This window comes from Danio rerio, chromosome 22, assembly GCF_052040795.2.
Source record: "Danio rerio strain M-AB ecotype USA chromosome 22, GRCz13ab, whole genome shotgun sequence".
Lineage (NCBI taxonomy): Eukaryota > Metazoa > Chordata > Actinopteri > Cypriniformes > Danionidae > Danio > Danio rerio.
Genome location: NC_141042.1, coordinates 32,255,001 through 32,715,000, shown reverse-complemented (window position 1 = coordinate 32,715,000; position 460,000 = coordinate 32,255,001). Strand labels below are relative to the sequence as shown.

General features: G+C 36.2%; 7 protein-coding genes and 2 long non-coding RNA genes across 22 annotated transcripts in view; 5 read left to right on the top strand and 4 right to left on the bottom strand.

Annotated features, from left to right (window-relative positions):
- Positions 1-34,913, top strand: part of smc3 (structural maintenance of chromosomes 3) — a 49,542-nt gene extending 14,629 nt beyond the window's left edge. The window contains 19 exon segments of the mRNA NM_214689.1: positions 1,516-1,680; positions 4,733-4,854; positions 6,450-6,663; positions 6,756-6,859; positions 7,090-7,189; positions 8,271-8,431; positions 8,527-8,668; positions 12,458-12,608; positions 12,697-12,849; positions 20,278-20,429; positions 20,532-20,690; positions 22,927-23,034; positions 23,114-23,222; positions 23,298-23,545; positions 29,057-29,269; positions 29,919-30,107; positions 32,682-32,859; positions 34,132-34,238; positions 34,411-34,913. Of these exon segments, the coding sequence (NP_999854.1) occupies positions 1,516-1,680; positions 4,733-4,854; positions 6,450-6,663; positions 6,756-6,859; positions 7,090-7,189; positions 8,271-8,431; positions 8,527-8,668; positions 12,458-12,608; positions 12,697-12,849; positions 20,278-20,429; positions 20,532-20,690; positions 22,927-23,034; positions 23,114-23,222; positions 23,298-23,545; positions 29,057-29,269; positions 29,919-30,107; positions 32,682-32,859; positions 34,132-34,238; positions 34,411-34,482 (2,847 nt within the window). The 3' untranslated portion in view covers positions 34,483-34,913.
- Positions 34,914-59,256: 24,343 nt separating this feature from the next.
- On the top strand, positions 59,257-210,636 carry rbm20 (RNA binding motif protein 20). Of its 5 annotated transcripts, none has more exons than XM_087304612.1 (14): positions 59,257-59,467; positions 149,985-150,984; positions 157,844-157,905; positions 158,232-158,329; positions 163,078-163,175; positions 180,650-180,793; positions 183,028-183,159; positions 183,235-183,314; positions 186,961-187,525; positions 188,667-188,759; positions 190,727-191,270; positions 192,547-192,654; positions 200,293-200,414; positions 208,652-210,636. In XM_087304612.1, exons 1-14 carry the CDS (start codon positions 59,379-59,381, stop codon positions 208,718-208,720), a joined length of 3,204 nt encoding a protein of 1,067 aa, XP_087160738.1. In that variant the 5' UTR covers positions 59,257-59,378; the 3' UTR covers positions 208,721-210,636. The 5 variants fall into 5 exon arrangements, 3 of the variants coding, with proteins under 3 accessions (XP_087160738.1, XP_087160739.1, XP_087160740.1); XM_087304613.1 differs by lacking the exon at positions 59,257-59,467 and adding an exon at positions 74,110-74,196; XM_087304614.1 differs by lacking the exon at positions 59,257-59,467 and adding an exon at positions 134,793-134,920.
- A 375-nt stretch (positions 210,637-211,011) lies between these two features.
- pdcd4b (programmed cell death 4b) lies at positions 211,012-240,511 on the top strand. 3 transcript variants are annotated; one of them, XM_087302373.1, is made up of 12 exons: positions 211,012-211,070; positions 211,494-211,581; positions 212,879-213,181; positions 220,728-220,822; positions 220,904-221,017; positions 224,914-225,135; positions 230,793-230,890; positions 231,975-232,092; positions 233,476-233,583; positions 235,501-235,611; positions 235,692-235,831; positions 239,822-240,511. In XM_087302373.1, exons 2-12 carry the CDS (start codon positions 211,539-211,541, stop codon positions 239,880-239,882), a joined length of 1,413 nt encoding a protein of 470 aa, XP_087158499.1. In that variant the 5' UTR covers positions 211,012-211,070; positions 211,494-211,538; the 3' UTR covers positions 239,883-240,511.
- Positions 212,882-215,265, bottom strand: LOC147838589 (uncharacterized). The gene is made up of 2 exons (XR_015522285.1): positions 214,918-215,265; positions 212,882-213,563 (listed from the first exon to the last, which is right to left on the bottom strand). It is a non-coding gene; the product is annotated as an uncharacterized LOC147838589 (long non-coding RNA).
- Positions 240,512-247,145: 6,634 nt separating the features above from the next.
- On the bottom strand, positions 247,146-255,601 carry bbip1 (BBSome interacting protein 1). 7 transcript variants are annotated; one of them, XM_087303258.1, is made up of 4 exons: positions 250,596-250,728; positions 250,475-250,514; positions 249,720-249,783; positions 247,148-247,667 (listed from the first exon to the last, which is right to left on the bottom strand). In XM_087303258.1, the coding sequence occupies exons 3-4, from the start codon at positions 249,763-249,765 to the stop codon at positions 247,495-247,497; spliced, it is 219 nt and encodes a 72-aa protein (XP_087159384.1). In that variant the 5' UTR covers positions 249,766-249,783; positions 250,475-250,514; positions 250,596-250,728; the 3' UTR covers positions 247,148-247,494.
- Positions 254,910-295,176, top strand: shoc2 (SHOC2 leucine rich repeat scaffold protein). 2 transcript variants are annotated; one of them, XM_087302755.1, is made up of 9 exons: positions 254,910-255,013; positions 278,941-279,898; positions 282,577-282,714; positions 284,620-284,750; positions 284,843-285,031; positions 287,508-287,630; positions 288,004-288,141; positions 293,423-293,540; positions 293,613-295,176. In XM_087302755.1, exons 2-9 carry the CDS (start codon positions 279,259-279,261, stop codon positions 293,819-293,821), a joined length of 1,686 nt encoding a protein of 561 aa, XP_087158881.1. In that variant the 5' UTR covers positions 254,910-255,013; positions 278,941-279,258; the 3' UTR covers positions 293,822-295,176.
- LOC147831636 (uncharacterized) lies at positions 294,329-301,632 on the bottom strand. Its single transcript, XR_015522264.1, has 2 exons — positions 297,406-301,632; positions 294,329-297,296 (listed from the first exon to the last, which is right to left on the bottom strand). It is a non-coding gene; the product is annotated as an uncharacterized LOC147831636 (long non-coding RNA).
- Positions 301,633-303,645: 2,013 nt separating this feature from the next.
- adra2a (adrenoceptor alpha 2A) lies at positions 303,646-306,667 on the top strand. The gene is given in 2 exon segments (NM_207637.4): positions 303,646-303,799; positions 304,177-306,667. A coding segment is annotated over 1 exon segment (1,167 nt). The 5' UTR covers positions 303,646-303,799; positions 304,177-304,288; the 3' UTR covers positions 305,456-306,667.
- A 143,124-nt stretch (positions 306,668-449,791) lies between these two features.
- On the bottom strand, positions 449,792-452,262 carry LOC147838588 (uncharacterized). The gene is made up of 3 exons (XM_087304843.1): positions 452,195-452,262; positions 451,477-452,116; positions 449,792-451,407 (listed from the first exon to the last, which is right to left on the bottom strand). Coding segments are annotated over exons 2-3 (366 nt in total). The 5' UTR covers positions 451,841-452,116; positions 452,195-452,262; the 3' UTR covers positions 449,792-451,405.
- Positions 452,263-460,000: the final 7,738 nt, after the last annotated feature.

Here is a 460,000-nt window from a genome sequence, read left to right as displayed (position 1 = left end):
TACCGCGGGAGCCGTGAATTACAAAGAGTGTCCCGCGCAGAAGAATACGAACAAGTCCCTGCGGAAATAAGGTCGCATATTCGTTTTTCCGTTTCTGAATGGTTTAGGCACAAGCCAACAGTTTGATGACGCTGTCTGAGCCTTATGTAATATTTTTTTTATTATGCATGGTAATACCTTTTTTACTTTACTTTTTTTTACTAAATCCAGCTGTATTTAGACAAGAAAAAAGGTTGTCTGGGGGATTAAAAGTCTTTAAAAATCTTACACTTAAATAAAACAAAAGGTTAGCATTTAAATTGTCCTAAATTCACTGAAATTTTGTCTTGTGGGTCTTAAATCATTTTAAATGCATCTTAGTTTTCCTTTATGTAAAGCTACCCAATCGATCCAATCACCAAAAGTTTATCACAATAAAAGCTTTAGCAAAACTCTATTTATAACTAATATTATAAGTCTGTTGTGGATTTGTTTAGTTTAATAAAGTTTTTTTGGTTATGTTGAAAAAATGTGCATGTATACAACTAGGGTCTGCTTCATTTGACACATTATTTAAAATATGTGGCTAAGAAATAACTAATTAGAATTAGTTTCTTGATAAGGCAAGGCGATTTGTTTCTCCCTGGCCATTAAAAAATCTTTGTCTTTTGGCCCTTTATACATCTGAAATTTCATTCTTGATAGTCTTAAAAGGGTCTTAGATTTGTCTTTGTGAAACCTGTAGAAAACCCTAAGAAAAGGAAAGAAAAGTATATTACAAATTTTATTGCCATTCACTATAAACATTTATTTAAAATGCTATACCTCTGTTGGGTCTACACCACCATTGCAGCACTTGCTCTAGATTACTTGCAGGTTTTTTTTTTCTTACAATCACATTTTTCACACATTTTCTGCTCAGTTAAATTTTTTACCAACATCTCAAAATGATAGAATAGTTTCTATTTCTCACAGGTGAACAACAGAAAACTGACAAACTGATCACCTCAGATACCCCTCATGTGCTTTCTTTAGGGTTGAATGCTAATAATGTGAGTTTGAATGCTATTTTACATGAAAATTATTGCTATACGTGCAAAAGATGTGATTAATATGTTTTGGTGGCAAACACATCATGCATTCTGTGTTATTTGTTCCGTCTGTCAAAAAAAAAAAATCATCTCTATTTGCTATCACTTTGCATGTAATTTGCTCATGTGGGTACTTAATTTTTACATTTGATGAGAACCCAGCATTAATATACTGTTGTGTAAGAAATACATTTAACAAAATCTTTTATTATTTTTAATATTATTATTATATCAATATGCTGCAATTAATTAATTATACATTATATTATATACGCTTCTCTGCAAAAAGATGCAAACACAATAATGGGAAAATAAGTAAGTACTTGATTTGAATACCTGAAATTCTAGTAATAACGTTAGATTTTCACTTAAGCAGCCTCTGAAACTGCTTTCATCAGCTTATTGAGTAATGTTATCTAACCTCTGTGTTTCTGTGTCTCTGTAGGAGACGGAGCGTGTGGTGCGGGAGCTGAAGTCTCGAATCTCCGCCATGAAGGAGGAGAAGGAACAGCTGAGCGCCGAGCGACAGGAGCAGATCAAACAGAGGACCAAACTGGAGCTCAAAGCCAAAGATCTGCAGGACGAGCTGGCAGGAAACAGCGAACAGAGGGTGCGACTAGCAGACGCACACACACTAACACATGCACGCGCTACAGGCACACATATGCACTCAACGCACACATTTACAAATAGTGTTATCTTGGAAATTAGAAAGTTTCTGTTTATAAAGAAATCACTCTAATTAAATCTCTATATATTTTTTTTAAATTAACAAATCTTTGAATGAATGCATCATAAATCGGTTTTCCAGCCTGTGTTGTAATCAGTAGTATAATTGCACTATTAGATCTGTCAGGTAAAAAAAAAATCATTTATGTAAAATTTTTAACCTCATAAGAGTCTCAAAAGTTACATATATACTTCCAAAACATTTTATGAAATAACAATATATTGTAGCACAGTTATTATATTTCAAAGGCTGCAGTTTTTGAGTATCTGTTCTTGAATGTATTTGAATATGCTAATTAGCTGCTCAAGAAGCATAGTTAAACAATTATTGATTATCGTAACTGATAATTGCTAGTATTTTGATTAATAGAAATGGAGATTTGTGAAAAATCTTAAACAATTTTTATTTTTGGTAATTAAAAAATTTGTTCTTGAACACATTAGGGTTGCGCAATACTGGAATTCGGTACCAGTTGATGCTGAAATTTTAAAGTGTCCATTTCCTGCTAAAATTTTAGTGCTGTTGACCGCGTTCTTAAACTACTGTTCACATGCTCCACAGAAATGACTGTGATTGGGCATAAAGGTAATTAGTTCACCGAACTTCTAGCTGTTTACTGAGTGCAACTACAGATACAGGAACACTGGATCAATTTAAAGTCACGATTCATTAGCGGCTCGCTCATATGTCAGCCTATAGACAAACCAGCTGATCGATGTGACTTTTAAACGCTCCAGTGTTGCTGTATCTCTGTTTAAACTCAGTAAACAGCGAGGAGTTCGGTAAACTGATGACCTTCACAGCCAATCACAGTAATTTCTGTCAAGCATGTGAACACAATGGCAAATGAGCGCTGTTTAAGAACACGCTCATCAGTGCTCAAATGTTAGTGGGATATAGATGTTTTTCAAACTTTAGTATTGATTGGTACTGAATTTCAGTATCGTGACAACCCTAGAACACATTAATTAGAAACTTCATTAGCAAATTATTTATGCAAAAGCATGATCTTTTTAATGTTTTGAAACTTAAAATCTGAAAATATTTTGTGAATATTCAGAAGAAAATGTTTGTTTAAAGGGACAGTTCACCCAAAACTGTGTTTTCTGTTATCAGTTACTCATCCTTCACTTGTTCTAAATATATTTAAGTTCTTTTTTTTCTTGGGATACACAGAACAGAAGATATATTGATTAAATCTGGAAGCTGGTAGCTATTGACTTTAATAGTACATATTTTTTGGAAATAAATGGATACTGGTATACTACATTTTTAAAAATATTTTCTTTTCTCTGCAACCGAAGAATAAAATTCATAAGGGGGATGAATTCATAAAACCATATGAGGGAGAGGTTTTTAGTTGGGCTACACAATATATCGTTTCAACATCCATATCACAATGTGTGTGTCCGCAATGGTCACATCGCAAGATATGCAGTGTTGAGTTCGGATTATAGTTGATCAACAATTGAGAATACATAAGATTTCTGGAGTCATTGCACAGCATTAATATAACTGTCATTTGTATGCATTTTAAAGGCATTTCAAGAGAGTGTAAAGCATTCGGACACAATAACGAACAACATTTGTTACTTTAATGAAGAATAATTTTGCTGAATTATTAATACAATAAAGACTATACAGTGTTATTTTTCCATTCAATTATTCAGTTTCTGTACCTGAATACATATAAAATATATATATTTTGCTGTATTGTAATTATTCTTGCTCGCAATTTGTTTATTATTTTTATACACCGTTCACACCCTTACAGAATCCCCCCAGTCAATCCAAATTCTAAGTCGCTATCGATCTAAAAGATCGATTTAAGCCTGATGAAACTGTATTCATATCGCAATATATATTGCAGAAAAAAAAATATCGCAATGTCAGATTTGTCCAATGTCGTGCAGATTTCTGTAGGATCATGTGAGACTGAAGTCTGGAGTAATAAAGGTAAAAATTCGTCTTAAAAAAAAAAACTGGAATAAATTATTAAATTAAATGATAAACTACTTTTTAACAGTTATTTTATAGTGCAATAACATGTCACATATTTACTATTTGTACAGTATTTTTGCTTGTTGCTTATGCTTATTTTAAAACATTTTAAATATCTTACCCCAATTTTTTGACTAAAAGTGAAGTTTATATGAATATTAGATATCATTTGCGTTATTTATTTTATCAATTAAGATCAGTTTGTTTTATCAGCATGAATTTACAGATTGTAATTAATAATTCATTAAATCATGTGTAGTTAGTCTTTTGCACCTTTTTATTTTGTGTATGTAAATGCTTATAATGATGCATTTAAAAGCACTGTTTCCTCCAACAAATACCCACCTGCGCGCTTCAGCCTTTTTGCTGCCACTGAATTAAAATGGCAATGCCTGAATTCACACACCAACACGCGTCTCTCCTACACATGCTCTCAAAACAAAAGTCGCTCATAAACACACGCCGAGCGCCAGCGAGCTGCAGGAAACGCTGGCAGCCTCTAGTGAACAGAGGGTCCGCAGTGTCTCCGTCTGCGTCACTAACTACACACGCTCACTCCAGCTCGGGCTCCACGCCAGACGCAAACACACACATAATGCTCGTGTATCCCTCTATGTGTGAAATACACACTTTCACTCAGCCGTTCTGCATCCCGCCTTGGCTTAAAGGTGGATTAGCCCCACCTGGCCAAATGTGTGTGTGTTTTCCTGCAGAGGAGAGGACGAAAGTGCGTCATTTGCCCTTTGAATGGTGAATGTGAATGCAGGTTTGCTCAGATGGAGATCCCCTTTGTTCTGCTTATGACGCTGAATATTATAAACACCTTTTTAAATAGGAGCAGCTCCTTGCGCATCTGCAGAAAATGTATTTAGGCGTTCTATAAAAAGAGCTGAATGTGATTTTAATACTCTCTTCTCTTTCTGGCCAATAGAAACGGCTGCTCAAAGAGCGACAGAAGCTTCTGGAGAAGATTGAAGAGAAGCAGAAGGAGCTGCAGGAAACTGAACCCAAATTCAACACCGTGAAGGAAAAAGAGGAGCGAGGAATTGCCCGGTAAAAGTCTTAGAAGTGTTGAAAAGGGCTCATGAAGTGGGGAATGCAGTTTTCTTTTCTATGTTGATTTGTTTTATTTTGAATCGGAAGGGTTTTTTTTGTCGCCGTTGAACTCTCTTAAGGATGTTTTTTGTAAAATGTCACCAGGAATTTTATTTTATTTTATTTTTTTAGAATTTATTAACGCTAAAAATCTTGTTTAATTAATGTTTTAATTGTTTGTTGTATTTGATTATATGTTTATCTTGTTTTATCCTGCCCCTTTTGACTAAATTAATGTTTTATTATATTTATTATTATAATATATTTTATATGTTATGCTATATTATATTCATGTACATTATTTTTCCATGTTCGTGTGTCCCTGCAATCTTTAAAGTCCAGGTAAAGTGATGATAAAATGTGTGTTAGAAAGAAAAAATCATTATTAATCACCTAGACTCTCAGCTATCAACCACTGGGGTCACTGAAAACACACCCACTAGTAGAGCTGTAATAGGGCGCTAAAAGTTAAAGGCTAAACCTGTTTCTGCGCAGAATTTTGTTTAAAATCTGCAGATTTATGCAGAATGTTTTTGGGAGTATCATAACTAAAACCTTAGTATATGAAATAAAACTTTAATGTTTAAAATGCAAATACAATTAGATCCACTTTATTTGGTAAACAAAGCAAGTCTCTCATATAATAGATCTACTAAAAGACAGAAAATATTACTTTACAAACTATATTGTAAATAAATCTAATAAACATTTTCATATTAGTCAATTATATTACTGGAATTAATTTAAAAACTGAATAAATATAAATGTACACACATTTACACAAGTAAATACACAGAATCAATGATTGGCTAAAAATCTGCGGAATTCTGCGTGCACAGATTTAGTTTGGGAATAGCTATAGGTCACTAAAGACCCAGTGGGTTCGGACAAAGATCTTCAGCTCTACCCACTAGTTGAGAAACATCAGTTTCTTAATGGATTACCTGAATGAATGCTGCTGAGGCTACCTCTAGTAATGCTAGCTTAATTGCCTTCTTAACTTAACCTTCTCGTTTTTGTGGCAAGTTTTTGATTTGATGAATCAAACATGTTTTTTCAAGAAACAGAGATCTTTCCAAGTTTTTCTTGTTTAAGAATCTTTAGCCATTTACACTTGAAGACAAAAATATCGATAAAGAGCATCACAATTAATAATTAATTATTTAAAAATGTAATCATTTTGAGTTTTTGAGAAACATTTTATTATTAAGCTGTTTTTCTATGTGTAAACTATTTAAAAACTTATGGAGATCAATATCAGTATTTTCAAGTTGTGTATGCTCCCCAAAAATCTACTTACATCTTCAAATTATTCATAAAATTTAGTTTTGACAAGTTCTTAATGAATTAACCTTCAATGAACTCTCATAAAATCTGCTGAAGCCTTGAAAATGTTCATATTTAATCAAATTTTCAAATTTTCACAATCTGATTTTACAATTCTCGCCCCTTTGTTTTGTTCCAACATTTTTTTACAAATACTATTTTGTTTCTTGCCGCAATATTTAAAGCATGTTCAGATCTTTAGTTAGGATTTTGAACCTATTTTTCAGGCTTGCTCAGGCCACACAGGAGCGCACAGATCTTTACGCCAAGCAGGGTCGAGGCAGTCAGTTCACCTCTAAAGAAGAGCGAGACAAATGGATCAAGAAAGAGCTGAAATCTCTGGATCAGGCCATCAATGACAAGAAACGGCAGATCGCCGCCATCCACAAAGATCTGGAGGACACCGAGCAAAACAAAGAGAGAAACCTGGAACAGTACAACGTAAGATTCACTATACAGTTTTGCTGTGAACATTTATTCTTGAACATCTTTCATTCGTAGCATTTCATCTCGGCTTCGCTTTTCGCCCACAGAAACTGGACCAGGATCTGAACGAAGTGAAGACTCGAGTGGAAGAGCTGGACAAGAAGTACTACGAAGTGAAGAACCGAAAGGATGAGCTTCAGAGCGAGAGAAAGTAAGATCCTTTTCTAAAACTCTTCTATGGCTTTGGTCCATGCTTCCAGCATTCTTTCTTATTTCCCATACCAGCCGTTCCTCTCCTCACCTGCTCTTTTAGTTATTAATATTCCACAAGCCATAGGTTTCTCAGCACGATGAGGCTATAGAATAGGGTGTCCTGCTGAAGCCAGGCGTAGTGTTTTTGAGCCAGAGCTGAAGGGTGTGTCTGTGTCCCTCCTCCTGCAGTTACCTGTGGAGAGAGGAGAACGCAGAACAGCAGGCGCTGGCAGCCAAACGAGAAGACCTGGAGAAGAAACAACAGCTACTGCGAGCCGCTACCGGAAAGGTAAGAAACCTAACAACTGAACGTTTAAGATGTATTTATCAGATTTTTATTACCTTTAAAAAAAAAAGAAAAAGAAAATAATTGTATATAACGTATATAATGAATAATATAACGTATATTCCATACATAAAAGTAACATAACAGTCAGTCGGACGGACGGTCACTCTACAGCGGCCTCCGGCGGCTATTCACGCGAGAACAGTGCGGGCGCAAACAGGCCTCTCGCGGATTTGCGAAAACAAAAACTGCTTGAATACGTACCTCCCGGGACGTATTTCGCTGTCTCCAGAAACATTCGCGGGGCTACGTTTCCACAATGAGCCCGGGTTGATTTTTTTTTACTTTGATATAGGGCTGTACGGTATTGGAAAAATCTGACATTGATATGCCGAGATATAAATTGTGATACGAATTTAATTTCAGCAGATGATTTGAATACCTCTGTTTTGAAAGATTTTATAAATTTAGATTAACTGGGAGTCTTTTTCTATGCATGGCATCTGCACAAATTATAAAAAATTACAAGCAAAAATAAATAAACAGTGCTTTATGGTTTTCTGGAGAGTCTAACAGTATTTAGGTACAGAAATTGAACCATCAAAAGTAAAATAAAATGGTCATCATAGTATAAATAACTGTAAATAATATCTTTATCTTTTATTCTTTAATAAACAATGTAATTCTACGATGTGACTATTGCGAATTCACACATTGCGATATCCATGCTCAAACAATGTATTGTTCAGCCCTACTTTCATAATTGCTCTAAGCCATATCATAAGTTTGATGACTTTTCTATTAATCGTGCAGCTCTACTTCTCATCATACGTGATCAGTAATATATTTAAAATCAAATAAAGGCCGCCCACACTGGTTCACCCTGTATGAAGCATATCTTCTGAGCTCAACTTGGCTGCTGGATGGTTTCTCTAGGACTGAGTCAGTCTCTAATTATAGCAGCTCTCCCACGTTACAGAAATATACATCAGGATAGATGAACTCGGATTATCACAACTTTAGATCGTCATCTGGACTTGTAGAAGTGAAAATACAAACTTTGAAATGCAATGTTTTTCTCCAGGCTATTTTGAACGGCATCGACAGCATTAATAAAGTCCTAGAGCATTTCCGGCGGAAGGGCATCAACCAGCACGTCATCAACGGCTACCACGGCATCGTCATGAATAACTTTGAGTGCGAGCCCGCTTTCTACACCTGTGTGGAGGTGACTGCAGGAACCAGGTTATTATTACCGCTCTGCTGAATCTCCTTTCTTCCTCGAATTTAAAAGTGTCCATTGGGGTAATGATGATGTTTGCGTGCTGCTGTTTTCTCAGGTTGTTTTACCACATTGTGGAGACAGATGAAGTGAGTACAAAGATCCTGATGGAGTTTAATAAGATGAACTTGCCTGGTGAAGTCACCTTCCTGCCCCTTAGCAAACTGGACGTCCGGGACACGGCTTACCCTGAGACTAATGTAAGTCAATGTACCACATATGCATACAGTATTTCTTTATCTATACAGTTAAAGTCAGAATTATTAGCCCTCCTGTAAATGTTTTCCCCCGATTTTTGTTTAACGGAGAGGATTTTTTTCAACACATTTTTAAACATTATAGTTTCAATAACTCATTTCTAATAACTGATTTCTTTTATCTTTTCCATGATGACAGCACATCATATTTTACTAAATGTTTTTCAAGATGCAAGATGCAAGTATCAGGGTATCTGCGGGGTCTTAAAAAGTCTTAAAATGTCTTAAATCTCAAAAGCGAAATTTTATGCTCTAAAAAGTCTTAAATCTAACAATATATTTTGTTGTAGGTCTTAAATCTTTTTTGACAGGTCTTATGTACAGTTGCCTCAAACCGGGCCAAAAGACGCTTGCGCAATCACCCCACCCGTCTCCCCTAACCCCGTCTCCCCTAACGGCCCGCACTCACATTACAATCAGGCCTGGGCACGCTAACGTCATCGATGCTGCGCTGTTCAGTAAGAAGCGCTGTCGCTCAGCACAGTGGAGATTTCTCTAGTTATATCACTTAGTCCTTAGGGATGCGGCGACACGCTGTCAGATATTTCGCCGAACAGATCAGCCACTTTTGATGCTCATAAACAATCATAAAACCCTTGTCCTGCAGGAATTAGGAGGTTTGCTGAAGGTGCGCAGTTGTCGTGCAGTGAGGGGTTTGCATATTTAATAAACTATGACAGTTTGCATTCACTGAACAGTAAGAATGAATAATAAATCCATATGAAACGGTCCCTTAAAAGTCACGTCTCGCTTTCAGTTTCGGCTTTGGCGCGTTTTGCACTCACACACAAGTGTACCGCGCCAAAGCCCAAGTGAACCGCACTCAGGCACACCTCTTCCAACCGAATCAGCGCACTCACACTTCTCAAACGATCCGGGAAACGGGCCTGGGCACAGTACAGATAGCATAGTGTGAGTAGGCCCAAAATTTCCTTTGTTCATATATAGCTATCCTATCTGGCCATTAACATTCAATCATACAACAATGTATGCTCATACAATCACCAAAATTCCCAACCTCAGTAATTTTTTTTTATTTAAAAAATAGCATTTTAACTATATTTACTGTAATGTTTTTATTACTTTTCTCATAGTAACATTTGTTTAAAGTTCTTTATTTATTTACTGCAGAGGATACTGACCTAACCTATATTTTTTATTATTGAATAGCTATTATTGTATTATTAAATGTAATAAATTCTAATCATTTTTTTGATTGGGCAAGTTAAATTCTTTTCCAACTGGGACAACTGAAAAAATCCTGGGCCTTTAGCCTTGTATAAGTCTAATATTTCATTCATAATAGTCTTGAAAAGTCTTAAATTTAACTTTGTGAAACCTGCATAAACCCTGTAGTAATCGGTGACATTAAAGTGACATTTAAATACTTAACTAGATTAATTGGGTTACTAGGCAGGTTAGGGTATATACATATTTTTGTAAGACTGCTTTTATTCTAGCTAAAATAAAGCAAATGAGACTTTTTCCAGAAAAAAAAATATTACAGGAAATGCCCCTTGCTCTGTTAAACAACGTTTGGGAAATATTTGGAAAAGAAAACAAAATTCACAGGATGGCTAATAATTTTGCCTTCATCTGTATGTATTTACCAAGTGAGGTTTAATAGAGCGTGTTTTATTTGTCTGTAAAGGGTTAGTTCTGTTGTTAATTACTCACCCTTATGTCGTTCCAAACCCCTGAGACATTAAGCCTTCTCATGAACACAAATTAAGGTATTTTCAATTAAATCCAAGAGCTTCCTCGTCCTCCAAAGACAGAAACGGTTTCGACTAGTGGTGTAACGGATCGCATAATTATTATTATTTTTTATCAAGGATGGGACCATTTTTCAGATCAGCCAAAAAGGGGAGAAGACAAATGTCATTTGCTTTTCATTTATTTCAAAAACAGTACTGCAAGATTTTTTTTTTAACAAACAGAACTGAGAACCTGTAATTTTATTAATATAGAAATAAAATGAAAAAATTATCAGCTGAATATAAATGAATTGAAGTTTACTGTTACTAGTACTGTTGCTGATAATGCTATATTTAGAAATCTAACGTTATAATTTGTACAATTCATATTTATTTTTAGTTTCATTGTTAATAAATGATTCAGTTATTCCCTGATAAACCTTCATGTTTCATTGCTAGATGTCTCATTTTTAAAGAATTATTCAGTGGCATGTTTTGATGGCTGGTTATCGCCACCTATTGATTAAATAATGTAATTGCTGCCTATAACTTTCATTTTTGAGCACATGACAGTGAATTTAATATTTACCATGAACATCAGTAGTTATATCTAAACTATAAACTGTCATCCCAGTGCTTCTGTTATTGACTGTAACTTCATAACTAATTCAAAAGATTAAAGACTGACAATCTCTAAAGACTCTCTTTAAACAAATCTCTTTCTTGAGTTTTGCATTTTCAGATTTAAATGCAGTGATTGGAAGGATTAATAAACTATTGCAAATCACCATCATTGATAATTTATGTTGCGTGGGTGTTGAGATCCTGATCTTTTAATGATTAATTGTGCAGCTTACACTATGTATTAATGTAGACTAAACAAGTAGTGACAGAAAACAGCTTTAATAACCTAAGAAACTCACCGCATTTCAAATAACCTACCACAACTTTCGTCATCATTACACATTTTACACATTTAGGATTAATCTAGAAAAAAATGTAATGCGCTGGTCGTGTATTCCAAATTGTTGGTACGAATTATGGATCAAACATGATCCGTTACACCTCTAGTTTTGACTTATTCCAGAAAAAGACTCTGAAGCATTCTCAAAACAGTCCATGTGAGTTCTTTGGTTTAACTGTAATCATACAAAGCTCCAAGAAAACATTTTCTAAAAAAACTCGTAAGTATATATATATTTTTTTACGACAGGCAGTAAGACATTTTACATTAGAGTCAGCAGTGCAAGTGTTGTGTTGACTGTAGTAAATGCACACCCTGATCTGACATTGAAGATATTACACTTTATTTTATTGCGCAATTCATGCTAATAAAACTTTTAGCTAAATAAACTACTAATGACCTGCTTGTTAATAGTTAGTAATGGAGTATTTGAGTTTAGGCATTGGGTAAAGTTAGGGATGTAGATAAAGCTCATAGTTAATGATTAAGTGCTAATAAACTCTGTTAATATTTTCATAACTGGCAGGTAATAAGCAAGTTGTAAATTATGAGAATTCAAATCACTTTTATTGTCCCATCATCAGTAGCACGTGTGCTATGATGCGTGAAAAGCTTAGGTGCTGATTCCAGACAGTACATATACAACGACAGTGCAAAATACAGACAGTGCTATACTATATACTCCCAAGATACTATAACATACTGCCAAAAAAAAAAACAGGACAATGTAAAATTGGCAATGTTGACAGAATTATAACTTAAATTGACTAAAGTGTTATTCATCTTTTTTTTTTTTTTTTTGGTGCACAATAATGTTTTTGAAGCTTTGCATGATTAAAGTTGAACCACTGAACTCATGTGGAATGTTTTGACAATGTTTTTAGCATTTCTCTAGAATTTGAATGCATTTTTGTCTATGAAGGTTGAGAGAACTCTTGAATTCCATGCAAAAAAAATGAAAAATGTCATCTTCTGGATGACTGAAACAGAATGAGGGTGATTTTATAGAAATTTTGAGCATTTTTGGAATCCCGTAAGCTTATTCACTTTTTTGCTTTTCTTTTTGTTTAGGATGCAATCCCCATGATCAGCAAGCTCCGTTACAGTCAAAACTTCGACAAGGCCTTCAAACACGTGTTTGGGAAGACTCTGATTTGCCGCAGTATGGAAGTGTCCACTCAGCTGGCTCGAGCTTTCACCATGGATTGCATCACTCTGGAGGGTAAACATTTATAATCTGAATGTGTACTTGATGTCATACTGTATTGATGTTCAAATGGTTTGAATCCCTGTTATTCTTTTGGCTTCAGGTGATCAGGTGAGTCACCGTGGAGCTCTGACCGGCGGTTACTACGACACTCGTAAGTCCCGTCTGGAGCTGCAGAAGGACATGAGGAAGGCCGAGGAGGAGCTCGGAGAACTGGAGGCCAAACTCAACGAGAACTTGCGTCGAAACATTGAAAATATCCTTTTCATGCGTACAATTGTGTTTTTTACAGTACCAATTAATCTTTTTAAAATAATACAGAATCTATGTTGGCTAACATTTAAAGAATGGATAAAAAAACCGAAGCCAGCTAACACAAAAATAACAGTTATGCTACTTATAAAAGCAGAGTAGTTTATTCTTGTTGTGCTTCAAATATGATCAATTCTTTTGCAGAAATGAGACCAAACTTGCTTTCTCTGCCAAAATATGGTAACCCTCTTTTTGCAAGATGATGTAAAATGGAATACACTAGGGCTGTGTTAGATAGAGCTGGGTTCGATTCGATTTCAATAATCATCACGATATATATTTTTTCCATGATAATGACAGTTCGATAATTACTCGATAATATTTATAGTGAGTAACGCTGCGCAGACATTTTGCAGCCTGCCTTTCCGGATGCCGCACGTAGGACAAGTGTACAGCCATGCAGTGTTGGTTGCGCTTAAAGGAGTAAGAAAAAAATAAGGTAAAAAAGGTCAGAGTCATAGACATTGTTGACTAGAAACGTCACTAGACTTCAGTAGTCTTGAGCTACTTAGTTTTTTACTATCGGACACAAAACAGAGCAACAGGCACTGCAAACTTCGCAGACGACTCGTGTCATCAATAGCAGGCAACACTACAAACCTGTTTCATAATTTAAAACAATACCACCCTTATGAAGATACTAAGAAGTTACAGACCCAAACAAGTGTTGGTAAACCAGCGCCACTACCCAGCAGAGTTTCATGTCATCATTTTCGAAAGCTGTGCCTTACGAGGAAAAAAACCTCTGAAAAGACAGACAAAAGATATGACACAACACAATCTCAATGAACACTTGAAGCTTGCTCTACAGGCTGCATTATTTAAGAGAATTTGTTACGACATTAATAGGACCTTTTGTTGTCAGGCTTATGTTTTTTTTTAATATTAAGATATTTGTTTTGAAATCTGTAATACCACTATTGTCCCTCACCGATGGTAAAAGAACCAGCCTTTATATATTTAAAGGACATAATCACTGAGGAGAAATCAGATGCTCAAGACATAATCTTTAAAATAATGAAATATTAAAAATGCAGCAAATATATGACAGACATTTACAACAGCAGTGGAATATCATCCAAGCACATTTGTTTAAGGCGGGCACGAACTAAATAAATATATATACATACATTTCCTTGAAAATGTATCATTTTGCAACGAATTTCGTTTTGTATATTGTGTAACTTAATTTTGATGTATATTTTGTTGGTCGGTTATCTACAGTATAAACAAGAGGAACGAATAACATCTGAGGTGAAGCGCTTTAAAACAAGCCCGCTATATGAAATGCTTTAGCGCCAAAACAGTTCATTAAACTATTTTCACGGTTTCATTTAAATTTATTAACTAAGCGTGGTCTGAGTAGCATGAGCTGCACAGTCTGTACAGGCTATTCGCAGCACTTATAGTATTGTTGAATTACCTCAGAAGAAAAAAACTCTGTCTGAATGATGAGAGCTCGGGAGCTCTCTGTGTAAATGGACAGATTTCCCGCACGTTTCGTTGTGATGCGCGATTTGTAAAATGAGAGTCTGCATAGGTCTATTTGTGCTAGTTTGTCAGACAAATTTGGTTAAAAGACCAGCAGATATAACGGACATCTGTGCATAAAGGGTTTTATGCGTCCCACAATATGAGATGTCAAAAGGGGGAATGCATAAGCAAGGCAAACTGCACACACTTGATATTGTAATGTGTGAACGCGGCACAGCGCAAAGCATAACTAAACCTTAACATGTCCCTGCTTAATCAGTCATCTATAAGGTCTATCGATTAAAGCGTTATCGACAATAAATAAATCATTAAGTAGTCATCAGCATCCCTAAATAAAATATATTAAAGTATATTTCACCCTAAATTCACCATACTCACTATTCAAAGGAGAGTTCATCCAAAACTGAATATTCTGTGACCATTAACTCAACTTTTACTTGTTTCAAACCGTTTTTTTTTTTTTGTTTTGTTTTTTTTCTTCTTTTTTTTGATGTTGAACAATAATGTCCAATATCTTGTAGGTAATGTTTTTGGTTGTTGAAACCTTGAACAGTAAATGCTGAATTAAGATTGTTCTTTTGTTTATTATTTATATTGTCAGACAGCTAAAACATTTAACAAAATGTGTTAAATCAGCTGCACAAAGCGATTGGCATGCTGAAAATCTTATAAAATTAATAGATATAAAGATTTTAGTTTATCGTAATAAAGATCGATATCGACTGATATGAAAAAATAATCGTGATAATTTTTTGCTAAATCGCCCACTCTAGGCTGTGCAATTAATCGAAATTCAGTTGCGATTTCAATTTTGGCTTCTAACAATTAGAAAAAACATGAATCGAGATAAAACGATTATTGCATGATATACCGTCCCCTTTTCTAGTGGTACACATTTGTTGCTCTGCAAAGCTCAGTTTCACGTTACAATTACTAAAAGCATGAGCTGTAATCTAATGCATCATTCATTGATATACATTCGAATTGTTCATTTTTATAAAAGCACAAAAGTGATCGTATGATGCTGTGTGTATGGCTCAGCCTCAGAGACGAGCAGAGCACACACATCTAGTCCTCTTAATGTGAGCACTTTATTGGTCAAATACATGCAAATTTGTTTGAAAATGCGGTGTTGAGTGATTATTCATATTAGCCCCTCAAAGACATGTGAAAGAGAACCCATAAATCAGAACAGTACTGCTCTTAATGTGACAGCGCACAATTTTCCTGATGCTGACTGCATTTATTATTAGTCAAACAACAAAAGGACAAAATCGCTCACTGCTCTTAACTGAAGGACTTTTGTAGCATCTTCTTATAGTAAAGATGCTTAAAGCACAGTTTGTTTCATATTTGTATTCTATTGTATTTTTTTCCTTTCCTTATTTACAGGGAGGAAAATAACTGTATATTTACAGTTGAAGTCAGAATTATTAGCCCTAAATTATGAGCAACGTTTATATTTTACCCCAGTTTCTGTTTAACGGAATGAATTTTTCTACAAAATAGTATGTCTAAACATAATATATTTCATAACTCATTTCTAATAACTGATTTCTTTTATCTTTGCTATGATGGCAGTACATAATATTTTACTGGATATTTTTCAAGTTACAAGCGTTCAACTTAAAGTGCAATCCAAAGGGTTAATTAGGCAAGTTAGGGCGGTTAGGCAAGTAATTGTATAGTAGTTTCTTCTGCAGACAATGAATAATTTTAATTTCAACTGTATATCATTTTGAATAATCATGAATACAATTATGACCAAAATAATCGTGATTGTGATTTTTCCCACAATCGAGTACACCATACATTGTACTATAAATATTACATTTTGTCAGAATAATAATAAGGCTGACATACCTTATTTATTAGTGTTTCCATCTTGCAATAACTCATTTAAAGTACTTATTTGAAGTCGCACGAAATTTGAATTGACAATGTTTAGTCTTAAATTAAAAAAATGATTCTGTCTAAATTAATCCATTGAAAACAGTGTGTTTTGGTAATCTTCAATCAGTCAGACCATTTGCTTCCACTCTGAAATGGCAGTTCTTTTTTGATCAAGTTCTAGTAAATTGGAACTGCTTTAGGGTGCTTTCACACCTGTGAATCGATTCAGTTGTTCCGAAACAGAGATTACAAAAGTTACATTGTTGCTCTTTGCTCTTGGAGCGGTTCGCTTTCACACTGCTAAGTTTCTAATCGGAACAAAGAGCTAAAACAAGTCACGTGCGAGTAAACTCTCCTTACATTGTTCAGAGTTTCAGGGTTTATTTTGCAGCGTCCCGCTCAGCTGTCAGGAGAGGTGGTGGTTTGGTGGTGATTGACAGGGTGCACGCGTGCGACGTGTTTGAGGAGAGACGCGGTGGGGAGGGGTGAGAAGGGTGCGCGACGATGCCTATTTGAGGACCGGGAGGGAGACGCGAGATTACCGGGAGATCATCACTCGTTTGCGGGCATCCGGTGACTCGCGAAACTTCCCGCCCTACTAATAATTCTCTCTTCATATAGCCGTATGCCTATTACATATCAATAAAACACTGTGATATAACCAAGCTTGGATCAGATCGCTTTCTCACTGCAATCGAACCGCTCCAGGGTTCGTTTCAATCGAGCCGAGACCACCTCATTCAAGCGATCTCGGAGCGATTACTTTGGCGCGGAACAGATCGTGATTGCCCTGTTCACATATGCCAATCGAACCGCGCTAACTGGGCAAACGAGATACGTTCCGAAACAAAAGTCTAGGTGTGAAAGCACCCTTAGTCCGGTTTCCATTATTGAAGTTCAGGTCAGTGTAATGTAAATGTCACTGCTGAAAGCCCTAACACTGAAGAGCAAATCCAACGATGTGCAGCATATTTAATACTTAATATTCTGTTTTAATTGGAAATATGTCATCGTACTAAAATAAATGTTTGTCGCAACTTCCATTTCCATTTCACATTTCCATTTCACACTTCCAAGTACAGTAGCTGATATCTATCATTCCCTTCACACATGCACTTGTCAACTCATTGCGTCTAATATAATCGCTGTCTTCAGCAGTGCGTTTTTGTTGTGTCATCTCTCCATGTCCAACTGTGAAACGAACAATGGCCCTGTTCAGCGCTGACATTTAGTGGACAAACTACAGTTATATTAAATGCGAGTTACTGATTTAAAGTGATTCCTTCATGTAAAGGAGCATGTTTCCAGTTCACTAGTTTCTACGCCCCTGATTTCAGTTGACAGCTCTGGCATTTAAGTGGCACCGAAATAAAGCATTGAAGTACATTCCGGTTATATAGGTAAAGGTTTACTAAACTTCACACACGACTGCTTGTATGTTGTCAGATGGATAGTGTGTGGCTAACAAAGGATGTTTGTGTAATCAGCCTAGATAACACAAGGTTGTAAAGGCTCACTGAATGAGTCAGCTAGATATTAACGTCGGTGTGAGCAGCTATGTTAGTGAATGAAGGGATGAGAGAATGAAAATGACCAAAACAGATACTCAAGACCTTGAGGGATGAACATTTTGAGTCCTTGAACGAATCACATAGGAGTTGTGTGGCTCATACTCTGACTCATTCAGAAATGTGATGACATAACCACTTTCTCAGCTAAAATAAACCATTAAAGGGATAGTTCACCCCAAACTTAAAAAAAATGTAGTTTCTTTTTCCTGTTGAACACTAACAATGTTTTAAAGACTATTGGACAGAAGTAGCCATAGACATTTATTGTAGAAAATAAATACAATCGATGTCAGCGGGTTTCAGCATTCTTTAAAAACCTAAAAGAAAGAAACGTGAGCAGAAAGGAATGCATTTAGAATACTTGGGTTTTGGGAAAATTATAACCTTGTGTTGACAACACTGGTGGACTACAGGACCACAGGCACAGCACTTTAGTTGTTTTAATGGATCAATGTAAACATGGTATATTTTTTCTTTAGTTTTTTTTTCTGTTTCTCTGTACATTATTGCAAAGGGGACCTTAAAGGTCCCATGAAATTAAAATAAAACTTTTTAAATGTTAATATCCGTATTATTCATCATCTTCAAAATGCTAGTTTTGTCACAAAATTTGCATTTTGAAGATATAAAGGTCATATAAACATGTAAAGCTTGTAGTATGTCACTTCTGCTCAAATGAATCAATGGTTACCTCAAACTAGTTTCTCATCAAATCATAGCCAATCAAATGCTCTCTAGTATCTGACATGCCCCGTCGCCTTCAAGACGCTTTTCATTTGATGCACTTGAGCTCAATCACTTTCAGTGGCAGAGCTGAGATAAAACAAACGCTATTGCTCTGTGACCTGCCCTCACTTCGTGTTTTGGTTGAGATTTATGTCAAACATTGAATAAAAATGCATATTTCTCAGCACTTCACGCGACCTTTAAATGCTATCAAGAAGGAACGCAAGTAATAATTTGACCCAATAATAGCCCAAAAATGCAAATTGACACACCATTCACTCATTCTTAAGTAGTATCAAACCTTTTATTATTATTTATGTTTTTTCAGGAAGTGCAGTAAAATGTGTCGTAGATTTATGAGTTTTTTTATTTTGTTGAAGAGACATAAAAAAATTATTTGGAAGAAATCTGAACACCGGTAACCATTAGGTGCAGCTTAAATGGCATACTTGTGACCTATTCTATGCAATTTTGTAGTATAAACAGTGTAAATATTGCGTTCACACTGAAATATTGGGATTAGTGTGGGACGTTGGCAGGGTGCGAAATATACATTGACAGTTCGGGGGGGTCAAGTTTTCTGATGTTCCGTCATTTCCGATGTTTCGCTATGTTCAGTAATATGCCTCAGTGAACCAAATTTATATATTTAATTTAATTACATTTATTTTATTAATCACACTTTTTTGAGGGATATTGAGTGTTTCTCAATGACATTTGTGATATTAAATAATCATAATAAGAGAGGACCATGAAAGACTGCACATATTTTTTATTTTACTTCCATGTGCGACCGAGTGTGTATAATAAAATACAAAGCATGCATCTAGTTTTAAAAAATACCTAATTTACAAGAAACATGTTTTGTGCAGTTACACTGTCTGTTCACAATGCATTTACAATGGTATGAACTATTATAGGGGTGGTCAAATGTATATTTAAGTTATCTATTATTTTAATTGTTAACATTATTTAAGATTCTGATCAAAGCAAACCATTTCTTAACTATTAAAGGGCAGACCCACCCATACATCTTGTTTTGATGTCTTTCAGGGGGGGATCAACCATTAATTAAAGGGTCTGACCCTTCCAAAACCCCCTGTAATTCGCATCCTGGGTGTTGGACACTTTACACACTCAGCATCCGCTGCTTTGATCATGTAGCAGAGAGGGCAAGGCTATCGGGCACTGATGTTGTATTATTTGACTTATTTTGGATTGTAAAAGCTACATTCTCCTACCAGAGTAATTATATCGCCTTCTGATGGTGAATGCGCTTATACTCATGGCAGGTAATATTTGGTAGTTTGGTCATTTATTTAACTATATAGGGACCCGTCTAATATCATCTGGGAAATGGATTGAATTGCCGCTTAGTAAAACAAAACGTTAGTGTTCAATTTGGGAAGACACTACATTCGTGTACTGTGCTGTTGAATGTGTAAGTGCATAAGTACATGATGCATAAGTGCGCTGTGTTTAGTGTGCCATTTGGGACAAAGCTATTGACTTTCAAAGTAGGAAAACAAACACTATGGAAGTCAATGATTACCAGTTTCCAGCCTTCTTCAAAATATTACTGTTGTTTTGTGTTCAGGGGAATAAAGAAAGACAAGCGAATAGTGAGTAAATGATGACAGAATATTCAGTTTTAAAGTAACTAAATGCTCCTTAACTCAGTTCTTCACCTATCAATAATGAAATTGACCAGCTGATGAATCAGATGCAGCAGATCGAGACCCAGCAGAGGAAGTTCAAGGCCTCCAGGGACAGTATTCTGTCTGAGATGAAGATGCTGAAGGAGAAGAGACAGCAGTCGGAGAAGACTTTCATGCCCAAGGTAGCACACATACTCTTCTGTTGTCAAGCAGAAGGTTTTTTAACTCCTTCATTTCTCTTCCAGAGGATTAGTTTGATAACTCTTCTTTACTGTTTCCTTCAGCAACGTAGTCTTCAGAGTCTGGAAGCCAGTCTGCACGCCATGGAGAGCACACGCGAGTCCCTGAAGGCCGAGCTGGGGACGGATCTGCTTTCTCAGCTCAGTTTAGAGGATCAGCGCAGGGTGGACGACCTCAATGATGAGATCCGACAGCTGCAGCAGGTCAGGATGAGCAAATATCACAGACATGGCTATTCTGATCAGTTCTGAGGTCATGGTAATTTAACGTAATTACACTTGAAGGCCCTTCCTGTATTTTTCCCCCCCGATTTCTGTTTAATTGAAAATGTCTTTTAACACATTTCTAAACATAATAGTTTTATTAGTTAATTTATAATAACATTTTTTTTATATTTGCTATGCTGATAGGAGATAATATTTTACTATTTTTCAAGATACTAGTATTTAGCTTAAAGTGACATTTAAAGGCTTAACTAGATTAATCAGGCAAGTAAGGGCAATTAGGCAAGTCATTGTATAACAGTTGTTTGTTCTGTAGACAGTGGAAAAATAAATATTGATTAAGAGGGCTAATAATATTGACCTGAAAATAGTTTTAAAAAATAAAAAAACTGCTTTTATTCTAGCCGAAATAAAACAAATATGGCTTTTTCCAGAAGACAAAATATTATAGGAAATGCTGTTAAAAATTCCATGGTTGCTCTGTTAAACATCATTTAGGAAGTATTTGAAAAAGTTCACAGGAGGACGAAAAACTTTGACTTTAACTGTATGTGTTGATTTAAAAAAAAAAAAGGGATTAAATTTTGATTAAACAAAAGTACATTTAAGCATCAAAGCTGTGTTGAAAAAGCTTTTCATTTTTTGCTATTATTTTCAAAGGACACCCATTAAAATGTCATTCAGTGTAGCAGTTTATATACAAAACAATTGTCAAGAATAATATAAATGAAATAAAAGCATTGCATTTACCATCAATATTTTAAAAACAATGTATTAAATCGAAAATGTAAAATTGAACTTACAAATGAATAATAAATTACTATTAATTTACTCTCCTTCGGGCCATCTGCAATTTAGGTGACATTAGCTATGTTTCCATCCAGAAATGCAAATTAAATGTATATGCAAAACTAAAATAAGCATCAAAGACGTGCGAATAAAGCAACGTTTCCATCCAATGAGTTAAAAAGAACAAAATTGGCACTTTCTGATTAATTGGCGCCCAATATCAACAGGAAAAACAAAGTTTGCTGCGGCAAGAGAAGCTGTGTCAATCCTCTTTTATTCAATAAATTACTTTGAACACGCGGTGGCATTTAAAGGCACAGACGCTCTTTTGCAGGTAATTGGGTTCATGCGAAGCAATTGTTTCTTTCTTTATTTATTTTTTTATTTATTTTTCCATTTTATAAAGTTTCTTTTACATCATCGATGTTGTAATGTAATCAAAATACAATCAGTTAAATAGACTTAAGCATTCTTTTACTTGCTCAAGCATAAAACAAGACAAAAGGCCGTTTACTCATAAGCGCTCTCAGAATCGGCAGGCTAGCGCACAAGCTCCATTAAATAAACTGGGGTAAAATAAATGCTCATATTTTAAAGACATGGCAAAGAAAAATGTAATGTAATGCAGTGCTACTTCAGCCAGTGGAGATTTTGTTAGAGGCTGATTTTTAAAGAAAACCTACCTTAAACGCGCTGATTTTGTAATGGCCTACAGTTCACCGGAAACACTTAACCCAGGTTACTGACAAATTAAAAGTCCTTTTGCATACTTCTGCATACCCTGATAATATAATAACGCTAATACTGAAATGGTTTCATAATTTTTTTTATATTTCATGAAAGCCAAAATAACTCCTGAATTTTGATTCCGACAACAGGAAGAAATGTCAAAATGGACTGTTCACACACTGTCAGATGCGCTCAAAAATAACAAAATCTTCTGCGCAATCTCCAAGCTAGCTAGAGCAGCCAATAAGTGCTGTTTAAAAGGTCTTTGTGCAGTGACCACACTCACGTTTGATAGCGTTAGTCAGTCTGAAGCTCTGCTGGATGTGTTTGAGAATTAGCACTGACGCCGCAGCTGCAGCTCTTCACCACCTCCAGCCTCTCACACACACACGACACACAGCAGACAATTGAAAAGCTACTTTAAATGTTGTGTAAGCAGCCCACATCATTAGCCTTTGTTATTTTTCCAATGCCTTTGATTTGGCTTGCTAATTCCTCTGCTTTTGTGTCGCTAGACGAGCTTAGCCTTGCATATGCATATCAGATCCATTTATACTTTTAAATCTGCGTTTATTGTAACCAAAAGGCACATGTTCTGTTATTAGTCGAATTTGCTTTTCTATTAAACGATGATAAATAAAGATGTAGCTTTTAGCCTTTCAGTTTTGGGTTAATTATGTTTTGTTTTTGTCTGTAGGATAACAGACAGCTGCTCAATGAAAGAATTAAACTGGAGGGAATCATGACCCGGGTGGAGACGTACCTCAATGAAAACCTGCGCAAACGTCTTGATCAAGTCGAGCAGGTGAAGATACTTGGCTTTTTTCTTGTATTAAAATGCAGTGCCTTGTAGTAGTGTGCTAAAAAAAGTGTCTTGCATACAGGAATTAAATGAACTGAGAGAAACGGAAGGAGGAACCGTCCTTACAGCGACAACATCAGAGTTGGATGGCATTAACAAACGCATAAAAGACACTATGGCTCGCTCTGAAGGTGCATAATCAACTCATTTTTTCCTAAAAAGAAAGCCTTAGTCTTGGTGGTCTTCATTAAGTTTCTCGTTTTTAGATTTGGACACCCTCATTGATAAGACAGAGGTGGAAATCAAGGAGCACCAAAAGAGCATGGAGCGCTGGAAGAACATCGAGAAGGAGCAGAACGAAGCCATCAATCACGACACCAAGGAGCTGGAGAAGATGACCAACAGACAGGGCATGCTGTTAAAGAAGAAAGAGGAGTGCATGAAGAAGATCCGTGAGCTGGGCTCCCTGCCTCAGGAGGCCTTCGAGAAGTACCAGACGCTCACACTCAAGCAGGTATGCTGAAAAATATTTTGTGCTTAAAGAGTTTTGTGGAAAGAGTATTCGCTCAGGGCGACTCAGTGGTTAGTACTGTTGCCTCACAGGAAGAAGGTCACTTTGGTTTGAGTTCCGGTTGGGCCAGTCCAAAGACATGCTGTATAGGTGAATAAAAAAAAAACTAAATTGGCCGTAGTGTTTGAATGTGAGTGTGAATGGGTGTTTCCCAGTACTGGGTTGCCGATGGAAAGGCGTCAGCTACATAAAACATGTGCTGGAATATTTGCCGGTTTATTACACTGTGGTGACTTCTGATAAATCAGAGACTAAGCCGAAGGAAAATGAATAAATGAGTTTTCACTCAAAAATTGCTTGGAAATTAGAAAATAGAAATAGTTACAAAGAAATGGCAATGTCCATGTCCCTTAGGGTCGAAAAAGCATTGCTTTGGAAAAAAAACGGACAACTTGCTTGAATGTACAGGTCACATTTAAGAAGTTTTATATGTAAACAATTTAAAATTGGCTCCTGGTAAAAAACAAAAAGATTCCTCCTGTTAAAGCGATCTGTACACTAACAAATTGTATGGATTTCTCTGAGAAACTTTTCATTTATAAACATGTATGTATGTATTTATCTATTCCACCTTAAAAACTTTGCATTTGCTACCAAAACGACCATTTTTCACAAATTGACTGTCAACAAAACTTGAACATTAACAAGGGTTTCCACATTTCTTGACAGCACTTAAAGGTACTTGAGTTTCAGAAATAGATTCAAGTACTTAAAACAAACAGGAAAGTGCTTGAATAAAATTTATTTATGGTTTTAATTCAACAATTGTACTCAAATACAGAATGGAAAAACTTGAGAAATCTTAAACTTTATTTTTTAAATTTAGTATTGTACAATAACACCGACAAATACTGCACATTTTATCATTATTTCAGAATCCACCTTTGAATATCACCTGTTTTAAATTCAACTAATTGTATTAAAGTTTTTTGTTAAACATAACTTTAAAAAAAAAAAATTTGAAAATTAATCTAAAATTTTTAGCATAAATATTAAGTGTAAGTGAATTGTCAAGTATTGTAAGGACTTTCATGGTGCTACATATGCTTTGCTGGGAATTACAAAGGTGCTTGATTTAAAATGAACAGTGCTTTTAAAGAGTCATCGAAAGTCATTAAATCTGCTGTTCATGAAAGTGTGAACCCTGATTTCTGCAAAAATCTGCTATCTAAACCTTTTTTTTTTGTTTTACTTTTTATAAAATAATTTCCATTACATGAGAATTAAAAAAAATAATTACACATGTAGCTTTCAATGAGAGACATTGTGTTTGCTAACAAAACATAAGTCAAACAACACTAAGTTGTTTTGGTGTAGGGCTGGGCCATTTAGCCTAAAATGAAAATCGTGATTAATTGAACATTTTTACTCGATTACTGAACAATTATTTTATTAATTTATTTGTTTACTTTGCCCTCATAGTTCATTGACAGGTTTTGTGCAGTAAATATGCTCACATATTGTAAGTGTGAGATTTTTAATGAAGGCTGCATTACTTCATTTTACAAAAATTGAAGGAAACACACCATTTACTATTTATGATTTTTGTTACTGAACATCAACATTGAACAACTACAACTAAAACACTTACTACCTAAAACCAACAGTCTGTTTTTTTTCTTATAAACCAGTGAAAATAAATCAGCAGCGTATATTTGAAAGCTCGCAATATGTTTTGTGCACACACAGAGGAAATCGGTATGTGAGCAAAGAGATTCATACACTTGTGTTACTTGAACTTGTAATACTGTGCTCATGATATTTGGCATTTAAATAACTCCATAAAGATCAGGGGCCTCATGTATCAACCCTGCGTACGCACAAAAACTTTGCGTACGCCAGGTTTCACGCTCAGAATCGCTCACGTTTGGATTTACTAACAATGAACTGAACGTGGGAATGTGCGCAGCTTTACGGCAGCTTTCTGGCAGGCGTACGCACATTTTTTGTGCGTGTCTGTTTTATTTCCATTGGCGACTCCTAGAGGCAGTTGTGTTAAATTGCTCTCTACAAAGTGTCTGAGCCTTGCAATGGCAGCTGTATGAGACGGGTTCAGAAGATATATAAGGTTTCCATACCATACAGTTGACCAGCTAAACATTAAAGCACAATTTGCAGCAGTCGCCTGTTTTCCCAATGTAATCTGAGCTATCTACTGCACACACATTGCTATAAAGACACTATCTGAAGATGAATTTGCATGCGTGAATCAGAAACATTTCCATTCAATAAATGTGCAAATAAAATATGATGCTTATTGATATGAACTTATTGATGATTCCTACTTGTCTTTCTCGTGATAAATAGTTGGCAAAATCTGATATGTAGCGGGGAAAAAACAAGAAAGAGTTCAACAACCGCTGGATTCGAGCTGAGCTCATGCTCGAACGTATCAATTTATGATCACATGCGTCTTACGAGTAGCGTCACTGAAACTGTTAAGCATCCTGCAACATTTTACAGATATTAACCACACTATTTCTTTTTTTTAATGCACTCAGTGCAATGTTCAGACCCAACTGTGTTAACCGCATCAGCTAAACTCTCCCACTCTATTTTTTTCTTTTGTTGTTAATTCGAGAACAAACTTGCAAATAACACCGCTTTTCTCCGGTCTACCTCCGAAAGGAGCACCTCCAATTCACATTCTGTTCAAAGTTTCTCTTTTTGCTTGCTTTTGACATTGCTTTTTCGTTGGGTTTTGCCATTAGCATAGTCATTAGCATATTCATACGGGGGAGGAGGCAGGGAGGGGTTTTGTGCTCGTGCATGTTGCGCTCAGTTTCACGTTCATTCAGATGTACAAAAGAATATGCGTGAGATTCGGCGTACGCAGTGTTTCATACATCTGAATTTTTTTCTGCGTACGCACATTTACAGCTTTGTGCGTACGCAATGTTTTAGTAAGATTTCCACGCAAGTCTTCGTACATGAGGCCCCAGATCTGGCTGCAAAGTGCTAAACAGTTGCCAAGTTCAGTGGGGTCACGTGACTCGGTACAGAAAGTAATAAAATAAAATAAAAATGGACCTGGAAAAATTTGATAGATTTTCAGTTCTGAATGTCGATTTCGATTACTTTTCGATGAATCACCCAGCCCTACTTTGGTTTGTAGTCAAAATTAACTTGACGTAAAATAGGCTACTAATAACCAAAATTATATTTACTCAAATTATTATTATTTTTACTGTGTACATAGTCCCTACAGGAGTTTTTTTATTTCCCTTCACCTTCTAGTTAAAGTTCAGGGTTCCATCTCATCTCCTATGACTCATTCAGTTTGATATTAAAGTCTATTTTCCTTCTCGTTTAAAAGCCTGTCACAAATGAGGTCATAAGCAAGCATTACATAACCACACGAAGACCACGACATGACCGGGTACCCTTGAAGAAGCCTCTCACCTCCTCCTCCTCCTCCTCAGCAGCTCATGTCTGGCTCTAGTTTTCCCTCTCATCCCTCTCCAGTCTTTCTGTTAGTTGATACTCCTCCTGTGTCTCCACCTCTCCAGTCAGGGCTTCTATTGTGTGTCAGTCCTCCTACACAGAGGTGACTCACTCTTCATTACCCCATGCTTGTGCTTTGCTTTTTCACCCTTTTTTCGGTGGAGTGGAGGAGGGAGGATGAATTGTGCCGTGTCTGTCTATGCTTCTTTAGCTGTCTTCTGGAATTTTCTCTTGTAGGTTTTAAAGTGGGGATTATGGCATGGGTTTGCTCTGAACAAATTGACACGTTTTGTTACCATACAATCTATGTTTGCATTTGTTAATGGGCACATTTCCCAGTTTGTTTGACAAGTGTGAGTTCTCTGAATCAGGCCCAGGCGCAGTTCAGTTGGCAGACCCTGGCCCAGTTGGAAGAGGTGTGCCAGAGTGCTGTTCAGTTGGGCTTGGCGCATTACACTTGTAGTGAGTGCAAAACGCGCCTGAGCCCGAAACTGAAGACGCACAATCAAATTTAAGAAAATGGATTCATGAATCATTTTTACTTTTCAATAACTTGAACTGTCGTCGTTTATTAAAGATGCAAACCACTCTCTGCACGTCAGCTATATCTTCAGCTAACCTTCAACATGGAGCATGAGGACTTGAGCGTCAAATATGGTGGATGTGTGCTGCAAAATATTTCACTGTCACTGTATCCCAAACAACTAAAAATAATATAAAACAATATAAAGAAATCTCCACTGTGCTGAGCGAGAGCACTTCTCTTGCTGTTAAATTGAACAGTCGCATTATCGATGATGTAAGCGTTCTCCAGCTCTGATGGTGAAATGCAATGTGAGTGCGTGCCGTCGGGGGAGAGAGAAGGGGAGGGTGTGCATGCTTCGGCACTGTTCAAGGCAACTGTACTTAGTGTGAGCATGCCCTAAATCGTTATATACAATGACTTTGAATGAACTCATATATATATATATATATATATATATATATATATATATATATATATATATATATATATATACTCATATATTTTATATATATATATATATATATATATATATATATATATATATATATATTTATATATATATATATATATATATATATATATATATATATATATATAAAATATATGAGTATATATATATATATATATATACTCATATATTATATACAATGAACTCAAAGTTTGTCGTTGCCCTAAAATCTTTTGTTTGTTTTAAATCCTTCCTTAAATCCTTTTGCATTTGCTAACAAAACGTACTTCATACATTCATTTATTTTTCTTTGGCTTGGTCCCTTATTTATCAGGGGTCGCCACAGCGGAATGAACCGCCAACTTATCCAGCACATGTTTTATGCAGCGAATACCCTTCCAGTTGCAACTCAACACTGGCAAACATCCATTCACACTCATACACTACAGACAATTTAGCTTACCCAATTCACCTGTACCGCATGTCTTTGGACTTGTGGGGGAAACCGGAGCACCCGGAGGAAACTTAACGTGAACGCGGGGAGAACATGCAAACTCCACACAGAAACGCCAACTGAGCCAGCCGAGGCTCAAACCAGCGACCTTCTTGCTGTGAGGTGACAACACTACCTACTGCGCCACCTACCTAAATCTTTTACACTGCAATGTTTTCACATTGGTTTTGAAAGAATCTTGTTTACTCTCTGCCTAAACTTTTTTCACTTTTTCATGAATTAATATCTTTTTAGTGTGGAAAAATTTTTTGTTTCCTGAAGAATTTAAGCAATTTACTTTTAGCTAACGTTGCCTTTGCTTGCTAAATTATTCAGTTTAGTAACAAACTTTGCACATGAAGTTTTTGTGGTTTCAAGTGAATGCAATATTCACCACCAATATGCAGTATTTTTCTAGGAATGCAAAACTTGTAAGTGAAACCACAAAGAGTGTTGAAATTGTCACTACTTTTAACCCCATCAGGTGTGCTGTATCATTTCAGTGGTTTATTTTGTGTAATGATTTTGTGTTTGTGTGTTTAGTTGTTCAGAAAGCTGGAGCAGTGCAACACGGAACTGAAGAAGTACAGCCACGTGAATAAAAAAGCCTTGGATCAGTTCGTCAATTTCTCAGAGCAAAAAGAGAAGCTGATCAAGAGGCAGGACGAGCTGGACAGAGGCTACAAATCCATCATGGAGCTCATGAATGTCTTGGAACTGCGCAAATACGAGGCCATCCAGCTCACCTTCAAACAGGTATGCCTACCAGACAAACTCAAATTTTTGACAGAAAATACAAATAAAATCAGGGTTTCCATTTTTAAATTGTCTTAAATGTACTACCTTAGCTTTAAAGCTTAATTTATAGCTTTCACTGACTGCACATGCACTTTCACAAATAGATGAGGCTTTTATTCTTGGTGCGTTCGTCATTGCACTATTATTTTAAACAACAGGGGGCATCGTCATGAGGAAAGCTTAGTGTGATCGTCATGAGGAAAGCTGCGTTGAGGAAGTAGGTTGCAAGTGAAGTTGACGAATGATAGAATGTAATTAAGGATCATTTTAATGGGTTGTGGAGGAATTTGTGAAAAATTTGTGTTTTTTAACACACACTACAAATTAAACACCCACTACAAAGGAGCTGAGCCTGCCGCCTTGCCTTTGTGGACAGGCAAGTATAAATCAGGTTTATTAAAGTCATTAAAATGCTGCAGCAGCACTTTAGAATTTGGAGGCACTATAGAGAACTCTCTTTAGCTAGTCCAGATAGCTGTATTACGATAGACATGAGATCAACACCATGATATAGCTTTTTAATTCAACTCCAGTTGGTCTTAAAGTCTTACATTTGATGTCAAGAAACCTGTAATCAAATAAAATCATGTGTTTTGTGTCCCTGCAGGTGTCAAAGAACTTCAGCGAGGTGTTTCAGAAGCTGGTGCCCGGCGGTAAAGCCACTCTGGTGATGAAGAAGGGTGACACTGAGGGTGGACAGTCTCAGGACGAGGGTGAGGGCGGAGACAGCGAGAGGGCATCGTCTTCTCAGAGCAGTGTGCCCAGTGTGGACCAGTTCACTGGAGTGGGCATCAGGGTGAGGAAAATCATCTTTGTGTGGATATAGTTTAATATAGTGCTTACAATAATTAAAATTACAATAAATGTAAATAATTATGTAAGGGGGTTATCACTCTTCTGCTTCAAGATCAGTAATATTTTTATAATTCAACAAACGTTTCCATGTTTTAAAAGACTATCTTAACAAATACCTTTTTTTTTGTTATAAAGATTAAATGTCTATAAACACCAAAAAATGAGAGAAAACAATGATGTCACACACATGCATAGTCTTTAGGAAGCTGTAGAAACAGATTGGAAACAGAGGCAAGCATAAAAACAGATTCAACAGTGGCGGAGTATAAGGTTGTGTTGTTGCTCTTGTGTTTCCTAATGCTTCATCAGCAAAGTGTGCATTTATTTCACATAACAGCAAAACACGCGCAGTCAAATTATAAACGACAACATATAGTCACTCTACTATAGGTACTGTTTCAGGGTATCCGTGGGGTCTTAAAATATCTTCAAAAACAATATTTTAGGCCTTAAAAAGTCTTAAATTTGCTAAAAAAATGTACTTGTAGGTCTAATTGTTCAATGTTCATGTAAAGCTAACCAATCAGGCCAACCACTGTATACAGTATACAGTAACCAACAATAAAATAACTTTAACAAAACTTTATTTGCAACTCTATTTAACAGTGTGTTTCCTCACAATAACATTTGTAAGTTCTTCATGTATTTATAGACATTAAATTTAAAATGTATAGTTTTTAAAGCTTGTCAAATAAAAGTATGTATGGTTTGCTTGTTTTAACACAATATTATAGCATTATTCAAGTATTTACATTTTTTAAGGGGCAAGTAAAAATCCTTATGGTTTAGCTCTTTAAAAGTCTGACATTTTGTTTTTAACTGTCTTAAAATGTCTAAAAATGTCTTAAATTTGACTTGGTGAAACTTGCAGAAACCCTATGTTTACTAATAAGTTGACAGCGCCAACTACTGGTCTGGCATACCTAATTTAGTGTTTTTGTGGATGTGTGTACTCATTTTGAAAATGTTATGTATGCAAGAACTTCAAAAAACTAACGTTTTTGGCTACATCATTGTAAAATATCATCTAAACTAGGGCTGCACGATATTGGAAAACTGATATTGTGATATTTTTTTGCAATATTGTGATTTACAAATAGTTTTACAAGATTAGAATAAGCTCTATTTGATGGTTTTAACAGTTTTTAGGTACAAAAATTTAACAATCACAATGCAAAAAAAAAAAATTTCTTTGCTTTTGTCTCAGTTGTAGTCCAAATATACATTAAAAAAATCTTAATGAAGTAAAAGCATTGTTTTGTTTCAACATTCAGATGTTCTGCTCAATTTTGTTTTTGCTTTGAAATGTCGATATTTGGACTAGAAACAGACATTTTTTGTAAATCGTATAAATTCTATATAAATACAATTTTGTAGCTCCTGGTCAACTATAATCCAGACTTAACATTGCATATCTTTGCGATGTGACTGTTGCAGATGTGCACATTGCGAAAGCGATGCTGAAATTATATATTGTGAATCCCTAGCGTAAACGTAGCCTAAATTATCATACAGTAGGGTTGTCGCAATACCATTAATTAATCTTACCATACTATACTAGCTGAAGTATCACAATACCTACTATTGTGTAGTACTATTGTGATACTGTAATAACTTGAATTATAAAGAAAATTGTCAGAAATACTATATTTTATGTTATAATAGGCCTACTTGAATTTTTATTTACAATTCGCTTAAGGCCAAAAAGTTTTTATTTGCACGTCACTTCATCTAAAATGTATTCATTCTTTTCGTTTATTTTGTAGATAACTGATCAACAAAAATACATTAAAATAACAAAAAGAGCGTTTTCCCAACACAATTAGGCTATATGAAGTGGTCAAAAATTGTTTCAATGTTTCCTGTTGCTATTTTGGGGTTTTCATTATGTAACAAGTAATTCAACATTTCACTGTGAATCGTTCTTTCAAAGAAATTGTTGCAGTTGTGGTAGCTACTAAATTATATTAACAGGAACAGAAAGGAACTGATTCAGATTTGCGTCAAACTGAAGCATTAGAAACCGTGAAATAGGCTACAATAAAAGGCACGAAATCTACACAGTTTTGCAACCTTAAAGGGCTCCACACTCTATTAAAATAAAATGGTCTATTGTTGCACAAACATGAGTATTTTTGTGACTTTTCCACATGTAACTTTCTATTATAGATAAACCATTAATAACGATACTACTGTTTACAAACTACAGCAGCACAGCCACTATTTTGGAGCCATAGTATCGCAATATTACCATAGTACTGGTAAACCGTGCAAACCTACCGTACAGGTAAAAAATTCTCTTCTGTGAGGAGATGTCTGACCTCATCTGACTGATACCATACATTTTGGACAATTAATTTACTGTAGAATAATAATAATAAACATCCTCTGATCAGCAAAGCATATCTGTATCATTTTCATATATTTTAAGACATTGTTGCCTGGTTTATTGTGCGTCTCTTGTTTGTGTGCGGTTTTATATGCACAGTCTTAACGACTTGTTTGTGTTGGTCAGGTGTCATTCACGGGTAAACAGGGAGAGATGAGGGAGATGCAGCAGCTTTCTGGAGGTCAGAAGTCTCTGGTGGCTTTGGCTCTCATCTTTGCCATCCAGAAGTGCGATCCTGCTCCATTCTACCTGTTTGATGAAATCGACCAGGCTCTGGACGCTCAGCATAGAAAAGCAGTGTCAGGTAATCACTAGTGATTGTTGATAACGGAGATGCACTGCACATTATTGCAAATGAAGAAGTCCGTAAACAGTGAACATCTAAAATGATCCAGCTTTTAACTAAAACTATTTGTTTGTAGTCTGCAGCAAATCTCCACCAGAAGTATGTTATTATTTATTTAGATTTTATGATTAGGGGTAATGGGCATCTTGGTTTTATTCAGGGTGTCTGCAGGGTCTTAAAAATTCCTAATGGCCTATATTTCAAAAACACGAATTTTCAGTCTTAAATTCACAGAAATATTGTATTGTTGGATTAAAATTTCCCTATGTCTAAGTAAAGATATCCTATATGGCTGACCTTCAATTAACAATAATCTTTCTCAAAACTTATTTTTATATTTAAGTTTTTATTGTAAAGAAACAATTCACAACAGCTGTTAGACATTTTACAGCAAATTCTCTAACTATCAGACATGGAAAACTAAAGCAACACGTCTTTTTGCATGATCTTTTACTAATAAAACAAACTATTTACAGATGTAACCAGGCCAGAAAAAATCCTTAGTGTTTGTTCCTTAGTATCACAATTCATAATGGTCTTAAATTTGACTTAAACCCTTCAGAAACCCTGTTTAACTGAAGTATAATTTATTTTTAGTGAAGTACAAGAAATTAATTAATAATTATATATCTTCTGTGATTTTTTTTTTCAGCACATTTATAAACATAATATTTTTAAGAACTCATTTCTAATAACTAATTTATTTTACCTTTGCTCATAATGACAGCAAATAATATTTTACTAGATTTTTTCAATACAATGTATACAGCTTAAAGCGACCTTAAAATGGTGTCCTTAAATTTTTTACCTTAAATTGATGATTAAAAACTTCAAATCTGCTTTTATTCTAGCATCTGCTTTTATTCTATTTATTGTTTTATTAGAAATAAAACAAATAAGACTTTCTCCAGAAGAAGAAGTATTATCAGACATACTGTGAAAATTTCCTTGCTTTGTTAAACATAATTTGGGAAATATTAAAAAAAATAATAATAATAAATGGGGGGGCTAATAATTCTGACTTCAGCTGTATATATTTTGAGTTTTTTTGAGTCTGAGTTTTTACGTATCTGGCACAATAGATAAATGTGTTTTTGCAGCTAATCTGTGGTTCATTTTAAAAGCTTTTTGTAAAGAGATAATTAATCTAAATTTCCTGTATCTACAAACAACACGCTTTTCAAAACAGTTGTCACTGCAGATATTTGAGTGTTTGCTCTGCTCTTTCAGACATGATCATGGAGCTGGCCGGACACGCTCAGTTTATCACCACCACTTTCAGACCCGAGCTGCTAGAGTCGGCCGACAAGTTCTACGGCGTCAAATTCAGAAACAAGGTAACAGACATCATTATCACTCCAACGTGCCAAACAATTAGCACATGCAAACCAGTCTGGAGCCTTGAAAACGAACTATAAATGGAAGTTTCATCAAGTACAGATGAGCTCCCCAGGCTTAATCTTTCTCTCTCTCTCTCTGTGTGTGTGTGTGTGTGTGTGTGTGTGTTAGGTGAGTCACATCGATGTGATCTCAGCAGAGCAGGCAAAGGATTTTGTGGAGGACGACACCACTCACGGCTAAGAGAAAAACACACACCTCTGGCAGTCATTTTTCTCATTTTTCCACCCCCATCTCAACTGGTGTGTTTCCTTTTTAAAATCCCAGTTGGGTCAAAAGCTGTTTGTTTGTTTGTTTGTTTGTTTTTTATTCTGAGCAGGATTCGCTGACAAATGGTGGTTTTTACAGTTTTATATTTTCTCTCCTCTTATTGATTTTCTTGTATTTCAAGGATAAAACACTGAAATGTTTGTTTGTTTGTTTGTTGTTCCGAGGCCAATGCTTGAGACTTGCTTCAGCTTGAGTTATTTAAAGATGAGAAAGTTAGGGAACCCATGTTATAAGCTGAGATGTTAAAGGGGTAGTTCACACAAAAACCTTAATGTGCTCATTGTTTACTCTTCCCCAAGTCATTCCAGACATTGAGTTTCTTTCTTTTTGGTGAACAAAAAAAAGAGGATAATTTGAAGAATGTTGGAAACCTATAATTACTCACATCCATAAAAGAAATACTATTGAAGTCGGAGGTTTTCAGGATTCTTAAAATATCTCTGTTCAACAGGAAAGCACATGGAGGGTGAGTTGATGATTTTTAATTGTTGTGTGAACTATCTCTTAAGTCTGTTCGTCACAGGTTCTCTCTTCTTTACTCCTCATCAACTAGCATGAGCTGTTCACTTTTTTTAAGCGATATTTGTGAAAGCGGCTCGTTTTGTAGGATTTTTTTCCCCCCTGAATGAGCTTAAATGTTTTTATCAACGTTTGCTTCATTTGTTCTTTGATCATTGTGATTTAGTCTTTTAATGTGTTTTCTGTTACCCATACAAGAATAAAATAACCCTGATCTTTAACAAAACTGGTTTCATGCACTTGTTTATTGGCACTAGAGGGCGCTGTTTCACACGCTTTACTGTTTTAACGTTACATCATGGGGATGTTTCTGTTGAGCAGTCAGACGCTTTGAGGATGCTTTTGGCTTGGACAAGTATGCATTAATTATGGAAATATGAACAATATTTCACATAAACTATACATACAGCTATCGAAAAAAATAAAGGGGCCACTTAATTTCTGTTAGTTTGGATGTTTGAATTTATATGTTTATTTTTAGTGCAGGACAAAATTTATTCATGTTTTTTTATAATATATGCATATGTGAACTGTGTATATGCATTATGTGTATATAAATACACACATAAATGCATATATTTGAGAAAATGTTTATTTATAGTTTGATATAAAATGTGTGTTCATTCATTCATTTTCTTGTCGGCTTAGTCCCTTTATTAATCCGGGGTCGCCACAGCGGAATGAACCGCCAACCTATTCAGCAAGTTTTTACGCAGCAAATGCCATTCCAGCCGCAACCCATCTCTGGGAAACATCCACACACACTCATACACTATGGACAATTTAGCCTACCCAATTCACCTGTACTGCAGGTGAATTGGGTAGAAACATAAATTTGGACTGTGGGGGAAACCGGAGCACCCGGAGAAAACCCACGCGAAGGCAGAGAGAACATGCAAACTCCACACACAAACGTCAACTGAGCCGAGGTTCGAACCAGCAACCCAGCGACCTTCTTGCTGTGAGGCGACAGCACTACCTACTGCGCCACTGCCTCACCTTAAAATGTGTGTATGATTCCAAATTATATATAAATTTAAATATCTATGTTACACAATTTTTTTTAATTTAGTTTAACGGAGAGCAGATTTTTTTCAACACATTTCTAAATATAATAGTTATCTCTAATAACTATTTTTAAAATCTTTGCCATGATGACAGGGCATAATATTTTACCAGTTATTTTTCGAGACAATTCTATACAGCTTCAAGTAACTAGGCAGCATAGAGTAATTAGGCTAGTTATTGTATAATAATGCTTTGTTCTGTAGACTATCGAAAAAATATTGTGCTTGAAGAGGTTAATATTTTAACCCTAAAATGGTTAAAAAAATTAAATCTGCTTTAATTCTAAATCTAATTCTTGCTGAAATAAAACTATTAAGACTTTCTCCAGAAGAAAAAATATCAGACATGCTGTTAAAAAATTCCTTGCTCTGTTAAACATCATTTGGGAAATATTTAAAAAGGAAAAAAGGTCAACAGGATGGTAATAATTCAATATAAATACAATTTCATTATAACAATATTTTATACTTTACTGTTTCAATAGTTCATTTAAATTATTTAGCCCTCTTAGGAATAGAAAATGTGCAAATGATAAACTTTTGCTCCATTTTAGTTAAACTGTCCAGTAAATCGAAAAAAATCTTTTATTTTGAACTGTGGCTATATAATCCCAAAATAATATCTATAATCCCAACAGCATTGTAGATCCTTCAATGTGACTATTGCGATTGTACACATTGTGATATCAATGCTGAAACGATACATATTGTGCAGCTCTAATATAACAGCCCACATTTATTATGTCAAAACAAACTTTTATTTTGGATGTGATTAATAGTTTAATCTTTCCCCAGCATTATTTATTCTTTTAATACATTAGTGTTGGATTTCAATGTGGTCTTGTCATTGGCTCATGAACATTTCCTGTCTGTTGTCAAACTATTTCATAACTGCAACAAAAGTCAATTCAATTATAACGTTTAAACCACTGGCATAACATTATTATTCACCAATATGTGTAACCTTTGTGATTCTCTGAAGCTATGATCATTAAAAATTTAAAACAAGACCATAGTTATTGTTTACATCCGTCAAAATGGTCTATTATAGGCATTTCTTTCAAATTTCTAAATAATTTGTTGCTATTTAAAGCATTTGTAAAAAAAAAAATCTTTTCATTTGTTATTGAATTTTCACTAAATATTGATTTTTAAAAACTGTAGGTAAAACCTTTCATTGCGTTGTACAAAATTGAATATAAAGTCTGAAAAGATAATTTTTGTGACATCTAAATGACATTTTTATTTTTTGCATGAAATAAATTTCTTTATTAGTTAACAGAATAAATGGAAATATCATTTTACTTAATTACCAATAAATTTGAACTGTGTATATTTGCGTTAATGAATTTTAAACATATTTTTTAAAAAGTGCAATGTAGCTTTTTCTGTACATTGTGTCATGTTTGATTTGGAATTTAGAAAGGATTTTCACCATAATTAACAGAAATGTCATGTAGTCTGACAGAACGAAAATGACCAATCATTTAATGTGATGAAATTTGGTCATTTTAATCTTCACAAAACCAGTGAATTTACCTTATATGTCATCAATAAGTGTTTAAACATTTAAAACAAAAGTATTTTCACTTATTACACAGATTAATTTTGACATAAACACATCTCTTACAATTAATAAAGACAGAACTTCTTTTGATTTGCAGGACTTTCATAAAGTTCTCACTCCTGAACGAAATCTCAAGGTAAAGCAAAACTCCCCATTCTAGAAATCCATCAAACGTTTCCATTTTCCAACACGTCTGTCATTGTTTTCCCTCGCAGCATCTGTCAGACCCGAGCTTATGCAGATTACAGCTGCATGGAGATCAGCCTTCAGAAGTGATGGTGCGTGTCTGTAATAGGTTTGCAGTCACTCACTCAGTTAAAGGTGAGTCATGTTCACTGAAATGTTCTGCAGACATCAGATCCCTCATCCCATCTGCCAACAACACAAATGCAATTTTATCTGCCAGATCGGCTCAGCTGATCTCTAAAAACCGACCCTGGAGTCCTTTGGGCCAGTCCGTCTCTCCTCTCCTAACTGCGTATACACACACTCTGCCAGAATATCAGTGCAATCAACAGATGAAACCAGCACATAATCACGGCGCGGCCTCGATAAACCACACATAAATTTGTCCCTGCTTTTACAGCCGTTTGCCACACAAGTTAATTTGTTGTCTGACAGGTGCCGTGTCAATCCCGAGTGCCCTTGACTCAGCCTGTCTCTGTGAATAATGTTTGCGTCCCATTAAACTTGTCAGTTTTAAGAGCGATCCTGCTGGGAGAACAGATGCTGCCGTCTCAATGGCTCTTCACACAAGACGTTTCACTGTCACGCTGCGGGAAAACACTGCTTAACTTTTGCCTGCACTTTATACAGGGTGCCTGCGGGGTCCTTAAATGTTTTGAATTTAAAAATGAAAAGTCTTAAATTCGCTAAAATATGGTGTTTTAGGTCTTTCATTTAAAACAAGTCTTAATTTTTCTATGTGCAAGTAACCCAATAACCAATAATCCATGTCAACTTTAAAAAAAATAAAATTTAATGCAAAGAGATACAAAATCAGCTGTTAGGCATTTTTACAGCAATTCTCCAAACTAAATTCCCTAATCAGGGAAAGAAAAGTAAAGCAACACATCCCTTTACATGGTCTTCCATTAATACAGACCTATTACACAAGTAACCGGGCCATTCAAAGAAAAACTTTAGTGTATAGCCCTGTGTAACTCCAAAATTGAATTCATAATGGTCTTGAAGTCTTAAATTTGACTTGAAGAAACCAGCAGAAACTCTGTTTATGGTGTGGGGGTTTAATAAAAATAAATCCACAATTTAAAAAAGCGATATGACAAAGTAATGTTTTTATGGTACTTTAACTTATTTTAATGAGTTATGTTTTTTGGTAACACCATGCAATTACTAGCATTAACTTAAGCATTTATTAATCATAGTTTTAAATAATAAATTATTAAAGTTTGAAATTGTGCTTGGTAACGATAGTTAATGCACTATGAGTAGGCCCACACGGAATCTGTGCACGGAGATTTTCCGCAGATTTCTGCAGATTTTTCGCCCATCATTAATTCTGTTTATTTACTTGAGTAAATCTAAGTTTATTCAGTTTTTAAATTAATTACAGTAATATTATTGACTAATATGAAAATGTTCATCTGATTTATGTACAGTGCAGTTTGCAAAGTAATATTTTCTGTCTTTTAGTATGAGAGACTTGCTTTGTTTACCAGATAAAGTGAATCGAATTGGATTTGCATTTTAAACACTAAATAAAAGTTAAAAAGTTATCGTTTTTTATTTTACATATTAATGTTTTAGTCATGATACTACCAAAATAATTCCACAGAAATCTGCAGATTTTAACCAAAATTCTCCGCAGAAATAGCATAAAATGTCTGCAGATTCCATCTGGCCCTAATTATGAGTTAAATGAATTAACATTAACTAACCTTATATGACTTTAATAACTAACTAATGTTAACAAAGACAAATAAATACTGTAATAAATTTATTGCTAATTAACTAATGCACAATTATTTTAAAGTGTTATCTGTTTTTTTAAGTTATGCAAAGTTTAACTTAGTTGAGATGACTAGAAAAGTTCATTTCATTCCTATATGCCAATCATTGCAGGCATCTAAATTTTAACGATCTAGGCGCAGAGTTTAAAGCGTAGAGTGCAAAAGCATTAAGGGCGTGTCCGAATCCACTGGTGCTATTTTAAGGACAGAAATATACACTCTTCGCTGCGGTGCATGGTCTAACAGGGTTGTGCTAATTCTCTTATTGAGTTATGGGTATGTTTTGACTATAAACCAATCCGTCTAATTTCCCATTCCCTTTAAGAGTAAGTTCTGTAGCACCATGGTGCATTTGCTGTTTACATGGCAGACTTTGTAAGTGCAAAAACTAAATGCTTCACTCGCGAGAAAACAGTTAAACAGAACATCTGCAGCGCAAAGATAAAGAATGAGCCTCCTCTATTCAGCCTTTACTCAGCCTTTACTCTTTCATTTAGCCATTACTTTTTTTCTCCTCTCCCGTGGATAAGGAAACGGTGTTTCGTTTGTTTATTGCAAAGATTTGTTTCAAAACTTTTTCCTAATTCAGTTTTAATTTCCAGCAAACAAATAAATGAACAACAATAACGAAGTGTGCTCAAAAAACTTTTATCCAAACACACATGCTATGCTGTTATGGTCCAAAACCTGACAGGTGGACTAATCTAAACTTGTTTTTAATAAAACTAATATAAATATGCACAAAATAAATAATACTAATGATAATAATAACATTATACAAAAGTTGTGAATAAGCTGAAAAAGTCCCCCTAGATGAAGAAGGCTTTGAGGCAGTGTTTTTTATATTTATGTAGAAAAAAAAAAATTTTGTAAAATTTAAATCCTTAAATTTGTTTTCATTTGTAAAGATATTTGCGTATTGCTGTACATCCTGCGCATTTTAAATAATGTGTAAGCGAAGTGCACAACTAACACACTCTGTGCTGGACTTTAGACCTGCTTTTCTATTGCAGTCTTTTTTTAGTTTCTCAAAATAGCAATGTGCCAATCATGCACCTTAACACACCTCCTTTATAGACCGGCACACCCATGAGTCAACAAGGTGGCGCAAATGGATGTGCTATTTAAACAACATGGCACAAAATGGGAAAATGAAGACTGAGCTGGTCTGAAAATAGCAACAAGTCACAGCAAACATGTCTTGCGCCCTATTGCGCCCGGTGTATAATAGGGCCCAAAGTGTTAGTGAAGGATTAATAAAAATAAATCCACAATTAAAAAAAAAAACTATATGACTAAAACTTATGACTACAAATGTTTTTGTTACTTTTACTTATTTTAATAAGTTAATCGTGTTTCGACCAAATTTTTAAAGTTATTTAAAGTATTTTAGTCAGTTTATAGTCAAAGTATATTTATTTCAACTAATAAAAATTAAGTTTTTCACTGCATGAAATCAATGAAATGCACAGACACATACACGCAAGCACATCTAAGACTTATTCCAAAATTTGCATGTATGTTCGAGGCATTTGTCATTAATTTTCTGTAAAGTGAAAAAAATAAGAGAGTTGACCCAATTAATCTACTATTGGTGCGTTTTGTACAAATGAATAAGAATAGCCTAACTTGACTCAAGGTTTTTCTGAGTGTCACACCATTGGGAAGCAAGCACATGCTTTTTATATCAGTGCTTTAACTATTGCTTTTAAACACTTTGAGTTTAGCAGAAGGTAGACACCAACACAGTGTTTTTGTTTCTAAAATTACAAATAATTCAGAACATAGATGTTTTATGCAAATGCTAATTAAACGCTTAAAGGCTTATGAAATTAAGTAAACGGGAGATGGAGACAGTCAGAAATAGATGTAGTGGGAGTTTTTAAGTTAATATATTAAAGACAAAATGTCCATGAATACACATCCAAACATTGTTTTAGAGTCAAGAACCAGTCAAGAATTAACTTTAAAAGCAGCCAAACTATTTTAAAATGTAGTCTAAAATAAAATTAATTTAGAAACTTTTTACTGCAGCTCTAAAATAGTCTAGTTCTTCAAAATAGTTTTATGTTTGACACAATAACCTCACATGTCACAAAGGTGAGTAAATGACATAATTTTCAGATTTTCAGCTTGACAGCTCTGTTGATGCTACGAGTGGCTGGGTTTCTTTCATTCTTTATTTATTTTGGAGATGAGACAAAGTATGAATACATAAAACTTTACAAAATTAGTGTCCACTTTTGTATGCTCAAAACAATAGTGTCATATCTAGATAAAATAGCCCTAAGCTATGTACCATTTGAAGAATTGCAAATATGGGATATAATAAAATCACATTAAATAAATAAACCAATATAATTCAAACAAAAGCTATAACAACGGAAGTATATACAATAAATAAATTTAACCGTTTCAAGCCATTTTAAGCTTTCATTTTACAAAGGCCTGTCTGAAAAAAAAGATTTTACGTATTTTCTAAAAAACAACAAACCCCAAAGGAGTTTTGAAATATTATTTATAAAGTATTTGAATATATTGATATCAATCAAATCGTGCAAACAGAGCATTTTTTGGGTGAGTGAAACCATCACAAACTACCTTATTTTCTGTCATTCAGTCCTGCCCAATGCTGCTTTACAAACGCATTGGGAAAAACTGCAAATACAAAATGTATGTGGTAAAATTTATAAATGAAATATTAAATGTAGAGCTTTATTAGTGAAGAGCTGCTGAGCGCAACAAAATATAGGCTATATTTATGTTGGCTTGAGAAAGCCAACATACTGTTATACTACTCTTTCCATGAAAACAAACGTATCTCCTCCTAGGTCGTTCATGCCACAAGGCCCAAATGTGGTCAAAATGTGCCTTCTACATTCAAGATTGTTGCTATATCTCCTCATGCCTATAAGACTTATTGTTTTTTTAATAAAAAATGTTAAATATTACATTTTTATAATCCGAGCATATAAAAAAATTATACAAGCCCCAAATTTGGCCAAAAGCTGTATTTAGATGCGTTAGATTTTGTTGCTATATCTTTAAGGTTTATCAGACTTATAGTTTTCCAATAAATAATTTTAAGCATTATTTTTCTCAAGATATGGCAAGCCATTTTTGACTTAAACTCCATATTTTTTACTGATTTGCATGTATCGCTTTCACACTTATTAAGCATTGTATTTTCAAAAAAATACGGCAAGCCATTTTTACATAATGTTCATTCCTTTAGTCCCTTTATTAATCAGGGGTCGGCACAACGGAATGAACCGCCAACTTATCCAGCATTTGCAGGACCTGGGCATTGGCTTGTTTGACTCATGCTAGCAAATGGGACTTCCTGTGTACTATGCATGGTAACAATGATAATGGAAGCCAAGTGCTAATAACGATTAGCTACATGCTATGAATGATTATCTAAATGCAATAACATATGCTAGAAATGACTACTAAGTATTAGCATTTGATCAAACATGTACACGAGCATTGCCATTTAGCAACTGCTTAGCAACCACCTAACAATGCCATAATTGTTTTAGCAACTGCCTAGCAACCACTTAGCAACCGCTGCCGTGCTTCCTGCCAACTGCCATTCCCAGTCCTAGCGCAGTCACGTTGACTTTCTCAAGCCAACATCAAAGTTTATCAATAAACTTTAGGTTCTAGTTTATTACTTGCTCTTATGTCCTGAAACACTTAACACTTTACTTAAGATAAATGAATAATATGCCACATCCTTAAATTATTCTTTTAAATAAAGGGGAATTACCTATTAGGTGCCATATAGCCTATAGGAAAAAAATTATGATGTTTTAGGTCTCTCCGGAGCATTTGGGCTGAATGTTTGACAGCGTCTATCAAAACGAGGATGTTATAAAATACACTTTCTTCCGAGTTATTACCAGAGAATTTCTGTGGTTTTATATTATGGGTGGGTGCACTCACTGCGCTGGGTCCCTCTGTTAGTAGCGGGACCACTCGTTGTATTATGCCAACAGTCGGTCGGCGAGTGGCCTAAACAAATATAAGGAATGGAAATACACAAGCCTGTCCGTGTAGACATAATGTACTGCTGTACAGTAATGTGTCATTTGTTTGTTTCGGTTGTCTTCATTTTAATCTTTTCGGGATGGTGTGATGGAGTGTTTTATCTGCCTGCCTGATTCCCACTGAACTGGTGGTGTTGTGTGACGTTTGATTCGGGGGACGTTCTGGGGGACAAGGTTTGCGCGGCGCTCTGTGAGCAACTAGCCCGACAGTAGAAATGTGACATGATTTCGGCCCCACTGCTCAACCTCACGGGCGATTGGCCCGGCCCGATAAAATTCCTGATAGTGGAAATGCGGCTATTGTCAACATTTTATAAACACTTTAATATCCTCAGTGATCAATATGTTTTAGGTCTGGATGTTTCAATGCTTTATGCTAATGCTAAATTATTTGCGCCAACTATCCGCACATATAAAGTTATTTAAAGCATTCCACATACAGCCTTATTGTTGAGTTATTATGCGTTACATATTTTAAATTACTGTGAGGCATGCTATGAAAGATTTTTGATTTATTGTTATAGCTAAAAAGCAAAACACTGCAATTTACCTCTAATATATCTAATTTCTTACGAAACCGAGGTACCCTTGAACAAGAAACTCCTAATTGCTTTGCGAACACGGTAAATGGCTGTTTACTATAGCTGCGTTCCAAATCGCACACTTATTGTCATATAACCAGCAATCTGTTCCTGAAAGATCGCTGGCATACTACACATGTCATTCATAAACTACATATCCCAGCATGCCTTTGCACAAACCAGTCACCATTAATCACACACAGCTGAATATCATCATCATCATTTGTTTGGACTATTTATACACATTGCACACACCTGTCAATGCGGAATCTTTGTTTGGCAGTATCTGTATGGTTTCAGTGAGTGTTGTCCTGTTTATAGTTTTTCTAGTTATGTTTTGATGATTGTTTTGTAACTTTTTGTACTTTGATCATCGCTTTGTTTTTGCATTTTACGATGCCCTTCATGATACCTGAGTTCTTGTTTTTTGACCTAATTTGTTTTTGCCTGCACGAATAATCTTTTTCATTACAAAGGCCTGTCTGAAAAGAAAAGATTTTAGGTATTTTCTAAAAACAATAAACCACAAAGGAGTTTTGAAATATTATGTATAAAGTATTTGGATATGTTGGTATCAATCAAATCGTGCATACAGAGCATTTTTTTGGGTGAGTGAAACCATCAGAAACTACCTTATTTTCTGTCATTCAGTCCTGCGCAATGCTGCTTTACAAACGCATTGGGAAAAACTGCAAATACAAAATATGTTTTATGTCCTCCTTAAACATTTTTGTTTTATATGACGTGGTTAAATTTATAAATGAAATATTAAATGCAGAGCTTTATTAGTGAAGAGCTGCTGAGCACAACAAAATATAGGCTATATTTTATTATATTTTACTATATTTTATTACTTGCTCTTATGTTTTGATGATTGTTTTGTAACTTTTTGTACTTTGATCATCACTTTGTTTTTGCATTTTACGATGCCCTTCATGATACCTGAGTTCTTGTTTTTTGACCTAATTTGTTTTTGCCTGCACGAATAATCTTTTTCATTAAAAATTGCATTTGGATCCAACCTCTTGTCTTCGCTCCCTTGACACCCGGTGACACTTATGCACTATTCTACACCATTTTGTAGTATAAATAGTGTAAGTAGTGTGTTCACACTGAAAACTCTAAAAATAATAAGTGCACTTTAATTACCCGGATGATGCACTCATTCAGCCGCTAAAATGAAGTGTGTAATGATGGACACTTCACGAACTCGACGACCGCAGGTTTGCTTACGTGGCGGAAGGGGCGGAGCTATCGGACGCACATGTTGAATATCTTTATTTATTTTGGATGTTGAAAGCAAAATTCTTCTACGAGAGTGATTATAGCACCTCCCGATGGTGAATGCGGCAATACTCACGGCAGTTATTATTTGATAATTCGGTCGTTTATTTCACTGATTTGGCAACCATCAAATGTCATCAGGGAAATGGTTTGAATTACCGCTAAGTGAAAAAAAACATTAGTATGTCATTTGGAACGCCACTACATACATATACTATCCTGTTGAGTGTGTAAGTGCATAAGTACATTGTGCATGAGTGCATAGTGTATAGTCTCCCCTTTGGGACGCAGCTTATGAGTGTATGCTCACAGGGTGTGAATGTGTGCTCTCACTTCTTATGCGTGTGTGCAAGTGACCCCCTTCGCTAGCCACACCCAAAAATCACCACCCACCAATCGTGGCTTAGCAACTGTAGCTACACGCAGGGGCTCTGTCAAGCTTTTGAGCGAGTGCATACAAATTGTGCAAATCTGATACTCGGTGTCCTTAAAGTTTTGGAATTTTTTCCCTTTTCAAAACCAAAAACCCAAGAGGAAAAATGCCAGCGTGGATCAAGCTGCGTGCGGGGCGCTAAAGGAGCAAAGCTAAGTTGGTTTTGTTTTGATATTCCTGACACAATTTGGTGATAGACAGATGGCAAAAACTCACACTCCTTTTACCCTAAACAGATCTAAACTGTGTTTCCTACAAAAACACAACGCTGGTTATGTTTCACAGCTGTCTTTTTCCTGTTTTTCCCGCTTGATATTGTGAGTAATGGTCCGTTTAAGTCTTCGCCATAACGTTAGTAACGTGTCATACTAATAGCGAATAGATTATAATGACATGAGTTATTGATCCGGAAAATACGAATCTGCGAATCTGTGGCTAACTTTACTGAACTTCATATTTCCATCTATTTCAAGCTACGAATATTTGAAAATACAAATCAACAACAAAACTGATATGATCACAAACTTAGCACTTGCGATTAATATACTTTACCAGCAGCTGTTTTTCATTAATTTATAAAGAGCACACAAACATAATGACAATATGATAAGTAACTTTCTGTACGTTGTTATGGATCAATGATGCTAATATTTAGCACAAATCTATCAGTTTCCCTTTCTGGCTGCTCTTTCTATGAATGAACTATGTAAAAGCACTGTCATGTGTGTTTCCTCGCCGGTTAGTAACGCTATATTTCATTGCACAACAATTAATCTATCGGGCTTTTTGGCTAAAAATATAGAAATCACGGTTTCATTTGGTATTATTAGATTATTTTTGAAATTTCTCCTGCTGAGCATGAGCTAAGATGTTGAATGGTTAGCGTATGAGGCGGCTAGGCTAAGCTAGCTTCAATTTTGATTAATTTATTCTCTAATTGGTTGCCTATTATGTGGTGAATATACCAATGTAATGCATACTGCAGTCCTTTTTTGTCTGGCTTTCTCAGATATCTCAACTGTTTGCCAAAAATGACATTGTATCCCTGGAATGTCTGACAACGGTGCACACACATTGAAAAAGTCGTGCCAGGCACGAAAGTTTGACAGGCGTAGCAACAGTAACTAAGGAGGGCGGGGCTTAGCGAAGGGTCCATTGGATGGGTTAAATGCCACCAGTTTTGAGAATTGGTAACCTTGCTAACTCTTTCTTCCCTTCACTGTGCTCATAAGGGGATGAAGATGGACAGCAACAATAGGGTCAAGAGAACCAAAGCGTGCTAATTAAATCTCCCTTACTTCTTTACAACACCAACTATTCGGTTGCTTCCAATAAATTCAGATCCATCTGCATATTAAAGATGAAACAGACTTTTTCAATCTTCTGTTGTCCAGTTTTGTTGAGTTAAGCTTCTGCTGCGGTAGCTCATCTGCTTCAAGGTTTGTTTGACGTGTTCAAAGATGTGCTCTTCTGCAGACCTCAGATGTATTGGTGGCTCTTTGAGTTACTGGTATCTTTCAGCTGAACCAGTCTGGATATTCTCCACTGGTTTCAAGTCATTTCATCTACAGAACTGGATATTTTCTTTTTTTCCTGATCATTCGATGGGATGCTTACATGTGAAAACCAGTAGATCATCAGATTCTGAAATACCCCGATCAGACCTTCTGTTACCAACAACCATGCCATGTTCCCCCCCTTAACTCCTCTTTTTTCTCTTTTCTGATGCTCGGTTTGATCTTCTTGACCACATCTACATGTCTAAATGCATTAAATTCCGGTCATGAAATTGATTGCTTGGATATTAGATGAAACAATTGAACAGGTGGTCCCTAATAAAATGGCTAGTATGTGGAGGGAAATATATGTGAGAGCAAACCGTTATGCCATTTTTACTAGCATAACAAAATCCACGAGTAATTAAATAATATGCTTCAAAGGTAGCAGTGCAAAAATAATTATTTGATCATTTTTTGAACAATATATTTATTGCACTAAAAGTGGTTTTGCAAGTCTTCTAGAATTTCATACTCATTTCATTTGTTGTATTTACTAGCTTGACTAAATTAAGGTCTCAAACTCCTCTCAACCTCCAGGTCCTTCAGAATTTGACCCAGCAACTACGAGCTCCACATATAACCGCTCGCTGAGGCGTCATTGTGTCAAAGCTGTTCCATTTATACTCACGCAAACCATCACAGTGCCTCAACCCTATGTGAAAAGGCATTTACAACCTGCCGTTTTGAGTGGGAACTGCGTTCGTGCCTTTTTAAAGCGGTTTTATGAGGTCATCTAGGACCTGCCAATCACCCACCAATCGCACCTCTACAAGACCACAAACTGGAATTGAGTCTTGACTGTGAACTTCTGTGGTGTTTATTTAATATCGCTGTCCTGACGAGTGACTGGTGAGTGTTTAAATCCAGTGTGGCGTAAACATTGGGTCGTATAGGGGCGAGTTATCATGAATGGCATCCGCAGCTGTGGCCTGGCCTTTTTCAGGACAGCCATCTACTCTTGCAAAAGGGCAACGTCATGACTTGGCATGATGTCTAATGATGGGTAGTGCTAATTTGCCATTTGCAAACAACAGTTTTTTAAAAGGCACGGATGGTGGGTAAACATGTTTCAAAGAGCATAACAAAAAAACGAAGCTGTAAATTTATAATGCATCTTCCTTTTAGAAAATTACAATCATCATTTTTTTACATTTATATGTAGTCATTTGGCAGAGGAGGCTTTTAAAAAGTGGCTTATAATCGAGGAGGTATTCAGAATTTCAGCAAGAGGCAATACACAAGATGTGCTAATTATAGAAATGTATTATTAGTGTTTAGAGAGTGTTAAAGTAAGGGGGAGTAGGCGGCATGGTGGCTCAGTGTTTAGCACAGTTGCCTCACAGCAAGAAGGTCGCTGGTTCAAGTCGTAGCTAAGCCAGTTGGCATTTCTGTGTGGAGTTTGCATGTTCTCCCCTTGTTCATGTGGGTTTCCTCAGGGTTCTCCGGTTTCTCCCACAGTTAAAAGAGTTATAGTATAGGTGAATTAGATAAACTAAATTGTCCTTAGTGTATGAGTGTGATTATGAATGAGAGTATATGGGTGTTTTCCAGTAATGGGGTTGCAGCTGGAAGGGCATCCGCTGTGTAAAACATATGCAGGAATAGTTGGCGGTTCATTCAGCCGTGGCGACCCCTGATAATAAAGAGAATAAGAAAAAGGAAATTGATTGGATGAGTAAAGGCTCGTACACTGGGATTCGTTTGCGTTTATCGTAGCATTTTTCGAGATGTTTTTCCGCTTTTAAATCTAATCGTTTTTCACTGGCTTTGAGCAGAAGAGTATGCAAAATCACTCTTTGAGTTAGATGACGCTTAATGAAACACAGAAAGACCCTGGTGCGCAAGGTGGCTACACAACTTTAAGCTTCTGTCACCCGCTTGTAACACAGATGAAGAGAGAAAGTTGACATGCTTGTTGTTAAAGTTACTGGTGATTTGAACAAACGTGGATGGTTCAAGCTGCAGCTCCAGCTCCAGCTCTAGCGATGAAGAAATGATTACTTTTCACCAGTGCAATAAGCAGTGGAGGAGGTTAACACGGCGCATTTAAACAAAAAAATGAGCATGAGGCGTTTCTTCAAAAATGATGCTTTTACATCTGGCGTTTTGTGCATTGGTGTGCATGATCACATTGCCGCCCTTTATTTAGTCACGAGGCGTTAAACGTTGACGGAAAACACGAGCAAAAAGCGTCCTGATGCATGGGCCTTAAGGGGGAGTGTTTTTTTTCTTCCTTTTTTTTGAGATAAAGAAGAATGTTTTTACAGGTGGTTTGTCAAGCCCACTCAACTGTGTGAAGCACACTTCATAAATGTATTTGTGTGCGTGCGTGCGTGCGTGTGTGTGCGCGCTGATCAGTGTTGTGTAATAATAAAACTAGATTAGAATAGAGTTTTCCAAATAACATTTTTAATGCTCCTGTTAATGCCCTTATATCATCACTTCAGTGCTGCATGGAAATAACTCTTTGAATCTACTTCACAGTTTTAATTAATTAGCATTTTCACAACTAAAACACAAGACCGAATTTTTAAAGACCAATTTCAATCAGACCAGCAGCACAAAAATGAAGATATCACAAGGTGATAAACCAGCTGAATAATATATTCAGAAACAAAAAAGCAAAAACTAAAGTTGCTTCAGTGTCATAAAAATGTGTATTTAACCCTTAATTACGTTCCTTCACAGATTCAGTATGAAAACTAGCAAGAATATACAACAAACACCTTTATGGTACCTAATATAGTAATTTAAATTGTCATTCACTATCAATTTGATGAAACTAATCACCAAAAAACTGCTATTATAGACAACCATAAATTGCATTTATGCATTTTAAACAATACAAAAACATAACAGCTGCTCAAAAATGAAATCGATGAACAGTTTTCAAGCTAAGCACAAATTAAACGTGGTGTGTCAGCAACTTATAGAAAGTGAGCTGTGGATATTCAAAGTGCAAAATCTGCTTTTGTATAACAGCTATAAAATATATAAACAATAAAAAATAAAAAAACAAATCACAGCAATTTCTGAGCAATACAACACTATACATTTAAATACCGTGTTCTGAAATATAACAAATGTGTCACTGTGTCTACTAAACTAATCAATTTTGTTATACAGATGACGTGTGCTTATTTATTTGAAGCAACCAACTTAGAAGTAATAGTAATTAATAATTTCTAATTCTATTAATCTACTCGGTCTCTTGCGAGCACACTACTAGCCTCTCTAACACACGGACTTTAGGCTGATTTATACTTTTGCCAGGCACAGCATCTTGCATCTCCGCTGTCTGCGCTCGCACCTCACGAAACAGACGAGGCTTTATACTTGACGAATTTGCTGTATTCTTTTAAACGACAGGGGGCGGTCTAAAGAAACTGACCGTTAAATCAGACAGATAACCATAGAAGTAGGAAGTTTCCGGAACTACGTCATATCATTAATATCATACAAGATTTTAAAAAATAATAATAATAATTTATTAATTATTTAAATGATTATAAGGATTTTTATAACGATTCAAGATTTTCTTAAATCAAACTTTGATGCATCACTTGTGTTTATTCGGATCTCAGACAGTTCCATCTTTTAAAGTTTATTAAAATATTAATGACAACAGAGCATGGGTTGCTCTACAAATGTATTTTTTATTTTAGCAAGATTAAAAGCAAAAAAAGTACACAATTAAAACTAAACTAAAGATTTTTTTTTTGACCCACTCCACAATTCACATATTACGGTCTGGCGAGTTTGTTTTTTACTTATATTCTAAAAAGGCACTAATGGTCCAACATTCCTGACCATTATCACCAATAAAGCATAGAAAAACAGGCCATTAATATATTGTAAACCGAGTTATTAAAGAAATATTTCAGCTTTGTAACTATTAAATTGTTTTCAATTAAAATATTCTGTAATTCTGTATTAAAAAACCATAAGGGTTTCCACTTTTGCCATGGCCTCTCTTTTTGGTTTTAACAAACTTATCCCTAAAGTTTTTCTAAACTTTTAACAAAAACTTTCTTATTGGTCATCTGGTTATCTCTATGATCACGGATCACTGTTTCAGGCAAAATCTCTTCAAAGTGTTGTATATATTAAATTCAAATCAAATACGGAACTGTTTGCTCTAGTCTAGTCTCAAAAAAAAATCATGCGCTACACCGGCCGAAATCATGTCGCGCGCACCTAAAGCGAACCTCCGCAAACAACGATGATGTCACAATCTCCGCGCTCACCCAAGCGTTGAGTATAAACCAGGGCTGTTTCTTAATTTCAAGAACGCAGAGAACGGACTTGCATTCTTGTGGCGACTGGTCTTGCTAGGTCACCTTGGAAGAACGAACTCGGGAGACCACGAGAACACAGAACTAGTCTTGTGGGAAATGAGATGCTGCGTTCTTCCTGATGGTTACATGACCTTGACGCACTTTTAACTGAAATTTATTTAAACATTACAGCATTTACACAACAATTCTTAGTTTTTCCCCCTTTTCACAATATATACTATGCATAAAGACTTTACAAATGTACGTTGCACAATACAAATAAAACAAATACGAATATGAATTTCAGCATATAAACACCCTTAATGTGATTATGCCTTTATGAAGATTTTCATGTTAATGTAAACTCCTGAGGTAAATAAGTTGTATCTCTGAACATTAATAATAAACCTTTATAAAATGGTGCGCTTCTCACCTCCAGTCACAATGACTTCTGAGACTTCTAGAGCAAGTTCACTGCTTAAGTCTGTATCGGTGTGTCCTCGATACCAAGAGCACATCCGGGAAATCCGTCCTCCATTCTTGCGGTCTTGAGTTTTGGAACTGAACTTTGGCAGTTGATGATGACGTTACATGAGAACATTAGGACACAAGAACACTGCAGAACACATATTGAAAAACAGCCCTTTTTGGTGTCTTTCGTGTGCACGCTTGGTGTACCTTGCGAAAATCCGATCTCTCTGCTTTCACTTGACTTTTGCCTGGCATCACATTGCGGAACTCCGTTGACTGCGCGTGCACCTCAAGAAATGGACGAGGCTTTTATACTTGCGACGTTCGCCGTTGTGATATTCTTTAAACGACAGGGGGCGGTCAAAAGAAACTGACCATAAAGTCAGAAGGAAAAACAGAGAAGTAGAAAGTTTCCGAAACTTTGTCATATCATTAATATAATTTAAGATTTGTAAAGTAATTATTTTAAATTATTTTAATGATTATACATTTTTTTAAACAATTCAAGATTTCTTAAATCAAACTTTAATTCATCACTTGCGTTTGTGTATATCTCGGACAGTTTTGCCTATTAATGTTTATTTAAATATTAATGACAACAGAACATGAGTTGCTCTACAAATATATTTTTATTATGCCTAGAATAAAAGCTGAAAAGTACACTTACTAAAAATACAGATGTTTTTTAAGATTTAGTCCGCTCCACAATTCACACATTCTTGTCTGGCTAGTTTGTTCTTTTCTTATGCTAAAAAGGCAATAATTGTCCAACATTCCTGACCATTATCACCAATAAAGACTAGAAAAACAGGCCATCAGTATATTGTAAACCGACTGCTTCAAATATTCCTTTCTAGTTGACAAAGAAATAATTTGTGACCTTATTTTAGATTTGTAAATATTAAATTTTTTAAATTAAAAATTGTAACATATACAGCAGTGTAAAACCTATGACTGGTGAAAAAACATATTCTGTAATTGTCTCCGCTTTTGCCATAGCCTCTTTTGGCTTTAACAAACGTAACCCTCAGGTTTTTCCAAACCTTTTTAACAAAAACCTTTCCCATGGCTGTTGCTATTCCTAGCCAAGAATTATTGATCATCTGCTTATCTCTTTGATCACGGTCGTACCGGTTTCATATTCAACTCAGATCAAATGCGGAGACGTGTGAAAGAGACCAAACAGGGCTGTTTCTCTGAAGAATAGATGTGTTCTTGCATCCTCATGTTCTCGTGTAACGTCATCATCAACTGCCAAAGTTCCAAAACTTCCAAGAACGGAGTATGCAATAAATTTCCTTGATGAGTTTTTGGTATCGAGGACGCACCGATACAGACATGAGCACCAAACTCGCTCTAGAAGTCTCAGAAGGCATTGCTACTGGAGGTGGGAAGAACAACATTTTATATAGATTTATTGTTAAAGTTTAGAGATACAACTTATTTATCTTAGGAGTTTCCCTAAATGAAAGGGTGAAAGTAAACATTACTGTGAAAGTCTAAGGGTGTTTATTTGCTGTAATTCGTATTAAAAATCCCCCAGTCCCACAACACGTCGCCGCTATAAACTGGAAGATGGGGTCTAGACTGCAGCCAAAATTACTTACCAAGTAATGGACAAACGCATCATATTGTAATGATAACAGAGTTACTATATTTAAAAAATAATGTGTCAAAAAGTAGTGTGTTATTTTTTTTACCAAGATTTACTTAAGACACTCACTAAACCTAAAAGTAAAACAAAAAACTTAAGCTAACAATTAATATTTGGTAAATTTCTTTTAAAATTTATCTTTTAAAATTTATCGTTTGAAATATATAAATTAAAATTGTAATTGAAATTATGTTATATAAAATTATATTATATTATTATATTATGTTATTGAATATTATTATATTATGTTATTGAAATTATATATATATATATATATATATATATATATATATATATATATATATATATATATAGTATAAAAATTCAGACTTTTGTAGAATATAAAGTCAAAAACTAGTCAAAGAAGCAGTCACACTACAGGTCCAAAGATAGCTAAATATTTAATTTCTTACCAAAGGGGATGTTTTGAGCGTAGATGCTCTTTATCAGACAATGAGCACATTATTAGACCTTTATAGAATAAAAGAAGTATTACCATTTTACTCAAACACATTCCTAAAGCAGTTTACTGTAGTATTTCTAGCACTGCATGCTGACACACAGCTGTCATTTTGGCTGCAACTGTTTCTGAGGGTTTTCTGTGTGCAGTTGTTCTGCTGATGTGGCTGTGGTTTTAGTGTCAGTGATTCTGTAAACCGGATCAGCTTTCCTACAAGTCAAGAAAGCTCCAGCCCTGTGACTGCGAGTGTCACGGGTGTCAGCGGGAGCTTAATGAGGCACTCAGCAAGAGGATAAAAGACCTTCTATGCCTTTACTCTGCATTATTTTGACTCAAAATCTACTGTTTTATCATTCTTTTGTATATAGTTCGGTCTATTTTTCATTCCCCATATTTTACTTAAGTCTGAGTTTATTTATAGAGCACAAATAAAAACTAGTACAGTTGAAAAATGTGCATTACAATGTTCTAAATTACTTATAAAAATATAAATAAAAACTGCAAACAACATCACAATAAATATATATTTTTTTTTAAGGATGAGATGTTGGTGCATGGTATAATGTGGATCAGTAGCATGTTGCAAAGTTTAGGTGCAGCTTTGGCAAAAGCATGATCACTTCTAGATTTTCATTTTGTCTTAAGAACAATCAACAAACCCGACTAAAAGACCTAAGTGTTCTTTTCGGATCATATTAGCAAAACAGATCAGAGAGGTAGGAAGGTGCGAGGGCATGCAAACATTTAAATACAAGCCAGGGCTCAACAATAAGGACTGCCCGATGGCCCAGGGCCAGCGTGAGAGATGCTCGGGACAGTAGACAAAATCGTTGCAGGCCCGATCAGGCAGTGCGGCCTTGTCACTAAATTTAAATAGATGGCAACATGACCGTAACATCAAATTATGAGGCTAAAAGAAAACGTCTGTTTCTAACGTTGTAAAAACATTTAAATTAGTACAGCACGACAAAAAAAATTTAAGTGATGTTTTGCATAGTTTGTCGTCACTTTTAAGTCAGCCACCTTTTGTTTTGGAATAAAATACCTGCGCATTTTCCATACTGCTATGTTTTACTGCTAAATATTTTAACATTTTTCAAACATTTAAATTCTGCATTCACATACATTATTTCGTGACACATTATTTAATATATGTGGCTAATAAATAGCAATTCACTTTTTTCTTTTTTTTTTTTAGCGGGGCCAGTGAAAATTTTGGCAGGGCAAGTAAAAATCTGAACCACTGGTCCAATCGGGCCAGTTGAAAAAATCTTTAGCATTGAACCCTGCAAGCACTTTAAATTTATTCTAAAGCTTACCCGGGACCAATGTAAAGACATTAAAATAGGAGTAAGAGCTCACTCAACACCAAACGTTCCTTTGCTTCTAAAAATGCAGAGTCAGTGCTCAAGAATAGTTTTTTTTTTAAATGCACAGCATAAAGCACGAGAGTATCCGGAGACAGTCACTGAGTGTCTGTAATCAGAAACTTGCAATGGTTGTCCCTCATCTAAGCTTTTCTGTGAAAGTTGAAGAACTCGACACAGCATTTAAAAACATTGTGCTCAATGTGGTGAGACTCAACAAACGGTAAAGTGCATTCTGAAACTACAGGGTGATTCAAAAAGAACACCACAACTTTAAGGTTGATGTCATTCAAGTGTCGGAGTGGGGTCATATAGAACATCTATGAACTTGTTTTTTACTGAAAACAAACTTTAGGTACTCTTCACGTTGATTAATTACCCCTAATTATCATGTTTCTTTGATTTAAATACAGATTTTCAAAGTTGTGGTATTCTTTTTGAAGCACAATGTATTTACAATTCTCGGCTTCTCCAAAATGTTTTAAATGAACGATTTTCCTCCAAATTCTACAAAGATAACCATGTAATGTCAAGGTGAAAGTAGTTTACATTTTAGCAAATTTCTTAAAAGAAAGAAAGAAAGAAAGAAAGAAAGAAAGAAAGAAAGAAAGAAAGAAAGAAAGAAAGAAAAAAAGACAAATCACATTTAAATGGTATACGCAATCTTTGCTTAATACTTTGTTAAAGCAGATTTGGAATTAATTACAGCTTCAAGTCTTTCTGAAAATGACACGCCACATTTGTTTTTGGACAGTTTTTCTCCATTCGTCCCTCTTCAAAGATCATCAATCAGGTTCAAGTCTGGGCTCTGGCCAGGCTCGTAGCCACTTCTTTGTGATGTTATCTGTTCCTATGGTCAATGTTCTACTGAAAAATAAACCATCACCCCAGTTTGAGGTCGAGGACTGAACTTGCCTACCCCTGGTTTAGCCACTGTATCATATATGCCTGATTTAATAGAGAGCTTCAGAGATGGTTTCCGTGGATGTATTTCAGATTGACTATTGGATTCTTGTTCACTTCTCTAGCTAAGGCCCTTCTCCACCAATTGCTCAGTTTGACCGGATGGCTGCTGTAGGAAGAGTCCTTTTGGTTTCAAACTTCCTCCATTTATAGGTGATGGAGGCCACTGTTGTCATTGGGATTTTCAGTTCTGAAGAAAAGTTTCTGTACCCTTCCTCAGATTTGTGCCTTAATCTCTCTCAGAAGTAAACTGATAATTCCTTGGACTTCGTAGCTTGATTTTTGCACTGACATACACTATTAACTCTAGAATCTTATTTAGACTTTCCAAATCGTGTTTAGTCAGCTGCATTTATCCCAGGACGCACCTAATGATCTATTTGATGATCTTTAGTGGCATAAATTCAACAAGGTAATGGAAATATGCCTCAGAGATTTTGGTCCATATTGGCATGATAGCATCACACAGTTGCTGCAGATTTGTCGGCTGCACATTCATGATGCGAATCTCCTGTTCCACCACAACCCAAAGGTGCTCTATTGGATAGAGATCTGGTGACTGTGCAGCCCATTTGAGTACAGTGAACTCATTGTCATGTTCAAGAAACAAGTCTGAGATGATTCACACTTTATGACATGGCGGGTTATCCTGCTGACACTGTGACTGTGGTTATAAAGGGATGGACATGGTCAGCAACAATACTCAGGTAGGCTGTGGCGTTGCGAGGCTCAATTGGTACTAATGGGCCCAAAGTGTGGCAAGAAAATATCCCCACACCATTACACCACCACCACCACCACCACCACCACCACCAGCCTGAACTGTTGATACAGAAGGCAGGATGGATCCATGCTTTCATGTTGTTGAAGCCAAATTCTGACCCTACCATCTGAATATCGCAGCTGAAATTGAGACTCATCAGATCAGGGAATGTTTTTCCAATATTCTATTATCCAATTTTGGTGAGCCTGTGCGAGTTGTACTCTCAGTTTTCTGTTCTTAGCTGACAGGAGTGGCACCCGGTGTGGTCTTTTGCTGCTGTAGCCCGTCCGGTTCAAGGTTGGACATGTGCATTCAGAGATGCTCTTCTGCATACCTCAGTTATAACGCGTGGTTATTTGAGTTACTGTTGCATTTCTATCAGCTCGAATCAGTCTGGCCATTCTCCTCTAACCTCTGCTATCAAGGCATTTGCGCCCACAGAACTGCCGCTCACTGGATATTTTCTCTTTTTTGGACCATTCTCTGTAAACCCTAGAAATGGATGTGCATGAAAATTCCTGTAGATCAGCAGTTTCTGAAATGCTCAGATCAGCCCGTCTGGCACCAACATGCCATTTTTAAAGTCACTTAAATCCCCTTTCTTCCCCATTCTGATGCTCGGTTATAACTGCAGCAGATCGTCTTGACCATGCCTAAATGCATAGAGCTGTTGTTCTAGTGTTTTGTCTATTCAATGTTCCATCTGTATTTTGTTTTATTTATGTTTTTGCTCTATCCTTTTCTATCGTGCCTATTTTTCTATCTGGTGTTTTATCTATTATTCTATCTTTCTCATTCTGCCTATCTATTCTGTCTATTTATCCAATATCATGTCTGTAATCTTGTTATCATTCTGTCATTCTGTCTTGTTCTATTGTAAATTGTTTAGTTATATCTATCCACAATTCTAAGTTCCAACATACGTTTGTTCTTAGAACGATCGATAGATAGAGAGATAACATTATATCTATCAATCTTTGTGTAACTATTGTGCTGTCCATCTATTATTTTGTTATATCCTTTATTCAGTCTGTCATATGTTGTTCTCATCCAATTGAATCTTTAAATCTGTTGCATCTGTTGTGTATAAGACTTTGTATATGACTTTGTATACTTCAGTGCCATTCCGTTTGTTGTGTTTTCTATTCTAGTTCTGTCTACTATCTAATACTATCGATTCAAGTTAAACTTTTGTTTGCTGACAATTTAAAAATCTGAATGTTAAATCAAATGCCACTAAAAACACTTTTACCCATTACTTAAATCTCCAGTAAATCTTTGCATCTGATGCTGAAAGTCTTTGCCGCAGACCCTCGGTCTGCATTAATGCTCCTCAGCTTTACACTCAGAGAATCAAAGGGCTTTGCACATAGACGACGGGGCTCCGTTGTCCCCCTCACTAAACGTTAATGGTCAGAAATGTTAATAATCTGCACACAGTCCCCCGTGCCTTTGATGATCCGATGACGAAACTGATCCAACACTTTTGAGCGTCCGGCTAATGGCATTCCTCACACTTGCTCCATCATTGGCCAGCAGGAGAATGAAAGCGTACGGCAGCCCTCAGGGACTCCCAAATGGTCAAGTTCCTTTACCGTCTCTTCTTCCTGTCGTATTCCTCCAGCTTCACCACCACCGGCCCCTTTTGAACACCTTTTTTTATCCACACTTTTTTTAGACGTTTGAGGGGTCTGGCAGGAGCCACTTTCATTACCGCCGCTGATCCCAGAGGAACCCATTCAGAATAACACGCCAGGATTCAGTGCAGAAAGCAGAACTCTTGAAACTTTGTTGGGATTTCTTTCCGGTTCTTTCTACTATGAAGCAAACTTGGGACAAGGGTGTTTTTGAAAACGGACAGTCTAAAATTGCTGGGAATGTCGGGAAGGCTGTTGAGCACCTCCAAAGGTAGGAACATTTGCCGTTTTTGGAAAGCATGCTTGCGTTGTATGCAAAATCAATTTACTTGCCAGTGTTTTGACTCTGTTTTGGGTGGTGAAATAAGACTTGAGTACTGTGAGATGCCTTGTAAATGTTTGGAGTCACGGTTTGTTTTGTTTTAAGACAGAGATGATGGATTGGTTTGATGAGTGTAACTTGGTGTCCTTTGCCAAAGTGTAGTTCCGCTGTGATTTTCGGAGCTATTATTGTAGTCACGCTTCTCCAACAGAAACACTGTTATCATTCCTGTTATCATTCCTGCTTATCCCTTAATGCTTTTTTGCCCCGTCACAGATTCAAACACGCATTTCACTTGTACATTAAATCTAATATAGTCATGGGGTTGTTTGATTTTATTGTATCACTTAATTATTATTTTTTTATTGATTTATTTAAGATGTTTTTCTTAGATTTTATTGAGTTTACTATTAAACTTATTCTAATGCACAGTGCTTATTATTCTGACAATTTGAACTAACACTTGGTTCAACTGGTAATGTGGTTAAAATATGACAATTGATTGGACTGTTAAGTATGAAATAATTTATTTAAAATGCAACATAAATCTAATAAAGTGAAGTGCTTATTTAATAGTATTATATTACTTAATTATTAATTTTTATTGTTTCATTTAAGACCATTTTTTAAACATTTTATTTATTATTTTTTACATTTTGTTGAGTTTACTATTAAACTTGTTCTAATGCACAGTGCTTATTATTCTGACAATTTGAACAAACACTTAGATGGTTGTTGGTTTAACTGGTAATCTGGTTAAAATATGACAATTAATCGGACCATAATAAATGAAATAATTTATATAAAATGCAACATAAATCTAATATAGTCTACTGCTTGTTTAATTTTATTATATCACTTATATTATTATTATTATTATTATATTTATTAATTTATTTGAGATGTTTTTGTTAAATTTAGTTGAGTTTACTATTAAATTTATTCTAATGCGCAGTGCTTGTTATTTTGACAATTTGAATAAATAGTTGGTAGTTAAATACTAAATCATTAATATAAAATACAACATAAAACTAATATAGTCAAGTGCTTGTTTGATTTTATCACTTAATTATTATTTTTTATTGATTTATTTGAGATGTTTTGTGTAATATTTTGTTGAGTTTACTATTAAACTTATTCTAATGCACAGTGCTTATTATTCTGAAAATTTGAACAAACACTTGGTTAGTTGGTTGTTGGTTCAACTGGTGATCTGGTTAAAATATGACAATTGATCGGACCGTTATATATTAAATAATTTATACAAAATGCAAAATAAATCTAATATAGTCTACTGCTTGTTTAATTTTATTATATCACTTATATTATTTTTTATTAATTTATTTGAGATGTTTTTGTTAGATTTAGTTGAGTTTACTATTAAACTTACTCTAATGCGCAGTGCTTGTTATTCTGACAATTTGAACGAACACTTGGTTAGTTGGTTGTTGGTTCAATTGGTAATCTGGTTAAAATATGACAATTGATCGGACCGTTTTATACGAAATAATTGATATAAAATACAACATAAATCTAATATAGTCTACTGCTTGTTTAACTTTATTATATCACTTGATTATTATTTTTATTGATTTACTTGAGACTTTTTTGTTGTTGTTGTTGATTCAAACACGCATTTCACTTATTAAATCCAATATAGTCAGGTGTTTGTTTGATTTTATTTTATCACTTAATTATTATTTTTTATTGATTTATTTAAGATGTTTTTGTTAGACTTTTACTATTAAGTTTACTATTAAACTTATTCTAATGCACAGTGCTTATTATTCTGACAATTTGAACTATCACTTGGTTAGTTGGTTGTTGGTTCAATTGGTAATCTGGTTAAATATGACAATTGATCAGGCCATAATATATGAAATAATTTATAGAAAATACAACATAAATCTACTATAGTCTACTGCTTGTTTAATTTTATTATATCACTTAAGTTTTATTTTTTTATTGATTTTTTAAAGGCGATTTTCTTTTTACATTTTGTTTACTATTTTTTTGTTACATTTTTGTTGAGTTTACTATTTACCTTTTATAATACACAGTGCTTTTTGTATTGATAATTTTAACTAACACTTGGTTAGTTGCTTCAACTGGTAATCTAGTTAAAATATGACAATTAAATTAGACAGAAAACGAAATAATTTATATAAAATACAAAATAATTCTAATATTATTAAGTGCTTGTTTTTTTTCATTATATCACTTAAATATTTATTTTTTTATTTTTTTTTATTTTTTTTTTCCAATTATTGGTATTTTCTCACGTTTTGATAAGTTTAGTATTAAACTTTTACTGCACAATGCTCATTATTCGAATGCACCTTTACCTAAGACTTAAAATATGTTGGCTCAACTAGTAATCTGCTTAAAATATATGAAAATTTGTTGGATGGTTAAATACAATTTTTTTGTAATTATAGATATTCTTTTTTTTTTGCGATTGTCATTCATTTTGTTTAATTAATGATGTAAAAGCTTTCCTAGAGTTATTTATTAAAAGTCTTTTTGGAAGTGACATTAAAATGACGTTTTTTAAAATGAGCAATTAGCCCTTTTAACACTATTAACACCATTATATAAAATACTTAATAGTATTTTTAAATATTATTTTCTTCGCTCCATAAATGTATTTATAAATTTGTTAAATGTCACAGAATAGCATTTTATCAAATTCCTTAATACATTTTCTTTTCGACTTAGTCCCTTTATTAATCTGGGGTTGCCACAGCGGAATGAACAGCCAACTTATCCAGAATCTGTTTTACACAGCGGATGCCCTAATTAATTGAATTAATTTATATATTATATTATATTAAAATATGGTCATATATTAGCTGTAAGCTACTTAATGTTAAAATAAGCTTTCAAATCAAAATGTTTTTGTGTATTCCATAAACTTTTGGTTGCACTGTCTGACATTTTAGTGTGTGCCTTATGCAAAGCATTATAAAAAAAATACTATCTAAAATATTCTTGATTTATTAATTGTATATATTTTGAAAGAATTATACATTATAAAACACACTGTAAGAAATAAATATGTCAAATAACAAAAAACAAACCAAAAAAACTCTGGATACTTGTCTAACATGTAAACTAAAAATGTCAAATTAAAATCACTTTTAAACTGCAGAGCTAAACGTTCCCCATCAAAAGTTATTGGAGCAGAGATCAAAATGCAGTATAAAAGTGTAAATAAACACCATAATAAATCACAAGCTGTCGACTATTTATGTTGAACTCCATATACTGTATTACATTTCAAAATGCCCTAAAAGTAAATAAAATCTGTTTAAAACGTCCACTGAAAAGCTTACTTTGTACTAAAACATACAGTAAGTGACTTATTTAATTACAGAGTGTCAGATGTGTTAGCCTATTCTTTCATCTCTCTTATTTTTATTTTTTAACATCATAAATCATTCATGAAGATGAAAACAGACGGAAATGAGGGAGGAAAAAGCAAAACACCTGAACTTGGTTTCTCCTCAGACTGTTTTGAATGTTTTCAGCAGATGCTACTGGTGACAAACTGTGATATCAGTGCTGATGTGGACATAAGTGATGGCCTCATTCCTGCAACATGCCTTTCTATGAATCAATTAGTCCACATATAATACAAATCACCAGAAACATTTGCATTTAATAGCTACTCACAGCCTTTTTCTTCGCAAACTGTCTTGCAAAGTTCAAATGGTTGCATGTAGACAACCGTTTAAGGCACTTATGCGACAACATGGTACTTAACTTGCTCTAGTACAAGTGAACATAATTAGCTCTCAGCACCGGACAAACATGGCAGTGAGTGACGTATGGAATCAGGCGGCTCTTCTGTGCGTCTTACAGAAATGTGGACGCCGGTTTTGTTGCTGTGCTAAAAAGGTGTCCGTTTACGGACGTGTCGTGTTCGTTAATGCTATTTTAACCACGTCAACATTCTCTGCTTATGCACAACACTTGCTATGTGTTCTGTGCAGGTCTGCTAACATTTCTTCTAGGCCTGTCACAATAGCTATGTTTTGTTGTTCGATATGTTGCACCAAAATATTCTGTGAATTAAATTTTATTGTTGTCATTTTATGCTACTCGTTATATAATGCCAGAACGACAACGTAATGGCATCATAATGCAAATACACTCTTCCAAAGAACATATAATATTCAGTCCCACTTTATATTAAGTGGCCTTAACTAATATGTACTTACACAGGAATTAATAGTTTGTTACAATGTACTTATTATGTAAATACATGTATTTACTGTGTACTTATGCTTGATTAAATACCTGTATGTAATTAGATCTGTTTAACTTTTGTATTTACATTTGTAAATACACTGCTGACCATTCCCTACACCTTAACCCACCCATAAACCTACCCACACCACCAAACTTGTCCCTAACCCAACCCCTATCCCAACTCAAGAGCACCACAAGTGTTCTCAAATACTTTATGAACACAGTAAGAACATTGTATTTATTTTTTGATGTAAGTACATAGTAGTTAAGGACACTTAATATAAAGTGGGACCTAATATTCTTATTCCTAAGACCAGGAGTGCCCAAACTTTTTATTATGAAGGGCCAAAAACTTGATTTGAGGGTAATGGGTAGTTACTGTAACGACGGGGAGTAACACCACAACAGAAGGTAGGATCCAAATGCAGGTTTATTCAAAGTCAGGCAAGCGATGGTCAACACAGGTGCAAACAGGTATTTGGAGACAGTCCAGAATCACAGTCGAATACAGGCTAGAGGTCAGAAGGCGGGCGGCAGACAAGGATAACTAAATAAACAAGGCTAGGTTCAAAACACAGGAAAACAAGACAAGGAAAACGCGTTGTGATGCTACTTTACAGTGAACAAGACTCGGCAACGTGTGTGTGTGGAAAAGAGGGGTTTAAATAGTCCATATAATCATTGTGTGGGTGGTTTCAGTCTATGACAAGGTTCAGGTGGTGAATGCAATCAAGTTAGGTGAATGAGCATGGGTGTCAGGGAGAAGTGCATGTATGAAAATGTAGTCCAGGAAAAGTGTAGTTCTAAGTGTGTGTGTGTTTACCAGCGACGTCTGGTGGTTGTTCGCTGGTGAACATGACAGTTACCACTTTTGATACAAAAATAGGGGACGCATAATGCAACGGGGGCCATATCGCTTGGGAGCCTAGACCACAGTGATCACAGGCCCAATAGCATGCCAGTGGTGGTAAATCGCAACTTAAAACATGTTTTCAGGAAAGTATGAACACTTGGACATTAAAATAAACTGTCTTTTATTGAAATCTGTGTAAACAGATGCAGTCAGTCTTTCTCTTTTACAACTCTGCAGCACTGCTATAGCTGATGATATGTTCGATAGTGTGGTACACTTGCATTAACTCAGCTGCGGTAACCTAGAGGAGAGGAGAAAATACTAATGAACCTAATTTTAAAGGGTGGAATTGATAACAGATTTTGGCTAAAATATTTGCCATTATTTGCAGTAACACCTATCCAAACATGGAAACAGCTCATACATCAACTAGATACAAACAGCTACACTGTAAAAAATTAAATGTTCAATTAGTCCTGAAAGCATATGTTTTTATTCACTTTAACTACTGAACTAATTGAATCACGTTCTAACTTAATTTTATAAGTTATGCAAGCTGTTTTGAGTCAGTTTAACATAATTTAAGTTCAATGAACTTATGATTGATTTGATTCAGTTTTAAAAAATCAAAGTCACCGGGATTTTTTTACATTGTAGTACAGTTTTCATATAGCCTATTTCTAATTTTAAAATATGAAAAGTTGCAATTTACTAGTTTATTTTCTTTACATGGGCATTATGTTGTTTAATAATGTATTAAATAAAATGTTTCAAGTCTTAAGTTAATGCTTATGTGCCTGACTTAACCTTGAGAAACAAATCATAATATTACGTTGGAATGTGATCCACTTACATTGTATTTACCGAATGTTTACAAATTACAGTTTGTGACCCTGTGTGTGAAAACCAGGCCAAATCTAATTTCGAGATAAAGTTTAACTGTAGTCATTCATTTCCCTTTGATTTCAGTTGTTGACATTGTTTTACTCAGTTAATATTAAATACATTATTATTATTTTCACAGACTCTTCTTTATGTCAAGTAGAAAACAGTCGATTAGAAAAAAAATGACTCCAGCTAGATTTTCACAGACTGGGTCACATTTTTAGCATTATTAGGTAATTAACCTAAATATTGTTGATAATGATTACATTGTCATTACCATGTCTGCTTCGGGAGAGACTTGGGGTACGAAGAACTGTCTGACTGCTTTGATTTTTGCAAGCTCTGTCCCCCCACTGTCTGCAGTATTTTTTCAGTCCTTTGCGTTTAAACTCTGAAACTGTAAGACATGGTTGTTTACCGGAAGCATCTGCCATTACTCTCAGTCAGGACTTGACAGACTCTGCTTAAAAGACCCGCCCTCCTCACTCCTTAAACTAACGACGACATCAAGTATTACCCAATCAAAAGTAGGAAATGAGGGATCTTCATAAAACGCGTGTGGGATAATTTGCATTAAAAATATACATTAAAAAAATGTAAAAATACAGGACAAAACTCGTAACGCGCAATTTCATTCTCAAATAAGGGATGATTCCGTATTTTAACAGACGGGTGGCAATGTGGGCCGAAGCTAAATATATTTGCCATGGGTAATTTCCTAATTTATTTTATAATGTTAAAAAATTAGTAGAAATCACTGCTTTATATTAACAAATACAGTATGTTTTACATTTTATAATTAACTTATTATAGTAAAAACAATCTAATTTATAACAGAATTACTGTAGTTTTTACCTTGATCTGCTTGCCGATGTCTTCTGCATAGTCCTCTATCCGTTGAATGACAGTATTTAAATGTTTTAAAAATCTGATTCATTCACAATATTTAATTAAAACTAGAGCTCTGCGCGGGACTAAATTTTGAATACTACTCCCGCCAGGTTTTAGCCCGAACCCGACCGCTCCCACTTATATTCAGCATTTGATGTCCCGCTGCCCGGCCCGCCCCGCCCCGTTTTCTACCCACCGCGCCCGTTCCGGCTAACGAGCGGGGGGAGAACAAAACTGAAAACCACCCAGCTATACATAGTCTAGAAAGCCTATAACAAGCTGTCTGTATACACACACACAGGCATCACACACACTCTCTCTCTCTCTCTTACACACACACACAGACAGCACAAAGCTCTCTCTCTGTCTCTCATTCGCGTGCGCACAGACACACACACACACACACACACACAGCAACAAACAAGCTAAACGCAGCATCACGCTGTCTCATTCACACACATACATGCGCGTGCTCGCTCGGGAGTCGGGAGCAATATTGTTGGACCGCCCGCTTACGTCCAAAATTAAACCAGTTAGCGAGCGCTCCCACGCTTTATTCGGAAATTTGAGGAATTTCAGACCTCTAATTGAAACCTTTAATTTCAGTTTGTTTGTTTTTTGTAGTACAGCAATTCACCTTATTCTTCACGTACAAACGGGCGCTGCCATTTGAATCTTTTTGGCAAGAGACTTCCGGTCCCATTCACTTCCATTCAGTTTTAGACATTAAAAACAATTCGTTTAATGCTTAATGTTGCAAACTTACCTTTTTTTTATTATATTATTCTACTCGGTCTGTATAGTCAGGCAAACACTTGTTTGTAGTCCAAGTGGTTGACTGTTTTCTGCCATTTAGTTTACCCAGTCATTTCTCTCATAGGCGACTGAACCGGAAGTTCTAAAACTATCGCAAAAATGAGCGCCCTTCCACATTGAAGAATAAGGTCAATAAAACAACTAAAAATGGTTACGTCAAATTAGAAATGACAATCTCTCTGTTAAAAGTGTTTGTTTTAACCCTCTCTATCACACTCACTGTCCTTTCAGATGGGATGTGGAGCTAAGTCAAAGGTTACAATGGGCCAGCTTTGGCCTGCAGGCCCTACTTTGGGCATCTCTGCTTTAGACTATTTAATCATAATCAGAATGTGAAAACGCTTATCCTAAATAAATAGTAATGAATGTTGAAAAGTAATAGAGGCTGCGATATCTGCTATATGATCTAGTTTTAGTCATCAGGCATCCACATGATTTGATTGATATTTATTGATTAGGATAAACCCCTTGAGGTGTACCATCTCATTTTCAAGGGGGTCCCACATTTAATCGCAATCGCATAATAATAACAACCCCCAGAAGACAAAAACAAAACATAAATTACACAACATCCAAAAACATAAAAAAGGGAAGTAGAATACATACAAACATATACATAGTGCAAAAAATATACAGATCAGTGAAATCAAATCACCACATAAATAATAACACCCTCAGGATAAAACAAGTATCATCCAAAATAAAATATGATAGCAAAGTTTCCTTAAACACCTATATGATGCAATTGGTCGAATGTTAGCGTAAATCATTCCAATCTATTAGACATAAAAACTCTTTTACCAATAGGTTTTTAAAACAAGTAACAAAAAAAAAGTCTGAACAGAATGGGCTCTATTTTTAAGGTGCAAGCGCAGAGCGCAAAACGCAGGGCGCAAACGCTTTCAGGGCGTGTCAGAACGCGTTTTTGCTAATTTAAGAACGGGAAAACCTGCTTTGCGCCATGGCACATGGTCTAAAAGGGTTGAGTTTATTTTCTTAATGAGTTATAGGTGTGTTTTGAGAATAAACCAATTAGAGTCTCATCTCTCATTCCCTTTAAGAGCCAGCTGCGTCGCACCAAGAGCGCATTCGCTATTTACAGGACGCAAAGTAAGTCTAAGTGGAAAAACTGAGCATTTCACTAGCAAACAGTTAACAGTTTTTTTTTTTTAACAGAAAACTGTTAAACAGAGCATCTACTGCGTGAGAATGAGAGATAATGGATCTACTTTCACATTCGCTTTTGGATAGGGAAACCTTTACGCACAGACATCAATTAGTCTATACATAAATAATTTTGTTTGTTAAGCGCAAATATTCGTTTCAAAACTGTTTCTAAATTCAGTTATAATTTCCAGCAAACGAATAAATGAACAATATTAACAAAATGTGCTCAAAAATCTGAGTTATATCCTAAAACACATGCTATGCCCCATATGGTCTAAAACCTGACAGGTGGGCAATTCTAAGCTTGTTTTTAATAAAACATATATAAATATGGATATATTAAATAATACTGCTAATAATAATAACATTATACAAAAGCAAATTGTTATGAATGAACTAAAAAAGCCTCCCGAGATAAAGAAGACATAAAAGCAGTGATTTTCCATATTTATGTAGGCTAGAAAATAATATGTTTTGTAATATTTTAATCCTTTATATTTATATCCTATATCTATTCTTATTATATCCTATATATATCCTTAATATTTACACTTTTTCATATGTAAAGATATTTGCCTATTGCTCTCTTGTGCGTATTAAGCAGTGTGTAAGCGAGGCGCAACTCTGCGCCGGAGTTTAGATCGGGTTAGTTTTGGTCTAATGAAAAAATCTATTATAGTTTCTCAAAATAGCGACGCGCCAGCGGTCCGCCTCAGAACGCCTCCCTTTTTAGACCAGAACGCCTATGGGCGCACAAATGAGCGCTAATGCATTTGCTATTTAAATAGCGTAGCGCAACGCCTCAAAACGACTCTTGCGCCAAGCTGAAACTGCCAAAAGACTATTGCGCCGCGCCTTGCGCCACACTGCGCTAGGTCTATGAAAGGGCCCAATGTCTTACCTCATAATTTAATGTAAAAAAAAACTAAACATTGTTGTAAATAATAAGGATACTTAAAATAAATACATTTAAATATAGATTGAAGCCAGTTAATATGTTATCTTGTGCCCAAAGATGGCCACTGCAGTAGATCATGCATCATACAATGATGGGTGTTAAAAGAACAACCCAGAACAAATCTGCACATTTAGAGGAGCAAGATCTAATTTCGATGCAATCTTATAAACAATTAATTGAAAATAAGTTGAATAGCAAGTTTCTTGCCAACCGTAAATAAAAAACAATGTCTAGACCAATGTAAGGTACTTATTCCAAGGTTGATTTTTACTTAAAATTTACTTGCATTTTACATGAAAATATACTATTTATAGCAAATACTGAAGTGTTTTTTACCATACTGACACCTTCAACAGAGGTAGAGATGTTGCACAATAAGCTAATATGTTTCTAGAATTGTTTTTTTTTGTATGTATACAAAACAAAACGTATGTAACAAAATATATTCACACCAAATATGATTGAGGTCATATCCATGTGTTGTGCGATAAGTTCATATGTTGATTATTGTGATGGGCCTAATTTCTTCCCATGTTGAAACTGCTGTCGTTTAGAGCTTTTTTAGCTTGAGAAAATGACAACTAGTCAGATGTTTTCAAATAGTGTGATTCAAAATAACAAATAGTGATTTCTAAGAGTAGTAAAGTAGATAAAAGCATGGCGGCTTTTGTTATTTTACACCAAAAGATCTAAACTTTTTCATTTGGAATTTGGAAAAAAATATCATAAACAGCATAATAAACAACATTTCACATATTACCAGAAAAAGGTTGGTTTGCCATCTCCAGGTTGGAGGAAAGTCCTTACCCCAGGTGGAGGAGTTCAAATATCTTGCGGTTTTGTTCATGAGTGAGAAAAGGATGGAAAATGTGCAGTAAAGCGGTCGATGTACTGGTCCGTTGTGATGAAAAAGGAGCTGAGACAAAAGGCAAAGCTCTTGATTTACTGGTCAATTTACGTTCCTACTCTCACCTATGGTCATGAGCTTTAGATCATGACTGAAAGAACCCGTTCTCGTATAGAAGCGGCTGAAATGAGTGTCCTTCACAGGGTGGCAGGGCCCACCCCTATAGAGGAGCTCTGTCACCCAGGGGGAGCTTAGAGTAGAGCCGCTGCTCCTCCACACTGAGAAAAGTCAAGACCTTCTTGCTGTGAGGAAAGGAAGGAAGTGATCTTAATTAATTTTATTATATTTAAAACTTCGTTCTGAAAATGGGTCAAATCTAGTGGTTCGAAGAACTGCGTACTGTATGTAGCATAACACTAAAAATGATTATTAATTAATATCTTGAATAATAATAAATGAATTTTATTTAATGGTGACATTACTGACAGTCAGGGACACCATACAAACACCATAAATTATATAAAAATAAAAAAAACAACAACATACACATAAACAAAACTGATGCAATCTAATCTTAAAACAATGACATTACCATTGCTATGTGAAACATATATACTTGATTTTTCGATTGGGAATCAAACTGTTTTGATTTGATTTATTTCAAACAGAAAAATCATACACAAAACAATTCTTTAAACAAATACATTTCATCATGCTCGGAATGCAGTGGGATTTTCCCCACCCTATTACCACACATACTGTATCTTTCGTCTATTACTTCAACTTGTTTCTTCTTTTACGCAACTCCTTATTCTTTTTACATGAGCTTTAGATGAGGCATATTTCAACCTTTTGGCATCTTTAAAATATTATATGGTTAATTCATCGTTTGTAGGGATGCCTCAATATAATATTGAACTGTTTGGTGCGACATCCATGGTTCAATACGCGTTTGTGAATTGCGTTTTTTTTTTTTTTGGTTTTACGTTTAAATAATTTATGTGTTTTATTTCTCTTAAAATGCCTCTAATGCTGAGTTCAGGATTTTAACCCTGATTTTGACTCGCCGACATGTTTTGAGAAATTGCAGACAAATGCCTGAAATCAGAGGTAAATCGGTAGTTGTTCACGTGAGTGACAATCGCACAGTATGAACTATCAAGGACGCGATAGGAGAGAATCGCAGATGAGTCGCAGAAGCCCGTTAGATACTTGGCATGCTAAATATCTGGAGCTGTCGTCGATTCAAATCATGCAGTGTGAAATGTGTTCTGATTGAAATAACATCCGCGATCACCTACAGCCAATGAGAGAGCAGCATCCACTGTTGTGGGTACGTGCAGGCCAGCAGGAGGTCAGGAAGAGTTTAAAAGCACCCATTTTCAGTTTTGGACCCAAGAAATGGAGGAAAAACTAGTGTAAATTTGGCAGGAGCACTGTGTCTGTTTGACGTGTCATCTGATCAATATCACAATCTGGTCGAAAAGTAAAAAAAAAAAGTTGAGGAGAGATTGCTAATTCTCTTCAAAAGCCAGGTGACAACACGAGTTTCTAAAGCTAAAGCCTTCTTTTTCCATTCTGTAATTAATAGCAGAAAAATTAAAACAAAACCTTCATTGCAGCACATTATAAAAGCAACACTAACGACCCGTTCAATTCTTCTTCCACTTGTTTTGGCAACACAACATGGCGTCTCTCTGCAGTTTGAACACTGTAACAGTCTTTAAAGCTATCATATCAATACAGCTGCACTGCATACACAATAGATCGCACTGATTGGTTTAAACCCAGACTTTCTCAAGAATTAATGCAGCACACCCAGAGACGCCACAAAGTACTCCCAGGTAAAGACAGCCAGTCTACACGCTGGAATACATGCAAGTAGGGTTGTAACAATATACCGGTATGACGGTTTACCACGATTTGAACGTGCACGATTATCATACCATGAACAATTGCATATCAACGGTTTTAACCCTTAAAGACCGAGACAGCCGCCCGCGGCTAAAAATAAGTATTGCTCTTAAATGTTTAATAACTTTTGATCCGCTGATCCGATTCATACAATTCAAAGATTGGCATAAAGAAGAGAATCTCAGCTTTTCAGTGATGTATCACATAACATTCGCGGACTTTCAAAGGCTCCGGAATAAGTGCGGTTACGTCATCAACATTTGACAACGCTGATTTGACAAAGAAACGCTCGTCACTGTGTCTCCGGACAAATCAGACATGATACATTGATGCATTGTCCCTCCTCCATGCCCAGATTGGTTCAAACTCGCTATATCACAACCAATAAGCATAGGTTTCGCTTTTGTTTGTGGACCAAGCTTTTTGAACAACACGGAATGAGAGATAGGCATACATTTATGCGCGGCTAAATAAAACGCAAAAAAAAAAAAGTTTTGCATGAAATAATTCTCATACTAAGTACTTTTGCATGCACAGCAGCACAGAAACATGACAAAACAATGACACAGCAAAGACGAACTGCTGCTCTTGCTGTTTTCAAAAGACGCAAATGAAGATGCAGCTGTTTGTCTGCATTGCATACAACCACATCCAAATCCATGCTGGCACATAGAACCTAAGGATGTTCCATATTGAATCTAGTTTCGTTATGTAACTATTTATAGTATAGTAAATATTTATATCTATTTTTTACTGAGGATTTGCACCATGTTTATTTGGACTTTATTTGGACTTTGACACATTATTTATTATTTTCTTATTTTTATTTGTTCATTGTAAGTGGTGTTGTTTATAGTAACTAAAAATATATTATTTGGAAAAAGTCAAATTTGCTTCACTGTTCTATTATTTTGTAACATTTGTAACATACCGTATACCGCGAAACCGTCAAACCGTGGTATTGTTTTAGACGATTATCATACCGTGAAAAATTCATACCGTTACAACCCTACATGCAAGTATCTAATCGGCATGACGCAGCTTCAAAAATTCGTTTCAAACCGGAAGAACGAATTTGCTCGAAATAACGCAAAAACAACATATTTTCACTTTTTTTTTTTGAGAAATTTATGTGTCCTAATAGTGTTTTTTGCAGCCTGGGACACGTATATGATTGTCAGCTCAAAAAATGTGTTTTGGTGTTTCGTGGTCCTTTAAATTGATTTATATCCCATATCTTTACAAAAATTTCACACTACATACAGATAAACATACAGATATATACATACACATTTTTTTTTTGTGAAAAAGGAAGTTGTTTAGGAAGTTGTTTTTGTTTTCAACTTCCTTAGATTTTGTTCTTCTCTCAGATTATATCCCGCATGTCTATCTTCAAAAATGTTTGAATGCTTTTCTGAAGTATTCCTAGCTTTAAACAGAACTTGTGCTGTTTTAAATTGAACCAAATCATTGAACTTAAGCATCTTCAACTTAAACAAATAAAGAATTTGTATACTCCGAATACATTTTCATGCGGTCTAATTGGTTCAAGCCAGTACCTATTAATACTTTTTAGTCGAAAATAACCCAGTAGCACCAAGCCATTCTGGTCACTCCATCCTTCCTAATGCACCCATTATAATTTCGTGACATCCCTCCTGAAATCTCGACCATACCTACTAAGTCGGCTTTAATTGTTTAACAGCCCTTTCCCAGGTTTGTTGGCTCCTGCATTAATAGGCACGGTGAAGTGAACCCACATCGAAGCTTTTCACAGCCAGCGAAAGGTCGATGCGCTGAAAGATGAGGCATTTTTGATGGATTGTTTTTAAATAGCGCAGTGGGCCGCAGCATTAGGGTTGGTATTGTCAGGATGTTGCGCTGGCCTGTTTTTTCGCCCCCCTCTTGTCTCTTTTGCAGTACAGCTGCTCTCTCTATATCACTCTGCCGTCCTGATCCAGAGGGGGACGTTTTTCTTGCCCCGGGGAACACGAACTAGGGCTGATGGGAGTCCCGGAAGCCATTCTGGGTCTACAGAGCTTTGGGCTTTTCTGGGATAAAACTGCTGTGTGGTGAAATATGCCTTTGGAAAGGTACATCGTCCTCTTTTTCTACGGTTATTGGTGTTGTTTTCGAGTTTGAGTGGCTGTTGATGTTTTAAACTGTATTTACTTTGGTTTTATATGTATTTCTTTGCGGCGTGTTGACCTTGGTTCTTCTTAGCATGCGTGCGTGTTTGCTGGTATTACCAGGATGCTTAAACCGCAGCTGGGAAATATGTTGTGAATGCCTTTGTCCCTTCAGCTCTTAAGACTACCGGCTATTTTGTTGCCTTTTGTCATTAGGCTCATGTCATGAAGGGGTTTGGTAACACAATGCTGTGGTGGCCATTGAATTTTTAAAACCTCTGGTCAGTAGACTGGATATTTATGTTTTAGAGTAGTGCTACCATGGTATTTTTGGTTAAAAAAAAAATTATATATATAAATGCCCAATGTGAAATTTTCAGATGTCTCTGTGGGTGTATGCTGCAAATGAGATGTCCCTACGGGGACTCATAAAGTTAACTAACTAACTAACTAACTAACTTACTAAGTAAAATAACAGGTATTATTGAGTTTTGAGCAGTGTAGATTGTCAGTGTGAGATGTTTAAAGCAAGAAATTGTTTGTTTGTTGGTCCTTGCAGAGAACTAATGTCATTCAAATGTAAAATTTTTTAATTTAAATGTGAGTGTAGAGTGTAGAGTATATCTGGACTGTGTAAATGAAAAGATCGCTAAGCTAACTATTTACATTTTTTTTTTTCTACATATACTATGGGATGTTTTTACATGACGTCATTGATGATGTGCAAAATTCTGATGGAGGGCAGGAAGTAGTTCTACATAGGAATCGCTATCAGACCATCAAAAAGTTTCTGTTGTTAATAATTGTTTAAATCGGCCAAAGTAAGAAATGCCGAACAGCTTCGATAGACTCCAAAATTTTTTGCTCGTAAAAAGGGGAAAGTTCAAGAAACTGGCTGATGAACGGAAGAAAAGGCGGCATGTAATAAGCATTTTTTCAATACATCCATGAGTACGAGTAGACTACAGGAGGGGAGGAAAAAAACGGAAAACAAATAAATGTGCAAATTTGTGAACTTTATTCAGATTCATCGGATCAATTTTCCCTGCTAAAACAGACCAAAACAGTCATTATTTCATCAAAAATATATATTTTTATATAATATACTGTAAGAGGGGTGAAGGTAGTGCTGTCGCCTCACAGCAAGAAGGTCGCTGGTTCGAGCCTCGGCTCAGTTGGCGTTTCTGTGTGGAGTTTGCATGTTCTCCCTGCGTTCGCGTGCGTTTCCTCCAGGTGCTCTGGTTTCCCTCACAGTCCAAAGACATGTGGTATTGGTGAATTGAGTAAGCTAAATTGTCCGTAGTGTATGTGTGTGGATGTTTCCCAGAGATGGGTTGTGGCTGAAAAGGCATCTGCTGCGTAAAAACTTGCTGAATAAGTTGGCGGTTCATTCCGCTGTGGCGACCCCGGATTAATAAAGGGACTAAGCCGACAAGAAAATGAATGACTGATTATCGTAAGGGCTGGACAAAGGCCTTTCTGTGTTGCGGTGGCAGAAAATAACAACTAAAAACAAATGTTTTATTGGAATAATGCTTTTTGGATGTTTTCACTATAGAGATGTCTATGTTATTCGCAAGAGTAATTAAACCGCGGACATACTTATTGCCATTTCGACGATCTGCACATTCGTTTGGCTCTCTTCTCTCCGACGTCGAGTTTACTCGCCTCTGGCCTGTCACTCTTCTGAAGCCTGGTTTAATTTAGTCTGAATGTTGGCGCTGGAATTCAGGAATTGCGCAATGGGGTATATGCCGAAGCATGCTAATAGGACTTTTAATTTGCCAGTAACCTGGGTTAAGTGCTTTTAAGGTTTTTTTCTTTACAAATCAGCGATCTCCACTAGCTGTGTGATATCCGATTTAAAGTGGGTCTCAGATTGTACAAGAAGCACTGCATTAAATTACATTTCCTCCGCCATATCTTTATTATATGAGCATTTATTTTACCCCAGTATATTTAATGGAGCTTCTGCGTTAGCCTGCCGATTCTAACGGGCGCGTGCGAGTAAACAGCTTTTTGTCTCGTTTTACGCTTGAGCACCCAAATAAATGCTAAAGTTTATTTAACTGAATGTATTGTAATGACATTACAACATCGATGCTGTATAAGGAACCGTATAAAATGGAAAAAAGTTTACAAAAACAGGTCACCGGAATGTGTATCAGCATGGGAACAGCACTAGCTCGGCATATACCCTATTATTCATTTCTGCAAATGCCGCGAGTGCTTTATTTTAACACAAGAGCGCAGTCATGTACGTTAATTGCAAAAACTGGGGCCCCAACTGCAATGAACCAGCTTTGGGGGGGCCCAGCTTGCAAAAGGTTGAGAACCCCTGGTTTAAAAAATGAAATGCAGCCATACGTACCTCTGGTGGTCTCCAGAAAAGTTTATAGGGCTATGTTTTCAGAATGAGCGTAATGTTGGAAACCATTGTTCGGAGTTCGCTCCTGTTTTAGTACACAACAACAGTAAACAGTTTATTTCATTAAACAAAATTTCCAGTCGTTAAGTGCCAAGTGAAAAAGACAGAACAAATACATCATTCACATACATTTTTCTTCTTGAGTTGGTCAACTCAACTGGAGGGAAGAAAACCGACAACAAGCAAATCTTTTTTTTTTTCATTCATTGCATCATTCTCTGATATCTCTGTGATCTCTTTAATTCAACAAAGCTAAATGGTTGTGGCGCCAATCTTGAGGTTCATGCGTCTCAATGTGCCTTGTTTCCTCCGGCGACATTGATCGCATGACAGTTTATTCAGGAAGGTGTGATCTCTCAAATATCAGCACTCGCTCTTTCAGCAACCAAACGCGAGGGCTGTCAGCTGCATTGATTGATGGAGAAACCAAACGGCCATTAATTATCAGACCCACTTTAGTGGGGTGGATGGATTGTCCTACTGAATCTGGAAAGTGTCAGAGTTTGTAATGGCCTAGAACACAGGCGTTACTTCCTTCAAGTCCACGAACAAACGCAACAAATGTGGTGTGAAGAGACTTGTCACGTTAGCTTAGTGAAAAAGCGCCAGGCTTGGCCTTCGACTGGTGTCAACCGCTGTCAGCCTATTTGTGGTGGCACTTATTTGTTTTCATCTTTGCAGAATTGCGGGTTTCCTGCTGTGGCTTTGGACTTCGGGCCTCTGAGCATGTGTTCATTGCTTTGCTGACACGTCCGAGCAACTGGGCTGAGCTTTAAGTTCAACACTTGACAGGTTTATGGCACTGGCGACTTCTGCTATTTCACTGAAAGGGAATTTGCGGACTTTGAAGTGATTCAGGAGCAAATGGCAATGAGGAAACATGGAGGATGAAAGTACATCTTGAATTTGAATTTGTGCAATATTGGCTTTGCTTGAATTTGACTTTTTCTTTTTTTTTTTAAATGAGGAAAAAATATTAATCCTTCCACCTATTTTTATGTGCATTTAAAAAAAAATTCTTAATGGAAAAGCTAAGATGCACATACGTTTATAATATGTGCCTACTGTTCACTACTGAGTAAGACAAACTTGTCTTACACACTGGCTTTCAGCTTTGTTCACTCAATATTTCACAGTGTAATGAACAACCAGTTACTCTGACTTGTATTATGCAGCAGATGCCCTTCCACCTGCAACCCAGTATTGGGAAACACCCAACACTCTCTCATTCACACACACTCTACAGCCAATTTTGTTTACCCAATTCACCTATATCGCATGTCTTTGAACTGTGAGGGAAACCAGAGCACCCAGAAGTAACCCACGCTAACACAGGGAGAACATGCAAACTCCACACAGAAACACCGACTGGTTCTGAGGCATATTCTGGGTCCACATGGGTCCAAATTCCATTTTTGGATGAAAACATAGCATATGATATCGATAATAATCTTGTTCTGGTAAAGAGTAAATTACATATACATAGCAAAAAATGTTTCTGAAGACAATCACCTACTGCACTTTTAATTCCAGGTGGGACATCCATAGAAAAATACAAAGCTGTAACTGTAACGCTGCAGACATTTACACCAATATTATCCTATCAACCACAAAGCAAAACAAATATAATGTACTGGATATCACAGATGAATGTTTATTATTACTGAGTTTAAAAAGCAATATATAAACTATATATTATATACAGTTGAAGTCAGAATTATATGATAGACTCCCTTTGACTTTCTTTTAGAAATATTTCCTAAATGATGTTTAACAGAGCGAGGAAATTTTCACAGTATGTCTGATAATATTTTTTCTGCTAGAGAAAGTATTATTTGTTTTATTTAAGCTAGAATAAAAGCAGTTTTACATAAAAAAATTAAGGTCAAAATTATTAGCCCCTTTAAGCTATATATATATATATATATATATATATATATATATATATATATATATATGTATATATATATTGTTTTTCGAACTATTATGTTTAGAAATGTGTTTAAAAAATCTCTCAGATAAACAGAAATTGAGGGAAAAATAACAGGGGGCCTAATAATTTAGGGGTTTTAATAATTCTGATTGCGTTTGTATAGCTAATATGAAATAGCATATTGAGGCGAAAAGCTAGGCAAATTTATTCGATCGAACCTACACTTATAACAAAACAAAGTCTAATCTTTGTAAAAATGGACCTGAACGATATGAAGGTTAATTAAAATAAAGCTTAATTATAAATTAATAGTAGATTAGTTCCCCTAAGTTATTAGTTTTCCATATTTTTGTGATTCGTTTTTTAATTTTTTTCTATTTATTTATGCTTTTGAATTGCATTATGAGACCTTGTTCTTTCTTCTAACAACTTTTAACCTTGAAAAGTTGGAAAAGGTGACTTTTGGGAACATTTTTAATAGTTTAAAGTGATATATTGTCTGGATTTGTGTTGTATATTACGCTACAAAACCTTATAACAAAGTACCAGTACATTCTGACTTATTACTCTATATATTATTTCAAACCTGTATATATATTTCAAGCCAAAAGTGACTTTGTTAAATTGTAGAGTTGAATTTTCAACATCAAAAGTCGACAGAGCAGAGATCAACATACAAATTAGCAATTCACAAACACAAATAAACTTAAAAATATGAAAACAGATACAGTGTAGTGAAGTTCGTATGGGAGTTTGTATGGGATGTAATTATAAATTGGAAGTTGGCCCTGATCAACACTTCACACCAATCCTGATGCTGTTTCCATTTTCAGAAAGAGCCGTTGCTGACAGCTCTGTGTGTGCGTGTCTGTGTGTGTGTGTGTGTGAGAGAGAGAGAGAGAGAGAGTTTGAATTGTATGTAATGAGCAGTGCTGTGTTGCAGTTGCCCTGCTGTGTGCAGAGCATATGCTGGAAACACTCGGGCCAAGTGTAAAGGTCCCTGGGTAAACATCGTCTAAAATTAAGGAAGGTGTTTATCAGGGTTTAATTGGACGGCTGTCCCTGAGCAGAATCGAGACACGAGGCAGATCTGCTTATAAACCAGATTTAGCCTTTATTTGATTGTTAAAACACAAGCTCCTCCAAGGGCAGAATTAAACCTCATCGTCATGCCGTTGTGGCTTCACATAGTGTTCAGTGTGTTTGTTATAACTAATAATGGCACCCTCAATGACCTCCTTTTTTAACATATCTACAAAAACAAGTGGCCATTAAATAAGTGGAATGAAGAGAATAAACAAATGCATGTGGCAAAATCTGGATTATTTGTGTTCTTGAAGTTATCCTGGGTATTTTAGAAGCATTAAAGTATATGTTTAACATTTACCACTTGAAATAGCATGCTTCGTTCTTCAATTTGTGATTTATTAAACAAATCTCGTCACAAAACAAATTGTTATTTTAAACACTTCACTGGTATAATTAAGTGTATTTAGCGTAAAAGTATGTCGGTTTGTCAACAGGCACAAACATGCAAAACTATTACACATGTACTGCTGTAATAATAAATCATTTCACAAACCAATTATAAGTTTAACCTAGGGATGCAGCAAAATGAAAATTCTTCGCCGAAACCAATAAAATGAGACAGATAACCGAAACACAGAAATAAATTCTTAATATCATTGCGTTTATGGTTATGCCTTTGTACTAACCTTAATAAAATCAAGACATTGCAAATGCATAAATTAATATTCAAGAGTTCACACTTGCTAGATATTACTTGATAATAATAGCAGATTTCACATGCATGAGAGAGAACCCTGAGTTCGGAAATAATCAAGCTCAGGGCTCTCGCCTGGTCAGTGAGCATGTAAGTGGGTACGAGATCAGGTAGTTCTTAATGAAAAGGGGGAGATGAGGTGGATGGCAGTTCGGAAAATGAAGATAAGGGAGTGGTTTTAGACAGGCTACTTATAGTGAGTTTGAATTAATCTAATTGGCTTACTAATGAATACAGATGTAAAAATCAGCTGCGATCAATCATATCACTTGCTCCTCTCGAAAGTAGTTTGTACAACTTCACTTAAAGTTTCATATAAATGTATCAATAGTATTTACTGAGTTTTATATAGTCAATCACATGTACTTTTAAATATTTTTTTAGGCCTGAACCAAAATAACAAATTGAAAACAATTTTAGGGGTCTATTTTAACAATCTAAGTGCAAAGTCTAAAGCGCATGTCCAAATCCACTTTTGCTATTTAAAGGTGCAGTAGGTGATTGTCTTTAGAAACATTTTTTGTTGTGCTGGTTGAAAGTCTCTTCACAGTCCAATAGTAATGATTACAGTAAATGATCTAAATTTGTTCATATGTATTTTTATATTCTGGGTAAAGCATAAAACTAAAAAATGTTCATCCAATTAAATAGAGTCGGACTCTCATCTCCCTTAATTCCGATAGGCAGGTCAGACTGTCTATCAGCAAATGTAGATTCCGACTTCTGCGCATCTGTTCACGCAGATCCGCCATTAGCGCGTGCCCGTCTGCATCACAAACGCATGTGCTCCGAGCGAGCTGCGGGCCGCGCGCAGATGTCGAGTCGGAGCCGGAGGCGACGAAGGACAGCCGAGCTCGGGCCGATTACTGTAAAGCCAGGCGCAGGTATAGAACTTTTTCATGGCTGCTGCATGGAGGGCGCCATAGCGACCAGCGTCTTCAGGTAGAATGCTAAAAACTTCCGTTTACAGCGTGTACAACTGGTAATTTGTATGGAAGTTTTTTCCTAACAAAATTAAAATGAAAATTCAAATGCTTAAAAGATCAAATGATAAATCAAATGCTCAAACTATAAATCAAATGCTCCAACCGACATTGCAAATGATAAATCAAATCCTCAAACTGACTCTGCAAATGATAAATCAAATGCTCAAACTGACTTTGCAAATGGTGAATCAAATCCTCAAACCGACTCCTCAAATGATAAATCAAATCCTCAAACTGACATCGCAAATGGTGAATCAAATGCTCAAACTATAATTAAAATCCTTAAACCGACATTGCAAATGGTGAATCAAATGCTCAAACAACTCTGCAAATGGTGAATCAAATCCTTAAACGACTCTGCAAATGGTGAATCAAATGCTCAAACAGACATCGCAAATGATAAATCAAATGCAAATGAGGTGTCAATCAACCAGCATAGGCGGAGCTTTAAGGCGGAAGAGTTTGTTGTTGACAACAACCGGTAGCGCTACGACTTTTTTAAGGCGTTCAGATTTGCGTGCACTATTCCACGTCGTATCCGTATAAACTCGTGAAAGAGAAAGCGAGAAATCTCCTACTGCTTCTGTCCACATTCTGAAGTGACCAAAAATGACCAATAAAAGTCTGTTATTGATCCTCTGCTGGCTGATTTGCTGTTCATTCTAATCGCGAGCCGTTTGTGTTTTATTTCGTGTGTTGTATTCACCACGGTTTGTGTTTTTTTCTGTCATTTTGAAATGACACTAGCCTATATTTTCACTTTGTCACAGTTATTAAATCAGTGTGTCAGTGGCACAGTACAGGCTACGTGTGTGTGTCAAACATTTTGGTGAATTACATTTGTTTGGGCTGGTTATATATTTGAAATAAAGAGAAAATGTTGACTTTAGCGATGACAAGGTTTCATTTAAACTGCAGAAGATGCCGTCTGACAACCAGGGGAAAATGCCTCACAGCAGCTGTTTTCCATCCTATTAGATCGCATTTCTTTAAGTGATCAGTCCAGGAGGTGGTGCTGATAGACAACAGTATTAGTTCAAAGAGGATAAAAGCAGGTAAAATAGAATAAAACTATCGTTTCAAAGCTGTCCAAATGTGACTGTTTACAAGCATCAGCTGGCGACCGGAAGTTTTTCGCATTCTCCTTGCGCATACACGCAAAGCATAATGGGTAATTTTGCGTTCCAAGAAAAAGGTCATTAATTCACCCTAAAAAGCGGCCAAGCGGTCACGAGACGGACCGGAAGAAATCAAATGCTGAATTGAAACTTTGAAATACCTGAATCAATATTGGAGTTACTTTAGCACGCTGGAAGGACGACACCATGGCTGAAGTATCACTGTTAGACAGGTAATGTTCTTTCTTAAAACTATTTTATGTTAGATTGTGTTTTGTTATGAAGGACTTATATGCACAGACGTGTTGTTCAGCCAATGAAATCTCCCGGTGAAAGATTAATGTCATTGTTTTCAGTTTCATAAAGTTCTTTGACAGCATCTATAATGCAGATTTATATTTAGTTTAACAACAAAACACCAGTAAATAGCGCTATTCCGCCTAACCTGCTTTATTGAGCTGAAGTTGCTTTTATATTCACATTGGGTCATTTATGAACAATGACAGCCTTCCTATACTGTTTACCATGCTACTCTGAAAATTCGCTCTGAAATAGCATGTAAGTGTGGCAAAGCATTACATGTAATTCCTGCACGGCGCTGGCACTAACTAACTGGCGAATGACATTAACTAGTGGGTTGTCTGTTGGCTGTTGTGACGCGGTGTGCGCGCTCGCGATTTTAGGGGGTGTGGCTTTGAATTACAGTCCCTCCCCACCTTCCAAAGATAATATGCTAAGCGGTTAGCTTTTTAGCAGATCACCTACTGCACCTTTAAGGATAGAAAAATATGCTCTGTGCCCTGGCTCATGGTGTAACAGGGTTGTGCTCGTCCTCTTAATGAGTTATTATCGGTGTGTTTTGTAAGTGGAAAAACTAAATGCATCACTAGTGAGAAAACAGTTAAACAGACCATCTGCAGCGCGAGGATAAAGAACAAGCCTCCTGCATTTGGCCACTTTACTTTTTACTTTACTCCTTTGCTTTCCTGGATAAGAAAACAGTTTGTACACTCCACTGAAGACATCCATTAGCCTACTTATTTAATTTAATTTTAGGCACAAAGATGTGGTCAAAAAAGTGAGTTATATTCAAACAGAAGTTCTATTCATATATAGACATGCAGTACAGGTGAATTGGGCAGGCTAAATTGTCCGTGATGTATGAGTGTGTGTGTGAATGTGTGTGTGGATGTTTCCCAGAGATTGGTTGCAGCTGAAGGGCATCCTCTGCGTAAAAAACTTGCTGGATAAGTTGGAAGTTCATTCCGCTGTGGTAACCCCGAATTAATAAAGGGACTACGCCCACAAGAGAATGAATGAATGAATGAATGAATACATCAAGCACAATTTGAGCAATATCAGTGTGATATTCCCCCCCCATATCTTTTTACATAAGTTTGTCAAAGACCCTGGAAACAGTACGTTCATGCCCTATGTCAAAAATGTCGACGGTTTCACCCCGAACACTTTAAAATCTCTTGCCTGAAGCTCTTGTGGGTAGCACAGATGCTGCTGCTCAGTGTGGTGTGAGGAGTTAGCAGCTTGTGCGCTCACCATAAAGGCATTTTGCTTTCATCTGTTGGCATCGCAATCCAGGAATTTTTCATTTTACAACCTGTAGCTCAGCTGTTTATTTGGCGCAACTGTGTCAGCCTTTATGGTGTCTTGAGCAGGTTGTTTTCATGAGACTATAGTTTAACGCATAGTAGAGCACAAGGTCTAATACTTAGTTAGATTGAAAGACGATTATAATTTAGACATTTAGATGTTAACACTTTCTTATGTCATGTTTTCACTTGCTATTGACATGTTTTGAGTAATTCAGTCACAGGTGAAAAAAATTCAGTATTAGTAACTAAAGTTTCATACGAGCTTAGAGGATCTCCTGTTTTTGACTCATTTTGAATCAGATTGTAAATTCAGTGAATTGTTTACTTGCTTTGACCAGATCACTTGAATATGTGGGTCATAAATTAAATTTGAATCAGTGTGTCCTAAACTGCAGACTCACTATAAGCGAATCAGTATAATCAATGAGGCATAAACTGCAGACTCACCATACGTGGATCCTTTGAATCATTGAGTCATAATATTGCAGACTCACTATGAGTGGATCAATTGAATCAGTCGTAAACTGCAGACTAACTGTGAATAAATACATTTGAATCTGCAAGTCAAAAACTGAGCACGTTCGCCTCACAGCAAGAAGGTCGCTGGGTCGCTGGTTTGATCCTCGGCTCAGTTGGTGTTTCTGTGTGGTTTGCATGTTCTCCCTGCGTTCACGTGGGTTTCCTCTGGGTGCTCCGGTTTCCCCCACAGTCCAAAGACATGCGGTACAGGTGAATTGGGTAGGCTAAATTGTCCGTAGTGTATGAGTGTGTGTGTGTGTGTATGTTTTCCAGAGATGGGTTGCGGCTGGAGGGGCATCCGCTGCGTAAAAACTTGCTGGATAAGTTGGCGGTTCATTTTGCTGTGGCGACCCCGAATTAATAAAGGGACTAAGCCGACAAGAAAATGAATGAATAAATGAAAGTCAAAAACTGCAGACTCACAATTAATGGATTATTTGAATCAGTGAGTCATAATTGATGACTCACTGTGAGTGAATCATTTGAATCGGCAAGTCATAATTGGTGAATCACTATGACCGGGTTCATTTGAATCAGTGAGTCATAATCTGCTGACTCATCGTAAATAGATCATTTGAATAGGCAAGCCATGAACTGCAGACTCACTATGAGTAGATCATATGAATTGGAGTGTCATTACCTGCTGATCATTTGAATTAGTGAGTCATAATCTACAGACTCACTGTGAGTGGATCATATAGTCTGCAGATTAACAGGAGTGGATTGTTTTAATCGGCAGGTCAAACTGTAGACTATGAGTGGATAATTTGAATCGGTGAGTCATGAGCGCAGTTTACACTTCATTGTAAAACTGAATTTTCAGGGCACACACATAAGTTTTGATGCAGTTATGGCAGGTGTAAAGCCCCTCAACACGACCTTTACACAACTAGTAGACTACAAGTACAGGTGCCTGCAAGATATGTGCATACCTAGTGAGCGTGAGCGGTCATATACACTACCTGGCAAAAGTCTTGTCGTCAATCCCAGCTGTAAAGGCAACAAATAATAATTCCACTTCTAGTTGATCAATTGGAAAAGTGGCAGAAGGTAGATTTTCAGATGATTCATTTGTTGAACGGCATCCCAATCATCACAAATACTGCAGAACACCTCTTGGACCCCACACAGACCCAAAATTCTCACTGAAATCAGTCAAGTTTGGTAAAAGAAAAATCATGGTTTGGGGTTACATTCAGTATAAAGGCATGCAAGACATCTGCAGAGTGGATGGCAACATACACAGACTGCGATACTGAGGTATCATGACTTTCGTGCTGCCCATTACTTTACAAACCACAGGAGAGCGCTCCTTCTCATACTTCAGCCTCCACATCAAAGTTCCTGAAAGCAAAGAAGGTCAAGGTGCTCCAGGAATGGCCAGCCCAGTCACCAGTATTGAACATTATTGAGTATTTCTGGGGTAAGATGTAGGAGGTATTGAAGATGAAACCAAAGAATCCTGATAAACTCTAGGAGTCCTGTATAAACGCTTTCTTTGCCATTCCAGTCCTCGAAGCTTATGGAAGTCATACATAATATTAATTACTTTTTCACTGCACCATGACTCTATTTTCAATACTTGTACATGATTTCTGTTAAGTGACAAGTCTTTTGTCTCAGCAAAGTCAAACCTTACTGTCCTAATATAAAATAAAAAAATCAAGGCATGATCATATTTTATTTTGGTAAAACAAGTGTAATCTAGAGGTCTTTGCCTCTCATATAATCCTCTTCTGATACCAAATGAACAACTAAAAGTCAAGTTGTTGTTCCTAAAACTTGGATAGCCAACAGAACTTTTGTCAGGTAGTGAATGATTCAATTTAGGTTGTATTTTGTGGATGGAGATTGTTGTTCTGAAATACAGTAAATTTATAATGCCACTGTAAAACTAAAATGCCCTAGAGTAAAAATTACTTAAGACTTAAACTGCAGACTCGCTATGAAATGCTCATTTGAATGAGGAATCATTTGAAACACCCATGAAAAGATGCTTTCAAAACAGTACAGTTCACAATTGAAACATTCTCTTTGATTGGTGAACTGATTTAATGACTTGTTCAGGAATTGTCTCCTGCTACTGCATCTTGTCTCCAAATGCATTAAATGCACTTTTCCATCATCTTCGAAAGTGGTCAAAAGTGAAAAAAAAAAAAAAAAGCGCGTGCACGTCTAGAAGGTGCTGACGTGAGACGTCAGAGAATAAAAGCCTTTGAATAATTTCCCAGACACATTTAGCTGCTAGAAGTTAGTCAGATAACGTTTATATGTTCATCTTAATGCCAACCGTGTAATTAATTATCGATAAGATGCTTATGATAATCCGTTGTTTGTTTACCTTCAAGCTTTGCATGTGCCCATTAAACAGCCCATGAGCACCAACACACACATATCATGTACATCTTGACATGTGTAAGTGTTTCTCTATATGTTTTCATTGAAGTTGTTCACAATACTGATCCATCCACAGAGTTTGTGATGTAGTCAAATGTTTACAAATACAAGCGTAGCCGTTTAGAGCTCATTTCTGGTTAATGATGTCAGAATTTACCGGTATTTTGGAATGGATGTGTGAACGGTCTTTTCTGGAAAAATTCCATAACGTCCTCGCCTGTGTGAACAGCGCTTTTTTGAATTTACTGGTATAGTCGTTCCGGAAATTTCCCATATATTTACCGCTATCACTGTGTGAAAGGGGCTATTGATTCCAGTCTCAAATATGCGTTTCAACCCAAAGTTTATTGTATTTTTTTTTTATTGAAATTTTAACCCAATGCGTCATAAAAAACTCTCCACAAACTACATGTGCTTCAATTCAATAAGCTATTTAGCAATTATTATGTTTAAAAATATTGTAATAATAATGAATCAAATATATATATAAATTCTCCAGCTTGTCTATATTTCAGGCTGATTTGATGGGACTCACTGGAAATACTGAATCAAATATAATAATATTGAAATTCTCAAGCTTGTCTATATTTCAGGATGATATAATGTGACTCCTAGTAGCTAAATCGGTTATGCCAATTATTTTAATTACAATTATTAATAGGCTTTTTTGTAAACAACCTATTATCGTTCTCTCGTTCTTGACACCATCACAATCTGGGAATATCTGTAAGCCGTTTTCCTGAAAAGAGGTGTTTCTGCTCGAGGTAGATTTAATTTCTCTCACCTCGCTTGGATTTCTCTATGAAATCTTTATAGGGCTATAGTATAGGCCTGTAAGTGTTCGGGGTGCTAAGTGCTCTGCTAAATATTCCTTTCGTTGCTTTGGGCTTTATGATGTTTTCACACATTCTCTCTTCTCAGGGCTTTTATAAAGCCGTAAAATGGTACTTAAAGTCCAGCTAAAACACATGTGGCTGGCTCAAAAGAAAGTTCAAGAGTCACAAATGTGCTTTTTCCATCAAGCCACACAATGAAACATGAGAAATCGGTCAGGTTTTTAAGATGTTAAAATGTTATGGCTAGTCAGTATATTGAGTTTGTAAGATATATTGATATATATTTTTTAAATGATATGCTATGAGGCAATATGGTTTATGGAAGTGCATCTGAAAAATAGTAGACCCCAAGTTGATGCAGGGAAAGTGCATAACGCAGTTAAAAATAGGAGTCATGCTTTATTTTAAAGGCTTTAAAATAAGTAGTAATATAATAAAGAGGTACATTTTAAAGCATCAGATGCTCTGACAGACTGGCTGCTTGCACTCTTAGTGATCATGTTTATATACATATATCTTGTATTATAGCACATTTAAAAAAAATTAAATATGTAAAAATTAATAAATAAAGCAGGGGTTCTCAATGTCTACATTAGAAGCTTAGAATCTGAATCTTTATTAAGGTCGAATGTTTGGAACAATTTATTACATGTCTAGTTTTTAATAAACATCTATAACATGCATCATAAGTTAATACTATCTATTTTTCTCTAAATAAAGTGGCATTTGCATTTAAAACACATTAAGTACAATGCAAATGTGGCAAAACCACTAATATAAGTGCAGTTTTGTACAAAACAAAACAAAAGGTAGGCCAAAAAAAAGGTGAAATATACAGTACAAAAGGTGTGTAATGAATGTTTTTAGTGTTGTAGTTTTTGCGGTCCTTATATCTATTTTGTGGATACTGCTGTTCAAAATGTCCATGTTCCGTTTTATATTGACGTTTCACATTTCCATCTTTACCACTTCAATTGTCTCATTACAAATTAAGAAGAATGGCTTTGTGCTGGCTTTTGGCAAAATAAACGCATATTCATCTGTCCATTCAACTGCCTATTCTCTTCGTCAAGTTTTCTTTTTAGTGAGACCGCCATCTTCATCCATTCAAATGCGGTGCGTTAAAGCATGCGTGCGCACATGATTAGCCCACACAATCAGGACAGGATATAAAAATGTAAAATAAGTATATTAAAGACAAATCTAAATAAATAAAACATAAAAAAGACTAAGATTTAAGAAAATACAGAGATTTGTTTGTTGTTAATTTGTTTTTGGTCATATCGCTGAGCCCTAGAAAATTTACCAAGCTAACCTTTGAAAAAGCATCAAATGTAATTTTTAGAACCAGATAGTGAATACAGCTTCTACCAAATGGGACTAACTGGTTGTCTGAAGTGTGCTCGCCATTCCTCTGGACAGCCTTTAGATACTAGTGAAACCAAAGAGGCCTATGTGGGAACACTGTCTCCTGTCAGCAGACGGGACCACTTGGCCCTCCAATCTAAAGCACATGATTAACATACAGTACAAATAAAACTGGACATCTACGAGGTGCAGCTCTGACATGGTGACAGTGAACGGCGGGTGCTAATAATAGACTGACAGCACATGCTTTGATATATGACTTGGATTTACGAGGCCCAGACAGAATCGAATGATGTTCTTTTTGCGTTTGCAGAGCTGGTTTTGGGGAAGTTCAGTGTAGATTGTCCTAATGGATTGATGAAAATTAAAGTGGATTAATATATGGAAAAATAACAGCATGAATGCTCATTTTTTATTTTGTTTATAAAGGAAGATTTAATATTATTATTTTTGCTGCAAGATAACGGGATACTTTTTTACTTGGTCACTAAAGGTCCAGATGTACTTCGAGCAAAACTGAAGAACAGACTGGTGTGATGTTTTCTAAACAGACCAATGCAAAGTTTCAAGAGCTTGGCAAATTGGGAAAAATAAGGTCTGACTGGAAATCACCCTTAAACTTCTAATGTTCTATTTATGAATGTACAGTATACTTATCAGTAAACTTCAAATATTCTGTAAACTTAAAATTTCAAGTAAATTCAAGTAATTCAAGAAAAATTTCAGATTTTTTTAATATAAAAACTACTTTGCTTCAAATTAGGGCTGCAGAATATTGGAAAATTCTAACATAAGCTGTATCCGAAATCGCACACTTCCATACTATATACTATAGTATGCTAAAACCAGTAATCGAGCCGAGTAGTATGTCTGAATCCACAGAATTAAAAAAACAGTATGAGAGAAGTACCCTGATTGATGACCTACTACTTTCGGCAAGATTCTGAAGTGTGCATCCAATAGACGCTAATCCACTGTGAGAACATTTGTGAATTGGAGTGAAACAATGTGGTTAGGTCATGTGATAATGACAAAATTACAAATGTAGTACATCCAAATTCCATTTATACTTCATAGAACATACTTTTCTAACGGTTGAGTAGTACATTTAAATTCAAATGCAGTACCTACTGAGTAGTAGGTGATTTCACCCGCAGCCATTGCAATATTTTTTTTTATTCTGCAATATATATGAGCAATATCACACCAGTAGTTGTGTGATATGGCTGTATATTGGCACTGATAGGAGGCGTGCATTGGCACGAGTGCCTTAATCCTGGTTTATACTTCTGCATCAAGTGATCGCCATGACCCACGGCGTATGCCTCGCACGTAACCGTCGCTGTCGTGAGCATTTATACTTCTGCGTAGTTCTGCAGTAGCACTTCCGACACGCTAGTTGGCAGTGGGATTTCAATCTCTACTGTGTTGACGTTCTTCACTGTGTTTTGTATTCTACAATGGCGACTGAAAGAGAGTGGATTTTGTTGTAGTTGGAGCTTATCGACGTTGAAAAACACCTTCTTTTTTTTAATTACTCAAAGAAAAAAGAAGGAACGAAAGAAAACACCGTAGGAGATGGTATGTTCGCCCCGGGAATCGGCTGAGGGAAAAGGAGGGTGAATTTTCTGTGCTTGTCTGGCAACTGAGAAATGAGAAACATGGACGAGGAAATGCATTTTAAATTTCTTCGAATGTCGGCACATCGATTTCCACCTGTGATGATGTACAGCCATATCACACTGCTACTTGTGTGATATTGTGTTTATAAAACAGTCCGATGCCACATTCATGGATATAAGAAAGGAAATCAAACACAAAGAGTCTCAAAAATATATATTTGTATGAGGAACTACTTTCTTCCGCTGTTCATTCAGATCTGCAGCTGATGTCAGAACAGCGAAACCGTTACTAATTCACTAACATCACTTTAGAGTTAGTATTTGAATGATTCTCTAGCATAATATCTAAAATGATGACAAAACAGGTGATTTTACTCACATTTTAAGATTATAATGCTGAACGGCGTGAAATTCCATCAGTCTACAGAGATTTCCCAGCATTTCTGTTGCAATCAGGATATTACAATATTTAACTCAGAAAGAGCCAAAGCAATGCAAACACTACCTGATTACTGTTGTGTTTGCGATAAGAAAAAACGCTAACCACATGCAAGCATTTCTTCTTTCTTTCTGTTTTCTGAACTAGTCTGCAGTAACGAAAGCAGAAGACTCATTAGAAACAAACAGATAGCCAACCAAAAAGTAACTCAGGGTCATTCAAAAAGTGTCCAACACAAAATACATGCATTTCTGTATGTATTGATGTGAGTCCCATCTCACACTCAGTACTCTACAATTACTATGGTATAAATACAGCACTACAACATACAAGAGAGAGAGATTGACTTTGGTGAGTCTGTCACTTACCAATTTTATGTTTTGATCAGCTGTTGTTTGAAAATACTCCAATCTTATCTCCTTTAAGGACTTATTATGTGGTCTCTGTCGCGATCTTGTGATGTAACGTCAACCATCTTAGCTCTGCTCAGTATGACGGGCTGATGGCCGACGACGCAATGTATCCCAAAAATATAAATATTTAAAATATGCACTATTCTTTAAAATAAATAAACCGCACACAGTTGCAGTCTAATTAACTACATTATTGCCTAAAAAAGCTTCAGAAGTACGTTATGTTGTCCAACAGCTGCAATATTTGTCAAACTGTAGTAAGTTTATTGATTTGCTGTCAGTCTATGTGGGCGGAGTAATACAAAAGGGTAAGAAGGCTGTACGAGTTCTGATATTGCAAAATATCGCACGGCTATTAGCCAGTCAGAACCAGACAGAACTGTTGTATTTGCGATAACACTACGATAACATTAATTTCACCTGAAAGAATTAATGATATTAGATTGATTGGGATGATTCAGTTGGAAAGTGGATCTCCATAAAATATAATAAACAATCCACAAGCATACATAAATACAATAAAGATATAGCATATGCGCACGTCTCAGCTCCAAGCAGTCAGCGGCTACTTCAGCACAAAACCCCAGAGAGCAGTGAACGTCAGACAGTTTATCAGGGATGTACCGCTGGATCGCGTCTCACTGTAGTTGTTAAATGTGATATTTAATTAATCTTGTCTCTATCTAACGACTCTTCAGTCTTTTAAATCTATCAGGTAATGTGTCACAGCATCAGTGCACTGCTTCAATCTTTAGCTTTCTCTTAGTAACTTTAGCGAACACCTCAGAGACTGTAGGTTGTGCAGATTTTTTACCAGCCAAGTTTGTCGACGCCATTATAATGACACAGATCACACTGCCTATTCATGCCAGAGTCCCGCGAAAAAAGTGATTGACAGGTGGTCATTTGTGTGTAAATTTTTATTTATTTATTTATGATTTGTTTATGGGTAAAACAAAGACCATGCGGGTCAGGTAGTTAAAACGGTAGGCTACAAATAATTAAGTAGTTATGAATTATTTAAGTATTTATAAATAATTAATCTGCCAGCTACGATGTTGATGCCAACATCTGTCACGATGTTTCACATTAGACATTGTACGATGCCAAATTTGTCCACATTGCCCAACCCTAGTGTTATTTTTTTACCAGTACTCTAATAATACTCGGGTATACTTAACTGAATAGTCAAATGTACTGCAAAGTTTTTGTTGAACAAATAATTAAAAAAATGTATCAATATTAAAGTTAAAAACAGTACAATTTCTTATGCCTAAATGCTTTGGAAATCCTTATATAGTCGCAGGCCTGAAAAAAACTCGTGCAAATTATGAATTATAATCCAGACTCAACATGGGGTATACTTGCGACATGACTGTTGCAAATGATCACATTGCAATATCAATGCTGAAACTATAAATTATGCAGCTGTACCAGAGGCCAGCCAGTAGGTGCTGTGCAGGTAAACCTCACTACTTGACCAATGCTAAAAGCCATGGGCTATAGCCTCCTTGTTAGAGCAATCGACTCCCATGCGGAAGATCGCTGGTTCAATCCCAGCTCAGAGTGGGTTTGTTGGTGTAGGACCGGTGGGGTTACACAGCCGTACTTCATATTAAAGTTTGTAATGTTGTGCTTTTTTTCATAGCTAGTTGGTTTGGTTAGTTGGTTAAAAACGTATAACATTTTAACGTGATATTCAATATCCGTAAGGGAAGATGATTTTGGAGACTTTCGCAACTGAAAATCAATCTGTACCGTTGGTTTCATTTCAGACTTTACTTTTTTTATGGTAAATTTGTTACGTATGCCATTTCAAGTTGACTAAATTGTTGACATCTCTACTCCATCAATTCTATACTGTCTCCACCTGTTTTCTTCTGATCATATACAGTGCGCATTGACACCTCCAAAGAAAGCTAAGATGTCTTACAAGGCACTAAATTCATCGATCCTTCAAACTCTGACAAGCGCTGGGTGATTTGTGGTGTATTAAGATACAGATCCACATATTATACGCATAGCCTTCTGTTTTCCATACTGATCCAGTATAATGTTCATCCACATCTGAAACAGAGACGAGGGTCTCACTAGCGGGATGCGCTAAGCACATGGTCTGGGCCAGGTGTTCGGTGTATAAATTACCATGTAATGCCCGCAATTCACCAGCAGGTGTGCTGAAGGGAAGAAAACAGCAGGGGTTGATATATAATTTTACTGCTCGCCATTTGTAATGTTAGATGTTAACTGCTGCCCATGTTAATGGATGGCAATGCTTGATATTCCTCATGGACTAACAGCATGTTCGTCTCTGATCACATGACCTCGTCCTGGCCAATAAGGCGTACTATTGTTGACTTGCTGACAGTTGAAAATAGGTCATCTTTTGATTGCTGCCAAGACTGCGGAGCTATTGTTCAGCAACTATGATAAATCAGGAGGACTGCAATACCTGGAATAAATACCCCATAATCTATTTTCGACACCTGGGTATATTTCTCACTGCTGGTCAGTTTTAATGGAAGCTATAATTTTTCATCTGTCCTTTATAATTGCCCAGGCTGAACTATATCATACACCACACTCACACTTGCAGGCTGTGTGGGCTTCAAGATTAATTTAAAGGGCTCGGTGGCAACAGGCAAGCCATGTTTGACAGTGACTTCTCGGGGACTCCACATGATCTTCCTCGTAACACAAACTCAGCCTGCCATGCCAGAAAAGTTCTTCACCACATAAGCAACAAATTGAATAGATGAGGGTTGCAGGATCTTGAGGGAAAAAAAATAAGAGACATGACATTAAACTTGTCTGCTTTGCTGAGGAATATTATTTTAAGTCTTACGTCCTGTTCAGACTATTGTGTTTAATTGATGGTGTTTATGGTAACATTGTTCCTTTAGTGAATATTCATGTTGTTAACAAGATTCTGAGCAAAGCCTAATTTATACTTCTGTTGAGTGATCGAAGTGTCGTACCCCACGGCACATTCCTTGCTGGGTTCCACACAATCAATTTGTGTTGGGAAAACGTGAGGAAATTAAGTTAATTTATACATTTTTCTTCGGCTTGGTATCTATTTCAGAGGTCGCCACAGCAGAATGAACCGCCAACTATTCCAGCATATGTTTTATGCAGCAAATGCCTTTCCAGCCACAACCCAATACACCCATACACACTCATTCACACACATACACTACGGCCAATTTAGTTTATCCAATTCACGCTAGCTAGATCATATGGAGGCAATCTAGGGCCATATATACTTGCAGAATAAAAGACAGTTTTGCAAACAGAAAATAAAGTATTGAGAAAAAAAAATTTATAAATAAATGCAAATTTCCAAAAAATGCAAAGCAAAAGTTATACTTTTGAGAAATAAAATTATTTTTGCTAACAAAAAGAAGAACTGCAAATGAAAAGCAAGCAGAGCAAAAAAAGCAAAGTCATCACCTGGAGAAACAGTATCACCAAGGTGGTCTTACAGCCCAGTGAGTCCAGGTCTGCCCTAAACGCCAAAGTTCCCTTCACTCCGCCACTTTGTCAAATCAGGGCCGCAAAGTGAAACTTGCAGAGACGTGAAGTGCAAAGTAAAAACAGCATCGCCAAATCACGGTTGACTAAAAAGCAAATCAAAACGAGCATTGCAATTGACTGGACAAGTTTTGTAAAGGCAATGCTATATATTTTTTTATTTCTCAAGAATTAATTTTCCCTTTGCAGTTCCTTATTTTTGTTAGCAAAATAATTTTTTATTTCTCAAAAATGAATTTTTGCTTTGCGATTTTTGGAGATTTGCTCAATACCTATTTTTTTGTTCGCAAAACTTTCTTTTATTTTGCAAATATATAGGGCCCTAGACTCCATAAGACCATTGTCTTCAAAGCATATTGGTGAAAGTAGGAACACAGATTGAACGGTAAATCGAGAGCTTAGGCAGCATGTGAATGAATGTTTCCCAGTCATGGGTTGCGGCTGGAAGGGCATTCGCTGTGGCGACCACAGATTAGAAAAGGGACTAAGCTGAAAAGACAATGCATAAATGAATAATAACAATTAGGTTTCAACTAATTTTTTTTTTTTTAATTTTAGTAGTTTAGCTTAATATTTCTAATCAGTTTGATTGATGTACAGTAGGTTGAGATAACTAAAAAAGTTTATTTGAGTCAACAAAAGGTAAAGGTGCAGTATGTAAGTTTGATACTTGGTGGTTAAACTAGGTAGTGCACTCCTGGTTCAAAACACATGCAACTGCATGTTGCCAGATTGATGACACCAACAGGAGCCTGCCTGACTTCCAAGCCTAAAGGCTGATTTAAATAGTGTTCTAAATAAAATCAGTGACACACGATACAAGGAATATTTTCCATATTAAAAGGAGTTTTTGTTCTAACCAACACCTGAAATGTATATATTAGATATTGCTTCTATTTCTTGCAACTGAACAACAGGATAAACTGACAATCACCTCTGGTACACATCATGTGCTTTATTCAGTGTTAAATGCTAATAATGTAAATCTGAAAGCTATAAAATTAAACTTCAGAACTGTGACTCAGTGCACGCCAACACATATTAGTGATTTAGCATGTACATTTAATAAGGTTAAATATGTTTAATATGTGGGTGAAGCAGTGGCGCAGTAGGTAGTGCTGTCGCCTCACAGCAGGAAGGTCGCTGATTCGAACCTCGGCTCAGTTGGCGTTTCTTTGTGGAGTTTGCATGTTCTCCCTGCGTTTGTGTGGGTTTCCTCTGGGTGCTCCGGTTTCCCCCACAGTCCAAAGATATGCAGTACAGGTGAATTGGGTAGGCTAAATTGTCCGTAGTGTATGAATGTGTGTGTGGATGTTTCCCAGAGATGGGTTGCGGCTGGAAGGGCATCTGCTGTGTAAAAACATGCTGGATAAGTTGGCGGTTCATTCCGCTGTGGAGACCCCGGATTAATAAAGGGACTAAGCAGACAAGAAAATGAATGAATGAATGTTTAATATGTACTAACTACATTTTGTTGATTTATATTTTGTTGGAGTGCAGTAAGTGCACTATTATGTGCTTCTGCATGGCTTAATCTGGTTTAATCTGGTGCAAACAGCCAAATTGCTTATCACTGCGTATCTCATTCAGTATCAAGTTGTTAGCAGGGTTAAAATCTAAACTGCTCACCTAATGTTTACGTTTGTAATGTTTATAATATTTGCTAATAATATCCACCTCATGTAGAACTCTGAATCAGCGTCTTATTTCGGAGGCTGCTACTGTCCACCGGAGGTCGCATTTCGGTTGCACACACATACTTTGAGAGCCTTCCTGACTAAATGAATGAAATACGCTGTTTTGCCCCAGACATCCTGGGGTGCTGAAATATAATTGGCTAAACTGGGATTGAGCAGGGTAAAAGAACCAAAACAAACACAGACATTCCAGCACATAACAGACAATTTTAAAGCAGAATGACTAACTTCAGCATTGTTTTTCAGATAAACAAGAATGTTTACTTGGCCTATTTCTTAAATATCTGCAAACATATTATGGTGTTTTTATGCTTTATTAGAGTCAAAAACTTACATACAGCACCTTTAAGGCAGAGAGAATTTTTACAGCGCAGCTATTTTTACCCAATAGAAATTCAAGAGAACAACAAGTTAGAGCAACAAAAAGCTCAAATCTACATTCCCAGACCGTTTCCTTCAGGTTTTTGCTGCAGTGTTTCCCTATGGCTCTTTCTGACTCAATCTCAGCGGGCACCTGCCAAACGTTGTTTGTTTCATTTATCACGGCGGGGAAGCCAATCCTGCGCTTCTGGTGTCATTAGCTGTACTGGATAAGATGACAGAAAGCGCTGAAGTTTCCTCTGGAGGTAGTGTGAGCAAGCGGATGACACAGCTGTTGGGTTGGCGGTGATTGTCTGCGGGGTGGGACGTGCGAAGGTGCGGGCTATTCCTGTTCATTCACATTGTAAATATCAGGCAGATGTATGAAGAGTGAGTCATGTAGACATTTTAAGGGTCGGGGTGACTCATGTCCACCCACAGTCCATCTTACATAACTCCCAAAACATCAGACACACACACACACACACACCAACAAGAACTCAGGTAGACCTGCCTTTTGGATGACGCAATCGACAAGTTACTAGGAAGTATTTGAACTTTTATATCATTGTGTAAGAAAAAGTTTTGAGTGAATGACTCTAGTCAACCCAGGCTCATTCTGAAACTTACCCCTATATATATTTCTGGAGAGCGGCAAATACGTTTTTTTTTTTTTTTTTTGCAGTTTTTGTTTTCGCGAATCCACCAGAGCCCTCAGTGTATGCTTTTTGAGATCTCAAACTTCTCTCCCAAGTGCCATTCGCGACTGCTGTTCTTGCATAAATCCACCATAGGCTGCTGTCGACTGACTGACTGACTGACCGATCAGCTGACCCACCATCCTATTTCCCTAAACCCAATAGTGTTTTTAAAAGAAATCCAGAAAAAAGCTCTCTCTGTTGCCTGATTTTTACAACGTTTTTAGATTTTACCACATTCTCACCCTGTTATTTACTTGTTTATTTAATTTTTCGGCTTTTGTTTTTGTCTTACCTGCTTTCTGGAACCATTACTCACCTTGAACCTTGTCGTTGCGGTCAACTCTGCTTCACGTCAGTCCACTGACTGGACAAACTTGTAACAGCGGGAAATCTGTCCATACGGAGGTAAGTGGTCAGCTGGTAGTGTGAACAGAAAAAGTGTCATACCACTGCGTAGTGTTCATTTTAAGAAAGAAATGCAGCCATACGTACCTCTGGCTACATAATTTGTGATCTCCAGAAATGTATATGGGGTACGTTTTCAGAACTAGCTGTTGACTCTAGATCAGGGGTTCAGGGGTCTGTGATTTATTTGTTTTTAATGTAAGAGTGGATTTGGCTATTTGTAACAATCCTTATGAAAATTAACCAATAAAAACGTATAATTGTCGTTAAACCATGGTAATAGCAAATCGATCATGGTTTTGCTACACTAAACAGCATAACCATGGCATTTGTAGTTGTAATACTATAGTTATACTAATTTGGCTGTTTTGTTAGAAATAATCATGGCTCATTATCTTTATAACTTTGGCACTCATTTGTTTTCTTTAAGTAAAGTCACTACAGGTCAGTTTTGAAGCATTGTTTAGACTAATAAAAAAGAAATCACGATAAATGCAGAACAAATGAATGAAAATGTATAAAGCAAAATACAAAAAGATACACGATACACATAAAAAGCTAACTTTTTTATAGTAATAGTGCAGTAACCAGGCCCGGATTGGCTAATCGGGAGGACCGGGAGAATTCCCGGTGGGCCGGTCCGTTTTTTGGCCGCGAGGGCCGGTGTCTCTAGCTCCAGAATCTGACGCCGCCGACCCGGGTTTGATTCTTGTCTGAGTATGTTTTTTTTTTTTAATTATAGTTTTATTGTTAAGACATATACTGTTAGGGTTTTTGAACATTAAAAGTTTTAAAGCAGCTGTTTTCTCAAAAAAAAAAAAAAAAAGACGTGATAGTGTAATTAGAAACTGAATTGGAAATGACCTTATTTTAATATAGTCAGTCGTGAACTGAGGTGGGCCGGTCTAAGGCTTGAAACTCCAGGGCTGAAAAAGAGTCCCACTCCGGCCCTGGCAGTAACTATTTACTATGGTTTAACTGAAAAAAAAAATAATTGTAGTACAATTTGCAGTACTTGCATGCACCTTACTTTATAGTTCTGATCTATACTCTGGGGGGTTGTCATGTTTTTATGTTTTGCAGAATTGTATTCCTCAAAACAATCACATTTTAATTCCTAAACTGATGGAATCTTATTTCATCAGATGACATCTAAAATCCCTTCTTCTGGAACTCTAATATGTCAACAAAATGCTAGAATTGTGATGTGTTCAGATTTCAGTTTTGAATATGCTAAATTTTTTAGCAGTAGTTTTTTTATATATACTATAGTCAAAGAAGGTGGGGTCTCAGAGCCACACCTATTTATTCCATCATCAGTGCAGACCAATGGTACAACCCCAAATCAGAAGTTGGGACAATATGGAAAACACAAATTAAAAAAGGAAGTGATTTCTAAATTTACTTTGACTTGTATTTCATTGCAGACATTACAGCAAACAATATTTAATGAGACCCTCATGATTTTTTATTTAGTTTTTTTTCAAAATAAACACACATTCACACATTAGAACAGTAAAGAATTTACGACTCTGTAATGTTGCCATTCCTTTTCACAACAAGCACCTGTATCCTTTTCCCACGCAGCCAGGACTTTGTAATGTGTGCAGAATGTGGTTTAGCATTGTCTTGTTGAAATATACATGCGCATCCCTGAAAAGACAGCAGCATATTGTTCTGTACAATTAATGGTGCCATCACAGAAGTGCAAGTTACCTTTGCACTGACACAAGCCAATACCATGACAGACCCTGATGTTTGCACTTGTTTCCTTTGGCAAGCTGTTTCAAACTTCTGAATAAAAACATTTTATGGCCTTTTCCATGATGTCAGACTAGTTCATGCTATGATTTAGTTTGATAGTGGCATTTATTGCATGTTCACTATGCCTATTTGCCTATTTAAACATACTATTTCAGAATAATTGTCATGCAACAAAAATTTTCACAAATCTCAGTGCAATCAATAGCCAAAAAAGTTTCTATACCAACATGTTAATTTGCATTTTAAACTATAGGATGAGAAACGATTGATGAAAAATTAAATTTTTAATAAAAAATCCCTTAATTTCCCTTAGTTTTTTTGCTTGCTAAAAGTGGTTTTGGTCTTCTGTGAAAAAAATGGTGGATGTGAATAATGAAAGATGGAAATGCAGTTGCTGAATAAACTCTGACTTAGCAAACGTTACACCTACAAGACCAAACAGCTGTCTTCAGGTAAAGTCTAGATAGGATACAGCTGCAGATACGCACATCAATATAGCATCATTTTTGAGACACTGTATAACAGTAATTACTGTTTTTAATGACTGTGACGGTTGGGTAGACGTTAATAAAGTACAATTAATGGGTAGTTGAATAAATAACAAATAATTTTCGTTAACTACCGGCCGCAACTATATCTCATCTAGCAGCAACCCTGGCTGCATCCGAAACGGCATACTTCTATACTATTAGGACGCTAAAATCATTATGTGAGCCAAGTAGTACGTCCAAATTCATAGAATTAGAAAATCTGTATGCATCCAGTACCTGGATGACTTACTTCCGGTGAGATTCTGGAGTGCACATCGCATGAATGGGAGGAAAGCGTTGCAGCTGACGCAGGACCATGACAAAATAGCGGATTTAGTATGTCCAAATTCCATTCATACTTTTCACATTCATACTCTATAGAATGTACTTTTCTAACGGCCGAGTAGTACGTTTAAATTTAAATGCAGTATCTACTGAGCAGTAGGTGGTTTTGGACGCAGCCCCTGACTCCATTTTCCTTGTTTACAGTTGGTTGCTAGGTCACCACTACTACAGTTAGTCACTCAAACCACTTAATGGAAATGGACCTATTTTGCTCTAGTCTTTTTTTTAAACTGTAAAAATATTGACTTCATATGCGATGGAAACCGACTAATATAATAGGGAAGTATTGCAATATCTTTCCGCTCAATAGTTGTTGTTTTTTACTCTATTCTCCAAGGGTGTCTCCATGAATCATTGTCCCAGTGTTGATCTGTGGAAAAAAACAATCCGTCACTGCTCTATTCTCAGCAGCTGCTATCAGTGCGCTTCAGCCCATGTTATCTCATAAGAGCTTTGAGTTTTCGCAGAGATGCAGACAGACACTCTAATAGTGGACGTGTGTGTGTTTGAGAGCCAGTGTCCGGTTTCATCAGCCCTGTGTTGCCTGTATGATAAATGGGAGAATCCGATGTGCGTCCGATCCTCAAAAAGCATTTTAATAACAGCTCATAACCTTAGTGAGATCAGGCTGTCATCTGTTGGAAGCACTCATCAGATGATGTGGGCTAATCGATGGGCCCAGTGGGGGAGGAAGTGATGTTGGGGCCTCTAATAATGGCCGGTAGTAATTAAATGGCTGCAAATGGGCCCCAGATGCAAAGTTAGCGTCAGGTGTTAGTGTGATGCTAAATGTGGTTTATTTTTGGCGCACGAGAGGGTCAAGGTTTGATTAGGATGGCCATGTTAGCCTCCCCCTGCTGGTGGATGCAGGAACAACACATTCGGTTGCTCAAAAATTAGAGTTGGTGAACGTGGGAATTGGCTTCTTAGCGGTTATTTGTGTGAACTAGAAACCAGGGATGACCCAGAGATTACCTCATTTTTTAAAACATATAAACTGTAAACAAAGAGTGACCTGTTTTTTTAAAATGGTGTCATTATTTTTTTTGCAGTTCATCTTTTGAATATTTCAAGACAATTTAAGATTGACAAAATAATTTTGACATAATGTGAATAATCCTAAAAACCTAAAAAGAAGCTTTTTGCTTCAATATTAAATACATATATTGATTATTAATGCACTATTGTGAAAACAGAGAAAATTAAAGCTGCAAGCAGCAATGAAAGGGACCCTGCACCTGGAGTCACCGCCACCTGGTGGCCTTAAGATGACAGAGCACAATGGACAATAATAATCTAAGCTGAATCATATAAAAAACTTGACAATGTTGGCATTTATGTCATTCATAGTTCTGTCAGCAGGTGTCGCTATGACTAAATAAATATTTACATGTAGATGACTTTAGAACAGTACTTTTATCAAAGGTGTGGAATTTGAGGCACTCATAGTAAGCCTGAGTTAAAACAGTTTGCTTTTCTATGGAAACTCTGAGGTCACCTTTCGATAAAACTCAAAGCTTTTCAATATATCATCGCTAGAGCTTTCAGATAACACGACCAAAATTTGGTACTGATGCAGTATGATAAAATTTGTAGGAGGAGTTTGTTACACTGTAAAACTTGTCATTTCCGGTCGCCAGCAGGTGGCGCTATAACTCCAACTAGATATTGGCATGTAAATGTGTTTAGGTCAGGACTCTTATCAAATGTGTTAAGTTATAACAGCTTCCTGTTTCATGGTGAAACATTAAAGTTTGTGAGGCCTCCACGATCTCCACGGCCTTGACGAAAACTCTGAATCTTCGCAATTTAACATCGCCAAGGCTTTTAGATGACAAAAGCCAATTTTGATGTTGATGTGATGGAACCCCAAGGAGGAGTTTGTTAAAATATAATGCCTGGAAATGGCAAATACAGCATTTTTTTGAGCAAAGGAAAATAAAAATATCAGACTTCCTTTAAAGTTTCAGATTTTTCTCCAAGAGACTTTTTTTGTAGGCATTGGAATGTTTTATGTGAGCCAATCTTTTTGTATGTGTTCGTGAAACGTAGCTAGGGGAAAATAAAAAGAAAATAATCTGGAGGAACAAATCAGAGAGAACAAAAAAAAGACCTTTGGATACAGATATGCTTGTATTAATTTCATGATGATTAAAAATCAACCAATTTTTTATTATGTATATAGATTATTTGAAGTACTTATTATTGTTTTTATCATTATTATTATAATTATTATTATATTATTACATTCTATTATAGACTTATTATTAGTTCTTTTGAATGGAAGTTCTTAAAAACAGGGATATCATTTTGAAACAGAGTGAGACGTGGAAAAAGTGGATAAGGTTTATAATCCTTTTTTAGATTTACAGTGAGGGTATATAAGTATTGACCACTTCACCATTTTTCTCAGAAAACATATTTCTAAAGGTGCCGTTGACTTGAAATTTTCCCCAGATATTTTTAACAACCAAAGAAATCCATAAATGCAACGAAAATACATCTAATTAGTTTACAAATTAAGTTATGCTTAAAATGAAATGGCTCCGAAAAAAAGGGATGAACACATGAAGAAAGGGAACTGTAGAAGACAGTGAAAGCCCAGACAGCAGCTGAAATCTCTCAGTAGTTCTTCTGCCCTTCGTCATTGTAAATGAATAGTAGCTGGTTAAGTCAAACATCTACATTATCTACATTATCAGGATGATGAAGATGAAACCAGGATGGACATTTCAGCTAGATAATTATCCAAAACACAGCCAAGGAAACTCTCAAATGCCTTCAGAGAAAAAAAAAAAAAACTTTTTAACTGATCTTTAAATACAAATTAAAGATCAGATTTGATAGACGAGACCCACAGAACCATTTTTACACCATTGAAGTCTGTGGATAAACTCACACCTGAGCAATTCATGTGACATCATTCTCCATATGAGAGCCGTCTTTAAGCTGCCATCACACACAAACATTTTTTATATAAAGTATTAAATACATTTAAAATCTAGTATAAATAAATAAAATAAATAAAATAATATGGACCTTTTTGGTGCAAAAAGTGTGCACCAGCTTTTGTGTCTCCATTTTGGTTTGTGTGTGAGTGAGATGGTGGGCAGGCGGTCTGCCATTCACTGACATTTTCATGCTTTACTGCTGCACTAACTTTATTTTAATAGGGCTTATTTAAAGAAGTGCAAAGTGCAAGCTCATTGTGGGTGTGTATGTGTGAACTTCATCAGCAATATGCTTTAAAGCATAATAAAAACATCCCATTAGCTAAAACTTGAGAAACTGCCATTTTCAGATCATTTCCTTTTTAGATGCACAAAATTACTAGGATTCTTAAAATAGCTGGAAATTGAAGTTGTTATTAATTTGCTCTGTCTGAGTTACTGAAGGAATAGATGACAATTTGTTCTTCAGCAGAACACTGCATTATATTTTAAGATAAAATATATGTATTTTTCAAATATTTCCAAAACTATTTTTAATACAGCAAGGAATTCACACCATTTCCTATAATATTTGTTCTTCTGAAGAAAGTCTTATTTGTTTTATTTCAGCAAAAATAAAAGCAGTTTTTGATTGTTTTAAAAAACATTTAAAGTCAAATTTAATAGCTCCTTAAGCAATATAAAAAAACATGGTTATTTTACAGACTTTTCCTATATTATTACGATCAAATCCATTTAATAAAGTAAATTTGCAAATCTCAAAATATTTCATACATTTTTCCACTTTTAACATACATTTAAATCTGAAAAAAATATATATTAAAGAATGATTAAAAAATAACAAGTTATTGCTGTCATAAAACAATGTAAAAATAACTAAACTATAATATAGTTTAACAAATATTTTTTAAGGATATGTAGGTTAAACTCCAAAACAATTAGCTTGAAAAGGTACAAAACTGTTATAGATCAAAATTTTTTACATCTGTTTATTTTATTTTATTTTATTTTTCAAATAACACATTTGTGTCATGTGGGGATGCTTGCTAAACAAAGTTGAGGATCAAATAGCAGTGTATTAAGAGAATCATCTTGCAATTAAAGGTTGAAAAAGGAACAAGCAGGTGCACAGATAATCCCAAACATAATGGCAGCAAACAAAATAACAAAGTAAAGGCATCAAATGCGGCAAGGCAAGGGAAAATGCATCATAATGCTCAGTAAACAGTTTAAGACTCAGCAACGACGTGTCTGTGTGTGCTGAGTTTATAGTTCTTGAAATCAGTCTATAACGATCTTCTGACTGTGTGTGTCATCAGTCAGAATTAGGAACCCAGGTGTGCAATGTGCATGGGAGTTGTACTTTGTTAAGGTAGCGTGTGTGTAGTTTTCCAGCGATCCACAGCCGCTAGATCACTGGTGATCGCAACAATTAGCATAGCAACATTGTTTTAGTAAAATAAACATTTGATAGTTTACAGTGCATGCATTATATGCAACCTACAAAACAATAGGCTATTATTTGACTTTATTAACCTCACGCTAAAAACAATTTGACTGAATTTTTGTTTCCCTTTACAGGAATAATCTGTAAATATTAACATAAAATCACGTGCTACTCTGAAAATACATAACATTTCCTTTAAAAACAGAAAAAATAATGCAATACCAAAATACGAGCAATAACTGTAAATTAAATGTTAGAATTTTTTATTACAGAACATATCTGCAAAACAACAGGTATTTCACTGTATAATGAAAAAAATGGAAAATTCTGTCAAAAAAAACAATTACACAATTACACAAAGAAAATTACATGTAAAATATCGTTAATTTTTTACAGTGTAGTTAAGCCTTTAAATGTCACTGTAAGCTGTATAGAAGTGTCTTGAAAAATATCTAGTTAAATATTATGTACTGTCATCAGGGCAAAGATAAAATAAATACGTTATAAGAAATGACTTATCAAAATTAGAAATGTGTTGAAAAAATCTTCTCTCAGTTAAACAGAAATTGGGGAAAAATATACCGGGGGCTAATAATTCAGAAGGGCTAATAATTCTGACTTTAACTGGATTATCTTGATAAAAAAATGTTTATATTGCATTACATTAGTGTCTTGTGTTACTATGGTAACATTTATTCATTGTGTGAATGACGCTGAGCACCTTAGTATGTTTTTTCTGCTTTTAAAAAACATTTTGCTAAGCGTCGGTTCATTGTTTCTCATCACTTCATGCTTATGGTTGGGTTTTAGTTCGCTTAACAAAGAAATCTTGTGTAGATTTTTCTAGACTTAATATAAATTAATGAATTATGGTAGTTTAGTCGGGAGGAGCTCGGAGTAGAGCCGCTGCTTCTCCACATCGAGTGAAGTCAGCTGTGGTGGCTTGGGCATCTGTTTCAGATGCCTCCTGGACTCCTACCTAGGGAGGTGTTCCAGGCATGTACCACCGGGAGGATACCTCGGGGAACACCCAGGACACACTGGAGGGACCATAGCTGCGTCCCAAATGGCAGACTATACACTATGCACTCATGCACCATGTACTTATGCACTTACACACTCAACAGGATAGTATATGTATGAAGTGGTGTCCCAAATGGCATTTGGCAATTTTTACTAAGCGGAAATTCAAACCGTTTCCCTAATGACGTTTGACGGTTGCCAAATCAGTGAAATAAACAACAGAATTATCAAATAATACCTGCCATGAGTATTGCCGCATTCACCATCGGGAGGCGCTATAATCACTCTCGTTGGAGAAATTTGCTTTCACCATCCAAAATAAATAAAGTTATTCAACATGTGCGTCCGATAGCTCCGCCCCTTCCGCTACGTATGCAAACCTGCGGTCATTGAGTGCGTGAAGTGTCCATCATTACACACTTCATTTTAGCGGCTGAATGAGTGCATCATCCGGGTAATTAAAGTGCACTTATGATTTTTAGAGTTTTCAGTGTGAACACACTACTTACACTGTTTATACTACAAAATGGCGTAGAATAGTGCATAAGTATGCGATTTGGGACGCAGCTTATGTCTCTCGGCTGGCCTGGGAACACCTCAGAATCCCCCCAGAGGAGCTGGAAGAAGTGTCTGGAGACTGTTGCCTCTGCGACCCGGCCCCAGAAAAGTGAAAGAAAATGAATGATATTATTTTTATCTTTTACGATTTGTTCCGTATTTTTAAAAGTAATATTAATTTAATTACATTTTATTTAATAATTATTAATATAAATGTCATTGTCTCTATATGTTGTTGTTGCTGTTTTACTCCTAAAATGCTTGTACTATTGGAAGAAAGAAAGTCACTACATATATTGGAAGTGTCACGGTCGTGGTTAGGGAAAGGAGCGAGGACTCAGGTGCAGCAAATAATGGGTGTTTATTAACAATAAAATAAAAATAAAAGGCAAAACAAAACTACCCCGAGGGGGAAAACATTAACAAAACACACAAACAAACTTGGCTGGGCTGGCAAGACAAGACTAGAGCAGGAACACAGGGGGAGTGTAGACGACGAACTGGCACAGGACTGAAAACATGAGGGGATTATAAAGCAAAAGTAAATTGACACACAGGTGAACATGACAAACTAATAATCAGTTAACAAGGAGGGTGGGACTAGACAATAGACGGGAGAGCGCATGACACAGAGAGACAACACAAGCCATGTGCTCACATAAAACAGGACAAGAACATGCAGCCAATGAGAAAACTCATTAACCGCATGTTCATGACAAGACAAGCACAACACTAAAGCACACGACAAAAGCACGTGACCACAATGTAAACACATAGCCATGTGCTTTAACAATAGACGCAAGACACGAGCACACGATGAATGAAAACACTCACCTTGCGCCCACACACGCAGCGTGTATGCTTCATCTCAGCGCCGACCAAAACCGAAACCAACAAGACTGAGACGCTGGGAATGAAACACCACGCTGCAGACAGAAGAAAACACAAACACGAGTACAAGAGCGTGCACGCGCGTCGGAAGGACGCAGAGCCCGCGCGGCCGCATCAAGCGGGAGCGCGCATTCTCTGCGCACACCCACGAAGGCGCACGCACACACGAAGACAAACACAATGATAGAAACAAGTTCTCGACCCAAGAAAACTTGAGCCGAGCACAACAGGACAGGATTAGATATGACTAGTGACCGGATTCTGCCACCAAAACAAGAATTTACATGACCAGAGTGGCAGAACCCTGACAGAAAGATGATGAGTAAAAGTTTTCTGTGAATTTTTGGGTGAATATGCGTTATATACATAATAAACCTCTTTAACATTATTAAATGTAGATGCTGAGTCACTGATATGTGTTGTTTTACGTCATTTCACAGATCTAAAATTCTATTTCAAATGGTTTATTTTTCAAGATCTGAGATGAACTATCTGCTGCTGCTTTCAGTAGTATGGCAATAAATGTCATGTAAAATGGTATTCAGACTCACATTATTAGCATTTAACACTGAATAAAGTACATGATCCATAATGAGGTGATCATTGTCAGTTTTCTGTTGTTCAGCTGCAAGAAATAGAAGTCATTTCTAATGTATCAGATGTTGGTTTAAACAAAAAACTCCTTTTAGTATGGAAAATATTCTTTCTATCGGGTGCTGTTGATTTTAGTTAGGACATAACTTAAATCAGCCTTTAGGCTCGGTAGTCAGACTCGCTCCTGTTGGTGTCGTCAGTCTGGCAACCTGCGCTTGGCTGTGTCTTGAACCAGGAATGCAATACCTAGTTCAACCACTGGGTGTCAGACTTGCATACTGCAGCTTTAAGTGCAGTAATAGTTCACCTGAAGTTATAAACTCCCCCTTATGTCATTCCAAACATTTCAGACTCACTTTCTTCTGCAGAACACAAAAGAATATGTTCAGAAAAATATTTCAGAATCTTTTCATCCTTAGGATAAAACCCAGTGGGCTCCAAAACTAAAGGTTATCATCCAAAAACGAAGTAAAAATCCTCTAAATAATCTCGTTTTGTTTTGGTAACATGTAGTGTTTCTGTATTGGCACGAGTTCCCGGTCCGGCTGCGTACAGCTGTGTGTCTTGTCTTTTTGCCAGCTCTGCATGTGTGCAAATGGCACAATGGCGGAAAAGTCACAATGCAGTTTCATCCTCTATTTCCTCATTTGTCTTCTCTGACAGTCTGCGTGTCTTTATTAAATCCAGTGTGGATAAAACAGCACTGCAGTGCCTGCTTTCTAGCCATTTTCACACACACATCCTCCAATTTCCTTCAGTATGCAGCAGCTGTTCACAGGTTTTTCTGTAATCTTCTGCATTTGCAGTCGTTACTCTAATGGCCACTTGATAAAGTGTGTTTCCGTTCTGTGGGGGTACAAATGCTGCCTTTTTTCTGTCCATTAATGCATCTTGCTGAGAGATCTTATTGAGTAGATCATCTGCATTGTCGATTTTGCTTATAAGTTGAATACATCAAGCTTCATGGGTAACACTTTAAAATAATGGTTCATTAGTTAATGTGTTTAATAACATGAACTAACAATCAGTAATACATTTATTACTGTTTATTTATCTTTGATAACGTTAGTTAACAATATTTAAGTTTAATAGTGTTAGTTCACGTTAACTCATGGTGCATTAACTAATGTTAACAAGCACAACTTTGGATTTTAATAATGCATTAATTAATATTGAACTACAATATGATTAATACGTGCGTTATAAGAGTTTTCATACATAATGTTAGTAAATACATGAACTAATAGACCATTATTCTAGAGTATTACCCCTTCATTTGTGATACTTAAAAGTTGTTTCCATCCCAGGCTCATTTTGGAAATGTACCAATATATATGCGAATTCATCAAAGGCTACTGTGTATGCTATTTCAGATCTCAAATTTCTCTCAAGTGTGCCATTCGCGGCTCCTGTGCTCAAATAATTAACCAGAAGCCGCTGTCGACTGACTGACCGATTGACTGACTCACCCTCCTCCTTCCCTAAACCCAACTTATAGTGTTTTCAAAAGCACCGATTGACCAGCGCTCACCCACTTCCCTAAACCCAACCGATAGTGTTTTCAAAAGCAATCCAGAAAAAGAAAAGCCCTCGCCTGGTTTTTAAGATGTTTTCAAATACCACATTCTCACCGTTATTTACTTGTTTATTTTATTTTTTGGCTTTTGTTTTTGACTTACCTGCTTTCTGGAATCAGTCTTTGTGAATAAACAGTGTCACACCACCCCATAGCGTTCGTTTAAAGACAAATGCAACCATACGTACCTCTGGCTACATAATTTGCGACCTCTAAAATTGTATATAGGGCTACTGTTGCTGGCAAAAATAGCTTTAGATCATTGTATATAAATACATTTTAAGTTATGATAAAATGGAAAAAGTTACGGTTGTAATTTTTACAACATTACTGTCAGTTTTTTAATGTTTAAATACGTTCAGTCTTTATTAACCTTTTCAAAACATTTAAACAAGTATGACTTGTTATTATTATCAGGTTACAAATAATGTGCTTAAATCATAGAGAAATAAGTCTGAAATTGCAGAAAATTCGCAGGCAATTTATATATGGTTTTTGTAGCGTAATAATGGGTCTTAATTAGTTTAATGTGAACTTTAAATGTAAAATAAAATAAAACAAAGAAATCTAATTTGTTGTATTAAAAATGTGATAATCAAGTCCAAAGAGTGGAAGTTTTGTGTGCATCCGTAAGTTGGTGTTGAAGTTTTTTTTGTGATTAAATTGTTATATTGGGTTTTTTTTCTTTTTACTTTGACATTTATTTACCTTTACTTTTTTTATGAATAACTTTATTAGTTGATTAAACTGAATTTGATCACCGTTAAATTGTTTGGCTTAAAGTATTTCAAGGTCTTTACTAAACTATTGGGCCTTGATTAAGTTTAAGTTGAAAAAATATGAAATAAAATGTAAAAGAAATTAAAATTTGTTGCATTCAAATTTCAATCATTATATCTAAAGTGTCTGAAATTTCCATGTGTGCACGTGTGTTAGTTGGTTTTGGAGTTAAACTTTCACTTTTACCTTTATTTACCTTTTCCTTTTTGTGAATACCTTTATTTGTAATGAAATTATACATTTTGTTTTATTACTATGCTTCACTTGGCATATATTGGAACATTAAAAAAAAAAACAGAAGACCTTTATTAGTTGGCTCAACTAAATTTGATTGGCATTAAACTTTTTATTTTGAATTGTAACTTTTCTAAAACAAATTTTCTAATTTTTTTTGTTAAAGTATATCAAGGTCTTTACTAAACCAATGGGCCCTATATCTTTTTAGTTGAACTTTAAATGGTAATTTAAAACAAAACTATTTTTTTGCATTAAAAATGTGATAATTATATCCAAACAGTCAGAAAGTTTCATGCGTGTGCGTGTGTAAATTGGTGTTGTAGTTGAACTTTCCATTTTTTTGTAATTAAATTGTTATATTGATTAGTTTTTTTATTATTATTATTATTATTCACTGTTACCTTTATTCATCTTAACTTTTTTTATTAATATCTTTTAATATTAATATTAGTTGGCTCAACTGAATTTGATCAAATTAAACTTTAATTTTGAAAAATTCATTTTAAACAAATTTTATTTAAATTAGTTTGGCTTAAAGTATATCAAGGTCTTTGCTTAACTAATGGGTTTTGATTTAGTTAAACTTTAAATGTTAATAAAATATATAATTTGTAAAAAAATCGACAATTATATCCAAAGAGTCTGAAAGCAGGTTCTGTGTGTGTGCGTGTGTAAGTGCATTTGGCCAGGCATAGATTTCCATGTGAGGACAGAGACAGGTGGATGAGCCACTGGCTGCTGATTGGTGGACATGTTTCTTGGTAATACTGCTCAGCGATTGGCTGAGGGAGGCGGTATCGCCGGGGACTGACAGGGCGTGATTGGCATCCACAGGCTGATGGTGCTGACAGATGGTAAAATGCTATGCTGGACAGATCTCGCTCACGGGTGGTGTTAGTCAGATGGTTAGGGGGGGTGTAAGTGTGGGGTGGAGGGCAAAGAATGCTGGAATGGGTGTCTAAAGTACAACATGAACTTGGATAAAATCTCATGTTTAAAAAACTTTGGTTTGCCAATTGCCCTTTATAATGCGGAGATGAAAAATGCTCCTATGTCAACTTGATTCACTGTGACATCGCAATGAGCTGCATTTCAAAACCGGTTAGGCTGCAAATGGGCCAATTAATCTATTTTGGTTCTGCCTAGTCAACACGAAAATTTACACCCTGCCTCAGGGAACTCCTTTAAAGGAAGAGCTCGGCCAACATTTAAAACATTATTCATTGATTGTTATGCTATAAGGGACCCTCTTGACTTTGTTTAGGTCAGTACTGTAAGATAAATCTGTCTTTTTATAAGCAGGCTAGAGTTGGTCCAGGTTGTGTAAAATGTCACTGTGTAAAGTGTGTTATTTTTTCCTAAAAGTGTCATTATTTCTCAGATTTTTCCAGAATTTCCTTTTTTTAAATTTAAAACTAAGTATTAGTGATTCCTTTAGCACAGATAATTTTTTATGAGATATTCTTAACATAATTTTAACAAAGTTCAGGATTTGTATAATACAATATTAACAATTGTTATTATTATTAACTAATAATACTAACAAAAATTGATTACAATATAAATAAATTTTAGTAAAGTGTATTTGAATTAACTAAATTAAATCAAATTAACCTCAATTAAATTCAATTCAATCTAAAGTTGACATGTTGTGGTGAAGTGATTTGCATTTGTTTTCGACATGACAATAGATTTTTAATCATTGGCCACAATCTGCAACATTACAAAAGATTAAACATTTTTAGAATTAATAATTTGTTATTTGTAAGAATCTGCTTAAAACAATACAACTCATTGTCAAACTTGTACACGTATTCAGAGTATAGTAAAAGCGTCCATCTTAAAGTATCATGAAAAATGTATCAGGTTTTTTTTTTTTTTGTATCAAAAACCTGAAAGAGGACCGATTTACTGTTATACTTGCTAAACAAACACATACTAATAAGCAGAATATATGTAGCAGGTTGTGCACAGCCAACATGACCTTACGGCAATTCATAACTTTTTGATTCAGTGGCTAATTTGTATGAATTATGAACCCATAATGACGGTTGAGTTTAGTGGTGGGATTTGGTGCCACGCCTTTTTTTTTTAATTGTACATTTTCATGTGATTGAAAATGTACGAATTAGCAACTAAACAGACAACATAAAATACTTACGTTTCCACATGAGAACAGGCTGGCACAACAGATTCTTCAGCAAAGATTTGATTAATTATCCAAAATGGCAGTGACTCCCAAAGTGGGGTTCGGTTCACATAAAAATTGGGATCGCTTGGTGGTTTCCAAAAATCAAATACCTAACAAAATATATATATTTTGGGCTGCACGGTAGCGCAGTGGGTAGCATGTTCGCGTGGATCCAAAGACATGTGGTAATGGTGAATTGGGTAAGCTTAATTGTCCGTAGTGTATGGATGTTTCCCAGTGATGGGTTGCCAGTGATGGGTCATCAGCTGCGTAAAAACATATGCTGGATAAGTCTGCGGTTCATTCCGCTGTGGTGACTCCAGATTAATAAAGGGACTAAGCCGAAAAGAAAATTAATGAATGACTGGATTGTGATCCCTGAGGTAATTACACTAGATAACCAACACCCCTATAGCGTCAGTTGCAGCAGATCAATTTTACAGTACCATGTTAAACTTTCTGACACCTTTTCGGAACTTGCAAACATTAGAAATAAGTACTGGTGTTAACTAAATGAGAAGAATGACCTTTGAGTGTCAGTCCAAGAATGGACTTGCTGTGCTCCAAACAATCAAAAAATTTTTTTTTGCTTAAGGGGGCTAATAATATTGAATTAAATTGTCAATTAATAGTCACCTTAAATAGTTTTAATAATAAAATAAGAAAAGTTTTCATTCTAGCTGACATAAAACAAACAGGGCTTTCTTAAGAAGAAAAAAACATTATAGGAAATACTTTGAAAAATTCCTTGCTCTGGTAATCATCATTCATTCCTTCATTCCTTCATTCCTTTTCTTTTCGGCTTAGTCGCCACAGCGGAATGAACCGCCAACTCATCCAGCACGTTTTTACGCAGCGGATGCCCTTCCAGCCGCAACCCATCTCTGGGAAACATCCATCCACACGCTCATTCACACACACACTCATACACTATGGACAATTTAGCCTACCCAATTCACCTGTACCGCATGTCTTTGGACAGTGGGGAAAACCTGAGCACCCGGAGGAAACCCACGCGAACGCAGGGAGAACATGCAAACTCCACACAGAAACGCAGAGGCTCGAACCAGCAACCCAGCCATTTTCTTGCTGTGAGGCGACAGCACTACCTATTGTGCCACTGCGTCACCTGTTAATCATCATTTGGGAAATATAAAAAAAAAATGTTAAAAATCACAGGAGGAGCTCTGACCTTTATATGTTTGAAATGTTTTATATGGTACACTAGGCTTTATATGTTTGAATTTCTGTCTGTTTCAGATGTAGTCACCATATCCCTATTGTAGTTTTAAATATTTTTATTTTTTAATGTGGAGAAACGACAATTCCACTTCTATATATAGATTGATTGATTTTCTGCTGGTCTTGAGGCACCATTGAACATCTTGAGGGCCGTCCGTGTTGGCCAGAGAGTGTGAATCTTGAATGTGCTCCACATTATGATGTGCTGAGCTGGCTGGGCTCAGAATATTCATTAGCTGGTGGTCCCGGAGCCAAACACTCCGCAATCATCTGCCCTCTGCCCTCGACACGTGCTGTGACATGTACTGTCAGCAACCTGCAGGCCTTCTTTTTCCTGTGGCTGTCAGCACAGGGGTCCAAGCCAGACCTGCCCAAAACTGACCAATGAAGCTGGTGTAGTGTGTCCAAGAACAACCGGACTGAAGATATCGCTGGACATGCTGTTAGAGACTCTGTTAGAGACTTAGTGAGCCGCCTATGCAGGCAGCGTCCTGAAATACCTTGCAAGTGACCGATTTGGAACCCTCTAAATGGGCAGCGACTTTGTCGGCAACACAAATAGCGTTCTCACAACTCGTTTCAGTGTTAGTATGAGGTTTACCTGCACAGATCATGCTAGCAGGCTCTTTGTTATAATCGCATCACTCCCATACGGGTCACGGCACCAATTTAACACCTTAGGGTTCTATTTTTCTTGAATTTGGTTGAATTTGGTTCTTGTTCAATCTTGAATGTGCTCCACATTATGATGTGCTGAGCTGTCTGGGCTAAAGATATTCATGTGCGGGTGGTCTCGAAGCCAATCACTTCGCAATCATCTGCCCTCTGCAATCCCATCTGGGTAACGGCACCAATTGAACACCTTAGGGTTCTATTTGTATTGAATTTGGTTCAATTTGGTTCTTGTTCAATTTTGAATGTGCTTCGCATTGTGATGTGCTGAGCTAGCTGGGCTTAGGATATTCATAGACTAATGGTCCCGGAACCAAACACTTTGCAATCATCTGCCCTCTGCAATCTCATCCGTGGTCACGGCACCAATATAACATCTTGGGTTCTATTTGTCTTGAATTTGCTTAAATTTGGTTCTAGTTCAATCTTGAATGTGCTCTACATTATGATGTTCTGAGCTGGCTGGGCATAGGATATTCATAAGCTGGTGGTCCCAAAGCCAAACACTCCGCAATTATCTGCCCTCTGTAATCTCATCCAGGTCACGGCACCAATTTAACATCTCCGGTTCAATTTGTCTGCTCTGAACAGGATTTAAACTGGAGTATCTGGCATAGGAAATTATGTTAAGGTATGTTAACAAACACATTTAGGCCGTTAAAGTCAAAATGTCTCTATTTAGTTAAAAGGTGAGATGTTCACTTGCACATCTCTAACTACTGTATCTGGCATCTAATTGTGTACCAAATCAAAGTCTATAGTTCTACCGTACAGCTCCAAGTGGTATTTAAACAGTGTTTTCTGCCTGGCAGGAGGGTGCACTGGAGGAGGTTAAAGATCACAGCCTTTAGTGTTAGTTGCTAGTGCATCTCTTTAGGCTAGGCAAGTAGGGTTTACTTGCACAGCTTGAAGCCTGTTAGTTGGGTTGAGTGATATGGACTTAACCCTTTCACTTGTATGTTTAAAATACTTTAGCTGACCTCCCCCTGCATGAGTTTTCTTATGTGAGCATTAGCGATGCATCACTTTTGTATTTACATGGCAACATGTCAAGTTTGTCATGTGGCACAGCAACCTGCATGATTTATGTATATAGTTCTTTGTTTCTTTTGTGTAAATATTTGGAAGCCTCCTAAGTATATTGTGAGATATTTAATATTTGGATTCTCAAAAATGTGAAAGAACATGTATTTCCCAGCTTAACCCCTGTGTAAAATCAAAGTTTCAATATTTATACTGCCAGCACACATTGTTATTTAGGTGAAAAATTAATCCATGCAACTATTTGTTTTGTCTTCAATCCATTTTCAAACCATTAAATAACTATGAGGGAATGATGTTCAAAAAGACAGCCCCGTCCCCTACTCAAAATTCAGTTTCAGTCGGAAGTACATTAACATTCTGAAATTTCTGGCTCACTTTAATATTCAGATTACTAAATTTCTGAGAAGTGATGTGTATGATGTGTTAGTCTCCACTGCATTGGAGCAGTTAGAGCATACCTGTCAACATTGGGTGTATTGGGGTGTATTGGGGTATATGCCCACCATAATAAGGGATTCCCCCAACAACCCCCCCACTCCACCCCTCCTAAAAAAAATCCCCAAATTACTAAATATGTTAATTTGGAGCTGTTTCATTGTAAATAAACTGTTAAATGGTCAGTATACGTTTTAAAATTATGATTAACAAAAGAAAAATAAATATACATTTGCAGCAAATACATTAGCAAACAGTTCAGCTTATTAAAATTAATAGCTATTATAATGAAATAGAATCAAGCTATCAATCTCATTAGCTGTTTCTCCACTGTATAATTTACACATTCTGAATAAAGAGCAACAAATGAATCTGTCATTTATTCAGATTTTGTTATTACATTAAATAAGAGGTGTCACTTTAAAAAATGCACACATCGGACATTATAATGAGAGCATTCGACTGCTTTCCTAATTTTTATGCTCACTTAAGATGAAATTAGTTGTGTTTGGAAAAAAACCCCACCAAGATCAACATCCTTATATGTTATTATTATTATTATTTATTATGTGTATATGTCTGTTTAAATACGCACCCAAACGCCAGACTTTCTCTCCGCTTTCTGTTTATCACTATGGAGCACGTCAGCTGACAGTCATGCACCATTATATGACTGTTTTAAGAATTGTATAGGATGGGCGACGGCACCTGTAATCAAAAGAAAATGGAATCGCGCCATTTTTAATATGTATCTATAAGTGTTTTCGTGCTTAAAGAAAGAGAAAGCAAAGAACAGACTCACATTTTAGAGCAAGGGGCGACCCCTGGTGGTTCGGCGGTATGGGTTGCGTATAGGGAGGCTTGACTGTTCAAAGAAAGACTGAAAATACGGGAAAATACCTTTACGGGATGATAGCAGGATATAACAGTAAAATTTGGGAGAATCCCGGGAAAAACGGGAGGGTTGACAGGTATGGGTTAGAGCTGCTGGATTTACAACATGTCAATTCATCAACTTCTCCTGAAATACTTAAAGTTAAGTTACCGTTAAACTGGGAAAAGCATACTGTAAATTTAACTTTTACTTTAGTTTTACTTTTATAAACAGTGTGTATCTGACGTAAATAAAGCACATCGTTAGACTATGAAAAAATATATATATGAAATTAAAAATTAAAAAAGCTATTGATGTTTCACATATGCATCAGCGTATAGATTTTACAAACTATCAATAATTTTTTTCTGCTAATACTTGTGTTTTTAAATATTTGAAACCTTTAAAATACATATTGCAACCATATGGTATTTTTTTGCAATAATTATATCAATGAAGATATTTCATTTAGTGAGAAACAATAAACTACTTTTGTATTATTTTTTATAGAAAATCATAATCTTTCTAAGTTTTTAATTAATACATTATTTATTATTATTGTTTACAAAATAATTGTGTTGTGAGCCCACGCATAATGAAATATTGGGTTTCATTCATACTGGACACTAGAGGGCGCCCTCACACATAAACTGATGATACGAAGCAAATTTGCTAGTAAAAGTAGTTCAGTAATGCTCTCAGTCACACTAGAGTTTGAGCATGCAAAATTGTTGTACAGCGTACGACGCTGCGAAAATGGCGGGATTGAAGATAATTAGACATAAAAAAAAGTAAGAGATCTCAATAAGTAATCTTTAAACTGTACAGAGAGGTCATGTTTTGATCTTCAATTGCTCTCATGAAATCATTATGCAATTTCACAGGCCAGAATTCACCGAGCTTGAACTTTGCAAAGTAGGGAACTGCAAAAATTGCGCATTCGTGTGCGTATGGGTGAAAAGTCCCGTGTGACAGTGGCTTAAATCTATTTGTAAACAAACTATAAAACAAACAAATTTTTATTTTATTTTATTGTTATTATTATGGGAAGATTCATTCTTATCCTAGAGAGATTTTTTATCGGTATATTGCTAAAGATATGATGTTGCACACCTATTAGTTTAACTGGCTAATCGATAGTTTAGCTGGCTGATAACTTATAAAATCCTGTCAGAACTCAGAAGCCTAGTACTTTGAGTGTAGCAACTTAAACAGTGATATGGACAAGTAACAGTGAATGTTACATTACAGAACTGCTGCTATTTAAGTATGGAATCAAAATAAGCAGCGCAGTTTACTCAACTATACACAATGCTAGTAGAAATCTCCAGAGCTGTTCTAACTGTCTATTTACCAGCATTTTGCATATTTACTTGTTAATACTATGGTTACACACACCACAATTCTACCAACATAAAAGTTTGCTTTAACTTAAAGAGATTTTGACAAATACGTCCCTTAGAATAATCAAAAATGTTTTTAGGAAGCATCCCTGCTGTTTTAGCTGGTCGACCAGCTTGGGTTCTGGCCATTTCCAGGCTAGTTTTCAGCCATTTCCAGCAGCACATAGCCATTTAAGCTGGACATAGCTGGTTTTGGCTGGGCTCACAGCCTGGCTAGGCTGGTCAAGGTGGTTTTAACTGGTCATCTCTGTGTCTGACCAGCTAAGACCATGTTTAAAATGGCTGGAAACCCACCTGGAAATGGCAAAAACCCATCTAAGACCAGCCAACCACCCCAGGCTGCATTTTTTTCCAGCTGGTATTGAAGAGCATCTTATGTTTTTTCATTCATTCATTCATTCATTCATTCATCTTCTGCCGCTTTTTTTGTGGATTTACGGTATTAAACCGTAAATCTCAATTATTTGGCATGCTAATTTGCATATTTCAGTACAATCATCAGCTAATCCACCAATTATGGTTAGATTACTAATCATACTAACTAACTATTACTAACTAACCATTAATTAATGCTAATATTTTGTAATATAAGTTATACATTTTCATGCAAGTCACTAAATGTACCAATCCTTACAAAACCAGCATCTAAAGTAAACAAGTTGTAGGTTCGAGTAAGTCACAGCTTGAGTTTCTTGTCCAACGGCCAAAAAACAAACAAATGTGCAAACATGTAACTCCAAGAATTTAATAGGCACTAAAACGCTCTTAAAGTTTTATTTCTGTCCTGACACAGTGACAATCGGCATGCGGCTTGATTCACACTAAACACCAGACATCAGCTTTGAAACACAGTTTTAATAATCGTTCAATGCTAACATAACATTACAGCTGGCTACTATTATAGGATTTCGATGTGAAAATTAGCCCACATAATACGTCTCTTGTTCATTCATGTTTGTTTTCCAGCTTCAGAAAAAGCTTGTTAAAGTCAGCATCTGCTATGGCTAAATGCAGAGCTTTTAAAAGCGTCTCTGGGAACATGGTTGTGATGCTACATGAATCACATTTCCGAGGCCTGTGAGGGTGCGCTGGACTAGACTGTGCTTTGGGTCACACCAGAACACTGTAAATCTCTTGCTCCTCAATGGCGTTTGGCTCAAACACAAGCAACGAGTCTTGAATGAGCAGCGCAGACAGACTATAATCACTCGGCCAACTGAGAGAAGCTGCATTTGCTGAGAGCCTCGTAATGTCGGAATGATTTATTCAAAGCTATATATACATAATAGCTCAGAATAAAACATTATATTAGTACTTTCCAATCGCTAAAGTTTTATTTGTGATGCCTTAAATGTTTGAGTTCAATCAAATGAACTTTTTTAGTTCATATAGTTTATCTCAACTTGCAACAATCAAAGAGACTAAAAATATTAAAGGGGTGGTCCAGAGTGTTAACAGTGCCTAACAGCATTTCCTGTTGTTTACATCCTTGTTTACGTCCTCGCTACAACATACCGTTAATGCTAGAAACTGTACATGTAATAGATTAATTTTAACAAATAAAAAATACAGACAGGTTGTGGCTCACAATCCACAGCTTCTTCTATTATGGTTGAAGCTGTTCCTCTTTGAGGAGTTTTTAGTCGAATCCAGCACTGAACTGAGAGAGATTTTGGAAGCTATCCTTTGTCAAATGCTAGCTATTTATATTTTTACAAACAAAACTAAAATTAATATTACAAGCACTTCTCTCTTTGTGTCGTGTCCTTTGAAACCAAATGCAGAAACAGAACTAGATCTGTGGAAATAGCAGTGTTTGAATGGCATTTTAGCTTTCTCTGCTATAACATTACAGCACCTCTTTGCTGTGCTGGGTGTATGCGCTTAATTATTGTGCCAAACCTGAAGAGTTTGTGATCTCACTAGTCCGAATGTGTTTTTTGTGGTCATACTTTGTTCGCTGTAGACTTTTGTTAAGCTAAATAAAGTTTAAAATATGTTATCATAGTGGACCACCCCTTTAAGTTAAACTTTGTATCAACTGAACTTAAAAAAAAGTTTGTTGAACCCTAATTAACCTGTTGAAATGTTAAAAAAAACATAAACATTATACTTGACATTTTGTCATTACAGTTTTGCACTACAAGACAAAATCATAAGCCTTGAAATGTCACGTTAAGCTGAATACTAATACCTTGCAAAATAACTAGAAAAGCATTATGTTCCTTCATCAAGACAAAAGAAATCAGCTATTAGAATTGTGTATTTTAGAAAAAAAGAAATTGGAAAATATATTCAGTTGAAGTCAAAATTATTAGCCCACTCTGTTTATTTTTCCCCAATTTCTGTAGAGCGGAGGGATGATTTGTTTTTACACATTTCTAAACATAATATTTTTAATAACTCATTTCTATTAACTGAATAATTTTATCTTTGCCATGATAACAGAAAATAATATTTACTAGATGTTTTTCAAGACACTTCTATACAGCTTAAAGTGACATTTAGAGGCTTAGGTTACTTAGGTTAACTAGGCATGTTAGGGTAATTAGGCAAGTTATTGTATAATGATGGTTTATTTTGTAGACTATTAGAAAAGAAATATAAAGCTTAAAAGGGCTGATAATATTGACCTTAATTTTTTTTTAATTATTATTAAACTGCATTTATTCTAGCCGAAATAAAACAAATAAGACTTTCTTCAGAAGAAAAAAATATTATCAGACATACTGTGAAAATTGCCTTGCTCTGTTAAACGTCATGTGGGAAGTATAAAAAAAGAAAAAAAATCTAAGAGTGCTATAATTCTGACTTCAACTGTATAAAAAAATAATTTTACTAATAATTTTAACTGCATGTTTGTTTTATAACGTAACCACGGATATATAAACAGTGATCAAACTGTAATATCTGATTGGTTAAAACACATTTAAATGTATGCACACACCCAAAATGTACATTGTATAAGGAGGCTAGAAATAAACTTGGTTGGTTAATCTAATGTAGATTGTAAAAAATTATGCAGGATTTTTCTTTAAAAAAAAAAAAAACAGTTGAAGTTAACATTTCTAAACATAATAGTTTCAAGAACTCATTTCTAATAACTAATTTATTTTATCTTTGCCATGATGACAGTAAATATTATTTGACTAGATATTTTTAAAGACACTTCTAGACAGCTTAAAGAAACATTTAAAGGCCTAACTAGGTTAATTAGGTTAACTAGGCAGGTTAGGGTAATTAGGCAAGTTATTGTATAACGATGGTTTGTTCTATAGATTATCGAAAAAATATATCTAATAATTTTGATCATTAAAACTACTTTTATTCTTGCCAAAAAAAAAAAAATTAAGACTTTCTCCAGAAGAAAAAATATCATCAGACATACTGTGTAAATGTCCTTTCTCTGTTAAACATCATTTTTGAAATATTTATAAAAGAAAAAAAAAATCAAAGGGAGGCTAATAATTCTGACTTCACTGTACACTGTTAAAATGGGGTTTTGAAGTAGCCAATGAATCAAATAACAATAAAATATTGAAGAACCTTTTATAAGATATTGTATTGTCTTTCTATTTTATTACAATTTAACATGTTACTTGTGGGTTCTTCTTCTTCTTTTTTTTTTGTAATAAATTGTGAATATAATTCACAGTTAAGTCCGAAGTAATTTTTGTACTTAGAAAAAAGTAAATAAAGTAAGTAAATAAATACAATTCATCTTAATCTCATAGGAAAACAACGATTAAACAGTTTGGCAAATTAGTGGCTTAGTAATACTATTGATTTCATTATTATTTTGTCTTTTTTATTATTTTTTAAGTTTAATTGATTATTATTCCTAATTTAATAGAATTATTTACAAATGCATTTATTTTCTTGTTTCTCACCATTTTATCATCTCATTTTGTAAATGTTCAAAAACCTTTCAAATTCATTTAATTTACATTTCTGTTTTTGCTACACAATTTTGTGGCAAATATTGCAACTAGTCATAAAATGTAGTGTTTAGTACAATCACATTCATCCAAAACTACCTGCACATTCACATTTAATAATATTAAATATACTTATACACATCATTGTTTATATTAAATGACCTAAGAACGTTCTTGAATATTTTAGGTAGTGTCAACTTCTTTTGCTTTCGATAGTTTAATCAGTTAAAAATAAATTTGTCTTTTATTATCAACCATAGCACATTTAACTGCAAGTTGAATAACCCAAACTGCTTTTGACTTTAAATATCAGACTGAAAATATTTGGCGAGTCTGATCTCCTCAGCCGCAGGTAAATCTGATCTTCCAGCACACACTGCCCTCATTAGGACACTTACGGAGGCTTACACACAATTAATGACGGAGATGTTTGGGTGACAGAGAGAAATCTGTCAGCACCATCTAGTGGATTCACCCTTTTATCTGCTTACGGAGGAGAATGAAATCAGTCAGTGCGAATGACAGTGTGTCAGGGATCAGATTAAACGCTGATGGACGACTCTGGCTATTTATATCCCGCATTCGACTCGTTTGTGTCGGAAACTCTCCGTGAAACGAGAATGATTGATTCAGACCTTTTAGCTGCTGACAAAACACACTGCGGTACTGTCATTGAAATCTAATGTGTAATAAATGTGTATGCGTGTGTGTGTGTGTGTGTGTGTGTGTGTGTGTGTGTGTGTGTGTGTGTGTGTGTGTGTGTGTGTGTGTGTGTGTGTAATGCTTTGGTGCAGGGATAAAAGTATTAATCATAATATTAATGAGAAAAGCATCGATGTTGTGTTTTTGTGTGCGTTTTGTTGTAAAAGTAGGTCTAGTATGTTTAAAGTAGTCGTTGTGGCGGAAGATTACTTTTTTATGTCCTTCATTTCTTTCATTTTTGCAGTTGTATGGTTAAATATTACATGTTTGCATAACCTTTGTTATATATATATATATATATATATATACACACACCTCATTTTATTGTCTTTATTTTCTACATTTTAATTATTTAATCGTCATACATTTTTTGACAAATTAGCATACTATTTTTAATTTCAATTAATTATCGTTTATTTCTACATTATTATAGATTATCTGGCATTCTTTTTGAATTAATTAACTTCATTTAAATTCACATTTAATAATATCCATATTTATCCACATCAATATTTACAGTTGAAGTCAGAATTAGTTAGTTAGTTAGTTAGTTAGTTAGTTAGTTAGTTAGTTAGTTAGTTTATTTATATAGCACTTTTTTTAACACGGGATTGCCGAAAGTGCCTACTTCACATACAATTAAAACATAAGGCAAACCCTTCAACATTAAAAAGGCTCAAAGAAAAAAGATGGAGTTTTAGAAGCTTTTTAAAAACAGATAGAAATTTTAAAATTATTTTAATCTAATTATCTAGATTTGTGTAATGTTAATTATATTAATCTTAATGTGAATACAGTTGAAGTCAGAATTATAAGGCCATTCCTTCAATGTTTTTGTGTGGGTGTGTGTGTGTGTGTGTGTGTGTATTTTATTTATTATCTATAGGTTATACAAAGGCATAACATAAAGTAAAATTATACAAACCGTTTTAATGTTTAATTTTTATATTTATATAAAACATATGTATCATATACATATATATATTTTTATCTAAATATTTTTTTTAATATATACATGCAGGTGTGTGTTTATATACTCAAAATAAATATACACAGCACACACACATATATTGATACAAGTACACACACATATTATATCAAGATAAACGTTTCTTTAGGAGGTATCAGTATTAATAAATCATTTTTTTCTAGAATTAATTTATAGATATATTATGTGTTCATATATCTTTACACCTAAAATTTTATTTGTACTGTATACATTTATATAAATGAATAAAGACATATTTTTGAAAAATTAGCATATTATTTTAAATTTCAATTAATTACCTTTTATTTATATATTATAAGAAGGAATAAATAGGGTTTGAACTATCTGCCATTATTAATATTATACACACACACACACACACACACACACACACACACATGTATATATATATATATATATATATATATATATATATATATATATATATATATATATATATATATATATATATATATATAATTTACATTTCTATATTTTGTCATAACTTTTATTTCTCCTTCTGTGACCTCCAGCATGTGACTTTTAAACCCAGTTTTCTTTCTCTAGTCATTAATTAATTGTTTTGGCTCAATACTGAAGGTCTAGTTTTGTCTGTCAGGGGGTTTGACTGAGGCCCCGTGTGCCTAAAAAAGGGGAAAGAATCTGAAATGCTGCTTGTTGTGTGGTGGGCACTGAATGCCAACAGATGCGGGCTGTAAATCTGTCACTTTGGCACCTCGCAGGGAATCGGACGCTTATTTACAAAGGCCTGTTTATGGCAGACCTCGAAGAGCATTACAAAACTAACACTTGTATTATAGCGCAAAACAAGACACTGGCAGCTTAGAGATCAGGTTCTGTAGGGTTTTAGAGGAGTTTTATTTGTTCATGTTAATAAACAGTCATAAGGACAATTAATTCATACTTAATAATAACCCTTCATATGAGGAACATGTTTCTATTATATTTCAATTAGTATTTATAATTATCTGCAAAATTTGATCATGTTTTAATATCTTGATCATGTATAACATTAAATAAGTAAAGCCTTAAACTTCCATCATAACACAAAGTAATACAAGGAAATACCAATTCAGTCTCTTTTTCAACATTAACAACCATAAAACAAGTTCTATTTGTCATTTCTGTTCATCCATTTATTAATAAACAGCCAGAAAAAATGTGTAATTAATTCATAGTTAATAATAACTTTCTACTTGGAGAACGTTTCTATTTGGCTTGTATTCAGTTTTGGTTTGCATATGGAATTATCTGCACAATTTGATCATTTAAATATTTAGATCATTTTAAACATTAAATAAGTAAATAAAGCCTTAAACTTCCATCATAACACAAAGTAAAACAAGAAAATGCTACGTCCGTTTTTCTTTTCACAGTTAACAAACAAAAAACAAGCAATAATTTAAATTTCTGTTCATACATTTTATTAACAAACAGTCAGAAAAATGTTTAATTATTTAATATTTAATACTAACTCAAATAACTTGAAGAAAATTTTCATTTAGATTGTATTAAATTTGAATTAGCATTTAGGATTACCAACAAAAGTTGATCTAATTTAAATATTTCAATCAATTATAACATTAAATAAGTAAATAAAAATATTTTAATAAATAAAGTCAATAATTATAACTTTCTAATTAGGGAACATGTTTCTATTTGGGATGTATTATGTTGGAATTTGCATTATATATAATATAAGTAAGTAAAATGGGAAGCGTAAAATAAAGTTTCATTGTGATTTAAAGTTTATAGTATATATTGTGTTGGTATTTATGAATTTTTTTTTTTTAAATCTAAAAATGATGAAACATTTCTTTTTGGATTATATTTGTATTTAGAATTATATGTTATAAGTATTTCTGCTTTTATTTAATGTTTTATTAAATGAGTTATTTGTTGTTTCTTTGTAATATTTTTTTATTTGCTTGCAATTTTGGAGTAAAAATGACTTTAACGTCAAGATTTGAAAAAGTTAAAAAGTCAAAGATGAAAATGACAAAATAAAACAATTTTAATTCTGACTAACGTGTTTATTTTATTTAGAAGTCACACAATAAAATGCCATGCAGTGTATACTAACATACTGTATGAATGAATTGTCAGTTGAATTCTGTATCTGTATTCCACTGGATCCTTTTTAAAACATTATGATTTTACTCATTTTAGGAAACTGATTTTTACCCATTTGTCAGGAAAGTTAATTAATAATAATTTTAAACAAAGATTGTTTTATGTATGGTAACATTTTAATTTTCCAAATCATATTGGTAGACAATGTTTTTTTTTATTATTTAATATATATAAAACCTTTTTTTTTCAGTCACTTTTATGTAAATTTAATATAAAAATGAAAGTATAGTCTTTGACCACATACGGAGAGACGTGTCCTGTAATTATTCAATAAACATACACCGTTGTTCTCATAATTGAAAGTATTTCTCTTGCGTCTGTAAGGATTTGTCAGTGTGTCTGGTCTGGTTTTCAGTCTTTCTGCTTCTTAGTTTTAGGTTACAGGTTTGAACTCCACATGTCTGGTGAGTTTAATATTTCACTGGCGTTACGTTCAGTACTGTTCAGTTTTTAGTGGGTTTAATTGTTAAAAATTAATACTATTTGAAATTATATAAGTGTAAAATATTAATAGAAAAAATATGTAGATTGTGTTTTTAAAATAATAATTCAACTGTTTTTCTGAATGCTTTTCTGTGTAGATCTGTTATGGATAAATAAACATGACATTAAAAGCGCCAGTAGGGGGAGTAAACGAATGAATCATAAATATAAATGACTCAGTTAAAAAATGTGATTCATTAAAACCAAAACCAAGTTACTGCATTTATAACTGGATCATTGAATAATTCACTCAATCGAATAATAATGATTTGCTGAATGTGTTTTTCTGTTATGGATGAATAAACATGACACTAAAGGTGCCAGTAGGGGGCAGCAAGTCACTGTTTTAATAAATGATTCAGTGAATCAAAAATATAAATGATTCAGTCAAAAGATGGGATTAGTTTAAAAACAAAACCAAGTTACTGCGTTTATAAATGGCTCATTGAATAATTGACTCAGTCGATTCATTCAAAAACACATTTATTCAGAAATGAGGCCAAAAATATAACAAGGTACAGAACTAAATCTCATAATCTAAATGCACCTACAATTAAAATGAAATACTATTTAATACTCAGTTTATGCTGTTGTGGATAATTTTGAAGTTTTAGTTTGAATCACGTATAAAAAAATATTAAAGTTGCCACAAAAAAGGTCTTAATAGTTTGTTTAGATTTTGTTTTTAAATGATGATTTAACTATGTTTTGCTGAATGTGTTTTTGATCTGTTATGGATAAATAAACATGACACTAAAAGTGCTAGTAGAGGGCAGCAAGTCACTGTCTTTACGAATGAATCATAAATATAAATGACTCAGTAAAAAAATATGATTCATTAAAAACAAAACCAAGTTAATGCGTTTATAAATGGATCATTGAATAATTCACTCAATCGAATAGTAATGATTTGCTGAATGTGTTTTTGTGTATAAAGATCTATTATAGATAAATGAACATGACACTAAAGGTGCCAGTAGGGGGCAGCAAGTCACTGTTTTAATAAATGATTCAGGGAATCATAAATATATGACTCACAAACAAGGCTAAAAAACAAGATACAGAATGAATTGTCAATTTAACTACGATTAAAATAAATACTATTCAAATAACTTAATTGACACAACTTAATTGTTCTCAAAATGTGGACGTTTTAGCTTGAATCATGTATAAACAAATATTTTATGTGTGTAAAGTTATAATTTTATGTTGTAATTTTGTGTTTGTCCTAAATGTGAGAGCTTTACTAAGGATAATTCAAGCTGAAAAGGAAATATCATATAATAATTTATGTCGCCTCACAGCAAGAAGGTCACTGGTTCGAGTTCTGGCTGGGTCAGTTGGTGTTTCTGTGTATTGTTTGCATGTTCCCCCTGGGTTTTCTCTGGGTGCTCCGGGTTCCCCCACAGTCCAAAGACCTGCGGTATAGGTGAATTGAATAAACTAAATTAGCTGTAGTGTATGAGTGTGTGTGTGCGTGTGCGTGTGTGTGTGTGTCTGTGTATGCAAGTGTATGGGTGTTTCCCAGTACTGGGTTGCGGCTGGAAGGGCATCCGCTGGATAAAACATATGCCGGAATAGTTGGTGGTTCATTCCGCTGTAGCGACCTCTAAAATAGAGACTAAGCCGAAGGAAAATGAAAGAAAGAATGAATTATAGTAACATTAATAAAAAAAGAAATAAGAATGGACACAAACATTAGAGTGAATAACTAAATCTACATAAAGTAAAATATTTAATTGATATAACTGTTGGGTTCTTCAATTTTGTATAGAATACTAGTTGAATAATTCATCTTAATTATAGTATTCAGTGCAAAATAATGCCGGGTTCCACACAATTCCTTCCTGTTGTCCCAACTTAATTGTTTAATTGCAAAACAATTGTCCAAAAAAATCTTAAGAATTGTGCTGTTGTTTCAGTTCATTTCAGTTCAGAAACATTGTTTTCAGTGTAGTTTGCAGTATAGCAAATCCAATAACAAAACATGCATTTTAATTTTATGAGATCTATAAAAAGTTGTGGCAAACTTTCAGTTATGATCCCCCACACTAAAACATGTATCGTCTTCACATTATGTAATGTAGTATATGTTTTTATTTGTAGTATACTTAATAAACAAGAAATAATAAACTTAAAAAAATATATATATATTTTTTTTACAAGTTTTCATGTAGTATTTACACATTTAGTCATTTGAATTGATTTAATAAGAAAACAGTAATCTGACAAATAAACAATAAATGAGTAAATATTGATATTATATAAGAGTATTGTTATTGTTCAATCATAGTTTTGGGACAACTTTGCCGAATGATTTTGTTCCACGTGAAGAAATATTGATATTATATTCTATAAGCTTATTTTTATCGTTCAGTTGGAGTTTTAGGACAACTTTGATGCAAGCTTTTGATCCATGTGAGTAAATATTGATATTGTTGAGGCGTATTGCTATTGTTCAATCATAGTTTTAGGACAACTTTGATGAAAGCTTTTGATCCATGCTATATTTGTTATAGTTTGGTCTGATGTCTCGCACGTGTTTGCGGCTGGTAGCGGTTTTGAGGCTTGTTGTGTCCCAGTTTCTGTCAGCGCTCGTGTTCATCATGATAACAGGAGTGACGGTCAGCGCCGCTGCTTATTAAAAAATGAGAACAGCAGGACAGATGTGTGACGTTCAGGAGCAGGTGGAGGTTTGGCAGAGACTAAAGCTGAATGCCTTCAAACAAACATTAATAATCCAACATTCTCCAACGAACCCTTGCGGGACTTTATCTGCGCTCCCGTTTCACCCGCTTCTCATTTAACTGCTTACGTCCTGCTTGTCATGCGCGCATATTTCTGTATTTACCTTTTTTCTGAAAAATTAGCTTAATCCTGTAATGTTTAAATTGAATTAAAGTGAAACATATAAATAATAAATAACTGTATATTAATTGTACATTGTTACTGTTATTATTGCTAATAAATGACTTTTTTATTTTAAGAACATAAAATATATAATCTATGTTTGAGATGAAACAAATACTGCAGATAATCTTGTTGATGATAAAGTGTTTACAATACTTTAACATACACAGCTAATAAATATGTATACAAGCTATATTGTAGTTTAGATACCATAGCTGCATACACTTAAACTAATCCAATATTATTATTATTTTATTTACTTTCCGCAAGCTTGAGTGAGTTTAAATGAATGGTGTGAGATTGTGTGCATGAAAACGACAAGTAAATTGCACTATTTAACAAAGTACTTTAATTAGAAATGTATATTTAAGATTAATTTAGTGCTGTAGAATAGATTATTATTTAAACAATTATGTCGTAATTGTCTTCCTAAAATCTGGATATATCAAAACATTAGAAGCTAAATCTTCTCAACAGGTTTTTGTGACTGGCGTGTTGCACAAACATGCAAGATTTACAGAGTAGTTTATTTAGCTAATAACAGTTTTATAAGCAAAATGCAATATTAAAGGTTTATTTAATCTTTTAATTATGCAAATCTGAATGGTTTAAAGTTAAGATTAGAAGTTAAATATTGAATGCGATAAATGTTTTAGCCTATGTTTCAAATGTAAAAATAAAAAAACACACTTTCATGCATTTGTTAATGCATAAATATCTATTACAGTTTTTTTCTGATTGCTTAAGCACAATTTTAAAATTGAGGGTCATTTTGTCAAAACAATACACACAATGTACACATCCACACACACAAAAAAAAAGCAGAACACATAAGAACTTTTGCAAAATGAAACACTTCATCCAAAACTTTACAACACTATAGCGAAACACAAATTTAACACCATACAGAACACACACAACTCATTCAATACAAATTTCATTTACACACTGCGGTAATCAATCTTAAACACTTTTATAATTTTTAACTAATACTGATATACTGTAATCAGGGTTTGAGAGATATTGCTATAAAGTACAAGAACATACTGCATTCACCAAACAGTGATAGACTGATATAAAATATTGCCTGATATAAAATATTTCCCTATCCTAACAAATCATACAACAATGTAAAGCTTATTTATTCAGCTTTCTGGTGATGTATACATTTCAATGTAGCAAAAACAATTCCATCCCCTGTCTCCTGTTTATCAATATTCCTCACTTTCGTGCTTCCTCTTCCATACTGCAACATTGGCTTATTTATTGAAGATTAATATGTATAGCTCCTGTAAACACATATTTATTGAAGACTGCTATTTATATCTATACTGTACATGTTTATTGAAGACTAATCGTTTATACCTATTGCTTTTTTTATTGTAGTCACAGCTGATTGGTGTGTCTACAGTTTTGCTGCAGTATGTGTGCACACCTGATGGCTGTGTTTACCCTATGTTCATGTGTGTGTTCATTTGAAGGCCTTTGCCTTGAAATTGCAAGGAAATTGCATTATGAAAAATGGTGTGTCAAAAGCATCCAAGTGTGTTTAGTGATTTGCATATCACTGTGTGTAATTTTTTGCAAAAAGTGTGAAGCTGACAATGTGCTTACAGTTGTGCAGATCCACCCTTGTGTTTTGCTCCTTGAGTGTAAGGATTTGCTAATTGTGGGAAAAGTTAAATTTTAGTGTGTTAGCAATCATGAAAAACTGTAACAACATCATTACATCTGAGTAAAAAAACACTTCAATCACAATATTACAAAGCTTTTTTATTCGTTCTTTTTTTAAGAATTAAGTTCAAACTGAAGATACACTATAAATGAAATCTGTACAATCTATCCTTCCGGGTTAAATAAATAAATAAATAAATAAATAAATAAATGCTTATTTAAAAAAGGTATGTTCTCCACTGCATAACAATATTTAAATTAGCTTTATATATTATTAAATTGTGTTAAAAATGTATTAACTGAACATTATTATTTAAGGGTAAAGCTACAAAATAATGCTCAATAAAAGGCAAACCTTTTAAAATAAAAAAGTAACTGAATTTTAAAAGCGTTCTACATGATAAATATGATTGAATTAAATGATAACCATTATGTTACTTTAAATACACAGAACAACATGAAACAAAACATAAACTTTATAGACATATTTTAAACTGACTGATGAATGTTTTAGTTTTGATATGTAGCACATACAGTTGAAGTCAGAATTATTAGCCCTCTTCGATTTTTTTCTTTTCTTTTTTAAATATTTTCCAAATGATGTTTAACAGAGCAAGGACATTTTCACAGTATGTCTGATAATATTTTTTTGAATTTTGAATTTGAATTTAAGTTTTGAATTTTTATGAACCATTTTAAAGACAAAATTATTAGCCCCTTTAAGCTAACTTTTTTTCTTGATAATCTACAGAACAAACCACTGTTATACAATAACTTGCCTAATTACCCTAACCTGCCTAGTTAACTTAAAATTGATAAAATCAATCAGTTAGTAGAAATGAGCTATTAAAATGATTATGTTTAGAAATGTGTAGAAAAAATCTCTCCGTTAAACAGAAATTGGGGATAAAATAAACAAGCGGTCTAATAATTGAGGGGGGCTAATAATTCTGACTTTAACTGTACACATAAAATGTACAGTCGTTAGTCATAATTTCATAGTCATTTATTTACCTAGACAGTTTTAGCAAAATCCACTATTAAACTGTAATTTACCTTTTTTTTAAGTTGGCAGATCTGAATAATTAAAGTTAAAAGTAGTAGTCAAATATTGTGTTCGCTTTTAAAATTTTTTTTATCTATATTAGGAAACATACAAATTACACCAGTGTACACCAAAATCCACAGTTCAGATGAATGGTTGATTGTTAACACTTTCATGCATGATAAATTTCGTGTATTTGTGTGTGTGTGTGTGTGTGTGTGTGTGTGTGTGTGTGTGTGTGTGTGTGTGTGTGTGTGTGTGTGTAACAACAAAATTTAAACAATATACAACAACTAAAATACAAAACATTTAAATTGCCTTTATGTATTATTCAAATTGTGTTAAAATGTATTAACTATACATGAATAATTCGAACGCTATACTGACGGAAAATGATGATGGGATAATGTCACTCTGTTTTAATCTTTTTTTAATCTATTTGTCATCATCGTCAGATTTATTTACTTGTTTAATTCCTCTTATTTTACATATTTTCAAAGTGTCTCACAATTATGTCCATGTAAGTGTTCTGTCTAGTTAGGGTGGGACTGTGTCGGAGGGTGGTTAGAAAAGAATGATTGCATGTGCACTACCGGTCAATTGTTTGGGGTCAGTAGGATTTTTAAAATGCTTTAAAATAAGCTTCTCCTGCTCACCAAGGCTGCATTTATTTAATCAAAAATACTGTAAAAATTGTGAAATGTTATGCCACTATAAAATAACTGTTCAAAAGTATTTTATCATTTAATTCATTTCAGTGATTTTACAGATGAATGTTCAGCTACATTACTCCAGTCTTCAGAGTAACGTGATTCTAGAGAATCTCTCTAATATTATTATTATTGTTATTGCTCTTCTTCTTCTTCCTCTTCTTCTTCTTCTTCTTATTATTATTAATGGAAATAGTAATAAAAGCAATAATGAAGAGAGTAATAATTTCATTTGAAACTACATACAAAAAGTAATAAATTCATATTTAATAAATAAGTATTTAACAATTTAACAAAAGAAAAATACATGTAATTAATGTCGCCTTGATTGAGCAAAATAATTTAATTAAAATTATTAAATAAAATTAATAATAATAATGATAATAATAATAATAATAATAATAATAATAATGATAATAATAAAAACGAACCCCAAACTTTTGACCGGTGGTGTATATTGAATTAATTCTGTGAATTTTTGATGCGAAAACAATGAATGTATTGATTTAAAAAAAAATTTATTAACTTAACGTGATTACCTAAGGGTAAAGCTACAAAATAACACTCAATAAAATACAAACCCTTTTATCCTTTCTGATCAAATTAAAAAGTAACTAAAATCAAAAGGTGGTCTTCATGCTAAACTTGATTGAAGTAAATGATAACCATTATGCTATTGTAAATAAATATAATTACATAAAACAAAACAAAACTTTATATTCATATTTTAAACAACTCAAAAATATAGTTAAAAGCTGTTGCTTGTGTGAAGGGTTATTATTATACTCATTTCTTTTTACCTTAAATAAACAAACAAAACATGTATTTTTAAACTGAATTACAGATGTTTTTCAAACTAAATTAACTAAAAGTAAAATTAAACTAAACTAAAAACGGTTAAAAGCTGTCGCGCATTACAGTAAACTATAAACATTTATGTTACTTTAAATCAAAGCGCCAAATAAAAAAACACATAAATCAAGCTTTACAGACTAAACTAAAACAAATCAAAATTTTAAAAAGTCACAAATTTCCTAAATTAAAACCCCTGCAAATTCAAACTAAATAAACGAAACCCACAAAACATCTGCTAAATCAATATGCACAGGACGATGAGGTGCGCGTCCCATCTGGGAATGGCTTCATCCATAAGGTGTTGTACTGTAGTTCGCATTAACGTCGCCCTCCCCGTTTCCCCTTCACACACTTTCAGAAGCACATGTGACACTTCATCACTCGGGACGCTGCTCAGAGCCAAATTCAGCCCCGGCGGAGCAGCAAACACACACACACACAAACACACACAAACACACATTCATGATAGAGAGAGACGCTGGAGAGTTTTAACAGAGAGAGTGAAGTGAGGGGATTCCGCAAGGTAAAGCTTTGACTTGATGTTCTGCCGGAGAATGTAAAGCTGGTTGCCAAATTGGTTGATGTAATGTCGTTTTTTAAATGTGCTGGCTGCTCAGAGCTTTATTTATTGTTTGTGCGGTTGTACTGTAATGCAAGACAAAGTGTGAGAAGGAGAAGATTGCTGTATTTATATATGAGTTATGATGACGTTATGAGTTTGATGCGGGTGTGCAATTATTATGATGTCACATCAGTTTTGACTGATGTTCTTTTGAAGAAGCTTTGGAGGTTATTTTGTTTTTAAATATACTTTGTATGCAAATAAAGGGATCATTTAAATTAAGGGATAAGGCATTGCAATGAATATTTTTACATGTTTTATAGAATGTAAATTTTTTAAGGCATTTAAATTAAGTGAAGCAACAATTTAACCATTGTTTATTGAATTTTGTTGTATTTTTTCATGCAAGAATAATTTGCAATGTCATAATAATAATTCATAGTTATTACTATATTTATTAATAACATAAAGAATTGCAATTTTATAAAAATGTTTGCAGTTTTATCACCATGTATGGTGCATTTGCACTTATTTTTTCACTATGTTGTAAAATATAATGCATAAAATGAAGCAAATAATGTATTATTAAATCTTTCTGAAAGTCTTCAGAATATAGATATGAATAAATCTAAAGTTTGATACACATGTGTGCTGCTAAAGTAGAGATTTATGGCTGTTATCAGGCACAAATTGCGACAAAAGAGACAGAACAAAAAACGTCTCTTTTTTGGGGGGGGTCTGTTTCTCATATTAAAATGTTGTTGTGGTTGCACTGAAATTGACTAAAGCAATAATTAGATATTTAACATGGAGCAATTTTGAAGATTTTGCATTTGGATGGATTAAATTAATAGAAGGACATAGAAGGTTTTTAATATAATATAATATGAGGTAATATGAGGAATAATACGTGGTAATATCTAAATTAACTGACTAAAATCAAGCAAAAACAAGATTTAAGTTATTTTCCAGACAGAAATCTTTTTAAATAAACTTATTGTAATATTATAATGCTATTACAAACACCTAAACACTGACAAAATAAAAAAGATGTAGAAACAGCTTAAAAATTTTAGTTACATGTATTAAATTAAATGTGATTTTATTTTTTCACTCGAATAACATCATCTTGTAAAACATATTTCATGATTTATATTCATTTACAACTTTGTAAAATTATTTTCACTGTTTGGAAATTTAATTTAACAATGAATAAAGTAATGAATAAAGTTAACAATTATATAAAGTAATTTGTATAATAATAATAATAATAATGATATTAATACTTGAAAACATTACATTTGATGTCTGTAATGATAATTAGTGATGTGTAAATAGTCTTTTAAATAAACATAAATGAATGATGTGTTTTGTTTTCTGGTAAAAGGACAGTTGTAAACCTTTACGCTAGTTCATTAAGCACTATCATTTAAAGCCGACGTGAAAAATAATCTTGTGCATAGAGTACATTTCAGACAGCAGACGCCCCTGTAATTGAATCTGGAAATATATTCACACCATTACACTTTTGTAAGGGTTTTTCAGGACCGATAGATTCGCTATAACAGATTCCCATAAGTGTTTGTCAGTTATTTTAGTTTAAAGGATTTTTTTTACTTTCAACACCATTTTTAACATGTGCCAAGATGCTTATTTTGGGACATTTAAAACTTTTTGTTTCTTTTTTTGTTACTTTTTTTGTCTATTTTTTTATTTACTTTTTTCTATTTCATTTTTATTTCTATTTTTTATGTTTTTTTATTTATATTTACTATTTGTGTCTATTTTTTTAACAGAAACATAGACACTGTCACTTATTTATAATTTGAAAATAGATGTCTTTTCAGTTGTTTCAGCATCACTTGCGTAATCAAATGCAGAATACTGTTAAATATACTACAAAACAATAGTCAGTGTAAAGCCAATGTTGTAATAAAAAATAAACATTTTGATTTATTAATTACAGTGGGGCAGTGGGTAGCACATTCGCCTCACAGTATAAAGGTCACTGGTTCGAGCACATGCTGGGTCAGTTGGCATTTCTGTGTGAAATTCCCATGTTCTTCCCGTGTTTGTGTGGGTTTCCTTCGGTTTCCAGTCCAAAGACATGCGTGTATGTGAATGCAAGAATGTATAAAAGTTTCCCAGTGTTAGGTTGCAGTTGAAAGGACATCCGCTGTGTAAAACATATGCTGGATATGTTGGAGGTTCATTCTGCTGTGGCGAACCCTGATTAATAAAGGGACAAAGCTGTAAAGAAAATGAATGAATGAATTTATTAATTACATAACGCATCATAATTTGATTAAACATAAATATTTTGTAGGCATGGGAATTCAGCACTAGAATTTAATGTACTGTCATCAAATAATATTTGCTGATGTTTAAGCAAAGTTTGTTGTCCTTCATTGAGGTTTAGATGTGATGATTTTTTTTTGTTTGTATGTTTAGGTTTTAGTTTTAGTTTATTTGTTTGTTTGTTTTTTTTACTTTATTTTTATACATTAAAACATTTTACAGAACAGAACATTCAGTGACAGCAGCGATTATTAAGAGAGAAAAAAAAAACGACAGTAGCCGCAGATGTAAATAAAAAAAAATTACAAAAAAAAAAAACATACAATATTTTCAGTTTCAAAGGAGCTAGAAATACTATGTCCTATTCAGATACAACGTAACAGGTGCCCATCTTTGTTTAAAAATATCCATATTTTAGTTGAAGTTGAGCAGTCATATACTCCATTCTATATATACGTTCAAGTTTTTCTATCCACTGTACTATTGTTGGAGGGTGTGGCTTCATCCAATTTATTGTTATGGTCTTTCTTGCAATTAGTAAAAGTATATGTAGTATATATCTCTGGTTTTTATTAGATGTATCCTGGGGTATCCCTTCAAGCTAGAAAAACAGGGGGGTAAAAGGTAGATCTACCTGCATAATTTTCATTATCTCAATCTTTACCCCTTGCCAAAATACAAGTATCTTCGGACATTCCCAAAATATATGTGCGTGATTACCCACATTCCTCTGACTGTGGTTGGTTAGTATATTTTAAAACCATTACTGGTGTTCTAAAAAACCTAATTTTTGTTTTCCAGTCAAACTCTTTCCAGTTATGGCTGTTGATCCCCTTATGAGCTTCTGAACATGTTTTCCCAAATATCATCCTCAATTTTTTTTCATTAAGTTCAGATTCCCATTTTTTTTTTAATTTGAAGGGTGTTATCTGTTGAATCCAGAATTAGGCTATTATATATCTAGTTTATTTGTTAATAAACTAATGAACATTACTGTAAAATGTGCTTTTAGATCCTTGACAGAATGTTACAAAAGTCACATCTAAAAATAAAAAAAAGGGTCAGACTTTATTTTGATGGTCCGTTTGTTGAATTTAACTTAAATTGCATCTACATGCCAACTAATTCTCATTAAATTATAAGTAGACCGTTGGGTTGGGGTTGGGGTTTGTGTAAGTTGACATGTACTTGCAAAGTTTCTTATAGTCAGTTATCAACAGTTATTAGGCAGACAGTCTACTAATACTCAAATGGACCATCAAAATAAAGTGTTTCTAAAAAAGCACAAGACAAAATATGCGATATGCAAGCTATACGAATATATATGTGTTTAAGATTAAATGTGCTTTTTCTTTAAAAATCAAAATAACTTTTGAATAGTAAGTAGGGTCTATGTGCACATATACTGTATATATACACATTTAGAAATGAGAGATTATGAATTATAAAAACAAATGATTTCTCTCTATCAATTTAAAAATACAGATTTGTGTAAAATGTTTTAGTGTTATTATCTGTATTATTAATCTACAAATGTCTGATAGCAGGGGTAGCATGGTGGCTCAGTTAGCACTGTCACCTCACAGCATGAAGGTCACTGGTTCTGACCCCGTCTGGGTCAGTTGGCATTTCTGTATGGAGTTTGCATGTTCTTCCAGTGTTGGCTCAGGTTTCCTCCGGGTGCTCTGGTTTACCCCATGCACTATAGGTGAATTGAATCAACTATATTAGCTGTAGTGTATGTGTGTGAATGCGAAAGTGTATGGGTGTTTTCCAGTGCTAGGTTGCGGCTGGAAGGACATCCGCTGTGTAAAACATATGCCGGAATAGTTGGCAGTTCATTCTGCTGTGGCGAACCCTGATGAATAAAGGGACTAAGCTGAAGGAAAATGAAAGAATGAACGAATGTCTGATAACATTGATGGTTTTGTAAATGTGTTCAGCTCATCTTTGTGCAAGATGTGCTATTATGTTCTGCGAGTAAATGTCCGGTGGGAGAGGACGCTGGCGCACCCTGGCTTCCGCTTCTCCACCAGATCACCCTGATTTTGCAGTACATGTTAACCGGGCGCTTGTCTTTTTCATGATTTTGTGGCTCTGATACATGCTGCACCGCAAACTTTAATCAGAGTTGGATGATCATTTTTGTGGTAACTTTTTTATTCTATCTTAAGGTTCATATTTTAATAGTTTTGTTGCATCTTTTTTATTGTTGTGCTGTTTCTGCTGTTGTTGGTATTTTGCCTTGTAGAGCTTTAAGTCTAACACTGTAAACCCTGATGTTGTCTTTACTTGAACAATCAAGTAACGTTGACTTAACTTTACTTAAAATTTTGCATTTTGGTTCTGTCACCTAAAAATATGAGTTAGTTTAACTTATATACAATGAAAATGCATAAACCTAAGATTTCAAGTACAGTAAGCTCAAAATAATGATTAATCCTTTTTTTTTTTTTTTTTTTTAAATGGGTCGTTTTTATTGTAGTCTTGACTGTGAAATTCTAATATGTGCAACCTTTTAGCAAGATCTTATTTTAATCAGAAAAACAAGGCTTTGTGTATAATAATTCACCATAATGGGAATAAATGGCTACTTATTTTTCTTTTAAACATTTTTTTCATATTATATAATTACACACACAGACACACAATGAACTGAACAATTTAAGTATAATCAATCAAACCGGCAAGTTAAATAAACTTAAATATGCAAGTTTTGGGAGACTCCGTTACTCAAATAAATTGAGGCAACATGTTTACTTAGTTAATTTCAATCAGTCAACTTATTAGGGTTTTTAGTGAAGAAAAGCACATTACAAATCAAATTTATTTATATTATTATTATTATTATTATTATTATTATTATTATTATTATTATTATTATTATTAGTAGTAGTAGTAGTAGTAGTAGTAGTAGTATTTCTTCACAATTTCAAATAAAAACAGCAAATTAGTCAACAATTTGTCAAAACAACCAATGTTTCAATTTGTTTAGACTGATAATCAAGGTTATTCCACCTAGTGTTGATTTCCTAACAAATTGAAAACAAACAAATTGAAACTCTTCTGAAGTTGAAACATTGTTTTAGTGTTGTCTAAAAATGAATTTAAACACGTCTGAAAACATTTAATTAGTTCAATCAGAAATAAAAAGTCCAAAATCGGAACAAACGTCATCAGAAGTTTACAGAATAACCCCAAAAAATTAACAAAACATAACTATAAATTGTAAACTCCGGGCAGTGGCCTCTTAAATTTTTCAATTTACATTTGTTTTATTTGATTTTTTATCCAAACACAGATAAATTAATTTCAGATGGTTTTTTTTTCTGTAATTTTGTAGATATGTTCACTGATGAAAGTAATAAATTACCGTCATGTGTTACTTCTTTTAAAGGTAACCAAATTTAATAGTTACTTTTAAAGAAAAGTAATGCATTGCATAACGTTTTCATTTTGTCATCAGCTGTGCATGCTTATTAATAATTATATAAAAAAGTACATTCTAGATTATTATATTTAATGACAATGGAGATTAGAGCTGCACAATATTGGAAAAATCTAACATTGCAATATTTTTTTTAAATTCTGCGATATATATTTTGATATAAATACAATTTCACTAGATGAGTTGAATAACTATTTGGAAAGAGATGTATAATTTTAGACAACCTATTTAAGATTAAGAATTATGTAAGAAAGTGTAAACATGCTCAAAGTTTTTACAAAAAATCCATATACATTTAAGAAATAATCCATTTAAAAAAGTTATATTACATCAAAAATTGTTACATCAAATAATACAGTACAAATTGTACACTGTAAACCCAACAGTCAACTCTATCAAATGAAATGAGTGTAGTTAACTCAAAATTGACTAAAAGTTAATTCCACTCATTTGAAAAGACTGAAGTGTTGAAGTTTATGAGTTTTATATATCTTTGACTTACCTCATAAGATCAAATCTTTCTGAAAGTTTTCAGAGCATAGATATGAATAAATCTAAAGTTTGATGTGTGCTGAAGTAGAGATTTATGGCTGAAATCAGACACATATTGCGACTAAAGAGACAGAAAACCCCCACAAAAACCAGTTTTTTTTTTGTCTGTTTCTCACCTTAAAATGTTGTTGTAGTTGCACAGAAATTGAGTGAAGCAATAATTAGATGCAGATTTTGCATTTGGATGTGGTTTTATTTATGGCTTTTATATATGGTAGCCTAGAAATGAACAGATGCTGTATCTGATATCGAGCAGATTTTATCTATAGGTTTTGCAATTGGTTGTTGTTTTATGATTTATATGAAATAATATCTAAACTGACTAACATCAAGCAAAAACAAGATTGATGTTATTCTACAGACAGAAATATCTGCATACAGTCACTCTAAAACCCGCTGTCCTCCATCTGTCCTCCTCTAAACGGAGCAGTTGGTCTCAGGACAGGGTTTTTGTGGAGGTGTCGTGACCTCCGTCCTCTTCCTGGTTTATGTCAGGATTATCTGCGGACACACCAAGAGTCCTGGAGCTTCTGATCGGTGCAAAGACATTGCACTAACACACTGCTGTATAATTATACTCCGCACGTTTTCGGTGTCTGTGACAGGCTTGTATTAATTGGTGAATGGTATTTGAGCTTGAGCGTCGGGCAGCTGTGAGGGTCCGGCTGGTTTTGGGTGGTAGTTGATCGTGCTGTGTACAGTGTCACTGGTGTATTTTTGGATTTTAAGTCATGATGGATGGACGACAATCCCGGATGATTGAAAATATTTTTTGTGGTTACACACACGAAGAAATAAAGGTACAAAATGTGTCTCTTTTACTGTTTGGCTAATGACTAATGTACTAACTAATCAGTTCATTTTGATACGTGGAGGGTACACTGTATAAAATACTGGGTTTCACACAATTCCTTCGTGTTGTCCCAACAAAAATTAAGTTAAATTAATAATTTTTACAAATGTAATTGGATTTAACATAAAGTTCATTCATTCATTTTCCTTTGGCTTAGTCTCTGATTTTATCAGGGGTCACCAGCTGAATGTACCGCTAACTTTTCCAGCATATGTTTTACGCAGCAGATGCCCTTCAAGCTGCAACCCAGTACTGGGAAACACCCATACACTCTTACATTCACGCACATATCACTGCGGCCAATTTATCCAATTCATTTATAGTGCTGTGGGGGAAACCGGAGCACTTCGGACGAAACTTCAAACAGAAATGCCAACTTACCCAGCTGGGACTTTAACCAGTGAGGCGACAGTGCTACCCACTGAGACACCATGCATGAAGTAATGAAGTTGTCCCAAAAAAAAAGAAACAAATTGTGTTGTTTCAACTCATTTTAAATAAGTAGTTTGAACAAGCTGCAGTAGTGTAGGTATTATCACTGTTGGGGAAAGTTACTTTAATAAATTACAATCAAACGTTACTTCTTAAAAAAAAGTATCTATACTTGATAGTTACTTTTAAAGGAAAGTAATGCATTGCATTTTATCATCTGAGCTGGCCTTGCTTGATTGTAATAACAGAGTTCATACCCAATTTTACAATTAAATTTGCATGACTTTTCCAGAACTCTCAAGTACATCTTCATAATGTAATGTTTCATGTAATGTCTACATATACATGATAAATAATAAGAATAACAGTGACTTTCAAATTTATCACAGCATATCACAGAACACGCAACAAATCTATTTTCTTTAAATTAGTTTTTATATCTATGTAAAATTAATTTTGATTAGCTTGCACAGTGCTAACAATGTGAGATCAAGTTTTTGGCCAAGGACAGAAAAGAAGTAAAGACAACTAACCTATATTCAAGTTAGGGCTGCACAATATATCGTTTCAGCATCGATTTCGCAATGTGTGCATCCGCAGTAGTCACACCGCAGAATATGCAATGTCGGGATTATAGTTTAATATAGAGTTTAATCATAATGGTGTAAAAGATTATCATCTGCATGCATTTTTGAAGAGATACTTCCCCAAACAATTACCATTTTCATTACACGCTTCACTTGTTTCAAACATTTAAGAGTTTTCTTTTTTTTAATGAACACAACAATATTATAAATTAATAACTGCTATAGTATTGAAACAATTGAAACACAATTTTTGGGGTTATTATGGGGAAGACTTAATTGTTTTATGTTCAATCAACTTGAAATTGTAAAAAAAAAAAAGCAATAAGTTAACTTAATTAATTTGCAGTAAAATAAAGGGATTGTGTGGAACCCTGAATTTTTTTACAGTGTAAGTAAAACAAAATGGCTCCTGATGAAACATTGAGGTTTTATGAACTTAAAAGGTCTGTCTGTGCAGGAAGCTGTACATTATTTACAGCATAATAACAATCACCAAACTCTCCTCAGCATGTTAGCGGTAAGTGTCCAGTCACATCTAAACTCTCCTTTCAAATGGCTATGCTTTTTGCAAATCTGCTTTTGGTATTAAATTCTACTTACATGCTGCTAATGTTACAATGTTTTCGAAAGGCAACTCATCAAAGTGCGTTTATGTGCACTAACATGCATAAGTTTTCATTCCGTTTCTTGGTGCACTAAAGTTGACCAGCTGTTAAGTGTCAAAGGCCAGTTGTACCATAAAATCTAATTTATGTTTGTTATGTCTTAGCTCAAGATTTCCATTACATTTTCGCATGCTGTTTCACATGCCAGGTTATAACGTACAGGCAGATGTCTAGTAAAGTCGAAACACACACCCATGTTTAAGTACCAGTTTTATACTGCGGCTGCTGCTTATAATAATATAGTAAATAAAATTAAATAAGGCTAAAAATCAGGTTTATTGCAAAAAAAAGAAATAAAGATATAAAGTTTCTCTCAAGGCATAGAATACATTTGGAAACTTGCTAATGTGCTAACATCAAACTTTTTTTCAATAATATATTTAACGAGGATAGAAAATCAGTTTAATTCAGTTATATTTTTTTAATGTTCACAAAGTGTCCTTCCAAGGCTTTTGAAGCAGTATAAAATATCATTAAACTAAAATCTTTTTGTGGTCTCAAAAACAAGTTAACATGCAAACAAAATTTCATTGTTAGAAGTGCTATCTCTGATTATCTGTGATCAAATGTTCAGTTAAACACCAATGAAGCTTTATGTATGTTTTCTTAATTTCCATAAAGATATAAGTTGCTTTTTGAGACATGAGTAGCCCTTCGCTGAGCATTAGCATGCTAACAACAGTCCCTTATTGAACATTTTATTTTGTTATCTGAGTATTATTAAGTAAATAAAAAGATAATGGAGTTTTATACTTGTATGTGATTTAAGTATAATATATATATATATATATATATATATATATATATATATATATATATATATATATATATATATATATATATATATTTATATATAGCCTGTGATAATTTATAAAGATTTCTTAATGTTCACAAAGATAGTCGTGCCTCACAAAGCTAAAGTCTAATTAGCCTGCTAGCGCCAAAACTTTATTAAAACTATAATTTATTTGTGGGCTAAAAATTGGCATTAATAATAAACCAACTAATATATGTATACTTTAATATATCTATGTTTAAGTGTTCTTAATGGTCAGGTAATTTTAAGGGCTGATTTTGCTAATTTGCTAACAATCCAGTACTGAAATTGAAACATTATAATTGATATTCTTTTTTGAAAATTATTATTAAAAAATTAACAGTGAAAGTTTTATGCGCATTTTCCATGTCAACAATGATATAAAGTCAGTTTTAAAGCAAGTCCTTGGACAAATGCTAACTTGTTCGCAACAATGAAACTAACAGATTGTTTCCTTAAAATCTGAGTATTAATAAATATAAATATGAAGTTTTATTTGTATTTGTGATTTGATTATTAATGATAATAAATAAAGCTGTATAAAAGTTTTTTATTGTTTACAAAGAGAGCTTTGTCGTGCCTCACAAAGCTAAAGTCTAATTAGCTTGCTAATGTCAACACTTTATTAAAACAATAAGCTTAGTTTATTTGTGGACAAAAAACAACAACAATAATAAACAAACTAATATATGTATACTTTATAAAATGTTCCTAATGTCCACTCATATGTAAGGTAACTTTCAGGGCTGAAGAAAATTCTGGCTACATGCTAATTTGCTAATAACAATCGTTTATTGGAATTGAATTTTTTTTTTTGAGAATTATTAATGAAAAAAATCTAACAATGAAAGTTTTATGTGCCTTTCACCATGTCAACAATGATGTAAAATCAGTTTTATAGCAGATACTTGCTAACAATAATGAAGCTAACAGACAAAGCTTAAGTCTAATTAGCTTGCTAACGCCAAGCTATATTAAACTATAAGCCAAGTTTATTTGTGGACTAAAAAAACATTAATATTAAATAAACTAATAAACAGCTTGTATACTTTATAAAGTGCTGTTAATGTCTGCTGAGATGTAAGGTAACTTTCAGGGCTGAAGAAGTCTCTGGCCACATGCTAATTTGCTAATGAAATTGAAATTGATATTCTTTTTTGAGAGATATTAATAAGAAAATCTAACAGTGAGAGTTTTACATGGATTCCCCCATGTTAACAATGATATAAAGTCAGTATTAAAAAAAGTGCTCAGATATATGCCAACTTGCTAACTGGAATAAAGCTAACAGATAATGTTTATGTGCAGTCTAAGAAACGTTAAAGAATTCTCGACGGAAAGCGACGGAATTGCTATCAAGAGATTCTTTTATACGTAAGTAGGGGCTGCTAATGATTGTTGGTCTTGTAAGGGAACCAATGACACCCCCCCCCCCCCTAAAAAAAACACAAAAAAACAAGAAACATTAAAGTCTGATTTAAATTAATACTATAAAATTAATTTCATCATTAAACCACAGATATTTGTCCTGTCTTTTTTACTCTTTTATTAAAATTCATTTGGCTTACTTTGTTACAATATAACCCAAGCCCTATTTTATAACTCTAACCACAACTTTCCCCAGTGTATTATAATGGCAGTCTGAGCTCCAGGCTGTGTATTGTCATTGACAGATGACAGTCGCTGTAACCCTGCAGGAATATCACGAGTGCTTCAAACTGAGGTGACTGGCTTGCCAATTTCTCACTGCAATTGTAGATTCATTAGGCTAATGCTTGAAATACTTACAGACATGTGCTTTGGGTGTACATTTTAGTTTGTTCCGATAATGGAAAAAAATGTCCTGCAATATATTTCAAGGTCACTCTGCCATCTTATAAAATAATAATAATAATCAAAAATAATAATATAAGCACTTTACATTTTAAGGAATATCTCAATATGTATGAACATGATTTTAAAAAAGACAGTTAAAATCAGTATCAAACTAAGATTTATGGATAAATAGTAAAAAAAGAAATTAAAAAATGTCTTAAAAAGGTATGTTTTATGACGTTTTTTAAAGCATCAGATGTTTGTGTTCAGGGAAGAGAATTCAGTAGGCGGGGGATAAGCGGCGCAAAAGCCTCCATCCCTAATAGTCTGGGTTTTAGTCTTAGGGTGAAGCTGTCGGTGAGCATTTGTGGAGCGGAGACAACGTGCTGCTCTGTGGAGTAATAAGGAGATTTTTAAAAGGTAAATGGGAGCATTGCCATGGACACACTGATGTAATTGATACTCGATCTGGGCTGAAATGTGAAGCCAGTCTGTAGCAATTGCAGAATTAGGAGGATGTGCTGGGATTCATATCACTTTTCTGTGTGTGCTGGAGTTTCTTATTGAGTTTCTCAGTATCATGTTGGGTGAGTGTGTGAAGTATAGTCTTGCTACATTCCTGAGATCATGAAAAAGGATTTGGGCCTCAATGGTTAGATTAGGATCAAACCTAACACTAAGATTGATGACTAGTGGTGACATGGAAATGTCCTGGATAGAAAAGGTGGATGAAGATGGCTTTAGTTTTGAGCTGTACAGACAGGCTGCAAGGGTGGATAAAAATGTTGATGATAAAAATGATAATGATGATGAAGTAAATTCCAGATTTCACAATTATTTGCTTATCATCAGTGAGGTAAGGGTTGTTTATGGACAAATATGGACAAACACACCACTAAGTTGCATTTAAAATATAACTTTAACAAAATTTCTAAATTTCAGATGATGAATAGCTTGTCATGTGATTGTCATGATATTATTTGTTAAATTTAGGTGCTAATATGGGAATTTAAAGTGGGAAAGAATTAAAAATCTACTCTTCTTCTGTTTATTTGTTTACAGTTCTGCTTGTTATAAATGTTGTGCACTTCATTATTTTGTTTAAAAAATTGCCCCATAATCTTTAATGAAATATTATAACCTCATAGCCTGTTTTTTTCTGAACGCTACCCTAATTTACTAGTAGCTAAGTCTTGCTTATTCAGAGGCAGGAACTGGAGGATGTGCAACAAATGTGAACACAAAACTGGAGCTCCTTCAACGGACTCGACACTTGTAAACACTCGTACCATCGGGCTCTTGGCTATCAGCACTGCCCACACTCGTCACAGCTACCAAGATGACCAAGCACAGAGCTTGTGCTACGCGTCTTTGCGTTGTGTAGTTACAATATGGTCAATGCGCGTCAATCACGACGAGGACTATGTGACTGCACGAAGGTTGCGCCAGACCATACATAGGCACTTGATGCGGAAGTATAAATCAGCCTTTAGTCTTGTAGGTTGGATTAATATTTTACCAAAACTTGAGTTGAAACAAACTAGCGTTAAGTGGGGAGCATATAAATTCTTACCTGTATGCATTGTCTGCTTTTGATTGGATTGATGAAAATGCATCTTGAGTTGAGACTAAACCCTAATTTATACTTTGTTGAGAGATCGTTGTGTTGAGAGATCATTGTACCCCTTGTCACATACCTTAACCATAGCTGTGCATTTATAGGTCTCCTTTCTGTTTGTGTTACTCTGACAATAACACATTTGAAGTACAGGCTATTCTATGTTTCTCTGTCCTTACTTTGATGTGTTTTACACCAGAATTGCGTGAAAGGGTAACTTACTATAAAAGTAGCTCAAACTCACTCATTCAAGGAAGAACAAGGAGGAAACCAGTTAATGTGCAACAACTTTAATTATTAAGTATACGCAAAAAAAAGTATCCATCTGGAGCTCCCCACAGGACTCCACATTTGCACCACCAGGCTCAATCCCACCTATGGCTCTCGCGCCACCCATTAACTACCAACTTCCAAGCCGACCAATCACAGCTCTTGCGCTCTCTTTCTCTGTGATGTGTACTTACATTTTTTGAGAGGTGTGCGTCAGGGTCCACGTCAGGTACCACAAAGTCTACTGCCAGACTTGCTTTGTGGACTCGATGCAGAAGTCTGATGTGTAAAGCAAACAACTGGTGTAACAAAATCCATTAGCACATCAACACACAAGCAGTGGAGAACTAAATGAACCCACAAGTCATTGAACGGGACCTTCCGTCTCCTACCAGCAGATCAGTAATGAAACGTGTGTTGTATCTTTCTACATCTGTGTACTAGGTAGAAAAGGATTATCCTAACATTTACCGGTCTAAAGAAAGAAGGCAACTTATTAAGAGCTGGCACTGATGTGTGAACTTTACGATCTGGAAAGGCTACTGTAAGTCCATGTCATAATCTTAAATGACTCCAGCACTGCTCTGGAGGGGTGTTAATCCCCCCAAAAGATTCAGTTGCACAAATTCATATTGAGAGGATCTGAGGGCCTCCCCTTGTTCCAGTTGTTTCTGGAGTGGAGTTTCTGGAGTCCTGGAGGACCGGTGTCCTGCAGATTTTAGTTGCAGCTTGCCTCAACACACCTGCAAGGATGTTTCTGAAAGCCTAGAAAGAGCTTGATTAGTTAGCCCAGGTGTGTCTGATTGGGGTTGGAACTAAACTCTGCAGGACAATGGCCCTCCAGGACTGAGTGTGGACAGCTCTGGTTTAGGTGGATGTAAACACAGCTATTGTTGTTCCTTCTTTCACCGCTATTACAGTGTTCTCCTGGGGCTTTGCCTCTTATATCAGTTCTTGACTTTGTGGGTGTGTGCTCAGCGAGAGCGGTATCAGGGTTGCACAGATATTTTGATTGATAGTAGAGCTTGCTAAATTTAGCAAACATGTGAGCGCATTAATCAGTCCACTCATACAGGGACAGGGGGAGTGCATATTTTCTGTCCTCATGTCTGGCTATGAAGAATTGGACGAAACCTTCAGGTTTTGCAAAGCAACCCCTTTCAGTTTTCAGGTTGTTAGGTAAATATTGACCCATGGTCCCTCTGCTGATCTGAGAATCACTAATGTTTTTACTATATTCCTGGAAGTTCTGAGCTGTTTTTGGGTGCCCAGGGTGATTCCTTTACAAAGATTCCTGTGGTAAACTATGATAAAACATCAGAAGTACCATGTAAGTCTATAGTGTGAGTATTGTGTAGTACTGTGCTGTTTTGGAACATTTACCTTACTTTGTTTTTGTAAAGTATGTAATGTGTGGTAACATTCCTGTAGTAATTTCCACTCAGTTCTTGGTTTTCAAGGGTCTTGGTAAAACTATTAACCAATTCTACAACATTTGATTTAAAATCTAGCTAGAATCCTATGAACCAATGAAGTGTTTTGTGTATTCTGACAAACCATTTGAACAGTTTCTGACAGTAGGAACTTTTCAGTAGGAACAGGGAGTTTTACTGTGTACATTTTCCCTGGGTCTTGATCCTTTGATTGATGATATATGTGTCTCTCCACAGTACCTCAGGGGAAAAGCTTGATAATTCGTCTGCTCCTCTGGGTGGTGCTCATGGTGGAGTGGGCCAGAATCTGCTGTTGAGTCCTGCCAGTCTCCAGCTGGCTCAGCTTCAGGCCCAGCTCACACTGCACCGCCTCAAACTTGCCCAGACCACCAACACTGCCGCCGCAGCCACTGTCCTCAATCAGGTCCTCTCCAATGTGGCAATGTCCCAGCCTCTCTTCAACCACCTTCGGGGTTCAAGCATGGGTCAGTCCCATGGCGGAGCCTTTCCACCTCCACCTATAGCCTTCCCACCTCCGAATGCTGCTCTGGGACAAATGGTTGGTGGTGGCTTTACCCCAAATCCCACTGGGATCAGGCCCAGCACCTTCAGCGGAGTGTCCATCCAGAAATCTTGTCAACACAATGACTTCAGCAAGAAATCTGGAACATACCCAGCAGATATGGACCGTCGCTTGCAGTTTGGATATCTGGGAGGATCTTCTAATAAAGTATGTGATGGGGGACAGTATGGCGGAGCCAACACACAACCCAGAAACAATGTCCAGCCTAATTTCCAGAGAGACTTCTATTCTTCTGAAAGCCCAGTACAACAAACTGGTTTCAAAGGAGGAAGCAATGATCAGAGTCTGGGATCTCTTTCCTCGTCTGGCTCCAAAGATCAATGGAAAGGTCCGATGAACTTGGGAAAGATGGATATAGGAGCAGTTTCTGGGGGTTGGGTTCCACCTGGACCAGGATTTGTTGGTCCGAGAGCAGAGTTGTATAACCCAGAGGAACCCACAGCAGATCCTAAGTTTAACTCGACTTGTGGGCCAGGGATTGGCCCACCCATTGGGCAACAAGGGGGATTTCAATCACAGCCACAGGTTGCCCAAGTGGAGGAAGAGAGGACTTTGTCATTACAGCCCCACCAGTTTAATGACTATCACGGGACAACACCTTCACATCTACCCCATCAGTGCACCATTTGTGAAAAGAAGGTTTACAACTTGAAGGTGAGTGGACCTGCCTTTTTTTTGAGATTTATGGAAATGCCTCATTTGTACCACTTTCAAAAATGATTTAGAGTAACCACTTAAACAGCAAATGCAGAGCGCTTATATGACTATGTTTACATATGTTCACATCTGGTGCATCTACCTTGATTTGATTAAAAGTAGACTGTGTAAAACAGAGGAGTAAATGGGGTCTGAAAAGTTTTGAGCTTCTCCATTTTTAACCACTTTCTGTGAGAGTCAGAAACTTATAAGATGGCTTTCCAACAGTTATTTTAGTTTATTTTAATCTTTTGTAATGGGACTTTGATCTTTCCGCCTACAAAGTCTAATATTGAAAAGTTTAAAAAGGTCACTTTTATTCACTTTTAAATAGGAAAAATACTGAAGTCTTTTAATAGTCTGGCTCAGTTTTGTAAATTCGGATTTAAAATCCTGGTAATAAACTGCCAGTACTTTTTCGTATTTAAACTCTCTCTATATAATATTTCTTACACAATATATTGTTTTAAACTACTAAAATGTCAGTAAAAGTCACTTTGTTAAACTTGAACAGTTCAATATTCAACAGCAAAATTTGACAGAGCAGAGATCAAGGTACTATTATGCAAATCATAACTGTAAACAAAAACTCTGAATCCTGAAAAACAGAACCAATGAATTAACAGATATTTTTTATAGACTACAATCACAGATTACCAACACATTTTCTCAGCTCTTATGAAACACATGTAATTTGTTGCATTTCGAGAATATAACTCTTAAATATAATATAATATAATATATAATATATAATTTAATCTCTTAAAGGGATTCAGAGACAACTCTTTCATTTGAGAGATTCCATTTGTCCTGCTTTTTAAGAATTAAGTCATTAGGTTGAAAGAAGTCTAGTCAAAAGTGTTTTTTTTTTTACAAACTCTGGAGGGGGTCAAAAGTGAACAAGCTCAAAATATCAGTTACCTGCATTCACACCTGTTTTGAACATTTTGACTTGTAATAGGATTATCAAAAATGCATCTTAACAGCAAGTGTAAACAGAGCTTGAACGTTGATGAAATTAGAAACGTCATTGGAACTGTATTCATCATTATTTACCTGCTCACATCACCCCACACTCTCAGAAATAAAGGGACATGAGCTTTCACTGGGATGTTAACTTTTTAAAAGCTACACATTTACTCCTAAAGGGTCCTTATTAATACCTCAAGGGTACATATTAGTACATAGAAATTACGATACGTGTTCATCTTAAAATGTTAGGTAGGTACAAATATAAGCTTTTGAGGCACCAATATGAACCCTTTGAGTGAAAATGTGTATCTTTTGAAAAGGTACCACCCCAGTGACAGCTCTAGTACCTTTATTTCCAAGAGTGCAGAGGGACAAAAAACAAAAATCGGCTCTGTTTTAAACTTGTTTTTAATACTAAAAACTTGAGATTAAATCACAGAGAGGTTCTAAATATGAAATGCAAATGGAGTCAAACTGCATTTGACTAAGCTTTGCTACTCTGCTCAAGAATTCTGTATACCATACATACAGTACAGCATGAAAGTCTGATGGAACTAGTATTAGATTCATTAGTATTCACCAAAAAAAAAAGGTTTAAATAATTTCTTATACTGGCTTTTGGTGTAGTGTGTTAGTAGGACAAATAAGTTAAAATGTCTTAGAGAAAGTTAACAATAACAAGAATTGCTTTCACATAAACTGCAATCATCTATTTATCTATACAATTTGTTTCATGTCTGTTTGTTAGTGCTTCTCTGTCTGCTTTTGCTCTTTGTTTCCTGATTTGGATTTTATTTTCAGTTTATTCTCTACTGTTTTCCGGCTTGTGGAAATACAAAATGAAATAATAATTTACATTTCCAAACATGACTTTTCCTATTGATTGTAATAATCTAGTGTTCGAGCACCACACGACACTTTGTTGCTCTATTTGGTTCGTCTTGGGTCAAACAGAAAATAAAGCTCAGCTAAATGCAGTATAAATAATATAGATATTATAGTTTTATTTATCTGTTTGCTTCTAATAATAAATAGTCTGACATGTTGGTTGAGGCAAAGCAGGAGAACCTGTTATTTATCCTTTGAAATTATAAACACTTTAAAATCTCCCGTTAAAAAGCCTTACCAACATCAGCATTGTACAGGCTCAGAAATAAAGTTACAGGAACTCTCACTGGGGCAGTACCTATTCAAAAGGTGTACATATTTGTACCTGAAGGGTCCATAATGGTACATCAAAAGTACTTTTTAGGTACATTTGGGTACTAAAACGCACCTTTAAGGTACCACTGTGGTCTATTAGGGTGTAAATATGTATATTTTAAAAAGCTACTGCCCCAGTGACAGCTCCTGTACCTTTATTTCTGAGAGTGTATTTATTTATTTATATATTTTTTGACATTTGATCATTTTGTGCTTTTCTTACTTTTGTGCCTGTTTGTTTTACTTTTTAAAATGAGTTTGTCCCTTCCATTCTTTGTGTTTTTATGCATTTTTGCTCTGCAGATTCTTTAAGATCTCCTAGATCCTCATCTATTAGTTATTGTGTTTTTTCGTGACTCTGACTAGTGTCTCAATCTACATTTTTGCAAACGTTAAAAATATGATGCTCCATGTTCATTTCATTGCACGTTTTAGATGACAAATCCACTAGAGGGCGCTGTCTGTATTTTTGTAAAGCTGTAATGCGTTACTTCTGGTACATTATGATGTACGTTTCAGAAACATCCACGCAATACAGATCACCTGAACTAAACCCAGCTAATACTGTAATAAGCAAACCTGAGAGTGCAATGCAACCACATAGTTTTGAGTTGATTGTTACATATCTTTTGCAAAACCGAGTGATCTGCGTCACAAGTACAACACCATTCATCGCTAATATGACCATGTAATTATCATCAGTGGGAAAAGCAATAAGCGTTTTTGGAATCATGCTGCTCCTTAGAATTTAGTTCACCCAGACACTGCAGTCAAACAGACGTTTTTTGAATCGTTACAAAAATGTAGTGTGAAGCATGTGTTTCCAATGAGCCTGTGATGCTTTAAAACTCTTTTGAAAACTCTATCAGAAGACAGAAACATGTGCACATCTATATATATTTATATATTAAACTAGAACTAAGATCTTATTTAAAATCATGCCAAGTGGATGTTTTAAAGGGGTTGTCTAGAGTGTATTTTAGGGCTTGGTTGTGTGTTTATAAGATGCAAAGCAATGTGTGCTCATGCTTCCTTTGTAGAAAATCACGTTATTTTTTCATTTATCCCACTTTGATTATATACAGCTAAACAGCTAACATGAAAACGACATTTTTCGTCATATTTCCTAGTTCCTCTGAAAACCAGCCCTCAAAAGGCTCTGATTGATCAGCTAACATACAGTAATGTGCTGTGATTTACAGATCAGCTCCACATCACCAGGAAGATTGTTCGCTGTAGGCATCGCTAGGCTAACTCTGTAAAAGTTCACACAGCTACATTACACATCATTTGCTGTTTAATGTTAACCTGCTATGACTATGATCACCTGCCAAGAAACTGTGATAGAAAACTAAATCCGGATCAATCAACAATTGTACACAATCCCTTTTCAAATAAGTTTAAATTTTCCTTTAAAATTGTTTGTGTCTAAACACTTGGGCAGGTAGCTCTGCATCTCACTGAATTATTACAATTATTATCAGCAAAAAATCATGTTTGGGAACTCAGGTTCATTATAAAAACGTAGTCCCATGTACGTTTTTGGAGACCGAGAAATATATCCCAGGAGGTACGTATTTTTGCAGTTTTTGTTTTCGCAAATCCACGAGAGGCGGCTCTGTACGCTTTTTCATATCTTAAATTTCTCTCGCAAGTGACTTTCGTGCCCGCACTGTTCTCGCTTAAACCCACCAGAGGCCGCTGTAGACTGACTGACTTTCTGACTGACTGGATGACTGACTGACCAATCGACGGACCCACCCTACTCCTTCCCTAAACCCACCCAATTTTATCGATTGACCCACCTACCCACTTACTTCCCTAAACCCAAACAACAATTTACAAAAGCAGTCCAAAAACAGAAAAGCCCTCGTCTGATTTTTACCATTTTTAGATTTTACCACATTCTCACCCTGTTACTTACTTGTTTGTTTGATTTTTTGGATTTTATTTTTGTCTTACCTGGTTTCTGGAACCGTTCTTCACCGGACTCGAACACCTTCATCGTGATCATCTCCTCTCTGCATCTCAAATCCGCTGACGTTCATGACGAGCTAAGTAGACAAACTGGTTAGAGCGGGAAAGCCGTCCACACAGAAGTAAGCGGTCAGCTGGTAAGCGCAAAAAGGAAAGGCGTCACACTGCCCTATTGCGTTTGTTCAAAAAAACAAAATGCAGCCATACGTACCTCTGGCTACATAATTTGCTGTCTCCAGAAGCGTATATAGGACTACGGTTTTAGAATGAGCCTGTGTTCCTTATATTTCCTTCTGATAGGTGACACCAAAATATAGAAGTAACTGAATTAAAACTCTTTTTGTTGTTGTTGTTGTTGTTGTTTTTAAACACTAGTGTAGAGAAGAAAGAAAAATACCATAGTAATTTATAGTAAATTCTATTGTGTCTTTGAACCATTCTAAAGTATATAATACTGTATATGTTATTTATTATTCATTGCTAACAAATGCTGCATGAAATTGTAGTGTTAATTATATTGAACTGATAAACTGGAATAAATACAGTAGTTTACTTTAGTTTTTACTACAGTATACTGTGGTGTATTGTAGCTTAATTCACCCTATAGTATTGGGTAATTAGTTTATATTACTATAGTTATTGTGTTAATAACTCAAGTACTATAGTAGACTACCAGACAAAAGTCTTGTAGTCAATCCCAGTTGTAAGAGCAAAAAAATATTAACTTGACTTCTTGTTGATAATTTGGAAAAGTGGCAGAAGGTAAATTTTTCAACCCGGGCTCATTGTGGAAACGTAGCCCCGCGGACGTTTCTGCGGACCGCGATTTACGTCCCGGGAGGTACGTATTCGAGTGTTTTTTTGTTTTCGCGGATCCGCGAGAGGCCGCTGTGCGCGCCGTTCTCGCGCGAAAAGCCGCTGGATCGGAAAAAAAAAAAAAGCAAAAGCCCTCGTCATCGATTTCGACCGCGTTTTCAGATCCCGCCGCGTTCTCGCCCTTATTTTCCGGATTCCGTTTTTCGTCTCACCTGATTTCCGGAACCCGCTGTTCCCCGGACTCGATCCCGGTCGTCGTCTACCGCGGCCGGCTCCTCCTCCGGGGCCTCCGCTCCGCCGACGCAACGCTGTGAGCTAGGCGGACAAACTGATTGCGTCTGGAAAGCCCTCCACTCGGAGGCGAGCCGTCGGCCGGCGAGCGCGAAGAGGAGGGGCGGAGCGGCGCCACACTGCCCCGCAGCGTTCGCTCGAAAAAAACCAGACGTGGCCTTTACGTACCTCCGGCCGCGTAAATCGCGGTCTCCAGAAACGTCCGCGGGGCTACGTTTCCAGAATGAGCTTGGGTTGCAATTTTTTTGATGAATCATCTGTTGAACTGTATCCCAATCATCATAAATACAGCAGAAGATCTATTGGAACCAGCATGAACTCAAGATTCTCACAGAAATCAGTCAAGTTTGGTGAAGGAAAAATAATGGTTTAGGGTTGCATTCAGTATGGGGGTGTGCGAGAGATCTGCAGAATGGTTGGCAACAGCCTGGGGTATCAAGACATTTGTGCTATTCTTCAGCAGGATAGCGCTTCTTCTCGTACTTCAGCCTCCACATCAAAGTTCCTGAATGCAAAGAAGGTCAAAGTTCTCCAAGATTGGCCAGCCTAGTCAACAGATATGTACATTATTGAGCATATCGGGGGTAAGATAAAGTAGAAGGCATTAAAGATGAATCCAAAGAATCTTGATGAACTCTGGGAGCCCTGCAAGAACGCTTTCTTTGCCATTCCAGATGACTTTATTAATAAGTTATTCGAGTCATTGCAGAGATGTATGGATGCAGTCCTCCAAGCTCATGGGAGTCATACACAATATTCATTATTTTTCCACAGCACCATGACTTTATATTCTTTACTGTACATTATTTCTGTCAAGTGACAAGACTTTTGTCCAAGCAAAGTCAGACCTCACTGTCCTAATTAATTTGAAAATCGAAGCATGATCATATTTTATTTTGGTAAAATTAGCATAATCTGGAGGCCTTTGCCTTTCATATAAGCCACTTCTAATACCAAATGATCAACTAGAAGTCAAGATATTATTTGTTGTTCCTAAAACTTTGATAGGTGACAAGACTTTTGCCAGGTAGTCTACTATAAAACACTATAGATAAATTACTATAGTATTTTTCATGTGAATTTTGCTCACTTCCCTTGCAGTATGTTTATCTAGATGTCGCTCAGTATATTTAGTATCCATTATTAAGATCCAGTTGGCCTCAACTGTTTTTTATTTCAAATCTAGATATTTCTTCATAATCTTGAAAATGTTTGGTGATACAGGACTAAAAGCTGCTCATTGGTTACACTGGGGTGTGAATGTTTTGGTGGCAGCTGGCATTTGTGTGTGTGTGGAGTGGGGAGGAGGACGCAGTTGTTCTCCGGGAGTTTGTCACATTCACATTCGTACTCGACTCTCTGAACTACCAGCTCTCTAATTGGCCTATATGCTTTTGGGATACGCAAAGAAAAAAATATTCTCGCTCTCATAGAGAAGCATCTGACGGACATATCGTGTGTGTGTGTGTGTGTGTGTGTGTGTGTGTGTGTGTGTGTGTGTGTGTGTGTGTGTGTGTGTGTGTGTGTGTGTGTGTGTTTGTGTGTGTGCTGTTTTCAGGACTGGGACCAGCATGTGAAGGGCAAGTTACATCTGCAAAACTGTTCGCTCTACAACGAAAGGTAAGGAGTATATAATTACGATTAACTGCTGTAGTTATAACATTGTAATAAACCTTTAGGTACTACAGCAATCATTGATATCCTGGTGTAGAAATGAGATCTTTTTAAAGGTCTTGTTCGCATGTGGTCTATTTTGATCGCTGCTCATCACCCTTGATACTCTTGTTAAGCGTTTTACGAGTAAAAGCATCTTTCAAGATCTTTTACGAAGAGTCTTCTTCCACATAGAGAGGGTTATGACCCGAATTGGAGCGCTGTGTCATAAGATCTAGTCAGACCATGCACTGGGATTTAGGATCTAAATGCAGTGCTGTTCCCCCTTGCAGCCCGACGCTCACGGCAGTGCACTTTCCAGTGTCGTCTGAAGGATGTCTCAACATGGCGTTGAGTAACACCATGGCGTACACATCGGCTGCCAGTCAAGGTAAGTCAAAGCTCTTGGTTTGCTCTGGGTTGAGACTGAAAGCTCTGGATGGGGCTTTTTCCAGAGGACTCTATTTTTAGGGCTCTCAGTTTAGTCGCAGCGTTTGTGTGTAGACGGGGAACACTGAGTGACGCGTAAACAGAGTTGGACAAGTTTCTTTCAAAGTGTAACCCAGTTATTCCAGTGTTATATATGTGACTCAAAGTAAAATCTTAAATTCACAGAGAAAGTACAGTTGAAGTCAGAATTATTAGCCCCCCTGAATTATTAGAACCCCTGTTTATTTTTTTCCCCAATTTCTGTTTAATGGAGAGAATATTTGTTCAACACATTTTTAATCATGATAGTTTTCATAACCCATCTCTAACAACTGATTTATTTTATCTTTGCTATCACGGCATTTAAAGGCTTAACTAGGTTAATTAGGTTAATTAGGCAGGTTAGGGTAATTAGACAGTTTATTGTATAAGGTTGAAAGTTTGTTCTGTAGACAGTCAGAAAAAAATTAGCTTTAAGAGGTTAATGACTTTGTCCTTAAAATGGTGTTTAAAAAATAAAAAACTGCTTTTATTCTAGCCGAAATAAAACAAATAAGACTTTCTCCAGAACACAAACATATTATGAGACATACTGTCAAAATGTTCCTGCTCTGTTAAACATCATTTGGGAAATATAAAAAAAAAGAAAAAAAATCAAAGGGGGGCTAAAAATTCTGACTTCAACTGTATATATATATACATATATATATATATATATATTTTTTTTTTTTTCAATATAATAGACTTTTAATTACATGTTACACAGTGACACAACTCCAGAAAATAACTACTTTCCTTATATACATTGTATTATTTGTTTATTTGACTTTTAAAAATGTCTTTTATACCATAAATTTTATATTTCTAAAAACATTTTTGTATTTTCAATTGTAGAAAAATCTATTTTTGACGTCAAAATAAAGCTTTTTTCTCCTGTCCATGACTTTGGGGACGAGCGGTTTTGTGGTGCTTTACATAAGTGATTAAACAACAATTATTGCCACACTGATGACTCAAAAAGGTGTAACTGTTCAAATAACATATCGTTTTATTTTAAAATATAAAGAGATGATAAAGCTAAAGAGTTTTTCAAGTGTAATAGTTCTGTAAAGTCTACTGACAGAAAAACAAATTAGATTTCTGTGGAATGACACAAATATTAAAATCATACTCAATTATAATTAGTAGATTATAACATAAAGCATTAAAAGTGTGTTCTAAAATTATTAGCTGAATCTCTTTCGACAACAAATACAATATACTTTTGCTTTTACGACACCATGAGGTGAAAATGGCGTGTTGAGTTGTCATGGAAACCATATGACCCACTAAAAGGCTAGAGACATAAGCAGGGTTGTTGTTAGATCAGATACTGTTGCGGCCGGAAGTTAATGAAAATGATTTATATTATTCATTAAATTTTTAATTTATTGTATTTTATTAACATCTACCCCAACCTAACCATCACAGTAACTTAAATGTGCATATCCACAGCTGTATCCTATCAAGACTTCTATACCCATTATCAGACTAACTGTTACTTACTCTCAGACTAACTGTTAGTTGACTAACAGTTACTCTTTGTATGGCTCACTTATAGTCATGTTTACACAGCCGATTTAAGGTGGCTCAGTGTCTGCTCGTAATTCAGTGTCAAGATGCTATGTAGCGTTAAGTGGTTTGTGTAAAAAGGTTTGTTGGTGGGTTTTGACAGGGATTTTGCTGAGAAGGTTTCTAAAATTCACTGATACCTCTCCAGGAACAATAATTAGACATGCTATTTTAACGTTAACCGTGGTTTTATGTTCTATGGTGCATGCAGTGTGCTGTTTTTAATTTATTGCGGTGTTGGTAGGGGAGTGAGGGGCAAGAAGTAACACAGGGTTAAATGTAACACACAGTTTTAAGGTATTTGCTTAGGGTTAACCATGGCATGCTTCCAAGGTTTTCACCACAGTGTGTCAGCAGACGTCTTCCTGCCAGTTATTTTTTATATTTAAAACAATCTGTAAAAGTATGTTAGTAAAATGTTATATAGTTGTGATTACTGTCTTCTATGCTAACAGATGGAACTATTTTGAAAGATGTAAATAACAAACAGTGACTGCAAGCTAGTTTTGAGGAAAACATGACACAGCGGAGTTAGTTGTAACAGGGTGTTGCGATTAAACCACACACTGTTGGACAACAATTAAACTAACTAAATAATTTTTTTTTGAATTTTGAGTGTAATGTTGAGAACTTTTTACATAAAAATGTTTTTATTAGAAAAAATATTTTATTAGAAAAAAATATTTTATTGCTAATAATGCAAATGGCTTGTATAATACAGGATAAAAGGATAATAATGCAAATAGATTCAAATGTGTTTATCCAATAAACAAAGAAATTAATAAACATACTCTGCTATGTAGAAAAAATAAATAAAAGAGCCAATTACTGAATAAATATAGCTACTGTTTTAAGTAAACTGAATTTAAATTAGCTGTGTGAAATCTGCCTTTGTAAGCATGTGTGACAACTAATCTTCTGACTGTTACAACCTGCCCCACAGGTGGGGTAAATAGTAAAAATTTTTACTCCCGGCAGTTTTGGCAATACTGCACAGAAACCATAGGTCCGGCGATCATACAACCAGTGCTCATTTGTAGGAGAGGCTTGTGTATTGTTGGTAAAAAAAAAATATGGTTTGTCTAACCCTATTGTTTTGTTCATTATTTGACCAAAACCAAAAAGTGTTACTTTGTGCCCCGCTCTCCCCTACATTCTTTAAAAACTTAACCATATCGGGTTAAAATGCATTGATGTAACTTGCGTTACTGAGATTGTAACAAGCAATAATATTAATAATATTAATTATTAATTTTCTTTTTGGCTTAGTCCCTTTATAAATCTGGGGTTGCCAAAGCGGAATGAACCGCCAACTTATCCAGCAAGTTTTTACGCAGCGGATGCCCTTCCAGCCGCATCCCATCTTAGGGAAACATCCACACACATACTCATACACTACAGACAATTTAGCCTACCCAATTCACCTGTACCGCATGTCTTTGGACTATGGGGGAAACCGGAGCACCCGGAGGAAACCCACGCGAACATGCACACATCAACTCCACACAGAAACGTCAACTGAGCCAAGGCTCGAACCAGCGACCCAGCGACCTTCTTGCTGTGAGGCGAGAGCATTACCTACTGCGCCACTGCCTCGCCAATATTAATATTAGAAAAACAATATTAGTAATGTGTTATATTAATGTGTTGCTGTTAAATATTATACTACTGTAATCACATTAGTTTTGTAAGGCATTACTGCCAACACTGAGTGTGTGTGTTTGTGTGTGTGTGTAAATATAATACAATTAAAATAATTAATAAGCAATTAAATATACACAAAGCAATGTTTTAATATTAGAAGTTAAGAAATTAATATTTGATGGAATAACACAGATTTTCAGATACAACAAGAACATATATAATTCTGATCAATAATCAATCACTGAAAAAAGCTCTAAATGACAGTATTTATTTTTTTAATTGTTGTCACCTTGGGTAAGATATATATCCTTTTTTAAAAGGTACAATGTAATGTTGAGTAATTTGAGTGCAAATCAATTTCCTTTATTCCATGGTCTGTTGAAATTCTTGATTCTGATTGGCTGGAGGGTGTGCATTTTTTTTCGTTGAAATTCACAGTTAGTTCCAGTCAGTTTTGATCACAGTTCGAAATAAATGCGCTTTGCCATATTGACCGTTACACCTTTCCCCATTCAAAACTATACGAGTGACATGTCTTTAGCCTAGCCTAATACTTTGATTCGAAAGAGGCATAATAACACAATTTATTTACTTTAAATGTTCAAAAATATATGTTAAAGGGATTTTTATAAAAACAGCATGTTAAAACTAAAGTGTTCTTCATTCTTTTTCTTGTCGGCTTTGTCACTTTGTTAATCTGGGGTCGCCATAGCGAAAGGAACCGCCAACCTGTCCAGCACGTTTTTTACGCAGCAGATGCCCTTCCAGCTGCAACCCATCTCTGGGAAATAAAACTCAAGTGTGAGTGCTTAAAGTTAATTGGAAAATTTCAATTATCTTTATTATTATTAGCCAATGCGTAACATATTGCTAAAGCGTATTTAATTGATATGGTAAATAAATAAGATTTGTATGTTGATTCTGAAATGTAAATCGCAGAAATTCTGCTATAGGTGGCCCAGTTTTCACAGATTAAAAGTAATGTTAAGAGAAAGCCAGTATACGTACACATCCTCCCTCCTCAGAAAACTGATAGAAATACACAATAGAAACATGTGTGACTGGAAACACACTCCAGGTGTGACTAGGAATGTCTTACTTGTCCACCTGTGTTTGGATTGATGAAATCGCATCTTAATATTAGCAGGTAGCACCCACATGCTCGCTCTCTCCCTCCCTCCCTCCCCGTCTGTCAGCCTGTCACAGCTGATTCAGTGGAGGAACTAGAAAATCTAACATTTAAAAATTCAGACAAATACTGCGTTGCAAAAAGCAAAACTATTTTAAACTTACTCCTACCTTGGCAAATGACCATGCAATAAGCGGGCAAATCAATGGCTTTATTTGGCTTTAAAGAGCTGTAGCATAAGGCGACTTCATATTTCAAATAAATAATAATAATAATGTCATCATGATCACAGTGCAACTTTCTACTTTTTTTTTTTTTTTTTGCAGACAATTCAACTGGAAGCACTTCCTATTTACCCGCCACGGCCATGAAGTCATTTCCTCTCTCAGGGGCTGGATTTCCTGTTCACCAATCAGGAGCAAAGGTAGAACTTTCAAACAGAAAGTATGTAAAGTATATATTAAAAAGAAATTAAACATGATAGCCACTTTCAAGAAGGCTGAATAAAACTTTTGATCAGTTTTGCGATATTAGAAATGTGCCGCAGCTCTATTGGCTAAGCTCTTCGAATGTCTGTGGGCTTATCTCATAGCGCTGCTCTTCTAGCTCACGGGGTTTGTAAAGCAGCCAAGAGTGTTGAGATACAGAGCGGCCTAAATTTAGCTCACACTATTTCACCGACTGACAGATTACTTAGTGCTTATTATCGCAGTCTAACGGTTATTATTAAAGCCATCTTCACAGCTATAGAGCCCTTTGAGAACAGGTGGAGATCAACTGTATTGTGTGGCTCAATCATTTTAAGAGTGAGGATTGTTTCCGTGTCAAGAGTTGTGAATATTCAGCTTTGTTAACTTCAGAGCACAACTGGATGTTTTTAGGTAATCATGAACTGATTGGCTGATTCAGTTGCTATTTTGTTATACAGCTTTACTCATGTTGGACTCCAGCAGGCGTGACGGGTCTTGTGTGAAAACTCAACACTTGTTTTTGTTGTCCGCTGACTGTATTTAGCTGTGCGATCAGCCTCCAGATTTAAAATGGAAATGGATTTACCCTCAAATGGTGAAATACGAGTTATTTTTTCCTCAGTGTTTTCAAGAATGTTTTGTAGTTGGACATACTGTACAGAAGTCAATAGCTGAGGTTCCACTGTTGGGCTTAAAGCAAGCATGCTAGTGCGTGCCATTGCCAGTTGCGCTTGCACACTTTGGTATGCCAGAAACCTTGGGCCAAATAGGGCCTGCTGGGAATTGAGGAGACTTCATAAACACATTTTATACAATTACTCATTTAGCAGACATTTACATTGATTACCTTAGCAGCGCTTTAGGAGCCAATCACACCAGACACATGGCGCACCACGCTGCCTTTTTTGTTGACAAGAAGAAAAGAAGCACATATTTATGTCACTAGGAAACGACTGAATCAGCTGCAAATTGTTTACAAATGTTGCTGTTGATATATTTATAATTGTAATATTTATCATGGTGGCGCATTGGGTAGTGCTGTCGCCTCACAGCAAGAAGGTTGCTAGTTTGAGCCCTGGCTGGGTCAGTTAAAATGTGTTGTAGGTGAATTAGGTAAGCTAAATTGCATCAACATTTACACATTTACAAAAAATTCAGCTCAATACATACTTTCGGACGCCAGCAAGTGTCCAGAATAGCCTGAGCAGCCATTCACACAGAATGTTTCTTTAAAAGCGTGAGACGCAACACTCAGGAAATGTTTTTAAAAAATGTCCACCCTTTTAGGGCTCTATTTTGACGGTCCATGTGCAGAGCGCAAAACGCATGGCGCAAACGCTTTCAGGGCGTGTCAGAACGCATTTTTGCTAATTTACGGACAGGAAAATCCGCTTTGCGCCGTAGCACATGGTCTAAAAGGGTTGAATTTATTTTCTTAAAGAGTTATAAGTGTGTTTTGAGAATAAACCAATTAAAGTCTCATCTCCCATTCCCTTTAAGAGCCAGCTGCGTCGTGCCAAGAGCGCATTTGCTATTTACATGACGCAAAGTAAGTCTAAGTGGAAAAAATGAGCATTTCACCAGCAAACAGTTAACAGTTAACAGTTTTTTTAACAAAAAACTGTTAAACAGAGCATCTTCTGCGTGAGAATGAGGGATAATGGATCACTTTCACTTTCGCTCTTGGATAGGGAAACCTTTACGCACAGACATTAATTAGTCTATAAAAAATTAATTGCGTTTGTTAAGCGCAAATATTCGTTTCAAAACTATTTTAAATTCAGTTCTAATTTCCAGCAAACGAATAAATGAACAACAATAACGAAGTTTGTTCAAAAACCTGAGTTATATCCTAAAACACATGCTGTACCCCATATGGTCTAAAACCTGACAGGTGGGCAAATCTCAGCTTGTTTTTAGATAAACAAATATAAATATGGATATAATAAATAATACTGCTAATAATAATAACATTATACAAAAGCAAATTGTTATGAATAAACTGAAAAAGCCTCCCGAGATGAAGAAGACATAAAAGCAGTGATTTTTCATATTTATATAGGCTAAAAAATAATATGTTTTGTAATATTTTAATCCTTTATATTTATATCCTATATCTATCCTTATTATATCCTATATATATCCTTAATATTTTAATTTTTTCATATGTAAATATATTTGCCTATTGCTCTCTAGTGTGTATTAAGCAGTGTGTAAGAGAGGCGCAACTCTGCGCCAGAGTTTAGACCGGGTTTGTTTTGGTCTAATGGAAAATCTATTTTAGTTTCTCAAAATAGCAACGCGCCAGCAGTGCGCCTCAGAACGCCTTCCTTTTTAGACCAGAATGCCTATGGGCGCACATATTAGCGCTAATGCATTTGCTAATTAAACAGCGTAGTGCAATGCCTCAAAACGACTCTTGCGCCAAGCTGAAACTAGCAAACAAGTTTTGCGCCGCGCCGCGCCTTGCGCCACATTGCGCCGGGTGTATGATAGGGCCCTTAATGTCAATTAAAACCATGTCATGCCAACTTGCTACATTAATGATCACAACGCAACAGTATTGATCACAATGCTTGCTAATGCATCTTAAAATAAATTGTAGGTTTGTCACGTGTGCGTGCAAGTCGAGGGACATGAAAGGTAAGGATCCTAGGGCAGGTTTAATAAGAATAGAACGGTCAATACAGGAGTTGCTGGTACATATGGACAATCCAAATTATAGTCATCAAACAAGCATGAGGTCAAAATAGGCGGCGATAAAGAATATAGCACTAAACAAAGCTATGATCAAAAACATGGCAGGCAAAACAAATAATAACACAAACACTAACAAACAGCAATGACAAACAAAGACTCAGGAATGAACTGGTGTATCAGTGGTGTATAAGTAGTCTAAATTATCAGCGATAACAAGCTTCAGCTGTGTGTGTGCCATCAGTGGTGCTTGAAAACTGGTGTGTGTGAAATGGCATGTTGAGATATGTAGTTCATTAATGTGACATTTGTAGTTCACCAGTGATCTGCCAGGAGTGGAATGCTGGGGCCTCATGTATCAACGCTGCGTACGCGCAAAAACTTTGCGTACGCCAGGTTTCACGCTCAGAATTGCTCACGATTGGATTTACTAACGAGGAACTGAACGTGGGAATGTGCGCAGCTCCACGCCAGCTTTATGGCTGGTGTACGCACATTTTTTGTGCGTGTCTGTTTTATTTCCATTGGCGACTCCTAGAAGCAGTTGTGTTAAATTGCTCTCTACAAAGTGTCTTTGAGCCTTGCTATGGCAGCTGTATGAGACGGGTTCATCTAGCAGGTTTATAAGGTTTCCATACCATACAGTTGACCAGCCAAACATTAAAGCGCAATTTGCAGCGGTCGCCTGTTTTCCCAATGTAATCTGAGCTATCTACTGCACGCACATTGCTATAAAGACACTATCTGAAGATGAATTTGCATGCGTGAATCAGAAACATTTCCATTCAATAAATGTGCAAATTAAATATGATGCACAGACTTATTAACGATTTTAACTTGTCTTTCTCGTGATAAATAGTAGGCAAAATTTGATATGTAGCGGGGGAAAAAAAGAAGTATAAGTTGATCAGACGCTGGATTTGAACCGAATTCATGCTTAAACGTGTCGAAACATATTACCATTCGTTTTACGAGCTGCGCCACTGAGACTGTTAAGGATGCTACAAAATTTTACAGCTATAAATCACACTATTTCCTTTTTAAATCCACAGTGGGATGTTCAGACTTAACTGTGTTAAACGCATTAGCTAAACTCTCCCCACTCAATTTTTTTCTTTTGTTGTTAATTCCGGAGGACAAACTTGCAAATAACACAGTTTTCCTCTGGTCTACCTCCGAAAGCAGCACCTTCAATTCACATTCTGTTCAAAGTTTCTCTTTTTGCTTGCTTTTGCCATTGCTTTTTCGTTGGGTTTTGCCAAAGTAGAGTCATTAGCATATTCATACGGGGGAGGAGGCAGGGAGGGGTTTTGCCCTCGTGCATGTTGCGCTCAGTTTCACGTGCATTCTGATGTACAAAAGAATATACGTGGGATTCAGCATACGCAGTGTTTCATACATCTGAAATTTTTTCTGCGTACGCACATTCACAGCTTTGTGCGTACGCAATGTTTTAGTAAGATTTCCACGCAAGTCTTTGTACATGAGGCCCCTGGTGACTGTGACAAGTTTAACTTAAAAATGATGACCAAACTTGGTCAAATGTTTCAAAACAACAAAATTTGAAAAATATACAAAAGAAGCCTCTTTTTTTTTTTTTTTGAAAGGATGATTGAATAATTAAGAATTATAATGACAGCCACAAAGAAACCAAACCAATAAAAAAAATAGATGACATCATAACAGTCTTAATTCATGTTTTAGAACAAATCAACATCTATAGATCATCTGTAATTTTGCACTTTGTTATTTTGTGTAATTATTGGCAGGAATGTTCCACCATTTAAATTTACTGACTTAAATAGATTTTATTTTTATTAATATACTATTTCTTAACTATTTTCTTCAGTAATGTGTATTAATATAGCACATTTTATTGTGTATGGCCACCCAAAGCGCTTCATGATCATGAGGGGGGGTTCTCTCCACCACCAGTGTGCAGCATCCACTTGGATGATGTGACGGCAGCCAGTGCGCTCACCACACACCAGCTATGTATGGGTGGAATGGAGTGACAATGATAGGTGATAGAGCCAATTTGGTGGATGGGGATGATTGAGATGGTGTGGATGGGGATGATTGAGAGGCCATGATGGTCAAGGGCCAATAGTGGAAATTTAGCCAGGACACCGGGGTTAAACCCCTACTCTTTATAAGAAGTGCAATGAGATTTTTAATGACCACAGAGAGTCAGGACCTCAGTTTAACATCTCATCCGAAAGACGGTGCTCACTGTTAGTATAGTGTCCCGGTCACTGTAGTGGGGCATTATGACTCACACAGGCCACAGGATGAGTGACTAGTTTTACAGTATTCTTTGTTCCTAGAAACGATTTCAGGCCAAATATACTAACTAAATTTTAATTACTTGCAAATAAATTAATACTTTTAGTTTACTGTTAAATACTTATTCTTTTTTTTTAAATTAAGTTCATTTAACTCAAAATAACAACTTTAAATGTTTTTTCTGCATTATTCTTGTCATCAGTTTGTCTTTGGACAGTCTATTTTTTATTTAATCTTTCATCCACGTTCTTTGTAAGCATAAAGGCCAGTAACAACTGTTTTCATGTCCTGAGTGTGACTGACGGGTCTTCACATATGCACACCATGAAGCATTGTTGTGGATTAGATGCTTTGACCTTGCGTTGAGTCTACCACCTATAATTGAAAGCATGTCCTCTGTGGGACGGTATTTCGTTTAGTAGCCAGTGTCTGGCTTCAGAGACTTACACAAAAATTCTTCATAGCGATCTATTTGGCCAAGTTATTTATGATTTAGTCCGTAGGCGAGGCTAATGTTAGCCCCTATAAAACCCACCTGTTATACAGCAGCTGTGCATTGGCGGTGCTTTTGTGACTTGTTTTCTCAAAAAAAAAAAAAAATCTGTATATAAAGAAATTCCTGGTGTTGCATTTTCAGTCTGGCCAAGTAGTCATGATTGGTGTCTGTCTTTGTAGGCTTTTGAGTGAATTCAGTTTCAGCCCTCAGAAATGTAACCTGATCTTTGGGGGATGAAAGCTTCCTGACATAAAATTCGCAAAGTGCGTGCTATAGATTTCAGACGAATGTGTTTCAGAGCCTGTTTAAGCCCTCTCTGGATAAGCAAACAGATGTAAATGCATTTGTAGCATAATTCGGTGCCAGTCATCACCAGGCTCCTGTTTCCACCTGGTATTAACATGCATTCAGATATTCTCCAGTTTCAGCTACCTCTGGAAATGTGGACAAGCTCAAAACTGTTTAGACGCTATTTACACTCGTGTTTAGTATTAACCATTTGAAATTGGACTTACAAAAGTACCGCCATTTAAACAGAGTGAAAAAATCAGCACGGTGGTTCAGTGGTTAGCACGGTCACCTCACAGAATGAAGATCGCTGGTTCGTGTCTCGGCATGGCCAGTTGGCATTTCTGTTTGGAATTTGCATGTATTCCCCATGCTCGTGTTGGTTTCCTCCGGGGGCCCCGTTTTCCCACACAACCCAAAGACATGCACTATAGGTGAATTGAATATACTAAATTGGCCATAGTGTATGAGTGTGTGAATGTGATAGTGTATGGATGTTTCCCAGTTCTGGTTTTTGGCTGAAAGGGCATCCGCTGCATAAAACATATGCTGGAATAGTTGGTGCTTCATTCCACCATTAGTATGTTGTTTCCCCATCAAATTAAAGCAATTAGCCTTTAGAATCTATGGTTTACAGTGAATTTATAACAGCTAAAGATTAGGGATGCACCGATATGGATTTTTTGGCTAATTAACGATAACCGATAGCCTATATACTATAGCCTATAATCACAAATATTTCAAAATGTTATTTTTTTATACAGTGTACAACTGATTTAAATTTACTTATTTTATTTAAACTTCATAAAAGTTTGAACTAAAAAAGTTTGAAATTAAATTGCTACTTGACTGTTGTACAAAAATAATTGGTTAAACAACAAAATGGCACTTAATTAGCAAACAGATTCAATAAATATGTCTTAAGTAAAATGAAAGAACTAAGAACTGAAGCCAGGTCAAATGTTCTTGAATAAAATGTATACATATATATATATATATATATATATATATATATATATATATATATATATATATATATATATATATATATATATATATATATATATATATATATATATATATGCAGGAATACACAATGTCCGAAAAGGACATTTTAAGAGTTGTTTTGAAAATTTAGAGCCACTACAAGCGAAAAGCTCAATACAGATAGTATAACTTTAGAAACTGCAGCATAAATCCATCCCATTTGGTTTTTTTAGATTCTTTTGAACACATGTGAGCTTTGGATGTCAATCGGCTTCTATGTTCATTCTTGCTGTCAATTGCGGGAGAAATGGTCAATGAAACGTTTATGATAATATGCTGTGAGTTTGAAACTAACTGAAGGCGCTGTGTGACGAAGCAGAGTTAGATTTGTCCTTGAAAGTCAGATTTTGATACAAAACCTGATCATTGAGCACAGATGACTTTATGACAAACACAATGCATAATATAAAGACAGAATGTGATGAATTGTTGAGAACCCTTATGCTGGGTTTAGTGTATGGCGCAACTCTCCTTTTCTGCGGTGAAGACTCTGTCGGCTTACTATGTGTGTGTGAGGTAATAGCCATCACGAGTGCTCTTAATAATCATTAGAAATATGCCGATTAAACTGAATACAATCTTGCATCAACAACACATGGCAAGCAACACGTTAAGAACAAATAATCATGTTAGATTACAAACAACCCAACAAGTTGTTTAGCACGTGTGCATTGCTGCTGCTATGTTTACTCATGTAATATTTTTCCTGAGGCGATTTAAGGCAAAAATACACAATGACACTCAATCATACAAATCTACAATGATAAGGAGTAAGGTAGATATTAACGCCCAGCAATACCACACAAAGAAAGGACAGACTTTGAAGGAATAAACAGTTTGAGGAGTGCTCCATTATAGTGCTTTGGACAGGTCTGAATATGTTCCACCTACGCAAGTGTGAGGCAGGCAGTTCTGTACAATTATGTAATTTATCGGCTTAAAGATATCGGCCTGAAGCTGCGGTGCTGCAAAAAGGGCCAGGATTAAACAAGCTTATTAGACATTTTTAAAAGCGAGCGTTTGCTCCATGTTTTAAATATCTGTACAGAGATGTTATGTTTGGAACCTCGATTGGTCTCATGCAGTCAAGTGATGCGATTTCGCAGGTCAGAGTTCACCAAGCTTGAACCTTGCACTGCAGCAACCTGCGAAACTTGATGCATGACCCCGCATTTCCGGTCTGACGCATTCGCGTGCGTATGAATGGAAGTCTATGGAAGGAAAAGCCCAGTGTGACCGCAGCTTAATTCTGACATCGGACTGATAACGATAATCTAAAAAAATAGCTATTATTGACCGATAATAATATGGCCGCTGATATATCATGCATCCTTACTAAAGGTCATTGCTAGGGCTTAAAACATTCTTAACTGTAACAATTCAGGTAGACATTCACATTTTGTTTACTGCTTCTTCAATTGCTTCTCAACCAATCAGAATCAAGCACCAAACTTTTCTGTTTTATAATGTGGCTTTGAAGCCACTGTTTACACTCTGATGTTTTCAAAATATTGCTCTGTTTGTTAGAGAATCCCTACCTGCCCAGCATAGCAACACAGACTCGACCGAATGTGTGAGTTTGAGGGTGGAGCTATCTGTTTGTTTAACTAATGAAAACATTGGTTGACAGTGTTGCCAGGATGGGCTGTTTCCCACCCAATTGGGTGATTTTGAACTTTTTTGTGTAGGTAAGAAATGACATTCATGGGTGGAGAAAATTCGGGCAGTTTTGTAAGGGCTCGCACCCTAGCCCCAGACCTCTTCAATTAAAACACATTTTATACTTAATGTCAGTATTTAATCAAAATGGACCCCTTTTTCTTATTGTTATTATTTTGCTGTATTGATTATGGTTGCACACACACAGTTGGACATAAAGGGATATTTCTCTCAAAAGTAAAATTCAGTGATCTTTTACTGATTCTCCTCTTGTTTGTTTCTGAACAAAAAGAAAGATATTCTGAAAAATGTTGAAGAAAACATTGACTTTAATAGTATTTTTGGTCCTACTGCCATAAATGCTTTGTTCATCCACAGTTGTACATTGTTTTTTAAAAATATAGTTTCCCCCAAAAATAAAATTGTCAAAAATTAAAATGTCCCCATCATTTACTCACACTCAAGTGATTCTTTATGCATTTCTGTTGAACACAAAACAAGATATTCTGAAGAATCTTGAACCAGCCATTGACTTCAATAGTATTTTTGTTCCTACTTTGTATGTCAATGGCTGATTTCTCCAACATTCTTCAGAATATCTTGTTTTGTGTTCAATAAATTCATAAAAGAACCACTTGAGTGTGAGTAAATAATGAGGAAATGTTAATATTTTGGGTTAACTGTGCCTTTAAATTTATGTGCCCTCATAATCCCCCTCCTCCTTAAGTCACATCTAAACTCTGATTGGTGTCGATGAGGGTGGGACCACGTTTCAATCACATGAGGTCCACCAATAACAAATCACAACAATCTAGTCCAGAGATGCCCAAACTGGGTCCAGCCAAAATTGGTTCATTGTAACCTTTGATTTGGCTCACCATCCCATCAGAGAAGAGAGAGATGGGGAGGGTTGAGACAGATGCTCCAGAGATTGCAATTTCACATAACCCTCTTTTTGTTTGTTTGTTTTATTGCTAACTAAAAACTAACTGAAATTAAATGTTTCAATTAAATGTATTTGTAAATAAATCTGATTTTATAAAATGTAAATAATGTGACTTGATGGACAGAAGAAAATGCAGAAAACATTTGCGAGCAAATCAAACCAAAAACTGGTCATTTACTGAACTCCATTCCGATATAAATGGCATTGTTTTTGTCTTTAATATAATAAGTTTATTATTAAATGTACAAAATTATGCTGCATTATTTAAGATAAACCAGAGTTTTCTATTTTTTAGATTATTACATAAATAAGGAATTGATCCATAGCAACGTTCACGTGATACAGTTTGGTGTATTTACCTTCAGGCACCATCCAAGTTTGGTTTTTGGCCCTTCATAAGATAAAGTTTGGGCATGATGTTTTCTATTCCCAATAGTTTTACTTCGTTTTAGTTCTATGTCACAGTAATGAAAAAAGTTTTTTTGGTAGACCGATTTGGTAGACCAATCATGAAATCAAAGTTATTTTGATTGACAGAGCATTCCACCCATTCATCAGAAGCCAAAAACTCTTAACTCTTTTAAAGCAGCGCCAGAGCTATACATAGTTCTTAGTATGTGTCTAGCCACAAAAAATATAACACAAGTGTTACGTTTAACCAGCCTCGCTCACACAGAAGCCATTCAGAGTTACGTATACCACATATAGCAGATGCATAAACAGCTTATTCGGGGGTCTATTTTGGTATGTGTTTATAGAGGCAAACCTCACATGATCTTTTTGGCACATTTGGGCAAAGGGAAACCCCAGCATGAAGCTGTTTATTGAATTATCAGAAGCTCAGCTCAAACTGTCGGTCTCCAGCCAGATGTAAATCAGCCCCAGAACCAGCCATGTCTAAATGAACATTGATTTAAGGCTAGGGCTGTTTGGTTCTGCTTTGAGATCTTATTTTACACTGTAAAAACGAAAATGACATGGCTGCCTTGTATTTTAAATTGGAATCATGACCTTATAAGTAATTTTAACTTAATACATTGAACTTACTTAAACTAGCTTGTATTACTTAGAAAAATTACCTTAGAAACTTGATTAATTAGCTAATACGTATGGCTTTGTTGATCTCAATCGTACAATTTATTATGATTTTCTCATCCCCCAATGAGGATTGGATTTAGGGGCGGGGTTGGGTGCTAATCAGACATTTTATGACTGAACTTATACAAATTCGTACAAATTAGCCACTAAACTAACAAAACGTAAAACAGTTGTTTTTACAGCGTGATCTCATGAGGAAACATGTTGACATAATTTGCGTGAAAGATAATTAATGCATTGTTGTGCAGTAAAGAATTTTAAATGCTCAATATGGTGGCAAAGAACCACCAGACATTTGCCAGGTGGTCATGATGTTTACTTAATTTAAAGATGTTTACTTAATTTGTTAATGTTTTTTCGGTTTGCATATGGGTTGCGTATAACTTGCAGCGTGTTTAAGGTGTCTCAGTCACTGTGTTTATGTGTGTAGATTATTTGTCGCGTATAAAACCCATAATTTGAAACAGTTGTCAGATGTGGATAAAAGGTGGATAAGCGCCATCTACTGGAAGAGAAGTGACTTTACCTTTTTATTCGGCTATTCTACTGTTTTCATGTAGCATAATAACCTAAAGCCAAATCAGTCATGCTTTTACTTCATATTTTGTAATTGTGCAATCTAATTAAAAAAATATTTAATATATTTACATATATAAATTTTTTACCCACAATTTTATATTAGTTTTATAAATAATGAAAAGCTTAAATACAGAAATATGATACTTATTTTTTTATTGTATGCCCATATTCACAAAACATTAACATCAGAATGTTTTAACATTACAGAGAATGCACAATTTTGAGAGTGAAAAGTAACAAAAAAATTAATGTAAAAAAAAACAAATAAATAGGTAAAGATTAATTAAAAGTACAATTACATAATCTTAGAGTAGTCTTTAAGTGTAGGTTATAACAAAAAGTGTAAATGAATGTCAAGGATACTGTGTTAATTTAAGAGAGCTCTTTTATGTACTCCAAAAGGGGAGACCAAATTGACCAAAATCTGTCAGATTTTTTATGTTTGTCATAGGTAAGTTTTTCTAATGGTAGCCATGTAGCAATCTGTGATATCCACATTTTAAAAGATGGAGCCTGTGATGCAGACCAGAGTAGCAAAATACATTTTTAGCTAAATATACCAATACAATAAATAACTGGAATGCATCTTTTTCAAACACATTGTTTGCATTAAGATTCAATAAGTACGAAGCTGGGGTCATGTCAAACTTTAGCTTAAGAATATTTTCCAGTACCTTGTGTATTTTCTTCCAAAATGGCATACTTATTTTTAAAATACAAGTGTATTATCACCTATCATTACATTTTTTTTTAGGAAAATCTGTTAAATTAATAACTGAAGCCTATATAGGAAAATAAAAAACTGGCCAGAACATTCAACTTTCCGAGTCAGAATTTTGCCATTTAAATGATAAGAAAAATTCAACAACAACAATAATAATCCAACTTTTTGAAGTCAGAAGTATTAGCCCTTCTGAATTATTAGAGCCCCTGTTTAATTTTTTTCCCCAATTTCTGTTTAACAGAGAGAAGGTTTTTTCAACACATTTCTTAACATAATAGTTTTAATAACTCATCTCTAATAACTGATTTAATTTATCTTTGCCATGATGACAGTAAATAATATTTGACTAGATATTTTTCAAGACACTTCTATACAGCTTAAAGTGACGTTTAAAGGCTTAATTAGGTTAATTAGGTTAACTAGGCAGGTTAGGGTAATTAGTCAAGTTATTGTATAATGATGGTTTGTTCTGTATACTATGAAAAAAATATATAGCTCAAAGGGGCTAATAATTTTGACCTTAAAATGGTTTAAAAAATGTTTAAACTGCTTTTATTTAAATAAAACAAATAAGACTTTCTCCAGAAGACAAAATATCAGACATACTTTAAAAAATGTCTTTGCTCTGTTAAACATCAATTGGGAAATATTTAAAAAAGAAAAAAAGTTTTCAAAGCTGGGTTAATAATTCTGACTTCAACTGTATATGCCGAATAGTTGTATCGATCAGGTTTACAGTGTACACCGTACTCATATTTTAAATATTACTTGTTTCTTGTTTATTTTTTATTTTATTGGATTTTGGGTTTTCAAATCAGCCACTTTGCTTGTAAATAAATCTAGAATTGGAGTTCGTCATGAAAAATCAGGATTGTTGTATTTCTACTTACAGTGTGTGATGTTTGAATGAGTAAGGTGGAGGATCAGCCCTCACATGTAAATTGCAGTTTAAACACTGACCCTTCTCTCTGACCCTCTGCTGATGTGGAATGACATCACATTTGCTGCTGTCAATCAAATCCTGCGTCCTGCCTGTAAAAAACAGCCTGTTCACTGGAGCTTATGTTACTGCTGTAAAACTGAACACAGCTTCATCTGATCGTGTGTTTAGATTATGCTATATACATACAGGCATACCTACTTACTCCCAGGGTCATTTATATGGAAGTTGATATTTAGCTGCACCACATTGGTCTTTCATAACATCTAGTTTTTAAGAGGTGGGTTGTTAGCCCAACGCTCAACCCCCAACCTGGAGGACCAGGACATACACACAAACACTACGGCTAATTTGGCTAACCCAATTCACCTACAGCGCATGTCTTTGGAGTGTTGGGGAAACCAGAGCACCTGGAGGAAACCCACGTGAACACTTGGAGAACGTGCACACAGAAATGCCAACTGACCCAGCCAGGGATCAAACCAGTTCTTGCTGTGAGGCAACAGTGCTACTCATCAGAATAAACAACGAAAAGCCCAAGGCACTCGAAAAATGTGAAAAAATATTAAAAAGATATATTTCTACCCACTGCGCAACCTTTTATACACATATATTATGATTTAATATTCTGTAGGTGTAGATTTATGGTGGATGGACGCGTCCCCACCAATATCCCATCTATTGAAATGCTCATTCATTTATTTTCTTTTTGGCTTAGTCCCTTTAATATTCCAGGCTCGCCACAGGGGAATGAACCACCAACTTATTCAGCACATGTTTTACCCAGCGGATGCCCTTCCAGCTGCAACCTATCTCTGGGAAACCCATATACACTCATTCACACACATACACTACGGACAATTTAGCCTACCCAATTCGCCTGTACCACGTGTATTTAGATTGTGGGGGAAACCGGAGCACCCGGAGGAAACCCACGCGAACGCAGGGATAACGCAGGCTCGAACCAGTGACCTTCTTGCTGTGAGGTGACAGCACTACCTACTGCGCCACTACGACGCCCCATTGAAATGTCCCCACCAATTATTTAACTTTTAAAAAATCAAGCTGTCAACAAGGGTTAAATCATATTCTGTCCTTGAGTCCTCCCGCCGCCAAAATGCAAATTCAATTCAATTCAATTCAGCTTTATTTGTATAGCGCTTTTACAATGTAGATTATGTCAAAGCAGCTTCACATAAATGGTCATAGTAACTGGATCAGGGTAGTTCAGTTTTTAGTGTTTAAGTTCAGTTCAGTTTAGCTCAGTTCAGTGTGGTTTAAATCATTACTGAGAATCCAAACACTAAAGAGCAAATGAATCGATGCGTAGCTTTTCAGATCCCGAATGATCCAAATGAATCTTGTGATTGGCTGTGCCTTTCCCTGCTATCATGTGAGAGGTTGTGGCTGTGTTCAGCTACAAGCAGCGCCAAATACAGTTGATTGTTTCTTTCCCATGCAAGAATAAGCTGTGTTGGGTGACGCACTCAAGTGAGGATGGGGGCAGTAAAAGGTGGACACAAGGTGCTTTTTTCCAACGAAAGTGTAAATCACATTAACGCAAGTTTGCTACTGAATTAGCCCAGCATGATAATGTCAATAATGCTCGGGTTTTTCCCCCGCTTTAACGCACAGTCTGTCCTCATAGCAAACTAATAAAGACTAGTCTGTGAATAATATGTCCTGAAAACTAACTGCAGAATAAACGGCTAAACTACATGATCCCTGCCAGTTCTCCCAAGCTCCCAGAGTTCAATTTTGGTTGAAACAACTTGTCAGAAAAATAATACAGCCAGTGTAAAGGCATAATACCAACACGAGAGATATGTTTTGTTTGCACTTTGGCTAAAATAAAGGGACATCTCTATTAAACTCTCTCTTTATCAGTTAATAATCATTATTTTTAACATTACGCTATCAGGCCTGTAGCCAGCTTATTTAAAGGAGTGTTTTTTGTTGTTGTTTTTTTGAAAAACTAAACCCTTTTGCAGTTATTTGTCTGATTTTCTTTTTAGTTATGAGGTATAAATATAAAATTTTAGTAACATTTTAAGGACTGATTTATGCTGTATTATCTTGTTGGATGGTTATCATAACCTCACTTTTCTTTGTAACAAAAATATTTCCAACTATTTTATCAAATTTCTTACCATGGTATTTTACTATTATAAGTGTTCATTTTAAAATAAGCATTTAAACTGCACGTTTTATATTACAGTTTTATAAATAATGAAAAGCTTAAATACAGAAATATGATACTTATTTTTAAAAGACAAATATATTATCACCTGTCATTACATTTTTTTAGGAAAATCTGTTAAATTAATAACTGAAGCCTATAGGCAAATAAAAATAATTAAAAAAAAAAACTGGCCAGAACATTCAACTTTCCTTTGTCAGAATTTGGCCATTTAAATGATAAGAAAAAATCAAAAATAACAATAATAATCCAACTTTTGGTTGGAAAAGTCCACCCGATTCCTCCTTGGCTACGGGCCTAAAACTTAATACATTTTATGAAGAGAGGATTAAATATTAATATATTTTTGATCCACCCATCCCTATCAATGTCAAGTGCAAATCTACACTCTTGAGGTGTAATATATGCTACAGTTTCTTTGGGAGTATTTTCTTTATTTCTTTCTTTGCAGTTTTTTTTTTTTTTCAAAAAAATTTCTGTTTTAATTTAACAAGGATGCATTCGTTTGACCTAAAGTGACAGTAAATACTTTTTTTAATGTGTGTTGTGTTTAAAATAAATGCTGTTCTTTAATTGATAAGAAGAACAAATGAAATATGAGAGGAAAAAAGTCTATTTAGAATCATTTATAAAGGATAATGTCATTGAAATATTGTAATTATATTTCACAAAACCTAAAAAGAAGAAGACTTCAAAAGCATTAAAAACTTACTCCAAACCTTTGAACGCTGCAACAGATTATTATTATCATTTGCATATGATTTATCATGGCATAATAACATAATATAAAACAATTACTAATCCTCTGAGTAAAATTTACTCAATTCAGAGAGTATTTGGTCCCTCTTTATAAGGCAAACGAGGTTAGTAATAAGTAAAGCTGCTGTTTGTGGAGTTGCTTATTGATCGAGTTGATCCTCTGCTGAGATTTTGAGAGATTCAATGTATTATATTTCAGCTGATTTTATCTAAAGCTGTGACTGAAGTCAGTTGTAGTTTTGTGTATCTGAGCAGGTGCTCATCATCAGTCCTCAATCATCACCTGACTAATTCTTTCATTGTCTCATTAACTTGAATAACATTGCCTCAATAAAGAGAAACTTGGTGTAGTAGTTTTGAATAGTACATTATACTCAAAGGATTTTGTTGTGCATAGATAACTTAAATCATATAATTATCGGGTCATAAAAATAGATTTTGGATTCTTTTACATTTTTTACATTAAAGCATTTTTGTTTTCTATTTTTATTTATTTATTTATTTTTTGATAATGTTGTAATATATATTAAAAGACAGTCTGTCAAAAAGACCATTGAATCAAAAGTATATTTATAGATGTTTGTATTTATTCATAAATTCATATTTTTCGAAAGCTAATAAAGCCCACTTTTTCATGGTATAATAACACAACACAGAACTAATGTAATATGTCTGTATTTTTTAGAATATTTCAAATGAAGAAGCATTTGAATATATTAATTAGAGACTGTGGTGCTTTTTAAATTATGAAAGTAATATAATAATGATTAGCTAAATATTAAAATCAAGTTGAACATCACTCAATTAAATTTATTTGTTTAAATTCAGTCCTTATAAATTGTTTGCAACCATTTATCCTAAAACAAAATTGCTAATCCAATGAATCTTTTTTTTTCTCAATGTATTGCTATACTAGGAACAACACACTGTCGTAATGTAATCTTAAAATCAGCCTGAAGTGTGTGTAGGTGTAGATTCGGGGATAATGTTGTTTTCCTCAAGCAGTAGGGGGCGTCTGTGAGCAGATCAGTCTGATCATCTTTCACCGCATTCTTCAAGATTCTCCTCATTGTCCATCAGATGTAAACAATATGTAAAAGTAAAGAGTGTAATATACACTACCTGACAAAAGTCTTGTCGCCTATCCAAGTTTTAGGAACAACAAATAATAACTTGACTTCTAGTTGATAATTTATCAGAAGTGGCTGTATGAAAGGCAAAGGCCTCTAGATTAAGCGTAGTTTACCAAAATAAAATATGATCATGACAAATATGACAGTAAGGTTTGACTTAGCTTAGACAAAAGTCTTGTCACTTAACAGAAATAATGCATAATATAGAATATAAAGTCATGGTGCAGTGGAAAAAGAATTAATATTGTGTATGACTCCAATGAGCTTAGAAGACTGCATCCATACATCTCTGCAATGGCTCAAATAACTTATTAATAAAGTCATCTGGAGTGGTAAAGAAAGCGTTCTTGCAGGACTCCCAGAGTTCATCTAGATTATTTGGATTAATCTTCAATGCCTCCTCCATCTTACTCCAGACATGCTCAATAATGTCCATATCTGGTGACTGGGCTGGCCAATACTGGAGCACCTTGACCTTCTTTGCTTTCAGGAACTTTGAAGTATGAGAAGGAGTGCTATCCTACTTTTGTCAGGTAGTGTAGTGTGTAACATGTATTTCTCTGTGTGCTCTGTCAGTTTGTTCAGCGGAAAGCATGTCCAGGCCGCGTGGTGCACATCTGTAACCTGCCGGAGGGAAGCTGCACCGAGAATGATGTCATCAACCTGGGTCTTCCGTTCGGCAAAGTGACCAATTACATCCTCATGCGCTCTACACACCAGGTACTGAATACGATACAAGGTTGTTCATTGTATATACTATAGTGTTACTATTGTAAATTTTACTATTGAGTAAATCTGTTGCTTTCAACGATTAGTTGGTTTACTTAAAAAAGTGAGCAAACCTGTTGTAAGTTGGGACATTTAAGTTGATTTAACTCAATGTTTATAAATATGCGCATGGTTCATTTACTTAAAAATTTTAAGTCAATGGGTTTAGTCACTTTTTTTTCTTATTTTGAGTAAAGTCAACTAACCATTTTAAGAATAACAGGTTTACTCACTTATTTTGAGTAAAGTCAACTAACCGTTTTAAGAATAACAGGTTTACTAACTTATTTTGAGTGAAGCTAACTAACCATTTTAAAATAACAGGTTTACTCACTTATTTTGAGTAAAGTCAACTAATCGTTTTAAAAATAACAGGTTTACTAACTTATTTTGAGTAAAGTCAACTAATCGTTTTAAAAATAACAGGTTTACTCACTTATTTTCAGTAAAACCAACTAATCGTTTTAAAAATAACAGGTTTACTAACTTATTTTGAGTAAAGTCAACTAATCGTTTTAAAAATAACAGGTTTACTAACTTATTTTGAGTAAAGTCAACTAATCGTTTTAAAAATAACAGGTTTACTCACTTATTTTCAGTAAAACCAACTAATCGTTTTAAAAATAACAGGTTTACTCACTTATTTTGAGCAAAACCAACTAATCATTTTAAAATAACAGGTTTACTCACTTATTTTACATTAAGTCAACTAATCAATTTAATAATAACTGGTTTACTCACTTATTTTGAGTAAAGCTAACTAACCGTTTTAAAATAACAGGTTTACTCACTTATTTTGAGTAAAGCTAACTAACCATTTTAAAATAACAGGTTTACTCACTTATTTTGAGTAAAACCAACTAATCGTTTTAAAAATAACAGGTTTACTCACTTATTTTGAGTAAAGTTAACTAACCGTTATAAGAATAACAGGTTTACTCACTTATTTTGAGTAAAACCAACTAATCGTTTTAAAAATAACAAGTTTACTTACTTTTTTTGAGTAAAGTCAACTAATCGTTTTAAAAATAACAGGTTTACTTAATTATTTTACATTAAGTCAACTAACTGTTTTAAAAATAACAGGTTTACTCACTTCTTTTAAGTAAAGCCAACTAACCATTTTAAAAATAATAGGTTTACTCTTTTACTCTACTAACCGATCAACTAATCGGTCTAAAAATAACAGGTTTACTCAATTATTTTACATTAAGTCAACTAACCATTTTAAAAGCAGCAGGTTTACTCACTTGTTTTTAGTCAACTTTTAATTTTTTTACATTGTGCTGTAGTATTAACTATAGTGAACTGATAAGCTGTAATACATAATGTAGTTTACTTTAGTTTTTACTATAGTAATCTAGGGTGTGTTATTGTTGAAAACTACAGCAATGGGTCATTTGGTATTATTATTATTATTATTATTATAGTTGTTGTGTTATCATAGCAAATATAACAGATTGAAATTAAAACTGCAGACATAAATTGATAAAATGTGAGTCTATTTTGGATGTTTTATTTACATTAGACAGAAATAAAAAGATTAAAGGAAGGCTTAAAATGTGATAGGAGCATGACAAAGTACATTTGTCTGTTGTAGTGTCTCATCCTTAATTTATTCAGCTAAAACCATATTATATATTTCTAGAACTATGAATATATATGTATGTATGTATATATATAATTTAAAGAATTTTTTACACAAAAGTATTATAAATAAACTAAAACTAGTTATATTTTTAATAAGCAGTAAAAACCTTAACTCTTGAGTTTGTCATGCAGTTTGTTGCAAATACAGTGCTATGCTAGAAATAGACTCCAACAAGCACTATATGTACTTTATGCACTTCTCACATTAAACCCTGACACATGATGATATCTCCATCACCTCCATTCCTTCATCAAATATGACTGACTTTTTGATTAGTGCTGTTAGGATCAAATTCTGGGTCCGGTGCCAAAGTCTGAAATGCCTGCCGTTAAACTCATCTTGTAACTGTCTTAAGGATTTACGATGTGTTACACGTCAACCACACCAAAAACATATGATGCAGAAAGTAAAATATTTCAGTGTTGATGAGAAATTGAATTTGATTGTGTTGTTGCATGAAGTTTAATATCAAGAATTTATACTACAGGGCTGTCGAGTGCTTAACTATGATTTTGCTGTTTTGCGTTTGATTCAGGCTTTTCTAGAGATGGCGTATGTGGAAGCGGCTCAGGCTATGGTTCAGTATTATCAGCTCCAGCCAGCCACTATTAACGGACAGAAACTGCTGATCCGCATGTCGAAGAGATACAAAGAGCTGCAGCTGAAGGTACGAGACGTCTCACTTCAAGAAGACTAACTTATCTGAACAAACTAAACTCAAGTGTTTTCATTTCTCATCCAGAAACCAGGGAAAGACGTCGATTCAATAATCCAAGACATCAATTCACAGAGAGAGAGAGACGAGATGCAGGAGACTGACAGGTGAAACTCTTTTTTTTTTGTTATTGCTGTTTTTTATAAGTTTGTTGCTGTAAAAGTGACCCCAACTGCTGTATTATTCATACCGGGTCAGTAAAAATAAACATCACTGCATATTACAGTTTTTCTCAGTCACTTTGGCGCATTTCTCACAACACTATTTACATTTGCACAACAGTTAATGCATTTCTCAAAACAATTAGTCAGTTGTGCACATCCTAGTAGCAGTTTCTCATTGTTTTCAACAAATTCCTAATGCTTTTGGACATTCATCAATTGCTTACCTACAACTCTCTGCTGTTTATAACATTATCATCTGCTTATGTCATGTCAGTCAAAATGAACTAAACTTGTAAATTCTGAATAATCATCCCATATAAAACTAATAGTCCTCATTTCATTACTTGAGTCATTACATACAAAAATGTTGAACTAGTTGTCAAAATCTGTCAAGCAAATTTTATAAAACAAATTTAAATCTTTATTTTCCTGAAAATGTCTTTAAATTGAACAATTTGATGAATAATTTACAGACCTGTGTATGTTGTAGGCTCAGTTCCAATGTGTACTGCAATATTGTTTACAGTTGTGCACAGCTCTACCTAAAGGGAGTTTATGTTTGTTGTAAATAAGGGTGTGTTTATTACAGTTTTTCTCAGTCACTTTGATGCATTTCTCACAACACTATTTCCATTTGCACAACAGTTAATGCATTTCTCAAAACAATTAGTCATTTGTGCACATCCTAGTAGTAGTTTCTCATTCCTTTCAACAAATTGCAGATGCTTTTGGACATGCATCAATTGCTTTCATACAACTCTCTTCTATTTATAACATTATCATTCGCTTATGTCATGTCTGTCAAAATTAACTAAACTTGTCAAAGCTGAATAGTCATTCCATATAAAACTAATAGTGCTCATTTCATTACTTGAGTCATCACATACAAAAATGTTGAACTAGTTGTCAAAATTTGTCTTGCAAATTTTATATATATATATAAAAAAAATTAAATCTTTATTTTTCTGAAAATGTCTTCTAAATTGAACAATTTCATGAATAATTTACAGACCTGTGTATGTTGTAGGTTCAGTTCCAATATGTTCTGCAATATAGTTTACAGTTGTATTTACCCAATTTACCCAAAGGGAGTTTATGTTTGTTGTAAATAATGGTGTGTTTGTTCTTTTGCACAATGATGTGAATAAATTAGAATTGTAAAGAGCAAATGCAGTAGAAATGTGAAACATACATATTCAGTGTCTTGTACTCAGATAACTTACTAAATGCAGTGATGTCTAACTTAACTGTAGTTTTCAAATGGCTGTGCAAATAGTATATAGTGCTGTCTTGAGCATTTTCAGGAGGTGTCACCAAAATCTGACTTTTTTTGCATTGAAAAAATATACAGAGTAAACTCATAATGAAAACATGACAAAGCCATTTGACTATCTTGTTCATAAACAATGGTGTCAGGACTTTTTATCGTGATGATACTGACACTTTGATTGACATCAATACTTGCTTTTGAGGAATGAACTATCCATTTTGAGAAAGTGACGCGCTTTTGCAGGTTATCAGCTAGGTTTTGCAGTTTGCACTAATTGTTTTGCAGTTTACATTAACTGTTGTGCAAATGTAAATAGTGTAGTGAGAAATGCTCCAAAGCGTCTGAGAAAAACTGTATTTTGCACAATGCTGGGAATAAATTAGGATTTCAAAGAGCAAATGCAGTAAAAATGTGAAACATACATATTCAGTGTCTTGTACTCAGATACCTCACTAAATGCAGTGATGTCTAACTTTACTGTAGTTTTCAAATGGCTGTGCAAATAGTATATAGTGCTGTCTTGAGCATTTTCAGGAGGTGTCACCAAAATTAGACTCATTGAAAAAACTATACACTGTCATAATGAAAACATGACAAAGCCATTAGACTATCTTGTTCATAAACAATGGTGTCAGGACTTTTCATTTTGATGACACTGACACGTTTATTGACATGAATACTTGCTTTTAAGGAATGAACTATCCATTTTGAGCATGTGACACGCTTTTGCAGGTTCTCAACTAGGTTTTGCAGTTTGTACTAATTATTTTGAGAGATGCATTAACTGTTATGCAGAAATGCACTAGTGTTGTGAGAAATGCACCAAAGCGACTGAGAAAAACTGTAATAAAATAAAGATAAATAATAAAAACAATGTGTCAGAGACCCTTAAAAATGTTTTAACTCAACAATGAAACATCAAACATAGATTAAAGATTGTACATAGTTAATCAAATGAACGTAATTGAATAATGCAACATATTTATTTGGGCAGAACTACAAAACTAAGTGTAAAACAATAGTATTAGTTTTGCTTAAGTTGCACACTAGTTTGGTCATGTATAAATATCATTATAATAACCATATTGTATACATATTATTGTAAAACATTTTTTGTTTTTTAAATAAAAAGTCTTAAAATTTAAACAACTTATATAAAAAAACATCACATAATGTAAATAAGTTGTCATTTAATAAAAATGTCAATAACTCAATTTTGACAAAAATGTCAGATAGAACCTTATAATTCTAAGGTGACGAATTGTCAATATTTGTGTACGATTTCCATCATAGTCGTAGCACAATTCTTATCAATTATCAATATATTTTAGTTTATCCTACTCGGTTGTGCGCATACATTATTTTATTTACATTGTTCAAATGTTTGCACATCCTGGCATTTCTTTTGAAATTCGCATGAATCGTAAGATACTGAAACTTCTATTTCAGTATGTTGACGTACTTCCAACTGAAATGAAATATTGATTAGGGGGCGATGCTTATTTTGTTATTTACCATCTTAATTAAATTTAAAATAGAACCCTTTCTTGGCTATATTTCTTACCCAGTTTTGTTTAGGACCATCTTTTGTAATGTTGTTCAAGGAATAATTAGATTCATACCTTACCACAATAGGTATCTAAATGGGTTTTGCAAATGAAGCTAGTATCCACTCCGGTAAAAAAATAGAATAAAGCACACTTTTATTAATAAATTAAATCCAGTGAAAAAGAAGAATAAAACAAATACAAGAACAAAACAAAATCTGAAATCAAAATCATCCTCCGCTGAAAATAAAGGGCCTAAGACTTACAGTATATAGAAGTCTGTTTAAGCGCACTGCTGGTTTGTATGCTTCAGTCTTTTATACAGTATTCAAGCCTTTGATGTTATAAGTTGCATAAGTATTTTACTGCTGATTATATCTATGTCAGGATGGCTAGTAGTATATCACTAAACATGTAAATCAACATTTGGGCCTCCAAAGTCAATTTTTTTAGCTGGCGAATGGCATGTTTATTTAAAGAAAACGCTCCCATGCTTCTTCTAGGTTGCGATTGTAGCAATTTGTTCGAAGTGTCATCTGGACCATGTCATCCTGATGGCTGACCCACCTCAGTATGTCGCCCTTGACCTCTTTAAACTCTCTGCGGAAAACGTCTCTCTCATCTCTTAAGCTTCTCATCACTAATAGCTGTTTGTGCAAGCCTTAGAATATCCGAATATATAAGTGAAGTTTTGTGTTTTTTACAATTTCATTAAACCAACCAGACACATAAATGAAAACATAGTGATGATCTCTGTTGTATTTTTTTGTAGGTATCTGCCAGAGCGTGCTCGATCCCGCAGTCCCATCAGTCGATCTCTGAGTCCTCGTTCGCACAGTCCCAGTTTCACCTCCTGCAGCTCTGCCCACAGTCCACCGGGACCATCCTGTCGGCCCGACTGGAGTAACGGCATGGGCCCCCGGCGGCCCTCCTGGGACTGGACATCCCATTCAAGAGGGGACGATGACCCTAGAGATGACTGGAGGAACGAAGAGGATGACCGACCAAACGGATGGCTGTCAGAGCGCAGGAAACCATACCTTAAACCCGGCGAGCGCATCAGTCCTCGAATGGGTCCCGGGGACGAGCGGGGCAGAGACTGGTACTCTTACCACTCCGTAGATGACTTTTACAAGAAGGACTCGCTGTATAAGAGCGATAAACTGAGGACGCAGCATCAGAGACATGAAGGGAAGACCAAGAGAAGGGAAGATTATCATAGATCTCGACACTCTGAGTCAGACCTGACGGATGATATGAGCTGCAGTCGGACACTTGAGGACAGAGGACGCAGCAAGAGGACGAGCCGGAGACCCGAGAAGGAGACAGAAAATCAGGCATGTCCTCTTGCACATTTTACAACTGTGTATATTATGTGTTGGACATTTCAGCTGAATCTTAAATATTTATATCAGATTATTATTATTATTTTAAGCATTAAATATAAAGGATGTGATTTATTACTAAATAATATGAAAATTTTAAATATCAATGACATAAAAAATGTAGATCATATGTTTAATAAAAGTTAATGTGATTTTATTTTATATTATTAAATATATTGACACTTAAAGTCAAATTTTGTACTGTTTTATCAAGAAATATTGATAAATGTTAATAAGCTTGAAATATTATACTGCATTTAAAGATTGTAAACTGAAACAAAAGAATCACATATATTTTAATATATAAAAATATAAAATTAATACAAAATTAGATGCTATATTTATTTTTTGTTAAAGTATTTTGCATTAAAATATATTTTATTTAATTATGTTGCAATATTGTATATATTTAGTTTCAAATGAAACATTTTTAGAGTTTTGAATATTAAGCAATAAATATAAGAATTATGCAAATTTAGATTATATATAAATAATAATATTTTTTTTCCTATAACATGTTTACATATATTATATTATATTATATTATATTATATTATATTATATTATATTATATTATATTATATTATATTATTATATTATAAGGTGAGGCAGTGGCACAGTAGGTAGTGTTGTCGCCTCAATGCCTGAAGGTTGCTGGGTCGCTGGTTCGAACCTCGGCTCAGTTGGCGTTTCTGTGTGGAGTTTGCATGTTCTCCCTGCCTTTGAGTGGGTTTCCTCTGGGTGCTCCGGTTTCCCCCACAGTCCAAAGACATGTGGTACAGGTGAATTGGGTAGGCTAAATTGTCCCTAGTGTACAAGTATTTGTGTGAATGTGTAAGTGGATGTTTCCCAGAGATGGGTTGCGGCTGGAAGGGCATCTGCTGCGTAAAAACTAGCTGGATAAGTTGACGGTTCATTCCGCTGTGGCGACCCCGGATTAATAAAAGGACTAAGCCGACAAGAAAATGAATGAATTAATATATTATATTATATTATATTATATTATATTATATTATATTATATTATATTATATTATATTATATTATATTACTACAGACAATATTTTAATGCCACTACTTTTTATTTTTTACAGAAAGAAGAACATAAAGCCAAAGAAAGATCGGAATCTCCTCCTAACAGCAAACCTGTTGAGTCCTCAAAGTGTGACAAACTTGGTGACTCTGAGGTAAAACATTTGTTTATTCATTTATAATTTGACCAGCTTTTTTAATCCTTAAAATTGTTATTTAGTGAGGTTTTTGGGGTTTACTTAATTTAAAATTTATTTATCTGTTACAGTATTGTGTGAAAAAATGTATTTACTAATTTACAAATTAGTTGCTGCCTAAATTTTAAGTACCAAAATCATTTCAAATGACATCAAACTGATTTAAAACATCAAGTTAAATTTTGTGTAAGCAACAACAATGTTAACCTAATAAAATTGATTACAAAAAACTGGCGGCTAGCTCTCTGCTTCTCTCACATGGTCGCCCACTAAAGCTACTAGTCAGTACCTGGATGGGAGACCACATGGGAAAGGTTGCTGCCAGAAGTGGTGTTAGTTAGACCAGCAGGGTGCGCTAAACCTGCGGCAACCTCCCGCTCTCCCTCAGGAGGCCAATATGGAAGTAACTGAAACTGCAATTCATCGAAATTCCGCTAGTCCTGGCTCCATAATAGAGCAAAGTTTAATTGAGCCCACTGTTAGAATGGGCAACTTTACAGCAGAAAAAAAGTTGTTTACAGCCTGGTACAAAGAACAATTTTGGTTCATACAGCTAATATTACCCTTCATGACAACTGTGAGGGGGGTGAATTTTTTTTCAGTTTCCTTTAAATTAGGTTATATTAAGTTTGCATAATTAAGGGCGTGGCCACTTGATTGACAGCTAGGTCTCGGTGGTCACCGTCACTTCACCTTAGCTGACTCCTCGAGATTAGCCACTGATTTCGGCATATTCATCCTATTTTTGTTTTGTTTTATGTGGGTTTACACAGTCAGTTGCCTTTTGGACTTATTTCCTACAATTATTAGATGATAAGGGAGCTGTGTGCTCTTAATTGTGCTTACAAACCATTCACGTGGCCTCCGTTTCCCATGTAAGTAAAGTTATATACTTGTAAACCATCTCTATAAATGTATTTGTTTTATTTAAGATCATTTATAATGTTCTTTAGAGCTGTAAAGCACTCCCGAATCTGACAGATTGATTAGATGTAGACTGTAGAACAGTCATCTGAAGTGTTATTATACAGTGTTATGCTAGATGTCATCAATAGCCTTGCATTTACTAACACAGACTATATCTGAAGTGTTTGGAAGTATAATACTTAGTGGTTCAATGTATTACTACAGTATTTTTAAAGGTCTAAACACTTGATTGATATAGTGTACAGCCAAGCGCATGTGGTCAGAACACAACCGAGTTACAGGTGATAAAGTATTAAGCGTTTTCCCAAAGTAAAGTGTGCCTAAGCCAGGTCCAAGCAAAATGCCAGCAGGTGACTGTAGCTCCGCTCACTCTCCGCCTCTTTGCCCTTGTTTGGTATCCCGCCGTGCGTGCGATGACGCGTGAACAAAATGGCGACGGTTAGCCGCGCCTACTTGTGGCTTCTTTTGCGCTCTTCAGAAACCTATGGGTGACGTCACGGACAATACGTCCATATATTTTACAGTCTACGGTCCTAACGCCCCAGTATGTTGATAGGGACTCTATACTGCTCATGGAGCTCTGTCTTTTGGATGGTAAACTGAGGTCCTGACTCACTGTGGTTGTTAAAAATCCCAGGATGTCCTTTGATAAAGAGTAGGGGTCAAGTTTGCCCACTGGCCTCTGTCCATCATGGCTTCCTAATTATCACCATATCATAATCGGCTTCATCACTTCACCAATCAGCTAGTGCGTGTGGTCTGGCGCAATATGGCTGCCATCGCTTTATCCAGCTGGATGCTGCACACTGGTGGTGGATGGGGAGATTCCCCCCCAAAAATGTGTAAAGCACTTTGAGTGTCCATAAAAGCGATGTAAGAAATTATTATTATTATTTTATTTTATTTATTTTTTATAGTTTCCAATAACTTGAAAAGTTAATGTGCATCAACTTAAAAATGTAAATGTCTCACATATTAAGACTCTTTCTGGTGGTCAGGCGCAGGACAGTGGAGACGATGGAGAGGAGGAGGAGAGCTGGTATCCTAAGAGCATGGAGGAACTGGTGACTGTGGATGAAGTAGGAGGAGAAGACGACTCAATAGTTGAACCTGATCTACCTGATCTTCAAGAGGACCACCAGAGAGTCGAGTCTGTTCTGTCAACAGCAGAGAGCCCTAAAACCACTGCAAAATCCCCAACCGAAGCAGCAGAAGAGCCCGTGGTCGACCCCCCTGACCCTCCAGCACTGGATCTGAGCCTTGAAGAAACCTCTGGATGCCCTCAGTCCAGCCCTGGAGAACCAGCGATCATCCCAGAGCAGATGGTCTCTCAGCTCAACCGCTTCCCATCCCAAGAGTTCAGGAGCGCTTTGGAGGAGACCTGCACTGACGGCAGAACACACATCCACACACACACCCCAGACGATCCCCCAGAAAATAGAGTTGCAGGGGAGAAGATGACAGACTCCAGTAATGATGAGGGGAAGACGGCGGAGATGGACAACAAGGAAGCATCTCTCAAACTGGACAGTCAGAAGAAAGGTACACGCAACAGGCCACAGATATAATGTTTACGTTATTGTTGGAATCAGTTTCATAGTGAGCGTTTTCAAGATGATAAACAGTAAACAACTACAGCCTTTAGAATACATTGCAATAGGGCTCATGCATTTAAAGCAGCAATCAAAACCGCTTGACAACCACCTAGCAACCACCCAGAATTACTCTGGAATTGCACAGCAGCACTGTAGTGACGAGCGCCTGTTGTTAGTGTCCCGGGGGAAATCCTCCAGCCGACACCGACAACAGTTCATCAAACTGGGCTCGGCTCTGTTAGAAGCACCGCTGAATGCCTCCATCATTCAGGTTAAGTATCTGGAGGAGTTTATAAAACTCAAAGAGCTGGATGCACCTCTGAAAGGATCTAGTAGATTCAGACATGGGCTTAAATGTATCAATGCTGTTTTTCAGTCTTCATAAAGCACATAAACACTGTTAATTTCTTAATAAAATCCTTGTTTGCCGTTTAGGAACGAAGCTAGAGTCACCGGGCAGACAGTAGCCCTGCCCATCACGCAAGTCTACGTCTGTTCTGAAGTGAATTTGATGCAAGAATAAAACGGATTTGATCCGCAAATGAAGCGAGTAAACTTGAATGTTCACGCAGCTATTGATGCGCGAATACCACAATTTATCCACGCGTTCCGCGTCTGGTGTGAACACAGCATAACAACCTTCACAAAACCAACCAGAAACCATACATCAACCACCTAGCAACCACCCAAAATCACTCAGCAATTGCACATCAACCCCCAAGCAGCCATACAAAATCACTCTGCAATTGCACAGCAGCATCCTAGCAACCCTCCCAAAACCACTTGGCAATCACGCAACAATTCCTTAGCGACTATCCAAAATCATTCTGCAATTGCACAGCATCACCTTAGAAACCCTCCCAAAACCACTTGGCACTACACATCAACCCCCTAGCAACCACCCAAAATCACTCAGCAATTGCAAAGCACCAAAATCAATCTGCAGTTTCAGAGCAGCACCTTAGCACCCCACTCAAAACCACTTGGAACCACACCCTAGCAACTGCCAATAACCAGATTGCAACTACATGCCACCGCCCAAAGCTACTCAGCAACTCCACAACAACACACTACACTAGCAACCAGCAAAAACAACACAGCAATGCTCTAGCAATCCACTAGAACATCCTTAAAGTTATAAACGGCACAGGAAGAGATCTGACTAAAAAAGGGAAAATCTGATGTCTTGATATTTGTTTTTCCTCATCCATTTTCTCCTCTAGATATTCCTGACCCATTATTGGCCGCTTCACCTCAGGCATCAGACATCTCGGCTGCGTCGCCCTCTCAGGAGCAGGAGAAGGCCATCAGTGAACACAGCATACCATTAGGTACACCCACCATGACTACACACAGACTTTATTTATTTGAATTGAGAAGATTCAATAGCTGTTAATCACTATCTCGGGACTGTATGGATCACTGACAGATGACAGTTGAAAGACGGGGGTTTCATGCTCCTTTTACAATGCTACATAAACCAAGAGAGCGTCCGAAACAACTACTGTACAATGTCCTTCACCATTTTAGCTGAATTGGTCAAATGATTAAAAATTTGTCATTGTTTTCGAAAGCCACTGGCTGTGTCCGAAATCGCCTACTACTCATGTATGCACTACATTTGAATTTACTACACGACCATTAGACAAGTTCGTTCTATATAGTATGAATGCGAGTAGTATAAACAGATCCGCCATTAGTGGTTATCATGTGATCTACCTGCGTCAGTTGCATTGCTTTACCTATATCCATGAATTCTTTTACAGTGCATCATAGTGACAGCATAGTGTCCATCGGATGTGCACTTCAGAATGTCACCGGAAGTATTAGGTCATCTGCGTACATCTCGCCTACTCACCTACTATTCTATGAATTCGGACATACTACTCGGCTTGCATACTGTTTTTAGCGCATAATATAGTGTGGAAGCATCCCACATAGCAGAATTTCTCTGGCCCAGCTCTGGCCCACACAATCATGTTTTGCTTGGCCCACATACCACAATGAATTACGGTACATGACAGGACCAAGTCTGACTTCCAGACAAGGGCCAAACCTGGACCATATCTGGGCCAAGTCCTAGCCAAGTTAATAACTCATAATTGGGCCTGAACTGGGCCAGATATGTTGGTGTTTCACAATTGCAATAAAATTTATAAACCTATGAAGCAGCGTGCTTTAGGCACACTATAGGCGTGCTTTTTCTCAAGGCAACCTTATTTGTAGAATGTTTTTCTTTACCCCAAAAATAATTTCAATGTATTTTAAATGTGGGTCAACACAGGCCAAACTTACATGGCCCACATATCGATTATTAACTTCTGGGCCAAATACTACATTTTACATCTGGTCCAAATCTTGTGTGCCGCCTTATAGACGGTGCCACGTCTGCCAAACCTGGGCCATGTTTGACCCTCATGCTGTATGCTAGTGCTTGATGAATGCCTCCTGTGCCAGCTTTTTGCCAAATCTGGGACAGAATTCTTTGCTAGCTGGGATGCCATTTCGGATGCAGCCTCTGTTTTCAAATTCCACACTGTGACATGAAGACTACATTTTCAAGTATCCACTTTAGAGGGCATTTTAAAAACAATGTCTCAGGCCTCATTTACACTAATGCATTTTAGATTTGAAACAGCGTTTTAGAACAAAAATGAACCACGTCCACACTGGCGTGTCATCCAGCACTTCTGAAAAGATCTCCGTTCACACTATAAAAATAAAAAAACACTGAAAAATGGGACATCATGTGAGCTTACATGTAATGTAATGTGTATTTATATAGCGCATTTATTGTGTATGGCCATACACCCAAAGCGCTTCACAATCATGAGGGGGGTCTCTCTACACCACCACCAGTGTGCAGTATCCACTTGGATGATGCGACGGCAGCCACAGGACAACGGCGCTAGTGCGCTCACCCACACCAGCTATTGGTGTGAGGCCATGATTGTAAGAGCCGATTGAGGGACTTTGGCCAGGACACCAGGGTTACACCCCTACTCTTTATAAGAAGTGCACATCTCTCAACATTGGGATGTGAAAATAAGGGATATGCCCACCATAAAAAGGGATCCACCCCCAGCCATTTGATTACTTTCCTAACTTTTTATGCTCATTTAGGACAAAATTAGTTGTGTTTGAAAAAAAAAAACCTCCAAGATCGACATCTTTAGATGGTATTATTATTAGTTATGTGTAAATGTCTGTTTAAACACACACCCAAAACCCAGACTTTCGCTTCACTTCAAATTGGGTGTACAGAATCAGCGGAAACAGCATCTATTTATCACTATGGAGCGCGTCAGCTGACAGCCATGCACTGCTATATGACTGTTTTGAGGATTGCTTATGAAGGGGACACGGCACCTGTAATGAAAAGAAAGGGTATCTTGCTGTTTTTATATTTATTTCAAAGTGTTTTCATGTCTAAACAAAGCAAAAGCACAGAACAGACTGGAGGATCGGCTCTTTAATGTTTATCTGCCACCCTTCAGAAAAGACGGGAGAAATACGGGAAAATACCTTTACGGGATGATAGCGGGATAGAATTTTAAAATACGGGAGAATCCCGAGAAAACGTGAGGGTTGACAGGTATGGAAGTGCCATGTGTTTTTTTTTTTCAATTAGTCAGGACCTCGGTTTAATGTCTCATACAAAAGACGGCGCCCACTGACAGTGTAATGTCCCCTTCACTTTTACTGGGGCTTCAGGACTCACACAGACCAGCCCTGCTGGTCTTGCTAACACCACTTCCAACAGCAATCTAGTTTTCCCATTTGCTCTCCAATCCAGGTACTGACCAGGCTCAGCCCTGCTTAGCTTCAGTGAGTAACCGGTCTTGGGGTGCAGGGTGATATGACTGTGGCTGTGTACATGGACTCTCGACATGCGTGTTCAAGTATAAACAGGAAGTATGTGCTTTACACAACATTTAGTTGCTTGTCAACAACACTGACTTGTTGAACAATGAAGATTAGAGGACTAACGATGATGTTGAATCATTACTTAAAGTAACAAATAAATACAAGATGGCTGTGCCAATCAAAAATATTAAAACTGATTGTAGAAGACTAAGGGTTGCGTCCCAATTCGCATACTATTCATCCTAAATAGTATTCAAAAATAGAATAAGTATGTCCCAAACTGGCCTCACGGTAGCTCAGTAGTTAGATCTGTCGCCTCACAGCAAGAAGGTCACTGATTCGAGTTTCAGCTGGGCCAGTTAGCATTTCTGTGTAGAGTTTGCATGCTGTCTCTGTGTTGGCGTGGGTTTCCTCCGGATGCTCCAGTTTACCCAACAGTCCAAAGACATAGTATAAGTGTAGTATATGTATATAGTATATAGTATATGAGTATAAGTGAATTGGGTAAACTAAATTGGCCGTAGTGTACGAGTTTGCGTGTGAATGTGCAAGAGTGTATGGGTGTTTCACAGTACTGGATTGTGACTTGTAGGGCATCCGCTGTGTAAAACATATGCCGGATTAGTTGGCGGTTCATAGTGCTTTGCCGATTCCTGATGCATGAAAATGAAGGAAAAATTAAGGAAAATAATTGAATATCCCAACCAGAGTAGGTTGAAGGCCATAGGCTCCCAGATGGTCAACTATTTCTGTTAGAAATTTGAAGTGTAGAACTGTCCCTACTTTAACAGCTAATATTGCCCACAGTACATTGGATGTGAATTCGATCAGAACTACAAATTTGAATAAAAATTGTAAACAAGCTACAAACTTGGTTGGCGTATATAAGACCATCAGACAAGTAGAGAGTCATCAGTAAAGTTGTGTAAAGGACTATTATTTTCCAGTTGGCCAGATCATGTTTTATTTCATCTGCAACAACAATGTAAATTTATATAACGTTGGAAATGAACTTCTAAATGCACAATTACACAAACACCTGAAGAGATTTCTCTGCATGAAAGACTCACAAATGGCAGATTGACCTGCTGCTGCTTCTCCAATAAGATAAGTAGTTAAACATGAATCATTCAAGAAATCCGAATGCTGTTGAGATGATTGATGGAGGAACATAACTAAGCAACATGCCGGTCCATTAATGAGGAAGTAGCATGTCTTAAAGCCTAAATACTCTTCTGTTACACACTCAAAAATATGTACTTTTTCTTCAAAAACATAGTACATACTTTCAGGATGTAGTAAAATTATGCAAATTAGGACACAACACAAATTCGGGAACAAATGTTTGCCTCTATTTTCCGTTTTCTCCAAAAAGTCTCCATTTTGGTCCATTCACACTGACACAGAGCACCTGCTTCCATGCGAAAATGGCCTCTACAGCATTTGTTGTCCATTTTTATTTGTTGAAAGCTGTAGGTAAGGGCTATTCAGTTAGTTTGTCATTAGGGCCAGTACATGAAAAGCATCACAAATGAGGGGCCAGAGAGATATGACTTGCAACAGCATATAAGAGCCCATATGTTGTATTTTTGCTCCTTAAGACACCCACATTGTATTTTTCTACAGATTTTGGTTGTACGATTATAGCCTGAAGAATAATCACAATTTCACGGTTATCATGTCTAATGTAAACATAAGCTTTATAATAGGTAAGTATTTAAATGAACTGTTGTTATCGTCTGTTCATACATACATAATCACATTAATAATTTGTAATAATTCATCTAACATATCTTTTGTTAAAGCCATGCACAGCTCTCACCGTGAGATGTTTTCCACTTGCAAGCTTCCAAGCGCATTGCTCCGCTTGTGCACACATATTGGCATTTACTCTTACATTGGAAATTACAAACTTGCACATGGAAAAGACACAATACGTGAATGGTCTGCTCCTATAATTAATCAAGTGTGCATGCGTATGAGCCTTGGTGTATAAGCTCTGAACTTTATACTAGCGCACAGGTGGTATAACTTTGTTTAGTTGCAGCAGTTTTGTTCCGTGGCGTTGAGAGGCCTTTAGGCTTAAGCATCCAAATGTTTTTGGCTGCCCGTGCCACTCACTCGCTTAGGCCCCGTTTACACTAGTGCGTTTTAGTTTTAAAACGGCGTTTTAGAATGAAAACGATCCGCGTCCACACTCGCGTTTTACCCAGCGTTTCTGAACTGCTCTCCGTCCACACCAAAACGCTGAAAACGCACATCACGTGACCACACACACACTCTCAGCCAAGCGCTGATGAGAGCTCTGCTAGTCGGACTTCTCATCAAGCATCTCCCGCTGGATCTAATCTCACTATATTTATTAATCGGGATATTTCATTCATCTTGTTGTCTTTATCTAACGACATATTCCCTGACTTTGGTCACTGGAATCTATTACTTGTTCTCAGGTAACGTGTTTTGGCTGAGCGCAAAGATAAGTTAATAAGCACGTACATTCTGCATATTGACTGATCGCTTGCCTTTATTTCCTATAATGTATAAACTTATTGTATGTTATACTTTTATAATGGCCATTATTGATTATTAAAACTGATATTCACCAAAAGAGAGGGTTTCGTATTTTCACTGAAATTGAAAGGAGGCAGTTGTTATAGGCTCCGTTTTCTTATAAATATCTACACAGTGAAGATGACGCTCATGCAGCACGACGCCTCAACATTTCTGCTGTCTGTTAAGTTGTTAATATTAAAATGAAAATAGGCAGTTCCGTATATCATGTTTACATTTTATTGTTGAGAAAGTGAAACAACGTAGCCAGGGTGATGTGAATGAAGTTATAAAGTACACTGTTCCCTTTGAAGATTTACCCGTGTCCTCGGTATAGTCTGTTTTCCATATCAAACTGAAAAGAAGAGACTGCAGCCATGATCAAACTTGCGAAGTCTTAACTTACACGAAGAAGATGCAGGACTGAACTGTGTGTGTTAGGCTACTTAATATTCAGGAAAAGCCCCAATCAGAGAGGCGAATGTCTGCAGCCCCGCCTCCGTTTTCAGATGTCTCCGTTTTCCATCATCCACACTGAGACGGAGCAGCAGCGTTTCAGCATGAAAACGGCCTCTCCAGCGTTTTCGAAACGCTCCGTTTTCGGCGCTCGAGAACTCCGGCGTAGTGTGGACGGATGGCGTAACTGTAGCAAAACTTATTCGTTTTCAAACTAAAACGCATTAGTGTAACCGGGGCCTTAATGTCAGGTGATTCTGTGCAGCCTTCAACTGCAGGTCGTGCTGTATTGAACAGATGCACATCACTTCATAACAATAGCGACCGTTTTTCGACAGAACTAAATTCATTTTTGATGTCTTGGTCACACTATTTAAAGGGCCGGAACAAATTGCCAAACTTGACCCGCGAGCCACCAATTGAATAGCCTTGCTGTAGGTAGTGTGGATGAAAGGCACAACTAGCAAAAGTTCTGCATTTTGAAACAGAACTTGAATAGATAGCCAAACAGAAAGAAAAAAATTGCATTTTTAAATTAAACTGCATTACACTGTAAAAAAAAAATACTGGATTCCACACAGTTCCTCCATGTTGTTCCAACACAAATCGATTGTGAACTTGATTGTTTTACAAATTTTAAGTAGATTTAAAGGTTTTTGAAGATTTCAACCATCTTACCCCTTTTTCAAGATTTAACAGAAGTCTTTTGTGTCTCCAGAATGTGTCTGTAAAGTTTCAGCTTAAAACACCCAGTAGATTATTTATTGTCTCTCAGAATATTGGATTTTCTGCTCTGAACACATTGTAGCTGTTTTCATTGCCTGTGCCTTTAATGCTAGTTCTCCCCACCCACCATTCCAACATGCCTGTCCGAGTGTGCCTCAGTGTCTGCCTTGGCTGCGTCAGATAAACAGCACAGTGGCAGACATGAAGGAAGCAGATCTCACGTAACGTTTGTGAGAAAAACTACAGCAAGAACTTTACCAATGATTATTTGATGTATTTGTTGTGGAGCTGCAATGATAAGTCACACACAATGTCGTTACAAAGTTCACACACGCACAAGCATTTTACTTTGCACTGTTTTTGCACGGCAAATGTGACAGGATACACGTTTATATCCACTGCTGTATGGATATCCATTCTATTAAACAGACAAAAAAATAAATAAATACAGATTTAACATCCACAAACCGGGATTGAAGCGTCTTCTTTTATAACTGTACTGACATGTGGCTGTGGGGATAAAGTAAAGATTATAAACATGCATTGTTTTAAAAATGTTGCGAATTTGTAAAACTCATTCTTGATCACATTTAATGACGATTGATGATCACAGAGAGCTGAACAGATCTTTTAATCTCAGTTGCTCTGTGCACTGTCATCCATATGATTATAAGTGTTATTACGAAGACATGTTATTATGCAGCTGTCAATCAATTAGGTGGGTGAGGAAACCGCACTCCCACGTCACCTTGTAAGGGGCCTAGAAATGGGAGGGATTTGGATCCTGTTTTAACGTCAGGAAATTTAAAAACAGAGACTTATTGTGGACCCATAAAGCCAATATGACTGTGGACAAACTATATATACACACAGTTCTGTCAAAACATTTTCATAATAGGTGCCCTTTAACTATTAAGTCTCAAAAAACTCAAGAATTGTGTTGCTTCAGCTTATTTAAACCATATTAGTTTGAACAAGCACCAAAAGTATTTTTTGAGTGTAGTGTGAATAGAGTATCAGCTGAAATTTCTTCAAACGTTGAACAAAACTGTGCATTTCAGAGCACTTTGAGGATCTTGTAACAAGCGGAGGCTTCTGATCAGCTCTGCTGTGGGCTCTCAGTGGGAAACTGAAGCCTTTAAGGCCGGTTGATGTCAGTAGAGCATTTGTCATCCTGTTGAGTGAGGTGTGAATTGCACCCTCGAGGCCTGAGCTTGTGTACTCATTACCACACCGCTAACACACTTCATTTCTCCACAGAAGAGCTGCATTTACACCCCTGCACACACTTAGATGCAGAGATCAATGTGCGGAGGTGGCGGTAGGGGGTATTTTTTGACTTATGTTTGTTTATTTTGTTGTTTTGGCAGGTGTGGAGTTCATCGTGCCGAGGACGGGGTTTTATTGTAACCTTTGTGGATTGTTTTACACCAGCGAACAAACTGCCAAGACGTCGCACTGCCGGAGTACAATTCACTACAGGAACCTACAGGTCAAACACACACGCATGCAGTCTTCCTTTCTGTTTTCAGCCATTTATAAAATGGTTTTCGCTTTCTTATCCTTTTCTGGGTGGAGTAGACTGCCTTTTTACGAATTTGCAAGCAACTAATAATACATTTTAAAGGGATAGTTCACCTTAAAATTAAGTTGTTTACTTACCCTTCTTTTGTTCGAAATGTATTTGAGTTTCTTTCTTCTGTTAAACTAAGAACAGATGCAAGAAATTGGCATTTCTTAAAATATTTATAACATAGACTAACCATGTTCTGTACACTTTTTACTAGTCAGCACACTCAGATGACCACTGAAACCACTAAACATGTAATTGAAAGCCAAATAAGCATGTTTGTGTCATGCTCTGGGTGGATACCTAATGCACAATCTGAATTTTGACTGATGTCTTTTGGACTAGTATTTTTGAGTAAATATCCACCTACAGAGGTGAACGGAAGAGTGTTAATGGTGTTCTCTACAGGATTAAAATAGTGTTCCATATGGAGCGTATAACTTTAAATTATCTGCAAAAAAATACATTGTTTGGAGTCTTAGTAAAATCTAACATCAGAATATACTATTTGTGTGTTTAACTTGAAGTTAATGTTAGATTTAATAACTTTTTTTATGAAATTTTGAAATGAAATAACTTTACAATCATTTTCATATCATGTTTATTTTATTACAGCATGACAATTTAAAATATTTCAACTTTAAATTGAAATTAATAAAGCATTTATTTAACAAAAGATAATCTATTTAACAATTTGTAATAACATCATATTTATTTCATAAAGACTGTAATACTATGTGATGCATAAATTAAATGCAAGTGCATATTGTCGTTGCTCTAAATGTTTCCCCTCCCAAGCAACACTCACCCCCTTTAGCTTGCCCACTGTCTATTTTTAAGTGCATTTGATGAATGTAAAAAACATTTTTCTCGAAAACATATAGGAGGACGTCTGTTGTGCTTGAGGGTAAAAGGCTGAGAAATTACCCTCAAGTATTTATTCATAGTTTGGCATAAAAATTTAATCTGTACGGAACATCGTTATGTATGGAAATGGTAGGTCTATGTTATGTGTTTAACAGAAGAAAGCTTTCATTATTACTGTAGGTGAACTGTTCCTTTAACAGAATAATTAAGTTTTAGATAATATTAAACTTAGTTATTAAATTAGTCATGTTTAATCTCCACTGTAAGTGCCTCACAGAAACTTTAAAAAAAAATTTAAAATTATTTTTCAATTAACACCAACATTATTAACTAATGTTTAGCCAAAAATGACCCAACACCACTTGAGGGTTTTATAAAAGGGCGCCATAAAAGTAGTTCACTTGATTTGTGTATAAAAATCCAAGTCTTTTGTTTTTATATTGTGCCTTTGTGCGATTAGCAACATTATTTACTTCAAACATACACATTTTCAGCCTAAAATGACCAAATAGCCCTGGAGGGTTTTTAAAAGAGCACCATAAAAAAGTATTTCACTTGATTTATGTGTAAAAATCCACATTTTTCATATTCATAGCGTTCCTTTGTGTGATTAGCAGACCAGATATTTCAAGATCGACATTTCTATAATCACGAAAACTAATTTGTTTGTACAGTACATCCACACCCATAGGTGTCAGTGTAATGTCTTAAACTCTTTTGTAAATGCCTCACAGAAACTTTACATTATTTTAAAATGATTTTTGTTGTTATTAACTATTAACATTGTTAACATAAACATACAAATTTTTAGCCAAAAATGACCAAACATTACTTGAAGACTTATAAAAGGGCGCCATAAAAGTATATCATTTGATTTATTTGCAAAAATCCACATCTTTTTTATTCATATTGTGCCTTTATGTGATTAGCAGACTAGAAATTTGAAGATAGACATTTCTATAATAACGAAAACTAATTTGTGTCTCAAAGAAACTTTAAATTATTTTTTGTATTTTTTTTTTTGTAATTAACAATCAACATCAACATTATTTACCAAAACGATAAAATTTTCTGACAAAAATGACCAAACACCACTTGAGGGTTTATAAAAGGGCGTCATAAAGGTAGTTCACTTGAGTGAGTAAATCCAAGTGTTTTATATTTATATTCTATCTTTGTTATTATTATTATTGTTGCGATAATTATTTAAATCATACATATTCTCACCCAAAAAATAATCAAATAGCATAGGAGGGTTTATAAAAGGGGACCATAAAAGTAGTTCATATGAATTATGTTCAAAATCCAAATCTTTCAAAGTCATATTGTGCCTTTGTGCGATTAGCAGACTAGATATTTTAGCTTAGATATTTCTGCAATCTCAGAAAGTAATTTGTTTGTATAGTACAACCACACCCATAGGTGTCAATGTAAAATTTTAAACCACATGAGTAACATATCAGGGAAACTTAAAACCTTCTTATTGCATCTCTGTGATACCATTAGACACTTTTCAAAAAAACTTTTTAAATAGGTTAATGGTCAGAGACGGAGTTAAGGACGATTACTGCTCATTTACGACACATTAACTCCAGCCTCATACACCATTTGTGGACTTTTCAGTAAGGGTCAGTGGTTGAATTTATTAATCTCTAATCCCCGGCCACTGTTATAGAGTCAGTTTAGCTTTAGAAACTCATCTGACAACAGTAGATCTTCGGCTAGAAAGAAAATTAATATATAAAGATGTGTAAGTTGAACTACAAATAGACATAATATTTGCATTTTCAGTGAGTTTCATCATGATGGCACGCTAACAGTAAATTAGTGTTTCACTGTAAATAAACTGAAGGAGTAAACTGTAGAAAGGTTAGCTAATGCTAATGCTAATGCCAGCTATAGCTCCCCTTTGTGGCAGTACTGAGAATGCATGTGTACTTTTTGTTGCAGCATAAGTTTCTTTGAAGCTCAACTGAAACACTGTATTGTCTGGAACTGAGCTAGCATACCTCAATACATTTTTGCAAAGATGTATGTATAGTGTTAAATAGGTTATTTTAGGGTTAAAATACAAAATTATAATTGTTTTAGCAAAGTCAGTATCAGCAAAAACTAATTTGTGAGATTCTGTTTGTAAACATGTTTTTTGCTTTTCTATTCTGGAAGATACTATGAAATTAGCTTATCAAGCTAAATGCTAAGCTTAGCACTTAAGCTATTCTTTATCCACTTGTTAAGTGTGATGCCACGCAAAAACAACATATCAAACTTTAAGGTAAGGCCCATCAATTGGTAATAAATGTTCAATGTTTATAAAGTGATGTAATACTTTTGAAAGTCATGATCACACTCCGATAGTCAGAAAGTGATAATTTTTTTTTTTGTAAATTGTTTGAATATTGGTGTCTTTGATGCAGCAAAGTCCAGAAACTGTTATGTACACCATTATTTTATATAAAATTCACTTTAATGTGTGATAAATGACTAAACAGTGGGCATAAACGAATATTTTCTCATTTTAAACAAGAAGCGGCTTGATCCCAGAAACAGTATTACATATGTCACGATGCATCATGACTTAAAAACTATCGTCAGATATTCCGAAAGTTGCTGCAGATTTATTTCAGTATGATGATGTATTTCTAACTGAAGCTGAATATTGAGTAGGGGGCTGGGTTTACTTTTATGTTTCTCCTTTCATCTTTCACTCACTGCAAACTAACAGTCGGAGGGCGTGGCTATGCATATTTCGCACAAGCAGTCAACCTGACATCATCAGAGAAGCACAGATTAAACATAACCAATACAAATATATTGTTCAAATATATAACAAATATATTGTGATTGTGATTTTTGAAAGTATTACAGTGCATTTTAAACGTTTATTATTACTGTTTGAGGAGTCTCCCCATTGACAGAGCACTTAGACCTAGAATAAGCAGATAGTGAGCTATAGGGTAGGTTAGCAAGGTTGTTAACATAGGGTAGGTTATCAAGGTTGTCAAAGGCACAAAACAAGTTTTTTATCTTCTCAAACTAAATGACTACTTTCTTACTGAAATTACTGGCCATGGTAAATTAGCTACACTAATTAAATGCTATGGTGTCTTAAAGTCTCATTTGAAACTAAATTCCAGCAGTAAAACAGACTTTCCAGTGGTATATCTCCAGCTACGTGTAAGATATTTAAGTAATGCAAACTATATAGACCATTTCATTGTGGTCATGCGATTGACCTATGAACATTTCCTGCTTGCCGTCAAACTGTTTCATTACCGTAATAAGAGGCATTTCAATCATAACTCAACATTAAAACAGCTATTATGACATCATTTATCAATATGTGACTCTTTTTGAATTCTCAGAAGCTACGGAAATTAAAAATGTAAAACAGGAAAAACTTTAGGACCATTGTTATCATTTACATCCCTCAAAATGGTCTATATCATGATCCTTTCTGAAACCAGCTAATTCAAAGACAAATGATGCTTTTTTCCAGTACTACATATGGAAATATATAGATATGAATATTTTGGCTAATACTGACAACAATGTTTTAAATTCGATATATAGGCCAATGAATACATATTACAAAAACAAAACACAAATAAATACAGTGCATAGCTTATTACATTTTAAAACCTTAAAATTAAAAATAATACATTTTTATTGACATTAGAGAATTTATCGGGTGATATAGCCACTGATATAGGCTGCATCAATAAAATAAACTGATAAATTTAAAATAATTCAAATTTTCAGCTGAACATGAGATAAATTGATTACCTGATATAGGTTAATTGAAGATACTTCAGGCACTTACTTAATTAGTAAACAGTGTTTAAATATTTATTTTAATATTCAATAAAATAAATCTGACTTTTCAGCAGTACAATTCAGATTAGCTACACTAAGACCAGTGTTGGGCACGTTGCATTAAAAAAAAAAAAAAAAAAAGTTAAAGTCACTAGTTACTTCTCAAAAATAGTAACTGAGTAACTGAATACATAATTATAAAGTAACTAATTAGCAGGGAAAGTAATATTGCATTACTTTAAAAAAATGAAACTTGTCAAATGACTATAAAATAAAAATTGAACATTGTACAGTAATCTACAATATTTTGATGTTGTTGTTGGACAATGTGAAATACAACATGTAGCATGTCGTCCTCGACTAATATATATATATATATATATATATATATATATATATATATATATATATATATATATATATATATATATATATACAGTATATATATATTGGAGGGAGACAGAGAGTATATATATATAGAGCATATATAGAGTAATAAGTGTTTGCGGTAGGAAAAAATTCAGTTTTATTTGCTTTGACTCTGTAGTTTTGTCTCCTTTGGTAGCAGATCTCCACGTTATCACCTGCGTAGCTACTAATTTTGTGGCGGCACGTGACAACATGTGGTTAAAAAAGAATTATGCAGAGAGAATCTTTTTTTTTCCTGGGCATTAGTTGAATGATACATAAACATACTTGACACTTCAACAAGAGAAAAGTAGTGCTTATATTATATGCAAATCACTGGTTGGTTATGTGACTAACCCCATTGCTGAACACCCACCCACTCCAGAAATAGAGGTCCTATAGCTAAGAGAGACACTGCTTGCATGAAAACTGCTTCAGTGTTCAATTATAGTAATGCGCATTTTATTGTCAGTATTGGTAACAGCGTAGTGACGGGAAAACAATTATTCATTTATTTATAGCTCCGTTATTCCAATCCCTGCTGAAGACTAGCTAACTACTTCTTTTTCCATAAAACTGTGTAAGAATGCAGACGGTCAAAGCATATTTGTGTTTAAGAGAAACGAATCGGTGAATTACTGAAATATTAATCCTTAAAGGACTCATGAAGTGTTTTGAAATGTGCATTTTTATTTAATGATTGACGTAATCTCAACCAAAACACAAAGAGAGGGTGGGACATATAGTACCCCTCTCCTCCCCCTGTGTTATTATCACAGCTCTGCCAGTGAGAGTGGTTGAGCTCAAGCGCATCAAATGAAAAGCAAACTACTACCGCCTACTACTCAGTGGATACGGATAATGATTTGAATTTAAATGTACTACTCGGCCATTAGAAAAGTTTGTTCTATGCAGTATGAATGTGAGCAGTATGAATGGAATTCGAACGTACTACATCCGCCATTTTGTCATGGTCACAAGACCTACCTGCCTCAGTTGCGTCGTTTCACTCCCATTCTTGAATTCTCTCGCGGGGCATCATGGGATAGCATAGCCTATAAATTTGACCTTATTCTAAAATGTGGAAGTGCGCCTGTTTGCGCGATTGTTTTAGAACATCCGATTCAATCGCCTATGGGAGAAATGACTAGGAATAATAAACGGTAGAAAACGGTCAAACTACTTGCTCTACAAACAAATGTTTACATGACTATATAGACCAAGTAGAATAATAAAATAAGGAAATATCAGTTTGCAACATCAAACAGCGAAACGAGCAGTTTTTAATGTCTAAAAATGAATAGAAGTGAATGAGACCGGAAGTCTCGAGCCAAAAATATTCAAATGGCTGGGCCTGCTCGTCAGCGTAGAATAAGGTGAATATAATATAAATATACGGTTTCAGACGCAGCCAATGAGCCGTGTCTTAAAGTGGGGCGGGGCATGTCAGAAACTAGAGATCTTTTGATTGGTCGGAATATTCAATGAAAAACAGTAGTATGCGGTGACATGAAAAAAACGTTCAGGCAGAGGTGATAATAATAGTTTTATATCATCTAAACATGAATTGTGTCACTGTTTTGTAGCACACTAGCTTATAGATATCCTTAAAACAAACATATCGATACTAACATCTAAAAAAACATTATTTCAATTTCATTGGACCTTTAAAATATCTTTCCACGAGTGAATCAGCTGTATATTTGAGAGCACTATATTTTGCAGAGCGTATTTAATTGCATCAGCCCACTTGGCTTCCAAACCGCACGCAAACAATGTGAAATCAAAACAGCGATGTAGCATTTGGCACGCCAACCCGCTACTTGTTGGAAACAGTACCTTGTTACTGAAAAGGCCACACTTACTCAGTTACTCCCCGCCACTGCTGACGGCAATGTAAAACTGATTGATCTGACGAGGCTGGTCCTCAGGGTGGGATACAGTTTCTCATTATAACCCTTCAGTAACGCACACATACAGACAGACGAACACACTTTCCAGCACAACACGGAGCCGGACATTCCCCGTCATCACAGTCAGACCACAACCAGTTGTCGTGTCTCTCAGACTCGCGCGGTTTGCCAAAGAGCGTCACCTCATACTTTACTGCTCCGTCTTGAGGTCTGCCAGCTGTGTTGAGTTTACAAGAACTACAGTGAGAAGGTGACGGCTGAATTTAATAGCAGAAGGGAAAAACAGGTGGAACAGAGAGAGAAAGAGAGAGACACAAACAGAATTCTAAATTGTTATAAATGAATCTTAACACTTTGATTGTTAAAAATACTGGTAATTGTTGTGGATTATTTATTTTTTGCACTACAAATATGTCATTTGTTTTCATATCCTCTATTTAATGCATCACAAATGCTTTTGACAATACATTTGTAGCATTTGTCATGCCAAATAAAGACTTAAATTAAGACTGAGAGAGAGAGAGAGAGAGAGAGAGAAAAGAGAGAGACTCTAAACATTACAGGAAATGCCTGCTTTCCTCACACATTTTGACCTTCTTTTGTTTCAGCTCTAACCATTTCACTGGTAAACAAGCACACTTTTTTGGTTGGACACTATTCACTATTCAGAGATTTCCTTTGACATTAAAGCAGACTTTAGCATGGTACTGTATATAATGACTAGATTAGATTAGCTAAACATTAATTAGCATTACTATTTAAAAAAAGGAGTGAATTTTCATTTAATGTTGTCATTAAATTATGCTAAAATTTTGACAGCATCATTTAATGGTGTGTATTTGAGACACTTTAAAAGCTATAGCTATGAAATTAGCATCAGTTAGTCGAAGTTGTCAGCCATTTTGTTCACGTTTTTGTACACAAATAAAAAATAACCCAATGACTTCCCTGTACACAAACTTGAGTTTCTAGAAAAGGTTAGATATAATACAGTGTTTAAATGTAGCTGAACTTTACTTAAGTATAACAGTCATAACAGGTGCTGGCAGTCAGCCATTTTAGTCAGAGAAACCAAACTGTTGCTCCTCAGGCTGTTCCTAAGTGTCATTTTAGTAACTTAACAGGGGATTGTTTTTTTTTGTTGTTTTTTTGTAGAAGTATCTGTCACAGCTGGCGGAAGAAAGTTTCTTGAACTTCCACGCGGAGTCGCCAAACACTGAATAAAGCTCACGTGAGACACACAATAGGACTGCTGGACGCACTAAATGAGACACATCCATTCAGTGAAACAGAGACGCTGCAGAAAATAAAGAAGGTAGACAAAGACAACTGGAGCTAATGGAACATTTGTGTGCTGGAATGTGTTCATTCAACAGTGTAAATTACAAAAAAAGGGAAAGTGAAGTGTTAAATAGTTTTTTTCTATACAATGTAAGTGAATGGGGATTGTGGCTCAAATTTAAGAAGAGTGCAATGAAAAATAAGTGCAGATATTAGTGGCTAATTCATTTGGATTTGTACAGTGTTTCAAATATTGTGCTGCCTTAAGTTTTTTTATTGAATCAAGTTAAGTTTGAACTTATATCAGTCAAACTGACTAAAATATTAAGTTAAACTTTGTATGAATAAAACAAAAACTTATTTGCTTATTTAAAAAAAAGTCCAAGTAACTTTTTTTTGTCATATACTGTCATTTTTTGCATTGTATATCTCATTTGTATGTTTTGTTATGATCTTCTTGCACCCTGTTATACACTGGAAAAATGCTGGGTTTCACACAATTCCTTTATGATGTCCCAACACAAATCAATTAAGTTAAATTAATAATTTGTATAAATTTAAGTGGATTGAACATAACACAAGTAAGTTGTCCCTAAAATCTTTAAGAATTGTGTTGTTTCAACTCATTTTTATTAACTAAGTAGTTTAAACAAGCAGCAAAAGTGAATGCATTAATGGAGAGGCTTTGGTAAAGATGTTTAAAGTATTCTTAATATCTATTTTTTATTTTTTAATGTTTCACGTTTTACACATTGTATTCATTCACGTTAGCCTGGGGTGAGGAACAAACTGAAAATAATAATAATAAATAGTAATAGAAATAAAATAAATGAAAACTATAAGAAAATATTTTTTTTTACTCAAAAAAAAAAAAAAACTAAACTAAATTTTAGCTGGTTGCAAAGGCAACGTTTCTAATTTTTTGTGTACTTTAAGTTTAAGTACTAAAATAACTAAAACTAATAAATAAAATGTTTATAAATATAATCATATATCTTATATATAAATAAGCCCCATCCCCCATTCATTCTAATTGTATGGAAAAGAGCAGCAGGAAAATTTAACAAAATATCTTAAATTGTCTTTCATGGTAAGTCATATAGATTTGGAACAAAATTAAGTAGACTGTACTTTTAAGGACACATTAAGGTCCTTATACGGAATACAAAAGACTGTGTGTGTGTGTGTGTGTCCTCAGTAGTCCCGCGAGGTATTTTATTACACTGTGAAAAATATGTATCAAAATGTGAAATGCACTGGTAAGTGTAGTGTTTACATAATTTGCATCTGCCTCATTCATTCATACAAAACATGAACCTTGCATATATAGAGATTTTTCTCAGTGAAAGGCAAATATGAATATGTCTAATTTCTATTTAAATTTAAAGAGGCCTAAAATTATCCTCAGGTGAATACTTGTGAATATTATTTTTATGCTTTTTAAGCTATATATACATTTGTCTGTATTGATTTTTCTGATAATTTTGACAGTGTTCAGGTCATGTTTCATGCTCGAAATATTCACAAGTGCCTTATGAGTACATTCAAAATCATTTAAAAACTGTTAAACACAATGGAAAGCTTCTGTCTGTCATAATCCTATGCTTTTGCTCAATCATTACTGTAAGCAGAGATTTTAGGGATACTTGAACTGGACCATGTTTCTAATATAACATTTGTTTTTAAAAAAGCTGGGTGTGCTACAATGCTAGTAAATTGCTGGAATGATTCTTGAAAACATTTTCTCCTGCTGTTTTATATTCTGTTAATAATAGCATCCTATTTTCTGGAAGACAAATCTGTATGATTATTTTTGGATTGCGTCGATGCAAATATTGAATAAACATTTTGGAAAATGATATTGTCTGACTCTGAATTTATATGAAAAGAATGACTAGCGTGTCTAGGCCTGTACATGTATAGAAAACGCCTTTTACACATTGTGTTAAAATGGGTCAGTAAAAGAGCAAAAAAATATAACAGAGACTGAGTTCATCCTCACCCATGCGCAAAGTATTATATAATAGTATATGATGACATCACTTCTGTTGCGGCCAACATCGCCAGGAGACGAAATTTCTCGAACTTTACCGAAGGCTTCATAGAAAACACGAGAAAAACCACCCTCACTGAACTAAATTGTCATAGGTCGCTTTGTCAACACCCTCTATTATTCTGGCCAATCAGAGAGCTCGCAGAACTGCATTACACTATCTAGTTGCTGGGCAGAGAACACAACATCAACATCAGCGAAGGGAGAGTGCGTTTGAACTTGGACTGCGCGATAAAGCAGGTTAGTAGGATTTGTTTCATATCGACTGGTTATTGTTTCAGAACAACTTATTATGCGATGTCTTAACACTTTGTGTGCGTTGCTTAACACGGTGCTTCAGATTAGGACAAAACAGGTTTTTCACTGCTCGTCCACAGGCTTTGTTTATATTTACGTAGCACGCAACGCCATACATTAAATGCGTGCTCTACATTAAACATGAAACACTTAGCATAAACTAAGCATTTCTTTATCACAATGCTTTATTTTGGAGGCTGCTAGCCTAATGTCTGCATGTTAATGCGATCCAATCATTGTAACGTTAACAGGCTTGTGGACGAGCCAGATGGACGCTGCTGATTGGAGCAGCTGTCTGTTCATTTATTGCAAAATGTGCGTTACAATTACATTAGCATATTAACGTTCATATTTTTTGGATTTTAGGTGCTAAGGCACATTTCTTAAGCTCCGAAACTAAATTTCCCAACCATGGCAACTGATTGCGAGGCATGGCTGAATGCTAACCCTGTTGGTAAGTTTTAAGTTCATTATTATTGCGAGATTTAATGACTTTGTCCTATTGAATGTGTATTTGAGGACTATTTGACCTTCTGTTTGTTGTTTGCCATTGATAAGCCTTAGTGGATTCTTTAAGGTCAAGAGTTACAGCTTTTTACTGTCTCAGTGGAAAACAAAACCTAAACTATAAACCATTGTGCATCCACCCCCTTATGTTTGGTCTGCAATAATGATGTGTTCACACTTGTCAAGAAAATGTGCCTTAGTCCACTTCTAAATTAACTCTGGTATAGTTTAGCTGAATTTTTAATGCATCACAGACCAACAACATCCAAGCTAACTAAAAATAGGTCATGGTGTCACACAAGATGCAACCATAAACAAAAAGTCTATAGCAGGGGTCACCAATCTCGGTCCTAGAGGGCCGGTGTCCCTGCAGAGTTTAGCTCCAACTTGCCTCAACACACCTTAAGTATACCTCGTAAGACCTTGATTGGCTTGTTCAGGTGTGTTTGATTAGGGTTGGAGTTTAAAATCTGCAGGAGACCAGCCCTCCAGAAACAAGTTTGGTGACCCCTGGTCTATAGTAACAGTGTTGCCTGTTATAGTTTAATGCACTCGTCTCCTTTCAGCAGAAGTCTGTTTTATCTACTTGTGTGAGAAACTTCACTAACTGACACACAAAAGCACATTTAAACCTGTGCACTAAAGTGTTTTGGCCCCTGCAGAACGATAAGTTTAACACAGAAAACTATGCAAACTAGCTCCAATTAGGCATGGGCCAGTTTAAGATTCTGACGGTATGATATCCTTGGGTAAAGATATCACGGTTTCATGGTATTGAGATTTCCGCTCTAATATATGCTCTTTTTAAATGTCTTGACAAAAAACTAAAACTTTCTCCTTTGAACACAATATATTTTCATTTGAGAAACGTTTAATATATTTTGGAACATTAAACATGAGGCTAAATAATTCAATGAAATCACAGATTTACAATTAAATAACAGCATCTTTGGATATCTTTTTTGCTTGAGATACTGTTTTACTAAAAAAAAAAAACCACACAAAACGAAAATCTTACATAATACCGTAGGAACGGAAGGGCAGAAAATCTTGGCGGTTTTAAAACCTTGATTTTTTCCAAATCGTGGTATACCTTGAAAATGATTATCGTCCCATGTCTAGCTTCAATTATATATATATTTTTGTTGTTCAACACCTAATTAACCAGCTGAATTAAACTACAACTGTGAATACAGCTAGCACAGTTTGTTGCACTTTCATCCAAATGCTGTCGTCATCCACAGAGGCCGGAAATCTTAGCGATTCCTTCCCTTCTGGGGACGAGGACAGCACCTTCACTGCAAATGTTAATAATGAGATAAATGGAAACTGGATATCGGCCCCCACCAGCACCATCCACGAGGCCAGACTCAAAGCCAAGGTGAAGAGACGTCTGAGGAAAAACTCCTCCCGGGACTCTGGCCGGGGCGACTCGTTGAGTGATAATGGCGAAGCTGTCCGGTCTGTGGTTCCACCCACAAGCCCAAAGGGCAAACTGCTTAACCGGAGGTCGAGGACGGGCAAGGGACGAGGCTTGCCAAAGAAAGGTACTGATGTTTTTTAGTAATATTTTTATTTATAGTGTGGCAAGGCAGAATCTGTGGACTTTTTTGGTTGCTAATCCTCCACAGAATTTTGTAAAAAATCTGTGGGTTTGTTCAAAATGATTTTGGGAGTATAGGATAAATAAAAAATAAAAGTGTAATGTCTTTTTACAATTTAAGATGCAAATGGAATTAGAGTTTTTCGGTAAACAAAATTACAGTAGGTCTTTTATACACTAAGAGACTTGTAGAATAACATAATAATATAAATTGAATCGTACGCAAATGATCTAAACATTTGGATATCATTCAATAATACAACTAAAATAAATACTAAAAACTGAATAAAGAAATGTGCACACATTTACATAAGTAAATAAATACACTCAGGGCTCGAAATTGCGACCATTTTGGTCGCATATGCGCCCGAAAATTTATATATGCGACCTCATAATATATCTGGGAGCATTAGTGCGACTGCAGATAATGGTTGTAGTGCGACCTGTTTTGATTTTTTGTAAAAACGTGCTGAATCGCTCTTCCCTGCCGCTATATTGGTTCATATTAGCTGTCATTCACTCACGGTATTCCGCTGTCAGATGACAGGGAAGGAGCTTTTATGACCACGGGAAATGCAAACGGCTGAAGAGTAAAAACTTAAAGCACACAGGTTTGCAAACCCCACCTAAAGTTGAGGCGCAGATGAAAGCGATCATGACACGTCACGTGGTGAATAATGATCCGCCAGCTGAGATCAATCGAGTACGCGCTTCTTGGAGAAGGCGCCCGAATCTCCTGCGTGTTCAGCGCAAATGTCCGCTAAAAGTCAAATCTAATACTTTACATATCATCGCCAAATAAGCTCGCCTTTACTAAGTTTACACTGAAACTGCGGCTCATAACAAAGACCGGTATTACGCTGATGGTTAGCGCTAGAATCCTGCGCTGCCTGCTCATAAATTGCGTCGGCTGACTCGCCTGCTTTCCACTAACACAGAAAAATGAAAATCACCTCAGACTGAACCTTTAAATTGACACAAACTGAAACCAAAACTTTTAAAGAGTGATAGAAGTACTTTACATACTTTCTTTTGTCTATTCTTTTTTGAGATGTATATTATTTTTTATTTATTTACTGATGACTGCTTTGCAGCTTTCATCATTGAATTGAATGATTTATTATAATCTTTTGTTTGTTTTGTAGCAGAAATATTATTTATTAAATTGACATGCATATAAAAACAGCAGTACAAAATAAATATTTCTTACTGCAATGATTCATTTTTGTTTGATGCAAACTATACAATTATTTTTCATAAAGTAACATACTTTTTATAGCAGATAACCTACATTCATGCACATTCAAGGCAGCATCATAATGAGAAATGTAATTCATTGTTACTATTATTATCATTTTTTATCATCATTAATATTCTATGGCCTAATTATTAGACATTCATTTTGGAATTATTGCACACAAATATCAATGTCTTCACAGCATTAGTTAGATAGTTGTTTCTAGTTTTTGTCAGTCCTATTAATGTTGTTTTAAAATACAATAAATCCCTTAAAAAACAATTTGCAGCTGTGCTCATTCATTTTTGGTGGGTGCTCCTAAATTTTTTCTGGTGCTCCTAAAATTTTTTTGGTGCTCCTAAAATTTTTTTGGTGCTCCTAAATATTTGAAGTTGGGAGCACCGTGCTACCAAGTAAAAAAGTACATTTCGAGCCCTGAATACACTGCATGACAGGCTCAACAATCTGTTTTCTTTGACTGTAGATTCTATGTGGGGCTACTTAAAGCCTGCATGTTCACCAAGAATAATAACTACTAGTGTCCACACCAGCAAATGACAACACAAACTCAAGTTCCACAGTCTGCCTCTTCACTTTTCTGATACACTCTTCAAAAACCTAGTACAGTCAATACACAAATTAAATCTTAATCTTTTTTTAGTTGTTCATATCAATATGTTAATCTTAAAGATATTTATAAGCTAGTGTGCTCCAAAATGGTTACAAAGTTAGCATTTAGAACATATAAACATTCAAATCTTCAGTTCTGGCAAAACAATGTTTATTTTGACCTCATACTTTAGTTTTTCTTCAAATCTTCTTTTAAGATTCTATTACTCGGGCTGTAATCAGTCATTTATTCACGTCAAAGAGCATTCAAACCGAGGGTTCACTTAAACACTTGCAAATATAAGAAAATAATGCCCTAATGAAATGAGAAATGTGTCCTTTATTTACATTGCTACGTCCAAGTTTGTCTACTTATACTACATCATAAAAGTTTATGTACGTAAAAAAACAGGCATTTACTTTTGAGTGTCTAACAGAAGAGTATATAAGCTTTGGCATATGTTACTTTCTACTAACGGACTGTTATGTTGCTTTGTAAAGTGTTTTGTTAATCATCTCCTCATATTATCCACATTTCTTTCATACTTAATTTCCTACAATATTGAAGAATTAGCAGCAGGCTAGTCTGCCATTCATAAGTCATTCATGCAGAAATATTTCCTCAGGCATTTGTGTAAATATGCATTCAGAAGTTAATGGCCAAACATCGCTATGTGAAAGTTCACATTGTTGTTGCTGATGTAATACAATGTGGGAAAATGTGAAATATTAAAAATAAAACAAAAGTTAGATATTAAGAATCATTCCAAAATCCTTACCAAAGCCTCTCCATTTAGTTGTCAGTCTTGTATCCGCCATTTTTGTTGTTTAAAACTTATTTAATTTTTATTTTTTTTATGTATTTGTAGTTCTAACCAAATTTACATTTAACTGGCAATGTATTGTGTCAAATATAAGCTGTAAGAATATGCACAGATCTGCATTTCTATCAGAAATAGTAGACCATTACAACATTGCCATTTTAACTATGCCTGTCATGATAAGGAATTTGTTGCTGTGCGATATATTTTCACAGAAGTCATTGCATTAAGCAATATTATTGTTATTTTGGGCTCCTTTTATGCCACTGATTATATAATTATATGACAGCATATTAATGCAACTAGCTATAAACGCTTTAAAACACTTATTGTTCTTAAGGTTGTTTAGATTCTACGATTTGATATTAAACAGGCAAATGTCCTATAATACATACTATTAAATGTCCTATCAGGTAAATGCACACTTAAAAACATTGACACCAGTGAGTTAAAATGAAAATGTTATTGTAAAATGGCTTTAACATTATTTGTGAATATATATATATATATATATATCGCAATGGCAAAAATTGAGGTCATCTCAAAGTATTGCAAGACAAGTCGATATATTGATTGTTGTGACTTGATTTTAATATACAATGATTTGGACATGCTAATTCTGTTTTTGAATACTATTTAGGATAGATAGTATGTGAATTGTGACGCAGCGAAAGTTTTTTTTTTAAATTTATTTTAAATTTGATAGAATTTGTGAATCTTTTGGATGTTTGATGCGTATGATCTTCATTTGGGCTGCACAATATATTGGTTCAGCATTGATATCGCAACGTGCGCATTTGCAGTAGTCGCATTGCTAATATACACAATGTTGACTCTGTATTTTAATATAAGTATTGTCATTTTGCAAGTGTTTTTTGAAGCCTGTGATTGTGTGAAGATTTTGAAAGCATTCAGGGTTACGAATTTGTACAGTTTTTAACTTTGACAACTTAAAAAAACCTATAAATTTTATTGAATTGTTTATAAAACAAATAAATACATTTGATTATTCAATTACTGTATAGCTGAAGACAGTTTTACTTCTCGGAAAACAGCACAATGTTTATTTATTTTGTGTCTTTATTGATTTTATCTATGCTTGTAGATAGTGCATATGCATAAAATATAAGGAACAACCCTATAGAATCATCCCAGTCAATTTTTGCAAATAGTTATGCTTTTAATATAGCGAAATTGTGTTCATATTGCAAAATATATTGGAGATTTAAAAAAAAATATTGCAAGGTTAGATTTTTCCAATATCGTGCAGCCCTAATCTTTATGACCATGTTCTCTGAACACATCAATTGTTTACTTGTCTTCTTAGCAATAATATTTTGAACAATAATACAGTTAATAGTTGTCATTATAAACAGTTCTTTACTAACACACATGAGTAACCAAACTCCACGCACATGCGTTCATAACAGACTGTCACTCCCATTCATTCACTTGTTGTTTTTCCCAGTGGAGGTCCATTGTCGGGTCAACACCCCTGAGTGCAGCAGACCTGAAATGATTTGTAAAAGAAACGGCTTACATACTGGCTGACTGGGTGTGTATATGCTAGCTTGCTTGCATAATGCCAATGCTGAAAAACAACAACTCGACTGGCTTTGTGTCTGACAGTGACCATTTAATCGTCTGGATGAGATTTGAAGTGTTTTAACAGAGATTATCCTGACCTTTCTGCCTCCCCCATCACCCGCTAAGATGACTTAATGGCACACTTCTCGTTTTTTTGTCCGATTTCCCTGTAATGGCAAAGGTGGTTTGGTAGTGTTACATAAGTGTTGGTTCAGTCGATCTGTAGAGAAGTCCCTTTTTGTTTTTTTTTGGTCCAAAATCTCCCAGTTACTATGGAATATGTTTCAATGTCATATATGAGGTTGTCCATAGAGGTCTGAAAAGTGGATTATGGCATATGGATGGTCTTCTTTGGAAGCTTTGAGGTCAGTCTGAGCTGAAGCCAGCGTTGTTTTTTGCCCTTAAACCATTTAATGCCAAGTTCAGACTACATAGTCTGATTTTAGCACAGTCTATTAGACATAGTGTCTGGGAGAAATGCAAACAATAATGTGCATCAGGATGCAAGAATGAATAAGTTTATTTTAGGGCTGCACCATATTGTTATAACTGACATAGTGAGGTTTTATTTTTCTACGATATACAGTTGAAGTCAGAATTATTAGCCCCCCTGTTTATTTTTTCCCTGTTTTCTGTTTAACATGAGAGATTTTTTTTTACAGATTTCTAAACATAATAGTTTTAATAACTCATTTCTAATAACTTTTATTTTGATGTTTTATTTTATCTTTGCCATAATGACAGTACATAATATTTTACTAGATATTTTAAGACACTGCTAAACAGCTTAAAGTGACATTTAAAAGGCTTAACTCGGTTAATTAGGTTAACTGGTTAGGGTAAGTAGGCAAGTTATTTGTATATGGTTTATTCTGCAGACTATCGAAACATTTTTTTTAGCTTAAATGGGGCTAATAATATTGTCCTTAAAATGGTTAAAAAAATTAAAAACTTATTTTATTCTAGTCGAACTAAAACAAATAAGACTTTCTCCAGAAGAATAAAACATTATCAGACATACTGTGAAAATTTCTTTGGTCTGTTAAAAATCATTTGGGAAATATTTTTAAAAAAGAGGAAAAAATTAAAAGCTGGGCTAATAATTCTGACTTTAACTGTATATTGCGATATTGAATATATAATTTCACCAGATGAAATGAATAGGTCTGTTTGGAAAGAATCATAATTTTTGATAAATTGAGAATATTTTATAAGGGAGTGCTTCTACGTAAATGATAATAAACCAATTACAAACACTGAGAAAAATAGTACAGCAACAACAGTGAGCAAACAAAATACAGTACTTTATGATTTTCTGGAAGTCTATCAATATTTAGATGCACACATGTAATAATAAAATGTTAAATAACATCATATAGTATACATAAATGCAATAAATTTTCCTTAAAGTTAAAAATCTAATTTATTTTGCCTGATTACTTTTAAACTGAATTAAACATATAAATGATAAATGTTACAAAAAACATCACAAATCATGAGTGTTTTCCAAAATCTGGTCAATAATAATAATACAGATTTAACATTGCAGATCTTGTGATGTGACTATTGCGGGAGCGCACATTGCAATATCAATGGTAAAATGATATGTTGTGCAGCCCTAGTTTACATGTACAGTAGTAGTGCATCGTAGTGGATGGGAAAATGTCGCAATGGTTCTATATGCTTCAACGTCCAATTTAAAAAGCATCTCTCTCTCTCTCTCTCTCTCTCTCTTTTTTTTTTCTTAAGTATGCTTGTGAGATTGACCAAATTCTTTCATAAATTTTAAATGTGGCAAAATCAAAGTGAGATGATGGTATTGTTGCTGCTTGGTGAAAATAAAGCCCTTTCACATCAATCACAATATAAACCGAGTTCTGAAAATTGTTCTGTATCTAAAACAACAGCAAAGTTTAAACCACAATTTAAGATGAAGAAAAAGAACACAGCACTTCAGTAGTCATAAACTTGGATTCTGTAGCAGATTTGTGTAAAAGGAAAATAGTTTGCTATATAATTTTTGTCAAACACAAAAAAATGATTGTAAATTGATTTGTTCGTAGGTTTGTGTATATTGCAATAATGTGGACGACTTTTCTAAGCACTAATGACTAGGAAAAAACCTCACTCTTGGAAGCAGCCACACATGAGGTGTTTCTGGGAGATTATGGCATGAGATTTTTACAGATGAACATTGGATTTAGAATTTCTGGATGAAAAGATCCTCTTTTTGTAAGTTATGCAATGTAATATGACCTCAGGAGTCAGTTCCTACAAATAAATGCATAAGCATATCTTTAAAGAATGAAAATAATATACTTCTGTATGCTAGGTGACCTATAAGTGCAATATTTTCATTTTAAAACCCAATTATCTCCTTTGTGCATAAAAAAAGTTACTTTGTATGGAAATTTGTGATTGACATAAGTGTTTTCAATTTGAAATATTAACATGCACAATTATAGGTAATGAAAACACAGCTAATATTTGCTTGCACTTTTTAAAATCTGTTAGGAACGACATGTGGTGATTGCTACATAGGCGGACATGTTTCTTATCTACAACTCAAAATCACTTAAAGGAATGGTTCACCCCAAAATTAAAATTTCTCCTTCTTTTAATCACACTCGAGTGGTTCAAAAATGTTTATAATTAATTTATTTCTTCTGTTAAACACAAAATGAAACGCGTATTCTGGAAACTGTTGGAAAAAGCAGCCATTGAAATCCATAGTAGAAACCAAAAAAGGTTTACTATTGAAGTTAATGGCTGTTTTTTTTTTTTTTTTCAACATTCTTCAATACATCTTCATTTGTTTATGAAATAAACCGAAACACTCACATTATCAGACAATAATATAATTTAGATATTTATACAGATTTGAATTGGCATGGAAGTTTATCTAGTAAAGCCTGTACACTTATAGCTTATTAAGCCTTTCACCAGTTGGTTAGGTTTGGTTTCTGTTTCTCAGCTCAGTATCAGATTAGCTCTTATGGTCAGAGCCCTGCACGAATCGAGAAATGATGTCATGCTGCTGTGAATTAAAGGGACCTGCCTCTGTTTTGGGAAATTATTTCATACTAGACATAACCCTGTCATAGCATGACAATAACATGAACAGTGGCTAAAGCATGAGGCTAAAGAGTCGCACGGTTTCTGTTCTGCTTTTCTTCCTATACATCAGTTTTTTTTCTTTTTTTTTGTGTTCAAAAGTATGTGTTTTGCTTCTGTAGGTGGTGCTGGGGGTAAAGGTGTTTGGGGAACACCTGGAGAAGTTTATGGCGAAGATGAAGTCGATTATAAAGATCCCAATTACGATGCAGAGCAGGTATGACCCACATTGTATTATTGCTTTCATAAAGTTCGTAACCAATTAATTGGCATGTAATCCACAATTTTGTGCCTCCAGGAAAACTGTGTATACGAGACGGTCGTCCTTCCTCTGGATGAAGAGGCGTTCGAGAAGACGGTCACTCCTATCGTGCAGGAGTACTTTGAACATGGAGATGCTAATGAAGTGGCGGTGAGATTGTTATGACCCCTATTGCTCGTTCATATCTAATCATTAAGCTTGTTTACATGCATGCCAATGTGCTGATAAGCAGCCCAGACAGAATTTGCTGACTTGTTTTGCTATTTCTGTGCAGTGTTTGGTTAAAATATTGATGCAAAATGATTTTTAAAGTATTAGATCTGAAAACTTGACAAATAATTATTAAAAACTTTTATTTACTTAAATAAAATATTAACATTTGCTTAACAGGTTTTATTTAAGCCTTACAATGCAATTCCATTTGCAAACACTTATTTGTAAGCAAAGCAGGTCTCTTATATACATTGTGTCAGGTGGGTCTTAAAATGTCTTAAATTTCTATAACTAAAACTAATAGGCCTTAAAGTCTTAAATTCACTGAAATATGGTGTTGTATGTCTTAAAGACTTTTAAGCAGGTCTTAATTTTTCTTTTTTTTTCCATATAAAGCTACAATCAAAAATCTATCTGAAATTTACAAATGTGGTTTAATTATCTTCCTTACATCCTTACAATAACATTAGTTTAAAAGTTCTTATTGTATTTGTGCATTTTCTTTCTTTCTTTTTTTTTTAAAGAAAAGTTATGGTAATGAAAATATGTATATATGTCACTAGAGTTTGCTTGTTTTGACACATTAATTAAAATATTTTCCTAAGAAATAACAAAATTTTTATTTTAGTGAGGCAAGTAATAAAAAAAATCCACTGGACATTACAAAAATTCCATAGCGTTTTGCCCTCTAAAAGTCTGAAATCTAATTTATAATGGTTTTAAAAATGTCTAAAGTCCTAAATATGACTTGAAAAGTGAAACCTGCAGAAACTCTGATGTAATACATCCACTAAAAGACTTAAAATTACAAATTCTATTGCACAAATCATTTAAATGTGCCATAGAGTGCATAGATTCAGATGTTAAATTTTTCATCATAGTAGTTGTGTCTTAGGCCCCGTTTACACTAGTGCGTTTTAGTTTTAAAAGGCGTTTTAGAATGAAAACGATTCGCATCCACACTAGCGTTTCACCCAGCGTTTCTGAACAGCTCTCCGTCTTGCTCTCCATCAAAACCACTGAAAATGCACATCACGTGACCACACACACACACACTGGCATGCGCTGCAGCATATCTACCTGTATGAGAGCTGTGCTTGTTGGACTGCTCATCAAGGATCTCCCGCTGGATCTAATCTCACTATATTTGTTAAATGAGGTATTTAATTCCTCTTGTTATCTATATCTAATGACATATTCCCCGACTTTGGTCTTTTGAATCTATGACTTGTTCTCAGGTAACGTGTTTTGGCTGAGCGCAAAGATAAGTTAATATTTAATGTAACCACGTACATTCTGTATATTGACTGATTGCTTGCCTTTATTTACTGTAATGTATAAACTTATTGTACGTTATACTTTTATAATGGCCATTATCGATTATTAAAACTGATATTCAGCAAAAGATAGTGTATGTTTCGTATTTTCAATAAAAATTAAAGGGGGCAGTTAAGTTATAGGCTCTGTTTTGTTATAAATACGCATACAGTGAAGATGACGCTCATATAAATACCTACTCTACGCCTTAGCATTTCTGCTGTCTGTTAAGTTACTAATAACAAAATGAAAATAGCAGTTCTTTATATCATGTTTTCATTTTATTGTTAAGAAAGTGAAACAACATAGCCAGGATGATGTGAATGAGGTTCTAAAGTACACTGTTCCTTTGAAGATTTACCTGACATGTCCCCGGGAGCCTGTTTTCAATATCAAACTTGCAAAGTCTGAACTTACCAGGAGAAAATGCAGAACAGAACTGTGTGGAGGCTTCTTAATATTGAGGAAAACCCCCAATCAGGCTCCGCCTCCGTTTTCAGATGTCTCTGTTTTTCCCCTTCCACACTGAGACAGAGCAGCAGCGTTTTAGAATGAAAACGGCCTTTCAGCCTTCCAAAACGCTCCATTTTTGGAGGTTATTGTAGGTCAGAATACACATCAACTATCCCACAAAACACACACAAAAAAAATCATGTTGCATTGATAAAATACATGTCATTTTAATTTGATTCGCTGAAGCATGTATTACACAAAATAACATTACTGCAAAAAAAAGTCTACCCCCTTCCCCCCAATGTAAAATTTGCACGCTGGTCTTGGGTAAATTTAAAAAAATCTCCAGATATGGTTTTATATGCTTATTTATAACAACAGAAGTTACCACTAGAATGGAGAGCTCACTTTTGACCATATTTGGGATGGTCGTAAATAATAATGAGCTCTGTTTTGACGCTGCAGCTTGTCAGTGCCTGATCACACACACACACACAGTGTGATATACTATAAAATGCACCCATGCAAAATATTTTAACAAACTTGAGTAGATGCATTGTCAAATCGTTGTTTCACCTGAAGTGGAGAAGATGTTCACATTAGGAGCGAGAGAGCTATCTGTAGTGTGCAACTTAGTCTGCTCCTCCAAGTACTGTTGCTGAGATATGTGCTGGGGATGAAATATATGGATCATTTATGATCATACCGGACAAAAGAGAACAACAGAAATGTACTTAGACTTGTATTTTGAAGCTTTAACACAGGTCTGGGCAGATAAACGATATTATATTGCATCTTGAAATAAAATACATCAATAACAATCATACGCCTTGGACTTTTTTAACTCTATATTGATCTATGAGCCAATCACACAGCAGAAATGTGCAACAATGGGAATATAAAAGTGTGTTGATGTTAGAGATGTACCCAATTTTTGGCCACCAAAAATCTATCGGCCGAATATATGTTATGCCATTTAATGGGCCTTTTAATTTTTGTGGCTTCAGTCATTGTTGGGGTCTTTTAAATCTGGAAGCATTAACACTTTATATCTAAATGTATATTGTTATCGAAAATAATTATCAAGATTGCAGTTTTGCAATATCGCACAGCCCTACATTATCGTATATGAAAACAACCAGGGATATCAATCTCTGCATAAACGGATGTGTTTTCATAAAATGTATTCTTATCCCTTCACTCTTGAAAAATCACAGTAACAGCTGAGTGATATGACACAATGCATAAACATGCATTAAATGCTTATATTCAGTATTTTACATGTGTCTGTTGCCTCTTTACAAACATAAATGACAAGTTTACATGACAATATACATGTTAAACTAGCAAAAGATTATTACAACATGTCATATATTAATGTATTCTGCAGAATTTTTATTCTACCACTACTACTCAACTAGTGGTATAAGTAGTTTATAATTATTATTCTTTATGTCAAGAAAAAGTCTTTAATATTTATTTCCTGCTAAGTCTGCATGAAGCCGAAGCTGCAACCTTTTTTGTATTGTGACTCAGTTCCTTGAGAGACAGAATAATAAATGAGGAAAAGTGGGCGTGGCTTGCTTTTTTTCTACTACGAGCTGATTGGATGTAGTAAACATCCAAATGAAACTGACATTTCATTTGGAAATATCGAAAAAGGGTTTTCGGGAGCATTATTACAACCTCGCCATTTTTGTGTATTGTCATATTCCTGTCAAAACTGTCGACACAATTTGAGAATGTAACTGAAAACAAACAGGAAGTGCATTTTCAGATTTCAGTTTTAAATTACAAGGGCAAACTTTTTTTTTTTTTTTATGGCATGCGCAGATGAATTGTTTACCACAAAACTAGCAATGTGAGCTTAAAAAATCAATATGGTTAGTTTTTGATTTCATATGTACTTTAAATCTTCAGTATGAATGTGTTTCTGTCACATTTCACACATGCGCTCTTTAATAAACCCACAGTTAAATGTGTTTAAAATGTAAACGCACTCAATGTTATGCAAACCCCTGCGAGTAAACATCAGTATTGTCTTTGTCTCTCTGTTCGCTCAGGAACTGCTTGCTGAGCTGAATCTGGGCAGTATGCGTGGTGACGTGCCCATGCTAGCTGTATCGCTAGCACTGGAGGCTAAAGCAAGCCACAGAGAACTAACATCTCGTCTGCTGAGTGAGCTCTGCGGTCGAGTACTCACTGCTGGCGATGTCCAGGCCTCCTTCCACAAACTGCTGAAAGAACTGCCCGACCTGGTGCTGGACACACCTGGAGCTCCACAGGTAACACACTAATGCCAGCATACGCCCGTCTGAGCTGTTTATCACTGTTAATATTGCACATGCTTGGTGCAATTATTAAATCCTATAAACAGATGTATTATATGTTTAGATATGTTAGCGTTTAATGGTTTTAGACTATTGTAATGATTTTTGGTCACACTTTACAAATGCGTTTTATTAATATATTTACTAACATGAATCAATAATGAAAAAATCCTGTACAGCCTTTAATAATCTTAGTTCAACATTTACTAATGCATTATTAACATCCAAATTTATGATCATTAACATTAGTCAACATGAGCTAACAATTAACAAATGTATTTTTATTAACTAATATTAGCTAACAAAAACTAATACTGTATTAAATCTATTGTTCATTGTTTGTTTAGGTTAGTAAATGCATTAACTAACAAACTAATACAACCTTTATTGTAAAGTTACAATTTTTTCTTACAAATTTTTCTATAAATTATATATATATATATATATATATATATATATATATATATATATATATATATATATATATATATATATATATATAAATATATAAATATTTATTTGTAATAAAAAGCCAAAAATTATTAAGATAATTGTGCTAATATATTATTATTGAAAATCAAATGTATAAATATGCATGTGTATATATGCATATGCATATATGCATATAAAATCACATGCATATAAAATACATTTAATAAAAGAAAACATTTATATTAAGTGTGCTGACACTTTTAATCTTATATTATTTTTGTATTGTATGAATATACGTGATATAATTAACAAAAGTAGTATCTTGTTGTTGTACTAAGTAACCTGTAATAATATAATATACTTTATTACTATGTTTTTGGCAGTGTGATAGAAAATGTAGACCAGGCTGACAGGAACGATTTGTAATGTTTATGACCAAAGATATTATTTTAAGATGTAGTGCTATACTATAATAGTGATATTTTAATCTCAAATAAAAGGGTATAATTATATAAATGTACTATTATTCTTTATGGCATTTTTCAAATATTTATATATAGTTTTGTAGATCTTGTCATCCAAAGTTTTATAATATTAAGTATTTACTTTGTCAATTTTATTCATGTAATCCATTTCCAAATTACACTGTTGTTTATATAATATAATAAGGAAATTAATATAATTTATAGCTGAAATATATATATATATATTATTATTATTATATTATAAAAAATTAAATAACACACCTTATAAAATAATTTATTTTAGTTACATCATTAAAAAAATCTATGAGATATATATTTATATATATATATATATATATATATATATATATATATATATATATATATATATATATATATATATATATATATATATATTTACATTTACATTTACACTTAGTCATTTAGCAGACGCTTTTATCCAAAGCGACTTACAAATGAGGACAAGGAAGCAATTTACACAACCAAGAGCAACAATGAATAAGTGCTATAAGCAAGTTTCAGGTCTGTAAAGTCTCAGAAGGGAAGTATTAGTAGTATTAGTATTTTTTTTTTTTTTTTTATTTTATTATTATTTTTTTTTGTACAGTTAGTGTGATATTCAGATTACAGATTAGGCAATTACAGATTACAGATTTATATATATATATATATATATATATATATATATATATATATATATATATATATATTAACGCTGTCAAAATTAGTGCGTTAACGCATGCGATTAATTTAAAATAATTAACGTGTTAAAAAAAATGTACGCAAATAACGCAGTTGCAGGTTTTTTTTACTTCCTGTTGTGGTGGACGTGTGTTTAACGTGCAAGATATGTGGATAAGACCAATGAAGCACTTTTTGAAGGCAAGTTTCAGTATAAAATAATTAGTCGCATCATCCAGAGTTTCATGCAATTTCGGGTGTTTCATTTTTAACTTTCGACTTCTGTTGTAAGTTGATACCGCATGGCGAACAGAAAGAAAATCCTCCGCATTTCGTGACTCTGTGTTTCTTTAAGGTAATAAAATCGCTGCTTAGGCTACATGGTAGAATTTTAATAAGAGTATAATCTTAATCATATTAAAATCGGAGTATTGGTGTCTTATGTAAATGTACTCAGAAAGTCTCGGATGAAGTCGCGAGCTCTCAAAGACAGGGCATTACTCTGCCTTTCAGCATGAGCCCTTCAAGTTTAGTGTGTTTCCTCATTAAACGCAACGAAAGTGTATGCTTCGCGTTGTTGTGTCAGAATCCTTGTGAAATACAGTAATACTTTAGGACGCTTAGTTTAAGCAAATTTGATGAACGTGATCATGCATGTTGAATCTGAGGGCAGTCACTCCAGTATGGAAGGCCGTTGGGGCCAAAACTTCTGCAGCGCGTTGTGTGTGTGTCTGTGTGTGTCTGTGTCAGGCCTGTTGAGGGGTGTCAGGGGTGGACCGGTTAACAACCAGTTTGCGAGAAGTTATCATTCATTTGCGGGCATTTGGGAGTCTCTGTGCACTTGCGGGATACTCCTAGTCTTAGCAACTGGATGAATGTAAAGGAGGATTAAGCAAAATTGTTTCTACTCTATAACTAATGTTCTCAACTCAAAGCAATAAAACTTTACAATGAGTGCAACAGTTTGTATCCTATAGTTTATTATTATAATTTTTCATTTTCCATATCTGCAATTCCTGTATTTTGGCATTTTTTTGCAGTCCACTTAGAATCCAACATGGAAATCAATGTTTTCTTTATTGGCATTGATTGTTTTGAAATTTAAATGTCATTAACATGTCTGCAATTTAATTGCTTTAATAAATATGGCTGTCAAGCCAGGATCTTGATGGTTTATTGTGGATATGTTGTTTACATGAAAAAATCTGTGTTACAGGTTAAACAAAAATTATTGTTTATTAGAATTCTATATTTTGAATTTTAATTCTAATAAACAATTATATTTTGAAGTTAAATAGTTTTTGTCTTGCTTTTACATTAATTTAACATTTGAATAGCCAAAATTACAAGTTTCAGTATTTTAAATGTGATTAATCGCGATTAATTTTTTAAATAAGGTGCGATCAATTAGTTAATTTTTTTTTATCAATTGACAGCAGTAATATATATATATATATATATATATATATATATATATATATATATATATATATATATATATATATATATATATATATATATATATATATATATATATATATATATAATTTTTTTTTTTTTTTTAATGCTGTAACTTAAATTATTTTATAAGGTGTGGTATTTTAAGTGTCACGAGGAGAAAAAAATGAGAACCAAACATGGATTGAACTATGAGTCGTTTCATGATTTGCTGTAGTTGTGTTGCGTGTTTAATATGTGCAGTGTGACTTTTGTCCTAGTTTTTTGCCTTGGTGCGTTTGCTATGCTGAAAGCTGCGGTTGACAATAAAAGCTCAGCGGCGCAGCAGACGTTCAGCTGTTTCCTCTGCTTCATACAAAGAGCAGAGCTGATGCTTTTGTCTGTCAGTGTGCAGAATGCTGGATCAGCACCGCTCTACAAACACCTTCACCAATGATGCACCACTGAATGTAGCAAATGTGTCCTTTACACCCAATACAATGAAGCTGCATTCGCATGGCAGTTGTTTCGCATTGGGGAAGTCTGTAAAAGCAACCTCTTCACAGCTCCTCTGTGATTACATACATGCATTCAGATGAATATAAATTTGCCTCTAACTATGTGTCTCACGCATGGTAAAGAGCTATGGTTTTGACCCATTGATTCTAAGGTTTTCAAAATGCTTTGCTATTCTTTCTTGAAAGAAGTCTAAGCTTATTTTAAAAAAATAGCCTTGGGCATGGACTGCTATTAAAAACTAGCCTAGAATGCCGTCTGCTGTTAAAAACTATCCTGGAGCGTCGTCTACTGTTAAAAACTAGCCTAGAGTGCCATCTGTTGTTTAAAAACTAGCCTAGAGCACCATCTGTTGTTTTAAGAACTAGCCTTGAGCGCCGTCTGTTGTTTTAAAAACTAGCCTAGAGCGCCTTCTGTTGTTTAAAAACTAGAATAGAGCACTGTCTGCTCTTTAAAAACTTGCCTTCAGTGACGTCTGCTGTTAAAAACTAGCCTAGTATGCTGGCTGGTGTTGAAAACTAGCCTAGAGCGCTGTCTGCTGTTTAAAAACTAACCTAGAGCATCATCTGTTGATTAAAAACTTGCCTATTGCATCGTCTGCTGTTAAAAAGTAGCCTAGAGCACCATCTGCTGGTCAAACCAGCCTAGAGCACCATCAATCGTTTAAAAACTAGCCTAGAGCACCGTTTGTTGTTCAAAAACTAGCATAAAGTGAAATCTGCTGTTAAAAACTAGCCTAGTGTGCTGTCTGATGTTAAAAACTAGCATACAGAGCCATCTGGTGTTAAAAACTAAGCTCACAATCGCTTCAAAATAGAATATAGATGAATTTTTGAAATCGCAGAATAAATTTTTTGAATGATTTATTGCCACAGTTATAACATGATCATTCATGCCCACATTAAGATGATTTTATTCGTATGTGGGATCTTCAAATATGCCATGCAAGATCCTCTTTCCTGCATTTTAGCGTTAAATCCAAACTGTTGCTAAATTCAAACGAGTCATTTGCGTCATCGCTGACAAGATCGTCATAACAACAGCCAATTACATTAGACTCCATTACAACACAAAAAAGTGGCTTTTACAGCTAATCAATGATTTTTAATGCACACGATTGCTTGGATTGAGCTCTTTTAGAAACTCTGATGTGGATTCGGACCGCAATTAATTGATCACACAATGTGTTTGTAAAAAAAGAAAAAAAAGAAACTGTTGTTTGTTTGGCCAGGGATTTTTACACGCAAAACACTTCTCCCTGCAAATGGTGAAACTCCCTTTCTTCCTTACAAATAACCATGAGGAACTTTAGCTTGTTTTTGCTTTTAAATATGCTCCGTTTAAGGATTTCACTACCCTTTTTGAATCTTGTGAAAGATGTTGGGTGTTTTTTTTTTCTTCTTCTGTTTAGTAGAGAAAGGCTTTCGGTGGAAAATTATCAGTGGTGTTTACCTGGAAATATGTATTTTATTTATATTATTAATAACAGGAAGTAATATAAATGTATACAATGGACCAGTAATATTTTAAACACATTATTCACAAGTGTGATTCTAAAATGAATGGGTATTAAATATGTTTAACTATTTTAATATTTAACATGCAGTTAAGTAATATACGTTTTAATATTATTTTATAGTACTATGTAAGTTATGAATGAACTTTTATATTGGCCTGTTGTGTGTATTTAAATAAAGTAAATTAAATAATAAAATAAATAAGTTAAACTAATTTCAGAATGTAATTACAAACAAGACATGCATATAGGCCTATATTATTTATGAATGATAAAAAAGAACTGTTAAGAACTGTGTGAATGAAAAAATAGAAAAAAGTGTTATTATTATATGTATTCAATTTTAATTTTGTTCATGACAAAGATTAAAGTTGATTAAAATGTGAAATTTAAGTATGTGTACGAAACATTTAACATTAGTATTAAGAAAAAAACTCTAACCTTTCAAAAGTACCATAGGTCTTTATTAAGAATGTTTTTTCAGTTAACAATGTGTGTTTGTGTAAAATAAAATGCTTGATTGTCCTTTTGGAATTGTCTCACAGATGCTCGGTCAGTTCATCGCTCGAGCTGTAGCAGACAGCATCCTCCCGAAAACCTTCCTCGACGGCTACAAGGGACGAGTGGACTGTGAATATGCCAGGTACTGAAGCGCTCGCTCTGCTCGACTCGTCTTCAGTCTTTAAATGGCCATGAAACCTCCTCTTTCGGTTCAAGTGTACCTCAGAACTTTTTCAAAAAATGCTTCGTTATGGGCGTGTATCTCTGCAAAGAGATGGAGGGTGGGCATGGCCAGCAGAGCAGGGGAAAAGAGGGGAGCAAACAACTGTTGTCAATTGGCTCACACAAACCGTGAGGAGAGCGATGATTTTATAGTTAAAATGCAAAGAAATAAACAGTAAGTAATTTAATTCCCTGCTACATTTTTTATTAGTCATTTTTATATACACAACCACAATTTGTTATCATTACAAAAATAATTGTGTGTTATATAAACACTTTAAATGAGAAGGACCTCTCTCCTCCTCAATCCCTGGGTCTAAACGCAGACACAGTGGATAGCAGTGCAGCAGGTCTCGTGCCCTGTTTATTTTAACCATTAGTGCTGCCGTAATATACCATTGTAACCATTATCACTTTGATTCAGAGGATTTTACACATATGGTGAGCCCAGCAGCACGGATATAGGCAATGTGTCTGAATGGTAACTAAGTCAACTGACAAAAGGCAATGTCCGCCATTCTCCAATTCTCGTACAGCTCTCCCGAAAAAAAGCTGGCTGCACACAAACAGCTTTGCTGTATCGGGCCTGACTGCATTGCAGGGAAAAACATGCAATAAACCCTGTGGATCATGGAAACAAACACATAAAACCCTTGACGTGCAGATGCGGTCTCACCCAGTCGTTGGGTCATGGCTTGGCAGGTCTGCCCTGCCTTCGGAAAGCACGTGTTCTCTCATGAATAATTAAGAAGCAGGGTTTTCATAAGATAAAAAAAAAACTCTGCTATGAATAATAATAAAAAAACTGCGTGTCATCACTCCACAACCAGATGAACGATACGTCACCAATTTTGATCCCGCCCCAAACATTTATTTTAAACCCGGAAGATTAAATTAGCTGACAGAAGCTCAAAATTATGCAGTTTTGGCCACAATTAAAGCTGACAGCTTAACATCTGTTAATTTTTATATTAGTCTGACATTAGCTTGTGTATTTTCCTCAGAGCTGCTCTGGATCGAGCCGCAGTGCTGCTGAGAATGAGCCGATGGACTGGCCTTCGCATCGACAGCCTCTGGGGCTCGGGAGGAGGACAGAGACCTGTCACTCAACTCATCAAAGAGGCAAGGACACTCCCACTCACTGCTTACATCACCATTAAAGTCCACATAAACTAGACTTTTATTTCAGTATGATTTTGTATTTCCAACTGGGATGGAAAATTGAGTTGGGGGCGGGGTTTAGTTTTGTGTTCCTTATTTTGTCTTTCACTTGAAATCATTTCGATGGGCGTGGCTTGGCATATTTCAAACTGACATCATCAGAGAAGCACTGCTATTTCAGAATGTAAGCACATGATTTTGATTAAAGATTATAATAACAGTGGATCAACTTCCACCAATTTATTTTTCACATTAAGACTGATGTGGGCTAGTAATGTATACTGTCTATTTTGATTTCATGTGGACTTTAAACTATAACCCTAATTGTCACTAGGTCATTTTCCCTTGATAACGTGATAACATGTTTTTTATGATTCAAAGCAGAATTCAATGGCGCTGCTTGATTGCACAACACAGATTGTTTTGTTTTTTGTTTGAGGCTGTTTTAATCTGTGGGTGTGAGTTATGTCTGTTTACATGTTGATTATTTTGGATACATTTTTTGAATGAATCACATGACAATTTAGTGAAGGTTTATATAGGCTTATTGTTGTGTGCACAATGTTTGGATATTGATAAAGAGAAGATAGTGGGGGTCACGAGTCACTAACTACGTTTCCATCCAAAAATGCAAATTAACTTTACGCACAAAATTGTATCATTGCACAAAAGATCTGCTAATAAAGCAGCGTTTTTCAAAGAAAACCTCTTTGCTTCTTGACGTTTCCATCAACCATTTTTTTCATCATCATTTTCAAAATGCACATAAAAATAGGTGGATGGAACCATAGCTACTGGCATTGTTATTTTTGGGTTCGTGTGCTATAAATTTGCGAACTCCTGATCTAATTGTACAATTTTATGGATGACAGTGTTGAATTTAATAACAACCTAAATACATACATTAATACTTTTTTCTGGTTCTTGTTTTGCTTAACATATATTTATCAGTGTATTGGGTTCTTGATGTCTGGGAAGAAAACCTGTTTCATGATTTGATCACAGCCATTTAAACGTGGAGGAACAAAAAAAATTAGTTTCTCTGTGGAAATGTTTTTAAGGGGAATTAATGATTTTAGGCTTAATCAGCAATAGTTATTATTATAAATAGTTGTATGTCAGATTTGCGAAATGTTTATGCTGACATGTATTTGTAGTTTTTCGACCCAAAAAAAGTTTTGAAAAAAAAAAGACTGAAGGTTTTTCTGTCCATCTTTCCCACCCCACGATTATGTAACCTCACCCTCTGTGCATGAAAGAGCAAACTGTAAGATTTTTCAGCACATTAGGCATCAGCACACGTTCAGGCGGTAACTTTGGATTGCGTAACGCTTGTTTTTGCAGGTTAATCTCCTGCTAAAAGAGTACCTGCTGTCAGGAGACACGGTGGAGGCAGAGCGCTGCCTGAGAGAACTGGAAGTGCCACATTTCCACCATGAGTTTGTTTATGAGGTAAGAATGACAACAACGAAAAATAATAAGTACCATTGCTTTAGGAGACATATCAGGAGAGTATTAAGTTCATTAAAAATTGTATTACAACTTGGTCGTGAATAATAATCCAGCAACTATGAAATAATCCCACAGAATGATTTAATTCAAACACTTGACTGAAGTTAAGAGCAAAAACATTATTATTATATGTTATCACGTGCTTTCAGATCACAGCCACAGAGCTGTAGTTCACTGAGGGGTGACATAGTCATGACAGAGTTCTCTGCAAAATGATTCTAATCGAATTCAGGATTGCACCAATTAAATTGTTCACAGTCTTTTCCGTAGCTTGTCAGTGAACAGTGGCTCTGTTTTCAGATGAAGCAGCATTTGCCACAGAGTCGGCTTTACTCAAAAGATGCACATGAACACTAGTTTGATTAATCACTCAGCCCAATCTGCTTGTTAGGTCGTGACATGAAATACTGTTTCCGAGTCCAAGCTGCTACTCATAATATTCATTTATGACCACTTTTTAGTTGCATATCACACAATAAAGTGAATTTTGTATAAAGTCATGGTGTACACACAATAAAAAAAATCCATTCCACTTTCTGGCCATGGAGTATTAGGCATATATATATACACACACACATTGTGATCGTGATTTCCGAAAGTATTACATCACCTTGTAAGCGTTTATTATTACCATTTGTTGAGCCTCTCCATACAGTTAGAGTGCCTGGACCAGGAAGTCGCTTCACGGAACATCACACTTAACAAGTGAATAATTTGTATACATTTATACCTTAAAAATCTGAATACTGGATGAAAATTATTTTAAAATAACATACCATATACCAAATAACATCAAAATATTTCTGTTTTATGTTGTTTATAATTGTTTAAATAAGCCAAAATAATACATGCCGAACAGCTTTTAAAGATCTCAAAGTTTTAGCTCATAAAAAGGAGAAAGTTCAAGAAGCTGGCTGATAAACGGAAGAAAAGGCGGCATTTTTTCAATGCATCCATGTGTACGAACTTTTTTTTTCAACGCGATAATTCATTTGACAGTCATGTGTTAGCAGACCACTGTAATAAATTTAGAAAAGCAACACTGACGACCCATGTTTCTAAACAAATTTTCTTCCATTTATTTAATTACGGTTGGCAACACAACATGGCGTCTCTCTGATGTCTGAACACTGTAACAGGTAAAAACGCTCTTTGAAGCTATCATGCATGTTAATGAAGTTTGGTTTGAGTCGAGTCTTTTTTTTCATGAATTAATGCTAAAAAAGATGTCACATTGTACAGAACGTAACGATTAAACAAAGAACAAATTTTCTGGAAATAATGCAAAAACAACCATTTTTCAAATTTTTTTTTGTTAAACGTGTGTCCTAATAGTGTTTTTTTCAGCAGCATGGGACACATATGACTGTCACCATATAAAAAAAACATATTTTGGGACCCTTTAAGTGACATTTAAAGGCGTAACAAGGTTAATTAGATTAATTAGATAAGTGATTGTATAATAATGGTTTGTTTTGTAGACAATCGGAAAAACAAAATATTGCTTCAGGGGCTAATAATTTTAACCTTAAAATGTTTTTTTTTTTTTTTTTTTTTAAAGAATGCCTTCATTCAAGCCGAAACGAAACAAATGACTTTCTCCAGAAGAAAAAATATTATAGAAAATACTGTGAAAAACATCCTTGCTCTATTAAACATAATTTGCCAAATATTTAAAAAAGAAAAAAAAATTTACAGGAGGCCGAATAATTGACTTTATCTGTTTATCAATGCAGTTTTTGCTTGTAGTGTCTTGTATTGTTTTAAAATATTGAATACAGTGTGAAAGGAAGAACACGAGGCTGCTGATTAGTGGTTTGCTCTTTTATTAATGATGCTTGTTTTTTTTTTCCTCAGGCAGTGATCATGGTGCTGGAGTCCACAGGCGAGCGGACGCTTCAGATGCTCCTGCAGTTGTTGAAGTGTCTCTGCTCCTCCACCATCATTACTGTGGATCAGATGAGACGGGTATGAAGCGCCAGCTGCTGCTCACATCGAGTTACTGCAGCTTGATGAGCATGTGTAATCTGAGCTCCATCCTCTTGCAGGGCTTTGAACGGGTGTATCTGGACATGCCGGACATCAGTATCGACGTGCCGTGTGCCTATTCGATCCTGGAGCAGTTCGTGGAGCAGAGCTTTAATGCTGGAGTCATCGATAGGAAACTGCGAGACCTCTGTCCTAGTCGGTGAGTCAGAAAGCCTGTTCGTTTGTTTGAGTATAATTGATTCAATGTTTTCTTTCTGCATGCACAGAGGTTTTGAGTAATTAATTTTTTTTCCCTAAATATTTTCTAGGAATCCGGCTTTGTCAATAAAATTTGATAGAAAAAAAAAAACCACACACATTACATAATGCGAGTTTGTCACAGAATAAAAATAGGCAATATCAGGTAGAGCCTTGTAAGTCCATAGTGACTGGCTATTATATAAAGGTGGTGGTGTTGTTATTACATCATTTATATAATGATTTGTATATTCTGCTTCATAAGAGTAATAATAATAAATGAATTTACAATGTATAAAAACTGATATATTATTTAAAAAAATTACTTTAATATAGACAAATGCTATTTTAGAAAACTAAGTACATAAACTACATGGTGATTAAAAAATATACATCTTAAGCTGCAAGTCAAATTATTGCATTAATTTGTTATGTTAATATATTAACAGTTTGTTAATACATGTATTTTTATTATCGTTAAATAGTTTAATACACAGTTGCAATTTATCTTAATACTATTAGATTAATTTTCATTTGATAGTATATGAGTATATAAATTACTACTACATAATCGCAAAATAATACTACGCTATTTAGTCTCCACTTCACTTCCTAATCTGCAATTGCCTCTTTGAATATCACACTAATTGTACAAAAAAAAAAAAAAAAAACTACTAACACTTCCCTTCTTAGACTTTACAGACCTGAAACTTGCCTTTAGTACTTATTCATTGTTGCTCTTAGTTGTGTAAATTGCTTCCTTGTCCTCATTTGTAAGTCGCTTTGGATAAAAGCGTCTGCTAAATGACTAAATGTAAATGTATTGTCATCATTATTAAAATTTTATTCATATATTTGGTTTTTGTAGTGTATACAATTAATATTCTAATTTTATTAGCATTTTAAGAAATATAACTGATTATATTAGTGTAAATAATATATTTTTGATAATAATGCTATGTTAATATTATTAACATGTTGTTATTGTTGTTATAATAATAGTATATTACTTGTAGCACATTTATAATAATATTGTTGGTTTTATTTATTTTATAAAAATGTTTGTTTTTGGTAATATTAACTACAACAGAGTATTAAGGAAGTCCCTTTAAGGCAGGCTTGTCAAACTCAGTTCCTGGAGAGCCGCAGCCTTGCAGTTTAGTTCCAACCCTGCTCCGACATGCATCCCTGTTAGTTTCAAACAAGACTGAAGGACTGCAGTAGTTTGATCAGGTGTGTTTAACTAGAGTTAAGCCTGTTTCACATGGCAAGCGTAAGTGGCGCGTGAGCAGAGCATGAGCAGAGCGTGTTTTTTCGACATCCATGTTAACAGATTAGATCTTTCATACCTCACACAGCAGCAGCGCATCAGCGTGAGTCGTAAGCGTCGCTGAAGCAGCAGTTTCGTCGCTGGGTCTATTTTTGCCATGCTGCTCACGCTCAATTAAAGTGACACTAATGACCAAAACACATTGAATGACAGTAGAAAGTAGCAATTTTACCTAATAAATGCGCTAATATTATCAACTGATTTATATTTGGTCAATCAAATAAACTTAAACGATCAAAAACTGCATCAAATATTTATTTAGGCCCTTAACTACAAATCCAAGTTCAAAACAACTTTAGTATCAGTTTTGCTTAAGTTGCACACTAGTGTTGCAGGAGAGGGGAAGTGGCCACTTTAAGACTGCTGTTTACGGGAGTTGTAGTCCATAGCGACGTGTATTGTGGGTAGTGTAGTTCGACACCCATGCTGGGTGATGTGAGCTCGCTGTGTGCTGTGCAGCTGAAGCAAAGTTTCAAGAGTATCTGAATGCAGCCTTTATGATTCAACCTGAGACCGCATCACTCAGAGATGCAATGTCAGACACAATGCACTCAAATGTAGCTAGTGACGTCACTGTGAGGGGTAGGGTTAGAGTTGGGGTTAGGTGAGCCCATTAAAAAGCATTGGGAGCAGCCCAGAATGCACTGCACCAGGTCTGCATCCAGACCCCTCTCGAAAGTTTTATTCAGCTTTGTTTTATGTTCACTCAAGTTATTCCACCTGGGAGCTGTTTGCACTGTGAACCTGACAAAACGAAAATAAGTTAAAGAAGGGCAGGCATTGATTACTCTTGTCTGTCTCATCCTTTGCACGAGCTGTGACTCTGCCAACAACAATCTGACAATGAAGAACCAAATGACATTAGATCACAGGCAATTGTCTTCTAACTGTAGACATGAATGACACTACTCATAGAGCTTGAGAAGCATACAGTACTGTATGATCTATATAATTTGTAATATAAAGACTTGCAGGTTAAAGAAACAGCATAGGAGGAAGTTTCCGCGGGTAGGGATGCTCAAAATAATCGATAAACCGTTAACCGAAAGGGTGCATTTGTAACCGATGGTATCAGTTAAATGATAAAAATATTGTTTTTTTATATTTTAGTTTGGCTGCATAAGAGGCCGATCGAATACGCTTTTTGCGTTAAGAGGGGCATCTTTTGAATGGTTTATTAACGGCCGCAATTGTTTTGCACGCGGCTCATCCCAGGGCAGCTGTTTGTGTTGTCAAGACAACTACAGAAAGCTTTTAAAGAGCAGGGTTTCCGCTACATTCATTTTTCCATGGTGGGGACCAAAATGCATCCCTCCACGGCTACATTAACCATTCAAAACATTCAGGGTGCTTTCACACCTGTGAATCGATTCAGTTGTTCCGAAACGGAGATTACAATTGTTACATTGTTGCTCTTTGCTCTTGGAGCGGTTCGCTTTCACACTGCAAAGTTTCTAATCGGACCAAAAGAGCTAAAAGTCACGTGCGAGTGAACTCTCCTCACATTGGTCAGAGTGTCAGGGTTTATTTTGCAGTGTCCCGCTCAGCTGTCAGGAGAGGTGGTGGTTTGGTGGTGATTGACAGGGTGCGCGATGTGAAACAGGCGTCAGAAATGAACTGCAGAGCTGCGACTCCTCAGGAACTGAGTTTGACACGTGCTTTAAGGCAAGTCATTTCACTTAGCAGCCATCTTTAAAACGCTGCTCGGGCAGTCTGTCTGAATGGGAAACGTCAAAGTCTCCAAAACTGTTTGCCAAGCTTATGATTACATTACACATTTGAAATCACCAATAAAATTAAACAACAATCGTCTCATAAGTTTTGCTTCTAAACGTTCAAATGAAACAAAATCAGCACATTTACAGGCTGCCCAAGCTAATGCGCATGTACACTCGAAAGAAACAAGATCACGACGCTAACCTCATTCATGACTGTTCTACACATCCTCTGAATAATGCTTCGTCAGATTAAGTAATGCATAACTTGGTCTTGATGGTGAATCTCCTCCAGAAATGACAGCGACTCTTTGTTTATAAGTTTGTGGGCATTTGAATTGGTGCTGTCATTGATGAGCGTTTGGTAGGACAGACTGTAGTTCACACTAGTTTCATACAGATTATAAAACCAAAAAAGTTTTGTTTTTAAGTGTAGTTGGTTCATTTAAGAGTACAGATTTCAAGTTTTATGTGGATATATTTATTATGTCTGTGAAGCAAGCATTCACTGAGATTCCAGTGTGTTTATTGTCTGCAAAAACTGCCGTAAAAACACACGTCTGGTCTGAGCTTCTGCCCAGAGAATCATCAGTCTAAAGCGATAAATAATTGGCTCCTGTACTACTAGGCAGGGCTTCAGTCACCATATTGACTGTTACACTTTTCCCTATTCAAAACTATATGAGTGACATGTCCTGTGTATTCTATAGTCTTTAGTATTAATACATTCAGCATCTTTTGTATTAATACATTAACATCTTTGTCATTACAATGAAAATGTCAGTACTTAATATTACTATTATTATTTGTATTAATAATAACTATGTATAAAGCAGTTTTGTATATCATTATTATTAGTATCATTATTAATGATGAACTGACTGATTTTTCATGTGTCCTTGTTCAGGGGCCGTAAGCGGTTGATCAGCGAAGGCGACGGCGGGCACCTCAAACTGCAGAACTACTGAGTTCAACAGTCCAACAAGCCCTCTCAGTGGCAGCTGCTCCAGCTTTAACACTCATCGGAGCTTCGTATTTATTTCAAACTTGCTTGTATTTATCCTGAACAAACTTTCCTCATGTCACACCACACAATGGGACCCAAAAGCCTGGCACTTTGAAATATCTGAAGGAGAAATCGAATCCCTCCCCTGATCCTCCTTCTGACTCGTATAAGCTAATACTCCTAAAAGTGCCACATTTCTGACTTAGTCATTCCATGTTTGTATTGCTAAGTTCACCGGCGCTCTTCTGTTCTCCAGTTAGCAGTGTTTCTACAGGATTTCTGTATATAGCTTTATAAATGAGGGATTGTAAGTTCTTTCCCTCCTCCTCCTCCTCCTCCTCGGCTGCTTTTTGTAAACTGTGCTTGAGTTTATTTTGACTGATTTCGTAGATGTCGTTTCTGATGATCAATGACGAAAGGACAGACCTGAGCAGATGTACAGCAGCCGGATTCTTTCACAGAAGGGTCCAGAACATTTTTATTTTTATATTTCGGTAGACTGGTGGATGTGAGATGTGCCGGACTTACCTGCTCACTTTGTTTAAAACGGTTGACGGGTAAATAATAATAATAAAAAAAGATTTGTCGTCATCACTGACTACTTGTTCTTGATGGAATGATGTATAGCAGGGGTTCTCAAACTAGATTCTGGTGGTCCGGTGTCCTGCAGATGTTAGCTCAAACTTTCCTCAACACACCTGCAAGGATGTTTTTAGAAAACCTAGTAAAGCTGCGGTCACATTAGAATCGAAAGAGGGATAAGAAGATAGATATACAGATGGATAGACTTGATAGATGGGTAGGCTGATCAGTGAAAATATGAATAGACTGATAGATGGATAAATAGATAGACTAATGGAAGGATGAAGGGATGGATGGATGGATGGATGGATGGATAGATAAATAGATAGATGGATGGATGGATGGATAAGCTGATCGTTGGAAATATAGATGGATAGATGAATGAATGAATAAATATATATGGATGGATGGATACGACAGATGGATAGAATGAAAACACAAAGACAAACTGATAGATATAAATAGATATGGATGGATATCATGATGGGTCAATAGACGGAACAAAGATAGACAGATATTGATGGCTGAACATAATAAAGCAATAAACTGTGCTTTACAGTGAATGTATAACAGCCAATATGTCGTGTTATTCACTGTAAACCACTCGGCTTCTTGAGGCTTATTCCATAAATCCTGTATAAAAAAAGTTTCACAAAACAAGCCAAATAATACCACCTTAGCAGAATCCGCTTATTAAGTAGTCACGTATGCAATACTGTTTGTGGGTCCTAGCCGCTACTAATATGTATTAAGAACATATTTGTTTATGGTTTCATGTTTATTTATATAACACATAAATTGAACTTCTAGTGTAAAATCATGGTGTACACAACAGATATATATATATATATATATATATATATATATATATATATATATATATATATATATATATATATATATATATATATATATATATATATATATATATATATTAGTGCTGTCAATCAATTAAAAAAACTTTAAAACTTAATTACATTTTTTTTTTGCAATTAATCACATTTAACAGACTGAAACTTGTAATTTTGGCTAGACAAATGTAAAATTAATGTAAACTCAATCATATTTTGAATTTAAATAGTTTCTTTGTCTTGTTTATCAGAATTTTTGTTCAACTTACAACAGATGTATTCATGTAAACAATATACCTGCAATAAACCATCAAGATCCTCAAACTGTTGGCTTGGAAAGGAGGACAATGTGGCCCTTTTCTTTTGAATGATGTGACCTGAAAGTGAGAACAGTCTCTCACACGCAGAATCACTGAACCAGCAAATTAATTTCAGTGCCTAGTGCATACAGCGATCTGATTGGCTGACGCTTCTGTTGGCGCTTGAAAAGTTGAATCCCAACTTCTGCAGCAGGTAACGCCTCTGAAGCCGATGGATTCACAATGCAGTTCTGCAATGCATGAGTAGGTGCAAAGTGAGTAGGTGCATTGGACATGAAGCACAGCTGCAGCCGGTAATCAACGAGATTTGCAGAGCGCACGCGGGGGCGGAGTTACACAGGTTTATTTTTTAGGAAACACACAAACACAATATGTGCAGTACAGCACACTTGGTGAGCGACTGCCTACAGATTCATCAACACATACGACCGTGTTCATCAAATTTGCTTAAACTAAGCATTTTAAAGCAGGGATTCTCAACTGATGTGCCACGGCCCACTAGTGGGCATCAGCGATCCTGTAGGTGAGCTGAAAGATTAAAATTGACACTCTGATTTCTGCATTTCATAATAATATACTATATTAAAATTGAGGTAATGCACTTTCTCCTGTTCTCTGGTTGATTACTTCAAATTCGGCGCAAAAACAGCCTCATGATGGTGTCTGCAACTAGTACACGCATGCCTGTTCAATCACAAACCAAGCATGAGGTGAAAGTGAAAGTCTCTCTGTGTATTTTTGTGTGAACTATTGAATATATCTGCATAGTTGTTCAAATGAATGTGCTGTGAGTGTTTTATTACAGATGCGCGCCCATACAGGAGGATCTTGCGTATGAAAGGCCAAATGGGTCAAACTGCGCCTGTTACCAAGCGCGTGTCATCCCCAAAACGCCGTTTAAGACGAAAAGACGGCGAAAATAGCGAGCCTCAATAAAGTGGAGGAACTGTGACGTCAATTTGTATGCAAAAACCCGGAAGCGAGTTAGCATTTTAGCAGTTCCGGTTCCTTCGTCCCAAGGTCAATAAGTTTTTTTCAATGGGGTTTCAGTAAAATCGCTTAAATAAGGTTCGTGGCTAACACAAACTCAAGATACTTTCACGTTTTGTTCTACGACATAAAACACTTCAGTTACATCACACTCTTGAATTTTTAAATCGGTTATGCTTCTTTAAAAGGACGGTTGCTATCAAGTTGCTAAATGGGACTACAGGCAGTGTTGGAGACATTATACTTCATTGAGCTGATCTGGTCTGGAATACAGCTCGCTTGCGTTGGGCATTTGGATTTGTCTGTTATTTAGGTATTTTCATGAATAGTATTTTATAGTTTGCAGTATTATACTAATTGGGAAATCAGATTGTGAGTAGATAAATCCTTCACTTGTAAAGACAGATTCATTTTTTGTTCATTTATTTTAATGAAGAATATTATGAAGATACTGCTTACTAGTGCAGCCTGTCTCTGTCCTGCTCTCAGTAATGCAAACACATAGATATATACATTAGATGTCGCCTGGCCTATTGTTGTCTATTGGACGAAATGCGTCAATAGTGCCGCCATCTTACTACAGGGTAGCGGTCTTTTGAAATGAATGCGGGACCAAGGTACAGTGGAGGACTGTGGCCATCCAAAGCCAGAGATTTACACATATCTATGATCCAGAGTTTTCCTGGATGTTAGTATGTAATTTTTTTTTTTTAAATTACGAAAATTATAATTTTACATCACTTTTCTACATTGATGGATCAGTGATCGCACAGGCATTCCTGACAAAAAGCTTGTGTTTGTGTGTACAGAAATGTATTATTCACCCTCCCTGTTAAATTTGATCTGATCATGTCCTGAAACACACCTCCTCTCCTGCTTTCTCTTCTCATACTGACGGAGGGAGCGATTCGTTTGTGAATGAATCCCCCGAACGACTCTTTCACTCGCCGACAATAATACTAGGTTCTGGCAGCGCAGCATCTCGTTGTCATATTTCTTTTGCATCGTTTGCTGATTTTATTCAACAAAACTAGCATAAGCCGAGTGTTTAGTGCGAGTTGGAGCTGCTTTGCTTATGGTGAATGCAGTAAGTGACTGTTATCATCAATAACGTTACCTGATTAGCACAAAAGTTTAGAACATACAAAAACAGTAAAAAAAACTTCATGTTATCTATGAAATGTTCTGCTTTTGTGCTGTTTTCTTTGTTTGCTCGTTACTACACCCATAGACAGCGCTAAAGTCCCGCATCTTCACGTAATAACACTGTCTTCTAGTGCGGTTGAATGACATTTGTCCTGGGAGAACTGTACCAATGTGGCGGCGCTATTGACGCATATTTAGGGTCCCTATGCGATATCTAGTGTATATATCTATGATGCAAACGTGTGAATAAATATGTAATATACAAGGTAATATACATAAAATACATGCATGTTAACTGTCATTTTAACATGATCAAGTGATTTTTCATCTTTTTTTCTTGATCTGAACACATTTAACTCTGTCATAACTGCAATATTTATACTCCTCCATAAAATGTGGATGTAAGGGCTGCTTTTCACTGTACTTTGTGAAAAAAGGGAATATTGAATGTTGTTCTGTGTCCATGATGGAACTTGCAGGCATTTAATAGACTCGTCCCTCACGCCTCATTTCTGTCGTCTGTTAAGGTAAGCAGGCTGTGTGCACGCGAGCGATACACATTTAAATATGTCTGATGATAATACTATGTAGGCAGATTTATACACAGTTTTAAAACTTTTACGACAACCGTAAAGCAAAACAGATGTATTTTCCACGTAAAATCTATCCAAAAGGCACATGGGTATATGTGTTTTTGCGTATTTATTTGTTTATAATAAATACATTGAATTATAATATACAAACAGAGAGATTAACTCTTTGTCATGGACACAATTTCTAAACATAAGCTTCATATGAGTGTGTGTGAATGTGTGTGTGGATGTTTTCCAGAGATGGGTTGCGGCTGGAAGGGCATCCGCTGCGTAAAAACTTGCTGGATAAGTTGGCGGTTCATTCCGCTGTGGCGACCCCTGATTAATAAAGGGACTAAGCCGACAAGAAAATGAATGAAGTTGTCTGTAGCAGGGTGGTGCTGACATCACAGATGAGTGCCCTGAGGGCACTGTAGTCCGTTTATAGCCTAATGTTAGCTTTTCAATTCTTGCGTTTGTATTTAAGATCCAAAAGTTGTATTTACGTATGAAGATTATCCGGCTGGACAAAAACGTGCAATAGTAATGAACAGTGTTTGAACACAGAGCTTATTATTTACAATCTTCGAAAAGCCTATAGGAAAATCCCATAGGAATTTTTACGAGGGAACCAGTTTTATGCTAACAGCCGAATAGCCTACAAAGTGACGTCAAAGTTTCACCACAAAAAGTGGTGTTTCTGCCATAGATTGTAAAATAAACTTGCATAGCTTCAGATGCGCTCTGGCGGAGATGTTCACTGTTTCTAATAGCGATCTCTCAATAATATCCAGCTGCAAACTCAACCGCCATCAGATCGACGTTCGTCAACAGATTTAGGGTGTTTTACTGTATTTTACATTTGTGTGTATATTTTTCAATAGTAGATATTTCATAGTAGATACTATGTCAGATCAGTTTAAAGCAGTAGTTGCTCTTTTGCAATGTCCCTATTGTTCCATATCCATCTGTGGTTCTCTTAGAATCAGTTTGAAATAAAAAATAAACACAATTATAGATAGTATAGTTTTATATATAATTAAATGTGAATAAAATTATATATTTGTTTATGAAATGCTAATAGAAAATAATAGAAGGCACAACAAATTTATTATATATATGTTATAATAATATAATAAGATATAATATAATGTAATATGATATAATAAAATATATTATAATAAAATATATTATAAAATATAATATAACAAAATAAAATATAATAAAATATAGGGGTGACGCAGTGGCGCAGTAGGTAGTGCTGTCGCCTCACAGCAAGAAGGTCGCTGGGCCACTGGTTTGAGCCTCAGCTCAGTTGGCGGTTCTCAGTGTGGAGTTTGCCTGTTCTCCCTGTGTTCGCGTGGGTTTCAAAATGAATGAATGAATGATAATAAAATATATTAAAACATAATATAATATAATGAAATATAATAAAATATAACATATTATTATATAATATAATATAAAAGGTCATATAATAAAGGTTAAAATAAGCATTTCATACAAACGTTTTAAAGCTAATGTCAGACAGGTGGGCCTTCAAAAGTTGATCGGAGAAAGAAGTGGGCCCTGCGGTGTAAAAGGTTGAGAAGCCCTGTTCTAAAGTATGGCTATATTTCACAAGAATTCTGACACAACAACGTGAAGCAGACGCTTTACAAAAGTTGCGTTTAAGGGGGAAACACTTCAAACTGGATGAAACATTAGAGGGCTCGTGGAGTCAACTTAAAGGCAGAGGAATGCACTGTCTTTGACAGCTCGCAACATCATTTAGCATTTTTTACTGAGTACATTTGACACCAACACTCTGCTAATAATATTGTCGAGATAATACTCTGATTAAGAAGTCTACCATATATTACCCTGAAGGACCACCCGAGTCAAGAAATGCAGGACGTTTTTTTTTTTCCATTCGGCATGCGCTATCAAATTCCAATAAAACAACAACCAGGAGATGCAACATTAATTGTTTTATACTGAAACTTTTCTTCTAAAAGTGCTTCCTTGGTCTTATCTATATTTCTTTGCACGTTAAACACACGTCGGCCACAACAGGAAATATTTAAAAAAATGCAACTGCGTTCATTTTTTTAAACGTGTTATATGTCAAAAACTATTCGCATGTGTTAACGCGTTCATTTTGACAGCATATATATGTGTAAATATATATATATATATATATATATGTGTAAATATATATATATATATATATATATATATATATATATATATATATATATATATATATGTGTGTGTGTGTATATATATATATATATATATATATATATATATATATATATATATATATATATATAAATATATATGTATATATATATATATATATATATATATACACATACATACATACAGATTGTGACTTTTGAAAGAATTACAGCGCATTGTAAACGTTTATAATTACCATTCGTTGAGTCTCCCCGTGCAGTTTTATAGAACGCTTAAACCAGGAAGCTGCTTTGCCTGACGTTACACTTAACAAGTGATTAGTTGCCAAGCAGAAGTCAGTATGGATTTTACAGAGTAGATTCAAACAAGTCTCAACCTCAATCGGAATGAATGCTCCGTTTCTAATATAATTAAATGAGTAATTTTTTTTATATTTAACAAATACAAAGTTTAAAAGAACAGCATTTATTTGCAATATATACTTATTGTCTTATAAGATTATAAATATTTTTACCAGTGCTTCCGATTGATTAAATGAATCCTCGATAAACACATTTAAAAATAATAATGAAAAAAGAAATATACTTTTAAAATATTTATTTAAATACAACATTTACAAAGTTGGACGTCTTTAAAAAAACTTGAAGAATAAACCCTGTGCATAATCCCAATCTCATGGATTAACTTTAATAACCATTTTATTTAACAAATGCCCACTTTCGAAATCACTTCAGTTGCTTTTAGCTATCTGATATCTGTAACATTTCTAAAAAATAGCTTGTTTTAATATTTATTTGAACACACAAATATTAATTAACCTCACGCGTAGATATGAATTCTACCAAACTCAAACCCTTGAATTCTGACTGACTATATTCAGCGTATGTGGTTGTGAATGAAGCGTGTACTTGATCCTTCAGAAGTGAACACTACTCTGCCTTCTCAGACGGCGGCTGCTCCTTCAAAGCCAGTTCCTGTTGTCTGATGATCTCCTGAGCGTCTTTCTGCATCTTCTCCAGCTTCTCCAGAGTCACAGACTTCAGAGGCAGCAGTTTAGGTTTGCACAGGACCATAGTGGGAACATCCTCCATGGAAAGCTGACCTGCGCGACCAAACAATACATGCAATAAGTGTGTGTCTTTGTGTGTGTTTGCTACTATACAGCTGGACTTTTGGTGTTATTCTTAGTGGGGTTTTTGGTGTTATTCTTTGATTTTCAATTCAATTCATCTTTATTTCTTTAGCGCTTTTACAATGTAGATTGTGTCAAAGCATCTTAACATAGAAGTTCTAGAAAATTGAAATTGTTTTTAAATTGTTTTTTCAGAGTCCAAGTTCCGTTTAGTTCAGTTCAGTGTGGTTTAAATTTCACTGCTGAAAGTCCAAATACTGAAGAGCAAAACCATTGATATGCAGCTCCTCAAGTCCCAATATTAAAGAGATCTTAAAGGGATAGTTCAACCAAAAATGAAAAATCTGCCATCATTTACTCAACGTTTACTTGATTCAATCCTTTGGGAGTTCCTGTCTTCTGTTGAACGCAAAAGAAGATATTTTGAAAAATGTTGGAAACCTGTAACCATTGACTTACATAGTATTTGTTTTACCTACTAAGGATGATGCTAATGGTAACCAGTTTTCAGCTTTCTTCAAAATATATCTTTTTTTAACAGAATAATGATTTTAAACAACTTAAGGGAGAGTAAATATACATGGTGTGACTACATTTTCATTTTTGGGTGAACTGTCCCTTTAAGAGTCCACTCGAAATTCTCAGTTTCTCTGGATTTGAGCTTTATAGTTGTATTTTTGAGTAAAATTTGTTTTATTCAGTAAACATTGATGTATTTTCCTTTCGAATTTTAACTAAAAGTGTCAAATGGAGCATTTATTTTGCACGATCGCCTCAGAGTAAGAAGGTTGCTGGTTCAAGCCCCGGCTAGGTCAGTTGGCGTTCCTTTGAAAAGTTTGCATGTTATCCCCGAGTTGGCGTGGGTTTCCTCTGGGTGCTCCGGTTTCCCTCACAGTCCAAAAACATGCAGTACAGGTGAATTGGGTCAGCTAAAATTGTTTGTAGTGTATGGGTGTAAATGAGTGTGTATGGAGGTTTCCCAGTGATGGGTTGCAGCTAGAAGGGCATCCGCTGCAAAAAACTTATGCTGGATAAGTTCGCAGTTCATTCCACTGTGGCATACCCAGATTAAAAAAGCTGAAAATTAATGAATAACAAAATGGTGTGATGTTTATTTATTTTATTTTAGACGTAATAAGAATGTTTTATAATGAGATTTAAGGAATAAATCTGACCAATTGTCATTTTCTGGAGAAAAAAAAGGCATTTTAATTTTAACAAATGACATTAATTTTAATATAATAAATGACCAAAATATATTTGACATTTTTTCAAAAAACAAAATAAATAACAACATTTTGTCTCAACATTTTATCTCATCTCAATCTAAACCTAGTAAATCCAGAAAAACTAAATTTTCATGTGGTCTCTCAATTTTGTCATTACTGTTTCTTGCTACTTGACTGGTTAAAATGTATTATTAAAATGCCTGAGAAGGAAGTATTGTTTAGTGTGATTATCATTCCCTTTTGTCCATTGTCATATTGTTTTATAATTACACCTCATGAAAATAATGTTCAGTGTCTCAGATAAAGCTGTACGTTTAAGTCACTTTAACATACATTTAAAAACTTGCCGCACAAAATCTTCCCAAGTTCCTAATTAAAATAGTTTATTAAACTTTTGTATCTAAAAGAAAAGAAACTAAAAAAAATGAGGACATTCCCTCCCAAATCTCTAAAGCGCTGCCAAAGTTCCCAAGCGTGCTATATGTAACACATTATGAACATTCAATCTGTTTCACTTTTATAACGCAACATCTGTGCAAACTAAAATATAAGTAAACCAAAAAAAAAGTATTATTGTGATATTTCCATATTGATTTTGTTTATAGTTCAATTAAAATTATATAACAACAGTTATGTTTTTTTTTTTTTTATTTAAAACAGATTATTTTTTCAAGTTACCAGTCACTGGCAAGTGTGGCAGAATATTATCCTCGACTACAAGTTTGCTGGCAAAACAAAACAGCAGTAATGGATAAAAAAATTAAATAAATAAAAATATATATAAAAAAAACACCTTGTTTAGGCAGAACTTCTCGAAACATTGACTTCACCTCCGGCATTGTGCTTCAGTAAGACACCTGTTAATGGAGAGCAAAAGACCATCATTATATGCATTAATATAAACGATTTCATTGATATCCGAGTAAATGTAAATTCTCCCACACACATTTGGAAACGAGACCACTTGAATTTTATTCATCCCCCCACAATATCAATGTTTTAACTTCAGAAGAGTTAAAAAAAAATACATTTTGGTGGAAAAGCTGATTTTTTTTAAAAGCAAAAAGTAACAACTTTTACTACTATTATATTTATTCTGATGAATCTGAAGAAAAAGCTTTAAATTACAACAACAACGTTATGAAACAAATATAAATATATAACTATAATATATATAATACATATATATTTATTTATTTGAGTATGTGTTGATATTTGTTTCATAATTTGTTTCATGTTGTCATTTAAAGCTTTTTGCGTGTGTGTGTGTGTGTGTGCGTGTGTGTACATACATACATATATATATATATATATATATATATATATATATATATATATATATATATATATATATATACCTAGTGCAATGAAACCTACTTAGTCAACATTATCACATACATCACATAAAGATGTATAAAAACGTCTTAAACGCTAATCAAACTCTTATGTTAATTCCGAGGTAAAACACAAATGTAAAACGTTTTGCAACACCAGCTATTTTCTATCATCGTAGCGAGTAACAACAAGCGGTAGAAGGAAGGACGTTACCTGTGATAAAATACAATTATCTGTCTGTGTTGATAATATGCTGTAAATAAACACAAGCGTCTATCGTTACTATACTTCGGTTGACGGATTTACCGTTTATCTCATCAGCTGTTTTACGTACTTCCGGTTCCGCGAAACAACGGGTCGCTGCCGCCGCCTAGCGACATTGACGGGCTATCACACACGAACAAAAACCCATATAGGATGGAAAGGTCAGAATTGAGAGGTGACTGGATGCAGACCTGTTGCAGAGCAATCTGAGCTGCGTCCAATGCTTTTTAATGCGCTCACCTATCCCCACCCCTAATCTTACCCGTCATAGTGACGTCATTCGCTCTATTGATTGCATTAGGCTCGTTTGACTTGGCCAAAATCTGCGCAGAATCGATCACCGGTGATCACCGCAAGATGCATGCCGGTTAGAAATGTGTCCGCCTTGCCTTCGCCTCGCTCTGATGTCACACTGACGTGCGCCAAAAAACTCTCGCGATCGCGAGGCGGGTACCTCGGATAGAGCAGTCGGCCGCAGTTGCTCTCAAAAGACTGCGCTACCAAAAGCATGATGGGAAACGACTGGCTGACGACACAGCTTAATGCTGATTGGATGAGACTGACACATTACACTTTATTATCTTGTTTTACTAAGGTTTATACCTGGATTTGTTGAATACCTTTTTTGTATTTTCGTTGATAATTAAAAAAAAGTCATAAAGAGCATTACATATGGCTATTTATTTAGATTTACACACAAACAAAAACAAAACACATCTTTGTAAAACATAACGTGACCTATCCAATATAACTAAATGTTATTAATAAATCATTAGGATGTGTGTGTGCTGTATTTTATTTCTCTCTCAGTTTTAAGTCCTGTTTGTTGTCATTTTCACTTTTTGTATGTTTGTGTGAATTTTGTATTGTAATTTTTATACAGCGTTATTCAATGAAAGTCAATCCAATATATACATATATTCAGACATACAAAGGTAATCAGACTGTTTTGTCATTATGCCTCATCTTTGTGTGGTTTCATATGAGAAGTGAAAAGGGTGTAGTAAACAAGACACACACACACACACACACACACACACACACACACACACACACACACACACACACACACACACACACACACACACACACACACACACACACACATATGTATATGTATGTGGAGTCAAAAGTCATGTTTAATAGACCAAGAACATTTCCACAGTTTTTCCTACAGTCTAATAGTTTTTATTCTGGAGAAAGTATTGGGCTATTTATTTTAGTCTGGCTGGAGTAAAAGCAGTTTATATAGACCTAATAAGCTTGTCAATATAATTAACCCCCTAAGAATTTATTTGTCAAACAAACATTTGTCATGACTTGTCACTCAAAAGCATCTTGCTATAGCTCCTTCATTTATATTGTAGCCAAATTAGGTTTCTTGAAAGTTTTCTTGCTGTATAAGCTGTTTATTTTGTTATTCTTTTAACGTTTGTTGAATATACAGAATTATATTTTTAATACACCCTTTTAGTTAATGAGCTGTTCATCTTCTGTAATTCTGACCATCTCTGTAAAAACAGTGATATTTCTATTGCATCCACTCCCACATTAAAAAATACTATAGTAATGTATACTGTAGTGCTTTTGAACCATGTTATAAAATAGCCTATTTAAATTTTATATTTCTGGTATCACAACAACTATAAACACAACACAATACTGAATAAACATGTTAAAAAATGCAGTAATATTTACTATAAATCACCATAGTATTTTTTCATGAGGTCATTCGTCTGCGATAAAAAACGCGTACGAGATCTCCGCCACTGGTGACGTTTCCAGGTGGCTAAACAGCGAGATTCGGCAGGTGTCCGACTTCTGATGTAATTTTTGAGCCCTCCTCTTACTGCGCACGCCTGCTCTCGTTTACAATGCAGTCAAGGCGAGGCGCACCTCAAACGAGCCTATTGTGTCTGACATTGCATCGCTGAGTGATTCAGTCTCAGCTTGCATTATAAAGGCTGCATCCAGATACTATGGCGTCAACAATATGAAAGCATGGATCTATCCTGCCTTGTATCAACGGTTCAGGCTGGTGGTGTAGTGGTGTCATAGAATGAATAAATAAATAAATAGCATACAATACAATATACAGTTAAGGTCAGAATTATTAGCCCCCTTTGAATTGTTTTCTCTTTTTAAAATATTTTCCAAATGATTTTCAACAGAGCAAGGACATTTTCACAGTATTCATAATATTAAAAAAAATCTATATATTTTTTTCTTCTGGAGAAAGTCTTATTTGTTTTATTTCGACTAGAATAAAAGCAGTTTTTAATTTTTAAACACATTTTAGGGTTGAAATTATAAGCCTCTTCTAGCATTTATTTTTTCGACTGTCTACAGAACAAACCATTATTATACAATAACTTTTCTAAGTACCTAAACCTGCCTAGTTAACCTAATTAACCTAGTTAAGCCTTTAAATTTCACTTTAAGCTGTATAGAAGTGTCTTGGAAAATATCTAGTCAAATAATATTTACTGTCATCATGGCAAAGATAAAAAAAAATCAGTTATTAGAGATGAGCTATTAAAACTATTATGTTTAGAAATGTGGTGAAAAAAACCTTCTATCTGTTAAACAGAAATTGGGGGGGAAAATGAACAGGGGTATATATTCTACCAGAAAAGTACATTATCTGTCTCTGAAATAAGAACATAAATACAGTTAATGGAAAGAATTTTATCCCAAAAATGTCTAAAATTGACTGATGGTTTATTTCTGTGAATTGTTCTGTAAAGGAATATGTCATTCATTTGGTTCTCAGATTTTTGTTCTTCATTAAAAATTTGCCCTTGTCATTGCCCTTGTTCTCAGCCAAATTTGTTATGCTAAAACTTATATATATATATTTGTTTAGAGAAAAAAAATCAAAAATAGCTAGTTTAAATTGTAATAATTCACATCAGTTGATTAAAAACATTAAATTGTAAATAAATTCTACGGATATATGATACAAATAAATGTGTCCCCATGTTTCTGTCAGTCCTGTAACATTAGCATTAAATTTAACACAAAGTGCGTACAATACACCTTTAGGGCCGTGACTTGGAAGTGACATCATTTGATGGAGGAGAGGCTGACAGTGATCATCAAGGATGCATTCTGTCATTGAGTTGTATGTTTTTATGCTTTTTTGTATGATTTTTTTGAGGATGACAAGCTTAAATCAGGCCTTGTCACATTTTTTATAAGTGAAAATGTATGTTTCTGGTAGAATGTCCCATATATACAGTATGTACACACACACACACACACACACACACACACACACACACAGTTGAAGTCAGAATTATCATTTATTATTCATTAATTATTATTTACTGTCATCATGGCAGAGATAAAAAAATTAGTTATTAGAGATGAGTTATTAAAACTATTATGTTTAGAAATGTGCTGAATTAAAAAAAATAGAACAGAAATTAAACAGATATTGGGCAAAAAATAAACAGGAGGGCGAATAATTCAGGGGGGCTAATGATTCTCTGCAAAAATGAAAAGGATAGTAAAGTTTTTAAAAACGTTGTTATTTACTCTTCACATTTATTATTTACCCAAGGTTCCATCATGTTTCTTTGATTAAATAATGGTATTCAAAGTTGTGGTATTCTTTTTGAATCACCCTGTATATATATATACATACATGTCTGACTGAATAAACAATCTCTAGATTAAAAATACATATTATAATTATACTTATTGTAGATTAAACAAACAAACAAACAAAATCTATTAAAATGACTATCTAATCATTGAATAAACGAACAATAAAAATAAACTCTTTCTTAAAGTCTTTATTACTATATAATTCTTACAGCTAAATAAAATTGTGTTTGACGTATTTGTTTAATTTGCGTTTGAAATTATTTGCTGCCAGTATAGACTGCATCAAATAATATAGCCTAATATAATTATTATTATGTTATAAAGAAATTAATATTATATTATCCCCATTGCGTAAAGCTTTTTGAGTGTCTAGAGTGCGCTACATAAGGAATTATTATTATTATTATCATTATTAAATTATAATTACAATTGTATTATTATATTGTATTATAGCTTTGGATTATTATATTTAAATAAATCATATAATTATAAATATCATATTCAATTACTTAAAAAAACTTATTCCTGGACAGTTGTTATAATTAATAATGGTGTGCATATGTTGCAGTGTTTTGACGACATTATTAGCAGCTTCAGTATCTCTAAACAGTTGCACTTTTAGCAACAGAAAATAAATATTTGGGTTATTCTGTTTCGTGGCAATTCGTCCATTTCTCTTCTCTCTCTCTCCCCACTGAGGACTCCCATGGCATTTTATTGCGTCCGATATTTCCCAAACACAAATAAAGCGGAGCTCCAGAAGTCTCGTGACGCGTCGGTACTGCGTGCGTGTGACGCGCGTCGGGGAAGGAGAGCGCGCTGCAGCACTGCTGGAAAGGAGGAGGAAACAGGGATGGCGGAGTCACACCTCTGAAGGTAAAGCATTTTCACGGCTCTCCGCGGCTCACAGTCGCACCTTCCGCGGCGCGGGGTTTGTGTTCGGCCCGGGGAGACTCCGCGGTGGGCGGTCGACGCGCGCTAGACGCACCGCTGTCCGTGTCCGGTGCCTCTGAAAGCACTCTTTTGTTCAGTCCTGGAATGGCCGCTGCTTTATGTGTGTGTTGAATGTGTTTTCTATTTTTTACGTATTCCGTAGGCTTGAGAAAAGAAAGAGGAGGGATTGTGCGTGTATGTGCGGGGGAATGAGGAGAAAGGTGCCGCGGAAGCCAAGTATGCGCGCGGAATGCGACAGTAAACAAAAGAGTGATTTGTCCCAAAATGGTCATAGAGTCAGAGTCAACAAAGCTTTATTGGCGTGATAGTTAACATTTACGACACTGCGAAAGCGTATTAGATTACACGCATGCATATTTAACAAAATACAAATGAAGTTGAGGTGAATGTAGCGTGAAGAAAGAGAGACTTGGTTGAGAAATAAAAGGCAAGGAAATATACCTTTATCAGTGTCAGTTCATCAGACAGAGCACGACTGCTGCTGCGCGCTCACGCACACTCTAGCGATTCGTAAACGAATTGTTCTGTTGACTCGGATCTTTTCAGTGATTCGATTAAACTGTATACAGAGAATTGCACTGAAATTCCATACTTAAATACTATAACTATGTAGTCTAACTGGAAGGGCATTAGCTGTGTAAAATCTGTACTGGATAAGTTGTCGGTTAATTTTGCTGTGGTGACCCCTAATAAATAAATGGACTAAGCAGAAGAAAAATGAATGAATGAACTATGTAGTCCATCTATTTACAAAAAGGCATGTCTTAATACACAAACCTTATTAAAGATCAATTACTTATTTACTTTTCTGACAAGATTTTGAAATGCACATCTGATTGACACTTTGCTAAGGCCAGGGGAAAGGATATGAGCTGATGCTGGCTGTCAGGACACTTGATAATGGCAAATATGGTACATTGGGATCACCACACAAATCTTTTAGATTAGATTAGATTAGATTAGATTCAACTTTATTGTCATTACACATGTACAAGTACAATGCAACAAAATGCAGATTAGGTCTAACTAGCAGTGCATTTGCAGCAAGTGCAGGATACAGGTATAAGTTATAAAGTGCTATTATAGGAAAACTATGGTGATATTTACAGATAGATGTACTATCAACATTTTATACAGGTTGTATTAGCTATGAACAGAGATTTACAATAAATATATGTACAGATTGCTATTAATAATCAGAAGTGTCCAGATAGATAAGCATAGTTGCAAATGTACATGTACAGTAGGTGTGTACATAATTACAAATGTCCATGTGCTGAGGGTATATACAGTCCAAATAAGTAAACCAGTGCAATGTAGTGCAATGAATATGTGCAAATCTCAAATGTGCAATATTAAACAGTGCAGTGATAGTGAGGAGTATAAGTTAGAGGAGAGTGAGGGTGTATTGGGGGCAAAAGAGTCAGTGAGGGGCAGAGTTCAAGAGGGAGACAGCTCTGGGGAAAAAGCTATTCCTCAGTCTGCTGGTTTTTGTCCGGGGGAACCTAAAGCGCCTGTCGGAAGGCAGTAGTGTCCTTAAGAATACTGCGTGCTCTGCGCAGACAGTGTTTCTTCTGGATGTCCTCTATGGCTGGCAGTGTGGTCCCTGTGATGCGTTGGGCAGTTTTTACTACCCGCTGCAGTGCCTAACGCTCAGCAATAGAGCAGCTTCCATACCAGACTGTGACGCAGTTGGTCAGGATGCTCTCTATTGTGCAGCGGTAGAAGTTCACCAAGACGGCTGATGAAAGCTGGTTCTTCTGAAGTTGCCTTAAAAAGAATAGGCGCTGGTGAGCCTTCTTGACCAGGCTGGAGGTGTTGGTGGTCCAGGAAAAGTCCTTTGAGATGTGGGTCCCCAGAAACTTGAAGGATGAGACCGGCTCATAGGCTATTCGATTGATTTGTATTTATAACAGAGATCTAGCAGTCACAAAGTCCTTATTTAAATTGTTTACCAATTGGCCTAAACAATTTGATCACAAATCAAACTGCACTTTATTTTGAACTCATTTGAAGACTATATGGAATACAAAAAAGGGACTTTGACTGATTGGATCTGACCCTTTGACTTTATTTATTATTTTTTATTTAAATGTATTTATTGATTGGCTTATTACCTGATGGTACACTTGCAAAAATTCAGGTAAATGTTTTGCAGGTAGATAAAGCCCCTTTTACACATACAGACCTTTCCGGAAAATTGCCAGTAATTTTCCGGAAAGGTCTGCATGTGTGAACAGGTCTTTTTTGAAAATACCGGTAAATTCGTTATGACTATTTTCCAGAAAGAGAAGTTGTAACATTACTGGTAATTTGCTGGAATGCTGCGTTGTGTGAATGCAGAAGGTAGATTGCCGGAAAGAGCGCGTGCACGTCTAGAACGTGCTGACGTTTGACGTCTGCTTTAGCCAATCAGAACAGTCAGTCGCATTTACGTCCGCGCGGTTTATGAGAATAAAAGCCTTTGAATATTTTCCCAGACACGTGAGCCCGTGAGCGCCAGCACACACACATATTATGAACATCTCGACATGCGAAAGTGTTTCTCTATATGTTTTTATCGGAGTTGTTTAAAATACTGATCCGTCCACACAGTTTGTAATGTAGTCAAATATTTACAAATACAAGCCCAGCTGTTTAAAGCTCATTTCTGGTTAATGATGTCAGAATTTACCGGTATTTTGGAATGGATGTGTGAAAGGTCTTTTCTGGAAAAATTCCGTAACGTCCTCGCCTGTGTGAACAGCGCTTTTTTGAATATACCAGTAAAGTAGTTTCGGAAATGTTCCAGATATCTACCGGTATCACTGTGTGAAAGGGGTATTAGTGAGGTAGAGTGGAGAGCTAAAGATATCTCTGGGCACATTCTGACATATTCATAGTATATATATATATATATATATATATATATATATATATATATATATATATATATATATATATATATATACTATGAAAGTCAATATGGCTATAGTTTCCAAGATTCGTCAAAAAAAAAAGAAAGAACAAGAGTTTGAGAAAGTTGACAGAATTTAATTTTCTTTTTTGAACTATCGCTTTAAGCTTAAAATGTGACAGAATTGTTACTTTAGGATGAACTCAGGGTGCGAATTACACTGAGGATAAAAATTCACCCTGATCTGTATTTTAAATAATAATGTTAATAATTAAAATAATAGACATAATTTTGACCACCTCTATAACAGTTCATACCATTAGCCGCATTTCCACTGTCGGGCAGTGCGAGCCAGGGCTTTTATCGGACTGGGACATGCATGCCAATTGCCCAGAAGCATGAGCAGTGAGGCTGAAATCAGATCACGTTTCCACTGTCAGGCTAGTAGCTCGCAGTGTGTCACCCAAATCAAGTGTCACACTAAAAAGACCCCTAGCCTATAAGGTATTTTATGGAATAACGAGGCTGAATCCAGCTTCTTATTCGCAGCTTCTTATTGACACTATCCGGTCCACCTTAAAAACCGTGACGCTTCCGAGGCCATAGCTGGCCCTCTTTGGCCCAAGGTATTAGACGGGCCGAAAAAAGCCCAGCCGCTGGCCCTAAGGAAGCCCCGCTTGCGCACGATCAGGCCCTGGAAGTGACAGTGGAAACGCGACTGGCCTTGGCTCACACTTTAGGCACGATAGTAGAAACTGTGAATGCATAATTGCACCAATCAGTCTATGCAGAAAAAAGTTATCAGCAGTTTCAAATCGGCAGATTTAGAGCAGAGATAGACACCAAAGAGTTCACAAAACCTGAAGAAATGCATGTTTTCCCATTGAATAGATGTTTGTTTGTACATATTGCCTAAAAGAAATGTCAAATTAGATGCATTGTTTGTATAGTTTGTCCTAAAGTAAGCCGAAATGGCTCATCAGGTCAGAATACACTAAATATTCAAAACACTGAAAATAAATAAAAACATACATTTGATTCACTGAATCATGTAAACTAACATTACCAAAATGTATAATTCGCACACATGGTGAACTATCCCTTTAAAAGAACAACCGATGCTATTCACCGATTCTTCAGAACGAACTGCTCGAAAGAGTCGACTCGCGGCCTCTCCGAGTCCGACGCACGCGCACCCGCTGCGGATTGAGCTCTTCCCGCTTTGAGCTCGAGCTCTGCCAGAGTGCCGTTAGGCGGATGACAGTTTGTTTTCACAGAGGGCCTGTCTGAAGAGAACAACGAGCTTTTACACCCCCAGACACGAGAATTTAACCGCTTCTCGTCAAGATGAGACGGCTTATTCCAAAATGTACGCGTTTGGTGAGAAGTGTGAGGTGACATTTGTGTTTACCATGTTTTTGTTTGTGTGAGCTCGCGCAGGGCTAATGCTACTAGCCTGTTAGCCACATCTGAAGGGTGGCTAATGCTAACAGACAGATTTCCTTAGCCAGCTTTCAAGCTATCCGTGTGTGTTGTCATATGTCACGACATTGTGAGTATGCAGTGAGTGTTTTTCGTTATTTTTGCTTTTGTAATCTGTGTAATGTTAGTCAGTGTTAGTGACAGTTTATGTGGGGTTTTGTGCTTTAACAGTTGAAAATGGCTAGCTGGTTAGCCGATCAAAACAGACGCTTGGCTCTCTGAATCTTTTCACACATCAGAATTGTATTGCTGATCGTTAAAAATGTTTAATTATTTAACATTTAAACGTGTTTGCCATAATATGGCTATTGGTGTAAGAAACTAGATATTGGTGGCTTTGCCTGAGTGTTTTATATAGGTCATGAATTTATAATCATACACGTTTATTAGAAGTTATTTATCTTCTCCAAAGCTTTTTATTGAATTTGCTATGGGTTTGTTGTCAATGTGTCTTGTGTTAGTTGGGAAAGACTGCAACATTGCATAGCTTGTCACTCAAATAAGTGTTAAATCTGCCAGTTGCTTGAGAGATTTTTTTTGTCCTGTGAAATTTTTGCTTAGATCTCAGCTCTGTACAGTTTCGACTTTGTGCTTGTGTGTTATTTCAAGTTTGTGTGCAAGTGCATTTGTAACCCACTTTGGTGGAATGCGGGTTTGTTGGCCTTGTTTTGAAGCAGATATCCTATAGTAAAGCATATGTCAGATACTGTAGCTAAATAAGCATATTATGAACAAACTGACTACAATGTAAAACCCACAAATTTTAATAAAAATACCAGTTGAAAAAGTGTGCTGTACACAGTAGAACTTACTTTCTTTGAAAATGCAACTTATACATTAATGTATATTTTTGTGTGGTATTATGTGACAACACAAATACAAGTATAGTAAAAAAGCAAAGCAACTGGGATAGTTAAAGGCTTTTTTTCTAATGCACACTTTTACGCCAGTCTTACAAAATATGTGACACTTTTACCTCAATAGTTATGTCTTAAGTCTCAAAGTCAAAGTTTTAGGCCTCAAAAAGTCTTGAATTTACTAAAATATTGTATTGTAGATCTTTAATCTTTTTTTTAAATGGGTCTTAATTTTTCTTTGTTCATGCATTGCTACCCAATCTGGCCAACAACCATTAAACAATCCATCTCAATAAAACTTTAAACTTTTTTTTTTTCAAAAAGGTAATTTTTGAGGTAATTTTACTCTATTTACCATAATTGTTTAATAATTTTTTATCACAAATAACATTTGTTTGAAAGTGCTCCATGTATTTACTTCTGAGGACACTGACATGAGATGCATTTTCCAACAACGACATAGCTCATGGCTGCACTATCATAGTAAGTTTGGGAAAAAAAACGATGTAGTTACAACTGTTTCTCAAAACCATGGTTTTTCTGTCGCAGATCCAGCATAAAACTTTAATAAGAAATGAAGAAAAATCCTACATGATAATATTTTGTTTTATTATTATTAAATAGGATTTTTTTTTTTTATTTATCGTGAAAGTCTACTATTTCAATTGGACACATTTAAATCACTGCAGAAATGTTGTAATCAACAGGCCCATGTCATATACAGTACAGATACATTTCTTAATGAATAACCTATAAATCAAAAACATTACGGGTACTATATATATTTTTTGTTTTCACAAGCTTTTGGGACATAATGTCAATTCCGCTTTTAATTAATAGGTTACCTATAGCTTTAGTGATGAACCATGGCTGTGTTCAAAATGGCATAAATGTTTTCAAAGTGCACTGCGAAGGAAATGCAGTTGTCAATATTAAGATTGCTAAACCTGAACTTTAAAAATACTTTGAAAGCAATATACATATATGACTTTAATGTTTTTTTCAATCACTCCAAGATTAAATGTTGGAAGGTTCGAAAGGAATAGGGCATGGGGGGATAACTGGAAATAGAACACAGTCAGAAACTATGCTTCTAACTACAGCTCTAGAGGTGTAGTTGCAAACGTATAAGTTTGTGATGCAGTTTGCGAATGTTCGTTGTAATGACGGATTTAGGAAATGCTAAATCAATATTTGTAACAACGCAACTTGCAACCTTAGTTGGCTAACAATGGTTTTCAGAAACGCACTCCTGGACAAATTGTTGTGTATGCATTTAGTTTCTATATGTTTTAAACTTTTAAAGCATTTGTTAACTTGTAAAAAAAAGGTTATGGATACAAGTAGAGCTTGCTTGTTTGTACATCATATTTGAAATATTAAATTTTTTTATTATTAAATTATTATTGTTTATTACAATATTTATTTTTTTAAAAAATCCTTAGTGTTTAGCCCTTTATGAGTCTAAAATTTAATTTGTTATGGTCTTAAAATGTCTTAAAGTCTGCAGAAACCCTAAGTGAACATCTTTCTTAAATTGTAGTGTAAACTTTTTACAGTCACTCATAGCCTTGGTTGCTCTCACATTCTTTTTGGTAGGTTTTTCCCATTGAACTTTCAGCCTTTGATAAAGCAATGTTTTTTAAGACTACAACCTAATTTAAACTTGCTTATCCAAGTTTGAAGTCTGATAGGGCAGAACAGAAAGTTTAGTTTGATGTTAAAATTAATCTAATTGTCTAAAAGTCGTAAAATATTGTACGAAAATAGTTGAAAAAAAAAGTGAACTTCTTCACAGCTTGCAAACAAAACGAAACAAAAGGCAACCATAAAAATATAAATTTTCTTGTTTTTCTTGCAAACTTAAAATACTAAATTGTTTATTTTGCAGATCCATGTGATTATTTTGACATTGTCATATATGTATGCAAAATGTTCAAAAAGCGACTGGAAAAACCTGTCAATATTAGTACATTGTTATGTAAACGCACCCTTTTCACGATCTGTTTCATAAAATTCAGATGCATAATCTCTGCTTGCAGATTTAAGTAAGTTGAAGCGTGGTAAGGAAGGAGAGATGTATTTTTTCCTGCAGTCGGATGTAAGATTAGGAGAAAGTTGTGCAGGATGACCCCTGCCTTACAGTGCTGTTCAACAGTCTTCGCCCACAACACACATCTAGAATCGCTTCGGTTTTCTGCATATTAACTATCCTGTTGTGTTTCCTGTACTTTGGATGTTTCATTTGAGACTGTCTAATGGCTGTTAATTGTATTATGCTGATGATCAATATCATAGTCTAACTCGATATTGTTGTGAGTCTCCAATCAAGACTGTAATCTAGTTCTTTTCAAAATGATTTATAGCAGTTTGATTACTCTTTAATTGAACTATATTTTTGGTTCTAATTAGAGCTGTACAATATATTGTTTCAGCTTCAATATCGCAATGAGTACATCACAATTGTCAGATCGCAGGATATATGCAATGTTGATATTGTATCATAATTTATCATTTGCACATGTTTGGGATGCCTGTGATTGTATAATGATTTTAAAAGAATTCGGGTAAAAGAAATGACCATTTACGACATTAATTAATTTTATTGAATTACTTTTATTTTTATCATTCAATTGCTATACTTGAATACTGTTAGACTCTGGAAATTATAAAACACTTTAATTATCTTTTTCTCGATTGTATTTATAAATTGTTGATACTGAAATGCACGGCAAATAGCACAGAACACAACAAAAATGTGTCGGGGGACCCCAAAAAGTTTATAAACTATTCGATTTTCTGGAGATGCAGAATCATGCCAATCCATCTAACATTATTAATGCTTTTAAATAGAGATATTAAGTCATCTGGTTAAAATGTGTTCATGACGCAATGTATATCATAAAATAAACATAATGCAATGTTACATTTTCCAATACCATGCTGTCCTCGTTCTAATTATATATAACTTATTGTAATTTAATTTTCTTTAATGCTATAAAGAAATCTTTGGCTGGTTCTCGAAGTGTTCTTAAGTAATCTTACATCCTTGTATTCTCGTGTAACGTCACTATCAACCGCCAATGTTTAATTCTTATACTCAAGAACGGAGGGTGCGTGACAGAACCCAGTTTTGTTCTTGATATCGAGGATGCATCTAATGCAGACTTTAGTGTTGCACTTGGTCAAAGTCTCAGGAGTCATCGCGACTAAATAAAGGAGAAGGGATGTGTCATGTTTTTATATTCACTATTATGAACAGTTCAGAGATATACCTGGTTTATTATACATGGTATGGAGGTTTCCTAAATGAGATGGTGAAATCAACATTCACACGAAAATTTTAATAAAGGTAGCGTAAGGTAACACCAACCCATTTTCAGTGTTTTTAGTATTGCTTTGGTATTCAACCCAGTACTGGGAGCTTTTTAATTTCAGTAATCGTTAATCAAAAATAATCAGGGTAATCGTTAGGGATGTAACGGTATTGTAAATACCGTCATACCGCAATATTAATTTTTTTCGATATTACCGAAGTCGCATGACTCTGTAAAACTATAGGTCTTCTGAGAAAATTTGCTCAGGCGAATGAAGCGAACGGGAGGTAGCGAAAACTACAATTGCCATCAGCCCATGCTTGACCATCATCCCTTGCGGTCTGTTGTCGCTACAGATCCAGTAATGCGGAAATGGAGTGTGCTGCTAGAAGCGGGGATGAAAAGAGCTGGAAAACTCTAAGGCCCCGTTTACACTAATGCGTTTTAGTTTGAAAACGCACAAGTTTTGCTACGGTTACGCCCACCGTCCACACTACGCCGGAGTTCTCGAGCGCCGAAAACGGAGCGTTTCGAAAACGCTGGAGAGGCCGTTTTCATTCATTTCATTTCATTCAGTGTGGATGATGGAAAACGGAGACATCTGAAAACGGAAGCGGGGCTGCAGACATTCGCCTCTCTGATTGGGGCTTTTCCTGAATATTAAGTAGCCTAACACACACAGTTCAATCCTGCATTATCTCTGTGTAAGTTCAGACTTCGCAAGTTTGATCAAGGCTGCAGTCTCTTCTTCTCAGTTTGATATGGAAAAGCAGATTATACCGAGGACACGGGTAAATCTTCAAAGGGAACAGTGTACTTTATAACTTCATTCACATCACCCTGGCTTCGTTGTTTCACTTTGTCAACAATAAAATGTAAACATGATTTAAGGAACTGCCTATTTTCATTTTAATATTAGCAACTTAGACAGCAGACATGTTGAGGCGTCTTGCTGCATACATGAGCGTCATCTTCACTTTGTGGATATTTATAACAAAACGGAGCCGATAACAACTGCCTCCTTTCAATTTCAGTGAAAATACGAAACACACCCTCTCTTTTGCTGAGTATCAGTTTTAATAATCGATAATGGCCATTTTAAAAGTATAACATACAATAAGTTTATACATTATAGGAAATAAAGGCAAGCGATCAGTCAATATACAGAATGTACGTGGTTACATTAATCATTAACTTATCTTTGCGCTCAGCCAAAACACGTTATCTGAGAACAAGTAATAGATTCCAATGCCCAAAGTCAGGGAATATGTCGTTAGATAAAGACAACAAGATAAATGAAATATCCCGTTTAATAAATATAGTGAGATTAGATCCAGCGGGAGATGCTTGATGAGAAGTCCGACTAGCAGAGCTCTCATCTGGGTAGATGGGCTGAGTGTGATTAAATGTTGAATGTGATGAGTTTTCAACAATACTAAATTGAAACTTTATTTTTTACATGGTTTAATATTTTTTTTGTTATTAAAATTGAAGTTCCTGTTTCAAAGCTTACATATAGATGGCTAATTTGTATGTTATTGACACTTTTGGCACTTTTTTGGAGTATTTTCATAAGTTTTGTTTTTTCCTGTAAATGATTCAATAAATACCGTACCGTGACATTCATACCGAGGTATTACCGTACCGTGAAATTCTGATACCGTTACATCCCTAGTAATCGTTGTTGGCAGCTGTCAAGAAATCAGATTGCCTACTCGTAGCTGATTAACTGTCATTGATTTGTTCAAAACAGCAGATTCTTTTACAAATGAAGCAAGGGACTGTTTAGAACTTGATCAATGAATCATTAACGTAATTGCTTCATTCAAAAACAGATTAATTAAAATAGAAAACAGCTTTGTTACTCTGAAACCATTTGGACACAAGAAATTATAAAGTCTGCTGTTTTAAAATATTTGCACGAAGGAGGCGACACTAATGATGCGTTTCGCGTGAATGAAGCACCGTGAGTTGTGCATGAGACACGCTTACCGCATGAATGTCTTTAGTTGGAAAATTTAAAGTTTAAAGTTTAGCGGACTTTCGTGCTGCCTTAACCAATCAGGAGCCTTCTCTTGTAGGGGCGTGATTATGATGTAATGCCTGTTGTTGGTGTCCCGATGGCAAATCTTCTTGCCAAGACTGGACAACAGCTCATCAAACTGGGCTCGGTTCAGTCGGAAGCACCGCTGAATTCCAGGTACAGGTTTTGGAGAAGTTGATGAACTCACAAAGCTGGGTGTACCTCTGAAAGGGTCTGATGGGTTCATCCTAGAGCTGCACAATTAAACTAAAAAGATTGCAATCTAGATTCAACCCCCTAGACCAGGACTATTTAATTGGCGGCCTGCGGGCTGTACCCGGCACCCGAGGCAATTTGTTCCGGCCCTTCAAATAGTGCAACTAAGACATAAAAAATAAATTTAGTTCAGTGGAAAAACGTCCGCTATAATTATAAAGTGACGTGCGTCTGTTCAATACAGCACGAGCTGCGCAAGTCACCTTAAGCGAGTGGCGCGAGCAGCGGATGCAATGATTAGCCGATTACACAATAACTGCGCTTTAATTCGTCGCAGTTAATTAATCGTGAAGCCTTCTCAATGCCGTGTTTCTGTTGCACAGAACGAAATTAAACTGCAGCAACTAAACCAAGTTGCCAACTGTGCGCTAGTTTAAACTTCCAAGTATGTACACCGAGGCTAATACGCACTGGATTACCTATAGCAGCGTTTGTTCCCATATCTCGTCTTTTCCGCTTGCAAGTTTGTTATTTCTTATGTAAGAATGACAATATGTGTATACAAGCGGATCAACGCCATTGTATCTTTCTGGGTGAATGTGTCTGAATGTAAAAGAGGCCTACTTCAGCATTGCACTGTCTATTGTACAATGCACTGATATTATGTAGTTTCAAAATACAATATATTAACATTTTAATGTAGAAAAAGCCAACGTGGGTGTTTTAAGGAGAAAATATACATCATATGGGCTCTTATATGTTGTATATATTGTGTAATGTGCACACTCGTTTTCAGTCTTTGCTAAATTCATGTGCCCATTGTTTTGATGTGCTTAAAGTCAGTTTGGTTGTCCACATATAAATTATTTGAGCTGTGTGAGTGTGGTGGATTTTTGTTTGTTTATGTGCACACACGTTATGTCAGGTGTCTTTGGTTGCTACATCAGCTTTGGATACGTTTTTTTTTTTTTTTTTAAGATTTTGCAACACCTGATGAGCAGGTTCTTTTTGACACATTTGTGTTAGTGTTTTCAATTGGTCTGAATTGTCTAAAGTGCTAAAAAAACAAACAAAAGTTGTACGCTTGGCAAATTTTTGACTGTCAGCTATAAGAGTTTGTGCCCAGCCCTGCTTGAAAGTAAGAACTAGCTATTATTTTATCATAACTCATGTTTCAAAAGCCAGGGTGAGTTTGAGTATTTATTTTTTTTTGTAATATGTTTAATTAGATGGTGTAATGTTCATGTTTGGATATTGATCTGTTTGCTTTGTTTTACGCTTTCCTCATGGCAGACCTGTTCTGCGAAACCCATGTCTTGCTCAGAAGTGGCATCGAGTGGCTTTTCTGAGAAATATCACAGCTTTGGGATTTAAAAGGAGCTTATCTGAAGTCGTATGGGCTTACCTGCATCTAATTTAACAGAGATGTCACGCTGTAGAGTATAGTTGACAGTGGAAACACATAGATCTACTTAAAAAAAAGATATCTATAGAAGTGGCCTGTTCATAATTCAATCACAGCATTTTCACAGGTCAGCACAAATGGCTGCGATTCACTGTCTGACTGATATGTAAACAAGATTAGATAGTCGAAGGTCATGAAACTGAAAGTTACTTTGACTTGGCTTTGGTTAAACTCAGTTGCATGTTGAGTGAGAGCGGAGGTCAGTTAATGTTTGACACATTGCTCACTTTTTGGGTGTGTTCACACTTGGCAGGTTTGGTTTGATTGCTCCATCAATGCAGATCTTTTAAACACAGTAATGGAAAAAATGAGGAGACCATTTGAATATAATTTTGGGTTTATTAGGTATGGGTTTGAGTTTTTTTTCTACAAAGGTCTGATTGCAAATGTAAATATTGTCATTAATGGGCTTATTTTTTTCCTACAAAATGACAGTGGTCAGTATAACAAGAGTTTATCTGCCTTATATTGATTTCATAGTAAAAAAATGGTGCTTGTTGTCAAAAAAAAAAATATAAACCACAAACCAGGGTTCAACGCTAAAGATTTTATCTATTGGCCCGATCGGGCCAGTCGTTCTGATTTTCACTTGCCCAGCCAAAATTTTCACTGGCCCCACCAAAAAAAAAAAGAAAAAAGAAGTTAATAGCTATTTGACTGCGTGTGTGTGTGTGTGTGTGTGTGTGTGTGTGTGTGTGTGTGTGTGTGTGTGTGTGTGTGTGTGTGTGTGTGTGTGTGTGTGTGTGTGTGTGTGTGTGTGTGTGTGTGTGTGTGTATGTGTATATATATGTATGTATGTGTATATATTAGGGATGTAACGGTATCAGAATTTCACGGTACGGTAATACCTCGGTATGAATGTCACGGTACGGTATTTATTGAATCATTTACAGGAAAAAAACAAAACTTATGAAAATACTCCAAAAAAGTGCCAAAAGTGTCAATGACATACAAATTAGCCATCTATCTGTAAGCTTTGAAACAGGAACTTCAATTTTAATAACAAAAAATTATTAAACCATGTAAAAAAATAAAGTTTCAATTTAGTATTGTTGAAAACTCATCACATTCAAGATTTAATCACTCACTCACTTAGATAGAGATGGGTTTAAAGGAAAATTATCATATAAATATAATCTGGTAAAAGCTGGTATCTCTGGGCATTTACAATGTCCCCTGCAACAGAAAAAAAACCCTCTCATTTGGGACTGAGGTTTCTGGGACAAGAGAGATATGACTTGGCCCAGGTTGTTAGCAATGGGGAACGTTGTGCATTGTCTTTCCCCCACTTGAGAGGACAAACCATGAGTGAGATAGAGATCTCATGTCTGCATCAATCTGAACAGTGTGCTGTGTTTCTGCAGTCCCCATGACTGATTAGTCGTATTCCCCAACTTGCAGGCACGTGCACACACAGTGCTCAACCTGTGCAGTGCACATGCCCTTTTTAGTCTTGGATAGAAAGTTCCCTTCCAATATGATCAAAAGTGCCCCCGCGACGCGACATACCCTCCGTCCGCGCTTTACAGTACGCGCGTGACAACACAGCTGATAAGAACTCGCGCGACAACACCGCTATTCAGTACGCGCGCGACAACACAGCTGATAAGAACTCGCGCGACAACACCACTATTCAGAGCGCGCGCGGCGACAACACCGCCGAAAGAGGATTTGCACATTCTCATTCAGGATGAACTCGCAAGTTTTAAACATTCAAAACTTTTTGTACACTCCTATACATTTGCAAATGGTGTTTTGCATTTGTGAAACGTATTTTATGAAAATGTATTTTTATTTTGAGGATGTGAAATTTTTTTGTGAATATAAATAAATTTTTTACGCACGTGAATTTGGTTTTTATTCACGTGAATTTGGCTACGCATGTGTAAACCGTGTCTTTTGCGTGAATTACTTTTGAGTCTTATCTGTCTCCATATAAAAAAACCTAATAAAAATAGTTGTAATAAACACAAAAAACCCTCACAAATACCATAGGAATGGTAGAAAAGAAAATGTTTGTGATTTCAAAACCTTGACTTTACAAACTATGGTAAACCTTGAAACCAGTTATCGCCTCATGCCTAATTACGATTACTACATAACTCAAATTCTAAAGAAAATTGTCAGAAATACTATATTTTACATGGTATTATAGATCTGCTTTAATTTAGTTCAGAATTACCTTGTTATTGAAATAAGTATTATTTGCACGTCACTTCACGTAAAATATATTAGTTCTTTTTGTTTATTTTATAGATAACATACCAACAAAAAAACATTAAAATAAAGACACAAATTATAGCAAACGAAATTTGTTACAAAAAGAGCATTTTTCCAGCAAAATTATGCTATTTAAAGTCATAAAATAATGTTTCAATGTTTCCTGTTGCTATTTTGAGTTCTTATCAGGTAACAATCCAAAATAATTCAACAACATTATCTATTGTAGATAGACTTTTAATGACGATACTACAGTGGCACCACCAGTGTTTTGAACCATAGTATCACGGTACTACCATAGTACCGGTAAACTATGGAACCCTGTGACCTTGTGCACATTCAGTAATGCTGTATTATTATTATTGTACTAACGTGCTGGACTCTTTGGCCATAAAGGCCTTTTTGACCCACAGGAGCTTTGAAGAGCACTCCCAAAGATTATTCCCCATGGTGTTAACCTTTCTGCTGGTCTGATCTGAGCTTGGACTAGGCACACGCACAATGAAGACTTTGACCGCACACACACTTTTGCATTTCACAATGCAGGACAGAGAGACGCGTGCTTATGCAAAGATAGCATCTGGCACAGAACTGAGGCATTTCTGATTAGCTTTGTTTGTGGCTTTTATTGGATTACTGAGTGTTAAATGCCATTTGTGATTTAATGAATGTTCTGAGGCGTCTCGCAGGTAAAAGCTTACAGCTTCTGTGTCAGAAATGTATGTTATACATTGTAAAATGTTTCCCAAGTTTGCCTTGATATTTTCGTGATTCATTGTTTCAGTTCATTTATACTTCTAATTGGGACTTGAGATTATGAGACCTTGATATCTGCTCCAACAACCTTTTAAAGTAAATCTTTCTTTTAATATTAGAATTATAAATTATTATTATTATGGTTAAAAACAGTTATAATCAAATATCTGTACTGTTTTTGTCAGTTTTACAAATGTAATTTTATTAGAATTGATAGTTGGTGGTAACGGTATTAGGTCACAGTATTAGTTCTGTCACTTGGCTACCACAACACTTTAATTTAATTTTCTAATAGTAAGAAAAAACATTTTATTCTCTTAGACAAAAGGCACTACAATATGTAAGTGAACACATTCCTCCACAGATAAGCAGTCTTTTCAAAAGGAATCAAAAGTAAAGTGTTCAGGACAAATTTTGCTCTTTAAAGCTCTGTGTGCACACCATCACTATAGTTACAGTAAACAAGGCCTTATTAGTATTTGCGCAAATCTAAATGGTACCTAAGAGTAGGGCTGCAGGATTCTAGCTAAAATAAGAATCACATTTTTTTTTACTTAAAGTAAAAAATCCAGATTCTGGAGATGTAATGATTATTATGAGTAAGCTATTACTATTGTTATTTCTTAAACATATGGTAAAGAAACAGTAATAATATATGTGTAGGTCTATTGTTTGTTAAAATGCTAAATTTTGTATAGATGTGGAACGGTGGACTTGAATAGACTTTGAATTCGTGCTGGTCATTAAAGGGCACCTATGGTGAAAAATCTACTTTTCAAGCTGTTTGGACAGACATGTGTGTAGATTTACTGTATAGACCGTCATATTGGGGTGATATAAACACACCCAGTCCTTTTTTTTTTTCAGTTTAACAACATAAAAACGGTGGACCAATTGGAGCAGTTTTTAGATCGACCGCAACTTGACGTAGGAGTGCGGCCCCCCACCCACTAATATTGATTGACAGGCGCATCACCATATCCTTGGTTTGTTGTTTTACGCCATTTTCAGCGTGTGATTCAAAGCGATATCATTAAAGGAACGCTCTTGCTCTATTTTTTAGATGTAAGGCTCATTGGGCTCAACACAAGATCAATATTCTCCACATTATTGCTCTAATGGGAATTATTGTTTGTACTTTTAGGTAGGTTTGCAAACATGTGTACTTTTCATTGCATCTACCTTAAACTTCAGTTTAACAGTTTGTTCTACTTGGGCTGTAGAACAGTCATTTGAAGTGTTATCATAGGGTGTTATGCTAGATGTCATCAATAGTCTTGCATTTACTAACACAGACTATCTGAAGTGTTTGGAAGTAATTTGCGTTTTCCTCCTGTAAAAAAACATCAGAAGAACAATACTTAGTGGCTCAATGTATTACAGCAGTGTTTTTAAAAGACTTAACACTTTATTGACATAGTGTACAGCCAAGCACATGTGGTCACAATACAAACGAGTCACAGGTGATAAAGTATTAAGCGCTTTCCCAAAGTAAAGTGTGTCTGAGCCAGGTCCAAGCAAAATGCCAGCATGTGTCAGTAGCTCCGCTCACTCTCCGCCTCTTTGCCCTTGTTTGGTATACCGCCGTAAGTGCGATGAAGCGCGAACAAAATGGCGACGGTTAGCCGCGCCTACTTGTGGCTTCTTTTGCGCTCTTCAGAAACCTATGGGTGACGTCACGGACACTACGTCCATATATTTTACAGTCTATGCCACCGATTCAGGACACTTCATGTTTCTGCCGCGCCACAGAGAGTGTCTGGTGTGCCATGTCGTGACTTTGAGCGGCGCATCCGGTGCTTCAGTCAAAGTTAATTCAGTGTGCGTGGTTATTAGTCTTGGTGTACAAGCTAGGCTCTTGAAACTAGCACACAGTTGGCTGTAAAACTATTTAAAGACACAAATGATTTTGTACTCTCTGCTTGGTCTGTGTCCGAGTCGTACATGTACGGCTGAATGCTGATCCTCTCATGTAGCTTAGCTTCTGCCTGTCTGTTGCAAACACAGAGCGTGGGAGCTCTTGGCTCCACCCCCTTGTAATGTTAAGCGGGAAGCTGAAACTAATTTTCATGTAAAGCAACACCCCTAAAAAAGTGAGCTGTGTACTCGCCCCCAACATGACACTTTTTAACACATTATAATAAAAACATCTGAACTGTGTGTTGAACTTAACCTAAACTGAAACACTCAGAAGAACCATAATAATATTAAATCATAAAAATCAGGTGAGCTATGTGCGCTTGAATGTACAGTAAAGTGATGACATCAGAATACAACTATTCATAAATCTGAAGTTGAATTATGTTTGAGATGTATGCTTGCAGTCTTCCCTTGACAATATTGTTATATAATCTTTTTCACTGACAAATGAGACATTTGTCATTATCAGATTCCCTCTTGCATTATATTCAATGTTAGGCTAACATAGTTTAACATTTATTCTCAGACACTGTTAAACATGTATTTTAATGTACAAAATGTATCAAATGCTTGTCGTAATCATAACTTTAAACTTTGATATGATCATTTAAATGTTGTTCAAGCTTTTGGTTTCACTTTCACTGCAGAGTGTTTCATTTTTTGGCTCCAGTCATTTTGAGAAAAAAAATAGGCCTACATTCAAATCATACTTTCAAAACAATAGTTCTGTGCTACAAACTGAATGTTATTTACAATTTAATTACCTTTAATTAACAGCCTATGCAGGTTTTACTAAAGTAGAAATCATTTGTGGGCACGTGCGTTTTCTTTGTAGGAAACAAACAGTGCGTCAGCTTGCGTGTGATTTACAAAATCCAATACGTCATTAAATGAAAAGAGAAATGACATTTTTGGGTGAATTATACTTTATAAATACAATATGCTGACTCTTTCAACACCATTTGGAGGTGTTCACAATGCTGAGCAATATATATATATAGCAATGTGAAGACTTGTGAAGTCATCTAATGCTTCTCTCCTGAACTTGAAAATATAATAGGCTGAATTGTAGAGATGCTAGATTAAGATCGTGTGGGGGGTCGATTCGATATCACAATTTGTTTTTTGATTAATCGTGCAACCTAACTAGAACATAAACAGCGCATTTTCATGTCAGATACAGTACTTTGCACATTGTTTGTATTTGTATGTCATGTACACTAGTGCACGCTATGTTATTGAGCACCTCCACACAGCCGAGAGTGAAACCACTTGCAATTTTCAGCTTGCCACATTTTTTTTATTGAAAATGAATTATACACTACCACTCCTTCCTGTGTAAAACCAATTTAAGACTGATGTTGTTGAGGATAGCAAGAGGATGATAGAGGAAGAATTGCTGATCCTCTGCAGGAGAGTGCAGTCAGCACACCTCGTAAGAGAGGAGGGATACAAAAATGGGGAGATTTTTTTAACATGGTTTTTTAATACTGTTTTCGGTTCGGTTCTCATGGCTTGACACGTGTTTTTTATTTATTTATTTTTATTCTATAGGCAATAGGAAAAGTTAAAAGTTAAAGAGAAAACAACCAAAGACATTACAAGTTATTATGGATGTAACGGTATCAGAATTTCACGGTACGGTAATACCTCGGTATGAATGTCACGGTACGGTATTTATTGAATCATTTACAGGAAAAACAAAACTTATGAAAATACTCCAAAAAAGTGCCAAAAGTGTCAATGACATACAAATTAGCCATCTATCTGTAAGCTTTGAAACAGGAACTTCAATTTTAATAACAAAAAATTATTAAACCATGTAAAAAAATAAAGTTTCAATTTAGTATTGTTGAAAACTCATCACATTCAACATTTAATCACTCACTCACTTAGATAGAGATGGGTTTTAAGGAAAATTATCATATAAATATAATCTGGTAAAAGCTGGTATCTCTGGGCATTTAAAATGTCCCCTGCAACAGAAAAAAACCCTCTCATTTGGGACTGAGGTTTCTGGGACAGAGAGATATGACTTGGCCCAGGTTGACAGCAGTGGGTAACGTTGTGCATTGTCTTTCCCCCACTTGAGAGGACAAGCCATGAGTGAGAGAGGTCTCATGTCTGTATCAATCTGAACAGTGTGCTGTGTCACACCCTCCGTCCCGCCCTTCAGTAGGCGCACGACAACACCGCTCTTGAGTATGCGCGCTCAACCCCCCCTCCCCGCTTTACAGTACGCGCGCGACATCACAGCTGATCAGAACGCGCGCAACAACACCACTATTCAGTACGCGCGCGACAACACAGCTGATCAGAACGCGCGAAACAACACCGCTATTCAGTACCCGTGCGGCGACAACACCCGCTTCAGGTTCGATCATTTCCAGCTCTTTTTGATGCCCGCTTCTAGCAGCACACTCCATTTCCGCATTACTGTATCTGTAGCGACAACAGACCGCAAGGGATGATGGCCACCCCTGGGCTGATGGGAATTGTAGTTTTCGCTACCTCCCGTTCGCTTCATTTGCCTGAGCAAATTTTCTCAGAAGACCTATAGTTGTACCGAGTCATGCGACTACGGTAATATCGGAAAAAAATAATATTGCGGTATGACGGTATTTACAATACCGTTACATCCCTACAAGTTATTGGATATTATTGTTTAACATCAGAAAAAAAACTCTTATTTTACAAATCACGCATCACAATGAAAACATGCGGGGAGCCATAAAGGTTGTATTTTTGCCTCCCGTTAGTGATGCGTAAATGTCGGTTTTATCTGCGGGCACTGCGGATAAACCACTGGTCGGGTAATAAAAAATACATTATAGTTAGCTAATTGCAGGTCGGTTGCGGGTGTATAGCGGGACATGGCAGTGGATCAGCGAAAAAGCAGAGAGTCAGCTTAGCATTATTCACTGCAGTCTGCAGCTGGCCGCGTTTCGGAGGCAAGGCGGAGATGGCGCGGCCGCGCGGGGATATAAAAAGCGGAGAGCGCGATTTTTCCTTTGATCTCGTTTTTAGTGTATTTTGCTGACATGATTATGATTATCGTTGTTTTTGCTTTCGTTCGGGTAAAATTATTTTGCATTACTTTTGCCCACTTTGAGAAATTTTTTGAGTTTTGTTGATTTTTATTTAGATTGATTTGTATGTTTTCTTTTTTTTTTTTTTGGCTCGGCTCTTTCCCGACAATATTCAGCTACCCTATCTTCTCAAGTTCACTCTTTTCTCAGAGTAAGGTGGATAGGGAAGATAACGTACAACTTCCATTTTGCAAACACGTAGAAAAAGTATTGTTAAAGACATCAGGTAAGAGGTGAATCTCATCTTTATATTTATTTTATTCAGAATAGGAAAGAATGCGGTGCACTGCGCAGAAGGACTTTTTTTCTTTTCATCAGTTTTTAGCGAGGTAAGGGGTTATTCATAAATTAGAAATGTTTTGTTATATTTCTTTCTTTTGTTTGCCTTCACTATCGTCCCCTTTTTCGAGTTTAAAAATTTTTTTGTTTGATCCTTTCAATTTGCTACTTTATAAAATAAAAAACCAACGCAATAGAGTGGAGGAACTATGACGTCACTTTGTAGGCTAATCGGCTGCTAGCATAAAACTGGTTCCCTCGTGAAAATCCCTAAAGGATTTTCCCATAGGCTTTTCGAAGATTGCAAATAATAAGCTCTGTATTCAAACACAGTTCATTACACTTACACATTTTGTCCAGCCGGATAAACCTTACACGAAAATACAACTTGGAGCACTTTTGGATCTTAAATGCAAATGCAAGAGTTAAAAAGCTAACATTAGGCTATAAACGGACTACAGTGCCCTCGGGGCGCTCGTCTGTGACGTCAGCCCCACCATGCTACAGACAACTTATCAAGCTTATTTTTAGAAATAATGTCCATGACAAAGAGTTAATCTCTCTGTTTATTATATTATAATCCACCCTACATATTATAAACAAATAAATACGCAAAAAAAACAGACCTATGTGCCTTTTGGGTAGTTTTTACGTGGGAAATACATCTGTTTCGCTTTACGGTTGTTCTAAAAGTTTTAAAACTGCGTGTATATATCTGCCTGTATAGTATTTTCATCAGACATATTTAAATTAGTGTATCGCGCGCGTGCACAGCCTGCTTACCTTAACAGATGACAGAAATGAGGCGTTAGGAGGAACAAGTCTATCAAATGGCTGCAAGTTCCATCATGATGGACACAGAGCAACATTCAATACTCCTTTTATGTCACGACGTACAGTGAAAAGCAGCATATACAGTCACATCTGCTATACATTTTATGGAGGAGTGTAAATATTGCAATTATGACTTGCAATGTAAAATGTGTTCAGATGAATAAGAAAAAGACAAAAAATCACTTGATCACGTTAAAATGACAGTTAATATGTCTGTATTTTTACACATTTATTCACACGTTTGCATTAATGAGAGCAGGACAGAGGCAGGCTGCACTGGTGAGCAGTATCTTCAGTATCAACTTTATTGTTTAATTAAAATAAATGATCAACAAATGAATCTGTCTCGACAGCCTTTACATGTGAAGGCATTATCTATACACAATCTGAATTCTTAATTAAAAAGACACAAAAAACTATAAAATACTATTCATGAAAATACCTAAATAACAGACAAATCCAAATGCCCAACACAAGCGAGCTGCGCTTCAGACCAGATCAGCTCGATGATGTATAATGTCTCCGACACCACCTGTAGTCCTATTTAGCAACTTGATAGCAACCGGCTTTTTAAAGAAGCATGACTGAATTAAAAAATAAAAAATTTGCTGTAACTGATGTGTTTTATGTCGTAGAACAAAACGTGAAAATATCTTGAGTTTGTGTTTGCCACGGGCCTTATTTAAGCGATTTTACTGAAACCCCATTCAAAAAACCTATTGACTTTGGGACGAGGGAACCAGAAGTGCTAAAATGCTAACTCGCTTCCGGGTTTTTGCATACAAATTGACGTCATAGTTCCTCCACTCTATGCGCTGCTACAACCTAACAGGGGAAATTTACATTAACACAGTTTTAAACCGCAAGAACTTACCTTTTCCTGATTGGACTAGAAACCCAAAGCCGCTCCAACAAACATCTCCACCTCCTTGTCTCTCCCAACTATTACACAACAAATACCGATTACGAAAGCCAAAGATCAAATCAACTAAATTTAAATTAGACGAGCCCCCATATGTTACACCTGGCTCAGGGATGTAACATAATAAGGGAGACGACAAGGAGAAGTATAATCAAAAAGAATATTTATTTAACTCAATTTAAATGATATAATCAAAATATCAGTATCAGTGTGAAATGCAAATGAATGGATGCGGTAAATGTTGTCAGTGATAGTGTATGGATGCAAAAGAAAGCATAATGGCCAAATAGGAGCGCTGCTCTGGCCAACTGCCAAATGAATGGACAGCGGCACCGACAAACTCTCTGCCGGGGTTTAAATAAGGGCGCTGACCAGCATCAGGTGCGCTGAAGGCACGCCCCAATCTGGAATCAAAATCAAACACACAAACAAAACAACGCAGTCCTAACATATATTATTTTTCTTAGTGTAAACGTTGTAGTGTAAATATCCTTAATGCAGCCATAGAGCAAGCTTCAAGTGTTCATTGGGATGTGTTGGAGATTGTGCTGTTAACGTTACGCATAGTGCGTAAATATTATTGAGCAATTATCGAACTGCCATTATTGTTTTATCAAAATATTTTATATCGTGATAATTACCGATATCGAATTATCGCCCAGCCCTAATGGGAAGCACTGCATTGGATGGTGAAAAACTTCTGCCTTACGTTATGTGTCCACAGAAGCATTTTTACTCAAGCTGAGATTTTTGTTGATGTCAATGTAAGCGCTGCATTTTTTTCTTTAAATAAGTGAGTTTTTAACGATGGAGATGCTAGCATATTCAGTTGCGCAAAAACGGCAACAACTTTGGACACAAGTTTGTTAAGACACTTAAGTAATTCATTGTCATTTAAATCATTTGTTTATAACTGCAGAGTAAATTATAAACAATTTTACTAGATTCAGTCAAACAGATTGATTTGCAAAAAAAAAAAAAAAAAACACTTGCTCAAAGATCAATACTTATTCTGCTCTGGAAACTATGTTGGTTAAAAAGGAAAAAAAAACGCAGTATTTTGTCTTATCTTTGTTTAAAATCAGTTGTATAAACATTTGCAATTATGATTTTGCACTGATAGTCAGGAAAGCAACACTATTAGCAATATTGTTAAACTGTTTGTCATAGATATATTTGCGAAAGCATGAAGGTTGCATGTTGCTGATATGACAATTGCCATATTTGGCTAAATTAGTTTGGAAGTAGGCAAGTCCACTTGAAGTCCCTGAAAAATGTATCTACTTCCCGCAAACCCTCCAGAAAAAGACTCATCTGATGCATCACCGAAAGCGATCCGAGGTTTAATTGCACGTAATTGCTTGAAGTAACCGACCACTGACGATCTGAATGACTCAATGCTGCTGCTTCCTGAATGCGCTTGTGGTATAGGCATACAGGAAGGAGCTGTCCATTTATTAGTTATCAGCTCAAACATCTTTTGCATTATTGAGGGAAGCTCTTGCATCTGAAATGTGAACAAAACTCTTGTCTGCAAGTCATCTTAACTGAAGCTGTTTGTTTTGTTCAACAGCCAAAGGATGTGAATCCCGGCGACCCGACTGTGTAAAACAGCTCTAGTCAAGCCAAGACAAAGAGTGGAGTTAAAACAAGCATGAGGCTGGTGGCCTCCACACCAACTACAGCAAACACGCTTCACCCCAATGGAGTTTTAACCCCTGCAGGAGTACAGACTGCCTCGGTGAAGGAAAACAGGTATGTATGAGCACACACTGATATAGCAACCCCTCCCTTTGGTTCTGCCCTCGAACATCGAACAAAATACAAGAGCGAGAGAACAGAGCGATAAAACTGAGGGTCCCATGTGCCATTGGACTGCGGGGCTTTCGCCATGAGCAGTACTCTGGGCAAAGATAAAGACTCTAAGGAGAGGGAACCCAAAGCTGAAGGGAAATCCAAAACCAAAGGGAAAGATGCCAAAGATGGGAAGAAAGACACAAGCGGTGCTTCGCCCGCGGTGGCCTTCACCTTGGACAGCACGATAAAGCGACCCAATCCGCCGCCCAGCACGCGCAAAAAATCCAGCAATGCCGAGGTCATCAAGGAGCTGAACAAGTGCCGCGAGGAGAATTCGATGCGCCTGGATTTGTCCAAGAGATCCATCCATCTGTTGCCCTCGTCCATCAAGGAGCTGACCCAGCTGACCGAGCTCTACCTGTACAGCAACAAGCTGCAAAGCCTGCCGCCCGAGGTGGGATGCCTGTCAGGATTGGTGACGCTGGCGCTCAGTGAGAACTCTCTGACCAGCCTACCAGACTCGCTGGACAACCTGAAGAAGCTGCGGATGCTCGACCTGCGGCATAACAAGCTGCGGGAGATCCCGGCTGTGGTGTACCGCGTCAGCTCCCTCACCACACTCTACCTGCGCTTCAACCGCATCACCACCGTAGAGAAGGACATCAAGAATCTGTCCAAACTCACAATGCTGAGCATCCGAGAGAACAAGATTAAACAGCTGCCCGCAGAGATCGGTGAGTGCAAGCAGAAAAAATATATAATTTTTTATTTTAATTAATATTTTAATTTTAAGTAATAAAATTGATTTAGTATTCTCTTTAACTAATCTCATATTTGCTTAAAGGGGTAGTTAGATTTTAAACATAAAAGAAATTCCTCTTAAATCCCTTTTAAATTAAAACAATGTGGAATGGGGCAACTGCTTAATAATGATTTATATGAAATTAAACCAAAAATAAATGAAAGACACTTAGCAGATTATAATTTTGAGACCAGGCATGATCAAACCGTCTGTACTAGATGTCGAATTCTAGGTTGACTGATTTGTATTTACTCAAAAACGATGACCCACCTAAATGTAATCATTGCCAGGCTGCTCTTAATATCAAACATATTTTGTTGGAATGTGAAAGTTTGAATACAATTAGACAAAATTTTTATAAGGAGAGCACTTTCATGGATTTTTAAAAAGGCACCACCAGGAAGAATCTTAAATGATTTATCAAAAATTTAACAGACAAATCATATTTAACTTTGAATATATTTTTGTGTGAATTTTGTATTCTGTAATTTATAATTTATATAAATTTATAATTTATATACTTATTTAATTAACTTTTATTGTAATACGAATCTGTTTGTTTCATGTAATGTTTTTATGTATATCTATCTTGTCATGAAATAGCCATAAGTTGCTGATGTGACAATAAATAATAAATAAATAAATAAATAACATAAAATGTGAATATTTTGATTACATTAAAATTTATTGTCTCTGTCAATATTTTCGAACTATTGTATTTGATATACCAAAATCACACAAGTGGTATTTTCACATCCAAAACGGAGAGACGTAACATCCATAACGAAGCTTTTTCCTCATAGATGCAAAAAATGTCAAATAAAATAAAATCTATTGTTTTTGTACTGTAGTGAGCAAACCTTTATCCTTTCGATTAGCGTTATTTATTTTGGGTTGTGCAGTTTAATTCACAGAATTCCTACGAAGCTTGTTGTAGACTGTAAACTCGTTAACTTTTTTGTCACATCCGTAACGCATGTTTATTTTCCTCATTTAAAATATAAAATTTTTTTCAGATTTATATTTTCCTTGTCCCTTAACTCTGTGGTTAGTTGTTGTGGAAAATATAAACAGATGTTTCAATATAATCTTAACATATACTCTCTCTATGATTTTCTGTTTTAAGTTTTTACTGCAAATGTCATATCCATAATGCTGCAATTGCTCTTATATCAAAATAAATGTTCTTATGAAAAAAAAAATGTTCTTATGCCTAAATAACAGTTAAAATAGATATTGAAAACATCACCATTTTATTTTCGAAAGCTTAATTCTAAACCTATTTCTAAAATGAAATGACACAAGGAAAAAGTATTGAAGACACGAAGAAAGAGAGGTGTAAAAAGGCAAGGAAAGCCCAGACTGCAGCTGAAATCTCTCAGCAGATAGAAACGAATGCTGCCTCTCGTCAGTGTAAATGGAAATTAGCTGATTCAGTCTTTGAAGATGAAACCAGAGATGTCCACAAGGCAATGATCCCAAACACAGATTAGGGGAAACTCAAATGCTTTTAGACAAAGAAAATCAAGCTGCTAGAATGGCCCAGGCAATCCCCTGACCTGAATTCAATAGAAAATAAGAATTAAAGATCACAGAGTTCCTAGACGAGACTCACTTAACCATCAAGTTTTTTAAACTTTTAAAATATGAGAACAAAAATCACACCTGATCAATTCATGCTGCTTCATTTTCCATACGAGAGACGCCTTGAAGCGGCCATTCCCAAAAAAGCCTTTTACACAAAGTAAAAAATACATTTTAGTAGTTATGTACTTTCTTCTTGTGTCGTTTCATTTTATTACACGTAACTAATTGATTAATTGATTTACTAATTTTGTTTTGTTTTATTTGTTTAATTGTATAATTTAGGTTTTTACTACAATCTGGTTCAATTTCATGTCAACACTGCTATGCATTTTTAGCAATATTTTCAATTCACTTTTTGCAATTTATGTTAATTACATTAAACAATAATATAAACAAACATGACTATTGACTAATCTGTATCTTATCTGCTTCCTGTTTTCTATTAAATGAGTTGGGCTGGAAACACGAATGACTGACAGAAAAAAATACTGCCTCTTTTGATAGGTTAACAGATCTGATAATGGCCTTTGGTCTGTTTATATGTATTAGAAGTGGGAGAAAAAAAAAGATTTTCCATTTCATGATGAATCAAATCTAATGCACTTTTGAGTGAGTCTATAAAAGCTTGATTGGCTGGTTTAGATGTGGCAAATTAGCTTTTAATTGGCACAACATTAAAGAAAAGCCTGGGACACTCAAAACATGGAGCGAAGCAAAAGCACTAAAGCAAAAGCTTTCCGACTTTTGGAAGTTTAGATACTTGCTCAAGGGTTTTGTGTACTTGTATGTATGCATAGAATTAGCAGCCAGCAAAACGACAGTCTGAAATGTTTGCATAAGTGCCTTCACAGCACACAGCTGTGGTTGAAAGTGAAACTTTCTGACGCATCACTTTCAATCATAATGCATCAGAGAACTGATTTTTTTTCCCCTCCCACTTCGTCATTGCATAAAATCCCTTACAGTGAACTTTTCTACTTTGAGTTGTTCATTTTGCAGCGACTCTGTTGTCTTGTGTTATAGGTGAGCTCTGTAACTTGATCACGCTGGATGTAGCCCACAACCAGTTGGAGCACCTTCCTAAAGAGATTGGAAATTGCACTCAGATCACCAACCTTGACCTGCAGCACAATGATCTTCTCGATCTGCCTGAGACTATAGGTGAGGATGAGCTCAAAAAGACATCTTTAGGACTTTTGCCAGTTTTTTTATTTTAGAATCCCCTGTTTAAGTATAATCTAACGGGTGGAGAAATTATGCTTTGATGCCCATCTAAATATAAACTTTACACATTTAAATCAAAAGCTTAATTCACCCAAAAAATTAAAATTGTTATTAATTACTCACCCTCATGTAGAATATTTTTATAATCATAGAAAATTGGTGTTTATAAAAAGTGATAAACTTAATCTTTTTGCCATGAAATAGCCATAGAAGCTGAAATGGCAATAAAATTAAAATTCTCTCTCTCTCACCCTCATGTTGTTCAAAACTCCTGAGACTTTCGTTCATCCTCAATGGAAGTTTTTTGACTCTGTTAAATTCTCAAAACAAACTATATTCCTTCAGTGGTTTAATCGGAATATTATTAAGCGTAATGTGATTTTGGATTCTTCAAAATAAAAGTTACAATTCAACTACATGCTAGAGCTAGGATAAAGACCCAATCCCAATTCTTCTCTTTAGCCCTTTCCCTTACCCCTTCATGTGAACGTGCAAAATGAGTGTCCCAATTCTCTTTATAGCATGAAGGTGTAGGGCTAAAGGGAAGGGCTAGATAGCCCTTGAAACTGAGATTTTTCAGGACCTTACTCGAATCCAAAGAGTACAAATATTTCCCAGAATACTCAATCTACAACAGCAGCATGGCTGCACAAGGAAGATAAATTAGGTTTTTTTTTCATTATTACCAAGTTTTATAACAAACAAGCACAAATTAATACATAAATAACAGCATGTGTGTTTTACCGTCATGCTTTTAGAAAAAAAAAAAAAAGATTAACATTCTGACACTCGAATACCCTGTCAGAAAAGTGTCATGGCTGGGAATGACCTTTTTACAGTGTCTGGTATTATGTTAATGTAGTTTTCTTATAGATGAACTTGGCCATGGTCTAAATGCACAGTATAGTTACGATCTCATTGCCACATTATATCGTTATGATAACATAATATCGTTGCCTTCAGTGATATCCTGAAGGTAAATACCAAAACATAATGCAACTGGAATAACTACAGCAGTTGCCATGGTCAATCTTGTATGAAGTACGAGCTCATGATGACATGTGCAGGTTTTGTAGTGCAGTCCCATTTCTTACAGCTGTTTTATACTTCTGCTTTGAGTGATCGGCGTGACCCATTGCACATGCCTTGCGTGTTGCCGTGCATTTAAACTTCTGCTGTTTGTGTTGCTCTGCAATAACACTTCTGAAACGGTAGCTGGCATTAGGTTTTTATGTTTCTCTGTGTCGAGTTTCTTCGCTGGTGTTTTGTTTTTTCTGAACGCTACCTTAATGTACAAGTAGCTAAAACTCGCTCATTTTGAGGCGGGAACTGGCGGACGTGCAACAACTTTAATCATAAGGTAAACGCAAAACGAAACTTTCCATCTGGAGCAGGACTCGATACTTGTAAACAATCTTGTCAGTGTTACCAAGCCCATCAATCACAGGGCTTGCAATATGCGTTGTTGCGACGTGTAGTTACATTTTTTGAGTGGTGCGTGATGGCCACAGCGAGGACTAATCGACCACATGAAGGCTGCACCGGAGCATAGGTGTGTGCCTGATGCAGAAGTATAAATCAGCTTTAGGGGGTAACATTTCAAGCCCTTCACGCATATTTTACAAATTGTAAAACTACTCTGTCAGGATGGCTTGAGGGTAAGTAAATTATGGGGTGAATTATTCCTATAATGCTGATGCTAATCGACTCCATTATATAGAGAAGTATGAGAAGAAAAAGAAAAAAAGGCATACATCATTAGGACACCACCACTCTGAATAGATGTTTCAGTTTTGGGTGAACTATCAAAGCAAGATTTCTCACCTTCATTTACTGTTTCAGGTAACTTGGCAAGTATAAACCGTCTAGGTTTGAGGTATAACCGCCTATCAGCGATCCCTCGATCTTTAGCAAAGTGCAGAGAGCTGGAAGAGCTCAACCTTGAAAACAACAACATCTCGGTTTTACCAGAGGTAAGGGTTGCTTTTCCTCAGTCCAGCTGATAATTATTATCATGCTTGTATATATGTGTGTATTACATTGGTCCTTGTCTGTTCCTAATCAGGGGCTTCTCTCCAGTCTGGTGAACCTGACAAGTCTGACGCTGGCGCGAAACTGTTTCCAGTCTTACCCAGTGGGCGGCCCGTCCCAGTTTTCCACCATCTATTCTCTCAACATGGAGCACAACCGTATCAACAAGATCCCTTTTGGCATTTTCTCTCGAGCAAAAGTGCTTAGCAAGCTCAATATGAAGGTGAGAGCACAAAAATTGTGGAGAGTGTAAAGTAAGGACACCAGCCTAAAGACTTAAGACTAGTGGCCTGTACCAGGATGCTGGCTGAACAAACTCTTGAATTAGGGGATTAATTTCTTGTTGACAAAACTAAACCTGTGCAATCACACTGTGTTGGTGTTATAATGCCGATCATCAACTTTCTCTTTTAACTTGGACTTTGACTCCAAGTTCATTGAGTGCATGCATATGAATATGGGACATTAATAGCAAGCAACCATTCACTTGCCTTGGAACAGAAATATACTGTGACTGACTTCTCGCAAAATTAAAAGGTTTAAAAAAACAAAAAATGTAAAAACACGTATGCAGCAAGGTAAAAAGACCAGTCCATGATGGAGGAAAGCTTTGTGCAAGTGAAGTTAGTAAGCATAGTTGATAATATGTACTGTGTAGGTATACAGAGACTCTTATCTACCCTCAAAAGGATTTTTGCTGCTTGTTTCAACTGCTTATTTAAAATGAGCTGAAACAACACATTTCTTGTTTTTTTTGGGACAGCATAATTGTTCGATGAACTCAAATTTGTTCAACCAATTAAGTTAGCTTAATCGCTTTGTGTTGGGACAACATAAAGAAATTGTGTGTAACCCAACATTTTTACAGTGTAAGCTTTATCTCCTGATTTAAAAAAAATAAAGCTTTAAATTCCAGCTGTGTATCTGTAAATTTATATACACATTTATCGACCACTTTATTCGATACACTTGTCCAACTGCTTGTTTAGACATGTAGACAAGGTCAACACGATCTGCTGCAGTTTAAACTGAGCAACAGAATGGGGAAGAAAGGTGATTTAAGTGACTTTGATAGTGGCATGGTTGATTGTGCCAGATAGGCTGGGTATTTCAAAAACTGCTGATCTACTGGGGTTTTAACGCACAACCATCTCTAGGGTTTACAGAGAATGGTCACAAAAAAAAGAAAGTATCCAGTAACAATACAGTTAGCCCACAGTTCAATACATACCTCGTATTTTTTGACACTGTTTTTGGTTTGGTTCGGTTCTCATGGCTTGACACGTGTGTTTTTTTTTTTTATTCTATAGGCAATAGGAACAGTAAGAGGTTGATGTTTTACTCAAAAGCCAAGAAAAGTACACTAGTTCCTAGTGTATTGTATTAGAAAAAATCAACACTGAAATCTCACAGCTGCTGGTAGCCCATGTACAAACTGGGGAACACAAAAAACATATTTGTACTTAAATAAACAAAAATAAACCATCTTAATTATCTCAGTGCTGAAAAAAACCCGAGACTGTAGTCTGTAATGCGGATCGAGTGCTTTTTATAAAATGACAAAAGTCCGCATCTCCAACCACTGAAAACGGCTGCTAATATTTAACAATAAACACCTGCACTGCCTTTGATATTTTTATGTGTCTCTCGGAAACAGTTGGGTAGATTCAGCGAGGGATTGTTGCTATTTGGAGGACTTTATTACCTTCTCTGCTATCCTGCCTTCAGACAGTGATATTGATGGGTATTTTTCTTTTATTGCCTTTATACTTACCGGCAAAACCGAAATGTCCTCAAATCCACAGATTAGAAAGATGCTGGTGCTTACTCGTACTGTTGCCTCCCTTCGCCAGCGCTTCCTTGTACTGTTGCCTCAGCCTCACTTCACCGCCACTCGCAATGTTTAAGTATGGAATGACCGTCAAGCGCCCCCTAACTTTAGAGCATAGTGATTGGATATTTACTCGCGGGGAGGAGTTTCCTTATCTCAGCTCATGGATTTAGAGGCACACACAGTCAATTCGGGAGATATAAAACACGCATAAATTATTTAAATGCAAAACCAAGAAAACCGCAATTCACAAGCGTGTATTGAACTGTGGAGGTCGTACCGTACATTTCAATATTATATTGAGAACCGTGGCATCCCTAGTATCCAGTAAGCGTCAGTTCTGTGGGTGCAAAATGCCGTTGATGCCAGTTCCACTTCCATGGTGCCACTTCTGTCAGCTAAGAACAGGAAATTGAGGCTACAATTTGCAATTTGTAAATTCATATTCATTCAGTTTTTAAATTAATTCCAGTAATATTATTGACTAATATGAAAATATTTATATGATTTATTAACAATATGGTTTGTAAAGTAATATTTTCTGTCTTTTAGTAGGTATATTATATGAGAGATTTGCTTTGTTTACCAACTAAAGTGGATCTAAATATTAAATACAAATTAAAAAGGTATTAATTTTTATTTTATGTATTAAGGTTTAAGTTGCGATACTCCCAAAATCATTCTGCATAAACCTGCAGATTTTTTTTTACAAAAATTCTGTGCAGAAATAGCAAAAAATGCAGATTCTGTCTGGCCCTACTTTGGACTTATAAACATCTATGTTAGGTAAATGTTGTAACTCTAAATCTTACAAAAAGTTAAAAGAATATTGTTTTAAACATTCTCTCTTTTTTTATCATATTTACAGGACAACCAGCTAACATCTCTGCCGCTGGATTTTGGGACGTGGACCAGTATGGTGGAGTTGAATCTGGCAACAAACCAGCTTACCAAGATTCCAGAGGACATCTGCGGCCTTGTGTCTTTAGAGGTGATGTTTCATGAAAGCAAATCTATTTTTGGGTCTTCTTTTGCTCATGTTTTTTTTTTTTTTCAATTCCATTCATGTTTAATTATTAAGCTCTTTTACAATGTAGATTGTGTCAAAGCAGCTTAACATTTGATTTGATTTGATGTATTTATTTCAAACAGAAAAATCATACACCACTTTTTTAAACAAAACACATTTTAATCAAAAATAGAAGTTATAGTAAATTGAAACAGTATAGTTTTCAGAGTTTAAGTTCAGTTCAGTGTGGTTTAAGTTTTACGGCTGAAAGCCCAAACACTGAAGAGAAAATCCATTAATGCGCAGCTCCACAACTCCCAAAGCACAAGTTGTGTTTTTTTTTTTTTTTTTTTAGATGCTTACATTGTCCAACAACCTGTTGAAAAAGTTGCCTTATGGGATTGGCAACTTAAGGAAACTACGAGAGCTTGATCTGGAGGAGAACAAACTGGAGTCTCTCCCTAATGAGATTGCCTACCTTAAGGATCTGCAGGTAGGACAGTGGTCTTTTAGGAAGAGACAGTTGTTACCGGTGGAGTCTTTGCATTACTGTGTGGAGCCCCTCAGCATTTGAAAAAGTGCATTCTTTAAAAAAACCTGGCGTTTTGTCATAAGTCTTTTGCATACTTTCTCAGATGATTCTCCAAATACACCTTGCATATTCTCACAAAAAATATCCAAATATATCAGGTATTTAATAAATCAATATAATATATCAGACACTCTAGATTTCCACGATTTCTTTTGTAATTTTGTTTTTTGGAATTAAAAATGACTGCTTTTTGTGGTGGTAATTCCCAGAAATTTGCTGACAATTTTGTAATTTATAAAAAAAATATCTGGCAAAATGACAGTGACACAAATCATAAAAATAAAGCTTCTTTATTTTGGTCTCTTGTCAAGACAAGATATAAAATAGATCTAATATGGTATGGATTAAGCCAAAAGAAGGTTGTATAAATTTTTATTCTCAATTTTACTTTCTCTTTCAATGATTTCACTCCCCAGATCAGCTGACATCATGTACCTCACTTGAGCTGACATGCATTAGGGCTTCCCCTACTGGAATACACCTAAAACACGGATTGTCGTCAAACTCGTCAATGGCAGGGAAGCATAATCTGTTGTCGATGATAGGGAAAAAATGTAACAAAATCATTTATTGTTTTTACGCACATCATAAGCTACCTGCCATACATGTAAAGCAAAAAAATGTCCTTCAATTCGGTCACGTCCGAATTTTTGAACCAATCTCCATCATTGTAAGTTGCTTGCTTTTACTGTCTGTTCCTCTACTTCGTTTGTAAGATGTTTGCTCCCAATTTCTTTTGCAGTCTGAAGCATGTCAAACGATTCGTGCCATGTTATTTACTTGATTTGTACCACAGAACGTCTAGCATTGGCTTCACATGTAAATCACTCAGACTTTATATGCGTTTGCTTACTGCACAGGCTGAAAAACAATTTCCACCCACTTCCATGTAATGTTAGGATTGTGAGGGCGCAGGTGAGAGAGACACTTAAATGAATCACGTGAGCTGCGTATGCAACCTCTTTAAGTCATGTAAAACAATTAATTGCAAATAAAATAATACACCACATTTTATTTACATCACAAATGTTCTGCATGACTCACTGGAGTGTGCTGATGCTTCAAAAAGAGTGCAAAGTTTTGTGCAAACTTCCTCTTGGTAACCATTTTTTTTTTAGCAAAGGAAGATAAGCTTTTTGTGTGTGAAGGCAAATTGTCTCGGTGAAAAACAAATGTACAAAAGATTCGAAGGTTGGAAAAAGATTTAAGTAACATTTAAGGACACAATTCTTAAAGTTAACCCAACCATCTTGTGAGAGAATTTAGTTGTAAATGTTGGTTTTTTTATGACAAAACACAAGTGAAAGCAAAGTTAATCTGGGCTAGCATATGTTATTGGAAAGAACAAAATGTTTCTTGCAAGCACTCCAAGATATTGTGAGAGAACACTATTTTCAAGCGAACCCAACGATTTTGCAAGCGAACACAGACATTTTAAGAAACCAAAGGCAGAGTTCATCAGGGCCATTCTAAAGTTTGTTGGGAGCATTTTGAGATTGGGACATTTCGTGGAAGGCAAGAGTTTTATGAAATCAAACAGAGTTCATCAGCCTGTCAAGTTTGGGAGAAAAGAAAGCAAAGATATTTGAAGAGGATGCAGAAGTTCTTAAGACTATTTATGGAGAACACAAATTCTATGCTCTAACATAATTTCTTAATTTCAAACACATCTCTCAAGAGAACCCAAAACATTCAACAGTTTTATGGGCGAAGAAAATTTTTAAAAAAGTTTATAAGTTCATACCATCTAAGATTAGTGGTGTACAGTAACGAATTACAAATACTCAAACTACTGTAATTGAGTAGTTTTTCTCAGGAATTGTAATTTACTAAGCAGTTTTACAAATGTGTACTTTTACTTACCCTTGTGTACATTTTTAGTGCAGGATCTGTACTTTTACTCCACTACTTTCCTTCAACCTGCTGTCACTACTATATTTTTTCTTGTCTATGGGGATTAAAAAAATCAGTCCTGTGATTTCTGTGCAATCAAATCGCATAGTCAATCGCTTCATAATTAACTACCTTAAGACATGGGTGATTTAAAATTGCAGCAAACTGTTTGGAAGCATTGTGTCCAAAAGAAGATGTTTAAAATCTTTACACGCATTGACCCAGAGACTGTTTAGATCAGGGGTCACCAAAGTTGTTCCTGGAGGGCCGGTGTCCTGCAGATTTTAGCTCCAACCCTAATCAAACACACCTGAACAAGCTAATCAAGGTCTTACTAGGTATACTTGAAACACCCAGGCAGGTGTGTTGGGGCAAGTTGGAGCTAAACCTTGGAGGGACACCGGCCCTCCAGGACCGAGATTGGTGACCCCTGGTTAAGATCATACCCGTCAACCCTCCCGTTTTTCTCAGGATTCTCCAAACCGCAAAGAGCCGCCTCTTGCTCTTAAATGTGAGGCTGTTTTGTGCTTTCACTTTGTTTAGGCACAAAAACATTTTTAAATAAACCTAAAAATGGCGCGATTCCTCTTCCTTTTCATTACAACTGTCGTCTCGTTCATATGCAATCCTTAAAACAGTCATATAGAGGTGCATGACTGTCAGCTGACGCGCTCCATGTTGATATATTTGTTTGTTTCACAAACGGATTCTGTAGTCATGATTTGAAGCGGAGCAAAAGTCTGGGGATTGGGTGCGTTTAAACAGACATATACACATAATTAATAACATTAATATCTAAAGATGTTGATCTTGGTGAATTTTAAAAATTTTTTGTCCAAACACAAGTAATTTCTTCCTAAATGAGCATAAACAGTTAGGAAAGCAGTCGAATGCTTTCATTTCAATGTTAGATGTATGCATTTTTAAAGTGACACCTGTTAATTAATGTAATGTAATCAACAAAAAAATCTAAATAAATCATTCATTCGTTGCTCTTTAATCAGAATGTGTATTTTATACAGTGAGGAAACGGATAATGAGATTTGATTCTATTTCATTATAATAGCTATTAATTTTAATAAGCTGAAGTGTTTGCTAATTTGTTGCTGATGTTCACTATTTTTTGTTTTGTAAATAACAATAATAATAGAACATATTACTGACAATTTAACTGTTAATTTACAATGAAACAGCTCCAAATAAGCATATTTAGTAATTTAAGGCTTTTTATAGGGGGTCGGGGGAATCCCTTATTATGGTGGGCATATCCCTTATTTTCACATACCAATGTTGACAGGTATGGTTTAGATGCATGTCACTGATAACAAGATTACGGATGTTTACTGTATTATGGACTGAAATGGCCTTAAACACCCAGCAGGCACATGACGTCAACATGACGTCATTTTGATGTTGTTTCCCAATGTCGATGGGGACATTGCATTTTGTTTGGAGATGAAAATCGGGTTGTCGTCAGAACCCAACATCAGGCCAACGGCAATGTCCAACATCCAACCGAAAATCAACGCCTAATGATGTTACAGCTTGACCTTGTTTGTTATATCAGACGTTGGAGATTTGTTGCTATACCTGATGAATAAATGTCAGTATTTGACGTCAATATGACGTTGGTTTAAGGTGTTGGCTCAGCGTTGGATTTTAGTCACTTACTAACACAGCCTAAAATCAACTAAATAACACCATCATTTGACGTCGTTATGGAACATAAAAAAATATTGTCCTTAGTCGCTGGTTAGACATTGATTTTGGTCACCTGACATCTGAAATCTAACCTTATATTAAAGTCTTATGATGTTGTGTGCCTACTAGGCAATAACTAAATGCACTAGAGAATGTTATGTTTACACATATCTACAAATTACATATAAATGCATTAGCTTTTCACAGCATAATACTCACTACTCTTGAGTACTTTTGAAAGGTCTACTTTTTACTAGTACTTTGTAATATTTCCAACAGATACTTTAATCTACTTGCACTACATCTTAGGCAAGTAATATTACTTTTACTTAAGTATGATTTTTCAGCACTCTTTTTACCTCTATCTAAGATTGAGTAGAGGAAAGAAAAGCCAACAGTTTGTAGGTAGGAAAACACTAACACTTTGTCATAATAACCACAAAAGTTTTATGAGAACATGCTAGAAGACCCTCTAATCGTTGAATGCAACATAAAAATCAACAAAAAGTAGATTTTTTTTTTTTGCAATTCTGCTACATTCTTAATTTAAACGCAAATTAATAGCAAAAAATTTAAATAATCTCATAAATAATCTCATTAAACATCAAACTCCCAAGAATTTTTTTCAGTTTGCCATTAATTGTTTTACATGATTTACAGACATTGCATACGCAGTGCACTTGATATATTTGAGTGTCTCTCGCCTTTCGAAAAATATCGTCTCGCCTACGCCCTCAATTTCCTAACATTACATGGAAGTTGGAGGAAGAAGCAGGTGCAAGAAGCAGACGTGGATGAAGCACTAGAAATTTTCATGTGAAGTCAACACAAAAATGCGATTAGACATTCTGTGGCGCAAATCGAGTGAATAGCATGGCGTGAATTGGCTGTTTTCTATGTTTGACACGCTTCAGACTGCTAATAAAAGTTGGAGCAAACATCTAGTTAACGGAGTAGTGGAACAGACAGAAAAGCAAGCAGCTTACAATCATGGAGATTGGTTTAAGGATGACGGCTGCTGGACTTGACTGAATTGAAGGACATTATTTGCTTTACATGACGAGAGAAAACGCTTCCCTGCTATTGATGAGTTTGACGACAATCTGTGTTTTAGGTGTATTACAGTAGAGGAAGCCCTAACTCGTGTCATCTCAAGTGAAGTACATGTCAGATGATTCAGAGAGTGGAATCTGAAAAAGAGAATGCAAAATCGTCGATAAAAATAAGAGTTATACAACCTTCCTTTGGCTTAATCTCTACCGTTTAAGATCGTGTCTTGACAAAAGACCAAGATAATGAAGCTTTATTTTTATGATTTATGTCATTGTGCCTAACATAGTAGGCTACCTAATATGGTAAATAAGATATCTTAAATAAATATCCCTTTTTTAATCGCTAAATTGTCTGCAAATTGTCATTTTTAGCAAAAAATATTTGTTTTTAATACAGAATGATTTCTATTGCTTGCCATGCCTTTCCCATTGCATTCTGGGATTGACCTGTCCACAAAGAACGCCTACCGTGCTGTTTTCCTCTGTTTATAGCATCTATTGTGCGTACTAAAAAACAAATTCCTCATTTTTCACAGAAACTCGTATTGACCAATAATCAGCTGACAACTTTGCCGAGAGGAATCGGTCACCTGACCAACCTGACGTACCTGGGCTTGGGAGAGAACCTGCTGCAGCACCTTCCCGAGGAGATCGGTACGGTCCTCATAAACACACTGCACCACACACAAGCTACAGCCAGCTCACTTTTCTCTCTTCACCTCACAGGCACATTGGAGAATCTGGAGGACCTGTACCTGAATGACAACCCCAACCTGCACAGTCTGCCATTCGAGCTGGCGCTGTGCAGCAAACTGTCCATCATGAGCATAGAGAACTGCCCGCTCAGCCACCTGCCGCCACAGATCGTCGCCGGAGGCCCTTCCTTCATCATCCAGTTCCTCAAGATGCAGGGCCCCTACCGCGCCATGGTCTGAGACGCTCGCACACTGTACAGAGGAAACCGATTTCGGCGTTAGCTTCACGTCATTATATCTAGAACAACAAAACAAAACTGCGTAACTGGGAGGAATCGTAGCCAGTTATAGGTCCCAGTAGAAAACAACGTCTAGACGTCTGTTGCCAAAATTAATGTACATTAGTGATTCCGAAGAGGCGCTCGCAAAATTTGTCAATCATTTTTGCCAATTTATTGAAAGTCGTTAGGGGTTTCGATGCCAGGAAACAGTTGTATGCAAAAACAACATTTTTACACGTTCATTTTTGCTGCTGCTGCTGCCGCCATACTGTATGTGAGTTGTTTTTTTATTTCATTTAGCCAGAGATTCTCTCGTTTTTTTATCATCCCACAACCAAAAGATTTTTATTGTACAGAGGACCTGTTTGGAAGCAGTGAACAAAATTTTAGTGTTTTTATTAATTTGATTTATTTTCATTGTTGTCGTCGTTTTAGAATTGTGCCTATCCAGTGCAGTTGGGTGGTTTGTGACTGAACATAATTATCCAAGAGGATTTTAATACAAAAGGATACATTTACGAAAGTATAATTTATAAAGTAATTCCTTTTTCAGTTATGAATTATTATAATTTTTAAAAAAATATTCATTCCTGTTCGCTTTTGGGACGTGTTGTCACGCTTGATGTTTGAACATTTTATTTCTGCGATATAGTGAAGCAACAGAAGAATCAAACTTTTTTTTTTATTTTTATGAACGCAATCACGTCAAGCTTAAGGGAGGAGGTGGTGGGGGTTGTGAGTGTTTACTTGTTTGCCATATCCACAGTGTTGCGCTCTGCTTGTGTCCTATCGGTGAGAATTTGCATCTACGTATCAGGTGCTTGATCAGTGCTAGCGGTTTAAGGCCCACGTTTACTGTGAGGAATGCCAAACGCCCATTCAACATCAGTTTAGTTTTATTATTCCACATTTGAAGGATCTCCTTGTTAGTTTCAAACTTAAGCCCCATGATTTACACTCATAGGATATCAACCAATGGTTACAGGATTATTTGCACCATTTTTATTTCCACACACCGCCCCTCTTATGCTGCTGCTTTTAATGCACTTTGTATTGATATTTGGCATCCTCTCATGTAAAAGGGTCGCAATTTTTTTTTTTCATGTTACCGATTTAACGTATGGATGGGGCATTTATTATTATTATTATTTCTGAAGTATTTTATCTTTATTTTAATTCTCTATCATGTATATTTTATAACGATGACTGAAACTAATTTGCCTTCGCAAATTCGAACGTTAACATTCTACTATTATTTCTTGATTTTTATTTTTTCTTCCAAGGCTTTGATGCTATTAAATGTTTTGATTTAAACTACTGTCTCACTAGTTTTGTTTCTGTATATTTAAAAAAAATTCATATCAGTTTCAAATGGTGCAGATCAAGTATTGCGATTTAATAAGACTTTTTGTGTTTTGATCACCCAAACTTGCAATTTTTTAGTTTTGAGCGCTGCACGACAAGCAGAAACAGTATATGTAGTAGCCACTAAAGAGTTGATCCCAATGTCGGCACGATTTGGTCATCCCAAGTAGACTTTTTCTGATCCCACACCCTCTCTCCAAAACGCTGCTTTCTGTCCAGCAAAAAAAAAAAAAAAATTTTAAACTTGTTCCCTTCAGAAACACGTCAGTACATTTTAGTAATTATTATTTTAAGTGAAGTTTTGCAAACTAATTTCGAGAAGATCATATGATATGATTGACCGCAGCTGATCCCTATCACTAATCGTTAGCCAGCCAATTGGATTATTTCGAATTTAAAATAAATATCCAGGTTAATTTTATTACCTATCTTCGTTTTGGAAGAGCAAGAAGGTCACTGATTTAAGTCCTAGCTGAGCCAGTCGGCACTTCTGTGCGGAGTTTACATGTTTTTTCCGTGTTTGTGTGGGTTTCCCCCGGGTACTCCGATTTCCTCCCACAGTCTAAAATCAAACGACACAAGTAAATTAAATAATAGTAACAATCACAATCACTTAATGTGTACGCAATGATGTGGTTGGCGGTTTGTTCCTAAAGAGACCTCTTATTAGTCAAGGTTTAGGCTAAACGAATCGCAGGAGCTCTTGAGAAGTACCTGATCTCCTACCCCTCTTAATGCTCATTGACCAGGCGGGAGCCTTGGGCATGTCTATCTCCGAGCTCACTGTTTTTCTCCCGGGACAGCATGCCAAACCTGCTAACAACGTCAAGCATTATCTTAAGTGTAAACTCGTTAAGTACAATTAAGTACATTCTTTTAAGCTTTACATACTTTAGGTTCATCAGGACAATACGTTTCACTTATTTTCTCTATTGTTTTAAGTAGGGCTGCACGATTTTGTAAAAATTATATTGTGATATGTTATTTTTTGATGAGTAATATTTCACGAGATGGTTTGAATAGCTCTATTTGATGGTTTTCTGGGGAGTCTTAACAGTATTCAGGTACACAAATTGAATGATCACAATGCAAAAAAATGCTTCGCTTTACTTTGCTTTGTCTTGTTTTTATTCCAAATATCCTTAAAAGTCTTAGACCACGTAAAAATATTATTTAGTCTTCACTGTAAGAAGAAATTCAAGAGTTTACACTTAGCCCTAGCTTTCAGCTTGTAAGATTCTCGTGCCCTGGGCTCCCTCCCATTAGCAGGGCAAGAGGGGAGTTTGAGCTCAGGTAGATCTCGATGTACTCCCCCGACTTATTTCTGGCTGAAGGCAGATATAAGATGGCTAAGGAGATATACGGCTTGCTAAGAGCTTGACTATAATGCCAATTTAGTATGTTCAATTTAGTTAGGTTGCGTGTTTTTTGGACTTGGATGAGAACCAGTGGAAAAACAACATGAGCACGGGGAGAATGAGCAAACTCCTCACAGACATGCCAACTGGTTTAGTAGGGACTTTAACCAGAGACATTTTTTTATTGTGAGACAAAAATGCTAATCACTGACCTGCCTTGTAGGTACTGAGATAAGAAACTGGTTATTTATATTTGTTGAATCAGCGTTATCTAATGAGGGACCAGCTGTGAACAATCATAAGCATGTGATCCTCTCGAAATGAGTTTATAAATAAACTTCACTAAGTGAAAATTAAGAGTTTTTTGCCAGCGTGGCAAGTTAAATAATTTAGTTTTCGCTTTGAAATGTAGCTATTTGGGTTAGAAAAATAGCAAAAAATTTAAGTATGAAATGTTTTTTTTGCATAAATCATAAACATTTTGTAAAAAAATACAGTGAATAAATTCAATTCAGTAGCTCCTGGTGAACTAAAACTATTCAGACTGGGCATAGCATGTCTTTGCTATGTGACTATTTGCGGATGCGCACATTGCGATACCGATGCTAAAATTATATAGATCATATCAATGTGGTCATGTTATTGGCCCATGAACATGTCCAGCTTGTTATCAAACTATTTCATAACTAACAAAAGGCAATTCAATCATAACTTATTGTTAAAACAGCTATCATAACATTATTTATCAATATGTGTTTTTATTTTCGGATTCTCGGAAGCTATGGAAATTCTAAATGTAAAACAAGAAATATGTTGGGACCATTGTTTTAGTTTACATCCCTCAAAATGGTCTATATTGTGCAGCCCTAGTTTTAAAGATGTAAAGCACAATTTACTCATTCGTTTTTAGTACATTGTTAGCTTGATTTACTAATTCGTAAAATTAGATTTCCTTGTATTCTATACATTGTATGCAAAAAAAAATTTAACGCATTCCTTCATTTTTAGCACTTTCTCATTTGTTTCAAGTACATTTTGGGCATGATTTACTAACTTGTCATTTCAATTTACTGAAAGATTTTTGTAAACAGTACAGCCAATTTATTTTATTCTACCACCACATGTCTTAGGACTGTTGGCGAAACCGAAGCACCCAGAGAAAACCCAATGCAAACATGGGGAAAACATGCAAACTCTACTACCAGTAACCTTGCTGTGAGGCGACAGTGCTAACCACTGAGCCTCCGTGCCGCACTATTTTTAAGTCAAATTATAATATGTGGCTGCAATATAAATACATATTTTGCTTGTTATGTGCAGGCCCCATTTTTATTTTATTTTACATATATCAAGTGACTGTAAATTTCCATTTTCACTTTAGTCTCATCAAGCCAAATGTATTTAGTTTTGTGTCTAGTCCACGCTATTTTATTTTATTTTTCATCTTCGTTCCCTCACTCTATCCTTTTATTGGTAAAGACGTTTTGTAAATTGGCAGCAGTGTAAAGGCTTCGGAGAGGCCCTTCGCATTCATGGGGCCATGAAAAAAAGACACAAATCGCTGCTTTTTATTATCAACCAGCAGAACCTGTTGCTGCTTTATGGACCTCCTAGAAATGTAATGCTGTACAAGAACCGGCTCAGATGAGATGTTACGGACTGTTTTTTGTTTTGGGCCGGTTCGACCAGCACAGACGTTCTGCTTCAGATGAAATCCCTGTTCGGCCCATACAGTGCATATCTTGCACCAGATGCAGACTCTGAATATAAACAAACAAACTAAAAGAAGACAAAAATACAAACATTGTAAAAAGGGCTTTCTCTGTTCATGCTTAAATATACACCAGAGGCATTGCATTCCTGGTTTTGTATAAAAGCTTAGAACTGTACATTTGAGTTTTCTTTTGTGTGCGTGCGTGCGTGCGAGTGTGTGTGAGAGAATAGTTAGATGTTAACAAAATGGAATTATTATGTGACAATAAATGCCTTTGAGTACTTCAAGTGAGACGTGCATTAGGGACATCGTCCCATTTAAGGTGTTTTCTGTTTTTTTTAATGAATTATTTGCAGCATTTATGTGCCATTTGTATGCAGAGCGAGGCTGGTCTTACCGTGCTCAGCATATATAAGTACACCCCTAGCATATCTCTTTCTTAAATTCATTCAATATCATATTTGTGCATATGCACTAGATTAGTCAGTCGGGTCGTCGCGATACCATTAATTCATCTTATGATACTACAGTAGTTGAAGTATCACGATACCTAGTATTGCAATACAGTAATACATTACTCAAATTATAAAGAAAATTGTCTGAAGTACTATATTTTACATGGTATAATAGATCTTAAATTTAATTCTTAATTCCCTTATTAAAAAACTTATTATTTGCATGTCAATACCTAAAATGTATTCATTTTTTTTGTATTTTGTAGATAACTGATCAACAAAAAATACATCCGCATAAATATACAAATTATCCCAAATGAAATTGTTACAAAAGGAGCATTTTTCCAACAAAATTAGGCTATATCAAGTGATCAAAAATTGTTTTTTGTTGCTATTTAGGGTTTTTCCATCTATTTAGATTTTTTTTCAGTCCTATCAGGTAACAACAGTTATTCAAAATTTCACTTTGTGAGTTGCTCTTTTTTTAAGAGATTGTCACAGTTGTTTTAGCTACTAAATCATATTGAGCTGAACAGAAATGAACCGATTCAAGTGTGCGTTTGAATTGTCAGAGAACATCAGAAAATGTGCAACCTTAAAGGGCTCTACACACTATTCAAATAAAATTGTCTTAAGGCCCGTGTGCACTGGGACGCTTTTTGCTTGCGTTTTACGTCGGCGTTTAACGCCTTGTGACTAAATAAAGGTAGCCAATGTGATGGTGCAACCAACGTGCAAAATGCCAGGCCTAAAAGTGTAATTTATTTTTTCACATCAAAACCTTCTCCACCAATCAGATAGACACTTTTGTTCATGTGCATGGAGCTGCTGAAGTTACAGTTAACAGCACTTAAAGGGGCTAAATAAAGCACTGTCAATGCGAGCGCACATTGAAGAAGATGCCCAGGAGCGAAATGAACGTTCAGCTGCTTATTGCACTGGTGAACAATAATCATAATCGCTGGAGCTGCTCCTTGAACCATTCATGCTTGTTCGAATCGCCAGTAACTTTAACAACAAGCGTGTCAACTTTCTCTCTTCTTCCGTGTTACATGTGGGTGTCAGAAGCTTAAAGTTGTGTAGCGCCATGGAGTGATTTTGCATACTCTTCTGCTCAACACCAGTGAAAATCGCTTTTGTTTGAATCCGGAAAAACGTCTCAAAACGTTAACAATAAACGCAAATGAAAAGCATCCCGGTGTGTACAAGTCTTAATGTTGCACAAACGTGTGAGCATTTTAGTGACTTTTCCACATGCAACGTTGTCTATTGCAAATAGACTGTTAAGGACGACACTACTGTTTACAAGCTACAGTTTTTTTGGAGCCATGGTATCGCGATACTACCATAGTACCGGGAAATTTTGTTGACATGAAAAAAAGAAGTGCCGTGCGCTTTTTTTATGTCGCTTGGCTACAACTGAATCAGCTGGGTATTGTGCGCGAGTGTTGCTGTTGATATTAATATAATAGTAAAATTTTTTAATATTGTGATATTCAAGATTTGTAAAGTCGTACAGCTCCGAAAAACTCAAAACAGCAATCGCAGGTCTCTCCTCCATCTTCAAAAGTCTTCGTTGTTTTCTTGACATCACAAACACTGCATTTTATTGGAGAATGAAAAAGACTCAACTGACGTAACACGCTTTTCCTGCTCAGATTTTTTTTTTCAACTGCGAGCGCACTGCGTGCAAGGGCAAAAACAAGTGGGGGCGCATAAGCAATGCACAAAACGCTCACTGCCGTCAGTAAATCAATTTAAAAAAGGATCCTCAACACAAAAAGCGCGTTCGGTGTTATCGTCCCTTTAGTCAGCCAAACTAGAGCTTATATAACAAAACAAATTAAGATAACAGTCCAAAAACTAGTACACCCAAATGTATATGTTGTAGAAAATTTTAAAAAGGGGAAAAAATTAAGAGAAGCAAAAAAGAAAAATTTAGTTGAAATTTTGCTGGTTGTCATTTATTTTAGCAATATTTTGCTTAAATTTAATTGAAATATTTTTATTTCTATATATGTTTGCCTACTTAAATATTATTGTAATAAACATCTGTTTAATAAATCTGTTTTGTTTAAATGCACTAAAATAATTGCCTGTATTCACTGAGAAATGGATCAAAATATTCATTTTCAAAATGTAAAATGGGGTGTACTCTATTATGCTGAGCACTGTAGGTAAACGGATGATTGGTTTTGGATGATGATGCATCACAAATCAGGAATGTAGTCAAAAAAAGACAATAAAAAGGTTTTAATTGTACTTTTTTGATGGGCCGCAGTTATAATCTGAGGTGGCAGTTTTCATTTTGATCTTGTATTGTTCTTGTGAATCTTTCCGATTGGAGCTTAAGGGTATGGTTTATTTTTTATATTGTCTGTGCATTTAGGTCATAGAAATTGTATAAATGAAGTTCATTTTCCATGTTTGTTTTTTTTCTTAAACATAGAAATGTTCTACATTTACTGCTATTTTTGTTTCTCTTGCCTTGCTATGTATAGGAAACAAGCATGTTGATTTTCTTTTGTTTGACTTATTTTTTATGATTCATAAATGTATGGTTTGGTGGACAGGGATGTAAAAACAAAAGTACAGACATGTTGCTCTTTCATATCTTCATGTTTTCTTTCTTTTCTTTTACACTTCATAGGATATCAAGTGTTGTGCAGACATGTCTAACGTATTTTTCTCTTGAAACAAAAAAGAAAAAAAAAAAACAAGCCTTAAAGGTGACTCTCTTGATTTCTCTTTCTTTCTGAATCAGCCCGAACAAGAAACAGGACCCTCTTCCATCAGATCAAATCTTTGCTTTGATAAGCATTCTTCAAATAAATGTTCATTTGACTGCCTTACGAATGTCAAATGTGCTCCTCTCTCAACCTCATTCATTTCAAACGACTCACTCACAATCTTTTAGCTTATCCCTTATTTATTAGGGTTGCCACAGCGGAATGAACTGCCAATTACTCTGACATATGTTTTATGTAGCATTTGCCCTTCCATCTGCAACAAATGATTCAAATCGAGATTAATGATTCAGTCAAGACATTTAAATAAACAATTCAGATTAATTAATTGGGTAATTCAGGGTATAAACTGTCAAAGCTCACTTGGTGTTTTTCTGTCTCTATCATAGTTTAAATCTGTCTTCCCATTTATCTATCCATCCATCCGTATATCTATCTGTCTGTCTCTCCATCCATCCATCCGTATATCTATCTATCTATCTTTCTATCTATCTATCTATCTATCTCTGTCTGTCTGTCTGTCTGTCTGTCTGTCTGTCTGTCTATCTATCTATCTATCTATCTATCTATCTATATGTGTCCGTCCATCCATCCATCCGTATATCTTTCTATCTGTCTGTCCGTCTGTCTGTCTATCTATCCGTATATATCTATCTGTGTCTGTTCATCCATCCATCCATCCATCCATCCATCCGTATATCTATCTGTAAATCTATCTATCTGTCCGTCCGTCCATCCATCCATCTATCAGTCTGTCTATCTATCTATCCGTCTATCTATCTATCCGTCTATCTATCTATCCGTCTATCTATCTATCTATCTATCTATCTATCTATCTATCTATCTGTCCATTCTTTTGACCTTATATTCATCTTTTTTTCAATCTGTCTGTCTTCCATATTTAGGTTGCTTTTTTAGCACAGCTGCTGGTTATTTGCTGCACCAGTACATGACCAGCTTAAACCAGCAGCCTCAACCTACCTCACCAGCGAATGCTTTTTTTTCTGCTTGGTGTTCGCACTGCTACCTGTTTATATATGTCTATTTACATGCATCATTATTCATTTATCTATGTGCCATGAAAATCTCATAAACATAACATTATTATCTAACCGCATAAATGATTTGTAGACAGATCTCTTTTTCTCTGTGTAAACATTTTAATTGTCTAACTGGTAGTGTAGTTAAATCATCTGAAATTGTACTGCATGTATGTAAAGTACTATTGATGTGGTCGAAAATATACTCAGCTGTAATATAGACAAGTAATGAACACTTTAATGAAGCTTAGATATAAAACTATTTTGTAGCATTTGTGTTCACAACAGTTTTTCCCTCATTTACTTGCAGATAATTATATTGGTTGAGTGTATTTCCGGTAGGTGTCGCTGTTTCATCGCTGCTCGCTCTCGTGCGCGTCTCCCTGAAAGAGTCAGCGCGCGCTTCTTTTTTTTGCATTGTTTACCTATTAACTCATTCGTCTCTTAGCCTGCTACTTGGAAAAAAAAACACTTTGGAGTGATGTTTTTGGATATTAGTAGAGTTCCCACGGTCACAGAAAGCTTGGAACTGTGAGGGAATTGTAAAATGTTTGGTTTCTAGCTTTTGGAAACGTCATGGAAATCACTGAGTGAAATTTGTCTGCTCAAAATGTCTCATCAGGTAAGTATTCGTGTACTGTTTAGGGTAAAATTCTCCTGAGTGTGTCAACTGCCTATATTTATTCAATAATCATAAACTACCATTATAAACAATTCATTCATTTGTGTAACTATAGATAAAAACGAAACGCTTAGACTAGTTATATTGTCTTCTCCAAGTAAAATATAGAACAAATACACGTTTTTATTGGTTTAAACCACTCAGAAACATACAAAAAGTTATTTATTTATTAATTTTTTGGCGTTTTCACAGAGCCTCTCAAGGCTGCTGCTTAGCAACGTCAATCGGAGGCTGGAGTTAAGAGAAAGTGGGCGTGGCTCAGAATAGTCATTATTATAATCTCCTGTGCGCGTCTCCCACAACACACACACACACTCCAGCGCGCTCACGGCAAGCTAATGTGATCACGCCTCTATTAGCTGTGCGCGCTCACGGCAGATCCTGCGCGCGCACAGCCGAGTCGAGCGCTGATGATGATGATGCGCGGTCTTCACACGCTCCATCGACGAGATGCGAGAGATTAACCATGCAGTTTTTCTCATGCTGAGCGACTTTAAACAGAGAAGTTGCACTCCGAGGGACGTTTCTTAGATGCCTTAATAAGTTTGTGGAAAGCTTCAGGCTTATTTCATTAAGGTAAGGTACATCCCTGTCTTACTTTTTTTTTGGTTGTGTAATTTTGTGGTGTTTTATATAAGAGTGAGAAACAAATGTATAGTTTTACCATATTTATTTAAATGTTTGAAATTAGTGTAATTGTTTTGTTTAATTACAATCAATTGGATGTAAAATAAAAGTTTGCATCTGTATGTTGTGTGTACTGTGTATGTTATGTATAAACTTGATAAAAACATGTTTATATATAATGCAAAATATATGTTAATACATTTGTTTAATATATATTTAAATTTTTTACTTGTTTATTATTGTTGTAGCCTATATATACACAATAAACATACAGTACACATTTCATCTTGTTTCATCTAATAATACATTTTCCAATTTCTTTTTAGATGTCAGAATGATTAGAATCGTCTCTGTTTGTCAGTAATATGGAAAAAGTGAAGTGTCATCAACCGAAAACATAATTTCACTCGTGTGGAGAAGAGACTGTAACTGTCAGCTATGATTTGTGGGGCCAATGCAACCAATGGGACCAATGCAACAAAGGAGTACACCCTGCTGGTGGCCCTACCACTGAGCGTTGCAGTGGGGCTCCTCATCCTCCTCATCATCTTCGGCAATGTCCTGGTGATCATCGCCGTGTTCACGAGCCGAGCACTCCGGGCTCCCCAGAACCTCTTTCTGGTCTCGCTGGCCTCAGCTGACATACTGGTGGCCACTCTGGTGATGCCGTTCTCATTGGCGAATGAGCTGATGGGTATGTGGACATTTGGGGGAGTTTGGTGTGAAATCTACCTGGCCTTGGACGTTCTTTTCTGCACAGCTTCAATTACTCACCTGTGCGCCATCAGTCTGGACAGGTACTGGTCAATTACGCAAGCCATCGAGTACAACCTGAAGCGAACACCGCAACGTATTAAGCGTATCATTTTTATCGTTTGGATCATCGCCGCCGTGATCTCCTGCCCCCCTCTTATAACAATGAAGAAATCTGAGGGGGATATCTGTGATATCAATAAGGAAAAATGGTACATAGTCTCATCTTGCATTGGCTCGTTTTTCCTGCCTTGCATCATCATGGTCCTCGTCTACATCCGGATCTATCAAATCGCCAAGAAGAGAACTAGAGCACCTCCTGGGGACCACAGGAAAAACGAAGTGGGGAAGAAGGAAAACGACCCGCATGAGAAGCTCAATGGAATTCAGAATGCAGAACCGGACGACAAGGATGAAATAAATGGTGTGGACATGGAGGAATCCTCCTCCTCAGACCACAAGGTCTCCAATCCTTGCTCCCTCAAGAAGAAAAGCTCAAAAGGAAAGACCAAGTTGAGCCAAATCAAACCAGGCGATGGAGACAAAACCGAGGCCTGCCAGACTACCAAAGCAAGCAGATGGAAGGGCCGTCAAAACCGAGAGAAGCGGTTCACATTTGTTCTGGCGGTGGTCATAGGCGTGTTCGTCATTTGTTGGTTCCCGTTCTTCTTTACCTACACATTCACAGCGTTTTGTGACTGCTGTGTGCCTGAAACACTTTTTAAGTTCTTCTTCTGGTTCGGCTACTGCAACAGCTCCCTCAATCCCATTATATACACTATCTTCAATAACGACTTCCGAAGATCCTTTAAAAAGATCCTCTGCCGGAGAGATAAGAGGAGAGTGGTGTGAACGGGCTGCTGTGTTGTCCGTTTCTCTATCAAATGTAATATATCACCTGCAGTTTACGGGAAGCACTTGTTTACAGTAAGCCAACATGTTGTGTGTAATTATACAACAAGTCCAAGCGGGGCTAAAAATAAAAAAAGACTTTCACATTCTTTGTACAAATGCAACGATGCATGATTATGCAATTACAGCACAATATGTGGCAGATCTGTCCATTTCAGAGGTGTGTTGTGGCGTTTTGATATACAGTGTGTGGTGTAGTTTTACTGTGGTGTGGTTTTATCATCTGTCAGCGTGGAAATCTACGAAGACAATGCATCTCAAACCACGCTGGATGTCATTCAAAATGTGAAAAACTAAAGACAAAAGAAACTTTTGAAGAAGAAACAGTGCCAAATGAGTAAGAACTGATTGTTGGTTTGGCCTTCAAACTTAATATCGTGCTGCAAAACTGTCCAACTGCGCTTCAACGTGCATGTCGATGTCTTCTCACAGGGCCTGTTTATTCCCCTGACATGTTGTATAATTAATTGTGAAGGTGTTGATATTGTTCGTTGGACAAATTGTCTTTTCTATCCCTGCCAGTAATGGTTCATTTAAAATCTTGCTGTGGACCATTAAGTGAAACGATGTTGAGCTCGTCTGACTGGAACCCGACAGGCCGGTGTCACAACAAATTTCTCCGGCTTCAATTGTAGATTATGCTTGTCATCCTAGATATAATGGATGGATCTTTAGTACCACAACATCACAGTGATGGTTACAGCCTGCAACTAATAAACCATGTGTCAAACGGGCCGCTGGTTTAGCTGCCGAAATGGCAGAAACGCACAACAAAACTGAGTTGAATATTCAGCATGATATCAAATGACTGATGACACAGGTCAAGGTGAGGTCGGGCTCTTTTGTCTTCCCTCGGGAGGCCTGTGAAACCCAGTTGGAGTGAGATGGAATGAGTGTCTGGTCCAATTTTTGTGTGACCAAGTTAAATGATTCAAAACAAAGGTCTTGAATGACATCTACAAACTACCCGTCACTGTGCATTATTGCCATATCTAAAAACCTAATCATGATGTATGACTCACTTCGATATATTGGCTTTTTTTTCTGGTTGTGCTGGTTGTGCTCTCAACATGTTTAACCACTGAGGTCTGAAAAACTAAATGTATTTTCAACAAAGAGAGAAATCACTCTGAAAATAAAAAGTGAGGAGGCTTTCTTTGGTCTGTTATTATTCTAGAAAGAAACTGCAGATTTGGAGAACGTGGCGTAAAGGCTTCACTTCTGGAATAATAAAATCTATCCTAGACTGTGTCAAATCAGGGGTGTCCAAACCTGGGCCACTGTCCTGTGAAATTAAGCACTAACCCTGACCAAGCTGATCCACTAGAAACTTTCCTGGAGCAGGATAGAGATGGGATGTTCTTTTGTATAACTCAAGAACGATGAGTCCTCTCAGGGAGTGATTCGTTCATTCACGTATGCGCACATTTGTGCAAGTGGAGTAGAAACTTAGTTTCTTTTTCAAGACTTATATTGCGTTATATTGCGTTTGAGTCATTCGTTCATCTCGTGAAAGGCAGAAGCCAATCTTATGTAGTTAGAGCCGGAAATTTTTTTTTTATCTGTTCTTCTCCAAAGTCCTCGGTTTAAATCGTTTGTTTATAACAGGAAAGACAGAAGCCAATCATATGCTTTTAGAGGTGGAAAAATATTTGATTCGTTCAATTCTCGAGTCCTCAGGCTTGAGTCATTCGTTCATCGCGTGAAAGACAGAAGCCAATCATACGCATTTACAGGTGGAAAAATATTTGATTCGTTCAATTCTCGAATCCTCGGGCTTGAGTCATCTCTCTTTCACGTGATTAACGAACAACTCAAAAATCTAAACAGTGGAAATGTGATTAAATCATGGCTCCTTTCGGCTCAGACTTCATTGTCCATTGATTAGGCTTATATGATATTATGACTTGTTTGTAGTGTGATCAACGTTTAGTGTAGTTGTAGATGAGTTTGAAAGCAACTCATTTTAATGATGTTTTTGGCAAAATGAACAAAATGACTCAAAAAAAGATTCGTTCACCTCGCTAAATGAGACTCAAAGGTCTGAGTCAGTAAAATTAACTGAAAGAGCTGAAAGCATGTTGACAAAAGTGTGCTTACAGTAATGCTAAGTGTATTTGTAAATGTTGACTGGAAAAAATATTTAAAATATACACCCTTATGTAAGTGATAAAGTATATTATGCAGGTGGTTGTTATCACAGAATAAAGCCTGCCAGTTTTATGTACAAGACTGGAGGTTTTTTTCTTGCAAAAACAATCACCTGGATGTATTTTCATTCATTTTCCTCCGGCTTAGTCCCTGATTTATTAGGGGTCACCACAGCGGAATGAACCGCCAACTATTTCAGCGTATGTTTTATGCAGCAGATGCCCTTCTAGTCGCAACCTAGTACTGAGAAACACCCATACACACTCAATCTCACACACACACATACACTATGGCCAATTAAGTTTATTCAGTTTACTTCTAGCGCATGTCTTTGGACTTTGGGGGAAACCGGAGCACTTGGAGGAAACGCATACGAACAAGGGGAGAACATGCAAAATCTACACAGAAATGCCAACTGGCCCAGCTGGGACTCAAACCAGCAACCTTTTTGCTGTGAAGCAACAGTGCTAACCACTGAGCCATCGTGCCGTCCTTATATGTATTTTATCCCACTTATTACATGACTACTTGACACAAAATGTAAATATTGGACAAAAAATTTTGTTCTGAGCCATAATAGCTTATTAATTCTTTAAATAAAGGCAAAGCTGATCGAAATGAAATAGGCTGAATGGAGTATACGCTAACCAACCAATTATTTAGTGATAGGGTGATTGAATTGTGAATGTAGCGACTGACCAATCAGAATCAAGTATTTCAGATAGGGATAATGTACATCCAGCCAGTTGTTCTTTCTACCTACCCTACTAACCTACTTATATTATCTTTCAGTCCCAAGATGGTGGCTAACATTCTGAACATTGTTACTGATTATGAATGGTGGGGGGTGGGGGGGGGTTGTTGGTGGATGCGCGCGTACTGAAGAGCTGAAGATGCGCGCGTAGTGAAGATGCGCGCGTACTGATCAGCTGTGTTGTCGCGCGCGTACTGATCAGCTGTGTTGTTGCGCGCGTACTCAAGAGCGGTGTTGTCGCGCGCCTACTGAAGGGCGGGACCGAAGGTGTGCCGCGTCGCGGGGGCACTTTTGATCTTTTTGGAAGGGCACATTCTATCCAAGACTAAAAAGGGCATGTGCACTGCACAGGTTGAGCCCTATGTGTGCACGTGCCTGTCAGTAATGGTCAGGTTATTCGTCGTACCCGGTTGAGTGTTATTAGTTTCAGAAGTTGTTACCTGGGAATAAGATGGCTTGTATTGTTTTCAATCAAAATCAAATAGTCCAGGGGTCTACTGTATGTAATAAAATAGAAGGACATAATAGTTTGGTAGCCAGATCTTTAACTGATTGTACTGTTTATTCAGGCCAAGAATCATCCTCTTAGACAAGAACAATGGTTTCACTGACATGCAAATTGATCAATCACAGTTCATTTAAATCAATTACATGCATTTGTGAGAGATAATAGAGCTCGTTAGTACAAATGCCCCCTTTGAGCAGCCCTGCTTCTGGAAGTATTTTCCCTTGATTATTAAAAAAATAAATAAAAATCAAATTGTTAAAATTAATGCAAGCCATAAATCAAGCATGCCAGTAACACAGAGATAAATTAAAAATGCAAATTGAATATTTTACTTTTTTTCCATTGAACACAAATGAATATATATTGAAGAATGTTGAAACGCCATTGACATCATATTAGGAAAAAGTAATGGAAATCAACGAGAATAAGTTTTCAACATTCTTCAAAATATCTTATGTTCAACAGAAGAAGACAAGTCGAATACACAGACTATTCATATAAACTTAAATTTGATTGTTTTTAGAAAACATATAATACAGTAATATATTAATATTTAGGGTAAATTGAATAAACTAAATTGATTGTAGTGTATGTGTGTAAATGTGAGTGTGTAAAGGTTTCCTAGTACTGGGTTGCAGCTGGAAAGGCATTCACTTTGTAAAAAAAAAAAAAAAAAAAAAAAATATATATATATATATATATATATATATATATATATATATATATATATATATATATATATATATATATATATATATATATATATATATGTTGGATTAGTTGGTGGTACATTCCACTGTGGCGACCCCTGATAAATAAAGGAATTAAGCTGAAGGAAATTGAATGAAAGAATATTAAGGGAGAATAACAGGGTTGCGGGTAATAGAATGTCATGGAAATGTAGGTTTATTCCAGACACTGAAAGTCAGGGAATTTTATATATTTTTTCTTGGCCCAAGTCATGGAATATCAGGGATTTTTGTTTTTATTGCTTTAAATTTTAGTTTCCATTAATCTAAATGTAATTTCTATACAGCATCAATATTTTTTGCATCATGTAGTTTGACACACATTGAAATGTAATGGTCAGGTTAATTTTAACACCATAATATTCCTTTCCTGCTTGTCAGATGGCAGTCACTTACATGTTAAAATAAAGAAAATATCTTAGGAAAATTCACATTTTGGCTACAAAATGACAACTTCAAAGACTAGGGCTCTTGTTTCTTTTTACTTTAAAAAAGGGTAAATTATCCATTGTTGCTCTCATAATAGATATGAAATTAATAGAAATGATATTCAAGGTCAAACCATTTTAATATCATACGAAACACAACAGCTTGTTTTTTTTTTTCCTCATTAAACGCCATAGAAATTCTAAATGTCAACGAAGTAATGGAATCATCAGACTTTAAAAACTAACATTCTTAACATTGTTACTAAATATATTCATTAATGGTCAAGTTATTCGTAGTACCCAGATGAGCCCGTTTCAGAAGTTGGAATGAGAAAGATGGTATGTATTGTAATCAATCAGAATCAAATATTCCATGTAAGATCCATATAATAAAGTATAACAACACAGTAGTTTGGGATAGCCAGCCCAGATCTTTAACTGATTGTACTGTTTATTCTGGCCAAGAATCATCCTCTTAGACAAGAACAATTGTTTTATTTTAGCTTGTTTTTTTTCCTCATTAAATGCCATAGATATTCTAAATGTCAATGAAGTAATGGAAATATCAAGGATTTTCTCATTTGTCTAAGAGTGGGAAGAACCCTGGATTAACTATCACATAATTTCATATAGTTTATGAAAGTGGATGGAGCTAACAATATTTTACTGCTCTATGTACTGTGACTTTTCTGTGCTGTTTTTGAGTGTAATTAATGTAAACATAGAGGGGTTCGACAATATATATTAACCTCAGAGCACTACATGTGCATTTACCTATATAAAGAACTGAACATTCCTTCTGGTTAGGATAACATTTTTGAAACATTCTCTCTTACCAAAAAAAAAAAACAAGCTTGTTTGGTCATATTTTTGAAGCCTCCTTTCTTAGTTCCCAAATAAATCACCAAATGGAAACCATCTGGGAACATTAGGAGAACATTCTGTGTTTGCTGGGAATAAAATGATTGAAGCACTGTTGGTCTCTATATTTCATTAACTTTCTAATTAATAGAATTTCTGATAATCACATGTAACTTCCCAAACCCCTGGAGTTTTTAACATATAATAAACAAACTGGGGAAAAGGCTGTTATCCATCAGTGATTATCTTGTCAACTTCAATTATTTTTCTTGTCTCAGTACAATTTGACTTTAATATATCAGTCGAGAGTTAACCTCAGAAATCTGCTTAATTTTATGGCCCTGTTTGCTTTGCTGGGATTATTTAAATTATTTTTCACCCTCTAGACCACAGGTGTCAAACTCAGTTCCAAAAGGGCCGCAGCTCTGCACAGTTTAGTTCCAACCCTAATTAAACACACCTGATCAAACTAATTGAGTCCTTCAGGCTTGTTTGAAACCTACAGGTAAGTGTGTTGGAGCAGGGTTGGAACTAAACTGTGCAGAGCTTCGGCCCTCCAGGAATTGAGTTTGACACCCCTGCTCTAGACCAAACTCAGGCCAGCATTTAACAAATAGTCTAAAACACTGGTTTATTCTCCAGCGGTGCAGCAATACATTTATGCACAGGAGAAAATGTACTGAGACCTTCATAATTATGATGGATCATGATAATTCCACCTCATGATGATCATCGTTAAGTCGTCAAGACAGCGGGTGATAATTACGAAGTTAAAAATAAGCTCGGACCTGTCACTTCTGGATCCTTTAGGAACTTAACATGCATTAAAGGGAGACTGAGGTAAAGTTAGAAAATTCGGTCTGTTTTTTTTTTTTTATTATTATTACTAAGGACTTTCAAATAATACAAACAGCAAACCATCCCCAAGCGCTGCAAATTAAATAAAAATTTACAAATGTAAGTCTAATAATAATAATAAAAATTCAAAATAAAACAAAAGTGTTCTCTTAAAATAAAAATTTCAGAGTTTATGTAGAAAGGATTGAAGAGGTTCTCAAAAGTTCTTGAATTTGTCCTGTTTGTGGTTGAGATTGAAGTTAAATTTTCCAAAGGAAGAAAAACTGACAACTGAGAAATCCACATGCATATAATAGAAGGAGACCATTTTAATGATATACATTTCTTGGGCAGACATGTAAGAGTTGTAAACTGTGGTTTGAGTCAAAAAGGTCATTCAACAAAAAAGTGAGGGGGAGAAAATAAAACGTTTTCCAATTATCTCCTAAAGATTGCAGAATGAACCCCATCTCCAAAACAATTAGATGTGAACACAAGACCAAAATACATGAAAAATGTGCGCTTACAAGTTTTGCATTTAGAACAGAGGTCGGAACAGGCTAGGAACATTTTATGCAGATGAACAGGTGTAAAATAATTTCTGTAGAAAAACTTACAATTTTCTTCATGTATGGAAACTTTGGAAAAGTACCATGACAGATCTTGGAGATGCATTGTTTTGCATTGTCTTTTTTTCTCTCCCTTATTTTCTGTTGGTGGCTGTTTTTGTTCCATGATTACATTTTATTTTATTGCAAAACCATGTCACCACATAATCATGCAGTTTTGATTGTTGGTGGCTATCCTTGTTGGGAAGAGGTACAATTTGTAGTTTTTACTGTTGGTCAGTTGGCACCATTAACCCCTTAGATAGGCCTGTGCAAAACAAAAGATTAGTTTCTGGATTTTATAAAAGCAAATTAAATATGCGTGTGTGTGTCTGTGAGTGTGAGAGTGACCTTTGCCCACTTACCTTGATGTGTCGGAGAAAATCAAAATATGCATCTCAGCTCTCAAAACTACAAATAAATAAAAACAAGGCTGTGGTTATAATGGAAAATCTAACAATGCATCAAAGCCAAAGTTGTTACTAATCGTTCACATGTCCAAGAATTTGATAAAAGATAATAATGTACACACACACACACACACACATATATATATATATATATATATATATATATATATATATATATATATATATATATATATATATATATATATATATATATATATATATATACATACATACACACACACACACACACACACACACACACACACATATATATATATATATATATATATATATATATATATATATATATATATATATATATATATATATATATATTTTTTTTTTTTTTAATGCATTTTTATAGCAGTTTAATTCAGTAATTAATTTCATCCCCGACATAACAAAAGGGTAGTAAATTTGAACAGTGCACCAGGGTTAGGAAAGAACTCCAAATATGCGAATATAAAACTAACTTTACTTCACAGTTCACCCAAAATGAAAATCCTTTCATTATTTAATCACCATTTACATGTATCAAACTTTTATGTGTAAATTTTTTTTTTCATTCTGTTAAACACAAAAGAAGTTATTTTGGAAAAACATTTCCATATCTGACTTCCATATCTGTTTTCTCCTATATTAATTAATAGCTACAGATTTTCAGCTTTCTTTACTCCTTTTGATTTCAACAGAAGAAAGGAACCCCTTGAGGGAGCGTGAATATTGAGTATTTTCACTGGTGAACTGTCCCATTAAGCGGCAGATTTACAGATAAGATACTGCAGTGCATTACCACCCACACTTACGGTAGTATTTGACATGAAGTGATCTGTGCGTGGAATTAATTACCGGGGGTCGTGAAGTGTGAGTGGGAGACCGGTAGATGACCGCGCGGTGACGGACACTCAGTGGGAGAAAAACCCTGACGATCGTCTCTTCAAAAGTGTGAATGAGAGGGAGGAAGGTAATGGTCAACTTCGTGAGGAAAAACAAATAAATATATAAATAAAAAACTTGACAGTTAATTACCTCAGCGCAGGTGAGGACTGAGAACAACCGCTGCCAGCTTTATTTAATTGTTTGTCAAGAGTCTTTGGATTGAGGCTGTGAAGCGTGTAGAAATGTAAAATGAAATAAAGACAATATGTTCATTGTTTTGGTCCTGTAATGAACAAGCTACAATAGTCAATAGCTGGACAAGTCACTGACTATTGTGTCTTTTAAATAATGAAAACCTGTTACATTTGACAAACAATAAATAAATAGTCTATCTGAAGTCTCTACACTTAATGTCATAGGTGCTTATTTAAAATCTATTTAACTGAATTTAAAATAATTTGCCAGTATGATATCAGTATTAATTTATCAATTTTAATTATTCAACATTAATAAACAGTAATAGGTGCTTCAGGATCTCTCGAAAACCAGCACAGCTTTTCCCCCAGAACTGTCTCCCTTTTGAACTCTGCCCCCCACTGAACTCTTTTTGCCTACCTCATACACCCCCACACCCTCCATATAACTTATACTCCCCATAATCACTGCAATATTTAATATTTGCACATTTACAATTGTACACCAGAACCCTGTTGCCCTAATTCATCTCGAATTGTACATATTCACAGCACATACAGTTTAAGTCAGAAATAACCCCCCTTTGATTTTTTTTTTCTTTTTAAAAATATTTTCCAAATTATGGTTAACGAAGCAAAGAAATTTCCACAGTATGTCTGACCATATTTTTTCTTCTGAAGAAAGTCTTATTTGTTTTATTTCGACTAGAACAAAAGCAGATTTTAACTTTTTAAATCATTTCAAGGACAAATTATTAGCCTCTAGGCTAATTTTTTTCAATAGTCTACAGAACAAACCATCGTTATATAATAACTTGTCTAATTACCCTATCCTGCTTAGTTAACCTAATTAACCTAATTAAGCCTTTAAATGTCACTTTAAGCTGTATAGAAGCGTCTTGAAAAATATCTAGTCATACATAAACTTTCAGTAAATTTTGAGTTACTACGCTCATTTCATTTGATAAAGTTGACTGTTGGGTTTTACAGTGTAGTATAGTAACATCTTAAAAACTATACTTTGGATTTATTTGTGTTTTAATGCATATATATTTACAATATAATGAACAGATAATTAGAATAAGAATTAATATTGAATAATTTAATATAATTTATATTTAAAAACTCACATTTGTGGTATCATAAATATATTTTTAATTTGATATTTTTGCTTTTCTTCTACTCTACCTTTAAAGTGGCTTACACAGACGAATTTCTGGGTTCAAAATAAACTCTATTGACAGCATTTGTGACTCTGTTTTGATTGCAGTCGATTGTGAAAACAAACAAAAATCTCATCTCGGGTAATGAACTCTACAAAGCCTACGTGGAATTATGACAGCAAGCGGGGGCCTTTCAAGAGGCTGGTGCCCCGGGGCCTCCAAGCCCCATAATCCAAGCTTAAACAGGAGGCATTCGAGACGAAATGTTTGAGAAAATATCCATCACATCATGGCTTTTGTGAGCTGCCATATGTTGCGCTGCATGATAAACTTTATTTGTACCGAACACTACCTCAGATGACTGAACCAAAAGACAGAAGCAAGAGCCAGAACGCTTGGTCTCCAGATGCCATCTCATTTGGAAGTTTTAGACTGATCTGCAGGTGTGGGTAAATTAGATTTATGGTTGTTGAATTTTAGATGGGGCTAAACCGAGGCAATCCCTGTATTAATTGGAAACAGCTATGATTGTAGCACAAAATAAGATTATAGATGTTTGATATTTCTGAAAGTAAGAGCGGCATGTTGTTGGCTCAATGATTAGCACTGTTGCCTCACAGCAAGAAGGTCGCTGGTTTGAGTCCCGGAGTTTGCATGTTCTTCCCGTGTTTGCGTGGGTTTCCTCTGGTCCAAAGACCAAAGACATGCGCTATAAGTAAATTGGATAAACAAAATCGGTCGTAGTGTATGAGTGTGTGTAAATGTGAGAGTGTAAGGGACTAAGGTGAAGGAAAATGAAATAAATTAAATTTCTAAAAATAATTGCAGTCAAAAATGTATAAAAAATCATCAGCATCTGGCTTTGATTGGCTTTAATGAATCTGGACATCACTAGTCTCTCACAAAACATCACTAGTCTCTCACAGGTCATCTGTAGTCTCTAACAGGACATCACTAGTCTCTAATAGTCATAAAAAGACAGTAACAGTCATACTCTCTCACAGATGTCACTAGTCTCTAACAGTCATAACTAGTCTCTCAAAATCATCACTAGTCTCTCAAAGACATTACTAGTCTCTTACAGCCGTCACAAGTCTCTAACAGTCATAACTTGTCTCTCAAAATCATCACTAGTCTCTCAAAGACATAACTAGTCTCTCACAGACGTCACTAGTCTCTAAAAGTCATAACTCGTCTCTCAAAGACATTACTAGTCTCTCAAAAACATCAGTAGTCTTTAACCGTCATAACTAGTCTCTTAAAATCATCACTAGTCTCAAACAGTCATAACTAGTCTCTCAAAGTCATCACTAGACCTTAACAGTTATAACCAGTCTCTCAAAAACATCACTAGTCTCTAACCATCATATGTATTCTTTCAAAATCATCACTCATTTTAAACAGTCATAACTGGTCTCTCAAAAACATTACTAGTCTCTCAAAATCATCACTAGTCTTTAACAGTCTTAACTAGTCTCTCAAAATCATCACTAGTCTCTCACATACATTACTAGTCTCTCACATACATCACTAGTCTCTAACAGTCATATATAGTCTCTCAAAATCACCACTAGTTTTTAACAGTCATAACTAGTCTCTCAAAAACATCACTGGTCTCCAACAGTCATAACTAGTCTCTCAAAAGCATAAATAGTCTCTCAAAGACATTACTAGTCTCTCAAAATAATCACTAGACCTTAACAGTTATAACCAGTCTCTCAAAAACATCACTAGTCTCCAACATTCATAACTAGTCTCTCAAAATCATCACTAGTTTCTCAAAGACATTACTAGTCTCTCAAAATAATCACTAGACCTTAACAGTTATAACTAGTCTCACAAAAACATCACTAGTCTCTAACAGTCATATATAGTCTCTTAAAAGCATCAATAGTTTCTCAAAGACATTACTAGTCTCTCAAAATAATCACTAGACCTTAACATTTATAACTAGTCTCACAAAAACATCACTAGTCACTAACAGTCACATATAGTCTCTCAAAATCTTCACTAGTTTTAAACAGTCATAACTAGTCTCTCAAAAACATCACTAGTCTCTCAAAATCATCACTACTCTTTAACAGTCTTAACTAGTCTCTCACAAACATTACTACTCTCTAACAGTCATATATACTCTCTCAAAATCACCACTAATTTTTAACAGTCATAACTAGTCTCTCAAAAACATCACTAGTCTCTAACAGACATAACTAGTCTCTCAAAAGCACCAATAGTCTCTCAACGACATTACTAGTCTCTCACAGCCGTCACTAGTCTCTAACAGTCATAACTAGTCTGTCACATACATCACTAGTCTCAAACAGTCATAACTAGTCTCTCAAAAACATCACTAGTCTCTAACAATCATAACTAGTCTCTCAAAATCATCACTAGTCTCTCAGAATCATCACTAGTCTCTCAAAGACATTACTAGTCTCTCACATACATCACTAGTCTCTAACAGTTATAACTAGTCTCTCAAAAACATCACTAGTCTCTCAAAATCATCACTAGTCTCTCAAAGACATCACTAGTCTCAAAAACATCACTAGACTCTAATAGTCATAACTAGTCTCTCAAAATCATCACTAGTCTCTTAACAGTCATAACTAGTCTCTCAAAATCTTTACTAGTCTCCCACAGATGTCACAAGTCCCCAAAAGTCATAACTAGTCTCTCAAACACATCACTAGTCTCTAACATTCATAACTAGTCTCTCAAAATCATCACTAGTGTCTAACATTCATAACTAGTCTCTCAAAATCATCACTAGTTTCTCAAAGACATTACTAGTCTCTCACAGAGATCACAAGTCTTCAACAGACATTACTAGTCTCTAACAGACATTGACAGTCATGTCTCTTAGCCACAACTTTATCACCAAAGACTTTCTAGATATTTTTAATCAGGTATAGGTCAGGAATGTGGGCTGGTCATTTCATTATTTCTATGTTTTCAGCTTCAAGGAACTACTTTATCCCTTTTACTGTTTGTAATTGTCCTGCACAAGAGTTGCCGTCTAAGTGAAGTTTATTTATAAACTAACTTCAAGAGGATCACATGCTTATGATCGACCACGGCTGGTCCCGCATTAGCCAACGCATGATTCACCAATTGGATGATTTCTAAGTTAACTCACTCTAAAAAATGAGAGTTTCTTATATGGAACAAAATTAATGCCAAAAGTATTGAAATAAAAAGCTTTTCAAACAGCACTAACTGAAAAATATATACATTGAATTATCAACTGCTTGCATTTTAGTAACTTGAATTGCCGGGGTTTGTAATTTTAGGTCCTGAATTTAACATAGCTCTTTATTTAAGCTGTGAGTATTTCACTTTAAAGAATAATTTTATACTTTAATTCAATAGTTCTTATTCAACTTCCAGATTTTACTTCCAAAATATTCATTCATTCATTCATTTTCTTGTCAGCTTAGTGCCTTTATTAATCCGGGGTCGCCACAGCGGAATGAACCGCCAACTTATCCAGCAAGTTTTTACGCAGCGGATGCCCTTCCAGCCGCAACCCATCTCTGGGAAACATCCACAAACACAATATGGGCAATTTAGCCTACCCAATTCACCTGTACCGCATGTCTTTGGACTGTGGGGGAAACCAGAGTACCCGGGGGAAACCCACGCCAACGCAGGGAGAACATGCAAACGTCACACAGAAACACCAACTGAGCCGAGGATCGAACCAGCGACCTTCTTACGATGAGGCGAACGTGCTACCCACTGCGTCGCCTCCAAAATATTTAGTTCTGTTAAAAATACCAAGTATAATATTCAAAAAACCATTTACAGTTCATTTTATTTCAGTTCCAGAACCAATTCAGTGGTTCAAATTCGGCTGTTAAAATACAACATTACATCCAGGAACTGCAGGAAAAGCAATAGATTGCAGATACCAATTAAATATTTTTAAGCCAGTAAATGGGTGAGGAAAAACGCTAATAACAGCACAAAAGTACCTTTAACATTAATATCAGTCTACCAAGCAGGGGCGAATATGCAATACCGGATTGGGAGAGGCTCAACAAGGAGGCGAAAATCGCTGGATCGCTTCTTGAGATCTGAGGAATGAGGTTTACATGATCTCCGGCTTTCATTACATTAGGGCAAATATAAATGTCCAAAACATCATATATTCATTTTAGGCCTACTCATGACCCTTTTATTAGCCTACTTATAATGTCCAAGACTGATATTTATATTAAAAGCTACTTTTGTATTGTTATTAGCTTTTTCCCTCACCTATTTACTGATTTAAAAGTCTTAAATTGGTCCATCTTCACCTACTAGTAAAAAAGCTGTCTGTAATCAAATCTGCTATCTGCAATATATTGCTTTTCCTGCAGTTCCTGGATGTAATGTCGAATTTTAGGACCTAAAATTTCACAAGTCATTAAAATGCTAGCAGTTTTAAATTCAATATATATTTTTTCAGTTAGTGCTGTTCGAAAAGCTTTTTATTTCAATACTTTTGCCATTGTTTTTGTTCCTTTTTCTTACCTCAGTCATTTTTGTCTTAAAGAATCCCCCCTTCCACCCCCACTCCTCTTCCCTTTTCCTTGACAGGGCGGCCCAGTGGTTAGCATTATTGCCTCACAGCAAGAATATGGCTCGTTCAAGTCCTTAGGCAGTATGTTTCTGTGCAGAGTTTACATGTTTTCCACATAGAAAATTAATTGCTAATAGTCATAAATAAGCAGGCTAAGTGTGACCTCCTTTATTGCAATAAAAGCAAAGAAGGTACTGTGTGTTACTGAAAGATCTTCACATAAACATTTGCATTAAGTCAGTCATAGAGCTATGAAAGAGCCCAAATCCCTGCTGCAGAAAAGATCACTTTAAAAGATACACCCTTTGGGTTCAGCCTTCCCTCAATTTAATGACAAACAGGATGTTTCCCAACGTAGCCAAATAAGTAAAACTTAATTGCTTTCGTCACTAAAGTAAAAAGCCAAAAGGCTTGGTCTCCAGATTCTGTCTTATCTGACTTGTCTTGGGATGATGGCTCTCTTGTTTGCGTAGGTACAATAGATTCATGTCTGTACCACTTTTAAACAGCGCCAGTGAACGCAGAAAGTTGCGAGTCTTCAAAAGGTCAAGCTTAAAGAGAAGCTGAGTGCTTTCTGCAGGGACCCCACTGCGTGTTTTTCATGCAACGCTGTTAATCAATAGCAGTTTCTCTCTTTTCCTACAGCAGGCAAACAAAAAAGGCAGACATCTTATTAAAGAGAGTGATGGGAAGTGGGAGGAAGCGGAATGGAGGAATTTGTTTGCCTCATCCAGCGTGGTTCCTAGACCCTACTTTTTCCCCTCGCAATCCACCCTGTGGGAAATCAATCTGTGTTTGACAAATGAGCGATACACTTAAAGCCACTGAAATGCAGCTGTGTACCAAAGAGTGTGTGTTTTAAGCAGAGCGATGCAGTCTCAGAGCGCATTTGAGGAAAAAACAAATGGCAGAAATGCAACACAACGAGTGTTTAATTGCAGAATGCAGTTTATAAAATTAGTCTGCGGGGACACTAACGACATAGGATGAATGCTAATGGGGTCCATTATTTCAATTCAGCATGCAAAGTTTGAGAGTGATCCCATAGGAAAGAAAAATGTCTAAATTACGCATCTCTTTGGAAAGTTAGAATCAGCAATCGGAGGTCAACAGAGGGAATTCACTAATGATTTGATTGCTATTTACTTGCTGTGTTGGTTTAGTTCACTAAAAGAATTATGTAAATCAGTCAACAGTGCAAATTTTGAGTTGCAAACTCAATGATTTAAAATGGAGATAACAATTAGTGAGCAATTAATAATCACCTGAATTTTTATCTCTCAAAATAATGTAATCTTCAAGAAATATGCAAGTCAGTTAACAGTGTATACTTTGAGATGTACGAATTATACAATGACAATAGTTTTTTTTTTTGTAGTTTGTGTATTAAAAATGCATACCTCAGTGAACCGAATTCATATTTTCAATCCTATTATACATCTTATTTATTAATCAAACGTATCCTGGGGTGCCTTTCCCAAACAACAACGTAACTCGTGGCTGAACTGTCATAGTAAGATGCATCGTTTGGGAAAAGATCTATGTAGTGACGAGTGTTTCCCAAAACGTGTAGTTTCTCTGTTGCAGATCCATTGCTTGAACCACGTTAGTTATAATGTAAAACACCCATAATGATGCTTTAAACTGAATGGGCTATCTACTGCTTTAGAGAAGAACCCTATAATTGTTTTGTGTAAATTATATTATTTTACACGCACACGCATTTAAAAAGAAATCCAATATTAGATTTGGTAAAAACATGCACTCACTTTTCATGCTAACTGAAATATATGTAAATGGCACATATAGGGCCTATGTTTGCTTTACTAATATTATTGAGAAGTTGAACATTACATATTCTATTCTAAAACATATCACTTACAAAAGCTGACACGTATTCTAATATCATATAAATCATCTAAATAAATAAATAATGAGGCTATTTATAAAAAAAATGAAATGGAATATTTATTATTTATGAGAAATGAGAAAAACATACTTTAATAATATTATTAATAATATTAATGATGATGATGATTAATATTAGAAGAATATTGTGTATTTATTTTTTTGACAAGTCTACTTTTACAATTTGAAACATGTAAACCACTGCAGTAAGTTCTAAACAACAGGCCCATAACATATACAATACAGATACCTTAATTAAAAGAACTAACATATGCTTTTTGTTTTCACAAGCTTTTGGAGAAAATTCCGCTGTTAAATAATAAGTCGCCTATAGCTTTCACAATGAGGCTGTGTTCAAAATGACATCTATGTTTTCAAATTGCACTGCAAAGGGAGCACAATTGTAAACATGAAGATCGCTAAAATTAATTGAACTGTAAAAATGGTTTGGAAGCAAATTACACCTAAGAGAGATGATCTTATTGCTTTTTTTTTTTTTTTTTATAATTCCAACTTTGAATGTTAGAATGTTCTAAACCAATAGGGCATAGGGGGGATAAGTGGGAATAGAAAACAGCCAGAAACTATGTTTTATGTTTCTAACAGCTCCAGAGGTTTAGTATCTCAAGTTTGCAGTTTGTAGTGCTGGAGGTATAGTCCTCAAGTTTGTGACGCAGTTTTTATATGTTCATTATAGCAACAGATTAGGGAAACGTCATATTAACAAACTGTTTATAATGACAGAACTTGCGACCTTAGTTGGCTAACGATGGATTTGGGAAATGCACCCCTGATCGATTTTATGAATAATGGTTGAATTCTGCTCACTAATTGTAATTTGCATCATGCTCTTGCATCACTTACTTTTTTTTTCTTGGTAGGTTGATTTGTTAGATTGTTAATACAGAAAGTAGTGATTGGCAATCACGTCACTAATATTACTTTGATGTTTTATTTTATATTCATCTAAAAAAGAGAACATAAATAAAGTAAAACATCAAAACAAGTACAACCCTAAATCAGAAAAAGTTGAGAAAGTATGGAAAACTCGAATAGAAAAAAGAAAGAAGGGGTCTCGAAATACACTTTGACTTGTTTTTCATTGCAGACAATACAGAAAACATTATTTAATGTTCCTCGTGATTTAAAAAAAAATAAACACATCAAATTATTCAAATTTTAGTTTTTGCAACATATTAAAAAAAAAAAAAACTGGAACAGTAAAGCATTTACCACTTTGTAATGTTGACATTACTTTTCTCAACACTTTAGACCTTTAAGGGTTGAAGACACAAAGTGAGGAAATGTTTCAGGTGAAATTTTGTCCAATACTTCCTGCAAACAAGTCTTCCATTCTTAAGGTAGTACAGGGTCTGCCCCAAAATGCACCACAGATTCTCTATTGAAGACAGGCTGGGACTGCACACAGGCCAGTAAAACACCTGTATCCTCTTCCTCCACAGCCGGGACTTTATGTGTACAGAAATTGTGCTCCTAAAACTCTATGTACTTTTTTTATCATTAATGATGCCGTCACTGAAGTGAAAGTTACCTTTACCAAGGGCAATGACACAACCCAATACCATGACAGACCCAGGCTTTTGGACTTGTTGCTGGTAAAGGTCTGGATGATCCATTTTTTCTTTAGTCTAGAGAACAAGGTGTCCATTTCTCCCCCAAAAGACCTGAAATACTTATTCACCTGGTAAATGGTAAATGTTTTCACTCCATCACAGATGCCTCAGAGCCGAGAGAAGTCGACAGCGCTTCTGGACACTGTTAACAAAGGACTTCCTTTTGGCACAGTACAGTTTTCACTGACATTTGTGGATGTAACTACTTATTGTGGTAAAAAAAGATTTGCCAAAGTAGTTCTGAGCACATGTGGTAATATTGCTTGTAGATAAATAAGGTTTCTTGATGCAGAGCCGCCTGATGGATTGGTGATCACGGTTCTTCAGCTTAAGCTTGTGTCTTTGTGCTTTACGCACTGAAATTGCTCCAGATTAATTGAATCCATTAATTATTTTATGCACTTTTGAAGGTGAAATTTCTTTGAGAAACATTGTTTTTAACCCTCCTGTCGTGTTCACGTCCTACCCTTTACGTTAGTGTTCCCGGACAAAATTGACCGATCTGTTTTAACTGCTCTTATATTAGCACAAAAATCTTTTTTCTCCATCAAATTTTTATTCAACATTGTTTAACAATGTCTCAAAGTAGTGTTTTACATTAATTTATAGAGTTAGACATAAAATAACTACAATGAAAATAAAAATAGGCACTGAAAATATATTACAAAATGAACAATAGATGACAGAAATCAAAATACTTCATTACTAATGGAATTTCATAACTAATAGAAAGCTAACTACATCAACTATCACCGGGTCTGACCAAATAAATTGTCATTTTAATCCATCTAAATGATTTATCAACCAGCAAATCACAAACAAAATGCTATCCTTTCCTGTGTTCTGAGTGATCAAATTTTCAGTCTTTCAAGTGTACTAATATAGGCAATAGTGACTGAGGATATATACGGTGAGCATGGACACAGGACTAGCACTAGTTATACTTTGGTCATTTTTAAACGAGATAATAACGGACTAATATAATAAAATAATTGTTGCTAAGCTAAAAGTGCTCGTGCTAGACTCAGAGATTGGCTGATTGGAGATTGAAAGAAAGAAAGAAAGAAAGAAAGAAAGAAAGAAAGAAAGAAAGAAAGAAAGAAAGAAAGAAAGAAAAAAAGACACACATAGATGGATTCACATAACAGACAACTAGTCTGTATGAAGATATGATACACTGTTTTATCAGGAAGTTGATTCATGTTGGAGGATCCAACACTTTCATGGCAATTCAAAACTTATTTGTTAAGTAGCTAATCCATATGAATTTGTAGGATCTAATTTATACAGTTTTGTACACTTTGCTTATCCACAATGGTGATTGGGTTTAGGGGTGGGATTGGGTACCACACCTCCTTTTAAAAATCGAACAATTTTGTACGAGTGAACTCATATAAATTAGCCACTAAACTGACAAACATAAAATAGTTATGTTTCCTTGTTAGATCAGGCTGGAGGATTAGCACATAAGCACGTAAAAGAGATGTGTACCTGCAAAAAACATTTTTTACTCTGAAGTGAGTGAGTGAGTGAGTGAGTGAGTGAGTGAGTGAGTGAGTGAGCGAGCGAGCAAGCAAGTTGGGGTAGTGTGTGTGGAGATGTTTTCTGTCTGATGAATGAATATAGTCTGGATATCCATTCATTTCCTATGGCGGTCACTTTTGACCAGGAACACCACAAGTGTAACAAGGTTAATTAAAACACTCAAAATTCAATGAAAGAGATGATCATCACTTTTATATGTTCAAATGCATAGTGTGGAGAATATCATAAGGCCTTGAGGCAACCAGATGTAAAACACAATATGAGTGTTTTAAGTTGTAAATAGGTCAGATTTGACCCAAACACGACAGGAAGGTTGAACTTTTCAATAATATTCTTTCTTATTTGTTTACAAACGGACATTCCTTGCCCCATCTTTGCTCCTAAAAAAATAGACCTTTCCTGGATGCTGCTGCATGAAATATTTTGTGATCATTTTGCCTGCAATGAAGTACAAACGCTACTTTTTTTAAATTTATTTGTGTTGTCCATACAGTCCCAACCTTTTCTGATTTGGTGTTGTATATTCCTATAAGTGCGGATCACAATTTTCTGTAATGATTGAACTCTGACATATTTTAACCTTTGATAGGATGTTTAAAAAAAACATTTTAAAAGACAAACTGTTTTTAATATAACACTGAATCATGCCAAATGGGGACAAATCCCTACATCAATAAACGTTTTCACAGGTGTAGGTGTCTATTAAAATATAAATGCCATAGTTAAATTTGATTTCAAACACCTAATTCAAAAGAAAAAAGTCATTTTTAGAGGTGACTTTTGTGAAGTCAGATAATATATAACACAGTTTTATATTCTTTTTCTACGTCAGTCAAGGTTATGATTAAAAGTTAGGCAAATATTTTCTTCCATTTTTGTCATCTCATACGAATTGTTTGCTTCTGATGAGACCGTTGGACAATGTAAAGTGAAAGGAAGGAGTTCAGTGCAAATTACAATACACAATTACATTTGTATCTCCATTAAAATCTCAAAATTGCTAGTTACAAAATATTGTATAACAGTTTTTTTTTTTATAATCTTAATGGTTCAACTTAGGTATTGTGTTTTTATGCTGTACAAGTTTTGTCTCACAAAAAGGTTGGGTTTACAAGTTGGCTGTTATGTTAAGCTCTGGGTCAAAGAAAAGCTTTTGAGTCATATAAAATATACCCAAAGGCCCAACCATAAACTTGCTTGTAAAAGCATAATTGCAAAAATGTGTGGCCATTATGTAATATACATATCATCATGACACGAGACCAAGGACCATCCATTATGTGAAATGTGTTTAATAAACGCTGTATTTATTTTTAGTCCATTTCCTTAACTAGTTCCTTCCCCTGTTTACGCACGGAGACCCCTTAAGTCACCCAAAGCATAAAATAGCAACATCTGAGTAATAAACCTTTCCCCTGGAGACATTTTATTTTACTTTTCAACAACAGACGATATAAAAGATACTAGCTGACACTTTGATCTGTGGAGAGTTTGCGAGTTTAGAAGTAAAAACAGCATCTGACCTTGATGTTCCACTAAATCAGCATGATATACTTTTAGTCCCCGGAGAATGTCTATGAGTTCTGTCACATGAACTGGAAACGGCCTAGAGGTCAGATAGCTTCATGCCATTATGAAGATGTTTGGGTCGGTGAGGACGTGGAGGGCCACAAATGTCATGAGACACTTAAACAGTAAGTAGTTCCTGCGGTGAGCAAACCAGCATGGAGTGAAAGCAGGCTTCTCCGGTAGTCTGTTCACACAGGGTCTGCTGGGAACGAGTAGCCAGTGTTTCGGACTGCTTCCTCTTTGCATCTGTTGCCCTGTTCCCTTGTGGCTGTTTTGATAAGTGGAAATTTGCTGCTGAAATTTGAAGACCTGCCAGGCAGAGCATTCGTGTTTGTGTTAGAACGTACGTGCGCGTGTGTGTGAGCATGTACTTGTCAATATTAAATTGGAAATTGAGGTAAACATTGGCTCGCTGAGGCAACACAAGCAGCGGAAAATCACAGTTTTACTTTTAATGAGACAAATGGAAGCTGCTGAATAAAATTACTGTGAGCTTTCTTCCAGTTTTTGCTCGAAAAAGAGGAGTGCTTTACATGTGCTCCCAGACAGAGAATGTTTAGAGATGTGCCCCCTCCAAGGATGTCTTGTTCTACCTGAAGAAAATTATCTTGTACTGTAGTGTCCATCAATTTAAAGCAATATTCATTCAGTCATTCATTTTCTTGTCAGCTTAGTCCCTTTATTAATCAGGGGTCGCCACAGAGGAATAAAACGACAACTTATCCAGCACGTTTTTACACAGCGGATGCCCTTCCAGCCGCAACCCATCTCTGGGAAATTTTAAAGCAATATTTCATCCCAAAAAAGACAATTTACTGATTTATTTACTCAACCTCAAGTGGTTTCAAACCTTTATAAGTTTCTTTCTTTGAATATATTTTAAAGATAGCTGAAAATCTGTAAGGGCATGAAGCTCTGTGGTTAGCACTGTCGGTGTGGGTTTCCTCCGGGTGCTCTTCTGGCCCAGATTTGGCATAAAGCTGGTAGAGCAGGCATTCTTTCGGCACTGGCATAACGCATGTGAGCCAAACATGGCCTGAGTCCTCAAAGAGGACCATCTTTGAGGTTCCACATAAGACTTGGGCCAGATGTCAAATGTGGCATTTGACCCAGATGTTAAAAATTGATATGTGGGCCATGCAAGTTTGGCCTATCTTGACTCACTTTTAAAATATATTCCAATTATTTTTGAGTAAAGAAAAAAAAATTACCAATCAGGTAGCTTCGAGAAAAAAAAATTGGCCATTAAGCAAAATCAAATTCATTACAGGCGTGACACACCAACAATTTTGGCCCAGTTCAGGCCCAGTTATGGCTTATTAACTTGGCTGAGACTTGGCCCAGCTATGGTCCATGTTTGGCCTTTTTATGGAAGCCAGACTTGGTCCAATCATGTACCATAAATCAATGCAGCATGTGGGCCAAGCAAAAGCTGATTGTGTGGGCCAGATCTGGGCCAGAGAAATTTTGCAATGTGGGGGTGAATTCACTGAACTAAATTGGCTGTAGTGTATGAGTGTGTGTGTGTGTGTTTGTGTGTGTGTGTGTGTGTGTGTGTGTGTGTGTGTGTGTATGTGTGTGTGTGTGAATGAGTGTGTATGGATGTTTCCCAGTACTGTGTTGCAGCTGGAAGGGCATCCGCTGTGTAAAAGATTTACTGGATGAGTTGGCAGTTCATTCCACTGTGGCGACCCCTGATGAGTAAAGCAAAGTCAAAGAAAAATGAATGAATGAATAAATGAAAATCTGTAATCAAATAAATACTATGGATGTCAGTGGTTACAGGTTTCCAACTTAAAAAAAGATTACTTTGTGTTTAACAGAAGAAAGAAATTAATATATGTTTGAAATAAGTAAAGAGTAAGTAATTTGTCAGAATCTTCATTTGTAACAGAAGAGCAGTCATTTATAATCCCTTACATGATAATTTTGTTAAAATATTTTGACTGAACTGCATAATACATTTGAGTAGGTATTTTAAAATTATTCTTTTAACGATTTATCAGCTACTTGCTTTTATTCTGGCCCACACCAGACACTTACAGTACTACCCTACCACATACTAAATGGAATGATGACCACTAGGGTGGTCTGCTCCTGTTTTTCAGATCTGGGCCACAAATTTGCCAAAGCAATAGCACATATCAGCCAGAACTCAATCAAACGAACCAGAACTGACCCTATTCTGGGCCACAATTTGCTTTTAATTGGCCCAGATCTGGCCTACACTTACATCTGGACAACATACTGAATGGAATGGTGGCTGGTGGTCCGCATCAGTTCATGTTCCAGTTAAGAAAGTGATTTGAAAAAAGAATGTGATGTTTGTGAGTTTTGTTCAATTTGTTAATTGTCACTGTTGTAGAGGTTCATACACTGATTATTGATGCCTCCGTGAGCATAGGTTAAACCATAGACTTTTTAAAACCTTTATAATTATGAGGCAGTGGTAACTTTGGTTAACATCAGTGAATTATTTCATCACAGGTTGTGCCTCACTTAAAACAAAATTTGCATCACCTGACATTTTATTGTCTTTTTTTTTTTTTTCGCTTGCCTGCTGTTTTTTTTTTTTTTTTTTTTTTTTGTACAGCTTGTTTGCTGTAAGGAATAAACTCTCCAAACAAAGTTCTTTACGGTTACAGCAGCCCAAATAAATTAATATTAAAGGTTTGAGCTGTAAAACACAGTGTAAAATGTTTTTAAACAGTAATATACTGTGAATGTAAACTACAGGAGTGGACTGTAAAAACACAATACGTGGCTGACAACCCAGCTGCCAGTATTATTCTGTAAATTTAAACTAAAAAGTTTTACAGTGTATATTACCACCTATATCTGCTATGTCAAATAGCCATGGTTTGACCCCTATAGTTACACCCCTTTTATGACCTCTTACTGCTCCGAAAACTGGGCCACATTTGCCATATCTTCTCTGGGCCATTTTAGGCCCACAGCCACATTAGCCAGAGCTTACTGTGCCTAAAATTTGCAAAAAGTTGCCTACATTTATTTTAAGATAACTGGGCCACAATTGCCATATCTTCTCTGGGCCTCTGTGGGTTTAAAGCCACATTAGCCAGAGCTTACTGTGCCAAATATTCACCAAAAGTGGCCCACATATGTTTTAGGATAACTGGGCCACATTTGCCATATCTTCTCTGGGCCACTATAGGCTAACAGCCACATTAGCCAGAGTTTACTGTACCGAATATTCGCCAAAAGTGGCCCAGATATGTCTTAAGATAACTGGGCCACATTTGTCATATTTTCTCTGGGCCATTGTAGGTTCACAGCCACATTATCCAGAGTTTACTGTGCCTAATATTTGCTTAAAGTGGCCCACAATTATTTTAAGATAACAGGTCCACATTTGCCATATCTTCTCTGGGCCACTTTAGGTTCAAAGCCACATTAGCTAGAGTTTACTGTGCCGAATATTTGCCAAAAGTGGCCCTATGTTTTAAAATAACTGAGCCACATATGCCATATTTTCTCTGGACCACTTTAGGCTCACAGCCGCATTAGCCAAAGCTTACTGTGGGGAATATTCGCCAAAAGTGGCCCACATATGTCTTAAGATAACTGGGCCACATTTGCACCTACACATGTGAGCCACTTTGGGTTTAGACCCAGATTACCCTTAAATGACTATGCTACATTTTTGCCAACTGTGGCCCACATTTGTCCTCTGTCATTTGGGCCAAATTTACCATTTTCCCCTATGGGTCACATTCAGATTACATTTTGCCATAAGTGCCAAATCTTTGCTTTAAATGGCCTATTATACATTATTCATTCATTCATTTTCTATTTGGCTAGTCCCTTTATTAATCAGAGGTCGCCACAGCGGAATAAACTGCCAACTTATCCAGCATATGTTTTACACAGCAGATGCCCTTCCAGCTGCAATTTATCACTGGGAAACACCTATACACTCTCATTCACACACATACACTAAGGACAATTTAGCCTATCCAATTCCCTTATAGCATGTGTTTTTGGACTGTGGGGGAAACCAGAGCACCCGGAGGTAAACTATGTGAAAACAGAGAGAACAGGGAAACTCCACACAGAAGTGTCAACTGTCCCAGACGAGGCTCGAACCAGCAACCTTCTTGCTGTGAGACAACAGCACTACCCACACCACCCTATTATACATTACATTATATTAATAATGTAAAAAAACTAATCAGATATTAAGGTAAAATGAACAATTTCAGAATGACTTCAAATATAAATGCTAGAAAGCACACTTTCTTTGCCGGAAATGAACTCTTTCAGGGTTTTCAATCTGCGGCTACTCGCTAAAATGCTCCTCCCACAACAAACCTGATTAGTTGAAAGATCCCGCTTTACGTAACGTAACATCAAATCTGACTGGCTGTTAAAGGGTCACCTCAGGGAGCAGAGTCATTGTCCTTCACCAGTGTGTGTGTGTGTGTGTGTGTGTGTGTGTGTGTGTGTGTGTGTGTGTGTGTGTGTGTGTGTGTGTGTGTGGAGAGAAACGAATTACCTGACGCCGAATTTGACTAGGTAAGCTCTGTCAACAAGATTCAATATTATATGACACTATATAACAATATCTACTGTCACAGGAAATAATTAAGCCTATTTCAAGAGTTCGGAAAAACAGTTTGTCACTGTATTGACAGTTTCACACATACAATAGCAGTCTGTGGGCAGACATTTGTTTGTTCCTACTTCACAGACTGAGAGATGAGCTGAAATTACTTCCAATGCGAGCTGATGGTATTTCACAGAAACTATAGATATGGCTCGTATTGAACCCCGTACATTCCTTTAAAACTTTCCTTTGACTGTAGGTAGAAGAGCGGATCCCACTCTGGCCGTATTTCACCGCTGATTTTATTAAGTTCTTTTATACGCTTTCATTTTGTCATAAGAGTGAGAAAAGACATGGCGCCTTGCACACACATACTCAGCCTAACATCTCTAATCTAATCACTAGGAGAAAAGCTTATGTGAGTAGGCCGACCGTAAATCCACACCTGACAGTAGCCAGACCTGCATGTGTCTCCTTCGGTTTAATAACGCTACGGCTAAGATGAACAAATTTAGCCATTCTACCCGAGGGGTTAGTCTCTTCTGTATTTATGTCTTAACGCTGAACAAACCGAATGAAAAAATGGAAGAAAGATGTAGAACTTCTGATCTGTGATGGTCTGTTTGTAGGACAATGTAAAAGTCATATTTAAAATTAGTTTCTTTAGTCAAGGTTAACAAAATATAATCACAAGTACTATTTTATTAGGTGGTTTATGAGCTGGCAGACATCTGCAATCAACATTTTTGTTAAGGACCAGTAGGGCTGTGCGATATTGGCACAAGAAACCTATCATGATTTTCTTGAACAATATTCCGATTTCAATTTTAATCAATTCAAATGTAATCATTTTGTCACAGACAGACTGAATACATGTTTACAGTGTGAATCTGAAACATATTTCAAAATAAAAACAATTAGATCTTTTATTTTCTATCATGCCTCTAAAACAGACATGAGTGAGCACGCACCGTCAAACTCAAGTAAGGCTCCACTGTTCTGCTTGACCAAATATCAGAAGTAGTTGTGTGTGTGTTCACAGATTTGTTTTGCCACGCATAGATCATAGACCTTTTTGTGACGCTGCCGTGAAATAGGCTGTTCACATATCGCGTTGTTTGAGTGTACAAGTCCAGTATTTCTAACGGAGGAGCATGGATCGCGTGCACATTTTCAGAGTGGCACGTTGTGCATGCCAGGTGCACCCATCTCTTTTCAGACAAACTTTAAATGTAACTTTACAGAATGCCACACCACGAGTCACGTAACAAGATCAGACCAAGTGTGCCACACGCCTGCTTTTGAGTGATGCTCTCGACCGTTAGATTGCCCCCTGGGGGCTGGCTGCAGTACATGTCAAGAAGCCCGCCTCCTCCGTGTTACGAGACTTGAGCCTAAATAAGTAAAATAATTACATTTGCAATAAAATGTCCCTAAAGATGGTTCTGGTCAATTAAGGCACTGGTTATCACGCTGATATAGGTGCAAATCTTCATTTTTGTAAACAGTATGTTTTTAGCCAGTAATTTAATGCTATAAAAACAGGGCGTGTCATATCGTGGTTGACAGCTTCTAAAAGCAGACCGTTGAAGCTTCGGGAGGAGATTTTGAAGTGTTTTTATTCCATTTCTGTGTTATTTTACCTTGATAAAATGAGTTCAGCAATAAACTATACTTTTTTGACCTCAAAGAGTGAGGGTTTTATCAAGCTTTATTATTAGTTTGCTGATATACACCTGACCATGACAAAGAAAATGATGTGATCGCTATTTAGCAGTTCACTTTATGGGTCTGAAATAATATTTAGGAAGACAAAAATAATGTTAGCCGATCTCCACATTGATCTCCTGTGACGTTTTTAGAATTTGATTTAAAGGACGTCTCTGACATTTTGAGTTTCGGCATGTTATCGAGTTAATTTACTAATGTTCTAGAAGCAAAATCTTATATGACAAATAGAGCTGTAAATGTTATAATTTATATACACCATTTACCTCTGGCTTTTTATTTGAAAACACCTAATAAACATTAAAATGAAGGTAAATTAAGGTAAAATAAAGGTAATAAAGGTAATAAAGGATAAATAAAGGTTTGCCAGATTGTAAGGCATACATCAAATAAAAACGGAGATAAAAAATGATAAACAATATACAAGCGATATATCATACAGACATTAGTAGAGTATTAGTACTGCAAAGCTTTTTCTACAAATTAACAAGGATTATTTTATATCGTGGAAGAATGGGATGTGTAAATATCCTCTTGATATTTAGAAATCTTGCTGTATTTATCGTTTAAATGCAAAAAAATTTTGGCAAGTAGCTGTCTATGGTGTGTCTGAAACCTTTTTAAAATGTTTGTGTTGTTTATATATTATTGTTCATATATTATAATGATATTATTATATTTATACCCCAATAAAGATAATAAATACCAACAACCTTGTTATAAGAGAAATAGTTTTTGTGCTCATAGCTGAGTCTAACTTATTTTGCAGTCCAACATGTACTGTTTTTATTAAATAATAAAAACAGCTCACATCACACTGTCTTTAAATCCTATATTATTACGTGTTTGTATAAGTGCATATATATGTATTAGCGAGCCTTTGTTATAGTGCTGATATATGCAGGGGGGTGTGGTTGATTTCGTTTGGTTGAAAGCTTGATTCCGTAGCTCTGTCTCTGGCTCCATCAGGTAGCTCCTTCTGCCCATGCCCAGGCTCACATTTCAGAAGTGTTTTGCGACAGTTTTAGCCCGTCATGAGGTGTTTTGCCTTTAAAACATTCAATGGGAAAAGGTGCTGTTGTGTCGTCCATATTTTTAACAGTCATTGGAACTGACCGATCAGCTTCATAATTTTTATGGAATCTACACATTTCGATTACCTCAGACAAACACAGGACACCCAAACACCAAGTGCTTTTTAATTCTCTACATACATCAAACTTGTATGGGAACTGCAGCAAGGTTTTATTAGGTTGTCATCAGCTGAATAAAATGGTTGCCAAGCATTGACAAAGAAGTGTGACCGCAAAGCATGTTGAAAATGCTGAAGGGAGCGACGTGATCACGCATTCCATGTGCTTTTAGATGCAATATACTGTATATGACTGCAAATTAAATTATCTGGTTCTGCCATACATCAGCCTTCCTGTATCCAAAGTAACTTAATTCCATACCACAGAAGTTGACTTTTTTTGGTACAAAGTCTTCCCTCTATTATTGCTAAATTAAAATTAATTTAATCCGTTGAATCACACTCAATGAGAAAATGAGCTCCTTGCAGGAACAGGCAAAAAAAACCAAGATGACAGAGCACAAAAGGAGACTATCCAGGCTTCTTTTTTCGCTGCGTTATAATTGGTTCAAATACCATACTGTGTGAAAATTTTGCTGTAAGGCGATTTAGAAATCACACATGTTCAAATTACAATTTAATTTCACAGCCATAATGACCAGCGTTGGAGAAAGTTACTTTTGAAAGTAATGCATTACAATATTGAGTTACTCTTGAGTTGCGTTACTTAGTTACGTTTTATGGAAAATAATGTTACGTTTGAGTTACTATTTCATACCTGCTTGACGCTTGATTTCTTACAGAACTTGCCGGGTTTTTTTAAATAGAGGAAGTCTGTATTTCATGACACACTGTTTAACCTACACCTTCATTTACCTTAAAAAAAAACTAATAAAAAAAGATTAACATTACCTGACTAATAAACATTAACTTCCTGATGCTATACATGCCGTATCTTAACGAAAGTTCAAAGCAATGTGTTTGCTACTTTTGTATTTTTGTCATATCCCTGTAGGCACAGGACGTCAACATGACGTCATATTGATGTTGAACTCCAAAGTGTTTGGACATTGGATTTTGTTTGGAAATGAATATCGGGTTGACGTTAGAACCCAAAATCAGGCTGACTTCAATATCCAACCTAAAATCAACTAAAAATTAATGTCTAATTATGTTACACCTTGACATTGTGTGGACATAATCACTATGGCATCTATCAGACCTTAGTCTTTGATCACATCCCAACACAACCTAAAATCAACCAAATATCAACGAAATTTGACGTTATTATTGGACATCAAAATAACATTGTCCTTAGACGCTGGCTAGACATTGATTTTTAGTCACCTGATGTCACAACCTAAATGTAACCTAATATTACCGTCTTATGATTTTGTGTGCCTGATTGGATAGTTCAGTAAAATAACTCTCCATTGAGACAATTCCCATTTTCCTTCATGTGCTCAAAAAAATAAGAATACTTTCATTACAGAAATGTAAGGCTCTGCCATCTCAATTTCTGTCTGTTCACATAACAAGCTCATTTTCTCTTTGATGTGGTTCACCATGATTTAACTAATTTTAATTCAGCAAACTATTTTAAAAGCTTGTTAAATAATTCAAAAAGTAACTTGAGTTACATTTTTAAAAAAGACACTCAAATATTATTACTTAATTTATAAAGCCAATGTTTTACTTTATTCATTACTTGGAAAAGCAATATTATTACGGAACTCTTCAAATTACATCTCTAGGCTGTAAAACCAAAGAAGTTAAGGGAACTCAAACCACTTGAGGAAACAGATTGCAACAAACCATTTGAGTTAAAAAAAAAATCTATATGAGTACTGTGGACTTAATCCATTTAAGTTGAAGTAATGAGGTATTTAATTAACTTATTACCAAATGAGTAGAATTAACTTTCAGGCAATTTTCAGTTAGCTACACTCATTTCATTTGATAAAGTTTACTGTGGGGTTTTACAGTGTAGTCGGTGGTTCATTCGGCTGTGGCAACCCCTGATAAATAATGGACTAAGCCAAATGAAAATGAACAGATGAATGAATATCTAAAAAAAGTTGCATGCTGTAAAAATGGTTCATTGGATATTAAATGTTTTTCGTGGAACCGTAGATTCCAATTAAGCACCTTTATTTTTTTTTTAATGGTTCTTTTTGCAGTATTAAAATTAAAAACAACAACTATTAAACTCATAATGATAATTCTTTGCTAAAAATCTTTGCAGTAAAAGAGCAATGTGAAATCGTCCAGTAAGTTTCAATCCAAATCATTTTCCTGTTTGCCCTTTATAAGTTTTAAAGAACAAACCGGATAGACCATGGCAAGCAAGTCATCTTTGTGCGCTTGCTATGCAAATCATGCCCTGATCCATTATAAAACCATTTTTATTGAATATTTTCCATTTCATGCTTTTGTTAATGCCTTGATATATCTTGGTCCCTTTGTGATGTCGGTTAATTTATTGCAATGTTCCCAATCCAACCGATGAATCATAAAAAAAAAAACACGTCAAATTTATCCAGGTGAACAAGGTCTTAAATAACAAACTATAGCATTACATAAATTCGGAACATGACTCATTCAGAGGGTTTTCATTTCAAAATAAAAATAGAAAAATAATTGGTCGGGGCGGTGGCGGCATCAATTTCCCTTCATTCTTTCATGCTCTCTCTCTAGGGCGCTTACTCATAATTGATGTGCAGGTAATTCGTAGGGTCCTTTGGGGTCCCTGGGGGAATGATATGGCGAGGGAGAGAGAGAGAGAGAGAGATAAAAAGAGGACATGAAGAGGTGGTTTTAATCTAAAGAGGGAAAATCGCTCAGAAGGAGATCCACTTAGAAAAATGTTGAATACTGGGTATAATTTAATATTGTTGCAAAAAAGAAGATAATATTATAATCTTAAAAAAAGTTTTTATTAGCAAAATTATTGTTGTTGCTATATAATGAATACATATTACTGATCCACCATTGCACAATCCCCACCTGTATTTTTTTTAAAAACAATTTCTGTCATTTGGACATTAATGTGTTAATTGTAATGCTGCGTTCTCACCAGACATGGATGAAGTCAGTGACTGTGAGCGATTTACATGTGAGATATATCGTTAGACGTATCGCAACCTGCAGTGCGAAACGCGCGAATGAGGTGTCTCAATCGCTCAGTTGGAAAATGTTAACTTCAGTGTGTCAACCAATCATGAGCTTCCTGGAAGTGTACCTCTAACCCTCTAACTAACTAAAGCATGCGCACACCAGCTAGCGGGGGTTTTCACGGACATCTTTAACCTCTCGCTCTCTCGGTCTGTGGTTCCCACATATTTTAGGACAGCTACTATTCTGCCCATACCAAAATTAGCTAAAACCACATGCTTAAATGATTGACGTCCGATTGCTTTGACACCAATCTTCAGCAAGAGCTTTGAGAAGCTGATTAAAAAGCACATCTGCTCTGTACTGCCCGCTCACACTGACCCTCTGCAATTTGCATACAGAAATAACCTCACCACTGATGATGCAATTGCTTTCACCTTGCACACTGCTCTGTCTCACCTGGAAAACAAAAACACATTTGTGAGAATGCTGTTTGTGGACTACAGCTCAGCATTCAACACCATTGTGTCTGCCAAGCTGATGGTGAAGCTACAGGTGCTGGGTCTTCATAGCTCATTGGATGGCCAGGAGGTCAGAATGAACAACATTACATCATCGACACTGATCCTCAACACTGGTGTTCCACAGGGCTGTGTTCTCAGCCCACTCCTGTACTGCCTGTACACACATGACTGTACAGCCAAACACAGCTCCAACGTCATCGTTAAATTTGCTGATGACACAACGGTGGAGGGCCTAATCACAGATAATGATGAGACGGCCTACAGAGAGGAGGTGCACACTCTGACTCAGTGGTTTGAGGAAAACCACCTCTCACTCAACATCAGCAAAACCAAGGAGCTGGTGGTGGACTTCAGGAGGGAGAAGAGAGATCACACCCACATCACCATCAACGGGACGCCAGTGGAGAGAGTCAGCACTTTCAAGTTTCTTGGAGTACACATCGCTGAGGATTTGACATGGACTGCCCACACAGACGCAGTGCTGAGGAAGGCACAACAACACCTCTTCTTCCTCAGGCGTCTCAGGAGGTTTGGAATGAGCCCCCACATCCTCCGCTCGTTCTACACCTGCACTGTGGAGAGCATCCTGTCTGGCTGTATCACGACCTGGTATGGGAATAGCACCAGCAGCAATCCTATGTAGGCAAAGGCCTACATAGGAAACTGCTGGACACGTAATAGGAGGTGAGCTTCCCTCCCTCCAGGACATCTACACCAGGCGGTGCATGAGGAAAGGCAAGAGAATTATCAGTGACTCCAGCCACCCAAGCCATAGATTTTCACGCTGCTACCCTCAGGCAGACGGTTCTGCAGCATCCGATCATGCACTAGCCGGCTGAAGGAAAGCTTCCTCCCTCAGACTATCAGGCTGATGAACACTTAACACACCCCACGAAGAGTCTTCCATACCCCTCACTGCACACCATCAATATGTAGCATGCACTGCACTTTAACCAATCCATACTTGAAACAATACTGCCTACAACTATGTGGACACCTATTCATTGTACATATCGCTGTCAATTTCACACTGTCGTTGTATTTGCACTGTCTGTATTTTGTACTGTCTGGATCCAGCACCTAAGCTTTTCACTCATCATAGCACACATGGTGCTGATGATGTGACAATAAACGTGATTTAATTTGATTTGTTATTGTAGGGGAGTGATTATAACGTAGCTACTGTTGTTGGTGTCCATAGGGGAAATCCTCCTGCTGACACCAGACAACAGTTCATCAAACTGGGCTAAGCTTAGTCGGAAGCACCGATGAAAGCCTCCATCATCCAGGTATAGTTTCTAAAGTGTTGATGAACTCACAGAGCTGGGTGCACCTCATGGCACCGAACGAATATACTCTGTTTTTCAGCCTTCCTAAAACACATAAAGCACAGCTATTCTCCTAATAAAATCCATGTTAGCCATTTAGTAATGAAGCTAGAGTCACCTGCCAAGCAACAGCCCTGCCCATGATGTGAATTTACGTCTAATGTAAAGTAAATTTGATGCGGGAATGAAGCAAATTTACGCGTAAATGAAGTGAGTAAACTCAAAATGTTTACATTATTTACATGCGAATAGCGCATGCCACTTCTGGTGTGAATGCAGTATTAATGTGACCGCAATATAGTCTTAAGGACCACAGAGAAATGACAATGTAGCCTGCATGTAAATCATATAATTTGTCATTTTTCACTCTAAAAAATAATAATAAAAAAATAAAAAATAAAAAAAATTTACCAGTTGTTGAGTTTGTTCATATTTTGCCCAAGGTAAAAATAAAAACAGCTATTTTTAGAGTGTAGTAACATTAATCTCTAAGCTGCATGTCTATTAAGTTGGAAAAAAATGACAAAATAATCAAATAAGGTTTAAATTCCCACAAGGAAATCTGATAGATGGCCCTATATGCAAACAAGACCACACCGGGTGCCACTCCTGTCAGAAAACTGAGGCTACAATTCATACTGGCTCAGCAACAACATAAAAGTATGGATCCATCCTGCCTTGTATCAACAGTTCAGGCTGCTGGTGGTGGTGTAATGGTGTGTAGGGGATATTTTCTTGGCACACTTTGGGCTCATTAGTACCAACTGAACATTGTGTAAACTCCACAGCCTACCTGAGTATTGTTGCTGACCATGTCCATGCCTTTATGACCACAGTGCCCCCATCTTCTGATGGCTACTTCCAGCAGGATAACACGCCATGTCAAAAAGTGTGATTCGCTTCAGACTGGTTTCTTGACAATGAGTTCACTGTACACAAATGGCCTCCACAGTCACCAGAACTCAATCCAATTGAGCACCTTTGGGATGTGGTGGAATGGGAGGTACACATCATGGATGTGCAGCCAAGAAATCTGTAGCAGCTGCGTGATGCTATCATGTCAAAATGGAGCAAAAGCTCGGAGGAATATTTCCAGTACCTTGTTGAGTCTATGCCACAAAGGATTACGGCAGATCTGAAGGCAAAAAGGGGCCCAACGCAGTACTAGAAAAGTGTACCTAATAAAGTGGCCAGTGAGTGTATGCAGCATTATTATATCTGATATATTTGAACATATAGGTACATAGTTGTAATTACATTAGAAAAGCATGTAAGCAATATTTTTTGTGGTATTTTGAAATATATGTTGATATGTTGCTATATTTATGACATTTTTACACTAATTGTGTCACAAATCACAGATCACATTAATCCAAATAATTTATATAGGAATAATATAGTAAAGTAGTCCAGCCTAAGAGAAAAACACAGTCTGTTTGGCCACATCAGAGAGAAAAACAGAAAACTGTTGCTGTATGAGAATGTTATTGAATTATGATTCATACACAGATAGTCTCACTGGGAGACACAATGTGTGTTTCATTAGCAAAGTACAAGGTGTCCAGTACTATTGCAGCATTCAATCACATGAGTTTACTCAGCGCTGACATTCACTTCCTCTTTATGTTTCCCATATCAGTCAATGCAAGACGCTAATTCACATACCCACCCTGACGTTCACACTGTCTGAAAGCCAGACCTTAACCTTGCCCTGGCCTGTAATCACACACACACAAACACACACACACACACACACACACACACACACACACACACACACACACACACACACACACACACACACACACACACACACACACACACACACACACACACACACACACACACACAGAGTAATTGACTTGGGGGCGTATAGACAGAGGCCAGTCATCAGCAGAGATGGGTCCGCAAATATGCCGTAACCCCGAGGTCAGAAATGCTCCATTTTAGAAATTAATTTTCCCACCTGCAATTAGTTTGTTTCTTTTCAGATCATTAATTTTTTTTTGTCATAGCCTGAAATGATTCAGCACAGAAATTATGCATTTGCCACCACCAATCAGTTTCTCAGAGAGTGTTGAAGGGTTGTAGTTGACTTTAAGCTAAATGAAGGTTTGATTATGCTCAATAGACAAGCCCGTCAGGCTTTATTTTCAGGCTCGCATCATGTCTGATTATGATTGCTCTTTATATGAATGACTAGTTGCTAAAAGTTGAGACTTTTAAGGGGCTAATTATAATATGAAAGAAAGAAAGGCAGCCTGCTTTTAAATCTAATTCAGTTTCATTCTGACTGACAAAAAAAGTTATCTCTTTAGCGGGAGAGCTCATCAGACAAGCCAATTTGCATGATAAAATGATGATGGTGAAAAAAAGGGTAATTTTAATGGCATTTTGATACTTTAGTTTCATTATTTCTTGTAAATATGAATTTGACAAGTTCATTAGGAGTTAACTCTTTATTGAATTCAGTTCATCTTTAATTCTATAGCGCTTTTATAATATAGATTGTGTCAAAGCAGCTTCACATAGAAGATTATAGTAAATTGAGTGTCAGTCCAGTTGTCAGAGTTGAAGTTTGGTTTAGTTCAGTTCAGTGTGGTTTAATTTTCACTGCTGTAAGTCCAAACAGAGAAAAAAAGAGAACATCCATTAATGCGCAGCTCCACAAGTCCAAGACTAAGCAAGCCAGTGGTGACAGCGGCGGGGAACAAACTTCACCAAACGACGAAAGTGAAGGAAAAAACCCAGAGGGAAACCAGGCTGTGTTGGGCACGATCATTTGGCCAAACTCTCTGGCCAAACTTTTTGTGCGGAGCTGCGGTCTAGGTGCCAGAGGCTGGAGAACACTGGACGTCCATCGTGAATACTTTTATCAGGCAAAGAACCATGTATATTAACTTGTCTGACACTGAATTCAATATAATAATTATTTTCCATTCATAAAAGGTCTTATGTGGGTTGCAGCTAGAAGGGCATCCGCCACGTAAATCATATGCTGGATAAGTTAGCAGTTCATTCCGCTGTGGTAACCCCAGATTAATAAAGGGACTAAGCCAAAATTATAATGATTGAATGAATGAATGAATGAACGAATTAATGCATGAAAAAGTTATTATGTCTTGTAATAACCCTCAGTAACACTCTAAGGTTTTTCCCAATAAGTATTTCAATTAGTTCCCTAATTGGAAGAGCTAATTGTGTTAAAACATTCTATATAAAGGTTTAAAACAATCTGTAGTAAATGAGTTAACCTGACAAATAAGTAACAAATATTCATTAATTTGCATTTTTGCTCTAATATCAGCCAGTAAGTTCTTGGCCTGCATCACATTCATTATTAATCAACTGTGCAAAATGCAGGCAGGGCCGCTGCTGGTAAAAAAGGTTCTCTAAGCAAAATTTTTACTGTGGTGCCCGCACAGAGGAACAAAAACACACAAACATAAAGTGCATCCGGAAAGTATTCATATCGCTTCACTTTTTCTACATTTTTTTATGTTATAGTCTTACATCAAAATGGCCTAAATTCATTCATTTTCTCAACATTCTACACACAATACCCCATAATAACAATGTAAAAAAATAAAAAAAACTGAAGAATCACATGTACATGGGTTGACAGTGCTTGTCAAAGCACAAACCAAGCATGAAGACAAAGGAATTGTCTGTAGACCACAGAGACAGGATTGTCTCGAAGCACAAGGCTGGGAAAGGTTACAGACAAATTCCTGCTGCTCTGAAAGTTCCCCTGAGCACAGTGGCCTTCACCATTCGTAAGTGCAAGATGTTTGGAACCACCAGGACTCTTCCTAGAGCTGGCCGGCCATCTAAGCTGAGTGATCGGGGGAGAAGGGCTTTAGTCAGGGAGGTGATCAATAACCTGATGGTCACTCTGACTGAGCTCCAGCGTTCTTCTGTGGAGAGAGGAGAACCTTACAGAAGGACAACCATCTGTGCAGCAATCCACTAATCAGGCCTGTATTGTAGAGTGGCCAGACAGTAGCCACTCCCGGCCTGGAATTTGCCAAAAGGCATCTGAAGGACTCTCAGACCAAAATAAACAAAATTCTCTGGTCTGATGAAAAAAAAAAAAAAAACTTTTTGGAGTGAATGCCAGGAGTTGTTTGGAGAAAACCAGGCACCACTTAACACCAGGCTAATACTATATCTACAGTGAAGCATGATGGTCACAGCATCATGCTGTGGGGATGTTTTTCAGCAGCAGGAACTGGAAGACTAGCCAGGATAGAGGGAAAGATGAATGCAGCACTGTACAGAGACATTCTGAATAAAAACCTGCTTCAGAGTGCTCTTGACCTCAGACTGGGATGACGATATTCAAGCAGGACAATGACCCAAAGCACACCGCCAAAATATCAACAGAGTGGCTTCATAACAACTTGGTGAATGTCCTTGAGTGCGCCAGCCAGAGCCCAGACCTAAATCCTATTGAACATCTCGGAAAAGATCTGAAAATGACTGCACACCGTTGCTTCCCATCCAACCTGATAGAGCTTGAGAGGTACTGCAAAGGGGAATGGGCAACAATTCCCAATAACAGGTAGGCCAAACTTGTTGTATCATATTCAAAAAGACTTGAGGCTGTGATTGCTGCCAAAGGTGCATCAACAAAGTATTGAGCAAAGGCTGTGAATACCCCATGTGATTTTTCAGGTTTTTTAATTTTAATAAATTTGCAACAATTTCAAAACTCTTTTTTCACATTGTCATTTTGGGGTGTTGTGTGTAGAATTGAGGAAAAAATGAATTTAATCCATTTTGGAATAATGCTGCAGCATAAAAAAGATGGACAAAGTGAAGCGCTATGAATACTTTCTGGATGCACCGTATACACACACAGACATACCTATTTAAAACTTATTCATATATATATATGTAGGCAACGCAGTGGCGTAGTAGGTAGTGCTGTCGTCTCACAGCAAGAAAAACGCTGGTTCGAGCCTCGGCTTGGTCAATTGGTGTTTCTTTATGGAGTTTGCATGCTCTCCCTGCTTTCGCATGGGTTTCCTCGGGTGCTCCGGGTTCCTCCACAGTTTAAAGACAGACGAAAGAAAGATGGGGTACAGGTGAATTGGGTAATCTAAATTGTCCATATTGTATGAGTGTGAATAACTGTGTGTGGATGTTTCCCAGAGATGAGATGCGCCTGGAAGGGCATCTGTTTCGTAAAAAACCTCTGTGGCGACCTCGGATTAATAAAGAAACTAAGTCGAAAAGAAAATGAATGAATTAATGAATGATATATATATATATATATATATATATATATATATATATATATATATATATATATATATATATATATATATATATATATATATAAACACTCAACATAATACTTAAACACTGATATGTTTTCATTATAAAAAAAATGGTTTGCATCAAAATAAACAGTGACATGTTTTCTGCAGAAACATTCCCAATTTCTAACATTTACAAAAGGTAAGGAATAAAACCCTCTCTGTATCTGTAGAAATGGATGGTACTCAGTGCAGCATCCTGTGTCTGTATCTGTGCAGCAGCTGGAACCTCCACGTATAATGCAGAGGAAGTTACTTATTTAAAGAAAAACTCATGACAGACAATGGGCTAGTAAAGCGCTCTTCATAATGTTTCTAAACTAAAAACCAAGTGTGGATTTAACTAGCACTGTAATCTATGGTGACAAACTGATCCTTGCTGTCACTATAAATGAGTGATGCCCAAATTGGCTCCTGGAGGGCCGGTGTCCTGCAAAGTTTAGTTCTAACCCCAATCAGACACACCTGGGAGAGCTAATCAAGCTCTTAATAGGCATTCTAGTCTCAGGTGTGTTGAGGCAAGTTGGAGCTAAAATCTGCAGGACACCGGCCCTCCAGGACCAAGTTTGGATACCCCTGCTATAAATCAAGGACATTTGCCTTTTTTAGAAATTAATGAGTGTACTTTTAAACCAAAACTTTTAAACTTTTTAAAAATATGTCATTCAGAAAAAAATAAACATTAAAAAATGCAATAAAAATGTTTTTTGACATGTGGATTTATACTTCATATTATTGATCTTTCAGAAATCACTGAATACTAGTCAGTATTATTTCATATAGTAATGTATAAAAATGAAAAACTGGCCTATTAAAAACACACCAATCTACTGAGATAAAGACTAAAGAGACTTCATTGTCATTGCAGCAAGACAACAAAATTAACTTGGCAGCTGTCAGAACAGCAGCAATCAAACATGTAGAAATAAGACAATAAACAAAGATAACTGCGCTGAATTATAATAAACAATACATACAGTAAAATAATTGTGCATGTGTATGTAGCTGATGAGCATACAGAATTGGAAAGTATTGCACACGTTAATAATAATAATTGAGTTTGTGTAATTAGCAGCAACACGGGAAGAGGGGCAAACAAATTAGTTTATTAGGAAAACTCATAAAAAATGTCCTATTATAGTTCATAGCACAATGCATAGCAGCAAAGCAAGAAAAAGAATGTAAACAACGACAAATCAGGCAGAAGTAAAACATTAACCTCAAAAACTTACTTGAACAACCAAAAATATGTTTTCCAGATTTATGGATTAAGTTATCTAAAAGTGATGCACAGGATTCATCTAGTATTTTTGTCCTGTTCTCAGCTCCAGACTGCTGCTGTCTTTTCTCAGGCATAAAGTTGCAACTTGCATCAGTTAAAATCATATGCTGCTAGCAGCCGCAAACATTTGTGGGCTGGAGCAATCGCGTACAGTCTCATGAAAAAAAAAAAATTGCTTTTACCTTAAATGCATTTCTAAAATGTATCATAATTTGCATTTCTAAAATGCATTTACCAGCATATTTTATTTACACTCAGTATATTTTAATACTACTAAATAAATATCAATAGTTGTTTTTAAGTAACCAAGATGGTGCCTCCCTACAGAGTTGGTGCCCTACTCTGCTTAAGTCAGGGTTCTGCTGCTCTGGTCTTTTAAATTCTTGTTTTAGTGGCAGAGTCCGGACACTAGCTCTGTCTTGTCCTGTTTCTGTCATTGTGTGTGTCTCTGTATGAGCGCCATTTGTGAACGTGCTTGGACCGTGCAGGTTTCCACTTGATGCGGGCGCGTGAGGTCTGTGCGGGTTTGCAACTGCGCGCTGTTGTCTGGGTGTTCATGTTTGTCTGTCTGCAGCATGGTGTTTCATTTCCAGCATCTCAGTCTAGTTGGTTTCGGTTTCGGTCGACGCTAGGATGAAACATCCACGCTGTGTGTGTGAGTGCACGGTGAGTGTTTTCATTCATTGTGTTCTCGTGTCTCGCGTTCAGTCTTCTGTTGGTGTTGTGTTTAACACTTCAGGTCAGAATAACAACACATGCGAAAATGAGTGCCGTGTACTGTAGTAGCAATGAAGAGATTGTTAATAAAAACATTATGTAAGAAAAAGGATGTGGCTTTTAGGTTTCTTTTCTTGTGCATCTCTGCCACTAGCTCCCCATCTAAAAGAACTTTATTGAATAGGGGTTAATATAGTTATTCAACTTCACAATATTTAAAGTAGCAGTATGTATTTGAATAAAGATGGCTGGTTCCTTTACTTGAAAGCTCAAATTTGATTATCAGTTTATTTTGTTCACAGAGTTTGAGGTTTACAGTGTCATTTTTATGGACACTGTAGAGATGTTGATCTACCTAAAAGTTTGCTTTAATTATTCAGTATTTACACTTTACAGTATAACACACACACTTTGTAACACATGTTTATTTTATAATAAAAAGATCAGATATTTTGTTGAAATATTTTAGTTTTTGAATATTAAATCTATTTGCCTTAGTAATGTTTGTAAATTAAAATAAAGTGGTTGAAAAAAATCCAATAATTCCTAAATGTATATATATATATGTATGTATATATATATATATACGCATAGCCCTTCACCGTGGCCGTCGGCGTCACTGACGTGCACCTCTCAAAAAATGTAACTACATGTCGCAACAACGCGTAGTGCAAGCTCTGTGATTGGTCGGCTTGGTAGCGATGACGAGTCTGGGCGTGACCGAGAGCCGCGCAAATGGCGCGAGCCCAATGGAGCGATTGTTTACAAGTGTGGAGTCCCGTGAAGGAGCTCCTGATGGAAAGTTTTGTATTGTGTTTACCTCATAGTTAAAGTTGTTGTGCGTCCGCCGGTTCCTGCCTCAAAATGAGCGAGTTTGAGCCACTTGTACATCCAGGAAGTGTTCAGGAAAAGCAAAACTGCCCATAAGCGTTTCGGAATTGTTAATGCAGACCAACAGAGACAGCGCGCAGAAGTATAAATGCACAGCTATGGGCGTTGCATGCGCCGTGGGTTACTAAACGCGGAAGTATAAACCAGGCTTAACAGAGCAAGGAAATTTTCACAGTATGTCTGATAATATTTTTTTCTTATCGAGTAAAGTCGTATTTGTTTTATTTTGGCTAGAATAAAAGCAGTTTCTATTTTTTTAAACACCATTTTAAGGTCAAAATTATTAGCCCCTTTAAGCTATATATCTTTTCGAGAGTCTACAGAACAAACCATCATTATACAATAACTTGCCTAATTACCCTAACCTGCCTAGTTAACTTAATTAACTGAATTAAGCCTTTAAATGTCACTTTAAGCTGTATAGAAGTGTCTTGAAAAATATCTAGTCAAATATTATTTACTGTCATCAAGGCAGAGATAAAATAAATGAGTTATTAGAAATAAGTTATTAAAACAATTAGGTTTAGAAATGTGTTTAAAAAAATCTTCTTTCAGTTAAACAGAAATTGGGTAACAAAATAAACAGGGGGGGATTAATTCAGAGGGGCTTATAATTCTGACTTCAACTGTATGTATATGTATATATACGCACATTTGCCTCCCATTATGGATTCAGTGTGGCCCTCTTTATTTTTGAATTGAGTACCTGTTTATTTGCCGTGTATGTGAGGAGGGCTATCACAATGAGCGTGTGATTCTACATTAGGTGTTTTAAATAGTGAAGAGCGATTTTTTTTTTTTTTGCCTCCTCTGTAGCCCACTCTGATTTTTGATGCACTGTCGGATGCATTAGTACCTTTATGCTTTCCGAACCCCCCAACCACCCATTCCTGCCAAACAAGAGCCATTTTGTCAATTACGTTCTTCCAGAGTCACTTTAGCTAAATCCACACTTCACAGCTAATTAAGAAGAGCACTGCGCTATCGTGTGCCCCGTGCGTGGTGAGAGAGTCACATTTTGCATGCCAATGTGTATCGCAAAATCCTTCCTCTTGTTTTCCAGAGAAAACATCTAAATATTCATTAAACCAGATGGATTTACTTAATGGGATAGTTGCGAAATTCTACAAAATCATCATAATCAAAAATGAAAGTTTACTCATAATTTAAAGGAATAATCTTCAACTGGTTTCAAACTTTTATGAGTTTCAAAATTAGATATTCTTAAGAAAGTTGGAAACTTGTAGCCTTTGACTTCCATAGTATTTTATCCCTACAATGGATGTCAACATTGTGATGTAAAAATACGGGATAACCCCTCCCCCACCCCAACCCCCCACCAAAACAACAACAAAAACCTCAAACCTACCCAGAAGAACTCCCAGAATAAACCCAAACTCCTTAATCTGTTAATTCGCAGCAGCCTAATTGTATATAAGTCTAGTTGAAACCATTACAAATATGGGGAGGAAATTAGCTTCAAATAATAGAATGGATACAAACATTAGAGAACTGAAAATAAATAAAAGGTTTAGCCTATTAAAATCAAAGACTTATACAGAAATTAAATCAAGTCATTAAGATCTCGATCACTTTTTATTCACTGTATTTAAATGTTGATTAAAGGTACTATAGTTGTTAATATTAAGCATTCGATTACTTTAGTAATAGGGTGGGGCGATGCCAACCAATTTGGCATCGTATGATGTCTAATGTGAAACATCACAATGGACAATGACATCGTTATCATAGGCGGTGGTGAATTAATTATTTATTAAAGATTCATTAATTCATAAAGAATTTATTATTTGTAGCCTAGCGTTTCAACTACCTGACCCGCATGGTCTTTGTTTTACCCATAACCAAATCCTAAATAAATAAACAAGTTACACACAAATTTCCACCTTTCAATCACTTTTTCCGTGGGGCTCTGGCATTAATAGGCAGAGTGATCTGTGTCGTTATAATGGCATCAACAAACTTGGCTGGGAAAAAAGGTGCACAACCAACAGGAACCAACCAACAGTAGCTGGGGTTTTCGCTAAAATGACTAAGTACAAGCATGAAAGCGAAAGACCGAAGCAGTGTACTGACACTGTGACATGTTACCTGATAAATTCAAGATACAGAAGAGTCGTTAGATGGACACAAGATTAATTAAACATCATGTTTAACAACTATAGTAAGACATGATCCAGCAGTACATCCTCGATAAACTATCCGACGTGGGGTTTTGTGCTCAAAGCACCCGCTGACTGCCTGGAGCTCACACGTGCGCATATGCTGCAGCACATGCTAGAGTGTGTATGTGTGTGTGTTCATGATGTGCATTTTAAGCAGCATAGTGTGGACGGAGATCTTTTCAGAAATGCTAGATGAAAAGCCATTGTGGATGTGGATGGTTTTTGTTTTAAAATGTCATTTCAAAAACTAAGGCGTATTAGTATAAACAGGGCCTAAGTGTGTATTTTTTTGTGAGCAGGGGGCCGGGTGGAGGATCGCGATGCCAGCTCAGCATTGTGATGTCTATCGGGGATCAGCGTTAAACGATGGCGTCGTCTATCAGTCCAACCCTATTTCATCACTGTTTGTGGCCGTTTATGACAAAACTATTTGTGTTTAAAATAAAACGTCAGGACGGACAGGTTTACATATTAATAAGTGTATTTTTCTGTTTAAAAACACATGTAAATCCAAAAATGATCACTTTCGCTCCTTTTTAAATTGCATGTACAGAAGCTGATCTTGGAACTGTGTCTTTATCATTATGGAGCGTGTCCGCCAGTCAACACCAATACATGAAGAGGTTTCATAGGAAGGGCAATGATTGAAGCATAGGTTTAATAAAAAAACGAAGTGAATTAAAATATTAATTTCAATGTTCTTTCAAGCCAAAATAAAGCGAAAGCATAATTCTTTTGAAAAGCTCTTGCATTATATCACTTTTGAGATAGGCTCTTTGATACAACTTTCACTTTTCATTGAAATACTGGAAAATACTCAAAACGGATACGAGTGGGATAGTATGGTTGCAGAAAATCTCTGTGACCTGCTCACTGAAGCCCTGCTCACTGTTTGATGAACCTCTCTGATACACTCATTGAAGGCTTACCACATGGTTCACAGCTTCACCTTATCACTCTAAACATCAGCCCTTTAAGTAATGTTGCTTCAGAAGAGCAGTATGCTCGTGTCTTTCACTGCTCTGGACTTCTCATGTGTTGCTGTGGCTGCATGCAAATGTGAGTTATGTTTTCTTGTAGTGTTTATTTATGAAGTTTATTGAATTATTTATTTGATCGAGGCTTCATGAAACACTGAAACAGTCGAAGCAAATGTGTCGAAGCTTCGAAATGTTTCGAAACCCATCTCTACAGTGATACCTAATGGTCATACTTTATGTATTGCACTGGAACAACTTCAGCACAGAAACAGTCGAGCAAATTGAGGTAAATCCCACTTTATAGAGTTCAAGCTTCAAGAGATTTAGTGGAGAGGTGAGAGTTCTGGACTAGCATGTAGGGATAGTGGGTTCGAATCCTGGGTAATACAGCTATGGGTGTTGGGGTTGAAATGCTCTGTTCTTGTATCGTTTTAACATTTGTTTGACATCCAAATGAACACTGAATTTACATGAACAAATATGTCTTGTTTTGGTCATAAAACAGGGTTGTTGCTAGATCAGACACGGTTCTGGCTGGAAGTTAACAAGAATTATTTACATTATTCAATAAATTTTCCATTTGTGTATTTTATTGACGTCTACCTAAAACCAACGATCACAATACTGTAAAAATATGAATGCTTAATTAATGGCATATCTGGAGCTGTATCCTAGACGACACCATAGTAACATTATTAATATTATTAATTTCGGGTTTTGAACCCAAAAGCCATTTGAAGTATGGTGACAACGTGCACACATAGCCACTAGGCTATATGTCACTGAAGTTTTTTCTGACCCTGTCATTCAAAAGCAGAATCACCAGGTCTCAATGATTTGAATCGCTTAAGTCATGTGACCAGGAGCCTCATGTATTAATGCTGCGTACGCGCAAAAACTTTGCGTATGCCAGGTTTCATGCTTGCTTTTGGATTTACTAACGATGAAACGTAAGAATGTGCATTGGTACGCACCAACTTCATGCCTGCTGTACATATATTTCTTGTGTGTGTTTGTTTTATTTCCATTGGAGACCCCTAGAGGCAATTGTGTTAAATTGCACACTACAAAGTATCGCACCAACACATGTGAAAAACATTGCTAATAATTTATAATTGATAAAATGTATATATATATATTTAACAACCCACAAACTGACCAAGAGTGCATATGCAATGATGCCCTTTCTCGCAATCAGTTGTAGAGCGAGTGATTGGGCAGCTGAAATGCCGGTGTGCTGCTATACCATCGAAACAGTGTTCCTCTAAATACATCTGTGGCTCCCACAGACACGGATACTACTCCAGACAGTAAAGTGTCACCCCCAAAACTCTCTCCTTGACCCCTTCAGACCCTGCATCCATTACAATGGACATCACATTTTTCTGAAATTTGGAACATAATTCAGGTCTGAAGGGGTTAAAGGGTGTTTGTTCAGCATCCCCTGTTCTCTTCGGCCCACACTTTGACTGTGTGCCACTGTTTTCCTCTTAACCTGCACCTTTACATCGGACCATTTCTTTCTTAATTAGTTTACAGTGCGATGTTCAGACACCAACACATCAGCTTAACGGATTCCGCATACGCAGTGTTACATACATTCATAGTCCTTCTATTAATCTGGGGGCGCCACAGCGAAATGAACCTCCAACTTATCTAGCATTTTTTTTACAGAGCGGATGCCCTTCCAGCTGCAACTCATCTCTGGGAAACATCCATACCCGCTGAGGTTCGAACCAGCGACCTTCTTGCTACCTGCTGCCCCACTGTATCGCCGTGTTTAATTCATCTGAATTTTTTACTGCGTACGCACATTTACAGCTTTGTCCGTACGCAATGTTTTAGTATTAATTCAATGCAAGTGAATTGGCCCTCTGGGGCCTCATGTACGAAGACTTGCGTGGAAATCATACTAAAACATTGCGTACACACAAAGCGGTAAATGTGCGTACGCAGACAAAAATTCAGATGTATGAAACACTGCGTACGCCGAATCTCACGCATATTCTTTTGTACATCCGAATGAACGTTAAACTGAGCGCAACATGCACGAGCACAAAACCCCTCCCTGCCTCCTCCCCCGTATGAATATGCTAATGACTCTACTTTGGCAAAACCCAACGAAAAAGCAATGGCAAAAGCAAGCAAAAAGAGAAACTGAACAGAATGTGAATTGGAGGTGCTGCTTTCGGAGGTAGACCGGAGAAAAGCGGTGTTATTTGCAAGTTTGTTCTCCGGAATTAACAACAAAAGAAAAAAATAGATTGGGAGAGTTTAGCTGATGCGGTTAACACGGTTGGGTCTGAACATCGCACTGAGTGAATTAAAAAAGAAATGGTGTAATTTATAGGTGTAAAATGTTGCAGTTCTTATAACAGTCTCAGTGGCGCAGCTTGTAAGACGTATGTCATTTTGTTTTGACACGTTCGAGCATGAACTCGGTTCGAATCCAGCGTCTGATGAACTCTTTCTTATTTTCCCCCCGCTACATATCAGATTTTGCCAACTATTTATCACGAGAAAGACAAGTAGGAATCATTAATAAGTTTGTGCATCATTTTTTATTTGCACATTTATTGAATGGAAATGTTTCTGATTCACGCATGCAAATTCATCTTCAGATAGTGTCTTTATAGCAATGTGCGTGCAGTAGATAGCTCAGATTACATTGGAAAAACAGGCGACCGCTGCAAATTGTGCTTTAATGTTTAGCTGGTCAACTGTATGGTATGGAAACCTTATATACCTGCTAGATGAACCCGTCTCATACAGCTGCCATTGTAAGGCTCAGACACTTTGTAGAGAGCAATTTAACACAACTGCCTCTAGGAGTCGCCAATGGAAATAAAACAGACACACACAAAAAATGTGCGTACGCCAGCCATAAAGCTGGCGTGGAGCTGCGCACATTCCCATGTTCAGTTCATTGTTAGTAAATCCAAACGTGAGCGATTCTGAGCGTGAAACCTGGCGTACGCAAAGTTTTTGTGCGTACGCAACGTTGATACATGAGGCCCCAGGTGTTTCAAAACACTTTAGTCATGAGACCTGGGTGTTTTGGATTACTTGCGATTCAGGGTCTCGACACTGTGTCAAAACGTCAATTTCATGTCAGCCATCCCTACTTTATGCATATGATTAGAAACCAGTCTGATACCCTGTGGAGAGATTTATGTACTGGCATGGTGAATAAAACGTAACAAAATGGATCTTGTTTTAAGTGTTTTGACTGACTCCATTGTGATACTCTCGCTGTGAGTCAGCATTACCTTCCTAATTCCTTACAATAGTAAAATATGAGAGAATCCCATATGGTGGATGGCTACCAGTTTTCAACATTATTCAACATATTTTTGTTTGTTTCTGTGCAGAAAAATACACAACAGTAAAACTGTAAAACCCAACAATCAACTTTTTCAAATGAAATGAGTGCAGTTAACTCAAAATTGACTGAAAGTTAATTCTACTAATTTTGAACTCAGTGTTGAAGGTAATGAGTTAATTAAACACCTCATCACTTCAGCTTAAATGGAGTAAGTTTACAGTACTCATATAGATTAGTTTAAATCAAATGGTTTGTAGCAATCAGTTTCCTCAAACAGTTTGAGTTGCCTTAATTGGGACTTGCAGTACTCAGTTGGTTTGAGTTCTCTTAATTTTTTGGGTTTTACTGTGCTTCGTTTGCTCAAATGGATTAATTCAATTCACCTTTATTTGTATAGCACTTTTACAATGTAGATTGTGTCAAAGCAGCTTTACATCAATGGTCATAGTAAACTGGAACAGTGTAGTTCAGTTTTTTTAGCTCAAGTTCAGTTCAGTTTAGCTCAGTTAAGTGTGGTTTTAAATCATTTCTGAGTGTCCAAACACTGTAGAGCAAATTCATTGATGCAAATCCAAACCATGCAAGCTAGATGCGCCAGCAGAGAAAAAACTTCACCAATTGGCAAAAGTGAAGCAAAAAAACCTTGAGAGAAACCAGACTCCGTTGGGCACGACCATTTTAATTTCTCCGCTGGCCAAACGTTTTACAATGGCCTCAGGGAAGACTCGTCTGTCCCTGGAGTGTCACTGGAATCAGTCTCATGTTCTCCACTCCTCCATGACCGTCTCAGCAGCTGGATACGGCCTGGTCCAGGATATGGAAACCTTGGGATCATTTCGTCGCTGGTCTTGGATCAAAACTTTGGTCTCGGATTAAGTTCAGAGAACTCATTAGGATTAGTTTCTCAACTTGAATGGTTTGTTGCATTTGGTTTCCTCAAATGGTTTGAGTTACCTTTTAACTTGTTGGGTTTTACAATATATAAACTCATAAAGCTTTGAAAATAGAAATTGAACAGATTTTCATATTTGAGTGAACTATTCCTTGAAAAATTGTTTAATTGTGTGGTATCAAATGTACCAAAAAGGACACAAACTAATGCCATTTGCTAAAACAATGGAAATAATTTGTAAACAGATCAGGAATCTTCAGTAAAGCTTCATTAATCATGTTCATGTAAAAAGCAACTTCATCTGTTTGCCTTCATCTTTCCAATGACATGTGTTGCCAACAGCCGTGCTGCTCTATAGACCACTTTACTCACACTTGAGTCAAGGTTTAGTCATCTACATAGTGTCATTAGGTGGTGATTGTGACGCAGACGCTCCCCGGATGTCCTATTGGTTAATAGTTTTCATCTGCTGGTCCCTTTAGCTTGTTAGTGCTGACGCATTGGAGAGTATCTGGAGCTGCACAGCCCTCCGCCCTCCAGAATCATTTCCTTTTGTCTTTATCTTCTGACAGCGCTCATACATTGTGCGGCTAATCGCATGAGCTAATATCAAACTGCTATGCACAGCTTCCCGAAACAATATTAGTTAATCAGTCCTTTATCACCCAGAGCACTGGAGTTGCAGTTATTGCACGCTGTACAGTCTCATTCAGATGGAGACAAAGGGGTTGAGAATTATTGCTAAATAAGCAGGATTTTATTAAAATTGACTTTTTTGTTTGCGATATAAGTGCTAACTTGTATGCATTAACAGCCACAAGTTTGTTGAAAAGCATGTTATTCAGCATAATTTGAAATTTGATTTTAAATAATATTAGGCCCGTCATAATAATCAATGTATCGACTTATTGCACAACACATGGACATGGCCTTAGTCATTTTTGGCGATGCAACATATATCGCCCATATGTAAAAAAACTACTATAGCAACGTTTTGTTGATGGCACAACATTTCTGTCTCAATTGGAGGTGCCAGTGTCAGTATTTGCATAGTATTTATTATAAAATACCATAGTAAATTTTCATGTGGGGTGTCTGACACCTGAAAATAGATCTGGAAGCAGATGTCACAACCTGTGTTACTTTTTTATCTGGCACTATTTTTGTTAACATTTATTATTATTTATTTAGTATATGCGTTTTCACATTCTGGTTCCAATGCCTAATTATTAAACTGTTAAAATAACTATAATTAAATGAAAGGAAGAATGAAATATTATGTTTTCTTTGGGAGAGTGTGCTTGCATTGTGATATTATATTGTCATTCTGGCATTATATAAGGACGAGTGGCATAAAATTGTCTTAAAATGACAATAATATTGTTTATCGCAATACATATCAAGACCGATTAACGATATTATATAGAATTGCAATAAAATTTATGTCAATAATAATGATAAGCTCTGGACTTTTTTTTTACTCCTATATTGATCTAAGAGCCAGTCACACAGCAGAAATAGGCAACAATAGGGATCTAACAGGGTGTCAATATTAGAAATGTACCGATTTTATTTAGACCACTGAGAATTTATAATCCAAAAACGTTATGGCTTCAGTCTACGGCTGGGCGATATTGCAAAAAAAAAAATTATCACAATATCATGTTTTATATCATTCAATATTGATAATTATTGAGTATATTTTTACAATACATTTAACAATATTATTTTTTTTTACCACTTTTCATTTTATTTACAAATTTTTTTTTATCTTTTTTATAATAAAACAAACAAAAGTGTTAAAGAGACTTTTAAACTTGATAAGTAAAATGTTACTTTTTGCAGAGGTAAAGGACAAATACTGAATAATCATTGAAAACTTTGAGGTAATCAACATCTTTAAGATGTGAATAATTATGACACTGTAAACCTCAAACTCTGTAAACAAAACAAATTATGATATTTTTGCCCACTATTTTTTAAAGATATTCAAATTGAGAGTGTTTTTAGAAGGGAAATTAAATAGTGGTTGTTTTACAGTTGAAGTTTTTTGTTGTGCCGAGTTGATGAGCTGTTGATGTTTGCACTCCATTTATGATTTGCTCGTCCATTTTTTAAGAATATCGAGGACCACAATGGAAATAAGCCTATGGCTTTTTTGTGTATTTTATCATCGACAGTTTTTAAAATATGTATGAATTAGTCTAACTGGACTTGTTTGTATATTTTTGTTAAAATTGTCAAATAAAATCAATCAACCAATCAATCAATCAATCAATCAATCAATCAATCAATCAAATCTAAGCTTCCAAGTAAAGGAACCAGCCATCATTATTCAAATAATTAATGCTACATAACAAATTGTGAAGTTGAATGACTACATCATCCCCTATGTTAAAAAAAAAAAAAAAAAAATTTCAGATGAGGAGCTTGTGGCTGGAATGCACAAGAAAAGAAACCAAAAACCACTCTGACGACATCCTTTTTTTACAATCTCCTTACTGCTGCTAGCCACTACACTCATTTTCACATGTGTTGTTCCCACGCTCCCATAAGCGCGTTGTGTAAGTCGTGCACCTCCATTGAAAACCTACACCCTAAGCTCATTGGCACTGCTTTCAAGGCGCGTGCTCAGCAGCCACATTTTAATAAAACTATAGCGATTCAAACTGAAACTACATACCGAAACATTTTTTATCGATATTGACAATGGTGTTCGGTCAATAAACATAGATAGTGATTTTATCACTCAGCCCTACTTCAGTTATTGTTGGGGGTGCCGTTTTAAATTTTGAAGTATTAACAACTAATATCAAAATAAATATCGTTATAGTTCAATATAAAAATAATTGCAATATAATTTAGTGCAATATATTATAAAGCAAAAATCGATTTTGTGACGGGCCTAAATATTATCATTATAACATATATACAATTATAAATCTTTCCTATCCATAATGCATTTTTAAACATGTTGATATTCAGTAACTCAATATATTGTGATAATAAACATACATAATAATGATACATTTTTCGACTGCTTTATAAGATTATGCAGATTGTATTTGCAGTATTTTTCATCTAAGAATCACATGCAAGAACGATGTTAATTTAATCAGGCCTACTATCTGCTAATATGTTGATTGACATTCAGATATAAATTATTACATTTAACAGCACTATTGATTTTTTAAAATTTTTTAATGATGCAATTTTAACAATATGCTAATATTTAGCTATTCAGTATATCATGACAATGACATTGCAATCTCAGGGCAATTCGTAACTTTGAGTTTTAGTGGCTATTTCGTACAATCTAATTCGTACAATTTAGTATGATTTGCTCATCCCCCAATGAAAGTTGGCTATAGGGGTGGGGTTGGGTGCCACGCCTCCTATTTAAATTCGTACAATTTCATATGCCTGAACTCATGTGAATTTGTATGAATTAGCCACTAAATTGACAAAACATAAAATAAGTATTCTCGTGAGATCAGGATGGATAATGAACATGCACAATATTAATATCATGGACCCTTAAGATACAGTGCATGACTATTATACATCATTAATTTTAATGACATGCGTATAACCTAGATGCACTTATGAGGACATGCCTTGTGTCCTCATAATTAAAATGCTTAATCCTATAAATAAAGTTTTTTGGACACTCAAAGTCATTTATTCATTAATTTTCCTTCGGCTTGTTCCCTTATTAACCAGGGGTCGCCACAGCGGAATGAACTGCCAAATATTGCAGCTTATATTTTATACAGCGGATGCCCTTTCAACTGCAACTCAGTACTGGGAAACACCCATACACTCTCTTTCTCACAAACACACACTCATAAACTATGGCCAATTTAGTTAATCACGGTCTTTGGACTGCATGTGAGGAACCTGAAGGAAACTTACGCCAACATGAAGAGAACATGCAAACTCCACACAGAAACATCAACTGGCTCAGCCGGGACTCGAACCAGCAACCTTCTTGCTGTGGGGCGACAGCGTTACCCACTGAGCCACCTATTATTTATGATTTAAACTTTTAGATTGGTTTATTCAGATTGCATTTGCAGTGTTTTTCATCCAATAATCAAATAAAGACACATAATTGACATTAATCTGGACTTCTATCTGCTGAAAATATTAATAAAAAATATTATATAAAATATTACATTTTGCAGAACTAGTGAACTTTGTGGAAATGCTTTAATCTAACAATTAGCTTGTTTTCTACACCTTTCACTCTGGAGCAACACTCTTTTTCTAAACTCAGAGAATTGACACTTATCAAGATAATTAATTTATTCTGACTAAATTATACAGAACTTATTCTCTTCCCATATTTCATGAAAAATGGCTCGTTGCTGTTCAATTACGCTTTGTTGTTTTGCTGTACCCGTGCGTCTCCAGCTCTGAATGGCTCCAGGAATGGACATTGTGTTGTGTTCATGTATTGCTGAATGGTGAACAGGTCTGCTGACCTCTATTACAGTCCTTCAGTTTCTTTGTACTTTTTCCCGCCTGCCGGCCATTAAACTGTCTGCTGTTTCCCTCCATGCAGGTTTATCTCTCTAATACAGCATGCTGGACAGGCACGGCCTCGTTTCATGATCAAATATTAATTTATTTACAGCAATTATTTATTTAGAGGCACTGAAACATGTCGGTCCTACTCTCCGCATTGAAAAGGCTGCACGAAGAGCATTGTGTAAGTTAAACTGTGGTTAACTGAATTAAACATTTTAGCTCCAGGCTCGCGTGGATGAACAGTGGTTTAAATAATTCAAGAGTTATGAGAGCAACAAGCTTATCGCTATACTTTTGATCGGTTTGTTTTATTAATATTTAAATTCTTTGTATTATGTTATGGCATAGAAGCATGTACTCGCAAATCCTATTTAAAAAGGTTTGCAACAATATTATTATTCACTTTTTATAGGCTGAAATATATGACATGTATATGAAAATTGTCTTTGAATTTCGACGAGCTGGCATTATTAGAGGACAGAAAGGTCAATATGCATAATAATAATAAGGAAACATATTAAATGTAATATGTTTAATTATTTATCAGCGCATACTTTTTCAAAAGAAGCAAGGCACCAGTTGTTTTAATAAAACATTTCATAAATGTTTAAGTATCAAGCGCAGTGCAGTATTAACATAATTGGAGTAAAAATCAAAGAAATAATTTAAATATGATGGCCAATTTATTTCTTTACATTAGTCATTTATTTTGTTTGGGTGGCACAGTGGCTCAATGCTTAGCACTGTTATGTCACAGCAAGAAGGCTGCTGGTTTGACTTCCGACTGGGTCAGTTGGCATTTCTATGTAGAGTTTGCATGTTTTTGTGTTCATGTGGGTTTTCTCAGAGTGCTCCGGTTTCAAAGTCCAAACACATGCGCTATGGTTCATACTGTAATGAAAAACCTGTAAAAGTCATGGAATTTTGACATGGCATTTTGTAGAATATTATTAGCATCTCGAATATTATTTAACAAATAAATTACAAGCGCAGATAAATAAAATATAGTAAAGATAAAAGTGAATTATAGTTTCAGGAATTCACTATTCAGGTACAGATATTCAATAATCAACACTGCATAGTCTTCATTTGTTCATTCATTCCTTTTCTTGTCGGCTTGGGCCCTTCATTAATCTGGGGTCGCCACAGCGGAATGAACCGCCAACTTATCCAGCACATTTTTTTTTTTACGCAGCGGATGCCCTTCCAGCCACAACACATCTCTGGGAAACGTCCACACAATCATTCATACACACACTAACTAATACACTAAGGACAATTTAGCCTACCCAATTTACCTGTAATGCATGTCTTTGGACTGTGGGGGAAACCGGAGCACCTGGAGGAAACCCATGCGAACGCAGGGAGAACATGCAAACTCCACACAAAAACCCCAACTGAGCTGAGGCGAGCTGAGGTTCAAACCAGCGACCCAGCAACCTTCTTGCTTTGAGGCAACAGCACTACCTACTGCACCACTGTGCCACCAGTCTTCATGAGTACATTATTTAATCTTTATTAAATTTACAAAACATTTCTTGTGTCCAAATGTTTTAAAATATGAAACACTGAAATGTTCACAGGCCTTAAAAGTACAGTTTACTCAAAGATTAAAATGTACTCTTAAATGTTTGAAACAAGTGGAGAGTGTAATAAAATATGAATTGTTTGGGGAAGTATCTCTTTAAAAATGTATGCAGATGATAATCTTTTACTCCATTATTATTAAACTCCATGTTAAACTATAATCCCGACATTGCATATTCTGCGGTGTGACTATTGCGGATGCACACATTACGATATCGATCCTGAAACGATATATTGTGCAGCCCTAACTTAAAGGTAGTTGTCTTCTTTTCTGTCCTTGGCCAAAAACTTGCTCTCACGTTGTTAGCGCTGTGCAAGCATGATCAAAATTAATTCGACATACATATAAAAACTTACTTTAACAAAACAGATTGTTGCGTGTTCTATGATATGCTGTAATAATTTTGATCGTCATTGTTTTTCTTAATATTTATCATGAATATGTAGACATTACATGAAACAAGTTATGGAAAAGTCATGGAATTTAAGTTGTAGTGTATGTTCGCTGTAGTGTATGAGTGTGCATGTAAATGTGAGTGTATGGGTGTTTCCTAGCACTGGGTTGCAGCTGAAAGGGCATCTGCTGTGTAAAACACATGCAATAGTTGGCGGTTCATTCCGCTGTGGGGACCCCTGATAAATAAGTGACTAAGCCAAAGGAAAATTAATCGTTGTAAATGTTTTGTTCCTTTCAAAAGTACTTACTTCTGCAAAACAAAACTGAACCTGTGATTGAATATTATATGAGAAATTCGTATTCTTATCTTATGATGTATATTTAGAAATATAACTTTTAAAAATTGAAAGGGAAGTGCGCACTTATTTAACTCCCCAATGTGCTTTGTTTTTAAATGAATGTTTCATAACTCTTGTATTAATTATGAAGGCCAGTATTTTTATATATAAAGCTATTTTGTAAAGTTTCATTACATATTTGTTCATTTTATAAGATGCGACTGTCTATAATTTCCTCATTTATGCATTTTATGTCCCATAGTTTTATCAAAGACAGCATAATTAGAAAAAAAAGGCAAGTACTCTTGTAGAACATTATAAATTCCTTTCGCTTGTGTGTATAGTGTATACATATTCAATCGACATCAATGCACTTAATAAATGAAATACATGCAGCATGATGTGAGATCAGAAAGCTCTGAAGATGTTCTTGTCTCTTTCGGTGGCGGTAGCGAGACATAAAACCTGTCCTTGGCTCGCATGAGCAGTTCTTTATTCAGTATAACGTTTTGTATTTATTATGTAAATCCTCTGAAAGTAAATGTAATCAACTGGAAGCATTTGGCTGTACCTTTCATTGTTTGTTTAAGTGAAGTTTTTAAACTAATTTCGAGAGGAGCACGTGATATAATTGACAGCAGCTGGCCACCTATCTACACTCATTAGTTAGCCAATCAGATCTATCCTAACCCACTATAAGTAGCCTAGCTAGACATTACTCCCTTATCTTCGTTTTCCGAAGAAACAAACGACAGGTCCGCTCTAGCTCCTCCAAAAGTTACTCACGGACAAAACGGATCCTCCACATCTCCTACTATTCTTCAACTACAATACCACACCACCTTTAATACCATCGTCAGCAACTACAAAAAATGACAAAAACAACAACAACAGCGACGGCGGCTGAGATCACAACAGCATCAGCGCAGCTACATACAAGAAAGAAAGCTCCGGGCTCCCTGAAACACCAGCCCCGTCTTAACAACACCCAGCCCAGCATGAAAGTCAGCTCGAGACCGAGGCTCCAACGAGAGGCCGTAGGCCTATCCACTCCAGCCAGATCACAATGCAATCCCCAGCTCCGCTACGTACCTTCTCCAGCATCATCATGCGTCTCTCATATCCAACAACGACTGTCACTGAACTCCTCCAAACTCCTAGACGCCGGGACCATAATTCAAAGCCGCTGCATTAAACCCAAAACACTTGCGAATCCACGTCTTCACCGCCACCCCCAGGACATAACACGCTCCTGCCACACCCCCTATCCTAAACCGACATTAAACCCGCAATCTCTCCGCCTCCGCCTAAAGGATTAAAAAGCAATATTGGATTTGGACATATTGCAGCAATCATAATTCTAAACACGGATAAAACCTATCTCCCGGACAATAAAGCAACTCTTGGGAATCCCACCTCACCTCTTCCATCCTGCAGCTCCCGATTCCAGTGCACACTCCAGTCCTCCTCTTTCAGCGATCCTTACCACCTACGCACCCCGCCCCTCTACCTTGCGTATCATTGCTTTTTCCCCCTCTCATTTTTACAAGCTCGCAGCTACTGCTGATTATTTTCTATTATAAAATAGAAATTACTTGTCGACTTTTGTCAATTTGTTTATGCTTTTACTGAATTACGTTTGTAACTGACCTAATTTTCTGAATTTCTCATTCCAGGTTTCGTCTACTGAAGCACAGCCGATCTCGGCGCTCCCTCCCACAACCTCACTAGCCGTCCACCAACACTACACCAGAAATCACAGAGCAATTCCCTGTTAAGCACATCCATACCAGCCCTACTGAAATGGACATTAGAACGTTTCTAAAAACGTCTAATAACGGCTCTTTCATCTCCTCATAATTCTGCCTTTTTCAGCTTTAACAGCATGATTCTGCCAGATGAATATGCTTAAATTATCACGTTATAAACCAAGCAATCTCTCTAATCTAAACGGCTGCAGCGCTCGGTTGCAATCAACATTACACCCGCCACCCGATTTCTGGCAATCGGAGGTCACAATTACATTTCGTAGTCCGTTTAACATTCGGATGCAAAAGTAGCCCACACATTTATGCTTAAAAACGATCCGCTGGATTTCGCCAATAACTACGGTGTTTGCACGTAATTCACCTACAAGTTCCCGTTTCTCTCTCCCTAATATCCCCCAGCTAAACTAGTGACCGGTTTTCTAATATTTGCATTCTCATTGCGGAAGAACCTCCGGCTTAAGCACTTCTATAGAATTCTTAAGCATCAATTTGGAGTGATAGAATTTCAAGCATTAATAAGCTACTTGAATAAATCGACAATCAGTCCCCTTTTATATTCTGGAAGAAAAATATCACGCTAAGCATAAACTGCTCTCCATCTAGAACATCAAACACACATGCGCATTATCCCGCAGGGATGCCTTTTCGTCACTCACCAACTTCATCTCGCAGCAGCAATCTCCGGAATAGAAGAGAAATGATCTAAATCCGATCTTGGCCGTAACAAACTCTGCCTGAAGGGCGTCGCGCACCAGAGGCGCCGACGGCGCGGTGACGCGACGCACTTACGACAGAGAATAGTAGATTAATGCGCACCAGACTCAAGCATTCATACTTTATCAAATAAACTAATCAATTATACAAATAGCGCTCCGCGGCGCGGCAGAATACGAAGTGTCCTGAATTGTGGCTGGGCACTACGGACAGCCGCATTGACTTCCTTATTATTTATTCCTTCCTGTGAAAGTCAATGGTTACAGGTTTTCAGCTTTCTTCAAAATGTTGTCTTTAGCGTTTAACACGGGAGTCACTAACCTCTGAAACTATAAGAGCTACTTTCGGGCACCGATTAACGTGAAGGGCTACCAGTTGGATAAACACTTCTCAAATAACAAATTGCTCAAATTACTTATAATTATAATTTAAGTTTTTGGTTATTTTTTAATAATGAATAATATTCATCCAGGTGTAGTCACTGATCATGTTATGATTCTCTCAAAGTTACCAACAATGATTTAACAGGGTAGGAAATACCCCGTAATTAATATATCAACGTGCAACACTATTTTATTTATCTTTGCAAATATTTACATTTTTAAATGATTACTTCCATATTAGAGAAAGCTTACTTGTAAGTGGTGTTATGGTGAGCTATTTTAGAACAGGCCTGTGAGCAACACACGAGAGCCTCGTGAGCTATCTGGTGCCCATCGGTACCATATTTGGTGACTCCTGGTTTAACAGAAATGAAATTCATAAAGGTTCGTAACCATCAGGTAGCGCTTAAAGCATGCGACCTGCTTATGCTTCCTTCCTTAAGCGCTGGAATAGAAGCCATTCATTTATTAGCTATCCAATTTCATCCTCAGTATATCCTTTTTACACAGATGCTGCCCCCTTCGTGGGGTATATTATCGGGGCCGCCAATGCGCTTCTAACTGGCAATAAAGTCAATACATTCTGAAAAAAAAAAATAAATAAATAAATAAATAAATAAATAAATAAAAAAAAAAAAAAAAAAAAAAATAATAATAATAATAATAATAATAATAATAATAATAATAAAAAAAAAAAAAAAAAAAAAAAAAAACTTCTGTACATGTTCCTAGTTGCATAGGAAATCGCTGACTCTCTTTTGCTTTATTTTCAGAAACTGGTATCAGAAGCAGAGCCGCAGCTGACTCCATCTCTCCTTTTAAGATGATAATCCCATAACCACAGCATACACAATTTGCGTCAGCATTCATTTATACATTTTAAGTTACCCCAGAACACCTCATCAGTTTCTCACTGCTCAACACATCCACACATTCCGTTCAATAACATTTTTGGTTTCATAACACCTTAAAGTCATAGGACCATTCAGGCTTCCCACCAGATTCATAATCCAGTCACTCATTCAGAATTGGAGCCACCACCACAGCAGCACACAAGGGCTATCGTAACAACACATACAAACACTAGGAAAGTAGTCTCCCGACGCCTTCAAATCTTATATCTGACTCAGCCACAGCCATCTCAGGGAAGCTCAGAGGACCCTCACCAGCAGACGCAGTAATCCCAGCGGCCAAGGGCATGGGCCTAGTCCAGGGAGAGAATACGACCCAACCATACCAGCTTCCTGAGGGCAGAGGAACTACCCAGTCTCCCAAGGGCGCGGGCATGACCCAGCCATCTAGCTTCCTTTCTTCCTTCCAGCTGATTTGCACTCAGCCTTCTCCCCCTTTTCACTCACCTAACTCCAGTAGGAGTTCTCTCCCTGCCCAGGCCCCCTTGTCACCCCCGCCCCCCCCGGCCGCTGCCACAGAAGTTTTCACTGCCCCCCAACTTTTCTAACTTCTGTAGGACCCCGCCCCCCCCATGGCTCTGGCCCCCGCAGGGGCGTTACCCCGAGCTTCGATTCCCGCAGGAATCATCTCACTGCCCTGGCCTTAGCTTTTTATATTATGTCATTCCATAATGTCATATAGTATAGCACTATTTATTTTTCTCTCTGTTTGATTTTATTTATATAAATTTATATCTATATGCACCCACGCATATAAATATGAATTTATATATAGTGCTGTCACCCTCACGCTCTGTTCCCGCAGGAACAACCCCAGAGCACCTATACCGCCCGTCACCCTCCAGTAAGAAGTCTTCACCTCCCCCTCATCTTTCCCGACTCCTACTGGAGCAGCTAAATAGCTCACCCAACCCCGAGCTGTGACACGAGTCATGTCACCGACCCTCCCCGGCCCTAGCTTTTATTTATGTTTATTTTTGTTTATTTCTCACACTTATCTTTTATTTTTTAAATTTATTTATATATATGTATATATATATGCACCCACGCATATAAATATATATTTATATATAGTGCTGTCACCCTCAAGCTCTAACTCCCGCGGAGTTAATCCCGAGCACCGGACCCCCGCAGGGGTCATCGCCCAACTGCCATTTCCCCCTTCAGCTGGGGCTTCACCGACCATTCCTTTTCCCGACTCCAGCTGGAGATGGCACATACAGCTCTCTCTCCCGCAGGAGAGCCAAGAGCTTCGACTCTCGCAAGAGTCAGTAAAAACGCCCCCCCCAAGGCCCTAGATTACCCCATTATATATTTATATATCTATATGTTTCATATAAATATATAATTATATATAGTGCTGCCACCTCCCAGCTCAATCTCCGCAAGGAGTGTTCCTCGAGCAAATTACTCCTTTGGAGTCCCCGCCCCCCCTGCCCCCCTTCACCCCCCTCTCCAGCCGGAGTCCTTCACTCCCCTTCCCTTGTAATGACTCCAGCAGGATTCCCGCCCACCCCATGGCTCTGACCCCCGCAGGGGTCTCCCCGAGTCTCTACTCCAGCAGGAGTATTCACAGCCCAAGCCAACTCTGCTCGGGTTCCCGCAGGAACCTGTTTCACCCTTTGCTCCAAAGGAGCCCTCTTTACCTTTTCTTTTTCAAATAACTATATCCAGCAGCCGGATATAGCATTTCAAGCCTTTTGGGGAGTTTCTTCGAATACACGGCTGCTGTCCCGAGCTTCATGCATTTGGGGAGCTCTCGAGAACCACCTGATCTCGTACTCCCCTCACATGCTCTATGGACCTGGCGGGAGCCCTGGGCTCAACTATCTCCGAGCTCAGGGTTCTCTCCCGGGACAGCATGCCAAACCTGCTTACAGCTGTCAAGCAATATCTAAGTGTGAACTCTTGAAGTGAAGTTTTTAAACTAATTTCGAGAGGAGCACGTGATATAATTGACAGCAGCTGGCCACCTATCTACACTCATTAGTTAGCCAATCAGATCTATCCTAACCCACTATAAGTAGCCTAGCTAGACATTACTCCCTTATCTTCGTTTTCCGAAGAAACCCCCCATCCACCCCTTTCTCCTCCTTTTCTCCTTTACAAAAAGGGGAGCTCTCGAGAACCACCTGATCTCGTACTCCCCTCACATGCTCTATGGACCTGGCGGGAGCCCTGGGCTCAACTATCTCCGAGCTCAGGGTTCTCTCCCGGGACAGCATGCCAAACCTGCTTACAGCTGTCAAGCAATATCTAAGTGTGAACTCTTGAAAAAGTAAACTCTGAAATGGAAAATTGATTTCTTAACACACAGACACACACACAAACACATACTTGTATGATATGGTTTAAGCGGTTTATGGTATGGTTTATGAGGACTCTTCATTGATGTTATGTATTTTATACAGTAAAAAACACTTATTATTGCCTTATTGTTTATGTCCTTATTTATATTGTCTGTTATCATTTATGGTAGGGTTTATGAGGACTCTTTACTGGCGTAATGTATTTTATACAGTGAAAAAACACTAATTATTGCCTTTACCTACTTCTACTCCTAAACCCAAACCCAATGAGTTCATTCATTCATTCATTTTCTTGTCGGCTTAGTCCCTTTATTAATCCAGGGTCGCCACAGACGAATGAACCACCAACTTATCCAGCACATTTTTACACAGCGGATGCCCTTCCAGCCGCAACCCATCTCTGGGAAACCAATGAGTTCAATTATCAATATAGTTATAGTTAGTATATAGTTATATATATAGTTAGTTCAATATAACTGTAAATGTTGGTGGCACGGTGGCTCAGTGATTTGCATTGTAGTCTCACAGCAAGAAGGTCACTGGTTTGAGTCCTGGCTGGGCCAGTTGGCATTTCTGTTTGGAGTTTACATGTTTTCATCTTGATCACGTGGGTTTCCTCCAGGTTATCATGCTCTCTAAGTGAATTGGGTAAATGTGTGTGTGTGTGTGTGTGTGTGTGTGTGTGTGTGTGTGTGTGTGTGTGTGTGTGTGTGTGTGTGTGTGTGTGTGAATGCGAGAGCGTATGAGTGCTTCCCAGTACTGGGTTGTGGCTGGAAGGGCATCTGCTTTGTAAAACATGCTGGAATAGTTGGCAGTTCTTTCCGCTGTGGTGACCCCTGATTAATAAGGGACAAAGCTGAAGGAAAAAGAGTAAATAAAATAACTTTGAATGTCAAAAAATCTTGTTAGATAATATTGAGCGCTTTTAATTATGAGGACACAAGACATGTCCACATAAACAACCTTAATATAGTACATCTAAGCTGTACCCATGCCATTATACCATATCATGTCCTCGTCAAACACATAAACTAGTACACACACATCTGGAAAGGGCATCCGTGTTGTAAATCATGCTGGAATAGTTGGTGGTTCATTCCACTGTGGTGACATCTGATAAGTAAGGGACAAAGCCAAAGGAAAATGACTTAATTAATTGATGCAAAGCAGTGGCACAGTAGGTGGTGCTGTTGTCTCACAGTAAGAAAGTCGCTGGGTTGCTGGTTCGAACCTCAGCTCAGTTGGTGTTTTTGTGTGGAGTTTGCATGTTCTCGCATGGGTTTCTTCCGGTTGCTCCAGTTTCCCCCCATAGTCCAGTGACATGCAGTACAGGTGAACTGGGTAGGCTAAATTGTCTGTAGTGTATGTGTGTGTGTGTGTGTGTGTGTGTCTGTGTGTGTGTGTGTGTGTGTGTGTGTGTGTGTGTGTGTGTGTGTGTGTGCGTGGATGTTTCCCAGAGATGGGTTGCGGCTGGAAGGGCATCTGCTGCGTAAAAACGTGCTGGATAAGTTGGAGGTGCATTCCGCTGTGGCGACCCCAGATTAATAAAGGGACTAAGCCGACAAGAAAATGAATGAATGAATGAATGAATGAATGAATGAATAATTAACATTGAATATTAAAAAAAACTTGTTAGATAAGATTAAGTGCTTTGAATTACGAGGACACAAGGCATGTCCTCATAAACAATCTTAATAAAGGGGATCTAAGTCGTATCCATGTCATTATACAATATCATGTCCTCATCAAACACACAAACAAGTACACACACATTTGGTAGGGGATTCAGAGTGTAAAACATGCTGGAATAGTTGGCGGTTCATTCCACTGTGGTGACCCCTGATAAATAAGGGACTAAGTCAAAGGAAAATGAGTGAATAAATTAACATTGAATGTCAAAAATCTTGTTAGATAAGATTAAGCGATTTGAATTACGAGGACACAAGGCATGTCCTCACAAACAACCATAATATAGTACATCCATGTTCTTTCCATGTCATCATACAATATTATGTCCTCGTCAAACACATAAACAAGCACACACACACACACACACACACACACACACACACACACACACACACACACACACAAAATCTCTTCTCTCTGAAACCTTCCTGTCAACATCAAATCAGAAAGTACATAATCGTACATTGAAGCCCAAATCCACGAAATAGTCCCAGACAAAGCGTGGTGTTAGGAGATGAGCCATCAGCTGGATCCACACACTGCTACAGATGGTGTGCTATTTATTGAGAAGTCTCCTTTACCCACAACAGGTTCTGTCTGAATATGCCAGTATTCTGTGTTAATACCCTCTGGCTGTCGTCCAATGTACTCAGCCAATATCTTCTCCAACTGGACTTTAAGTTTGGGAGAAGTTTCTCTAATTGCGCTTTGGTTTACAGTTGAGTAAAAGGCTTGATGTAATGATTGCAAAGTTATTTGTTATTCTAGTTTTAGGGGTAAACCGTAGAATCAGAGCAGCGGTGAAAGTTTGAATTCAATGCAATATCACATATTCTTACAGATCACAACCATCTAGGTGGCAAATATCAGCCAAAAACAAATTCAACAGCATTATTAAAATGATTGTTTACTCAAAATTAAAATGGTCCTCATTTACTGCCTGTCAAGTAGCTCTATACCTTTGAGCTACAAAAGAAGATATTCTGAAAAATGTTGAATTCCATAGTGTTTTTTTCCCATGTGCATGTCAAGAAAATACCCTTTAGGAACACTGATTAAAACTCTGCTGTTAAAATGTGTTGGTTGATGTCAAGAATAAATATGTCAACAACTTAAATAGATACTTCAGTGATCCGTACAGTTTGTTTGTTTGCTAATTTTCAGTGCCAACACATTTCAACCTGAGTTTATATGATTGGCATAATCAAATAAATAAAAAAAGTAAATTTTAAATGTCCCTTTTTTCAGGACTTGGCTTTCATTTAGTGATTTAAATGCCTCATTAATTCAAATCTTATTATTATTATTATTTTACAATTGTTGTTGTTTCAATAAATTATTAATTTGACATTTTCTAAGCATTTGTGTTTCTTAGGAAGCATTTTATTCATAACGTTTTATAATCTGTGTAGAATTACACTTAAGAAAAATAAAATTTAATACTTTGCAGTGCTTTACAACCTATAAAGTTTTTTTTTTTTTTTTGGAAAGAAAACATTTATTTAGAGCGTTATGTAAGCTAAACAACTACATATATATATTTTTTAGAAAAGAAAATACAATATTATATTGGTGCATATATATTAGATTAGTCAGTATTGAAGCCAAATGTGGAGCTATTCTAACAAAATAAATTATGATAACGGTTAAATTTTTAGCCCAAATTTAAATATTAGGGAAAAATATTTAATAACATTTTAAAAATAGCAAAAATCAAGATAAACAAAAAACATAAAATTCTGTTGAAATGTTGTAGTTTGGTCACTTTTGGTTTGTTGACTAAGTTACATTATATTTACAGTTTAACTAATTCGCATTAGACTATAAATAGACTGTTTGGTTGGGGCTATAGGGTTAGTATAAGTTGACTTGTACTTGCAAAGTTTCTAATGGTCAGTTAAATGTCTGTTGCAGGAGCAGAATCAGCAGATATTAAGCAGTCTACTACTACTCAAATGGACCATCAAAATAAAGTGCTACCTGTAGATTTTCCTCCAATATTAAACATGAATTTATTGAACTGTATTATCTTTCCATTTCTAAAGATGTTCTCTGACAAAAACTTTATTTTAATAAAAATGTATTTTAATAAATCAGTTTTGTTCAAATGCACCAGTATATAATACCCATATTTGACTAACAAATTAATAAAAAATGTAATTTTCAAAATGGGGTGTACTCAAATATGCTGAACACTGTACAATTAAAAATATTTTGTAGGCACATATAACCTGTGTTATAGGACCTGACAGAATCTGCAGATAGTTTCTGCTGAAAATTTTGTAAAAAAAATCTGTGGATTTATGTGGCGGAATGATTTTGTGTTTATCATAAATAAAAACTTAATATATGAAATAAAAATAATATATTTTTTTACTTTTATTTTTTGTGTACAATACTAATCTAATTAGATCTACAGAGTTGGCAAACAAAGCAAGTCTTCAATATAATATATCTACTAAAAGAAAAACATATTACTGTGCAAACGGTATTGTAAATAAGTCAAATGAACATTTTCATATTACTCAAGAATATTACTGAAATTAATTAAAAAACTGAATAAATATAAATTTACACCAATTTACACAAGTAAATAAATAGACTCAATGATAGGCAAAAAATCTGCTGATTTCTGCACACGCAGATTCTGTGTGGGCCTAGCTATGAGTTGTTTTTGCAGATCCATGTGAACTGGATTATATCAACCGCATTCTCAACAGTACGCAAAACATTTTTGAATGATAAAAAGTAAAAATAAATTGTGTACATCACTGTCATGTAAATGTACTTTTTAAATGTGTACCTATAGGGGAGGTTCAAAAATGTATTTATACTCCTAACAAAGATTATGCACCTGAACTTGACCATAGCATATTTTATTCATTCATTTTCTTTCGGCTTAATCTCTATTTCAGAGGTCACCACAGAGAATTGAACCGCCAACTATTCCAGCATATGTTTTACGCAGCGGATGCCCTTCTAGCCGCAACCCAGTACTGGGAAACACCCATATGCACTCATTCATACTTACACTCATACACTACTCTAAACTGCTTTTATTGCAGCCCCCCAAAATTAGAAGACTTTCTCCAGAAGAAAAAAATATTATCAGACATACTGTGAAAATTTCCTTTGCCTAAACATAATTTGGGAAATATTTTAAAAAGAAAAAAAATTCTAGAGGGAGGCTAATAATTCTGACTTTAACTATACTTTAACTATATATATATATATATATATATATATATATATATATATATATATATATATATATATATATATATATATATATATATAGTTAATGTATATGTATATGTATAATTTATGTATTTATTTATTATTATTATTGTTATTATTATTATATTTTTTATATTAATATAATTTTTTATATTATTAACTGTTAATTTGTTTGGATTACTACAGTATATTTGTTGCAACTATAATTACCACAAATTACCAGTACTTAATGGAATAAAAACACCATATAACAATATAAAAACAATATATTACTTACTATAAATTACAATAGGATTTAATGTGGGAAAGCATTAATATATTTATTTATTTATTTATTTATTTATTACTAACAGTTGCTATAGTTTAGTAAAACATAAAGTAGTTAATCAGTTTATAACTATATTAATTTTAAATTATTAACTATAGTAAATAATTTTAATGTGACACGTTTTTGCATAATGAGTTCCAAACTGCACAGATGTAAAATGATTGTCACGATATAATAATGAAATAATGACTGAAATGGAAAACTCTAAACTGTTTACCGCCTAATGAATGACAATTGTAGCATGGGCGGTCTCGATCACCTTATTTGTAAATTACAGTAGGTGGGTATAATGCTTCTTAGTAGTTAGTCGTCGTTAAAGGTTCAGGACACCCTGGAGAACTTTTTTTTATATATTAACAGATTTGTGTGTGTTGAGCATCAGTTAAGACAATGTTAGCACCTGTCAGCTTTAATTGTGGGGAAAACTGGATAATTTTGAGCTTTTGTCAGCTCATTTCAGCTTCCGGGTTTAAAATGATTTTTGGGAAGGGATCAAAATCGGCGACGTAGCAAAGTACCGCAAGTGCAATGATGACGCGTCGGTTTCTCATTATTATTCAAAGCGGAGTTTCCTTATCCTATGAGAAGAGCCGGCTGCTTAATTATTCATGAGAGCATGACAGCACGCGCTTTCCGAAGGCAAGGCAGACGCAGACCTGCCAGACCAGTGCCAAGCTCAAGCTGTGAGACACGGACCCAAGGGCACGCAGTAGCCGTTTATGAAGGCTCGTATGTGTTTATTTCCATGATCCACGGGGTTTGTTGCATGTTTTACCCCGCGATCCTGTCAGGGCCGATAATACAGCAAAGCTGTGTGTGTGCTGCAAGCTTTTTTGTCGGGAGAGCAGCACGAGAATTGGAGAATGGCGGATGTTGTCTTGTATCAGGAGTTCATTTACATTCAGACACATCGCCGTGCTGCTGTGTTTGCTTAAATCCTCCAGTTTACCAGCAGGACTAATGGTTAAAATAGACAGGTCAGGAGACCTGCTGCACTGAGTCTGCATTTAGATCTATGATTCAGACCCGGGGATTAAGGGAGAAGTCCTCATTTATAGTGTTTATATGAACACGATTATCTTTATAATGATATAAATTGTGGTTGTCTGTATATGAAATTACGAATAACAAATGTAGCAGGGCATTAAATTACTGTTTATTTCTTTGCATTTTAACTTTGTAAACTTTAAACTCATGCGTCTCCTCACGGTTTGTCTCAATTTGTGAGCTAACTGAAACTGACATCAACATTTGTTCGCTCCCCTTCTCCCCTGCTGGCCACGTCCACTCCTGCCCGATGCTCGCGGAGCTCCACGCCCATTAATCATGCATCTTTTGAAAAAATTCTGAAGTAGACTTTAGCCGAAAGTGGGGGGTGTCATGGCCCTTTAAACAAGAAAAGAATAGAAGAAGACTGATCTGTCATTAACCATATGGTTTGCCTAGATCGTGTATGGGTCTTCAGCTGGATATATCTCTATAAAACTGAACTTCTGATGTGAAATAGGCTACATTCACCTTGTTAACACACTCGTCTGTGTGTGGCACAATAGGCTGTTTTTCTCAAAATGGAAACCTTCGCAAAGAAACTGCAGCGTGGCAAAATGCAAACTTTTCTCATTACCGTGGTGGCCATGTATGCACTACATTTAATGGCTTTGCCACAGGTGCAAATTTGTATCTAAACCTCATTGCTAATGCATGCTGGTTATTAGGTGTAAGAAGGCCTTTGGGTTGTCAGAAAGAGCTTTTAACATCCACATGGGATTTACCATCTACTTTGGGGGAAAAAAACTAAAAAACATGACGTTTTTGAAGACTCGTTCCCCTGAAATCTTGCATTTAAATTTGTTGAAGTGATTTATGATTGTAGCTCGGCTTGTGGCACATGCATTTGCTTATTACTGAGATGACAGGTCAGACGCTCCTGATGTTTCTTTTAAAAAAGGTAATCACATCTGAAAAGAATTTCAACGAGGGTGTGTTATTGTTCACTGAACACTATTTAGAGTTTACATAACACCTCCATCCCATCGCAAACGACACAAAAAAACTCAATTACGCGGTCAGGAATTTAAACCAATTTCGCGTTCTGTCCACAAAATGTTGTCGTAAATTGATATCATCCAGGTGGTAATTTTGTTCCGCGTATTGAACACACATTGCGACTCGCAGTCACAAAGGGGATCCACGTTTCTGCTGCAACCTCTGATACCCCCAATGATTTCATATGGTTTGTATCCAAGCAACCCCCGGCAACGTAATTATCATTCAAGTAGAGAAGCGTCCACTTTTTTTTCCTTTTTTTTTTTACACGCACACTCAACCATTCCCATCGTTTATAGATGCAACTGCAAACAAAGGATTTACAAACCCTGTCACATCCTCACTAAAAGCACCAAAAATAGTCGAGAACATGCTCTCCTAATGTTTCTCTGCCTTCCATCGTGTTGAGCTTGAACTTGTGCAACACTGCCACATTTACAGCCAATTATATTTAATGGAGTCTTCGCTTGAGGCACGAGGATTAGCGCTGATAGAAACTTCCTTGTGTAATTTAGTCTGTTTTATTTGAATTCAACTAGAGCGAGAACACCATGTCAACAAAGCGGATTGATGATATTAGTCAACTGTAATAACATTTCACGGACGGCGTACACATCTAGTTTTGTGTGTGCTGTAGATCATATCGTGATCTCGCATCCTGGACAAACAGGGTCATCTTTATTCTATTTCATGACCTCAGTTACCTCAGTTTCCCGTTGTTTTCTCTTCATTTCTCCAGTCCAACAGGTTGTAAAGTGTGTTTCAGGGCTGCAACTCAAATATATTAGCGCGAGTATGGCTCATTTGGTTGGTGTTCATCTTTGCGTAGTATCAGGTCGTAGGCGGTCACATCCTGATTACACAGATTGGGTAAACACAGCGGCAGACGCATCACACTGTATTGGGGTTAGGATGTTCTGTACATAAAAACACAAAGACGTGTATGCTTTACCAGTAGGAGTGTGTAAGAGGGTGGAGTAAGTAACACAAGTACAGCTGCGCACTACTTCGAGGCACTGACATTATGAAAAACACGGTGTTCCCAAAATCACAATCTATTGTTGTCCAACTCCACCACCAGAAGCTCTCAGATAGGCAATCCTTAATCAAGCCAGAAACACTTAGACAATCGCTGTTGCTCAGAGCTCGGCCACCACAGGAGCTAATAATGTGAAAATTAATGGAGTACAATGTGGAGTGGATGATGACAGCTCTTAGTCATTCATGAAACACGCTGCTTTAAATCACTTCAGAACACGCTCTGTGTTTACACATTAAAGGAAGAGACCGCCGTGTGACAGAGCTTAGCTATAAAATCCACTCTAGCACAGCTAGATTTAGGACTGTAATTGTTTCTCACCGTGACGTCCGTGTAGGAACATTTGGTCTACCATGATAACACTTCAGGTATTGAGGTTGAAGTTCCTGGTTCCAGCTGAAGTTAAGGTCAACCTAGGAGTTAACTAACTGAGTTCTTCAGGCTTGTTTGAAACATACAGGGGGGGTGTGTTGAAGCAGGGTTGGAACTAGGGATGGTAATTTTGGTTAATTTTAAAACCGCTTATTAACCATATATTAACTGGTCGGATTAATATTAAATACATTTTACTAAAAATCTATAGATTTTGTGTTTAACAGATTAAATATTGCATTTTAAAATACTGAATTATTTTAACTTGAACATATTAACAACAGAACATAACAACAAAGCATCTTCACACACCTGTGGTGTTTCCAACAGCATAAAAAAAAACTAAATAAAAAAAATAAAAAAATAGGACTGCCTGAGAAATTTTTTACTTAAAAGACAAATTTAGATAGTAAAACTAAAACACTGACTGAATCTGCATTTTTTTCCTCTTTTAATGTTTTTTTTCTTCTGTCAAATAAAAATAGCAAGCTACTTCAAATTGATCGCTCAATGAAAAATACTGTAGGTGTATGCTTTTAATTAATGATCTGCTTTAATTTTGATATCATGAACCTCTGTCAACATTTTTAATATGTGATTAACATTATAGATCATGGGCTCTATTTTGACGGTCTATGCGCAGAGCGCAAAACGCAGGGCGCAAACGCTTTCAGGGCGTGTCAGAATGCATTTTTTTAAATTTAAGGACGGGAAAATCCGCTTTGCGCGGTGGCACATGGTCTAAAAGGGTTGAGTTTATTTTCTTAATGAGTTATAGGTGTGTTTTGAGAATAAACCAATTAGAGTCTCATCTCCCATTCCCTTTAAGAGCCAGCTGGGTCGCGCCATAAGCGCATTCGCTATTTACAGGACGTAAAGTAAGTCTAAGTGGAAAAACTGAGCATTTCACTAGCAAACAGTTAACAGTTTTTTTAACAGAAAACTGTTACTGCGTGAGAATGAGAGATAATGGATCTATTTTCACTTTCCCTCTTGGATAGGGAAACCTTTACGCACAGACATCAATTAGTCTATTAATAATTAAGTGCGTTTGTTAAGCGCAAATATTCGTTTCAAAACTTTTTCTAAATTCAGTTGTAATTTCCAGCAAACGAATAAATGAACAATAATAATGAAGTATGAGTTATATCCTAAAACACATGCTGTGCCCCATATGGTCTGAAACCTGGCAGGTAGGCAAATCTAAGCTTGTTTTAAATAAAACAAATATAAATATGGATATAATAAATAATATTGCTAATAATAATAACATTATACAAAAGCAAATTGTTATAAATGAACTGAAAAAGCCTCCCGAGATGAAGAAGACATAAAAGCAGTGATTTTACATATTTATGTAGGCTAGAAAATAATATGTTTGTAATATTTTAATCCTTTATATTTATATCCTATATCTATTCTTATTATATCCTATATATATCCTTAATATTAAAATTTTTTCATATGTAAAGATATTTGCCTATTGCTCTTTTGTGGGTTTTAAGCAGTGTGTAAACGAGGCGCACTCTGCGCCGGAGTTTAGACTGGGTTTGTTTTGGTCTAATGAAAAATCTATTTTAGTTTTTCAAAATAGCAACGCGCCAGCAGTGCGCCTCAGAACGCCTTCCTTTTTAGACCAGAACGCCTATGGGCGCACATATGATCGATATTGCATTTGCCTATTAAACAGCGTAGTGCAACGCCTCAAAACAACTCTTGCGCCAAGCTGAAACTACCAAAAGACTATTGCGCTGCTCCTTGCGCCACATTGCGCCGGGTGTATGATAGGGCCCCATGTCTTGAGCATCTGATTTTGCCTTAGAGATTTTGTTCTTTCATGTTTTTCTTTCACTCGCAGTTCATGTGCGAGTACTGCATGTGATGTAAGACAATAATGGCTCATACAGTTGAAGTCAGAATTATTAGCCTCCCTTTGAATATTTTTTTAATATATTTTCCAAATGATGTTAAACAGAGCAAGGAAATTTTCACAGTTTGTCTGATAATATTTTTTTCTTCTGGAGAGTCTTATTTGTTTTATTTTGACTAAAATAAAAACAAGTTTTGATTTTTTTAAACACCATTTTAAGGTCAAAACTATTAGCCCCTTTAAGCTATATATTTGTTCATTAGTCCACAGAACAAACCGTCATTATACAATAACTTGGCTAATTACCCTAACCTACCTAGTTAACATAATTAACCTAGTTAAGCCTTTAAATGTCACTTTAAGCTGTATAGAAGAGTCTTGAAAAAATAAGACACAATGGAAAAAAAGGTTGGTTTGTTGATGTACACTAAATCATCAATTGCTAGTTTGTTTATCAGAGTTTATCAGCATTAGCACTGGTTTGGCATCAGCTCATCTGTGTCAAACGATGACCAGCAATATTCTTCTTTCATTTTGCTTCTTTGACAAAAAACGTTTGTAGGCTCGTGTGGATGCACGTGTTACGGTACCACCAGTTAACAAATATGTGTTGCACATTTAGGGGCCGATCAAACCGAACGTGATATTTCATTCCAAAAATGCAAGGTGCACTGCACTGCCTTTTTTTGTTGACAAGAAGATACGAATCACTGTGTTCTTTATGTCACTGGGAAATGACTGAATTAGCTGCGTATTGTGCATGATTGTTGCTGTTGATGTTGTTATAATTTTAATATTTAGTAATATTGTGGTATTCCAAATTTGTAAAGTCATACAGCTCTGGATAACTTGAAACAGCGACAACTTTTCTCTCCTCCATTTTCAAAATTTCCCCGTAGTCGTCTTGACAACACAAACACTGCTGTAATCTCAATGGAAACCCTGCCTCTGCTTTCATTTAATTGACGAATAAAAAAGATGCGACTGACAAAACACTTTTTCTGGAAACACGAGGTGCACAGGGCACATAAGTGGAGCACGAAACACTCACAGCTTTTAGTAAACCATTCAAAAGATGCACCTCTTAATGCAAAAAGTGTGTTTGCTGTGATTGGCCTCCTATGCAGCCAAACTTTAAAATATATCAAATAAATTTTTTTCATCACTAAACTGGTACCATTAGTTGGTTGAAGTTGACATATTGTATAAAACCACGAGCTCCGGATGTTATGACTTGATTGAATGGGTGTTATCAGTGGTTATCAGCTAGATATGTGCCAGTAGGGGCCTTCTGCACCCACTAGTAGGCTCAGAAGGCTGTTATCATCCTTTTGTCATTCAAATGTTTTGTCACATTTTCACTTCTTGTGACTATTTTATTGCAAGTAAAATATACAATGTTACAATAATGACACTGAACTAGAATAATGCACTTTTCCCAGCTATTGAACCACATCTGTTTGAAACAATAGTTTGGCTGACAGAAAAAAAGTCTGAATGGAGCATACACTAACCTACTTATAATTTAGTCAAAAACAGTGCATGAAAGACAAGCATGTAAATAAAGATGTGAACATATTCACTGGCGATTTAAAGAACCAGATTTAAAGTACCTGGATGAGCCTTTGTTATTAGTTTCAGAGGTGGTTTTATTGGAATAACATACCTTGGAATGTAGCGACTGACCGATGAGTATCAATATTACAAAGAGCCGTGTAATGATGTAAACTGATACACTCATGCTGTGTGTTCACACCAGATGTGGAATGTGCAAATAAATTGTGCTAAATTGTGTCCTTTATTCGCGCGTTAAATTTACTTCACAATAGATGCAGAGTCGCGGCATGGACATCTGTCTGCCCAGTGACTCCCATCGTTTATAGCTTTATTGCTAAATGGCTAACATGGATTTATTAATTGAATATGTGTTTATGTGCTTTAGGAAGGCTGAAAAACAGTGTAGATTCGTTTGGTGCCGTTTTTGAGTATACTAGATCAATTCAGAGGTGCACATAATAAGCTTTCCTGGATGATGTAGGCTTTTAGCAGCGCTTCAAACTGAGCCAAGCCCAGTTTGATGAACTGTTGTCTGGTCTCAGCAATAGGATTTTCCCACAGGACACCAACAAAAGGCGCTATGTCATAATCATGCACCTACAACAGAAAGCTACCGATAGGTTAATGAGCAATACGTGCATTAAGCGCGTCAATTGCGCGAAACGCCCAACTCGCACCATTTCATTTGATTGAATCGCATCGTTCGTGCCACCTAATTCATGGGTATCACACCGCAGAATGTCTGTTTGTGTCTTTGCATTGACTTAACATGTAAATCACTCGCGCTTCGTGCTTCATCTGCGTCTGGTGTGAATGAGCTTTAGAATGTCACATAGCCCTTTTAAATGCTTAGTATTGGTGCATAATTATAATAATATTTATTTATTATTATTTTAAATAATTTCTGATCCTGCTTGTCTTTGTAGACTTGGATGTATTTACATATGAATATAATTACCACACAACTCTACGGTTTGTCAACAGTTATTGGTAATTGGACCAAAGATTTTCCATCTTAAATGCAATATATGCTGCTCGTCAGCACTAAGCTTTTCAGCAGGGCTCCAATTTGGATGGCAGTAGGTAATAAAAAATGACCTCACATCTCCATACGAACAATTACCATCTGAATAGGCCTTACTGTAGCATCCTGTGGATGGTCCTCTTAACTCATATTCTCTAAACGGACGTAGCGAGCATCTATCTTACTGACACAAAAATCCAACAAGTGTAGCCTATCGTCTAGGGATGAATTATCAACCAGGTCAAAAGGGACAGTCCGTTGGGACTTCTGACAGCATTACACCCGGAAACAAGCCACTTGTGTATGTAAAATTTATGTAGATAGATAGGACAGGACTTGAATGTGTGCCAGAACCTAGTGAGTCGAATACTTAAACAGCATTTTAAGCCATCACAGATGGGTCTCCTGGTGTGAAGGCTCTTAGACAAACAATACACTTAGAAAACAGCATTCATCCTCTGCAGAAGAGACAGTACTGGAATGCTGAGTAAAATATGTCAAATATTTTTGTTCAAATAAGGTTGCTCCCATAGTATGACTGAATTCAAAGTATTTAAAAAAGTAGTCAGCAAAAAGTACACGGATGACCTACGTTTTTTTTCCAGTGATATTCTAAACTGTCCATTTGGTGTATTCTGTACACTCTTGGTTGGTCAATGCATTTAGAAAAATTAGGGCGTCTTTCACAGTTTGAGTCAGATAAATAGTTACAATTTTAAACTGGAATATAGTTATAGGACGCGTCTTCTGACATGGTTAACAAATAAAAAGCTATACCGTACATCAGTTAAAACTACAAGGATTATTGCCCAACCACTATCAGCGATATATGGCAATACTATCTCATGGATCACTTCTCTTAAGCCATGGCCATTTCCACATCTTGCATGGAAGACTTGATGGGCCTTTTCTTTGTGGCCCCATTAATAAGACCTTTCTTTATGACTGAAGGCAGGTAAGGATCTTTACCCAAATTCAGGGCACAAGCAGTGTGCCTTTCACCCCGCGTTTCTTCACTCCATTGATAGCACCTGAATCCTGGATTATTTCTATTTATTCTCCTCTTTTAATTGCTCATCTAAGGGAACCACAAGCTCTATCAGCAGCACCTACTTCAAAGTGACTGGTGTTAGGGTCACACCTGCATTTGCCACAATGTGGACCGGAAACCTGAATCGCCTCCAAACAGACCAAATGCAACTTGAACCATGCATATGTCTTCTCCCCAGCCCTGACAAAGGTGATGCTACTCCAGTGACATCTGTACTTGTTGGTGGTCATAGATTTAGAAATAGACTGGAAACAACCCTCTCCCAGGAATCAAGGTAACTCAACTCAGGACTGGTGATCATTCTTGTCTGCAAATGTAGTGATTTTCTGGGTTACAAAGCACATCATAGATCACCAGGCCCAAGTACTTGATCTTCTAGGGCAAGTGTGTCCAAACTAGGTCCTGGAAGACTGATGTCCTGCATAGTTTAGCTCCAACTTCCTTTAACACACCTGCTTGGATGTTTGTAGTATATCTGGATAGAGCTTAATCAGCTGCTTCATGTGTGTTTAATTGGGGTTGGAACTAAAATTTGCAGGACATCGGCCCTCCAGGACCAAGTTTGGGCACCCCTGCTCTAGGTCAAGAGTGTCAAACTCGACAGAGTTTAGTTCAGAGTTTAGAAGTTAAGGAGAATTATTTATACCATTTTAATAAATTAAATGAATTAAATAAGTTCATCTAAAGCGACTTAGACCTGTGAAAACACACCCGGGAGCAGTGGCCTGACCGGGGAGCAGTTGGGGGTTTGGTGCCTTGTTCAAGGCAGTCATCTCTGACGTGGAATTGAAGTGAATATGCATTCTTCCCACCAACAATCCTTGCTAATACCAGGACTTAAATTTGCGTTCTTTGAATGCCAAGTACAACTCTCTTTTCATTAGGTCAATGCTACCCTCTGCCCTAATTATGTAGTGTTTAATCATCTGCCCCTACTCCAAATCTAAGCATACCCTGTAGCTTTATCTCTTCTATACTTTCCTCTTCAACACATTTACCTGTAGGTTTAAACAAGCCTGAAGGAGTCAATCAGTTTGATCAGATGTGTTTAATCAGTTCACCATTCTGTAGGTACCATCATACCTGCCAACACTCCTGTTTTTCCCAGAAGTCTCCCAGATTTCAGACCCATCTCCCGCTCATCTCCCGTATTGTTCTGTCTCCCGGAAAACACCTGGAATTCCACCCCCCACCCCCACTCCTCAGCTTTTTGGTTCAGTCCAGCTAGCTTTTTGGCCCCCACACCCCCTTCACTGTGCGCGCACCCCTGGATAAAATTTCAGAGATTTTATAATCCGAATGTTGGCAGGTATGGGTACCATGCCTATCACAGACTCATGTCCCAGTAAGGACTCTGCAATCTTCCGGCTTTCGTCTGGTCTCCAATTTATGCATGTCTGAACCCCTCTTTGAGGCTTCTGAATAGCAGCTTGGATTGGTTTCTCTCTACAGTGAACTACAGGAGAGATCTAACCACCTACTGATCACCCATGAAGGTAACCAGCAGAGGTCATAGGAATAAGTGTACGTTTCCATCTTGGTGCAATTAAAACTTAAAGGTATGGTTACTCAACCTCAGGTCATCCAAGGTGTAGGGGACTGTTCCTCTGTAAAATATTAACTGAAATTCTTGGTGGACCATATAATGCTATCCATCTCAGATGCAGAAAAGCTAGTTCATGCTTTTATGACTTCTAGGCTGGATTACTGTAATGTTCTGTTCGCTGGTTGCCCAGCATCCTCTATTAAAAAATTGAAATGCAGCTGCCAGAGTTCTTACTAGTTCTAGAAAATATGATCAAATCACTCCAATTTATTCTCCTTGCACTGGCTGCGTGTTAAGGCGAATTGATTATAAAATATTGTTTCTCACTTATAAAGCTTTAAACAATCAAGCTCCTGTTTATCTAACCAACCTTCTGGCTCGCTAAAATCCAACCAACTCTTTAAGATCTCGAAACTCAGGACTTCTGGTAGTACCTAGAATAGCAAAGTCCAGTAAAGGAGGTCAAGCCTTTTCATTTATGGCTCTAACCATGGCTAAACAATGCTGAAGTGAACTAAACTGAACTTCAACTCTGAAATCTGGACTGTACTAGAACCTAAGTGGGTTTAACACAATCTACATAGTAAAAGCGCTATATAAATAAACATGTTTTGAAAGGGATTGATTGTCTAGCATCCCTTTGAGAGCAAAAATGAACACAAAGTGAAATGATCTCTCTTTGCAAGAAACCATAGACTATTTACATAGTTACAATGTTAATACCTTTAATCCACAACCACCCTCAGTGTTCACTACAGTAGAGCACTTGTGTCCTGTTGCATAATATTACTACAGGTATTAATTTTGTTCTGCTTGCAGCTTTGTTTTTTGTCTCTTAAAGGGTGATTTGCATGATTTGTACGAATCACCAAAGACCAACATTTAAGATTTTGTTTTCCATATTATTGCAATATGATTTAATTGCAACTTAATTGAGACATTCATAAATGCTATAATACTAGCAGGAACACTAGCAGTCAGCCTTCTCCCTGTATTACAGACCTTGTCCTGCATGTGTGTGTGTGTGAGAGGTGACGGCAGCACCTGCTGGGACGGTTTAATATCCTCTACCCACAGAGCTCTGCTGAGCAGAGATGGCACAGGACACAGCTAATGTGGTTGTGTCTGCTATTAGCCTCTGGGCGATACAACCATCCTTACTCTCTCGCAACCATTAGGAGAACAGCAGGGGTCCTCAGCATTAGACTGAGTGGACAAGAGGGCAACACCCGCCCCTGTTTTTGTCATTAAAGCGCATTAACCTCCTCTGAACAGACCGCCGTGTGAAGAGAGCTTCACCTGGCTTCCGATGGAAGATACTTGCACATGTTCGCTCTTTGATTACAGGCTCGTCTGAAAGCAGCTCTCTGATCTGTTTTCTATATAGGCGCCTCGGATGCATCTGGAATATTTTCTGCTTGCGTTTTAGCCATCAGAAAGGAGTATTGTCATGGAAACGATTCCCCTCCAGTCTATGGTATATGGAGAGAGGAGATAATTGCGTGCGTGCGTTCGTGTGTGTGTATGCGTATTTGAGAGAGTTGTGGGTGGGCGGAGTTTGCACTTCATATCAAACTGTTAGCCATCGTTTATTTGATTTAGTCAGATTAATGCAGTGCTTTAGAATTAATACACGAACAGGTCTTCCTCTAGTATGAAGCACACATCATTTTGGAGAATTAAACTAACAACCTAATGGATGAAACCCAAGATCATTAAAATAAAACATATCCATTGTCCAAAAATCGATATCAGAAGTCATTGTGTACAGTATATATGCATAATAAATATTACATATTGATTGAAGAGCGAACGGTAATATAAAAAAATTAAGTGCACACACCGGTCACTTTATTAGGTACACCTGTCCAACTTGCGGTTAATGCAAATTTCTAATCAGTGAATTACATGGCAGCAACTCAATGCATTTAGGCATGTAGACATGGTCAACAGGATCTGCTGCAGTTCAAACTGAGCATCAGAATGGAGATGAAAGGTGATTTAGGTGACTTTGAAAGTGGCATGGTTGTTGGTGCCAGACGGGCTGGTTTGAGTATTTCAGAAACTGCTGATCTACTGGGATTTTCAAGCACAACTATCTCTAGTGTTTACAGAGAATGATCTGAAAAAGAGAAAATATACAGTGAGCGGCAGTTCTTTGGGCGCAAATGCCTGGTTGATGCCAGAGGAGAAAGGCCAGACTGGTTTAAGCTGATAGAATGGTGAAAGTAATTCAGGTAACCACTCTTTACAACCGACATATGTAGAAGAGCATCTCTGAATGCACAACATGTTTAACCTTGAGGCAGATGAGCTACAGCAGCAGAAAACCACACCGGGTGCGACTCCTGTCAGCTAAGAACAGGAACTCACCAAAATTGGACAATAGAACTTTGGAAAAATATTGCCTGGTCTGATGAGTCTCAATTTCTGCTGCAATATTCAGATGCTAGGGTCAAAGTTTTGTGTCAATCAGCAGTTCAGGCTGGCGGTGGTGTAATGTAATGTAACTGGGCCCATTAGTACCAATTGATCATTGTGTCAACGCCACAGCCTACTTGAATATTGTTGCTGAACATGTCCATCCCTTAATGACCACAATGTACCTATTTTCTGATGGTTGCTTCCAGCAGAATAACGCACCATGTCATAAAGTTTCTTGAACATGACAATAAGTTCACTATTCAAATGGCCTGCACATTCACCAGAGCTCAATCCAATACAGCACCTTTGGGATTTGTTGGTTCATAATCATGGATGTGCAGCTGACAAATCTGCAGATCACATAATGCTATTATGTCAGTATGAACCAAAATCTCTGAGGAATATTTCCAGTATCTTGTTTAATCTATGCCACATAGAATTAAGCCAGTTCTAAAGATGTAACTAATAAAGTAGCCGGGGAGTGTACATGTGTGGCATGAAAATTATTAAATAAATTTATCATAATATTGTTTAAATAGATAATAAAAATGTTAATGCTATCAGCAATGTCTGCCTGTTTTAAAAACTCAAGATGAATGCATCTTATTTATTTAAAGAACTACTAAGTTATTAGAATCTCTTTTTATTCATCTTTAAGTGAAAAATACATCAATGTCTTGCAAAGGAACGACCTTAGAGGGTTTTATTGAGTCAAAATGAATGGTTTTAAATGCGCAAAGCAAGATGAATTAAGCTGAATCTAGAATAAGTGCTCAAATTCATCTTATGTTTAAAACATTCTAAGTGGCACCACAGTGTGGAGGGTTGCATGATCGTGCTCACAGATGAATATATAAATTTAGTGTTAAATACCTTCTTTAAAGCCAAAGAGAGCTAATACAGGCAAAAAGAGGAACGGAGAGAGTGACAGATTGATGAACTGGCGGAATTAATGAGATGTTGACATGCAAGGGGTCAAACTCTTGCCGAGGAAATCTAACGGCAAAGCGATATGCAAATTCTACATGAATATTCTCTGTCTTTTTTTATCTCTTTTATGCCTAATGGTAATGGATACCCCAAGGGAAACTATAAATCTTGATCTTCCTCTGCCTTATGGAAATATGTTCACCTTAATGAACTGCCGATTTTTCAGAACAACGAATGTGTTGCTGCTAATCTTGATGAGCTAAAAACGCTGTTTACTTTTCACTGTGCAAAGAGAAGCTGCAGTTATTTTCCAATCCTATTAAAGTAGCATAATCTGTCTGATCGACAATGATCTGCAAACAGTACGGCATGATTATTCTGAAGAAGTCATGTTTGCTAATCAATGTAAACGCAACAAGAGAGACTTATTTTCCAAAGTCATTTAGGGACAGTGCATAACTTTTAGCTATTTACGAATTCTATAACGTAAGAAAGTATTGCTCATTGTTCACCTGCAGCATTTTCACAAGATTGTTCCACTGGAAGTATGAAATTATTCTCTTCTGAGAAAGAAACACACAAAGACTGACCTAGTTCCTCTCTGTGGGACAGTATAAGGACACAGGCTTCTTATGCACACCCTTAATCTGCCCATCTTGAATTTAAGAGTCATGCCTCTAGCACAGAAAAGCTTCACATTGTGCCTCGAAAAACATCATGGAAATGATACAAATACAATGCGTATATGTTCTTAGGTTTAGCCACTTTGGTTGCAGTGAGTCATGAGAGTGTGCAAGTAACAGGTTGCATAGAACTTTAAAACCTAATGAAAATAAGGGATAGGCTTAAGTCTAAAGTAAACTTTGGTTGGCATGTGTAGGCAAGTGTATAAAACTTGAAACAGTTAAACAAAACTTGTTTCTTTGTCCATGGGTTGAACCATTGCTTTACATTCACAAACAAAATACTGAAATATAGCTGAAAGCAGCAATTAAGGGGCCAAGCACTTCATAGACAAAATGAGCAAAGCAGTCCAGAAGCCAAAAGCAACATGGTATATGAAGCTTCAGACAAAGTGATACAATGAGTTTTTGAATACATTTGAAGTATGTAATGGTCAACAGACAAAATGGCTGACCTGGGAAAATCAGACATTATCCGACTTGACATGCTCTGCCGAATGTAAACAGACCAATTTTATGAATTCTTGACAAACGTTTGAGAAATTATAAGCTAAAAAGCCATTTTTTGCATCTCTGGACCACTAGGGGCATTGTGCCAAAACGACTATAGTTTTCATATCTCACAAATCTCTCCAAGTTTGGTGTGAATATGTCAACGTGTTATAGAGATATTGCCTCAAGTTCACATTCTTGCAAGCACTACATTTAATTTGTTCGCAAAATAAACAAAAACAGTTGGTCTAATCAACTTGAATTCCTTAACTTTTGGCACGCATAGTCTGAAAAACATGAAATTTTGTGAAAATTGGTAAACCCATCTAGGAGGAGTTTTAAAAAAATAGATTTTTAAGAAAAAACAAAATACAGGAAGTTTAGTGTATTTTGGCATATTTGATATCAATGGTCTCGTCATGTTCAAGGGAATATAAATAGACACCTTTCATGTCAAACATGGGAGATAACCTCAAACCACACTTGTCATAACACACAATAGGTTTGCTGTAATACATTACTGTGTTATGGAGATATCACCTAAAGTCCATTTTCAAAAGCTCTTCATTGAATTTTTTTGCAAGGTAAACAAAAATAGTTGGTCTAATCAACTTGACTTCCATTACTTTTTGTCAACATAGTCTGTAGATCATGCAATTTCAATTTTGGTGAAAATCAGATAAACGGCCTAGGATGAGTTCGATCAAAAATATTTTACGGAAAATATTTATAATAGTGAACAAAAAAAATTATAATGAAAAATGACATTAGGATTGAACTGGCTTTAGCCAAGGATTTAGAGGTAAAAAAGAATTTTAATTGTAGCCCATTGGGTTCAAAAGTTATAACAAGAAACATGCGTGAATATTTGGACAAGTGGTGGCGTTAGAGAGTTTGAGTTAGAGACTTCAGGTTTGCTGTGGTTCATGTTGACACTGCCCTCTATCATTGTGCCAAATGATACAACTTATACGGTTATATGGGCTTCCATTCAAATAGGGAGGAAGGAGATAAGAAAAAAATGAACAATAATAATAGCAACTCTAACGAAACCATTAGGTTCCTCCACCCACTAGGGGAGTTAAACAAACTTCCATGTGAACCCTAGGATGACTTAAATTGATATCTTACTGTTTGGTTCATCTTAAACTAAAACATTGTGCTTACTTCCAGTTTGTCCTCTGCATACTAAAAATAAATAGTGCCAACACATGGACTCTGTAAGAGTCCCTAAAAGTGTCCTTTGGTATCTTTGGTATTAGCACAGGGGTGTCTAGTCCTGCTACTAAATAAATTAACACATCCGAATCAGACTATGAAGTTCTTACCAGTCAAACTAGAAACTTACAGAAAGGTGTATTGAATCATGGTTGAGCTAAACTCTGCAAGACAGTGACCCTTCTGCCCATGAGTTTGGTCAGATCCTTGAGTAGAGTCAATAGTTGGCATCTACCTTGAAGCGTTCATCATTCCCATTCCTTGTACAAGCCAAAACCCTGTGACCAGTTTGTGATTTGTCCCTTCTCAAAGTAGCAAAGCAAGTCTTATAAAATAAATTTACTAAAAGACTGTATTGTACATAAATCACATAAACATTTACATATTATTACTGAAATTAATTTAAAAACTGAATAAATACGTATTTACATACATCTGCATAAGCAAATTAATAGTTCGAATGATAGGCTCAAAAATCAGAGACTTTATTCTCATTGTTCAGCTTCAGATAGAATGACAGTTCGGCTTGTTTAACCACACAGATTTAGCTGACAGCTCCCTAACTTTATTTATCTTGTTAAAAAATGATTGGGGAGCTCATGAGTGTTCAGCTTAGCTTGTTAGTTCTTCTCACATGGTACAACTCACAACCATAAGGGCATCAACCATTTCAAAATCACTTTTCACCATAGTGAAAAAACAAACAAACATGTGCGAGCTTGTACAACAGCAAAAAGTGCAATGTGTATGCCCACCTTTAGAGCAGTGGTCAGAAACTACATTCCTGGTGGTCCACAGTTCTGCAGTTTTGCTCCTACAAGCTCCAGGCCACACCTGCTTTGAAGTTTCTACTAATCCTAAAGACTTGGTCTGTTTCTCAATATGCATTCTTTAGTGATCTTGCGTCCTCGTATTCTCGTGTAATGTCATCATCAACTGCCAAAAATCAGTTTTAAAACTCAAGACCACAAGAACGGAGGAGGTGTGAAAAGTTCCCGGATGTGTTCTTGATATTAAGGTTGCATCAATGCAGACTTGAAAGCAAAATTTGCTCGAGAAGTCCCAGAAGCCAATGCGACTGAATAAAGGAGGTGGGAAGCGTAGCATTTTATATAGATTTACTATTAAAGTTCAGAGATATAACTTATTTAGCTTAGGAGTTTCCCTAAATGAGAAGGTGAAAGTAAACATTAATATGAAGATTTTTATAAAGTGATAGACACATTAAGGGTGTTTATTGCTGAAATTTTTATTCAAATTAGTTTTATTTGTATTGTGCTGTAAGAGGCTAAATTATCGTATGCATTTGTTTATATGACATATGTCTTTTTGACTCAAGAATGTCCATACTGACTCCAAAGGCAGATGCTGATAAGATAAGGGCCTGGTGTGTGGACTTTGGGGGTTTTATGATGTGGTCACATGTTGATTGGTGAGTTTGAATGTCTCAGCATTTGGGCTTTAGTCACATGGTCAAGAAAGATACAAAATAGGTGTAAAACTCTGCTCTGTCTTTTTTTCCTGCCCTCTCTTTTCACACTCTGCTCCTCTCCTCCTCTGGAGTCTATCTTCTCTGACTCTACTGCAATCAGGGTAACTTCTGGGCCTTCTCTCTTTGTCTCTCTCCCCCTCCCCCTGTGTCTCTCCTTCTACCTCGGGTAACTTTAATTTTACATTTAAGCTGGGTACAATTAATATTGTATGTTTTATCATTTCATATTTTATCATTTTATACAGTTGTTTGTAATTAATACAGTTGTAACCATAGAGAAACATTGTCATTAAATCATCTCATTTTCATGTATTTGTGAATGTTTGATTTAACATCAACATTTAATTGTTCCATATAACAATACAATACAATTACATAATATCAACGCTCTACCACATTTATAGCTATTAATACTGCCCTTATTTCCGTTTTTTACCATCATGCTTTTTAGTCGCTCGGCGGAACTACAGTTCGAACCGCTGTGGTTAAAACCCATTCTTACAGTGCAAATTATATTTGTATGTTTTTTATGTATAGTATTGTGAAAAGCAACCAATCGTTGTATAAATGCTGTAATGTTTAAATAATTTAAATAATAAGGTCATGTGACCATCAGCAAGAATGCAGCATCTATTTTCAGGACGCCTTCTCTGTTCTCAAGGTCTCCTGAGTTTGTTCTTCTGAGGTAACTTGGCAAGACCTGTCTCTGCAAGAACACAAGTCTGTTCTCAGAGTTCTTGGAATTGAGAAACACCTCTCATTTAGCTGGATCAGGTGTGATGAATTGGGCTCGGAGCAAAGTGTACAGCTGTGGCCCTCTAGGAATAGAGTGAGATCACTGATCTAGAGGCTTGGAGGGCACCACTGTCCCTAAACTGAATTTTTACAAAGGTTGTAAAACCTCCACATATAAGCCAATGAATAAATAACAAAGCCACTGGTTTTAGGGTGCTGTCACACCTGCCTTATTTAGTTCGATTGAATCGCACTTCGAGTTTGTTGTCTCTCTTGGTGCGGTTCGTTTGGGCAGGTGAGAATGCAGCAATCGTACTCGAGTGCGCACCAAAAACGGACAAATAAGCGTACTGAGACCTGCTTGAAGAGGTGGTTTCTGTACGTTCTCAAATGAACCATGGAGCGGTTCGTTTGTGTTGAGAATATGATCCGTACTAAAACAGGTCAAATCGCAAAAAGTACTGCGCCTTTTGGACTAATCCAGCTGCCGTAGGCCGATGCGATGTGCATTATGGGATATGGAGGAAAAATATTTGTTGACAGCGCTTTACCAACAGAGAGAGAGGAAAACATTACCTGAGGGATCGTTGGTAATATTTCCACAACATGACCATGTCGCAGATTAGCTAAATTGATTAAACGAGCGATGCATTAAAACACTGTTTTCTAGCCGCAGCCACGCTTCATTCTTGAAATGTATAGTTTGTCTAAAGAAGGCATAAAATCTGTCAGCGCAGTCGTCCCTCCAGAGTAAAAACGACATTTTGTGTCTGCTGGTTTGTTTACTTCAGGAGTTCATTGGCATTTTCCCGCACATGAATTCTAACCAATCAATAAGCAGTTTAGGAAATATGTTTAACAATATCTGGCCAATGAGAGATGAGGATTTTGTCAGATGAGTGCATTTTGGTTCGTTTCAACTGGTTTGGACAAAAGCCAGCAGTGTGGTGTGAAAACGACCCAAAGACGGCAGAAAATGAAACAATGTATCATTTATTGCCCTTGGTCCGGACCAAATGAAGCGAACTACAGATGTGAAAGCACCCTTAGAGACACTATAATACAGTTAAGGCTGGTTTATACTTCTGCATCGAGTGATTGCCATGACCTTGCATGCCTTGCGTGTTGCTATGCATTTGTACTTCTGCATGCTGTTTGTGCTGCTCTGCAATGACACTTCTAAAATGCTATCTGGCAGTATTATATTCCTATGTGCCGAGCTTCTTCTCTGGTGTTATGTTTTTTCTAAATGCTACCTTAATGCACAAGTAGCTAAAACTTGCTCATTCTGAGATGGAAAGCAGCAGACTTGCAAAAACTTTAATCATAAGATGAACAAAAAACAAAACTTTCCTGTTCCTTGACGGGTGACACTTATAAACACTCGTTCCAAATAATTTGGCAGCTCTCTGTTCTGCCCACACTTGTCAGCACTACCAAGCTGACCTCAGGCCTCCTTCCCAGCCGGCTCCCCACAGGCCTCCTACCCAGCCGGCTCCCCACCGACCTCCTGCCTTGTCTCCCCTGATCTACTCTCCCTGGGTCGTCCCTCCTGCTCCTCCCTGGTGTGCCTCTCTCCCACCCTGGACTGACCCTCTGGCTCCACCCTGGTTCCCTGCCGGGGCCCTTGACCCGCTGAACCCACCCTGGACTGTCCCTCCGGTCCCACCCTGGACTGATCCTCCCTTCTCTTACCCTCCCATCCCACTCTTGTTTGTCTTGTTGGATCTGGCTTGGCTCCCCTCCCTCCCCCCCTTCATGTCTTGCCTGTTCACTTCCCTGTCTTGTGTTTGTTGATGTTGCCTGTTTTGTTCTCTTGTGGTGTTTCTTGTCTGTCTTGTACTTTGTTGGATGTTCCCTTTAGGGACGCCAGGTGGCTTCCCTTTTGGATGGGGGCTAGTGTCAGGGTTCTGCCACTCTGGTTTTGTAAATTCTTGTTTTGGTGGCAGAGCTCGGACACAAGCTCTGTCTGGTCCTGTTTCTGTCTCTGTGTGCGCACGCGCTCTCTTGGGTGTACGCAGAGTGTGCGCGCTCCTGCTTGATGCGGCCGAGCGGGCTCTGGCGTGCCTCGGACGCACGCGCTCTTGTACTCGTGTTTGTGTTTTCGTCTGTCTGCAGCGTGGTGTTTCATTCCCAGCGTCTCAGTCTAGTTGGTTTTGGTTTTGGTCGGTGCTGGGACGAAGCACGGACGCTGCGTGTGTGAGCGCACGGTGAGTGTTTTTATTCATCTTGTGCTCGTGTCTTGCGTCTGTTGTCAAAGCACGTGGCTCTGTGTTTACATTGTGGTCACGTGCTTTTGTCGTGTGCTTCAGTGTTGTGCTTGTCTTGTCATGAACATGCGGTTAATGAGTTCTCTCATTGGCTGCATGTTCTTGTCCTGTTTTATGTGAGCGCATGGCTTGTCTTGTCTCTGTCATGCGCTCTACCATCTATTGTCTAGTCCCAGCCCACTTGTTAACCCATTATAAGTTAATTATGTTCATCTGTTGTGTGTTAATTTTCTCCTGCTTATAATCTCCTCATGTCTTCTGTTCTGTGCCAGTTCGTTATCAGATGTCATTGTTTCCTGTCTTGTCCTGTTTTCCAGTTTGCCAGCCTGCCCAGTCCAGTTTGTTTGTTTGTTTGTTTGTTTATTTGTTCTATTAGTGTTTACCCCCTCGGGGTTGTTTATTTTTGCCTTTTATTTTATTATAATTAAGTACTACTTCACTCTGCGCTTGGGTCCTCGCCTCTTTTTCCCTTTACCGTACCGTGACAAATCCAGATACTATTGGACAAATCTGACTCCCTTTCGCGTGCACATGTATCATGCAGTTAAACTCACAGAGGTTATCATAACACTTTTATCGATCACTTTTTTCACAATTGACAGCAAGAACAATCATTGAAGCGTTGCCGGATTGACAAGCAACAGCTAATTATGTTCAAACGCCAAATAGAGCAAATTTACATCACATTTTAAAAGTACACCTGAGAAGGGGGCAGTGTTTCGATGTGATCCAGTTATGTTGTGGTTCTGTAGCTGCTAGTGTTGGTTGCTGTATGGTTAAAAATTATGACAGTTAAAAAGGAACTAGGCTAAATTTAAATTCAAATAAATGAAAATTAAATATAATATTAATGTTATATGGCGACGCAGTGGCAAAGTAGGTAGTGCTGTCGCCTCACTACAAGAAGGTCGCTGGTTCGAGTGTCAGTTGGCGTTTCTGTGTGGAGTTTGCATGTTATCCCTGCGTTTGCATGGGTTTCCTCTGGGTGCTCTGAAGACATGCATACAAGTGAATTGGGAGGCTAAATTGTCTGTAGTGCATGAGTTTGAATGATTCAATTCAATTCAATTCAGCTTTATTTGTATAGCGCTTTTACAATGTAGATTGTGTCAAAGCAGCTTCACATAAATGGTCATAGTAACTGGAACAGTGTGGTTCAGGTTTTAGTGTTTAAGTTCAGTTCAGTTCAGTTTAGCTCAGTTCAGTGTGATTTAATCATTACTGAGAGTTCAAACACTGAAGAGCAAATTCATCAATGCGTAGCTCTACCAATCCTGAACCAATCCTGAATGAGTGTGCGTGTGGATGTTTCCCAGAGAAGGGTTGCGACTGGAAGGGCATCCGCTGCGTAAAACATGCTGGATAAGTTGGCGGTTCATTCTGCTGTGGCGACCCCGGATTAATAAAAGGACTAAGCTGAAAAGAAAATAAATGAATGCCCTTGAATTACCTTGGCATAACAACCTGGATCTTGTTAATGTTGTTCATTATTACTGCGCTTCTCCTGCATCCAAAACATTAATTACAAGAACTGTTTGCTTACCTGTAAATCTACCCAGACATTGACACGTGGCCTTGTGTGAGATGATCATGTCATTCATTGTTTGTTTATTAAAAGTTGGAAAGATGTTTCTTACCTGAACAATTAGTGCTGTTAATCATCTATTGAATAAACTCTGCTTCTGTTTCTTGCAGCAATTTTTTACATTCTGGTCAGAAATTAATATGGGGCCTTCTAGACGATTGCATTCAGACAGAAAACAACTTGTCTCTTGAATCTTGTCGTGATGCACATGGTTAGGTCATGCAGTGTTAGCCCTGATTCCTGATTAACAGCTGTAAATTGCAGCTTGTGTTGTTGTCAAAAAGCTGGTTTTAAAAGCCTGCGTCTGGGTGAGTAAATTGCACAATTAGACATTTACGACAATAATAGGGTGACATGTTTAAACAAAGCCGCAGGAGTCTGAACACATGAGCTCTGTGCTGTAGCAGGCATGAGAATAGCACTGCGATTAGTGACACAAACAACATCAACAAGCGCTCCAGGATTTTACACTGCTCTTGCTGTTGTGCCCGGCAGTATGAATGGATTTTGGGAAATGCATCAGAACTCCATTTCGTCTCGAGAAACAAAGCTGAACCGCTGACCTCCGTTCTACTCGCTCTCGATTTTCTCGTTTTCTTTTTTTTTTTATGTCCTGCCCAACTCTGGATCGATCGAAGCTTTCAGGGAGAAATCCAGCAAGAGTAGGTGTGCTACTTTTACCCTGTTTTCTTTTCGTTCCTTTCATTACACACAATATATTTTTGCTTTTCTGCCAAAAATACGATGGAGTGAGGAAAGGGCTTTTTCTGATGGGTCAGCTTTGGATAAAGGATGAGTTTCCAAAGCAAATGGATGGATAAATAGATTGGATAAGTGGTTGAATGTAATCATGTTATATATATATATCACAGTCTGCAGATCAGATCTCTTTGCTGAACTTATAATAATCCTCTTCATTTTATTAACTGTCAACACACCGGCAATGCAGATGACACATGGCTTAAGATGGAAGATAGTAAGCAAGACATAATAAAAAATTAAAACACTACAGAAACAGCATAACAAACCGACAACACATTCCCATGAGCAGAGCCACCACCATAAATAATACAATATATTTTGGCAGTTAACGCACACTTGTGTGGTTTGTTTATGATTTGCTCAAGTGTGTGCTATTACTAATTGATAGGCATTTGTCTGTCCAAAACATTTTGTATGCTGTTATCTTTTGACTTTTTCAGTAATAGCAATGGCATAGCAACACCCTGGTGACAACCCAGAACATCATTGCAGCATGCTAAAAGTACACCCAATTGTAAAGCAACCACATTGCAATGATCCGTCAACAACAATCCCATAGCAATCAGATTCACATCACCCTCCAAAACCACACACAACACTCTAGCAATGGCATAGCAATGATTTATTACCCACAATTTGACAGATAGAACACATTATTAAACTATTCATAAGACTGGAAACAACAATGCCTTGTCAATCAAGCAATCCTTTAGAAGATGGTTTTAGCAACTGCTTACTGTAGCTGACCATAATTTAAAACACCTTAAAAATGACAATTACAGTATATACTAGTCATGGGCTAAGATTCTGATAGTATTATAACCTTGGATAAAAAAATCTACCATCTAAATCAACTCTATCACAGTATTGCGATTACTTACTTATTCCAGGGGCTATTTATATTTAAGTTGGTGTTTAGCTGCACCATGTTGGTGTTTTGTAACATCTAATTTTTACGAGGTGGGACATTAGCTTAAAGCTAAACCTCCAACCTGGAGATCCAGGACATACATGCGTACAATTTTAGCTTACTCCATTCACCTCTAATTCATGTCTTTGGACTGTGGGCGAAACCGGAGCACTCGGAGGAAACCCACGCGAACAAGGGGAGAACATGTAAATACCACACAGATATGCCAATAAACCCAGTCGAGGCTCGAACCAGCAACCTTCTTGCTGCTACCCTTTGCGCCACAGTGCTGCCACAGTATTGTGATTACTGCTCTAAAATAAGTTCTTTTTATAGGTCCGGTTAAAAAAACAACAACTTTTTGTTGGATATAGAGTAAATCATTGCACTGTTCAGGTCCAAATGCATGCTGGATGTTGCATAAGCGGTTCGTTTTTCAAATGTTTGCTGAATTGTGGATGGATGAGTAGCTTTTGTTGTGGATGGTCATTTGCTGGAGAATTGGCCAAAATAAATATATGCACCTGTCTTTGACGGCAGCATGGTGGCATACTGGGTAGCACAATCGCCTCACAGCAAGAAGGTTGCTGGTACGAGCTCTGGCTAGACCAGTTGGCATTTCTGTGTGGAGTTTGCATGTTCTTCCTGTGTTTGCATGGGTTTCCTCTGGGTGCTGTGGTTTCCCCCCTGTATGTATATATTTTATATATATATATATATATTTATATATATATATATATATATATATATATATAGTAGAAAAATCAAAGATTTACGTTTGGTAAAAAAAAAAGTCTACATTTAATTGAGTCTTTATGAGACTTTCTCAAGAATTAAAACAGGGGTCACCAATCTCGGTCCCTGAGGGCCGGTGTCCCTGCAGGGTTTAGCTCCAACTTGCCTCAACACACCTGCCTGGATGTTTCTAGTATACCAAGTAAGACCTTGATTAGCTTGTTCAGGTGTGTTTGATTAGAGTTGGAGTTAAAATCTGCAGGACACCGGCCCTCCAGGAACAAGTTTGGTGACCACTGAATTAAAACAAAAAGCTTCAAGGTTAATGTACTGTATTGCATCTTATTAGCAATTTTTACTCTGAGTTCATTCATTCATTTGTATTCCTTTGGCATAGTCCCTTAATTATTAGGGAAACACCCATACACTCTAGCATCCACACACACATACACACTATAGCCAATTTTTCAATTATACATTTCTTTAATGGGTTTTGCACTACATGTTTCAGTAAGATACTTCATTTATCCTCTTAAGCCCAGATGTGTTTTTTTAAATCCATTTTTTTTTTCAGTTCTCTTTGCTAATTGGGCTTACTGGAACCTAATTAGAATCATCTTTTGATATAATGCACTTTTAGAGAAAATTTATGTCCACATATGTGGACTCGTGGTCTGAATTTACATGAAACACTTTTTGCCAACTGTTTAGAATTTTATTGCACTTGCTTTGACTATCGGAGAGTAAAAACTAAATTTTACTAAAAGTACAAAGCAAGAGACTGTCAACAAAAAAACCCCATGAACATGCTAAAAACTACTTGCATGACATAGTCAAAATACAAAATAGCTCAATATTCCACTCTGTGGATATTTCATTCATGCTTAACTCATATTTATTTATATATGAACCACACATGCTCACCAGAAATTACTTGCTGACTGACTAGACATTTTTTCTTTAGTAACTATTTAAGGAGAGGCATCACAGTGGCGCAATGGGTAGCACAATCACATCACAGCAAGAAGGTTACTGATTCAATCCCCAGCTGGGTCAGTTGTCGTTTCTGTGTGGAGTTTGCATGTTCCCCCCGTGTTGGCGTGGGTTTCCTCTGGGTGCTCCGGTTTCTCCCACAGCCCAAAGACATGTGGTATAGGTAAATTGATTAAGCTAAATTGGCCGTAGTGTATGTGAGTGTGTTGGTTTTGCCCAGTGTTGGGTTGCAGCTGGAAGAGCATCTGCTGCTATAAACATATGCTAGATAAGTTGGTGGTTCATTCCACTGTGGCGACCCCTGATTAATAAAGGAACTAACCTGAAAAGAAAATGAATGAACTATTCGAGGGGTTTGGCCAAGTGCATTCAGAGGTGAGTTTTGGTTTCATCTCTACAAAAACCTCAGCAAATGCATAACTTCTTGTCAATTAAATTCACATAGCAACCCCCTAAAACCACACAAAAAAACCTTAGCAACTGCATATGAACACATTTCTGTCTCTTTTGTATAGCAATAGACTGTCAAACAACTGCAAAGTAAATGCTAAAAAACACTCAAGCAACAGAAGAGCAGCAACCTAATAATCAAATGCACACAGCAACTCCTTAAAACCACAACACCTTAGCAACTGAATAGCAACACTTTGTCAATCTCATTTGTATAGCAATGGTCTACCAACCACATTTGCAAATTTGCAAACCCAGCAAACAATTTTGTGTTTAATAGATGTCTAGAAGACATCTAAATGTAAACAGTTTGGCTAAATCAGGGATAAACTTGGGCTGTCAGCGGAAAATCTAATAGACATCTAAGAATAGGTCAAAACTAGTGGTCAAATAGACAGACTGGACAGTCTTTATATATGTAGTCATTCATTTCTGTTGATGACAAGTTTAGTTTTGGCCTATTCTTAGACATCTATTAGATTTTCACTTTCCAAATTTAGCCTTGTTTTAGCAAAGATGACTGTTTAGACATCTATTAGACATCTATTTAAAATTTAAAAAATTCTTGCTGGGAAGTAAAATGGTAAAGAACACTCATAAAACCTTAGCAACCACATAACAACTCCTTGTCAGACATCTGCAGCACCCTAAGATAACATTTCCATGTGAATATGCTGAAATGCTGCCACTTTAAAGACAGAGAGAGGCTTTCTTTTCCCACTGCCTAGAGTTTATTTAACGCCTTGCGCAAATGAAATTCAAGTCTCATATTGTATGACGATCCACGCACACACCTGAGAAAGACTAGACGGCTCCCGAGTCTGCATGGAAAAACTCATTTGCCAATTTGAGAGCTGATCTTGGATTGTGTTTCTGTCGGTCTGGATCAGTTGTAGCTACTTTGGCGGTGAGCGCGGCTGATCCGGTTCCAGCACCCGCAGTCGGCTTTGTAAACACGGCCTCTAGTCTCTGGGTAGCAGTTATTCACAACGACAGATGGTGACACTCAAAACTCCCTCAATCGCTCTGTTTTACTCTTTCCGTCGAGATGAGCCCCTCGTGTTCTCGCTCTGGATGTTTGCAATAATTAATTGGACTAAATGTCAATGCCCACTGGCTAGAGAGTGTGCGATTACAGACACCATCATTTAGCAGGTCATGATTTTGATAAGGGCAATTAAGACAACAAGCTGCTGGAGAAAAATCAATGCGCCATAGCCACGGCCTGGCTGGAGAGAAGGGAGATATTCGGACCACCCTTGTGCTCTAGTTAGCAAGGTTACACCAGTAGGAGATTGACACCAGCCTGGTAAAAGAATGGTTATTTTTTTCTCAAAAAATGTGGATCTTTTTGCAGTTACTCACCTCATTTTTTTAAATTTAAGTATTAATAAATGCATTTTAGTGACATGCACTATTATTAGCACTATTTTAGCTGAATTAGCTTGTTGGGTGGTCATTATAACCAAACTTTTTGATGTACCCAAAATATTTCCTTTATTTTAAGATTTAGACTAAAGAATGCAATTAGAAACAGAACATTAGGAATCTTTTAAAGTTTTTAGTTAAAACTGTAACCTATTGTCATTAATTATGCAAATAACAAACTGCCAAGCACATTCAGTTTTCCTCAGCCAGTATTTGGCCATTTGAAAAATAAAAATGTATAGCAATAATAATGTAGAACTTTTTCTAGCCTCTCTTGTAAAAAAAGTACACTTAAAATCATGAATAACAACAATGACCAAATTAGTATTCCAATGAATATTAATATAAGCTGTTTTTGGTGCTTCACACCTTTTTATCTATATATGTTTATATATTTTTTTGTTTCAAGAATGGTCCAAAATTAAGAACAAAAGTTACCTGTAAAAGTTTTCTCTACTTAACAATGATACAGTTGCAAAAGATGAGTTCACTTACGTCAGATTGTATGTCTTCATGCACAGCTTGATGTTGGACTCATAAAATATAATAGCATTGGCCAAAACTGATTAGCTGATGCTACAGCGAAGCGACAGCCAACAGAGGATTTCACTTTGTCCTAAAGCCTATTCGATAGGTTATTTTCACACTTTATGATGGAATAGCAGTCCAAAAAGTTCATGTTTGGGACAGATTGTGGACCTTTTCAGTGAGGGGTGGGTCTTTCGAATATGCGCCTGACAGGGAAATTGCACTTTTGGCCCCTGCAGGTTTTTATTTAAAGAAAATACCAATGCATTTGGAATTCAGGTTTCATTCTCGATGTTAAAGGTGACTTGTGAAATTGATGTTAATTGCAGAAAAGTTATTTATTTATTTATTTAGTTTATTTGGTTGGTTGGAAAAACAGGAAGTTTAGATTTTTTCTGTGGTTGAATTAATTTTTTACGCATCTTTTTATCAGTAATCTTTTTAAAAATATACATTATTGCATAAAAATTTTTTTATATATAATCGAGCAAAGTATGTATGAACATATTTCTCGACATAGGTCTTAAACTGGATTCCTGGAGGGCCGCAGCTCTGCACAGTTTTGCTTCAACCCTAATCAAACACAGCTGATCCAACTAATCAAGTTGTTCAAGACTATTAGAGACTAAGAAGCAGGTGTGAGCTGGAGCTGGTTAGAGCTAAACTTTGCAGAGCTGTAGCCCTCTAGGAATTAAGTTTGAGACCACTAGTATAGAGGTATGAATAGAACTGTGAAGTTTGGAGTTTATAAAGTTGTTGAAGTGTTTGATAAAACTGCACATTTAAATAAAATTGTCTTTAAAATATTGTTCATGTATGTGGACAATTGATCAAATCTAATAAAGAATTATTTGTAAAAGTGAATCTTTCATGTTTTCTAAACTTATATTCAAATTTAAAAAATATATATATTTTAATTTAATTTCTTTGAAAAGTATCAAATATACACTTTATATTTGTAATTGTTTACAATGAACCCTTTCAGAGCCGAATTATGTCCCAAGTTTCTGAAAAATATTTAAGTATGTTTTCACAGTTTTTGAGGCTCCTAAAAATGAGAACATTCATTCATTCATTTTCTTGTCGGCTTAGTCCCTTTATTAATCCGGGGTCGCCACAGCGGAATGAACCGCCAACTTATCCAGCAAGTTTTTATGCAGCGGATGCCCTTCCAGCCACAACCCATCTCTGGGAAACATCCACACACACACACACTACGGACAATTCAGTCTACCCAACTCACCTGTAGCGCATGTCTTTGGACTGTCGGGGATACCTGGAGCACCTGGAGGAAACCCACGCGAACGCAGGGAGAACATGCAAACTCCACACAGAAATGCCAACTGAGCCAATGCTCGAACCAGCAATCCAGCGACCTTCTTGCTGTGAGGCGACAGCACTACCTACTGCGCCACTGCTTCGCCCCAAAATGAGAATAAATAATAAAAATTCAACATCTTTTAAGTATATATATATACATACATATATATATATATATATATATATATATATATATATATATATATATATATATATATATATATATATATATACATACATATATATATATATATATATATATATATATATATATATATATATATATATATATATATATATATATATATATATATATACATACACATATATATGTGTGTGTATATAAATATATATATATATTTTCCATTTCAATGGACATCAGGTCGGAACAATTATACCAATATTAACATTAAAAAAATAAAAATTAAAAAAATACACGATTGTTGGTATAATCTGAAAATGTTCTCACAAACAGTAAACTGTAACATTTTTACTTTAACTTTAATGTTTTTGGTGTATAGGTTGCACCTTGTTTAAAACAAACAAATCTTCATCTTCCTTATCACTCCACATAATGTCCAAATGTGAGATATTTTCATCTTAAGAACTTTAGGATCGGTATATTTTGCATATTAAATTGTTTTCCGCAATGAATTTGTACACCCATAGTGTTTTTATACAAAAAAAAAAAAAAAAGTTCAATCAGCATTACTGGAGATTTAATTTCAGTAACAGATCTTGACCCTATTGTCCATCCTAATAGATAGACATATCTGAAAAACTCCTGATCTAAAGCTTGCAATGTATGATTTAAAATTTTTATTAGTACGTGCAATACCTCTTTTTTACATACAATATATGAAGTATTGGCAAACATAATAAATCTGAATAAATACATTGTAAATCTGGTTTACATCTATGTCTGGAGTACAGTGATGCCTTGCTGCTTTTCAGTGTGGTGGCTTTTTTTCAAATTACAATATGCCGAGCCTTACCACCATTTGATTGGATGACAATCATCCACTCTCATGCAATGCAGGCTTTAAGTTAGATGAAATGCTCAGGAACCACCAAAAAAAAAAAAAAAACATGGGCTGACATGTGATGTCAATTGTATTTGACACAGGGTCTAAAAGGGTTAATATAGGGGGCTTCTTAAATTCACTCTAAAGTCATTAAATGTATCACTTAAAACCATCTTTAATGATCAAAATGCAGTTTAAAAAATTTTCCCTAATAAAAAGGGATTTCTTCGGCTCTTAAAATGGTTTGAATGTAACTCTACACCCTTACCTCATTCTGTATTCTCGGACTATGAATATGCTAATTAGTTCTCACCTCCACTCAATCACACTGTTCCACTTTCACTCAGTTAGCTCAAGTAGTAAACACTACACAATGGCAAGTGGCGTTTTAGGATTAATGATTATCACCGTGTTAATCACTGCAAGCGTGAATCCGTGAGTGAATTTATTCACATTCTGAACGGATTATAACTTAGAAAGTGTGCACAGAGGGCTCCCTTTATAATCGCTAAAAAGCTGTCACTCATCTTAGTTCATCTTAGTGATTGGATCTGTTTGTGTAGTGCTGTGCAGTTCACAGTTAATCTCTTATTTGCACAACATCTACAGTTTGTTATGATAAAAGGATTTGCAAGCATCAAGGACTCGGCACTGAACAAAACCCCATTCTGTAGAGATATTTATGAATAGGCCAGACAGAATCAGCGCACATTTTTAGCTATTTCTGCGGAGAATTTTGTAAAAAATCTGCGGATTTATGTGGTATTATTTTGGGAGTATCATAACTCAAAACTTAATATATGAAATGAAAAATAATAGCTTTTTAACTTTTATTTAATGTTTACCATGCAAATCCATCTAAATCCACTTATTTAGTAAACAAAGCAAACCTCTCATATATTACATGCACTGAAAGACAGAAAATATGACTATAAATATGACTAAACTTTATTTTAAATAAATCAAATGAGCACTGTCATATCCCAACATGGAAAGAACCTATATAAATATATGTTTTTAATATAGGTTTTGATATAGGTCTTTGATATATGTGACATACATAAAAATGGCAGTTTTCCTATATTATATGTACATACAGTTGAAGTCAGAATTATTAGCCCCCCTGAATTATTAGCCCCCCTGTTTATTTTTCTCCCCTATTTCTGTTTAACGGAGAAAATATTTTTTTTCAACACATTTCTAAACATAATAGTTTTAGTAACTCATTTCTAATAACTGATTTATTTTATCTTTGCCATGATGACAGTAAATATTATTTGACTAGATATTTTTCAAAACACTTCTATACAGCTTAAAGTGGCATTTAAAGGCTTAACTAGGTTAATTAGGTTAACTAGGCAGGTTAGGGTAATTAGGCAAGTTATTGTATAATGATGGTTTGTTCTGTAGACTATCAATAAACAAATTAGCTCAAAGGGGCTAATAATTTTGTCTTTAAAATGGTGTTTAAAAAATTAAAAACTGCTTTTATTCTAGCCAAAATAAAACAAATAAGACTTTCTCCAGAAGAAAAAATATTATCGGACATACTGTGAAAATTTCCTTGCTCTGTTAAACATCATTTGGGAAATTTTTAAAAAGAAAACAAATATCAAAGTGGGGCTAATAATTCTGACTTCAACTGTATATGCACATATATGGGTACATATATGATCGCCTATATGTTAGTAAAATTATTAAAATACAGCTGCTGGACAAAATTCATTAAAATACTTTTTTTTTTATTTACTTAAATAATCCAAAAAATAAATATAGTACAAGAAAAAAGAAAGACAAACCATTTTGTTATAAATTTCTTTCTTTTCCACTATCTTCATACAAGAAAGAGTTGACCTCCAAAATCCATAACATGCCAATTACAAGCGATTCCAAATTTAAGTAGCTCATACAGTACATACGGTTTTTGCAATTTTTTAAGTCAGTTCTAACCCAGATAGCAGACCCAAGTTAAATTAACATTAAATAAATGTTAAAACATCAACCAAAATTCTGATAGAATTTCAACAGAGAATTAATGCCACTCTGCTATCTGGGTAGTTCTTGCCTTGATAATAGAAAATATGACCTAGGCAAGGCATCATGCATTGACAGTTGCCAAAGTGAGATATGAGATATATAGTAGACATGTCATGTATGAACATAGTGGACTTATATGTGGATATGAAGAAGCAATACAGAAGACCTATTTGGCCTGTATATGCACATACTGTATTTGCACCTCAAATCTGCCTATACGTGGCATATATACACATATATACAGCATATATGTTATCTTATATGTTTATATATACAGCATATAGGTTTCATATATGCGCATATATTTTCATATAGTTTCTTTCCATGTAGGATTAGTCAATAATATTACTGAAAGCAAGTTAAAAACTGAATAAATATAAATTTACACAAGTAAATAAATATAATCAATGATGGGCTAAAAATCAGCGAACAAAACGCGCAGGTTTATGACTAATGTAAACACATCTGACTGGCCAAGAAGTTAGCAGATATGTCTGTGTTTGGCTTTATTGCTCAGCGCTTTTATTGTTTTCAAGAAATGTTTTAGAGGCATTCTTTAGTAAATTGCAGTTTTAACTAGTTAGCATGGAAAGTGACCATTGTGTTTATTATGAGATGGAAACTAAATTTAATAATTGTTTTACAAAATCATGTACACTACTCTATACTATATCTTAATGCTGCTCTGGGACAATGTGAGAGACCTATCAAATTTCAGATTTTATTGTAATTATAATTGCTATAGTGCAACAAAACATAATAAATGGTTTAAAACTTAATATTATTCATTCATTCATTCACTCATTTATTTTCCTTCAGCCTACCTACGCCAACATGGGGAGAACATGCAAACTCCACACAGAAATGCCAACTGGCCCAGCCGGGACTCGAACCAGCAACCTTCTTGCTGTAAGGTGACAGTGCTAAACATTTAGTCCTTAATACTATTTATTTATATATTAATATTTATTGCACGTCTATATATTATTTCACGAGTTCACACTTAGCTGATGATTGATTATAAAGCTTGTTTGTCATGCTGTCCCGAGAGAGAGCCCTGAGCTCAGAATATCATCAAGCCTGGGGCTCCCTCCCGTTTGAAGAGCAAGAGGAGAGTTTGAGCTCTGGTAGACCTCGAAAACTTTCCTGCTTGTGAATGTGTTAGGATAGCTGTAAGATTCCTGACTAAGAGTTGTCTATGATGCCTCTTTGGATTAGTCAATTTACTTATATTGTATGTTTTTGGACGGTAGGAAAAAACTAAAGAAAACCCATGCAAGCATGGGGAGAACATGCAGACTTCACACACAGAAACACAGAATGGCCCAGTGAGGGCTCAAACCAGTAGCATTCTTGCTGTCGGGCGTGCTGGCCACCGTGCCACCCTATTAGGAGAAGAGGGAGAAGTAGAGGTGGAAGAGTGGATTCTTCAAGACCAAGATAACTGGAGTGAAAAACTTATTTATAATGAGTTAGAATTCGTTTGACTGGTGTGATATGAATAGCTGATGTGGGACCAGCTGTGATCAATCATAAGCACGTGATCCTCTCGAAATTAGTTTATAAATAAACTGTACTTAAGTCTAATAAGAAATTATGCTTTCTAAGAAATGTAAGATAGATAGAGCTGCAGATCTAATTACTGATTCTGGGGTGCGTTTCCAAAAAACATTGTTAGCCAACTAAGGTTGCAAGTTGTGTTGTTACAAACAGTTTGTTGATTTGACGTTTCCCAAATCCATCGATCGAACGAACGTTCGCAAACTGTGTCGCAAACTTCTATGCTTGCAGCTGCACCTCTGGAGCTGTAGTTAGAAACATAGTTTCTGGCTGTGTTCTATGCTCACTTATACCCACTAAGCCCTACTCATTTACATTTAAACTTGGAATGATTAAAAAAGCAATAAAGTCATCTCTTTTAGATGCAATATACTTTCAAAGTATTTTTTACAGTTCAGTTTTAGCGATCTTCATGTTTACAATTGCGCTCCCTTAGCAGTGCACTTTGAAAACATTGATGCCATTTGGAACACAGTCGTGGCTCATGGCGTAAGCTATAGATGACCTATTAATTAAAAGCGCATCATTATGGGCATTTTACGTTATAACTAATGCGGTTCAAACGATGAATCTGCAACAGAGAAACTACAGTTTTGGGAAAAAAAAAACTTTTTTTACATTCTGAATTTTTAGCTCAATACATTTTTTTGAACTTGCGTGGAAAATGTTATTTAGACAAATCCCACATTTAAGGTAATGTGTTGCACATACTGCATCATTCAGACCGCACCAAAATTCACCTCTATTTGCATGCTTGCATCTACTTTTGCAGGTACTTATATTTGCATTTGACGTTATCCCATCAAGCCAAATTGAAAATGAAAAACAACATACACGCATGTAAACAACGCTAAAATAATTTTCACCTCAGTGTTTTTAAAAACTTTGATACACAATTTGACAGTTTTATTAGGTCCACAAAATACATATATAAAAATACATATATTTATAAATGATAATATCTGAAACAAAATTTTTTAAATGTTTGATTGAGATTTAAACTTCTTGAACTGTGTCTTTTGTACAGCATGTTCGAAACTTAATCTGTTGTATCTTTGTTCATACATACTGTCAACAGAACCTTTTTTTATGGGAGCAATACAATGCCTGAATCCTGGGAACCGCCAAGGCTGATTTTCCTGAATTTCAACAATCGGCTATCTTCATACAATGGAAAGGTGACCTTTAAATGTAAAAACAAATTCTAGTTTGCATGAAAATAATACATAACCTGAGGGTCAAGACCTCAAAGAGCGATTAGATCCTAAGGGCACGTCCTTCAGAATGTTGACTTGGCATATTGACTATGAATTTGTAACATGATAATTGTTTGTTTTGGTTTTGGATGTTGGTGTATCCGTCTGAACGATATTGGACGCGAGACAGATGAGGTTTTTGTTTTTGAACGCAATAAGCACTGAGTGAAGTAGATCAATAAATCCACTCCGCTGACATATTAATTTCTGAGCCCCAGTATTTCAGCAGCCGTCGTAATCAATTCAAAGCAGCGATTCAGGAGAGATAGCATACACTGGAGTTGTGTGTAATGAATGCCGAGTCAGTACAATAGAGATCTTATTGCATTTTGCCAAACCTCTTCATCTCTTCACCCCTCTTCATCTGAGCGTCAAGCTTTACAAAGCCAAGCTTAACCCAATGGTTTTAGCCTTTCATCAAACTAGATTTCAAAGGTGGCCTTAGAGGAAAACATTCCACTGAAATGCACAAGTTCTAGAAAAGATGGCATTAATGTTTTAGTGGATTTGGTAAATGGCAGGATCTTTTAGGCATAATCCTAATAAAACTTTCACCTTCTGTTCCAACATATGAGTGAGGGGTTGTTCTAATGTGTGTTTTTGGTACAAAAATGATAGACACACTTGAACTCATGCACAAACAAAGGCATACATGGTGAAATCTCATGACACTAGAGCTGCTTTAGCATTGATATCTCAACGTGCAACAGGTATCACAGTTGACCAGTACACTGCAGATAAAAACACAGTGGGGACATTGCAAAGTACCTTAGAGTTAAAGTTTTCATTTTCATGGGTTTTCAAGGCTTTTGATTGTAAACCATTTGAGCACAAGTGACTTGTGCAATGCTTATAGAATGAAGAATTTTTCTATGTAGTTACTTTAACAATGACTATACAGATTTATTGTACACCACCTGACAAACGTCTTGTCATCAAAACCATTTGTAAAAGCAACAAATAATAACTTGGGAAGGAAGATGTTTCCGATAAATCATCTGAACTGCGTCTCAAACATCACAAATACTGCAGAAGGCTTATTGGAACCCACATGGACCCAATATTCTCACAGAAATCAGTCAAGCTTTGGTGAAGGAAACATCATGGTTTGGGGTTACATTCAGTATGGGGGCGTGCGAGAGATCTGCAGAGTGGATGGAACATCAACAGCATGATGCATCAAGACATTTGTCCTGCATATTACATTACAAGCCACAGGAGAGGGCAAATTCTTCAGCAGGATAGTGCTCTTTCTCAAACTTCAGCCTCCACATCAAAGTTCCTGAAAGCAAAGAAGGTCAAAGTGCTCCAGGATTGGCCAGCCCAGACACCAGATATGAACATTATTGAGCATGTCTAGGGTAAGATGGAGGAGGCATTGGAGATGAATCCAAAAAATCTTGATGAACTCTGGTAGTCCTGCAAGAACGCTTTCTTTGCCATTCCAGGTGAATTTATTTATTAGTTATTTGAGTCATTGCAGAGATGTATGGATGCAGTCCTCCAAGCTTATGGGAGTCATATACATTATTAATTATTTTCCCACTGTAGCATGACTTTATATTCTACACTGTATATTATTTCTGTTAAGTGACAAGACTGTTGTCTAAGAAAAGTCAGACCTGTCCTAAATAAATAATTAAAAATTAAGACATGATCATTTTTTATTTTGGTAAAATAAGCGTAATCTAAAGGTCTTTGCCTTTTCATGTAAGCTACTTCTGATACCAAATGATCAACTAGAAATCAAGCTATAATTTGATGTTTCTAAAACTTGAATTTGCGACAAGACTTTTGTGTCAAGTGGTATAGTGTGTCTGTGTCTGAATAGTTTTAGAAATTTATAAATCACTTTTTATTTAATTGGTGTCTTTGCTCTGTTGTATTTATATGTTCTTGAAAGTTGTTTGTTATATTTTATGCACATACAACCCCTACAAAATCATCACAATCACTGTAAAAGTGTGAATCATGTGTAAATAGAGCCAAGTCACCTCATGAAATCGTATTCACATTGCAACATATGTTGCAGAAAAACAATATTTGGCTATGTCAGTTTTTTGCTATGCAGCCCTAATAGACACCACATATTAGTACTCAAAAAACATAGCAACTCTCTGGATACCGCTAACAACAGCTTAGTTACTGCATAGCAAAACCCCTAGCAACTGTCATCCTTAAAGCACAATATCTTTACAACTAGAAAACCATGGTAATATTCCACTGTTGTGTAGTACTTCTAGAAAAGATGCAATTGACATTTAAGTGGATTTATTTAAATGGCAGGACCATCTTTGAATCTTTTAAGCATAATCCTGATAAAACTTTCACCTTCTGTTCCAACAAACAAATAAGGATTTGTTTTTATGTGTGTGTTGTTGGGACACAAATAGCATACATACTTCCAAACTCATGCATTGTTAAGTCTTATGAAGCACCTTGCAATGCTCTGGCAACTAATGATCATCGCATAAAACTTGTATAATTGCTCGGTATTATTAAAAACACTCAAAACACATTAGCAACTAGATAACGAAGCACTGGACATCACTAATTTATTGGCGACTGTATACAGAGTAGCAACACCCCTGCAACCACTCAGAACACACTAGCAACTGTTTGGTAATGTTTAAAACACAGTATTTTTGCAACCGAAAAACATGGTAATATTCCACTGTTATGCAGTACTTTTAGAAAAGATGCCTTTGACATTTAAGTAGATTTATTTAAAATGGCAGAGCCATCTTTGGATCTTTTAGGCGTAATCCTGTTAAAACTTTTACCTTCTGCTCAAACATACAAATAGGGGTTTGCTCTTATGTGTGTAGTGGGGACACAAATGGCACAGTCTCTCAAAGTCATGAAATTTTAAGTCACCTTAGCAACCACTTAGCAATACCGTAGCAACCAGTGACCACCATAGAAATCATGTATTATATCTCAATAATATAAAATAATGAACACTCTATAACAGTGGTTCTCAAAGTGGGGGTCTGGACCCCCCGAGGGGTTGCTCGACAATGAAGGGGGGTCGCCTGGTGATTTCCAAAAATCTATTTTGTTTTATTAAACCATAAGAATTACCATATTTTAGTCTAATAGTTACTACCCTAGAAGCAAAGAATTCTGGCCCAGATTTGGCATAAAGCTGGCCCAGCAGGCATTCATCCGGCACTGGCATAAAGCATGTGGGCCAAACATGGCCCGGGTTTGGCAGAGTAGGCACCGTCTTTAAGGCGGCACACAAGATTTGGGCCAGATGTAAAACGTAGTACTTTGCCCAGATTTAAAAACATTGATATGTGGGCCGTATGAGTTTGGCCAGTCTTGACCCACATTTAAAATACATTAAAATAATTTTTGAGTAAAGTAAAAAAATTCTACCAATCAGGTCACTGAAATAAAGCATGCCTACAGTGAGCTTAAAGCGCAATGCTTCATGAGTTTATCAATTTCATTGCAATTGTGACACACCAACCTATCTGCCCCAGTTCAGGCTCAGTTATGAGTTATTAACTTATGTGAGACTTGGCCCAGATATGATCCATGTTTGGCCCTTGTCTGGAAGACAGATTTGGTCCAGTCATGTACCGTAATTCACTGCTGCATGAGGGCCAAGCAAAACCTGACTGTGTGGGCCAGAGCTGGGCCAGAGAAATTTTGCTTTGTGGGTATAGTAGCTTGCAGTTACAAGTTCTGTTGGATTGTGACCCCTGGGGTAATTATATTATATTAAAGACACAGCAATTGCATCAGGTGCAGCAGATTGATTTCATAAGGGTGCTTTCACATCTGTAGTTCGCTTCATTTGGTCTGGACCAAGGGCAATAAATGATACATTGTTGCATTTTCTGCCGTCTTTGGGTCGTTTTCACACCACACAGCTGGCTTTAGTCCGAACCATTTGAAACGAACCAAAATGCAATCATCTGACAAAACCCATATCTCTCATTGGCCAGATGTTGTTGAACATATTTCCTAAACTGCTTATTGATTGGTTAGAATTCACGTGCGGGAAAATGCCAATGAACTCCCCAAGTAAACAAAACCGGCAGACACAAAATGTCGTTTTTACTCTGGAGGGACGACTGCACTGACTGATTGTATGCCTGCTTTAGACAAACTATACAATTCGAGAATGAATCGCGGCCGCGGCTGGAAAACAATGTTTTAATGCATCGCTCATCACTTCAGGAGGAGGCATTTATAACAACATTTATAACAACATGTTAAAACTCAACAAACACTTGCAACATGTTAAAAACACATTCGAAAGCACCACCCTGGCACCAACTCAGACCATCCTAAAGAATGTGTAGTACACTTCGAGTAGCTCAGCAACTGCATAGTTATAATTTAGCAATCAATCAGAAAACCATAGCACCTGTAGTAATGCTTAAATCAACAGCTGAGAAACTGCATAGCAACACCATAATCATATAGGAACATGAAAAAATCAATCAGGGCACCTTAGCAACCACATACCAATGTCTTGTCAACCACACAGAAAATCTTAGCAAGCAAAAACAAATATGTTAACTTGCATAGGAACACATTGACAACCAATTTTATAGCGTAGCAATATTCTAAAATAATCAACAAAGCTCAGAAGACCTTAGCAACCACATAGTAATTTCCTGACCACTCATACCACTCTAACCCGCGCAACCACAAAGCTACACCCTAGCAACCACTCATTTCTACATCATAGCAACACCTCGACAACCAATTTAATAACAACATAGCAGTATTTAAAAACACTATCAAAATACCTTAGCAACCACATAGCAATTCCCTGACCACTCACATCACTCTAACCCACGCAACCACAAAGCTACACCCTAGCAACCACTCATTTCTACATAATAGCAACACCTCGACAATCAATTTATTAACAACACAGCAATGTTTAAAAAACACTCAAAACACCTTAGCAACCACATAGCAATTCCCTGACCACTCACACCACCCTAACCCACACAACCACAAAGCTACACCCTAGCAACCACTCATTTCTACTCCATAGCAACACCTTGACAACCAATTTACTAACAACATAGCAATGTTAGAAAAATACCTCACTCAGAACACCTTAGCAACAACATAGTAAATTCCTGGCCACTCACACCACCCTAAAGGCTGATTTATACTTTTGCGTCAAACGCCGGCGTATGCTACGGCGCTGACGCATAGCCCTTCGCCGTGGCCATCGCCGTCACTGACGTGCACCTCTCAAAACATGTAACTACACGTCGCAACGACGCGTAGCGTAAGCTCTGTGATTGGTCGGCTTGGTAGTGCTAACGAGTCTGGGCGGGACCGAGAACCGCGCGAATGGCACGAGCGATTGTTTACAAGTGTGGAGTCCGGTGAAGGAGCTCCGGATGGAAAGTTTTGTTTTGTGTTTACCTCATAGTTAAAGTTGTTGCACGGCCGCCGGTTCCTGCCTCAAAATGAGCGAGTTTGAGCCACTTGTACATCCCGGAAGTGTTCAGGAAAAGCAAAAAAGCAGAGAAGAATCTCGACACAGAGGAACATTAACACCTCACTGCCCACTAGCGTTTCGGAAGTGTTAATGCAGACCGACAGAGACAGCGCGCAGAAGTATAAATGCACAGCCACGCGCGTTGCCTGCGCCGTGGGTTACGCTGGTCACTTGACGCAGAAGTATTAATCAGGCTTAACCCATGCAACTACAAAGCTACACCTTTGCAACCACTCATTTCTACATCATAGCAACACCTCGACAACCATTTTATTAACAACGTAGCAATATTTAAAAAACACTCAGAACACCGTAGCAACCACATAGCAATTCCCATACCACTCACACCACCCTAACCAACGCAACCACAAAGCTACACCCTAGCAACCACTCATTTCGACATCATAGCAACTTCTCGGCAGCCAATTTATTAACAACAAAGCAATGTTAGAAAAATACCGCACTCAGAACAATTTAGCAACCACATAGCAACTCCCAGATCACTCACACCACCCTAACCCACACAACCACAAAGCTACACCCTAGCAACCACTCATTTCTACTCCATACCAACACCCCAACAACCAATTTATTAACAACATAGCAATATTATATAAAAAAAAACACTCAGAACACCTTAGCAACCACATAACAATTCCCAGACCACCCACACAACCACAAAGCTATACCCTAGAAACAACTAATTTCTACTCTATACCTTAGCAACACCCTGGCAACCACTCACAACATTCTATATATATAGCAACAAGATACAAATCACTCAGCCCGCCTTAGCAACTAAAAACCTACACCTTACTCAAAACACCTTATCCACTGCATAGCAACACCCTGGCAACCATCCATCACACATACAACCGGAGATGATAAAAAATACATCTTAGCAACCACAAAATAACAGAATAATTCTAAAGTAGGGTCAATTCATTCATTTTCTTTTCGGCTTAGTCCCGTTATTAAGCAGGAGTCTTCACAGCGGAATGAACCACCAACTTATCCAGCATATGTTTTAAGTTGCCCGTCCAACTGCAACCCATCAATGGGAAAAACCCATACACTCCCATTCACACACATACACTACAGCCAATTTAGCTTACCCAATTCACCTATAGCGCATGTCTTTGGACTGTGGGGGAAACCGGAGCACCTAGTGAAAACCCACACCAACATGAGGAGAACATGCAAACTCTACACAGAAATGCCAAATGACCCAGTGGAGGCTCAAACCAGTGGCCTTTTTGCTGTGAGGTGAACGTGCTACCCACCATGTTGCCAAGTAGCGTCTATTAAATTTGTTAAAAAGGTGCCACTATTTCTTTCTCTCTTTCTCACACACACACTCTCTCTCACACACAGGCATTTAGTCCTATTTTCCTTCGCATTAAAAAGACTTTACACTTTTCAAAGAAAACAAGTCTTGTTTTTCCTGATTCGTGTAAAAAAGTTCCTGGTGATTTATCAAGGCCTGTGTTTAACATCCAGGGTAATTAGATCCTAATGCAGCCCTAGTCAGCACAAACATGTTCTCCTGTTTCAAACATGGTAACAGCACACACACTGAACATGTCCAGGGTTGCTGAGCACGTCTGTATTTAAAGCTCCACTCAGACATGGGACAATCGCATAATGGCTTTTTATTTTAATGTACACACACTAAAAGGACCGTGCTCTTATGCTTTTAGAAGTGTGTGTGGAAGTTCAGACAGTGCATTTGTGTGTGCGCGCATCATGCTTTAGTCTGTCTCTGTTGCTGGGACAGCACTGACCCATTAGTACTGTACATTCTCCTCCGTCCGGCTTGAGGAATTTTCTCAGCATGGATCTGAGGATGATGGGACCTTAGCAGGTGCTCTTGTACCAGTAAACTCTGCTCAGTGACAAGGGAGAATGATTTGGTAAAAAAAAAAAAAAAAAAGGAATACAAGTACATTTGCTACTGCGTGATATATCAGAGCAGAGCAGAGGCATTTATTAATTCATTTTCTTTTCAGCTTAGTCCCTTTATTATTCTGGGGTTGCCACAGCGGAATGAGCCGCCAACTTATCCAGCATTTTTTTTACGCAGTGGATGCCATTCCAGCTGCAACCCATCTCTGGTAAACACCCATACACACTCATTCACACACATACACTATGGACAATCTTAGCTTACTTAATTCAACTGTACCGCATGTCTTTGGACTGTGGGGTAAACGGGAGCACCCGGAGGAAACCCACACAAATGCAGGGAGAACATGCAAACTCCAAACATAAACACCAACTGACCCAGCCGAGGCTCAAACCTGCAACCTTCTTGCTGTGAGGCGACAGTACCTACTGCACCACTGTGTCGCCTCAGATTTACTTTTTTTACAGAAATTCATTTTTCTTCCTGAAACACACATACATTAAACATTTATTAAATCGCTTTCTCACAGCAAAAAGGTTGCTGGTTCCCGAGTCCTGGCTGAGTCCCGGCTGGGTCAGTTGGCATTCCTGTGTTGTTTCTTCCTGGGACGTATCTTTGGTGGCACAATGTGCTTTGTTTTGTTTTTCCCTGGCTGTTTCTGGCATGCGTTCTTAAGCGTTCTTATGTCCTCTTGTAAAGTCATCCTCAACTTCCAAAGTTCAGTTCCAAAAGTCAAGACCACAAGAACAGAGGGTGTGTGAAAGTTCCCGAAAGTGTTCTTGATACTGAGGATGAATCAATGCAGATTTGAGTGCAAAATTTGCTCGAGAAGTCCTAAAAGTCATTGCAGCCGAAAAAAGGAGGTGGGAAGTATAGCATTTTATATACAATGCATCCGGAAAGTATTCACAGCGCTTCACTTCTTCCACATTTTTTTATGTTACAGCCTTATTCCAAAATTCATAAAATTATTTCCTCAACATTCTACACACAACACCCCATAATGACAACGTGAAAAGGAGTTTTTTGAAATTGTTGCAAATTTATTTTAAAAAAAACATCTGAAAAATCACATGTACATAAGTATTCACAGCCTTTGCGCAATACTTTGTTGATGCACCTTTGACAGCAATTACAACCTCAAGTCTTTTTGAATATGATGCCACAAGTTTGGGCAAGAGCACTCTGAAGCAAGTTTTCATTCAGGATGTCTCTGTACATTGCTGGATTCATCTTTCCCTCTATCCAGTTCCTGCTGCTGAAAAACATCCCCACAGCTTGATGCTGCCATCACCATGCTTCGGACCCCTTGTTTCATTGTTTTTGTTGCATTATGTTTGGCTTTGTTCTGCTTGCTTTGCTTTGTTGAGGTGTTTCACATTGAGGTTCTTGTTTTGCCTCTTTAATGGGTGTTATTTGTCTTTTTTGTATTTAATTTTCTGCTTTGTTGTTTCTTAATTTTTCGACCTCATTTCATTGTTTTTGTTATGTTCGACTTTGTTCTCCAAAGTTTTATGTCTTGCTTTGCTGTGTTGTTTCATGTTGTGTTTTTGTTTTGCCTCGCTTTCATTGTGTGTTTTTATTTTGTATATCTTTTGTCTTTGTGTTTTAGTTCATGCTTTTCTTTTGCTTTTTGTTCTATTTTGTTTCACGTGTTTTTGTTATGCTTGGCTTTGTTCTGCTTGTTTTGTTGTGTTGTGTTTCATATTGTGGTTCTTGTCTATTTTAGTTTCAATGTGTGTTATTTATTTAGTTTTCCATTGGCTATTTATGTTTTATTTTGTATTTCATTGTTTTGCATAATTGTTTGTTTTGCTTTTGTTGTGTTTTGTTTAATTTTTTACCTTGTTAATTTTTTTATGTTTGGCTCTTGTTTTGTGTTTCTTGCTTCTTGTGTTTCATTATGGGGTTCTTATTTTGCTTTGTTTTAATTTGTGATGTTTATCTTATCTTTTTTTGTTTTATTTTGTGCTTCATTGTTTTGTTACATTGTTTGTTTTGCTTTTGTTTAATTCTTTACCTTTGTTTCATTGTTTATATTTGGCTTTGCTCTGGTAAGTTTTATGTCTTTGCTTTGTTGTGGTGTTTCATATTGTGTTTCTTGTTTTGCATGGTTTCAATGTGTGTTATTTATTTAGTTTCTTTGTCTTTTTTGTGTTAGTTCGTGGTTCATTGTTTTGCTGTTCTGTTCGGCTTTGTTCTTTGTTCTGCTTGCTTTGTGTTTCATAATGTGTTTTTGTTTTGCTTTGTTTCAATGTTTTATTTATTTAGTTTATTTCTGTCTTTTTTGTTTTATTTCATGCTTCATTGTTTTGTTTTTGTTTTGCTTTGTGCTGTTTTGTTTAATTTTTTTTAACTTAATTTCATTGTTTTTGTTTTGTTTAGCTTTGTTTTTTTTTTCTTTGCATTTCATGTTGTGGTTCTGGTTTTGCTGTTTCAATGTCTGCTATTTATTTCAAAATTTTCCTTTTGACTTTTTTGTTTTATTTCCTTCATTGTTTTGCTCTGTTCAATGTTTAATTTTTTAACCTCATTTCATTGTTTTGTTATGGTTGTCTTTGTTCTGCTTTAGTTTTAAATTTTGCTTTGCTTTTGTGTTTTCCATTTAGGTGCATTTAGCTTTTTTTCCAATGTGTGCTATTTATTTTGTTTATTTTGCCTTTTTTGTGCTTTACTGTTTTGTTTTATTTGTTTTATTGTTTTGCTGTTGCTTTGGTTTTATGAGGTATTTTGTGTCTTTTATGCGTTTTTGCTGACCTTTGCATTTTTTGAACGTATTTTGCTTCAATGTGTCTTTCGTTCTTTGCATGACTTTGTTCTGTTTTTTGTATTTAACTAAGCTTTTTTTGCTTGTTTTTCTTCAAATAATCTTTTTTTTATGCATGCCATACTTTTAGATACAATCTTCTCATTTTTGTCTGCAACAAATGACTTAAGAAATGTACAATTTATCCCATAAAAACATGAAAATTAGACTGAAGTTCAACTAGTTCACTTTCTGCATTCAATCATTTCCCCCTATATTTGCATAGATGCACTTGGCAGTAAGTCGTAAAAGACATTCATGCCAATGAAGCAATTTGAGAAATTGAAATTTCCTGACGCCCTCAGCCTTTCTGATCTCAGAAGAGGAAGGGAGGTCAGTCCTTGTCTTGGTAGCACACGCTCTCAAAAACACAGACAAAAGAACAGAAGCACTCCAGCAGCCGAGAGGATGATTGTCATGTCACCCGCTCCCTCCTCCATCTTGATCTTCCTTTCTTTGTATCTCTCATGGAAACACACACACAGTTGTTGAAGATGAAGATGAGTCACAGGTGTTAACAGAGGAGGAGTGGCACATGAGGTCAGCGCTCATTACCCAGCACTTACACACACCGCTGCTCACACAAACTCTCACCGCTTTTCATGTTTTATGGTTATTTAATAGACCGAGACTATGATTTGTGTACTGTACAGACTGTATCTTTCCCTCTCCTCCCCCTAAACCCTCACAGAGAACATTCTGCATTTTTAAATTTTCATTCTGCATGATTTATGAGCTGTTTTTTCCTCATGGGGTCCAGTCAAAAGTCCAAAAATACTGGTGTTACTAGACAACATGGTGAATACCAGGACCATTGACACACAAACATACTTGTATAAGTGGTTTGCAAAGACTTCCCATAGGTCTAAAGTAATTCTCCCTATAAATGTGATGTAATTTGTGACTGTAAAAACTGCTTATTATATTACCCTCACAGGAAACTGGCCAAAATTAAATGCCAAAAGACTCTGTTAGGCATGATTTTTAAACATTTTGAAATATATAAATATGAACCTATAAATCAAGTCTCTGTAAACCAACTTAACAGTGTAATACCTACCCATGTCATTATCCACTTTTGTCTTTAAAGTCACATAAACCAGAACACACACACACACGCATGCACGCATGCACACTATATTGGAAACTTTTTATAGACGTAATGATTGTATGTAAATTTTATCTCAATATTCCAATCCTACCCCTAAATCTAAACCTCAAAAGAAACAATCTTCATTTTTACATTTTTTCAAAATGCTTCACTCTGAGATTTATTACCTGTTTTCCTCATAGGAACCAAAAATGTCCCCACAAGGTCAAAATTGACTGGTATTGCTATACTTGTGGGGACATTTGGTTGCTATGCTGTATGTAGTTGTAAATTTAAAAAAAAAATAGTCAAAAGACTAGACATTCCCATCAAATCAAATTTATAAAAGTTAGGTTTTTTTTTATACTACCCCAAATTAGCAAAAAAATTGAACAGTATGGAAAACATAAAAAAGTTTACTTTGACATTTACTTCGTCATTTCATTGCAGACAATATGAACGCAAAATATTTAAGGTTTTGTCTTCTCAACTTCATTTCATTTGTAAAGTAAAGTTAGCCTTATGTTAACAGTGTCCAGAAACACTGTCGATTTTTCTGGACTCAGATGAATCAGTATTTCAGGTATTTTTTGAGAGAAACGGATGTTGAGAGCTCCATACCAAAGAGGAAAAGTATCATCCAGACTGTTACCCGCAACAAGTCTAAAAGGGTTGTGTCCATGCCCTTGGAAAAGGTAACTTTTGAAGGCACCATTAATGCTGAAACGTAGAGAGGTTGAGCACAATATGCTACATTTTTTTTCTAGGGACACCAGTGCATATTTCAACAAGACAATGCACACATTACAAAGTCCTGGCTGTGGAGGAAGAGGATACAGGTACTTGACTGGCCTGCCTGCAGTCCCGACCTGTCTCCGATGGGGAATGTGTGGCGCATTTTAAAGCACAAAATGAGACAACAAAGACCCCAGACTGTTGTAGGACGAAAGGGATAATTTACATCTGAAAAGCTTCACTTGGTGTCTTTAATCCCTAAACGTCTTTAGGTGTATTTAGGTGTCTTTAAGCAACATTACAAAGTGGAACATGCTTTATTGTTACAACTTTTTTTTTTTCTAAAATTGGAATGTGTGTTTATTTAAAAAACAAACATCATGAGGAACAAATAAATAGTGTTTGCTGTATTGTCTGCAATGAAACACAAGTCTAAGTAAATTTAGAAACTATTTTCTTTTTTTTTTTAATTTGCATTTTCCATACTGTTCTATTTTTTTTTTTTTTTTTTTTTTTTCTGATTTGGGGCTCCAGTGGAATAAACCACCAACTTATACACACGTTTTTATGCAGTGGATGCCCTTCCAGCCACAACCCATCACTGGGAAGCTATTTTGGGGTTGTACATCAAAAATACATTAATTGTAAGGAAACAGAAAACCAAATTAAAATAAAATAAATAAGGTCCATTTAACTATCAGAATACAAATATTTTTATTCAAAAATGAAATGGTATGCTTTTAATATTTTACATTCACTAAGTAAATTTATATAGCTTTGAAAGTATTATTATATACAGTATTTTATTCTACAATGATCTAATAACATGTTTTCCAATTTTAATAAAAAATAACTTTTTTTAATTTGTTGTGACTAAAAATCAGGGTTATTCTAACATTTTTAGAAACACTTCTGAAGTTAAAATGTTTTCTAAAATTAAATATAAACATCTGAAGACATGACACATTTTTTTGTTATGCAAAAAAAATGCTATTGTTTGTTTGAATGGCATTTTAGTGGGTGTTTTCTGTAAGAAATGGTTAAATGAATGATATTTTAGTCATTATTAGTCATTTGTTCAGAAAACAAAAATTCAAAATGGATTCATTGTCATCTTTAAGCAAGAAATGTTAAGAGATGTTTAGCCTTTTTGAGATGATTATAATAAGCTACACACCTCTCCAATGTTATAAAAGTCTAAAATATAAAAGTATAAAACATACTATAATATTTAACAGTAAATTGTATGTGTAAAATTTAAAATAAGCAGATTTAATAAATAATAAGTAATTTTAAAGACATTTTCAATGTATTGAGCAGTTTCTGCAATATTATCTGGCTTAATTGCTTTAAATGTCATAAACTTTTTTTGTATATATTATTTTAACATTTATATTAATATTCTTCTAATTACTCTAATTATCATTTTATTATTTTAAGAAAAGCAATTAACTACTGATCCGTTGTCCATTGGTTTGGTTTGTTTTGCATTATTATTTTTAATTTATTTTTTTGTCATTATTGTTTATTTTCTTGGTCAGTATTTCTATTTATTTATCTTTTTTGACATATAAATTATTATTAGGATTTTTTTAATTAACAAGAACCAGCATGAACAGTTTCATTATACAACAAAATCACTTCACATTCACACAGGAAGGATTAAATAAGAAAAAAAGAAATTTAAAAAAAGAGAAAGATAAAGAGGAAAGGGTACATAATTATCAAATTACATACAAATATTTTTCACATAATTTTAGTTATTAAAAATATTATTAAATGCACTTTTAGTACAGAAAATACATGTATACAAACATTTTTTATGCAAAAATGTCAAAGGATGAGCATATATTAACCGTTTTAATTACTTTTATATACTTTTTAATCTCTTTTTCTTGCACTATGAAAAGAGATTTGCTTTTTGCAACTTGGATTTGTATGAAATTAACGTGATAATAAAGTTTATAGACATATATCAAAGTTAACGTATAAATGACAAAAGCATGGGGTGAATGTCTAGTGTCCTCTACTGTCTGAAATAAATACTGCACATAAAAAAACTGCTTCATCAACTTCTCTAGATTCATATTTCTGCTCTTTTTCTTTAACTTAAGCCAAATGGCATAATTGTTACTTTATATCTCCAGAAATCATAATTACATATCACATCAAATATCAAAGGTCATGTTAACTTTGCCTCCCAATCACTTAGCATTTGTTTACATTATGTGACAGATTGAATCCTTTTTTTTATTGTCAGCATTTTATTATAGTTACACTCACACACTGGCCTTCTCAAGCTCAATAACTCAAACCTGTTATAGGGAGAAAAGCACTTAAATTACCTGCAAAACGTTATAGATTAATGCCGTCCAATCTGTCAAGGTGAAGGGAACATTTCTCTTAGAAAAGCGTGAGTCACGTACGCCTTCCTGAGATATAAGCAAGAGCTGAATAGCATTGATTATGTTGCCGTCCAGATGCTCTGAACCCACCTGAACCTGGTCAATGTCCATTTCTACTTAGCAACTGAATCACCAAACGCACCATCTGTTCCTTCCACTCATACCGCTAAATATGAGCAAAGAAGTCTCTGAAAAAAATGTCTCATTTTTGTTTTGTTTAAAATATGGACACTTTAACTACTTTTATTAAGAATAAACAACTGCGAAGAGTGTATGGTTTTATTAAAACACCAAAATATTTTGTAAATACAGTTGAAGTCAGCATTTTCAGCCTTACTGTGACTTTTTATTTTTTTCAATATTTCCCAAATGATGTTTAACAGAGCAAGGAATTTTCCACCGTATTCCTATAACATTTTTTTCCTGGAGAAAGTTTTATTTAGACTATAATAAGCAGTTTTTCATTATTTTAAACCATTTTACCATTTTAAGGTCAATATTATTAGCCCCCTTAAGCTATTTTTTGATTATACAGAAAAACCATACTTATATAATGAATTGCTTGCTCTAACTTGCCTAATTAACCTAGTTAAGCCTTTAAATCTCACTTCAAGCTGAATACTAGCATCTTGAAAAAATATCTAGTCAAATATTCTGTACTGTCATCATGGCAAAGATAAAATAATTCAGTTACTAGAAATGAGTTATTAAAACTATATTTTTAGAAATGCGGAAAAACAAGTCTCTCCGTTAAACAGAAATTGGGGTAAAATATACAGGATGGCTAATAATTCAGGAGGGCTAATAATTCAAGGCACCCCTATGAATTCATATGACAAAATATTTTAAAAGCATATTTCCCATTGATATTTTAGATTGTTGTGGAGACCCGTGAACAGGAAAATGCTTACACATGACCTGATATTAATATGAGGAAACACAAAGACCAAACTCTCCTGTTCATCATGTACAATTTGCAATATTAAATTCCACTAATATTAAAGATCAAATTCTCACTGCATATTCAGCAAACAAATATCCATCATTACTGTTTCATTATCAAACAGAAACAACATCAACGACAATGATAAAATAAATTATTTAAAATTGAATCACTGGTCTCCCATATTTTCATTACATGCGCACACACGCACTTACTCATTTTAAAATTGCAGGTACATTTCAAGTATTTGTATTATTTATCCTCAGACTGGAATGATATGCAACAAATGTATATTTTACAATAAACTGAGACCAATACTAAATGTAGGGAAATTTAATTATGTTACTAATTATTATTTAGTGATATTTTAAACTACTAACAAAGTTGACATTCCCCACCATTTTATGCTTTGACTTAAGATGCTAACCTTAAACAAGATACCACATGCCATGTCTAAAACTGAATTTCTCATAATTTTTATCACGTCTCTAAATATGTGAGAAATTCATTGATAGAACAGTTTTGTCTGGTTTTCGAATCTGATTAGCTGAAAGCCTTGCGATATTCTGCAATATCAGAACTTGTACAGCCTCTTCACCCTTCTGTATTACTCCACCCACATAGAGTGACAGCAGATCAATACACTCACAACAGTTTGACAAATATTGCAGCTGTTGGACAACACAATGTACTTTTGAGGCTTTTTTAGTCAAGAATGTAGTTGTTTAGATTGCAACTATCCGCTTGTTAAGTGGTGACGTGTTTGTGACGTATGTATTCTGTTTCCGGGTCCAAGCCGCCATTCATTTGAGTAGAGAAATCATTTGTTTATGATCATGTTTTATTCCTATCAAACAATAAAGTTAATTTTATATAAAATCGTACTTGCTGCATAACAAATACCAAAAATTTAACAATTTATAAAAAAATTTATCACTTTCTGGCCATCGGATATTAGGCATGGACATATATACTGCGATTGTGATTTTCAAAAGTATTAAATCGCTTTGTAAACGTTTATTATTACCATTTTATGAGTCTCCCCATTCAGTTGAATAGAGCGCTTGGACCCGGAAGCGTGACGTCACACTTAACAAGCGGATTAGATTGCCTATTTTAAATATTGATAATTTCTGACGGCATCCATCAGCCTGTCATTGAGCAGAACAAAGACGGTTGACGTTGTCCATCCACAAGATGGCGGCAGAGACCACATAATAAGCCCTTAAAGAAGAAAAACTCTACAACTGATCAAATCATTATTACACTAGCAAGTAACATTCGTAGTCGATCTCTCTTTTGTATATTGTAGTGCTGTATTTATACCATGGTAATTGTAGTGTATTGAGTTTGAAATGGGACTCACATTTCAGGAATGAATGTATTTTGTGTTGGCCACTCTTTGTAAAACCCTAAGTTACTTTTACTTTTTTAAATCTCTTTGTTACTAATGAGTCTTCTGCTTTCGTTACTGCAGACTAGTTCAGTAAAAAGAAAGAAAGAAGAAATGCTCGCATGTGTTTAGCGTTTTTCCCTATCGCAAAAAACAACAGTAATCTGTGTTGGCACTCCTTTGTCTTTTTCGGGGTTAATTATTGTGATCTCCAGATTGCAACAGAGAAATACTGGGAAATCTCTGTAAACTGATGGCGTTATATCAGTCATATAAACTTAAAATGTGAGCAAAATCACCTGTTTTGTCATCACTTTAGCCATTACGCTAGAGAATCATTCAAATACTAGATGTAAAGTGATGTATGTGAATGAGCAACGGTTTCTCCAGATGTGAATTAATAGTGGAAGAAAGTAGTTCCTCATACAAATGGATTTTTAGACTCCTTGTTTGACTTTCTGTTTTATATACATGATTATGCCATTGAACTGTTGCATGAATGCAATATCACAGTCATAGCATTGCGATATGGCTGTATATCGGCACTGGTGGGACACTAAGCCATATATTTACAAAGTGAAATATGACTTCAAGCACTCTTTACAAGGCTACAAAAACATATTGTTTTGCTATCTGCCTTGCAGCAAAATGATGAACACAAACATACATTTGCATACTAACAAATAATTTACATCTAATTTACATCTAAATTTCTCCTTGGCAAAATGAAACTGTTTCTCTCCTCTTTCTCTCCCTCTCTCTCTGTCTCTCTCTCTCTCTCCAAAGGTCGTTCGCTAATCTGTTTGTCAGAGTTTTAAACATGGCCATTATTGATGTTGTATGGCCTGTCAGTGCACTGAAGGACAGATTAAACACAGTCTGCATTCCCACAGCTTATGTCAACAATCCTGCAAACTGGCTCTTCTCCACATGCCGAGTCGCCTCAGTAGTGAAGACTTTCAGGAGTTTGTCTGAGCGGATGTGAACGTGATTAAATGCAGAGCTCAGAGACTGTGACTGACTGCAGTGGTTTGTTATCAGTTACAGACAGATCGTGGTGAATTCACTGACATTTCTGTCTGCTGTTAGATCAGATTCAATGAATTTACTCACATTTCTCACGTTAATAATTGAAGTTCTGAATTTACAGTTCAAGTCAGAATTATTAGCCCTCCTGAATACTTTTTTCCCCTCAATTTGTTTTACGAAAAGAAGATTTTTTTTTTTCATTTCTAATAACTGATTTATTTTATCTTGATGACAGGACACAATATTTGACTAAATATTTTTCAAGATAGTATTCAGCTTAAATTGTCATTTAAAGGCTTAACTAGGTTAATTAGGCATGTTACAGTAATTTGGTAGGTCATTGTATAACAGTTTTGCTCTAGCTGAAATAAAACAAATGAAATTTTCTCCAGAAGAAAAAATGTTAAAGTAAATACTGTGAAAAATTCCTTGCTCTGTTAAACATCATTTGGGAAATATTTGAAAACTTCAACTGTATATCTTCAATCGTATAACTTTTTTAAATAAGTTGTTTTTAAAGCTTCCTCTCATCTGACCTGTCTTCCCCTGAAATGGGTGATGTTAGTGTATGGTTGTGGGGGTCCAATTCCGCTACATGTAAAAGTGTATGTGACAAATATAGGCTTTTCATCATCATCATCATCATCATCATCATCATCATCATCATCATCATCATCAAAGTCAGATGTTTTTTTTTTTTTTTCATTTTTTACTTGCAGCAGCTAGTTTATAGACTACTTTTCAGTTCTAACATTATTTCTTGCAGTTATGAGTTTATAATCTTACAATTCTGACATTGTTTTCTCTGAATTTATTACTGGTTATCACACAATTTTAAATGTTTTCCCCCAAAATTCAAAATTTTCCTCCATTTTTACATAGAATTTTTACTGTCATTGTACAAGTACATATAAACCTAAGTGCAAACCTCAGGTGTACAAACATATTCTGCAAAATGGCAATGTTATAAACATAATTTGCTAATTTTTAGACATTCTCACAATTTGAGTTTCTGGCAGATATTATAGTTTCAAAAACATATTTTTACTGCTTATTCAAGCTACTTTTTAAAATTAAATTAAAATTAAATTAATTTAAAATTAAAAGAACCAAGTCATTTGCCAGTGACGGTTTGCGGCTGGAAGAGCATCAGTGGCATAAAACGTCCGCTGGATGGGTTGGCGGTTCATTTTGCTGTGGCAAACCCAGATTAATAAAGCTATTACTAAGCCGAAAAAGAAAATTTATAAATCAACTGAATTCATTATGGTTTTTTGGGGAAAAAGTATTGTTTTATGTTCAACCAACTTAAAATTGTAAACACAATTGAATTAATTTAATGGATTTGTTTTGGGATGATATGAAGCAATTGTGTGGAACCCAGCATTTCTAGTCTAGGCAATTCATAGGCATAAGGAGTTTTTAGGCAATTCATTAAACACAATTCTAAGCATTTTTTCCTATAATTGCAATTTGTTCCCTGCAACAGTCAAAACAGTAAAAACAATGGCAGGGTTCCACACAATTCCCTTATGTTGTCCCAACACAAAATGATTAAGTTAACAAATTAAAGTGGGTTGAACATAAAACAATTTCCCCTTCAAAAATCTAAATAGTGTTGTTTCAGCACATTTCAAATAAGTAGTTTGAACAACCAGAAAAAGCATTTTTTCAGTGTAGTTCGTACTTTATATTTCACAATTTTATTCAAATTGGCTACATTATTTCTTCCGTTCTGATGCTATATCTTGCAGTTATGAGTTTATAATCTTACAAACTTATGTTTTTTTCAGTAATTTTACACTGTTATCATGCAATTCTAACAATCCCTTCTCACCGAAATCTTGCGTTTTTTGTCCTTTGTTTGATGTGTTGTTTGATGTAGTTATGATGTAGTTATGATGTAACTTCTTGCAGAAATAAGTTCATAATTTTACCATTCTGAATTTTTTTTTGTCAGAATTGTAAGATTTGATATAAATTCTGAACTGTTTCTTGCACAATTATTACTTTTTTTCTTGCATCTATTAGTTTTAGCCAGTTCCCAATTCATGCCATTTTAACTTTAGTTAGTGGTTTATGACTTTTTTGTGTTTATGGGCTGTGTGACAGATGTGACTTTATCATTTGTATTTTTGAGATTGTATCTTGCAGTTCCCATCTGTTTTTTCTCTGAATTTAGTTTTTTTTGTGTCTTTTTTGTCTTTTAGAGTTACATTTCTGACATAATTTCTAGAAGTCTCTGTAGCCCACAATTCACAACATTTTTGTCAGAACTTTCTTTGAGTTTATAGTTTGTCTTTTAGTTTTTATATCTCAAAAATCAGACAATGTTATTTTTCTTTAATGGATAATAATGGTATTTCCTGCTGTGTCTAAATTCTGGGTTTATGTTCTGTTTTTTTATTATTACTATTTATTTTATTCTAAATTTAGATTTTTATTTTTTTTTACTTTTTTTCATGCAGTTTTGACTCTGAGTTTGGAGTTTGTATCCAAACATATATAATAACTCTCACTTTGACTTACAATTTTCAGTCTCAGAATTCTGTTTTAAAATTCTCAGCATTCAAAATGTATGTCTTGCAAATGCACATTAAAGCAGTTAAATCTGATACAGTTTCTCAGATCTGTTCATAGTTTTGAGTTTTTTCCTCCTCATGTTTCACATTATAAACACAAAGTTATTGGTGTGAATATTTTCAAAAACACTTTTTAATTTTGTAGTTTAGTTGGTTAACAAGACATCCCCATAATTGCAATGTAAAAAGTCACATTAAAATTAACTGTTTTATTCACGGTGTTAGCATCATTTAAACCAACCTGACTACCTACAAAGTTTCCTTTAAGGCAAGTCATTTAACTCGGTGGCCATCTTTGAAATGCCTCTCAGGCAGTATGCTCTGGCATTCTGTCTGAATGGGGAAACATCAAGTCCTCCAAAACTATTTGCCAAGCTTACAATTACATTACATATTTGGAATCACCCTTTAGAACTAAACAACAACCATATCTTAAGTTTCATTTCTAAAAGTTAGAATCAAACAAAATCGGCATATTTTCATGTTATCCAAGCTAATGTGCATTTGAAAGGAACAAGAACACGACACCAACCTCATTCATGGCCGTTCTACACATTATCATCCTCTGAATAATGATCTGATTGTGCTGCTTTTCTGTAGTAATCCACAACTTGGTCTTGATGGTAAATCTCCTCCAGAAATGACAGCAACTCTTTGTTTAAAAGTTTGGTACAGACTGCACCTTGCATTCACTTAATTCGGATTACAAAGCCAAAAAACTTTTGTTTTCAAGTGTAGTTGGTTCACTAAAAAGTAGAAATGTCATTCTTTATGTGGATACATTTTTTATTTCTGTGAAGCAAATATTTGTTGACCACAGAAACTATTGTAAAAGCACACGTCTGGTCTGAGCTTCTCTCCCAGAGAATCATCAGTCTATAGCGATCGCTGATTGGGCATATTGATTGTCATTCACCATATTGGCCATTACACTTTTCCCCCATTCAAAACTATTTGAGCCTTGTGTATATAAACTTTGGGTCCCACTTTATATTAAGTGTCCTTAACTACTATGTACTTACATCAACAAATAAATACAATGTACTTACTGTCTTTATAATGTATTTGAGAACACTTGTGGTGCTTTTGAGTTGGGATAGAGGTTGGGTTATGGACAGGTTTGGTGGCATGGGTAGGTTTAAGGGTGGGTTAAGGTGTAAGGGATGGTCAGCAGTGTATTTACAAATGTAATTACAAAAGTTAATTACAGATGTAATTACATACATGTATTTAATCAAGCATAAGTACACAGTAAATACATGTATTTACACAATAAGCACATTCTAATAAACTATTAATTCCTGTGTACATATTAGTTAAGGCCATAAAGTGGGACCAAGCTTTAGTACTAATAAGAAATAAGTAATAATTTTGGTTTCTAGAATTCAAAAACCCAGTTGACAGATATCTGAATGAATAAAAAAGCCTATTATTTGGGATGTTTTGTTGTTTAGAATATTCATCAGTTTCAGAGTATTCACCATAATTAAACCATCATTGACAACTGACCACATTTAACCCCCCTGGTTATCATTGTGCAAAAATGCCCTTTCCATTTATAAATGAAAGCAGAAGTCAACAATGACGTATCCACTGCATTATGTCACATTATGCCAGTGAAAGGATGCTATACATGAATAAACCTTCCAGCCAATCACTCTCAAATAAAAGTAGTATTGCATATGTCTCCTATTTCCAACATCTGAAAAGATGGAAATCACAAAGGCATTCCATTCTGGTAATTGGTGTGACTGACTGAAGCCTTCATTCCTCCTGTGTCCAACGGCTACTTGTTGTGACACAGAAAATGTCTAGTGAATGTGTTGCATTTCCTTCCCTTCGAGCGTAATAGCTTCTAGCTAAAATTACACACTGTTATAGATAAAAAAACATGGCAGATTTCACACATGTAGACCTTATAATAGAGCATATGTCATAGTAGGAGCTATTGATTGATGTCTCTATATGTCCCCTTTTCGCACAATAGTAACGTTTTAAATTATGGTTTCCACATCTGGTTTGGAGAATTTCCATTCAAAATATCTGAAACAAATCACTTTATATAAAAAGTTTACACTACATTTAATAGCAGTCACGCAACGTCATAAGATTAATAGGTTAAATTTAGGTTGTGAGGTAAGGTGATAAAAGTAAATTTCTAGCCAGCATCATGTTGATATTTGGTTGATTTTAGGCTGTGTTGGAAAGTGACTAAGGGTGCTTTCACACCTACACTTTTGTTTCGGAATGTATCTCGTTTGCCCAGTTAGCGCGGTTCGTTTGGCATATGTGAACAGGGCAATCGCGTTCTGTTCCGCGCCAAAGTAATCGATCCGAGACCGCCTGAGTAAGGTGGTCTCGGCTCCATTGAAACGAACCCTGGAGCGGTTCGATTGCAGTGAGAAAGCGATCCGATCCGAGCGCGGTTATATCACAGTGTTTTATGGATATGTAATAGGCTTACGGCTATATGAAGAGAAAATTATGAGTATGGCGGGAAGTTTCGCGAGTCTCCGGAAGCCCGCAAACGAGTGATGATCTCCCGGTAATCTCGCGTCTCCCTCCCGGTCCTCAAATAGGCATCGTCGCGCACCCTTCTCACCCCTCCCCATCGCATCTCTCCTCAGACACGTCGCCACGTGCACCCTGTCAATCACCACCAAACCACCACCTCTCCTGACAGCTGAGCGGGACGCTGCTAAATAAACCCTGACACTCTGACCAATGTGAGGAGAGTTTACTCGCACGTGACTTGTTTTAGCTCTTTGTTCCGATTAGAAACTTTGCAGGGTGAAAGCGAACCGCTCCAAGAGCAAAGAGCAACAATGTAACAATTGTAATCTCTGTTTCGGAACAACTGAATCGATTCACAGGTGTGAAAGCACCCTAAAATTTAAAATCGATCCGATGACGTTGGTTTGAGATGGTGGATCGATTTTGGATTTTGACGTCAAATACTGACATTTATTCTTCAGGTATAAGGCAAAAAAATTCAACGTCAACTGGGTTTTTGAATTCTAGAAACCAAAATTATTACATATTTCTTATTAGTACTAAAGCTTGGTCCCACTTTATGGCCTTAACTAATATGTACACAGGAATTAATAGTTTATTAGAATGTGCTTATTGTGTAAATACATGTATTTACTGTGTACTTATGCTTGATTAAATACATGTATGTAATTACATCTGTAATTAACTTTTGTAATTACATTTGTAAATCACTGCTGACCATCCCTTACACCTTAACCCACCCTTAAATCTACTCATGCCACCAAACCTGTCCATAACCCAACCTCTATCCCAACTCAAAAGCACCACGTGTTCTCAAATACATTATAAACACAGTAAGTACATTGTATTTATTTGTTGATGTAAGTACATAGTAGTTAAGGACACTTAATATAAAGTGGGACCCAAAGTTTATATACACAAGGCTCAAATAGTTTTGAATGGGGGAAAAGTGTAATGGCCAATATGGTGAATGACAATCAATATGCCCAATCAGCGATCGCTATAGACTGATGATTCTCTGGGAGAGAAGCTCAGACCAAACGTGTGCTTTTACAATAGTTTCTGTGGTCAACAAACATACTGATATCTCACTGAATATTTGCTTCACAGACATAAAAAATGTATCTACATAAAGCATGACATTTCTACTTTTTAGTGAACCGACTACACTTGAAAACAAAAGTTTTTTGGCTTTCTAATTTGAATAAAAACGAATGCAAGGTGCAGTCCGTACCAAACAACCTAAAACCAACCAAATATCAATGTCTAATGATGTTACAGCTTGATGTTGTGTGGACGTTACCACTATGACGTCTATCAGACGTTGAATTTTTTTGCCTTATACCTGAAGAATAAATGTCAGTATTTGACGTCAAAATCCAAAATCGATCCACCATCTCAAACCAACGTCATCGGATCGATTTTAAATTTTAGGGTGCTTTCACACCTGTGAATCGATTCAGTTGTTCCGAAACAGAGATTACAATTGTTACATTGTTGCTCTTTGCTCTTGGAGCGGTTCACTTTCACCCTGCAAAGTTTCTAATCGGAACAAAGAGCTAAAACAAGTCACGTGCGAGTAAACTCTCCTCACATTGGTTTTAGGTTATGTTGAAAAGTGACCAAAATCCAGTGTCGAGCCAACATCTTTAACCAACGTCATATTAACGTCAAATACTGACATCAATATTACGTCAAGTAACGTCTGATAGAAGTCATAGTGGTAATGCTCACAAAATGTTAAGCTGTACCAGTTGTTGATATTTGGTTGATTTAAGGTTGGACTTTGGACATTGATGTTGGCCTGATGTTTCTGTCATCAACTCAATTTTCATTTCTTAACAAAATGCTACATCCCCATGACGTTGGGGTACAATGTCAGTCTGCAGTCCTGTACCAGCTGGGATAGTGAAAACCTACACTGTAAAAAAATCTTTGTTAATCCTTAACAGTTTCTGTATTTGGCGATTCACTAGTGTTTTCTTCTCATTTACGGTTGTGAACTGCATAATGAAACATTGATGTCTGCTCTGTTGATTTTTGATGTAGACAATTTAACGCTGTAGTTTACCACAGTGACTTTTGTTGACATTGCGTAGGTTGAATCTATCTATCCATCCATTCATCCATTCAAATATATATTCAATTAATCAATTCATCCATTCAAATAAATATATATAGTGTGTGCGTGTGTGTGTGTGTGTGTATATATAGAGCATAGATGCCAAACTGTGGGTAACCTTTGATTTTGAGAGGGAGAATCATGGGAAAATTAAGGTGAATGCCTTTAAAAGAATTTGTCATTTCTAATTTTAAAGTAACCTTTCATTTGTTTGTTTGTTTAATTATTGAGAAACAAAAAAGCTAATGAAAATTTTCTATTAAACTTTGTGCATGAATCAGATTTTTAAAAAGTAAGGATCCTTAGCGAGCAAATCAAGTGTATTTATTGTATTCAGCATTTTACACCATTGTGTTACAAATGAGATTGTTTGTTTTAATAGTAAGAAGTTCATTATAAAATAAATGTAAAATATATAATTATTAATGCATTTTTAATTTTTTTTTTAGTTCATCAATTTATTTTATTAATAAATTAAAGAATTACCATGGCAGCTTTAATGTAATAGTTGTTATTAAAATGGTTTATTTAACTTCGGCCCACCACTCTCAATCAAATTTGGTTTTTGGCCCTTCATAAGAAAAAGGTTGGCCATCCCTGATGTAGAGAAGTGTTCAAAAATATAGAAATACTGGCAGTTTATTACCAGGATTTTGTACCATAATTTACAGCACCAATACACACAGTGTATCACTTAAAACTATTAAAAATGTCAAAAAGATTTTTTAAATTTTTAACATCAAAGGTTGATTAAGGAAAGATAGATATCTCATTATGCAATTCAAATGGATACATAAACAGAAAAAAACAGTGTACAGTGTAGTGAGAGGTATGTTTGGCTTCGTACTTTATTTGTATGTAAATAATGTTACATTAGTTATTTTAATAAGCATATCTTTTCAGAATTGCCTCATTTTCTCTTTGTATTCTCTACAGTACAGTAATAAGTGTGGACTTGTGTTCTGCTGAAAATATTTTTGACAAATAAGTTGTCTTTTAATAATTGAAGGACGATCTTTGAGGAGAATAATGACACGTTGGTGTACCATGCAAAGCATAGGAAAAAGCTAGATAAAATATGTAATATTTAGTACAAGTAATAATTGACAATGGGCCGATGTAATATTCTAAAATGCACACGAGGAGCATTACTTTGTAACGTTTAAACAGAACAGAGCCAATTATTCTAGTTATACCACATTTAAAGTCACTGTTTTGATTTTTATTGTTTAGTTTTAAGACATGTCTGTTTTTAGTCCTTAAACAGCTCCTGTTGGACTAATTTACACAGCTCACAGTTTACATGGGCTATATTGTGTTTTTCAGCCAATGAATAACTTCTGGTAAAAGGTTAATGGGACTATTTTCAATTTCATAAGGTTTCCTTTACAGCATCGATATTGTAATGTAATTTAATCTGTTAAATAGACTTAAGCATCCATTTCATTGATAAAGTGTAAAAAGGTTTAAATGCTAGCGCCGTCATTAGCAGCAGGCTAACACAGAAACTCCATTAAAAATACTGGGGTCAAATTAATGTCTATGTTTTAAGCATGGTGCGAAAACAATTATGCAATGCTTCTTGTTTCGAGCACAGCATACCCACTTTTTACCATATCTCAGCCAGGTAGTGAAGATAACTGTTTTTAAAGGAATCAGATCTTAAATGGAGCAATTTTGTATAGGATGACAATTCACTGGAATCGCATTCGACTTTGGCATAGCTGTGAACTAACTGAAATCATTCTGATATGGTCCAAACCTGCCTGGAACTACATTATCTGAAAATAATCACACACCTTAAAATGTTTATTAGCCTATCAGAATCAAGCATTTCATTGGCAAAACTGTAGTATAAAGTTTCATAACCCTAATCCTAATATGAGCAGATGCTTTTCCTTTGCAGTGCAGTTCCTTTAACAAACACAAGAGCATGCTGTTGAGCTTTGTTCCTGCATCTGCATCGACAGGACATTATGGTTATGGTTATATTTTCAGACTTGACTGTAAAAAGCTGGGTGTGTTTGTTTTCTCTGTTCTGCACTTGTCATGCTCATGCCTCATTGTTTCTCAGTATTGTGTTTATTAAGTCAGGTTTTGTGTTGCATGAGGATGTTTGATGTTGAACCTCATCCTTGGGGCAGGGTTGAGTGATATTTTGACTCTGTGTGTTTGTGTGTGTGTCTGGGATGTTGAACTTGGCTGTTGTGTTGGTGTGGCCTTGGTTTGAAGATGCTCACAAGTTTGTTAACAGGTCAGCAATTCGGGAGTACACAATCCACAAATAACCAGCAGAGACAGACTGCAGCGTTCACTCATACCAGCTCTGAACAAATCGCTCCTGTTACTAGAGATCTACAGTTACTCCTTGAATAACACAACCCTGGATAACATTGGCCAGGTGTAAGGTTCGAATATCAGCACTGGTGGATCTCTGTAAAATTGGCAGCTAGGCTACTGCATTGAAAACTTTAACAAATGCATCTAATACTACAAATTATACTTAGCAAAACAACACCATGGCAACCTTAAACATAGCAATACATAGCAAAGCTTTAAAAGCCCAAAACAGATTTGCTGCAACAGTCTAGAAAACTCTCAGGGAAACATAAGAGTGTGTGGCAAAAATTAACTCTTGGCATAGCTATAAAGCTGCTTAGTAACCACGTAGCAACTCTGAAGGTCTTAGTAACACCATAGCAATGAGCCATAAATGCTTATCAACAGCATGTGTAAATGGCAGTTACTCCTTGAATAACATAACCCTGGATAACATTAGACAGTTGTAGGGTTCGAATATCAGCGCTGGTGGATCTCTGTGGAAATGGCAGCTTGGTTACTGCAGTGAACACTGCTGCAAATGCTGCTTATGCTACAAAATATACTTAGCAACCTACATAGCAACACCTAAACAATCCAGAATTCCTGCAACAAAACAACACCCTAGCAACCTCAAACATAGCAATACACAGCAAAGCTTTAAAATCCCTAAACAGGTTGCAACAATCACATGGCAACCTCAGTGAACAAAGCAACATACAACGTACAAAACCTAAACAGCACTTGGCATTACTTAGTAACCATATAGCAATACCCTTAGCAACCACCTAGCTTAAGAATCAATCTGAAATGCTTGGTAACAACATGGCAATGCCATAGCAACCATAATCATAACAAGGCTTTAAAAACTCAAAACAGGTCGGTAACAGCCTAGAAATCACTTAGGGAAAACATGGAAACATGCAGCAAAGACTAACTCTTGGCATCCCTGCTGAAAAATCCAGCTTAAACCAGCCTAGGCTGGTTGGCTGGTTTTAGCTGGTCGATCAGGCTGGTTTTAGAGGGGTTTTAGCCACTTCCAGGCTGGTTTCCAGCCATTTCCAGCCTGGTCTTAGCTGGTCAGGCTGGAAAATGACCAGCCAAATCCAGCTAAAACCAGCTTAACCAGCCTGGTTTAAGCTGGATATAGCTGGTTTTGGCTGGACTTCCAGCTTGGCTAGGCTGGTCAAGCTGGTTTTAGCTGGTCATCTCCCAGCCTGACCAGCTAAGACCAGGCTGGAAATGGCTGGAAACCAGCCTGGAAGTGGCCAAAACCCCTCTAAAACCAGCCTGGTCGACCAGCTAAAACCAGCCAACCAGCTTAGGCTGGTTTAAGCTGGATTTTTCAGCAGGGATAGCTTAGTAACCACATTGCAACTCTGAAGGCCTTAATAACACCAAAGCAATGAGCCATGGTATCAACAGCATGTTAAAATAAATTACACAGAACAAAATATTAAGTGAATAATAAAGCTAAAAACCACACAGAACACCACAGCAATTGCAAAGCAATGTTAAAATCAACAATCAAAACTAGTTAATAACAGCATAGAAGAAACAGCATGCAGCCAAACCTAAACAGCACTTGGCATTATTTAGTAACCACATAGCAATACCCTAGCAACCACCTAGCAAACTTAAGAACCAATCTGAAACACTTCACGACCTATGCTGGTCAGACTGGTTTTAGCTGGCCATTCAAGCTGGTTTTAGCTGGTTTCTCAGGTTGATCATAGCTGGTTTGTCAGGCTGGTTTTAGAGAGGTTTTGGCCACTTTTTAGCTGATCAGTTGGTTAGGTTGGTCTTAGCTGGTCAAGCTAATCTCAGCTGGTTTTAGCTGGTCAGGCTGGTTTTAGAGGGGTTTGGGCCACTTTTTAGCTGGTCTTGGTTGGTTAGGTTGGTCTTAGCTGGTTGAGGTGGTCAAGCTGGTTTTAAAGGGGTTTTGGAAACTTTTTAGCTGGTCTTAGTTAGTTAGGTTGGTCTTAGCTGATTTTAGCTGTTCACACTGGTTTTAGCAGGTCAGGCTGGTTTTAGAGGGGTTTTGGTCACTTTTTTTGCTAGTCTTAAATGCTGTTTTTTTGCTAGTCTTAGCTGGTTTTAGCGGGTCAAGATGATTTTGGAGGAGTTTTAGCCACTTTCTGGCTGACTGGTCAGGCTGGTTTTAGCTTGTAAGGCTTGTCTTAGTTGGTTAGGCTGGCTGGTCTTAGCTGTTCTTAGGTGGTTTTAGCTGGTCAGGCTAAACTTAGCTGGTCAGGGTGGCTGGTCTTAGCTGGTTTTAGTGGGGCATTTCAGTGGGGTTGGTAACAACATGGCAATGCCATAGCAACAGTAACCATAACAAAGCTTAAAAACCTGAAATCAGGTTTGTAACAACAGCCTATAGCAACATCATAGGAAAAAAACATAGCAATGTGAGGCAAAGATTGACTCTTGGCATAGATTAGTAACCACATAGCAACTCTGAAGGCCTTAGCAACACCAAAGCAATGAGACATGATATCTTTTCAACAGCATATTAAAATAAATCCACACAGAACAGAATATTAACTGAATATCAAAGCCATAGAAATCACAAAAGAACACCATAGCAGTTACATAGCCATGCTTAAATAAACAATTAAAACTAGCTAATATGTACATAGCAATGCTGTTGCAACCTCACTGAACAAAGCAACATAGCCTATAGCAAAACATAAACAGCAATTGGCGTTACTTAAGTAAGCACATAGCAATACCCTAGCAACCACCTAGGATACCATAGCAATATATAACAAAGCTGAAGAATCAATCCGGAGAGTTTGTTAACGACATGGCAATCCCATAACACCCGTAAACCCCTCTAAAACCAGGTTGGTCAACCAGCTAAAACCAGCCAACCAGCCTAGGCTGGTTTAAGCTATTTTTTTTCAGCAGGGAAGTTTACTACAAAATCACATAGCATAGCTCTAGCAACCACTATAATTTACCAAAGTAAATTATATCAAAGCTTAACACACTCAACAAAGGTTTATAAGTGCATACCAATGCACAACAAAGCTTAAGAACACTCTAAACAACACAGTAACCATATAGCAGTGGTCTAGTAACCCTTCAAAAACTATAGCAACCTAAAAGCAATGCTTAAAAAACACTCAAAAAGGTTAATAACACAACGCAATGCCCTAGCAACCTCCTAAAAAACATAGATACCAACATACAGAACAACCAAATTTAAACAATACTACACTAACAAATAGCACAACAAGTAAAACCGGTTTCTAAACACACAGTGACGAACTGCATTTCTTTTTAAAGTTTAGGTTAATAACCACACAGAAACACCCTAGGACACCATAGCAATCATGTAGCATTGCTTAAAAAGACTCAAAACAGGCCATAGATATTTACATTTGATGTCGCCTAAGCTATTGTTGTCTATTGGACGGAATACATCAAAGCTGCCATTTTAGTACAGGGTAGGGCTCCTTTCAAATGAATGTGGGACCAATGTGCAATGGAGGACTAGCCATTCAGAGTCAGAGATATATACACATACTGTATATATATAAATCTATGATCTGGAGGTTTCCCGGTGGTCAGTGTGCAAATATTTTTTTAATTCACGAAAATTGTCATTTCACATTTTACTTTTTGCATGGGCATTGCAGACAAAGAGCATTTGTTTGTGTGGATAGAAATGGTTTATCCTCCCTTCCTGTTAAATTTGATCTAGTCCGTGTCCTAAAACACACCGCCTCTCCCACCTTCACTTCTTATTCTAAAGAAGGGAGCCATTCGTTTGTGAATTTGTAATTTTCGTTATGAACGACTCGTTCACTTAGCTGACAATAATACAACTTTCTAGCACCTCAATGTCTTGTTGTCATATTTCATTTACAACGCTTGCTTATTTTATTCAATAAAACTAGCTTAAGCCTAGTTGAATGCAAGTTGGTGCTACTTTGCCTTATGATCTTTGCAGTAAGTGACTGTATTATCATCTATGATGATAAATAAATTTTATCTTTAATATTTAGCACAAAAGTTCATAATATACAAAACGTAAACATTCTTTGTTTGCTCATTACTACACCTGTACACAGCGCTAAACAGCAAAGCTTAAAGAGCCCCTACTTTGCATTTAAAAGGGTCATATTTTGGTTTTAGGGGTCTCCAACAACAGGCTGATATGCGTGCAAGGTCAAAACACACTTTGCATTTGTTTTTACCTAATTATCCCAGAGACTCCCATATGAATCATCTAGCGATTAATTTGTTCCCAAACCCCTCCTTAGCGCGAAGCTAATCTCACCGATTGGTCCTATGACCCAGTCTGTTGCTATTGGTCGAGAGGTGTCTAGATGCAGACCTGGTGCAGTGCAATCTGAGCTGCATCCAATGCTTTTTAACGCGCTCACCTAACCCCACCCCTAACCCTACCCGTCTGTGACGTCATTCACCCCATTGAGTGCATTGTGTCTGACATTGCATCGCTAAGTGGTGCAATCTCAGCTTACATCATAAAGGCTGCATCCAGATACTATTGGATTGGTCGACAGCGTTCAGCACGAGACAGAGAGAAAAGCCCACCACGGCTATGAAATAGCAGCTAGAGAGTACATGAGAGCCCAACGCAGGAATGCAATAAATGAATGCTGCAGTTAAACACCAGCATCTTGCTCTACTCTTAAACTTAACCCCAAGTAATAACAACACACATTCAGTATTAATCCACACAGTGGCAAAAAATTTAACTATTTTGAAAATGGATCGCTCAGCGCGTGTGTAGGAACTGCTGATGGTGGCCATGGCAAAGGCAAACAGCAGAGGATCACCAGCTCAGAAACGCATTTAAATTGGTAAAGGAAGAAGCACGTGTCTCGTTTTTAACGTGGTTTTGGACGCCGATACAGATTTAACCTGAGAAATACAGCACAAGCGCTGATCTATAATAGATATGTGATTACAAGCCACACTGAGCAATTACAAGTTACAACACAATTAAACACATATTTTGCAAACTACACAAAACGAGGCAACAGTTTGAATGACAAATGTTATGATCCGCAGGAAGAAGAAACTGGTCCATATGAACTGTAAAAGTTACTGACAAGGTCACTGACAAAGTCCCATAGTCTCTGCTGCACCTTCAATAAAAAAACGGCCGGCGAATCCTGCGCTGCAGCGTAGGTTATTATATCAAAAATCAGAAAAATGACCCCCCGACCCCCCCAGTTCTCGCTGTCGTATGCCAAATCACAACCCTGTCTCTTGTTTTCACTTTCAGTTTGAGGGCGGCATGATCATCTTTTGGCTAGAGCAGGGGTGCTTAACCCTGTTCCTGGAGATCTACCTTCCTGTAGATTTCAGTCTACCCATTTCAAACACACCTGCCTGTAATTATCAAGTGCTGTTCAGGTCCTAATTGGTTCAGGTGTGTTTGATCAGGGTGAGAGCTGTGTTTTGCAGTAAGGTAGATCTTCAGGAACAGGATTGAGCAGCCCTGGCCTAGAGCACCAGTTCAGTTTGCTCCGGCCCTGCCTGCAGCTGAATCTCTGTCAGTGATTTTCATCTTCGCGTCATGATCAGTCCCGTGATTCCCCACGCCACTGCTAGTGTGTGGAGAGAAATCAAGTGCACATTTTAACGGAACTGTAAGTACATATTTGGAGATGTACCGTATTGACGTTGATGCGATCCAACTAAAGATCTGAACCCAACTCGATTAGTTTATTCAATTCGGAGTCAAATATTTCGCTAAAGAATCAATAGTTTTAAACATGATGCAATTTTAGATTTAAATCTCAGCTGAATGTTTGTGTAGATGCCCTTTGGTTTCCATGAACGAGACAGAGAGTTTCTGACGGGTGCTTGATTCTTTATTATGCTCAAGACGAGAGCCATTAAACTTTCGTTGCGTAGCACCGTGAAACTACACAAAGAAACAACAAAAATCAATAAAAACAACTTGTATACAGAATAATACGACAAATAAAGATATAATGTACAGAGCGACATATGAAAGTGAAACAATGAAGTATATAACGACAGTTTGAAACAACTAATAAGAAGGCAGAGCTCACGATTAACATATACATACAAATGAACTCATGTGGCTTAAATATTAACTTCACATACCTCGCTCCGCTTTCCCAAAGGGTTCTATTAAATAAATTGTGCAGGATTAAACCTCCCTTTTTCCATAAATCGCACAGCAACGTGTCTTCTCTTCGCTCCTGCTAGCCTGATTAACCTATTAGTCCCCTAGGCTACCGAAACACGTGACATGCTCTGATGCTCTAAAATTATTTAAAGGCATATAATGATTTAGTGGTCACTTACACTCCCACCAATCATTTTATGATAAATTGAAAGAACAAACTGAAATGAATCAGAACATGATTTTGAACTATAACATGACCACGTTTACTTTTCATGACTATCAAGTATTTCAGAAATAATTATTTGGTCTGATGAGAGTGTATCATCCCAGTTACTAACAGTCAGTCTTCTTCAAGAAGTACAACTAATTTCTGAATCGGTCTTTCAATGATTGAGAGCTTGGGGGTCTGATTACGTTTGTTAGTGAGCTTTCGTTCTGCTACTCGTACCTTTACTCGTCTCACAAATCCATCACTCTCTTTGACAGTTTCAACCACTCTGCCCAACTGCCATTGACTTCTTGGGAGCATATCCTCTTTGATTATTACAACATCATTTACTCTGAGGTTTCTGCGAGGAGTGTGCCACTTTTGGCGTGTTGAAATGTTAAGCAAGTATTCCTTCTTCCAGCGACTCCAAAATTGCTCAACCAAGTATTGGACTCTTCGCCATCTTTTTGTAGCGTACATGTCTTCTTTAACAAATTTTCCTGGAGGTGGAAGTGCAACATCAGACTTCATAAGTATTAGGTGGTTTGGAGTTAGAGGCTCTAGTGAATTTGGATCATTAATGCCATCTACTGTAAGCGGGCGACTGTTAACTATGGCCATTGCCTCATAGAACAATGTTCTAAGTGAAGCATCGTCAAGTCTACCAGGACACAGTGCAATTGTGGCATTAAGTACACTGCGCACAGTTCGTATTTGTCGTTCCCAGACACCTCCAGTGTGACTTGCAGAAGGAGCATTAAAGGCAAACTCACATTGTTTCTCTGCGAGAAAGACTTCCAGAGTTTTGATGTCGACTTGTTTCAGGCAATCTTTGAATTCGTTCCTGGCCCCGACAAAGTTTGTACCTTGATCACAATAAAGTTTGCAAACTGCTCCTCTGAGGCTTATAAAGCATCTCAATGCATTGATGAAGGCATCTGTGGACAAATCTTCAATCATTTCAATATGAACTGCGCGAGATGACAAACAAGTGAATATTAGACCGTATCGCTTGTATTCTTTGCGAGCTCTCTTCACGACAAATGGCCCAAAACAGTCCATGCCACAAAATGTAAAGGGAGCAGATACTTCGACACGCTCCTTGGGAAGTTCGGCCATTCGTTGTTCTTCTGTCGGTCGTCTAAGTCTTCGACACTGCACACACTTGTGTATCAGCTTAGCAACTGATTTGCTACCTCCAATGACCCAGAATCCATTCATTCTAAGCTGCATTTGAGTTTGAGTTCGACCCTGATGGCAAATTTTGGCATGATAATGTGACAGAATTAGCTTGGTGATGTAACTATCCCTTGGTAGAATCACAGGATGTTTGAGGTCTTGACTGAGTGATGACTTCTTCAATCTTCCCCCTACCCGAAGAAGACCTTTGTCCAAAACAGGATCCAGTTGATACAACGCACTAGAATTTGGAAGAGCAATCCCATTTTCAATCATTCTCATTTCTTTGGAAAATGCTTCCTGCTGCATGAGCTTGATCACCACTTCAGCAGCTCTCTGACGCTCCTCAACAGTTATATGGTCAGTGGAGCATTTCTTTTTCAATCCAAGTCTTTTTATCCTTGCCACAACCTTCAGAAGCATTGACCAGCAAGAAAATCGTCTAAAACGACTTAAAATGTTGGAACTGTCACTAACTGTGGTCACAAATGTTTGGACTGGTTTAACTTCGGGGTCACCAACAAGCAAATTGGCAGAGGTATGTGGTGTTGGATTCACTTCTTGTTCCCACAGAAATTTGGGACCTCTTAACCAGGTTGAAGTAGCAATGTCAGAGGCATGAAACCCTCGAGAAGCATGATCAGCCGGGTTCTCTAAGGTATTAATATAGTACCACAGGCTTGGATCTGTAATGTCCCTTATGAGTTGCACACGGTTAGCAACGAATACATGAAACCGTCTTGCTTCGTTATTAATATAAGCCAAAACAACCTGTGAATCTGTCCAAAAGAATTCTCTGTCAATCTTCATTTCAAGCTCTGTCTTTAGCATGACACTTATCTTTGCAGATAGAACAGCCGCCGCAAGTTCCAGTCTTGGTATACTTGTGACTTTTGTAGGTGCGACTCTAGCCTTTGCCATTACCAAACTGCAGTGCACTTTACCTTTGTCATTTTTGAAACGAAGATAAGAGCAAGCTCCATATCCAATGTTGCTCGCATCGGAGAAGTGGTGCAGCTCCGTTTCAATGATCTCATTGAAGGTGTCAGGGTGATAACATCTTGGTATGACAACTTCTTTAAGCCTTTGAAGTCCACCTTTCCAATCCTCCCACCGTGAATACATGTCTTCTGGTAGCTGATCATCCCATCCAATGTTTTTCCGACATAGTTCCTGCAGGATGCACTTTCCCTGAAGAATAAAGGGTGCCACAAACCCAATTGGGTCGAACAGGGAACTAATGACAGACAAGATTCCACGGCGGGTCGATGGCTGATCTTTATAGTTGATGTTGAATTGAAAATTGTCATCCCTTGTTGACCACTGAACACCAAGTACACGTCCTGTTGGTGTTGCTTCAGGGTTTAAATTGAGAGGTTTAGAGACAATATCCCTTTCAGATGGGTCTATGCAGCAGAGAACATCTTCCTTATTGGAGTTGAATTTATGAAGCCGTAAACCTCCTTGTTTACAGAGTGCTTGAGCATCAGTAATTAGTTCCTTGGCTTCATCAATTGAACGAACACTGGCTAGCCCATCGTCTACATAGAAGTTTCTTTTAACAAACTCTGAAGCTGTTGGGTGTTTAACTTCGTACTGCTGTGCCAGGTACTTCAAACCGAAATTGGCACACCCAGGAGACGATGTAGCGCCAAAGAGATGGACTGTCATGCGATAGTCTTGAGGCTCTTTCTCCCAGTCTCCATCCTCCCACCATAAGAACCTCAGATAATTACGTTCGTCTGGAGGAACAAGGAACTGGTGAAACATCTTTTCTATATCACAGGTGACTGCGACTAGCTCCTTTCTGAAGCGGCAGAGTACTCCAACTAATGAATTTATTAGATCAGGCCCAGTCAACAGAGTGTCGTTTAGAGATATACCACTAAACTTAGCTGAACAGTCGAACACAACCCTCAGCTTACCTGGTTTCTGAGGGTGGTATACTCCGTGGTGTGGAATATACCATACAGTCTCTCCTTCTGATATCTCAGGGGCTAGTTCAGCATCACCTTTGTCAACGACTTCCTTCATGAAGACTTTGTAGTCATCCGAATATTGCTTGTTAGATTTGAGCTTTTTCTTCAATTGCTGCAGCCGGGCAACTGCCAGCCTTCTATTATTTGGCAGTGATGGTTGGCTGATACTTTTGAAAGGGAGGGGAAGTTCATAATGTCCATTATCCTTCTGTTTGATGTTGGTACTGAGATGTTGAATGAAACGAACATCCTCTTGAGACACACTTTTATCCTCATAACCTTTCTCATTAAAATCTGACTCAAGAATTTTCAAGACATCATTGGGTGATGGAACAAATATCTCCTTGACTGCAACTCTGTGGACAAAACTCTGATTTCCCTGCCTGTCTAGGTGTGGATTAGAGAGACCTATAATGCTCCAACCAAGTTCAGTTCTTTGTGCGAATGGTTCATTTTCATGACCAATTATGACTTCAAGGGGAGCTAGAGCTGAAGGGCAGTCATATCCGATTAATAATCCGACTTCGCAGTTCTGCAGTGGTGGCAATTGATTGGCCAGATGTTTTAGGTGAGGCCACTCCAGTGCTGTGCTCTTCGTTGGGATATAGGACTTATCAACAGGAATGAAGTCTCTTGTATATGCTTGCCGTAACTGAATGGAGTTTGCTGCTTGGAGTCCTCTAACTTGCAGACCGCAAACCCTGTTACTTGCCGTTATAGTATCCACAGCTGTCATAGTGCTTAATCTAAGTTGAACTGGTTGCTTGACTGCATTTAGATCATCAAGAAGATCTTCCAAAATGAATGTTGAGTCACTCTGCGTGTCCAGTAGCGCATAAGTGAGTACTTCCCTTTGAGGCTCTTCCACTGTTGAAATAAGGACTGGCACAATACTGGAAGTAGCAGAAGAGCTTTGTGTGAGTGCATGGGCCATAACTTTCTGAACTTCCTGACTTGCTTGTACTTCTGTTGAAGTTTTATTTAATGGTTTTGGAGACACCATATGTCTTTCTTCATGTAAGCATGTGGGGTGATTGCGGCCACATGTTCCACACTTATGTCGTCTTCTGCATTTTTTTACAATGTGCCCTTTCCTGAGACACCCATAACAGAGCTGATTTTCTTGAATGAAGTTCTTCTTGTCTTCAATGGTTTTTTCTCCAAATGCAGAACATTGGACAATGCTGTGGTTTTCATCTTTACAGACAATGCATGATACTTTTGACTTTACGCTAGATGTATTAAGCCCTTTAGAACTGAACTCTTTCACGTCAGTCTTTGTACTGAGCGCCTTAGCTCGCTTGGGGAACTTTTCATCTGAATTTTTCATATTCATGAATGGGGAAGTAATGGGGTTACAAGCTATTCTAGTTTCCTTTTGCAAGAACTCTGTAAAACACTTGAAACTTGGATAGTCCCCTGATGCATCTAATTCTTCTGTCACAATTCGATTCCACTTGTGTACAACCCATTCAGGAAGTTTCTTTAGTAGCTTGTAGTTTTCTTCACAGTCATTTAGAATAGATAATCCCTTAATGTGTGGCATTGCCTCAGCACATCCTTGCAGGAAATCTGTGAAGTCTCGCAGTGACAGTGGGTCATTTATCCCAATTTTGGGCCACCTCATCAGCTTGTCTCTAAAGGCTTTTTGTAGTATGAATGAATTCCCATATCTATCTTGCAGGACCTTCCATGCTCCATGGTATGCATCCTCTGAATTTCTATAGAAATATCCCTCCACAGCCTTACGAGCTTCTCCAACAAGGTACTTTTTAAGATAGAACATCTTCTCACCAGGTGGGAGGGGCTTTCTTTCTATAAGAGCTATGAAGGACATCTTCCAATCTATGAATTTCAATGGATCACCAGCGAAGATCATGGGTTCAGGCACAGGCAGTCGATGTGTGCTTAGTGAGTCTGCTATTGCTTGAGCTAAAGAAACATTATTCTGAGATGGCTGGGCTTCATGCTCTGCCTTGAATGTTTGCTGAGGCAAGAACAATTCAGCTTCTGGGTTTAACTGAAATCTGTGAATGCTAGAATCTATTTCTTTATCACCAAATTGACTGATCCCTTCAAGATCATTGTACACTTTCACACGAGCTGCTGCTACTTTTACTTCCTTGTCTACTTGCAACTGATGCAGCCGTTTTCTTTCTTCTTCAAGCTTTAGCTGCATTTCTACCTCTCTTTGCTTTATTTCTGCTAGCATTTTAGCTTCAGAAAGCTTCCATTCACTCTCCATTTTATTAAGCTTTGCTTGTTGATCATGGATTTCCTGCATAGCTTTAGCTTGCTCTTGTTTTGCTGCAAGTTCAGCTTCTGCTTCAGCTCGCTTACTTGATATCTTGGAAGAGGTCTTTGACTGATTACCTGATCCTAACGATGACTCTGACATCACTGTGTTTGTTTTTGTGCATCCAAAGATTGATCCATATTCATCTTTATTTAAGACTTGTCTCACTCTTTCCTTCACAAGCTCTTCATTGTAATCTTCACCTATTGTCTCCAGCCGCTTACTCACAAGATCAATAATTTCAGCAGTCAGTGCAGCACAAGCATCCATACGATTGACAATGTCTGGAGATGTAGCATGGTTACGCAATATTGGCTCATAATGCTGATGGGCTAGATTACATTGATTTTGAATGTCTTGCTGAATTTGTTCTAGATTCTCACGTGAACAGAACATTTTTAATGTTGATCTACAATCTTTTGCAGTCTCTTTCCAACTGTTATAAGCTTTATGGAAAGCTTTCTCTTGTCGCTTGGCTTCCTGTTCACGCATTTCCAGACCCCTTTCTGTGAAGCTTCTTTCACGTGTGCTTGATCTGACCTGCTGCACAACTGGGTTGCTTATTTCTACTGTTGGGAGTGACATTTCATCTGCTTGTTTGACTGCATGCGCTTCTTCATGTGTACTATGTGTATCTTCCATAGCCTCTTCAGCGTGTACAGCTTCCATAATTAAAGAGGAACTTAAGCAGTGAATAATAACACTCTCACCAGACCTCTAGCACGTAAGCACCCAAATAAATTAGCAAACAAGATCAATATAAATGCAAACAGCAGTATATGACATCCAAAATATTAGCTTGTAACAGGAATAACAAGGAAATGTCAGTTTTCAAATAAGTACAGCTAACATTAACACTGATTGTAAATTTTCTAATGCTAAATAAAATAAATTAAGTTCTTTTTTTTTTTTTCTTAAATTCTACTCAAATAATGTAATTCAAATCTTAAACTATGAAGTAAATGTTCTTTATAACATTATTTATTTCCTTTTATTTAAAGTCCTTTGTAAATTTAACCTTTTAACTCAAATGTCCATAAAATATTTGCTTTTCCTTTAAAGCATTAAAATTACTAAGTTCAAGATGACTTGATGCTGCTTACGTAGGAATATGTTGTTCTTAAACTCTCTTGCCACTCAAAGTCTCCCACTGTATCTGCAACAGTGAATGACAGCACGCGCGCCACCTCCGACTAGTATGGGTAACTGCAGCCTCCGATCAGCCTGTGCGATGACGTCACGACCCTGCCAGCTGCCAGCCTCGTCTCGATGAAACAGATGCGTGGTTCCTTTAAGCGTCGAGTTTCACTGTAGATGCCCTTTGGTTTCCATGAACGAGACAGAGAGTTTCTGACGGGTGCTTGATTCTTTATTATGCTCAAGACGAGAGCCATTAAACTTTCGTTGCGTAGCACCGTGAAACTACACAAAGAAACAACAAAAATCAATAAAAACAACTTGTATACAGAATAATACGACAAATAAAGATATAATGTACAGAGCGACATATGAAAGTGAAACAATGAAGTATATAACGACAGTTTGAAACAACTAATAAGAAGGCAGAGCTCACGATTAACATATACATACAAATGAACTCATGTGGCTTAAATATTAACTTCACATACCTCGCTCCGCTTTCCCAAAGGGTTCTATTAAATAAATTGTGCAGGATTAAACCTCCCTTTTTCCATAAATCGCACAGCAACGTGTCTTCTCTTCGCTCCTGCTAGCCTGATTAACCTATTAGTCCCCTAGGCTACCGAAACACGTGACATGCTCTGATGCTCTAAAATTATTTAAAGGCATATAATGATTTAGTGGTCACTTACAGTTTGCATTCCCTTAGAGCTGTGTCACACACTGCATGGAAGCTCATTTCCAAAAACCCATAATAGGGGCTCTTTAAAACAACAAGAGCAACTTAGTATCTACAAAGCAACTCCTAATCTTATGCCTTTCATAGCACTGTAGCATGTTTTTCATTGTAATTTTTATAAGCAGGATACTTTCGGCGTTATTATACTTTGGTTCAATTTGTTGCCTGTCAGTCAGTACAAATTAGTTTCTTCTAAAACGACAAATGCCAGTGAGTAATGTGAAGTCTGCATTCCAACCATCAGTCAAAAGTTATTGGTTGTGTAATTGTCTTTCAAGGGGACACATCTCGAACTCCAACTTGTGTTCTGACAGACAATAATGGTGGATGTCAGTCAGAAGCAGTGCTGGAAATGTGACCTTCTCAAATCTACCTGCTAAACTGTGTGGTCTGTGTGAGGGAGGGAGGGTGTGCACGCTATTTTTAAACAACGACAAATTGTGAAGGAAATGAAGCGAGGCGGAGGGCAGAGATTGGATACTGAGGCCTGTGAACTCCCTGAGGCCAGACCTATCAAGAGAGACATTTCACAAATATCTACAACACTTTTTGTAGATCAGCCACAGCATACATTTTTGACTTTTTTTCATAAAAGACTATCGAATGCTTCAGTTGTCACATAGTTAATATATGGTTGAAGAAGAAAATGCTTCATTTAAAAAATTTATATTTATTTAAACACTTGATCTGGGTGTAAGTTGAGATATATTAAGTGTTCAACTAGTGCTAAGTGGTTTCACTTTATAATTTAACATAGGGTGGCATGTTTGCTCAGTGGTCAGCACTGTGGCCTTAAAGCAAGAAGGTTGCTGGCTCAAGTTCTGCCTGGACTAGTTGGCATTTCTGTGTGGAGTTTGCAAGTTCTCCCTGTGTTCGCGTGGGTTTTGCTCCAGTTTCCGCTACAGTTCGAACACATAAGCTATAGGATAATTGGGTAAAAAAAATTGGCTGTAGAGTATGAGTGTGTGAGTGTGAATGTATGGGTTTTTTCCAGTACTGGGTTGCAGCTGGAAGGGCATCCACTGCGTAAAACATATGCTGGAATAGTTGGTGGTTCATTCCTCTGTGGTGACCCTTGCTAAATGGGGAACTAAGCTGAAGAAAAATAAATGAATGTGACAGATTGTTAAAGAGCAACAAATTCTTGTTTTTATGAATTTTAAATTACATTTTATTAATAAAAAGGTAGATTTGTGCACACCATGATCATTTTTGCTTATGCTTATCGTCTAGGTTATTCTGCAATCATACCAAAGTTTTTTTTCATTGGTGGTGAGCCAAGTGGATGTGCAAAATCACTCCCTGACATTAGATGGCGCTTAATGAAAAACAAAATAACTCAACAGGTAGGGCTGAGCGATTTAGGGAAAATCTCTAATTGCGATTTTTTTTTTTGACAGATATTTGTTGAGTGATTTAATTTTGTAGTCAAGCTTCAGCTCAATAATCTGCAAGCCGTGTGTCATGATCACCACGTGATCCAACCTGTGCAGATCACTGGTAAACACACAGTTCGCTAATGAACTACAAATTTGCTGACCCTCCTTCACTGCCAGACCCTCTGACACTGCCATAGCTGCCAGATCCTCTAGAGGTGCCAGATCCTCCTGAGTTCCATGAAAGACCAGAGCTGCCACCCAAGTCCCACGAAAGGCCAGAGCCCCCTCCTGAGTCCCACAAAAAGCTAGAGCTGCCTCCTGAGTCCCATGAAAGGCCAGAGCCATCTCCTGCCCCCTGAACCAAAGCCTCCTGACCCACTGGGGTTTGATGAACTGCCAGTGACTCCTAAACAAAATCCTCCTGACCCAATGGGGTTGGATAATATGCCAGTGCACCTTGAACCTAAACCTCCTGACCCACCAGGGTTGGATGAACTGCCAGTGCCCGCTTAACCTAAAGCCTGGTTTATACTTCTGCGTCAAGTGACCGGCGTAACCCACGGCGCATGCAACGAGCATAGCTGTGCATTTATACTTCTGTGCGCTGTCTCTGTTGGTCTTCATTAACACTTCCAAAATGCTAGTGGGCAGTGAGGTGTTAATGTGTCTCTGTCGAGTTTCTTCGCCTGTGTTTTGTTCTTTCTGATCGCTTCCGGGATGTACAAGTGGCTCAAACTCGCTCATTTTGAGGCAGGAACCGGCGAACGTGCAACAACTTTAACTATGAGATAAACAAAAAACAAAACTTTCCATCAGGAGCTCCTTCACAGTACTCCACACTTGTAAACAATCCCTTCATTGGGGTCGTGCCGCTTGCGCGGCTCTCTGTCCAGCCCAGACTCGTCAGCGTTACCAAGCTGACCAATCACAGACCTTGCGCTACGCCTCATTGCGATGTGTAGTTACATTTTTTGAGAAGTGCACGTCAGCGACGCCGACGGCCACGGCGTAGGGCCATGTGTCTGCAACGTAGCATACGTGTACGCTTATAGAAGTTTAAATCAGCCTTAAGCCTCCATATCCACCAGGGTTAAATAAACTGCCAGTGCCCGCTATACCAAAGCCTCCTGACCCACTATGGTTGAATGAACTTCCAGTGCGACCTGAACCTAAACCTCCTGACCCACTGGGGTTAGATGAACTGCTAGTGCTTCCTGAACCAAGGTCTCCAGGCCCTCCACAGATCCATGCTCCATGCCCTTCGCAGCTCCCCGTTCTGAGTCCTCTGCAGCTCCACGCTCCAGGTCCTCTTCAGCTCCACGCTCCAGGCCCTCTGCAGCTCCACACTCCAGGTCCTCTTCAGCTCCACGCTCCAGGCTCTCTGCAGCTCTACACTCCACGTCCTTTTCAGCTTTACGCTCCAGGCCCTCCGCAGCTCCATGCTCCACACCCTTCACAGCTGCCTGCTTTAGGTCCTCCACAGCTCCACGCTCCAGGCCTTCCGCAGCTCCACGCGCCAGGTCCTCCGCAGCTCCACACTCCAGGCACTCCGCAGATCCACGCTCCAGACATACCTCCACTGCATGGTCCCGGCCCTTTGTCCCTCCCCTTGTTCCGCCTCCGCTCCACCTCCCTCGTGATCTGTATTTGGAGCTTCTGCAAATCACTTTAGGGGTGGGGGTTGGGGAGGTTGGTGTGGGCTCTGTCATGATCACCAGTGATCCAGCCTGCACAGATTGCTGGTAAACACACAGTTTGCTAACAAACTACAAATCCGCTGTTACGTGAACTACAGATCCAGTCATGCACTAAACACACTCACACCAGTTCCTGATCTTTGATTGCAAGCACACAGCTGGAGGATTGTCAAAGACTGATTACGTGGACTTTTTATACAGTGCACACACACACGTCAAGGCTGAGTCTTGTTGTACAGTATTGTGAACATTACAACGCAATTTCCTTGCCTTGCCATGTTTTTGACCCTCGTTTGTTTGACCCTTTGTTTTGTTTGTTTATTTCTCCCTGTGTATTCGACTACGACTCTGTGTTTGCCTACATACATCTGTTTGCTCTTGATTGTGACCATTACTTACCTGACCATCCTCAATAAACCTGCATTTGGATCCACACTTCCTTGTCAGCGTCTGCTACACATTACACCGTGGTAACATTTCTGCAACACTCTTAACAATGACCTGTTTTTGTTCAACCTCTGTGAGTTTGAAACCACTCACATTTTGGTCGTCAAGCTAATACAAGCTTAAGGCATTTTTTTAATAAAATGACAATCTTATGCCTGTTTTTTTGCATGTCAACATGCACCCACATTGATGCCCTTAGTTTAGTCAGAGGTAAATTTAAATGTAGATAATTAAGCAAAAAGTTTACTCTGGCCTTTAAAGGGACTTGGTGAGCATGACACAAGACTTCAGAGAAGTGTTTTTGTTCCCCACAACAACTTTACAGTTGTTGACCAAATGGTTGAATTCCCTCTAAAAAACTAAACTTGTTTACAAAGTAAAAAGAAACCATTTTTTAAAAAACTTTTGCGTTCTGCGTGCACTTACTGCATTTCAAAGTAGACACTTCTAGCTTTCTATAGATATATGTCATGTCAGTGTGTTTTGTTTTTGCAGAATTTCAGTTCAATTTAGTGACGTGTTTTTAAAAACAGTTCACGGAGAGACAAAAGAAAGAACGCGCACTTTGTTTATTTTACATATTGTGCTAAAGCACATGCGTTTGTTGTTATTGTAAATGTACACAAAAAAGTAGACACCTAACAGATTCGAATAGTGTATAACACTTAATTGTGAAACCAAAATCAACAGACTATACTTGGTGTCTGGGATGCTGGTCACGGTAATGTGACCAGGTTCCTCAGAGGGTTAAAACAAAACTTTGAATCCAAGAAACATGTTTTCATACCCCAAAAAAGGTAGTGAAATAAAATTTGTCTGCAAACTTTAACAATAATAATAATAATAATAAAAAACATTTGTTTACAGAAATCATTGTTTGCTCACAAAATTGTTAGCTTTGCCCATAGATCTTCATTTGAAAACTAATGAAAAAAAATATTTGTCTTGCCCAGGAAACTTCTTTTTATTGCCCCAAGAAATTGGTTTGCAAACATTCTGAAAGAGAGTGAGTGCAAAAAAAAAAAAGGCGTGAATAAATGCAAATGCACTGAAATACTTTTCATCAAATCCCTTAAAACTTTGTTGCAATGAGAGGAAGTCATACACAGACATCTGTGGGATATACGCCACTGCAGTGCTCATGAACAAGCTGTCGCTGAAGGGAAAATAGTTATGATTTGCCATGATGTGTTGTTCTTCAGACAGAAAGGATGTTACACACATGTTACTCCGTAAACTGTTAGTTGTGTAAATTGCTTCCTTGTCCTCATTTGTAAGTCGCTTTGGATAAAAGCGTCTGCTAAATGACTAAATGTAAATGTAAATGTACACATTGCCTAGCAATGCTTCTTAGAGCTGTTGACTTGAGAGAAAAATATGACCATTAAAAAATACATTTAATGCTAATGAACTCTTTTCACAAGTCATCAGCATCTTAAATGCTTGAAAGTTTTGAATATTTTATTTAAAAAAAGTAAAAACATTTGTATGTATTTATGTTTGTACTCTATCATCTTTGTAACAAATTACAAAATCGAATTACTGCTTGTGCGAGGTGTTTGAAATGCATAGTATCTATAGGGCAGGATATTACATTTTACATTGTTCTCTCTTCTACCTGCCGTTATTGGTCTCACACATTTCTTTTTCCTTTTTCTGAATGTCTGGATAACACCATCATTTAGTTTTTCTTTTATTGTTTCAGCAAATAAGATTATATAAAAAAGATTTGTTGTACACTCCTATTCACTGCACTCTAAATTTACCCAACTACAACGCTACAGAGAAATACATGAAATGTGAAACGTCCTTAAGCAACAGCGCCCCTTGTGGCAACATTGGGAATAAATAGCAATCTGACATTTATGAACCAAAAACTATACAAAATCATTGCAAATAGCAAAACTTACAACATGTAAAACATATATAAATCACACACTGCTTTGCTTTAAAACACCAATACTAATTTAATGGGCTTTATTTGAACCATCTAAGCGCATAATCTAAAGGCGCAGATGGTCTCAGGGCATGTTTGCATCCATTTTGCTCTTTTAAGGATGGGAAAAAATGTTTGTCACAACATACCTGATGACGCAATTAGTGTCAAACCTCAACCTTGCATATTTAGAAATGATGTTTCAGGAACTCCCAGACAGAAATAAAGAGGACACCTACAAACAGTACCAAACATGCATAAACACACACATACACATACAGGGCCAGAATTAAATCTGGATGGTGCCCAACTCTCTCTCTCCGTGGCCTGTGCTGGGCAGGGGTGTGTCCACTCGCCCCGAGACGCCACAGAATAGACTATTGTTAACCTCAGAAGACACAAAAATTTCAAACAATTCAGCACACAGACGCTTGGCCAGCCTGACGTAAAGGACGAGTGTGAGTGCGGCAGGAAAGATTGGTAATGAAGGGCTACAGTGGGCAGAGGGCAAAATATATCTCATTGTTACCAGTCCTCAACAAGCCTTTGTTCTGCTGCTCATTCTCTTGGCTTTGTACATTGAGGTTTGGAGATGTAAATGCGTGTTTGTGCAATGACAGCTCTTTATAGATCACACACAGACTGTAATCTTATGTATATCACTTATAACATATGCCAGGATACTGCTGGCTAATTGGGCAAATATAATTTCTGATATAGTAAATATAGTAAATATAATATTGATTACTTTAAGAATTACATAGTTTTTTGTATTGCAAGTTTTATAAGTGCATTGTTAGATATGCAAATGAGGCAATTTTTTTTAAATGCACTAATTTGCATATATTAGATTAGGTGAGTTTTTAAAATTATGTAATAATTTTTAAATATTCAAACACATTAGCAGAGTCATAAAAAAAAAAAATATATATATATACACATAATAAGAATAATATATATATATATATATATATATATATATATATATATATATATATATATATATATATATTTAAAAAATTTAATTAAAAAAAATAATACATTTCCTCAGAAATTTAGCCAGAAAAAGAATTATTTGCATTGTTTTATATGTAAAATCAAGGCTGCAGTGGGAAAAACAAACTTAACTGAATGATATTAAATGCAATGTTTACAGTGCTGATTCTCTACTTCTGGGTTTCTTCCCACCGCAGCCTTAAGGCTCCTACACACCTGACCGTTTTTTGTTTGCGTTTATCGTCAGCGTTTTACACTATGTTTTTCAGTGTTCAAACCTAAGCGCTTTTCACTGGCGTCAAGCAGACGAGTATGCTAAATCACTCTTTTGATGTTAGATAGCGCTGCACAACTATAAGCTTCTGACACCCGGTAATAACACAGAAGAACTAGAGAAGCGGAAGTTCAGTCACACGCATGTTGTTAAACTTACTGGTGACTCGAACAAGCATGGATGGTTCAAGCAGCAGCTCCAGCTATGAAGAAATGATTGTTTACCAGTGCAAAAAGCTCCACGTTCATATCGCCTTTGTGCATCTTCTTCAATGTGCATTCGCATTGACAGTTTTGCGCTTGAGCGCCTCCAAGTGCTGTTTATGGTAACTTTAGCAGCTCTGTGCATGTGAACAAAGGTGCAGATCTGATTGGTCGAGAAGGTTTTGATGCAGCGGAAAACAAAAAAACGAGCATGAGGCGTTTTTTTTTTTTTTTTAATGACGCTTTTGTGCCTGGCATTTTGCGCGTTGGTGTGCACGATCACATTGACGCACTTTATTTAGTTACGAGGCGTTAAACGTCGACGGGAAACACGTGCTAAAAACGTCTCTGTGTGCACGGGCCTTTACTTTTTTTCAAAATGGCGGCTGTGTGAAATAAGCATAATAGAGCATAAGATGTATAAACATCTCTGTGTAAAAACCTTGAGAATTTAAATAAAAAAAAATAAGGGGAGTCTTGGGTCTGTAAGTGTCACAGTCACACAAAGAAGACAAGGATAGTTATCTATTTTAGTCAATTTATTCTAAACAATGTGGATAGTTCAGCAGGAGAAGCAGGTAAATGATATTTGTGGAGTGAGATTTGTGCAGTCTTGTGAACAGTTCATAAGGTAAACAAGGATCTTCATTCAACCACCAGAGTATAATAGTCACTTCCCTTAATCACAGCATGTGCATCCACAGGTTAGGAGAAACTTCCATGGGAGAAGGGAAACGTCCACAGAAGAAGGCGAGCAGAGGAGAAGGTGGGGTGAACCATCTGACTTCAATTCCAACCGATGATTGACTAGAGAAGGTGAGTCTTTATAATGACTGGTGATTGCTGGTGCAGGTGTGTGTAATAAGAATTCTTGTGATTGTGCACGGGTGTAGTGAGGTGGCTGGAGAGGGAGAGTGATGATTAGGTCTACAGGAAGAGATGGGCTGCGTCCGAAACCGCATACTTCCATACTATATAGTACGCTAAAATCAGTATGCGAGCCGAGCAGTATGTCTGAATTTATAGAATTCGAAAATCAGTATGCGAGAAGTACCCGGATGACTTACTACTTCCGGCGAGATTCTAGAGTGCGCATCCCATGCATGCTGCGCTATCCCATGATGCCCTGCAAGCGAATTCATGAATGGGAGTAAATCGACGCAATTGACGCAGTTAGGTCACGTGACCATGACAAAACGGCGGATGTAGTACGTCCGAATTCCATTCATACTTTTCACGTTCATACTGTATAGAACGTACTTTTCTAACGGCCGAGTAGTACGTTTAAATTCAAATGCAGTACCTACTGAGTAGTAGGTGGTTTCGGACGCAGCCATGGTGAGGGGGAATGGTGATTAGAGCAGCAGGAACGAGCCAGGGATGTGACAGTAAGAGCTGCTGAAATACAGATTTATGAACAAAATAGTCTATAAAAATATGTACTTTAACTGAACTCTACAGATGCAGATTGAACAAGTTCGGCAAAAGAAATACTTTGTTGAATTTGGACAATAACTAACCATTTAAAGTAAAAATAATAATATTTTCTATTTAAAAATTAAAATTGTTGTGTTTTTGCGTGCAGTGTCTTGCATTAAAGTAAGTGTCTGTGTGTGGGTATGTGTGTGTATATGTGTGTGCGCATGTCGCAGTTTGATTCCTCCGACTTTCAGCTGCAAAGTCATCATCAAAGCTGACTTTGAGGCCGCCGAGTCAGTCCATACACACACTTTGAAGTGAAGCCGGTTGAGTGTGTGAGAATTATCGTGACACATACTGTACAACACCTGATCTCAGCAGATCCTGCTCTTCACATATGAGTACTGGAGACACACTGAGCCTGAAGAGCTCATCCCCCCCCCTCTCTCTCTTTGTTTCTCTTTCTCTCCTTCTGAGGGTCTGACTGTGCTGTTTTGTTCTCAGTGCTACAATGTGACTGGCAGTGCATTATATAAGGCCACCGCTACTCTGCAAATTTAACAATGTACCGTCTCACATAAACATCATATAGAATAATATACAAATCTCAGTTAAATGCACAATATGTATGTTTTTTCTTTAGTAAACTCTCCAAAAACTATGAAAACAGTTTTTATTTTTTGCTAACTTACATTATTTCTTGCTGTTTCAATAAAGGATGTTTAAATTATTTTTATTATTTGGGAAGTACGTTGCTCACTCGCTATGAATACACACACAGAAAACCTGGCTTACAGGAGGGAATGTTGAACACTGGCTCAACCTACATTTGTAACCAATATTTGAGCTGTATGCAATGATTTAATGCACACACCTAATCCCGCCCCAACCGTACCCCTCACAGCGACATCACTACTTCCATTGAATGCATTGTGTCTGAGAATGCATGTCTCAGTGTAACTTAGGATGCTGGACAACAGAGTTGAGGATCCATGTGGAGTTCTTTATTAATGTGTAGTCAGACAGGCAATGGTCAAAACAGGAGCAAAGCAGAAACAAAAAGGTAATCCAAGATCATATTCAAAAACAGGCAAAAGGTCAGGCTAGGCGGCAAGGAATCAAGAACGGGAAAACAAGGCAAGGATCTAAACACGGAAAGACTAGACAGGATTAATGCTTCGTAATGCTATAGGTTAAAGGTCTGCAACATCTAATTTTAATGTGAGATTTTGGAAACCAGATCTAAATTGAGTGCGAACGATCGGGTCGGCTAGAAAACGAAATTAAAAATCCAGTTCTGCACAGATCTGGATAACCAAACAACAAGACTCAGCAAAGTGTGTGTGAGAGGTGAATGTAAAGTACAGGTAATCAGTCTATGATAAGTTACCAGCTGTGTGTGTGTGTGTGAACAGCAGGTGAACTGCAACTGGTGTGTGAATACAGGTATTCTGGGATTTGTAGTTCATTTTGGTGGCAGATTTGTAATTCTCCTGCGATCTGCATGGGCTAGATAGCTGGTGATTGTGACACTCAGCTTCCATATGCAAGTCTGTAGTCAGATACTATTGCAAACACTCGCTTTAGCTTCATCACAGCTTATTCTTTTTTACTTTCAAGCTAATTATCCACTCAAGTTGAATTGCTGTGAATTCTGTGCTGCATTATTCTCGCCAACCAGCAGAAATTTGCCTATAGGGGGTCGCACATCGCATACACTGCTCTACGCCACATCTTTTTGAATCTTAATTGTTTTCTAGGAGGGTATGCACACTGGCTCTGCAATTCAGAGGTTGTTAAGGTTGCTTAGCAGCATTTAAAAAACAGCATATAGATTGGCGGGTGCGACAAAACACAGCTTATATTGGCATGTTTGCATTGACTTTGTACGTAATATACTCAAGCATTTGCTTAAAGGTGCAGTATGTAAATTTGACATCCAGTGGTTGAACTAGGTAATGCATTCCTGAATCAAAACAATGCAAGTGCAGGTTGCCAAATTGAGGAAGAGGAGCTAGCCTGACTATTAAGCCTAAGTGCTGATTTAAGGCTTCATATTTTGCATATTAAAAGGAGTTTTTGGCCCAAATCCTTAAATAATATTTTGGAAACAGCTTCTATTTCTTGCATCTGAACAACAGAAAATTTGACAGAAATCACCTCAGATACACCTCATGTGTTTTATTCATTTTTAAATGCTTTTAATGTGAGTTTAAATGCCATTTGGCATGACATTTATTGCCATATACTGAAAGCAGCAGCAGACTGTTCACCTCAGATCTTGAAAATAAAACAAGCCATTTAAAAAAAAACTTTTCAACTGTGACTCAAAACCAACACATATCAGTGACTCAGCATGTACATTTAATAATGTTAAAGAGGTCTAATATGTATTAATTAGATTATAAACCTTACCATTTTAGGAGTGAGTGCATATTCCGTGTTTCTGAATGGCTGTATTTAAATTTCTGTCATGTTTTCGTCTGGTGCAAACAGCCCAACCGCTTATCACTGCAAATATTGTCATGCTCACCTGCTCACCTTATAGTTATGCTCATAATAATTATATTATTTGCTAATTAATAACCTCAGGGGGAACTTTGAATCTGCATCTAATTTCGGAGGCTGTTACTGTCCACCGGAGGTTGCATTTCGGTCGCGGGCACATGCTTTGAGAGTCTTTCTGAATGAATGAATGAAATACTCTGTTTCCCAGGGTGATGAAATATAATTGGCTAAAGTGGCATTGGGTGAGTTAAAAGAACCAAAACAAAGTCTGACTTCAACATTGCTTTTCAGATAAACAAGAATGTTCACTTGGCCTGTTTCTTAAATATCAGCAGATATATTATAGTATTTTTATGCCTTGAAAAAGTCAAAAACTTACATGCAGCACC

What these genes read in the sequence shown, in the direction of transcription:
- LOC147838588 (XM_087304843.1), bottom strand. Translation starts at nt 451,840, where the DNA reads ATGACAGAGCCCACACCAACCTCCCCAACCCCCACCCCTAAAGTGATT.
- pdcd4b (XM_087302373.1), top strand. Translation starts at nt 211,539, where the DNA reads ATGGCAACTGATTGCGAGGCATGGCTGAATGCTAACCCTGTTG. An exon ending in CCAATTACGATGCAGAGCAG is followed by an intron (nt 220,823 to 220,903) that starts GTATGACCCACA and finishes TTGTGCCTCCAG; the next exon opens with GAAAACTGTGTATACGAGAC. An exon ending in CGAGACCTCTGTCCTAGTCG is followed by an intron (nt 235,832 to 239,821) that starts GTGAGTCAGAAA and finishes GTCCTTGTTCAG; the next exon opens with GGGCCGTAAGCGGTTGATCA.
- shoc2 (XM_087302755.1), top strand. Translation starts at nt 279,259, where the DNA reads ATGAGCAGTACTCTGGGCAAAGATAAAGACTCTAAGGAGAGGGAACCC. An exon ending in ACAGCTGCCCGCAGAGATCG is followed by an intron (nt 279,899 to 282,576) that starts GTGAGTGCAAGC and finishes CTTGTGTTATAG; the next exon opens with GTGAGCTCTGTAACTTGATC. An exon ending in CGATCTGCCTGAGACTATAG is followed by an intron (nt 282,715 to 284,619) that starts GTGAGGATGAGC and finishes TTACTGTTTCAG; the next exon opens with GTAACTTGGCAAGTATAAAC.
- rbm20 (XM_087304612.1), top strand. Translation starts at nt 59,379, where the DNA reads ATGAAGCAAACTTGGGACAAGGGTGTTTTTGAAAACGGACAGTCTAAA. An exon ending in ACAAAGAGCTGCAGCTGAAG is followed by an intron (nt 183,160 to 183,234) that starts GTACGAGACGTC and finishes TTTCTCATCCAG; the next exon opens with AAACCAGGGAAAGACGTCGA. An exon ending in TTCACTACAGGAACCTACAG is followed by an intron (nt 200,415 to 208,651) that starts GTCAAACACACA and finishes GTTTTTTTGTAG; the next exon opens with AAGTATCTGTCACAGCTGGC.
- bbip1 (XM_087303259.1), bottom strand. Translation starts at nt 249,765, where the DNA reads ATGCCGGAGGTGAAGTCAATGTTTCGAGAAGTTCTGCCTAAACAAG. An exon ending in AGAAGTTCTGCCTAAACAAG is followed by an intron (nt 247,668 to 249,719) that starts GTGTTTTTTTTA and finishes TTGGTCGCGCAG; the next exon opens with GTCAGCTTTCCATGGAGGAT.